Below are 576,716 nucleotides of genomic sequence, written 5' to 3'. Positions count from 1 at the left end.
TATCTCTTCTTGCTATTCTTTGGAATTCTGCATTCAGATGCTTATATCTTTCCTTTTCTCCTTTGCTTTTTACTTCTCTTTTTTCACAGCTATTTGTAAGGCCTTCTCAGACAGCCATTTTGCTTTTTTGCATTTCTTTTCCATATGGATGGTCTTGATCTCTGTCTCTTGTACAATGTCACAAACCTCATTCCACAGTTCATCAGGCACTCTGTCTATCAGATCTAGTCCCTTAAATCTATTTCTCACTTCCACTGTATAATCATAAGGGATTTGATTTAGGTCATACCTGAATGGTCTAGTGATTTTCCCTACTTTCTTCAATTTAAGCGTGAATTTGGCAATAAGAAGTTCATAGTCTGAGCCACAGTCAGCTTCTGGTCTTGTTTTTGCTGACTGTATAGAGCTTCTCCATCTTTGGCTGCAAAGAATATAATCAATCTGATTTCAGTGTTGACCATCTGGTGATGTCCATGTATAGTTTTCTCTTGTGTTGTTGGAAGAGGGTGTTTGTTATGACCAGTGCATTTTCTTGGCAAAACTCTATTATTCTTTGCCCTGCTTCATTCTGTATTCCAAGGCCAAATTTGCCTGTTACTCCAGCTGTTTCTTGACTTCCTACTTTTGCATTCCAGTCCCCTGTAATGAAAAAGACATATCTTTTGGGTGTTAGTTCTAAAAGGTCTTCTAGGTATTCATAGAACCATTCAACTTCAGCTTCTTCAGCATTACTGGTTGGGGCATAGACTTGGATTACTGTGATATTGAATAGTTTGCCTTGGAAACAAACAGAGATCATTCTGTCATTTTTGAGATTGCATCCAAGTACTGCGTTTTGGACTCTTTAATTGACCATGATGGCTACTCCATTTCTTCTGAGGGATTCCTGCCTGCAGTAGTAGGTATAATGGTCATCTGAGTTAAATTCACCCATTCCAGTCCATTTCAGTTTGCTGATTCTTAGAATGTCGACATTCACTCTTGCCATCTCTTGTTTGACCACTTCCAATTTGCCTTGATTCATGGACCTGACATTAACCATTTGTGATTGGAACAAGGTACAAAATTAGTTTCTGAGGTGTTAGTAATTTTCTATGTATTTTCTAAGTGTTCATTTTTAAATTTATTGAGCTGTATACTTACAATCTGTGAAATTTTTATTGAATCATAATATACATACCACATTCCAGAAGAACATTTAATAAAATAGAATCAACTCTAGAAGACAAAAATTTGCAGCAAACAGATTTGGAGGTTGTTATAATTGCCCAGGTAAGAGATAATGGTGCATAGATAAGAGTGACAAAAAGTAGGCATGAGTAGGTAGATGATACTTGACACAGAGCGAGAGAGAGAGAGAGATGGAGCAATAGAGAGATAGATAGATCTTAAAATAATAGTGCTGATCTAAATCACAAGAAGACATATTTATGCCATAGGCTACTAGCTTAGCTTCTATATGGTTACAAAACTGAATATAATCAAAGATTGGATCAACTTGCTGCCATTCTACCAACCACTGAACAAAAAATATACTTCCATCAGGTGAGTTAAATGCAGCAACACAACTAAATTAACCCACATTCATTTCCTACTTTGTTTTTAAATATTACTTCCCAGAAAGAGTCATCATCCCAGAAAAAAGATTTCATGCTGATGACCCTGGGATGTGTATCTATTGCCTCTTTACAGTCATCGGACCAGATGGTTATTTCCTACTTTTAAGCATTTGGAGTTGTTTATGAATCTGAATAAACTTTTCATGAGTGTAAGAAATAATGATGAATTAAACTGACTTCAGCTTAAATCATTGCATATTTTTATTTCTTGAAATTAAAAAAAATAACAAATGTATCTATTAAACTATGTTTCTTGTCTAGTATAGTCTTATAAAAGGCTTTTGGAAACCAGGATGACACTGGAGATAATTTTTCTGTACTATTTATTCTTTCTCTTTTAGCCACCTTGCATGCACCAGCTGCCCAGAAAATCGAGTGGAAGTACAGGTTGGCAGCTGCCAAGACGATATGATGCACTGAGAAGTCACACCTGTCCACAGCCTCCTAGGTAACGTTCAGGAACTTAAGCTTGGCTCGGAGGTGGCTCAAGCAGCACAGCAGGCTCAGTGTTTGTGTAGTGTCTGAGAAGGGCAGCATGGCCAGGGGTGCTGGCCACATCATGGTGCCTTGGTTGGGGGTGTTGTGTCGCTGCACATGCTGCTAGGGCCAGCAGGAGAGACTTGTATTAAAAATCATTCTTGACAATTAAAGTTATTTTTCATAACTAAAACACTTGAAGGCAAAAGCAGGCAATTTCTTATTTTTATTTTCCTGATTTCCACTGTAAAAAAATACTGAGGGAAATTCATACCTATGTGTGGCATTTAAAATAAATTAATTGATGTTAGTAAGTTAACTAAAACTACATACAGTTTTTATAACTTTAAAATTAAAACAAAAAATTAAATTAAATTAAAACTGTAAAATAATATCCAGTATTGAGAGAGTTACATTTAGGCAGGTTGGTAGAGAGTCCAGGGACCCTGAGAATGAGGAGGCAGAAAACATTTTTCCCGTTCTTTATACGTTATTTTGCCTTAGTCATGTAGGCCTCGTAAGCAATATCTCTTGCTCAAGAACATACTTTTTTTAAGTTTAAGGTATATGTTGTTGGAGAAGGCCTGGGTAAAACTTCCACAGCCTTGTGTTCTGGGCTAACCCATTCTTTCTGACTAATCTTGTGCTGATGTCACCCCAGGATGTATGTTACTGGAAAGGGTTTGGACAAAATGCTCACAGCCTTGAGGCATTCCTTGTATCTGGGGAAACAGTGGAAACAGTGTCAGATTTTATTTTTCTGGGCTCCAAAATCACTACAGATGGTGACTGCAGCCATGAAATTAAAAGACGCTTACTCCTTGGAAGGAAAGTTATGACCAACCTAGATAGCATATTTAAAAGCAGAGACATTACTTTGCCAACAAAAGTTCGTCTAGTCAAGGCTATGGTTTTTCCTGTGGTCATGTATGAATGTGAGAGTTGGACTGTGAAGAAGGCTGAGCACTGAAGAATTGATGCTTTTGAACTGTGGTGTTGGAGAAGACTCTTGAGAGTCCCTTGGACTGCAAGGAGATCCAACCAGTCCATTCTGAAGGAGATCAGCCCTGGGATTTCTTTGGAAGGAATGATGCTAAAGCTGAAAGTCCAGTACTTTGGCCACCTCATGCGAAGAACTGACTCATTGGAAAAGACTCTGATGCTGGGAGGGATTGGTGGCAAGAGGAGAAGGGGACGACAGAGGATGAGATGGCTGGATGGCATCACTGACTCGATGGACCTGAGTCTGAGTGAACTCCGGGAGTTGGTGATGGATAGAGAGGCCTGGCATGCTGCTATTCATGGGGTCGCAAAGAGTCGGACATGACTGAGCGACTGATCTGATCTGATCTGAGCAGCTAGCAGAAAAGTATATAATGCTTTGTTCAATCTAGTGATGTGGGTACTTTCTACCCCCTTCTGATGTCTATGTCAAAAGCTTTTTCTATCGCTTTCATTTTAATAAAATCTACACAAAACTCTGAGTGACTGAGACTGTCTTTGGCCCTGGAGTTAAATCTTCTCCTTCAGAGACCATGAATCTGGTGACACCATTCACTGTCTACTGTAAACTATCAGTATGTCTAAGGGATGCTTTCAAAAGTACAGATATACTCAGTTTTAAAGAAGAAGCTCATGAGGTGTTCACTCAGATATGGAGAATATATAGTTTTTACAGTGTTGACATAACCCCTTAAATAATCATTTTTGAAAGATATCAGTTCATGTATCTGTTTAAAGCTTTTTATTTTGGCAGTTTTCGTAATATATGAAAAATTATAACAATTTTTCTTAATTTTTGAAAGCTATTTTTTAAATTTTATTTTATTTTTAAACTTTACAATATTGTATTAGTTTTGCCAAATATCGAAATGAATCCACCACAGGTATACCTGTGTTCCCCATCCTGAACCCTCCTCCCTCCCAATACCCTCACTCTGGGTCGTCCCAGTGCACCAGCCCCAAGCCTCCAGTGTCGTGCATCGAACCTGGACTGGCAACTCGTTTCATACATGATATTATACATGTTACAATGCCATTCTCCCAAATATCCCCACCCTCTCCCTTTCCCACAGAGTCCATAAGACTGATCTATACATCAGTGTCTCTTTTGCTGTCTCGTACACAGGGTTATTGTTACCATCTTTCTAAATTCCATATATATGCGTTAGTATACTGTATTGGTGTTTTTCTTTCTGGCTTACTTCACTCTGTATAATAGATTCCAGTTTCATCCAACTCATTAGAACTGATTCAAATGTATTCTTTTTAATGGCTGACTAATACTCCATTGTGTATATGTACCACAGCTTTCTTATCCATTCATCTGCTGATGGGCATCTAGGTTGCTTCCATGTCCTGGCTATTATAAACAGTGCTGTGATGAACATTGGGGTGCACGTGTCTCTTTCCCTTCTAATCAGAGTTCTTTTAAAAGTATTTTTCAAGAACTAGATGAAAATATTCTTCAAAAATATGTCCTTGGAAGCAACTTAAATGTTCATTAAGGAAGGAATGGAAAAAGAAACTGTGGTGTTTATATATATTGACATAGTACTTAGCCATAATAAAGAATGAAATCATGCCATCAACAGCAACATAGCTGGATCTAGAGGTTGTCATACTAAGTGAAGTAAGTCAGACAGAAAAAGACAAATATCACATGATATTGCTTATGTGTATAATGTAAAAAAAAAAAAAAATCTGATACAATAAACCTATTTACAGAACAAAAGAGTCACAAATGTAGGGGGAAAATACCTATGATGGCCAAGAGGTAAATGGAGGGACAGACAAACTGGGAGATTGGGATTGACATATACATGCTACTATATATAAAATAGATAACTTATAAGAACCTACTGTATAGCACAAGGAACTCTACCCAATACTCTGCAATGACCTGTAAGGGATGGTAACGATAACCCTGTATGCGAAACAGCAAAAGAGACACAGATGTATAGAACAGTCTTCTGGACTCTGTGGGAGAGGGCGAGGATAGGATGATTTGGGAGAATGACATTGAAACATGTATAATATCATATAGGATGCTCGGGGCTGGTGCACTGGGATGACCCAGAGGGATGGTATGGGGAAGGAGGTGGGAGGTGATGGGGAAAATGTGTACACCTGTGGAGGATTCATGTTGATGAATGGCAAAACCAATACAATATTGTAAAGTAGTTAGCCTCCAATTAAAATAAATAAATTTATATTAAAAATAAAAATGGTGGATCACTGATAACTGATTCACTTAGTTGTACAGCAGAAACTAACACACACTGTAAATCAAGTACACTCCAACAAAATTTAAGTTTAAAAATACATCTTATTGTTCTTTACTCCTTTCTCCTTGTTTAGTCCTTTTCAGTCTTCATTTTCCCTCCCCTACATTTTTATGAACATAAGTAATGAAAATGAGTATTGTAGCAAAGGGCAACAAAACAGGTAATCTCAGCATACAGTAATGATATCCAATATAGTAGATGTGTAAATGAGAATAATTTGTATGTATTAGAGAGGTTTATTTGCCCTCTATCCTATGAATGAAAAAGAAACGTACAGGTTTTTAGAATTTGTCTACTTTATGTTATTTTCCAGCTTCTGTCATACTTTGCATCTTCTTTTACCACCAGGACAGCAAGGAGATCCAATCAGTCCATCCTAAAAGCAATCAGTTCTGAATATTCATTGGAAGGACTGGTGCTGAAGCTGAAACTCCAATACTTTGGCACCTTATGTGAAGAACTGGTTCATTGGAAAAGACCCTGATCCTGGGAATTATTGAAGGCAGGAGGAGAAGGAAATAGTTGGATGGCATTACCAACTCAATGGACATGACTTTGAGTAAGCTCCGGGAGTTGGTGATGGACAAGGAAGCCTGGCATGCTGCAGTCTACGGGGTCGCAAAGAGTCAGAGATGACTGAGTGACTGCACTGAACCTTCAGAACAGTGAAAGTAGTAGAAAACAGGGGCAACCCCATTTTATAGAAATAGAGAAGCAAAATGGGAAAGAAGGTCTTGCTAACCCTGCAACATGAAAAGGAAAAAGTTTGCCAGATGAAAAATCCCCAAATGACACAAACCGTATACCCTTAATATTCTTAGTTTTTAAGAAAGCTGTTTATTACAATAGTACCCTGAGATTTTTGAGAGAAATATGAAAAAAAGCATTGCAGTCAATGAGAAAGAAAATAACCAAAAGGATTTATAATTTTTATTTAAGTTAATCTCATGAAACCTATCTGTTTTGGCCTCTTAAATCGTGTATTGTCTTTTGTGTTTGAAAAATGACTCGAACTACATCCAGAGTCTCTGAATTTGGACCACTGTTCCTGGAAATGCCTAAAAGTTATGCCTTTGTTTTTCTTCTTGCCTCCATTTCTGATCAGAAACCATTAATATCTACAGAGAGCAATGATTTCTATTTGAGTGTTGCTTCAAGCAACTACAGTCTTCCACTCCAGCTGTTCTCTTCATGAAAAATGTTACATAACCTATCCACAGAAATGAGGTAATGATCAAAAAAAAAAAAAAAGGCAAAAGGCTTTGGAAACTTTAAGATTATTGCCAGTCTGTACCATGATTATACCATTAATAATCTTTATGCTTATTTTCTGTTCTGCTTCACTTTGGCCCAATTTCGCTTTAATAATTAGAACACTGTTGCTCACTGCAGTCCTAGTGAGTTATTTGAAATTTGGGGAACCATTAAAGGTCCACAAAAGCTGCATGTATCCTTTTCAAATCATCTGATGCATTGTGCCCATATCAGTATATCTTTATTCAAAATAACTCAAAATATTTCAAATTCAACATCTTCTTCCAACTCCCACTATCACAGACCTTGTCTAGGATCACATACTGCCTATCTCACTACCCTCTTCTCTCCAACCCATTCTATATTAACACAATAATAGTGGTAGACTTTAACATCTCACTCACATCAATAGACAGATCATCCAGACAGAATATTAATAAGGATACTTAAGCTTTAAATGATATATTGGACCAGGTGGATGTAAAAAAATATCTATAGGACACTGTTTTTGTAGGCAAAAACAGTAGATTTCACTTTTACTCAAGTTCACATGGAACATTCTCCAGAATTGATCATATCTTCAGTCACAAATCAAGCCATTGTAAATTTAGCAAACATGGACACAATAAAGGACAGAATGCCAAGGACCTAACAGAAGTAGAAGATTAAATAGAGGTGGCAAAAAAAAAAATGTAGACAAACTGTACAAAAAAGTACCTAATGATCCAGATAATCAAGATAGTGTAGTCACTCACCCAGAACCAGACATCCTGGACTATGAAGTCAAGTGGACCTTAGGAAGTGTTACTATGAACTAATTTAGTGGAGGTGACAGAATTCCAGCTGAGCTGTTGAAAACCTTAACAGATGATGCTGTTAAAGTGCAGCACTGAATATGCCAGCAAATTTGGAAATATCAGCAATGGCCACAGGACAGGAAAATATTAGTTTTCAAATATTAGTTTCAAAGGATGTTCAAATTACTGTAAATTTGCACTCATTTCACATGCTAGCAAGATGATGCTCAAAATCCTTAAACTTCAGCAGTATGTGAACTGAGAACTTCTAGATGCAAAAGTTGGATTTAGAAAAGGCAAAGGAACCAGAGACCAAATTGCCAACATCCACTATATCATAGAAAAAGCAAGGGAATTTAAAAAAAAAAAAAAAACATCCACATCTGCTTCATTGACTATGCTAAAGCTTTGACTGTGTGGATCACAACAAAATATAGGAAATTCTTAAAGAGATAGGAATACCAGACAACCTTACCTGTATCCTGAGGGATCTGTATGCAAGACAAGAAGAAAAAGAACTGGACATGAAACAATGGATTGGTTCAAAATTGGGAATGGAGTACATCAAGAATGTATACTGTCAATCTGCTTATGTAACTTATATGCAGCACACATCATGTGAAATTTTGGGCTAGGTGAATCACAAGCTGGAATCAAGAGTGCCTGGAGAAATATCAATAACTTCAGACATGCAGACAACACAACTTTAATGGCAGAAAGCAAAGAGGAACTAAAGAGCCTTTGATGAAGTTGAAAGAGGACAGTGAAAAATCTGGCTTAAAATTCAAATTTAAAAAATGAAGACCATGGCACCCAGTTCCATCACCTCATGGCAAATAGATGGGGAAAAAGTGGAAACAGTGAGAGACTTCATTTTCTTGGGCTCCAAAATTCTTTGGATGATGACTGCAGCCATGAAATTAAAAGACGCTTGCTCCTTGGAAGGAAAACTATTACAAACCTGCTAAGTAACTTCAGTCGTGTCTGACTCTGTGTGACCCCATATACGGCAGCCCACCAGGCTCCCCTGTCCCTGGGATTCTCCAGGCAAGAACACTGGAGTGGGTTGCCATTTCCTTCTCCAATGCATGAAAGTGAAAATTGAAAGTGAAGTTGCTCAGTCGTGTCTGACCCTCAGCGATCCCATGGACTGCAGCCCTCCAGGCTCCTCCATCCATGGGATTTTCCAGGCAAAAGTACTGGAGTGGAGTGCCATTGCCTTCTCCAATTACAAACCTAGACAGTGTATTAAAAAACAGAGATATCACTTTGTCAACATAGGTCCGTATAGTTAAAGCTATGGTTTTCTTAGTAGTCATGTACAGATGTGAGAGTTGGATCATATATATGGAATTTAGAAAGATGGTAACAATAACCCTGTGTACGAGACAGCAAAAGAGACACTGATGTATAGAACAGTCTTATGGACTCAGTGGGAGAGGGAGAGAGTGGGAAGATTTGGGAGAATGGCATTGAAGCTTGTATAATATCGTGTATGAAACGAGTTGCCAGTCCAGGTTCGATGCATGATACTGGATGCTTGGGGCTGGTGCACTGGGACGACCCAGAGGTAGGGTATGGGGAGGGAGGTGGGAGGAGGGTTCAGGATGGGGAACACAGGTATACCTGTGGTGGATTCATTTCAATATTTGGCAAAACTAATACAATATTGTAAAGTTTAAAAATAAAATAAAATTTAAAAAAAAAAAAAAAGAAGAAGGCTGGGCACTGAAGAATTGATGCTTTTGAACTGTGGTGCTGGTGAAGACTCTTGAGAGTCCCTTGGACTGTAAGGAGATCAAACCAGTCAATTCTAAAGGAAATCAACCTTGAATATTCATTGGAAGGACTAATGATAAAGCTTAAGCTCCAATACCTTGGCCATCTGATGTGAAGGGCCAACTCATTGGAAAAGACCCTGCTTCTGGGAAACATTGAGGGCAAGAGGAGAAGGGAGCAACAGACGATGAGATGATTGGATGGCATCACTGTCTCCATGGACATGATGATCTTGGGCAAACTTGAGGAAATAGTGAATGACAGGGAGGCCTGACATGCTGCAAGTCATGGGGTCACAAAGAGTCAGACATGACTTCATGACTGAACAACAAATTTAAGAAAATTGAAATTGTGTCAAGTATTTTTCTAATCATAATGCTATAAGATTAGATAATAACTACAGGGAAAAATTGTAAAAATCACAGACACATGGATGTCAAACAATATACTTCTGAATAACCAAGAGGTTACTGAAGAAATCAAAAATAAAATAAAAAGTACCTAGAAACAAATGACAATGAAAACATGGCAACTTAAAACCTATGGTATGTAGTAAAAGTAGTGGTAAGAAGGACTATAATAATACAAGTCTACCTCAAGAAGCATGAAAAGTTTGAAATAAACAACCTAACCTTACACCTCGGAGAAGGCAATGGCACTCCACTCCAGTACTCTTGCCTGGAAGATCCCATGGATGGAGGGGCCTGGTGGGCTGCAGTCCATGGAGTCGCTGGGAGTCGGACACGACTGAGCCACTTCACTTTATTTTTTACTTTCATGCATTGGAGAAGGAAATGGCAACCCACTCCAGTGTTCTTGCCTGGAGAATCCCAGGGACGGGGGAGCCTGGTGGGCTGCCGTCTATGGGGTCACACAGAGTCGGACACGACTGAAGTGACTTAGCAACAGCAGCAGTAGCAGCAGGAACCTTACACCTAAAGCAACTAGAAAAATAAGAATAAAAAAAACCCTGATAATTAGTAAAATGCAAAAAAAAAAAATTGTAAAGTACAGAGGATAAATAAATGAAATAGAAATGAAGGAGACAATAGAAAATTTCAATAAAAGGTAGTTCTTGAGATGATAAAAAATGGCAAACCACTAGCCAGAATCATCAAGAAACAAAGGAGAATACTCAAACCAATAATATCTGCAATGAAAAATGAGACATTACAACAGAAAATACAGAAATGCAAAGAATCATAACAGATAAATATGAGAAACTATATATCAATAAAAGGGACAAGCTGGAAGAATTGGGCAAATTCTTATAAAAGTATAACCTTCGAAGACTGAACTAGGAAGAAATAGAAAATATAAATAAACCAATCACAAACATATTCAAAACTGTAATAAAAAGTCTTCCAACAAACAAAAGCCCAGGGCTAGAAGGCTTCATGGGAAAATTCTAACAAACATTTATAGAGCTAACACATATCCTGCTCAAACTCTTCCAAAAAATTGCAGAGAAAGGAAAACTCCCAATCTCATTTTATGAGACCACCATCGTCCTAATATCAAAACAAGACAAAAGTACCACCAAAAAATAAAATTACAGGCCAATATCACTGATGAACATGCATGGAAAAATCCTTAAAAAAATTCTAGCAAACAGAATCCAACAATGCATTGAAAGGATCATGCACCATGATCAAGTGGAATTTATCCCAGGGATGCTTTAATTTAAAAATGACTGTGCTCATCCGCTAGTCCTTTCTGACTATTTGTGGCCCAATGGATTGTAGCCTGCAAGGATCCTCTGTCCATGGAATTTTCCAGGCAAGAATACTGAAGCTAGTTACCATTTCTTACTCCAGGAGATTTTCTCTACCTAATGATCTAACACATGTCTCTTGTGTCTCTTGCATTGGCAGGTAGATTCTTTACCACCAGCACCTCCTAATCTCATTCTTCAGAGCAGCACTTTATCCTTTCCTCAATCCACTGTATCTAATGTAGGTCTCCAAACCATTCATTTAGTATTAACTTCCATATTTCATCCTCTTTATTTTCCACTATTTAAATTATTATGATGTGTATTTATGATATTATATATATATATATATATATATATATATATATATATATATATTGCTTTTCTCCAGCACTAGATATTAAATTCCATCAAGACAGAGATGTATCAGCCTTGGTCACTGTTGTGTATAGCACTGTTTCTGGCACATGGTTATCAATATTTGTTTTATAAAATAACAAACTTACTTTCAGACCACAATTATGAGTTAAACTTCAATAATTGAATTGTCACAATGATAAACCCTACATGTCCATTCTACTAGAAGTTGAAATTTTTGATGTACTGAGTTTTAAATTTTTAAACTTATTATTATGAAACCAGGAGATCAAACCAGTAAATCCTAAAGGAAACCAACCGTTACTATTCACTGGAAGCACTGACGCTGATACTCAAGCTCCAATACTTTGCTCACTTGATGCGAAGAGCCAACTCATTGGAAAAGACCCTGATGCTGGGAAAGACTGAAGGAAGAAGGAGAAGGGGATGATAGAGGATAAAATGGTTGGAAGGCATCACTGACTCAATAGATATGAGTTTGAATGGACTCTGGGAGATGGTGAAGGGCAGGGAAGCATGGTGTGCTTCAGTCCACGGAGTTGTGAATGTTGGACGTGACTGAGTGACTGAATAACAATTATGAACATTTGAAACATACAGAAACCTTGAAAATGAACAGACATCAATGTAAGGCTACACAGATCATGAAGAACCAGGAAAACATGACATCATCAAAGAAAGTTAATAAAGCTATAGGAAATGATGCATTGAAATGGAAATCTATGTAGTGTCTAAGAAAGTATTCAAAATAATTATTGGAAAGAAATCAGAGAGATATAAGAAAACACAGAGAGATATCTCAACAATATCAGGAAAACCACACCTGGACAAAATAATTATGACAAAGAGATGAAAAATTATTTTGAAAGAACATGCACAGACTGAAAGTGAGGGATGAAAAAGATGTTTTGTGCAAAAGAAAACTGGGGTAGCTATAATTATGCCAGAAAAAAATTTTAAAACTTCAATATCATGAAGCCATATATGGCAAGCCCACATCTAACATCATGTCAACAATGAAAAATTGAAAGCTTTTCTTGTACATACGAGATCATGATGCCTACTAGTACTACTTTTATCAACTCAGTTTTGAAAGTCCTATCAGCAGAACTAAGGCAAAAAAAAAAAAAAAAAAGTAATAAAAGGCATACAGATGGGAAAGAAAGAAGAAAATATGTCACTATTCAAAATGACATTATTTCCAGAAAACCATAGAGAAGCCATTATAAACTCTTAGAATTAATAAATTATGTAGTTGCAGAATATAAAATAAATATGCAAAAATATATTGTGTTTCTATATATTGATAACAAACTGTCAGCAAAAGAAATTAAAAAAAAAACCATCCCATTTACAACTACATCTAAAATAATAAAACCTAGGAATAAATGTAAGTGAATTATGTGCACACTGAGAACTATAAGATATTAATGAATGAAACTGAAAGAGTCTTAAATAATTTAAAAGATATTCTGTGTGTATGGATTGGAATAATTAATATTGTTAAATTACCTATATTATACAAAGCAATCTGTAGATTCAAAACAAACCCTATCAAAATCCTATCACTCCCATTTTTAGCAGGAATATAAAAAAACAATCTTAAAATTTGTATGACACCACAAAAGACCCTAAATATCCAGGGCAATGTTGAGAGAGAAGAACAAAGCTGGATGTAACACACTTCCTGACTTTAAGCTAGTTCCCAAAGCTATAATAATTAAAGCAGTATGATGTTAATATTTAAAAACACATAGAAAAACTGAAAAGAATATAGAACCCCAAAACAAACCTATGTATATATGGCTAATAAATTGTGACTAGGACCCAAGAATAAATGATGGGGAAAGGACAAACTTGTCAATAAATATTTATGGGAAATCTGAAAAGGCACATGAAAAAGGATGAAGTGACTACTATTTATACCATACATAGAAATTAAGTCAAAGTAAATCAAAAACTTGAAAGTAAGACCTGAAACCATAAAACTCCTGGAAGAAAACTTAGGTGGTAAACTTTTTGACATAGATCTGGCAATTATTTATTTAGATATGATAGCAAGGACAAAGAGAACAAATGTAAAAACAAACAAGCAGGGCTACATTAAAACTTTTTTTTTCCACAATAGAGAAAATCCTCAACAAAATGAAAGGCATCTACTAAATGAGAAAAATATATGTTTAAATCATATATCTGGTAGGGGGGGGCAATAATAAAAATATATAAAGTTATCATACAGCTCAACAGCAAAAAATTCAGTTAAAATGGGAAGAATATCTAGAAAGACATATTTCAAAGAAGACATATAAATGACTCACAGATGTATGAAAAGATGCTTATATCACTAATCATCAGGGAAATCAAAATCAAAATCACAATGAAATATCACTTCACACTTGCTACAATGGCTACTATTAAAAAGTCAAAAGACAGTAAGTATTGGCTAAGATGTGAATAGATGGAAATCCCTGAGCAATGCTGAGGAGAATGTGGAACACACACTGTGGAAAATAGCACAAAGGTCCCTCAAAAAATAAAAATAAAACTACCATGTAATCTAGCAATTGCACTTCCAGATATTTATCCAAATTTTTTTAAAATACTAATTCAAAGAGATATATATGCATTCTTATGTTCACTGTAGCATTATTCACAATAGTCTATTGATGTATGTATGTATGTATATACATATATATGTATATATGTGTGTATACCTATTTTATTGCATGTTTACATATATTTACACACATATATGTATGTATGTATTTCAGACTTTCAAAAGAATAAAATCTCCAGTTATGTGTCATGGAGATACAATCTATAGCATGTTGAATATAGTTAATAACACTGTAGTGCATAACATTATAGTGTAGTTGCTTAGAAAGTTTCCCCATCTATTTCCCATGAAATGATAGAACCAGAAGCCATGATCTTCGTTTTCTGAATGTTGAGCTTTAAGCCAAATTTTTCACTCTCCTCTTTCACTTTCATCAAGAGGTTTTTTAGTTCCCCTTCACTTTCTGCCATAAGGGTGGTGTCATCTGCATATCTGAGGTTATTGATGTTTCTCCTGGCAATCTTGATTCCAGCTTGTGCTTCTTCCAGCCCAGTGTTTCTCGTGATGTACTCTGCATTTAAGTTGAATAAGCAGGGTGACAATATACAGCCTTGACGTACTCCTTTCCTATTTGGAACCAGTCTGTTGTTCCATGTCCAGTTCTAACTATTCCTTCCTGACCTATGGGAAAGACTAGAGATCTCTTCAAGAAAATTAGAGATGCCAAGGGAACATTTCATGCAAAGATGGACTCGATAAAGGACAGAAATGGTATGGACCAAACAAAAGCAGAAGAGGTGGCAAGAATACACAGAAGAACTGTACAAAAAAAGATTTTCATGACCCAGATAATTATGATGGTGTGATCACTCACCTAGAGCCAGACATCCTGGAATGTGAAGTCAAGTTGGCCTTAGAAAGCATCACTATGAACAAAGCTAGTGGAGGTGATGGAATTCCAGTGGAGCTATTTCAATTCCTGAAAGATGATGCTGTGAAAGTGCTACAATCAATATGCCAGCAAATTTGGAAAACTCAGCAGTGGCCACAGGACTGGAAAAGGTCAGTTTTCATTCCAATCCCAAAGAAAGGCAATGTCAAAGACTGCTCAAACTGCCACACAATTGCATTCATCTCACATGCTAGTAAAGTAATGCTCAAAATCCTCCAAGCCAGGCTTCAGCAATATGTGAACGGTGAACTTCCAGATGTTCAAGCTGGTTTTAGAAAAGGCAGAGGAACCAGAGATCAAATTGCCAACATCCGCTGGATCATGGGAAAAGCAAGAGAGTTCCAGAAAAAAAATCTATTTATGCTTTATTAACTATGCCAAAGCCTTTGTGTATCACAATAAACTGTGGAAAATTCTGAAAGAGATGGGAATACCAGACCACCGGACCTGCCTCTTGAGAAACACAACATGATCGTAATCAAATAACAAAAGAAGAGAGAGAGAGAGAGAGAAAAAAAAAAAAAATAAGAAAGATCTACAAAAACAAACCTAAAACATTTAACAAAAGTGCAATAAGAGCTTACATGTCAATAATAACTTTAAACATAAATAGATTAAATGCTCTAATCAAAACACAAAGAATGGCTGAATGGATAGAGAAAGAAGATCAACATGTCTGCTGCATATAAAAGCCTAACTTCAAATCTGGATACCCACACAGACTGAAATTGAGGGGATGGGAAAAGTTATTCCATGCAAATAGAAATTGAAAGAAGGCCAAAGTAGCAACATTTATATGAGAAAAAAAATAGACTTTAAAATAAAGATTGTTACAAGAGACAAAGTGAAATTGAAAGTCACTCAGTTGTTTCCAACTCTTTGTGACTCCATGGACTACACAGTCCATGGAATTCTCCAGTCCAGAATACTGGAGTGGATAGCCTTTCCCTTCTCTGGGGATCTTCCCAACCTAGGGATTGAACCCAGGTCTCCCACATAGCAGGAGGATTCTTTACCAGATGAGCCACAAGGAAAGTCCTATAACAGACAAAGGAAGTCACAAAATGATGACTGAAAGCATCAACCCAGGAAAAAGATGTAAGAATTGAAAACATATACACACCAAAGAGGACCACCCAAATATATAAGGAATATTAATGAACATAGGAATAGAAATCAACAGTAATATTATAGCATCATAATAGTAGAGGACTTTAACACTCCATTTATATCAATGGACAGAAATTTGAGAGAAAATCAGTAAGAAAACTCTGACCTTAAATGAGACAGTATGTGAGATGAACTTAATTGATATATGTGGAACATCCCATATGAAAGCAGGATAATATGCATTTTTCTCAAGTACATATGTATGATTCTCCTGGATAGATCACTTCAGTTTAGTTCAGTTGCTCAGTAGTGTACAACTCTTTGTGATCCCATGGAATGCAACACGCCAAGCTTCCCTGTCTATCACTAAAGCTTGGAGCTTGCTCAAACTCATGTCCATCGAGTCAGTGATGCCGTCCAACTATCTCATCCTTTCTCATCCTCTTCTCCTCTTGCCTTCTATCTTTACCATCATCAAGGTCTTTTCCAAGGAGGCAGTTCTTCACATCAGGTGGCCAAAGTATTGGAGCATCAGCTTCAGCATAAGTTCTTCCAATGTATATTCAGGACAGATTTCCTTTCAGATTGACTGGTTTGTTCTCCTTGCACTCCAAGGGACTCTCGAGTCTTCTCTAACACCACAGTTCAAAAGCATAAATTCTTCAGCTCTCAGCACATGCCAAGCTACAAACAAATACTTTGATAAATTTTTAAGAATTTAAATCATATCAAGGGGTTGGCTTCAAAATGACAGAGGAATGGGATGGGGAGACCATGTTCTCCCCCACAAATGTATCAAAACTTATCTGCATGTGGAAAAATTCCCACAGAGTATCTTCTGAATGCTTGCAGAGGACCCCTGATGTCCAGAAAGGAAAACCAATCTCCTCAGAATGAGGTAGGGCAAAAGATAAAGACAAATAAGGAGACAGAGGATTTTTGAACAGAGACCCCTGTCGCAGGGAGGGAGTCGTGAAAGAGGAGAAGTTACTACACAATAGGAAACCCATCACAGGCAGGGTCAGGTAGGATTTTTGGATCCTCAGAGGGAAGCACAATGAGGAGAATGGAGAAAATTCACCACAGAGATCACGTGAAATGGAAATTTTCAGCCGAGAAACAGCTCAAATGCTTGTGTCTGCCCACAGCAAATAGGGGCTGGGTGCAGAGGCTTGGGCTTCAGGGGTCACTCTTCAAGAAGAAAACTAAGGCTAACTGCCATGAAGATACTCTGAGGGGGGCTAATGTGACACAACAGAGGAACAACAACAACAACAAGACTGGGACCACCAGAGTGAAAAGAGCATTCCCACACAAGGCTCTAATGCCACACTCTAACTCCAAAAGTGCCTGTAGAAACAAGGACCAGGCCCTACTGAATACTGAAGTAGGGGTGAGCAATCTGCAGTGTATGTTCTCAGAGACAGAAGAGCAGGGATGTGATTGCCAAAGGTGGAAGTCAAGGGGTGACACACTCATGGTCCCAGAGAACACAACTACCACCAACCTCTGAGTGTCTGTGTATATCACAACCCACATATTCCTGGGCTCCTCAGTGGCTTGGTTCTGCCAAAGGTGTCACACCCTGGCTCCAATTCCTCTAGGGAAGTACATGATCTGCCTTAGGCTGTGGAGAACCCCTGTGTGACTCAGCCACAGTGAGCACTACCCACACACACTTGTGGCATTTGCAGTATCCCTCCTTCCCTATAGCACAACTAAGCAAGTGAGTCCAAATAAGTGACCACTTTTGCCTCCACATGCCAGGGCAGAGATCAGACACTGGATAGAGACAAGCAGAGGTGGGACCAAAACCAAAGCAAAAGCATGAGGAAAGTTAAGAAGGGTGAAGATCCAGCAGTTTATATTCTCACAACTAATCTGAAACTGTGTAGTTTAGTGGCAAGAGTACCTTAAGAGCAAGTACAAGGGGGAGCTTCCTTCTTGTAACCAAGTACAAAGGGGCCTTCCCTTGTATTTCAGTCAGTACAGAATCTGCCTGCAATGCAGGAGACCTGGGTTCTATCCTTGGGTCAGGAAGATCCCCTGGAGAAGGAAATAGCAACCCACTCCAGTATTCTTGCCTGGAGAATAAGAGGAGCCTTGCAAGTTACAGTCCATGAGGTCACAAGAGTCAGACATGACATAATGACTAAATCACCACCACCACAAGGGAGAGAAAGGGAAGATCTGAGTATGAACTGATTCCACACTGCCCTCAACATGTCCAGAGATCTTCCTAGTTATATTGGAAGACTTTTTGTTTGGCAAATTGACTGGAGCAGGAAAACGGAGGAATCACTCTTGTTCATCCCTCTAACTACCACTCTATATATACCTCCTGCTCTATGTTTTCCTATTTTTTTCTTATATTGTCCAAATATGGTTGTTTATTACTCTTTTAATTTTAATTTTTATAATAAATTTTTACCTTTAAAAAAGACAAATCATTTTAAAATAAATTTCATATTTTTAAATTTTTGTGTCTGATTATTGTTTTTTATTTCATATTTAAAGTCTTTTTTTCTATATTTATAGTTTTTGTTTTTTGATCTTTTATTTTTAATTTTGTATTTTTGGGACTCTAAATTTTAGTACCCATTTTCACTTAGGGGTTTGATTATTGACTTGACTGCTATCTTCTTGTTTGACTTTTCCTTTCCTCCTTCTCATCTCCTTTCTCCATATTCTGCTTTCTATATAAGATTGTGAATCTGTTTTGGTGTTCTGCTCTTTAGAGAGCTGTTTTATCATTAATCTAGGGATTTTTTCTTCTGTGCTATGCAGCTTCATAAGTTTTGATACTATATAAGAGGTTGGTCCTGAACTCCAAAAGCAATAGACTCAAGTACAGGACTTTGGATCATCAGAGAACTCCTGATTTCATGGAACATTAATAGATGAGAGCCTGCCAAAGGCCTCCATCTCAACACTGAAAATGAACTCCACCCAAAAACAGCAAGTGCCAATGCAAGACATATCATGCCAATACTTCACCAAAACAGGAACAGAACCCTGAACATTACCAGACAAGATGCCCAAACCCATATTAAACCCAAAGACACCCAAAAACATATTAATGGACATGGCACAGGCCTCGAGGGAGAGTAAATCCAGTTCCATTCACCAGAACACAGGCACGAGTCCCCCAGTCAAGAAACCTTTAAAAACCACTGGTCCAACTCCACCCATTGGGCACAGAATTCACAATTAAGAGGGACTACCACGTTCTAACCTGCAGAAGGGAGACCCCAAACACAGTAAATTGAACAAAATGAGACAGAAATATGCAGTAGATGATGGAACATGATAAAAATCCACAAGACAAAACAAACAAGGAGGAAATAGGTAGTCTACCTAAAATAAAATTGAGAGTAATGATAGTAAAGATGATCCAAAATCTCGAAAACAAAACAGAGGCATCGATAAACAGACTGGAAGCATGGATTGAGAAGATGAAAGAAATGTTTAACAAGAAGATAGAAGAATTAAAGAATAAACAATCAACAATGAACACTGCAATAATTGAAATTTAAAATACACTGAAGGGAACCAACAGTAGAGTTAGTGAGGCAGAAGAACATATAAGTGAGCTGGGTGATAGAAATAACTGAAGCAGAGTGGAATTAAGATAAAAGAATAAAAAGAGATGAAGATGGTCTCAGAGACCTCTGGAACAATAATAAGTAACCCCAACATTAAAATCATAAGCATCCCAGAAAAATAAGATCAAAAGAAAGTACATGAGAAAATATGTGAGGAGAGTATCATTGAAAACTTCCCTAAAATGGGGAAGGAAACAGCCACCCAAGTCTAGGAAGCCCAGAGCGTCCCATACAGAATAAACCCAAGGATAAACATGCTAAGACACATATTAATCAAAGTAACAAAAATTAAACACAAAGAACAAATATTAAAAGCAGCAATTAAATAAAACAACAACAACAACAAATAACACACAAGGGGATCCCCATAAGGCTAACCACTGATCTTTCAACAGAAATCCTGATGGGGAAAAGGAAGAAGCGGGCTGTATTTAAAGTGATGAAAGGAAAATCGTAGAACCAAGATTACTCTGTCCAGCAAGGATGTAATTCAGATTCTAAGGAGAAATCTAAAGCTTTACAGACAAGCAAAATTTAACAGAGTTCAACACTACCAAATCCGCACGTCTCATCAACAAATGCCTAAGGAATCTCTCGAGACAGGAAACACAAAAAGAAAAAGCTATATAAAAACAAATCCCAACAATAAAGTAAATTGTAGCAGGATCATATTTATCAATAATTACCATAGATACAAATGGGCTAAATGCTCCAAGGAAAGACACAGACTGGTCAAATGGATATCCCCTATGAAGGCTGTCTATAAGAGACCCACCTTAGACCTAAGGATGCATACAGACTGAACATGAAGGGTTGGAAAAAGATATTCCATGCAAATGGAATCAAAGGATGTGGGTTAGCAATACTCACATCAGATAAAATAAACTTTAAAATAAAGGTAGTCACAAGAGACAAGAAAGGACACTACATAATGATCAAGGGATCAATCCAAAAAGAAGGTATAGCAATTATAAATGTTTATGAACCTCAATACATAAGACAAATCCTAACAACTGTTAAAGGAGAAATTGACAGAAACTCAGTAATAGTAGGGAACTTTAATAACTCACTCACACCAATGGACAGATCATCCAGACAGAAAATTAATAGGGAAACACGAGATTTAAATCTTACATTGGACCAGTGGGAATTAATTGGTATCTACAGGGCATTTCATCCCTCAAAAAAATAGATTTAACATTTTCTCAAGTGCATATGGAACACTCTCCAAGACAGATTATATCTTGGGCCATAAATTAGGCTTTTGTTATTTTTTTAATTGATATAATTTCATGCATTTTTTTCTGACCACAATGCTATAAGATTAGATGTCAACTGAAAGGGGAAAAAACTATAAAAAAACACAAATACATGGGGGATAAGCAGTACAGTTCTAAATAAATAACAGATCACTGAAGAAACCAAAAAAGAAATCAAACTATGACTAGGAAACAAATGACAATGAAAACACGACATAAAAAAACCTATGAGACAGTAAAAGCAGTGCTAAGAAGGAAGTTTATAGTAACACAATAAAGACATCAAATAAAGAGAAAGACAAGAAACAAGAGAGACATCAAATAAAGAATCTAACTTTACACCTAAAGCAACTAGAAAAATAACAAAATCCCCCAAAATTAGCAGAATGAAAGCAATCATAAAGATCAGAAGAGAAATAAATGAAAAAGAAATGGAGACAATACCAAAGATAAATGAAACTAAAAGCTGATTCCTTGAAAAGAAAAAAGTGATAAATTGTTAGCTAGAGTCATCAAGAAACAAAGGGAAAATATTAAAATCAATAAAATTTGAAATGAAAAAAAAAGCAACACTAAATCAAATGATCATAAGAGACTACTATGAGCAAATATATGCCAATAAAATGGACACCCTGGAAGAAATGGACAATTTCTAAGAAAAGTATAGCCTTCAAAAACTGAACCAGGAAGATACAGAAAATATGAAGAGACCAATCACAACACAGACATCAAAACTTTAATAAAAACTCTTCTGTCTAACAAAAACCCAGGGCCGTTTGGCTTCACAGTTGAACTTTATCAAAAGTTTAGAGAAGAGCTAACACCTATCATGTTCAAACTCTTCCAGAAAATTTCAGAGGAAATAAAACTCCCAAATGTGTTCTACAAGGCTACCATCACCTTAATATCAAAACCAGACAAAGATGCCACAGAAATAGAAAATTATAGGCCAATAACGTTGATGAACATAGATGCAAAAATCCTCAACAAAATTCTGGCAAACAGAATCCAGCAACATATTAAAAAAGATCATATATCATGATCAATTGGGTTTTATCTCAGGGATGTAAGGATTCTTCAAATTATGCAAATCAATAAATGTGATATGCCATAATAACAAACTGAATGATAAAAAGCATATAATCATCTTAATAGATGCAGAGCAAGCTTTTGACAAAGTTCAACATCAATTTATTATTATTTTTTAAAAAATCTCTTTAGAAAATAAGCATAGAAGGAAAATACCTCAACATAGTAAAGTCCATATACAAAAAACGTAGCAAATATTATCCTCAATGGTGAAAGCCTGAAAGCATTTCTTTTAAAATCAGGAACAATATAATGGTGCTTACTCTCACCACTATTATTCACCATAGTTCTGGAAGTCCCAGCCACAGCAATCAGAGAAGAAAAAGAAATAAAAATAATCCAGATTGGAAAAGAAGAAGTAAAATTCTCAGTCTTTGCGGGTGATATGATTCTTTACATAGAAAATCTTAAAGATGCCACCAGAAAATTGCTAGGGCTAATCAACGGATACAGTAAAGTCATAGGATACAAAATTAATACACAGGAATCACTTTCACTTCTATACACTAACAATGAATAACCAGAAAGAGAAATTAAGGAAACAATCCCATTCACTATTGCAACTAAAACAATAAAAGACTTAGTGATACATTTACTGAAATAGACAAAAGACCTGTATGGAGAAAACTATAAGACACTCATGAAAGAAATTAAAGATGACACAAACAGATGGAGAGATATACTTTGGATTGGAAAAATCAAAATTGTGAAAATGACTATTATACCCAAAGCAATCTACATATTCACTGCAATCCCTATCAAACTACTGATGATATTTTTCACAGAGCTAGAACAAATGATTATAATTTTTGTATGGAAACACAAAAGACCTCAAGTAGTCAAAGCAATCTTAAGAAGGAAGAATGGAGCTGGAGGAATCAACCTTACAGACTTTAGCATATACTACAAAGCTACAGTCATCAAAACAGTTTGGTACTTATACAAAAACTGAAATATACTTCAGTGAAGCAAAATAGAAAATTTGGAGGTAAATCCACACACCTTTTAGCACCTTATCTTTGATAAAAGACACAAAAATATACAATGAAGAAAATACAGCTTCTTCAATAAATGGTGGTGAGAAAATTGGGCAGATACATATAAAAAATAATGAAATTATATCACTTCATAACTCCATACAGAAAAATTAACTCAAAGTAGATTAAAGACCTAAAATAAGACCAGAAACTCTAAAAAACTTAGAGGAAATCATAGGCAGAACAATCGTTCACATAAATCTCAGCAAGATTGTCAATAACCCATCTCCTAGATAAATGGAAATAAAAACAAAAAAATAAAAAGTGGGATCTATTTAACCTTGAAAGTTTCTGCAAAATTGTTGGGGTCCTTTAATGGACTTGAATCTGGTGGTCCAGAGTCGATGATAAGAATATGAAAGAGAGAGAGAAAGAAATAAAGAAAGAAAGACACAGAGACCCAAGCTCTGATGGAGCGAAGGTATTTTCATAGAAGAAATGCAGGCTTATATATCTTTAGTAAGATAATTACTCAGCTATTACAGGATGAAATTTTATCAATAGCCACAATATGGACAGACTAATACAAGGTCACTGACGCTGAAAAGAATCACTGAAGGGAGTTACTGAATGGAATCCAGACCAGATCACATCAGATCAGTCGCTCAGTCATTTCCGACTCTTTGCAATCCCATGAATTGCAGCACGCCAGGCCTCCCTGTCCATCACCAACTCCCAGAGTTCACTCAGACTCATGTCCATCGAGTCAGTGATGCCATCCAGCCATCTCATCCTCTGTCGTCCCCTTCTCCTCTTGCCACCAATCCCTCCCAGCATCAGAGTCTTTTCCAATGAGTCAACTCTTCGCATGAAGTGGCCAAAATACTGGAGTTTCAGCTTTAGCATCATTCCTTCCAAAGAAATCCCAGGGCTGATCTCCTTCAGAATGGACTGGTTGGATCTCCTTGCAGTCCAAGGGACTCTTAAGAGTCCTCTCCAACACCACAGTTCAAAAGCATCAATTCTTCGGTGCTCAGCCTTCTTCACAGTCCAACTCTCACATCCATACATGACCACTGGAAAAACCATAGCCTTGACTAGACAGACCTTTGTTGGCAAAGTAATGTCTCTGCTTTTGAATATGCTATCTAGGTTGGTCATACCTTTCCTTCCAAGGAGTAAGCGTCTTTTAATTTCATGGCTGCAGTCACCATCTGTAGTGATTTTGCAGCCCCCAAAAATAAAGTCTGACACTGTTGCCACTGTTTCCCCATCTATTTCCCATGAAGTGATGGGACCGGATGCCATTATCTTCATTTTCTGAATGTTGAGCTTTAAGCCAACTTTTTCAATCTCCTCTTTCACTTTCATCAAGAGGCTTTTGAGTTCCTCTTCACTTTCTGCCATAAGAGTGGTGTCATCTGCATATCTGAGGTTATTGATATCTCTCCTGGCAATCTTGATTCCAACTTGTGTTTCTTCCAGTCCAGCATTTGCCATGATGTACTCTGCATATAAGTTAAATAAACAGGGTGACAGTATACAGCCTTGACGAACTCCTTTTCCTATTTGGAACCAGTCTGTTGTTCCATGTCCAGTTCTAATTGTTGCTTCCTGACCTGCATACAGATTTCTCAAGAGGCAGATCAGGTGGTCTGGTATTCTCATCTCTTTCAGAATTTTCCACAGTTTATTGTGATCCACACAGTCAAAGGCTTTGGCATAGTCAATAAAGCAGAAATAGATATAGAAACAGACAATTTTGGCCTTGGAATATGGAATGAAGTAGGGCAAAGACTAATAGAGTTTTGCCAAGAAAATGCACTGGTCATAACAAACACCCTCTTCCAACAACACAAGAGAAGACTCTATACATGGACATCACCACATGGTCAACACCGAAATCAGATTAATTATACTCTTTGCAGCCCAAGACAGAGAAGCTCTATACAGTCAGCAAAAACAAGACCAGGAGCTGACTGTGGCTCAGACCATGAACTCCTTATTGCCAAATTCAGACTTAAATTCAAGAAAGTAGGGAAAACTACTAGACCATTCAGGTATGACCTAAATCAAATCCCTTATGATTATACAGTGGAAGTGAGAAATAGATTTAAGGGCCTAGATCTGATGGATAGAGTGCCTGATGAACTATGGAAAGAGGTTCGTGACATTGTACAGGAGACAGAGATCAAGACCATCCCCATGGAAAAGAAATGCAAAAAAGCAAAATGGCTGTCTGGGGAGGCCTTAAAAATAGCTGTGAAAGGAATCCAAGCAGATACCATTTTTCATGATCTCAGTCCTGGGAGCTGCATGCAGCTTTACTTGTTCTCAGAATAGGAACTGATAAGGAACAGATAATTTATGAGAAACAGCACGTCGGAATCCCCCTGTTAAACATTCCCTGACACACAATGAAGGAAGTTATAAGCAAGGTGAAAAAAGAGCCCTCAGAATGTGATAAAATAATAACAAATTAAACAACTAACAAAGGATTAACCTCCAAAAAATATAAGAAGCTCATGCAACTAATACCAAAAAAAAAAAAAAAAAAAAAACCAATCAAAAAGTGGGCAGATCTAAACAGACATTTCTCCAAAGAAGTCACAAAGATTGCTAATAAGCACATGGAAAATCCTCAGATGGCTTATTATCAGGGAAACGTAAAGCAAAATTTCAAAAATGTATCATCTCATATTGGTCAGAATAGTAACCATCAAAATGTCTACAAATATGTAACAGAACACAGCATGATATTGAAAGCAATTATCCTTCAATTAAAAATAAATACATTAAAAGAGTCTACAAACAACAAATGCTGGAGATAGTGTGGAGAAAACAAAACCCTCTTGCACTATGGCTGGGAATACAGACTGACATAGCCACTATGGAGAGCATGGAGACTTTCTCAGTTCAGTTCAGTTCAGTCACTCAGTAGTGTCTGACTCTTTGCAACCCCATGAATCACAGCACGCCAGGCCTCCCTGTCCATCACCAACTCCCTGAGTTCACTCAAACTCATGTCCATTGAGTTGGTGATGCCATCCAGCAATCTCATCCTCTGTCATCCCCTTCTCCTCCTGCCCCCAATCCCTCCCAGCATCAGAGTCTTTTCCAATGAGTCAACTCTTCACATGAGGTGGCCAAAGTATTGGAGTTTCAGCTTAAGCACCAGTCCTTCCAATGAACACCCAGGACTGATTTCCTCTAGGATTGACTGGTTGGATATCCTTGCAGTTCAAGGGACTCTCAAGAGTCTTCTTCAATACCACAGTTCAAAAGCATCAGTTTTCTGCGGTCAGCTTTCTTCACAGTCCAACTCTCATATCCATACATGACCACTGGAAAAACCATACCCTTGTATAGATGGACCTTTGTTGGCAAAGTAATATCTCTGCTTTTCAATATGCTATCTAGGTTGGTCATAACTTTCCTTCCAAGGAGTAAGCGTCTTTTAATTTCATGGCTGGAATCACCATCTGCAGTAATTTTGGAGCCCCAAGAAATAAAGTCTGACACTGTTTCCACTGTTTCCCTATCTATCTGCCATGACTTGATGGGACCAGATGCCATGATATTAGTTTTCTGAATGTTGAGCTTTAAGCCAACTTTTTCAATCTCCTCTTTCACTTTCATCAAGAGGCTTTTTAGTTCCTCTTCACTTTCTGCCATAATGGTGATGTCACCTGCATATCTGAGGTTATTGATATTTGTCCCGGCAATCTTGATTCCAGCTTGTGCTTCTTCCAGCCCAGCGTTTCTCATGATGTACTCTGCATATAAGTTAAATAAGCAGGGTGACAATACACAGCCTTAATGTACTCCTTTTCCTATTTGGTACCAGGCTGTTATTCCATATCCAGTTCTAACTGCAGCTTCCTGACCTGCATACAGGTTTCTCAGTAAGCAGGTCAGGTGGTCTGGTATTCTCATCTCTTTCAGAATGTTCCACAGTTTATTGTGATCCACAGAGTCAAAGGCTTTGGCATAGTCAAAGCATAAATAGATGTTTTTCTGGAACTCTCTTGTTTTTTCAATGATCCAGTGGATGTTAGTAATTTGATCTCTGGTTCCTCTGCCTTTTTTAAAACCAGCTTGAACATCTGGAAGTTCATGGTTCATGTTTTGTTGAAGGCTTGCTTGGAGAATTTTGAGCCTTACTTTACTAGCGTGTGAGATGAGTTCAATTGTGTGGTACTTTGAGCATTCTTTGGCATTGCCTTTCTTTGGGATTGGAATGAAAACTGATCTTTTCCAGTCCTGTGGCCACTGTTGATTTTTCAAAATTTGCTGACATATTGAGTGCAGCACTTTCAGAGCATGATCTCTTAGGATTTGAAATAGCTCAACTGAAATTCCATCACCTCCACCAGCTTTGTTCATAGTGATGCTTCCTAAGGCCCACTTGACTTCACATTCCAGGATGTCTGGCTCTAGATCAGTGATCACACAATTATAGTTATCTGTGTCATTGAGGTCTTCTTTTGTAGTCATTCTGTGTATTCTTGCCACCTCTTAACATATTCTGCTTCTGCTAGGTCCATAGCATTTCTGTCCTTGATTGTGCCGATGTTTGCATGAAATGTTTCCTTGGTATCTCCAGTTTTCTTGAAGAGATCTCAAGTCTTTCCCATTCTATTGTTTTCCTCTATTTCTTTGCACTGACAACTGAGGAAGGCTTTCTTATCTCTTCTTGCTATTCTTTGGAACTCTGCATTCAAATGAGTATATCTTTCCTTTTTCTCTTTGCTTTTCACTTCTCTTCTTTTCACAGCTATTTGTAAGGCCTCCTTAGACAGCCATTTTGCTTTTTTGAATTTCTTTTTCTTGGGGATGGTCTTGATCCCTGTCTCCTGTACAATGTCATGAACCTCCGTCCATAGTTCATCACACACTCTGTCTATCAGATCTAAGTCTCTTAAATCTATTTCTCACTTCCACTGTATAATAGTTCGGGATTTGATTTAGGTCATACCTGAATGGCCTAGTGGTTTTCCCTACTTTTTTCTATTTAAGTCTGGATTTGGCAATAAGGAGCTCATGATCTGAGCCATAGTCAGGCCCCAGTCTTGTTTTTGTTGCCTACATAGAGCTTCTCCATCTTTGGCTGCAAATAATACAGTCAATCTGATTTTGGTGTTGGCCATCTGGTGATTTTCATGTGTAGAGTCTGCTCTTGTGTTGTTGGAACAGGGTGTTTGCTATGACCAGTGCGTTCTTTGCCAAAACTCTGTTAGCCTTTGCCCTGCTTCATTCTGTACTCCAAGGTCAAATTTGCCCTCTATCATTTAATTGGTAAATTTGTTTTTTTTCACAAAACCATTATTAATATAGTTGAATTAATATCTACTATGCTTGTAATAGTTTTCTATTCTTTGCATTTGTTTCTTTTTTCTCTCTCTATTCTTCATACTTCTCTGGTTTATATCAAGCATTTTATTATAAATCTATTTTCCCCCTCTGAGCATATTGATTTTATTTCTTTTTATAAATATTTAGTGGTTGCCTGAAGTCTGCAATGTACATTTCCAACTAATCTATGACAATTTTCAAATAATAGTATAAAACTGCACAGGTAGTGTAAGCTCTTTATAATACTCTACTCCCAATTCTTTCATCCAATTTTTATAACATTTCTATCATTCAATTCACTTATCCATATGCTATAATCAGCTGAAACGTTATTATTATTATTTTGAACATTCTCTACTGGAGAAATATTTTGAACATTCTCTACTGGAGAAATTAAGAATCATAAATACTTTACATTCATTACATTAATTTCCTTTCCAGTGCTCTTCCTTTCCTTTTTGTATATCTGGGTTTCTGACTTATACAATGTTTTCACTTCCTGAAGACCTTCTTTCACCTTCTTTCATTTCATGCAAGGCAGCTCTGATGGTTCTAAATTACCTCAGTTTTTGTTTCTATAAAAAAAGCCTTATGTCTTTCAATTTTGAAGGATGACTTACTTGAATGTTGATTTCTAGGTTGGCCATTGTACTATTTATTTATGTCTACCATAGCAAGTTATCACAAAATTTTAAAATTTATTTATTTATTTTCCTTTTTATTTTTTTAAATTTTATTTTATTTTCAAACTTTACAAATTGTACTAGTTTTGCCAAACATCAAAATAAATTTATTTATTTAAGTTGGAGGATAATTACTTTACAATATTGTGATGGTTTTTGCCATACATGGACATAAATCAGCCACAAGTATACATGTTTATCCCCCATTCTGAACCCCCCTTCACCTCTTTCCTTCACTTCTTTGGCAACAACAACTATAGGGAATTATTTGCTGTCTTGAATCTTGAAGAAATACCAATCTGGATTTAGTGTTTTAGGATAATCTTCCTGACTCCTGTGTGTGTGTGTGTGTGTGTGTGTGTGTGTGGTGGGGGGGGGGGGGTTTCAGAAGGCTTTTGTTTTGAAGCTTTAAAAATAAATAAGGAGGAAGGAGTGAGATGATGTAGATGGACGTTAGCTCACCCCTTCTTACAGAAACACTAAAATCACAACTAACAACCATTGAAAAACAACTAACAACTGCTAAACAGCCATTGGAAAAAAATAAAAAGAAAAAAATGCTGGACTTATCCCCCCAAAAAGCCCCTACACCCAAACACAAAGAAGAAGCCACAATGAGATGGTAGGAGGGACAAAACTGTGATAAAATCAAATCCCATATATGCCAAGTGAATGACCCACTTGTAATTATACCACAGATGGTCTCTGACAGGAGTTAAATTTCTGAGCCCAGTGTCAGGTTCCCTGTTTTGAGGGTTTGACAATGAGAGAAGGAGACCCAAGAAAGTCTGGCTTTGAAGGCCAGCAGGTGTAACTGCAGGAATGCCACATGATTGGGAAAAACAGAAATTCCACTCTTGGAGGGCACAAACAGGGGTTATCTACACTAGGATCCTGGGGAAAATATCAATGATATCATAAGAGACTGGCCCAGATGTACCTGCTAGTGTTATACGGGTGCCACCAGAGATAGGGGATGGCTCTGGTTCACTGCGGGAACAAGGCCATTGGTGGTGGGGAGCTCTGATGAATACTCATTGGTGTGGACCCTTAGGAAGTTACCATTTGACCCTTAGGAAGTTACCATTTTCTCACTAATGCATGGCCCAACTAAACAGCTTGTAGGCTCAAGTGATAGGACACTTCAGGTCAAAGAACCAACAGGACAGGAACACAGCCCCACCGATCAGCAGACAGGCTGCTTATAGTTTTCCTGAAAATAAAAACAACTACCTGAAAATAAACACACATCTTAAAATTGCCCTGCTCACCAGAGGGACAAAACCCAGCTTCATCCACAAGAGGGTGGGTACCAGTCTCTTCCACTAGGAAGTCTGCATAAGTCTCTTAGACAGACTTAAGTGTGCAGGCAGGAAAATGGTAGAATAAATAAAACCTTGCAGCCTATGAAATAGAAATTGTAACTTCAGAAAATTAGACAAAATGAGATTGCAGAGGAATATTACCCAGATGAAGAAACAAGATAAAACCTCAAAAGAACAGCTATGTGAAGTAAAGATAGGAAACCTACTTAAAAAAAAGAAAAAGAACATCAGAGTAATGATACAAAGATTATTTATGATCTTTGAAAAAGAATGGAAGCACTGATTGAGAAGATGCAAGAAATATTTAACAAAGAACTAGAAGAACTAAATGAGAAACAAGAAAAAAAATGATACAATAATTTAAAAAAATACACTAGAGGGAATCAATAGCAGAATAACTGAGGTAGAAGAATGGATAAGTGGCATGGAAAACAAAAAGGTGAAATTCACTGCCTAAAACAGAATAGAGAAAAGGGAATGAAAAGAAATAAGGACACTCTAAGATATCTCTGTGACAACATTAAACACACCAAAATTCACATTATCAGGGTCCCAGTAGGAGAACTGAATATACAAAAATATTTTAAGAGCTAATATCTGAAAATTTTCCTAACATGGGAAAGAAATAATCATCTAAGCCCAGGAAGCATAGACAGTCCCAGGCAGGATAAACCCAAGGAATAATATGCAAAAACACATAAAATCAAATTGACAAAAATTAATGACAAAGAAAAAATATGAAAAGAAACATAGGAAAAGCAGCAAATAACATATAAGATAACTCTCATAAGGTTAACAGCTGTATTCTCTGCAAGACAGGAGGAAGTGACACAATATATTTAAAGTAATGAAAGGAAAACAGTTAACAACTAAGAATATTTGACCCAGAAAGGTTCTTCTTCAGATTCGACAAAGGAAAAAAAAAAACAAAAAACAAAAAACAAAGCTTTAGAGAGAAGCACAAGCTAAGACAATTAAGCACCACTAAACCAGCTTTGCAGCAAATGCTAAACATAAAAGAAAAATCCATAACTAGAAACAAGAAAATTATGACTGGCAAAACTCATCAGTAAAAGCAAGAATATAGTAAAGATAGGAAATGATCTGCACACAAATATACCAGAATGAAAAACTGTGAGAAGAGGAGAGCACAAATGTAGGTTATTTGAAAAGCTTTTGAAATCAAAAGACCTAAAACAATCTTGTTTATATAATATATAGATTGGTATATCTAATCTTCATGATAACCATAAACTGAAAATCTACAATAGATATATACATAAAGAAAGAAAAGGAATGCAAACACATCATTAAAGTTAGTCATCAAATCAAAAGAGAAAACAAAATTGGAAGGGAAGAAAAAACACCTACAAAAATAAATGCAATACAGTAAACAAAATGACAATAAAATATACATACCAATAATTACTTTAATGTAAACAGAGGAAATGCTCAAACCAAAGATGTAGACTGGATGAATGAATAAAAAGAAGACATGTATATATGCTGTCTTCAAAAGACCCACTTCAGTTGATGGGACACATACAGAATGAAAGTTAGCAAATGGAAAATGTATTCCATACAAATGGAAACCAAAAGAAAGCTGGAGAAACAGTATCCATGTCAGGCAAAGTAGACTTTGAAAATAAAGACTGTTATAAAAGACAAAGTAGGACAATGCATAATGATCAAGGGATCAATCCAAGTAGAAGATATAACAATTTTAAATACATATACACCCAACATTGGAGCACTCAAATGATAAGGCAAATATTAAAAACAATAAAAGGAGAATATGACAACAACAAAATAATACTGGGGGAACTTAACCCCCACTTTCATCATCAGGCATGAGAGAGTCAGTTTCTAGGCAGATTGATAAGAAGTCCAGGGGTCCCCAAGGAGAGAGGGGTCTGGAATTCTCAAAGAGGAAAGGACAAACTTTTTTTTCCTCTATATTCCTTAGGATTATATAACAATAATGTATCCTGCTGGAAGACAGTTTCTGGAAAATACCTTCTGGCTAATCCTGTTATCTTAAAATTGTAAATTATGGGAGTGGGTCTAGTAAGATCTTTACAATCTCCAGACATTCTTTTGATTTATTGTAATAACTAATTAAAAAGTATATAACTCCATTGCTAACATTAGCAAAGGGGGTACTCTTTCTGGTCCCTTCTGATGTCTGTGTCAGAAGCTTTCATTATCCCTTTTATACTTTAATAAAACTTTATTACACAAAAGCTCTGAGCCATCAAGCCTCATCTCTGGCCCCAGATTGAATTATTCTCTTCCAGAGTCCAAGAATCCCAGCGTCTTTTGTGGTTCAGCAACAATCTTTCAAGCAAATCACCCAAACCAAAAATCCATTAAGAAACACAGGCCTTAAATGACACATTAGACCAAATAGGCTTAATTGATATTTCCAGAGAATCTATCCAAAAGCTGCAGAATACACATTCTTCTCAAATATACATGTAAAATTTTCCAGGACTTATCTATGTGCTGGGCCATAAACTGAGCCTCAATAAATTTAAGAAAATTGAAATCATCTCAAGCATATTTTCTGAGCATATGCTATGAGATTATAAATCAATAATAAAAAACAGTAAAACGCACTAAAGCATGGAGGCTAAACAATATGCTTCTGAATAGCATACAGATAACTGAAGAAATCTAAAGGGAGTAAAAAATCACCTAGATAAAATTAAAATAAAAACACAAAAATCCAAAACCTATGGGACACAGCAAATGCAATTCTAAGAAGAAAGTTTATAGCAATACAAGCTTACCTTGGGAAATAAGAAAAATCTCAAATAAATAACCTAACCGTAAACTTAAAGCAACTAGAAAAGATCAACAAAATTCAAAGGTTAGGAGAAGGAAAGAAATCAGAAAGATCAAAGCAGAAATAAATGAAATAGAGACAGAGTAAGCAACAGACAGATCAATGAAACAAAAAGTGATTCTTTGAAAGGATAAACAAAATTTAGAAACCTTTGGCCAAACTAATCAAGGAAAAAAGGGAGAGGACTGAAATCAACAAAATAAGAAATGAAAAAGGTGAACTTACAACAGCCGTAACATAAATGCAAAAGATCATAAGAAACTACATGGAACTATATGAAACTACAAGAAACTATATGAATATAAAGCAGACTACCTAGAAAAAAATGGACAAATCCATTGAAAATACAATTACCCAAGACTGAACCAGGAAGAAAAAAGAAAATATGATCAGACCAGTCACAAGTCCTGAAATGCAAACTGTGATTTTAAAACTCGCAATAAACAAAAGTCAAGGACCACAACTTCACAGGCAAATTATATTAAATATTTAGAGAAGATTCACCCCTATTTTTTGAAATTATTCCCACCAAAAAATTCAGAAAAAGGAACACTCCTCAAACTCATTCTATGAGGCCACCATCACCCTGATAATGAAACCAAATGCATCACATAAAAAAGAAAATTAGAAGTAAAGCATCTGCCTACAATGAGGGGAAACCCAGGTTTGATCCCTGGGTTGGGAAGATCCCCTGGAGAAAGACATGGCACCCCACTCCAGTACTCTTGCCTGGAAAATCCCATGGACTGAGGAGCCTGGTAGGCTACAGTCCATGGGGTCACAAAGAGTCAGACACGACTGAGCGACTTCACTTCACTTCACTTCAACACAGACACAAAAATCTTCAACAAAATACTAGCAACCTAAATCCAACACCACATTAAAAGAATCATATGTTATGATCAAGTGGGATTTATCCTAGGGATAGAAGGATTTTTCAATAACTTCAACTAAATCACTGTGATACACCAGATGACAAAATTAAAGAATAAACAAATATATGATCTTCTTAATATATACAGGAAAACACTTGACAAATTTCAACACCTATTTCTCTCCACAAAGTGGGCATAAAGGGAAAATATCTCAACATAATAAAGGCCATTTAAGACAAAGCTACAGCAAACATCATAACAATGGTGAAAAGCTGAAAGTATTTCCTCTAAGATCAGCACATGAAAAGAATCTCCACAATCACTATTTTTATTAAACATAGGTTTGGACATCTTAGTCATGGCAATTAGAAAAGAAAAACAATAAAATAAATCAAAATTGTAGAAAAACTAAAATTATCACTGTTTGCAGATGACAAGATTCTATATACATAGAAAGTTCTAAGGGTGCTACAAGAAAAGTACTGCAGTTCCATCAATGAATTCAGTAAAATTGCAGGATACAAAATTAATACACAGAAATCCCTTACATTCCAATACATTATCAATGAAAGATCAGAAAGAGAAATTCTTTTTTTTAATTATTTTATTATTATTATTATTTTTTTACTTTACAATATTGTAATGGTTTTTGCCATACATCAACATGCATCCGCCACAGGTGTACACGTGTTCCCCATTCTGAACCCCCTTCCCACCTCCCTCCCCATACCATCCCTCTGGGTCATCCCAGTGCTCCACCCCCAAGCTTTCTGTATCCTGCATCGAATCTGGACTGGTGATTTGTTTCTTATATGATATTATACATGTTTTAATGCCATTCTCCCAAATCATCCCCCCTCCCTCTCCCACAGAGTCCAAAAGACTATTCTATACACCTGTGTCTCTTTTGCTGTCTTGCATACAGGGTTGTCATTACCAACTTTCTAAATTCCATATATATGCGTTAGTATACTGTATTTTCTTTCTGGCTTACTTCACTCTGTATAATAGGCTCCAGTTTCATCCACCTCATTAGAACTGATTCAAATGTATTCTTTTTAATGGCTGAGTAATACTCCATTGTGTATATGTACCACAGCTTTCTTATCCATCAAGAAACAATTCGATTTACCATTCCATCAAAAAGAATAACATACCTAGAAACAAACCTACCCAAGGACACAAAAGACCTGTACTCTGAAAACTATAAAACACAACACAGACATAAAGAAATGACATGTTCTTGGATGGAAAGAATCAATACTATTAAAATGATTATATTACTCAAAGTAATCTACAGATTCAATGCAATCCTTATCAAACTTCCATTTGCATTTTCCACAAACTAAATTTTAAAATGTTAAAATGTTTATGTATACACAAAATACTTCCAATATCCAAAACAATCTTGAGAAAGAAAAGTGGAACTGGAGAAATCAGGCTTCCTGACTTCAGACTATACTACAAACCAAAAGTCATGAAAACAGTATTTTGCTGGCAAAAAAAAAAAAAAAAAAAAACTCCAGAAATATAGGTAAATGGAATAGGATAGGAAACACAGAAATAAACCCACAAACATATGGTTAATTAATCTATGACAAAGGAGGCAAGTCTATTCAGTGGAGAAAAAAACAGTCTCTTCAATAAATGATTCTGAGAAAACAGGACAACTATATATAAAAAAATAAAATAAGAACATGATTTAACAACATACTCAAAAATAAACTATTTTTGAGACAGAACACTCTTTGACACAAATCACATCAAGAGGCTCTTTGACTCTTATTCTTAGAATAATAGAAATAAAAACAAAAATAAGCAAATGGAGCCTAATTAAGCTTAAAGCTTTTTCACATCAAAGAAAACTATAAACAAGATGAAAATACAACTCTTGGAATGAGAGAAAGTAATTTCAAATGAAGCAACTGACAGAGGATTAATCTCCAAAACACACAAGCAATTCATGAATCTAAATATTGTAAGCAAACAACTCAATAAATAATGGGTGGAAAACTTAAATAAACACTTCACAAAAGACATACAGATGGACAAGAGACACATGAAAAGGTGTTCATATTTGCTTATAGTCACTCAGTTGTGTCTGACTTTTTGCAACCCCATGGACTGTAGCCCACCAGGCTCCTCTGTCCATGGATTCTTTAGGCAAAAATACTGGAGTGGGTTGCCATTTCAGAGAAATGCAAATCAAAACTACAATGATATATCACTTCATGCCAGAATGGCCATCATCCAAATGTCTATAAATAATAAATGATGGAAAGGGTGTGGAGAAAAGAAAACACTCCTCCTTGTTGATGGGAATGTAAATGTGTGCAGCCACTATGTAGATCAGTGTGGCAGTTCCTTAAGGAATTAAAAATATAGCTACCATAAGACCCATTAATCCCACTCCTAGGCAAATATCCAGAGAAGAACATGGTTCAAAAGTGTACATGCACGCCAGTGTTCATTGCAGTTGTATTTACAATACCCAATACATGGAAGCAACCTAAATGTCCACTTACAGATGAATGAGTGAAAAAGATATGATATATATATATATATATATATATATATATACACACACACACACACACACATACACACACAAACACAATGGACTATTAGTCATTGAAAAAAATTGAAATAATGCCATCTGAAGCAACATGGATGGACCTGGAGACTATCATGCTAAGTGAAATAAGTCAGTCAGACAGAGAAAGATTTGAAGAATCTTAAAAAATGAAACAAATTTATTTTCAAAACTGATACAGACTCACAGGCTTAGAGAACAAATTTATTGGGAAAAGGGGATAGAATGGGAGTTTGGGATTGACATGTACACATATTTATATGTTTTTCAAATTTATTTATTTTTAATTGAAGAAAAATCGCTTCACAATATTGTGTTGGCCTTGCCATACATCAACATAGGTCAGCCATAGGCATACATGGGTCTCTTCCCTCTTAAACTCCTTCCCACCTCCCACCCCTCCCCACCCTTATAAGTTTTTACACAGCCCTGGTTTGAGTTCCTTGAGTCATACAGCAAATTCTCATTGCTTATCTATTTTACACATGGTAGTGTATATGCTTCCATATTACTATCTCCATTCATTCCACCGTCTTCTTCCTCCACTTTGCCCTTATCCAGAACATTATTCTTTTTTTTTTCTAATTTTATTTTATTTTTAAACTTTACATAATTGTATTAGTTTTGCCAAATATCAAAATGAATCCGCCACAGGTATACATGTGTTCCCCATCTATCTGTATGTCTGTGTGTTCACTGTTGCTCTGTAAATAGTTTCATCAGTACCATCTTTCTATATTCCATATATATATGTTAATACATGCTATTTATTTTTCTCTTTCTGACTTATTTCACTCGGTATAATAGGCTCTAGGTTCATCCACCTCATTAGAACTAACTCAAATTCATTCCTTTTTATGGCAGAGTATTATTACATTGCATATATGTGCCACATTTTTTTTAATCCACTTATCTGATAAAGGACATTTGGGTTGCTTCCATTTCCTAGCTATAGTAAATAGTGCTGCTATGAACATTGAGGTGCATGTGTATATTTCAATTTTGATTTCTTCAAGGTATATGCCAAGTACTGGGATTTCTGGGTCATAGGGTAGTTCTACTCCAAGATTTTTTTTTTAAGAAATCTCCATACTGTCTTCCATAGTGGCTGTTTCAATTTACATTCCTACCAAAAATGCAAGGCAATTCCCGTTTTTTGACACGCTTTCCAGCATTTTTTGTTTGTGGATTTTTTGATGATGGCCTTTCAGACCGGCATTAGGTGATATCTCATTCTAGTTTTGATTTATATTTCTCTAATAATGAACAATGTTGCACATCTTTTCATGTGTTTATTGGCCTCTTGTATGTATTCTTTGGAAAACTATTTGTTTATGTCTTTCCCCCACTTTTTGATTGGGTTGTTTGTTTCTTTGGTATTCAATTTTATGAGCTGCTTGTAGATTATGGAAATTAACCTTTTGTCAGCTTCACTTGCTATTGTTTTTTTCTCATTCTAAATATTGTCTTTATAGGCTATACACAACAGAATAGAAACAAACATTATTCTCAATGGTGAAAACCTGAAAGCATCCCCTCTAAGATCATGAGTTCAGATCACAATACTATGACACTACATATCAATTTCAGGAAAAAAATATACAAACACATGGAGATTAAACAATACATTTATAAATAAAGAGCAGGTTACCTAAGAAATCAAAAGGGAAATCACAAATTTCCTAGAAATGAATGACAATGAAAACATGACAACTCAAAACCTATGGTATGCATCAAAAGTAGTTCTAAGAGGGAAGTTTATAGAAATATAATCCTACCTCAAGAAACAAGAAAACCATGGAAAAGACTACCTAACTTTACACATAAAACAACTGGAAAAAGGAGAACAACAATAACAACAACAAAAACTCAAAGTGAGCAGAAGATCAGAGCAGATATAAATTAAAAAGAAATGAAAGAAATAATAGTAAAGATTAATAAAAATAAAAGTTGGTTTTATGAGAAGATAAAAGAAATTGACAAAACTTTAGCCAGACTCATCAAGAAAAAAAGAATCAAATCAACAAATGAGAAATAAAGAAGGAAAGGTTACAACAGACAATGCAGAAATACAAAGTTTCATAAGAGACTATTATGAACAACTATATTTTGTTACAACCCTGCTTATTTAACTTATATTCAGAGCACATCATGAGAAACGCTGGGCTGGAAGAAGCACAAGCTGGAATCAAGATTGCCGGGAGAAATATCAATAACCTGAGACATGCAGATGACACCACCCTTATGGCAGAAAGTGAAGAGGAACTAAAAAGCCTCTTGATGAAAGTGAAAGAGGGGAGTGAAAAACTTGGCTTAAAGCTCAACTTTCAAAAAACGAAGATCATGGCATCTGGTCCCATCACTTCATGGGAAATAGATGGGGAAACAGTGGAAACAGTGTCAGACTTTATTTTTGGGGGCTCCAAAATCACTGCAGATGGTGACTGCAACCATGCAATTAAAAGGCGCTTACTCCTTGGAAGGGAAGTTATGACCAACCTAGATAGTATATTCAAAAGCAGAGACATTACTTTGCCAACAAAGGTCCATCTAGTCAAGGCTATGGTTTTTCCAGTGGTCATGTATGGATGTGAGAGTTGGACTGTGAAGAAAGCTGAGTGTCGAAGAATTGATGCTTTTGAACTGTGGTGTTGGAGAAGACTCTTGAGAGTCCCTTCGACTGCAAGTATATCCAACCAGTCCATCCTAAAGGAGATCAGCCCTGGGTGTTCCTTGGACAGACTGATGCTGAAGCTGAAACTCCAGTACTTTGGCTACCTCATGCGAAGTGTTGACTCATTGGAAAAGACCCTGATGCTGGGAGGGATTGGGGTCAGGAGGAGAAGGGGACGACAGAGGACGAGATGCCTGGATGGCATCACTGACTCAATGGACCTGGGTTTGGGTAAACTCCGGGTGTTGGTGATGGACAGGGAGGCCTGGCATGCTCCAATTCATGGGGTCACAATGATTCTGACACAACTGAGTGACTGAACTGAACTGAACTGATATACTAGTAAAATGGACAAGCTGGAAGAAATGGGCAGATTCTTAGAAAAATTCAATTTTCCAAGGCTTAACCAGGAAGAAATAGAAATTATGAACAAGCCAATTACAAGAACTAAAATAGAAATTGTGATCAAAAATCTCCCCAGAAACAAAAACACAGGGTCCAATGGCTTCACAGGTGAATTATACTAAACATTTAGGGATGAACTGATGCTTATCTTTCTAAATGATTTTCAAAAAATTGCAGAGGAAGGAACACTTCCAAACTCATTCTATGAGGCCACCATCACCCTGATACCAAGACCAGACAAAGACAACACGAAAAATAAAATTACAGGTCAATATCACTGATGAACATAGATTCAAAAGTCCTCAATAAAACTCTAGCAAACAGAAATTAATAGCACATTAAAAAGATCATACACCATGGTCAAGTTGGATTTATCTCAGGGATGCAAGGATTCTACAATGTATGCAATGCAACCAATGTGATCCACTATATTAACAAATTGAAATATAAAAACCTTATGATAATCTCAATAGATTTAGAAAAAGCATTTGACAAAATTAATCAACCATTTATGATAAAAAAAGACTCTTCAGAAAATGGTCATAAAAAGGAATCTGCCTCAACAGAGTAAAGACCATATATGATAAACCAACAGCAAACATTTTTCCCAATGATGAAAAATTGAAAGCATTCCCTCTAAGATCAGAAACAAGAAAAGGTGCCCACTATTATTCAACATAGTTTTTAAAGTCCTTGCTACAGCAATCAGAGAAGAAAAAGAAATAAATGGAATCCAGATCATAAAAGAAGAAATAAAACTCTAATTGTTTGGAGACAACCAGATACTATATATAGAAAACCCTAAAGATATTATCAGAAAATTGCTACAGCTAATCAGTAAATTTAGCAAAGTCTCAGGACACAAAATCAACACACAGAAGCCACTTGCATTCCTAAACAATAACAATGAAAAATCAGAAAGAGAAATTAAGGGATCAATCCTATTTATCATTGTAACAAAAATAATAAGAATAAACCTACCTAAGGAGACAGAGGAGCTATATACTGAAAACTATAAGACACTGATGAAAGAAATAAATGACATAAACAAATGGAGAGATATTCCATGTTTCTGGTTTGGGATAATCAATATTGTGAAAATAACTGTTACTACTAAATGCATTCTACACATTCGATGTGATCCTTACCAAATTACCAATGGGATTTTTCACAGAACTAGAACAAAATATCCCCACAATTCATATGGAAACACAAAAGACCCTGAATATCCAAAGCAATCTTGAGAAAGAAGAATGGAGCTGGAGGAATCAACCACCCTACCTTTAGACTATACTACAGAGCTATAGTCATCAATCCAGTATGGTACTGGAACAAAAACAGAAATATAGACCAGTGGAACAAGATAGCCCAGCAATAAATCCACACACCAATGGGCACCTTATCTTTGAAAAAGGAGGCAAATGTTATACAATGGGAAAGGATAGTCTCTTCAATATGTGCTGAGGGGAAAATTGGACAGCTAAATGTTAAAGAATGAAATTAGAACACTTCCTAACACCATACAGAAAAATAAACTCAAAATGGATTAAAAATTTAAATGTAAGATCAGACACTATAAAGCTCTTAGATATAACATAAGGAGAACACTGTATGACACAAATCACAACAAGATCCTCTATGACCCACTTCCCAGAGTAATGGAAATAAAAGCAAAAATAAATAAATGGGACCTAATTAAACTTAAAAGCATCTGCACAACAAAGGAAACTATAAACAAGGTAAAAACACAGTGTTATATTTAAAATAGATAATCATCAAGGATCTAATGTATAGCACAGGGGATTCTGCCTAATATTCTGCAATAATCTAAACAGGAAAAATTATATATATATATATATATATATATATATATATATATATATATAAACAGAAAGTAAAAAAATTAATGAAAATTGTTAACTGTAACTTTTCCCCACAAAGACAAAATTAGGCTTTTCTCATACCCCTTTATATCTCTTTTCACCCTCAGTCCTTGTGCTCTTCAATGACATGCCCTTGTGCTCCCATGACAGCACATTTAAATTTGTCCTGATTTTATTTTCTGACTATAAAATTGTGACTTGTTTTTTTCTTTAATCTGGAAAAGTTTTTAAATATCAAACTTTACTAAGCTATTTGTTCAGTGTTCTCATACCTTTAGTACAGTCTTTGGAATTTTCTATTGCTGAAGTAGTTATTTCAAAAATAAATAAATAAATAAAGGGATTCTATATAAACCTGAGCCATTGAATGTTATGATATTTTTAGCCTTTATCATTTGAATCTCTACTACTCTGCTAAGTCACTTCAGATGTGTATGACTCTTTGCAACTTCACCACACTCCTCTGTCTATGGAATTCTCCAGGCAAGAATACTAGAGTGGGTTACCATGCCCTCCTCCAGGGGATTTCCCTGACCGAGGGATCATACCCATGTCTCTTAAGTCTCTTGTGCTGGCAGACAGATTCTTTACCACTAGCCCCACCTGGGAAGCCTTATCATTTGAGTAGAAATTGAAAATTCTAATTTCAAATTATTTTTCTTTGTTGCTTAGATCAATAATTTTGACACATTCCTTTGTTCATAATGTTTTTCTCCAGACTTCTAGAATGTTTTTGTCTTCTGATATTCACTCTAATAATTCTAAGTATGCACTTTTCATTATTTATTCATGTATTTATTCATTATTATTATTTATTCATTATTATTATTTCATGTATTGGGGGGCCCTTTTCAAACGCATACCTTTCATATTCCTTCATTTCCAAATTATCTTCATTATTTCTTCAAATATCTTTTCCCTTGAATTATTTTCCTCTCCTAGAACTCTTAATATCTACATGTTGGCACTTATATTTCCATCTCTTCCTTTGGCTGATGTATAATTTCATTCAGTAAAATGCAAAGGTAAGTGTCCAACTCAATGTGTTTTGACAAATTATATTACTTTGTAACCATAACCCAAAGTAAGATTTAAAAAAATTTGCCCCTCTAGCAAGTTCCCTTATACCCCTTTCCACTCTATTTTTCCTCCCAAATTGCAATCATTATTCTGATTTATTTTACCATAGATTAGATCGGTCTTTTTTTTTTTTTTTTTTGAAAGTTCATTATAAATGGAATCCTACAGCAGATACTCTTCTATGCTAACCACGTCTTTCTGGGATCCTGGATGGTTCATATCTGCCAGGAGTGTCATAGCCTGAGACCAGTTTCCCTGAGGAGATGCATGGCCCACCTGGGACTGTGCCCTGGCAGAACACCCAGGAGCCTATGTGGCTTGGATCTGGGAAGTGCATGCAGCCTTGGACTATGTCAACCCCCATGTGGTCCATCTACTGCCAGCTTTCTCCACATATTTCAGTGGTGTTTGTTTTCAGTGCCCCTCCCTCTCCACAGCACACCTAAGCAAGCAAGCCCAGATAAGTGGCTATTTTTGCCCCCTCATTTTGGGGTGGAATTAGTCACTGAAGAGACTTAGAAGCAGGGGAGGCCAACCTAAGAAATGAAAAGACAGGAGAACCACCCCAGAAGTGGCAGGTGCAGCAAATTAAAATCCTTCAGTTAAGCTGAGACTGCATTTGAAGGGTAACTGTATAATTTGAGAACAAGTACAAACCAGAACAAGGGATTATTTGACACTGAAATGACCCAACACTGCCCACAAAAGCTCCAGAGAAATTCCTAGATACATTTTTCTAAATTATTACAATTTTTTAATTAAAAAAATTTACTATTCTTTACTTTCTTTTAATTTTCTAATTCTATTTTCTCTCTTCTTTCTTTACTTTCTTCCCCATCCTCTTTTTCTTTTTTCCATCCTACTGTCCTAATATGGTTCTTTATGTTCGAGCTCATTTTTTTTTTATATCATACCTTTGAGAGTTTAATTTTTATTCTAAGTTTTTAATTTTTGCTTTTTATCTTTTGTTACTACTTTGTATCTTTAAGAGTTTAAATTTTAATATCCATTTTCACTTAGGGATTTGATGGCTGGCTTGATTGCTCTCTTCCTTTTTGACTCTTCCTTTTCTCCTCCTGGTCACCTCTATCTCCTTCCTCCCTCTTATCACCTCTATATAACTCTGTGAATCTCTTTGGTTGTTCCTTGATGTGGAGAAATATTTCACCACTAACCAAAGGGTTTTGTCTTCTATGCTGTGTCAGCAGAGAACTCTTGATACTATCGTAAGAGGTCAGGACCAAAATCCAGAGACAGGAGGCTCAACTCCATAACTTTTGACCATCACAGAACTCCTGACCACAGGGAACTTTAATAGATGAGAGCCCACCCAGGCTCTGAGACTGAGACTGAGACCAGGCTCCACTCAAGACCCAGCAAACTCCAGTGCAAGACACCCCAAACTAATCCTCAAACAAAACAGGAAGGAAACCTTGAAAATTAAAAAGACACACTTCCAAAAGCCATAGCAAATCCATAGACACACCAAAACTCACTATTGGACACTGTACTATCCTCCAGAGAGATGAGATCCAGCTCCATCTATCAGAACACAGACATAAGTTTCCCCAACCAGGAAATCTTCACAAGTCACTGGTCCAACCCCACCCACAGGGAGGAGACTCCACAATTAAGTGAAACTATGACCCTCCAGCCTGCAAAAGGAGACCCCAAACAAAGCAAAGTAAACAAAATGAAAAGGCAGAGAAATATCCATCAGATGAAAGAACATGATAAAAACCCACCAAACCAAACAAAAGAGGAGGAGATAGGGAGTCTACCAGAAAGAGAATTAAGAATAATGATAGCAAAAATGATCAAAAATCTGGAAAACAAAATGGAGAAACAGATAAATAAACTAGAAACACAGATTGAGAAAAGGCAAGAAATATTTGACAAAGAGAGAGAAGAAGTAAAAAAAAAATATTAAATCAGTAATGAACAGTGCAATCATTGAGATTAAAACACTCTGAATGGAACCAACAGTATAGTAAATGAGGCAGAAGAAAGGATAAGTTAGTTGGAAGATAGAATGGTGGAAATAAATGAAGCAGCATGGAAAAAAGAATAAAAAGAAGTGAGGACAGTCTCAGAGACCTCTGGGACAATGTTAAGCAACCCAACATTCAAACCATAAACATCCCAGAAGAATAAGACAAAAAGAAAAGACATGAGAAAATATTTAAGAAGATAATAGTTGAAAACTTCCCTAAAATAAGGAAGGAAATAGCCACCTAAGTCAAAGAAGTCCAGAGAGTCCCATACAGGATAAACCCAAGGAGAAACATGCAAAGACACATGTTAGTCAAACTAACAAAAATTAAACACAAAGAACAAATATTAAAAGCAGCAAAGGAAAATCAACAAATAATATACAAGGATATCTCTCTAAGAATGACAGCTGATCTTCAGCAGAAACTCTGCATGCCAGAAGGGAATGGCAGGATTTACATAAAGTGATGAAAGGGAAAAACTACAACCAAGATTACCCAACAAGGATCTCATTCAAAGGAGAAATAAAAAGCTCTGCAGACGAGCAAAACCTAAGAGAATTCAGCGTCACCAAATCAGCTCTTCAACAAATGTTCAATGATCTATCTAGTCAGAAAACAAAGAAAAGATTTATAAAAATTAACCTAAAATAATAAAGTAAGTGATAAGTGGATCATACTTATCAATAATTACCTTAAACACAAATGGGTTAAATGCTCCAATCAAAAGACCAAGACTGGCTGAATGGATGCAAAAACAAAACTCCTATATATGCTGTCTACAAAAGACTCACCTCAATCCTAGGGACACATACAGACTGAAAGTGAGGGATAGAAAAAAGGCATTTCATGCAGAGACCAAAATAAATTGGCAGTAGCAATACTCATATCAGATAAAATAGACTTTAAAATATAGACTGTTTTAAGAGACAAAGAAGGACACTACATGATGATCAAGGGATCAATCCAAGAAGAAGATATCACAATTATAAATATATATGCACCGAACATAGGAGCACTTCAATACATAAGGCAAATTTTAACAATTATTAAATGGGAAATTAATAGTGACACAATAATAATTGGGGGCTTTGATATCCTACTCATACCAATGGACAGATCATCCAGACAGAAAATTAACAAGGAAACACAAGCTTTAAATAATACTTTGGACCAGTTATGCCTAATAGATATCTGCAGGGCATTTCACCCCAAAGCAATGGATTTTGGCTTTTTTCAAGTACACATTGAACATTCTCCAGGATAGATCACATCATCATATCCTGGGCCACAAATTGGTAAATTTTTTAAAAATTGAAATCACTTCAAGCATCTTTACTGATCAAAATGCTATAAGATTAGACAGCAACCGGAGGGGAAAAACTATAAAAGCACAAACATATGGAGGCCAAAAAACACTGTTCTGAATAGCAAATGGATCACTGAAGAAATCAAAAAGAAATCAAAATATGGATAGAAACAAATGATAATTAAAACATGACAAACCACAACCTATGTGATTTGTGAAATAGTTCTAAGAGGGGAATTAATAGCAATACAAACCTACCTCAAAAAAATGAGGAACACCAAATAAACAACTTAATTTTAAACCTAAAGCAACTAGAAAAAGAACAAACAAACAAACAAAAACCCCAAAGTTAGTAGAAGGAAAGAAATCATAAAAGTCAGAGCAAAAATAAATTAAAAACAAATGAAGGAGAGTACAGCAAAGATCAACAAAACTAAAAGCTGGTTCTTTGAGAAGATGAACAAAATAGACAAACTCTTAGCCAGAATTATCAAGAAAAAAGGGAGAAGACTCAAATCAATAAAATTATAAATGAAAATGGAGAAATTACAACAGATAACATGGAAATGCAAGCAATTATAACAGAATACTAAAAAAAACTATATGCCAATAACACAGACAATGTGGAAGAAATGGACATATTCTTAGAAAAGCATAACCTTCCAAAACTGAACCAGAAAGAAATAGAAAATTTGAACAAGTCAACCACAAAGTGGGAAATTGAAACTAATAAAAAAATCTTCCAACAAACAAAAGCCCAGGACCAGATGGCTTCAAAGGAGAATTCTACCAACAATTTACAGAAGCGCTAACACCTATCCTACTCAAAGTCTTCCAGAAAATTGCAGAGGAAGTTAAACTGTCAAACTCATTCTATGAGGCCACCATCACCCTGATCCCCAAACCAGAAAATTATGCCACAATAAAAAGAAAACTACAGGTCAATATCACTGACGAACATAGATGCAAAAATCCTGAAAAAAATTCTAGCAAAGAGAATCCAACAATATATGTAAAAGATCAGACTTTATGATCAAGTGGGCTTTATTACAGTGATTCAGTGATTCTTCAATATTCACAAATCACTCAATGTGATACAGCATATTAACAAATTGAATTATAAAAATCATATGATAATTTCAATAGATGTAGAGAAAGCCTTTGACAAAATTCAACACCCATTTATTACAAAAACCCTCCAGAAAATAGGCATAAAAGGAACATACCTCAGCATAATAAAAGCCATATATGTCATATCAACAGCAAACATAATTCTCAATGGTGAAAAACTGAAATCATTTCCTTTAATATCAGAAACAAGGCAAGAGTGCCCACACTCAGCAGTACTATTTAACAGAGTTTGGAAGTCCTAGTAACAGCAAACAAAGAAGAAAAAGGAATAAAAGTAATCCATATTGGAAAAGAAGAAGTAAAACTCTCACTGCTTGCAGATGACCTGATCCATTACATAGAAAACCCTAAAAATATCACCAAAAAATTACTGAAACAAATCAATGCATAAAGTCAAGCCACAGGATATAAAATTAATACACAGTATTCTCTTGTATTCCTATATGCTAACAATGAAAAATGAGAAAAAAAATTAAGGAAACAATTATATTTACCATTGCAACAAAAATAATGAAATAATTAGGAATAAATTTACCTAACGAAACAAAATATTTACATACACAAAATTAAAAAACACTGATGAAAGACATCAAAAATGACACAAATGGAGAAATATACCATATTCTTGGAATGGAAGAATCAATGTAGTGAAAATGAGTATGTTACCCAAAGCAATCTATAGACTCAATGCAATCCCTACCAAACTACCAATGGTATTTTTCACAGAACTACACTAAATAATTTCACAATTTGTATGGAAATACAAAAGACCCTGAATACCCAAAACAATTTTGAGAAAGAAGAATGGAAAGTGAAGACTCAAACTTCCTGACTTCAGACTGTACTACAATGCTGCAGTCATGAAGACAGTATGGTACTGGCACAAAGACAAAAAGAAAGGTCAGTGGAACAAAACAGAAAGTCCAGAGATAAATCCATGCACCTAAGATATGGATACCTTATCTTTGACAAAGGAGGCACAAATATACAATTGAGCAAAAACAGTCTCCACAACAAGTGGTGCTGGGGAAACTGGTCAACTACTTGTGAAAAAAAGAAACTAGAACACTTTTTAACACCATACACAAAAATAAAATCAAAATTGATTAAAGACCTAAATGTAAGAAAAGAAACTGTAAAAAGCCTAAAGAAAAATGTAGGCAGAACCTTCTCTAATATAAATCACAGCAAGATCCACTATGACCTACCTCCCGGAGTAAGGGAAATAAAAACAAAAATAAACAAATGTGACTAAATTAAACATAAAAGCTTTTGCACAATGAAAGAAACTATAAACAAGCTGAAAAGAAAATAATAGCAAATGAAAAAATGACAAAGAAGTAATCTCCAAAATATACAAGCTGCTCATGCAGCTCAATGCCATAAAAAATGAACAACCCAATTAAAAAGTGGACAAAAGACCTAAATTGACATTTCTCCAAAATAAGGCATTCAGATGGCTAATAAACTCATGAAAAGATGCTCAACATCACTCATTATCAGAGAAATGTAAATCAAAACCACAATGATGTATCATCTCACACTGGTCAGAATGGCCATCATCAAAAAGTCTGCAAACAATAAATGCTAGAGAGGGTGTGGAGAAAAGGGAATCCTCTTACACTGTTGGGAATGCAAACTAGTACAACCACTATGGAGAACAGTGTGGAGATTTCTTTAAAAAATGGGAATAGAACTGCCATATGACAAAGCAAATCCAATGCTGGGCCTATACTCCAAGGAACCCAGAATTAAATGAGACACATGTACCTCAATGTTCATTGCAGCACTATTTTCAATATCAAGGAAATGGGAGAAACCTTGATGCCCATCGGTAGATAATGGATAAAGAAGCTGGTGTACATATACATGATGGAATATTCAGTTCAGTGATTCGCTCAGTCATGTCCAAATCTTTGCAACCCTATGAACTGCAGCATGCCAGGCCTCCCTGTCCATCACCAACTCCCATAGTCTACCCAAACTCATGTTCATCGAGTTGGTGATGCCAACCACCCATCTCATCCTCTGTTGTCCCCTTCTCCTCCTACCCTCAATCTCTCCCAGCATCAGGGTCTTTTCAAATGAGTCAGCTCTTCTCATCAGGTGGCCAAAGTATTGGAGTTTCAGCGTCAACATCAGTCCTTCCAATGAACACCCAGGACTGATCTCCTTTAGAATGGACTGGTTGGATCTCCTTGCAGTCCAAGGACTCTCAAGAGTCTTCTCCAACACCACAGTTCAAAAGCATCTATTCTTCAGTGCTCAGTTTTCTTTATACTCCAACTCTCACATCCATACATGACCACTGGAAAAAACATAGCCTTGACTAGATGGACCTTTGTTAACAAAGTAATGTCTCTGCTTTTTAATATGCTGTCTAGGTTAATCATGGCTTTTCTTACAAGGAGCAAGCTTTTTTAATGTCACCATCTGCAGTGATTTTGGAGCCCAAAAATATAGTGTCTCTCACTGTTTGCATTGTTTCCCCATCTATTTGCCATGAAGTGATCAGACCAGATGCCGTGATTTCGTTTTTTGAATATTGAGTTTCAAGCCAACTTCTTCATTCTCCTCTTTCACTTTCACTTTTCCTCGCTTTCTGCCATAAAGGTGGTGTCATTTGTGTATCTGAGGTTATTGATATTTCTCCCGACAATCTTGATTCCAGCTTGTGCTTCATCCAGCCTGGGAGTTCACATGATGTACTCTGCATATAAGTTAAGTAAGCTAGATGACAATATACAGTCTTGATGTTATCCTTTCCTGATTTGGAACCAATCTGTTGTTCCATGTCCAGTTCTCACTGTTGCTTCTTGACCTGCATACAGATTTCCCAAGAGGCAGGTAAGGCGGTCTGCTATTCCCATCTCTTGAAGAATTTTCCACAGCTTATTTTGATTGGCACAGTCAAAAGATTTGGTGTAGTCAATAAAGCAGAATTTAAGCAAAAGAATGTATTTCAGATAAATAAACAAAATAAAACCCAATCAGAACTATCAATGTGTTAGGTGTATATAGCCAATCTATTCAGAGTAAGGATTGTAAAGATGATCAAAGAATTTGGGAACAGAATGAATGTACAGATGAGACATTAGAAGGTTTCTTTAACAAGAAAATTAGAAAATATAAAGAAAGTCAAACAGAATTAAAGAATGCAATAACTTAAATGAAAAATACACTAGAAGAAATCAATAGTAGACTAAATGAAGTAGATTAAGAGATCAGTGAGCTGGAAAACAGAAATTACACATCACTGAAATCACTGTGACAAAACAGAAGAATCAAAAAAGAATGAAAATAAGCAAATGCTGTTTAACAGACCTCTGGGAAAATATCAAACAGGCTAACACTTGCATTATACAGGTTCCAGAAAGAGAAGAGAGAGAGAGAGAAGAGGCCTGAGAATATATCTGAAGAGACAATAGGTACCCTGGGGAAGGAAATATTCACCCAATTCCAGGAAGTGCAGAGTCCCATACAGGATTCATCCACAAAGGAATTAACCACAACATGCTATAATCAAAATGACATAATCAAAGATAAAGAGAGAACATTAAAATCAAGAAGGTAAAAGTTAGAAATAAGGTACTAGGGCATTCTCATAAGGCTATTAGCTTGTCTTTATGCATAGGTTGGAGAAGGAAATGGCAACCTACTTCAGTATTCTTGCCTAGAGAATCCTGTGAACAGAGGAGCCTGGTGGGCTGCTGTCCATAGGGTCGAACAGAGTCAGACACGACTGAAGCAACTTAGCATGCTTACATGCTTTGGAGAAGGAAATGGCAACCCACTCCAGTATTCTTGCCTGGAGAATCCCAGGGACAGAGAAGCCTGGTAAGTTGCTATCTGTGGGGTCGCACAGAGTCAAATATGACTGAAGTGACTTAGCAGCAGCAGCAGCAGCATGCCAGAGGGAGTGGCATGATATACTTAAGGTCATGAAAGAGGAAAATCTACAAACAAGAATACCCAGCTAAGCACTCATTCACATTTGATAGAGAAAAATGTTTACAGACAAGCAAAAGCAAAAAGAATTCAGCACCATCAAACCAACTTTATGACAAATGCTAAACAAGCTTCTCTAGAGACAAAAGAAAAGGCCACACCTAGAAACAAACAAAAATTAAATAAATAATATAAAACGGAAAAGTTCACTAATAAAGGTAAAAATACAATAAAGGTAGGTAACCATCTATTCACAACAGTTAAAAGTCAAAAGTAATGAAATATTTGTATTTACAATAAAGATTTAACAGATACACAGAATAACTAGATGTAAATTATAATACCAAAAAGCATAATCATGAAGGGAGGGGAGAACAAATGAAGTGATCTAAAATGCGCTGAAGAATTGATGCTTTTGAACTGTGGTGTTGGAGAAGACTCTTGAGAGTTCCTTGGACTGCAAGAAAATCCAACCAGTCCATCCTAAAGGAGATCAGTCCTGGGCGTTCATTGGAAGGATTGATGTTGAGGCTGAAACTCCAGTACTTTGGTCACCTGATGTGAAGAGCTGACTAATTTGAAAAGACCCTGATGCTGGGAAAGATTGAGGGCAGCAGGAGATGGGGACAACAGAGGATGAGATGGTTGGATGGCATCACCAACTCAATGGACATGGGTTTGGGTGCACTCCAAGAGTTGGTGATGGACAGGGAAGCCTGGCGTGCTGCAGTTCATGGGATTGCAAAGAGTTGGACACGACTGAGCGACTGAACTGAACTGAAAAATGTGCTTAAATTTAAGAGATCATCAACTTGAAACAAACACACCTCGATACAAAAAGCTCATGATAACTGCAAAACAAAAGTCTATAATACATTTGAACACATAAAAGAAAAAAGAATCCAAACACAATGCTAAATAGAGTAATCAAATCTCAAGAGAACAAAAGAAGAGAAAGGAACAATAGACTTATAAAAACAAATTAAAAAGAATGAACAAAATGGCAATAAAATCATACATATCAATAATTACCTTAAATATTAACAGATAAAATGCTACAACCAAAAGACACAGACTAGCTGAATAGATACAGCAACAAGACCCATATATTTGCTGCTTCTGAAAGACTGACTTCAGATCTAAAGACAATACAGACTGAAGGTGAGGAGATGGAAAAATATTCCATCCAAATGAAAATCAAAAGAAAGCTGGAATAGCAATATTTAGACAAAATAGACTTTAAGACTCACAAGAGACAAAGAAAGGTATCACATAATGATCAAAGGACCAATTCAAGAAGATATAACAGTTGTAAATATATCTGCACACAGCATAGGACCAACTCAATAAATAAGGCAAATGTTAACAGACTTAAAGGAGAAATTGACCATAACAAAGTAATAGTATTTAACACCCCACTTACATCAGTGGATAGAATATTGAGAAAAAATCAATAAGGAACATGAACCTTAAATGACACATTAGACCAGATGGACTTAATTAATATTTATAGGCCATTCCATCCAAAAGCCAAAGAATGCACATCTGTTCCAAGTGCACATGGAATATTATTCAGGATTGATCCCATGCTGGGCCACAAAGCAAACCTCAGTAAATTTATGAAAACTGAAATCCTATCAAGTAACTTTTCTAACCACAACACTTTGAAGCTAGAAATCAACTATGACATTTAAAAAAATTTCAAAAACACAAACAGAAGGGGGCTAATCAATATGTTACTGAACAACCCATAGACCATCAAAAAAATAAAATAAAACAGAAATCAAAAATTATCTAGAGACAAATGAAAACAAAATCATGACGATCCAAAGCCTATGGGACATAGCTAAAGTAGTTCTAAATGGGAAGTTTATATCAATACAAGCTTACCTCAGAAAAGAAGAAAAATCTCAAATAAACAACTTAAACTTGCATCTAAATCAAGTAGACAAAGAAGAACAAGCAAAGTCCAAAGGAAGGAAATCATAAAGATCATAGCAGAAATCAATGAAATAGAGGCTAAAAGAATAGAAAAGATCAATGAAATTAAAAGCTGCTTCTTTGAAAAGATAAATAAAATTGATAAAATTTATTTTGGCTAGAGTCATCAAGAACAAAAGGGGGAGGACCCAAATCAGTAAATTCAGAAGTGAAAAGAGAGAAGTTACAACCAACATCACAGAAATACAAAGAATCAGAAGAGACTATTACAAGCAACTGTGCACCCAGAAAATTAATAAGCTAGAATAAGTGGACAAATTCTCAGAAATGTACAGTCACCCAAGACTGAACCAGTAGAGTATCAAAAAAAAAAAAAAAAACACACATTTAGAAAATCTAAGCAGATATTATCCAAAGAAGACATACAGATAACCAACAGAACAAATGAAGAAATGCTCAGTATTGCTAATTATGAGAGAAATGCAGATCAAAACTTCAATGAGTTTTGACAAAACCTCATGCCAGTCAGAATGTCCATCATTTAAAAATATATATGTACAATAGGTGTGGAGAAAATGAAGCCCTGCTTCTTTGTTGAGGAGAATATAAATTGGTGCAGACACAATGTAGAAAATATGGAGGTTCTGCTTTAAAAATTTAGAGTTAACCTTATTATTCTGCAGTTCTACCCCTGAGTATGTATCCAGAGAAAATTCTAATCTAAATGTCCATCTACAGGTGAATGGATAAACATGTGGGGTGTGTGTGTTTGTGTGTATATACATACATATATATATATGTATATACATATATATATATACACATGTATATATAATGGGCTATTAGTCAACAATTAAAAAGAATGAATAATGCCATTTGCAGAAACATGGGTCTAAAGATTATCATATTAAGTGAAGTCAGATAAAGACAAATGTCATATGATATCACTTTTATATGGAATCTAAAATGATGACACAAATGAACTTATTTACAAAGCAGAGATAGACTCAAAGACACTGAAAACAAACTTATGGTTATGAAAGGAGACTGTGAGCAGGACAGGGGAAGAGGGAAGGGAAGTTAGGAGTTTGATATTAACATATGCACATTACTTTATATAAAATAAATAAGAAGGACCTAGTATAAAGTACAGGGAGATATACTCAGTATATGTCATAACCTATAATTGAAATTAATCTAAAAATATATATATATATATATATATGTATATGTATATACATATATATATATAACTGAATATGTATATATAATACAAACTGAATCACTTTGTTGTAAACTTGAAACTAAGATAACATTGTAAATTAACTATGCCTTCATTAAAAAAAGGACTGCATTGATTGGAATCAGTATAAATAAATCAATCAATGGAACAAAATACAGTCCCTAATTAGGCCTATAAATAATCAGTTAATTGATTTTCAGCACAAGCACCAAGGTAATTCAGTCAAGAAAGAAGAGACTCTTCAGGGTGTTGGAATAACTGAATATTTTTACATAAAATATTACATCAGCTCCTACCTTATACCATAAAGAAAAGTTGATTCCAGATGAATCACCAACCTAAACATAAATCCTGAGTTTCAATGTTCTAGAGATGACATATAAGTCGTTTTTAAAATTAAGACAAATATAATTAGACAACTTAACAAAAGCACTAAGCATAAAGTAAAAAGTGGTAAATGGCATTTAATAAAAATTTAAAATATCTGCTCATCAAGAGATGCCATTGCCTAAATGAAAACATTAACTTATATTGGGAGACAGTTATGCAATGAACATGTCCAACAAAGGAATCTTAACCAGAATATATAAAGAACTTCTATAATTTGATGATTTTTTAAGGCAGATCAATTACAAAGATTTTAATAGACACTTCACCACTTCATCAAGGAAATATATGAATGACTAGTTAGCAAGTGAGAAAATGCTCAAAATCTACTCATCAGGAAAGAGAAAAAAAAAAGAATATCACTTTACACAACAGCTTGAATGACTAGAGGTAAAAAGACTGATACATGACTGATTATATATATATATATATATATATATATATATATATATATATATATTTGTGTGTGTGTGTGTATGGCTTCCCTGTGGCTCAGTGGTAAAGATTCTACTTGCCAGTGCAGGAAATCCTTGTCTTTGATTCTTAGGTCAGGAAGATCCCCTGGAGAAGGAAATGACAACCCACTCCAGTATTCTTGCCTGGGAAATCCCATGGACAAAGGAACCTGGCAGGCTACAGTCCATGGGGTCCCAAAAGAATCAGACATAGCTTAGTGACTAAAAAACTGTATATGTATATTCCAGCAATTTATCATAGATAAATAAAAATAGAAGCCCACAAAAATAGTTTTATAATAATGTTAAATGTTTTATTCACAGTACCTAAAAGCTGTAAACAACTAAGGTAAATAGATAAATTCTGATATGGCCATGAAATGGAGTACCACTCAGCAGTCAAAAAAACCAAACAAAACAAAACTATGCACTACCAACACACACAATAAGAAAAATAAGAATCTCAAAAAATATTTTTAAATCAAAAAATGTATTAGTTGCTCAGATGTGTCTGACTCTTTGTGACCCCATGGACTGTAGTCTACCATGCTCCTCTGTTCTTGGGATTCTCTAGGCAAGACTATTGGACTGGGTTCCCTTCTCCAGGGGAATCTTCCCAACCCAGGGATTGAACCTTCATCTCCTGCATTGGCAGGCAGACTCTTTACTGTCTGATCCACCAGGGAAAAAGCCAAATACAAAAAATAGCATACTATATAAGAAGTCCTAGAGCAAGCAAAACTAGTCTATGGTGAAAAGAATGAAATGATGATTGCCTGTCAGGGTCTGGGGATTGACTGTAAAAAGCCATGGGTAAGTTAATGAGGTGATAAAATCGTTCTATACCTTAATTAGGTTGGTTATTATGAATGTATAGCTATGTTTTAAACTTCACTGAATTCTACACTTTGAAATCTGTTTTGTTTCATGTAAATTGCTTTTTAAAAGATAACAACAACAACAATAAAAGAAAAAGAAGAACTATGAGGAGTATCAGCCGGTATTTTACTTTTTAAAAATACTCATTATGATGTTTTGACCTTTATGGCTTAGAAGAGACTACCACTCCCAGGTTGATCCAATTCTTTGAGTCAGCAAAATGCTTATCTAGAAGTTGGTTTGATATACATACTAACCAGTTCAGAGTCACACCTCCTCTATTTGGCCCACACATGCCAGGATATAATACTACTCTCCCTTGTAAAGTAATTAGCCTCCAATGAAAAGAAATTAATTAATTTTAAAAAGAAAAGAAAAAAAAAGACCAATTGAAGTTACTCAAACTAGGAATCCTAACCTGTTTAGCTTTCCCTGACTTGCCTTTCCTGCAGAAAACCCGATAAAGGCAGTGGCATAAACATTCCCTTTGCTCTTGTCTTCTATATCCTGAACACCCTGGTGTTTTTCCCATGTGGTAATGTCATGTGTTCTCTCTATATAATCTGTTAGTATAATAAATGATTTTTTCCTTTGCTCTTGTCTTCTGTATCCTGAACACCCTGGTGTTTTTCCCATGTGGTAATGTCATGTGTTCTCTCTATATAATCTGTTAGTATAATAAATGATTTTTTCCTGGGTCCCTCCTCTGTTTTTTTCTTGTGGACTCTCATGAATGCTTATTTCATAAAACAATACAAAATTCAGCCCAACCAGATTACAAAACATAATATTAATATTGGATAATTGAACCAGTGTGATACCAAAAAAGACAACTAATCATTTGAACAAAACATGTATTCTAGATATAAGGTTATATATGGAAAAATGTGAATAAAAAGAAATTTTGTAATATTAGTTTGGGTGTAACACATGGTTTGGGGGCAACTAGTAGTGATCTGGAAAACAAAACAAAACAAAAAAAGCTATATCCCTACCTCAGACCATATGATATTACATGTTAAAAAAATTTATAAAACTGTATGAAAATAATTTAAATCTTCTTTAAAAATATCCTATATAAGGTCAAGGACAAATGAGAAATTGAAAGTGCACAATTCATGTGACAGAAAAGGATACAATATTTCCAACATAAAACATTCTCATAGAAGTCAGGAAAAAAGATAAATAGCTTAATTTATGGAATTGGGGGAAAAATTGACAGATGATCTAAAAAATAAGAAATATAAATTGTCTCTTTTGCTGTCTCATATACAGGGTTGGGATGGTATGGGGAGGGAGGAGGGAGGAGGGTTCAGGATGGGGAAACACGTGTATACCTGTGGCGGATTCATGTGGATATATGGCGAAACCAATACAATATTGTAAAGTTAAAAAATAAAATAAATAAATTGTCAAAACATTAAAAGATGCTCAATCTCAAAAATAAAAAGAAAACAGCAAGCTAAAAAGTACACTGAATCCGCCACAGGTATACATGTATACCTGTGGCAGATTCATTTCGATATATGGCAAAACCAATACAATATTGTAAAGTTAAAAAATAAAATTAAATTAAAAAATAATAAAAATTAAAAAGTACACTGAAATACCACTTCCTTTTAGATTACAGCACTCTTTCCACTATATGGGTGAAGAACTATTACATGGAAAAAATAAAATTTAAAATGCATATGTCCTTTGACTCCACATTATCACTTCTGGAAGAAATCCTCCACAACACACACACACACACACACACACAAGCACATATCAAACAATGTATGCAAAGCTTTTGATCGCAAGATTGTAATATCCAAACTCTGAAAACAACTCAGTGGACAACTATTGTGGACTAGTGAAACTAGCCATGTTTCATTCACAGAATGAAATATAGTAAAGCTGTTAATGGCTGATAAGGAATATAATTATCAATATCACAACAAAGATCTCCAGGATAAATCAAGTGTAAAAAAGGCAAACTATAGAACATTATACATAATGCTATCTTTTCTGTGAAAAGGAGGAAGAAAAGAAGAACATTGAATTTTATTTATATTTACATAAAGAAAAAATGGAAGAATATATAAATAATACCAGTAAAATATATTCTAATTTTAACAGTATATGTATATTCAGTGTTGAACTTGGAACTGCCTAAAATAGGTTAACATAATCCCTGCACAAATATGCCACACAAATTCACAAAGTCTTTCATAGTTTGAGGTAGAAAAGGAACATTCACATTCATGAAGCTAAATGTCCCCAGACTGAATTAACTAAAAGGTTACAGTGAGATGTATTATAACCAAGTTGCCACAAGTCAAGGACAAAGAGATAATTTTGAAAGCAATGAGAGAAAATCAACTCATCACATATAAGGGAACCCTCATAAGGCAATCAGTAGATCTCACAGTAGAAAATTTGAAGGCCATGAGATGATGAGACGGTGTACTCAAATTACTGAAGAAAAATACCACCAACCAAAAATATTATACTTGGCAATATTATCTGTTAAAACTGTAGGAGGATAAAAATCATTCCTAGACAAAAAAATAAAACTGACTGGATTTCAAACCACTAGACGAAATTTATGGGCTTCCCAGGTGGCATCAGTGGTAAAGAATCCACCTGCCAAGGGCAGGAGATGTAGGAGACATGGTTTTTTATTATTTTTGTTTGTTTGTTTTTACTTTACAATATTGTATTGGTTTTGCCATACATCAACATGTATCCGCCACGGGTGTACACATGTTCCCCATCTTGAACTCCTCTCCCACCTCCCTCTCCATACCATCCCTCTGGGTCATCCCAGTGCACCAGCCCCAAGCTTCCTGTTTTGATCCCTGGATCAGGAAGATCCCTTGGAGGAGGAAATGGCTCCCCACTCAAATATTATTTCCAAGAGAATCCCATGGAGAATGGAGCCTAGCAGGCAACAGTCCATGGGTTTGCAAAGAGCCAGACACAACTGAGCATCTGAGTGCACACAGACATACCTTGCAAGTAATGCTTAAGAGAGTCCCACAAATGGAAAGAAAAACATACTAAGCAGCAACATGAAAGCATTTGAAACTGAATCTCATTGGTGAAGTTAAATGTATTAGATCAGTCGATCAGTCGTGTCTGACGCTTTGCAACCCCATGAATCGCAGCACGCCAGGCCTCCCTGTCCATCACCAACTCCCGAGGTTCACTGAGACTCACGTCCATCGAGTCAGTGATGCCACCCAGCCATCTCATCCTCCGTCGTACCCTTCTCCTCCTGCCCCTAATCCCTCCCAGCATCAGAGTCTTTTCCAGTGAGTCAACTCTTTGTATGAGGTGGCCAAAGTACTGGAGTTTCAGGTTTAGCATCATTCCTTCCAAAGAAATCCCAAGGCTGATCTCCTTCAGAATGGACTGGTTGCATCTCCTTGCAGTCCAAGGGACTCTCAAGAGTCTTCTCTAACACCACAGTTCAAAAGCATCAATTCTTCGGCATTCAGCCTTCTTCACAATCCAACTCTCACATTCATACATGACCACAGGAAAAACCATAGCCATGACTAGACGAACCTTTGTTGGCAAAGTAATGTCTCTGCTTTTGAATATACTATATAGGTTGGTCATAACTTTCCTTCCAAGGAATAAGCGTCTTTTAATTTCATGGCTGCAGTCACCATCTGCAGTGATTTTGGAGCCCAGAAAAATAAAGTCTGACACTATTTCCACTGTTTCCCCATCTATTTCTCATGAAGTGGTGGGAGCAGATGCCATGATCTTCGTTTTCTGAATGTTGAGCTTTAAGCCAACTTTTTCACTCTCCACTTTCACTTTCATCAAGAGGCTTTTGAGTTCCTCTTCATTTTCTGCCCTAAGGGTGGTGTCATCTGCATATCTGAGGTTATTGATATTTCTCCCGGCAATCTTGATTCCAGCTTGTGTTTCTTCCAGTCCAGCATTTCTCATGATGTACTCTGCATAGAAGTTAAATAAACAGGGTGACAATATACAGCCTTGACGAACTCCTTTTCCTATTTGGAACCAGTCTGTTGTTCCATGTCCAGTGCTAACTGTTGCTTCTTGACCTGAATACAAATTTCTCAAGAGGCAGATGAAGTAGTCTGGTATTCCCATCTCTTGAAGAATTTTCCACAGTGTATTGTGATCCACACAGTCAAAGGCTTTGGCATAGTCAATAAAGCAGACATGGATGTTTTTCTGGAACTCTCTTGCTTTTTCCATGATCCAGCGGATGTTGGCAGTTTGATCTCTGGTTCCGCTGCCATTTCTAAAACCAACTTGAACATCAGGAAGTTCATGGTTCACATATTGCTGAAGCCTGGATTGAAAAATTTTGAGCATTATTTTACTAGCTTGTGAGATGAGTGCAATTGTGCAGTAGGTTGAACATTCTTTGGCATTGGCTTTCTTTGGGATTGGAATGCAACCTGACCTTTTCCAGTCCTATGGCCACTGCTGAGTTTTCCAAATTTGCTGGCATATTGAGTGCAGCACTTTCACAGCATCATCTTTCAGGATTTGGAATAGCTCAACTGGAATTCCATCACCTCCACTAGCTTTGTTCATAGTGATGCTTTCTAAGGCCCACTTGACTTCACATTCCAGGATATCTGGCTCTAAGTCAGTGATCACACCATCGTAATTATCTGGGTCGTGAAGATCTTTTTTGTACAATTCTTCTGTGTATTCCTGCCATCTCTTCTTAATATCTTCTGCTTCTGTTAGGTCTGTACCATTTCCGTCCTTTATTGAGCACATCTTTGCATGAAATGTTCCTTTGGTATCTCTGATTTTCTTGAAGAGATCCCTAGTCTTTCCCATTCTGTTGTTTTCCTCTATTTCTTTGCATTGATCGCTGAAGAAGGCTTTCTTATCTCTTCTTGCTATTGTTTGGAACTCTGCATTCAGATGTTTATATCTTTCCTTTTCTCCTTTGCTTTTCACTTCTCTTCTTTTCACAGCTATTTGTAAGGCCTCCCCAGACAGCCATTTTGCTTTTTTGCATTTATTTTCTATGGGAATGGTCTTGATCCCTGTCTCCTGTACAATGTCATGAACCTCATTCCATACTTCATCAGGCACTCTATCTATCAGATCTAGGCTCTTAAATCTATTTCTCACTTCCACTGTATAATCATAAGGGATTTGATTTAGGTCATACCTGAATGGTCTAGGGGTTTTCCCTACTTTCTTCAATTTAAGTCTGAATTTGGCAATAAGGAGTTCATGATCTGAGCCACAGTCAGCTCCTGGTCTTGTTTTTGTTTACGGTATAGAGCTTCTCCATCTTTGGCTGCAAAGAGTATAATCAATCTAATTTCGGTGTTGACCGTCTGGTGATGTCCATATATCGAGTCTTCTCTTGTGTTGTTGGAAGTGGGTGTTTGTTATGACCAGTGCAAAACTCTATTAGTCTTTGCCCTGCTTCATTCCGTATTCCAAGGCCAAATTTGCCTGTTACTCCAAGTGTTTCTTGACTTCCTACTTTTGCCTTGCAGTCCCCTATAATGAAAAGGACATCTTTTTTGGGTGTTAGTTCTAAAAGGTCTTATAGGTCTTCATAGAACCGTTCAACTTCAGCTTCTTCAGGGTTACTGGTTGGGGCATAGACTTGGATTACTGTGATATTGAATGGTTTGCCTTGGAAACAAATAAAGATCATTCTGTCATTTTTGAGATTGCATCCAAGTAGTGCATTTCAGACTCTTTTGTTGACCATGATGGCCACTCCATTTCTTCTAAGGGATTCCTGCCTGCAGTAGTAGATAAAATGGTCATCTGAGTTAAAATCACCCATTCCAGTCCATTTCAGTTTGCTGATTCCTAGAATGTCGACATTCACACTTGTTTCACCACTTCCAATTTACCTTGATTCATGGACCTGACATTCCAGGTTCCTATGCAATATTGCTCTTTACAGCATCAGACCTTGCTTCTATCACCAGTCACATCCACAGCTGGGTATTCTTTTTGCTTTGGCTCCATCCCTTCATTCTTTCTGGAATTATTTCTCCACTGATCTCCAGTAGCATACTGGGCACCTATTGATCTGGGGACTTTCTCTTTCAGTATTGTATCATTTTGCCTTTTCATACTGTTCATGGGGTTCTCAAGGCAAGAATACTGAAGTGGTTTGCCATTCCCTTCTCCAGTGGACCACATTCTATCAAATCTCTCCACCATGCCCCCCCCCCCCCATCTTGGGTTGCCACACGGGCATGGCTTAGTTTCATTGAGTTAGACAAGGCTGTGGTCCTAGTTTGATTAGATTGACTAGTTTTCTGTGAATATGGTTTCAGTGTGTCTGCCCTCTGATGCCCTCTTGCAACACCTACCATCTTACTTGGGTTTCTCTTAACTTGTGCATGGGGAATCTCTTCACGGCTGCTCCAGCAAAGCGCAGCCATTGCTCCTTACCTTGGACGATGGGTATCTCCGCACCACCGCCCTTCCTGACCTTCAACGTGGGATAGCTCCTCTAGGCCCTCCTGCGCCCGCGCAGCCAAGACATATACAAATTAAATTAAGATTGCAATTATGGTGTGCAAATTACTTTTAAACTGAATATTAAAGTAAAAAAAAAAAATTGTTATTGGATACAAGGAAGAAAACTTTGACCATAATAATACAATGTGTCTGGGGTGGAATAAAACTGTAGTATTTTAGTATGGCATTGAAGTTAAACTATTATCAACCTAAAATAGAATGTTACAACTATAAGATAATTTACACAATCCTTGAGATTACTCCAAAGGAGGGAAAAAACCTACAGTAGATACCAGGAAGATATAGAGAAAAGAATTAAACCCAATCACTAAATAAAATTATCAAAGAACAAAGGAAAACAGCAAAGTGGAAGAGAGGGACACAATAAGCAAAATAGAAAATAATTAACAGCGGTCCTAAAATGTTGGAGGAATAGGACAGGGAGACCACTTTCTCCCCCACAAAGTCATTTGAATGTTTGTACACTGAACAAATTCCACAAAACAACTTTGGCAGAGGACATCAGGCACCCAGAAAGACAGCCCATTGTCTTCAAAAGAGGTAGGACAAAATATAAAAGATAAAACGAGAGACAAAAGAGGTAGGGATGGAGATCCGTCCCAGGAAGGGAGTCTTAAACAAAGAGAAGTTTCCAAACACCAGCAAACACTCTCACCGGCAGGTCTGTGGCAAGTCTCTGAATCTCAGAGGGCAACATAACCAGGAGGAAAAATAAAAATAATAGTAATAATAATTAAAACCCACAGATTACATGCCTTATGGCAACTCCCAGTGGAGAAGCAGAGCAGACTCTTGCATCCAAACTAGCAAGCGGGGACTGGACAGGGAGGCTCGGGCTGCATTGCTTAGGGTAAGGGCCGGGCCTGAATACCCTGAGGGCAATCTGAGGGAACTATCATGAGATAGCAGTCCAGACTGTGAGATAGCCAGAGAGAGAGAGAGGAAAACAAAAAATAAATAAATAAATAAAAAGAGAGAGAGTGAGAGAAAACTATTCCATGAAAAGCCCTAACCTAAGACACTGCCAGGCCTGCTCACAGAACAAAGGAATGAGCAGAGCTAGCCTGCTGCGGACTGGCCCATCCCCTGCTGGAGACAGGCAGGTGAGGGCAGGCAATTGTGGCCCTAGAGATATATTCTCTACCAAACTGCAAGCAGGCTTCTTTGCTAACCAAGACTTCTTGGGATTCTGGACGGTTGACACCAGCCAGGAGGGGTGCAGCCAGAGACCAGCTCCAGCTCCACAAAAGAGACACACAGCACACCTGAGAAGGTGCACCCTTGTACACCCAGCAAACTGAGCCGCTGGGATGGGGGAGGTGATAAGACACACCGCCCACCTCGGGGTGAGTGCGTGCGCCAAGTACCTGGTCACCTGAGCTGCTCGAACCTGGGAAGGGCACAAAGCACAGGCCCAACCAAGTCTCCTCCTTTGTGGAGTACCCGAGAACCTGAACCTGAGTGGCCTGGGAAGTGTACACAACACAGGGCCCTCCTCAGACAGTTCCCTGCAGAGCAACACAGACCCTGGGAAGGGAAGACCATGAAAGCACACAAGCCCTGAGCGGGGAGCAAAACCAATGTGGCTGAAACACTGCAAGGACTCCACATATGTGCCAATGATATTTGTTTGCAGTGTTCCTCCCTCTTGACACCACGATTGAACAAGTGAGCCTAAAAAAGAGACCACCATCATTCCCTTGTGTCAGGGTGGAAATTAGACACTGAAGAGACCAGCAAACAGAAGAAGCTAAAATAAACAGAGGGAACCACTTTGGAAGTGACAGGTGCAACAGATTAAAAACCTGTAATTAGCACTGATTACATAGGAAGGGGCCTATAGATCTTGAAAAGTATAAGCCAGATCAAGGAACTATGTGATCTGAACTGACCCTACACTGTCCACAACAGCTCCAGAGAAATTCCTAGATACATTTTTATTATTATAATTTTTTTTAATTTTTTAAAAAATTTTAAGCCCTCTATTACTCCTTTAATTTTCATTTTTATAACCTACTATTACCTTGCAAAGATAAGACCCTATTTTTAAAGCAAACTTCATATAAATATAAATATATTTTATAGTTTTTATAATTTCAATTTGTTTTTTTTTAATATTGTATTTTTGATAATCTAAACTCTATTCTAGATTTTTAATCTTTGCTTTTTGGTATTTGTTATCAATTTTGTACCTTTAAGAACCCAATCTTCAGTACCCATTTTTACTTGGGAGTGAGATTACTGGCTTGATTGCTCTCTCCCCCTTTTAACCCTCCTTTTTCTCCACCAGGTGGCCTCTATCTCCTCCCTCCCCCTTCTCTTCTCCATCCAACTCTGTGAATCCCTTTGTGTGTTCCGGGCTGTGGAGAACACTTAGGGAACTGACTACTGGCTGGATCTGTCTCTCTTCTTTTGATTTCCCCTTTTCTCCTCCTGGCCACCTCTGTCTCCTTCCTCCCACTTCTCTGTGTAACTCCATGAACATCTCTGAGGGATCCAGATTGTGGAGAGCATATATGGAAGTGATTACTGGTTAGCTTGCTTTTGCCCCTTTTTATTCTCCCTCTTCTCCTCCTGGTCACCTCTATCTCCCTCCTCCCTCTTCTTTTCTCCATGTAACTATGTGAACCTCTCTGGGTGTCCCTCACTGTTAAGAAACTTTTCATCATTAACCTAGACATTTTGTTATTGGTACTGTATAGATGGAGAAGTCTTGAGGCTACTGTAAGAATAAGACTTAAAGCCAGAGGCAGGAGGCTTAAGTCCCAACCCTGATAACATCAGAGAACTCCTGACTCCAGGGAACATTAATAGATAAGAACTCATCAAAATTCTCCATACCTACACTGAAACCAAGCTTCACCCAAGAGAAAACAAGTTCAAGAGCAAGATATATCACGCAAATTCTCTAGCAACACAGGAACATAGCCCTGAGCTTCAATATACAGGCTGCCCAAACTCACACCAAAGACATTGACATCTCAAAAGTTACTACTGGACATTTCATTGCACTCCGGAGAGAAGAAATCCAGCTCCACCCACCAGAACACCTACACAAGCTTCCCTAACCAGTAAACCTTAACAAGCCACTGTCCAACCCCACCCACAGTGAGAAACCTCCACAATAAAGAGGAACTACAAACTTCCAGAAAACAGAAAGGACACCCCAAATACAGCAATATAAACAAGGGGAAGAGACAGAGGAATGCCCAGCAGGTAAAAGAACAGAATAAATGCTCACCAAACCAAACAAAAGAGGAAGAGATAAGGAATCTACCTGATAAAGAATTCAGAATAATGGTAGTGAAAATGATCCAAAATCTTGAAAACAAAATGGAGTTACAGATAAATAGCCTGGATATAAGGATTGAGAAGATGCAAGAAATGTTTAACAAGGACCTAGAAGAAATAAAAAAGAGTCAATCAGTAATGAACAATGCAATAAATGAGATCAAAAACACTCTGGAGGGATCCAACAGTAGAATAACGGAGGCAGAATATAGGATAAGACAGGTAGAAGATAGAATGGCAGGGATAAATGAAGCAGAGAGGAAAAAAGAATTAAAAGAAATGAGGACAACCTCAGAGACTTCTGGGGCAATGTTAAATGCCCCAACATTCGAATCATAGTAGTCCCAGAAGAAGAAGACAAAAAGGAAGACCATGAGAAAATACTTGAGGAGATAATAGTTGAAAACTTCCCTAAAATGAGGAAGGAAATAGTCACCAAAGTCCAAGAAACCCAGAGAGTCTCAAACAGGATAAACCCAAGGTGAAACACCCCCAAGACACATATTAATCAAATTAACAAAGATCAAACACAAAGAACAATAATTAAAAGCAGCAAGGAATAAAAAACAAATAACACACAAGGGGATTCCCAGAAGGATAACAGCTGATCTTTCAATAGAAACTCTTCAGGCCAGAAGGGAATGGCAGGACATACTTACAGGGATGAAAGAGAAAAACCTACAACCCAGATAACTGTACCCATCAAGGATCTCATTTAAATATGAAGGAGAAATCAAAAGCTTTACAGACAAGCAAAAGCTGAGAGAATTCAGCACTACCAAACCAGCTCTCCAACAAATGCTAAAGGACCATCTCTAGATAGGAAACATAGAAAGGTTGTATAAAATCGAACCAAGAGCCTTCAGAATGGGAGAAAATAATAGCAAATGAAGCAACCGACAAACAACTAATCTCAAAAATATACAAGCAACACCTACAGCTCAACTCCAGAAAAATAAATGACCCAATCAAAAAATGGGCCAAAGAACTAAATAGACATTTCTCCAAAGAAGACATACAGATGGCTAACAAACACATGAAAAGATGCTCAACATCACTCATTATCAGAGAAATGCAAATCAAAACCACTATGAGGTACCATTTCACACCAGTCAGAATGGCTGCGATCCAAAAGTCTACAAATAATAAATGCTGGAGAGGGTGTGGAGAAAAGGGAACCCTCTTACACTGTTGGTGGGAATGCAAACTAGTACAGCCACTCTGGAGAACAGTGTGGAGATTCCTTAAAAAACTGGAAATAGAACTGCCTTATGATCCAGCAATCCCACTGCTGGGCATACACACTGAGGAAACCAGAAGGGAAAGAGACACGTGTACCCCAATGTTCATTGCAGCACTGTTTATAATAGCCAGGACATGGAAGCAACCTAGTTGTCCATCAGCAGATGAATGGATAAGAAAGCTATGGTACATATACACAATGGAGTATTACTCAGTCATTAAAAAGAAAACATTTGAATCAGTTTTAATGAGATGGATGAAACTGGAGCCTATTATACAGAGTGAAGTAAGCCAGAAGGAAAAACATAAATACAGTATACTAACGCATGTATATGGAATTTGGAAAGATGGTAACAATAACCTGGTGTACGAGACAGCAAAAGAGACACTGATGTATAGAACAGTCTTATGGACTCTGTGGAAGAGGGAGAGGGTGGGAAGATTTTGGAGAATGACATTGAAACATGTAAAATATCATGTAAGAAACGAGTTGCCAGTCCAGGTTCAATGCACGATACTGGATGCTTGGGACTAGTGCACTGGGATGACCCAGAGGGATGGTATGGGGAGGGAGGAGGGAGGAGGGTTTAGGATGGGGAACACATGTATACCTGTGGCGGATTCATTTTGATATTTGGCAAAACTAATACAATTATGTAAAGTTTAAAAATAAAATAAAATTAAAAAAGAAAAAAAATCGAACCAAGAACAACAAAGTAAATGGCAACAGGTTCATACTTGTCAATAATTACTTTAAATGTGAACGGGTTGAATGCCCCAACCAAAAGACAAAGATTGACTGAATGGATACAAAAACAAAACCCCTATATATACTGTCTACAAAAGATCCACCTCAAAACAAAGGACACATACAGACTGAGGGTGAAGGGCTGGAAAAAGTTATTTCACACAAGTGGAGACCAAAAGAAAGCAGGAGTAGCAATACTCATATCAGATAAAATAGACTTTGAAATAAAGGCTGTGAAAAGACACAAAGAAGGATACTACATAATGATCAAAATATCAATCCAAGAAGAAGAAATAGCAATTATAAATATATATGCACCCAACATAGGAGAACCACAATATGAAAGGCAAATGATAACAAGTATGAAAGCGGACATTAACAATAACACAATAAGAGTGGGATACTTTAATACCCCACTCACACTAATGGATAGATCAACTAAACATAAAATTAACAAGGAAACAAAAACTTTAAATGATAATATACCAGTTAGAGCTAATTGATATTTATAGGACGTTTTACCACAAAACAATGAATTTCATCTTTTTCTCAAGTGCACTTAGAACCTTCTCCAGGATAGATCACATCCTTTGTGATAAATCTAGCCTTGATAAATTCAAAAATAATTGAAATCATTCCAAGCATCCTTTCTGACCACAATGCAGTAAGATTAGGTATCAATTACAGGAGAAAAATTATTAAAAATTCCAACATATGGTGGATGAAAAGTACGCTGCTCAATAACCAACAAATTACAGAAGAAATCAAAAAGGTAATCAGAATATGCATAGAAATAAATGAAAGTGAAAACACAATGCAAAACCTATCAGTTCAGTTCAGTCCCTCAGTTATGTCCGACTCCTTTCAAACCCACGAATCGCAACCTGCAAGACCTCCCTGTCCATCAACATCTCCCGGAGTTCACTCAAACTCACGTCCATCGGCTTGGTGATACCATCCACCATCTCATCCTCTGTCATCCCCTTCTCCTCCTGCCCCCAGTCCCTCCCAGCATCAGAGTCTTTTTCAATGAGTCAATTCTTCCCATGAGGTGGCCAAAGTACTGGATTTTCAGCTTTAGCATCATTCCTTCCAAAGAACACCCAGGACTGATCTCCTTTAGAATGGACTGGTTGCATCTCCTTGCAGTCCAAGAGACTCTCAAGAGTCTTCTCCAAAACCCCAGTTCAAAAGCATCAATTTTTCAGCGCTCAGCCTTCTTCACAGCCCAACTCTCACATGCATACATGACCACTGGAAAAACCATAGTCTTGACTAGAAGGACCTTTGTTGGAAAAGTAATGTCTCTGCTTTTCAATATGCTATCTAGGTTGGTCATAACTTTCCTTTCAATGAGTAAGCGTCTTTTAATTTCATGGCTGCAATCACCATCTGCAGTGATTTTGGAGCCCAAAAAATAAAGTCTGACACTGTTTTTTCCCCATCTATTTCCCATTAAGTGATAGGGCCAGATGCCATGATCTTCGTTTTCTGAAGGTTGAGGTTTTTTTTTTGTTTTTTTTTTGATTCATTAAAAAAAATTTTTTTAATTTTATTTTATTTTTAAACTTTACAATATTGTATTAGTTTTGCCAAATATCGAAATGAATCCGCCACAGGTATACCCGCGTTCCCCATCCTGAACCCTCCTCCCTCCTCCCTCCCCTACCCTCCTCTGGGTCGTCCCAGTGCACCAGCCCCAAACATCCAGTACCGTGCATCGAACCTGGACTGGCGAAGGTTCACATTTAAGCCAACTTTTTCACTCTCCTCTTTCACTTTCATCAAGAGGTTTTTTAGTTCCTCTTCACTTTCTGCCAGAAGGGTGGTGTCATCTGCATATCTGAGGTTATTGATATTTCTCCCGGCAATCTTGATTCCAGCTTGTGCTTCTTCCAGCCCAGCATTTCTCATGATGTACTCTGCATATAAGTTAAATAAGCAGGGTGACAATATACAGCCTTGTTGTACTCCTTTTCCTATTTGGAACTAGTCTGTTGTTCCATGTCCAGTTCTAACTGTTGCTTCCTGACCTGCATATAGGTTTCTCAAGAGACAGGTCAAGTGGTCTGGTATTCCCATCTCTTTCAGAATTTTCCACAGTGTATTGTGATCCACACAGTCAAAGGCTTTGGCATAGTCAATAAAGTAGAAATAGATGTTTTTCTGGAACTCTCTTGCTTTTTTGATGATCCAGCAAATGGCAATTTGATCTGTTTCCTCTGCCTTTTCTAAAGCCATCTTGAACATCTGGAAGTTCACAGTTCATGTATTGCTGAAGCCTGGCTTGGAGAATTTTGAGCATTACTTTACTAGCGTGTGAGATGAGGGCAATTGTGTGGTAGTTTGAGCATTCTTTGGCATTTCCTTTCTTAGGGATTGGAATGCAACCTGACCTTTTCCAGTCCTGTGGCCACTGCTGAGTTTTCCAAATTTGCTGGCATATTGAGTGCAGCACTTTCACAGCATCATCTTTCAGGATTTTTAGTAGCTCCACTGGAATTCCATCAGCTCCACTAGCTTTGTTTGTAGTGATACTTTCTAAGGCCCACTTGACTTCACATTCCAGGATGTCTGGCTCTAGGTGAGTGATCACACCATCGTGATTATCTGGGTCGTGAAGGTCTTTTTTGTACAGTTCTTCTGTGTATTCTTGCCACCTCTTCTTGATATCTTCTGCTTCTGTTAGGTCCATACCATTTCTGTCCTTTATCGGGCCCATCTTTGCATGAAATGTTCACTTGGTATCTCTAATTTTCTTGAAGAGATCTCTAGTCTTTCCCATTCTGCTGTTTTCCTCTGTTTCTTTGCATTGATCACCGAGGAAGGCTTTCTTATGTCTTCTTGCTATTCTTTGGAACTCTGCATTCAGATGCTTATGTTTTTCCTTCTCTCCTTTGCTTTTCACTTATTGTCTTTTCACAGCTATTTGTAAGGCCTCCCCAGACAGTCATTTTGCTTTTTTGCATATATTTTTTGTTGTTATATAATCATGCATAAAGAGCTTAATGGAAAATATATAATTGAGCAAGATTAGTTAGTTTGTTGCACAATCATCAGCTCTGGGCTTAAAGAAAAAAAAAATTTATTTTTTCTTTTCTCCTCCTTGAGAACTCCAGACCTCTATCTCTTCCTCAAGGGGTCCAGACCCCTTTCTCCTCCTCAGGAACTGCAGACTTCTTATCAACCTGCTTAGGAATTGACTCTCTCATGAGCAGTGCTCTTGGAAGCTCACTGAAGAGCTGGAGATTGGCAAACTGGCTCTACCACTAATATAATTTTTCTAGGCCTCTACTGCTTTATCTGGGCAATGGGGAAATGAAATTACCTACTTCATTTCTTATTGTTGCTGTTAAGATTATATAAAGCAATAACTTCTAGTAATCTTAAAAAAAATGTCAGTGATTATTTTTAGAGACTCCACTCCTGGGTGCAGTGTTAGGACAGAATTCTATTAAGATCCCCTGAACTGTGAAAAGTCAAGCCTCTGTTTTTTTCTAATCACAAGTATGGATTGTTAGGAGCAACCAGGAATTGAGGGCACCTGCTGAAGTCATGCAAAGAAGGCAATGGCACCCCACTCCAATACTCTTGCCTGGAAAATCCCATGGATGGAGGAGCCTGGTGGGCTGCGGTCCATGGGGCCGCTAAAAGTCAGACACAACTGAGTGACTTCATTTTCACTTTCACGCACTGGAGAAGGAAATGGAAACCCACTCCAGTGTTCTTGCCTGGAGAATCCCAGGGATGGAGGAATCTGGTGGGCTGCCGTCTGTGGGGATGCGCAGAGTCAGACATGACTGAAGCGGCTTAGCAGCAGCAGCAGCAGCAGCAGCAGCTGAAGTCATGAGGGGAAACGGTAGTTCCTTTGGAATGTCAAAATTTGTCCCAAGTTTAAGATCACTGCAGCATCTGTGCAGGCAGAGTACATCTAGAACTTCCTCTGTCCTAGGCACATTGAGGTGGGTTTCTGGCAAACACTTGTCCTCTGGCTACCTATGTGATTCTGTAGATTGTCAAGCCTGATCTTCCAGAATTTCTCTTTCCAAAGGCTAAAAGTGAAGTATCAGCTGATTAGTACTGGAGGTATAGATCAAAGCCAAGCACCATGGACTCACAGCAGAGACTGATGGGAAGGAAGAGGACTCAGGTCTCTTTAGTTGCCTGGGCGGGATTGTTGACAAGACAGCCACAAGTCTCTTCTGCTCTAGATGGCTGTGACCTGCAACTGCAGGATCTTCTCTTTACTTGTGTTCACTCAGCTCCTTCCCAACATGGACCCCCCCCCCAAAAAAAAAAAAAAAAAAAGATGACTCGTCTAGGTTCCAGTAAAGACAGTTTGCTGTGTGGGTCCTAGCCCTGATGGTGCTCACCAGTGAAGAAAACTCTATTTCACTTATAAATAATTGCCTTCCATGTTTGTTGCTGCAGAAGAAAAATAGTTACACATTTCTTTGTTTTGCTTGGGAAGTGATCAGCTTTGGTTTGGTAATTGCCTGCCTGATCAAGAGCCATTTTCTTCATAGTTAGCTAAACATCAACTGAGTGGGGCTCATTTTAAATTTCACCAAAAGTGAATAGCCCCAATTAGAATAGGAAACACATTTTCCAACATGAAACCAGGACCAGAGACAGATTTGAGAGTGTTTCAAAATTCCTCTTTAAGGGATGTGAAATGACCCCATTGGAAATTCTTGTTTCTGAGTTCTCTTCAAAAATGGCTGGAACCTGTTTCTTACATTGATTTTAGGGCTTAAAACTCGAAATAAAATGAACAATTAACTCATAAATGAAAAATAAAATTCTTTTCACTTTCCTTGAGAGAAAGGGGAAATATTCAACAGAAAAAAATAGTTTAGAACAATTTTCTTTAAACAATTATAACTTGCACAGGAAATCATCTAAAGCAACTGCATTTATGAGTGGTTGACTGTGAGTTGGAAACATAAGCAACTCGAGAACACACTGCACTCTCATAATTTAGTATCAGATTTTGATATATAAAGTGTAGCACTCCTTGGCCGCTGGTTTCCCAGGGAAGACCTCACTTTACCTGGCTCACTGGTTTCAATCTGGAGGCCTCTGGTTCTTCTAGTGAACCAGTGAAGTTGCTCAGTCGTGTCTGACTCTTTGCGATCCCATGAACTATAGCCTACCAGGTTCCTCCATCCATGGAATTTTCCAGGCAAGAGTACTGGAGTGGGTTGCCATTTCCTTCTGCAGGGGATCTTCCCAACTCAGAGATCGAACCTAGGTTCCCGCATTGCAGGCAGACGCTTTACCATCTGAGCTACCAGGGAAGCCCCCAGATAACACAAAAAAGACCTCACAGTAGTGTAGCCAAATGTGGGCTTGCTGGGGTTTCCCTCAGTCCTCTAAAAGTTAAGCTCTCCTGCTCCCAGCAGTGGAAAAGAATCCTGTCTAGCGTTCATTCAATTAAACTGCACTGATTTGAAATCTGTCTTCTCAGGGAAACACTCCACTAGAGGATAAAATAAGCATTAATTTTCTAGTCCCCATAGATTCCTTGGCACTAGTAAAGCCTTCCAGCTTAGAGCATTAGCCCTTTTCAATTCTCTCTGAGCTACTCTCAAGAACTAAATCAAGTAAAAATCAAACATTTTAGTCTGCCTCAGGAAAATATACCGACCAACTCATTTGTGAGATTCCCTAGAGATTAGTGTATGTATGTATGTGTATATATATATATATATATATATATATATATATATATATATGTATGATGCTGCTACTGCTGCTGCTTAGTCACTTCAGTCCTGTGTGACTCTGTGAGACCCAACGTAGCCAGCCAGGCTCCTCTGTCTGTGGGATTCTCTAGGCATACTAGAGTAGGTTGCATGCTCTCCTCCAGGGGATCTTTCCGACCCAGGAATTCTTTACCACTGAACCACCAGGGAAGCTCAAGTGTATGATAGTGTATATATCTCCTCTTAGGAAAGCCCTGACTCTTTCCTTTGGGAAGTGCAGGGTTTGGTGATGAGGGACCACGGCCCCTGAGAGTTTCTGAGCTGTCTAAGGGACATATCATTGGCTGCCTGTGTGGGCTGCCTGTATGAAATTGCTGAGACTGAATGGGTCCATCATAGGTGGACCACCTGGAAACAGAGCATATTGCTGGACCCCACAGGCAAAGCTACTGAACTGCTGTTGATTGGGATTTGAAAAGGGTTTTCCAGCTGCTAGGGATGGGGATGGGGCGATTCAACTTGTATGGTCAGTCTACTTCTGGTTAGGAGGCATGTTCCTAAGAAGCATTTGCCTGCAGCTCAGATGCATGGAAGAAGGTGCAGGACCAGTCCAATTCAGGAAGTACCAAATGCAGTAGCTGGGGGGCCAGAACATAGGGTTCTCATTACTCTGGCTCTGAGCCACTCCCCTCTGGACTCTGGAGACAGTTGGTACTGGCATCTGTGGAGTTAATGAGCCCAGCCTTAGAGTTGACTTTTAAACCAGGGTCCTGCCTGGCATCGTGATGCAGTGGCCAACCATTTCTTGCCACCCAGGTAAAAATTTCTCCCTTACTGATCACGCTGTGGGTTTTCTTTGGGGACCTTAGCTGAAAGGATTCTTCTCAGTATCTGCCTTTGCTATTAACTATCACTTGGCAAATCCATAAAGTTAAAGAAGTCCAGCTGAAGTCATAATTGTTGGTTTCATCTTCTTCAACTGGGGGCTATGTAACAGGAATCCTGAAACCTCTACTTCTCAGGAGACATGAAGTGGAATATTAATCTTTTAAAATGAATAAAGGTTAGACTTGTCCTGTCTTTTGAGGGTATTCAGTGACACAGAAATGACCCAATAATAGTCCTTTTCCTGGGCAAGGTTGCTGTGGGAAGGCTCCTGGGGACCCACGAAACTTCATGTAGGACAGATTTAAAGAGCAAAAGGAAGAAGCTTGCATGCCTTGCTGGAAGATGAGGATTGACCTGTGATGAGGTCAGATCTGAGAGAAGTATACTGAGTTGAGTGGTAAATGTCTAGTACTAAGAGGGGTCAAGAGGGCTTTGAGCTGTGATATTTTCTCCCCAGGCCTTTCTCCAAGGAGCTCCAAATCATTAAGCCAGAAGAATTTTTCTGAGTTCATCTTGACTTTAGTCCCTAACACTATGGAGGAGGCCTGACACCTCAAAATGTGTGGCATTCACCATCTTTAGAGGAGGGAAGAAGGAGAAGCAGGGTGTGCCAAAAGATACCTTTTTTAACTCGTTCCTGCTTTTTCTCACCAGAGCTTTAGTTAAGACACTGCGTTGTGAAACTACACACATAAACACATGCCACATACCTGCCTTCAAGCTAAAAACATGTGACTACAGAGGGCATCTGAGTGAAAAAGATGTCAAAAAGTTGCTGTAAGGTGGTACAGTTGCTTCTGTACAGTACTCTCCTAGTAATACAGGCCTTCTTGGGTTATTGATAGGAGGAGAATATAAGGGGCAGAGACAGGGAGAGGGAAAAGAGGGCTAAACAGAAGAAGGAGAGAGAAAATTAGGAAGAGAAAAGGAGCAATAAAGGCACAAATTAATTCACAGAGACTGAGAGAGACAGAAACACACAGGGAGAAAAATGCAACTGGTACAAAAAAGAGACACAGAGAGAGGCATAAAGATACACAAGGAAACTGGGATGGTGGCAGGAGTAGAGACCCACTGAGTCTTCTATCAGATGCCTCCATGACAGCTTGATTTAGTCTGGCTTATTGTTTCAAGAGAACTTGATAAAATGCACTGAGCTCTCTTTCCAACCATAATCCTCAACTCAAGCCATCTCTAGTATCTTGGGGAGCTCAAACATTCTGTGGTGGCTCCAGTTTTTCAGGACATCATCTAGAGGAAAAATAAATGGTGAATCCATGTTTAAACTCACTGTCACCAAAAAAGAACATTCAAAACTGACTTTTTAATTTTTTCAATGACAAAATAAAATTATGGGGAATGGAGGGTAGAACATCTGTTTGCTTTTATTTTTTTAAGAAATCACTCAAGGAAAATACTTCATACTGCTCTCTACATGTGTCCTTAAGCATTCTTACTTAAAAATTCAAATACACAAAAAAACACATACATACAAACAAATGCTTTTTGTAAAAAATTTCTTCCAGCCATAAAAGCTTATTAAATCATTGAGACATTCTAGCTAGTCCTTGGAGAAGGCAATGGCAACCCACACCAGTACTCTTGCCTGGAAAATCCCATGGACAGAGGAGCCTGGAAGGCTGCAGTCCATGGGGTCATTGAGGGTCGGACACGACTGAGTGACTTCACTTTCACTTTTCACTTTTATGAATTGGAGAAGGAAATGTCAACCCACTCCAGTGTTCTTGCCTGGAGAATCCCAGGGATGGGGGAACCTGGTGGGCTGCCATCTGTGGGGTCGCACAGAGTCGGATATGACTGAAGTGATTTAGCAGCAGCAGCAGCTAGTCCTTAGACAAGGAAAAAGAGAAGAGAATGTATGTGTGTGTCTGTGAAAATGACTGTAGTTTTAAGCTTGCCAAAATGGAAAGTAATGACTACATTTATGTTTAAGCTAGAGTTCCCAAAAGTCATTTCCTTGTAATAAAATAAATCAGAACAGGACCATAATCTGTGAATAGAAATCAGTTGTGAAGTGATACCAAGTGATTTGGTATTTATTAAAATGCTAGCATACTAAACCTCATAATCCAATTGTTTTCCAAAGAGTTACTGGCCATTGCCTTGAAAAAGTTCAACAATCACTTTCCATGAGAAACCTGCACACACACGATTTAAACGACTCAGGATTCACCATCACAAAACACAAAAATAAATGTGTTTTACAACTTTCTATCTACTTTTTTTTTTTTTTTTGGTGCTGTCAGGTGAGTCAAGTTTTAAGCTGGAGGTACAAATTCCAAGGCTTAAGAGTGCCTTCTCTCATAGCTCAGTCAGTAAAGAATCTGCCTGCAATGCAGGAGACCTGGGTTCGATTCCTGGGTTGGGAAGATCCCCTGGAGAAGGAAATGGCAATCCATTCCTGTATTCTTGCCTGGAAAATCCCATGGACAGAGGAGCCTGGCGGGCCAGAGTCCATGGGGTCGCCAAGAGTCAGACACGACTTAGTGACTAAACCACTCACTGAGATAATTTAGTCAGTCCCCTAACTGAGCAGTGACCAGAGTGAGTATTAGCCAGGGTGCACATCATGGTTCTGTGGACCCAGTTTATTAAAGGCTGGCATTCATTTGATAATAGACAAACCCATTGACTTTGCCTTTCCTTCATGCTCTTTCTTCCCCAGTAATTAAAACATGATGGATTTGGGTAGTCAGATCCTTGTTGTTTGCAGTACTGCCTCTTTTGTATATGTCCTTGGGTATTAAGGCCAGCACTTTTGCCCCTTGCAAGTATTGATCAGGGTGTCCTAACTCTAGAAACATTTATTTCATGCAGAAGCAGTTTTTTGTCTAGTAATATTAACATAGAAACCCTGGGATGGCAGATAATTGGTGAAAGTAACATAGTTTGGCTTTAAGCATAGACAAGGTAGGTGTTTGCCTACTTTTCATGCTGATGGACTTAGGGACAATCCCTCAGCCCACTACCAAATATTTCCCATTAGTACTTCTGTAAATGTTAGATACTAATTTTTTAAATTGTCATATAGTAGAGAGTCTAAAATACTAGGACAGACATTGCAACAAAAATGTTTGCCTTATTATTACAGAAATCTGGTACTTGAAAAACAAAAACTACCAGGCAAAGCTCCCTGATACACAAGGCAATTAATTTCCTGCTTTTGAACAATAAACTGAGCCAGGGTTCAAAAACAAGAAAATGCTTATATTAGGAGACACTGCTACAAGTGATACATTGTGATTAACACTCAAAATTTAAGAAAAGAACTCTTAATTTTTCTGTTTCCAAGCTGTCTTTTAGCAATGAACATACAATGGATTATATATAATTCATTGTATGTTCATGGTGTGTGTGTATATATATATATATATACACACACACACACACACACACACACACACCAGTTGAGCTATTCCAAATCCTGAAAGATGATGCTGTGAAAGTGCTGCACTCAGTATGCCAGCAAATTTGGAAAACTCAGCAGTGGTCACAGGACTGGAAAAGACAGTTTTCATTCCAATCCCAAAGAAAGGCAATGCCAAAGAATGCTCAAACTACCGCACAATTGCCCTCATCTCACACGCTAGTAAAGTAATTGCTCAAAATTCTCCAAGCCAGGCTTCAGCAATATGTGAACCATGAACTTCCTGATGTTGAAGCTGGTTTTAGAAAAGGCAGAGGAACAAGAGATCAAATTGCCAACATCCGCTGGATCATGGAAAAAGCAAGAGAGTTCCAGAGAAACATCTATTTCTACTTTATTGACTATGCCAAAGCCTTTGACTGTGTAGATCACAATAAACTGTGGAAAATTCTGAAAGAGATCGGAATACCAGACCACCTGACCTGCCTCTTGAGAAACCTATATGCCGGTCAGAAAGCAACAGTTAGAACTGGACATGGAACAAAAGACTGGTTCCAAATAGGAAAAGGAGTCTGTCAAGGCTGTATATTGTCACCCTGTTTATTTAACTTATATGCAGAGTACATCATGAGAAACGCTGGACTGGAAGAAGCACAAGCTGGAATCAAGATTGCTGGGAGAAATATCAATAACCTCAGATATGCAGATGACACCACCCTTATGGCAGAAAGTGAAGAGGAACTAAAAAATCCTCTTGATGAAGGTGAAAGAGGAGAGTGAAAAAGTTGGCTTAAAGTTCAACATTCAGAAAATGAAGATCATGGCATCTGGTCCCGTCACTTAATGGGAAATAGATGGGGAAACAGTGGAAGCAGTGTCAGACTTTATTTTTCTGGGCTCCAAAATCACTGCAGATGGTGATTGCAGCCATGAAATTAAAAGACGCTTACTCCTTGGAAGGAAAGTTATGACCAACCTAGATAGTATATTGAAAAGCAGAGACATTACTTTGCCAACAATGGTCTGTCTAGTCAAGGCTATGGTTTTTCCAGTGGTCATGAATGGATGTGAGAGTTGGACTGTGAAGAAGGCTGAACGCTGAAGAACTGATGCTTTTGAACTGTGGTGTTAGAGAAGACTCTTCAGAGTCCCTTGGACTGCAAGGAGATCCAGCTGGTCCATTCTGAAGGAGATCAGTCCTGCTTGTTCTTTGGAAGGACTGATGCTGAAGCTGAAACTCCAGTAGTTTGGCCACCTCATGTGAACAGTTGACTCATTGGAAAAGACCCTGATGCTGGGAGGCATTGGGGGCAGGAGGAGAAGTGGACGACAGAGGATGAGATGATTGGATGGCATCACCGACTCGATGGACATGAGTTTGGGTGAACTCTGAGAGTCGGTGATGGACAGGGAGGCCTAGCGTGCTGTGATTCATGGGGTCGCAAAGAGTCGGATACGACTGAGTGACTGAACTGAACTGAATGTTCAAGGATTCAGTGTGAGAATTATTTTTAATATTAATTGGACCTGCTTCCTTAATTTTCTGGAGTGAGAACACAGTTATATATTTGAGGCCTATAATTAATAAATTTTATCTACTTACCATAAGAAGAAAAACATACACTCACAATGAATTGGTAAAATATCAAAAATATCTTTTCAAGTTCAAGATAATGGAATCAGAATAGAATATGTATTCTAACAGAAGTATTTCCCATGTATTTAGAAACTGAAATGCAATATTTTTGCTTAATTCACTGGCTGAATTTATTAAAATGATTCTCAAATTAAGAAACTTTATTACTTTATAAAGACTTCTGAACTTTTGAATCTGCTTTATGATTTAAACAAAAGTTGATGGTGCCAATATTAGTGTAAAGTGCTTCAGTTTCTAATGGCTGGGTACAAATGATTTATAACTATATAGTTAATGTAAATATTAATACATTCTTGAAATTAACCTCTATCATTTCTTTAATGTTGAAAACAGCTGTGAGTACTTACTGTGTTCCAGGCATTATGCTGAGTGGTTTATGTATATCATTTTACTAACCCTCAGATACATACTCTTACAGAAACATACTCTATGAAGGTATTAAAAGTAAAAACTGAAATATTAGAAGAAAGAGAATAAATGTTAAAAAAAGACTTTTGTAAGGTCTCTCAGATAGAAAGTAGCAAAGTCAGAATTTGAATCAGTTCTGTATTAATCCAAAGTCTGTCTTCCTATGTGTTCTATTGCTTGAGCCTTATTCCTTTTTGTTAATTATCATAGTCCTAGTAATTTTTGTAGAAAGTCAAATTTTCTTCCGGGTTTTTACATTCTAGGATAGTGTGTAGCATGTAATTTCCTAGTTCACAGAACCAGTGATATTGAAGAAGGAGGAAGAGGAAAGGAAGAAGAATCAGGGGGAAAATGTTGATTTTTCCAAATTTTTATCAAGATGAATGTATTTATCAGGATTCTTTTCCTTGCAAGTGATAGAAAGACAGCTGAAACTCACTTGGGCAAAGATGATTTATTTGTGTAAGCAATTTAGCTAGTTCAGACAAAGTGAAATTCAGGTACTCAAATGATGTTGTGAGGAAACTGATTCTCTGCACTTCTTGACTTTTGTAGGCAGACTTTTCCCAAGAAATGGCAACAATGACCATAAGCAAATTATTTCAGACTCACATTCTACAAGCTTGGTAATGTGCCAAAATATCTTAACCATGGGCAATGAGGATCAAGGGAGAGAAGGAAGAATAACTCTTGGAGGAAACAATCTCTATCATGAAGTCGCTTGTAGTTTTACTAGTGTGGCACTAGGTATGACCAGTCTCAAAGTATTTTATTTTATTTATACTTGCAGATGGTGACTGCAGCCATGAAATTAAAAGACGTTTACTCCTGGAAGGAAAGTTATGACCAACCTAGATAGCATATTCAAAAGCAGAGACATTACTTTGCCAACAAAGGTCCATCTAGTCAAGGCTATGGTTTTCCTGTGGTCATGTATGGATGTGAGAGTTGGACTGTGAAGAAGGCTGAATGCTGAAGAATTGATGCTTTTGAACTGTGGTGTTGGAGCAGACTCTTGAGAGTCCCTTGGACTGCAAGGAGATCCAACCAGTCCATTCTGAAGGATATCAGCCCTGGGATTTCTTTGGAAGGACTGATGCTGAAGCTGAAACTCCAGTCCTTTGGCCACCTCATGTGAAGAATTGACTCATTGGAAAAGACTCTGATGCTGGGAGGGATTGGGGGCAGGAGGAGAAGGGGATGACAGAGGATGAGATGGCTGGATGGCATCACTGACTCGATGGACGTGAGTCTCAGTGAACTTCGGGACTTGGTGATGGACAGGGAGGCCTGGCGTGCTGCGATTCATGGGGTCGCAAAGAGTCGGACATGACTGAGCAACTGAACTGAACTGAAGGGCTTCCCAGGCAGCACTAGTGGTAAAGAACCCACCTACCAATGCAGGTAGACGTAAAGAGACATGGGTTTAATCCCTGGTTTGAGATCTCCTGGAGGAGGCCATGGCAACCTGCTCCAGTATTCTAGCCTGGGGAATCCCATGGACAGCGGAAACTGGCAGGCTATACAGTCCAAAGGGTCACAAAGAGTCGGACATAACTGAGGACTTAGCACACATGCATGAACAATATAGGTATATATTTGAAAAATTTATTTCATTAAGTATGCTTCATTCCTTCTTTTATAAATTAAAAGTGGCAGTTGGAATCCTTTCACATGAGTTTGACATAATCTGTTTGGTTAGTAAATACTGCAGAATATGAGATTTTTTTCCTTCAGTGAGATTTAGTTTTTTTTATGCATACTTTTTTTTTTCCAAATAACCCATATTGCCTATATAGAAAAGTAGAAAGGCCATGAGTCTTTGCCCTTTTCATTTCATAAATATCCGAGAAACGTAACATTTTCAGAAACAAACTTACATCTGAACATTTATTTTAACACACATACAGTTCATCAGAAGCAATATTTTCAGGGTTGACCTTGTTTTGTGCATGTGTCAAATAACATATTTATTTGTTGTTATTGTTTAGTTGCTCAGTTGTATTTGACTCTTCTGTGACCCCATAATACCTATTTATAGTGATTAATAAAATATTAGATTTTTATTAGAGAATTAAAAACTGCTTTATCTCTCCTTAAAGCAAGTTCAGATTTCATGTTCAGTAAGAGCTTTCAAAACCGTATATACCTGAAGGCACATCTATATCCTCTGTATCTCCTTAGACTTTGAGACTATTTGATTTGTATTAAATACAAATTTAATTTTTCTTCAAGAGATAAATTCTGTATGTGTTCCTAGTTATAACAATTTTTTGGCAATTCAAAATCAACATTTTACTGTAAGGATTGTCCAATTGTCAACCAAAAAACTTTCTTTCTAATGTGGACATCTATGGGTTCCAGAGCCCCCCCCTCTCTCTCTCTCTGTCTCTGCATGTTCCATGTGGGCTGAAGAATCTCTTATAAAGGTTCATAAGTGTTTCTGGTTGAAATAAAGAGAATATTCAAAGGAGACTTTCAGCAGTGGAAAAAAGAACTTCTATCATAAATGCATGTCCCTCATGCCTCAGGTAGCTGACAGCCTAGTGCTTTGGCAGCTGAACAAATCAGAGAGCTGGTTCTGAGGCTTGCAAAAACTTTACTCTCAGGAAACAAGTTAACATAACTTAACTACAACTTAGTTCAGTACACATGGGAGAGTTCAGCTCTCTGAAAAGCTGAAAATGTCAGGAGTTAGGATGCAGTTTGCAAGAGAGCCCAGGAATGCCTGATAAAAAGTGTATGATTAAATCCCAAGCACACAGGCAGGCCTCTCAGGTCTGCATGCATAAACACATTCCTTGGAAGTGGTAGGCAAGTTGCTTCCTGACACAAAAAAGGTGACTTTATCCATTTTTAGGAAAAGAAAATTTAGCCCAGGAGGATATTTCAGGAGACAATGGAATCAGTTACTAAGCACAACATTTTGAGGTGCCACATCATTGGAAGCACAATTCTGATTGGTGCTCTACTTGTGGCCCTGGAATTCTTAGGCTGTGTTTGTTAATTAAACCCTGTAAGAGGCTGTATGTGGGAATATTGGGCACAGTAGAAGCAGGGACTGAAGGCCCAGGTTTGTTCTTCATCATTGACAGTGGTCATCTGGGAGCTTCCTGCCTGCACTCTCTTATCTCCCCACCTAGATAAGGAGGTCAGACCAGCACAGGGCCCACCTAGTTTGAGATCCAGACTGTAGAACAGACAGGCCCAGAAAGCTTGTGCTGCTCTTTGTTTCCCTGGTGTACTCACTTAAGAACAAAAACCCCTATATACTTCTCTGGATCTGGTTAAATCAGTTTCACTTTTGTTGGAAAAGTGGTCTCCCGTGGGCAATTACTTTGCGTGTCTTCAAGTTTCACAATTTAATGTAAAACAGTAAGTTTTTATACCCCTCCTCCTCATTAGACTATCCCGAATTCCTTTCCAATCAACCTCCACCCACTTTTATCCCTACACCCCCACCTCCCCCTTCCCTGTCAGACTCTGAAGTGTCACTCACGGTGTTTTTTTTTTTTTTTTTTTTTTCTTTTTCTTTTTTTTCTATACTTCCAACAGTTTCCAAAACAAACAGTGGAGGCTAGGAGCAGCCGACCAGCTGGGTATTCACTGAGTCGGATGCAACAGTATCTCCCAATCCGAGCGGCCTGAGCCGCCATTGGCGGCAGGTCTGCTCCCTAAAAGCGCTGTGCTTGCCAATCTCTGAGCTCTGACAAGTCACGGAATCAGGGATCTGAGGACTGATGGCCCGCACATGTCCACTGGGAGGGAGGAGACCACAAAGGGGACTAGACTCCAGAGGACTCTAACTCCAGTTTAATCTTCTTGCATCCTGTCTATTCAAAGAACATTTATATGTATATATAAAAATACATTTTTTCCTCCTGCATATAGATTTAGAAAATTTTTTCTGAGTTCTCAGTTTTTCTGATTTTCCCGCTTTCCCTCCTTTGCCTATCCTCGGCGCCCTCCCACCCTCTCCCTCCCTAACCCAGCTCAGGTTCAATCTTTGCAGAGTACAGTTTTCTTCAGCCTCTCCAGGGATGGCTCTGAGCTCTCGGGCGCATGCCTTCTCGGTGGAAGCCTTGGTGGGGAGACCCAGCAAAAGAAAACTACAAGACCCTAGAGAAGAGACTCAACCTGAGCTGCTTGAGAAAGAGGGTGGAGAGGAGGAGGACAGAAGGAGCAGCGCCGCTGCAGGGACGAAGAGTGAGCCGCCTGGTAAGTACCTCTACCGCAGCCCAAATCCCTGCGCCAGCTACCCTAGTTTGCTGGGTCCGAAAGTCTCAGGCGGGCCTCTCAAGGCTGCTTGAGGGCTGCTGGCCCAATCAAAGGATGTCTTAGCCCTATCAAAGGATGCCTTGGCCCAGCTGTTGGCCGCGTTCAGGGCTGCGGGGATATCTCAGCCATCTGGCTGTAGGGGGAAGTTTCAGAGCCTCCAAGTTCAGCCTATAGTATTGCCGTTCATTTGCGGTGAAGGGGAAATCCCCACAGGTTTGTGAAGTGAGTCTCTCCAACCTCCTGGAAACCCTGAGAGCCAGAGGATGGCTGTTGCTCAGAGTTAGAAGCAGGGCAAGGACCCAGATCCCCAGGTGATTCAGCATCAGGGACCAAAATTCTCCAAAAGAGATGAGAGTGGGAAAATTTGAAGAAGTGTCATGCATTTCACAGGGCACGACCTGGGTCCCCTTTTCTCCATCAAGGGGGACATAGCGGGTATTTTGAAGAACTTGGAAATTAGTCGCCAAGGTTCCCAGGAAACAGACAAGGCTGGTCTGTTCTGAGACAGGCGTCAGTGAGAAGGGGGTGCACGGCTGCGAAGCTCTCTCAAACTCTGGGTGTCTCTATTTCCCACAGAAAAGCGAACCAAAACAGATCCTTTAGCAACTACTTTCGGCTTTAACAGCTTTGGAAGTCTGGAAGAGAAAGATATTATTCAAGTGGAACTTCAAGGATCTGAGCTGTGGAAGAGATTCCATGACATTGGGACTGAGATGATCATTACAAAGGCTGGCAGGTTTGGCTTTGCCCAAGTTGTTCAAGGGCTTCACACAGTAGGCACTTAATGTTCTTATCACATAAAATGAGCTCCTCCAGTTTTATGCTCTTGTACCCCTCTCCCCATATCCACACCCCAGAAAAGTATTAGGAACCACTGTCTCTCAGTTGACCAGAGTAGGCCTTGCCTGGCCATTGTTAGTGGCTCATCCTTTCTTTCCTGTACACCCTGTTCTAAGAATTCATTCTCTCAGCTTCTGCCTGTGAAGTAAATGATAAAAATTAAACCTGCCAAGGCAGGTGCCAGATGCCACCCCCACGTCTTAAGCTACAGTCAGGCCCTTCTGTTAAAGCCTCACAGTTATTAGTGAACAATATCCCATCAAGCAGGCTGACTAAACTGAGCCCAAGTCAATTTGAGGTTGGTCTTTCCCTCTTCCTGTGGGACAGTTTCCTCACATCACCTGGGTAATTTTTGTGTATGTGAATCTTCTTAATTTCAGTCTTCTCCAAATCTGCCTCACAGAAAGCACCACTGATGGGAGGGGAACAGCTTTTTCTCTCCTATTTTTCTTCTATGTGGTGGTGGTGGTGGGAAGTGGGGCAGACGAAAGCCTCATGGTAAGAATATTCTGCTCCACTCAGAAATCTTGAGTTTGTTCAATCAAATATATAACCAGAAATCTTTCTTCATGAACCAAATGTCATTCCTGAACCTGTCTAGAATGAGAAGAGTATTGTGAATGCCTTTGATTTTCATTTGTCCCCAACCTTGCCCCTGCTCCAAACATTTCTAATCGTGCCCAGGTCAGTCGCTGTTTTCTCTCCCACAGGCGGATGTTCCCCTCTGTTCGGGTCAAAGTGAAAGGACTGGACCCAGGGAAACAGTACTATGTGGCCATTGATGTGGTGCCAGTAGATTCCAAACGCTATAGGTAACTGGGACCAAAGGAGGGTACTACAGGCCTGGAATGGGTATTCAGATCTATGGAACCTGACAGCACTGTTTTGAAAACTCTACCATTGAAGGGGGAATTTATTCTTCTGTGGGCTTTGAGAGTTGAGTTTTCTCCCTTAGACTGGAGTTCAGGGAGTTCAGACTGAGAGAAAAGAAGACTTGTTTTTCTTTTCTCTCATTCCTGGCACACAGATTTCAACTGGCACTTCAATGTACCCCAAACCTCTCACTGACCATCTATCCTAGCCTTGACTCCACAAACTGCAGAGGGTATGGGCTCAACAACTAGGAGGGAAGCTGTTTAAAGGAATTTGGGGAGAAATGCTGGGGCTTCTGGGGCTCTACCGGGCTCTGGACTGTGCTACTTTAGGGCTGGGTCCTTGAACAATATTCTAATTTGCCACCCAAAGCTAGTCAAGCAGTTATCTTACCTAGGTCCATGTTTTTTCTTCCTTCCTTAGCCTCTTACCTGAAGCAGAGGCCAGGTCCCAGAGAATTCAAGTAACATTTCTCTTAATGTAAGCTCTCTACTTAAAGCAGGCTAAAAGTGGCCACACTGATCTAAAGTTAAGAGGCTCTTCTTAGCTAGCAGCCCAGAAGCTGGGGTCTTTGCATGCTTTAACTCAAGGGTTTGGGGGTTGGGTGGCAGCCCCTGCCCTCACTCAGCCAAATGAGCATTCAACCGAAATGGATGTCTAGCCTTTCTAGGAAACAGCCTGCATAGCGCCCAGTGCTGGGTGTGAGAGGCAAGAATTAGGCTGGGCTGGAGAACCTGTTAGGACCGTAACCCCAAAATAGCAGAACAAGCTGCTTTTCATGCTTGAACTGGTTTGGGAATTTGGCACATAACTAAGCCATTAAGATTGGAGACAATGGACAAACAGACATAGAGAATAGACCTATGGACATGGGGGAGGGGAGGATGGAGAGGGTGAGGTGTATGGAGAGAGTAACATGGAAACTTACAATACCATATGTAAAATAGGTAGCCAATGGGAATTTGCTGTATGACTCAGGGAACTCAAACAGGGGCTCTGTGACATCTAGAAGGGTGGGATAGGGAGGGTGATGGAAGGGAGGTTTGAGAGGGAGGGGACATGGGTGTACTTGTGGCTGATTCTTATTGATATATGACAGAAAAACCACAAAATTCTGTAAAGCAATTATGCTTCAATTAAAAACATTAAGTGGGAAAAAAAAGATTGGAGACAATGGGAAAATCAAGACCACAGTGGGCAGAGTTCCTTGAGGGTATTCTGATATAAAGCATTGTGGCAAAAGGGGTTTCCACAACTGCTAGTGGCAGTGGGCCACACTGATACTTTCCTCACTCCTCTGCTTCTTCCCTAACACTTGTGGGACAGGAGGATTTTTTGGGTGTCTCTGCATGGTGAAACAAGTTAGATCAATTTTTGTTGCAGTTTCTGTAAGGAGATACAAACCAGACTATGAAATCCCATGACATTATACTTGCCCTGGCACTTTGCAGCATTTTAATGACATATGCTTATATACAGTTTGTTTTCTATCCCTGGATGCTGTCTGGAAATCATGTTAAATCCAGCAGCCCAGTGGTAAAGAAACCCTCTGCAATTCAGGAGACATGGAGATGTGGGTTCCATCCCTGGGTTGGGAAGAGACCCTGAAGAAGGAAATGACAACCCACTCCAATATTCTTGCCTGGAAAATTCCACAGACAAAGAAGTTTGGTGGGCTACAGTCCATGGGATCACAAAGAGTGGTACACAGCTGAGCTACTGAACACTCCCACTCACTTTGAGATTAGCAGGCAAAACTTGACCAAGTTCTTTAGAACCAGTTCACAGCAGCCCCTACTCCTGGCTTTGGCCGGTGCCTAAAGTCACACTCCACTCATTTTCAGGTACATCTATCACAGCTCCCAGTGGATGATAGCTGGGAATACAGACCACTCATGCATCACTCCCAGGGTCTATATTCACCCAGACTCACCTTGTTCAGGAGAGACATGGATGCGCCAGATCATCAGCTTTGATCGTGTGAAACTCACTAACAATGAGATGGACGACAAAGGTCATGTAAGTGTGCACAATCCTTTGTCCCAAGGAGAAGAGGAAGATGCCAAGGCGTCAGCTGGAGGTTCACCTTGGAAAGGCCAAGAAGGTGTCCCCCAGGTGTGCTAGTTGTGGTTTTCAGGAACTGTCCAAGTTCTGGGCCAGTGACCAAAGTAGCTCTTGTGACTTTTGTTTGGCATCTGAGAATGCTGGGGGTTGGAGATGGTGAATAAGAGAAGTTTGAGGGCTGAATGTGACTTGTTTAAACCAGGATGTCTGGTTGTGAGAGTGAAAGGGAACTCTTACCTGAGCAATCTGGCACTTTAGCTTTCCTGGCAATCACTGTGGGCTCTTCCCCTGAGGTGCACCTTCTATGTTTCATGGTATGGTGGAAGTCTTCTCCACAACCCACCTGCATGGAAGGCCTTTCAGGTCACATAGACCTTGAACCTTCTTCCCAGGTGCACATCACCTCTGGCCTGCCTGACCTGACACTGTGCTAGCCACAAAAGGAAGAAGGATTCTTCTTGGTTTAGGAGGTAGGGAGGGTCAAATAGTTTCCCATCAGTTAAATAAGCCCAGGGAACTTATGGCAGGCAGTTGGATCTCAATGACACTTGGGAACATTACATGCTCACCCACATTTGGAAGCAGGAAAAGACCTCAACTTGAAATGGAACCACTGCTTACTGGTGCCACTGTGGTGTCCATTTCCTGAAATCCCTTATACCTGAGAACCTCTGTCTAGTGCCAAATGGCACAGAAAAGTGGGGTTAGCCTAGGCTTTCTGGTTTAGCTTCACTTTTGTGTGGGAAGTTTCAGGGTGCTGATGAGAGGGGACCAGTGTAGGGGAGGGGAAGCCAATTACTAGGCAGAATTTGATTATTTCTCCTCCAGATCATTCTGCAGTCCATGCACAAGTACAAGCCCCGTGTGCACGTGATGAAACAAGACAGCAGGGTTGACATGTCCCGGATTCAGTCTCTGCCTGCTGAAGGGGTTAAAACATTCTCCTTTAAAGAAACTGAATTCACCACGGTGACAGCTTACCAAAATCAGCAGGTAAAGCCAACTAGGTCCCAGGCAAGCAGGAATGGCTCTGGAGAAGCTTTAGGGACAGAGTGAAGTTGTACTATATGGATTCAATTTTCCACAATTAAAAAGAAATCCATTAAAAAGAATCCATAGTCTTATTGCTAGTAATCAAGGCAAGTTTGATTATGAGTTTTGTGGATCTTGTGTTAAAGAAGAGCAGGACAAAGAATGCCAGGAGAGAAAGGTGATAAACATTCCAAATTTGACTTAGCAATATGCTTAATGTTTATTTAACACGCTATATTACACTTTGGAAGGTTTTGCTGTTGTTGTAACCATTAAAAGCAACAACAACAATGGCAGTGTTTTCTACTGAGGTCACTGACTTTATCTTTCTTTTTCTTCTGAATCCTTAGATAACCAAACTGAAAATAGACAGGAATCCTTTTGCTAAAGGATTTAGAGATCCTGGAAGAAACAGGTAAGCAATATAACAGTCACATCTAATATTTATATAGCCCTTTTCACAAGTACTACAGCTAAAGAAACTGTGGCTCAGAAGCCCAGAGTCCCTGCATTTTGTAACTAGTAGGTAGTAAGAAAGAAACCTAGATACTTTATCTCTAAAATCTTGCCTCCTCCCAACCCCCCCAACCCACTTTTAAGATATTATTTATTCTAGATTCTTGGGCTTTTATTTAGGGATAAACACTGGGAATTTTATTCACTCTTAAAAACTCTAACAAAATAACTCAAAAGTTTACATAAATTATTATTTTCAAGAATTGCATTCTCAACTTGCTAAAGGTTGTACATCTTTTTCAGGGGTGTACTGGATGGACTTTTAGAGACATATCCATGGAGGCCTTCTCTCACTTTGGATTTTAAAACTTTTAGTGCAGACACACAAAGTAAGATGTTTCATTAATTTTTATTTTTAAATGTTAATAAAATAATGACCGTCAGAAGCTCTGTACAAATACTACACAAGAATATAAGTACATGCTAGAAAATGTGTGCTTACAATCAAGTGAGTGTATATTTATCTTGATGAGGAGATAAGAAGCAAAAAGGGAGAGAAACAGGCAAAATGGAAAAGAGTGTAAACATGATAATTAATGGTGGATTTACTGACTTGTAACTTCTTGAGTTATCATTCATCCTGAGAGCTGTAGAAATCACCTGGGTCTTTCAGCAGCTCACTATCTCATATTCTTTAGAATCTGCCTGTGATACACTGAATTGAAGTGAAGTGAAGTGAAAGTTTCTCAGTCATGTCTGACTCTTTGTGACCCCATGGACTATACAGTCCGTGGAATTCTCCAGGCCAAAATACTGGAGTGGGTATCCTTTACCTTCTCCAGGGGATCTTCCCAACCCAGGGATCAAACCCAAGTCTCCCGCATTGCAGGCAGATTTTTTTTTAATCTAAATTTATTTATTTTAGGAAGTTAATTAATTTACAATATTGTATTGGTTTTGCCATGCACCAACATGAATCCGTCACAGGTATACACATGTTCCCCATCCCGAACCCCACTCCCTCCTCCTTCCTCCATCCCTCTGGGTCGTCCCAGGGCACCAGCCCCAAGCAACCAGTATCATGCATCGAACTCGGGCTGGTGATTTGTTTCATATATGATATTATACATGTTTCAATGCCATTCTCTCAAATCATCCCACCCTCTCCCTCTCCTACAGAGTCCAAAATAGTGTTCTATACATCTGTGTCTCTTTTGCTGCCTCGCATACAGGGTTATCATTACCATCTTTCTAAATTCCATATATATGCATTAGTATACTGTCATTGCAGGCAGGTTCTTTACCACAGCCCAAGTATATAGGAGTGGGTAGCCAATCCCTTCTCAGTGGATCTTCCTGACCCAGGAATCAAACCTGGATCTCCTGCATTGCAGGCAGATTCTTTACAAACTGAACTATTAGGAAAGCCCTGGCATGCACTAGTGGCCTTATTTTCAAATATGTTAGATATTAAAATAAATATTTTGTATTTTATGAGATACTTTCAGTGCATGATAAAAATGACTTCCATTAAATTTCATCATTACTTGGCTTCAATTTTCCTTTCATTGTTAGTAGGAAAAATAAATGTCAAAAACAATACTAAGCTATTCCAATTTGCTTAATTGCCATAAGCACTTAAAATAGCTGCAGAGCATTTGTTGTCAGGTAGTACATCACCTGACTAAATAATAACTTGACAATGCAGGCTTTCTGGTAGAAGAATGCATACCTTCATTTACTATGATATTCAATTATAAATAGAAAAGTCTTTATTCATGAGCAATATGGAATTATTTTACCCTTTTTGTCTTTACTTCATTAAAGTTGTTTGTCTTTAAACATTAATTGAAAATTAGTTACATTATAGTTAGGTTGAATTTTACATAAAAATATCATAACAACTAATTGAAATGTAAAGAAATCAAGTCTAATTATTTAGTGAAATATTTCACTGAATTGACTGTATTAATTTGGTTCAAGTTGCCTAGAAAAATATGAACACTTATTTGATAGTATCACTTTAATACCATCTAGGCAGGATGATTTTAAATTATCCAAGTCAACACAAAACACATTAATTTGTAAAAAGCTAAAGATGATCATTAATAATTTAAAATATATATTTTTCTCAATTATTTAAGATGTCCAGAATGTTCTCAAATTACAAAGAAAAGGGGTACCATTTTTGTTTAAATAATATTTGGATGTTTAATTATAAAAGATATTTTCCACCCTGTTGATATAGGATTAAGCTATGTTTACATATAAAAATGGGCTTCTGTGGTGGCTCAGCAATAAAGAGTCCCCCTGCAATGCAGGAGACATGGGTTCAATCCCTGGGTTGGGAAGATCCCCTAGAAAAGAAAATGGCAATCCATTCCAGTATTCTTGCCTGAACTATCTCATGGACAGAGGGGACTGGTGGGTTACAGTCCATTGGGTTGAAAAGAGTCAGACATGACTTAGCAACTGAACAACAAAAAGTATTTTAAAATAGTTAAGAAAAATTGCAGGCAGATTCTTTACCAGCTGAGCTACCAGGGAAACACTAAGAAAAATAGTAGCCCCTAAAAAACTCCACAAAAACTTGATCAAGTTCAGTCAATAACCAATTTTTTTAAAAAATTAAATAATTACAAATATAAGGTGTAGAATCTAGATTTTCCTGGGCATTATATTTATCCCTGATTTTAGTAGATGCTAGGCAACCATAAAGGATCACCTAACAACATTGGTATGAACAGTTTCATTTTCATCTTGGTATTTTTAACCTGTAAAACTGTCTTTAATTCTTGATATAGTGCATCATAGACCTTTCCCCATCTGTGATTTTCACATAAGAGAAAACCTAATACATTAAATGTTCTTTTTTTTTAATTTATAAGATTACTTTCATATGCAGTGATTTTTTTTTAATCAACTAAAGCTTTCTATAGAATCTCAACCAACTTGTTAAATTTAATCTAGAACTTATTTTAGTAATTTTTTTTTAAGTTAAAGATAAAAACTTTTATTTGTAAGATATAATTGGTTCTGGATCATATTTAATTAGGCTTCTTTTTTTAATTCATTGAATGAATGTTGCTCAAGTACCTGGTATAGTTCTAGAGCATAAAGAATGCTCAATGTATGATACATAATAGTAATGCTAAAAGTAGTAGTGGTAGCAATAGAGATACCATATTCAACTTTGATCAGAGGAATGGTCTTTTCCAAAGGAGTCAAAATAACTGTGGCTTCCATGGTGGCTCAGTGGTAAAGAATCTGTCTGACAAGCAGGAGACATAGGTTCGTTGCCTGGATTGGGAAGATACCCTGGAGAGGGAAATGGAAAACCACGCCAGTATTCTTGCTGGGAAATCTCATGGGCAGAAGAGCCTTGAGGGCTACAGTGCATGGGTTCTCAAAAGACTTGGACATAACTTAGTGACTAAACAGCAACAGCTAAATAACTCTGAACTTGCAAAGAAAGCTAATCTAAGAATGAAGCAGGGATAGTTATGGACATGATTACTGATTCAGTAGGAACATATAGTTCATTGTTCATTGATTGACTTGTCATTCACAGGTGGAAGCAGCAGCTCATCCCCAGTGACCTCTAGTGGAGGGGCTCCTTCTCCTTTGAACTCTTTGCTTTCTCCACTTTGCTCACCTCCTACATTTCACATACCTACAAGCTCCCTTGGAATGCCCCGTCCAGAGGTGTACCTACACAGTATCAACCTGCCCCTTTGCTACAAGATTTGCCCAAATAATTTTTGGCAACAACAGCCTCTTGTCTTGTCTGCTCTTGAAAGTCTAGCAAGCAACAACAGTTCTCAGTCTTCAGCCCCACTCATGATGGAAGTTCCCATGTTATCTTCTTTGGGAGTCACCAATTCAAAAAATGGTTCATCTGGAGACTTAAATGGACAGTGTCTACAAGCACCTAAATCTTCCAATCAAATGTATGAATTACAGGCACTTGAAAATATTTTATCACCAAACCCCATTGCTCAGGAAGCAATTGCTTGCTCTTTCCATCCTTCCTATGGCTTTTATAGATACAACTTCTCCACACCACCTAGACTGGTAAATGCTGCCAACCGTCTTAAAGTGAATGACAACAGTCAAGTTTCTTTCATAGAAGGCAAATACAATCACTCTCATTGGTATCCAAAAATTAGCCATTGCCTTTAATGAAATAGTCATGTTCCTAAAATGATTGCAAATAAGCATATATTTTCTTTATGTGTCACCAAAAATGGTCAAAAACTAAAGGGCTTAAAAAGCTTCATTATCAGAAGGATATTCCTTTGTTAAAGTGCTTTATGACATGCCATAAATCAGATATGAACTATAGCAATCTCTGATTGCAGTAGCCTTAAGTCTCAAAATAAGATACTCAATAAATATTGTTTGATGAGGTAAGATTACCAGTGAAAAATGACTTCAGGTAACAAAGTCCCTAATTATAGTGAAGCCTGTTTACAACAACTGCCTCTTAAATATTGGCAATGACCAAAAGAAGATAGATTTAATTCCTGTGAAAGCAGTGAAACAATTTCAACTTTACCTATGAATATTGGTATCGTTTTAATTATCTATCTCATAACTGTAGAACATTTCATTGTTAATTTGCCTTATACTTTTATACTCTGCTGTTGGGACATTAACATTCTAATACTAATATTTGCAGCCTATGGACCATTTAATCCTGAAGGAACATGAAGATTAAATCAACAACAAAATATTTTAAATAAATTTGATCTTTTATGCTCTTTTATTTTTTAGATCATTCTCAGGTGGTGTTTGTTTACTTAGTACTTTAGCAAACCTGGCATTTTATGTACAAAGTTTACAAATTTTTGTAGTCCTTCAAAAAGACTAAAAGTTATGATTTGAATTGTGAGTATATATTTGAATCCATAAATATGAAACTAGCATTACAATGGTACAATTTAATTTCACTCTTCTGCATCAATCATGGTAAACTATACAACATTAGCATAAATGAGACTTAATTTTAGTTTATGAAGTTGAAAAGTTTCCTTGCACCTGGTCCTACATTTTCTGGAGAGATTTGTTAAGTATAACCTCTATATCCTTAAGATGACTTGGATTTTAATTTTAATTTGATGCTGCTAGCTTTACAATTTATTAAGCCAAGGCCCTTCACATCACAATGGTATGACTTGAAAAACTAACTGCACTGAAAAACTGCTTTATAAAAACTTTTCCAGCACATATTAGGGAGCATAGTCAGTCACTCAGTCATGTCTGACTCTTCGTGACCCATGGACTAAAGCCCTCTGGGCTCTTCTGTCTATGGAATTTTTCAGGCAAGAATACTATTGTAGGTTGCCATTTCCTTCTCCAGGGGATCTTTCCAGCTCAGGAATCAAACCCAAGTCTCCTGTGGCTTCTGCATTGACAGGCAGATTAGTTACCACTGCGCCACTTGGGAAGTCCCATATTAGGGAAGGCATATCATTATTGGACTTTACAGGTGGCACTGTGGTAAAGAATCTGCCTTCCAATGCAGGAGATGCAAGAGATGTGAATTTGATCCTTAACTGAGGAAGATAAGCTGATGGAGCAAATGACAAACCACTCCAGTATTCTTGCCTGGAAAATTCCGTGGACAAGGATCCTGGTGAACTGCAGTCCATGGAGTTGCAAAGAATCAGACACAACAAAGCACACACACACGAGTCAACATTATTTATTTTGCTCAAAATAGTTTTTCTTCTCAAATGTACCTTATAAATATACCTTCTTATACATGCATTAAAATTATATGTCCCTTCACTTCTGGGCATAGGGATAGAACAGCACATAGTTACATTCAAACTGAGTATTCTAGTCAAGATGAAAAATTATTTATTGTCCAAGTTAATTAGGTACCTGTTATAAAAGTCTTTGAGGCAGAAAACCTGTACTACTCAAGTTTATCAAATCAAGGTTTAAAGTAGCAAGCACACTATTCCTGTCTACTATTAAACAGCAAAGCTGTAGGCTAATTTTTACTGCCAAAAGAATGATTTTTTTTAAAGCAGAAACTCCCAAGTCAGATTATAATAAAACTTATTCTGATGACTTACATGGCAGATACTTAGCAACTAAAACCATAAAGTATTTGGCTGAAAAATCTAGAAAATTTCTGGGTTACTTTAATTTTTTTATTATTTATTTATTTATTTTTTAACTTTACAATATTATATTGGTTTTGCCATACATCAACATGCATCCGCCATGGGTGTACATGTGTTCCCCATCCTGAACCCCCCTCCCACCTCCCTCCCCATACCATCCCTCTGGGTCATCCCAGTGCACCAGACCCAAGCTTCCTGTATCCTACATCGAAGGTGGACTGGTGATTCATTTCTTATATTATATTATACATATTTTAATGCCATTCTCCCAAATCATCCCCCCCTTCCTCTCCCACAGAGCCCAAAAGACTGTTCTATACACCTGTGTCTCTTTTGCTGTCTCGCATACAGGGTTGTCATTACCATCTTTCTAAATTCCATATATATGTGTTAGTATACTGTATTGGTGTTTTTCTTTCTGGCTTACTTCACTCTGTATAATAGGCTCCAGTTTCATCCACCTCTGGTCAACCACTTGTAAAAGAATGAAACTAGAACACTTTCTAACACCATACACAAAAATAAACTCAAAATGGATTAAAGATCTAAACATAAGACCAGAAACTCTAAAACTCTTAGAGGAGAACATAGGCAAAACACTCTCTGACATACATCATAGCAGGATCCTCTATGACCCACCTCCCAGAATATTGGAAATAAAAGCAAAAATAAACAAATGGGATCTAATTAAAATTAAAAGCTTCTGCACATCAAAGGAAACTATTAGCAAGGTGAAAAGACAGCCTTCAGAATGGGAGAAAATAATATCAAATGAAGCAACTGACAAACAACTAATCTCAAAAATATACAAGCAACTCCTGCAGCTCAATTCTGGGTTACTTTTTAATGGTTATTTAAGAAAAGGCATTGATTTTGTAGCTGCTCAAGTACATATACACCATACTTTATATTTCAGATAATTTTTCTGTGTATAATCCATATACAATTGCAAATATAAACTATATTGGGAAAGGTGATTTATATTAAGGGGGAAACATTTAAAGGCTAGAACCCAGGCATCTATTTTAAGCTGTTTTTATATAATATTCACAAATTGTCCTTCAATACTTTTAATTGAATAAGAAACCAATGGAAAACCTTTATAGAAAATTAGACTTGGAAGAGACCTTAAGAAGTTCAGTAAGCAGTCCTCTATTTTCTGAACAATTTTCTCATCTGTGGGAAATTGCTATCATTTCTAATTCATGTACAATTCATATTTAGTACCCTTACTATGTTATATTAAATAAATTCTTATTACCAAATAAGATGTTGCAAAACTTGAGTAACTTGGTAAGTTGAGGCTAATGGTTATGGAGTGAAAAACAGAATGCTATGAAATTATATTAATTTCAGCTGTGTCAACTGAATATTAGGTTTGCTTTTAAAACCTACAAAAATCAAAAGTCACTCAAATTAGACAAAGTATGAAGTATCAAATGAAAGTGACCAAATGATACATAATAGACTCCCAAGTCTAATAATTAAAACTGCTATTTCCATTTTGTTTGACCATATATATACATCTAGGCTTCCCTCGTGGCTCAGTGGTAAAGAATTCACCTGCAATGCAGAAACCACAGGAAATACAAGTTAGACCCCTGGGTTGGAAAGATCCCATGGAGGAGGGCATGGCAGTCAACTCCAGGATTCTTGCCTGGAGAATCCTATGGGCAGAGTAGCCTGGAGTGCTACGGTCCATAGGGTTGCAAGGAATCAGACACTACTGAAGTGACTTAGCATGCATGCATACATCTACTTCATCCCATTAAAGAAAAAGCATTTTAATTTAGTTGTCAGAAGCAGTTTAATTATGTTATCTAGATAAAAATCTGATCATATGACCCAAATAAATCTAGAGAAAATAAACTTTCATCTACTCTATAAGATTTGTACATTGAATCAGGAAATAAGTGAATGTCACTTTATCTTTGTAACTTAGCTTAGTCAAGCTAAGACCCGGTGTCAGGAAGTATTTCTATTTTGTGGAACAGTCAGTCAAATTGAAATCAAGGGCTTGAGTTCAAATTTGAGCCTCTTTGCAGAACACATGTCTAAGTGGATAAATCCTATATTCATTACATTTTAATCACCAGAGTATATTTTTAGGTAACAAACTTAGCATCAAAACTTTTTTTTCATTAAATAGAGCAAGTTTGCCCTCTGGACATTGTATTTTAAACTTTAATACATAATATTAGATTATATAATATTAGAGTTTTCAAACATTAATATCATTACTCCTATTTGCTATATTATAAACATAGTTGTATTTTCTTCAAGCTATGAATTTAGATGTTCATGATATTTCACTGCTATTAGGCAGTCTAGTAGTAGACACGACTTCTTCTTTGTGAGGTTGAAGTGAGTCTATGGCACACAAAAACTGAAAAATTAGAATCAGCAAGTGATGAATCAGTGAATCTGTCTTTGGATGATCACAGTTCTAAGTGCTGACAACTTGAAAAAGTGCCAACCAACAATGAATAAAGACAAGCATCTTTATTGGATATTATGGAAGAGTTCCCTTTCATTATCCTAATCATTTATAGTATGCACCTTAAAGAAAATCACGGTGCACATAAAGCTGATAATATATATCTTTTAACTGTTACTGATGCAATAGTAAGCCAGAATATGATTGAAATAACTTTGTACAAATATTTAAAATATATTTTACAAAAATCTACAAACATTGTGATGACAAATCTAGATGCTTTGAAACAATAGTATTATATGTCCATGTTTACAGTAGGGTAATATACAGTTATCACTGTTTTAAATCTCAGTAACAAATCTTTTCCTTATTTGAAGATGCAATTTGCTAAGTTCTAGATGTCACCCTGTAATTCATATAACCAGTGGGGTTTTAGTTTCATTTTGTTTTAGAATACTTTATACTATGTTGCTTTTTCTCCCTCCTCTTCTCAAAGAAAGGATGCTACAAGACATCTAATCATTGCATTCTTATACTATTAATGATGTATTCTTATATGGAAAGACATATTTAAATATACTTAGAAATGTCTAATTGCATGTACTGCATTTTGTGAATTGACAGGGTGAATTGAATTGCAGTAAAAATATTTTATGGAAGTACAATGTTTTTACTCCAATTTAGAGATATGTTGCCTTTGTGCTGAAAAATCTTTATTTAGCCAAAATAACAATAGTATCTTGGCATATAGCAGCAGTTTACTAGTCAATTTCACTGGAATTTAACATGTTTATTGGAACAATTTAAAACAACCAAATGCATAGCTTAGGCATCAGTGACTGTTGCTTTGATATAGGTGCTTTAATATGCATTTAATCTTCTTAGGTTTGGTCTGCAATTAAATGATAATTTGTATTAAAATTGTGCAAATAAACATGATTTGAATGTCAACATAGAGTAAATAAATATACAGAATGCTTGAAACATATCCAGTATTAAAACTATTTACATGTGTGATGCTGCCCAACTTTTGACATGCTGTTTCAATAAAATATTGAGAGGAAAAAGACTAATGTCATTTCCTTTCAAAGTTTCATATGTTCATGTTTACAAATTTGTACTGCAAATTAATATGTAAACATGCATTATAGTGAGCAGATGTTCAAAGAATAGTGATACGATATTTCTACTTAGTTGAAATGTACACATATATACTGGATTTATTTTTTCAAAGTACCTAAAAGAGTTATAAAATTTGAAATTAAACATAATGGAAAACCTTTAAGTTACAGTACAAGATGCATCATTAAACTCTTTTATCAAATGATAATTAATTTGTTATTGTTAAAGATGAAAGATTTATTATTTTGAATTGAAGATCACATACACACATGACAAATTATAATGTAACATTGTAGATATAAAAGTTAATTCAGAATTTTACTAGAATATGAAGGGAATAAAGTCACATGTTTCTATTAGATAATATTAATGTAAAGATATTTTTGTTAAACACATAATTCAGTTTCCCATTTTTATGTTAATTTTTGGAACATGTCGATGGTTTAGTATTTTGCCTTTATTTAATTTTGCCTAAAATTGAGCTTTCATATTTCTTTTATGACCTGAAGATCTTGTGACCTTTATCTATTATTCTAATGTATAATCATGCTGGATTTTTGCTTTATTGAAATTTGTAAATTTTAGGAAAAACTTTTTCATAGAAGCACCAACAAATATTACCCCTTGAAAGAGGCATATTTTCTTAGTTAAGACTCCAGTTAAACTGGCAAAATTACTCACTACTGTACTTGCACAGATATTTATCTGGCATTCTTTACAGGAATTCATGTACAGGTCAAATACTTGATGTTTAAATACTATATTAATAATTCTGTTTTCAAAACTCAGATTGGATCATCATCAAACTATGATGCCAAGAAGAAAGAACTATTTAGCAAATATACCATGACTTTGCTAACTATCAACATGATTCTTTTCTGTAGTTATAACATTCATGAAGCTGGGATGGAGATAGGGTATTCCATTTCATAAAGGCTCTGCAAGCCATAGTACCACACATAAGGGATTAAGATAAACTGACGCAACATTCACTCTCAATTGTTGTTGCCAATTTCAGCAGTCCCTTGGGTGAGTTGAATTAGGGCAGTTGACATGAGCTCTTGGCTAGTTAAGATTCAGAGCTGTCTAGTGCGTGAGAGCTCTATAGCTGATAATAACAAAGATGTGAAACTTACACACACATATTATACTATATTTTACTTTAGTTGTTCACATGCATATTTCTCCTACTTGACTTAAGTGGAGGGAGGAAAGCATGCATGTGTCCTAAGTTGCTTCTGTTATGTCTGACTTTTTGTGACCCTATGGACTATAGCCCACCAGTCTCCTCTGTCCATGGGATTCTCCAGGCATGAATACTGGAGTGGGCTGCCATGCTCTCCTCTAGGGTATCAGCTCAACCCAGGAATAGAACCTGCATCTCTTAAGTCTCCTGCATTGGCAGGTGAGTTCTTTACCACTAGTGCCACGTGGGAAGCCTGAGAAGCACCTGGGAAACCTGGGAAGCACCTAGGAAGCCTGGGAAACACTTGAGGGGAGGAATGGTACTTTTAAAATAATATTTCTAACTTTTAAAAGTTTATATGTATATTATCGCAAATTAAAAAGCACAAGAGGACTTCCATGATGGTACAGTAGATAAGAATCTGCCCACTAATTCAGGGAACACAGGTTTGATTCTGGGTCTGGGAAGATTCCACATGCCATGGAGCAACTAAACCTGATCGCTACAACTACTGCAACTACTGACTTGTGCTCTAGAGACTGTAAGCCGCAGTTAACAAAGCCCACACACCCTAGAGCCCACATGCCACAGCTACTAAGCCTTCATGTTGCAACTACTGAAGCCCATGTGCCTAGAGCCTGTGCTCTGCAACAAGAGAAACCACTGCAATGAAAAGCCTGTGCACTACAACAAAGAGTAACCCTCACTCACAACTAAAGTCCACATGCACCAACAAAGACCCAGCAAAACCAAATAAATAAAAATTAAAAATATAAAAAGCACAAGAAAATGCAAAAATTTTCATAATCGCAAGTAGTGTATAGTTTGAGTTCTAGTCATGTATGTCTACACACAACTGAGCATACAATATTTTTGTATGGCTATGGTCATACAATATTGATAATGCTTATTCATATACCATGAATATTTACCAATTAAGGGTCCAAAGCCATAAGTATTTTGATGACTAAGAATATATTAAGCCAAATTAAAATGATAAGAAACGTAATCCTGATTTACACAGGACCAATTATTTTAAAAAGACAGAAGTGGGGAAGGTCCTAAAATCGCAGATGAATAGGATGGGAAGACCACTTTCTCCCCCCACAAATTCATCAAAAGAACATTTGAACACTGAACAAATTCCACAAAACAACTTCTGAATGCTGGCAGAAGACATCAGGTACCCAGAAAGGCAGCCCATTGTCTTTGAAAGGAGGTAGGACAAAATATAAAAGATAAAAAGAGAGACAAAAGAGGTAGGGATGGAGATCCATCCCAAAAAGGGAGTCTTAAAAGAGAAGAAGTTTCCAAACACCAAGAAACACTCTCATTGGCGGGTCTGTGGGGAGTTTTGGAATCTCAGAGGACAACATAACTGGGAGGAAAAATTAGAAATAAATAAATAAACCCCACAGATTATGTGTCTAACAGCAACTCCCAGTGCTCAGATCCACCAGCAGCAAGCAGGGCTGAACAGGAAGGCTCGGGCTGCATTGCTTAGGGTAAGGACCAGGCCTGAATGCCCTGAGGACAATCTGAGGGAACTAACGTGAGATAGCCAGAGAGAGAGAGAGGAGAAAAAAAAAGAGAGAGAGAGACAGAGACAGAGAGAGAACTATCCCAAGAAAAGCCCTAACCTAATGCACTGCCAGGCCTGCTACAGAACAAAGGACTGAGGGAATACCAGAGGAGAGCTAGCCGGCTGCACACCAGCCCATCCTCCACCAGAGACAGGCAGGCAGGGAGCAGCCAGAGCCAGAAAGGGGCAATCTCGCTCCCCGCCCCCCAACCCAGAGGCATCGTCTACCAAACTGCAAGCAGGCTCCGTTGCTAACCAAGACTTCTTATTCTGAACAGTTGACATCTGCTGGGAGGGTCACAGCCAGAGATCAGCTTCCCAGAAGAGACACACAGCACCTGAGAAGATGCACCTGCTGCGCACCCAGGACACTTAGGGGCTGGGACTGGGGAGTTGATAAGACTCACTCCCCACCTGGGGAGGCTGTGCTCGCCAAGCACCTGGTCGCCTGAGCTGCTTGTGAAAGGTTGTTGTTGAATCACGCGAATGCACCGGGATTCTTGGCCCCCGAATGCACCGGGATTCTTGGCCCCCGGAGGAGAAGAATTCAATCCGGGGCCAGAGACGAGGCTTGATCGCTCAGAGCTTTTGTGTAATAAAGTTTTATTAAAGTATAAAGGAGATAGAGAAAGCTTCTGACATAGGCATCAGAAGGGGGCAGAAAGAGTACCCCCCTGCTAGTCTTCAGCTGGATGTTATAGAGTCACTAGCAGTCTGTTAATGAAAGAAAGGAATGTCTTAAAATTCAGAATGGCACCAGGCCCCTCACCCATAAGATGCATTTTGGGATAATCTTGGCACCAAATGGCTTATCCTGGGCCATAAAATGATTAACTTGAATCTTGAAGAAGGGCAGATCACCATACAAATAGTTTCATTGACATAGATTAGGGGAACAATATCTGAGTATAACTTACTGGTTTGTCAAGTAGGTTCTGGGCCAAGAGGCGGAACCGACTTGGAGACAGAGTTTGGGGTAAAGGCATAGTACATTAGCATAGCTTAAGACAAACATTTCCATAAGAAAAAGGCATTGGTTATCTCTAGGCTCAAGAATAGCTAACTTCAGGCGAAACCAGGTGTCATTATGGCAACACAGTATTTTAAGAGAAACCTCCCTTTAAATCTGTATAGTGAAGGAAAAAATATTGTTAGTTTGTTTCCTCCTGCCGCTTAAGAGAGATAAAAAATGTCTGACACTTGCAGGCTATTTCCTCCATTTGGAGACCCCTAGATTTCCTATCAACCTGCCTAGGAAATGACTCTCTCACTTGGACCTGGGAAGGGCACAAAATGCAGGCCCAACCGAGTCTCTGCCTTTATGGAGGACCTGAGAACCTGAACCTGAGCAGCTTAGACTGGGGAAGTGCACTCAACCCAGGACCCACCTCAGACAGTTCCCCAGCAGAGCATCCTAGAGCCTAAGAAGTGTAGACCATGAAAGCACACATGTTGTGAGCTGGGGCAAACCCGGTGCAGCCGAGACACTTGTGAGCACTCCCCACACACGCCAGTGATATTTGTTTGCAGTGTTCCTCCCTCCCCAAAGCACGACTGAACAAGTGGTTTTAAATAAGTGACTACCTTTGCTCCTTTGTGTCACGGTAGAAATTAGACACTGAAGAGACCAGCAAACAGAATCTAAAATAAACAGAGGGAACCACTTTGGAAGTAGATGCAACAGATTAAAACCCTGTAGTTAGCACTGACTACATTGGAAGGGGCCTATAGATATTGAGAAGTATAAGCCGGATCAAGGAACTATCTGAAACTGAACTGGCCCAAAACTGTCCACAACAGCTCCAGAGAAATTCCTAGATATATTTTTACTATTATCATTTTTTAAAACTTTAAAAAAAATTAAGTCCTTTATTATTCCTTCAATTTTCATTTTTGTAACCTACTATAACCTTGCAAAAAAAAAAAAAAAAGAAGACTCTATTTTTAAACCAAACTTCATATACATATTTTATAATTTTTCTAACTTTGTTTTTTTTTTTAATATTTTAATTTTGAGAGTCTAACCTCTACTTTAGACTTTTAATCTTTGCTTGTTGGTATTTGTTATCAATTTTGTACCTTTAAGAATCCAATCTTCAGTACTCTTTTTACTTGAGAGTGTGATTACTGGCTTCATTGCTCTCTACCACTTTTGACCCTCCTTTTCCTCCACCAGGTTGCCTCTATCTCCTCCCTCCCCCTTCTCTTCTCTACCCAACTCTGTGAATCTCTTTGTGTGTTCCAGGCTGTGGAGAACACATAGGGAACTGATTACTGCCTAGACCCATCTCTCTCCTTTTGATTCTGCCATTTTTTGCACCTGGTCACCTCTGTCTCCATCCTCCCTCTTCTCTTCTCTGTGTAACTCTGTGAACATCTCTGATGGGTCCAGATAGTGGAGAGCACATAGAGGATTGTTTACTGGCTAGCTTGCTCTATCCCCTTTTGATTCTCCCTCTTCTCCTCCTGGTAACCTCTATCTCCCTTATCCCTCTTCTCTTCTCCATGTAATTCTGTGAACATCTCTAGGTGTCCCTCACTGTGGATAAATTTTTCATCTTTAACCTAGATGTTTTATCAATGGTGCTATATAGATGGAAAAGTCTTGAGGCTACTGTAAGAATAAAACTGAAAACCAGAGGCAGGAGGTTTAAGTACAAAACCTGAGAACACCAGATAACTCCTGATCCAGGAAACATTAATTGATAAGAGCTCATCCAAGTCTCCATGCCTACACTGAAACCAAGCACCATCCAAGAGCCAACAATTTCCAGAGCACGACATACCACACAAAATGTCCAGCAACACAGGAACACAGCCCTGAGCTTCAATATACAGGCTGCCCAAAGTGACCCCAAACCCACAGACATCTCAAAACTCACTACTGGACACTTCATTGCACTCCAGATAGAAGAAATCCAGCTCCACACACCAGGACACTGACACAAGCTTTGCTAACTAGGAAACCTTGACAAGCCACACATTCAACCCTGTCCACAGGGAGGAAGCTCCAAAACAAAGAGGAACCACAAACTGCCAGAATAAAGAAAGGCCACCCCAAACACAGCTATCTAAACAAGATGAAAAGGCAGAGAAGTACTCAGCAGGTAAAGGAAAATGAAAATGCCCACCAAACCAAACAAAAGAGGAGGAGATAGGGAATCTATCTGAAAAAGAATTCAGAACAATGATTGTAAAAATATTCCTAAATTTTGAAAACAAAATAGAGTTACAGATAAACAGCCTGAAGATAAGGATTGAGAAGATGCAATAAATGTTTAACAAGGACCTAGAAGAAATAAAAAATAGTCAATATATAATGAATAATGCAATAAATGAGATCAAAAACACTCTGGAGGTAACCAAGAGTAGAATAACAGAGGCAGAAGATAAGATAAGAGAGGTAGAAGATAGAATGGTAGAAATAAATGAAGCAGAGAGGAAAAAAAGAAGAAAAAAAGAATTAAAAGAAATGAGGACACCTCAGAGACTTCTGGGACAATGTTAAACGTTCCAACATTCGAATCATAGGAGTCCCAGAAGAAGAAAGCAAACAGAAAGACCATGAGAAAATACTTGAGGAGATAATAGTTGAAAACTTCCCTAAAATGGGGAAGGAAATAGTCACCCAAGTCCAAGAAACTCAGAGATTCCCAAACAGGATAAGCCCAAGGCAAAACACCCCAAGACACATATTAATCAAATTAACAAAGATGAAACACAAAGAACAAATATTAAAAGCAGCAAGGGGAAAACAACAAATAACACACAAGGGGATTCCCATAAGGATAACAGCTGATCCTTTAATAGAAACTCTTCAGGCCAGAAGGAAATTGCAGAACATACATAAAGGGAAGAAAGAGAAAAACCTACAACTCAGATTACTGTATCCAGAAAGGATCTCATTCAGATATGAAGGAGAAATCAAAAGCTTTACAGACAAGCAAAAGCTGAGAGAATTCAGCACCACCAAACCAGCTCTCCAACAAATGCTAAAGGATCTTCTCTAGACAGGAAACACAAAAACGGTGTATAAACTTGAACCCAAAACAACAAAGTAAATGGCAATGGGATCATACTTATCAATACTTACATTAAACGTAAATGAGTTGAATGCCCCAACCAAAAGACAAAGACTGGCTGAATGGATACAAAAACCAGACCCCTATATATGCTGTCTGCAACAGACCCACCTCAAAAGAAGGGACACATACGGACTGAAAGAGAAGGGTTGGAAAAAGTTATTTCATACAAATGGAGACCAAAACAAAGCAGGAGTAGCAATACTCATATCAGATAAAATAGACTTTGAAATAAAGGCTGTGAAAAGAGACAAAGAAGGACACTACATAATGATCAAAAGATCAATCCAAGAAGAAGATATAACAATTATAAATATATGCACCCAACATAGGAACACTGCAATATGTAAGGCAAATGATAACAAGTATGAAAGAGGACATTAACAATAACACAATAATAGTGGGAGACTTTAATACCCCACTCACATCTATGGATAGATCAACTAAACAGAAAATCAACAAGGAAACACAAACTTTAAATGATACAATAGACAAGTTAGACCTAATTGATATCTATAGGACATGTCACCACAAAACAATGAATTTCACCTTTTTCTCAAGTGCACACGGAACCTTCTCCAGGATAGATCACATCCTGGGCCATAAATCTAGCCTTGGTAAATTCAAAAAAAAAAAAAAAATTGAAATAATTCCAAGCATCTTTTCTGACCACAATGCAGTAAGTTTAGATGTCAATTACGGGAGAAAAACTATTAAAACTTCCAATCTATGGAGGCTGAACAACACGCTGCTGAATAACCAACAAATCACAGAAGAAATCAAAAAAGAAATCAAAATATGCATAGAAACGAATGAAAATGAAAACACAACAAAAAAAATAAAAACCTATGGGACACTGTAAAAGCAGTGCTAAGGGGAAGGTCCATAGCAATACCGGTTTATCTCAAGAAAGAAGAAAAAACTCAAATACGTAACCTAACTCTACACCTAAAGCAACTAGAAAAGGAAGAAATGAGGAACCCCTGGGTTAGTAGAAGGAAAGAAATCTTAAAAATTAGGGAAGAAATAAATGCAAAAGAAACAAAAGAGACCATAGCAAGAATCAACAAAGCTAAAAGCTGGTTCTTTCCAAAGATAAATAATATTGACAAACCATTAGTCAGACTCATCAAGAAACAAGGGAGAAAAATAAAATCAACAAAATTAGAAATAAAAATGGAGAGATCACAACAGACAACACAGAAATATAAAGGATCATAAGAGACTACTATCAGCAACTATATGTCAATAAAATGGACAACTTAGCAGAAATGGATACATTCTTAGAAAAATATAACTTTCCAAAACTGAACCAGGAAGAAATAGAAAATCTTAACAGACCCATCACAAGCATGGAAATTGAAACTGTAATTAGAAATCTTCCAGCAACAAAAGATGGCTTCACAGCTGAATTCTATCAAGAATTTAGAGAAGAGCTAACATCTATTCTACTCAAACTCTTCCAGAAAATTGCAGAGGAAGATAAACTTCCAAACTCATTCTATGAGGCCACCATCACCCTAATACCAAAACCTGACAAAGATGCCACACAAAAAGAAAACTACAGGCCAATATCACTGATGAACATAGATGCAAAAATCCTTAACAAAATTCTAACAACCAGAATCCAACAACACATTAAAAAGATCATACATCATGAACAAGTCGGCTTTATCCCAGGGGTGCAAGGATTCTTCAATATTTTCAAATCAGTCAATGCGATACACCACATTAACAAATTGAAAGATAAAAACCGTATGATTATCTCAATTGATGCAGAGAAAGACTTTGACAAAATTCAACATCCATTTATGATAAAAAAAAAAAAAAACCTTCAGAAAGCTGCCACAGAGGGAACGTACCTCATCATAATAAAAAGCTATATATGACAAACCCACAGCAAACATTATCTTCAATGGTGAAAAATTGAAAGCATTTCCCCTAAAGTCAGAAACAAGACAAGGGCGCCCAAGCTCGCCACTACTATTCAATATAGTTTTGTAAGTTTTGGCCACAGAAATCAGAGCAGAAAAAGAAATAAAAGGAATCCAGATTGGAAAAGAAGTAAAAGTCTCACTGTTTGCAGATGACATGATCCTCTACAAAGAAAACCCTAAAAACACCACTAGAAAATTTTAGAGCTAAACAATGAATATAGTAAAGTTGCAGGATTTAAAATTAACCCACAGAAACCCCTTGCATTCCTATACACTAATAATGAGAAAACAGAAAGACAAATTAAAGAAACAATTCCATTCACCATTGCAATGAAAAGAATAAAATACTTAGAAATATATCTACCTAAAGAAACTAAAGACCATTATATAAAAAACTATGAAGCACTGATGAAAGAAATCAAAGAGGATACAAATAGATGGAGAAATATACCATGTTCATGGATTGGAAGAAGCAATATAGTGAAAATGAGTATACTACCCAAAGCAATCTATAGATTCAATGCAATCCCTATCAAGCTACCAATGATATTTTTCACAGAACTACAAAAAATAATTTCACAATTTGTATGGAAATACAAAAATCCTAGAATAGCCAAAGCAGTCTTGAGAAAGGAGAATGGAACTGGAGTAATCCACCTGACTGACTTCAGGCTATAACACAAAGCTACAGTCATCAAGACTGTATGGTACTGGCCCAAAGACAGAAATATCGATCAATGGAGCAAAATAGCAAGCCCAGAGATAAATACACACACCTATGGACACCTTATTTTTGACAAAGTAGGCAAAAGTATACAATGGAGAAAAGACAATCTCTTTAACAAGTGGTACTGGGAAAAGTTGTCAACCGCTTGTAAAAGGATGAAACTGGAACACTTTCTTACACCATACACAAAAATAAACTGAAAATGCATTAAAGATCTAAATGTAAGACCAGAAAATATAAAAGTCCTAATGGAAAACATAGGCAAAACACTCTCCGACATAAATCACAGCAGTATCCTCTATGACCCACCTCCCAGAGTAATGGAAATAAGAGCAAAAATAAACAAAAAGGACCTAGTTAAACTTTAAAGTTTTTGCACCACGAAGGAATCTATAAGCAAGGTGAAAAGACAGCCTTCAGAATGGAAGAAAATTATAGCAAAAGAAGCAACTGACAAAGAATTAATCTCAAAAATATATAAGCAACTCCTGCAGCTCAATTCCAGAAAAATAAATGACCCAATCAAAAAATGGGCCAAAGAACTAAACAGACATTTGTCCAAAGAAGACATACAGATGGCTAACAAACACATGAAAATATGTTCAACATCACTCATTATCAGAGAAATGCAAATCAAAACCACAATGAGGTACCATTTCACGCCAATCAGAATGGCTGCTATCCAAAAGTCTACAAACAATAAATGCTGGAGAAGGTTGGAAAAAATCGGAACCCTCTTACACTGTTGGTGGGAATGCAATCTAGTACAGCCACTATGGAGAACAGTGTGGAGATTCTTTAAAAAAAAAAAAAAAACAAAACAAAACTGGAAATAGAACTGCCATATGACCCAGCAATCCCACTGCTGGGCATACACACGGAGGAAACCAGAATTGAAAGAGACACCTGTACCCCAATGTTTATAATAGCCAAGACATGGAAGCAACCTAGATGTCCATCAACAGATAAATAGATAAGAAAGCTGTGGGACATATACACAATTGTATATTACTCAGCCATTAAAAAGAATACATTTGAATCAGTTCTAACGAGGTGGATGAAACTGGAGCCTATTATACAGAGTGAAGTAAGCCAGAAAGCAAAACACCAACACAGTATACTAACACATATATATGGAATTTAGAAAGATGGTAATGATAACCCTGTATGTGAGACAGCAAAGGAGACACAGATGTATAGAAAAGACTTTTGGACTCTGTGGGAGAAGGCTAGGGTGGGATGATTTGAGAGAATAGCATTGAAACATGTATATTATCATATGTGAAACAGATCACCAGTCTAGGTTTGATGCATGAGACAGGGTGCTCAGGGCTGGTGCACTCGGATGACCCAGAAGTATGGTATGGGGAGGGAGGTGGGAGGGGGGTTTAGGATGGGGAACACATGTACACCCTTGGCTGATTCATGTCAATGTATGGCAAAACCACTGCAATATTGTAAAGTAATTAGCCTCTGATTAAATAAATAAAAATTTTACAAAAAGACAGAAGTGTTATAGGCATCTGGATAAAGATGTTGGGGGAGTTACAATTTAAAGACTGCATTTCCTTAACATTAAATTAAAGTGAGATGTAGTATAATCAAGTACAATAATCATAATGATTCTAAGATAAGTCATTATCAGATTAAGACAACTAAAACATTGGTGGGAGGGTATGCTTTCATTGAATTGTATTCCATGAGGTGGACATACCACAGTTCATTTAACTATTGACCTATGGATGGATAAATTAGAAGAATTCATTTTTTGGCTATTAAAAGATTCAGCTATTATGCATTTCTCTAATAATTAGCAATGTTGAACACTTTTCTCATCTGCCTCAGCCATCTATATGTCTTCTTTAGAATAATATCTATTTAGGTCTTCTGCCTTTTTTTTTTTTGGCCTGTGTTTTCATTGAGTTGTTTATTTATATATATTTTTTATGTTGATGGGCATGATCTGTATGTAAATTTTGGAGATTAAAATCTTGTTGGTCTCCTTTTTCACAAATATATTCTTCCATTCTATGGGTTATTTTTTTGTTTTGCATTATAATTTCCTTTGCTTATGCAGAAGCTTTGGTTTTAATTAGATGTCATTTTTTAATTTTTGTTTTTATTTCCCTTACTCTAGGGGACAGATTGAAGAAATGTTGTACTTTATGTCAAAGAGCGTCCTGCCAATGTTTACTTCGAGTTTTTTTTTTTTTTAATATAAATGTATTTATTTTAATTGGAGGCTAATTACTTTTCAATATTATATTGGTTTTGCCATACATCAATATGAATCCGCCTGATGTATGGCAAAACCAATACCTCAAGAGTTTCATAGTATCCAGACTTATATTAAAGTCTTTAGTCCATTTTGATTTTTTTAATATTGAAGTATATTAGATTTACAATTCTGTGTCAGTTTGAGCTGTATAGCAAAGTGAATAATATATATATATATATATATATATATATATATATATATACACACACACCAATTCATATATCCACTTTTTTAGATTCTTTTCCCATATAGACCATTAAATAGTATTGAGTAGAGCTCTGTTTGCTATACAGTAGGTCCTAACTAGTTATCTGTTTTATATACGGTAGTGTATATATGTCAATCACAATCTTTCAATTTATCTCTCTCTCTTCCTTACCCTGTGGTAACCATAAGTTTATTTTCCAGATCTGTAACTCTATTTGTTTTCTAGATGTTCATTTGTACTCTTTGTTCTTTTAGATGCCACATATAGGCCAAATCATATGAAATTTGTCTTTCTCTGACTTACTTCACTCAGTAGGGCAATCACTAGGTCCACCTATGTTGCTTCAAATGGAATAGTTTCATTCATTTTTTATGACTGAGTAAAATTTTGTATGCATGTTCCACATCTTCTTTTAGCTGTTCCTCTGTTGATGAGCATTAACATTGCCTCCTTGTCCTGGCTATTGTAAACAACATTACAATGAACATTCAGGAATGTGTATCTTTTTGAATTATGGTTTCTCCAGACATATGCCCAGGAGTGGGATTGCTGGATCAAATAGTATCTCTATTTTTAGTTTTTGAAGAAATTTCCATACTGTTCTCCACAGGGGCTGTACCATTCTAAATTCCCAACCATGTAGGAGGGTTACCTTTTCTACACACCCTCCAGCATTTATTGTAGTTGTTTTTTTTGTTTTGTTTTGTTTTGTTTTTTACAATGGCCATTCTGAGTTGTGTGAGGTAGTGCCTCATTTGCTGTTTTGATTTGCATTTCTCTAATTATTAGTGATGTTGAGAATCTTTTCATGTCCTTTTTAGTCATGTGTATGTCTTGTTTAAAGAAATATCAATTTAAATATTTTGCTTATTTTTTTTATTTGGTTGTTTATTATTTTGATATTGAGCAGGATGAGTTTTTATATATTTTGAAGATTAATTGCTTGTTGGTTGTTTCATTTGCAAATATTTTCTCTGAGTCTAAGGGTTGTCTTTTCATTTTGTTTATGGTTTCCTTTGCTCTGCAAAAGCTTTTAAGTTTAGTTAGATCCCATATGTATACTTTTGTTTTATTTTCATTACTCTAGGAGGTAGGTAAAAAAAAAAATCTTGTTATGATTTAGGAGAAAATGATGGTGGAGGAGTAGGTGGATGTGGAGTACATCTCTCTCCACAGATACATGAGGAATGTACTTCCAGACACAGAGGATCTTGCAGAACACCAGCTGAGACCAGGCAGGAGTACCTGACAACTGGAAAAATATATATAGAATCACACAAAATTCAGTAGGATGGAGGGAGTAAGGGGAAAAAGAGGAGAGTCAGCAGTACTGCACCTGCCTTTGGTGGGTGACGGAACTGAAGCAGGCCTCTGATCCCCACATTGGAGCAGTTGTTTGGGACAGAGGAGAAACATTTGAGTCTGTGAGTGAAGAAGCTGATCTGTGATACTCTAAATGGAATAAGAATCACACAGACAATTCTTGCTGCTGCCATTCGTACCCCTGGCAGGGGTGCAAGTCTCCTGGAAAGCACACTTGCTGGGAGCTAGAGCATATGAACTGGAGAACAATCCCAGGGCAAGGTCTTGTGAGGGAAGAGATGGTGGTGGGAAATGCCTTTGGAGGAACCTGGATTAATGAAAGCAAAGTGATACTGCTAAGTCATGCATAGGGGATAGTGACATAACTGTAGCCTCTCTCTCCCCACACACCAGTACCAGCAGCTGAACAATAAAGATTCCAGAAAGGCTGGCTTTTTCAGCACCTGTTGCACAGACAATGGAGAAGGACCCCAGACAGGGTGGCCATTTAAGTGCTTGAATAGGCTGAGCAACAAAAAAGGACCAGCCAAAGAGGCCCTCTGATTGCCAGCTGCCACAATCTAGAAATACTCTGATAGGGCCATAGCTCCTGTGGCTGAGAGAGTCGGTGTCCCTGCACACTTGGTGCTACCAGGGTCCCCATGACCCAGGCAGTTGCATCACCTTCATGCTCAGTCCTCAATGGTGCAGAGCTGCCATAGGCTAGAAAAAGGCCTAAATAGCACTGTATCTCCTGCGACAATAGTTGCCAACATCCCTGGGTAGCCAGCACTTCCCGGGTCTCCAAAATCCAAACAACTACACCACCTTGACACATCCCCCACTGGGACAGAACTGCCAAAGTCTAGAAAAAACTTAAGAGCATCACATTACCTGCTGCCTTAGTGTGTGGCTCCCCTGAGTACCTGGTGCTGCCAGGGTTCCCGTGACCCAGTCAGTTACATCACCTTCACAACTGGTCCTCACTGAGTCAGACCCACATTCCTCCAGGGCAGCCCCAGGAGCAAAACCCTGTGGATGAGTCACATGCAGAGATGGAGATAAAACCACAACTGAAACCCAGAGGTGGTACAGCTAAAGAAGAGGACCCAAAACTTCCCCACAAACTGTACAAGCTGCAGGTTAAATCCACATGATAAACTAGGCAGTTTCTGTGTCTGTGGAATACATAAAAGGACAATAAGACTTCCCACAAAAGAAAATGCACTAGTTCTGACAGCTGTGGACATTGGAGACAAGAACACATAAGAGTAGGATGAGATTAGCATCTGAGCTGCCCCCACAGCAAGTCCAGAGACCAGACCTGTATTGGAGAGCAACCTAGGGAGATGAAGTAGACTGTGACTCACAGCAAGGGAAACAATGCTGACAGCTGACATTCAAGAAAAACATTCATTATTCTTATATTTTGACTTGTTCTGTAGTTGTTTCTGAATTTTTTCATTTCTTTCCCTTTGTTGTTGTAGTTGTTGATTTTATTAGCACTATTAAATCTATTTAAACATTAAAGAATCTTTTTTAATCACACTTTTAATTTATTTTATATATTTCTGACTCTACACTGGCCTTTTGCAGCTCTGTGGGGGTTTTCCTTTCTTAAATTTTTTAAAATTTATTGTTATCTTTCTACACTTATCCTTTCATTTGCTTTTCCTAATGTACTTTTCCTATTGTAGTTATTGTTTAGTATATGTAAATCTTCTTTTTCTCCCTCTATTTAACTTTGCCTTTCAATTCTTTCTTTTCTTACCTTTCTTTCTTTTTCTCACCTTGTTTATTAGCTTGTTTTGTATTTGTTGCTTTATTCTCCATTGGCACCTTGCTTTGGATTTATGTTCCAGTTTGTGCTTTATTTAGTTATGTTTTTAACCAGTTGATATCATATTTGATTTCCTTTGCAGCTGCGTCAACCTATTTTATTTTATTTTATTTTTGACTGTTTTGGTTTTGTTTATGGGTGTATATGTATGTGTGCATATTTCATTATTTTTGCTATTATTTGTCTGATTTTGTATTTGCAATTTGTCTTGGGTACATCTTTTGTTTCTTTTTTTTTTTTTTTAACCCCATTTAACACCATAAAAAAACACCTATGGAATCTTTGGTTGCTGGTCAGGGATCAGGCCGAGCCTTTGGAGTGGTAATGTTGACTCCAAGGTCCTAGGCTGCTAGAAAATCCCTGACTTTAAGGAGTATCAATTGGTGAGAACTCCCACAAAGGCATCCACCTCTATTAAGACACAACTACTGGCAGCATCCAGTTCATGATGCCTCATCCAAATGAGATAGTCAATTCCTAGGCAGATTGATAAGAAGTCCAGGGGTCCCCAAGGAGAGAGGGGTGTGGAATTCTCAAGGAGGAAGAAAAGGCAAACTCCCCCCCCCCTACATTCCTTAGGATTATATAACAATAATGTATCCTGCTTGAAGACAGTCTCTGGAAAAAATCTTCCAGCTAATCCTGTTATCTTAAAATGTAAATTATGGGAGTAGATCTGGTGAGGTCTTTACAACCTCCAGACTTTCTTTTGATTAATTGTAAAAACTAATTGGAGAGTGTATCTTTGATTTCTTTCATCAGTGTTTTATAGCCCAGGCAGCTGTGACCCGCACATTTAGTGTGGGCGGCTGTGACTGCAGCCGAGAGGAGTGGCCCCATGTCCGAGGTCAGGGGCAGAAGCCGGGAGGACCCCATGCCCGAAGGGAGGCGGGCAAGAGGAGTTACCCCACGTCTGAGGTCAAGGGCAGCAGCTGAGAGGAGCTACCCTGCGTCCAAGGCCAGGGGCGGCAGCCGGGAGGCACAACCCTACCTCCAAGGAGCAGTGGCTGCGTGGGCACAGGAGGGCCTAGAGGAGCTATTCCACATTCAAGGTCAGAAGGGGCAGTAGGAGATACCCCTCGTCCAAGGTAAGGAGCAGTGGCTGCGCTTTGCTGGAGCAGCTGTGAAGAGATACCCCATGCCCAAGGTAAGAGAAACCCAAGTAAGACAGTAGGTGTTTCAAGTGGCATCAGAAGGCAGACACACTGAAACCATACTCACAGAAAACTAGTCAATCTAATCACACTAGGACCACAGCCTTGTCTAACTCAGTGAAACTAAGCCATGCCAGTGGGGTCACCTAAGACGGGCTGGTAATGGTGGAGAGGTCTGAAAGAATGTGGTCCACTGGAGAAAGGAATGGTAAACTACTTCAGTATTCTTGCCTTGAGAACCCAATAAACAGTATGAAAGGCAAAATGATAGGATACTGAAAGAGGAACTCTCCAGGTCAGTAGGTGCCAAATATGCTACTGGAGATCAGTGGAGAAATAACTCCAGAAAGAATGAAGGGATGGAGCCAGAGCAAAACTATACCCAGTTGTGGATGTAACTCGTGAGAGAAGCAAAGTTTGATGCTGTAAAGAGCAATATTGCATAGGAACCTGTAATATCAGGTCCATAAATCAAGGCAAATTGGAAGTGGTCAAACAAGAGATGGCAAGAGTGAATGTCGACATTCTGGGAATCAGGGAACTAAAATGGACTGGAATGGGTAAATTTAACTCAGAAGACCATTATATCTATTACTGCAGGCATGAATCCCTCAGAAGAAATGGAGTAGCCATCATGGTCAACAAAGGAGTTCAAAATACAGTACTTGGATGCAATCTCAAAAATGATAGAATGATCTCTGTTCGTTTCCAAGGCAAACCATTCAATATCACAGTAATCCAAGTCTATGCCCCAACCAGTAATGCTGAAGAAGCTGAAGTTGAACGGTTCTATGAAGACCTCCAAGACCTTTTAGAACTAACACCCAAAAAAGATGTCCTTTTCATTACAGGGGACTAGAATGCAAAAGTAGGAAGTCAAGAAACACCTGGAGTAACAGGCATATTTGGCCTTGGAATACGGAATGAAGCAGGGCAAAGACTAATAGAGTTTTGCCAAGAAAAGGCACTGGTTATAGCAAATACCCTCTTCCAACAACACAAGAGAAGACTCTACACACGGACATCACCAGATGGTCAACACCGAAATCAGATTGATTACATTCTTTGAAACCAAAGATGGAGAAGCTCTATACAGTCAACAAAAACAAGACCAGGAGCTGACTGTGGGTCAGATCATGAACTCCTTACTGCCAAATTCAGACTTAAATTGAAGAAAGTAGGGAAAACCACTAGACCATTCAGGTATGACCTAAATCAAATCCCTTATGATTATACAGTGGAAGTGAGAAATAGATTTAAGGGCCTAGATCTGATAGATAGAGTGCCTGATGAACTATGGATTGAGGTTCATGACATTTTACATGGACAGTGATCAAGACCATCCTCATGGAAAAGAAATGCAAAAAAGCAAAATGGCTGTCTGGGGAGGCTTACAAATAGCTGTGAAAAGAAGAGAAGTGAAAAGCAAAGGAGAAAAGGAAAGATATATGCATCTGAATGCAGAGTTCCAAAGAATAGCAAGAAGAGATAAGAAAGACTTCCTCAGCGATCAATGCAAAGAAATAGAGGTAAACAACAGAATGGGAAAGACTAGAGATCTCTTCAAGAAAATTAGAGATACCAAGGGAACATTTCATGCAAAGATGGGCTCGATAAAGAACAGAAATGGTATGGACCTAACAGAAGCAGAAGATATCAAGAAGAGATGGCAAGAATACACAGAAGAACTGTACAAAAAAGATCTTCACGACCCAGATAATCATGATGGTGTCATCACTCACCTAGAGCCAGACATCCTGGAATGTGAAGTCAAGTGGGCCTTAGAAAGCATCACTATGAACAAAGCTAGTGGAGGTGATGGGATTCCAGTTGAGCTACTTCAAATCCTGAAAGATGATGCTGTGAAAGTGCTGCACTCAATATGCCAGCAAATTTGGAAAACTCAGCAGAGGCCACAGGACTGGAAAAGGTCAGTTTTCATTCCAATCCCAAAGAAAGGCAATGCCAAAGAATGTTCAAACTACTGCACAATTGCACTCATCTCACACGCTAGTAAAGTAATGCTCAAAATTCTGCAAGCCAGGCTTCAGCAGTATGTGAATCATGAACTTCCAGATGTTCAAGCTGGTTTTAGAAAAGGCAGATGAACCAGAGGCCAAATTGCTAACATCTTCTGGATCATGGAAAAAGCAAGAGAGTTCCAGAAAAACATCTATTTCTGCTTTATTGACTATGCCAAAGCCTTTGACTGTGTGGATCACAATAAACTGTGGAAAATTCTTCAAGAGATGGGAATACCAGAACACCTGACCTGCCTCTTGAGAAATTTGTATGAAGATCACGAAGCAACAGTTAGAACTGGACATGGAACAACAGACTGGTTCCAAATAGGAAAATAAGTACGTGAAGGCTGTATATTGTCACCCTGCTTATTTAACTTATATGCAGAGTACATCATGAGAAACGCTGGGCTGAAAGAAGCACAAGCTGGAATCAAGATTGCTGGGAGAAATATCAATAACCTCAGATATGCAGATGATACCACCCTTATGGCAGAAAGTGAAGAAGAACTAAAAAGCCTCTTGATGAAGGTGAAAGCAGAGAGTGAAAAAGTTGGCTTAAAGCTCAGCATTCAGAAAACTAAGATTATTGCATCTGGTCCCATCACTTCATGGGAAATAGATGAGGAAACAGTGGAAATAGTGTCAGACTTTATTTTTTGGGCTCCAAAATCACTGCAGAATGTGACTGCAGCCATGAAATTAAAAGACGCTTAGTCCTTGGAAGAAAAGTTATGACCAACCTAGATACCATATTGAAAAGCAGAGACATTACTTTGCCAACAACGGTCCATCTAATCAAGGCTATGGTTTTTCCAGTGTTCATGTATGGATGTGAGAGTTGGACTGTGAAGAAAGCTGAGCACCGAAGAATTGATGCTTTTGAACTGTTGTGTTGGTGAAGACTCTTGATTGTCTCTTGGACTGCAAGGACATCCAACCAGTCCATTCTGAAGGAGATCAGCCCTGGGATTTCTTTGGAAGGAATGATGCTAAAGCTGAAACTCCAGTACTTTGGCCACCTCATTCAAAGCGTTGACTCATTGGAACAGACTCTGATGCTGGGAGGGATTCGGGGCAGGAGGAGAAAGGGATGACAGAAGATGAGATGGCTGGATGGCATCACTGACTCGATGGACGTGAGTTTGAGTGAACTCCAGGAGTTTGTGATAGACAGGGAGGCCTGTCGTGCTGTGATTCATGGGGTCACAAACAGTCAGACACGACTGAATGACTGAACTCAACTTCACTGTAATAACTAATTAGAGAGTATATAACTCCATTGATAACACTAGCAAGGGGGTACTCTTTCTGCCCCTTTCTGATGTCTATGTCAGAAGCTTTCTCTATCCCTTTTATACTTTAATAAAACTCTATTGCACAAAAGCTCTTAGCGATCAAGCCTCGTCTCTGGCCCCGGATTGAGTTCTTCTCCAGAGGCCAAGAATCCTGGCATCTTTTCGTGGTTCAGCAAAAACCTTTCACAAACGACAAATACAATAATACTAACAAATCATCAGTAGACATGACTGCTACCTCACAGCCCTGCCCATCCGAGAGAGAAAGAAACTTATCTCCTTCCACCAGCAAGCAAGCACATATCACACCCAATATGAAGGTTACACAAACAACTGGAGCAACCATAACTACTGAGCTAAGAAACCAAAAGGAAAAAGGTATTTGACCTCAAAGCTTGAGAAAAGGAAGCCTTAAACACAATTTAAAAAAAAATGAAAAAGCAGATAAATATTGCAAAAATTAAGGAGCAACCTAGAAAAAACACAAGTCCAAATAAACAAAGAGAAAATAGGCAAACTCTCTGAAAAAGAATTCAGAGTAAAGATGATCCAAAACCTTGAAAATGCAATGGAGAAAATGCAAGAATCAATTAACACATTTAACAAACACCTATCAGAAATAAAGAATAAACAGAGACAAACAATGCAATTACTGAAATTAAAAATACTCTATAAGGAATCAATTGCAGAATATCTGAGGCAGAACGGAAAAGTGAGCTGAAAGACAGAATGATAGAAATAACTGCTGAACAGCAGAATATAGGAAAAAGAATGAAAAGAACTGAGGATAGTCTCAGAGACCTCTGGGACAATATTGAATGCACCAACATTCATATTATAAGGGTACTTCAAGAACAATAGGAAAAAAAAGAGTATGAAAAATTTTTTGAAGAGATTATAGTCAAAAATGTTCTCAAACTGGGAAAGGAAATAGTCAATTAAGTCCAAGAAGCACAGAGAGTCCAATACAGTGTAAACCCAAGGAGAAACATGACAAGAAACATACTAATCAAATTTTAAACAATTTAACACAAAGAAAGAATATTAAAAGTAGCAAGGGAAAAGCAGCAAGTAAGATACAAGGGAAATCCCATATGCTTAACAGCTGATTTTTCAGCAGAAGCTCTGAAGGCCAGAAAGGAATGGCAGGATATATTTAAAGTACTAAAAGGGAAAAATCTACAACCAAGATTACTCCACCCAGCAAGGACCCCTTTGAAAACTGATGGAGAAATCAAGAGATTTACAGACAAGCAAAAATTAAATGAATTTAGTATCTCCAAACCAGTTTTACAATAAATGATAAAGGAGTTAGATAGACAGGAAACATAAAAGAAGAAAAAGTTCTATAGAAACAAATCCCAAGAAATTAAGAAAATGGCAATAGGAGCACTGTTGTTGTTTAGTCACACAGTCAAGTCCAGCTCTCTGAGACCCTATGGGCTGAATTATGTCAGGTTTCCCTTCACTACCTCCCAGAAGTTGCTCAAACTCATGTCCATTGAGTTGGTGATGCCATTCAACCATCTCATCCTCTGTCATCCCCTTCTCCTCCTGCTTTCAATCTTTCCCATCATCAGGGTCTTTTTCAATAAGTCAGCTCTTTCCATCAGAGGACCAATTGTAGGTTCAGCTTCAGTATCAATCTTTCCAGTGAATATTCAGGGTGGATTTCCTTTAGGATTGACTTGCTTGATCTTGACATAAAGGCTGTATATGGTGAACCCACAGCAAACATTTTTCTCAATGGTAAAAAATTGAAAGCATTTCCTGTAAGATCAGGAACAAGACAAGGGTGCCACTCTCACCACTATTATTCAACATAGTTTTGGAAGTCCCAGCTATGGCAATCAGAGAAGGAAAATAAATAAAAGGAATTCAGAATAGAAAAGAAGAAATAAAACACTCACTGTTTGCAAATGACATGATACTATACATAAAAAAATAAAAACCTAAAGATACTATCAGTAAATTACTAGAGCTAATCAATGAATTTAGCAAAGTTGCAGGATACAAAATCAATATAGAGAATTTACTTGCATTCCTTTGTCAGTTTTCAGTTCAGTCACCTATTGGTGTTCGAATATTTGTGAGCCCATGGAATGCAGCATGCCAGGCTTCCCTGTCTATCACCAACTCCCAGAGCTTGCTCAAACTCATATCCATAAAGTCAGTGATGCCCTCCAACCATCTCATCTTCTGTCACTCCCTTCTTCTCCTGCCTTCAGTATTTCCCAGCATCAGGGTCTTTTCCTATGAGTCAGTTCTTCTCATAAGGTGGCCAAAGTATTAGAGCTTCAGTTTCAGCATCATCCTTCCAATGAATATTTAGGACTGATTTCCTTTAGGATTGACTGGTTTCATCCCCTTGCATTCCAAGAGAATCTCCTTTATACTAACAATGAAAAATCAGAGAAATTAAGGAATCAATCACATTTACCACTGCAACAGAAAGAGTAAAATATCTAGCAATAAACATACCAATCTGTATACAGAAAACTATAAGACACTGAGGAAAAAAAATCAAAGACCATATAAACTGTTGGAGAGATATACCATGTTACTGGATTGGAAGAATCAACAGTTTGAAAATGACTATACTACCAAATGCAATCTACACATTCAATATGATCCCTATCAAATTACAAATGGCATTTTTCACAGAACTAGAACAAACAATTTCACAATGCATATGGAAACACAAAAGACCACAAATAGCCAAAGCAATCTTGAGAAAGAAGAATGGTGCTGGAGGAGTCAACCTTCCTGACTTCAGACAGCATTACAAAGCTACAGTTATCAATACAGTATGGTACTGGTACAAACAGAAATATAGACCAATGGAACAAAATAGAAAACCCAGAAACAAGCCCACAAACCTATGGGCAAATCATCTTTGTCAAAGGAGGCAAGAATATAAAATGGGGAAAAGATAGTCTGTTCAATAAGGGGTGCTGGGAAAACTGGACAGCTACAGGTAAAAAAAATGAAATTAGAAGACTTCCTAAAAACATACACAAAGATAAAATCAAAATGGATTAAATACCTAAATGTTAGACCAGAAACTGTAAAACTCTCAGAGGAAAACGTTGGCTGAACAGAGTATGATAATTCACAGCAAGATCTTCCATGACCCACCTCCTAGAGTAATGGGATTTAAAACAAAAATAAAAAAGTGGGACCTAATTAAACTTAAACACTTTTGCATAGCAAAGGAAACTATAAACAAGGTGAAAATACAACCCTCAGAATGGAAGAAAATAATAGGAAATGAAACAACTGACAAAGGATTAATTTCCAAAATATACAAGCAGCTCATAGAAGTCAATATCAGGAAAACAAACAACCCAGTCAAAAAGTAAGATAAGAATATAAACAGACATTTCTCCAAAGAAGACATACAAATGACTAATGGACACATGAAAAGATGTTCAATATAGCTCATTATTATAGAAATGCAAATCAAAACTACAAAGAGATATCATCACACCAGTCAAAATGGCCATCATCAAAACGTCTAGAAACAATAAATGCTGGAGAGGGTATAGAGAAAAGGGAATCCTCTTGCACTGTTGGTGGGAATGTAAATTGATACAGCCACTATGGAAGACAGTATGGAGATTCCTTAAAAAACAAGAAATAAAACCACTGAAAAACTGTATATCCAATTTCTAGCCATATACCCTGAGGAAACCAAAACTGAAAAAGACAGATGTACTCCAATGTTCATTGAAACACTATTTACAATAGCTGGTACATGTAAGCAACCTAGATGTCCATTGATAGATGAATGGATAAGAAAGCAGTGGTACATACACATCAGATCAGATCAGATCAGTCACTCAGTCATGTCCGACTCTTTGCGACCCCATGAATCGCAGCACGCCAGGCCTCCCTGTCCATCACCAACTCCCAGAGTTCACTCAGACTCATGTCCATCGAGTCAGTGATGCCATCCAGCCATCTCATCCTCTGTCTTCCCCTTCTCCTCCTGCCCCCAAATCCTCCCAGCATCAGAGTCTTTTCCAGTGAGTCAACGCTTTGAATGAGGTGGCCAAAGTACTGGAGTTTCAGCTTTAGCATCATTCCTTCCAAAGAAATCCCAGGGCTGATCTCCTTCAGAATGGACTGGTTGGATCTCCTTGCAGCCCAAGGGACTCTCAAGAGTCTTATCCAACACCACAGTTCAAAGGCATCAATTTTTCGGTGCTCAGCCTTCTTCACAGTCCAACTCTCACATCCATACATGACCACAGGAAAAACCACAGCTTGACTAGACGAACCTTTGTTGGTAAAGTAATGTCTCTGCTTTTGAATATTTTATCTAGGTTGGTAAGCGTCTTTTAATTTCATGGCTGCAGTCACCATCTGCAGTGATTTTGGAGCCCAGAAAAAATAAAGTCTGACACTGTTTCCACTGTTTCCCCATCTATTTCCCATGAAGTGATGGGACCAGATGCCATGATCTTCGTTTTCTGAATGTTGAGCTTTAAGCCAACTTTTTCACTCTCCTCTTTCACTTTCATCAAGAGGCTTTTTAGTTCCTCTTCACTTTCTGTCATAAGGGTGGTGTCATCTGCATATCTGAGGTTATTGATATTTCTCCCGGCAATTTTGATTCCAGCTTGTGTTTCTTCCAGTCCAGCATTTCTCATAATGTACTCTGCATATAAGTTAAATGGAATATTATTCAGCCATAAAAAAGAAAGCATTTGAGTCAGTTCTAATGAGATTGATGAACCTAGAGCCTATTATACAGAGTAAAATAAGTCAGAAAGAGAAAAGGAAATATCATATATAAATGCATATATATAGAATCTAGAAAGATGGTACTGATAAAATTATTTTCAAGGCAGCAATGGAGATACAGACATAGATTACACACTTATGAACATGGAGTGGGGGGAGGAAGGAGAGGATGGGCTGTATGGCGAGAGTAACATGAAATACCATAGATAAAATGAATAGCCAATGAGAAGGGGGAAGATATTGCTATGATTTATATCAAAGAGTCTTCTGCCTATGTCTCTATTTGTTTTATATTACATTTAGGTCTTTATTTAATTTTTACTTTATTTTTGTATACAGTATTAGGGAGTGTTCTAAATTCATTCTTTTACATGTCTCTGTCCGGTTTTACCTATCCCACTTATTAAAGAGATGTTCTTTTCTTCATTATATATTCTTGCCTTCTTTATCATAGGTTAGGCAGCCAGAGGTGCATGTGTTTATGTCTGGACTTTCTATCATGTTCCATTTACCTAAATTTCTGTTTTTGCACAAATACCATACTATTTTTATGACTGTAGTTTTCTAGTATAATCTGAAGTCAGGGAACTTGATTCCCCTGTTCCATTCTTCTTTCTCATTATTTCTTTCACTATTTGGAATTTCTACTATTTCCATACAAATTGCAAAGCTTACTGTTCTAGTTCTATGAAAAATGCCCTTGGTAATTTGGGATTTCTTTAAGTCTGTAAATTGTTTTGGGTTGTATAGTCATTTTCTCAACATTCATTCATCCAGTCCAAGTACATGGTATATCTCTCCATCTGTTTGTCTCATCTTTTATTTCTTTCATCAGTATTCTATTTTTTCTGAGTACAGTTATTTTCCCATCTTAAGTAGGTTTATTCCTAGGTATATGATTCTTTTAAATCAATGGTAAATGGGATTGTCTCTGTAAACTCTTTTTCTGATCACTCATTGCTAGTGGATAGGAATTTAATGGATATCTGCATATTAATTTTCTATCCTGCTACTTTACCAAACTTATTGATGAACTCTAGTAGTCTTCTGGTGACATCTTCAGAATTTTTTATATATAGTATCACGTCATCTGCAAACAGTAACAATTTTACTTTTTTCTTTTCCAAATTTAATTCATTTTCTTTCTTTTTTCCCCCTCTGATTGCCATGGCTAGAACTTATAAAACTATGTTGAATGAAAGTGGCAAGAGTGGACATCTTTGTATTGTTCCTGATCTTACAGGAGATCTTTTCAGATTTTCATCATTAAGAATTATGTTCTCTGTGGGTTTGTCATATATGGCCTTTATTATGTTGAGGTGGGTTTCCTCTAAGCCCACTTATAGACTTTTTATCATAAATGTGTGTTTAATTGTGTTAAAAGTTTGTTCTTCATGTACTGACATGATCATGTGATTCATTCTTCATTTTCTTAATGTGCTGTATCACACTGACTCCCCACATCTAAGGAGCTGTGGCTGAGCGGGCACAGGATGGCCGAGAGGAGCTACTTCATGTTCAAGGTCAGGACAGGTGGTGGTGAGGAGATACCCCTCGTCCAAGGTAAGGAGCAGTGGCTGCCCTTTGCTGGAGCAGCCGTGGAGAGATACAAATAGCTGTGAAAAGAAGAGAAGCAATGAGAAAAGGAGAAAAGGAGAAATATTCTCACTTGAATGCAGAGTTCCAAAGAATAGAAAAGAGAGATAAGAAAGCCTTCCTCGGCGATTAATGCAAAGAAATAGAGGAAATCAACAGAATGGGAAAAACTAGAGATCTCTTCAAGAAAATTAGAGATAACAAGGGAACATTTCATGTAAAGATTGGCTCAGTAAAGGACAGAAATGGTATGGACCTAACAGAAGCAGAAGCTATCAAGAAGAGGTGGCAAAAATACACAGAACTGTACAAAAAAGGTCTTCACGAAAAGATAATCACAATGGTGTGATCACTCACCTAGAGCCAGACATCCTGGAATGTGAAGCCAAGTTGGCCTTAGAGAGCATCACTATGAACAAAGCTAGTGGAGGTGATGGAATTCCAGTTGAGCTATTTCAAATCCTGAAAGATGATGCTGTGAAAGTGCTGCACTCAATATGCCAGCAAATTTGGAAAACTCAGCGGAGGCCACAGGACTGGAAAAGGTGTTTTCATTCCAATCCCAAAGAAAGGCAATGCCAAAGAATGCTCAAACTACCACACAATTGCACTCATCTCACATGCTAGTGAAGTAATGCTCAAAATTCTCCTAGCTAGGCTTCAGCAATACGTGAACTGTGAACTTCTATATGTTCAAGATGGCTTTAGAAAAGGTAGAGGAACCAGAGATCAAATTGCGAACATCTGCTGGATCATCGAAAAAGCAAGACAGTTCCAGAAGAACATCTATTTCTGCTTTATTGACTATGCCAAAGTCTTTGTGTGGATCACAATAAACTGGAAAATTCTTCAAGAGATGGGAATACCAGACCACCTGACCTGTCTCCTGAGAAACCTGTATGCAGGTCAGGAAGCAACAGTTAGAACTGAACATGGAACAAAAGACTGGTTCCAAATAGGAAAAGGAGTACGTCAAGGCTGTGTATTATCACCCTGCTTATTTAACTTATATGCAGAGTACATCATGAGAAATGCTGGGCTGGAAGAAACACAAGCTGGAATCAAAATTGCCGGGAGAAATATCAATAACCTCAGATATGCAGATGACACCACCCTTATGACAGAAAGTGAAGAGGAACTAAAAAGCCTCTAGATGAAAGTGAAAGAGGAGAGTGAAAAAGTTGGCTTAAAGCTCAACATTCAGAAAACGAAGATCATGGCATCTGGTCCCATCACTTCATGGGAAATAGATGGGGAAACAGTGGAAACAGTGTCAGACTTTATTTTTTCTAGGCTTCAAAATCACTGCAGATGGTGATTGCGGCCACGAAATTAAAAGAAGCTTACTCCTTGTAAGGAAAGTTATGACCAACCTAGCTAGCATATTAAAAAGCAGAGACATTACTTTGCCAACAAAGGTTCGTCTAGTCAAGGCTATGGTTTTTCCAGTAGTCATGTATGGATGTGAGATTTGGACTGTGAAGAAAGCTGAGCACCAAAGAATTAATGCTTCGGAACTGTGGTGTTGGAGAAGACTCTTGAGAGTCCCTTGGACTGCAAGGACATCCAACCAGTCCATTCTAAAGGAGATCAGTCCTTGGTGTTCTTTGGAAGGACTGATGCTAAAGCTGAAACTCCAGTAATTTGGCCACCTCGTGCAAAGAGTTGACTCATTGGAAAAGACTCTGATGCTGGGAGGGATTGGGGGCAGGAGAAGAAGGGGACAACAGAGGGTGAGATGGCTGGATGGCATCACTGACTCAATGGATGTGAGTCTGAGTGAACTCTGGGAGCTGGTGATGGACAGGGAAGCCTGGCATGCTTTAATTCATGGGGTCGCACAGAGTCGGACATGACTGAGCGACTGAACTGAACTGATCACACTGATTGAGATTCATGTATTGAAGAATCCTTACATCCCTAGGATAAATCCTGGTTGGTCAATGTTTATGATTCTTTTAATGTGGTATTGAATTCTATTTGCTAGTGTTTTGTTGAGGACTTTTGCATTTATGTTCCTCAGTGATATTGTTCTGTAATTTTCTTTATTTGTGATTTTTGTCTGGTTTTGGTGTCAAGGTAGTGATGGCCTCATAGAATGAGTTTAAAATATCCCTTCCTCTGCATTTTTGGTAAGATTTTTATCAGAATAGGTGTTAAGTCGTCTCTAAGTATCTGATAGAATTAGCCTGTGAAGACTTTGGCCCTAGGTTTTTGCTTGTCAGAATTTTTTTTAATTAATTTATTTTAATTGGAGAACAATTGGGCTTCCCTGATAGCTCAGTAGGTAAAGAATCTGCCTGTAATGCAGAATACCCCAGTTTGATTCCTGAGTCAGGAAAATCTGCTGGAGAATGAATAGGCTACCCACTCCAGTATGGGCTTCCCTTGTGGCTCAGCTGGTAAAGAATCCGTCTGCAATGTGGGAGACCTGGGTTTGATCCCTGGGTTTGGAAGATCCCCTGAATAAGGGAAAGGCTAGTCCAGTATTCTGGCCTGGAGAATTCCATGGACTGTATAGTTCATGGGGTTACAAACAGTCAGACACGACTGAGTCTAACACGGACATTACTGACTAATTTAAATTTATTTATTAAACATTTGAAACTTGTGGAAAAACTCTATGATCAGTGTCATGATACCCTGGTACAGTTTGGTGGGCTTTAGCATCTAATCTAAGCACAGAAGATTATATAAAGCAAGTGCCTTCAGTTGATGTGCTCTGTAATGAATTTCACACACCTCATGATGCAGCATTTTTCCTGTCTAGGCCAATGTACACACACCATATTTCATCAAAGTATGACAAACTTAAAAAATCAAGGAAGGGAAGTAAACAGCAGCATAAAGTTCATAAGTACATCACATCATATGAAATGGTGATGGCTCCTGTTCATGAAGCAGTGGTTTCCTTACACGTTTCCAAAGTCTGGGATGACATCGGTCCTCAATTCTATGCCACATTCTGGTCATTGACAATGTATAACCTTGCATTTCCACATACCAGCTATGAACAGGAAGTCAATAAACTTAAAATCCAGATGAAAGCAATTGATAACAATCAGGAAATGCCTCCAAATAAAAATAAAAAAGAGGAGTGATGTACTGCCCTTCAGGGCGAGCTTCTCGAGGAAGAAAAGAAACAGATGGAACATGTACAATGAGTTCTGCAGAGACTGACACTGGAAAAGGACAACTGGCTTCTAGCAAAATTACCAAAAATGAGACCATCACAAAATTTCTACAGCTGTGTATATTTCCTCGATGTATTTTTTCAGCAATTGATGCTGTTTACTCATTTTGTTGAATTGGTACATCAACAGAAAACTCCAAATTTTTCCACACTTCTTTGCTATGATCGAGTTTTCTCTGATATAATTTACACAGTCACAAGCTGTACTGAAAATGAAGCTAGTCAATATGGGAGATTTCCTTGCTGCATGTTAGAGATTGTGACCAGGTGGCACAGTGATAAAGCCACATATGAAAAGGAAAGTGGAAATTATCCGGGATTCTTTACTATACGAGCAACTGGATTTGATGGTGGAAACAAAGCTGATCAATTAGACTATGAAAATTTTTGACATGTTGTACACAAATGGCATTACAAACTAACCAAGGCATCAGTACATTGCCTTGAAAGAGGCGACTATACTCTCATCAAAAATATCTTGATTGTGCTAACAAAAAATACTTCCTTGGTACACAAAACTTTAGAATCTGGGTCAGGCTTTGGGAAGAAGAGTGCATAAAATCTTCCAAGAGGAAAAAGAAGAGGTCAAATCTATATGCATTGGCTATGGGCTACTCTGGGCAGTTGAAAAGTAGAAAGTCATACATGATACCTGAAAATGAGTTTCATCATAAAGACCCCCTTTGAAAAATGCAGTTGCCAGTGTACAAAATGGGCCTGGTGGCAGGCCTTCTTCATCGTCGGTTGGAAGTGTAGATCAGATGAAAGCAGTCCTGTGGACACTGATAAATCAAGGGAGAGATCTCAATGTGGTGTGAAAGCTGTTGATAAAGCTTCTAATTTCACACCAAAAGGGAATTCAAGTGATGGAAATAGTGGCTCTAACAGCAGCAAAGTTAAAGAAAATGACAAAGAAAAAGGAAAAGAGACAGAAAAAGAGAAAAAAGAAAAGACTCCAGCTACTACTCGAGGCCCGAGTACTTGGTAAAGATGGTAAAGAAAATACAAAGGAAGAATGGCCAAATAAAGATGAAAAAGCAAGAGAGACAAAGGAAAGAATATCTAAATCTGACAAAGAGAAAGAAAAATTCAAGAAGGAAGAAAAAGCTAAAGATGAGAAATTCAAGACCACTGTCCTGAATGTAGAATCAAAGTCAACTCAAGAAAAGGAAAGAGAGAAGGAGCCACCCAAAGAACGAGATATAGCAAAGGAAATGAAATCAAAGGAAAACGTTAAAGGAAGAGAAAACCCACCAGTTTCTGGGTCCTTGAAGTCACCTGTTCCCCCATCAGATATTGCAGAGCCTGAAAGGGAACAGATAAGTTGCAAAATTGATACCCATTCTTCTCCATCACATTCCTCAACAGTAAAGGAGAGTTTCATCAAACTCAAGGAGTCTTCAGCAAAACTCTGCATTAATCATACTCCTCCACCAGTGTCCAAGAGTAAGGAGAGATAAATGGACAAGAAAGATTTGGACAAGTCAAGGGAAAGATCCAGAGGGTGGGGGGAAGATGAAAAGGACAGGAAAGAGTGGAAAAGGGATCACTCAAACAATGACCGAGAAGTGCCACCATACTTAACCAAGAGGCAGAAAGAAGAAAGTGAAACAATGGGGGTTTCAAAATACAAAAGTGAAAGTCTATGTGAGTCTCCTTATCCAAATTAGAAAGACAAGGAAAAAAATAAATAAATCAAAATCTCCAGGCAAAAAAAAAAAAGGTGGCGACTCATTTAAATCTGAAAAGATGGATAAAAATCTCTGATGGCAAAAAGGAGTCCAGGCATGATAAAGAAAAGATAGAAAAGAAAGAGAAATGGGACAGTTCCAGAGGAAAGGAAGAGAAGAAACATCATAAGTCCTCGGACAAGCACAGATAATGAAGACTTTCAATCAAGGGTATGGACAGACCCCTAAGCTGAAGGTCTCCCAGAGGAGGATGCCAAAGCTCCATGCGTCACTCTCAGAATGATATCTCCCATAATTGAGAGCTTCTAGTGCTGTCCATTTAATGGGAATCTGCTTTAAATCAGAAGATGAATACACACCACCATCCTCTTGACGAGACATTCCAAAGTCACTGGTTTTCAGAACATTATTTTCACCTCCAGGCAGTTTCTTGGAGCAAGGTCCCTGTGCATATAATTTTTACCTGAGATTTGCCATTGAGAAGCAGCATCTAATAAAAATTTCACTAATTGTTTTAGTTCATCCTTCTTTCTCAGAAAGGAGAAGAAATCATGTCCTGGAACAAGTCCCTTAATTTTGTAGATAGGCTGTATTTGTGTGCTAACTTTTATGAGTTTTACAATATTGGTATGATTATACTGCTTGAGGATTTTGGCTTCTTGTAAAATTTTTAATTTCAGTTCTGGGAAAGATCATCTTCGCATGTTCTAACAGTGATACCAATTTTATCTTTTAATGTGCGCCTAAATGTGTCATCAAAATTTCCCTAGCCCAGTAATTATGACAGCTTCACGACTGAGATGAAGAAGGCAGTGGCAACCCACTCCAGTACTCTTGCCTGGAAAATCCCATGGACGGAGGAGCCTGGTAGGCTGCAGGCCATGGGGTCGCTAAGAGTTGGACACGACTGAGCGACTTCACTTTCACTTACTTTACAATATTATGATGGCTTTTTGCCACACATTAACATGAATCATCCATGGGTAAACATGTGTCCCCCCATCCTGAACTGCCCTCCCACCTCCCTCTCCTTGTTAGATAGTTTTAATCACAGTTTCAATTTCAGTACTTGTGACTGGTTTGTTGACATTTTTTCTTTCTTTCTGGCTTAGTCTTAGAAAGTTGTTTCTAAGAAGCTGTCCATTTCTTGTAGGTTGTCAATTTTATTGGCATATAGTTACTTGCAGTGATCTCATATCCTTTGTTTTTCTGTGGTATTGGTTGTAAGTTCTTTTTCATTTCTATCAATATTTTTATTGATAGAATAAATTTCATTGATTTCATTGATCTTTGCTATTGTTTTCTTTATTTATTTCTGCTCTGATCTTTATGATTTGTTTCCTTCTACTAATTTTAGGTTCTTCTTTCTCTAGTTGCTTTAGATGCAAGATTTGTAACATTTCTTGTTTCATGAGATAAGATTATATTGCTTTAAATGCCCCTTTTAGAACAACATTTTTCTGCATCCCATAGGTTTTTGTCATCATGTTTTCATTGTTATTTGATTCTAGGTAATGTTTTTTTTTTTTTTTTTCTCTCTCTCTCTTTTTTTTAAGTTATATCTTATTTTTTTGTACAATATTGTGCAAGTATGCCACCTAGTTTGGGGTTTTGGGGAGGTGATGGCATGGGTTTGGGAGCCAGTTCCAGCAAATCCCCGTGCTAGTGTCCAGGGGGGCTGGGGCCATGACATGAGGAGAGAGGCTGCAATGGCAGGCCTGCCCTTTGCACATCACTCAGCAATGGTGCGTTGGCTCTCTGGTGGTCTGAGCTTCTTCTATGAGCATTCTTCATTTTGGAGCTCCTCATTCTTATCCTCTCTGGCCGTCTCCTCACAGTCAACATCACTCCCCTTCCTGGGTCTGCTCTCCAATCCCTGTGTTCCAGCACCTAGTCCCTGTTTGCACCAGCTTGACACCTGTGTCAGGCTGGGGCATGCAGGGCTATGGCACAGATCATCTATGCAGGTCTCACTCTATCCTGCATGCCACTGATCATTTCCTATGCTATCCTCCAGCCCCTCCAAGTTCCTTTTCTGTCCAGCTGATCCCTCACGTATTAAGGGATTTTTCCCAGACAGGAACCTCTCTTCACATTCAACCCATAGTCAGTTACACTGGTCTGGTCCGTCTTCCATTCCTTTTACTTTTCCCTCCTTTTTTCATCTCACTCAGTTATGTCGGGATGTTTCTTGCCCTTTTAGGTGTCAAAGGTCCTCTGCTAGTGTTTACCAGGTACTCTGTAAATTTGGTAAACTCAGCAGTGGCCACAGGACTGGAAAAGGTCAGTTTTCATTCCAATCCCAAAGAAAGGCAATGCCAAAGAATGCTCAAACTACCACACATTTGCACTCATCTCACATGCTACTAAAGGAATGCTCAAAATTCTCCAAGCCAGGCTTCAGCAGTACGTGAACCATGAACTTCCTGATGTTCAAGCTGGTTTTAGAAAAGGCAGAGGAACAAGAGATCAAATTGCCAACATCCGCTGGATCATCGAAAAAGCAAGAGAGTTTCAGAAGAACATCTGTTTCTGCTTTATTGACTATGCCAAAGCCTTTGACTGTGTGGATCACAATAAACTGTGGAAAATTCTTCAAGAGATGGGAATACCAGACCACCTGATCTGCCTCTTGAGAAACCTATATGCAGGTCAGGAAGCAACAGTTAGAACTGGACATGGAACAACAGACTGGTTCCAAATAGGAAGAGGAGTACATCAAGGCTGTGTATTGTCACCCTGCTTATTTAACTTCTATGCAGAGTACATCATGAGAAATGCTGGGCTGGAAGAAGCACAAGCTGGAATCAAGATTTCCGGGAGAAATATCAATAACCTCAGATATGCAGATGACACCACCCTTATGGCAGAAAGTGAAGAGGAACTCAAAAGCCTCTTGATGCAAGTGAAAGAGGAGAGTGGAAAATGTTGGCTTAAAGCTCAACATTCAGAAAACTAAGATCATGGCATCCGGTCCCATCACTTCATGGGAAATAGATGGGGAAACAGTGGAAACAGTGTCAGATTTTATTTTTTGGAGCTCTAAAATCACTGCAGATGGTGACTGCAGCCATGAAATTAAAAGACGCTTACTCCTTGGAAGAAAGGTTATGACCAACCTAGATAGCATATTGAAAATCAGAGATACTACTTTTTCAACAAAGGTCCGTCTAGTCAAGGCTATGGTTTTTCCAGTGGTCATGTATGGATGTGAGAGTTGGACTGTGAAGAAAGCTGAGTGCCAAAGAATTGATGCTTTTGAACTGTGGTGTTGGATAAGACTCTTGAGAGTCCCTTGAGCTGCAAGGACATCCAACCAATCCATTCTGAAGGAGATCAGCCCTGGGATTTCTTTGGAAGGAATGATGCTAAAGCTGAAGCTCCAGTACTTTGGCCACCTCATGAGAAGAGTTGACTCATTGGAGAAGACTCTGATGCTGGGAGGGTTTGGGGGTAGGAGAAGAAGGGGACAACAGAAGATGAGATGGTGGATGGCATCACTGACTCGATGGATGTGAGTCTGAGTGACCTCTGAAAGTTGGTGATGGACAGGGAAGCCTGGCATGCTGCAATTCATGGGGTTGCAAAGAGTCGGACATGACTGAGCGACTGAACTGAACTGAACTGTAGGCACTCTTCCACTTGTAGATATATTCTTGATCTGTTTGTGAGGTGAAATGAACTCTACGTTGTCCTACTCCAACATCTTTCAAAAGCTCCATTTTTAGTTTATTTTTGTGTATGGTATTAAATAATGTTCAAATTTCATTTTTTTACATGTAGCTGTCCAGTTTTCCAAGCACCATTTTTTAAACAGTCTGTCTTTTCTCCATTTTATATTCCTGTCTCCTCTGTCATATATTAATTATTTACAGGTGTGTGGGTTTACTTCTGGGCTTTCTATTCTTTTCCATTGATCCATATTTCTGTTTTTGAGCCATTTCCATACTAATTTGATGATTGTAGCTTTGTAATATAGTCTGAAGCCAAGGAGCTGGAATCCTCTAGCTCTGTTTTTCTTTCTCAAGGTTGTTTTGGCTATTCATGGTCTTTTGTGTCTCTCTACATATTTTAAGGTTTTTGTTTCTTTGTTTTACTTCTGTGAAAAATGCCATTGTTAATTTGATAGGGATTACATTAAAACTATAACACAATGGCCATCATTGAAAAGTCTACAAACAATACATGCTGATGAGAGTATTGAGAAATGTACCCCCTACACTGTTGATGGGAATGTTATTTGGTACAGTCACTACAGAGAATAATATGGAGATTCCTTAAGTAACTGAAAATAGAGCTACTGTATGATCCTGTAATCCCACTCTTGGGCATATATCTGGATAAAATCATGATTCAAAATGACGCATGCTCCTCAGTGTTCACTGCAGCACTGTTTACAACAATCAAGACAGCAAAGTAACCAGAATGAATGGGTAAAAGCATATAGTACATATATTCATTGGATTATCACTCAGGTTTTAAAAAGAATAAAATAATACCTTTTGTAGTAAGATGGATGGATGTAGAGATTATCCTACAAAAGTCAAGTGAGAAGAGAAAAACAAATATCATATCATATCACTTATGCATGGAATCTAAAATGATGAAACATGTGAACTTATTTACAAAACAGAAACAGACTCAGAGACCTCAAAAATAAACTGATTGTTACCAGAGAGGAACAAAGGGGAAGAAGAATAAATCGGGAATTGGGGATTAACAAATACAGATTACTATATGTAAAATAGATAACAAGAAGGACATCTTGTATAGCACAAGGAATTCTGCTTACTAGTCTGTAATAACCTGATTGGAAAAGAATTTGGAAAAGCATATATACATATTATGTATAACTGAACCATTTTGCTATACAACTGAAACTAACACAACATTGTAAATCAATTAAACCCCAATATAAAATAAAAATTAAATTAAAAAAATGCTTACCTTGAAGAGGCATCTAACTAGAAAATGGTATCAATAAAAATATTTATGAGTAACATACATTTTTCAGTATGGGGGCACTTGATTTATTTCAGAAAAATTAAAATGTTTATATAATATGTTCAATGTATTATTAATCAAACATTAAAAATGAAATAATGCCATTTGCAGCAACATGGATGGACCTGGAGATTATCATATTAAGCCAAGTAAGTCAGAGAAAGACAAATATTACATAATATTGTTTATATGCAGAATCTAAAAAATGATACAAATAAACTTATTTACAAAATGGAAACAGACTCACAGACTTAGAGAAAGAATTTACGGTTGTCAGGTGGGAAAAGGGGAGGTTCATAAATTGGGAGTTTTGGATTGGTATGTATACACTGTTATATTTAAAATAGATAATTTAAAAGGGTCTACTGTAAAGCACAGTAAACTCTACTCAGTACTGGGTAATAAATAAATGAGAAAACAGTTTGAAAAAGAATAGATATATGCGTTACAAATCAATATGTATAACTGTGTCACTTTGCTGTCCACAGGAAACTAACACAACATTGTTAATTAACTATACTCCAAAATAAAATAAAATTATGGCTATTATGATCATTTACATACAGGATTTTATGTGAAAGTCCATTTTCATTTCTCTGGGTAAATGCCCAAGTTTTCAATTGCTGGGTTTTATGGTACTGCATGTCTAGTTTTTGAGGAAACTGTTGGATTGTTTTGCAAAATGGTTGTACAATTTTACATTCCCAGAAAAATTTACTAATGATCCAGTTTATCCATTTCTTGACCAAAATTTAGTGGTGCTAATGTTTTTTGTTGTTGTTGTTTTATTGCAACAAGCTTGTAGTGGTGACTTGTGATTGTACTTTGCATTTCCCTAATCGTTAATGTTAATGAACATCTTTCACATGATAATTAGCCACTTGCTTGTCCTTTTTCATAAAATGTCTGCTGTGTCTTTTGCCAATTTTTAAATGTATTATTAATATTTCTGTTTAAACTGTCCCATTTCAACTGTCCGTTACATGTATATGTGTGTGTGTGTATATATATGTATGTTCAAAGTATATATAATTATATATATATATATATACACACACACACACATGAGTGAGTGAAGTCACTCAATCATGTCCGACTTTGCGACCCCATGGACTGTAGCCTAACAGGCTCCTCCATCCATGGGATTTTCCAAGCAAGAGTACTAGAGTGGGTTGCCATTTCCTTCTCCAGAGGATCTTGCCAACCCAGGGAATGAACCCATGTCTCCAGCATTGTGAAAGTGAAAGAAAGTGAGGTCACTCAGTTGTGTCCGACTCTGCAGCATTTCAGGCAGATGCTTTACTGTCTGAGCCACTAGGGAAGTCCTATATATATGCATGCTGCTGCTGTTGCTGCAAAGTTGCTTCAGTCGTGTCCAATTCCGTGTGACCCCATAGACGGCAGTCCACCAGGCTCCCCTGTCCCTGGGATTCTCAAATATACATATAAATATGTATACATATGCTTGTGTGTATATTCACACACACACATATATATATATATACATATCAATTTATCAATTTTTGTCTTTTTATGGATTATGATTTTGTCATTATGAAGTCTAAGAAATGTTTGCTTAGCCCTAGACTTCAAATAATTTCTCCAGGGTTTTTTTTTTTTTTTTAATTTTATGATTTTATATTTTATATCTAAGTTCATGATCCACTTTGTTTTGGATTTTATGTAGAATATGAGGTTTAGGTCAAAGTTCTTTTATGTTTTTCAATATTTTTGACCTATAGGTATTCAGTTGTTTCAGCACAATTTACTGAAATTCTTTGCCCATTCATCCATTGAACAGTGATTTGATTTTGAAACAGTGTGAAAATTATTTGGGCATGTCTGTGTGGGTCTATTTCTGGATTTTCTATTCTATTTCATTGATCTGTGTTTCTAGCTCTCTATTAATAACACATTATCTTTTTTTTTAATTTTATTTTATTTTTAAACTTTACAATATTGTATTAGTTTTGCCAAATATCGAAATGAATCTGCCACAGGTATACCCACGTTCCCCATACTGAACCCTCCTCCCTCCTCCCTCCCCTACCCTCCCTCTGGGTCGTCCCAGTGCACCAGCCCCAAGCATCCAGTACCATGCATCGAACCTGGACTGGCGACTCGTTTCACTATCTTGATTATGGTAGCTATATAGTAATTCATAATATCAGGTAGAATAATTCTTTCCACTTTATTCTCTTTTTTCAAAATGATTTTACCTACACTAGTGCCTTTCTACATGTCTATATAACTTTTAGAATTTGTTGACTATGTCTATGAAAACTTTGTTGAGGTTTTGTTAGAAATTGCATTAAAACCTATAGATCTGTTTGGAGAGAATAGATGTTTTAATAAATTGAGTCTTCCAATCCATAAACACATTATGCCTATTTTTTAAAATTGTTTTATCAGCATTTTGTAACTTTCAACATACGTCTTGTACATGTCTTGTTATAATTTTATCTAAGTATTTCATTTTCTTTGGAGCAGTTGTAAATAGCATCATGGGTTTTTTGTTTGTTTGGGGTTTTGTATATTCATTGTTAGTACATAGAAATGTGATTGCTTTTTGTCTGTTCATACTGTATCCTGCAAACTTACTGAACTCAGTTCCATGAGTTTTGGTGTTTTTATCATTATTATTATTTTATAGATACCTTGGTATCTAGGTATTCTAGGTAGACCACCTTATCTTGTCATCTGCAATTATGGATGGCCTTATTTCTTCCTTTATGACATTTATGTCTTTTGTTTCCTTTTCTTGACTCATTACTTTGGCTAGGACTTTAAGTACTATGTTGAAAAACTAAGAATAGAACTGCCATATGATCCAGCAATTCTACTTCTGGGTGTAAATCTGAAGAAAATAAAAATATACCTACACTCCCATGTTTATTTTATCATTATTCTCAATAGCCAAGATAAGGAAACCAAGATAAGATAACCTAAGTATCTGTCAATGGATGAATGTATAAAGAATATATATATATATATATATATATATATATATATATATATATATATATATATGCAATAAGATATTATTTAGCCATGAGAAAGAAGGCAAATCTTGTGATTTGCAACAACACAGATGGACGTTCAGGGCATTATATGGACATTTCAGACACAGAGAGAGAGAAAGATACTGTATGATATCACTTACATGTGGACATTTCAGACACACACAGAGAGAGATACTGTATGATATCATTTACATGTGGAATAAAGAAATGCCAGACTCATCAAAGCAGTGTGTATTGCTGCTTACAAGGGGCTGGAGGTGGGAGTATTGGGGAGATGTTGGTCAAAGGATCCAAACTTACATTTAGAAGATGAATAAGTTCTGGAGAGCTAATGCATAGCATTGCGATTATAGTTTGTATTATATAATTTAAAGTTACTAAGAGACTGGATTGTAAATGTTCTTACCAGAAAAAGGAATGACAATTATATGTTGCAATGGAGGTATTAGCTAAGGCTACACTGGTAATTATATTGCAATATATAAATGCATCACATCAACATATTGTATACCTTAAACAATGTTATCAGGTCAGTCGCTCAGTCATATCCAACTCTTTGTGACCCCATGCTGCGACTGCAGCATGGCAGGCTTCCCTATCCATCACCAACTCCTGGAGTTGCTCAAACTCATGTCCATCGACTCAGTGATGCCATCCAACCGTCTCATCCTCTGCTCCCTTCTACTGCCTTCAATCTATCCCAGCATCAGGGTCTTTTCCAACATCTGGGTCTTTTCCAATGAGTCAGTTCTTCTCATCAGGTGGCCAAAGTATTGGAGTTTCAGCTTCAGCATCAGTCTATCCAATGAATATTCAGGACTGATTTCCTTTAGGATAGAGTGGTTGGATCTCCTTGCAGTCCAAGGCACTCTCAAGAGTCTCCTTCAACACCACAGTTCAAAAGTATCAATTCTTCAGTGCTCATCTTTCTTTATAGTCCATCTTTCACATCCATACATGGCTAATGGAAAAACCATAGCTTGATCAGACTTTTATTTCAATTTTAAGTAAAGTGATGAGAGTGAGCATCTTTGCCTTCTTCATAATTTTAGATATTCTCACCAAAATCTATGGGCTTTTTACAGATGCTATTAAGTTGTAGAAGTTCTTCACAATGTCTATATTTCTGAGAGTTTAAAAAAATTATAATTAAGGGTTAGGGTATTTTTCTGTGTCAGTTGATATTACCATATGATTTTCTTCTTAGCTTGTTTATAGGAAGGATTACATCAGTTGACTTTGCAATATTGAACAAGTCCTGTGTAAATGAAGTAAATCCCACATAGTCAGAGTCACAATTAATTTTACATATTGATGTGTTTGATCTACAATGTTTTTTTTGCAGATTTTAAGATCTATTTCAAGAGGTATATTGGTCTATAGTTTTATTTTATTATGTTGTTTTTGGTTATAATATTAGTGTAACACTAGTCTCATAAAATGAGTTAGGAAGTATTAATTTTCTATTTTCTGGAAGAAATTGTGGAGCTATATATATTCTTTTCCAGAGATTTTTTCCCCAATAGCAGTTTTATTGAAATGTAATTGATATGTCTTAAAATTCACCATCTAAAATATATACTTCATAGGCTATTATTATATAGACAGAGTTGTGCAACCATCACCATTCTATAATTTTAGGACATTTTTGTCACCCCAAATAGAAATGCCATACCAATTACTAATTAACCCCTTTAACATTTCTTCTCTCACTCTCACAACCCACGGCAAAAACTAATCTTTCTGTGTCTAAGGAATAGCTCATTCTGGTCATATCTATAAAAGAAAAAGTATAATACGTGGGTTTTGTCATCAGTTTTTTTCAATTAGCATAATTTTTTCTCTGTCCATTCATGTTATGTGAAGTATAGTTGATTTATAATATTTACAATATCATGTTAGTGACATATGCAAAGCAAAGTGATTCAGTTATATTTTTCAGAGTATATTCCATTACAGTTTATTATAAAATATTAAATATAATTCCCTGTGCTATACAGAAAATCCTCTTTACTTATCGATTTTATGTACAGTAGTTGATATCTGTTATACTCATAATCCTAATTTGTCCCTCATTTCCTCCTTCTCCCCTTTGGTGACAGTAAGTGTGTGTTTTGCATCTGTGTGTCTGTTTCTGTTTTGTATGTAGGTGTATTTTTTATCATTTTTTTTTAAATTCAACATGTAAGTGATATCATACAGTATTTTTCTTTCTTTGTCTGATGTACATCACTAAGCATAATTTCTAGGTCCACCAATGTAACTGACTATCTTATTCTTTTTTACAACTAACTTTCCATTATACATATATAATACACTCCTTTAAAACATATATATATATATATATATATATATATATATACACACACACACACACACACATACATACAACACATTTTTAAGCTATTCTTTGGTTCTTCCCATTGTCTTGGCTATTATAAAAATTCTAATATGAACAAATTGGGTTGCATTTTTCTTTTCAAATTAAAGTTTTCATTTTTTCCATATATATGCCCAAGAGTGGGAGTGCTGGATAATATAGTAACTTTATTTTTAAATTTCTTAAGGAACCATCATATTATTCTCCATAGTGTCTGTACAAATTTACATTCACACAAATACAGCAGAAGGGTTCCTTTTTCTCCACATCCTCTTCAGCATTTATTGTTTGTAGACTTACTAATAATGGCCATTCTGACCTGTGGGAGGTGATAACTTATTGCAGTTTTGATCTGAGTCTCTACAATCCATGGAATTCTCCAGACCAGAATACTGGACTAGGTAACCTTTCCCTTCTCCAGTGAATCTTCCCAACCCAGGAATCAAACTGGCATCTCCTGCATTGTAGGCAGATTATTTACCAGCTGAGCTACCAGGGAAGCCCTAATAATATAAAAGAGTATAACTACTCTTTTATATTGAGTAGTATGAGGTTTTTATATTTTAGATATTGAACCCCTGTCAGTCACACCATTGGCAAATATTTTCTCCCACTCTATAGGTTGTTTTTTTTCATTCTGTTCATGCTTTTCTTTGCTTTGCAAAAAGTTTTAAAACTTTGATTAGGAAAAATTAGCTTATGTTTACTTTTATTCATTTAGCCTTGGGTGACTGATCTAAGAAAATAATACTGTTGTAAAAGGAAGTTTTTTGCATATGTTCTTTTCTAGGAGTTTTATGGTGTCCATTTTATATTTAAGTCTTTAAATCTGTATGTGTTTATTTTCATATATTATGTTCAGGAGCATTCTAATTTTATTGATTTATATGTAGCTTTCAAGATTTTCTTGAAAGAGACTGTCTTCACCACTGTATATTTCTGCCTCTTTTGTCATAGATTATTTGACCATAGGTGTGTCACTTTATTTCTGGGCTCTCTATTCTGTTCTATTGAACTATATTCCTGTTTTTGTGCAAATGTCACACTGTTTTAATTAATATATCTTTGTAGTATAGTCTTAAGTCTGTAATAGTTATTCATTTCAGTTTTATTCTTTTTCCTGAGGTTTCTTTGACAATACTGGGCTTTTGGTAGTTTCATATAAATTTTAGGATTATGTCTTCTAGTTATGTGGAAAATATCATGGATATTTTGTAAGGAATTTCAATAAATTTGTAGCTTGCTTTAAGGGACATGGCCATTTTAACAATATTAATTCTTTCAATTCAAGACCACAGGATATATTTCCATTTCTTTGAAACATCTTCAGTTTCTTTCATCAAGTTGTATAGTTTTCAGTGTATACATCTTTCATCTCCTTGATTGAGTTTATTCTTAAGTCTTTTATTGTTATGATGTGAATTTAAATGAGGTTTTTAAACTTTCTTTTTCTGATAATTCATATTCATTAAAGGAAATGAAAAAAAGATTTATGGTTACTAATCTTGTATCTCACCTGAGTGGACAATGAGACTAAGATTTCAGAGCTTTGAGGGATGAATACTAAGTTTTTCTCCTTACCAGAGCATGTGAGATCTTCTTTCCCAGACTGAGGATGGAACGTGTACCTCCTACAGTGAAAACATGAAGTCTTAACCACTGGATCACCAGTGGTAGGCACTGGAGCGGTGACTATGTGGAGCTGGAGTGGCTGTGAGGAGATAATCCACATCCAAGGACAAAGGAGAAGGCCCAGCAAGACAGTAGATGCTAGAGCAGCTGCTGCACAGTGCTGGAGCGACTTTGAGGAGATACCCCACATCCAGCAGGAGAAGCCCCTACAAGATGGTTGGGGGGGTAAAATTCAAATTTAGAGTGAAACCCCATTCCCGCCAGAGCTGCTCAGAGGGCTCAAACAAACCCTGTGTGCACCAGGACCCAGAGACTCCACAGAGACTGAGACTGAACTGTTTGAGTGTTTCCTGTGGAGATATGGTTCAGCAGTGGATTTCCACAGGGGTACGGGCTCAGGGTGCACCAGACATGGGTATGGTTGGGTACAGCATACTTGGGTATGGCATAAGCCCTCTTGGAGGAGGTAGCCATTAACCCCACCATAGAGCTGCCAGAACTTACACAGGACTGGGAAGTAGACTCTTGGAGGGCACAAACAGAGCTGTGTGCACATAAGGACCCAGGAGAAAGGAGCAGTGATCCCACAAAAGACTGACCCAGACTTGCCTGGGAGTGTCCAAGAGTCTCTAGTGGAGGCATGGGTTGGTGTTGGCCTGCTTCAGTGTTGGGGGCACTGAATTTAGCAGTACATGCATGGGACCTTTTGAAGGAGGTAGCCATTGTCTTTATTTCCTGCACCATTGTTTGGTCCCAGGTAAATAACAGGGAGGGAACAAGCTCCACCCATCAACAGAAAATTGGACTAAAGATTTACTGAGGTTGTCCCCACTGATCAGAAGAAGACCCAGTTTCCCCCTCAGTCAGTCTCTCACATCATGAAGCTTCTATAAGCCTCTCCTCCTTCTACATCAGAGGGCACAAAGACGGAAAACCACAATAACAGAAAACTAACCAATCTGAGGACACGGACCACAGCCTTCTCCAACTCAGTGAAACTATGAGCCATGCCATGTAGGGCCACCCAAGATGGAAGGGTCATAGTGGAGAGTTCTGACAAAATGTGGTTCACTGGAGAAGGGAATGGCAAACCACATTAGTATTCTTGACTTGAGAACCCCATGAACAATATGAAAAGGCTAAAAGATGGTACACTGAAAGATGAACTCTCCAGACTGGTATGTGCCCAATATGCTACTGGAGATCAGTGGAATAATAACTCCAGAAAGAATACAGAGACAAAGCCAATGCAAAAATAACACCCAGTTGTGGATGTGACTGGTGATAGAAGCAAAGTCCAATGCTGTAAAGAGCAATATTGCATAGGCACCTGGAATGTTAGGTCAATGAATCAAGGCAAATTGCAACTGGTCAAACAAGAAATGCATGAGTGAATGTTGATATCTTAAGAATCAGAGAAATAAAATGGACTTGAATGGGTGAATTTAACTCATGACCATTATATCTACTACTTTGGGCAAAAATCCCTTAGAAGAATGAAGTAGTCATCATAGTCAACATGAGTAAGAAATGCACTACTTGGATGCAAGCTGAAAAATGACAAAATGATCTCTGTTCATTTCCAAGGCAAATCATTGAATATCACAGTAATCAAAGTCTATCCTCCGACCAGTAGTACTCAAGAAGCTGAAGTTGAATGGTTCTATGAAGACCTACAAGACCTTCTAGAACTAACACCCTCCAAACATGTCATTTTCGTTATAGGGGACTGGAATGAAAAAGTAGGAAGTCAAGAAACACTTGGAGTAACAGGAAAATTTGGCCTTGGAGTACAGAATGAAGCAAAGCAAAGGCTAATAGAGTTTTGCCAAGAGAACACACTGCAGGGGAGGAGCTAAGATGGTGGAGAAATAGGACAGGGAGATCACTTTCTCCCCCACAAATTCATAAAAAGAACATTTAAACACCGAGTAAATTCCACAAAACAACTTCTGAATGCTGGCAGAGGACATCAGGCACCCAGAAAAGCAGTGCATTTTCTTCGAAAGGAGGTAGGAAAAAATATAAAAGACAGAAAAAAAGAGACAAAAGAGGGAGGGACAGAGCTCCATCCTGGAAAGGGAGTCTTAAAAAGAGAGAAGTTTTCAAACACCAGGAAACCTTCTCACTGCCGAATCTGTGGCGAGCCTTGGAAGCACAGAGGGCAACATAACAGGGAGGAAAAATAAATAATTAAAACCTGCAGATTGCGAGCCCTACGGTGACTCCCCCAGCGGGGAAGCAGCACAGATGCCTGCACACGCCACTAGCAAGCGGGCACTGGGCAGGGAGGCACGGCGTGGGCTGCATCGCTTAGAGTAAGGATCTGGCCTGAATACCCTGAGCCCTATCTGAGCAAAATAATTTGGGCTAGCAAACCAGACTGTGGGATATCTACCACGTGAAAAGCCAGCCCTAACCTAAGACACTGACAGGCCTGCACACGGAACAAAGGACTGAACAGAGATAGCCGTCTGCAGACCATCCCCCTCAGCTGACAGGCAGCCAGAGCCAGAAGGGGGCAATTGCAGACCCAGAGAGACATAATCTATAAAACTGTAAGCAGGCCTTTTTGCTAACTAAAACTTCTTGGAGGTCTGGACAGTCAACATCCGCCTGAGAAGGTGCGCCAGTTGTACACCTAGATAACCGAGTGGCGGGGAGGCGATAAGTCGCAGCAATCGTGCTCGCCAAACACCTCATCACCTGAGCTGCTCAGACCCGAGAAGGGCACAAAACGCAGGCCCAACCGATTCTGCAGCTCTGAGGACTACCCGAGTGCCTGAACCTGAGTGGCTTAGAGCTGGGAGGTGCATGTAGCCCAGGGCCAGCCTCGGATGGTTCCTAGCGGAGCAACCTAGAACCTGAGCAGTGTGGGCAGGGAGGGTACATGTGCCGTGAGCGGGGGCAGGCCCAGTGTGGCTGAGGCAATGCGAGCACACACCAGTGTTATTTGTTTGCAGCGACCCTCCCTCCGCACAGCTCGACTGAACAAGTGAGCCTAAAAAAAAAAAAAAAAAAAAGTGTCCACCACCGCCCCCTTTGTGTCAGGGCGGAAATCAGACACTGAAGAGACCAGCAAACAGAAGAAGCTGAAACAGAGGGAACCGCCTTGAAAGCGACAGGTGCAATAGATTAAAACCCTGTCATTAGTACCGACTACATAGGAAGGGGCCTATAGATCTTGAGAAATGTAAGCCGGATCAAGGAACCAGCCGAAAATAAACTGACCTCACATACCCACAACAACAACAGAGAAAGTCCTAGATATACTTTTACTATTTTTATGATAATTCTTTCTTTCTTTTTTTTAAAATTTTTTAAAAAAATTTTAAGTCCTCAATTACTCCTTTAATTTTCATTTTTATAACTTACTATTACTTTGCAAAAAAATACCCTATTTTTTAAAAGCAAACTTCATACATATATATTTTATAATTTTTGTGACTTTTTTTCCCTTCTTTTCTTTAACATTATATTTTTGAAATTCCAAACTCTACTCTAGATTTTTAATTTTTTCTTTTTGATATTTGTTATCAAATTTGTACCTATATATATATATATATATATATATATATATATATATTTATAATTTTTGTGACTTTGTTTTTTTCTCTCTCTCTTTCTTTTTCTTCTTATTTTCTTTAACATTGTATTTTTGAAATTCAGAACTATACTGTAGATTTTTAATTTTTGCTTTTTGGTATTTGTCATCAATGTCGTACCTTTAAGAAACCCATCTTCAGTACCCATTTTTACCTGGGAGCAAGATTCCTGGCTTGACTGCTCTCGCCTCCTTTGGACTCTCTTTTTTCTCCACCAGGTCGCCTGTGTCTCCTCCCTAATCCTTCTCTGCTCTACCCAACTCTGTGAATTTGTGTGTTCCAGATGGTGGAGAACACTTAGGGAACTGATTACTTGCTGGATCTGTCTCTCTCCTTTTCATCCCCCCCTTTTATCCTCCTGACCACCTCTGTCTCCTTCCTCCCTCTTCTCTTCTCTGTATATCTCCGTGAACATCTCTGAGCGGTCCAGTTGTGGAGTGCACATAAGGAAGTTATTACTGGCTAGCCTACTCTCTCCTCTATTGATTCCACCTCATCTCATTCGGGTCACCTCTAACTCCCTCCTCCCTCTTCTCTTCTCCATGTAACTCTGTGAACCTCTCTGGGTGTCCCTCACTTTGGAGAAATTTTTCATCTTTAACCTAGATGTTTTATCAATGGTGCTGTATAGAAGGAGAAGTTTTGAGACTACTGTAAAAATAAGACTGAAAACAGGAAGTAGAAAGCTTAAGTCCAAACCCTGATTCCAGGGAACTCCTGACTCCAGGGAACATTAATTGACAGGAGCTCATCTAATGCCTCCATACCTACACTGAAACCAAGCACCACCCAAGGGCCAACAAGTTCCAGAGCAAGACATACCATGCAAATTCTCCAGCAACACAGGAACACAGCTCTGAGCTCCAATATACAGGCTACCCCAAGTTACTACAAAATGATAGACATGTCATAAATCATTACTGAATACTTCATTGCACTCCAGAGAGAAGAACTGCAGCTCCACCCAGCAGAACACTGACACAAGCTTCCCTAACCAAGAGATCTTGACAAGCCACCTGTACAAACCCACCCACAGCAAGGAAACTCCACAATAAAGAGACCTCCACAAACTGCCAGAATACAGAAAGGACACCACAAACTCAGCAATATAAACAAGATGAAGAGACAGAGCAATACCCAGCAGGTAAAAGAACAGGATAAATGCTCACCAAACCAAAAAAAGAGGAAGAGATAGGGAATCTACCTGATAAAGAATTCGAAATAATGATAGTGAAAATGATCCAAAATCTTGAAATCAAAATGGAATCACATATAAATAGTCTGGAGACAAGGATTGAGAAGATGCAAGAAAGGTTTAACAAGGACCTAGAAGAAATAAAAAAGAGTCAATATATAATGAATAATGCAATATGAGATAAAAACACTCTGGAGGGAACAAATAGTAGAATAACAGAGGCAGAATATAGGATTAGTGAATTAGAAGATACAATGGTAGAAATAAATGAATCACAGAGGAAAAAAGAAAAACTAATTAAAAGAAATGAGGACAATCTCAGGGACCTCCACGACAATATTAAACACTACAACATTCGAATCATAGGAGTCCCAGAAGAACAAGACAAAAAGAAAGACCATGAGAAAATACTTGAGGAGATAATAGTTGAAAACTTCCTTAAAATGGGGAAGGAAATAATCACCCAAGTCGAAGAAACCCATAGAGTCCCAAACAGGATAAACCCAAGGAGAAACACCCCAAGACACATATTAATCACATTAACAAAGATCAAACACAAATAACAAATATTACAATCAGCAAGGGAAAAACCACAAATATCACACAAGGGAATTCCCAGAAGGATAACAGCTGATCTTTCAAGAGAAACTCTTCAAGCCAGGAGGGAATGGCAAGACATACTTAAAATGATGAAAGAAAATAACCTACAGCCCAGATTACTGTACCCAGCAAGGACCTCATTCAAATATGAAGGAGAAATCAAAAGCTTTATAGAGAAGCAAAAGCTGAGAGAATTCAGCACCACCAAACCAGCTCTCCAACAAATACTAAAGGATATTCTCTAGACAGGAAACACAAAAAGGGTGTATAAACTCGAACCCAAAACAATAAAGTAAATAACAATGGGATCATACATATCAATAATTACCTTAAATGTAAATGGGTTGAATGCCCCAACCAAAAGACAAAGACTGGCTGAATGGATACAAAAACAAGATCCCTATATATGTTGTCTACAAGAGACCCACCTCAAAACAGGGGACACATACAGACTGAAAGTAAAGGGCTGGAAAAAGATTTTCCATGCAAATAGAGACAAAAAGAAAGCAGGTGTAGCAATACTCATATGAGATAAAATAGACTTTAAAACAAAGGCTGTGAAAAGAGACAAAGAAGGACACTACATAATGATCAAAGGATCAATCCAAAAAGAAGAGATAACCATTATAAATATATATGCACCCAACATAGGAGCACCACAATATGTAAGACAAATGCTAAAAAGTATGAAAGGGGAAATTAACAGTAACACAGTAATAGTGGGAGACTTTAATACCCCAGTCACATCTGTGAATAGATCAACTAAACAGAAAATTAACAAGGAAACACAAACTTTAAATGATACCATAGACCAATTAGACCTAATTGATATCTATAAGACATTTCACCCCCCAAAAATGAATTTCACCTTTTTCTCAAGCACACATGGAACCTTCTCCAGGATAGTTCACATCCTGGGCCATAAATGTAGCCTTGGTAAATTCAAAAACTTGAAATCATTTCAAGCATCTTTTCTGACCACAATGCAGTAATATTATATCTCAATTACAGGAGAAAAACTATTAAAAATTCCAACATATGGAGGCTGAACAACACGCTGCTGAATAACCAACAAATCACAGAAGAAATAAAAAAAGAAATCAAAATGTGCATAGAAACGAATGAAAATGAAATCACAACAACCCCAAACCTGTGGGACACTGTAAAAGCAGTCCTAAAGGGAAAGTTCATAGCAATACAGGCATACCACAAGAAACAAAAAAAGTCAAATAAAAAACCTAACTCTACACCTAAAGCAACTAGAAAAGGAAGAAATGAAGAACCCCAGGGTTAGTAGAAGGAAATAAATCTTAAAAATTAGGGCAGAAATAAATGCAAAAAGAAAAAAAACAGAAAACACAAAAGAGACCATAGCAAAAATCATCAAAGCCAAAACCTGGTTCTTTGAAAGGATAAATAAAATTGACAGATTATTTTCCAGACTCATCAAGAAACAAAGGGAGAAAAATCAAATCAATAAAATTAGAAATGAAAATGGAGAGATCACAACAGACAACACAGAAATACAAAGGATCATAAGAGACTACTATCAGCAATTATATGCCAATAAATTGGACAATGTAGAAGAAATGGACAAATTCTTAGAAAAGTACAACTTTACAATACTAAACCAGGAAGAAATACAAAATCTTAGCAGACCCATCACAAGCATGGAAACTGAAACTGTAATCAGAAATCTTCCAGCAAACAAAAGCCCAGGTCCAGACGGCTTCACAGCTGAATTCTACCAAAAATTGAGAGAAGAGCTAACACCTATCCTACTCAAACTCTTCCAGAAAATTGCAGAGGAAGGTAATCTTCCAAACTCATTCTATGAGGCCACCATCATCCTAATACCAAAACCTTACAAAGACACCACACAAAAAGAAAACTACAGGCCAATATCACTGATGAACATGGATGCAAAAATCCTTAACAAAATTCTAGCAATCAGAATCCAACAACACATTAAAAAGATCATACACCATGACCAAATGGGCTTTATCCCAGGGATGCAAGGATTCTTCAGTATAGGCAAATCAATCAATGTAATACACCACATTAACAAATTGAAAAATAAAAGCCATATGATTATCTCAATAGATGCAGAGAAAGCCTTTGACAAAATTCAACATCCATTTATGATAAAAAGTCTCCAGAAAGCAGGAATAGAAGGAACATACCTCAACATAACAAAAGCTATATATGACAAACCCACAACAAACATTATCCTCAATGGTGAAAAATTGAAAGCATTTCCCCTAAAGTCAGGAACAAGACAAGGGTGCACACTTTGACCATTACTATTCAATAGTTTTGGAAGTTTTGCCAGAGCTATCAGAGCAGAAAAAGAAACAAAAGGACTCCAAATTGGAAAATAAGAAGTAAAACTCTCACTGTTTGCAGATGACATGATCCTCTACATCAGTTCAGTTCAGTTCAGTTCAGTCTCCCAGTTGTGTCCGACTCTTTGCAACTCCAGAATCGCAGCACGCCAGGCTTCCCTGTCCATCACCAACTCACGGAGTTCACTCAGACTCACGTCCATCAAGTCGGTGATGCCATCCAGCCATCTCATCCTCTGTCTTCCCCTTCTCCTCCTGCCCCCAATCCCTCCCAGCATCAGAGTCTTTTCCAATGAGTCAACTCTTCGCATGAGGTGGCCAAAGTACTGGAGTTTCAGCTTCAGCATCATTCCCTCCAAAGAAATCCCAGGGCTGATCTCCTTCAGAATGGACTGGTTGGATCTCCTTGCAATCCTAGGGACTCTCACGAGTCTTCTCCAACACCACAGTTCAAAAGCATCAATTCTTCGGTGATCAGTTATCTTCACAGTCCAACTCTCACATCCATACATGACCACAGGAAAAACCATAGCCTTGACTAGAGGGACCTTTGGTGGCAACATAATGTCTCTGCTTTTGAATATGCTATCTAGGTTGTTCATAACTTTCCTTCCAAGGAGTAAATACCTTTTAATTTCATGGCTGCAGACACCATCTGCAGTGATTTTGGATCCTCTACATAGAAAACCCTAAAGATTCCACCAGAAATTTACCAGAACTAATCAATGAATATAGTAAAGTTGCAGCATATAAAGTCAACACACAGAAATCCCTGGCATTCCTATACACTAATAATGAGAAAATAGAGAAATTAAGGAAACAATTCCATTCACCATTGCAACGAAAAGAATAAAATACTTAGGAATATATCTACCTAAAAAACTAAAGACCTATATATAGAAAACTATAGAACACTAGTCAAAGAAATCAAAGAGGACACTAATAGATGGAGAAATATATCATGTTCATGGATTGGAAGAATCAATATAGTGAAAATGAGTATACTACCCAAAGCAATTTATAGATTCAATGCAATCCCTATGAAGCTACCAATGGTATTCTTCACAGAGCTAGAACAAATAATCTCACAATTTGTATGGAAATACAAAAAACCTCGAATAGCCAAAGCAATCTTGAGAAAGAAGAATGGAACTGGAAGAATCAACATGCCTGATTTCAGGCTCTATTACAAAGCCACAGTCATCAAGATAGTATGGTACTGGCACAAAGACAGAAATACAGATAAATGGAACAAAATGGAAAGCCCAGAGATAAATCCACGCACCTATGGACACCTTATCTTTGACAAAGGAGGCAAGAATACACAATGAATTAAAGACAATCTCTTTAACAAGTGGTGCTGGGACAACTGGTCAACCACTTGTAAAACAATGAAACTAGAACACTTTCTAACACCATACACAAAAATAAACTCAAAATGGCTTATAGATCTAAATTTTAGACCAGAAACTATAAACCTCCTGGAGAACATAGGCAAAACACACTCCGACCTACATCACAGCAGGATCCTCCATGATCCACCACTCGGAATATTAGAAATAAAAGCAAAAATAAACAAATGGGACCTAATTAAACTTAAAAGCTTTGCACAACAAAGGAAACTATAAGCAAGGTGAAAAGACAGCCTTCAGAATGGGAGAAAATAATAACAAATGAAGCAACGGACAAACAACTAATCTCAAAAATATACAAGCAACTCCTACAGCTCAATTCCAGAAAAATAAATGACCCAATCAAAAAATGGGCCAAAGAACTAGACATTTCTCCAAAGAAGACATACAGATCGATAACAAATACATGAAAAGATGCTCAACATCACTCATTATCAGAGAAATGCAAATCAAAACCACTATGAGGTACCATTTCATGCCAGTCAGAATGGCTGCGGTCCAAAGTCTACAAGCAATAAATGTTGGAGAGGATGTGGAGAAAAAGTAACCCTCTTACACTGTTGGTGGGAATGCAAACTAGTACAGCCACTCTGGAGAACAGTGTTGAGATTCCTTAAAAAACTGGAAATAGAACTGCCTTATGACCCAGCAATCCCACTGCTGGGCATACACACTGAGGAAACCAGAATTGAAAGAGACACGTGTACCCCAATGTTCATCACCACACTGTTTATAATAGCCAGGACATGAAAACAACCTAGATATCCATCAGCTGATGAATGGATAAGAAGGCTGTGGTACATATACACAATGGAACATTACCCAGCCATTAAAAAGAATACATTTGAATCAGTTCTAATTAGGTGGATGAAACTGGAGCCGATTATATAGAGTGAAGTAAGCCAGAAAGAAAAGCACCAATACAGTATACTAATGCGTATATATGGAATTTAGAAAGATGGTAACAATAACCCTGTATGCAAGACAGCAAAAGAGACACAGATGTATAAAACAGTCTTTTGGACAGCTGTGAAACGAAGGGAAGTGAGAAGCAAAGGAGAAATGGAAAGATATACCCATTTGAATGCAGAGTTCCAAAGAATAGCAAGGAGAGACAAGAAAGCTCTCCTCATTGAACAATGCAAAGAAATAGAGGAAAACAATAAAATGGGAAAAACTAGAAATTTATTCAAGGAAATAAGAGATACCGAGGGAAATTTTCATACATAGATGGGCACAATAAAGGACAGAAATGGTATGGACCTAACAGAAGCAGAAAATATAAGAAGAGTTGGCAAGAAGACATAGAAGAACTATACAAAAAAAAGATCTTCACGACCAAAATAATCACAATCTAGATCACTGACCTAGAGCCAGACATCCTGGAATGTGAAGTCAAGTGGGTTTTAGGAAGCATCACCACTAACAAAACTAGCGGAGGTGATGGAATTCCAGTTGAGCTATTTCAAATCCTAAAAGATGATGCTGTGGAAGTGCACCATTCAATATGCCAGCAAATTTGGAAAACTCAGCAGTGGCCACAGGACTTGGAAAGGTCAGTTTTCATTCCAATCCCAAAGAAAGGTAATGCCAAAGAATGCTCAAACTACCGCACAATTGCACTCATCTCACATGAACCGTGAACTTCCAGATGTTCAAGTTAGATTTTAAAAAGGCACAGTAACCAGAGGTCAAATTGCGAACATCTGTTGGATCATTGAAAAGGCAAGAGTGGTCCAGAAAAATATCTATTTCTACTTTATTGACTATGTCAAAGCCTTTGACTGTGTGGATCACAATAAACTGTGGAAAATTCTTCAAGAGATGGGAAAACCAGACCACCTGACCTGCCTCTTGAGAAACCTATATGCAGGTCAGGAAGCAACAGTAAGAACTGGACATGGAACAACAGATTGGTTCCAAATAGGGAAAGGAGTAATTCAAGGCTGTATATTGACAACCTGTTTATTTAAATTATGTGCAGAGTACATCATGAGAAATGCTGGGCTGGAAGAAGCACAAGCTGGAATCAAGATTCCTTGGGGAAATATCAATCACCTCAGATATGCAGATGACGCCATCCTTATGGCAGAAAGTGAAGAAGATATAAAGAGCCTCTTGATGAAAGTGAAAAGGAGAGTTAAAAGTTGGCTTAAAACTCAACATTCAGAAAATTAAGATCATGACATCTGGTCATGTCACTTCATGGCAAATAGATGGGGAAATCAGTGGAACAGTGAGAGACTTTATTTTGGGGGCCTCCAAAGTTAGTGCAGATGGTGACTGCAGCCATGACAGTAAAAGACCCTTGCTCCTTTGAAAAAAAGTCGTGACCATCCTAGACAGCATATTGAAAAGCAGAGACTTGACTTTGCCAACTTAAGTCTGTCTAGTGAAAACTATGGTTTTTCCAGTAGTCATGTATGGATGTGAGAGTTGGACTAAAGAAAGCTAAGCTCTTAAGAACTGATACTTTTGAACTGTGGTGTTGGAGAAGACTCTTGAGAGTCCCTTGGGCTGCAAGGAGATCCAACCAGTCCATGCTAAAGGAAACCAGTCCTGAATATTCATTGGAAGGACTGATGCTGAAGCTGAAACTGCAGTATTTTTGCCACTTGATACGAAGAACTGACTCATTTGAAAAGACCCTGATGCTAGGAAAGATTGAAGGTGGGGGCAGGGGACAACAGGGGATTAGATGGTTGGATGGCATCACCGTGTCAATTGACAAGAGTTTGAGTAAACTCCGGGAGTTGGTGATGGACAAGGAGGCCTGGCATGCTTCAGTCCAAGGGGTCTCAAAGAGTCGGACATGACTGAGCGACTGAACTGAACTGAATCTTGAATCATGCTACTTTGCAGTTTATTTGCTCTAACAGTTTGTGTGTGTGTGTGTGTGTGTGTGTGTGTGTGTGTAGAGTCTTTAGGATTCTCTATATAAAGTATCATGTCGTCTGCAAATGACTTTTTTACCACATGCCTTTCAATTTCTTTTTTTAAATATAATTTTATTTATTTTAATTGGAGGTTAATTACTTTACAATATTGTATTGGTTTCTCTTGTATAATTGCTGTGGCTCTGACTTCCAATGCCATGTTCAATAAGAACAGTGACAGTGAGTATGCTAGTTTTGTTTCCAAATTTACTGGAAAGGCTTTCAGCTTTTCACCATTGAGTATTATTTTGATTACAGGTTTATCATAAATGACTTTTATTATGTGGACATATATTACCTCTATATCCATTTTAATGAGACTTTTTTTTTCTTATCATGAATCGATGTTGAATTTCATCAAAAGATTTTTTCCATGTCTATTGAGATGATCATGTAGTTTTTTGATTTGTTATTGTGATGTATCATATTGGTTGATTTACATACATTGAAATATCCTTGCTACTCTGGAACAAATCAAATTTGATCATAGTCTGTAATTCTCTTTATATATTGGAATTGTTTGCTAATATTTTGTTGAAGATATGTGCATCTATTTTCATCAAAGATATTGGCCTGTAATTTAATCTCCTTTAGTGTCCTTGGTTTTGATATCAGGATGATGATGGCTTCATAGAAAGAATTTAGGAGGGTTCTCTCCTCTTCAAATTTTGGAGTAGTTTGGGAAGGATAAGTATAATGTTTTCTTTTTATGTTTGGTAGAATTCCATAGAGAAGCCATATGATCCTAGACTTTTGTTCGCCGAGTTTTAATTTTTTAAATAACAGATTCTATTTCACTTCAGTGATCAGTGTGTTCAAATTATCCATTTCTTCTTGGTTCAGTTTTGACACATTGTATGTTTCTAGAAAATTATGCATTTCTTGTGTGGCTCATATGCTCAGTGTCCAACTCTTTGTGACGCCATAGGTTGTAGTCTGCCGGGTTCCTCTGTCCATGGAATTTTCCAGGCAACAACTCTGGAGTGGATAGCCATTTCCTACTCCAGGAGATCTTGCCAACTGAGGGATTGACCTCACAACTCTTGTGTCTCCTACACTGCATGCAGATTCTTTACCACTGAGCTACCTGGGGAGGCACACTTCTTCCAAATTATCCAATTTGCTGTCATTTAACTGCTCATGGTGTTCTCTTAGGATTTCTTTTTTTATTATTATTGCTATTTTTCATTTCTTTGGTATCAGTTGAGATTTCTTCTCTTTCATTTGTTATTTTGTTTAATTGAGTTCTCTATCTTTTCTTATTCGTGAGTCTGAGGAAAGGTTTGTCAGTTTTGTCTATCTCTTCCAAATAAATAAATAAATAAGCCCAGCTCTTGGTTTTATTGATCTTTTTACTGTTTATATTTTATATCCTCTCTGATATTTATTTTTCCTTCCTTCTGCTGACTTTAGATTTTGTTTTCTTTTTCTGATTCTTTTCGTTGGTGTGCTGTGCTTAGTCGCTCAGTTGTGTCTGACTCTTTGCAACCCCATGGACTGTAGCCTGTCAGGCTCCTCTCTCTGTGGGGATTCTCTAGGCAAGAATACTGGAGTGTACTGCCATGCCTTCCTCCAAGGGATCTTCCCAACCCAGGGATCAAACCCAAGTCGCCTTCATTACAGGCAGATTCTTTACCACCTGAGCCACCAGGGAAACCCCTTTTAGTTGATAGTTTGGGTTGTTTTTCAAGATATTTTTTTTAATTATTTTATATTATTTTTTAACTTCACAATATTGTATTGGTTTTGCCATGTATCAACATGAATCCTCCACAGGTATACACATGTTCCCCATCCTGAACCCTCCTCCCTCCTCCCTCCCCGTACCATCCCTCTGGGTCGTCCCAGTGCACCAGCCCCAAGCATCCAGTATCGTGCATCGAACCTGGACTGGCAACTCGTTTCTTATATGATATTTTACATGTTTCAATGTCATTCTCCCAAATCTTCCCACCCTCTCCCTCTCCCACAGAGTCCAAAAGACTGTCCTATACATCAGTGTCTCTTTTGCTGTCTCGCATACAGGGTTATTGTTACCATCTTTCTAAATTCCATATATATGTGTTAGTATATTGTATTGGTGTTTTTCTTTCTGGCTTACTTCACTCTGTATAATAGGCTCAAGATATTTTCTTGTCTGTTGAAGAAGGCCTATATTGCTATGGACTTCCCTCTTAGAATTTTTGCTGAATCCCATAGATTGTATAAGGTTTCATTTTCATTTTCCTTTGTTTCAAGGTATTTTCGGATTCATTCTTTGATTTCATCATTAAACAGTTAGTTTATAATAATATGTTTTTAATTCCCATGTGTTCATTCTTTTCCTATTTTTCTTTCTGTGATCATTTCAAGTTTCACACTACTATGGTCAGAAAAAAAGTGTTTGAAATAATTTCTATCTTCTTAAATTTGTCGAGGTTTACTTTATGACCTACTGTGTGGTCTACCATAGAGAACATTCCGTGCATGCTTGAAAAATACATGTATTCTTGGGTTCTTTTGGATATAATGTCCTGTGGATGTCAATTTAGTCCAACTGATACGCTGTGTCATCTAGGACTTCTGTTGCCTTATTGATTCTTCTCTCTGGATTATCTGTCCATTGATATCAATGAGGTGTTAAAGTATCCTACTCTTCTTATATCATTATCAGTTTCTCTCTTTAGGTGTTTTAGTATCTGTTTCATATACTTTGATGCTCCAATTGAAAGAGTTAATTCTTAGGTAGGTTCATAAGGAATCCAGGGCTCTTCGAGGAGGAGAAAGAGGTCTGGGACACTCGAGGAAGAAAAAGGGATCTGAGGTCCTTGAAGAGTTTCAGTTCAGTCCCTCAGTGGTGTCCAATTCTTGGTGAGCCCATGGACTGCAGCACTCTAGACTTCCCTGTCCATCACAAACTCACAGAGCCTCCTCAAACTCATGTCCATTATACCAGTGATGCCATCCAACCATCTCATCCTCTGTTGTCCACTTCTCCTTCCGCCTTGAATCTTTCCCAGCATCAGGGTTTTTTCACATGAATCAGTTCTTCACATCCGGTGGCCAAAGTATTGGAGTTTCAGCTTTAGCATCAGTCCTTCCAATGAACACCCAGGACTGGTTTCCTTTAGGATGGACTGGTTGGATCTCCTTGCAGCCCAAGGGACTCTCAAGAGTCTTCTCCAACACCACAGTTCAAAAGTATTAGTTCTCTGGTGCTCAGCTTTCTTTATAGTCCAACTCTCACATCCATACATGACTACTGGAAAAACCATAGTTTTCATTAGATGGACCTTTGTTGGTCAAGTTATGTCTCCTTTTTATATGCTGTCTATGTGGTCGTAGCTTTTCTTCCAAGGAGCAAGGGTCTTTTAATTTCATGCCTGCAGTTACCATCTGCAGTGATTTTGGATCCCCCAAAAATGAAGTCTCTCATCATTTCCATTGTTTCCATATCTATTTGCCATGAAGTGATGGGACCTGATGCCATAATCTTAGTTTTCTGAATGATGAATTTTAAGGCAACTTTTTCACTCCCCTCTTTCACTTCATCAAGAGACATTGTAGTTCTTCACTTTCTGCTTGAAGAGTATAAAAGGACAAACTTTTTTTTTCTGCATTCTTTCGTCTTAATCAAATTAGATGTTCTTTTCTTAAACTCTGAGTTATTATGACAATACTCTTTAAGAATAACTTTCTTTAAGCCCAGAACTAATGATTATAGAACAAAACAATGCATCTTGATCAAGGATATGTTTTTCCTTAAGATCTGTGCTAATGATTATATAAAAACAATGTATCTTTCTTTGAGGACATGTTTCTCCTTCTTAATAGGAACCTTCTGGCTAATCTTGTTATCTTAAGAGGTATGTTGTGGGAGTGGGCCTAGTAAGACCTTCTATTGTTAGTAACCAACTGAAAAATTATATAAGGCCTTGATAAGACTAGCGAGTGAAGCACTCTCTGCCCCCTTCTAATGTCTGTGCCGGAAGCTTTCTCTGTCCTATTTTCACTGTTAGAAAATTCTGCTACACAAAATCTCTGAGTGAACAAGCCTTGTCTCTGGTCCTGAAGCTAAATTCTTTTCTTCCGAGACCACAAATCTGACACAGTTCACCATGAGGTATATAAATATTGGGTGTACATATGTTAAGGAGTGCAGTAACCTCTTCTTCTATTGATCCCTTTATCATTATATAATGCTGACTTTTTGTCTTTCTTTGTGGATTTTTTTAAAAGTCTATTTTGCCTGATATGAGTATTGCTATACTTGCTTTCTTGTTGTTTCCATTTGCATAAAATATTATTTCCTTCATTTTACTTTCAGTCTGTGTATTTATTTTTCCCTGAAAACAGTCTCCTGTAAGCAGCATATTGTAAGTTTTACTCTGACCTAGATCTAGCAGTAAGCTGTGTTGTTGAGTATGTGAAGCTGGGACACTCTCTTTGAGAAACAAACTGTTGCATACTCCTGCCCAGGGGCTGTCTGTCTGAGATTCAGTGCTTAACCATGGTGTGCTACTGTGGTGCACTATGCACACACACTGGCAATGTCTGCTGAGACCCCATCCATTGCCCCCTAAATGTTCTGACAATGGGCTCCACATCTATGCCTAGATCATACCCTAGGCACCCTGGTCAGTCTTTGTCTAGCTCTACTGAATCTTTGCCCAGGTCCATGCTAGGCCATGTTGTGGATTGGGAAGGGTTGCAAGGCTGCTACCACCGCCTCAAAGCACTCTCTGCTATTATTTTTAGCAAGTTATCATGTGCAAATTCCTCACAAGTAGAGACTGTGTTTCTCTAGACCTTCTATCTATCTCAAGGGATTTCCCAGCAAGCAAGGGGGCTTGTCTCCTCTGCACAGTTCCCCAGGACTGGCATGCCCAGATTGTGGCTCATTCCCCAGGGTGAGGGTCTGCCAAGATGAATCTTGCTTCTTTACAGATCTGTCCCAGGGTTTCAGATCCTGACTCAATACCTTTGTCCCATCCTCCCCAGTCACATGGAATCTTTTTGCAGCATTGGTTGTATAGGAGCTCTTCCCATTTATAGTTTTCTGGGAGAACCATTCCACATATAGTTGTATTTGGGATGGGCTTTGGAGGGGGAGATCCATATTCTCATACTCTAACATATAGTTCCCTTGCCTGAGCTATCACATCTGTTTATTCATATATCAGTAGTGAATATTTGGGTTGTTTTTGTTTTTCAGCTATTATGTATAATACTGCTATGTATATTCTATAACTTTTGTGTGAACTTAGGTTTTCAACTTTCTTGGGTATATACCTACAAGTGGGATTGCTGGGTCATGTAATAACTCTATGTTTAGCCATTTTAATGAACTGATAGATTATATTCTAAAGTGGTTATAACATTTTACATTTCCATCGGCAGTATATAGAGGTTACAGCCTCCACATTCTGGGAAACACTCGCTACTATTCAACATTTTTATTTTTGTTATGTTGTGCTATTTATTCACTAGTCATGTCTGACTCTTTTTTTGCTCCATGAACTACACCATGCCTGGCTTTCCTGTCCTTCACTATCTCCCTGAGTTTGCTCAAATCCATGTCCATTGAGTAAGTGATGCTGTGTAACCATCTCATTTTCTGCCACCCCCTTTTCGTTTAGCCTCCAATCTATCCCAGGATCAGACCTTTTCCAATGAATCAGCTCTTTACATCAGGTAGCTAACATATTGGAACTTCAGCATCACTCCTTTGGTTGAATATTCAGGGTTGATGCCTTATAGGACTGACTGGTTTGATCTCCTTGCTGTCCAAAGGACTCTGAAAGGTATTCTCCAGCAGCACAATTGGAAAGCATCAATTCATTAATGGTCAGTCTTCTTTATGATCCAACTCTTATATCCATTCACGACTATTAGAAAAACCATCACCACAAAAGGTCATCACCATAATGATCTTTGTCACCAAGGTGATGCTTCTGCTTTTTAATATGCTGTCTAGGTTCACGCTAGTAAAGTAATGCTTAAAATTCTCCAAGCCAGGCTTCAGCAATACATGAACCGTGAACTTCCAGATGTTCAAGCTGGTTTTAGAAAAGGCAGAGGAACCAGAGATCAAATTGCCAACATCTGCTGGATCATCGATGAAGCAAGAGAGTTCCAGAAAAACATCTATGTCTGCTTTATTGACTATGCCAAAATCTTTGACTGTGTGGATCACAATAAACTGTGGAAAATTCTTCAAGAGATGGGAATACCAGACCACCTCACCTGCCTCTTGAGAAGCCTATATGTAGGTCAGGAAGCAACAGTTAGAACTGGACATGGAACAACAGACTGGTTCCAAATAGGAAAAGGAGTACATCAAGGCTGTATATTGTCACCCTGCTTATTTAACTTCTATGCAGAGTACATCATGAGAAATGCTGGGGAGGAAGAAGCACAAGCTGGAATCAAGATTGCCAGGAGAAATATCAATAACCTCAGATATGCAGATGATACCACCCTTATGGCAGAAAGTGAAGAGGAACTCAAAAGCCTCTTGATGCAAGTGAAAGAGGAGAGTGAAAAAGTTGGCTTAAAGCTCAACATTCAGAAAACTAAGATCATGGCATCTAGTCCCATCACTTCGTGGCAAATAGATGGGGAAACAGTGGAAATAGTGGCTGCCCTTATTTGGCAGGGCGGGGGGGGGGGGGTGCTCCAAAATGACTACAGATGGTGATTGTAGCCATGAAATTAAAAGACACTTACTCCTTGGAAGGAAAGTTATGAAGAACCTAGACAGCATATTAAAAAGCAGAGAGATTACTTTGTCAACAAAGGGCCATCTAGTCAAAGCTATGGTTTTTCCAGTGGTCATGTATGGATGTGAGAGTTGGACTATAAAGAAAGCTGAGCGCCAAAGAATTGATGTTTTTGAACTGTGGTGTTGGAGAAGACTCTTGAGAGTCCCTTGGACTGCAAGGAGATCCACCCAGTCCATTCTAAAGGAGATCAGTCCTGGGTGTTCTTTGGAAGAAATGATGTTAAAGCTGAAACTCCAGTACTTTGGCCACCTGATGCAAAGAGCTGACTCATTGGAAAAGATGCTGATGTTGGGAAAGATCGAGAGCAGGAGTAGAAGGGGACGATAAAGGATGAGATGGTTGGATGGCATCACCGATTTGATGAACATGGGTTTGGGTAGGCTCTGGGGGTTGGTGATGGACAGGGAAGCCTGGCATGCTGCGGTTCACGGGGTCGCAAAGAATCGGACATGACTGAGTGCCTGAAATGAACTGAACTGAACTACATTCATCATAGCTTTCCTTCCAAGGATCAAGTGTCTTTTAATTTTGTGGCTGCTATCACCATCCATGGTGATTTTGCACCCCAAGAAAATAACTCTGTCACTGCTTCCCCTTCTATTTGCCATGAAGTGATGGACCTGAATGCCATGATCTTAGTTTTCTGAATGTTGAGTTTCAAGTCAGGTCTTTCTCTCTCCTCTTTTACACTCATCAAGAGGCTCTTTAATTCATCATCACTTTTTGCCATTAGAGTGATATTATCTGTATATCTGAGGTTTTTGATGTTTCTCTTGGCAATCTTTATTCCAGCTTGTGATTCATCCAGCCCAGCATTTTGCAGGATGTATTCTGCATAGAATTTAAATAAGCAGAGTGACAATATACAGCATTACCTTATTATTTTCACAATTTTGAACCAGTCAGTTATTTCATTTAAGGTCTGAACTGTTGCTTTTTGATTCACATAGAGGTTTCTCAGATTTTTATTTTTTTTCTGGAATTCCCTCCTTTTCTCTATGTTGCAACAAATGTTGGCAATTTGATCTCCACTTTTTCTAAATCAAGCTTGTACATATCTTTTGCTTATTTATGTCCTCACTGTATTTGTCCTTTATTGTGTACAACCTTACATGAAATGTTCCCTTGACATCTACAGTTTTCTTGAAGAGATCCTTGGTCTTTCCCATTCTATTGTTTTCCTCTATTTCTTTGCAGTGTTCTTTTAAGACTTCTTACCTTTCCTTGCTATTCTCTAGAACTCTGCATTCAGTTGGGTATAGCTTTTCCTTTCTCCCTTGCCTTTCACTTGTTTTTCTTCAGCTATTTGTAAAGTTTCATCAGACAACCATGGATTCTTTTGGTATGTCATCTTTAATAATATTAAGCATGCTTTGTATGTGATGAGTTGTTTCTCTTTCTCTTTTGCTTTGCCTTTGAAAAGTCTGACTATAAAGTATACATGTGGGCACTTCATCATGATGATTGTACCTGGAATTTCCTGAGCTTCTTGGATATGTAGATTATTTTTCTAATTTGAGAAGATTTGGCAATGACTTTCTAAAATATTCTTTTTGCCCCTTTCTTTGTCTTCTTTATTTCTGAGACTTTTTTTAATGCCTATGTTGATACATTTGATAGTGCTCCATAGGCCTCTGAGGCTATTTATTTTTTTACTTTCTGTTTCTCAGGCTGTAAAATATTAATCAGGTTGCCCTCAATTTTGCTTATTCTTTATTTTGCAAACTCATATCTCCTATTGGGCTTCTATAATAAATTACTTATTTTAGCTATTATTTTTTATAATGAATAAAATCATTTATTTATTTTTCAACTCTATAAATTCTCTTTGCTTCTTTTTTATAATTATGGTAGATGGTGTAAAGTCTTGTCTAGTAAATCCAACATGCGTGCCATCTCAGGGACAATTTCTGTCAATTGCCTTTTCATTCGTGTGTGGGTCATACTTTTTTGTTTGTTTTCAAGTGTCATATATTTTGTTGATAACTAGATATTTTAAATTATATAATGTGGTAGATCTGATTATCAGATTCCTTTCCTCTCCGCAGGGTTTGTTGTTAGTTCTATTAGTTTTTATTATTACTGCCCCTGCTTATTTCTTTAGTGACTTTTCTGTACTAATTTTGGGATTTGTTTTCTTTGTTATGTACTGCCACTGTCATTTATCCTCAGTTTAGTGGTTAATTAGTGATTGAAGATGTTTTCCTTCAGTTTTTTGAACCATTTCGTTTCCAAGACTTTGACAACGGCTTTCTGTGTGTGCTGGCACATGATTTCAATGTTCAAGCAGGCATATATCTGCATTAAACCTCACTTTTCATTTACAGAGAGAACAGAGCATCAATTTCAGCCAGATGAGAGAAGTTAGGACATTCTGAGGTCTTTCCTGGGCATGAGCACAATACTGAGCATGTGTGTGAACTTCTCTTGATAAAGTCCCAGGAATATATTGGAACTTTTCAAAGCCTTCCATATATATATATATATACATACATGTGTGTGTATATATATAAATATATATAAACATATGTATACATATAAATATGTTATATATATATGGCAGACATATATATATATATGTAATTTTACCTTCATATATATATATATATATATATATATATATATATATTTCATCAGTGTGTTGTCAGTCCCAACTGCTATCTCAGTAATAGGTAAATATATATATATAAGTAATCGATGCTCTCTTTTTTTAAGCAAATGCTCTATGGAATCGGCTTTTCTCATAGAATGAATTCTGAGAGTAATTCCTGAGAGGACAGTAGTACACTGTTTTAGAGAGGTCCCTGATGTTTCAAAACTAATAATTATCTGTGGTTTATGCTCCTAAAGCACTCCCAACCTGTTCTGCCTTTTACAATAATCTGTTAACTGCTAATTTTCTTAGGTAACAGTAATTCAGAGGCTTTTTGTTTTAACTATTACCTCTTAGTCAGGGTGGGAGGGAGAGTTGGGGATAAATTAAAGTAAATAATACTCAAAATAGTATTGTCCTTACCAAGGTTTAACTATGTGTCTGCAATAATATTGCTCTAATTGTTGTAAGTCTTTGCTTATTTTCCAGAGTACTGAAAAGAGTTGATTTTGGAAAAACTGACTTTGGTTTTATGTAGAAGTATATTTTTGGAAGTTCTTACTCTGCCACCTCAGAAGTGCTTCTGATTGGTATCTTTTAAATTACATATTCAAAATTTCATTATAGGTATATGGTTATTCCAGCTATTTATTTCATCTTGGGTCAATTCTCATATTTTGTGTCATCTGAGGTATTAGTCAATTTATTTTAAATTGTTGACTTTATGAGCATAAAATTGCTAATAAAACTCCATTGCTATCATATTAGTGGATGTAGAATATGTACTTATATCTTCTTTTTTTATTTTTAACATTGCTGATTTATGTATTATTTCTTTCTATCTTTGTTAGTCTTAGTACAATTTGTCCAATTTTTAAATTTTTTTCAAAGAACCAACTTTTGGTTTTGCTGTTTTCGCAGTTATAAAATTTTATATTTAGTAATGTTAATTCTTATGGTTATTATTCCCTTTATTTGTATGATTTGGATTTATTTTGTTATTCTTTTTCTAGTTTCTTAATGCTGGAACTTACACTATTAATTTAAGATCTTTCCTCATTTCTAATGTAAGCATTTAGTGCTATAAATTTATTTTAGAAGACTGGCTTAGTTGCATCCCACAATTTTAATATTCTGTATTTTCATTGATTTCTACATAATTTTCATTTGCTTTGAGAGTCCCTCTTTGACTCATGAATTGAACAAACATAAATATAGGCTGGTTCTAAATACATTTGTTACTTTTGTAGATGGTGTAATAAATCCACTTCTGAAAGTCATTACCAAAGGCTCCTCCACCTGAAGTCTTGGGCACTCCAGTTCAAAATAGGAAGCTGAAATATGGACCATTTAATCAAGGTAAATTGGATGTGGTCAAGCAGGAGATAGGAGATTGAACTTCAACATTTTAGAAATAAATGAACTAAAATGGATAGGAATGGGTGACTTTAATTCTGATTACCATTATATCCACTGCTGTGGGCAAGAATCCTTTAGAAGAAATGGAGTAGCCCTCACAGTCAATAAAAGGGTCTGAAATGTAGTACTTGGGAGAACCTCAAAATGACAAAATGATCTTGTTACAATTCCAAGGCAAACCATTCAGTATCACAGTAATCCAAGTCTATGTCCCAACCACTGATGCTGAAGAAGCTGAATTTGATTGGTGCAATGAAGCCTTACAACACTTTCTAAAACTAAAACTGAAAAAAAGAGGTCCTTTTCATCACACAGGATTGGAATACAAAAGTAGGAAGTCAAGAGGTACCTGAAATAACAGGCAAGTTTGGCCTTGGAGTACAAAATGAAGCAGGGCAAAGTCTAACAGACTTTCAAAAAGAGAATATGCTGTTCATAGCAGACATACTTTTCCAACAACCCAAGAGATGATTCTACACATGGGCATCACCAAATGGACAATATCAGAATCAGATTGATTATGTTTGCAACTGAAGATGGAGAAGCATTATAGAGTCCTCAAAAACAAGGTCTGGAGCTAACTGTGGCTCATATCATGAGCTCCTTATTGCAAATTTCAGCCTTAAATTGAAGAAATTAGGGAAAACCAGTAGGCCTTTCAGGTATGATCTAAATCAAATCATTTATGATTATACCATGGACGTGACAAATACATTTGATAGAGTGCCTGAGGAACTATGTGTAGAGGTTCATAACACTGTACAGGAGGCAGTGACCAAAACCATCCCAAAGAAAAAGTAAAACAAGAAGGCAAATGGATTGTCTGAGGCAGTTTTACAAATATCTGAGGAAAAAGAGATGCAAAAGGCAAGGGAGAAAAGGAAAGATATAGCCAACTGAATGGAGAGTTCCAGAGACAGCAAGGAGAGATAAGAAGCCTTTCCAAAACGGACAACCCAAAGAAATAGAGGAAGAAAACACAATGGGAAAGACCAGAGATTTCTTAAAGAAAATTGGAGATATCAAGGGAATATTTCATGCAAGGATGGTCACAATAAAGCACAAAAATAGTAAGGAACTAACAGAAGCAGAAGAGATTAAGAATAGATAACAGGAATACACAGAAGAAGACTTTAAAAAAAATCTTAATGACCCAGATAATCACAAGGGTGTGGTCACTAACCTAGAACAAGACATCCTAGAGAGTCAAGTTAAGCATTACTATAAAAAAGCTAGTGGAAGTGATGAAATTCCAGCTGAGCCATTTAAGACCCTAAATGATGGTACTATTAAAGTGCTCCACTCAATATGCCAGCAAATTTGGTAAACTCAGCAGTGGTCATTGGACCTGAAAAAGATCAGTTTTCATTTCAATCCCAAAGAAGGGCAATGCCAAAGAATGTTTAAACAACCGTGCATATGCACTCATTTCACATGCTAGCAAGATTATGTTCAAAACCCTACATGGTAGACTTCAGCAGTACATGAACTGATAACTTTGACATGTACAACTTGGGTATCAAAGAGGCAGAGGAGTCAGGGTTCAAATTGGCAACATTTGTTGGATCATGAAGAAAGTAATGGACATCCAGAAAAATATCTATACCTGCTTCATTGACTATCCTAAAGCCTTTGACAGCAAACTGTGAAAATTCTTAAAGAAGTGGGACTACTAGTACACTCTACCTGTGTCTTGAGAAACTTGTATGCAGGTCAAGAGCAACAGGTAGAACCATACATGGAACAACAGACTGGTTCAAAATTGGGATAAGAGTAAGTTGAGGCTATATAAAGTCACCGTGCTTATTTAATTTACATGCAGTATACATCATGTGAAATGCCAGGCTGGATGAAGCACAAGCTGAAATCAAGATCACCAGGAAAAACACCAGCAAACTCAAATATGCAGATGGTATAACTCAAATGGCAGTAAGTGAAGAGGAACTAAAGAGCCTCTTGAGGAAAGTGAAAGAGGAGAGTGAAATAGCTGGCCTGAAACTCAACATGAATAAAACTTAGATTGTAACACCACTTCCAATCAATTCATGGCAAATAGAAGGAGAAAAAGTAGAAGCAGTCACAGATTTTATTTTCTTGGGCTCCAAAATCACTGCAGATGGTGACTACAGTCAGAAAAATAAGACACTTACTCTTTGGAAGGAAAGCTATAACTAGCCTTGATGGCATATTAAAAAGCAGAGACATCGACATAATGCCAAGATGGCAGTGTAGAAGGATATGCCTTCATCTCCTCCTGCAAGAGCACCAAAATCACAAAGAACTATTGAACAACCATTGACACAACAATGCTGCAGGCCACCAAGAAAAGATATCCAACATCCAAAGACAAAGAATAAGCTGCATTGAGAAAGTAGGAGGGGTGCAATCACTATAAAATCAAATCCCATACTCACTGGTGGGAGACCCACAAACTGGAGAACAATAATTCCAAAGTTTTCCCATTGTTGTCATGGTTCTGAGCCACACGTCAGGCTTCACAACCTTGGGATATAACAAAAAGAATGGGAATGCTCAGGGAATCTGACATTGAAGGCCAGCAGGATTTGATTATGGGACTTCCACAGGACTGGGGGAAACAGAGACTCCAGTCTTGGAAAGCACAAATGAAATCTGGCTTGCATCAAGACCCAAGAGCAATGACCCCATAGGAGACTAAACCACAACTACCTGCTAGTGTTGGAGGGTCTCATGTGGATGCATGGGTCAGAAGGAGCTCACCACAGGATTGGTGGCACCAGCAGCAGCAGTCCAGGAAGATCCTCCTTGGCATAAGCCCCTCTTGGAGGTTGCCATTAACCCTGCCATAGAACCCATAGACCCCAGGGCTGGGTTGCCTGAGGCCAAACAACTAACAGGGAGGGAGAACTCATCAGCAGATAATTGGATTAAAGCTTTACTGAGCAGGGCCTGCCCACTAGAGAAACACCCATATTTCCCCACCTATGTTCCTCCTATCAGGAAGCTGACAGAAGCCTCTTATCCTCATCCACCAGAGGGCAGACAGAAGCAGCAAGAACTGCATCCCACAGCGGGAACAAAAACCACACTAGAGAAAGTCAATCAGTATGAAAAAACAAAGAGTTATATCCCAGGGGAAGGGACAAGATTAAACTACAGGAAAAATAAATAAATAAATGAATGAATGAAGTGGATAGAGGCAATATTCCAGAAATAGAATTCAGAATAATGATAATGAAGATGATCCAGGATCTCAGAAACAGAATGGAGAAGATGCAAGAAATGTCTACCAAAAACCTAGAAAAACTAAAGAACAAACAGAGATGAATAATACACCAGTAGGAATCAATAGCAGAATAAGTGAGGCAGAAGAACAGATAAGTAACTTGGAAGAAAGAATGATGGAAATCAGTGCCACAGAGCAGCATATAAAAAAAGTATGAAAAAAAAATGGAGACATCTTAAGAGATTGCTGGGACAACATTAAATGCAATAACATTTGCATTATAGGAGTCCCCAGAGAAGAAGAGAGAAAGGACCCAAGAAAATATTTCAAGAGATAATAACTGAAAACTTCCCTAATATGGGAAATCAAATAATCAACAAAATACAGAAAGCATAGAGAGCCCAAGGCAGGATAAACTAAGGAGGAATACACTGAGACACATAGTAATCAAACTGGAAAAAATTAAAGACACAGATAAAATATCAAAGGCAACAAGGGAAAAATGACAAATAACATACAAGGAATCTATCAGGTTATCAACTGATTTCTCAACAGAAACTATACAATCAGGGAAACGCATATTTGAAGTGATAAAAAGGGAAGAACCTACAATCAAAAATATTCTACATAGCAAGACTCTCCTTCAGATTTGATGGAGAAATGAAAAGGTTTCCCAACAAGCAAAAGTTAAGTGAACTCAGCATCACCAAACCAGCTTTAGAACAAATGCTAAAGGAACTTCTCTAGGTAGGAAACAAGAGTAGTAAAAGACCTACACAAAATAAATCTAAAACAATTAATAAACTGGTAATAGGATCATGTGCATGCATGCTGTTGCTTCAGTCACGTCTGACTCTTTGCAACCCCATGGACTGTAGCCTGTCAGGCTCCTCTGTCAGGACAAGAATGCTGGAGTGGGTTTCCATGTCCTTCTCCAGGTGATAATCAGTTCAATTGAGTTCAGTCGCTCAGTCATGTCCAACTCTTTGCAACCCCATGAATCGCAGCACTCCAGGCCTCCCTGTACCTCACCAACTCCCGGAGTTCACTCAGACTCATGTCCATTGAGTCAGTGATGCCATCCAGCCATCTCATCCTCTGTCGTCCCCTTCTCCTCCTGCCCCCAGTCTCTCGCAGCATCAGAGCCTTTTCCAATGAGTCAATTCTTAACATGAGGTGGACAAAGTACTGGAGTTTCAGCTTTAGCATCATTCCTTCCAAAGAAATCCCAGGGCTCATCTCCTTCAGAATGGACTGGTTGGATCTCCTTGCAGTGCAAGGGACTCTCAAGAGTCTTCTCCAACACCACAGTTCAAAAGCATCAATTCTTCAGCACTTAGCCTTCTTCACAGTCCAACTCTCACATCCATACATGACCACAGGAAAAACCATAGCCTTGACTAGATGGACCTTTGTTGGCAAAGTAATGTCTCTGCTTTTGAATATGCTATCTAGGTTGATCATAACTTTCCTTCCAAGGAGGAAGCGTCTTTTAATTTCATGGCTTCAGTCACCATCTGCAGTGATTTTGAAGCCCAAAACAATAAAGTCTGACACTGTTTCCACTGTTTCCCCATCTATTTGCCATGAAGTGATGGGACCGGATGCCATGATCTTCGTTTTCTGAATATTGAGCTTTAAGCCAACTTTTTCACTCTCCACTTTCACTTGCATCAAGAGGCTTTTTAGTTCCTCTTCACTTTCTGCCATAAGGGTGGTGTCATCTGCATATCTGAGGTTATACATATTGATAATTACCTTAAATGTAAATGGATTAAATGCACAAACCAAAAGACATAGGCTGGCTGGGCAGATGAAAACATGTGCATATATGCACTTCCACTTACTGTGTCACTCTGCTTAATCCTTCAAATTGTATGCAATTATTTTATAGTGTTAGGTTAATCATGTTCTCATCATATCTTTTATTGTCTGGCTATTGATGTCAAAAACTGATTAACATATCTTACTATTGTGATTATGTAACTATTATTCACTTAATACCATTGTATCATGATTGGTCAACAGAAAAATAATAGCTTTATAAACGACTAAAACTACCATTTAATAGAAAAACCTGTAATCACTTTAAAATCTAGATGTGTATCAGAATTATTTTGGAATTTTTTGCCCAGGTATTTCTTTTTTTTTTTTCCGTCAAACCACCAGATATATTTCTAATGAGCAGTCATGTTTAAAAACAACTGGGCTATATGATGACCTTTTACTTTTATCTAGTTTTCTTCACATTTTCTATTTCATATTCAGTGCTCTGATTTCATTAGTTTATATTTTCCAATTTATCTTTCTTTTTTGAGGGAATATTCTTTCTCAAGTCTTTATCAAGAACAATAGAAAAGTTTATACACATACACACACACACATAAGGAACCATAGATCAAATTGCCAACATCCGCTGGATCATCAAAAAAAGCAAGAGTTTCAGAAGAACATCTACTTCTGCTTTATTGACTATGCCAAAATCTTTGACTGTGTGGATCACAACAAACTTATTTCTTGAAAAATTCTTAAAGAAATGGGAATACCAGAACACCTGACCTGCCTCCTGAAAAATCTGTATGCAGGTCAAGAAGCAACAGTTAGAACTGGACATGGAACAACAGACAAGTTCCAAATAGGGAAAGGAGAACGTCAAGGTTGTATATTGTCACCCTGCTTATTTAACTTATATGCAGAGTACATCATGAGAAATGCCAGGCTGGATGAAGCACAAGCTGGAATCAAGATTGTCCGGAGAAATATCAATAACCTCAGATATGAAGATGATACCACCCTTATGGCAGAAAGCAAAGACATAAAGAGCCTCTTGATGAAAGTGAAGGAGGAGAGTAAAAAGTTGGCTTAAAGCTCAACATCCAGAATACTAAGATCATGGCATCCAGTCACATCACTTCATGACAAATAGATGGGAAAACAATGGAAACAGTGTCAGACTTTATTTTGGGGGATCCAAAATCACTGCAGATGGTGACTGCAGCCGTGAAATTAAAAGATCCTTGCTCCTTGGAAGAAAAGCTATGACCAAATTAGACAGTGTATTAAAAAGCAGACACATTGCTTTGTCAGTGAAGGTCCGTCTAGTCAAAGCTATGATTTTTCCAGTAGTCATGTATGGATGTGAGAGTTGGACTATAAAGAAAGCTGAGAACCAAAGAATTGATGCTTTTGAACTTTGGTGTGCTGCTGGAGAGCCTCTTGAGAGTCCCTTGGACTGCAAGGAGATCCAACCAGTCCCTCCTAAAGGAAATCAGTCCTGAATATTCATTGGAAGGACTGATGCTGAAGCTGAAACTCTAATGCTTTGGCCACCTGATGAGAAGAACTGACACAATAGAAAAGACTCTGATGCTGGGAAAGTTTGAAGGTTGGAGGAGAAGGGGATGACAGAGGATGAGATGGTTAGATGGCATCACTGACTCAATGGACCTGAGTTTGCATAAGCTCTGGGAGTTGGAGATGGACAGGGAAGTCTGGCTTGCTTCAATCCATGGGGTCACAAAAAGTCAGACGCGACTGAGTGACTGAACTTAACTGAACTGAATGTACATCAAGGAAAAAGTAAATTCTCAATTAAACAATCTAAACTTACACAAAGAGCAACTAGAGAAAGAAAAATAATACAGGAAGTTAGTAGAAAGGGAAATAATTTAAAAAGTCAGGGAAGAAATAAATGAAATAGGGATAAAAAGACATCAATAAAACAAGAAACTGCTTCACTGCAAAGACAAAGCCATGATAAAACTTTAGCCAGACCCATAAAAAAGAGGACCCAAATCAATAAATTTAGAGATGAAAATGGAGAAGTTACAATGGACACCAAAGAAATTCAAATGAGCATAGGAGAATTTACAAGTAATTATATGCTAATAATTTGGGCAACCTAGAAAGATACGGCCTTCCAATACTGAAGCAGGAAGAATTAGGAAATGTGAATATACCAATCACAAGTGCTGAAAATGTGATTTTAAAACTTCCAACAATGTCCAGGACCAGATGGCTTCACAGGCAAAGTCTGTTAATCATATATAGAAAAGTTAACACCAACCCCTCTCCAACTCTTCCAAATTTGCCTAATTAGGAACACTCCCCACCTCATTCTTTGAGGCCATCATCATCCTGACACCCACATCAGACAAAGATATTCCAAAAAAAAAAAAGAAGAAGAAATCTACAAGCCAATATCACTGATGAGCATAAACGTAAAAATCTTCAACAAAATACTAGCAAATAGAATCCAACAACACATTAAAATAATAATATACCATGACGAAGTGGAATTTATCTCAAGGAAGCAAGGATTATTCAATATGTCAATCAATGTGATACACCACATTAACAAATTGAAGAACAAAAACCATATGATCATCTCAATAGATGCAGAAAAAGCTTTTGACAGACTTCAACACTAATTTACAATAGAAAGTCTCCAGAAAATGGGCATAGCATGAACCTAACTTAATATAATAGAGGCTATATATGATAAATCAAGAGTAAATATCATTCTCAATGGTGAAAATTTGAAAGCTTTTCCTCTAAGATCAGGAACAAGATAAGGGTGTCCAATCTCACCACTTTTATTCAACATAATCTTGGAAGTTCTTGCCATGGCAATCAGAAAAGGAAAAGAGATGAAATAATCAAATTTGAAAGAGAGTAATACTGTCATTATTTTCAGATGACACGATAATATATATAGAAAGCCCTAAATGAATAAATATTATATGTGAAAAAATGAGGTTAGACTTTGTTCACAGGGTTACACAATAGAACAGGTAGAAAGAAGAACAGAACTCACAAGCCTGGAACAGCTTATTCATTTATCTGGCCAAACAACATTCCTTTTCCCACCTACTTACAATTTTCCAAGTTTACTTTCAGAGAACCCAAAAACTTTCAGGAAAAAGTCTATCAAGAATAGAAAGAAAAAACCCTAAAGAAGTTACTGGAAAACTACTAAAGCTGCTCAATTAATATGGCAAAATTACAGGATAAAAAATTAATAGACAGAAATCTCTTGCATGCCTATACAGTAACAATGAAATATCAGAAAGAGAAATGAAGGAAATAATTCAATTTACCATCATATCAAAAAGAATAAAATGCCTAGAAATAAACCTACTGAAGGAGGCAAATGATCTATACTTAGAAAGTTGTAAGATACTGATTTTTCAGAAGATGGCAGAGGAATAGGATGGGGAGACCACTTTCTCCCTCACAAAAGAACATTTGAACACTGAGTAAATTCCACAAAACAACTTCTGAATGCCAGCAGAGGTCATCAGGCACCCAGAAAAGCAGCCCATTGTCTTTGAAAGGAGGTAGGAAAAAATATAAAAGATAAAAAGAGAGACAAAAGAGGTAGGGACAGAGCTCCGTCTGGGGAAGGGAGTCTTAAAAAACAGAGAAGTTTCCAAATACCGGGAAGCACTCTCACTGCCGAGTCTGTGGCGAGCCTTGGAACCACAGAGGGCAACATAACAGGGAGGAAAAATAAATAAATAATTAAAACCCACAGATTACATGCTCAATGGTAACTCCCCCAGTGGAGAAGCAGTGCAGGTGCCTGCATCCACCACTAGCAAGTGGGACCTGGGCAGGGAGGCACGGGCTGCATTGCTTAGAGTAAGGACCGGCCTGAATGACCCGAGGGCAATCTGAGGGAGCTGACTTGGGATAGCAAGCCAGACTGTGGGATAGGTGCCAGGAGAAAAGCCCTAACCTAAGACACCATCAGGCCTGCTCACAAAACAAAGGACTGAGCAGAGCTAGCCAGCTGCAGACCGGCCCTTCCCCCCCTACCAACACCCCCGCCCCCCGCCACCTCACAACAGGCAGGTGAAGGCAGCCAGAGCCAGAAGGGGGCAATTGCGGCCCCAGAGAAGCATCATCTACCAAACTGCAAGCAGGCTTTGCTGCTAACCAAGACTTCTTGGAATTCTGGACGGTCAACATCCGCCTGAGAAAGTGTGCGAGTTGTACACCCAGAAAACCGAGCTGCAAGGATGGGGGAGGTGATAAATCGCAGCGACCAGGCTCACCAGACACCTGGTCACCTGGGATGCTGGGACCTGGGAAACACACAAAACGCAGGTCCAACTAAGTCTGCGCCTCTGATGAGTATTCGAGTACCTGAACCTGAGCAGCTTAGACCTGTGAAGAGCATACAACCCAGGGACAGCCTCAGACAGTTCCCAGCAGAGCAAATAGAGCCTAAGCAGTGTAGACAGGGAAAGCACACACGCCATGAGCGGGGGCAAACCCAGGGTGGCCGAGACACTGCGAGCGTGAGCCAGTGTTACTCCTTTGCAGCGTCCCTCCCTCCCCAAAGCAGGACTGAACAAGTGAGCCTAAAAAAGTGTCCACCACCGCCCCCTAGTGTCAGGACGGAAATTAGACACTGAAGAGACCAGCAAACAGAAGAAGCTAAACCAGAGGGAACCTCCTTGGAAGTGACAGGAACAATAGATTAAAACCTTGTAGTTAGTATGGACTACACAGGAAGGGGCCTATAGATCTTGAGAAATATAAGTCGGATCAAGGAATTATCTGAAAATGAACTGACCTCACACTGCCCACAACACCAGAGAAAGTCCTAGATATATTTTTACTATTTTTACTATCATTCTTTAATATTTTGAATTTTTTTTCTATTTTTAAGTCCTCTATTACTCCTTTAATTTTCATTTTTATAGCCTACTACTTTGCAAAAAAAAAAAAGAGAGAGACCCTATTTTTTATAGCAAACTTTTATATATATATATATATATATATATATATATATATTATAATTTTAGTGACTTTTTTTCTTTAATAGAGTATTTTTGAAAATCCAACCTCTATTCTAGATTTTTAATCTTTGCTTTGGGGTATTTGTTATCAATTTTGTACCTTTAAGAATCCAATCTTCAGTACCTATTTTTACTTGGGAGTGAGATCACTGGCTTGACTGTTCTCTCCCCCTTTGGACTCTCCTTTTTCTCCACTGGGTTGCCTCTATCTCCTTCCTCTCCCTTCTCTTCTCTACTCAACTCTGTGAATCTCTTTGCTTTCTGGACGGTGGAGAACACTTAGGAAACTGATTACTGGCTGGATCTGTCTCTCTCCTTTTGATTCCCCCCTTTATCCTCCTGGCCACCTCTATCTCCTTCCTCCCTCTTCTCTTCTCTGTGTAACTCCATGAACATCTCTAAGTGGTCCAGACTGTAGAGGGAACATAAGAAAGTGATTAGTGGCTAGCTTACTCTCTCCACTTTTGATTCCACCTCATTTCATCCTAGTCACCTCTATCACCCTCCTCCCTCTTCTCTTCTCCGTGTAACTTTGTGAACCTCTCTGGGTGTCCCTCACTGTGGAGAAACTTTTCACCTTTAACCTAGATGTTTTATCAGTGGTACTGTATAGATGGAGAAGTCTTGAGGCTACTGTAAAAAACAAGACTGAAACCATAAGCACGAGGCTTAAGTCCAAGTCCTGAGAACACCAGAGAACTCCTGACTCCAGGGAACATTAATCGATAGGAGCTCATCAAACGCCTCCATACTTACACTGAAACCAAGCACCACCCAAGGGCCAACAAGTTCCAAAGCAATTCAGACCCTGCAAATTATCCAGCAACACAGGAACACAGCCCTGAGCTTCAATATACAGGCTGCCAAAGTCATTCAAAACCCACTAACATCTCATAACTCATTACTGTACAATTCATTGCAGTCCAGAGAAAAGAAATCCAGCTCCACCCACCAGGACACCAACACAAGCTTCCATAACCAGGAAACCTTGAGAAGCCACCTGTACAACCCCACACAGTGAGGAAACTCCACAAACTGCCAGAATACAGAAATGCTTCCCCAAATACAGCAACATAAACAAGATGAAGAGACAGAGAAATACCCATCAGGTAAAGGAACAGGATAAATGCCCACCAAACCAAACAAAAGAGGAAGAGATAGGGAATCTACCTGATAAAGAATTCTGAATAATGATAGTGACAACGATCCAAAATCTTGAAAACAAAATGGAATCACAGATAAATAGCCAGGAGATAAGGACTGAGAAGATGCAAGAAAGGTTTAACAAGGACCTAGAAGAAATAAAAAGGAGTCAATATATAATGAATAATGCAATAAATGAGATGAAAAACACTCTGGAGGGAACAAATAGTAGAATAATGGAGGCAGAAGATAGGATTAGTGAGGGAGAAGATAGAATGGTAGAAATAAATGAATCAGAGAGGAAAAAAGAAAAACGAATTAAAAGAAATGAGGACAATATCAGAGACCTCTGGGACAATGTTAAATGCCCCAACATTCGAATCATAGGAGTCCCAGAAGAAGAAGACAAAAAGAAAGAGCATGAGAAAATACTTGAGGAGATAATAGTTGGAAACTTCTGTAAAATGGGGGAGGAAATAATCACCCAAGTCTAAGAAACCCAGAGAGTCCAAAACAGGATAAGCCCAAGGCAAGACACCCCAAGACACATATTAATCAAATTAACAAAGATCAAACACAAAGAACAAATATTAAAAGCAGCAATGGAAAAACAACAAATAACACACAAAGGGATTCCCATAGTATAACAGCTGATCTTTCAATAGAAACTCTTCAGGCCAGGAGGGAAGGAAGGACATACTTAAAGTGATGAAAGGAAATAATCTAGAGCCCAGATTATTGTTGGAGAAGGCAATGGCACCCCACTCCAGTATTCTTGCCTGGAAAACTGCATGGATGGAGAAACCTGGTAGGCTGCAGTCCATGGAGTCGCTAAGAGTCTGACACGACTGAGCGACTTCACTTTCACTTTTCACTTTCATGCATTGGAGAAGGAAATGGCAACCCACTCCAGTGTTCTTGCCTGGAGAATTCCAGAGATGAGGGAGCCTGATGGGCTGCTGTCTGTAGGGTCACACAGAGTCAAACATGACTGAAGTGACTTAGCAGCAGAAGCAGCAGCAGCAGATTACTGTACCCAGCAAGGATCTCATTCAAATATGAAGGAGAAATCAAAAGCTTTACAGACAAGCAAAAGCTGAGAGAATTCAGCACCACCAAGCCAGTTCTCCAACAAATGCTAAAGGATATTCTCTAGACAGGAAAGACAAAAACGGTGTATAAACTCAAATCCAAAACAATAAAGTAAAGCACAGGATCATACTTATCAATAATTACCTTAAACATAAATGAATTGAATGCCCCAACCAAAAGACAAAGACTGGCTGAATGGATATAAAAACAAGACCCCTTTATATGTTGTCTACAAGAGACCCACCTCAAAACAAGGGACACACAGACTGAAAGTGAAGGGCTGGAAAAAGGTATTCCACACAAATAGAGACCAAAAGAAAGGAGGAGTAGCAATATTCATATCATATAAAACAGACTTTAAAACAAAGGCTGTGAAAAGAGACAAAAAAGGACACTACATAATGATTAAAGGATCAATTCAAGAAGAAGTGATAACAATTATAAATATATATACACCCAACATAGAAGCACCACAATATGTAAGACAAATGCTAACATGTCTGAAAGGGGAAATTAAGAATAACACAATAATAGTGGGAGACTTTAATACCCCACTCACACCTATGGGTAGATCAACTAAACAGAAAATTAACAAGGAAACACAAACTGGAATGGCATTGAAACATGTATAATTTCATATAAGAAATGATTCACCTGTCCAGGTTTGATGGAGAATACAGGAAGCTTGGGGCTGGTGCACTGGGATAACCCAGAGGGATGGTATGGTGAGGGAGTTGGGACTGGGGTTCAAGAGTGGGAACACGTGTACACACGTGGCAGATTCATGTTGATGTATGGCAAAACCAATACAATATTGTAAAGTAATTAGCCTCTAATTAAAATAAATAAATTTAAATTAAAAAATTAAATGATACAATAGACTACTTAGACCTAATTGGAATCTATGGGACATTTTACCTCAAAATAATGAATTTCACCTTTTTCTCAAGTGCACATGGAACTTTCTCCAGGATAGAGCATATCCTGGGCCATAAATCTAGCCTTGGTAAATTCAAAAAAAAAAAAAAAAAAACTGAAATCATTCCAAGCATCATTTCTGACCAGAATGCAGTAAGATTAGATCTCAATTACAGGAGAAAAACTATTAAAAATTCCGACATATGGGAGGCTGAACAAGATGTTGCTGAATAACCAACAAATCACAGAAGAAATAAAAAAGAAATTAAAATATGCGTAGTAAGGAATGAAAATGAAAATACAACAATCCAAAACCTATGGGACACTGTAGAAGCAGTGCTAAGGAGAAGGTTCATAGTAATACAGGCATATCTCAAAAAATAAAAAAAAAAGTCAAGTAAATAACCTAACACTACACCTAAAGCAACTAGAAAAGGAAGAAATGAAGAACCCCAGGGTTAGTAGAAGGAAAGAAATCTTACAAATTAGGGCAGAAAGAAATGCAAAACCAACAAAAGAGACTGTAGCAAAAATCAAAAAAGCTAAAAGCTGGTTCATTGAGAGGATAAATAAAATTGGCAAAGCATTAGCCAGACTCATCAAGAAACAAAGGGAGAAAAATCAAATCAATAAAATTAGAAATGAAACTGGAGAGATCACTACAGACAACACAGAAATACAAAACATCATAAAAGACTACTATCAGCAATTATATGCCAATAAAATGGACAACTTGGAAGAAATGGACAAATTCTTAGAGAAGTACAACTTGCCAAACTGAACCAGGAAGAAATAGAAAATCTTAACAGACCCATCACAAGCACGGAAATTGAAACTATAATCAGAAATCTTCCAGCAAACAAAAGCCCAGGTCCAGACGGCTTCACAGCTGAATTCTACCAAAAATTGAGAGAAGAGCTAACACCTATCCTACTCAAACTCTTCCAGAAAATTGCAGAGGAAGGTAAACTTCCAAACTCATTCTATGAGGCCACCATCACCCTATTACCAAAACCGGACAAAGATGCCACACAAAAAAAGAAAACCACAGGCCAATATCACTGATGAACATAGATGCAAAAATCCTTAACAAAATTCTAGCAATCAAAATCCAACAACACATTAAAAAGATCATACACCATGATCAAGTGGGCTTTATTCCAGGGATGCAAGGATTCTTCACTATCTGCAAATCAATCAATGTAATACACCACATTAACAAATTGAAAAATAAAAACCACATGATTATCTCAATAGATGCAGAGAAAGCCTTTGACAAAATTCAACATCCATTTATGATAAAAAAAGAAAAAAGAAAAAACTCTCCAGAAAGCAGGAGTAGAAGGAACATCCCTTAACATAATAAAAGCTGTATATGACAAACCCACAGCAAACATTATCCTCAATGGTGAAAAATTGAAAGCATTTCCCCTAAAGTCAGGAACAAGACAAGGGTGGCCTCTCACCACTAGTATTCAACATAGTTTTGGCCAGAGCAATCAGAGCAGAAAAAGAAAGAAAAGGAATCCAAATTGGAAAAGAAGAAGTAAAACTCTCACTGTTTGCAGATGACATGATCAACTACATAGAAAACCTTAAAGACTGCACCAGAAAATTACTAGAGCTAATCAATGAATATAGTAAAGTGGTAGGATATAAAATCAACACACAGAAATCACTTGCATTCCTTTACACTAATAATGAGAAAACAGAAAGAGAAATTAAGGAAACAATTCCATTCCCCATGGCAATGAAAAGAATAAAATGCTTAGGAATACATCTACATAAAGAAACAAAAGACCTGTATACAGAAAACCATAAAACACTGGTGAATTAAATCAAAGAGGACCCTAATAGATGGAGAAATATACCCTGTTCATGGATTGGAAAAATCAATATAGTGAAAATGGGTATACTACCCAAAGCAATCTATAGATTCAATGCAATCCCTATCAAGCTATTTTTTCCAGTGCTAGAACAAATAATTTCACATTTTGTACAGAAATACAATAAACCTCAAATAGCCAAAGAAATCTTGAGAAAGCAGAATGGAACTGGAGGAATCAACCTGCCTGACTTCAGGCTATACTACAAAGCCACAGTTATCAAGACTGTATGGTACTGGCACAAAGACAGAAATATAGATCAATGGAACAAAATAGAAAGCCCAGAGATAAATCCCTGCACCTATGGGCATCTTATCTTTAACAAAGGAAGCAAAAATATACAATGGAGAAAATACAAGCTGTTTAAGAAGTGGTGCTGGGAAAACTGGTCAACCAAATGTAAAAGAATGAAACTAGAACACTTTCTAACACCATACACAAAAATAAACTCAAAATGGATTAAAAATCTAAATGTAAGACCAGAAATTATAAAACTCCTAGAGGAGAACATAGGCAAAACTCTCTCTGACATAAATCACAGCAAGATCCTCTATGACCTACCTCCCAGAATATTGGAAATAAAAGCAAAGACAAACAAATGCAACCTAATTAAAATTAAAAGCTTCTGCACAACAAAGGAAGCTATAAGCAAGGTGAAAAGATAGGCTTCAGAACGGGAGAAAATAATAGAAAATGAAGCAACTGACAAAGAATTAATCTCATAAATATACAAGCAACTCCTACAGCTCAATTCCAGAAAAATAAACTACCCAATCAAAAAATGGGCCAAAGAACTAAACAGACATTTCTCCAAAGAAGACATACAGATGGCTAACAAACACATGAAAAGATGCTCAACATCACTCATTATCAGAGAAATGCAAATCAAAACCACAATGAGATACCATCTCATGCCAGTCAGAATGGCTGCTATCCAAAAGTCTACAAGCAATAAATTCTTGAGGTGGTGTGGAGAAAAGGGATCCTTATTACACTGTTGGTGGGAATGCAAACTAGGACAGCCACAATGGAGAACAGTGTGGAAATTCCTTAAAAAATTGGAAATAGAACTGCCATACGACCCAGCAATCCCACTGCTGGGCACACACACTTAGGGAACCAGAAATGAAAGAGACACGTGTACCCCAGTGTTCATCGCAGCACTGTTTATAATAGCCAGAACATGGAAGAAACCTAGATGTCCATCAGCAGATTAATGGATAAGAAAGCGGTGGTACATATACACAATGGAGTTTTACTCGTCCATTAAAAAGAATACATTTGAATCAGTTCTAATGAGGTGGATGAAACTGGAGCCTACTATACAGAGTGAACTAAGCCAGAAAGAAAAACACCAATACAGTATACTAACGCATATATATGGAATATAGAAAGATGGTAACAATAACCCTGTATGAAAGTGAAGTGAAAGTGAAACTGAAGTCGCTCAGTCGTGTCCAACTCTTTGCGACCCCATCGACTGTAGCCTACCAGGCTCCTCCCTCCATGGGATTCTCCAGGCAAGAGTAATGGAGTGGGTTGCCATTTTCCTTCTCCAGGGGATTTTCCTGACCCAGGGATCGAACCCAGGTCTCCTGCATTCCATGGGGATTCTTTAACCTCTAAGCCACCAGGGAAACCCAACCTGTATAACCTGTATGTGAGAGAGCAAAAGAGACACAGATGTATAGAACAGTCTTTTGGACTCTGTGGGAGAGGGCGAGGGTGGGATGATTTGGGAGAGTGGCCTTGAAACATGTACAATATCATATATGTAATGAATCGCCAGTCCAGGTTTGATGCAGGATACAGGATGCTCAGGGCTGGTGCACTGGGATGACCCAGAGGGTTGGTATGGGGAGAGAGGTGGGAGGGGGTTCAGGATGGGGAACACGTGTACACCCATGGTGGATTCATGTTGATGTATGGCAAAACCAATACAATATTGTACAGTAATTAGCCTCCAATTAAAATAAATAAATATATATTTTAAAAAGATATATTAAAAAATCACAAGCACTTCCTTCCTTTACATTAGTTGTTGAAGTAAATACAGTGATGAAGGGCTGAAACCATGGTGTTAAAATGAGTCAGATAAGAGAAGGCAAATGAATTGTTTTACCTGTATGTTAAAGAGATGGGTAGGGAGAGGTTATCAGGCTTAATCACCAAATGGGAACATGTTACAGTAAAGAGTTCACTTCTAGTACAATGCCATGCATTCTTGGTTGTGCCATTTTATAAAGTATGGCTTGGTCTCAAGATGATCTGGAATTGTCTTTAGTTCTTCTAGAAAAGTCTATCACAGAGATGGTGGTTGAAGCTATAAGTACCTAGGAATATTGAAAGTGGAGAAGTGGGTCAAACTAATAACTGAAGAACAGCTGAAAACCTTTGCTTGATGTTCTAAATAAATGCTCATATTTGAATGATCATTTGAATTTCCTGAGCGAAAACTGTGCCTCAGGATACTATTTCCTTCCCCTAGCTATGCTGCTGCTGCTGCTGCTAAGTCACTTCAGTCGTGTCCGACTCTGTGCGACCCCATAGACAGCAGCCCACCAGGCTCTCCTGTCCCTGGGGTTCTCCAGGCAAGAACACTGGAGTGGGTTGCCATTTCCCCTAGCTATACTTTTCTGTTAAAGCAGGGTTAAAACCACAAAACATGGTCCACTGGAGAAGGAAACAGCAACCCACTCCAGTATTTTTGCCTTGAGAATTGACAATATGAAAAGGCAAAAAGATATGACACCAGAAGATGAGTCTCCCAAGTCCATACTCCCCCAAGAATTGACAACCCTTTTGCCTTTCCTGCTTGCAGTATGGGAGACCTGGGTTTGATCCCTGGGTTGGGAAAATCCCCTGGAGAAGGGAAGGGCAACCCACTCCAGTATTCTTGCCTGGAGAATCCCATGGAGCCTGGCGGGTTACAGTCCATGGGGTCACAAAGAGTTGGACACAACTGAAGCGACTTCACTTTCTTTTTCACTTCACTATGTCCTATAATTTAAAAGAAGACTTCAGTACAACCAAGAAATTCTTACTTTATCCAACCAAATACACGTGGTTTTAACCCTGCTTTAACAGAAAAGTTACAATTTGTATGGAAACACAAAAGACCCTGAATATCCAAACCAATCTTGTGAAGGCAAAAGAGAATTGGAGGAATCAACCTTCCTGTCTTCAGACTATACTACAAAGCTACAGTAATCAAGACTGTATGGTATTGGCACAAAAAAAGAAACATAGATCTATGAAACAGAATATAAAGCCCAGAGATGAATGCACACTCCAATGGTCACCTAATCTATGACAAAGGAGGCAAGCATATATAATGGAGAAAACAGGTTCTTCAATTAGTTGCTGGAAAACTTGACAGCTACATGTAAAAGAATGAAATTAGAACACTCTCTAACACCATACACAAAATGAAACTTGAAATGTATTAATATCCTAAATGTAAGGTCAGACATTCTAAAACTTGTAGAAGAAAATGTAGAAGACACTTTGACCTAAATCGCAGCAAGATCTTTTTTGACTCACTTCCTAGAGTAATGAAAATAAAAACGATTTTTTTTTTAAATGGGATCTACATAAACTCAAAAACCTTTGCACAACAAAGGAAACCATAAACAAAAGAAAAAGACAACCCTCAGTATGGGAGACAATATTTGGAAATAAACCAAATGTAAAGGAATTAATCTACAAAACATGCAAACCGGTCATGTAGCTCAACATCAAAAAAAAAAAAAAAAAAAATCAAACAACCCAATCAAAAAATGGGCAGAAGTTGTAAACAGACATTTCTCCAAAGAAGACATACAGATGGCCAATGGCCAACAAACATATGAAGAGATTCTCAACATTTCCAACTGTTAGAGAAATGCAAATAAAACTGCAAGAAATATGTCGTACAAGTCAGAACGGCCATCATTAAAATATCGACAACAATAAATGCTGAAGAAAGTGAGGAGAAACAGGTAATTTCTTATATTGTTGGTGGGAATGTAAGTTGATAAGCCACTATGGAAAATAGTGTGGAAGTTTCTTAAAATCTAAAAATGCCTACCATATGCTCCAGCAATCCAACTCCTGAGCATATATCAAGAGAAAAATTGTAATTTGAAAAGTTCTAATGAGGTGGATGAAACTCGAGCCTATTATAGTGAAGTAAGTCAGAAAGAAAAACACCAATACAGTATCAGATTAGATCAGATCAGTCGCTCAGTCGTGTCCGACTCTGCGACCCCATGAATCGCAGCACGCAGGGCCTCCCTGTCCATCACCAACTCCCGGAGTTCACTCAGACTCATGTCCATCGAGTCAGTGATGCCATCCAGCCATCTCATCCTCTGTCGTCCCCTTCTCCTCCTGCCCCTAAACCCTCCCACCATCAGAGTTTTTTCCAATGAGTTAACTCTTCGCATGAGGTGGTCAAAGTACTGGAGTTTCAGCTTTAGCATCATTCCTTCCAAAGAAATCCTGGGGCCGATCTCCTTTAGAATGGACTGGTTGGATCTCCTTGCAGTCCAAGGGACTCTCAAGAGTCTTCTCCAACATCACAGTTCAAAAGCATCAATTCTTCGGCACTCAGCCTTCTTCACAGTCCAACTCTCACATCCATACATGACCACAGGAAAAACAACAGCCTTGACTAGACGAACCTTTGTTGGCAAAGTAATGTCTCTGCTTTTGAATATGCTATCTAGGTTGGTCATAACTTTCCTTCCAAGGAGTAAGCATCTTTTAATTTCATGGCTGCAGTAACCATCTGTAGTGATTTTGGAGCCCAGAAAAATAAAGTCTGACACTGTTTCCACTGTTTCCCCATCTATTTCTCATGAAGTGGTGGGACCGGATTCCATGATCTTTGTTTTCTGAATGTTGAGCTTTAAGCCAATTTTTTCACTCTCCTCTTTCACTTTCATCAAGAGGCTTTTTAGTTCCTCTTCACTTTCTGCCATAAGGGTGGTGTCATCTGCATATCTGAGGTTACTGATATTTCTCCCGGCAATCTTGATTCCAGCTTGTGTTTCTTCCAGTCCAGCGTTTCTCATGATGTACTCTGCATATAAGTTAAATAAGCAGGGTGACAATATACAGCCTTGATGAACTCCTTTTCCTATTTGGAACCAGTCTGTTGTTCCATGTCCAGTTCTAACTGTTGCTTCCTGACCAGCATGCAAATTTCTCAAGAGGCAGATCAGGTGGTCTGGTATTCCCATCTCTTTCAGAATTTTCCAGTTTATTGTGATCCACACAGTCAAAGGCTTTGGCATAGTCAATAAAGCAGAAATAGATGGTTTTCTGGAACTCTCTTGCTTTTTCCATGATCCAGTGGATATTGGCAATTTGATCTCTGGTTCCTCTGCCTTTTCTAAAACCAGCTTCAACATCAGGAAGTTCATGGTTAACATATTGCTGAAGCCTGGCTTGGAGAATTTTAAGCATTACTTTACTAGTGTGTGAGATGACTGCAATTGTGCAGTAGTTTGAGAATTCTTTGGCATTACCTTTCTTTGGGATTGGAATGAAAACTGACCTTTTCCAGTCCTGTGGCCACTGCTGAGTTTTCCAAATTTGCTGGCATATTGAGTGCAGCACTTTCACAGCATCATCTTTCAGGATTTGGAATAGCTCAACTGGAATTCCATCACCTCCACTAGCTTTGTTCGTAGTGATGCTTTCTAAGGCCCACTTGACTTCACATTCCAGGATGTCTGGCTCTAGGTTAGTGATCACACCATCGTGATTATCTGGGTTGTGAAGATCTTTTTTGTACAGTTCTTCTGTGTATTCTTGCCATCTCTTCTTAATATCTTCCACTTCTGTTAGGTCCATACCATTTTTGTCCTTTATCGAGCCCATCTTTGCATGAAATGTTCCTTTGGTATCTCTGATTTTCTTGAAGAGATTCCTAGTCTTTCCCATTCTGTTGTTTTCCTCTATTTCTTTGCATTGATTGCTGAAGAAGGCTTTCTTATCTCTTCTTGCTATTCTTTGGAACTCTGCATTCAGATGTTTATATCTTTCCTTTTCTCCTTTGCTTTTCACTTCTCTTCTTTTCACAGCTATTTGTAAGGCCTCCCCAGACAGCCATTTTCCTTTTTTGCATTTCTTTTCCATGGGGATGGTCTGGATAAAATGTCATGAAACTCAATCCAAAGTTCATCAGGCACTCTATCTATCAGATCTAGGCCCTTAAATTTATTTCTCACTTCCACTGTATAATCATAAGGGATTTGATTTAGGTCATACCTGAATGGTCTAGTGCTTTTCCCTACTTTCTTCAATTTAAGTCTGAATTTGGCAATAAGGAGTTCATGGTCTGAGCCACAGTCAGCTCTGGTCTTGTTTTTGTTGACTATATAGAGCTTCTCCATCGTTGGCTGCAAAGAATATAATCAATCTGATTTTGGTGTTGACCATCTGGTGATGTCCATGTATAGAGTCTTCTCTTGTGTTGTTGGAAGAGGGTGTTCGTTATGACCATTGCATTTTCTTGGCAAAAATCTATTAGTTTTTGCCCTGCTTTGTTCCATATTCCAAGGACAAATTTGCCTGTTACTCCAGGTGTTTCTTGACTTCCTACTTTTGCATTCCAGTCCCCTATAATGAAAAGGACATCTTTTTTGGGTGTTAGTTCTAAAAGGTCTTGTAGTTCTTCATAGAACCATTTAACTTCAGCTTCTTCAGCATTATATAGTATTAACGGATATATCTGGAATTTAGAAAGATGGTAACGATAACCCTGTATGCGAGAGAGCAAAAGAGACACAGATGTATAGAATAGTATTTTGGACTCTGTGGGAGAGGGAGAGGGTGGGATGATTTAGGAGAATGGAATTAAAACATGTATAATATCATATAAGAAACGAATCGCCAGTCTAGGTTCAATGCAGGATACAGGATGCTTGGAGCTGGTGCACTGGGATGAACCAGAGGGATGGTACCAGGAGGGGGGTGGGAGAGGGGTTCAGGATGGGGAACACGTGTACATCTGTAGCAGATTCATGTTGATGTATGGCAAAACCAATTTAATATTGTAAAGTAATAATAATAATCATAAATAAATGATAAATGGTTAAAAAATAAAAAATAAATAAATAAAAGGAAAAAAAAAAAAAGAAAAGATATATATACCCCAATGTTCACTGCAGCACCATTTACAGTAGCCAGGGCATGGAAGCAAGCTAAATGTCCATCAACAAGGAAATTCATAAAGAAAGGATGGTACATATATACAATGGAATATTACTCAGCTATAAAAAGGAACGAAATTGTGCCATTTGCAGAGACATGGATGGACCAAGGGACTGTCATACAGAGTGAAATAAGTCAGAATGAGAAAAATAAATATCAAATGATATCCCTTATGTTTGTAATATAGAAAGATGATACAGATGAACTTATTTGCAAAACAGAAATAGAGACACAGACACAGAGAACAGACATGGATACTGGGGATAAGAGGGGTGAAATGAGACTCACATATATACACTACTGTATATAATAGAGAACTAATGAAAACCTACTATATAGCACAGGGAACTCTATTCAGTGCTATGTGACACCTTAGTGGGAAGGAAATCCAAAAGAGAGGGGATATATGTGTACATACAGCTGATTTACTTTGCTATACAGCAGAAACTAACAAAACATTGTAAAAGGATTATACTTCAATAAAAGTTAATTCAGAATAAAATAAAATACACAGGAAAACATTAAAATATACAGCAACTTCAAACTATAATGACCATCATAGGCTCAATGTTCTCTGAAAATTAAACAGGCAATTGATCACGTCCTATTTGGCAGCCAGTTATCAAGGACATTACTAGAAATTACTAAGAAATATAGTACTTGACTAGGTATTCAAGCATTCAAAATGAGTACAATTTTGAGAAATGGATGTGAATAGGAGAAGCATGTACAGTGTAGCTGGACTTTGGTCAACTCAAGTGATGTTAACAGTTTAAGATTAAATTGAAATGAGGAATCTAAATGCAATGCCATTTAAAATAATGCATTATTATGTTTTCAAAAAATATAGTCATTTACATCAGACATTTCTATGATTTTTTTACAATAGTTCTTTTTTAAGACACATGATTTACTTTTTTTAATGTAAATTTATTTATTTTAATTGGAGCCTAATTACTTTATCATGCCACCCCAAAAGTTAAGAAAAACTTTTGTTCATGTTGCATATATAGAATTATAAATAGCTAGTAAAGCTTTCCAAATTTTAATGTACACTTCACACTGATAAATTGTGGTACACTATTCTACCATTTCTCTCTTAAAATATCAAGGTCTCATACAATGAAGAACAACAGTCAAATAGCTAATGGAAGCTATCTGCTCCACTTGTCATCCTCAGAAATTCTTCTCACCTTCCAGCTGTCAAAGCTTTTGTCTGTTGTTATAGAGATAGAGTGCTGTCTCATGCAATTGAGACACTGTTCATTTCAGTTTCCTGAGTTGTAAGACTTGGTGGCCAGAGGCCACCATTATTTCCCTATCCCATCTGTCATCCAGCAAGCAAGAGTAAGATGAGACTTGAGATACCAGACTTGTCTTTTCTTTGCTCATGGTAAATAGTCCTTATTATTTTTGGTCCTGGGCTGATCTGTTGAACTGCTGAGGTGAGGCTTCATATGATAGGGTCCCCATTCAACTTAGACCATCTAGCTTATTTGTTGACTTGGGGCAAGTACGGCTCAGGGGGTACAAAGTGTGCTCCACATGCCATTGCAGTACCTGCCAGAACTCAATGGTATTGTTTTTAATCTATAACAAGCACATAATATATTACATAGTTGGTGTTCAATCAATCATCATTGAATATATTAGTGAATGAGAATAAAGGAAAAAACATATAGTATGATTTGCATTGAACCCAGTCTCTGATGTGAACAGAATAAGATATACAAATATTGAACTGAGCAATGTTCAGAGACTTTTGCATATAGGAATGCAACAAAAATGCATGCTTCATCTCGGTTTACAGGTTCATATCATAGGTCTTCCTTGTTCTGTATTGAACAGTACAGATTGAAACACTTAATATTACAAAAGCAACAGAGTTCTCCAACTGATGTGTTGTGGATAGGTTACAGGTGTGCTGAGCTTTGTGCTCTCTTATACCTCAGAGTAGTTGGCCAGCATCTGAAGTGGCCAGAGTTCTATGGATGAAGTTACCAAAGTCCCAGTGCAAGTTACCCATAGTTTAGGAATCCCTTTCTGCTTATTTCAGTATACTATATAAACATTTTCAAAGTCCATGTGTGCCATGATGTGAAGTGGTTTATAAATTCCAGACACACTATAATCTTGAGTACCCCCTGTAAATATTTTAATGTATAATATTCACCCGAGACTTGTTTTGTTGCTCCCTAGCTGCTATTGAGAATTTACATATAATTTTTAAATATTTTAGGGACTTTTCCTAAAAAAATCATCTTTGCTGTTTTATCTATATTTTTGTATTTAATCAAATGTGCCACTCTGTCTTATAATCTTAGTGAATCCATGACAATTTAATAGTTAATCTCCTATTAGGAAACACTTTATCTGTCTAAAATGAAACAAGTGAAAGTGAAAGTGAAGTCACTCAGTTGTGTCCGCCTCTTTGAGACCCCATGGACTGTGGCCTACCAGGCTCCTCTGTCCATGGGATTCTCCAGGGAAGAATACTGGAGTGGGTTGCTGTGGGGAGCGAGCTCCACCCCTGGCAAAGGTCATGAGGAAGGAGGCTTGGCATATGCAAAGGCAGGATCAAGCCTCAGGGGTCTTCCTGGAAATTCTTGAGCAATCTACCCCCAAAACCAGAGTCTGCCTACTTTCTGCTTTGCGCTTTCACCTACACCTCTGACTTTACGGGGGGCTGTCCCCCACTACCTCTCTCTGAAAAAAGAGTTAGCTTACAGCTCCAGTTAATAATTCCTGAGTGTGACAGTCTTTCAACCTACAAACTCCCTTGGAAGTCCTCTAGCCTGCCTGAATAGGTTTTTCCGGCCACATGTGATTGCTCAGAGCCTCCAAACTGTGAGAGGCATGAGATGTTCTAAACTGTCTAAATACAGATTATTGATTAGAAATTGTATTGGTGAAGGGATTTAAGTCTCCATATCCCTTACCTGCTGTGTCCCTGTCAGTGTATCGATTAATATAATTGGTGTAAATAGTAGCTTTAATGTTTGTAACCTGGGACCCTTGAGTTAATTCTTTTTCTTGTTATAGCCCAACACACCTTTGCCCTGTAGGAATGCAACTTTATCTAATGCTTTTGGAGGGTGGCGCTTGACTTATCACCTTTAGAGAAAAATAAGTTTTCTGAAGAAAGCGTCTTAAAATGTTAACAGGCCTCCGGGCCAGAAGATGATGCAAATCACCTAAGCTTTTGCATATGATAAGTTTGCAGGAAGAAAGCCTGGCTTGCTGCCTGACTCTACCCCTTCCCCCATTATCCTCTATGCATAACTTAAGGTATAAAAACTACTTTGGAAAATAAAGTGCGGGCCTTGTTCACCGAAACTTGGTCTCACCATGTCGTTCTTTCTCTTACCTTCTGGCTGAATTATTCAGCCTCTTTTCTCTACTGAATTTCCTCACTGAGCTATCCTTATTTCAGCCTCTTTTCTCCACTAAATTTCCTCACTGAGCTATCCTCATTCTATTACTCTTTATATCCTTAATTAACGTTTAATTAAGCAATTGTTTCCTGATCTTCGCCTACGCCGTCCCCGCTTCGAATTCCCTGGATCCACCGGGGCTGGACCCCGGCAGGTTGCCATTTCCTTCTCCAAAAAATGGAATAAATCTGTACTAAAACAGGCCAAGGATCTGTAATTCAGTATATGCTCACCCTATTTTTTAGAGAAAAAAGCATAACCACCCAGCATATACTTCAAAGAAGAAAAAATATTTCTTTATTGTGGTGAAAATGTTTGTCTCTACATTGAAACCTGTGAGATTTGCCACCTGTGATAACCTGTTATTGATTCACTCATTTGGCAAATATTTCTTAAGCATCTTTTGTGAAATGATAAATTGAGAAGGAGAAAAAGAGAAGGGTAAGGCATGGTTCTTACTCCCAAGGAGTTCATATTCTGTTAGGAGAGGCAAGACATGAACACATTAAAAACAGTTTAAAATAATGTTACAAAAATGCAAACTATTTCCCATGGTGACATAAAATGAAATGTCAAAGGACTCATAATGATTATAGGTAATATAGGGGTTCAAAGGAGCACAAGGGTGTTATGTGACTTCCTGGAGATGATGGGAGCTAAACTGGGATTTGAAGAAAGGAGGAGGAAAATTAGTAATAACAAACACTCACATAGCAACTACTCTGTGCCAGGCAATTTTTTCAATCATATACTGCTTAATTTAATGGCACCCCACTCCAGTATTCTTGCCTGGAAAATCCCATGGATGGAGGAGCCTGGTGGGCTGCAGTCCATGGAGTCGCTAAGAGTTGGACACAACTGAGTGACTTCACTTTCACTTTTCACTTTCATGCATTGGAGAAGGAAATGGCAACCCATTCCAGTGTTCTTGCCTGGAGAATCCCAGGGATGGGGGAGCCTGGTGGTCTGCCATCTATGGGGTCGCACAGAGTCGGACACAACTGAAGCTACTTAACAGCAGCAGCAATACAGAGTTACAGGGCTTCCCTGATGGCTCACTGGTAAGGAATCTGTGTGCAATGAAGGAGACATAGGTTTGATCCCTGGGTCAGGAAGATGCCCTGAAGAAGGAAATGGCAACCTACTCTGGTATTCTTACCTGGAGAATTCCATGGACAGAGGAGCCTGGTGGGCTATAGTCCAAAGGGTTGCAGAGTTGGACATGACTGAGCATGAGTCACCACTCAATACAAAAAGTTAAAGAACAGAGAGCTTTGATGACTTGCCTAAGGTAATACAGCTAGTCGGTGTGAGAATAAACCATGGGCATTCTATGTTTTTACCACTATACTGTATTATCTCTTGTAGATATACTAGAACTTGAAAAGTAATTGAATAAAGACACAGTAGGGGGTACTAAGATCAATTAGTAAAGAAGGGGTTGAGACTAATAAGAAAGGTGATATGTTTCTTTTGACTCTCTCCCTGCTTCTTTTGACCTTAGGGCTCTTCAACCCATCTAATTATGATTAATGCTTATGGCCCAGTATTGCCAATCCTTCACAAGAACCCAAAAGACCAAAGCTTATCAACCCTACTTGTCAGTTACTTGTTTTTACTAACTCTATGATTTCTTAGGTTTAAAAATAAGTTGTTTAGACATGTAGTATTTGACTTTCCGTATCAGTAACTTTGGCTTTACAAATTAAATGCTTATGACTTCTAGTTCAAGATAGAGTAGAATGGCCTGGGCTCATATCCTCCTGTGAGCACCCAAATAGCTACTAGTTGTTGAACAACCATTGACAGGAGAATGCTGAAACCCACCAGAAAAAGATACCCCACATCCAAAGACAGAAGAAGCTGAGATGGTAGAAGGGGGCAATCACGATAAAATCAAATTCCATACCCACTGGGGAGGTGATCCACAAATTGGAGAACAATAATAACAAAAACGTTCTCCCACTGTTGTGAAGGTTCTGAACCCCATGTCAGGCTTCTCAGCCTGGGGATCTAACAAAAGGGACTGGGAATCCCCAGGAATCTGGCCATGAAGGCCAGTAGGATTTGATCATAGGACTTCTGCAGGACTAGGGGAAACAGAGACCCCAGTTTTGGAGGGCACAAACAAAACCTTGCATGCACCAAGACCCAGAGGATACAGAAGTGACCCCACAGAAGACTGAAGGAAAACTACTTGCTAATGTTGGAGGGTCTCCTGCAAAGGCGTGGCTCAGTAGAGGCTCATGACACGGATGGGGGCACTGTCAGCAGCAGTCTAGGAAGTTCCCCCTTGGTGTAAGGTCTCTTGGAGGTTGTCATTAACCCTACCACAGAGCCAATAGACCCCAGGACTGGGTAACCTCAGGCAACAAAACTAACAGGAAGGGAGCACAACCCCAACCATGAGCAGATAATTGGTTTAAAGCCTTACTGAGCAAGGCCCTGCCCATCAGAGCAAGACCCAATTTTTCCCACCACCAGTCTCTTCCATCAGGAAGCTTCCTCAAGCCTTTTAGCATCTTCCATCAGAGGACAGACAGAAGCAACAGGAATAACCACAATCCCACAGTGGCTAAAACAAAAACCACATAACAGAAAGTTAATCAGGATGAAAAAGCTGAAAGTTATATCCCAGAGGAAGGGACAAGATAAAACTCCAGAAAAACAACTAAATGAAGTGGAGATAGGCAACCTTCCAGAAAAATAATTCAGAATAATGATAATGAAAATGATCCAGTATCTCAGGAGAAAAAAAAATTGGAGAAGATGCAAGAAATGTTTACCAAAGACCTAGGAGAACTAAAGAACAAACAAACAGAGATGAGTACTACACTAGAAGAAATCAATAGTGGAATAACTGAGGCAGGAGAACCAATAAATGACCTGGCAAAAAGAATGATGGAAATCACTGACACAGAACAGAAAATAGGGGGAAAAAAAGAATAAAAAAAATTAAGACATCCTAAAAGACCTCTGGGACAACATGAAATGCATCAGCATTCACATTATAGGGGTCCCAGAAGGAGAAGAGAGCAAGAAAGGACCTGAGAAAATATTTGAAGATATAATAGACAAAAATTTCCTTAACATGGGAAAGGAAATACTCAACCAAATCCAGGAAGCATAGAGAGTCCCAGGCAGGATAAGCCCAAAGAGGAATACATTCAGACACATAGAAATCACACTGATAAAAATTAAAGACACATTAAATGTGTAAACTATGGTGTCAGACAAATTCCTTAATTTTCATTAGGTGAGTTAAGATAGGTTATTTGAGAGTCTTGCCTTTGTGATCAAGCCTTAGAGCTTTAATCTGTCTGATAATGGGGAGCAATTGGAAGTGATTGATAAGAGAATACTGAAGTAATACTGGTATTTTATCTAGCAGTCATGTGCAGGGTGAGTTGATCAGTTTCCAGAAATGAGAAACTGTACAGAGTTCATTTTTCTAGGACTTTTTTCTCCCTCCATTTAGGCAGTAAAACGGTATGATAAAAAAATACTAAGCTAATTAATCTTTTTTGTTTGTTTGTTTCTTTTTACTTTTCAGTTTACCTATCCACATGGTTTACAGACTTAACATTAAACTGAGAATATTTGCTCAACTATCTGACATATGTAGAAATCTCTTTGTTTTTGACATTTTGGAGGTTTCAATATAAGAAGAATATGTACAAAGCATGCAAGATTTCAACTTTCTTGTTTTTAAATTTTGAATTTATTTATTTTATCATTGAAGGATAATTGCTTTACAGAATTGTGTTGGTTTCTGCCCAATATCAAAATGAATCAGCCATAGGTATACATAAGTCTCCTCCCTCTTGAAACTCCCTCCCATCTACCTCTGTATCCCACCCCTCTAGATTGTCACAGAGCCCCAGTTTGAGTTCCCTGAGTCATACAACAAATTCCCACTGGTTATCTATTTTACATACAGTAATGGAAGTTTTCATGTTACTCTCTCCATGCATCTCACTCCTCCCTTCTCCCTGTGTCCATATGTCTCTTCTCTACGTCTGTGTCTCTATTGCTACCCTGCAAATAAATTCTTCAGTACCATCTTACTAGATTCCACATATATGTGTTAGTATACAATATTTATCTTTCTCTTTCTGACTTATTTCACTGTATAATAGGCTCTAGGTTCATCCATCTCATTAGAACTGACTCAGTTGTGTTCCTTTTTATGGCTGAGTAATGTTCCAGTGTAAATATGCACCACAGCTTCTTTATCCATTCATCTGTCAATGAACATCAAGGTTGCTTCCATATTCTAGCTACTTTAAATAGCACTGCAATGAACTTTGGGATACATGTGTCTTTTTCAATTCCTCATGGTATATGCCTAGTAGTGGGATTGCTGGGTCATATGGTCCTTTAATTCCTAGTTTGTTTAAAGGAATTTCTGTAATGTATTCCATAGTGGCTGTATCAATTTACATTCCCACCAACAGTGCAAGAGGATTCCCTTTTTTCCACACCCTCTCCAGCATTTATTCTTTGTAGACTTTTTGATGATGGCTATCTTGACTGTTGTGAGGTGATATTTCATAGTTTTGATTTACATTTCTCTAATAATGACCAATGTTGAGCATCTTTTCATGTGTTTGTTAGCCATGTATATGCCTTCTTTGGAGAATTGTCAGTTTATGTCTTTTGCCCACTTTTTGATTGTTGTTGTTGTTGCTGTTGTTTTGCTTTTCTAGTGTTGACTTGTATTAGCTCCTTGTATATTTTGGAAATTAATTATTTGTCAGTTGTTTCATTTGACCTTATTTTCTCCATTTCTGAGGGTTGTCTTTACACCTTATTTGTAGTTTCTTTTGCTGTGCAAAATTTTTGTAAGGTAAATTAGGTCCCACTTATTTATTTGTGTCTTTATTTCCATTAATCCAGGAGGTGGGTCATGGAGGGTCTTACTGTTATTTATGTCATACAATGTTCTGCCTATGTTTTCCTTTAACAGTTTTATAGTTTATGGTCTTAAATTTATGTCTTTAATCCATTTTGAGTTTATCTTTGTGTTTGTTGTTAGGAAGTGTTCTAAATTCATGTTTTACATGTTAGCAGTTCAGTTTTCCCAGCACCACTTATTGAAGAGGTGATCTTTACCTTACTGTATATTCTTGTCTCCTTTGTCAAATATAAGGTACCCATAAGTGTGTGGGTTTATCTCTGATGTTTCTAACTTGTTCCATTGGTCTATATTTATGGTTTTGTGCCAGTACCATACTGTCTTGATGACTGTAGCTTTATAGTATAGTCTGAAGTCAGGAAGGTGTATTCCTCCCCCCATTCTTCTTTCTCAAGATTGCTTTGGCTCTTCAGGGTCTTTTGTGTTTCCTTATGAATTGTAACATTTTTTGTCAGTTCTGTGAAAAAATGCCATTTGTAATTTGATAGGGATCACATCGAATCTGTGGATTGCAAATTGGTAGTATAGTCATTTTCACAATATTTATTCTTCCAACACAGAAATATGGAATATTTCTCAAACTGTTTATGTCATCTTTGATTTCTTTCATCGGTGTCTTATAATTTTCTGCATACAGCTCTTTTTTCTCTTTAGGTAGGCTTTTTCCTAGATATTTTATTCTTTTTTGATGTATGGGATTGATTCCTTAAATTCTCTTTCTGATTTTTCATTTTTAATATACAGGAATGCAAGTGATTTCTCTATATTGAAGTGGGTCTCTGGTATACAGCAATATATGAGTCTTATTTTTGTACCTACTCAGCCAGTCTATGTCTTTTTGTTGGAGCATTTGATCCATTTACATTTAAAGTAATTATTGATATATATATATATATATATATATATATATATATATATATATATGTTTCTATTAGCTGTTTCTCAATTGTTTGGGTTTTGTTTTTGGAGGTCTTTTTCTTCTCTTGTGTTTCCTGTTCATATAAGTCCCTTTAACATTGTTGTAAAGCTGGGTTGGTGGTACAAAATTCTCTTAAATTTTGCTTGTCTGTAAAGCTTTTGATTTCTCCATCAATTTTGAATGAGACACTTGCCACGTAGAGTAATTTTGGTTTTAGATTTTCCACTTTCTGTAATTTAAATATATTCCACCATTCCCTTCCAATGGTAGAGTTTCTGCTGAAAGATCAGCTGTTAATTGGAAAGGGTTTCCCTGGTATGTTACTTGTGGCTTTTCCCTTGCTGCTTTTAATATTCTTTCTTTGTGTTTAATCTTTGTTAGTTTCATTAATATGTGTCTTGGGATGTTTCTTCTTTGGTTTATCCTGTATGGGACTCTGTGCTTCTTGGACTTAATTGACTATTTCCTTTTCTATGTTGGGAAAACTTTCGACTATAATCTCCTCAAAATGTTTCTCATACCCTTTCTTTTGCTCTTTTTCTTCTAGGACTAATGTACGTGGAATGCTGGTGAATTTAGCATAGTCCCAGTGGTCTCTGAGACTATCCTCAGTTCTTTTCATTCTTTTTACTTTATTCTGTTCTTCAGTAGCTATTACCATCATTCAATCCTTTAGCTTACATATATGTTCTTCCACTTCAGATATTTTGCTATTGATTATTATAAAGTATTTTTCTTGAAGAGATATCTAGTCTTTCCTATTCTATTGTTTTAGTCTATTTTTTGCATTGATCACTTAGGAAGGCTCTTATCTCTTCCTGCTATTCTCTGGAACTCAGCATTCAATAGGATGTATCTTTCCTTTTCTTCTTTGCCTTTTGCTTCTTTTCTTTACTCAAATATTTGTAAGGCATCCTCAGATAACCATTTTGCATTTTTGCATTTCTTTTTCTTGGGGATGGTTTTCATCACTGTCTCTTGTATAGTGTTATGAAACTCCAACCTTGGTTCTTCAGGCACTCTATCATATCTAATCCCTGGAATCTATTAGCCACTTCCAATGTATAATCATAAAGGATTTTATTCAGGTCATACCTGAATTCTCCAGTGGTTATCCCTACTTTCCTCAAGTTAAGTCTGAATTTGGCAATAAGGATTTCATTATCTGAACCACAGTCAGCTCCTGGTCTTCTTTTTGCTGACTGTATAGAGCTTCTCCTTCTTTGGCTGCAAAGAATATAATCAATCTGATTTCAGTGTTGACCATCTGGTGATGTCCAAGTGTAGAGTTGTGTCTCATGTAGTTGGAAGAGGTTCTGTGCTATGACCAGTACATTCTCTTGACAAAACTCTGTTATCCTTTGCCCTGTTTCATTTTGTACCTCAAGGCCAAACTTGCCTGTTACTTCAGGTATCTCTTGACTTCCTACTTTTTCATTCTAGTTCCCTATGATGAAAAGGACATTTTTTTTTTTTCTGTTAGTTCTAGAAGGTCTTGTAGGTTACCATAGAACCACTCAACTTCATCTTCTTTGGCATTAGTGATTGGGGCATAGACTTGGATTACTGTGATATTAAAAGGATTGCCTTGGAAACGAACAGAGAATATTCAGTCATTTTTGAGATTGGACCCAATACTGCACTTTGAAGTCTTTTGTTGACAAAGAGGGAACATTTGTTGACCAAAGGAACCTTTAATGCAAAGATGGGCACATTAAAGGATAAGAATGGTATGGAGTTAACAGAAGCACAAGATATTAAGAAGAGGTGGCAAGAATAAACAGAACTATGCAAAAAGATCTCCATGATACAGATAACCAAAATGGTGTAATCACTTACTTAGAGGGAGACATTCTGGAGTGTGAGGTCGAGTGGGCCTTGGAAAGCATCATTATGAACAAACCTAGTACAGGTGATGGAATTCCAGCTGAGCTGTCAAATCCTAAAAAGGTGATGCTTTTAAAGAGCTGCACTCAATATGTCAGCAAATTTGAAAACTCAGCAGTGGCCACAGGAGCAAAAAAGATCAGTTTTCATTCAAGTCACACAGAAGAGAAATGCCAAAGGATTTTCAAACTACTGCAAAATTGCATTCATTTCACACACTTGCAAAGCAATGCTTAAAGTTCTCCAAGCTAGGTTTCAACAGTACTTCCAGATATTCCAACTGGATATTGGAAATGGATTTTGAAAAGGATATTCAAACTGGATATTCAAACTGGATTTTGAAAAGGCAGACGGACAAGAGATCAAATTGTTAAAATGCATTGTATCATAGAAAAAGCAAGAGAATTCCAGAAAAACAACTCCTGTTTCATTGATTAGTCTAAAGTCTTTGACTGTGTGGATGAAAAGTATTTGACTGTGTGGATGACAGCAAACTTTGGAAAGTTCTTAAAGAAATGGGAATACCAGAACCCCTGACTTGCCTCCTGGAAATCTGTATGAAGGTCAAAAGCAACGGTTAGAACCAGACATGGAACAATGGACTGGTTCCAAATTAGGAAAGGAGTACCTCAAGGTTGTATATTTTCACCCTGCTTATTTAACTTATATGCAGGTTTCATCATGTGAAATGCAAGGCTGGATGAAGTACAAGCTGGAATCAAGATTGCCAGGAGAAATATCAATAACCTCAGATATGCAGATGACACCACCCTTATGACAGAAAATGAAGAGGAACTACAGAGCCCTTTGATGAAAGTGAAAAAGGATAGTGAAAAAGTTGCCATAAAATTCAGTATTCAAAAAATCAAGATCATGGCTTTAGGTCCCATCACTTCATGACAAATAGTTGGAGAAGCAATGGAAACAGTGACATAATTTATTTTCTTGGGCTCCAAAATCACTGAAGATGGTGACTGCAGCCATGAAATTTAAAGATGTTTACTCCTTGGAATAAAAGCTATGACCAATCTAGACAGCATATTATAAAGCAGAGACATTGCTTTGCCCACAAAGGTCCGTCTAGTCAAAGCTGTGATTTTTCCAATAGCCATGTGTGGATATGAGAGTTGGACTGTAAAGAAAGCTCAAGACCAAAGAACTGATGCTTTTTGAACTGTGGTTTGGATAAGACTCTTGATAGTCCTTTGGACAGCAAGGAGATCCAACTAGTCAATCCTAAAGGAAATCAACCCTGAATATTCATTGGAAGAACTGATGCTGAAGCTGAATCTTCAGCCACCGGATGTGAAGAACTGATGCATTAGAAAAGACCTTGATGCTGGGAAATATTGAAGGCAGGAGGAGAAAGGGATGAAAGAGAATGAAATGGTTCGATGGCATCACTGACTCAATGCACATGAGTTTGAGCAAGCCTCAGGATTTGTTGATGGACAGGGAAGCCTGGCATGCTACAGTCCATGGGATCGCAAAGTGTTAGACAGGACTGAATGACTGAATTGACAAAGATTAATTTTAATTTCAGTATTTTTGTCATCTGTTTATTCTTTATTTTTTTCTAGGTCTTTGTTACATGTTTTAATTTGTTTTTCTATTTTCTCGATTCTGTTTTCGAGAATTGGATCATATTTACTATCATTACTCTGAATTCTTTTTTAGGTTGTTTTCCTAGATCCTATTTATTTATTTGGAATTGTGTGTTTCTAGGTTGTTCCTTCATTCACGCAGTATTTCTCTGCCTTTTCATTATTTATTTTAGCTTATGTGTTTGAGGTCCCCTTTTCCCAGTCTTCAAGGTTGAATTCTTTCTCCCTTTTGGTTTCTGCCCCTGGTGGGTAAAGATTATCCAGTGGTTTGTGTAATCTTCATGTAGGATGTGACTTTATGGTGTGAACAGGAGATTTTTTTCCCCTTTGATTGGCAGGGCTAGGGTTGTAATCCTGTCTGGTGGTGATTGGGTTTGTATTTTTGTCTTGTTTGTTGTTTGGATAAGGTGTCCTGCACAGGATGCTGCTGGCAATTGTTGATGACAGGTCTTATATACAGGTGGTTGCCTTTGTGGGAGTCATCACTAATTAACACTCCTTAGGGTTAGGAGTTCTCTTGTAGTCTACTGTCTTAGAGTCTTGGAGTCCCATTCCAAAAGGCTCAGGGATTGATCTTTGGCTGGGGAACTGAGAATCCACAAGTGGTTTGTTATGGCATTAAATAGGATTAAAACAAACACAAAACAGAAAGAAACAAAATTACAAAATCAGGCAAATAATGGAATATACACAAATAAATATACACCTATCAACTCAGTTCAGATCAGTCACTCAGTCATGTCTGACTCTTTGTGACCCCATGGACTGCAGCATGCCAGGCCTCCCTGTCCACCACCAACTCCAGGAGTTTACTCAAACTCATGTCCACTGAGTTGGTGATGCCATCCAACCATCTCATCCTCTGTTGTCCCCTTCTACTCCTGCCCCCAATCTCTCCCAGCATCAGGGTCTTTTCAAATGAGTCAGCTCTTTGCATCAGGTGGCCAAAGTATTGGAGTTTCAGTTTCAACATCAGTCCTTCCAATGAACACTCAAGACTGATCTCCTTTAGGATGGACTGGTTTGATCTCCTTGCAGTCCAAGGGACTCTCAAGAGTCTTCTCCAACATGACAGTTCAAAAGCATCAATTCTTTGGTGCTCAGCTTTATAGTCCATCTCTTACATCCATACATGACTGCTGGAAACACAATAGCCTTGACTAGATGGACCATTGTTGGCAAAGGTTTATGTATGTGTATGTGTACACACACACACACACACACACACACACATATGCCCACATATTTGCTGCTGCTAAGTTGCTTCGGTCATGTCCAACTCTGTGAGACCCCATAGACAGCAGCCCACCAGGCTTCTCTGTCCACAGGATTCTCTAGTCAAGAATACTGGAGTGGGTTGCCATTTCCTTCTCACACACACACACACACACACACCTATAAACAAAACCAAAACAGTAAAAAAAAAAAAATACAATAGACTGACCCAGCAAACGAAGGAAATGAAAAATAATATCAACCAGTTAAAAACAAAACTAACTAAATCACAAACTGGAAAACAAAACTAAAGCAAGGTGCTACCTGGGGAATAAAGCAAGAAAAATAAAACAAACTAACAAACATGGTGAAAAAAATAAAGAAAAAGAAGAAAAGAATGAAATAATAGAATTACAAAGTTAAACAGAGATTGATAATGAAGATTTATGCATATATTAAATAATACCTATAATGGGAAAAGAACGGTTGGAAAAGCAAACAGAGTAATAAATACAGGAAAAAAATGTATAAATTTAAAAAGAGAGAGAGAGAGAAAAAAAAAAAAAAAAAACAGGAAAACCCCACAGAACTGCAAAAGGCCAAACTAGAGGCAGAAGTACCTAAAAGAAACAAAAAGTGTGATATTAAAAAGTTTCAAATGCTTAAATAGATTTAACAAAATCAACAACTACCACAAGAGGAGGTGGGAATGGGAAAAAAAGCAAAGGAAAAAAATCCAGAAGCAACTACAGAACAAGTCAAAATATAAGAATAAAGAGTGTTTTTATTGAGTCTCTGTTGTCAGTGTCCTTTGCCTCATTGGCAATCACAGTTCACCTCCCCTCTCTAGGATGCCCTCCAATACTGGGATAGTTTCTGGACCTGTTATGGGGGCAGCTCAGACTCTATTCTGGTTCTACTCCTGTTTGTTCTTGCCTCCAATGTCCAGAGCTATCAGAATTAGTGTGTTTTCTTTTATGGGCTCTCATTGTCTTTTACATATTCCATAGGCACAGAGACTGCCTAGTTGATCACTTGGTTTTAATCCACAGCTTGTACAGCTGTTGGGAAGGTTTTGGGTCCTCTTCCTTAGCCTCACTCTCACTGGGTTTCAACTGTAGTTTTATCTGCATCTCTACAAGTGGGTTGTCCACAGGGGCTTGCTCCTGAGGCTGCCCTGGAGGACTTGGTTCTGCCCCAGGAAGGACCAGATGTGGAAGTAGTGAAGCAGGTTGGATCACAGGGACCCTGGTAGCACCAGATACTCAGGGGAGCCAGCATCTAGGCCCACAGGAAACATAATATAAAAGAGATACCCTGCTTCCAAGGTAAGGAGAAGCAGCTGTTGAAGATCACTGGGAAGATCACTTGAGAAATAACTCCAGAAAGAATGAAGGGATGGAGCCAAAGCAAAAATAATACCCAGTTGTGGATGTAACTGGTGATAGGAGCAAGGTCCGATGCTGTAAAGAGCAGTATTGCATAGGAACCTGGAATGTTAGGTCCATGAATCAAGGCAAATTGGAAGTGGTCAAACAAGAGATGGCAAGAGTGAACATCGACATTCTAGGAATCAGTGAACTAAAATGAACTGGAATGGGTGAATTTAACTCAGATGACCATTATATCTACTACTGTGGGCAGGAATCCTTTAGAAGAAATGGAGTAGCCATCATGGTAAATAAGATAGTCCAAAATGCAGTACTTGGATGCAATCTCAAAAACGACGGAATGATCTCTGTTCGTTTCCAAGGGAAACCGTTCCATATCAGAGTAACCCCAAGTCTATGAACCAACCAGTAATGCTGAAGAAGCTGAAGCTGAATGGTTCTATGAAGACCTACAAGACCTTTTAGAACTAAAACCCAAAAAAGATGTCCTTTTCATTATAGGGGACTGGAATGCAAAAGTAGGAAGTCAAGAAACACCTGGGGTAACAGGCAAATTTGGCCTTGGAATACATAATGAGGCAGGGAAAAGGCTAATAGAGTTTTGCCCAAAAGAATGCACTGGTCATAACAAACACCCTCTTTGAACAACACAAGACTCTAAACATGGATGGACATCACGAGATGGTCAACACTGAAATCAGACTGATTATATTCTTTGCAGCCAAAGATGGAGAAACTCTATACAGTCAACAAAAACAAGAATAGGAGCTGACTGTGGCTCAGATCATGAACTCCTTATTGCCAAATTCAGACTTAAATAGAAGAAAGTAGGGACAACCACCAGACCATTCAGGCATGACCTAAATTAAATTCCTTATGATTATACAGTGGAAGTGAGAAATAGATTTAAGGGCCTAGATCTGATAGATAGAGTGCCTGATGAACTATGGAAGGAGGTTCGTGACATTGTACAGGAGAGAGGGATCAAGATCATCCCCATGGAAAAGAAATGCAAGAAAGCAAAATGTCTGTCTGGGGGGGGAACTTACAAATAGCTGTGAAAAGAAGAGAAGTGAAAAGCAAAGGAGAAAAGGAAACATATAAGCATCTGAATGCAGAGTTCCAAAGAATAGCAAGAAGAGATAAGAAAGCCTTCTTCAGTGATCAATGCAAAGAAATAGAGGAAAACAACAGAATGGGAAAGACTATAGATCTCTTCAAGAAAATTAGAGATACCAAGGGAACATTTCATGTAAAGATGGGCTTGATAAAGGAGAGAAATGGTATGGACCTAACAGAAGCAGAAGATATTAAGAGGAGGTGGCAAGAATACACAGAAGAAGTGTACAAAAAAGATCTTCAAGACCAAGATAATCACAATGGTGTGATCACACACCTAGAGCCAGACATCCTGGAATGTGAAGTCAAGTGGGCCTTAGAAAGCATCACTACGAACAAAGCTAGTGGAGGTGATGGAATTCCAGTTATTCCAAATCCTGAAAGATGATGCTGTGAAAGTGCTGCACTCAATATGTCAGCAAATTTGGAGAACTCAGCAATGGCCACAGGACTGGAAAAGGTCAATTTGCATTCCAATCCTAAAGAAAGGCAATGCCAAAGAATGCTCAAGCTACCACGCAATTGCACTCATCTCACACTCTAGTAAAGTAATGCTCAAAATTCTCCAAGCCAGGCTTCAGCAAGATGTGAACTTCCAAATGTTCAAGCTGGTTTTAGAAAAGGCAGAGGAACCGGAGAGCAAATTGCCAACATCCGCTGGATCATCAAAAAAGAAAGAGAGTTCCAAAAAAACATCTTTGTCTGCTTTATTGACTATGCCAAAGCCTTTGACTGTGTGGATCACAATAAACTGTGGAACATTCTGAAAGAGATGGGAATACCAGACCTCTTGAGAAACCTATATGCAGGTCAGGAAGCAACAGTTAGAACTGGACATGGAACAATAGACTGTTTTCAAATAGGAAAAGGAGTCCGTCAAGGCTGCATATTGTCACCCTGTTTATTTAACTTCTATGCAGAGTACATCATGAGAAACGCTGGGCTGGAAGAAGCACAAGCTGGAATCAAGATTGCCAGGAGAAATAGCAATAACCTCAGATATGCAGATGACACCACCCTTATGGCAGAAAGTGAAGAGGAACTCAAAAGCCTCTTGATGCAAGTGAAAGAGGAGAGGGAAAAAGTTGGCTTAAAGCTCAACATTCAGAAAACTAAGATCATGGCATCTGGTCCCATCACTTCATGGGAAATAGATGTGGAAACAGTGGAAACAGTGTCATACTTTATTTTTAAGGGCTCCAAAATCACTGCAGATGGTGACTGCGGCCATGGAATTAAAAGATGCTTACTCCTTGGAAGGAAAGTTATGACCGACCTAGATACCATATTCAAAAGCAGAGACATAACTTTGTCAAAAAGGTCCGTCTAATCAAGGCTATGGTTTTTCCATTAGTCATGTATGGATGTGAGAGTTCGACTGTGAAGAAAGCTGAGTGCCGAAGATTTGATGCTTTGGAATTGTGGTGTTTGAGAAGACTCTTGAAAGTCCCTTGGACTGCAAGGAGATCCAACCAGTCCATTCTAAAGAGCTCAGTCCTGGGTGTTCTTTGGAAGGACTGATGCTAAAGCTGAAACTCCAAAACTTTGGCCACCTCATGTGAACAGTTGACTCATTTGAAAAGGCCCTGATGCTGGGAGGCTTTGGGGGCAGGAGGAGAAGGGGACAACAGAGGATCAGATGGCTGGATGGCATCACCGACTCGATGGACGTGAGTCTGAGTGAACTCTGGGAGTTGGTGATGGATAGGGAGGTCTGGCATGCTGCAGTTCATGGGTTTGCAAAGAGTCGGACACGACTGAGCGACTAAACTGAACTGAATTAGCCTCTGGCAGCTCTGCCCCAGTGAGGATTGAGCATGAAGGTGGTCAGAATTCCTGGGTCACAGGTACCCTGGTAGCGCCAAGTGTGCAGGGACACTGACTGCCTCAGCCACAGGATCTATGGCTCTATCAGCGTCTTTTTCTAGCCTCTGGCAGCTGGCAATCAGAGGGCCCATTTGGCTGGTCCTTCTCTGTTGTGCCGCCCATTCAGGCACTTAAATCGCCCCCTGGCTAGGGTCCTTCTCTGTTTCTGAGCACTTGAGTCGCTTAAATGCCCACCCTGAATGGGGTCCTTTAATGTTTCTAGGCTCTTCAGGCACTTAAAGCCCTCCCTTCCCCCTACCCCAGGCTGGGCTCCTACTCTGTTGTTTGGTGCACCAGGCACTTGAAGGGCCAGCCTCTCTATTGTTTAGCTGATGGTGCTGGTATATGGGGAGAGAGAGGCTACAGTGATGACTCAACCCCCTATGCATGACTCAGCAGTATCACCTTGCCTCCATGGTTGCCTGGCTTTCCTCCACAGGTATTTCCTACCACAATCTCCTTTCATGTTCCTTAGGGCTGTCTCCCAGCAGTCAACAGCAGCCCTTGCCCTGGGATTTCCCCACAATCCCTATGCTCCAGCTCCCAGCTGCTGTGCTTTCTAGAGGACTTCTGTCCCTCTTCAGGCTGTGGCAGGGGTTGTCTGTGTGATTCTTATTCCATTTAGACTGTCATAGATCAGTTGCTTCACTCACAGACTCAAATGTTTCTCCTCTGTCCCAAACAATTGCCCCAATGTGGGGATCAGACCCCTGCTTCAGTTTACCCACCCATCAAGGCTGACTCTCCTTCCCCCCACCCCACCCACTTCTTCCATCCTACCAAGTTTTGTATGATTCTATGTATTCTTTTCCATTGGTAAGGTACTCCTTCCTGCTCTCAGCTGGTGTTCTGCAAGATCCTCTGTACCTGGAAATATATTCTTGATGTATCTGTGGAGATAGATGTACTCCACATCCACCTACTTTTATGCCATCTTGTTTTCCCTAAGTTTTCAATTATTTATTTTAGGCTATCACCAAAATTTAAAGGGAAATTTTTAGGAATTTCACAGAGAAACTTTACATTTCATTAACTCTGCATTAAAATGTTGAATTACTTCTCACTATAAACCTGCTTTTAAACTGTTCAAAATCTGCTGTATATGTTAAGAAGTTTTTGCTGCTTTTGCTTTTCATTTTTCCTTTATTTTACTTTGTAAATCCAAGAAATCCAATTCTCAAAACAATTCTATTTTTCTTTATGATGCATGCTCCAAATCTTCTTTGGTAAGGGGAAGCCCTGATTATCTACAATTTCCTCAGTCTAACCTAACAGCTGTAAACCCTTAACAGCTAATCAGTTGAATTCAGCTCACCTGTGTGAGTGATCCTTGGCAGCTCCATCTGCTTTGAGTCAAGTTTTTTTTTTTTATTTGTTTGTTTGTTTGTTTTTAAAGGCTTAAAGGGAAAAGAACTAATAAACTTGCAAGATTGCTTTCAGCTATTTTGAGTGTTATTCAAGGTACGAAAGGTATAAAACAATACATTTATTTTTATTGACTTACAATGTGTCAGTTTTTAGGTGTACAGCAAAATAATTAATATATATGCAAATTATTGTTCAGATTCTTTTCTAAGTTGCTACAAGATATTGAATATAGTTCCCTATGTTATTCAGTAGGATACATTTGTTTAATGCTTATTTCTAATCAACAAATGACTAACATTATTGACAATAAATACTATTGACAACAAATGGAATTAGGGTTAGGGTTAGGGTTAGGGTTAACCTATGGTGTTTGAGGCTCTGACACACATAAACATGAAAGGGAAAAGAGAAAAAGACTAAGTGGATATTGTGTATTCTGACTGTTCTGGGTGTTGCTTTCTGAAACTACATAGACAGTGTAAACTTTGAAATTGGGTCTATGAGCATATTTGCTAGACCTCTAACTTGTTTTGACTTGACGTAGTATGGCATGTTTTACTTATTATTATTATTTTTTAATCTTCCTTTTCTGGGCACCAGGGTCATGCTAAAAAAGTGTGTGTAAGTGCTATTCTTTCTCTTTTAAAAACTTAAAGTGAGGCAGTCCTGTCATATCTGATGTTTGGTCTTTGCGATGAAAGGAATAGAAGTGTGCTTGTTTCACACATTCAAAACAGAGCTAGAAGACCAGTGTTGGCATTTTCTCAATCACATTCCTGCATCTCTGGGATCTTGAATTTCCTGAATTGTATCAAACTCCAGGACAACACCAGCCCTTCTCAAAGGAACATCTGCTAGCAGTTTCCAGCTGCAAGCTTATAGTCTCAAAGACTTCTCTGGGAATATACAAGACAAGGATTTCAAACCCCAACTAATATGTTTTCAGCAACCTTACTTCTTGCAGCTCCAGTGATATTTCATTTGAAAGAACTCATGGAACTAAGTGTAACACTTCAGATTTTGCCTTTATAAGGCTACCTCATCCCCACTTTGTAGTCCAGTGGAAGATAATTCAAGTGCTTCTGAAATCTGTGTGTCCCAGCCTTTAGCTTTCACTTTTGCTCAGATAAAACTCTCTTCTTCTATTCTTATTATGAACTGCATGCTGATTATTTCCATGGACAAAAGAAAGTAAATAATTCAAATGGAAAAGAAAACAAAATAGAGCAAATAAACAACAACAAAACAGAACAAGACAAACCAATTCAAAATCTTAAGCTTTGTCAACTGGAAAATATTATTAATTAGATTAAATTGGAAATGTTTGCAAATGAATGTACCATTCTGTGAAACTACATGTTAGGACTTTTGGTAGAGAAACTATCCTTGGGCAATATGACTGACAACGGGGCCAGCAACTTCTATTTCAATTTCAAGAAGAAAAACAAAATAAAATGTCCAAGCCACTTTCACTCTTCTTGTCCAGTTGATTCCTGAAATTTTTTCCTCAGCAAAATCTGTCCCTGCAATCTTTGTGGTCATTTATATATTTGTGAACAACCCTGGAAGAGAATCAACGCATCTAGATGATCCAACAACAAAGCCTTGATATTCCCAACAAATACACTGTGGGAAAACCAACTGGATTGCATAGAAACTGCTGGCAAACTGTTTATTTTTTAAAACTGAGATAAGCATTTAAGATCTAGCCCTTAGCTAGTCAATGAATAATATAGTATCATTAACTATAATCATAATGCTATATATTAGATCTCCAGAGATTATTCATATCCAAACTGCAAGTTTGTATACTTTTATCAACATCTCCCCATTTTACCCATCCCTCAACCCCTGATAGCCACCAATCTACTCTCTGATTCTAAGAGTTTAGCTTTTTTTGCCTTTACATAGAAATGATATTGTCTTTCTCTGTCTTTATTCACTTAGCATAATTCCCTCACGATCCATACATGGTGTTGTAAATGGCAGGACTTTTTCTTTCTCTCTCAATTGACTAGTAGGTAGGTATGTAGATAGATAGATATCACTGCTCAGTCACTAATTCCTGTCAAACTCTGTAACCCTATGGATGCATGCATGCCAGGCTTCCCTGTCCATCACAATTTCCTGGAGTTTGTTCAAACTCATGTCCATTGAGTTGGTGATGCCATCCAACCATCTCATCCTCTGTCATCTCCTTTTTCTCCTGCCTTCAATCTGGAATTCCCTTGCTTTTTATATGATCCAACAGATGTTGGCAATTTGATGTCTGGTTCCTCTACCTTTTCTAAACCCAGCTTGTACATCTGGAAATAAGTTAATATCTGAAATATATAAAGAACTAATAAAGTCAATAAAAAGAAAGCTTCAACAATCCAATTAATAATAGACATTGCCTCAAAGAAGACATATAAATGGTAAACAAGTAAATTAAAAGATATGTGATAGCATTAATCATCATGGAAATGCAAATTAAAACTACAAGGAGGTATCAGTTAATACTCGTTAGAATGACTATTGTCAAAAAAGACAAGAGATAACAAATATTGATGAGAATGTGAACAAAAGAAACTGTTGTGCACACTGGTAAGAATGTAAATTAATTAACTCAACCACTATGGAAATTTCTTTAAAAAATAACAATAGAACTACCATATGATCCACCAATCACACTTCTTTGTGTATATCCAAAGTAAATGAAAACAGGTTATCAAAAAAAAAAAAAAAATCTACATTCCCACGTTTATCACACCATTAGTCACAATAGTTAAGATATGGTAACAACTGTATCATATACACTGATTATGGTAACGAACATATCCATCAGTCAATGGACAAATGGATAAAGAAGATGCAAGACAATTCCAGAAAAAAACATCTACTTCTACTTCATTGACTACACTAAATCCTTTGACTGTGTGGATCACAGCAAACTGTGGAAAACTCTTAAAGCCATTGAATATCAGACCAACTTAACTGCCTCCTGAGAAACCTGATCAAGAAGCAACAGTTAGAACCAGACATGGAACAATGGACTGGTTCAAAATCGGGAAAGGAGTACGCCAAGGCTATATATATTGTCACCCTGCTTATTTAACTTGCATGCCAAGAATATAATCTGAAATTCTAGGCTGGACGAATCACAAACTGGAATCAAGATTGCCTGGAGAAATATCAACAACCTCAGTAAATGCACATAATACCACACTAATGGAAGAAAGAGAAGAAGAACTAAAGAGTCTATTTAAGAGGTGAAGGAGGAGAGTGAAAAAGCTGGCTTAAAATTAAATATTAGAAAAAACTAAGATCGTGGCATCTGGTCCCATCACTTCATGGGAAATAGATGGGGAAAGAATGGAAACAGTGTCAGACTTTATTTTGGGGGGCTCCAAAAACACTGCAGATAGTGATTCCAGCCATGAAATTAAAAAACGCTTACTCCTTGGAATGAAAGTTATGACCAACCTAGATAGCATATTCAAAAGCAGAGATGTTACTTTGCCAACAAACGTCCATCTAGTCAAGGCTATTGTTTTTCCAGTGGTCACGTATGGATGTGAGAGTTGGACTGTGAAGAAGGCCGAGCACCGAAGAATTGATGCTTTTGAACTGTGGTGTTGGAGAAGACTCTTTAGAGTCCCTTGCACTGCAAGAAGATCCAACCAGTCCATTCTAAAGGAGATCAGTCCTGGGTGTTCTTTGGAAGGACTGTTGCTAAAAATGAAACTCCTACTTTGGCCACCTCATGTGAACAGTTGACTCAATGGAAAAGACCCTGATGCTGGGATGGATTGGGGGCAGGAGGAGAAGGGGACGACAGAGGATGAGATGGCTGGATGGCATCACTGACTCGATAGACGTGAGTTTGAGTGAACTCTAGGAGTTGGTGATGGACAGGGAGGCCTGGCGTGCCATGATTCATGGGGTCACAAAGAGTCAGACATGACTGAGCGACTGAACTGAACTGAATTTCTGGCACATAACTCTATATTTCAAATATTGTCATTCCTTATCGTTTTACACTTTATTTATCAGTTCAGTTCAGTCGCTCAGTCATGTCCAACTCTTTGCGACCCCATGAATCGCAGCATGCCAGGCCTCCCTGTCCATCACCAACTCCCGGAGTTCACTCAGACTCAATCCATTGAGTCAGTGATGCCATCCAGCCATCTCATCCTCTGTCGTCCCCTTCTCCTCCTGCCCCCAACCCCTCCCAGCATCGGGGTCTTTTCCAATGAGTCAACTCTTCGCATGAGGTGGCCAAAGTACTGGAGTTTCAGCTTTAGCATCATTCCTTCCAAAGAAATCCCAGGGCTGATCTCCTTCAGAATGGACTTTATTTATAGTACCCTTTTAATTGACAACAACCCAGTACTGACTTCATCTTATTCCATCCTCCAAGCATAGTTAAAATACAATTTGTAATTGACTTAGTAGTAATTTACAATATCATTATGACTGTGCAAGTGCTGTTCATGACTGAGCCAAAGAGCACACAATAATTATATTTCTTTTTATGTAATTTTTTGCTTTTCCCAGTGTTTAAAATGGTGTTTGTATTTACCACAATAATATTCTGGGATTGATAATTGCCCCGTTTAAAGATTTTCATTTTTTATTTTCCTTTGTATCTATTGTTACTCTTTCCTCCGTCTTCCAATAGCATCTCAATACACTTTTCCACATAGTCAATAGTATCTGATTATTAATTACTGTTTTTTAAATTTTGTTTCCATTTTTGTTTTGATAATACTTGCATCTAGATACCTCCATTTTCCTGTAGTCTGGACTATTTGCTCTTCAAGCCTACCGCACAATTGTAATCCTGGCAATTTCTTTACCTTTCTCCTAATTCCCTCCATACTATATTTTCTGCTGTCTTGCTTTACTCCTCCTTTTTGCTGAAGCACATCCTGTATGATCTTCATAAGGAATTGTGCAATGATGATAAATGTTGAGCCCTTGTGCATTTGAATATACATTTATCATACTTTTGCTTAATTTAGTTTGCCTGGATATTAACTTTTAGATTGAAAAATAATTTTACCTCAGAGTTTTTAAAAAATTGCTACATATCATTATAACTTCCAATTATGCTTCTCAGAAATATGATGTTATTTTAATTCCTTTATAAGTGACATGATTATTTTTGAAACTCTTAAAAGTTTTTACAACTGTTTCTTTATCCCTGATGCTCTCAAATGACTTTCAGGTTATTCTTTATGTCATTTATCATGTTGTACACTAAGTCAGTTAAGTTATAGTTATGCTATTTATTTGTATTTAATTTTTATTTAAAATATATGCACATATAAACACATTTAATTTTATATAAATTCACAAATGTGACTTAAATCGTATTTTGCTCTGAGGGCAGAGAACCTGGATTCATATCCTATCTGCATTATTTACCATTTATGAGACCTTGGTAAAGTCATAAAATTTCTCTGTTTCTCAGTTTCACCCTCTGTATAATGATGTATATCGTATTGTCAATAAGAAATGAGTTTATACATATAAAGAAATTAGTGCATGGCATGTGTGAATTATTTAATATATGACTTTAAGTGTATCTCTTATTAAAATGTATATTTTTTCTTGCCTCCTCCCACCCAATTTTTTCTCTACTTTTTCATAACTATAGTCACGACCTAGTATATATTCTCTTATTTTTCTCTATGCTCATAAAATCACATATAGACAGCAGTCATTGTATTGACATTCTGCTGGTGTTGAATTTTCTTATTTGTCCTTTAATTTCAGAATAATTTTTCCTTCTCTCTTATAAGATATTATTGTTTGATATAGAGTACTTGGGTGGTAGGTTTTCTTACAATATTTTGGCTACTATAAAAATGTTGAGTCCTCTTGCTTTATATTTTCTGATTGGAAGACAGATGGATGTAAATCAATTAAATCCTGAATGTAATGACTTATTTTTCTCTGCCTAATATTGAGAGAGTCAATTCCTAGGCAGGTTGATAAGAAGTCCAGGGGTCCCCAAGGAGAGAGGGGTCTGGAATTCTCAAGGAGGAGGACAGGACAAATTTTTTTTCCTCTACATTCCTTAGGATTATATAACAATAATGTATCCTGCTTGAGGACAGTTTCTAGAAAAAAACCTCTGACTAATCCTGTTATCTTAACATGTAAATTATGGGACTGGGTCTAGTAAGGTTTTTACAACCTCCAAACATTCTTTGATTCACTGTAATAACTAATTAAAAGATGTATAACTCCAATGCTAACACTAGCAAGGGGGTCCTCTTTCTGCCCCCTTCTGATGTTTATGTCAGAAGCTTTATCTATCCCTTTTATACTTTAATAAAACTTTATTACACAAAATCTCTGAGCAATCAAGCCTCATCTCTGGCCCTGGATTGAATTCTTCTCCTCTGGAGGCCAAGAATCCCAGCATCTTTCGTGGTTCAGCAACAACCTTTCATCTTAGGGGCTTGTCTGGGATTCTTCAGGACAAGGTAAAGATGCTTGGAGCTCTAGTTCTTTGTTCTCCTAGCAGACACGTTTTCTGCTGTATTTTATTAACCCTACAGTTTGCTTGTGTGAATGAATGGCATGCCCTGTGCAAAGCAAGTGAGGAGCCCTGCTCTGTGGCTCTGCAGTGACCTCATACAGTTTATGGCAGAAACCTGTTGGGGGATTATACCGACCTGCCAATGCCAAGAGGCACCAAATGTCTCCTTCAGGGACTGACCAGAGATGGGCAAAGCGTGTGGACCAAACTCTCCTTTCTCAGTCAAACTTTCCAGTCTCTTTGACCATTTCATAACTTCTTGGGAACTAGGCCTACTAACCTACCTGTCGGATCATAGACTTTCAAGGGACTTGTGATCTATTCTGTTACTGTGTACTGTTACTTAGGTCCCAAACTTGGACTAGTAGTCAGGAAGCACCTAGCCTCATTAGGAATTGAATATTCAGAAGCTAGATTGAGCTCTAGCTTCAAGAGCATCTCTGAGGTTAAAGATTACTCAGATTGGAAGTACAGTGAGTTTCTTCCTTTGGTAACGCTAGCTCTTAGTAGATCAGAGGAGGCTTTCCAGTGGCTTTTGTCCCAACTCCTTAGATATTCTTTCTGTGGGATCTGTGGGAATGAAATGGAAGGACAGGCCCTAATAACTCGAGGACAAAAACCACTTTTTCCTCACTGTCCAACCCTTCACCATCTCTTTTGCTATCGCTTATACTGGTGTGGTGACACTTGGAAGAAACATCTGTTTTATTTTCGTACCAGTCTTATTGTGGTCAGAAATATACTCACGGCTGTGCACAGGCACTTAAGCGACAAGTGTTTCCCCAAGCAGTCTTAGATTGGGAGGCATTCAAGGTTACTTTGATTGCACCCCGGGTGGCATCAGAGGCAAGCAAGGTTTTAATGGTGAGGAACTGGACATCAGTCTGGGATGCCATCAGGTCTACCCCTGGTGCATCTCCACCCCATCTCAATGGGAGGGACAAGTACGGCAAGTAATGGACAGACTAAGTCCAACCAGGGAAGGAAAGTTTCAGTGTAAATTCTGTCTATACCCCCATCTATAGCAGGGAGGGATGCCTCTGGTAGAAAGATGGCACTTGTCCCTTTCTTTCTTTCTTACAGATGGGAGCTAACAATTCCAGCCTCACTTCTTTTAACTGTATCCTGAAAAACTGGGATAGATTTGATCCTCAGAGCTTAAAGAAGGCACTCCTGATCTTCTTCTGTGATACTGAATGGCCACAGTATTCTTTAGAAGATGGGGAACACTGACCTGTTGAAGGATCTCATTTATTACTGTTCTACAATTAGACTGGTTCTGTAGAAAACAAAGGAAATGGTTAGAAGTAGCATACATGTTGCCCTTTTTCTCTCTGCAAGGTATGCCATATTTATGTTCTAAGGCTATATAGATTTGGGTGTGAAACCTTCAGCTCCCTCCTGTTCTCCTACTTTGCCCCCAGACCTGGGGCTCAAAACTGAGCAAACTGAAAGTCAGAGAACCACCCCCCCCCCCCGCCCAAGAAGGGTTGCCTTCATCTCAGTAGAAACCCAAGCTAAGATTCAAACAGCCCAAGTAGAAGTCCAAACAACTCCTGTCTCAGTATGACCGCAGACTACTCTGGTTTCAATAGAAACTCAGACAATCGAAGTAAGAGAAGCTCAGACAGCAAAAATTAAGGGTGAAATATAGGACAAGATGGAGGACACGGAACAGAGAGATCAAGAAAAGCAGGTTTCTCCAACCTATCCCTGGGATCGTATGCGCAGAGCAGCCAGAGAGACTTAGGAACAGTCACACAAGCTGTTGCATCTTCATGAAGCACCCACAGGAGAAATAATCAGTCTATGAGACTTAACAAGCCCTTTTCTTAACAAGAGATACAAAGAATCAAGGATGATCTGAGAGATTATTTAGAGGACCCAGAAAAATATATTAGAGCTTTTAAAGTTGTTACTCTGCTTTATGACCTTACTTGAAAGGATGTGATGTATATCTTGGGACAAACACTGACTCCTGACTCAAAAACTCGAGATTTGGGAAAAGTGGTTGCTTATGGAGATGAATAGCTTGGTGATGAATCAGTAGGGAAGAGGGAGGACGAAGATAGCCACCCTACCCATTGGGAATCAGGCAGTCCTGACCATAGAACCAGACTGGGACTATAACACTGCTAAAGGAAGATGGGGTCAGAGTCATTTTGTCAGATGTATTGAAGGACTCAGGCAAGTGCTTGCTAAGACTTTAAACTATGCCAAATTGGCAAACATAGAACAGGAGGAGAAGGAAGCTCCTGTAAATTCCTAGATATACTGAGAGAAGCCCTTCACAGATGCACTGAGATTGATCCCGAAAGTGAAGAGGGGAGAGTGATCTTAAAAGATAGATTTCTCACTCAGTCAGCTCCAGATATACACCATAAGCTATTAAAACAGGTGTATGGACCAAATCAGTTTTTAGATAATCTGTTACAACTGGCTCAAACAGTCTATTGTGGTAGGGAATATGAAGAAAAGAAAGAAAGGCAGAAAAAGACAAAGGAAGAGGTGGAAGCCATTGTAATGGCTGTCAGAACCATTCTTAAACAGCCTGAAAAAAATGCCCAGAGGGAACGAGGTGAAAAGGGGTGAGTTTGCTATTACTGTGGAAAGGAGGGGCACCTCAAGCAGGATTGCCCTCAGGCATCTAAGCTGCCCCCAGCTCCATGTCCGGTCTGCAAGGGACCACACTGGAGGAGAGACTTCCCTCAGAGGTGTAGGTTTCAGGGGTTGGACTCTCAAGACAATCAGGACTGAAGGTGCCCAGAGGTCCCTACACAAGCTCCCATCCTAATTACACCTGAGGGAACCTGGGTATTAATAACTATGGGAGGCCAATCCATAGATTTCCTTTTAGACACTGGGGTGACTTTCTCTGTGCTTACTGAAGCCCCTGGCCCACATTCTTCCTGATCCGCTTCCATAGTAGGACTGTCTGGACTAGCCAAAAGGTATTATTTCAGTTGTTCTTTAAGTTGTAACTGGGACACTGATATTCTCACATGAGTTTCTGATCGTGTCAGAGTCTCCCTCACCCCTTTTAGGGAGGGATATACTGAGAAAAGTCCATGCTTCTGTTTTCATGAATATGGAGCCCTCCTTTTTTCTCCCTTTAATTGAACAAAATGTAAATCCTAGAGTGTGGGCTGATGGAAAATCTGTGGGTTGAGCACAAAATGCTATTCCTGTAGTTGTCAAGATCAAAGACCTGCACTTATTTCCACATAAGAAGCAGTATCCACTGAAACCTGAGGTTAAGGACGGGTTAAAACCCATAATTGAGAATTTAAAGGAGCAGGGGCTATTAATTCCCTGTAACAGTAGATACAACACTCCGATTTTGGGTATAAAGAAATCAAATGGTAAATGGAGACTTTTAACTGCCATATATTGTACTAAAGAAGTAGCTGTTGTGCATTGTAAAGGGCACAGCAGGGATGGGAGTAAAGTAGCCGAAGGTAATCAGCTGGCTGACTGTAAAGCCAGAAAAGCTGCATTTTATGAAACCCCTTCACTGCAGACACCTTTGATCTGGACAGGTCCTGTGGAACAGGAAAAACCACAATATACTGAGGAAAGATATGAGAAAAGAGCAGCAAAGATTACTGATAAAGGATGGTTACAGTCCGTGGATGGATGATTAATAATTCCTGAAAATGCCTAACGGAAAAGTTTTCCTACAGCCTTAGAACAAACTAATTATGTAATTCAGCTCTCAGCTTTTCAACAGGCTTTAATGGAACTCCAGCAGGTGACTCCTGACCCAGCCTCTGAGTCAAGCAAGCCTCTATTTGAGCCAGGAACTGAAGTCCTGGTAAAAACATTGGGATCCGGGGGCCAATCCCTCAAACCCCTCTGGGAGGGCCCTTGCCAGGTTATTTTTTCTTCTCCCATATCTGTCAAAATGCCAGGAATTGATTCGTGTGTGCATCACACTCGAATTAAGAGGTGGCACCATGACCAGAACTAAGTGATATCATTTTATATATTTACTTTATATGCTCTGACTTTGTACTTTCCAGATGGGCCTGATAATCTATATGAGCCTAATTCTCCTGACTTCAAAAGTCCTGAGTCTGCCATTTGACCGTCAAGACAATGCCTTCCTGTCCTGCACTCATGCCTATGCCACATTCCACAATCGGTTTAATTGCTGGGTCTGCAGAGCACTCCCCTCCTCATCAACTGAAGACTTCCCATGGTGTGTTTCTCCACATCAAAGAAAGGACTCTCTTCAATTCTGTGATGACATCTAACAATCCTCAGATAGACTGATGTAAATATGTACATAATGTGACTTTTAATTTCGATTTTAACTTGGTTTAATGACTATTTTGCCTTAAATCTGTAACTGTATAATGGGGTTTGTTTCTAGCCACCTGAAAGCTTTTAAGTCACAAATGGTTGTCCAAGCTCCTACGAGTGCCACAACCTCATCTAACTATTACTTACCAGGGCCCCTGGATCAGAGACCCTCAATATGAGGGTTAGGAGAATATGTTGCCTCACCAATTTAGGGACAATGCCCCTTATCAGCTCGGAAGCAGTTATGGAACAAAAATGACTCCCATTTTCCTTGAAAATATAATTCTCCTAAAAGAAAAGGGGGGGGGTGAGAGAGTCAATTCCTAGGCAGGTTGATAAGAAGTCTGGGGGTCCCCAAGGAAAGAAGGGTCTGGAATTCTCAAGGAGGAGGAAAGGACAATTTTTTTTCCTCTACATTTCTTAGGATTATATAACAATAGTGTATCCTGCTTGAGGACAGTTTCTAGAAAAAGCCTTCTGGCTAACCCTGTTATTTTAAAATTCGAATTATGGGAGTGGGTCTAGTAAGTTCTTTACAACCTCCAGACATTCTTTTGATTCACTGTAATAACTAATTAAAAGGTATATAACTCCATTGCTAACACTAGCAAGGGGGTCCTTTTCTGCCCTCTTCTGATGTCTATGTCAGAAGCTTTCTCTATCCTTTTTATACTTTTATAAAACTTTATTACACAAAAGCTCTCAGTGATGAAGCCTCATCTCTGGCCCCAGATTGAATTCTCCTCTGCTGCTGCTATTGCTGCTACTAAGTTGCTTCAGTAGTGTCAGCTCTGTGTGACCCCATAGATGGCAGCTTACCAGGCTCCCCTGTTCCTGGGATTCTCCAGGCAAGAACACTGGAGTGGTTTGCCATTTCCTTCATCTCTGGCCCCAGATTGAATTCTTCTCCTCTAGAGGCCAAGAATCCCAGCGTCTTTCATGGTTCAGCAACAACCTTTCAACATTTTCTATTTATATTTGTTTTTTAGTATTTTGAATTTCACTTATTTATGCAAGGTTTTCTTTTCTTGAAAAGCAGGATTATTGAGGTATATTTGATATATTTGTAAAAACTGTACACGTTTAATATATGCAACTTGATGAGTTTGGATATATGCATACACCTGTTAAACCATCTTCACAATCAATGCAATAACATATATTTATTACATTCAAAAGTTTACTTGTGTCTATTGTGTGTGTGTGTTTGTAGTGAGAATACTTAATATGAGATCAACACTCTTAATGAAATGTTATGTGCATACGCAATACTATTGACTGTATCACTAAATTATACAGCAGATCCCTAGAACAAGTTCATCTTTCAAAATTGAAGCTTAATCAGGTACCTCATGTTGCTTCCCTAGTGACTTAGATGGTAAAGAGTCTGCCTGCAATGCAAGATACTCGGGTTCAATCCCTGGGTTGGGAAGATCCCTTGGAGAAAGGAATGGCAACCCACTCTGGTATTCTTGCCTGGAGAATTTCATGGAGAGAGGAACCTGACCATCTACAGTTCATGGGTTCACAAAGAATCAGACATGACTGAGAAACACACACACACACACACACACACACACACACACCTCATGTTAGTGGAGTCATGCTGTATTTATTCTTCTATGACTAACATTTCTTTTTGCATAATACCATCCAGATTCATCCATGCTATTGCAAATAGCAGAATTTCATTTTTTCGGGTTTACTAAAGTGTTATTGAACATTTTTATAGATTATACTCCATTTACAGTTATTATAAAATATCAGCTATTTTCCTTGTGCTGTACAATATTTTTTATCTTATATATTTTGTATTTAGTAGACTATGCCTCTTAATCCCTTTCACCTGTCTTGCCCATCCCCTCACTGTTCTCCCTATGGGTAACCACTAGTTTCTTCTCTGCATCTGTGAGTCTGTTTCTGTTTGTTATATTCATTTTTTTAATTCCTCATACAAGTAACAATAAATACTATTTGTCTTTCTTTCTTTGACTAATTCACTAAGCATAATACACTCCTTATCCATCCATTTTGTCACAAATGAAAAAATTTCATCTGTCTTATGGCTATTAAATATTAAATCATGTGTATACACACACACACACACACACACACACACCACAGCTTCTATATACATTCATCTGTTGATGGACATTTAGGTTGAATTCATCTCTTGGTTATAATGGCAAAAAGTGAAAAGGAATTAAAGAGCCTCTCAATGAAGGTAAAAGAGGAGAGCAAAAAAGCTGGCATAAAACTCAACATTCAAAAAAACTAAGATCATGGTATCCAGTTCCAACACTTCATGGCAAATAGATGGGGAAAATAAGGAAACAGTGACAGGATTTATTTTCTTGGGCTGCAAAATCACTGTGGATGGTGACTGCAGCCATGAAATTAAAAGATGTTTTCTCCTTGGAAGAAAAGCTCTGACAAGTCTGGACATTGTTTTAAAAATTAGAGATGTCACTTTGCCGACAAAGGTCCATCTTAGTCAAAGCCATGGGTTTTCCAGTAGCCATGTATGGATGTGAGAGCTGGACCATAAAGAAGCCTGAATGCCTAAAAATTGATGCCTTTTAGCTATGGTGCTAGAGAAGACTCTTGAGAGTCCCTTGGACAGCAAGAAGATAACCAGTCAATCCTAAAGAAAATTAGCACTAAGCAGTCATTGAAAGGACTAAGGCTGAAGGGGAAGCTCCAACTTTTTGGCCACCTGATGCAAAGAGCCGACTCATTAGAAAAGACTCTGAAGCTTGGAAACATTAAGGGCGGGAGGATAAAGGGATGACAGAGGATGAGATGATTAGATGGCGTCATTGACTCAATGGATATGAGTTTGAGCAAATTCCAAGAGATAGTGAAGGACAGGGAAGCCTGGCATACTGCAGTCCATTGGGGTCCCCTCCCCACCATGGGGACATGACTAAGTGACTGAACAACTAAAGATATATGTATATATGCATGTGTGCTCACTCGTGTCCAACTCTTTATGACCCTATGGACTGTAGCCCACTAGGCTCCTCTATCCATTGGATTTTCCAGGTAGGAATATTGGAGTGGGTTGCCATTTCCTCCCCCAAAGCAATTTCCCAACCCAGAGATCTAACCTATGTCTCTTGTGCTTCCTGCATTAGAAGGTGTATTTTTTATTACTTAGCCACCCAGGAAACAGTGGTATGAAGCTAAAAATCAATTGTTTTTCAGTCACTCAGTCGTGTCCAACTCTTTGCAAACCCATGGACTGCAGCATGCTAGGTTTCCCTGTTCTTCACCTTCTCCTGGAGTTTGCTGAAACTCATGTTCATTAGGTCAATGATGCCATCCATCCGTTTTATCCTGTGTCACCCCCTTCTCCTCCTGCCCTCAATTTTTCCCAGCATCAGTATCTTTTCCAATGAGTCAGCTCTTCCCTTTAGGTGGCCAAAATAATGGAGCTTCAGCTTCATCATTAGTCCTTCCAATGAATATTCAGGATTGATTTCCTTTAGGATTGACGTGTTTGATCTCCTTGCTGTTCAAGGGAATCTCAACAGTCTTCTCCAGCACAACAGTTCGAAGGCACTTTTTGTGGCTCAATTCTCACATCCATACATGACTACTGGAAAACCCATAGTTTTGATTAGAAAGACCTTTGTAGGCAAATGATGTCTCTGCTTTTCAATATGTCATCTAGGTTTGTCATAGATTTTCTTCCAAGGAGCAAGCATCTTTTCATTTCAAGGCTACAGTCGACATCCACAGTGATTTTGGAGCCCCCCCCCCCCCAAAAAAAAAAATATCTGTCACTGGTTCCATTTTTCCCTATCTATTTGCCATGATGGAATGGGACCTGATGGCATGATCTTCATTGTTTTGAATATTGAGTTTTAAGCCAGCTTTTTCACTCTCGTCTTTCACTTTCATCAAGAGGCTCTTTAGTTCTTCTTTGCTTTCTGCCATTAGGGTGGTGTCACCTGTATATCTGAGGTTATTGATATTTCTCCGGGGAATCTTGATTCTAGCTTGTGCTTCGTGATTCTTGATTCCAGCCTAGCAGTTCATGTGATGTCCTCTGCATATAGGTTAAATAAGCAGAGTGACAATATACAGCCTTGACATACTCCTTTCATAATTTGGAACCAATTAATTGTTCCATATCCAGTTCTAACTGTTGCTTCTTGGCCTGCATACAGGTTTCTCAGGAGGCAGGTAAGGTGGTCTGATATTCCCATCTCTTTAAGAATTTTTCCCAGTTTGTGTGTTCCAGAGAGTCAAAGGCTTTAGCATAGTCAATGAAGCAGAGATATATTTTTTTCTGGAACTCCCTTGCATTTTCTATGATCTCACAGATGTTGGCAATTGGATCTCTAGTTCCTCTGTCCTTTCTAAATACACCTTTTACAATTGGAAGTTCTTGGTTCACGTACTGTTGAAGCTTAGCTTGAACAATTTTGAGCATTACCTTGCTAGCATTTGTGGTTAGAAAATATGTAATTTCTATTGTTTTAAATTTGTTGAGACCGCCCTTTATTCTGGTAATATCATGTGATCTATTATGGAGAATGTACCATGTACACTTGAAAAAAAATGTGTATTCTGACTGGTATTGGATGGAATCTCCTGTAGATATCTGTTAAGTCTAACTGGTCCAATGTGTCATTTAAGGTCATTGTTTACATATTGATGTTCAGTCTAGATGACACATCCATTAATTTAAGTGGGATATTAAAGTTCCCTACTATTAGTATATTTTTGTCAATTTCTCTTTTTATGTCTGTTAATATCTGCTTTATTTACTTAATATTTTCTTATTTTTCTATACACAAGGGTACCTCCATAGGACTATAAGAAGCTTTTTCAGTAGACTCTTTGCAGTCCAGAAGGGAGTGGCATGATTTATTCAAATTATGAAAGAAAAAAAAAAAAAAAAACTTCAACCAAGAATACTCTGTCTACCAAAGTTATTGTTAAAAAATTGATTGAAAGATAAAGAGTTTTCTAGACAAACAAAAGCTAAAGAAGTTTACCACCACTAATTGGCCTTACAAAAATGTTAAAGGGACTTCTTTAAGTTGAAAATTAAAGGTGTGACTAGTAACAAGAAAACATTTGAAAGAATATATCTCACTGAAAAAGTAAATAATATAGTAGAGGTATTGGATTAATCATACATAAAGGATATGTGAAGGATCTGGAGAAGATGGTGGAGGAATAAGATGGGGAGATCACTTTTCTTTCCACAAATACATCAAAAATAAATCTGCATGTGGAATAACTCCTGCAGAACACTTGCTGAATGCAGACAGAAAACTCCAGTTTTCCAAAAAGAGAAGTCAATCTCCTCGGAATGAGGTAGGCCAAAAGAAAAAGATAAAAAAGAGGCAAAGGATTTCAGGATGGGGGCCTGTGCCCTGGGGAGGGAGTCCTGAAGGAGGAAAAGTTTCCACATCTTGGCAATCCCTTCACAGTCAGGGACGGGGTTAGGGGAGTAGGGAGCTGCAGAACCTCAGAAGGGAACTCAGCAACAGGTGCCAGGAAGGGAAAACAAAGAGAATTCATCACAGAGATCTTTAAGGAAAAGCACTTCCCAGCCAAAAAGCGGTTTACATTGCCCACAACAGCCTGGGTGCTGAGATTCACTCTGTGGGGGTCAGACTCCAGGGAGAGGTCAAGTGTTGGCTGCCATGAAAATACTCTGAGAGAGCTAGAACACAGCTGAGGGAATCCAGGGAAAAGCCTGGGCTTGTCATAGAGGCAAGAGATTGTTGGCACAGGTACCCTCTAATTCCTCACAGATCTCAGGAATTCCTCTAATTTCTTGCAGATCTCAGGAACCTGCCTTCATAAATGCCATAGGTGGTAGGAACAACAGCTATGAATTTCCCATAGAGAACATAGAGATGTTCAGAAAAGCTGGCAGGTGTCCATATGTGCGTGGATTTATCTCTGGGCTTTCTATTTTGTTCCATTGATCAATATTTCTGTCTTTGTGCCAGTACCATACTGTCTTGATAACTGTGGCTTTGTAGTAGAGCCTGAAGTCAGGTAGGTTGGTTCCTCCAGTTCCATTCTTCTTTCTCAAGATCGCTTTGGCTATTCGAGGTTTTTGTATTTCCATACAAATTGTGAAATTATTTGTTCTAGCTCTGTGAAGAATACTGTTGGTAGCTTGATAGGGATTGCATTGAATCTATAAATTGCTTTGGGTACTATACTCATTTTCACTATATTGATTCTTCCAATCCATGAACATGGTATATTTCTCCATCTATTAGTGTCCTCTTTGATTTCTTTCACCAGTGTTTTATAGTTTTCTATATATAGGTCTTTAGTTTCTTTAGGTAGATATATTCCTAAGTATTTTATTCTTTTCGTTGCAATGGTGAATGGAATTGTTTCCTTAATTTCTCTTTCTGTTTTCTCATTATTAGTGTATAGGAATGCAAGGGATTTCTGTGTGTTGATTTTATATCCTGCCACTTTACTATAATCATTGATTAGTTCTAGTAATTTTCTGGTGGAGTCTTTAGGGTTTTCTATGTAGAGGATCATGTCATCTGCAAATAGTGAGAGTTTTACTTCTTCTTTTCCAATTTGGATTCCTTTTATTTCTTTTTCTGCTCTGATTGCTGTGGCCAAAACTTCCAAAACTATGTTGAATAGTAATGGTGAAAGTGGGCACCCTTGTCTTGTTCCTGACTTTAGAGGAAAGGGAACCCTCTTACACTGTTGGTGGGAATGCAAAGTAGTACAGCCACTATGGAGAACAGTGTGGAGATTCCTTTAAAAACTGGAAATAGAACTGCCTTATGATCCAGCAATCCCACTGCTGGGCATACACACTGAGGAAACCAGAAGGGAAAGAGACACGTGTACCCCAATGTTCATCGCAGCACTGTTTATAATAGCCAGGACATGGAAGCAACCTAGATGTCCATCAGCAGATGAATGACTAAGAAAGCTGTGGTACATATACACAATGGAGTATTACTCAGCCATTAAAAAGAATACAGTTGAATCAGTTCTAATGAGGTGGATGAAACTGGAGCCTATTATACAGAGTGAAGTAAGCCAGAAGGACAAACACCAATACAGTATACTAATGCATATATATGGAATTTAGAAAGATGGTAACGATAACCCTGTATACGAGACAGCAAAAGAGACACTGATGTATAGAACAGGCTTATGGACTCTGTGGGAGAGGAAGAGGGTGGGAAGATTTGGGAGAATGGCATTGAAACATGTGAAATGTCATGTATGAAACGAGATGCCAGTCCAGTTTCAATGCACGATGCTGGATGCTTGGGGCTGGTGCACTGGGACGACCCAGAGGGATGGTATGGGGAGGGAGGAGGGAGGAGGGTTCAGGATGGGGAACACATGTATAATTTTTTTTTAATTAAAATTGAATAAAAAAAAAAAAGAAAAGAAAAGCTGGCAGGAGAGGCAGAGGTGGAACTAGATGCAACTGAAGTTTACAGTCCCAGAGTGAGGATCTCAAACTGAGTGACTACTACCAAAGCCAAGGAGAATGCCTGAGACAGTGGACAAAATACTACTGCTGTGGTTCCAGCTCTGGAAGTAGCAGCGACCACCAAGCCGTGGGCAGGCACAAGCTATAGCCCACACATTCCTGGGAGCCAAAGCAGCTAGGCTCTTTCTATGGACCCATGATCTGGGACCAGTTCCTCTGGGAGATCTCATGGTCGGCCTCAGACTATAACAACATCAATCAGGTCTCTGCCACCGCAGGCATTCCCTGGTACATTCCAATTGTGGCTGCCATACCCAGTCCTCTCCCCAGCCCGACTGAGCTAGTGAGCTTTAATAAACTTCAGCCTTCATCCCCTTTTGTCTGGGCAGGGAACAGACACCCAAGGGTGGCCTACAAGCAGAGGCAGTCCCAGAACTAAAGTGGAGCACCATGGGCTGCATGACAAAACAAGAGGTAGGGAATTAGCACTTGAAGCCACAAGTTCAGCAGATTAAATCCCCACAATTAGCTTGAGAGTGTGGACTTTGGGGGTAATTGTGGACTTTGAGAGCAAGTAAAAGCTGGCTAAGGGCAGATCTGAGGCTTAGCAGACCCCATAGTGCCCTCAGCATGTCCAGACACCTTCCTAAAATTATTGGAGAACTTCATGAGCATGCAGATTGGCTGGTGCTCACTGCATGAAGAGATCAATGGAGGAGTAAGGAGGACATTCTTCTTCAGATCAGTTCAGTCTCCCAGTCGTGTCCAGCTCTCTGTGACTCCAGGCCTCCCTGTCTATCACCAATTCCCGGAGTTCATGCAAACCCATGTTCATCGAGTTGGTGATGCCATCCAACCATCTCATACTCTGTTGTCCCCATCTCTTCCTGCCATCAATCTTTCCCAGCATCAGAGTCTTTTCCAAAGAGTCAACTGTTCACATGAGGTGACCAAATTACTGGAGTTTCAGCTTTAGCATCATTCCTTCCAAAGAAATCCCAGGGCTGATCTCCTTCAGAATGGACTGGTTAGATCTCCTTGCAGTCCAAGGGACTATCAAGAGTCTGCTCCAACACCACAGTCAAAAGCATTAGTTCTTCGGTGCTCAGCTTTCTTCACAGTCCAACTCTCACATGCATACATGACGACTAGAAAAACCATAGCTTTGACTACACGGACCTTTGTTGGCAAAGTAATGTCTCTGCTTTTGAATATGCTATCTAGGTTGGTCATAACTTTCCTTCCAAGGAGTAAGCGTCTTTTTAATTTCATGGCTGCAGTCACCATCTGCAGTGATTTTGGAGCCCAAAAAATAAAATTTGACTCTGTTTCCACTGTTTCCCATTTGTTTGCCATGAAGTGATGGGACAAGATGCCATGATCTTAGTTTTCTGAATGTTGAACCTTAAGCCAAACTTTTCACTCTCCTCTTTTACTTTCAGGAAGAGGCTTTTTAGTTCCTCTTCACTTTCTGCCATAAGGGTGGTGTCATCTGCATATCTGAGGTTACTGATATTTCTCCCTGCAATCTTGATTCCAGCTTGTGTTTCTTCCAGCACAGCATTTCTCATGATGTCCTCTGCATAGAAATTAAATAAGCAGGGTGCCAATACACAGCCTTGACGTACCCCTTTTCCTATTTGGAACCAGTCTGTTGTTCCATGTCCAGTTCTAACCGTTGCTTCATGACCTGCATATAGGTTTCTCAAGAGGGAGGTCAGGTGGTCTGGTATTCCCATCTCTTTCAGTTTATTGTGGTCCACAGTCAAAGGCTTTGTCATAGTCAATAAAGAAGCAGAAATAGATGTTTTTCTGGAACTCTCTTGCTTTTTCCATGATCTAGTGGATGTTGGCAATTTGATCTCTGATTCCTCTGCCTTTTCTAAAACCAGCTTGAATATATGGAATTTCATGGTTCATGTACTGCTGAAGCCTGGCCTGGAGAATTTTGAGCATTACTTTACTAGCGTGTGAGATGAGTGCAACTGTGCAGTAGTTTGAGCATTCTTTGGCATTGCCTTTCTTTGGGATTGGAATTAAAACTGACTTTTTCCAGTCCTGTGGCCACTGCTGAGTTTTCCGATTTTGCTGGCATATTGAGTGAAGCACTTTCACAGCTTCATATTTCAGGGTTTGAAATAGCTCAACTGGAATTTCATCATCTCCACTAGCTTTGTTCATAGTGATGCTTCCTAAGGCCCACTTGGCTTCACATTCCAGGATGTCTGGCTCTAGGTGAGTGATCACACCATCGGTACAACCACTCCAATATAACTTTTTTTCTTTTATTTCTTATTTTTCATACTATTCTAATTTTTTTTATTATTCCTTTAATTTTTACCTTACATTTTTCTTTTTTAAAAAATCTACACCCGTGGCAGATTCCTGTTGATGTACGGCACAACCAATGCAATATTGTAAAGTAATTAGCCCTCAATTCAAACAAATACATTTTTAAAAATCTAATTTTTAAATAAACTTGTTTTAGTTTATGTTTTTCCTATTTTTACCATACTCTTCAGTTATATTGTATTTTCTCCATATTTATGATTTTGTATTTTTGCTAATCTAGTTTTTACTGTTCTTATTTATGAGTTTATTGCCTTGATTGCTCTCCTCTTTTTTGATTATTAATATGCCTTTTTCTTTCTGTAAGTTTGTGAATTGCTTTGGATGTTCTTGGTCGATGAATGTTACTTTCACTATTACTCTTGGTGTTTTGTCTTATCACCTCCCTCTTGAGTCTTTCTCCCCATTCAATTCCAACAATTATTGGATGAAATGTCCTACAGGTATCAATTAGGGCCAACTGGTCCAATGTATCATTTAAGGCTTATGTTTCTTTATTATGTCTGGATTATGTCTATTATGTCTATTCTTTATGTCTGGATGATACTGACTATGGGGGTACTTTGTAGGCTGTAACTAAATAAACATTAACTCTTTACTAAATAAATAGTAACTAAATACAGTAGTTCTTTTTATGATATGCCATGGATCATACAATATTCCTCTCACTTTTTAAAACTACTTATTCTTTTTCCTCTGTGTAACTTAAAAGTATCTTCTGTCTCACATATTCTTTCATCTGTCTGTCTATTCTATTATTGATGATCTTTCTTGCATTTTTTTTTATTTCAATCATTGGATTCTTTAACTCGAAAATTTTACATTTTTTGTTTCTTTCTTTATTTAAATATAAATTTATTTATTGTAATTGGAAGCTAATTATTTTACAATATTGTATTGGTTTTGCAAAACATCAACATGAATCTGCCACGGGTGTACACGTGTTTCCCATCCTGAACCCCCCTCCCACCTTCCTCCCTATACCATCCCTCTGGGTCATCCCAGTGCACCAGCCCCAAGCATCCTGTATCATGCATTGAAACTGGACTGGTGATTCGTTTCATATATGATATTATACATGTTTCAATGCCATTCTCACAAATCATCCCACCCTCGCCCTCTCCCACAGAGTCCATAAGACTGTTCTATACATCTGTGTCTCTTTTGCTCTCTCACATACAGGGTTATTGTTACCGTTTTTCTAAATTCCATACAGTTAGTTAGTATACTGTATTGGTGTTTTTCTTTCTGGCTTACTTCACTCTGTATAATAGGCTCAAGTTTCATCCACCTCATTAGAACTGATTCAAATGTATTCTTTTTAATGGCTGAGTAATACTCCATTGTGTGTATGTACTACAGCTTTCTTATCCATTCATCTGCTGATGGACATCTAGGTTGCTTCCATGTCCTGGCTAATATAAACAGTGCTCCAATGAACATTGAGGTACACGTGTCTCTTTCAATTCTGGTTTCCTCAGTGTGTATGACCAGCAGTGGGATTGCTAGGTCATATGGCAGTTCTATTTCCAGCTTTTAAGGAATCTCCACACTGTTCTCCATAGTGGCTGTACTAGTTTGCATTCCCATCAAAGGTATAAGAGGGTTACCTTTTCTCCATGCCCTCTCCAGCATTTATTGCTTGCAGATTTTTGGATAGCAGCCACTCTGACTGGCGTGAAATGGCACCTCATTGTGGTTTTGATTTGCATTTCTCTTATAATGCGTGATGTTGAGCATCTTTTCATGTGTTTTTTAGCCGTATGTATGTCTTCTTCGGAGAAACGTTTGTTTAGTTCTTTGACCCATTTTTTGATTGGGTCATTTATTTTTCTGGAATTGAGCTGCAGGAGTTGCTTGTATATTAATGAGATTAGTTGTTTGTCAGTTGCTTTATTTTCTATTATTTTCTGCCATTCTAAAGGCTGTCTTTTCACCTTTCTTAGAGTTTCCTTTGTTGTGCAGAAGCTTTGAATTTAATTAGATTCCAATTGTTTATTTTTGCTTTTATTTCCAATATTCTGGAAGGTGGGTCATAGAGGATCTTGCTGTGATGTATGTCGAAGAGTGTTTTGCCTATGTTCTCCTCTAGAAGTTTTATAGTTTCTGGTCCTACATTTAGATCTTTAATCCATTTTGAGTTTATTTTTGTGTATGGTGTTAGAAAGTGTTCTAGTTTCATTCTTTTACAAGTGGTTCACCAGTTTTCCCAGCACCACTTGTTAAAGAGATTGTCTTTCTCCATTGTATATTCTTGCTTCCTCTGTCAAAGTTAAGGGGTCCATAGGTGTGTGGATTTATCTCTGGACTTTCTATTTTGTTCCATTGATCTATATTTCTGTCTTTATGCCAGTACCATACTTTCTGGAAGACTGTGGCTTTGTAGCAGAGCCTGAAGTCAGGCAGGTTTGTTCCTCCAGTTCCATTCTTCTTTGTCAAGATTTCTTTGGCTATTTGAGGTTTTTTGGATTTCCATACAAATTCTGAAGTTATTTGTTGTAGCTCTGTGAAAAATAACGTTGGTAGTTGATAGGGATTGCATTGAATCTCGGAAAAGGCAATGGCACCCCACTCCAGTACTCTTGCCTGGAAAATCCCATGGGTGGAGGAGCCTGGTAGGCTTCAGTCCATGGGGTCGCAAAGAGTCGGACACGACTAAGTGACTTCCCTTTCACTTTTCACTTTCATGCATTGGAGAAGGAAATGGCAACCCGCTCCAGTGTTCTTGCCTGGAGAATCCAAGGGATGGGGGAGCCTGGTGGGCTGCCGTCTATGGGGTCACACAGAGTTGGGCACGACTGAAGTGACTTAGCAGCAGCAGCAGCATTGAATTTATAGATTGCTTTGGGTAGTATACTCATTATCACTATATTGATTCTTCTGATCCATGAACAAGATATATTTCTCCATCTATTAGTGTCCTCTTTGATTTCTTTCACCAGTGTTTTATAGTTTTCTGTATACAGGTCTTTTATTTCTTTAGGTAGATACACTCCTAAATATTTTACTCTTTTCGTTACAATGGTGAATGGACTTGTTTCTTTAATTTCTCTTTCTATTTTCTCATTATTACTGTATAGGAATGCAAGGTATTTCTGTGTGTTGATTTTATATCCTACAACTTTACTATATTCATTGATTAGCTCTAGTAATTTTCTGGTGGAATCTTTAGGGTTTTCTATGTAGAGGATCATGTCATCTACAAACAGTGAACGTTTTACTTCTTCTTTTCCAATTTGGAGTCCTTTCACTTCTTTTTCTGCTCTGATTGCTGTGGCCAAAACTTCCAAAACTATGCTGAATACTGGTGGTGAAAGTCGACACTGTTGTCTTGTTCTTGACTTTAGGGGAAATGCTTTCAATTTTTTGCCGTTGAGGATATGTTTGCTGTGGGTTTGTCATATATAGCTTTTATTATGTTGAAGTATGTTCTTTCTATTCCTGCTTTCTGGAGAATTTTTATCATAAATGGATGTTGAATTTTGTCAAAGGTATTCTCTGCATCTATTGAGATAATCATATGACTTTTACTTTTTTTTAAATTTTATTTTATTTTTAAACTTTACATAACTGTATTAGTTTTGCCAAATATCAAAATGAATCCACCATGTGATGTATTACATTGATTGATTTGCAGATAGTGAAGAATCCTTGCATACCTGGGATAAAGCCCACTTGATCATGGTGTATGGTCTTTTAAATGTGTTTTTGGATTCTGATTGCTAGAATTTTGTTAAGGGTTTTTGCATCTATGTTCATCAGTGATATTGGCCTGTAGTTTTCTTTTTCTGTGTGGCATCTTTGTCAGGTTTCGGTATTATAGTTATGGTGGCCTCATAGAATGAGTTTGGAATTTTACCTAGCTTTGCAATTTTCTGGAAGAGTTTGAGTAGGATAGGTGTTAGCTCTTCCCTAAGTTTTTGGTAGAATTCAGCTGTGAAGCCATCTGGACCTGGGCTTTTGTTTGCTGGAAGATTTCTGATTACAGTTTCAATTTCTGTGCTTATGTTGGGTCTGTTAAGATTTTCTATTTCTTCCTGGTTCAGTTTTGGAAAGTTGTATTTTTCTAAGAATTTGTCCATTTCTTCCAAGTTGTCCATTTTATTGGCATATAATTGCTGATAGTAGTCTCTTATGATCCTTTGAATTTCTGTGTTGTCTGTAGTGATCTCTCCATTTTCATTTCTAATTTTATTCATTTGATTTTTCTCCCTTTGTTTCTTGATGAGTCTGGCTAATGGTTTGTCAATTTTATTTATCCTCTCACAGAACCAGCTTTTGGCTTTGTTGAATTTTGGTATGGTCTCTTTTCTTTCTTTTGCATTTTTTTCTGCCCTAATATTTAAGATTTCTTTCCTTTTACTAACCCTGGGTTTCTTCATTTCTTCCTTTTCTAGTTGCTTTAGGTGTGGCATTAGGTTATCTATTTGACTTTTTTCTTGTTTCTTGAGGTATACCTATGTTGCTATGAACCTTCCCCTTAGCATTGCTTTTACAGTGTCCCACAGGTTTTGGGTTGTTGTGTTTTCATCTTCATTCGTTTCTATGCATATTTTGAATTCTTTTTTATTTCTTCTGTGATTTGTTGGTTATTAAGCAGCGTGTTGTTCAGCCTCCATATGTTGGAATTTTTAATAGTTTTCCTCCTGTAATTGAGATCTAATCTTACTGCACTGTGATCAGAAAAGATGCTTGGAATGATTTCATTTTTTTCTTGAATTTACCAAGGCTAGATTTATGGCCCAGGATGTGATCTATCCTGGAGAAGGTTCCCTGTGTGCTTAAGAAAAAGGTGAAATTCATTGTTTTGGGGTGAAATGTCCTATAGATACCAATTAGGTCCAACTGGTCTATTGTATCATTTAAAGTTTGTGCTTCCTTGTTAATTTTTTGTTTAGTTGATCTATCCATATGTGTGAGTGGGGTATTAAAGTCTCCCACTATTACTGTGTTATTCTTAATTTCCCCTTTCAGACATGTTAGCATTTGTCTTACATATTGTGGTGCTCCTAAGTTGGGTGCAAATATATTTATAATTGTTATCTCTTCTTCTTGCATTGATCCTTTGATCATTATGTAGTGTCCTTCTTTGTGTCTTTTCACAGCCTGTGTTTTAAAGTCTATTTTATCTGATATGAGTATTGCTACTCCTGCTTTCTTTTGGTCTCTATTTGTATGGAATACCTTTTTCCAGACCTTCACTTTCAGTCTGTATGTGTCCCTTGTTTTGAGGTGGGTCTCTTGTAGACAACATATAATGGGGTCTTGTTTTTGTATCCATTCAGCCAGTATTTGTCTTTTGGTTGGGGCATTCAAGCCATTTACATTTAAGGTAATTATTGATAAGTATGACCCCGTTGCCACTTACTTTGTTGTTTTGGGTTCAAGTTTATACACCCTTTTTTGCTTCCTGTCTAAAGAAATCCTTTAGCATTTGTTGGAGAGCTGGTTTGGTGGTGCTGAATTCTCTCAGCTTTTGCTTGTCTGTAAAGCTTTTGATTTCTCCTTCATATTTGAATGAGATCCTTGTTGGGTACAGTAATCTGGGCTGTAGCTTATTTCCTTTCATCACTTTAAGTATGTCCTGCCATTCCCTCATGGCCTGAAGAGTTTCTATTGAAAGATCAGCTGTTATCCTTATGGGAATTCCCTTGTGTGATATTTGTTGTTTTTCCGTTGCTGCTTTTAATATTTGTTCTTTGTGCTTGATCTTTGTTAATTTGATTAATTTGTGTCTTGGGGTGTTTTGCCTTGGGCTTATCCTGTTTGGGACTCTCTGGGTTTCTTGGACTTGGGTGACTATTTCCTTCCCCATTTTAGGGAAGTTTTCAACTATTATCTCCTCAAGTATTTTCTCATGGTCTTTCTTTTTGTCTTCTTCTTCTGGGACTCCTATGATTCGAATGTTGGTGTATTTAACACTGTCCTGAAGGTCTCTGAGGTTGTCCTCATTTCTTTTAATTCGTTTTTCTTTTTTCCTCTATTCATTTATTTCTACAATTCTATCTTCTACCTCACTAATCCTATATTCTGCTTCCGTTATTCTACTATTTGTTCCCTCCAGAGTGTTTTTTATCTCATTTACTGCATTATTCATTATATATTGACTCTTTTTTATTTCTTCTAGGTCCTTGTTAAACCTTTCTTACATCTTCATATCCTTGTCTCCAGGCTATTTATCTGTGATACCATTTTTTCCCCACGATTTTGGATCATTTTCACTATCATTATTCGGAGTTCTTTATCAGGTAGATTCCCTATCTCTTCCTCTTTTGTTTTGTTTTGTGGGCATTTATCCCGTCCCTTTACCTGCTGGGTATTCCTCTGTCTCTTCATCTTGTTTATATTGCTCTGTTCAGGGTGACCTTTCTGTATTCTGGTAGTTTGTGGAGTTCTCTTTATTGTGGAGTTTCCTCGCTTTGGGTGGGGTTGTACATGTGGCTTGTCAAGGTTTCCTGGTTAGGGAAGCTTGTGTCGGTGTTCTGGTGGGTGGAGCTGGGTTTCGTTTCTCTGGACTGAAATGAATTGTCCAGTAATGAATTATGAGATGTCAATGGGTTTGGAGTGACTTTGGGCAGCCTGTATATTGAAGCTCAGGACTGTGTTCCTGTGTTGCTGGAGAACTTGCCTGGTATGTCTTGCTCTGGAACTTGTTGGCCCTTGGGTGGTGCTTGGTTTCAGTGTAAGTATGGAGGTGTTTGATGAGCTCCTATCGATTAATGTTCCCTGGAGTCAGGAGTTCTCTGGTGTTCTCAGGATTTGGACTTAAGCCTCCTGCTTCTGGTTTTCAGTCTTATTTTTATGGTAGCCTCACGACTTCTCCATCTATACAGTACCATTGATAAAACATCTAGGTTAAAGATGCAAAGTTTCTCCACAGTGAGGGACACCCAGAGACTATCACAGAGTTACATGGAGAAGAGAAGAGGGAGGAGGTTATATAGGTGACCAGGATGAGATAAGGTGGAGTCAAAAGAAGAGAGAGCAAACTAGCCAGTAATCACTTCCTTATGTGCACTCCAGAGTCTGGACCAGTCAGAGATATTCATGGAGTTACACACAGAAGAGAAGAGGGAGGAAGGAGACAGAGGTGGCCAGGAGGATAAAGAGGGGAATCAAAAGGAGAGAGATGGATCCAGCCAGTAACAAGTTCCCTAAGTGTTCTCCACCATCCGGAACACACAAAGAGATTTACAGAGCTGGGCAGAGAAGAGAAGAGGGAGGGAGGAGAGAGGCGACATGGTGGAGAAAAAGGAGAGTCCAAAGGGGGAGAAAGCAGTCAAGCCAGTAATCTCACTCCCAAGTAAAAATGGGTACTAAAGATTGGATTCTTTTTTTTTTTTTTTTAACTTTTATAGCACTCATCTTTAATGTTTTTTTAATTTTATTTTATTTTTAAACTTTACATAATTGTATTAGTTTTGCCAAATATCAAAATGAATCCGCCACAGGTATACATGTGTTCCCCATCCTAAACCCTCCTCCCTCCTCCCTCCCCATACCATCCCTCTGGGCCGTCCCAGTGCACTAGCCCCAAGCATCCAGTATCGTGCATCGAACCTGGACTGGCAACTCGTTTCTGACATGATATTTTACATGTTTCAATGTCATTCTCCCAAATCTTCCCACCCTCTCCCTCTCCTACAGAGTCCATAAGACTGTTCTATACATCAGTGTCTCTTTTGCTGTCTCGTACACCGGGTTATTGTTACCATCTTTCTAAATTCCATATATATGGGTTAGTATACTGTATTTATGTTTTTCCTTCTGGCTTACTTCACTCTGTATAATAGGCTCCAGTTTCATCCACCTCATTAGAACTGATTCAAATATATTCTTTTTAATGGCTGAGTAATACTCCATTGTGTATATGTACCACAGCTTTCTTATCCATTCATCTGCTGATGGACAACTAGGTTGCTTCCATGTCCTGGCTATTATAAACAGTGCTGCAATGAACATTGGGGTACACGTGTCTCTTTCCCTTCTGGTTTCCTCAGTGTGTATGCCCAGCAGTGGGATTGCTGGATCATAAGGCAGTTCTATTTCCAGTTTTTTAAGGAATCTCCACACTGTTCTCCAGAGTGGCTGTACTAGTTTCCATTCCCACCAAGAGTGTAAGAGGGTTCCCTTTTCTCCACACCCTCTCCAGCATTTATTATTTGTAGACTTTTGGATCACAGCCATTCTGACTGGTGTGAAATGGTACCTCATAGTGGTTTTGATTTGCATTTCTCTGATAATGAGTGATGTTGAGCATCTTTTCATGTGTTTGTTAGCCATCTGTATGTCTTCTTTGGAGAAATGTCTATTTAGTTGTTTTGCCCATTTCTTGATTGGGTCGTTTATTTTTCTGATGTTGAGCTGTAGGAGTTGCTTGTATATTTTTGAGATGAGTTGTTTGTCGGTTGCTTCATTTGCTATTATTTTCTCCCATTCTGAAGGCTGTCTTTTCACCTTGCTAATAGTTTCCTTTGATGTGCAGAAGCTTTTAAGGTTAATTAGGTCCCATTTGTTTATTTTTGCTTTTATTTCCAATATTCTGGGAGGTGGGTCATAGAGGATCCTGCTGTGATGTATGTCAGAGAGTGTTTTGCCTATGTTCTCCACTAGGAGTTTTATAGTTTCTGGTCTTACGTTTAGATCTTTAATCCATTTTGAGTATATTTTTGTGTATGGTGTTAGAAAGTGGTCTAGTTTCATTCTTTTACAAGTGGTTGACCAGATTTCCCAGCACCACTTGTTAAAGAGATTGTCTTTAATCCATTGTGTATTCTTGCCTCCTTTGTCAAAGATAAGGTGTCCATATGTGTGTGGATTTATCTCTGGGCTTTCTATTTTGTTCCATTGATCTATATTTCTGTCTTTGTGCCAGTACCATACTGTCTTGATGACTGTGGCTTTGTAGTAGAGCCTGAAGTCAGGTAGGTTGATTCCTCCAGTTCCATTCTTCTTTCTCAAGATCGGTTTGGCTATTCGAGTTTTTTTGTATTTCCATACAAATTGTGAAATTATTTGTTCTAGCTCTGTGAAGAATACTGTTGGTAGCTTGATAGGGATTGTGTTGAATCTATAAATTGCTTTGGGTAGTATACTCATTTTCACTATATTGCTTCTTCCAATCCATGAACATGGTATATTTCTCCATCTATTAGTGTCCTCTTTGAATTCTTTCACCAGTGTTTTATAGTTTTCTATATATAGGTCTTTAGTTTCTTTAGGTAGATATATTCCTAAATATTTTATTATTTCCCTTGCAATGGTGAATGGAATTGTTTCCTTAATTTCTCTTTCTGTTTTCTCATTATTAGTGTATAGGAATGCAAGGGATTTCTGTGTGTTGATTTTATATCCTGCAACTTTACTATAATCATTGATTAGTTCTAGTAATTTTCTGGTGGAATCTTTAGGGTTTTCTATGTAGAGGATCATGTCATCTGCAAATAGTGAGAGTTTTACTTCTTCTTTTCCAATTTGGATTCCTTTTATTTCTTTTTCTGCTCTGATTGCTGTGGCCAAAACTTCCAAAACTATGTTGAATAGTAATGGTGAAAGTGGGCACCCTTGTCTTGTTCCTGACTTTAGAGGAAATGCTTTCAATTTTTCACCATTGAGGATAATGTTTGCTATGGGTTTGTCATATATTGCTTTTATTATGTTGAGGTATGTTCCTTCTATTCCTGCTTTCTGGAGAGTTTTTATCATAAATGGATGTTGAATTTTGTCAAAGGTTTTCTCTGCATCTATTGAGATAATCATATGGTTTCTATTTTTCAATTTGTTAATGTGGTGTATTACATTGATTGTTTTGCGGATATTGAGGAATCCTTGCATCCCTGGGATAAAGCCCACTTGATCATGGTGTATGATCTTTTTAATGTGTTGTTGGATTCTGATTGCTAGAATTTTGTTAAGGATTTTTGCATCTATGTTCATCAGTGATATTGGCCTGTAGTTTTCTTTTTTTGTGGTATCTTTGTCAGGTTTTGGTATTAGGGTGATGGTGGCCTCATAGAATGAGTTTGGAAGTTTACCTTCCTCTGCATTTTTTGGAAGAGTTTGACCAGGATAGGTGTTAGCTCTTCTCTAAATTTTTGGTAGAATTCGGCTGTGAAGCCGTCTGGACCAGGGCTTTTGTTTGCTGGAAGATTTTTGATTACAGTTTCAATTTCTGTGCTTGTGATGGGTCTGTTAAGATTTTCTATTTCTTCCTGGTCGAGTTTTGGAAAGTTGTAATTTTCTAAGAATTTGCCCATTTCTTCCACGTTGTCCATTTTATTGGCATATAATTGCTGATAGTAGTCTCTTATGATCCTTTGTATTTCTGTGTTGTCTGTTGTGATCTCTCCATTTTCGTTTCTAATTTTGTTGATTTGATTTTTCTCCCTTTGTTTCTTGATGAGTCTGGCTAATGGTTTGTCAATTTTATTTATCCTTTCAAAGAACCAGCTTTTGGTTTTGTTGATTTTTGCTATGGTGTCATTTGTTTCTTTTGCATTTATTTCTGCTCTAATTTTTAAGATTTCTTTCCTTCTACTAACCCTGGGGTTCTTCATTTCTTCCTTTTCTAGTTGTTTTAGGTGTAGAGTTAGGTTATTTATTTGACTTTTTTCTTGTTTCTTGAGGTGTGCCTGTATTGCTATGAACTTTCCCCTTAGGACTGCTTTTACCGTGTCCCACAGGTTTTGGGTTGTTGTGTTTTCATTTTCATTCGTTTCTATGCAAATTTTGATTTCTTTTTTGATTTCTTCTGTGATTTGTTGGTTATTCAGCAGCGTGTTGTTCAGCCTCCATATGTTGGAATTTTTAATAGTTTTCCTCCTGTAATTGAGATCTAATCTTACTGCATTGTGGTCAGAAAAAATGCTTGGAATGATTTCTATTTTTTTGAATTTACCAAGGCTAGCTTTATGGCCCAGGATGTGATCTATCCTGGAGAAGGTTCCATGTGCGCTTGAGAAAAAGGTGAAATTCATTGTTTTGGGATGAAATGTCCTATAGATATCAATTAGGTCTAACTGGTCTATTGTATCGTTTAAAGTTTGTGTTTCCTTGTTAATTTTCTGTTTAGTTGATCTATCCATAGGTGTAAGTGGGGTATTAAAGTCTCCCACTATTATTGTGTTATTGTTAATTTCTCCTTTCATACTTGTTAGCATTTGTCTTACGTACTGTGGTGCTCCCGTGTTGGGTGCATATATATTTATAATTGTTATATCTTCTTCTTGGATTGATCCTTTGATCATTATGTAGTGACCTTCTTTGTCTCTTTTCACAGCCTTTGTTTTAAAGTCTATTTTATCTGATATGAGTATTGCTACTCCTGCTTTCTTTTGGTCCCTATTTGCATGGAAAATCTTTTTCCAGCCCTTCACTTTCAGTCTGTATGTGTCCCCTGTTTTGAGTTGGGTCTCTTGTAGACAATATATGTAGGGGTCTTGTTTTTGTATCCATTCAGCCAGTCTTTGTCTTTTGGTTGGGGCATTCAACCCATTTACGTTTAAGGTAATTACTGATAAGTATGATCCCATTGCCATTTACTTTATTGTTTTGGGTTCGAATTTATACACCATTTTTGTGTTTCCTGTCTAGAAAATATCTTTTAGTATTTGTTGGAGGGCTGGTTTGGTGGTGCAGAATTCTCTCAGCTTTTGCTTGTCTGAAAGCTTTTGATTTCTCCTTCATACTTGAATGAGATCCTTGCTGGGTACAATAATCTGGGCTGTAGGTTATTTTCTTTCATCATTTTAAGTATGTCTTGCCATTCCCTCCTGGCTTGAAGAGTTTCTATTGAAAGATCAGCTGTTATCCTTATGGGAATTCCCTTGTGTTTTATTTGTTGTTTTTCCCTTGCTGCTTTTAATATTTGTTCTTTGTGTTTGATCTTTGTTAATTTGATTAATATGTGTCTTGGGGTGTTTCTCCTTGGGTTTATCCTGTTTGGGATTCTCTGGGTTTCTTGGACTTGGGTGATTATTTCCTTCCCCATTTTAGGGAAGTTTTCCACTATTATCTCCTCAAGTATTTCCTCATGGTCTTTCTTTTTGTCTTCTTCTTCTGGCACCCCTATGATTCGAATGTTGTAGCGTTTAATATTGTCCTGGAGGTCTCTGAGATTGTCCTCATTTCTTTTAATTCGTTTTTCTTTTATCCTCTCTGATTCATTTATTTCTACCATTCTATCTTCTAATTCACTAATCCTATCTTCTGCCTCTGTTATTCTACTATTTGTTGCCTCCAGAGTGTTTTTAATTTCATTTATTGCATTATTCAATATATATTGACTCTTTTTTATTTCTTCTAGGTCCTTTTTAAACCTGTATTGCATCTTTTCAATCCTTTCTCCAGGCTATTTATCTGTGATTCCATTTTAGTTTCAAGATTTTGGATCAATTTCACTATCATTATTCAGAATTCTTTATCAGGTAGATTCCCTATCTCTTCCTCTTTTGTTTGGTTTGGTGGGCATTTATCCTGTTCCTTTATCTGCTGAGTATTCCTCTGTCTCTTCATCTTGTTTAAATTGCTGATTTTGGGGTGTCCTTTCTTTATTCTGGCAGTTTGTGGAGTTCTCTTTATTGTGGTGTTTCCTCACTGTGTGTGGGTTTGTACAGGTGGCTTGTCAAGGTTTCCTGGTTAGCGAAGCTTGTGTCGGTGTTCTGGTGGTTGGAGCTGTATTTCTTCTCTCTGGAGTGCAATGAAATATCCAGTAATGAGTTATGAAATGTCTATAGTTTTGGGGTGACTTTGGGCAGCCTGTATCTTGAAGCTCAGGGCTGTGTTCCTTTGTTACTGGAGAATTTGCTTGGTATGTCTTGCCCTGGAACTTATTGGCCCTTGTGTGGTGCTTGGTTTCAGTGTCGGTATGGAGGCATTTGATGAGCTCCTGTCAATTAATGTTCCTTGGAGTCAGGAGTTCCCTGGAGTCAGGGTTTGGATTTAAGTCTCCTGCTTCCGGTTATTGGTCTTATTTTTACAGTAGTTTCAAAACTTCTCCTTCTATACAGCACCAATGATAAAACATCTACATTAAAGATGAAAAGTTTCTCTACTGTGAGGGTCACTCAGAGAGGTTCACAGGGTTACATGGAGAAGAGAAGAGGGAGGAGGGTGTTAGAGGTGACCCAAATGAGATGAGGTGAATCAATAGTGGAGAGAGTGGGCCAACCAGTTGTCACTTCCTTATGTGCACTCCACAACTGGACCACTCAGAGATGTTCACGGAGTTATACAGAGAAGAGAAGAAGGAGGAAGGTGACAGAGGTGGCCAGAAGGATAAAAGGGGGGAATGAAAAGGAGGGAGACAGATCCAGCCAGTAATCAGTTCCCTAAGTGTTCTCCACCGTCTGGAACACACAGAAATTCAGAGTTGGGTAGAGTGGAGAGGGGTTAGGGAGGAGACACAGGCGATCTAGTGGAGAAAAAGGAGAGTCCAGAGGGAGAGAGAGCAGTCAAGCCAGTAATCTCGCTCCCTAGTGGAAAATGGGTCCTGAAGATTGGGTTCTTAAAGGTACAAAATTGGTAACAAATACATAAAAGCAAAAATTTAAAATCTAGAGTAGAGTTTGGAATTTCAAAAATACAATGTTAAAGAAAAGAAGAAGGAAAAGAAAGAGAGAAAAAACGAACAAACAAAAACAAACAAGGTCGCGAAAATTATAAAGAAAGTACAGGTACAAAATTGATAACTAATACCAAAAAGCAAAAATTAAAAATCTAGAGTAGAGTTTGGAATTTCAAAAAGACAATGTTAAAAAAAAAAGAAGAAGAAAAATAAAGAGAGAAAACAAACAAACAAAAACAAACAATGTCACAAAAATTATAAAGAAAATACAGGTACAAAATTGATATCAAATACCAAAAAGCATAAATTAAAAATCTGGAGTAGAGTTTGGAATTTCAGATATACAATGTTATATAAAAGAAGAAGAGAAAGAAACAGAGAAGAAAAAAAAAAAGTCACAGAAATTATATAAAAAAAACTATAGGTACAAAATTGATAAAATATACCAAAAAGCAAAAATTAAAAATCTAGAGTAGAGTTTGGAATTTCAAAAATACAATGTTAAAGAAAAGAAAAGAAAAAAAAAACAAGGTCAAAAAATTATAAAATATATATATATGAAGTTTGCTGAAGAAGAAAAAAATAGGGTCTTTTTTTTTTTTTGCAAAGTAATAGGTTATAAAAGTGAAAATTAAAGGAACAATAGAGGACTTAAAATTTTTTTAATTAAAAAAAAAAGAAAGAATGATCGTAAAAATAATAAAAATATATCTAGGACTTTCTTGGTTTTGTTGTGGGTGTCATGGGTTCAGTTCATTTTTGGCTAGTTCCTTGGTCAGACTTATATTTCTCAAGATGTATAGGCCCCTTCCTATGTAGTCCATAGTAACCACAGGGTTTTGATCTATTGCCTGTAGCTTCCAAGGCGTTTCCCTCTGTTATATCTTCTTCTGTTTGCTAGTCTCTTCAGTATCTGGTTTCCGCCCTCACACAAAGGGGACGGTGGAGGACACTTTTTTTTTTTTTTTTTTTTTTTTTAGGCTTACTTGTTCAGTCGCGCTGTGGGGAGGAAGGGAGGGATGCTGCAACAAATAACACTGGCTTGCGCTCGCAGTGCCTCAGCCACACTGGGTCTGCCCCCGCTCACGGCGTGTGTAGCCACCCTGCCCACACTGCTCGGGCTCTAGGTTGTTCCGCCGGGAACAATCCGAGGCCGGCCCTGGGTTTCATGCACCTCCCAGGTCCAAGCCGCTCAGGTTCAGGCACTCGGGTAGTCCTCAGAGGCGCAGACTCAGTTGGGCCTGCATTTTGTGCTCTTCCCAGGTCCGAGCAGCTCAGGTGATGAGGTGTTTGGCGAGCGCCAATGCTGCGACTTACCGCCTTCCCGCCACTCGGTTATCTGGGTGTAAAACCGGCGCCCCTTCTCAGGCAGATGTTGACTGTCCAGACCCCCAAGAAGTTTTAGTTAGCAAAGAAACCTGCTTACAGTTTTATAGATAATGTCTCTCTGGGGCTGCGATTGCCCCCTTCCGGCTCTGGTTGCCTGTCACCGGAGGGGGAAGGTCTGCAGCCGGCTATCTCTGTTCAGTCCTTTGTTCCGTGCGCAGGCCTGGCGGTCTTAGGTTAGGGCTGGCTTTTCGCGTGGTAGATATCCCACAGTCTGGTTTGCTAGCCCAAATTATTTCGCTCAGATAGCGCTCAGGGTATTCAGGCCAGATTCTTACTCTCAGCGATGTAGCCTGCGCCGTGCCTCCCTGCCCAGCCCCCACTTGCTAATGGCATGTGCAGGCGTCTGCGCTGCTTCTCTGCTCGGGGAGTTACCGTAGGGCTCGCAATCTGCGAGTTTTAATTGTTTATTTATTTTTTCTCCCTGTTATGTTGCCCTCTGTGCTTCCAAAGCTCGGCACAGATTCAGCAGTGAGAAGGTTTCCTGGTGTTTGGAAACTTCTCTCTTTTTAAGATTCCCTTCCCAGGACAGAACTCCGTCCCTCCCTCTTTTGTCTCTTTTTTGTCTTTAATATTTTTTCCTACCTCCTTTCGAAGAGTTGGGTTGCTTTTCTGGGTGCCTGATGTCCTCTGCCAGCATTCAGAAGTTGTTTTGTGGAATTTACTTGACGTTTAAATGCTCTTTTGATGAATTTGTGGGGGAGAAAGTGTTCTCCCCGTCCTACTCCTCCACCATCTTGGCTCCTCCTCCTAAAGATTGGATTCTTAAGGGTACAAAATTGATAACAAATACCAGAAAGCAAAGATTAAAAATCTAGGGTAGAGTTTGGATTTTCAAAATTACAATATTAAGGAAAAGAAAGAAAAAAAAGTCGCAAAAATTATAAAATATATATACATGAAGTTTGATTAAAAAAAAAATAGGGTCTCTTTTTTTGGCAAGGTAATAGTAGGTTATAAAAATGAAAAATAAAGGAGTAGTAGAGGACTTAAAAATTAAAAAAAAAATAAAGAATGATAGTAAAAATATATCTAGGACTTTCTCTGGTGGTGTTGTGGGCTGTGTGGGGTCAGTTCATTGTCAGATAGTTCCTTGATCTGGCTTATATTTCTCAAGAACTATAGGCCCTTTCCTATGTAGTCGGTACTAACTACAGGTTTTTAAACTATTGCACCTGTCACTTCCAAGGCGATTTCCTGTTTTAGCTTCTTCTGTTTGCTGATCTCTTCAGTGTCTAATTTCTGCCCTGACACAAAGGGGTGGTGGTGGACACTTTTTTAGGCTCACTTGTTCAGTCATGCTGTGGGGAGGGAGGGGTGCTGCAAAAAAATAAGACTGGCGTGTGCTCACAGCGTCTTGGCCACATTGGGTTTGCCCCCTCTCACGGCATGTGTGCTTTCCCTGTCTACATTGCTTAAGCTCTATTTGTTCTGCTGGGAACTGTCTGAGGCCAGCCCTGGGTTGTGTGCACTTCCCTGGTCTAAGCCACTCAGGTTCAGGTACTCGGGTAGTCCTCAAAGGCACAGACTCTGTTGGGCCTCCGTTTTGTGCCCTTCTCAGGTCCGAGCAGCTCAGGTGATCAGGTGTTTGGCGAGTGTGGTCGCAGCGACTTATCACTTACCCCGTCCCTGCTGCTCAGTTTTCTGTGTGTACAACCAGCACACCTTCTCAGGCAGATGTTGACTGTCCAGAATCCCAAGAAGTCTTAGCTAGCAACGAAGCTTGCTTGCAGTTTGGTAGATAATGCCTCTCTGGGGCTGCGATTTTCCCCTTCTGGCTCTGGCTGCCTGTCACTGGAGTGGGACAGTCTGCAGCCGGCTAGCTCTGCTCAGTCCTTTGTTCTGTGAGCGGGCCTGGCAGTGTCTTAGGTTAGGGCTTTTTGCGTGGTAGGTATCCCACAGTCTGGTTTGCTAGCCCAAGCTAATTCCCTCAGATTGCCCTTGGGGCATTCAGGCCCGGTTCTTACTCTAAGCAATGCAGCCCGCACCTCCCTGCCCAGCCCCGGCTTGCTAGTGGCAGATACAGACATCTGTGCTGCTTCTCCACTGGGGGAGTTACCATTGGGCACATAATCTGTGGGTTTTAATTATTTATTTTTCCTCCCAGTTATGTTGCCTTCTGTGGTTCCAAGGCTCGCCACAGACTCGGCAGTGAGAGGGTTTCCTAGTGTTTGGAAACTTCTCTTTTTTTTAAGACTCCCTTCCCTGAACGGAGCTCCATCCCTACCTCTTTTGTCTCTCTTTTTGTCTTGTATATTTTTCCCTACCTCTTTACTAAGACAATGGGCTGTTTTTCTGGGTGCCAGGTGTCCTCTGCCAGGATTCAGAAGTTGTTTTGTGGAATTTACTCAGCCTTTAAATGTTCTTTTGATGAATTTGTGGGGGAGAAAGTGGTCTCCCCGTCCTATTCCTCTGCCATCTTAAGACTGCCTCTTATGTTTGTTTCTTATTTTGATAACTTCTCTGTTAAATTTATAATTTTATTCATATAGCATTTTACTAATTTCATTGAATTTTCTGTATGTCTTTTTTTTAGCTTATTGATTTTTCTCAAAATGGCTACTTTGAATACTTTCTATTGTAAATTATAAATCCCATGTTTTGGGATTGGTTTACTAAAAATTATTGTGAACCTTTGTTTATGTCATGTTTATTTTCTCATGTTTCTTAGAGATTTGTGTTACTGTCTTTGCACTTGAAAACCCATCTGCATTTGAAAAAGCTGTCACTTCCTCTTATCTTTACTAACTATTTTCATAGGAGAAACAACTTCTCTCAGTCTAGTTATACAGCCCATGGAATTATGCAGGCCATAATACTAGAGTGGGTAGCCGTTCCTTTCTCCAGGGGATCTTCCCAACCCAGGGATCGAACCCACGTGTGCCACATTGCAGGCAGATTCTTTACCAGGTGAGCCACCAGGGAAGCCCAAGAATATAGGAGCAGGTAGCCTATCCCTTCTGCGGGAGATCCTCCTGACCCAGTAATTGAACCAGGGTCTCTTTCATAGCAGGTGGATTCTTTACCAGCTGAGCTACCAGAGAAGCCCAGAGATTCATAGGCTTTCTCAGAACTTGTATGGATACATCTACTCCACACTACTTGTTCCTTCTTGTGGCAGAATTCTTCAGCTTATATAATTTCTCTCAGACTTACAACACACCAAGCCAACTTCTGAGACCATCTCTATTCCCAAATGTGGTACTACAGCAGCAGTTTATGGTTTCTACTGGTCTGTGGACCCTGGTCTGGTTTTTGTGTGTTCTCCTGAACTGTCTACTAAAACATACTCTTGCCACTACCTTCAGGAGTATTCACAGGGGACAGTTGCAGAGTGGGTGTATAGGTGAAGCACATGGAATACTGGGTTTTCCCAAGGCCAGTTGGAGAGATCTGAGGGTTAGGCTTTCCTTGTATTTCATGGGCAAGCTTTCTGATAAATTCCACAGGGCAGTAAGAAGAGACTGCATCCTTTTAATGCTTTCTGCAATATTATCTGCTTATCTTATCTGTCCCCAGTCAGGAAGCTTCTGATTTACTGTAGAGACTGACATAGAGCATTTAGTCCTTTTGATAGTGTCCTGCCAGCAATGGAAGCCAGACACTCACTATCCTGAATTCCCTTCCTCCTGTGGAAAACATCTTAGTCTTTGAAGATTTCATTTAGCCTCAACTGTGCAATTTGGTGAAGGGGCGATGCTGCATAGTTAAATTATTTAGCTTATCCACCCCTTTTAGTCCAAATATGTATTTCTTTCTCTAGCTGTGGGCTGGAACTTCTCATCATGATTTTATACAAGGATCACTCATCCATGGGTGACTGCCCAAGTCAATGTTCTTCATGTGCTTCCAGAAATGGTTAAGAGGGACTGGAACAAATTCACAGTCTACTGCAAGGTCCACAATCAAATCCACCACAAAAAAAGTATTTGTCACTCATTTACAAACAAACAGCCTCAGTAGGACTTGTGAGATACAACACATGCACAAAGGGACCGAAAAAGACTCACCCACATATGTATCAGGGAATAGACAGACAGCAGTTACTGTTTGTAAATTTTTTAAAAATGATGGCCAATCTGACTGGTATGAGCTAGTAACTCATTATAGTTTTGATTTGCACTTCTCTAATAATGAGTGGGTTTCAAGAGGTGTTTCAAGAAGGCATCAGAGGGCAGACACACTGAAACCATAATCACAGAAAACGAGTCAATCTAATCACACTAGGACCATAGCCTTGTCTAACTCAATGAAACTAAGCCATGCCCATGGGGCCACCCAAGACAGATGGGTCATGGCGGAAAGGACTGACAGAATGTGGTCCACTGGAGAAGGGAATGGCAACCCACTTCAGTATTCTTGCCTTGAGAACCCAAGGAACAGTATGAAAGGCAAAATGATAAGACACTGAAAGAGGAACTCGACAGGTCAGTAGGTACCCAATATGCTACTGGAGATCAGTGGAGAAATAACTCCAGAAAGAATGAAGGGATGGGGCCAAAGCAAAAACAATACCCAGTTGTGGGTGTGACGGGTGATAGAAGCAAGGTCCAATGCTGTAAAGAGCTATATTTCATTGGAACCTGGAATGTTAGGTCCATGATTCAAGGCAAATTGAAGTGGTCAAAAGAGATGGCAAGAGTGAACATCGACATTCTAGGAATCAGCGAACTAAAATGGACTTGAATGGGTGAATTTAACTCAGATGACCATTAAATCTACTACTGAAAGCAGGAATCCCTTAGAGGAAATTGAGTAGCCATCATGGTCAACAAAAGAGTCAGAAATGCAGTACTTGGATACAATCTCAAAAACAACAGAATGATCTCTGTTTGTTTCCAAAGCAAACCATTCAATATAACAGTAATCCAACTGTATGCCCCAACCAGTAATGCTGAAGAAGATAAAGTTGAATGGTTCTATGGAACAACAGACTGGTTCCAAATAGGAAAAGGAGTTCGTCAAGGCTGTATATTGTTACCCTGTTTATATAACTTATATGCAGAATACATTATGAGAAATGCTGGACTGGAAGAAACACAAGCTGGAATCAAGATTGCCGGGAGAAATATCAATAACCTCAGATACGCAGACGACACCACCCTTATGGCAGAAAGTGAAGAGGAACTAAAAAGCCTCTTGATGAAAGTGAAAGTGGAGAGTGAAAAAGTTGGTTTAAAGCTCAGCATTCAGAAAATGAAGATCATGGCATCCGGTCCCATCACTTCATGGAAAATAGATGGGGAAACAGTGGAAACAGTGTCAGACTTTATTTTGGGGGGCTCCAAAATCACTGCAGATGGTGACTGCAACCATGAAATTAAAAGACGCTTCCTCCTTGGAAGGAAAGTTATGACCAACCTAGATAGCATATTCAAAAGCAGAGACATTACTTTGCCAATAAAAGTTCGTCTACTCAAGGCTATGGTTTTTCCTGTAGTCATGTATGGATGTGAGAGTTGGACTGTGAAGAAGGCTGAGCACGGAAAAATTGATGCTTTTGAACTGTGGTGTTGGAGAAGACTCTTGAGAGTCCCTTGGACTGCAAGAAGATCCAACCAGTCCATTCTGAAGGAGATCAGTCCTGGGATTTCTTTGGAAGGAATGATGCTAAAGCTGAAACTCCAGTACTTTGACCACCTCATGTGAAGAGTTGACTCATTGGAGAAGACTCTGATGCTGGGAGGGATTGGGGGCAGGAAGAGAAGGGGACGACAGAGGATGAGATGGCTGGATGGCATCACTGACTCGATGGACGTGAGTCTGAGTGAACTCTGTGAGTTGGTAATGGACAGGGAGGCCTGGCATGCTGCGATTCATGGGGTTGCAAAGAGTCAGACAGGACTGAGCGACTGATCTGATCTGTTCTGATGAAGACCCACAAGACCTTTTACAAATAACACCCAAAAAAGATGTCCTTTTCATTATAGGGGACTGGAATGCAAAAGTAGGAAGTCAAGAAACACCTGGAGTAATAGGCAAATTTGGCCTTGGAATATGGAATAATGCAGGGAAAAGGCTAATAAAGTTTTGCCAAGAAAATGCAATGGTCATAGCAAACACCCTCTTCCAAGAAGACAAGAGAAGGCTTTACTCATGGACATCACCAGATGGTCAACACCAAAATCAGATTGATTATATTCTTTGCAGCCAAAGATGGAGAAGCTCTATACAGTCAACAACAACAACAAAAAGACCAGTAGCTGACTGTAGCTCAGATCATGAACCCCTTATTGCCAAACTCAGACTTAAATAGAAGAAAGTAGCGAAAACCACTAGACCATTCAGGTATGACCTAAATCAAATCCCTTATGATTATACAGTGGAAGTGAGAAATAGATTTAAGGGACTAGACCTGATATACAGAGTGCCTGATTAACTATGGATGGGGGTTCATGACATTGTACAGGAGACAGGGATCCAGACCATCCCCAAGAAAAAGAAATGTAAAAAAGCCAAATGGCTGTCTGGGGAGAACTTACAAATAGCTGTGAAAAGAATAGAAGCCAAAAGCAAAGGAGAAAAGGAAAGATATAAGCATCTGAATGCAGAAAGAATAGCAAGAAGAGATAAGAAAGCCTTCCTCAGCAATCAATGTAAAGAAATAGAGGAAAAAACAGAATGGGAAAGATTAGAGATCTCTTCAAGAAAATCAGAGATATCAAAGGAACATTTCATGCAAAGATGGGCTTGATAAAGGACAGAAATGGTATGGACCTAACAGAAGCAGAAGATACTAATAAAAGGTGGCAGGAATACACAGAAGAACTGTACAAAAACGATCTTCACAACCCAGATAATCATGATAGTGTGATCACTCACCTAGAGCCAGACATCCTGGAATGTGAAGTCAAGTGGGCCTTAGAAAGCATCACCAAGAACAAAGCTAGTGGATGTGATGGAATTCCAGTTGAGCTAGTCCAAATCCTGAAAGATGATGCTGTGAAAGTGCTGCACTCAATATGCCAGCAAATTTGGAAAACTCAGCAGTGGCAACAGGACTGGAAAAGGTCAGGTTGCACTACAATCCCAAATAAAGGCAGTGCCAAAGAATGCTCAAATGACCACACAATTGCACTCATCTCACATCTCAGCTAGTAAAGTAATGCTCAAAATTCTCCAAGCCAGGCTTCAGCAGTACCTGAACTGTGAATTTCCAGATGTTCAAGCTGGTTTTAGAAAAGACAGAGGAACCAGAGAGCAAATTGCCAACATCAGCTGGATCATGGAAAAAGCAAGAGAGTTCCAGAAAAACATCTATTTCTCCTTAATTGACTATGCCAAAGCCTTTGACCATGTGGATCACAATAAACTGTGGAAAATTCTGAAAGAGATGGGAATACCAGACCACGTGACCTGCCTCTTGAGAAACCTATATGCAGGTCAGGAAGCAACAGTTAGAACTGGACATGGAACAACAGACTGGTTCCAAATAGGAAAAGGAGTACGTCAAGTCTGTATATTGTCACCCTGCTCATTTAACTTCTATGCAGAGGACATCATGAGAAATGCTGGACTGGAAGAAGCACAAGCTGGAATCAGGATTTCCGGGAGAAATATCAATAACTTCAGTTATGCAGATGACACCACCCTTATGACAGAAATTGAAGAGGAACTCAAAAGCCTCTTGATGAGAGTGAAAGTGGAGAGTGAAAAAGTTGGCTTAAAGCTCAACATTCAGAAAAAGACGATCATGGCATCTGGTCCCATCACTTCATGACAAATAGATGGGGAAACAGGGGAAACAGTGTCAGACTTTATTTTTGGGGGCTCTAAAATCACTGCAGATGGTGACTGCAGCCATGAAATTAAAAGATGCTTACTCCTTGAAAGGAAATTTATGACCAACCTAGATAACATATTGAAAAGCAAAGACATTACTTTGCCAACAAAGGTCTGTCTAGTCAAGTCTATGGTTTTTCCAGTGGTCATGTATGGATGTGAGAGTTGAACTGTGAAAGAAGCTGAGTGCTGAAGAATTGATGCTTTTGACTGTGGTTTTGGAGAAGACTCTTGAGAGTCACTTGGACTGCAAGGACATCCAACCAGTCCATTGTGAAGGAGATCAGTCCTGTGATTTCTTTGGAAGGAATGATGCTAAAGCTGATACTCCAGTACTTTGGCCACCTCATGCGAAGATTTGACACATTGGAAAAAACGCTGATGCTGGGACGGATTGGAGGCAGGAGGAGAAGGGGAAGACAGAGGATGAGATGGTTGGATGGCATCACTGACTCGATGGAGATGAATTTGAGCAAGTTCTGGGAGTTGGTGATGGATAGGTAAGCCTAGCATGCTACAATCCATGGGGTTGCAAAAAGTCAGACACGACTGAGCAACTGAACTGAACTGAAGTGAATAATGAATGATGTTGGGCATGTGTTTATTGGCCATCAGTATGTCTTCTTTAGAAAAGTGTCTGTTTAGGTCTTCAGTTCAGTTCAGTTCAGTCACTCAGTCATATCTGACTCTTTGCAACCCCATGGACTGTAGCATGCCAGGCTTCCCTGTCCATCACCAACTCCCAGAACTTGCTCAAATTCATGTCCATCGAGTCAGTGATGCCATCCAACCATCTCATTCTCTGTTATCCCCTTCTCCTCCGGCCTTGAATCTTTCCCAGCATCAAGGTCTTTTCCAATGAGTCAGTTCTTTGCATAACTTGGCCAAATTATTGGAGCTTCAGCTTCAGCATCAGTCCTTTCAGTGAATATTCAGGAATGATTTCCTTTAGGATTAATGGGATATATCTCCTTGCAGTCCAAGGGACTCTCAAGAGTCTTCTCCAGCACCACAGTTCAAAGCATCATTTCTTTGGCACTCAGCTTTCTGTATATTCCAACTCTCACATCCATACATGACTACTGGAAAAAAAAAATGCCTTCTCCTGCCAATTTTTTTGATTGGGTTATTTGTTTTTCTGATAATCCTGCATGAACTACTTATATACTTTGGAGATTAATCCTTTGTCATTTGTTTGGTTTGCAATTATTCTCTCCTATTCTGAAGGTTGTCTTTCATCTTGTTTATAGTTTCCTTTGCTGTGTAACTACTTTTAAGTTTAATTAGACACCATTTGTTTATTTTATTTTTTAAAATTTTATTTTATTTTTAAACTTTACAATATTGTGTTAGTTTTGCCAAATATCGAAATGAATCTGCCACAGGTATACATGTGTTCCCCATCCTGAACCCTCCTCCCTCCTCCCTCCCCATACCATCCCTCTGGGTCATCCCAGTGCACCAGCCCCAAGCATCCAGTATCGTGCATCGAACCTGGACTGGCGACTCGTTTCATACATGATATTATACAAGCTTCAATGCCATTCTCCCAAATCTTCCCACTCTCTCCCTCTCCCACTGAGTCCATAAGACTGTTCTATACATCACTGACTCTTTTGCTGTCTCGTACACAGGGTTATTGTTACCATCTTTCTAAATTCCATATATATATACGTTAGTATACTGTATTGGTGTTTTTCTTTCTGGCTTACTTCACTCTGTATAATAGGTTCCAGTTTCATCCACCTCATTAGAACTGATTCAAATATATTCTTTTTAATGGCTGAGTAATACTCCATTGTGTATATGTACCACAGCTTTCTTATCCATTCATCTGCTGATGGACATCTAGGTTGCTTCCATGTCCTGGCTATTATAAATAGTGCTGCAATGAACATTGGGATCCACGTGTCTCTTTCCCTTCTGGTTTCCTCAGTGTGTATGCCCAGCAGTGGGATTGCTGGATCATAAGGTAGTTTTATTTCCAGTTTTTTAAGGAATCTCCACACTGTTCTCCAGAGTGGCTGTACTAGTTTCCATTCCCACCAGCAGTGTAAGAGGATTCCCTTTTCTCCACACCCTCTCCAGCATTTATTCCTTGTAGACTTCTGGATTACAGCCATTCTGACTGGTGTGAAATGGTACCTCATAGTGGTTTTGATTTGCATTTCTCTGATAATGAGTGATGTTGAGCATCTTTTCATGTGTTTGTTAGCCATCTGTATGTCTTCTTTGGAGAAATGTCTATTTAGTTGTTTGGCCCATTTTTTGATTGGGTCATTTATTTTTTATTTCTGTTACTCTAGGAGGTGGGTAAGAGAGGATCATGCTTCAATTTGCATCAAAGTGTGTTCTGTCTATGTTCTCCTCTAAGAGTTTTCTAGTTTCTTACACATGGTCTTACATTTAGCATTTAAGTCTATAATCCATGTCCTAATTTCATTCTTTTACATGTAACTCTCCAGTTTTCCCAGCACCATTTATTGAAGAGGCTATATTTTCTACATTGTATTTTCTTGCCTCTTATGTCAAAGATAAGGTGTCCAGACAAGCATTGATTAATTTCTGGGCTTTCAGTCTGGTTCCATTGATCTATATTTCCATTCTATGCCAGTATCATGTTGTTTTGATGACTGTAGCTTTGTAGTATAGTCTGAAGTCAGAAATGTTAAATCCTTCAGCTCCATTTTTCTGTCTTAAGGTTGCTTTGGCTAGTCAGGTTCATTTGTGTTTCCATACAAACTGTGAAATTATTTGTTCTGTGTAAAGTACTGTTGGTAATTTGCTGGGGATTGCACTGAATCTGTAGATTACTTTGGCTTGTATGGTTATTTTACAATATTGATTCTTCCAATCCAATAACATGGTATATCGCTCTGTCAGTTTGTGTGATCTTTGATTTCTCTCATTGCCGTCTTATAGTTTTCTGCAGGCATGTCTGTTGTCTCTATGTAGGTTTCTTTCTAATTATTTTATTTTTTGTTTCTGTTGCAATGGTGAATGGGATTGCTTCCTTCCTTTTTTCCTGATATTGCATTGTTTGTGTATAGAAATGAAAGAGATTTCTCTTTATGACTTTTGTATCCTGCAACTTAATTGATTAGCTCTAGCAATTGTCCACTGTTATCTTCAGGTTTTTCTATGTATAGTATTCTGTCACCTGCAAGCAGTGAGAGATTTAATACTTTTTCCATTTCAATTCCTTTTCTTTTTCTTCTCTGATTGCTTTGGCTAAGAATTCCAAAACCATATTGAATAACAGTGGTAAGACTGGCCACACTTGCCTTGCTAATGATCTTAGAGGAAATGCCTTTCAGGTTTTCACTGTTGGGAATAATGCTCTCTGTGGCTTTGTTGTATATGGACTTTATTATATTGAGGTAGTTTCATTCTATGCTGATTTTCTGGAGTTTTTTTTTTTTTTTTTAATCACAAATAGGTGTTGAGTTTTGTTGAAAGCTTTCTTTGCATCTGCTGAGATGATCATATTGTTTTCACCTTTCCATTTGTTAATATGATGTATCTCATTGTTTGATTTGCATACATTGAAGAATTCTTGCACCCTTGGGATAAACCCTACTTGATCATGGTCTATAATCCTTTTTAATGTGTTATTGGATTTTGTTTGCTAGAATTTTGTTGAGGAATTTTACATCTATGCTCATCAGTGATATTTGCATGTAATTTTTTTTTTAATGTGGTGTCTTTTTTTCTTTTTATTTTATTTGGAGGCTAATTACTTTACAATATTGTAGTTGTTTTTTCCATACATTGACATGAGTCAGCACTAGATGTACGTGTGTTCCCCATCCTGAATGCCCCTCCCACCTCCCTCCCCATCCCATCCCTCAGGGTCATCCCAGTGCACGAACCCTGAGCACCCTGTCTCATTCATCAGATCTGGACTGGCGAACTGTTTCACATATGATAATATACGTGTTTCAATGCTATTCTCTCAAATCATCACACCCTTGATTTCTCCCACAGAGTCCAAAAGCCTGTCCTATACATCTGGATCTCTTTTGCTGTCTCGCATATAGGGTCATCGTCCCATCTTTCTAAATTCCAGATATATGCATTTTTTATACTGCATTGGTGTTTTTCTTTCTGGCTTACATCACTCTGTATAATAGGCTCCAGTTTCGTCCACCTCATTAGAACTGATTCAAATGTATTCTTTTTAATGGCTGAGTAATATTCCATTGTGTATATGTACCACAGCTTTCTTATGCATTCGTCTGCTAATGGACGTCTAGGTTGTTTCCATGTCCTGGCTATTTTAAACAGCACTGTAATGTACATTGGGGTACACGTGTCTCTTTCAATTTTGGTTTCCTCAGTGTATATGCCTAGCAGTGGGGGGATTGTTGGGTCATATGCCAGTTCTATTTCCAGGTTTTTTTAAAGGAATCTCCATACTGTTCTCCATAGTGGCTGTACTAGATTGCATTCCCACCAACAGTGTAAGACGATTCCCTTTTCTCCACACCCTCTCCAGCATTTATTGTTTGTAGACTGTTGGATAGCATTCATTCTGACTGGCGTGAGATGGTACCTCATTGTGGATTTGATTTTCATTTCTTTGATAATGAGTGATGTTGAGCATGTTTTCAAGTGTTTGTTAGCTATCTGTATGTCTTCTTTGGAGAAACTCTGTTTAGCTCTTTGGCCTATTTTTTGATTTGGTCATTTATTTTTCTGGAATTGAGCTGCAGGAGTTGCTTGTATATTTTTGAGAATAATTCTTTGGCTGTTGCTTCATTTGCTATTACATTCTCCCATTCTGAAGGCTGTATTTTCACCTTGCTTATAGCTTCCTTCATTGTGTAAAAGCTTTTAAGTTTAATTAGGTCCTATTTGTTTATTTTTGCTTTCATTTCCATTACTCTGGGAGGTGGGTCATAGAGGATCCTGCTGTGATTTATGTCAGAGAGAGTTTTGCCTATGTTTTCCACTAGTAGTTTTAGCATTTCTGGTCTTACATTTAGATCTCTAATTCATTTTGAGTTTATTTTTGTGTATGGTATTAGAAAATGTTCTAGTTTCATTCTTTTACAAGTGGTTGACCAGTTTTCCCAGCGCCACTTGTTAAAGAGATTATCTTTTCTCCACTGTATATTCTTGCATCCTTTGTTAAAGATAAGGTGTCCCTAAGTGTGTGGATGTATCTTTGGGCTTTCTATTTTGTTCCATTGATCTATATATCTGTCTTTGTGCCAGTACCATACTGTCTTGATGACTGTGGCTTTGTAGTAGAGCCTGAAGTCAGGCAGGTTGATTCCTCCTGTTCTATTCTTTTTTCTCAAGATTGCTTTGGCTATTCAATGTATTTTGTATTTCCATACAAGTTGTGAAATTATTTGTTCTAGCTCTGTAAAAAATACCATTGGTAGCTTGATAGGAATTGAATTGAATCTATGAATTGCTTTGGGTAGTATACTCATTTTCACTATATTGATTCTTCCGATCCGTGAACATGGTATATTTCCCCACCTATTAGTGTGCTCTTTGATTTCTTTCACCAGTGTTTTATAGTTTTCTATATAGAGGTCTTTTGTTTCTTTAGGTATATTTATTCCTAAGTATTTTATTCCTTTCTTTGCATTGGTGAATTGACTTGATTCCTTAATTTCTCTTTCTGTTTTCTCATTGTTAGTGTATAGGAATGCAAGGGATTACTGTGTGTTGATTTTATATCCTGCAACTTTACTATATTCATTGATTAGCTCTAGTAATTTTCCAATGGAGTCTTTAGGGTTTTATATGTAGAGGATCATGTCATCTGCAAATAGTGAGAGTTTTACTTATTCTTTTCCAATATGGATTCCTTCTATTTCTTTTTCTGCTATGATTGCTATGGCCAAAACTTCCAAACTATGTTGAATAGTAGTGATGAGAATGGTCACCCTTGTCTTGCTCCTAACTTTATGGGAAATGCTTTCAAGTATTCACTATTGAGGATAATGTTCGCTGTGGGTTTGTCATATATAGCTTATATTATGTTGAGGTATGTTTCTTCTACTCCTTGTTTCTGAAGGTTGTTTTTTTATCATAAATGTTTGTTGAATTTTGTCAAAAGCTTTCTCTGTATCTATTGTGATAACCATATGTTTTTTGTCTTTCAATTTGTTAATGTGGTGTATGATATTGATTGATTTGAGGATATTAGAAAATCCTTGCCTCCCTGGGATAAACCCCACTTGGTCATGATGTGTGATCTTTTTAATATGTTTTTGGATTCCATTTGATAGGATTTTGTTAAGCATTGTTGCATCTATGTTCATCAGTGGTATTGGCCTGTAATTTTCTTTTTGTGTGTTATCTATGTCTGGTTTTGATGTTAGGGTATTCTTGACCTCATAGAATGAATTTGGAAGTTTACTTTCCTTTGCAATTTTCTGGAAGAGTTTGAGTAGGATAGGTGTTAGCTCTTCCCTAAATTTTTGGTGAATTCGGCTGTGAAGCCATCTGGAACTGGGCTTTTGTTTGTTGGAAGATTTATGACTACAGTTTCGATTTCTGTGCTTGTGATGGGTCTGTTAAGATTTTTTATTTGTTCCATGTTCAGTTTTGGAAAGGTATACTTTTCTAAGAATTTGTCCATTTCTTCCAAGTTGTCCATTTTATTGTTATATAGTTGCTGATAGTAGTCTCATGATCCTTTGTATTTCTCTCCATTTTCACTTCTAATTTTGTTGATTTGATTCTTCTCCCTTTGTTTCTTGATGAATCTAGCTAATGGATTTTCAATTTTATATATCTTCTCAAAGAACCAGCTTTTAGGTTTTTTGACTATGGTCTTTGACTTAGGTTTCTTTACTATGGTCTCTCTCTCTCTCTCTTTTTTTTTTTTTTTTTTGCATTTATTTCTAACCAGATGTTTATGATTTCTTTCCTTTTAGTAATGCTAGGGTTCTTCATTTCTTCATTTTCTAGTTGCTTTAGGTGTAGAGTTAGGTTATTTATTGGACTTCTTTCTTGTTTCTTGAGGTAAGCCTGTATTGCTATGAACATTTCCCTTAACCCTGTTTTTACAGTGTCCCATAGCTTTTGGGTTGTTGTGTTTTCATTTTCATTTGTTACTACCCATATTTTAATTTCATTTTTTATTTCTTCTGAGATTTGTTAGTTATTCAGAATCGTGTTGTTTAGCCTCCATATGTTGGAATTTTTCATAGTTTATTTTCCTGTAATTGACATCTAATCTTACTGCCTTGTGGTCAGAAAAATGCTTGGAATGATTTCAATTTTTTTGAATTTACCAAGGCTGGATTTATGGCCCAGGATGTGATCTATCCTGGAGAAGGTTCCATGTACACTTGAGAAAAAGGTGAAATTCATTCTTTTCAGGTAAAATATCCTATAGATATCAATTAGGTCTAAGTGGTCCATTTTATCATTTAAAGTTTGAATTTCTTTGCTAATGTTGTTTTGGTGATCTATCCTTAGGTGTGAGTGGGGTATTAAAGTCTTCTACTATTATTATGTTACTGTTAATTTATCCTTTCATACTTGTTAGCTTTTGCCTTACATATTGTGGTGCTCCTATGTTGGGTGCATATATATTTATAATTGCTATATCTTCTTCTTGGATTGATCCTTTGATCCTTATTTAGTGTGCTTTTTTGTCTCGTTTCCCAGCCTTTATTTCAAAGTCTATTTTATCTGATATAAGCATTGCTACCCCTGTTTTCTTTTGTTTTCCATTTCTGTGAAATAACTTTTTACAGCCCTTCACTTTTAGTCTGTATGTTTCCCTTGTTTTGAGGTGGGTCTCTTGAAGACAGCATATACAGGGGTCTTGTTTTTGTATCCATTCAGCCAGTCTTTGTCTTTTGGTTGGGGCATTCAACCAATTTGCATTTCAGGTAATGATTGATAAGTATTATCCTGTTGCCATTTACTTTGTTGTTCTCGGTTTGAGTTTATACACCTTTTCTGTTTCCTGTCTAAGGAATATCCTTTAAAATTTGTTGAAATGCTGGTTTGGTGGTGTTGAATTTTCTCTGCTTTTGCTTCTCTGTAAATCATTTAATTTCTCCTTCATATTTGAATGAGATCCTTGCTGGGTATAGTAATGTGGGTTTTAGGTTTTTCTCTTCCATCACTTTCTAAGCATATCCCACCTTTCCTTTCTTGTCTGAAGAGTTTCTATTGAGATATCAGCTGGGTATCCTTATGGGAATCCCCTTGTGTGTCTTTTGTTTTTGTTTTTCCCTTGCTGCTTTTAATATGTGTTCTTTGTGTTTGATCTTTATTAATTTGATTAATATGTGTCTTGGGATGTTTCACCTTAGGTTAATTTTGTTTGGGACTCTCTGGGTTTCTTGGACTTGGGAGACTATTTCCTTCCCCATTTTAGGGAAGTTTTCAACTATTATCTCCTCAAGTATTTTCTCATGGCCTTTGTTTTTGTCTTCTTCTTCTGGGACCCCTATGATTCGAATGTTAGAGCATTTGAAATTGTCCTAGAGGTCTCTGAGGTTTTCCTTATGTCTTTTAATTCTTCTTTTCTTTTTTCCTCTCTGCTTCATTTATTTCCACCATTCTATCTTCTACCTCACTTTTCCTATCTTCTGCCTTAATCCACTGTTAGTTCCCTCCACAGTGATTTTTATCTCGTTTACTGCAGTATACATTACTGACTGTGTCTTTTTTATTTCTTCTAGGTCCTTGTTAAACATTTCTTGCATCTTCTCAATCCTTGTCTCCAGACTATTTATCTGTAACTTCATTTGTTTTCAAGATTTTGGATCATTTTCACTATCATTGTTCTGACTTCAGCAACTTGGTTTCAGTGTAGGTATGGAGACTTTTGGATGATCTTTTACTGATTGATGTTCCTGGAGTCAGGAGTTCTCTGGTGTTCTCAGGTTTTGGACAAAAGCTTCCTGCCTATAGTTTTCAGTCTTATTCTTACAGTAGCCTCAAGAATTATCCATCCGTACAGCACCAATGTTAAAACATATAGGTTAATGAGAAAATATTCTCTGCAATGAGGGACACCCAGAAAGCTTCACTGAGTTACACAGAGAAGAGAAGAGGGAGGTGGGAAACAGTGGTGAACAAGAGGACAAGAGGAGAAATCAAAAGAGGAGAGAGCCATCTAGCCATTAATCAAATCCTTATGTGCTCTCTGCAGACTAGAACACCCAGAGAGGGCCACGGAGTTCCACACAGAAGAGAAGAGGGAGGAAGGAGATAGAGGTGACCAGGAGGAGAAAAGGGGCAGTCAATAGAAGAGAGACAGATCTAGCCAGTAATCAGTTCCCTAAGTGTTTTCCACAGCCTGGGATACCCAAAGAGATTCAGAGTTGGGTAGAGAAGAGAAGGTGGAGGGAGGAGATAGAGGTAACCTAGGAGAGATAAAGGAGAGTCAAAAGGGGGAAAGGGCAACCAAGCCACTATTCACAGTCCTAAGTAAAAATGGGTACTGAAGATTGGATTATTAAAGGTAAAAAAATGGGGGGGAAAAAAAAAACCCAAAAGGCAAAGAATAAAAATCTAGACTAGACGTTAGACTTTAAAAAATACAATATTAAAAAAAATCACAAAAAATATTAAAAATATATATGGAGTTTGCTTTAGAAGTCGGGTCTTTTTTACAATGTAATAGTAGATTTTGAAAATAAAAATTAAAGGAATAATAGAGGACTTAAAATTTTTTTAAAAAATTATAATAGTAAAACTATAATACACCAAACAACTGTACAGAAAAGATCTTCATGACACAGATAATCACGATGGTGTGGTCACTCACCTAGAGCCAGACATCCTGGAATGTGAAGTCAAGTGGGCCTTAGGAAACATCATTACGAGCAAAGCTAGTGGAGGTAATGAAATTCCAGTTGACCTATTTCAAATCCTGAAAGATGATTCTGTGAAAGTGCTGCACTCAATATGCCAGCAAATTTGGAAAACTCAGCAGTGGCCACAGGACTGGAAAAGGTCAGTTTTTATTGCAGTCCCACAGAAAGGGAATGCCAAAGAATGCTCAAATGCACAATCGCACTCATCTCACATGCTAGTAAAGTAATTCTTAAAATTCTCCAAGCCAGGCTTCAGCAATACATGAACTGTGAATTTACAGATGTTCAAGCTGGTTTTAGAAAAGACAGAGGAACCAGAGAGCAAATTGCCAACATCAGCTGGATCATGGAAAAAGCAAGAGAGTTCCACAAAAACATCTATTTCTCCTTTATTGACTATACCAAAGCCTTTGACTGTGTGGATCACAATAAACTGTGGGAAATTCTGAAAGAGATGGAAATACCAGACCATCTGACCTGCCTCTTGAGAAACCTATATGCAGGTCAGGAAGCAACAGTTAGAACTGGATGTGGAACAACAGACTGATTCCAAATAGGAAAAGGAGTCCGTCAAGGCTGTATATTGTCACCCTGCTTATTTAACTTCTATGCAGAGTACATCATGAGAAATGCTGGGCTGGAAGAAGCACAAGCTGGAATCAAGATTGCCAGGAGAAATATCAATAACCTCAGATATGCAGATGACACCACCCTTATGGCAGAAAAGTTGGCAGGAGGAGAAGGGGACAACAGAGGATGAGATGGCTGGATGGCATCACCGACTTGATGGACGTGAGTTTGAGTGATCTCCAGGAGTTGGTGATAGACAGGGATGCCTGGCGTGCTGCAACCCATGGGGTCGCAAAGAGTCAGACATGACTGAGTGACTGAACTGAACTGAATTATGGCAGAAAGTGAAGAAGAACTAAAGAGCCTCTTGATGAAAGTGAAAGAGAAGAGTGAAAAGTTTGGCTTAAGGTTCAACTTTCAGAAAACTAAGATCGTAGCATCCAGTACCATCAATTCATGAAAAATAGATGGGGAAACAGTGGTTGACTTTATTTTTCTGGGTTCCAAAATCACTGCAGATGGTGACTACAGCCATGAAATTAAAAGACGCTTACTGCTTGGAAGGAAAGTTATGGCCAACCTAGACAGCATATTAAAAAGCAGAGAGATTACTTTGTCAACAAAGGGCCATCTAGTCAAGGCTATGGTTTTTCAGTGGTCATGTATGGATGTGAGAGTTGGACAATAAGGAAAGCTGAGCACCAAAGAATTTATGCTTTTGAGCTGTGGTGTTGGAGAAGATTCTTGAGAGACACTTGGACTGCAAGGAGATCCAACCAGTCCATCATAAAGGAAATCAATCCTGGGTTTTCATTTGAAGGACTGACGTTGAAGCTGTAACTCCAATACTTGGCCACCTGATGTGAAGAGCTGACTCATTTGAAAAGACCCTGGTGCTGGGAAATATTGAGGGCAAGAAGAGAGGGGGACAACAGAGGATAAGATGGTTGGATGATATCATAGACTCACTGGACATGTGTTTGGGTGAAGTCTGGAATTTGGTGATGGACAAGGAAGCCTGGTGTGCTGCGGTTCATGGGGTTGCACAGAGTCGGACATGACTGAGTGACTGAACTGAACTGAAAAATATATCTAGGAATTTCTCTGGAGCTCTTGTGGGCAGTGTGGAGTCAGTTCAGTTTCAGATAGCTCCTTGTTCCAGCTTATACTTCTCAAGGTCTATAGGCCCCTTCCTATGTAGTTGGTGCTAACTATAGGATTTTAATCTGTTGTACCTGTTACTTCCAAAGAGGTTCCCTCTGTTTATTTTGGCGTCTTCTTTTTGCATGTCTCATCATTTTCTAATTTCTGCCCTGACACAAGGGGGTGAAGGTGGTCACTTATTTAGGCTGACTCGTTCAGTCATGCTGTGGGGAGGGAGAAACACTGCAAACAAATATCACTGGCGTGTGTGGGGAGCGCACGTAGTGTCTCAGCCACACTGGGTTTGCCCCCACTCATGGTGTGTGTGCATTCCCAGTCTACACTTCTCAGGCTCCAGGTTGCTCTGCAGGGGAACTGCGTAAAGCACACCCTGGTTTGCACTCACTTCCCAGGTTTTAGCTGCTAAGGTTCAGGTTCTCGGGCACTCCACAAATGCGCAGACTTGGTTGAGCCTGTGTTTTATGTCCTTCCCAAGTCCGAGTAGCTCAGGCTATCAGGTGCTTGCTGAGCACACTCTCCCCAGGTGTAGTGCATCTTATGGCCTCCCCAGCCCCAGCTATTCAGTTTCCTGGGTGAGCAGTGGGAGTGCCATCTCAGGTGCACTGTGTGTCTCTTCTGGGGAGCTGATCTCTGGCTGCAACCCTGCTGGTGGATGTGAACAGTCCAGGATCCCAGGAAGATTTGGTTAGCAACCGGGAGCCTGCTCACAGTTTGGTAGAGAGTGCCATCTCTGGGGCCTAGATTGCACCTTTCCAGCTCTGGCTGTTGCCCGCCTGCCTTCCTGCCTCTGGCAGGGGATGGGCTGCTTTGCTGCAGGCTAACTCCCCTCTGGTATTCACTCAGTCCTTTGTTCTGTGAGCAGGGCCAGCAGTGCTTTAGGTTAGGGCTTTTTGTGGGAAAGTTCTCTCTCTCTCTCTCTTTTTTTTTCTCTCTCTTTCTGGCTATCCCACAGTTTAGCTTGCTATCTCACATTAACTCCCTCAGAATGCCCTCAGGGCATTCAGGCCTGGTCCTTACCCTAAGAAGTGCAGCCTGTGCCTCCCTGTTCAGCCCCCGGTTGCTGGTGGTGGATACTAGTGCTAGGAGTTGCCATTAGGCATGTAATCTGTGGGTTTTATTTATTCATTTATTTATTTTTCCTCCAAGTTATGTTGCCCTCTGAGATTCCAAAGCTCCCCACAGACCCGCCAGTGAAAGGGTTTCCTGGTGTTTGGAAACTTCTTTTCTTTTACAACTCCCTCCTGGGATGGGTCTCCATCCCTAACACTTTTGTTTCTCTTTTTATCTTTTATAGTTTGTCCTACCTCATTTCGAAGACAATGGGCTGCCTTTTTGGGTGCCTGGTGCCCTCTGCCAGAATTCAGAAGTTGTTTTGTGGAATTTTCTCAGTGTTCAAATGTTCTTTCAATGAATTTGTGGGGGAGAAAGTGGTCTCCCCGTCCTATTCCTCTGCCATCTTAGGACCGCCCCCAATGTGATATATTTGTCTGGTTTTGATACCAGGGTGATGGTGGCCTTGAGAGAGTCAATTCCTAGGCACGTTGATAAGAAGTCCGGGGTCCCTATGGATGAGGAGAAAGGGGTCTGGGGCTCTTGAAGAGGAAATAAATGTCTGGAATTCTCAAGGAGGAGGAAAGGACAAAGTTTTTTTTTTTTTTTTTTCCTACATTCCTTAGTCTTAGTAAAGATTATTTAACAACAATGTATCCTGGTGAGGACAAGTTTCTCCTTGAGAACCTTCTGATTAACCCTGTTATCTTAAAATGTATATTATGGCAGTGGGTCTAGTAAGATCTTTACAACTTTGAGACATTCTTTTGATTTATTGTAATAACCAGTTAAAAAAAGTATATCACTCCCTTGCTAAAACTAGCGAGGGGGGCACTCTCCGTCCCCCTTCTGATGTCTATGTCAGAAGCTTTCTCTGTCCCCTTTCACTTTAATAAAACTCTGGTATACAAAAGCTCTTGACCGATCAAGCCTGGCCCCTGGTTCCAAAGCTAAATCTTCTTCTTTGGAGATCACAAATCCAATATCGTTCACCATAAGCTATCATCTTGGAGGCTCATCGAGGATCTTCAGCACAAGGTAAGAACACTCAGAGCTCTAGCCTCTCTGCTTTCTCAGTATACACTTTTTCTGCTTTGCTTTACTAACTCTATAGTGTGTTTGTGTGAATGAATGACATGCCATGCTCAAAGCAAGAAATGAGCCCTGCTCTCTGGTTTCATGGTGCTTTGTGATGACTGAAGGCAGTCCCAGAAAGGGGATCCTTGTCAGGGGCTTTATACCGACCTGCCAACGCTAAGAGACACCCAATATCCCTGTGAAGGGAGAAGCCAGAAATGCGCAAAGCATGTGGACTGAACTTTCTTTTCTCAGTCTCCTTTTACTGGTCTCTTTGACCATTTCATAACTGTGGGGGGAATTAGAACTACTAACCTACTCTGTTGGTTCATAGACTCCCTAGGGACTGGTGATCCATGCCATTAATGTGTACTTTTACTTAGACCCCCTGTATGGAGGCACCTAGCCTTGCTAGGAGCTGAAAGTTGCAAGAGCATGTTTGGGAGTGAAGCGGAGCTCTAGCTTCAGGAACGTCTCTTAAGCTAGAGGTCACTCTCTTGGCTGTCTGCCTCAAGGGCCCCCAACCTGAATGTGAATTTTTGTCATGGCTGTGCTTCTGATCTGTGTGGATACAAGCATTACTGTTGACCATTAGGTTTTTAAGGACACAGATCGGGCATTGCAGGATCTGCTCAGATTGGAAGTGTAGTGGGCTTCTTCCTTTGGTAGTGCTAGCTCTCGGCAGACCAGAGAAAGCTCTTGAATGGCTTCTGTCTCAACTCCTTAGATATTTCTTTTGTGGAAGCTGTGGACATGAACTGGAAATATTGGCCCTAGTATCTTGAGGGCAAAAATCACTTTTTGCTCACTGGCCAATCTCTTTTACTATCACATATACTGGTGTGGTGACACTCAGAAGGGACGTCTTGGTTGTTTTTTATCCCTTTATGACTCACTGCTTCTACTGTGATCAGGACTGTACTCAGGAATGTGTGTAGGCATACAGAACATGGATGCTTCCCATAGTAGTCCTAGCTTGGGAAACATTCCAGAGAGCTACTCTGCTCCACCCCGGGTGGCATCAGAGGAAAAGGGCAAATCAAAGTCTTGGTGGTAAGGAACTGAAAATCAATCTGGGATACCATTAGGTCTACCTCTGATGCATCTCCACCCCACCTCAGTGATAGAACTGGGAGGGACAAGTAAGGCACTTGTGTCAGTAAGGGACAGACTAAGTCCAACCAGGAAAGGAAAGCTTAGGTGGAAAGTCTGTATATGCCCCCATCTAGAGCAGGGAGGGATGCCTCCTGTGGAAAGAAAACCACAGCTGTAGATGTTGCTTTTTTCCCTCTTACAGATGGGAGCTAATAGTTCCAGAACCACTCCTTTAAAATGTATTCCAAAAAAATAAAATAAAATAAAACTAGGACAGGTTTGATCCCCAAATTTTAAAAAACGGCACACATGATCTTCTTCTGTGATACTTAATGGCCACACTATCCTTTGGAAGACGAGGAACACTGGCAAGTTGAAGGGTCTCTTAATTATAATACTGTTTTACAATTATACCAATTCTGTAGAAAACAAAAAGTTATAAGTGCCATATATGTTGCTCTTTATCTCTCTGTGAGACATGCCAGACTTGTGTCTTAAGGGTGCAGATTTGGGTGTGAAACCTACAGCTGACTCCTGTCCTCTTACTTGGCCCCAGTATCCAGGGTTCCCAACTGAACAGGCTAAGAATCAGGGCACCCTTCCAGAAGAGGTTGCCTCAGTCTCAGTAGAAATTCAAGCAGTCCCAATTGTGGTCGAGACTATTTAGAGGATCCAAAAAGTACATAGAAGCCTCTACAAGACTGACTTTATGACCTGACCTTACTTGGAGATATGTAAAGTGTGTCTTGGGACAGGTGCTGCTGACTCCTGACTCGAGAGCTTGAGTTCTGGGGAAAGTTACTACTTTTGGAGATGAAAGGCTTGAATGTGAGACAAGGGGAAAGAGGGAACATGAAATACCCTCCTTCCTACTGGGAGTAAAGCAGTTTTCATAACAGAGCCACTTTGTCAGATGTATTCTTAAAGGACTCAAGCGAGTGCACACTAAGACTTTAAAATTATGCTAAGTTGGCTGACATAGAACAGGGATAAACTCCTAGTAAACTCCTAGATAGACTGGAGGCTCTCCACAAGTTTACTGTCATTGATTCGGAAAATTCAGAAGGAGAAATAATCTTCAAAGATAGATTTATCACTCAGTTGTCTCCAGCTATCTACTGTAAGCTACTAAAACAGGTGTTTGGACTGAATCAGTCTTTAGAAAAACTGTTGCAGCTGGCTCAGACAGTATATTATGATAGAGAATATGAGGAGGAAAATAAAAGGCAAAAAAGAACCAGGCAAAGACTGAAGCCCCAGCACGGCTTCAGTGATATACTCTGAAACAGCCTGAGGAAAAATGCCCAGAGGGACCCAGGTGATAAGGGATGGACTTTTTATTACTGTGGAAAGGAGGGACATCTAAGCCAACCCTGCTCCATGTCTGGTCTGTAAAGAACCATACCTGAGGAGAGACTGCCCTCCAAGACATAGGCCCAGCGGTTGGACTCTCAAGGCAATTGGGACTGAAGATGCCCAGGGGTCCCCACACAAGCTCCCATCCTAATTACACCTGAGGAACCTCAAGTATTAATAACTGTGGGGGCCAATCAGTTGATTTTATTTTGGACACTGGTGCAACTTTCTCTGTGCTCACTGAAGCCCCTGGTCTGCTTTCCTCCTGATCGACTACCTTAATGGGGCTGTCTGGATGAGCCAAATGTTATTGTTTCAGTTGTCCTTTAAGCTGCAACAAGGACTCTTGTGCTGTTTTCTCATGAGTTTCTATTTGTGCCAGAGTCTCCCTCACCCCTTTCAGGGAGGGATATACTGAGCAAGGTCCAAGCTGGGTGTGGCCTCTGTTTTCATGAATATGGAGCCTACTCTTTCTCTCCCATTAATTGAACAAAATGTAAATCCTAAATATGGGCTGATGGAAAAACTGTGGCTCGAGTACAAAATGCTGTTGCTGTCATTATCAAGCTCAAAGACTCCCACATAGTTCCACATCAAAAGCAGTACCCACTAAAGCCTGAGGCTAAGGGTTAAAACTCATCATTGAAAATTTAAAGGAACAGAGGCTATTAACTTCCTGTAATAGTCCATACACCACTCCTATTTTGGGTATGAAAAAATAAAATGATAAATAGAGACTAGTTCAAGATTTATGAATAATAAATGAGGCTGTGGTTCCTTTTACTCATATGCCAAAAACAAATGGATTTTCTTGCTTACAGGTCTGGGTGGACACTTTTACTGGATGGATTGAGGCCTATCCCTGCTGTAATAAACAGGCTAAGGAAGTTATAAAAATTTTAATCCATGAAATTATTCCCGGATTTGTGCTGCCACAGAGCCTCCAGAGCAACAGTGGCTATGCCTTTAAAGCTGCTGTAACTCAAGGGGTGTCAACAGCTCTAGAAATAGAATATCACTTCCACTGTTCCTGGAGACCCCAATCTTCAGGAAAGGTAGAAAATGCTAATGACATTATTAAGAGACATGTGCATAGAGAGAAACACAAGAAAGTTGGTTTAAAGTTATACCCATAGCTTTAATGATGTCTTGAACTGCCCCTAAAAAAGAAGGGACTGTCTCTATGACAGACTGTTTTTGCACACAGATATTGTCATAGATCCTAAAGCCTTAGAATTAATTATGTGAGCTTTCAGCTTTTCAACAGACATTATGAGAACTCTGGGAGGTGAGCCCTGACCCAGCCTCCATAATCTGTCTAATTTCTGGGTCTGTGGACCAATCCTCCTCATCTACTGAAGGATTCCCATGGTGGGTTTCTCCACTTCAAGGAAAGGACTTTCTTCAACTCTATGCATACGTTCCCCAACAGCAATCATATGTGATGCCTCTTCTTGATCCAATGACATCTAGCAATCTTAAGATGGACTGATGTAACTATGCACATAATGTAACTTTTAATTCTGATTATGTTTTAACTTGGTTTAATGACTATTTTGCTGTACATAAGAAAGTGAATGGGTCTAGATCTGGTGATTTTCTACCTGATGCTTATCAAATATGGGATGAGGCCATATAGCTAACTCCTGAAAAGGGACACCTACAATCTAACGCTCCCATATGCTGGGAACTAACAGAGCCATCCGTGGAAGTTGGCTGACAACTTAATTATAATGACTGGAAACAATTGGGACTTTTTGGCCTCAAGAAATATGCAATGTAATCATTCCTGTATTTTTCAATCCCAGTTCAGGTCATCCTTTTGCCTGGCCAGACACTGATTGGGACTGGACCCCTCAGTCATGCTGGTTTGCTCCAAACGGGACCTACTGGATATGTGGCTCTTATCTATGGGTGTGGCTTCCCCCTGGCTGTATAGGGAGATGAACCCTAGGCCTAGCTTTTACTCATGGCTTCATATTTTCAGAGTTTCCAGAGAAGCCTGCTAATCTGCCATACCTTAAAACTAATTGGGCAAAGTCTGTATTTCACTGGTATGATTATCTGGCTGCAATATTTGTTCACTCTCTGAGAACTACAGGTGTTATGCTATGAGTTCATGCTCTAACTTTACTCAACAGGCTTAACAAGACACAGAACAAATACAAATTAGAAAGCTGGTTTTACAAAACAGATTGGCCTGAGATATTCTATTGGCTGCACAAGGATAAACTTGTGCTATTATTCATACCCAATGATGTACATATATACCAGATATGAATATTAATGTTACTCAGTTTACTAAACACATGAACAAGATTATTCAAGCTATGGATTCTCCTGAAGCCTCAGTCACCTCACTTTGAGAAACATTAACTAGCTCCACATGGTGGAAAACTATCTTAATCATAATAATTCTAATGTTCTGTTTTTACTGTTTGATCCCTGCATCTGTAAATGTATAACTGGATCTGTTTCTAACCATCTGAAAGCTTTTAAGTTACAAATGGTTTCCCAGGCTCCTACGAGTGCCACAGCCTCCTCCAACTATTACTTGGGCCCCCTGGATCAGAGACCCTCAATATGAGGTTTAGGAGAATATGTTGTCTCAACAATTTAGAGACAATGCCCCTCAGAGCAGGAAGTAGTTATGGAATGAAAACAATGCCCCTTTCAGTTGACAACATAATTCTCCTAAAAGAAAAGGAGGGGCTGAGAGAGTCAATAGGCAGGTTCATAAGAAGTCCGGGTTCCTCAATGAGGAGGAGAAAGGAGTCTGGGGCTCTCAAGGAGGAGATAAGTGTCCGGAATTCTCAAGGAGGAGAAAAGGAAAAACTTTTTTTTTTCTACATTCCTTAGTCTTAGTAAGGATTATATAACAACAATGTATCCTGCTTGAGGACAAGTTTTCTCCTTTTTGAGAACCTTCTGACTAATCCTGTTATCTTAAAATGTATATTATGGGAGTGGGTCTGGTAAGATATTTACAACCTTGGGACATTCTTTTGATTTATTGTAATAACCAATTTCAAAAAGTATATAGCTTCCTTGCTTAGACTAGTGAGGGGGGCATTCTCTGTCCCCCTTCTGATGAAGCTTTCTCTGTCCCTTTTCACTTTAATAAAACTCTGCTACACAAAAGCTCTTGAGGGATCAAGCCTGGTTTCTGATCCTGAAGCTAAATCTTCAGAGATCATGAGTCCAACATCATTCACCATAAGCTTTCAGCCTTATTGAATTACTTGGTGTGTGTTCCTCCCTCTGCAATTGTTTATTTTGGATCAGCAGCATTTTATTACAAAATCAACAGGGAATTGTGACCTGGGTGACTCATGCTGGAGTGCACAGCTGTTCTTAGCTTATTTGAAAAGGAAGAAGAGTTCGTTAAAGTTCAAGTGTTGAGAATACACATTTGAAAGCCTAGGAATTTTTTTTTTTAATTTATTTATTGCAACTGGAGGCTAATTACTTTACAATATTGTAATGGTTTTGCCATACATCAACATGAATCTGCCACAGGTGTATACGTGTTCCCCATCCTGAACCCTCCTCCCACCTCCCTCCCCATACCATCCTTCTGGGTCATCCCAGTGCACCAGCCCCAAGCATCCTGTATCCTGCATCAAACCTGGACTGGCGATTCATTTCTTATATGATATTATACATGTTTCAATGACATTCTCCCAAATCATCCCACCCTCTCCCACCTCTGCAATTTTTTTAAATGAGTTTGAGCAGGATATGTGTTCAGTTCAGTTCAGTTCAGTTGCTCAGTCGTGTCTGACTCTTTGCAGACCCATGAATCGCAGCACGCCAGGCCTCCCTGTCCATCACCAACTCCCAGAGTTAACTCAGACTCACGTCCATCGAGTCAGTAATGCCATCCAGCCATTTCATCCTCTGTCGTCCCCTTCTCCTCCTGCCCACAATCCCTCCTGGCATCAGAGTCTTTTCCAATGAGTCAACTCTTCGCATGAGGTGGCCAAATTCCTGGAGTTTGAGCTTTAGCATCATTCCTTCCAAAGAAATCCCACGGCTGATCTCCTTCACAATGGACTGGTTGGATCTCCTTGCAGTCCAAGGGGCTCTCAAGAGTCTGCTGCAACACCACAGTTCAAAAGAATCAGTTCTTCGGTGCTCAGCCTTCTTCACAGTCCAACTCTCACATCCATACATGACCACAGGAAAAACTATAGCCTTGACTAGACAGACCTTTGTTGGAAAAGTAATGTCTCTGCTTTTGAATATGCTATCTAGGTTGGTCATAACTTTCCTTCCAAGGAGTAAGCATCTTTTAATTTCATGGCTGCAGTCACCATCTGCAGTGATTTTGGAGCCCCCAAAAATAAAGTCTGACACTGTTTACTCTGTTTCCCCATCCATTTCCCATGAAGTGATGAGACCGGATGCCATGATCCTCGTTTTCTGAATGTTGAGCTTTAAGCCAACTTTTTCACTCTCCACTTTCACTTTCATCAAGAGGCTTTTGAGTTCCTCTTCACTTTCTGCCATAAGGGTGGTGTCATGTGCATATCTGAGGTTATTGATATTTCTCCTGGCAATCTTGATTCCAGCTTGTGCTTCTTCCAGTCCAGCGTTTCTCATGATGTACTCTGCATATAAGTTAAATAAGCAGGGTGACAATATACAGCCTTGATGTACTCTTTTTCCTATTTCGAACCAGTCTGTTGTTCCATGTCCAGTTCTAACTGTTGCTTCCTGACCTGCATAAACTTTCTCTAAAAGTTTGACAGAATTCAGCTCTGAAGTCATCAAGTCCTGGGGTTTTGTTTGTAGGAAGATTTTTTGTTACAGTTTTCATTTCATTGCTTGTGATTTTTCTGTTCATACTTCCTATTTCTTCCTGGTTCAGTCTTGGAAGGTTACACTTTTCTAAATATTTGTTCATTTCTTCCAGGTTTTCCATTTTATTGGATATAGTTGCTCAAAGTAGTCTCTTATGATCCTTTCTATTTCTGTGTTATTTGTTCTAACTTTTCATTTTTTATTTCTAACTTTATTGACTTAAGTTTTCTCCCTTTTTCTCTTGATGACTCTGACTAATGGTTTGTCAAATATTATCTTTCAAAGAACCAGTTTTTAATTTTATTGATCTTTCCTATTGTTTCCTTCATATTTTTTCATTTATTTTGGCTCTGATCTTTATGATTTATTTCATTCTGATAACTCCAGGGTTTTATTATTTTTTTCTTCTTCTTTTTGCTTTAATTGTAAGATTACATTTTATTATTTGATGTTTTTTTCTCATTTCTTGAGGTAAACTTTTATTTTTATAAATTTCCATCTTATCACCATTTTTGCTGCATGCCATAGACTTTGGCTTGCCATCTTTTCATTTTTGTTTCTTTCTAGATTTTTTTTTTATTTCCTGGTTGATTTCTTCTATGATCTCTTGATTATTTAGACGTATGCTGTTTAGCCTCTGTGTGTTTTTATATTATTTTCTGTACTTGATATCTAATCTTATAGTGTCATGGTCAGAAAAAATGCTTGATACAATTTCAGCTTCTTAAATTTACCAAGGCTTGATTTGTGACCCAAGAAGTGAGCTATCCTTGAAAATGTTCCATGTGTGCTTGAGAAAAAATGTATTCTACTGTTTGGGATTGTAATGTCCCGTAGATATCAATTAGGTTCTCCTGTTACAAGCTGTTATTTAAGATGTGTGTTTCCTTATTAATTTTATGTTTGGATGATCTGTCATTTGGTTTGAGTAAGGTGTTAAGTCCTCCACTATTATTTTGTTACTGTCATTTCCCTTTTTATACAGTTAGCATTTGCCTTATGTATTGTGTTCCCATGTTTGATGCATATATTTATAATCGTTATATCTTCTTCTTAGATTGATATCTTCATTATTATGTACTATCTTTCCTTAAGTTTTTAATCTTAAAGTCTATTTTATCTGATATGAGTATTGCTACTCCAGCTTTCTTTTGATTTTTATTTCCATGGAATATCTTTTTCCAGCCCCTCACTTTCAGTCTTTATGTGTCCCGAGGTCTGAAGTAGGTCTCTTGTAAACAGCATGTATACAGTTCTTGTTTTTCTATCCATTCAGCCAGTCTGTGTCTTTTGGTTGGAACATTTAATTCATTTACATTTAAGGTAACTATTGTTATGCATAATCCTGTTACCATTTACTTTTTTGTTTTGGGTTTGTTTTTGTAGGTCTTTTCTTTACTTGTGTTTCCTGTCTAAGGAAGTTCCCTTACTGTTGGTTTTAAAGCTGGTTTGATGGTTCTGAATTCTTCTAACTTTTGCTTATCTGTAAAGCTTTTGATTTCTCTGTTGAATCTGAATGAAATCCTTGCTGGATAGAGTAATCTTTGTTGTAGTTTTTTTCCCTTTCATCTTTTTTTTTTTTTTTTTACTGTATATATATCCCACCACTCCCGTCTGGCCTGAAGAGTTTCTGCTGAAAGATCAGCTGTTAAATTCTGGGGATACCTATATATGTTATATGGTGCTTTACCCTTGCCACCTTTAATTTTTTTTTTTTTTTTTTGCTTAATTTTTGTTACTTTGATTAATATGTGTCTTGGGGTGTTTTCCTTTGGGTTTATCCTGTATGGGACACTTTGGGCTCCTGAGACTTGGGTGGCTATTTCCTCTCTCATGTTGGGTAAGGTTTTTGACTGTAATCTCCTCAAATATTTTCTCATACCCTAGCTTTTCTCTTCTTTTTCTGAGACCCCCATAATTTGAATGTTGTGCTTAATGTTGTCCCAGAAGTCACTAAGCCTGTCCTCATTTCTTTTCTTATTTCTTTATTCTGTTCTGCTTCAATTATTTCCGCCATTGTATCTTCCAGCTCACTTATACACTCTTATTATATCCTTAGTTATTCTGCTATTGGTTTCCTGTAGTGTATTTTTTTAAAATTTCAGTTATTGTATTGTTCATTGATGATTGTCTGTTCTTTATCTCTTCTAGTTCCTTTTTAAGACTTTCTTGTCTCTTCTCAGTCTGTGCCTCTGTTCTGTTTATCTGTACTTCCACTATATTTCTGAGGTCTTGGATCATCTTTACTATCATTACTCTTGATTATTTTTCAGCTAGATTGTCTATTTCCTCTTCATTTATTTGGTCTTGTGGGGTTTTAGCATATTCCTTCACTGTGGGATGTTTCTCTGTCCCTTCATTTTAATCTACTGTGTTTTGGGTCTCCTTTCCACATGCTTCCAGATTATAGTTCCTCTTACTTGTGGAGTCTGTTCCCAGTTGGTGGGGTTGGACCAGTGTCTTATGATGGCTTCATGATTTGGGAGGCTGGCACTTGTATGATGGTGAGTGGAGCTGGATCTTGTCTCTCTGAAGGGCAGTGCCACATCTAGTCGTATGTTTTGAGGTGTCTGTGGGTCTGTTATTGCTTTGGTCAGCCTGTCTGCTGGGCTTCCCTGGTGGCTCAGCAATAAAGAATTGGCCTACAATGCAGGACACCCAGGTTCAATCCCTGGGTCAGGACCATCCCATGACATGGCAACCCACTCCAGTATTCTTTCCTGGAGAATCCCATGGTCAGAGGAGCCTAGCAGGCTCGCAGAGTTGGACATGACTGAAGTGACTGAACATACACACACTCACCCTGTCTGCTAATGGGTAGGATCAAGTTCCTATTTTGCTAGCTGTTTGGCATGCATAATCTGGCACTGGAGCTTGCTGGCCTTTGGGAGGAACCAGATCTTAGTTGTTGAGATGCAGACCTTTGGGAAATATTAAACCAATTAATATTCTGTGGAGTCGGGAGTTCTCTATTTTTTCAGTCTATTAAACTCGGTTCTACCACTTTAGATCTTCAGGCCCATCTCCTGGGTAATGCCCCAAGACTTCCTCTTCTTTTTATTTTATCTTCATTATTGGCCAAAATGGATTAAGATATATAATATGCCTCTAAGCTGAATTTTTTTTTATGAACCTGAAGTGGCTCCCCTACTATCCCTTTCCATTTTAGCCTACTGAAGCAGAAGACTCAGTGTTTAGAACAGGGCAGTACTCCTCAACATTGTTAAGGTCATAAAAAAATGAGGAAAGTATGAGAAATTGTCACAGCCAAGAGGCACCAACAGAGACATAAAGACTGAATGTAACACTGTATCCCAGCTTATCACACTCCACTGTGGGAATGTGGAGGCCTTTGTAATTCAGAAAGTCTCCTTCACAACAACAGTTATCTTTTCATTTTGTTTATTGTTTTCTTTGCTTTGTAAAAGCTTTTAAGTTTAATTAAGTCCCATTGGTTTATCATTGTGTTTATTTTCATACTCTTGGAATTTAGAAAGATGGTAACAATAACCCTGTGTACTAGACAGCAAAAGAGACACTGATGTATAGAACAGTCTTATGGACTCTGTGGGAGAGGGAGAGGGTGGGAAGATTTGGGAGAATGGCATTGAAACATGTAAAATATCATGTGTGAAACGAGATGCCAGTCCAGGTTCAATGCACGATACTGGATGCTTGGGGCTAGTGCACTGGGACGACCCAGAGGGATGGTATGGGGAGGGAGGAGGGAGGAGGGTTCAGAATGGGGAACATGTATACCTGTGGTGGATTCATTTTGATATTTGGCAAAACTAATACAATTATGTAAAGTTTAAAAATAAAATAAAATTAAAAAATAAAAATAAAAAATAAAAGGTAAATTTAAAAAGATATTGCTATGATTTATCTATAAGGGTGTTCTGTCTATGTTTTCCACTAAGATTTTTTATAATATTTGGCCTTGTATTTGATCTTTAAACAATTTCCAATATATTTTGTGCATTTTTAAAATTTATTTTAATTGGAGGCAAATTCCTTTACAAAATTCTGGTGGTTTTTTTGTCCTACATTCACATGAATCAGCCATGGGTTTACATGTGTTCCCCATCCTGACATTGCCTCCCACCTCCCTCTCCATCCCATCCCTCAGGGTCATCCCAGTGCACCAGCCCTGAGTAACCTGTCTCATACAATGAACCTGGACTCATGATCGATTTCACATATGATAATATACATGTTTCAATGCCATTGTCTCAAATCTTCCGAACCTCGACTTCTCCCATGGAGTCCAAAAGTCTGTTCTTTACATCTTTGTCTCTTTTGCTGTCTTACATCTAGGGTCATCATCACCATCTTTCTAAATTCCATATATATGCATTAATATACTGTATTGGTGTTTTTCTTTCTGACTTACTTGACACAATATAATAAGCTCCAGTTTCATCCACCTCATTAAAACTGATTCAAATGCATTCTTTTTAATAGCTGAATAATATTCCATTGTATATATGTACCACAGCTTTTTATTTTTTCGTCTGTCAATGACCATCTAGGTTGCTTCCATGTTCTGGCTATTGTAAACAGTGCTGTGATGAACATTGGGGTACACGTGTCTTTTCCAATTCTGGTTTCCTGGGTGTGTATGCCCAGCAGTGGGATTGCTGGGTCATGTGGCAGTTCAGTTTCCAGTTTCTTAAGGAATCTCCACACTGTTCTCCATAGTGGCTGTACTATTTTTTATTCTCAGCAACAATGTAAGAGGATTCTTTTTCTCTGAACCCTCTCCAGCATTTATTACTTGTAGACTTTTTGATAGCAGCCGTTCTGACTGGCGTGAGATGGTATCTCACTGTGGTTTTGAGTTGCATTTCTCTGATAATGAGTGATGTTGAACATCTTTTCATGTGTTTGTTAGCCATTTGTATGTCTTCTTTGGAGAAATGTCTGTTTAGTTCTTCAGCCCATTTTTTGATTGGTCGCTTATTTTTTCTGGAATTGAGCTGCAGGAGTTGCTTGTATATTTTTGAGATTAATTCTTTGTCAGTTGCTTCATATGCTATTATTTTCTCCCATTCTGAAGGTTTTCACCTTGCTTATAGTTTCCTTTGTCGTACAAGAGCTTTTAAGTTTAATTAGGTCCCATATGTTTATTTTTGCTGTTGTTTCCATTACTCTGGGAGGTGGGTCATAGAGGATCCTGCTATGATTTACATCAGAGAGTGTTTTGCCTATGTTTTCCTCTAGGAGGTTTATAGTTTCTGATCTTACATTTAGATCTTTAATCCATTTTGAGTTAATATTTGTGTATGGTGTTAAAAAGTGTTCTAGTTTCATTCTTTTACAAGTGGTTGACCAGTTTTCCCAGAACCACTTGTTAAAGAGATTGTCTTTTCTCCATTGTGTATTCTTGCCTCCTTTGTCAAAGGTAAGGTGTCCATAGGTGCACGGATTTATCTCTGGGCTTTCTGTTTTGTTCCACTGATCTATGTTTCTGTCTTTGTACCAGCACCATACTGTCTTTAGGACTGTTGCTTTGTAGTAGAACCTGAAGTCAGGCAGGTTGTTTCCTCCAGTTCCATTCTTTTATCTCAAGATTCCTTTGGCTCTTCCAGGTTTTTTGTATTTACATACAAATTGTGAAATTATTAGTTCTAATTCTCTGAAAAATACCATTGGTACCTTGATATGGATTGCAATGAATAGTATAATTGCTTTGGATAGTATACTCATTTTCACTCAATTGATTCTTCTGATCCATGAGCATGGTATATTTCTCCATCTATTTGGGTCCTCTTTGATTTCTTTCACCAGTGTTTTATAGTTTTCTATATGTAGGTCTTTTGTATCTTTAGGTACATTTATTCCTAAGTATTTTATTATTTTTGTTGCAATGGTGAATGCAATTGTTTCCTTAATTTCTCTTTCTGTTTTCTCATTGTTAGTGTATAGGAATGCAAGGGATTTCTGTGTGTTGATTTTATATCCTGAAAATTTACTATATTCATTGATTATCTCTAGTGATTTTCTGGTGGAGTCTTTAGGGTTTTCTATGTAGAGGATCGTGTCATCTGCAAACTGAGAGTTTTATTCTTTTCCAACCTGTATTACTTTTGTTTTTCTTCTCTGATTGCTGTGGCTAAAACTTCCAAAACTGTGTTGAATAGTGGTGGTGAGAGTGGGCTCCCTTGTCTTGTTCCTGACTTTAGGGGAAATGTTTTCAATTTTTCACCATTGAGGATAATGTTTGCTGTGGATTTATCATGTATGGCTTTTATTATGATGAGGTATGTTCCTTCTATGCCTGCTTTCTGAAGAGTTTTTTTTTTTTTTAATCATAAATGGATGTTGAATTTTTTCCAAAGCTTTCTCTGCATCTATTGGGAAAATGATATGGTTTTTATTTTTCCAATATGTTAATATGATGTATCATATTGATTGATTTGTGAATACTGAAGAATCTTTGCATCTCTGGGATAAAGCCCACTTGGTCATGATGTATGATCTTTTTAATATGTTGTTGGATTCTGTTTGTTAGAATTTTGTTAAGGATTTTTGCATCTATGTTCATCAGTGATATTGGCCTGTAATTTTCTTTTTTGTGTGGCATCTTTGGTTTTGGTATTAGGGTGATGGTGGCCTCATAGAATGAGTTTGAAAGTTTACCTTCCTCTGCAATTTTCTGGAAGTTTGAGTAGGTTAGGTGTTAGCTTTTCTCTAAATTTTTTGTAGAATTCAGCTGTGAAGCATCTTGTCCTTGGCTTTTGTTGGAAGATTTCTGATTACAGTTTCAATTTCCATGCTTGTGATGGTTCTGTTAAGATTTTCTATTTCTTCCTCATTCAGCTTTGCAAAGTTATATTTTTCTAAGAATTTATCCATTTCTTCCAAGTTGTCCCTTTATTGGCATATTGTTGCTGATCGTAGTCTCTTATGATCCTTTGTATTTGTGTGTTGTCTCTTGTGATGTCTCCATTTTCATTTCTAATTTTGTGATTTGATTCTTCTCCCTTTGTATCCTGATGTATCTGGCTAATGGTTTGTCTATTTTTTTTTTTTTTGTCTTCTAAAAAAACCAGCTTTTAGCTTTGCTGATTTGGCTATGGTCTCCTTTGTTTCTTTTGCATTTATTTCTGCCCTAATTTTTATATTTCTTTCCTTCTGCTAACACTGGGGTGCTTCATTTCTTCTTTTTCTAGTTGCTTTAGATGTAGGATTAGGTTATTTATTTGATTTCTCTCCTGTTTCTTGAGTTAGGCTTGTATTGCTATGAACCTTCCCCATAGCACTGCTTTCACTGAATCCCATAGTTTTGGGGTTGTTGTTTCTTCTTTGTCATTCGTTTATATGCATATTTTAATATCTTTTTTGATTTCTTCTGATTTATTGGTTATTTAGAAGTTTTTTTTTTTTTAATTTAGCCTCCATATGTTTGTATTTTTTATAGTTTTTTCCCTGTAGTTGACATCTAATCATACCACATTTTGGTCAGAAAAGTTGCTTGGAATGATTTCAATTTCTTTGAATTTACCAAGGCTAGATTTATGGCCCAGGATGTGATCTATCCAGGAGACGGTTCCATGGGCACTTGAGAAAAAGGTGAAATTCATTGTTTTAGGGTGAAATGTCCTATAGATATCAATTAGGTATAAGTGGTCCGTTGTATCATTTAAAGTTTGTGTTTCCTTGTTAATTTCCTGTTTTGTTGATCTATCTATAGGAGTGAGTAGGGTATTAAAGTCTCCCACTATTATTTTGTTACTGTTAATTTCCCCTTTCATACTTCTTAACATTTGCCTTATATATTGTGGTGCTCCTAGTTGGGTACATATATATTTATAATTGTTACATCTTATTCTTGGATTGATCCTTTGATCATGTTGTAGTGTCCTTCTTTGTCTCTTTTCATGGCCTTTATTTAAAAGTCTGTTTTATATGATATGAGTATTGCTACTCCTGCTAACTTTTGGTCTCCATTTCTGGAAAATATATTTTTCCAGCCCTTCATTTTCAGTCTGTATGTATCCCTAGGTTTGAGGTGTGTTTTTATTCAGTTCAGTTCAGTTCAGTTCAGTCTCTCAGTCATATCTGACTATTTGTGACCCCATGAACCGCAGCATGCCAGGCCTCCCTGTCCATCACCAACTCCTGGAGTCCACAAAACCCATGTCCATTGTGCTGATAATGCCATCCAACCATCTCATCCTCTGTCATCCCCTTCTCCTCCTGCCCTCAGTCTTTCCCAGTATCCAGGTCTTTTCAAATGAGTCAGCTTTCCACATCAGGCGGCCAAAGTATTGCACTTTTAGCTTCTATACCAGTCCCTCCAATGAACACCCAGGACTGATCTCCTTTAGGATGGACTGGTTGGATCTCCTTGCAGTCCAAGGGACTCTCAAGAGTCTTCTCCAACACCACAGTTGAAAAGCATCAATTCCTCAGTGCTCAGCTTTCTTTATAGTCCAACTTTCACATCCATACATGACTACTGGAAAAACCATAGCCTTGATTAGACGGACCTTTGTTGGAAAAATAATGTCTCTATTCTCTTATAGACAGCGTATATATGGGTCTTGTTTTTTTTTTTTTTTTTTTTCAGATTCCTTTTTTTTGTTGTTTTTTCTTTTTTTTTATTTTATTTTTAAACTTTACATAATTGTATTAGTTTTGCCAAATATCAAAATGAATCCGCCACAGGTATACATGTGTTCCCATTGCCAGTCCAGGTTCGATACACGATACTGGAGGGTTCAGGGTCTTGTTTTTGTATCCATTCAGCCAGTCTTTGCCTTTTGTTTGGGGCATTCAACCCATTTACATTTAATGAATTATTGATAAGTATGATCCTGTTGCCATTTACTTTGTTGTTTTGGGTTCAAGTTTATAAACCTTTTCTTTTTTTTCTGTCTAGAGAAGATCCATTAGCATTTGTTGAAGAGCTGGTTTGGTGGTGCTGAATTCTGTCAGCTTTTGCTTGTCGCTAAAGCTTTGGATTTCTCCTTCATATTTGAATGAGATCCTTGCTGGGTACAGTAATCTGGAGTGTAGGTTTCTCTTTCATCACTTTAAGTGTGTCCTTCCATTCTTTTCTGGCCTGAAGAGTTTCTATTGAAAGGTCCACTGTTATCCTAATGGGAATCCAAGTTATTTGTTTTTCCCTTTCTGCTTTTAATATTTATTCTTTGTTTTTGATTATCATTAAATTGATTAATATGTGTCTTGGGGTGTTTCATCTTAGGTTTGTCCTGTTTAGGACTCTCTGTGTTTCTTGGACTTGGGTGGCTATTTCCTTCCCCATTTTAGGGAAGTTTTCAGCTATTAACTCCTCAAGTATTTTCTCATGGCCTTTCTTTTTGTCTTCTTCTGGGACTCCTATGATTCAATTGTTGGGGTGTTTAACATTGTCCCAGAGGTCTCTGAGGTTGTTGTTATTTCTTTTAATTCTTTTTTCCTCTCTGTTTCATTTATTTCCACCATTTTGTCTTCCACCTCACTTATCCTATCTTCTACCTCAGTTATTCTACTGTTGGTTCACTCCAGAGTGCTTTTGATCTCAGTTATTGCATTATTCATTACTGACTGACTCTTTTTTATTTCTTCTAGGTCCTTGTTAAACTTTTCTTGCATCTTTTCAATCCTTATCTCTAGACTATTTATCTGTAACTCCATTTTGTTTTCAAAATTTTGGATCATTTTTACTGTCATTATTCTGAATTCTTTTCCAGTTAGACTCCCTATCTCCTCCTCTTTTGTTTGCTTTTTTGGGCTTTCATCATGGTCCCTCACCTGCTGAATATGTCTCTGCCTTTTCATCTTGTTTTTGTTGCTGTGTTTGAAGTGAAAGTTTGTGGTTCCTCTTTATTGTGGAGGTTTCTCCCTGTGGGTGGTGTTGGACGAATGGCTTGCCAAGATTTCCTGGTTAGGAAAGCTTGTATCTGTGTTCTGGTGGGTAGAGCTGGATATCTTCTCTCTGGAGTGCAATGAAGTGTCCAGTAGTGACTTTTGAGATGTAAGTGTGTTTGGTGTGACTTTTGGCTCCCTGTATTTTGTGCTCAGGGTTATGTTCTTGCTTTGTTGGAGAATTAGCTTGGTATGCCTTACTCTGAAACTTGTTGGCTCTTGGGTGGAGCTTGGTTTCTATGTAGGTATGGAGGCTTTTGGAGGAGCTCTTGTTGATTAATGTTCCCTGGAGTCAGGACTTTTCTCATGTTGTCAAGTTTGGGATTTAAGCCCCTGTCTCTAGCTTTTAGTCTTATTCCTACAGTATCCTCAAGACTTCTCCATCCATACAACACTGATGATAAAACATCTACTTTAATGGTGAAAAGATTCTCCACAGTGAGGGACACCTAGAGAGGTTCACAGAGTTACATGGAGAAGAGAAGTGGGAGGAGGGAGACAGAGGTGACCAGGAGAAGAGGGGGAATCAAAAGGGGAGAGAGGAATCTAGCCAGTAATCAATCCCCTATTGTTCTCCACAGTCTGGAACACTCAGAGAGGTTCACAGAGTTCCATAGAGAAGAGAAGAGGGAGGAAGCAGATAGCAATGACTAGGAGGAGAGGAGGGGGAGTCCAAATGAGAGAGACCAATCTAGCCTGTGATCAATTCCCTAAGTGTTCTCCACAGCCTGGAATACCCAAAGAAATTCACAGAGTTAAGTAGAGAAGAGAGGGGAGAGGGAGGAGATAGAGGTGACCTCAGGGAGAAAAAGGAATGTCAAAAGGGAAGAGAGCAGTCAAGCCAGTAATCACGCCCCTAAGCAAAAATTGGTACTGAAGATTGGATTCTTAAAGGTTCAGAATTGATAACAAATACCAAAAAGCAATGATTAAAAATCTATAGTAGAACTTAGACTTTCAAAAATACAATATTAAAAAGATAAAACAAAACCATGAAAGTTATTAAAAACTATGAAATTTGCTTTAAAGATAGGGTCTTTTTTTTTTGCAAGATAATGAAAAATAAGTAATAAAGAACTTAAAATTTAAAGAAAAATTAAAAATGGTAATAGTAAAATATATTTAGGATTTTCTCTGGAGCTGTTGAGGGCAGTGTAGGGTCATTTCAGTTTCAGATAATTCCTTATTCCAGCTTATACTTCTTCTCAAGGTCTATAGGTCCCTTCCAATGTAGCAATGCTAACTACAGGGTTTTAATCTATTGCACCTGTCACTTCCAAAGAGGTTCCCTCTTTGTTTATTTTTGCTTCCTCTGTTTGCAAGTCTCTTCTGCATCTAACTTCTGCCTTGATACAAGGGGCTGAAGGTAGTCATTTATTTAGGCTCACTTGTTCAATTGTGCTGCGGGGAAGGAGAAACACTGCAAACCAATATTACCGGCGTGTGTGGGGAGTGCTGGCAGTATCTGGGCCACAATGGGTTTGCCCCCGCTAACGGCATGTGTTCTTTCCTGGTCTACACTGCTCAGGCTCCAGGTTGCTTTGCAGGGGAACTGTCTAAGGTGGGCCCTGGGTTGCATGTACTTCCCAGGTCTAAGCCACTCAGGTTCAGGTTCTCGGGTACTCCATAAAGGCGCAGATTCAGTTGGGCCTGCGTTTTGTGCCCTTCCCAGGTCCGAGAAGCTCGGGCAACCAGGTACTTATGAACACACTCTCCCCAGGTGGGAGGTGTGTCTTATCACCTCCCCCATCCCAGCTGCTCAGTTTCCCGGGTGCACAGTGGGAGTGCCATCTCAGGTGTGCTGTGTGTCTCCTCTGGGGTGCCGATTTCTGGCTGCAACAATCCTGGCAGAAGTCACCTGTCCAGGATCCTAGGAAGACTTGATTAGCAACTGGAAGCCTGCTCCCACTTTGGTCGAGGATTCCATCTCTGGGGCCTAATTTGCCCCTCGCCTTCCACCTCTCGCTGTCGGCCACATGCGGTAAATTTCTTTTAGTGGTAAATTTCTCTCTCTCCTCTTTTTTTTTTTTTTTCCTCTCTCTCTGGCTATCCCACCATTTGGGTTGCTATCTCATGTTAGCTCCCTTAGATTGTCCTCAGGGCATTCAGGCCCTGTCCTTACCCTAAGCAACGCAGCCCATGCCTCCCTGTTCAGCCCCCACTGCAGTCGCCAGCGTCTGGGTTACTCCACTGGGAATTGCAGTTAGGCACGTAATCTATGGGTTTTTTTTTTTTTTTTTTTTTCCAGTTATGTTGCTCTCTGAGATTCAAAACTCCCCACAGACTCACCCGTGAGAGGGTTTCCTGGTGTTTGTGAACTTCTCCTCTTTTAGGACTCCCTCCCCAGGACAGGTCTCCATCCCTAACTCTTTTGTCTCTCTGTTTATATTTTATATTTTATCCTACCTCCTTTCAAAGATAATGGGCTGCCTTTCTGGGTGCCTGTGTCCTCTGTCAGCATTCAGAAGTTGTTTTGTGGTATTTGCTCAGTGTTCAGATGATCTTTCCATAGGTGAGAAAGTGGTCTCCCCATCCTATTCCTCTGCCATGTTTGACCTTCCCCCCTGCATGGTTTTTTGATTGTTCTAATTTCATTCACTTACTTGTAGTTGTCCAGTATTCCCATAATCACTTATTGATTAGATAGTCATATCTCATTGCAGAGTCTTGCCTCCTTTGTCCTGTGTAAGGTGACCATAGGTGTGTGGGCTTATCTCTGGACATTCTATCATATTCCATTGATCTATATTTCTTTTTGTGTGCCAATATCATGCTGTTTGGATGACTCAGGCTGAGATCATAGAAGCTGATTTATCCAGCTTTGATTTTTTTTTTTTTTCCTTTCTCAAGAGTACTTTGGCTACATGGGGTCTTTTGTCTTTCTATACAAATTGTAAAATTTGTATATCCTATTTATATATCCTAATTCAATGAAAAATGTGGCAGGTAATTTGATAGGGAACACATTGAATCTGTAGATTGCTTTAGGTAACACAGTCATTTTGAAAATATTGACCCTTCCAATCCAAGGACATGGTATATCTCTCCATATGTTTGTATTATTTTTGAATTATTTCATCAGTGTCTAATAGTTTTCTAAATATAGGTCTTTTGCCACCTTATGTAGGTTTATTCTTCAGTATTTCATTCTTTAAGATATAATGGCAAGTGAGATTGTTTTGTTAATTTTTTTCTTTCTGAATTTTAATTGTTAGTTTATAGGAATGAACTGATTTATGTTCATTAATTGTGTATCCTGCAAATTTACAAAATATCTTAGTGAGCTCTAGTAGTTTTCTTGTAGCACATTTATGATTTTCCATATACAGTATCATGTCATCTGCAAATAATGACAATTTTATTTTTTTCTTTTACAATTTGGATTACTTTTAGTTCTTTTTATACTGATTGCCACAGCTAGAACTTCCAAAATTATGTTGAATAAGAGTACAAAGAGTGTACATCCTTGCCTTATTTCTGATCTTAGAAGAAATATTTTCAATTTTTCCACCTTTGAGAATGTTTGTTGTTAATTTGTCATATACAGTATTTACTATGTTGAGGTAGGTTATCTCTGTGCCCACTTTCTGGAGAGTTTTTATCGTAAATAGGTGTTAAATTTTATCAGAAGTCTTTTTCGCATCTATTGAGATGATCACATGGTTTTTATTCTCCAGTTTGTTAGTGTGGTATATCACATTAATTGATTTGTTTATATCAAAGAAATTTTATATCCCTGGAATAAATGTCATGTGAGTAAGGTTTATGATCCTTTTAGTATGCTGTTATATTTGGATTGCAGGTACATTCTTGAGGATTTTTGTATTTATGTTCATCAGTGATATTGGCATGTGATTTTCTTTTTTTGTGATATCTTTGTCTGGTTTTGATATCAGGGTGATGGTGGCCTCATAGTTTCAAAAGGGTAGGTGTTCACTACTCTCTAAATGTTTGATAGAATTCATCTGTGAAGCCATCTGGTCCTGGTCTTTTGTTTGCTAGATCATTTTAATCACAGTTTCAATTTTCATTCTTATGATTGGTATGTTTATATTTTCTTTCTTTTTGGTTCAATCTTGGAAGGTTTTACCTTTCTAAGAATTGGTCCAATTTTCCTAGGTTGTCCTTTTTATTGCCATATAGTCGCTTGTAGTAGCCTCGATTCATTGTATTTATTCGATGTATGTTGCAACTTCTTTTTCATTTCTAATTTTAGTGATTTAAGTCCTCTCCTTTCTTTCTTGATTAGACTGACTAAAAGGGTTTATCAATTTTGTCTGCATGCCCAAAGAATTGGGTTTAAATTTCATTGATATTTTTCATTATTTCCTTTGTCTCTATTTCATTTTATCTGCTTGATCTTTATGATTTCTTTTCTTCTACTACCTTTGGGTTTTATTTGTTCTTCTCTCTATAGTTGCTTTAGGTGAAAATTTAGGTTGTGTGAAGTTTTTTCTTATTCCCTGAAGTAATATTATATTGTTAAAAACTTCCCTATTTGACTTGCTGTTGTTCCTTCCCATAGGTTTTGGATCATCATGCTTTCATTTTCATTTGCTCCTAGGCAGCTTTATTTTCCTTTTTTATTTCATCAGTGACTTATTGGTTGTTTAGTACGTATGGATGTGAGAGTTGGACTGCAAAGAAGGCTGAGCACTGAAGAATTGATGCTTTTGAACTGTGGTGTTGGAGCAGACTCTTGAGAGTCCCTTGGACTGCAAGGAGATCCAACCAGTCCATTCTGAAGGAGATCAGCCCTGGGATTTCTTTGGAAGAAATGATGCTAAAGCTGAAACTCCAGTACTTTGGCCACCTCATGTGAAGAGTTGACTCATTGGAAAAGACTCTGATGCTGGGAGGGATTGGGGGCAGGAGGAGAAGGGGATGACAGAGGATGAGATGGCTGGATGGCATCACTGACTAGATGGACATGAGTCTGAGTGAACTCTGGGAGTTGGTGATGGACAGGGAGACCTGCTGTGCTGCAATTCATGGGGTCTCAAAGAGTTGGACACGACTGAGCGGCTGAATGGAACTGAATTGAACTGAACATAGAGTTCAGTCTCCATGTGCCTGTTATTTTAACATTTTTCTCTTATAACTGATTTCTAAGCTCACATTGTGGTGTTAGGAAAAGATGCTTGATATGAGTTTAATTTTCTTAACATTACCAAAGCTTGATTTGTTGCCCAAGGTGTGATCTGTTCTGGAAAATGTTCCACGTGAGTTTTAAAAGAAAATCTATTTTACTGCTTTTTGTTGGAACATCCTATAGATATCAGTTAAGTCTATCTGGTATAATGCATCATTTAAGGTTTTTGTTTCCTTGTTAATTTTCTGTCTGGATTATCAGTCTGTTGTTGAATGTGGGGTGTTAAAGTCCACCCATTATTATTTTGTCACTGTCATTTGTCTTAAAAATTGAGGTGCTGTTATGTTGGGTTCATATATATTTACAATTGTTGCATATTTTTCTTGGAATGATCCCTTGATCATTGTATAGTATCCTTTGTTATCTCTTGTAGCAGTATTTATTTTCAAGTCTTTTTTGTAAAATATGAGTGTTGCTATGCCAACTTTCGTAGACAAACCTAGACAGTGTGTTAAAAAGCAGAGGCATAAATTGCCAACAAAAGTCCATATAGTTAAATTTATTTTTTCCAGTAGTCGTGTATGGATGTGAGAGCTGGACCATAAAGTAAGCAGCAGGCTGAAAGATTGATGCTTTTGAAGTGTGCTGCTGGAGAAGACTCTTGAGAGTCCCTTGGACAGTAAGGAGATCAAACCAGTCAATCCTAAAGGAACTCAACACTGAATATTCATTGGAAGGACTGATGCCATTGATGAATCTCTAATACTCTGGCGACCTGATACAAAGAGCTGAGTCACTGGAAAAGACCCTGATGCTGGGAAAGATTGAAGGCAAATGGAGAAGAGGGTGGTAGAGGAAGAAATGGTTAGATAGTATCACTGACTCAGTGGATATTAATTTGAGCAAACTCTGGGAGATTGTGATGGGTGAGGAAGCCTGGTACACTTTAGTCCATGGGTTCACAAAGAGTCATTCATGACTCTGTGACTGAACAAAAACATTAGGGTCTTGTTTTTGTATCTACTCAACCAGTCTGTGTCTTTTGTTTGAAACATTTAATCCACTTACATTTAAGATGATTATTAATATTTATTTTTCTATTGCCAGTTTGTTTTACATTTGTTTTTATAGGTGTGTTTTCTCACTTGCTATTTTGTTCTTTTTTCTTGTGGTTTGATAACCATCTTGTGTCATTTTTGGCTTTCTGTTTCTTTTCTGTGTGTGTATCTATTGTTTTATTTTGGTTCACATTTCCCAATAGGATTTGATATAGCAATCTGTATATATTCAAGTTATTTTAAATTTTTGGCCCCTCAATTTGAAATGCAATTCCTTTGCTACATTTTTACTCTCTTCTTATCATGGTTGCTGGTATTAATATTGTATTTTTGTATGGGTAGTATCCTACTTTTACAGTATGTTAGCCTTTTGTAATTGCTGTTAGTTATAAAGTAGTGTCTGAATATTTGCAACATCATGGACAGTAGAACGTCAGCCTTCTCTGTTCTCCACTATCTCCCAGACTCATTTTCATGTTCATTGAATCAGTGATGCTCTCTAAACAACTCATCCTCTGCCCCCCTTCTTCTTTCGCCTTCAATCTTTCCCAGAATCAGGGTTTTTTCCAGTGAATCAGCTCTTTGAAATGGGGGGCCAAGGTATTGGAGGTTTAGCTTCACCAACAGCCCATCCAATAAATATTCAGGGTTGATTTCCTTTAGGATTGATGGGTCTGATCTTGCAGTCCAAAGAACTTTCAAGAGTTTTCTCCAGCACCACAATTTGAAAGCATCAGTTCTTCAGTGCTCAGTCTTCTTTATGGTCCAGCGCTCAAATCCATACATGACTACTGGGAAAACCATAGCTTTGACTATATGGACCTTTGTCAGCAAAGTGGTGTCTCTGCTTTTTATTATGTTGTCTATGTTTGTCATAGCTTTTCTTCCAAGGAGCGTGCCTTTTAATTTCATGGCTGCAGTTACCATCCACGGTGATTTTGGATCTCAACGAAGTGGTGGGAGGGAGGAGAAAATCTGTCATTGCTTGCACTTTTTCCCCTTCTATTTGCCCGTGAAGTGATGTAACCAGATTCCATGATCTTCATCTTTTGAATGTTAAGTTTTAAGCCAGTTTTTTTTCACTCTCCTATTTTACCTTCATCAAGAATCTCTTTAGTTCCTCTTTACTTTCTGCCATTAGGATGGTGTCATTTGTATATCTGAGGTTGTTGATATTTCTGGCAATCTTGATTCCAGCTTGTGCATGATCCAGCCCAGCATTTCCTGTAATGTACTCAGTATAAGCAGGGCAACAGTAGACAGCTTTGAAGTACTCCTTTCCCAATTTGGAACCAGTCCATTGTTCTATGTCCAGTTCCAACTATTGCTTCTTGTCATGCATACAGGTTTCTCAGGAGGCAGGTAAAGTGGCATGGTATTCCCATCTTATCAAACATATTCCACAATTTGTTATGATCCACACAGTCAAAGGCTTTAGTGTAGTCAGTGAAGTAGAAGTAGAATTTTTTGCAATTCCATTGCTTTTTCTGTGATCCAGCAGATGTTGGCAATTTGATCTCATGTTCCTCTGCCTCTTCTAAGTCCAGCTTGTACATTTGGAATTTCTCAGTTCACATACTGCTGAAGCCTAGCTTGAAGCATTTTTTTTAGCATAACCTTGCTAGCATGTGAAATGAGTGCAATTGTACTGTAGTTTAAACATTTGGCAATGCCTTTCTGCAAGATTGGGAGGAGAAAAGCTGACCTTTTCCAGTACTGTGGCACTACTGAGTTTTCCAAATTTGCTGGCATATTGAGTGTAGCACTTTGATGGCATAACCTTAAGATTTTGAAGAGCTCACCTGGAATTCCATGACCTCATGAGCTTTTTTCATAGTAACGCTTCTTAAGGCCCACTTAATTCACACCCCAGGTTGTCTGGCTCTAGGTGAGTGACAACGCCATCATAGTTTCTGGATCATTAAGAAATTTTTGTATAGTTCTTCTGTGTATTCTTGCCACCTCTTCTTAATCTCTTCTCCTGTTAGATCCTCACTGTTTTTTTCCTTTATTCTGCCTAACTTTGCATGAAATATTCCCTTGGTGTCTCCAATTTTCTTGAAGAGAACTCTAGTCTTTCCCATTCTATTATTTTCCTCTATTTCTTCACATTGTTCGCTTAAGGCTTTCTTATCTCTCCTTGCTATTCTCTAGAACTCTGCATTCAAGTGGGTGTATCTTTCTCTTTCTCCTTTGCCTTTCACTTTTCTTCTTTTCTCGGCTGTTTGTAAGGCCTCAGCCAACCACTTTGCCTTCTTGCATTTCCTTTTCTTAGGGGTGCTTTTGGTCACCACCTCCTGTACAATGTTATGAACCTCCATTCATAGTTCTTCAGGCACTCTGTCTACCAGATCTAGCACCTTGAATCTATTCATCACTTTCACTTTATGATCATAAGGGATTTCATTTAGGTCATACCTGAATGGCCTAGTGGTTTTCCTCGCTTTCTTCAATTTGAGCCTGAATTTTGCAATAAGGAGCTGATGATCTGAGCCACAGTCAGCTCCAGGTCTTGCTTTTGCTGACTGTATAGAGCTTCTCCATCTTTGGCTGCAAAGAATATAATCAATCTGATTTCAGTATTGACCATCTGGTGATATCTATGTGTAGAGTTGTCTTGTGTTGTTGGAAGAGGTCGTTTGCTATGACTAATGTGTTTTCTTGGCAAAACTCTGTTAGCCTTTGCCATGGTTCTTCTTCTGGGACCCCTATAATGTGAATGTTAATGCAGTTAATGTTTTCCCAGAGGTCTCTGAGAATTTCCTCATTTCTTTTCATTCTTTATTTTGTTCTGTGTCACTGATTTCCACCATTTTGTCTTTCATCTCACATCTGTTCTTCTGCCTCAGTTATTCTGTTAATGATTCCTTCTAGTGTATTTTTCATTTCTGTTATTGAATTACTCCTCTATTGTTTGTTCTTTAGCTCTTCTAAGCCTTTGTTAAACATTTCTTTTTTAATCAATTATTTTAATTGAAGAATAATTACTTTAAAATACTTTTTTTTTTGATTTAATTTAATTTAATTTTTTAACTTTACAATATTGTATTGGTTTTGCCATATATAAAAATGAATCTGCCACAGGTATACATGTGTTCCCCATCCTGAACCCTCCTCCCTCCTCTCTCCCCATACCGTCCCTCTGGGTCATCCCAGTAGACCAGCCCCAAGCATCCAGTATCGTGCATCGAACCTGGACTGGCGACTTGTTTCATATATGACATTATACACGTTTCAATGCCATTCTCCCAAATCATCCCACCCTCTCCCTCTCCCTCTCCCACAGAGTCCAAAAGACTATTCTATACATCAGTGTCTCTTTTGCTGTCTCGTATACAGGGTTATTATTACCACCTTTCTAAATTCCATATATACTTTAAAATATGGTGATTGTTTTTGCCATACATCAATAACAGGTTCCCCCCCCCCCGTTGCCCCCATCTTGAATCCCCCTCACCTCCCTCCCCACCCTGTCCCTTTGTGTTGTCCCAGAGCACCAGCTTTGGATGCCCTGTTTCATGCATTGAACTTACATTGGTCATCTGTTTTACATATGGTAATGTACATGTTTCAATGCTATACTCTCAAATCATCCCACCCTGCTTTAAATATTTCTTGTATTTTCTGTATCTGTTCCTCTTTCACTTTCCAAGATATCAGATCTTCTTTACTATCATTACTCTGAATTCTTTTTCAGGTCGATTGGTGATCTCTTCATTTAGTTAATCATGTTGGTGTTAATCTTATTCCTGTGTCTGCAACAGATTTCTGTGTTGTCTCATTTTGTCTAACTTACTGCATTTGTGCTCTCCTGTTTGCAGGCTGAAAGATCATAGTTAATCTTGCTTTTGGTGTCTCCCTCCGTGTAAGTTAGATTGGTTCAGAGACTTGTGCGATTATTTCCTAAATAGGGGGCTTGACGTGTTGTGGTGACTAAGGCCTTCCCTTGATGTTGTTCTGTGGTTGTCACTGTCCTGTCAGGGGAAAGGTCTGCTTACTAGTCTGTTGGTGTAGAGGCACACAGGGTCTTCTTCTTAGCTGTGTTTCTTATCTCTGGTGCAAAGTAGGTGGGAGTAGAGCACTCCCGTGTAAGAAGAAGCCACCAACTATTCCTTCTCTGGAGCTGTTGAGTTCTGAATCTTCTCTATTGTGTCCCCTTTCACCCACTGTGGGGGTTCACAGAATATACCATTGTTTGCAGTGCTCTTGGTCCCACATTTACTATGGATATGCCAGCAGTTCACCCTGGTGACACTCAGGCATAGTTTTCACCAGGCCAATGGAGCAGATCCACTGAGGTCAGGTCCCAGGACTGCAAGATTCATGCACCTGGACTAGCTATGGGAACTACAGAGACAGTTCAGCCTCTGGCCTGAAACAACTCCCATGTGTGCATGCCCACAGTGCCCACAGCTACTAAAGCAAGACCTGTCTCAGCTATAGGTACAATTGTTTTAATTTTTGATGCTCTGCAGGCATTGGATTTAGGAATCTGTCAGCAGATGTGTAAACCCAAGGTTTGCACAACCACAAGGAGAGACTTCAGCTCTTCTTCCTTACTCATATGACACCTGGGGCTCAGCTGTGGCTTCAGCCCCACATCTTTGTGTATTTCTCCCACTGGAGCCTTCTTCAGAGGTTGCTAGAGCACAGGAGCTCATCAGGCAAGAGGGGTTTAAGGTGAGATCAGAGCTAGTGAGCTGCCTACATGGGAAGGGTGCTGGGTTAGTGGTTGGAATGCAACCCATCAGGTGTGGGAGACGGAAGAGGTGATGGTGGGGGTATACAAGCTGGTTTCAGCTCCAGAGGGAGCCCTCCTTAAGGGATAGCACAGGAGGAGAGACGCTGCAAAGGGGGCCCAGTCCTTTGCATGTCACTCAACAATGGTGCTTGGATTCTATGGCAGTCCAGGTTTCCTCCACGAGCATTCTGGGTTGTCAAGCTCCTTACTTCCATCCCTTCAGGTTGTCTGCTGATAGCCAATAGCAGTTGCCTCCCCAGATCTTCTCTCCAGACCCCAGGTTCCAGTGCTCAGTCCTTGTTCACTGGTGGACACCAGTCTCAGGCCAAGGCATGCAGGACTGTGGCATAGACCAATTAGCCTCCAAATCTCCCCTCCTGTCAAAGCTGATTTCCTCATCAATGAAGGTGCTTCCCCAGATGCAGGACCTTCTCATCATCTTCAGCTCCCTGCCAGGGGCACAGGTCCTGTCCTGCTTCCTCTCCTCTTTCTTTTCCTTTTTTCTTTCTTTCATCCTTCCCAGCTATATGGGAATCTTTCTCATCCTTTTGTGGTCTCAGGTCTTCTGCTAGTGTCCAGCAGGTACTTTGTGAGAATTGCCCCGTTTGTAGATGCACTTTTGAGAATAGATTAACTGCCTGTCTTCCTACTCTTCTGCCATGTTGAGGATCCTAGATCTAATTTTTCAGGTGTGTTTGGGTCCTATTTAGGTTATCATAACTGGAAACTAGTTGTTGGGATTCCAAAAGCTATGATTTACATAAATTAAGCACTTTGTTATGCATGAAATAATCACTGACTTATAAAGATTCTCTTTGTACTCTTTAGTTTTTTCATTATCTAAGTTAGCAAGACTTTTTCTTAGTGACACTTATTTCTCTCATAGTTCTTGCCCTATGTCTAATGACACAGTCTTCCATGTACTAGTGTCAAAAGAAACTTATGAAGTTATAGAATTACTGAGTCAAGCCTAGAACTTAATACCTTCCTCTGATCAAATGTAATGGAGCAACAGATGATTCAGGCTCAGTTTTTTTTCTGAACAAGACTCTAGCAAAAAAGGTCCTCCTCTATTCTCATCAGGGGCTTCCCTGGTGGCTCAGAGGTTAAAGTGTCTGCCTGGAATGCGGGAGACCCGGGTTCAATCCCCGAGTCGGGAAGATCCCCTGGAGAAGGAAATGGCAACCCACTCCAGTACTCTTGCCTGGAGAATCCCATGGAGGGAGGAGCCTGGTAGGCTACAGTCCATGGGGTCGCAAAAAGTCGGACATGACTGAGCAACTTCACTTTCACTTTCTATGCTCATCATGGCCAACTAGTCTATTGAATTTTTCATTCTACTTTTGGAAGGGTATCTAATTTCCTGGAGAAGGTTATACCTTGGTTATTGAAAGCCAGGTGAGCAAGAAAGTCAAGCATTCCAGGAAGGAGAAAGGGAACAGCTTATGTAGAGATAGTGTGATGAAAGAGATCATAAGACTTTTTCAAGGCATAAGTTTTATTTAACTTTTATTGATAAGTCAGTGCAGGGGAGGAGCTAAGATGGCGGAGGAGTAGGATGAGGAGAACACTTTGTCCCCCACAAATTCATCAAAAGAACATTTAAATGCCAAGTAAATTCCACAAAACAACTTCTGAATGCCGGCAGAGGACATCAGGCACCCAGAAAAGCAACCCGTCTTTGAAAGGAGATGTTTTATCAATGGTGCTGTATAGAAGGAGAAGTTTTGAAATGACTGTAAAAATAGGACCGATAACTGGAAGCAGGAGGCTTAAGTCCAAACCCTGACTTCAGGGAACTCCTGACTCCAGGGAACATTAATTGACAGGAGCTCATCAAACGCCTCCATACCTACACTGAAACCAAGCACCACACAAGGGCAACAAGCTCCAGGGCAAGACATACCAAGCAAATTCTCCAGCAACAAAGGAACACAGCCCTGAGCTCCAAGATACAGGCTGCCCAAAGTCACCCCAAAACCATAGACATCTCATAACTGATTACTGGACACTTCATTGCACTCCAGAGAGAAGAAATACAGCTCCAACCACCAGAACACCGACAAAAGCTTCCCTAACCAAGAAACCTTGACAAGCCACCTGTACAAACCCACACACAGTGAGAAAATGCCACAATAAACAGAACTCCACAAACTGCCAGAATACAGAAAGGACACCCCAAACTCAGCAATTTAAACAAGATGAAGAGACAGAGGAATACCCAGCAGATAAAGGAACAGGATAAATGCCCACCAAACCAAACAAAAGAGGAAGAGATAGGGAATCTACCTGATAAAGAATTCAAAATAATGATAGTGAAATTGATCCAAAATCTTGAAATCAAAATGGAATCACAGATAAATAGCCTGGAGACAAGGATTGAGAAGATGCAAGAAAGGTTTAACAAGGACCTAGAAGAAATAAAAAAGCGTCAATATATAATGAATAATGCAATAAATGAAATTAAAAACACTCTGGAGGCAACAAATAGTAGAATAACAGAGGCAGAAGATAGGAATAGTGAATTAGAAGATAGAATGGTAGAAATAAATGAAGCAGAGGGGATAAAAGAAAAACGAATTAAAAGAAATGAGGACAATCTCAGAGACCTTCAGGACAATATTAAATGCTACAACATTCGAATCATAGGGGTCCCGGAAGAAGAAGACAAAAAGAAAGACCATAAGAAAATACTTGAGGAGATAATAGTTGAAAACTTCCCTAAAATGGGGAAGGAAATAATCACTCAAGTCCAAGAAACCCAGAGAGTCCCAAACAGGATAAGCCCAAGGCGAAACACCCCAAGACACATATTAATCAAATTAACAAATGTCAAACATAAAGAACAAATATTAAAATCAGCAAGGGAAAAACAACAAATAACACACAAGGGAATTCCCATAAGGATAACAGCTGATCTTTCCATAGAAACTCTTCAAGCCAGGAGGGAATGGCAAGACATACTTAAAGTGATGAAAGAAAATAACCTACAGCCCAGATTATTGTACCCAGCAAGGATCTCATTCAAATATGAAGGAGAAATCAAAAGCTTTACAGACAAGCAAAAGCTGAGAGAATTCAGCACCACCAACAAATACTAAAGGATATTCTCTAGACAGGAAACACAAAAATGGTGTATAAATTCGAACCCAAAACAATAAAGTAAATGGCAACGGGATCATACTTATCAGTAATTACCTTAAACGTAAATGGGTTGAATGCCCCAACCAAAAGACAAAGACTGGCTGAATGGATACAAAAACAAGACCCCTACATATGCTGTCTACAAGAGACCCACCTCAAAAAAGGGGACACATACGGACTGAAAGTAAAGGGCTGGAAAAAGATTTTCCATGCAAATAGGGACCAAAAGAAAGCAGGAGTAGCAATACTCATATCAGATAAAATAGACTTTAAAACAAAGCCTGTGAAAAGAGACACAGATGGTCACTACATAATGATTAAAGGATCAATCAAAGAAGAAGATATAACAATTATAAATATATATGCACCCAACACGGGAGCACCACAATATGTAAGACAAATGCTAACAAGTATGAAAGGAGAAATTAACAATAACACAATAATAGTGGGAGACTTTAATACCCCACTCTCACCTATGGATAGATCAACTAAACAGAAAATTAACAAGGAAACACAAACTTTAAACGATACAATAGGCCAGTTAGACCTAATTGATATCTATAGGACATTTCATCCCAAAACAAAGAATTTCACCTTTTTCTCAAGCGCACATGGAACCTTCTCCAGGATAGATCACATCCTGGGCCATAAAGCTAGCCTTGGTAAATTCAAAAAAATAGAAATCATTCCAAGCATTTTCTCTGACCACAATGCAGTAAGATTAGGTCTCAATTACAGGAGAAAAACTATTAAAAATTCCAAAATATGGAGGCTGAACAACACGCTGCTGAATAACCAACAAATCACAGAAGAAATCAAAAAAGAAATCAAAATTTGCATAGAAACGAATGAAAATGAAAACATAACAACCCAAAACTTGTGGGACACTCTAAAAGCAGTCCTAAAGGGAATGTTCATAGCAATACAGGCATACCTCAAGAAACAAGAAAAAAAGTCAAATAAATAACCTAACTCTACACCTAAAGCAACTAGAAAAGGAAGACATGAAGAACCCCAAGGTTAGTAGAAGGAAAGAAATCTTAAAAATTAGGGCAGAAATAAGTGCAAAAGAAACAAAAGAGACCATAGCAAAAATCAACAAAGCCAAAAACTGGTTCTTTGAAAGGATAAATAAAATTGACAAACCTTTAGTTAGACTCATCAAGAAACAAAGGGAGAAAAATCAAATCAACAAAATTAGAAATGAAAACGGAGAGATCACAACAGACAACACAGAAATACAAAGGATCATAAGAGACTACTATCAACAATTATATGGCAATAAAATGGACAATGTGGAAGAAATGGACAAATTCTTAGAAAAGTACAACTTTACAAAACTGGACCAGGGAGAAATAGAAAATCTTAACAAACCCATCACAAGCACAGAAATTGAAACTGTAATCAAAAATCTTCCAGCAAACAAAAGCCCAGATCCAGACGGCCTCACAACTGAATTCTACCAAAAATTTAGAGAAGAGCTAACACCTATCCTACTCAAACTCTTCCAGAAAATTGCAGAGGAAGGTAAACTTCCAAACTCATTCTATGAGGCCACCATCACCCTAATACCAAAACCTGACAAAGATGCCACAAAAAAAGCAAACTACAGGCCAATATCACTGATGAACATAGATGCAAAAATCCTTAACAAAACTCTAGCAATCAGAATCCAACAACACATTAAAAGATCATCAAGCATGACCAAGTGGGCTTTATCCCAGGGATGCAAGGATTCTTCAATATCCGCAAATCAATCAATGTAATACACCACATTAACAAATTGAAAAATAAAAACCATATGATTATCTCAATAGATGCAGAGAAAGCCTTTGACAAAATTCAATATCCATTTATGATAAAAACTCTCCAGAAAGCAGGAATAGAAGGAACATACCTCAACATACTAAAGAGCTGTATATGACAAACCCACAGCAAACATTATCCTCAATGGTGAAAAATTGAAAGCGTTTCCTCTAAAGTCAGGAACAAGACAAGGGTGCCTACTTTCACCATTACTATTCAACATAGTTTTGGAAGTTTTGGCCACAGCAATCAGAGCAGAAAAAGAAATAAAAGGAATCCAAATTGGAAAAGAAGAAGTAAAACTCTCACTGTTTGCAGATGACATGATCCTCTACATAGAAAACCCTAAAGACTCCACCAGAAAATTACTAGAACTAATCAATGATTATAGTAAAGTTGCAGGATATAAAATCAACACACAGAAATCCCTTGCATTCCTATACACTAATAATGAGAAAACAGAAAGAGAAATTAAGGAAACAATTCCATTCACCATTGCAACAGAAAGAATAAAATACTTAGGAATATATCTACCTAAAGAAACTAAAGACCTATATATAGAAAACTATAAAACACTGGTGAAAGAAATCAAAGAGGACACTAATAGATGGAGAAATATACCATGTTCATGGATTGGAAGAATCAATATAGTGAAAATGAGTATACTACCCAAAGCAATTTATAGATTCAATGCAATCCCTATCAAGCTACCAATGGTATTCTTCACAGAGCTAGAACAAATAATTTCACAATTTGTATGGAGATACAAAAAACCTCAAATAGCCAAAGCGATCTTGAGAAAGAAGAATGGAACTGGAGGAACCAACCTACCTGACTTCAGGCTCTACTACAAAGCCACAGTCATCAAGACAGTATGGTACTGGCACAAAGACAGAAATATAGATCAATGGAGCAAAATAGAAAGCCCAGAGATAAATCCACGCACATATGGACACCTTATCTTTGACAAAGGAGGCAAGAATATACAATGGACTAAAGACAATCTCTTTAACAAGTGGTGCTGAGAAAACTGGTCAACCACTTGTAAAAGAATGAAACTAGAACACTTTCTAACACCATACACAAAAATAAACTCAAAATGGATTAAAGATCTCAACGTAAGACCAGAAACTATAAAACTCCTAGAGGAGAACATAGGCAAAACACTCTCTGACATAAATCACAGCAGGATCCTCTATGACCCACCTCCCAGAATATTGGAAATAAAAGCAAAAATAAACAAATGGGACCTAATTAAACTTAAAAGCTTCTGCACAACAAAGGAAACTATTAGCAAGGTGAAAAGACAAAGACAGCCTTCTGAATGGGAGAAAATAATATCAAATGAAGCAACTGACAAACAGCTAATCTCAAAAATATACAAGCAACTCGTACAGCTCAACTCCAGAAAAATAAACGACCCAATCAAAAAATGGGCCAAAGAACTAAATAGACATTTCTCCAAAGAAGACATACAGATGGCTTACAAACACATGAAAAGATGCTCAACATCACTCTTTATCAGAGAAATGCAAATCAAAACCATTATGAGGTACCATTTCACGCCATTCAGAATGGCTGCGATCCATAAGTCTACAAGCAATAAATGCTGGAGAGGGTGTGGAGAAAAGGGAACCCTCTTACACTGTTGGTGGGAATGCAAACTAGTACAGCCACTCTGGAGAACAGTGTGGAGATTCCTTAAAAAACTGGAAATAGAACTGCCTTATGACCCAGAAATCCCACTGCTGGGCATACACACTGAGGAAACTGGAAGGGAAAGAGACACGTGTACCCCAATGTTCATCGCAGCACTGTTTATAATAGCCAGGACATGGAAGCAACCTAGATGTCCATCAGCAGATGAATGAATAAGAAAGCTGTGGTACATATACACAGTGGAGTATTACTCAGCCATTAAAAAGAATACATTTGAATCAGTTCTAATGAGGTGGATGAAACTGGAGCCTATTATACAGAGTGAAGTAAGCCAGAAAGAAAAACACCAATACAGTATACTAATGCATATATATGGAATTTAGAAAGACGGTAACAATAACCCTGTGTACGAGACAGCAAAAGAGACACTGATGTATAGATCAGTCTTTTGGACTCTGTGGGGGAGGGAGAGGGTGGGATGATTTGGGAGAATAGCATTGAAACATGTATAATATCATATATGAAACAAGTCGTCAGTCCAGGTTCAATGCACGATACTGGATGCTTGGGGCTGGTGCACTGGGACGACCCAGAGGGATGGTATGGGGAGAGAGGAGGGAGGAGGGTTCAGGATGGGGAACACATGTATACCTGTGGCAGATTCATTTCAATGTTTGGCAAAACCAATACAATATTGTAAAATTTAAAAATAAAATAAAATTTAAAAAATTAAAAAAATAAAAATATCTTCAGGTAGGGTCATGTCTGGAATATGAAAAAAAAAAAAAAGATAAGTCAGTGCAATAAGGATCATTACTCTTCCTTTATTAGTAGAAGTTGAGTTTCTTCAATGCATAGATTCCACAAAAATTTAGATGCAACTTTCTTATGTTTAAAAAAGCAGTCCCTCAAATTTTGGGGGTGATCAAGATAGTAATGAAAAGAGAAGTCTCCAAACATCTAGACAACTGTCATCACTGTGATATGAATTTCCCTGTACTTTTCACAGATGTGCTGAACAGATGTTATCATCTGTCACTGTGTCCATGATATTTTTCTTTTAAAGCTTGGAAAGCAGTAGCTTAGAGAATTAAGTGTCTTAAGTAAGAGATAGGGCCATAATTGGAATCTAGGAGTTCTGACTCTGTGCCTAGGGCCTTTCCCTACCTCACAACATACTTTGTATTAGGTAAGATATTTGCTCAGGACAATAGACCTTTACACTCCTACCAAGTTAGAGTATTTTCTTTTTAGTATTTGATAAGATGGAAGACATTAATATTGAACTTTATAGGTCATGTGGACTCACACTTTCCTGAACATGAAATAGAGAGACCAGAGATGGCTTTTTAACAATTATTTGATGCAGCTTGTAGAATTATTTTTAATTAAGAATATTTTGTTCAACTAATAATAAATATTTTGTAATAACTATTTTAAAAACATTTTAACGTTGTAATATTATGTTTTTCATTTTTAAAGTAATTTTTATTGGATTATAGTTGATTATATTTTTTGCAGCCAAAGATGGAGAAGCTCTATATACTCAGTAAATACAAGACATGGAGCTGATTGTGGCCAGATCATGCATGTGGGGAAAGTTGCTTCAGTCGTGTCTGACTCTTCATGACCCTATGGACAGTAGCCCGCCAAGCTTCTCTTTCTATTGGATTCTCCAGGCAAGAAGAGGAGTGGGTTGCCGTGCCCTCCTCCAGGGGATCTTCCTAACTCAGGGATCAAACACTTGTCTCTGGCATCTACCTGCATTGACAGGCGGGTTCATTATCACTAGTGCCACCTGAGAAGCCCGTGGGTCAGATTATTAGATCCTTATTGCAAATGTCAGGCTTAAATTGAAGAAAAGGAAAACCACTAGGCTATTTAGGGTTGACTTAAATAAAATCCCTTATGAATATACAGGGAAGGTGATGAATTGATTCAAGCAATTAGATCTGATAGAAAGAGCGCCTGAAGATCTATGGATGGAGGTTCAAAACACTTTACAGGTGGCAGTGACCAAAGCTATACCAAAGAAAAAGTTATGTGAGAAGGCAAAGTGATTATTTGAGGAGGCCTTACAAATAGCTGAAGGGAGTAGAGAAGTGAAATAGAAGCGAAAAAGGGAAACATATACCCAACTGAATGTAGAGTTCCAGAGATAGCAAAGAGAGATATAAAGTCCTTCTTAAATGAACAATGAAAAGAAATAGAAGAAAAATTATAATTGTAAAGACCAGAGATCTCTTCAAGAAAGTTGGTGATATCAAGGGAACATTTTGTCCAAGGATGAGCACAATAAAGGACAGAAACGCTAAGCACCTAACAGAAGCAGATGAGATTAACAGATGGTGGCAAGAATACACAGACGAACTATACAAAAGAATCTTAATGACCTGGATAAACATAATGGTGTGGTCACTTACCTAAAGCTGAACATCCTGGAATGTGAAGTCAAGTGGACCTGAGGGAGCACTAATAAGAACAAAGCTAGTGGAAGCGATGGAATTCCAGGTGAGCTATTTAAAATTCTAAAAACAATGCTGTTAAAGTCCTGCACTCAATATGTCAGCAAATTTGGAAAACTCAGCAGTGGTCACTGAATTGGAAAAGGTCAGTTTTCATTCCAGTCCCAAAGCATTAATGATTATACCAAAGAATGTTCAAACTATTGTACATTTGCACTCATTTCACATGCTAGCAAGGTTATGCTCAAAATCCTTCAAGCTAGGCTTCAGTAGTACGTGAGGCAAGAACTTCCAGATGTATAAGCTGTGTTTTGATGAGGGAGTGGAAAAATAGATCAAATTGACAACAGTCTTTGGATCACAAGAAAACAAGGGGATTCCAGAAAAATGTCTACTTCTACTTCATTGACTATGCTAAAGCCTTTGACTGTGTTGAGACGACAAACTTTGGAAAACTTAATGAGATGCAGGTGCCAGAGGACCTATTTCCTAAGAAACTTGTATGTCGGTCAAGAAGTAACAGAACTGAAGGTAGAACAAGTGACTAGTTCAAAATTGAAGAGGAGTATGACAAGGCTGTATATTGTCATTCTACTTATTTAACTTCTATGCAGAGAACATCATGAAAAATACCAGGCTGGATGCATCACAAACTGGAATTAAGATTTCTGGGAGAAATATCAACAACCTCAGATATGCAGATGATACCACTATAATCCCCGAAGTGAATAGGAACTAAAGAGTCTCTTGATGAGGGTGAAAGAGGAGAGTGAAAAATTTGGCTTAAAGCTCAACATTAAAAAAAAAAAAAAAAACAACTAAGATCATGGCATCCGGGCCCATCACTTCATGGAAAATAGGAGGGGAAAAAGTGCAAGCAGTGACAGGTTTTATTTTCTTGGGACCCAAAATAAATGCAGATGATGGCTACAGTCATGAAATAAAAAGAAGCTTTTTCCTTGGAAGGAAAGCTATGACAAACCTAGACAGAACAGTAGAAAGCAGAGACACCACTTTGCCCACTAAGGTCTGTATAGTCAAAGCTGTATTTTTTCCTGTAGTCATGTATGGATGTGAGAGTTGGACCATAAAGAAGACTTAGTGTTGAAGAAATGATGCTTTCAAGTTATAGTACTAGAGAAGACTCCTGAGAGTCCCTTGAACTACAAGAATATCCAACCAGTAAATCCTAAAGAAAATCAACCCTGAATACTCATCAGAACAACTGTTGGTAAAGCTGAAGCTCCAATACTTTGGCCACCTGGTGGGAACAGCTGACTTATTGGAAAAGACCATGGTGCTGGTAATGATTAAAGGCAAAAGGAGAAGAGGGTGGCAGAAGATGAGATGCTTGGATAGCATCACCAGCACAATAGGCATGAATCTGAGCAAACTCTGGGAAAACGTTGAGAACAGAGGAGCCTGGCATGCTACAGCCCATGAGGTCACAGCGTTGGACACTACTTAACAACTGAACAACAGCAACAACATAGCTGATTTACAATGTTATTATGCTTTCTGCTGTAAAACAAAGTGAATTAATTATACATATACATATACCCACTCTTCTTTAGATTATTTCCCCCTATACATCAATTCAGAGTATCGAGTAGAGTCCCCTGGGCTATAGAGAAGGTCTTTGTTAGTTATGAATTTCATATATACCAGTGTTATATATGTCAATCCTAATCTCCAAATTTATCCCTCTGGCCCCATCCCCCTTGGTAACCATAGGTTTTAGTTTAGTTTTGTTTTTTCCTACAACTCTGACTCTTTTTTGAAATATTTATAGCATTTTTAAAGATTCTACAAATAAGCAATATGTAAAATTAGCTTTTCTCTGTCTCACTTCATTCAGTATGACAATCTATATCAAACCACGTTGCTGCAAATGGCATTATTTCATTATTTTTATGGCTAATACTCCACCTTATATATGTACCACATCTTTATCCATTCATTCATTGATGGACATTTAGGTTACTTCCATTTAATAGCTATTGTAAATAGTGTTACAATGAACACTGGGGTGCATATACTATTTCAAATTATGGATTCCTCTGTATATATGCCTAGGAGTTGGATTGCAGGGTCATATGGTAACACTCTTTAGCTTTTTAAAGGAAAATCCATACTCTTCTCCATAGTAGCACTATTAACTTACATTTCCACCAACAGTGTAGGACAGTTCCCTTTTCCTCAAACCCTATCCAGCATTTATTGTTTGTAAACTTTGTAGGGAGAAGACAATGGCACCCCACTCCAGTACTTTTGCCTGGAAAATCCCATGGATGGAGGGGCCTGGTAGGCTGCAGTCCATGGGGTCGCTAAGAGTCGGACACGACTGAACGACTTCACTTTTACTTTTCACTTTCATGCTTTGGAGAAGGAAATGGCAACCCACTCCAGTGTTCTTGCCTGGAGAATCCCAAGGATAGGGGAGCCTGGTGGGCTGCCGTCTATGGGGTCACACAGAGTCGGATATGACTGAAGTGACTTAGCAGCAGCAGCAGCAGCAGACTTTTTAGATTTTGATAATGACCATTCTAAATGGTGTGAGGTGATATCTCATTGTAATTTTAATTTGCATTTTTATCTTTATTAAAAATGTTGAACATCTTTTCTTGTGCCTCTTGGCCATCTGAATGTCTTCTTTGGAGAAAAGTTTACCTGTGCCTTCTGCCCAGTTTTGATAGGGTTGTTTGTTTGTTCGTTTTTTATATTGAGCTGCATATGTTGTTTGTACATTTTGAATATTAATCTCTTGTCATTTGCTACTTTTTCAAATATTTTATCCCATTCTATGGATCACCTTTTTCTTTTAACTATAGTCTCCTTTGCTATGCAAAAGCTTTTATGTTTCATTAGGTCCCATTTGTTTAATTTTGTTTTTATTTTCATTATTCCAGTAGGTGGGTCAAAAAATATCTTGCTACAATTTATATCAGAGAGTGTGTTGTCTATGTTTTCCTCTAAGAGTTTTATAAGTATTCAGTGTTACATTTACATCTTTAATTCATTTTGAATGTATTTTTGTGCATGATGTTATGGAGTTATCTAGTTCTTTACCATGTAGCTGTTCAGTTTTACCATCACCGCTTATTGAAGAAACTGTCTTTTCTCTATTGTATATACTTGCCTCATTTGAAACACATTAGGTGATCATAGGTATGCTGGTTATTCTCTGGACTTTCCATTCTGTTCCATTGATCTACCTTCCTTTTTTGTGCCAGTACCCTACAGTTTTGATGACTCTAGCTTTGTAGTTTGGGTGAAGTCAGAGAGTCAGATTCCTTCAGCTCTGTTTTCCTTTCTCAAGATTGCTCCAGCTATTTGGGGTCTTTTGTTTTCCATATAAATTGTAAAAAAAATTTGGTAAAGTTCTGTGAAAAATATCCTTAATGATTTCATAAGGATTCCATTAAATCTGTAGATTCTTTCAGTAGTATAGTCATTTTCACAATACCAATTCTGATAATGCAAAAACATGGTATATCTTTTCATCTATTTGTGCCATCTTTGATTTTCTCCATCAGCATCTTATATTTTGCTATGCTTTTTCCATAGTCATGGACAAATATGAGAATTGGACCATAAAGAAGGCTGAGTGCCAAAGAACTGATGCTTTCAAACTATGGTGCTAGAGAAGACTCTTGAGAGTTCCTTGGACAGTAAAGCAATCAAATCAGTCACTCTTAAAGGAAATCAACCCTGAATGTTCATTGGAAAGACTGATGCTGAAGCTGAGTTTCAATACATTGGTCATCTGATGTGAAGAGCTGACTCATTGGAAAAGACCCTGATATGGGGAAAGATTGAGGGCAGGAGGAGAAGGGGCTGACAGAGGATGAGATGGTTGGATGGCATCATCAACTCAATAGGCATGAGTTTGAGCAAAATCTGGGAGATAGTGGTCAGGGAAGCCTGACATGCTGCAGGGGATGGGGTCGTGAAGAGTTGGACATGACTGAGCAACTGAGAAACAACAATCTTACAGTTTTCAGAGTACAGATTTTTTTGCCTCCTTAGGTAGTTTTATGTCTAGGTATTTTATTCTTTTTTATGTGGTGGTAAATTGAATTCTTTCCCTAAGTTCCCTTTCTGATCCATTGTTTTTAGTATATAAAAATGCAAGAGATTTCTGTATATTAATTTTGTATCCTGCCACTTTACCAAATTCATTGATAAGCTCTAGTAGTTTTCTGGCAGCCTCCTTAGGATTTTGTGTGCATAGTATCACATCATTTACAAACAGTGTCAGTTTTACTTCTTTTCCAATTTAAATTCCTTCTTTATTTTTCTTCTTTGTGATGTCTAGGCTTCCAAACCTATGTTGAATGAAAGTGCAGAGTAGACATTCTTGTTCCTAATCTTGGAGGAAACACTTTCAGTTTTTCACCAGTGAGAATGATGTTGACTGTAAGTTTTTCATATGTGTCCTTCATTATGCTGAGGTATGTTCCCTTAAGGGGCTTCCCTTGTGACTCAGCTGGTAAAGAATCCACCTACAATGCAGGAGATATGGGTTTGATCCCTGGGTTGGGAAGATCTCCTGCAGAAGGGAAAGATTACCCACTGTAATATTCTGACCTGAAGAATTCCATGGACTGTAGCTCAGTTTGTAAATAATCTGCCTGCAATGCAGGAGATCTGGGTTCAATCCCTGGGATGGAAGGATCCCCTGGAGAAGGAAATGGCAGCCCACTCCAGTATTCTTGCCTGGAGAATCCCATGGACAGAGGAGCCTGGCAGGCTACAATCCATGGGGTCACAAGAATCGGACACGCCTTAGCAACTAAACCACCATATTCCTTTTATGTCCATTTTCTGGATAGTTTTTTTTTTTTTAAATCATAATCGTGTATTGAATTTTATCAAAAGCTTTTTCTGCATCTATTGAGATGATCATATGGTTTTTATTATTCAGTTTGTTAATGTGATGTGTCACATCGATTGATTTACATATATTAAAGTGTCCTTGCATCCCTGGGATAAATCCAGCTAATCATGTTATATGCTTTTAATATGCTGTTGGATTTTTTTTTTTTTTTGCTAGTATTTTGTTGAGGAATTTTACTTTTATGTTCATCTGATATTGGCCTGTAATTTTTTTGTCTGTGATATGATTTTCTGCTTTTGATATCATGGTAACTGTGATCTTATACAATGAGCTTGGGAGTGTTCCTTCCTCTGCAATATTTTGCAGTCATTTGAAAAGTATAGGGGAAACTCTTCTCTAAATATTTGATAGAATTCACCTTTGAAATCACCTGGTCTCAGACTTTTGTTTGTTTAAAGTTTTTACATCAAAATTTCATTTTAAGTACTAGTGATTGGTCTGTTCATAATTTCTATTTCTTTCTGCTTCAGTCCTAGGACTTATCTTTCTAAGAATTTGCCCATTTATTCTTGACTTTCCATTTTAATTGCATACAGTTGCTTGTAGTAGTCTCATGATCCTTTGTATTACTCTGGTGTCCATTGTAATTTCTGTTTCATTGCTAAATTTACTGATTTGAGTTTTCTCTCTTTTTTCTTGATTACTGTGGAAAAAGTTTTGTGTTTGTCTTCTCAAAGAATTATCTTTTAGTTTCATTGATCTTTGCTATTGTTTCTTCACCTCTTTTTCATTTATTTCTGCTCTGATCTTTATAATTTATCTTTCTTTTACAAACTTTGAGTTTTGTTTGTTCTTCTTTCTCTAGTTACTTTAGGTGCAATATTAAGTTGCTTGAGTTTATTTATTTTTTTTTTTCTGATGTAAGATTATATTGCTATAAACTTCCCTCCTAGAACTATTTTTCTGTATCTCATAGGTTTTGGATCATTGTGTTTTCATTTTCATTTGTCTCTGGGTAATGTCTTTTTTCCTCTTTGATTTCTTTGGTTATTATTTGTTTAGTAACATGTTGTTTACCCTCCAAGTGTTTGTGTTTTTTACTTTTTTTTCTGTAATTGACTTCTAATCTCATACTGTTATGGTTGGAAAAGACACATGATATTATTTCAGTTTTCTTACATTGATCAATGTTTATCTGTGGCCCAAGATATGATCTATCCTGGAGGTTGTTCCATGTGAATTTGAAAAGAAAGTGTCTTCTGCTGCTTTTTGGTGGAATGTCCTGTAGATATCAACTAAGTCTATCAGATCTAATGTGTCATTTAAGGCTTTTGTTTCCTTAGTAAATTTCTGTCTGGATGATCTGTCTGTTGATTAAAGTGGGGTGCTTAAGTCCCCCACTATCATTTTGTTACAGTTGATTTCTCCCCTTATAGATGTTAAACTTGCTTTGTAAATTGAGATACTCCTATGTTGGATGCATCCATATTTACTTATTGTTTTATCTTCTTCTTGGATTGATACCTCGATCAGTTTTTAGTTTCCTTGTCTCTTTTAACAGTCTTTATTGTAAATTTTATTTTTTGTCAAATAAGTAGTGTTAATCCAGCTTTATTTGTTTTTCATTTACATGGAGTATCTCTTTGCATCCCCTCACTTTCAGTCTATTTGTGTCCCTAGGTCTGAAGGGAACTTATAGACAGCATATATATAAGGTTCTTGTTTTTATATATTCACTCAGTCTCTGTCTTTTTGTTGAAACGTCTAATCCACTTACAATTAAGGTAATTATCAATAAGTATTTTCCTATTGCCATTTTCCTAATTGTTGTGGGTGTCTTTTTTTTTTTTTTCCCCTTGCTACTTTGGTCTTTTACAGTTTGATGACAATTTTTAGTGTTGTGTTTGGGTTGTTTTTTCTTGTGTGTGTGTATCTTTTGTACTTTTGAGTTTGCTCTTCTAATGAGGTTTTGACATAGCAGTCTATATATGTATAGGCTTCTTTTAAGTTGCTAGTCTCTTTCTCACCTAGAGAAGTTCCTTTAGCATTTGGTATATTGTGGCTTGTTGGTCCTGAATTTTATTGGCTTTTGTTTGTCTGTGAATATTTTAATTTCTTCATGTAATCTTAATTGGTTTTCACGGTGGCTCAGTGGTAAATAATCTACCTGCAATGCAGGAGATACAGGATACTCAGGTTTGATCCCTGGGTAGGAAAGGTCTCCTGGAGGAGGAAGTGGCAACCCACTCCAGTATACTTGCCTGGGAAATCCCATGGACACAGTAGCCTGATGGACTACAGTCCATGGGGTCACAAAGAGTTGGACACAACTTAGTGATTAAACAACAACAATCTTAATTAGAGCCTTGTTGGGTAGATAATTATTTTTTCTTCTTCTTTTCTCTTCATTTATTTAATCTTCTGTCATTTTGGGGGTATATTTGGTACATTTCTTTCACATTTCTTTGCAAATGGTATTTTTCAATTTCTTTTTTAAAAATTTATTTATTTTAATTGGAGGATAATTACTTTACAATATTGTGATGGATTTTGCTATACATCAGTATGAATTGGCCATAGGTATACATGTGTCTCCTCCATCCTGAAACCCCATCTCTCTTCCTTCCCCACCCTATGCTTTCAGGTTGTCACAGAGCATCAGCTTTGGGTGCCTGGCTTTATACATCAAACTTGCACTGGTTATCTATTTTGCATGTAGATTATGTCTCAATGCTATTCTCTCAAATAATCCTGCCCTCTCCTTGTCCAACCAAGTCCAAAAATCTGTTCTTTATATCTGTGTCTCCTTTGCTACCCTATACATAGGATTTTTGGTACCATCTTTCTAGATTCCATATATATACATTAACATATGGCATTTGTCTTTCTCTTTCTGAATTATTTCACTCTGCATAATAGACTCTGGGGTGTTCCACCTCATTAGAACTGACTCAAATGTGTTCCTTTTTATACCTGAGTAATATTCCATTCTGTTTATGTACCACAACTTCCTTATCCATCCAGGTCTATAGACACCTAGGTTGTTTCCATGTCCTAGCTATTGTAAAGAGTGCTGCAATGAACACTGAGGTACATAATGTCTTTTTCAATTCTGGTTTCCTCAAGGTATATGCCTAGTAGTGGGATTGCTAGGTCATATGGTAGTTTTAATCCTAGTTTTTAAAGGAATCTCCATAATGTTCTCCATAGTGGTTGTATCAGTTTTCATTCCCACCTCAGTGTAAGGGGGTTCCCTTTTCTCCACACCCTCTCCAGCATTTACTGTTTGTGGACTATCTGATGATGGCCCTTCTGACCAGTGTGAGATGATACCTCATTGTGGTTTCAATTTGACCAGTGTGAGATGATACCTCATTGTGGTTTCAATTTGCATTTCTCTAATAATGAGCACTGTTTAGCATCTTTTTATGTGTTTATTAGCCATCCATATGTCTTCTTTGGAGAAATTTCTGTTTAGGTCTTCTGCTTACTTTTTGACTGGGCTGTTCATGTTTCTGTTTTTGAGCTGCCTGAGCTCTTTGTATAGGTTGGAGATTAATTTTCAGTTGTTTCATTTGTATTATTTTGTGCCATTCTTAGGGCTGCCTTTTCACCTTGCTTATATTTTCTTTTGCTATGTAAAAGTTTTTAAGTTTAATTAGGTCCTTTTTTTTTTTTTAACTGGGAAGTGGGTCACCAAGGATCTTGCTGTGATTTATGCCAGACTGTGTTCTGCGTATATTTTCCTCTAAGAGTTTTATAGTTTCTGGTCTTATATTTTGGTCTTTAATCCATTTTCAGTTTATTTTTGTGTAAGGTGTTAGAAAGTGTTATAATTCCATTATTTTATGTGTAATTGATCAGTTTTCCCAGCACCACTTGTTGAAGAGACCATCTTTCCTCCATTGTATAAAAGATAAAGTGTCCATAGGTTCATGGATTTCTCTCTGGGCTTTCTATTTTATTCCTTTGATCTATATTTCTGCTTTTGTGCCATTACCATACTGTATTGATGACTGTAGCTTTGTCATATAGTCTGAGGTCAGGACCATTGATTCCTCCAGTTCCATTCTTCTTTCACAAGATTTCTTTGGCTATTCATGGTCTTTTGTGTTTCCATACAAATTATAAAATTATTTGTTCTAATTCTGTGAAAACTGCTGTTAGTTGTTTCAAAGGGATTACAATGAATTATAGATTGCTTTGGGTAGTATAGAAATTTTCATCATATTGAATCTTCCAACCCAAAAACGTGGTATATTTCTCCATCTATTTGTGTTATCTTTGATTTCTTTCATCAGTGCTTTATAGTTTTCAGCATATAGTTCTTTTGTCTCTATGCAAATTTATTCCTACATATTTTATTCTTTTTGTTGCAGTGGTGAATGGGATTGTTTCCTTAATGTTTCTTTCTGATTTTTCATTGTTAGTGTATAAGAATGCAGGGATTTCTGTGAATTAATTTTATATTGTGTGACTTTACTGTATTTGTTGATTAGCTCTTATAATTTTCTGGTGGCATCTTTAAGGTTTTCTGTGAAAAGAATCATGTCATCTGAAAACAGTGAGAGTTTTACTTCTTCGTTTCCAACCTCAGTTCAGTTCAGTTCAGTCGCTCAGTCGTGTCTGGCTCTTTGCGACCCCATGAATCACAGCACGCCAGGCCTCCCTGTCCATCACCAACTCCCGGAGTTTACCCAAACTCATGCCCATCGAGTCGGTGATGCCATCCAGCCATCTCATCCTCTGTCATCCCCTTCTCCTCCGGCCCCCAATCGCTCCCAGCATCAGGGTCTTGTCCAATGAGTCAATTCTTCGCATGACATGGCCAAAGTATTGGAGTTTCAGCTTTAGCATCAGTCCTTCCGATGAACACCCAGGACTGGTCTCCTTTGGATGGACTGGTTGGATCTCCTTGCAGTCCAAGGGACTCTCAAGTGTCTTCTCCAACACCACAATTCAATAGCATCGATTCTTTGGCACTCAGCTTTCTTCACAGTCCAACTCTCACAATCATACATGACCACTGGAAAAACCATAGCCTTGACTAGATGTGTTGGCAAAGTAATGTCTCTGCTTTTTAATATGTTATCTAGGTCAGTCATAACTTTCCTTCCAAGGAGCAAGCGTCTTTTAATTTCATGGCTGCAATCACCATCTGCAGTGATTTTGGAGCCCCCCAAAATAAAGTCTGACACTGTTTCCACTGTTTCCGCATCTATTTCCCATGAAGTGTTGGGATCAGATATCATGATCTTAGTTTTATGAGTGTTGAGTTTTCAGCCAACTTTTTCACTCTCCTTTTTCATTTTCATCAAGAGGCTTTTCAGTTCCTCTTCACTTTCTGCTGAAATGCAGTACTTGGATGCAATCTCAAAAATGACAGAATGATCTCTCTTCATTTCCAAGGCAAACCATTCAATATCACGGTAATCCAAGCCTATGCCCCAACCAGTAATGCTGAAGAAGCTGAAGTTGAATGCTTCTATGAAGACCTACAAGACCTTTTAGAACTAACACCCCAAAATATGTCCTTTTCATTATAGGGGACTGGAATGCAAAAATAGGAAGTCAAGAAACACCTGGAGTAACAGGCAAATTTGACCTTGGAGTATGGAGTGAAGCAAGGAAAAGGCTAATAGAGTTTTGCCAAGAGAACTAGCAAACACTCTCTTCCAACAACACAAGAGAAGACTCTACACATGGACATCACCAGATGATCAACACCAAAATCAGATTGATTATATTCTTTGCGGCCAAAGATGGAGAAGCTCTATACAGTCAGCAAAAACAAGACTAGGATCTGGCTGTGGCTCAGATCATGAGCTCCTTATTGCCAAATTCAGACTTAAATTGAAGAAAGTAGGGAAAACCACTAGACCATTCATGTATGACATAAATCAAATCCCTTATGATTATACAATGGAAGTGAGAAATAGATTTAAGGGACTAGATCTGATAGACAGAGTGCCTAATGAACTATGGACAAAGATTCATGACATTGTACAGGAAACAGGGATCAAGACTATCCCCATGGAAAAGAAATGCAAAAAGCAAAATGGCTGTCTGAGGAGTCCTTACAAATAGCTGTGAAAAGAAGAGAGGCAAAAAGCAAAGGAGAAAAGGAAAGATATAAGCATCTGAATGCAGAGTTTCCAACCTAAACTCCTTTTATTTATTTTTCTATCTGACTGCTGTGGCTAGGATGTCACAAAAGTCAGGCAAGACTTAGTAACTTAACAACAACAATCTTAATTAGAGCCTTGTTGGGTAGATAATTCTTGATTGTAGGTTTTTCCCTTCCATCATATGAAATATATTGTTACACTTCCTGCTGTCCTGCAGAGTTTCTGCTAAAAAATAAGAAGATAACCTTATAAGGATTCCCTTGTACATTATTTGTTGCTTTTCCCTTGTTGCTCTTAATATTTTCTCTTTGCCTTTAATTATCATGTATTTGATTTATGTGTGTCTCAGCATTTTCCCCCTTGGGTTCATTCTGCATGAGATGCTCTGCACTTCCTGAGCTTGAGCTTGTCCTTTCTGTTATTTGGGAAGCTTTTGTATATAATATCTTCAATATCTTTCTTTTCTCCTCCTGGAGCCCCTATATTGCAAGTGTTAGTGTATTTAATGTTTTCTCAGAAGACTCTGAGAGTTTTTGTTTGTTTCTGTTTATGGCAGTGTTTTTCATACAACTTCCAGCTCACTTATTCATTATTCTGCCTCATTTATTCTGCTATTGATTCCTTCTAGCATACCTTTCATTTCAGTCATTGTATTGTTCATCTCTATCTGTTTTCTTAATCTTCTATCTCCTTGTTAAGGATTTATTTTATTTTATCAATCTTTTCTTCCATTGTTTTGAGATTTTGAATCATCCTTAGTATCATTATTCGGAATTCTTTTTTAGATAAGATTCCTTATCTCTCTTCATTTAGTTGTTCTTGTGAGTTTTTATCTTATTCCCTCATTTGCAAATATTTCTTTGTTATCTCATTTTGTCTAATTTTCTGTGTTTGTGGTCTCCTTTCCACACGTTTCAGGATCATAGTTTCTCTTGCTTCCAGTGTCTGCCCCCTGGTGGGTTAGGTTGGTTCAGGGGCTTGTGCAGGCTTGCTGTTGGAAAAAACTGATGTCTTCCCTCTGGTGGGTAGAACTGGGTCTTGTCCCTCTGATGGGCAGCACTGTGTCAAGTCGTATGTTTTGAGGCGGCTATGAACTCAGTTTGACTATAGGCAGCCTGTCTTCTGAAGGGTAGAAGTGTATTTCTATGGTTTTGGTTATTTGACATACGGATTTCCAGCACTGGAGCCTGCAGGTTTTTGTGTGGCGCCAAGTCTTGGTACATTCAGAAAACTAAGATCATGGCATCTAGTCCCATCACTTCATGGGAAATAGATGGGAAAACAGTGGAAACAGTGTCAGACTTTATATTTTTGGGCTCCAAAATCACTGCAGATGGTGACTGCAACCATGAAATTAAAAGACACTTGCTCCTTGGAAGGAAAGTCATGACAAACCTAGATAGCATATTGAAAAGCAGAGATATTACGTTGCCAAAAAATGTCCATCTAGTCAAGGCTATGGTTTTTCCAGTTGTCATGTATGGATGTGAGAGTTGGACTGTGAAGAAAGCTGAGTGCTGAAGAATTGATGCTTTTGAACTGTGGTGTTGGAGAAGGCTCTTGAGAATCACTTGGACTGCAAGGAGATCCAACCAGTCCATCCTAAGGGAGATCAGTCCTGGGTGTTCATTGGAAGGACTGATGCTGAAGCTGAAACTCCAATACTTTGGCCACCCCATGTGAAAAGTTTACTCATTGGACAAGACCCTGAGTCTTGTCTGGGAGGGATCAGGGGCAGGAGAAGGGGACGACAGAGAATGAGATGGCTGGATGGCATCACTAACTCGATGGACATGAGTTTAAGTGAACTCCGGGAGTTGGTGATGGACAAGGAGGCCTAGCGTGCTGTGATTCATGGGGTCACAAAGAGTCGGACACGACTGAACGACTGAACTGAACTGAAGTCTTGTTACAACAATATGGACCTCTGAGAAAATTCACTCAGATAATTATCCCCTGGGGTTTCCACCACCAGTGTCCTTTTCCCCCAAAGAGAGCTATATTTGACCTTTGCTTCCACAGGAGATCCTTCAAGACTCCTTGGTAAGTGTAGTCCAGATTTCTATGGAGATACTTATTTGTGCTGCATTCCGGTGTACTTAAAACATTGTGTGTGCCCTTGAAGAGTGGATTCTCCATGTTCCTCAGCCATGTGGAGCTCCTGCATGCAAGCCCCCTTGCCTTCAAAGCTAAATGATGAGTTTGTTTTTTTTTTTTTTTTCTCCTGATGCCAAAAATTTTATCTTGAAGCACTATTTTTATGTGGAAACATCCCTGTGTAGCCTGTAGGTGTTTAATATTTTTGATGAAAAGGCTGTTTTTTCTGCCACTTCTTTTTTTTGTGTGTGTGAATGAAGACTGTTATCCTCTTGATAGGAGGTGTGACTGATATTGTGGTGACCAGAGCCTGCACTCGGTATTAAGCAGGGCCTCCCTGATCAATGGTTTTCTTTGCTCTGTGATTGTCACTGCCCTGTTAGAAGTGGAATCTGCTCTCTAGTTGTTGGAACAGAAGTGCCCAACTGTTTTTGATCTGTGGTGCTATGTAGGTGGGACTGGAGCATTCCCACTGGGAAAGAAGCCGGAGTATCCTTTTTCTGGAGTTGTTCACCTCTGGGTATGCTCTGTTCTGTCACCTTTCACCTGTTGTGTGAGCTCTCAGATTACATTGTTATTGGTACTACCCTCAGCCCCACCTAAAACATGGGTATGCTGGCAGTTGCCCTGATATATGTCACATGTTTTTTGTTGCTGTTGTGTTTTTTTGTTTTGTTTTGTTTTTTAACCAGGCCATCAGCATAGATCCATTGGAGTCAGGTCCCAGGATTGCATGAATCATGGATCTAGACCCACTGTGGATGCTAGGGGGCAGCTTAAACTCTAGTGAGCTCAATTCCCATGGATATGTGCCCACAACATCTACAGCTACTAAAGCTAGGCCTGTCTTGTCTACAGGAGCACTTGTTGTCCATTAAAATGTTCTGTAGGCACTGAACTTACAAAGACAGTCAGTGTGTCAATTTGCAGTTTTCACATGCAGAGATGTCAGGTTTTCTTGCTTAGTTGCATAGCCTCTGGGGCTCAGTTGTGCTTTCAGCCCCACCTCTGTGTGTGGGTCACCCATAGAGTTCTGCTCCTGATTCTGCCACAGAGCACAAGAGTTCTGTCCAGCAAGGAAGAGGTGCAGAGCCAGCAGCCTCTGGGGTTGCAGGAGCCCTGGTGGGAACAGCTATCATGGGGAAGCTGATGAATGCATGCACAGGAGACCCATCCCTTGCAGGGATGGGGTATTCAAGGGAGACAGTGGCCATGGATCTGAGAAAGCTGGCCCTGGCAGAAGCTCTTCTTAGTACCCAGGGAAGCAGGGATCAGCTCATGGAGACAGGCTGCAGTAGTGCTCCCACTCTTTGTCTGTCACTCAACAATGGATCTTCATTGTTACTGTGGTCTGGGTTTCCTCCACAAGCATTCCTCATTGGAGATTTCCCCACTCCCATCCCCTCAGGCTGTCTCATTACAACCAACAGCAGTCTTCTCTCCATGTTTGCCCTCTAAATCCCACGTTCCAGCACCCAATCCCCATTAGCACTGACAAACACATATCTCAGGCTAGGTCACACAGGGCTGTGGCATGCACCGTCTATGTATGTCTCACTCTGTCTTCTTGCTTACCACACACCAGTTGCTGCAGTCTCCTTTGACAGTCCCCAGAGTTCCCCTTCTGTCCCATCTGGTCTCCCTACTTTTGAGGGAGTTTCTCTGAATGCAGAACCATTCTTCTCCTTCAGCCCTCTCTTTTCTTTCATCTTACTCTATTATGTGGGGATTGTTCTTGTCCTTTTCGGTGTCCAAGTTCTTCTGCTAGTGCTCAGCTTGTTATCTGTGAGAATGGTTCTATTTGTAGATATATTCTTGATGAATTTTTAGGAACAGATGATCTCCACACCCTCTTACTCCTCCACTATCTTGACTTCTCTAAAATTGCAGTGTTTTTATTTAAAAATTTCATTCTATTGTTATAGTCACATGATAAAAGACTACTTTTCCTCTAGTTTTTCACAGAAAACAGTAAATCAAAAATGGTACTTTAAAGGGAAGTTAGATCAATATAATCAGTTTTTATTATAAAGCAGATCTTGTAAATATTTCTTCTATTAATAACAGAGTATCAGTGGGTCTATCCAACCCTACCTAAAAGGGACAGGTTTTAAGTAACATTAAACTTGTTTCATGATCCCATAAAACAGTCTTTGATTTACCTTGAGACCAAATTTATTTTCAGATTGCCCGTAAAGTGTAGTCCCACTAGAAATACTACAAGGGCAAAGTATTTTCATCAGTATTACTATGGGTAAAATAATAACAAAAATTCTATCAGAACAATTTCTAGACTACCTGTCTTGAATGTTCACAGTAAAGTGAAGTTTTATCAGGAGGCCATAGTCCTAATGTACCTTTCTTAATGATTGCTTGTATTGCTGTGGAAGGTCAATACACTTTTCCACCCATTAACCAAACTGTACTACATATTGTTAATCAAACATTGACTATGCATTACTGCCTTCAGGCCACACTCTCACAATTCTTCCAGACTGTAAGGAGGACTCTTCTCTCATTCCCACTCATTCAAGCAAATTTACCTATCCTTCAAGATTTATCTCCATGTTCCCCATCATGAAGCCTTCCTTAACCAAATGCATACATACTTGGAAGTATTACCTCCTATGAATGTCTATATATTTATCATACCTATTTTATTTTTATTAAATATTTTATTTTGTCTTAAAAACATAGTATTATTTCATTGATATGTTTTATTCTTCCTTTACTACATAGTTATTTGAGCATAGGATCCTGTGTGTATCCTTCACAACACAGATTACCTCATACTGAGTTCTGTACAAATAGATTTTTGATAAATAAGTTTGTTGAATTGAGATTTAACAAAATATCTAGATGACATGGTTGCCTCCAGTATTAAACTCAGGCTCCAAAACACTCTAGATTTCAAAGATTTCTCTGTCGTTCATCAGTATTACAGGAACATGAAAGCAATATTCTATTTTGGTTATCATTGTAAAGGCATATTTATACGATAAATATGCTCTGTAGTTTAACCTTGACAACTTCTTTTTATCTCTATATTTCTACATCCAGAAAGTAAATATTTTCTTATGTCAGTCTATTTGTCTGAGTAATATTACGAGTAAACTATTAAATGACAAAACTTTTTAACACCAAATAAGTTGGGATCTGTGTATTAAGATGAAAGGAACATCAAGCTTGGAATCATGAGACATCAAAGATTCATTCTATCAATAATTATCATGTCAATTCAATAAAATTTTGAGCTGCAATTTTATTATATGTTAAAATAAACTATCTGAAGACTACTGAAATTACATCAATTCATTCAACAAATATTTACTGAGGGCTTGCTTTATGTCAGACACTATTGTAGGAAAAAGGGAAATGAACAATGAATACAAGAGAAAAAGCTCGACTCTCATAGATTTATATTCTAATTGGGAAAAAGATAATAAACTAACAAACAATAACTAATAAGATATAAGGTAGCTTATTTTATAATAAATAATAAATTTATAATAGTATTTCAGTCTATTTTCCTTATTAAATTTATTGTTACCTTATATATTATTGGTTATTTTTTGATAGCTTATTATCTTTTTCCCAGTAGAATGTAGATCCATGAGAGCAGTGATTTTTATTAGAAAGTGACCAGGGGTAAACACCAATTGAGACTGAGTGCCCAGATAAGTCCTAATTAATGGTACATTTAAACTGAGACCTGACTAAAAAGAAGAGCAAGTATTGTGAATAACTGATTGCAGAATATTTCAGATAGAAGCAAAAATGTGCAAAGAATGTTAGGTGAGAATAAGTTTGATATGCTATTAGTAAAAAGGTATGGTCATTTTGGACAGAACAGAGTTATGAAGACAGTGGCAGAAAATGAAGAAAGAGAGATAAGCCTAGTCCAGATTACTTAAGGCCATATATGCCAAAGTAATTGGTTTAAATTTTATTCTAGATATCATGGGGAGCCAATAGATGATGTTAAGCTGAGGAGTAATGAAATCTTATTTATATTTTAAAAATATTACACTGATTGTGGGAAATGAGTTAAGTCATCAACTGGCAGCAGATTGTTCTATGCAGATGCTAACTACCTATTAGTCGTTCACTTTTCACTCCCCAAACATAGAAATGTTCAATAAAATTTGCAATTTTATCAAAAAAGTTAAGACATAGATGAGCTCAAAAGTAAAGAAATGCTCAAATATCAGAACATAAATGTGAATGTCAAAACCAGAGTGCTGAATACATAATACCAGTTGATGTTTTAATAATCTAGCAAGATAAAGTCTAGGGTTTTCAAGTGGACTTGGATTTGTATAAAAAACTGGAATCATTTGTATAAATGCTGAAACACTGAAGGATTGCTAACTTCATGAAAAGCAGACCATAAAATCCCATCCTCACATGTGAGGGAATTAGACAGTTATCATATGGTCACTATTATGAAAGGGGGAAAATAAAAGGTTTCTATAAGAAATAAAAGCTACCAAACTGTGCCGTGATTGGGTATAGGATTCATATTTAAATTACCTTTATGATTTTGGAAACTGAAGGCAAGAAACTAGTATGAAAACTGACCTAAAACCAGTGAAACCACTGGGACAATGGCAGAAGCAAACATAGGAGCATTCTGTTGGGACTCTTTAAAAATCCAGGGATTTCTGACATGCATAACAAAAAAGTAAGCACAAATAACAGGAGCTTACATTTTTAAACTAAACATGACTCTTCAGGAGAAAAATAAAGGGACCAAAATAAATAAAATCAGAATGAAAAAGAAGTTACAAACAACAGAAACATAAAGGATCATAAGAGTTTACTAAGAAAAAGTATATGCCAATTAAATGGACAACCTAGAAAAAAATGCATAAATATCTAGAAATGTCTATTTTCCCAAGATTGAATTAAAAAAAATAAACATAAAAATGAACACAGTGATTACCCATAATGAAATTGAGTCAGTAATAAAAAGAAATTCCCAACATACAAAAGTTCAAGATCAAATGGCTTCACAGCTGAATTCTACCAAACATTTCGAAAAGAATTACCACCTATGTACCTCAGATTATTCCAAAAAAACTGCAGAGGAAGGAATGCTTACAAAGCTGTTCTAAAAAACAAGACTATGAAAAAGAAAATAACAGATTAATACCATTGATGAGTATAAATGCAAAAATCTTCAGCAAAATATTAGCAAAATTAAATCAACAATATATTAGGAGAATCACACAACATGATCAAGCAAGATTTATCCAAAATATTGCAAGTATGGTTCAATATTCAAAAATCAGTCAATATGATACACCACATTAATAAATGAAAAATAAAAACCATACAATCATCTCAACAGATACACAAGAAACATCTAACCAAATTCAACATTCATTTATGATAAAAAGAACTCAACAAAATGTGTATAAAGGGGACATAACTCAACATAACAAGGCCTCATATAGCAAACCTATAAGCAGCATCATACTTAGTGTGAAAAGCTGGAAGCACTTTTTGTAACATCAGGAACAAAAGGGTGGCCACTCTCACCACTTTTATTCAACATAGTCTTGGAAGTCCTAGCCACAGCAAACAGACAAGAAAAAAAGAAAGAAAGAAAGAAAGGATTCCAAATTGGAAAAGATGAATTAAAACTGTCACTGTTTGTAGCTGGTATGATAATACATATAGGAAATCTAAAGAATTCACTAAAAATATATCAGAACTGATAAATAAATTTAGTAAACATGCAGGATGTATAAAATTGTTAATAATATACAGAAGTTTACTGCATTTCTATACACAAATTACAAACTATCAGAAAAAATTTGAGAACAATCCAGAGCTCAATTGCATGAAAATGAATAAAATACTTGGGAATAAATCTAACCAAAGATGTGAAAAACCTATATTTGGAAAATTATAAGTTGTTAATGAAATAAATTAAAAGTGAAACAGGCAAATAGAAAGATATACTGTGCTTATGAATTAGAAGTATCAATACTGTCAAAATAACCATACCACACAAAGCAATCTACATATTCAATGCAATCTGTATCCAAATACCAATGGCATTTTCACAGAACTATAACAAATGATTCTACAATTTGTATAGGGATAAAACCCACAAATACTCAAAACAATCATAACAAAGAAAAACAAAGCTGAAGGCATCACATTTCCTGGTTTCAAACTATGTTACAAAGATATATTAATAGTAACCCAAACAGTATTGTAGTGGCACAGAAAAGACAAATATTATCAATGGAACAGAATAGATCACTCAGAAATGAGCTGACACTTAAGTGGTCAAATATTCTTTGACAAAAGAGGCAAGCATATACAATGAGGAAAAGATGCACTCCTCAACAAATTATGTTGGGAAAACTGGTCAGTTACATGCAAAATGATTAAATTGAACTACTTTCTCATACCATTTACAAAACATAAGCACAAGGCCTGAAAGTGTAAAACTTTTAGAAGAAAATGTAGTACACTTTTGATATTGGTCTTAGCATATTTTGGGGGGGTATATCTCCTCAGGAAAGAGAAAAAAAAAAAAAAGCAAAAATAAGCAAGTGGGACTACATCAAACTCAAAAGTTTTTGCATGGCAAAGGAAACTATCATCAACACAAAAAGGCAGTCTATTGAATGCAATAAGGTATTTGCAAATGATATCTCTGATAAGAGGTTAATATCCAAAATATACAAAGAACACCACTCAACATTAGGAAAACAAACAACCCTATTCAAAATGAGCAAAGAACCTGAATAGACACTTTTTCAAGGAATACATATAGATGGCCAACAGACAAATAAAAAGATGCTCAACATCACTCATTATCAGAAAAATGCAAATCAAAACCACCATGAGATATCACTTCATACCAGTCATAATGACTGATATCAAAAACACAGCAATAAATGTTGGTGAACTTTTGTGCACTGTTATTTGGTGTAGTTGCTCTGGAAAACACTGGAATTTCCTCAAAAAATTAAAAAATAGAGCTAACATAGAACTCAGAAATTCCACTTCTAAGTTTTTATCAGACAAAAACAAAAACACTACTTCAAAAAGATATGTGTAGCATTCTTCACAATATCCAAGCTATGAAGCAACCTAAGTGTCCTCGTTAGAGAAGGTACACACTGACACATATATAAGTGCACACATATATATATATAATATATATATTAATATATATTATATATCTATATAAATTACACACACAATGGAATCTTCAGTTCAGTTCGGTTGCTAAGTCGTGTCTGACTCTTTGCTACCCCATGAATCGCAAACGACAGGCATCCCTGTCCATCACCAACTCCCGGAGTTCACTCAGACTCACGTCCATCAAGTCAGTGATGCCATCCAGCCATCTCATCCTCTTTAGTCCCCTTCTCCTCCTGCCCCCAATCCCTCCCAGCATCAGTCTTTTCCAATGAGTCAACTCTTCGCATGAGGTGACCAAATTACTGGAGTTTCAGCTTTAGCATCATTCCTTCCAAAGAAATCTCAGGGCTGATCTCCATCAGAATGGACTGGTTGGATCTCCTTGCAGTCCAAGGGACAATCAAGAGTCTTCTCCAACACCACAGTTCAAAAGCATCAATTCTTCGGTGCTCAGCTTTCTTCACAGTCCAACTCTCACATCCATACATGACCACTGGAAAAGCTATAAAAAAGAATGAAATTTTACCACTTATAGGAATATGGATGGACCTAATAGCTGTTATGCCAAGTATAATAAGTTGGACAGAGGAAGAAAAATAGTATGATTTCACTTATATGTGAAATCTGAAAAATGAAACAAACATAGCAAAACTGAGACAGAGTCATAGATACAGAGAAACAAAAAAGTTCTTCTAAGAAGGAGGTGGGTGAGGGGTTGAGTGAAGTAAATGGATGAGGTTAAGAGGGATAAAGTTCAAGAAACAAAATAAATGAGTCACAGGGATTAAATGTACATTGTGGGGAATATATTCAATAATAAAATAATACATTTAATGGTGATGAAGGAGCTCAATAGATACAAATTTTCAGGTATAAGCTAAATACTAAGGATGTACTATAAAACATAATTAGTATAATTAACACTGCCATGTTATATATATGTGTATATGTATACATATATATGCATATGTTAAGATAAATTCTAACAATTATTAAATCAAGGAAAAATTATTTTCTTTTTCTTTTATTTTGTTCCTCTATAAGATGATGGAAGTTCACTAAATATATTGTGGTAATAATTTCATGATTGTTGTTGTTGTTCAGTCATTCAGTGGTATCTGACTCTTTGCGACCCTATGGACTGCAGCACGCCAGGCTTCCCTGTACATTACTAATGCCTGGAGCTTGCTCAAACTCATGTCCATTGAGTCAGTGATGCCATCCAACCATCTCATCCTCTGTTGTCCCCTTCTGCTGCTTTCAATCTTTCTCAGCATCAGAGTGTTAGCCAAAGTATTGGAGCTTCAGCTTCAGCATCAGTACTCCCAATGAATATTCAGGATTTATTTCCTTTATGATTGACTGGTTTGATACCCTTGTTGTCTAAGGGACTCTCAGGAGTCTTCTCCAACACCACAGTTCAAAATCATCAATTCTTTGGTGCTCAGCCTTCTTTATGGTCCAACTCTCACATACATACATGACTACTGGAAAAAGCATAGCTTTGACTAGATGGATCTTTGTTGGCAAAATAATGTCTCTGGTTTTTAAAACATTATCTAGGTTTGTCATAGCTTTTCTTCCAAGGAGCAAGTGTCTTTCAATTTTATGGCTGCAGTTGCCATCTGCAGTTATTTTCGAGCTCAAGAAAAAAGTCTGTCACTGTTTCCATTGTTTCACCATCTATTTGCCATGAAATGTTAGGACTGGCTGCCGTGATCTTAGCTTTTTGAATGTTGAGTTTTAAGCCAGCCTTTTCACTCTCCTCTTTCACTTTCATCAAGAGGCTCTTTAGTTCCTCTTCACTTTCTGCCATAAAAGTGGTGTCATCTGCATATCTGAGGCTATTGATATTTCTCCTGGAAATCTTCATTCCTGCCTGTGCTTCATCCAGCCCAGCGTTTCTCATGATGTACTCTGCATATAAGTTAAATAAGCAGAGTGACAATATAGAGCTTTGACACACTCCATTCCCAACTTTGAACAAGTCCATCGTTCCATGTCTGCTCTTAACTGTTGCTTCTTGACCTGTATACATGTTTCTCAGGAGGCAGGTAAGGTGGTCTGGTATCCCCATCTCTGTAAGAATGTTGCACAGTTTGTTGTGATCCACATAGTCAAAGACTTTAGCATAGTCAGTGAAGCAGAAATAGAAGTTTCTCTGGAATTCTCTTGCTTTTTCTATGATTCAAAGGATGCTGGCAATTTGATCACTGGTTTCTCTGCTTTTTTGATATCTAGCTTGAACATCTGGAAGTTCTCGGTTCATGTACTATTGAAGATTAGCTTGAAGAATTTTGAGCATTACTTTGCTAGCATGTGGCAATTGTGCAGTAGTTTGAACATTCTTTGGCATTGCCTTTCTTTATGATTGAAAATAAAACTGACCTTTTCAGTCCTGCGGCCATTGCTGAGTTTTTAAATTTTGCTGGCATATTGAATGCAGCACCTTAACAGCATCATCTTTTAGGATTTAAAATATCTCAGCTGGAATTCCATCATCCCCACTAGTTTTGTTCATAGTGATACTTCCTAAGGCCCACTTGACTTTGGACTCCAGAATGTCTGGCTCTAGATGAGTGATCATTCCATTGTGGTTATCTGCATCATTAAGATCTCTTTCATATAGTTCTTCTGTGTGCATCATTTCATGATGTATGAAGCCAAATCACTGTACACCTTAAACTTGTACAGTGCTGTGTGTCAATTTCATTTCAGAAAAATTGGAATTAAAACATCAAATAAATTTTCAGATATAAACTATCCACAAGATTACATACATACATATGTACATAGAAAAAATAAGGACAATAATTTGAAAGAATAGAATATTCTAAAAGGAATTCTAAGTAAGTATAGTTAAAATTATAATGGAATTCAAGAGGAAATGTAAGCCATAATGGAAAAGAATAATACTATGTAAATATTTGTAAAAGAAAAAAAATTAAAATGTAATAATGATAGACAACAAAATTCTGTAAAGCAATTATCTTTCAATAAAAAAAATTAAAAAACATTAAATTCAATAAACATAAGTAGAAGTTTGATATAGTCAGAAAGAAAATTAGTAATTTGAAAATATGTAAAATTACAGAGTGCAACACAGAAAGTAAAAAGTGGAAAATAGGAAAGAGTTTGAGATCTGGAAAATACAATAAGCAAGTCAAATATCCATGTAGACTGAATGTGCCCCATCAAAAATTAATATATAGAAGCCCTAACTTCCATTGTGATGGCATTTGGAGGTAGGGCCTTTGGGAAGTAATTAGATTTAGATTAGATCATTGGACTTAAATTAGGACCCTCATAAAGGGATAAGTGCCCTTAGAATAAGAGGAAGAAATATTTCTCTCTCTGTCCCTTCCTCCCTCCATCCCTCCCCATGTGTATGTACTGAGAAATGCCATGTGCACACACAGTAAAAAGATAACCATCTTCAAGGTATGAAAAGGGCTCTCACTGGAACTTGACTATGCTGCCATCCTGATCAGGAGCTTTTAGCCTCAAGAAATGTTAGAAAAAGACTGTCTATTGTTTAAGTGACACAATCTATCCTGCAGCCCAAGCAGACTGATAGTATATCTAAAAGAAATTTAGAGAGAACAGAAACAATCAGAGAAAGAAGATTTTCTAAAACTAAAGAAATACCGGTGTCCTCAAATTGAATAAGGGTATTGATTACTGACTATAATAAATATAAATACATATTAAACTAGACATACTGTGGTATATCCAATATAGAACAACAATAACTAAGAAAATATTGAGAGCTTTCAAGAAACAGTTTATCTAAAAGGAACAATTAGACTGATAGTAAATTATTAACATTAATTTATTCTATCAGACAATATAATAATATTGTCAAAGCCTTAAAGGAAAACAATTACCATCTTAGAATTATATACCAGCCAGTTTATCATTCAAGAGTAATAGTTAACTAGAATTTTAGACAGAAAAAGTTTACAGAGTTTAACATTTACTGACCTTTCCTGAAAGAGATTTTGAAGGCTATACTTCATTAAGAAAGACATTGAAATTCAGAAGGAGGGAGTGGAAACAAGATCAATAAGGAACAAATAAACTAGAAATATGTGGGTAAATCTAAATAATAATGAACATTTCACAAAACTAAAATTATCATAATGACTATGGGAGGTCATAAAGTGGAATTGAAACACTAGACATGTAAAATAAAATTGAAGATGGGAGGGTGAAAAAATAATGTCAAATTTTTAAAAGGCCTTTCAGCTTTTTTTCAGGATAATATTACAGATATTAATTGATTTGTAAAAGTTTAATCACTTGAAAGATTTAAGTTCAATATATAAATTTCAAACCAGCAGAGGATAAAAAGAATGTAATAAAGAAAATAATGAATCCAATGGAAGACAGGAAAGGAAAAAAAAAAAAAAAAGAGAGAAAACAGAGTGAGATGGCAGAAATAAGTCAAAATATATCAGTAGTCACATTAAATATAACTAAACAAAATTTATATATAAAGAAAATACATTGTAATACACGAGAGTAGGATCACTAATGTTATTACAGATTTTATATAAAGTGAGACATGTGGATTCCATGCAAGAAAAAAGAAAATGTTGAATTGCTTTGACACCATGGATGAACTTTGAGGATATTATGCTAAGTGTAATAAGACAGAGAAATACAAATACTATATGATTTCATTTATATGTGGAACCTGAAAAAATGAAACAAACAAGTAAACAAAACCAGATTCATTAATACAGGGAACAGATTGGTGGTTACCAGAAGGCAGGGGCATTGTGCATGCTAAGTCATTTCAGTCATGTCCGACTCTTTGTGACCTATGAACTGTAGCCCAACCAGGCTCCTCTGTCCATGGGATTCTCCAGGCAAGAATACTGGAGTGGGTTTCCATGCCCTTCTCCAGGGGGATCTTCCTGACCCAGGATCGAACCTGTGTCTCTTACATCTCCTGCATTGGCAGGCAGATTCTTTACCTCTAGAACCACCTGGGAAGCCCAGGGACATTGAGGGTGGGCAAAATTGGTGAAGGGGATCAAAAGGAACAAACTACCACTTATAAGATATAAATATGTCATTGAAATGTAATGTTCAGCATGGCGAGTATAGTAAATAATAGAGCATTAACTTTGTATGGTGACAGATGAAAACTAGACCTACTATGGTGATCATTTCACAATGTACATAAATGTTGAATCACTAGTTTGAACACCTAGAACTAATATAATATTGTATGTTAATTATAATTAAAAATAGGAAAGTGAAAAATTATTCACAACAGTGTTATTTAAAACAAAACTTGAAAATGAATGTTAACAAAGGAATAACTAAATAAGCTGTGATAAATCATGTAAGGGAATTCTGGTTAACACTTTAACTGAAGTTTAATAGGCAATAGGCATTAAACTGGAAATTTCGTCAAAGGGGAGATTAAAAGAAAGTTTTAGAGTGATGTTTATTATGTTACTGTTCATAGGGTTCTCAAGAATAATGGAATGGTTTACCATTCCTTCCTCAAGTGGGCCATGTTTTGTCAGAACTCTCACTATGACACATCTGTCTTGGTGGCCCTACATGGCATGGCCCAGGCTTCATTGACTTATGCAAGCCCCTTAACCATGACAATGCTGTGATGCATGAAGGCGGTCCCCAGGTTGGAAGGTGTCAAATATGATACAAGAGTGGAGAAATAGCTCCAGAAGGAATGAAGTGGCTGAGCCAAAGGAGAAACGATGCTCAGTTGTGAATTTGTTTGGTGGTGAAAGTAAAGCTCAGTTCTATAAAGAACAATATTGCATAGGATCCTGGAGTGTTAGGCCCATGAATCGAGATAAATAGGACTTGATCAACCAGGAGATGGCAAGAGTGAACATAAACATCTTAAGAATCAGTAATTTAAAGTGGATGGGAATGGGTTAATTTGATTGGGTTCATCAGTACATCTACTACTGTGGACAACAATCCCTTAGAAGAAATGGAGTAGCCCTCATAGTAAAAAAAAAAAAAAAGTCTGAAATGCAGCAATTGGATGCAATCTCAAAAACAACAGAATAATCTCAGTTCATTTTCAAGGCAAACCATACAACATCACAGTAATCAAAGTCTATGCCCCAAACACTGTTGCTAAAGAACCTAAAGTTCACTGGTTCTATGAAGACCTACAACAATTTCTAGAACTAGAACCCATCCTTTTCATCATACAGAATTGGAATACAAAAGTAGGAAGTCAAGAGATACCTAGAGTAATAGTAAAGGATGACCTTGGAGTACAAAACGAAGCAGGGCAAATGCTAACAGTTTTATCAAGAGAACATTCTGGTCATAGAAAACACTGATTTCCAATAATTGAAGAGATGACTCTACACATGGACATCACAAGATGGTCAATACCAAAATCAAATTGATTATATTCTTTGCAGCTGAAGATAGAGAAGCTCTATACAGTCAGCAAAAACAAGACCTGGAAATGACCGTGGTTCAGATCATGAATTTCTTATTGCAACCTCAGGCTTAAATGAATAAAGCAGGTAAAACCACTAGGCCATTCAGGTAGGACATAAATCAAAGCACTTATGACTATACAGTGAAGGTGGCAAACAGATTCAAGGGATTAGATCTGGTAGGCAGAGTGCCTGAAGAACTATGGATAAAGGTTTATAACAATGTACAGGAGGCAGTGACCAAAACCAACCCCAAGAAAAAGAAATGCAAGGAGTCAAAGCTGTTGTATGAAGAGACTTTACAGTTAGGTGAGAAAAGAAGAGAACCAAAATACAAGAGAGAAAGGGAAAGGTACACCCAACTGAATGCAGAGTTCAAGAGAATAGAAAAGACAGATAAGGAAACTTCCTAAGTGAACAGTGCAAAGAAATAGAGGAAAACGATAGAATGGGAAAAACTAGAGATATCAAGAAAATTGGGGATATCAAGGGAAATTTTCATACAAGGATGGGCAGGATAAAGGACAGAAACAGTAGGGACCTAAAAGAAGCAGAAGAGATAAAGAGATGGCAAGAATACACAGAACTCTACAAAAAAGGTCTTAATGACCTGGATAAAAACGATGGTGTGATCACTCACCTAGAGCCAGATATCCTGGAATGTGAAGTTGAAGAGGCCTTAGGAAATATAACTATGAACAAACCTAGTGGAGGTGAGAGAATTCCAGCTGAGTGATTTAAAACCCTAAAAGATGATGCTGTTAAAGTGCTGCACTCAATATGCCAGCAAATCTGGAAAACAGCAGTGGCCATAGGACTGGAAAATGTCAGTTTTCATTCCAATCACAAAGAAGGGCAATGCCAAAGAATCTTCAAACTACTACACAACTGCACTTACTTCACATGCTAGCAAAGTTATGCTCAAAATTTTTCAAGCTAGGCTTTAGCAGTATGTGAACCCAAAATTTCCAGATATGCAAGTGAAATTTAGAAAAGGCAGCAGAACCAGAGATCCAACTGCCAACATCTGTCAGATCATAGATAAAGAAAGGTAATTCAGAAAACAAAATCTACTTCTGCTTTATTGACTATGCTAAATTCTTTGACTGTGTAGATCACAACAAATAGAAAAAATTCTTAAAGAGATGGGAGTATCATATCACCTTACCTGCCTTCTGAGAAACCTATATGCAGTTCAAGAAGCAACAGTTAGAACTGGAATGATGGAATGATTCAAAATTGGGAAAGGAGTAAATCAAGGCTGTATATTGTCACACTGCTTAATTAATTTATATGCAGAGTATATCTTGTGAAATGCCAGGCTGGTTGAATCACAAGCTGGAGTCAATATTTCCAGGAGAAATAGCAACAGTTTCAGATATGCAGATGATATCATGCTAATGGCAGGAATTGAAGAGGAACTATACAGCCTCTCGATGAGGGTGAAAGAGAAGAGTGTAAAAGATGGCTTGAAATTCAACATTAAAAAATACTATGATCATGGCATCTGGTCCTAAAACTTCATGGCAAATAGAAGTGAAAAAAGTGGAAGCAGTGAAATATATTTTATTTTCTTGGGCTCCAAATCACTACAGATGTTGGCTACAACCATGAAATAAAAAGACTATTTCTCCTTGAAAGGAAAGCTATGACAAACCTAGACAGCATATTAGAAAGTAGAGACATAATTTTGTCGACAAAGTTCCGTATAGTCAAAGCTATTATTCTCCTAGTAGTCATCTACAGATGTGAGAGTTAGACCATAAAGAAGGCTGAGCCCCAAAGAATTGATGGTTTTGAACTGTGGTGTTGAAGACTCTTAAGAGTCCCTTGGACTGCAAGGATATCAAACCAGTCAATCCTAAAGGAAATATTCAACACTGGGTATTTATTGGAATGACTGAAGCTGAAGCTCCGATATTTGGCCACTTGATTCAAAGAGCCAGCTCACTGGAAAAGATCATAATGCTGGGAAAGAATGAGGGCAATAGGACCAGAGTGTAACAGAGGATGAGTGGTTGTGTAACAATACTGACTCAATGGACTTGAATTTGAGCAAACTCCAGGAGATGGCGAAGGATAAGGAAACCTGACATACTGCAGTTCATGGGGCCATAAATAGTTGAACACAACTTGGGGACTGAACAGCAAGAAAAACAATATGTTTATGATAACAATTATTTTAAATTACCTACACATTTAATCTGAGGTGAAACCATGTGAAGTGCTCAGTATTTTGATTACTAAATATAGCAATTTTATATAATTCAATCTAATTATTATATAGCTTTATGGGTACATATATGTGTCTATGTGTTTCCCTGATGGCTCAAATGGTAAAGAATCCACCTGCAATGCAGGAGACCTGGATTCGATCCCTGGGTTGGGCAGATCCCATGCAGGAGGGCATGGCGATCCACTCCAGTACTTTTTCCTGGAGAATCCCCATGGACAAATGAGCCTGTTGGGCTACAGTCCATGGGGTCACAAAGAGTCAGACACGACTGAGCAATTAAGCACAGCACAGCACATATATGTCTATGTAAACATAGACACATGTACATGCCTGCAGTCGCAGAGTTGGACATGACTGAGAGAAGGAGCAACAACAATATGTGTCTAAATTAACAGAAAAAGCTCTGAAAAGATATATATTCAAAATGGTAGACACAGCAGGGGATGGTAGACTTACATGTAATATATTAAACTTTTGACAAGGAAAATATATTCTGTTATTTTATACTTAAGTTTTCAAATATTGCTTCATTACATCTATTGAGTGATTATTATGGGAAAATCACATTGCAGCAAAACTTTGGCTTATTTTTGCCTTGCTTTATTGTCCTCCAAACAAAGAATTTTTAAGAGTTTAAATAATGTGGCCTAATAGTTTATTCCACAGAGCATTTGGTCTGCCTTTCCAATTGTAATCACACACAAATCTTGCAGAACTGGATAGGTTTACCAATTAAATGCAATATTTTAAAATAAAATTTACTGAGTTACCATTCAAGCCCTCTTTCACAAAGTTGCAGTCATGCTCCATATTTCCTAGAAAAGTCTTACTTTAGTGGAAAAAAAACAAGTTTTCAATGGGGATTCAAGTAGAGAAAAAATCACCATCCATCCAAATAGCTGCTAGGGTGAGAAGGACGTGAACGTCAGAGTGAGCTGTCAGCAACTCGCTAGAAATTGAAGGAGCCCAACAAAAGCTTTCAAAAGACTAAGATCATGGCATTTGGTCCCATCAATTCATGACACATGGCACTTGGGGAAACAATGGAAACAGTGACAGACGTCATCTTCTTGGGCTCCAAAATCACTACAGATGGTAACTGCAGCCATGAAATTAAAAGACACTTGCTCCTTGGCCAACCTAGACAGCATATTAAAAACTGATACATTACTTTTCTGACAAAGGTCCATCTAGTTAAGGCTATGGTTTTTCCAGTAGTCACATATGGATGTGACACTTGGACCATAAAGAAACCTGAGAGCTTAAGAATGATGCTTTTGAACTGTGGTTTTGGATAAGACTCTTGAGAATCCCGTAGACTGCAAAGAGATCCAACCAGTCCATCCTAAAGGAAATCAGTCCTGAATATTAATTGGAAGGACTGATGCTGTAGCTGAAACTCCAATACTTTGGCCAACTGATGTGAAGAACCGACTCTTTTGAAAAGACCCTGATGCTGGGAAAGATTGAAGGCAGGAGGAGAAGTGGATGACAGAGGACGAGATGGTTGGATGGCATCATCAAGTCTATGGACATGAATTTGAGCAAGCTCCAGGATTTGGTGGTGGACAGGGAAGCCTGGCGTGCTACAGTCTATGGGCTCACAAAGCATTGCACAAGACTGAGCAATTGAACTGGAACTGGAACAAATGCTCCACGTATTCTGATCTCTGCTGTCAATCACCATTCACCAAAAGCTCATTCTTTTTATTAAATTGTCATCTGTGCCAAGATATAAACTTTTGGATATAATTTTTGTGGACTATAATTTATCATTGCTGTTGCTAAGTCACTTCAGTCGTGTCCAACTTTGTGCAGCCCCATAGACAGCAGCCCACCAGGCTCTCCTGTCCCTGGGATTCTCCAGGCAAGAACACTGGAGTGGGTTGCCATTTCCTTCTCCAATGCATGAAAGTGAAAAGTGAAAGTGAAGTCAGTTGTGTCCTACCTTCAGCGACCCCATGGACTGCAGCCTTCAAGGCTCCTCTGTCCATGGGATTTTCCAGGCAAGAGTACTGGAGTGGGGTGCCATTGCCTTCTCCAGTAATTTATCATTATTTGGGAATAAATATAAAGCATAATTTGGAGTGGGTTTTTGCTATTCAGTCGCTAAGTTCTGTCCGATTCTTTGAGACCCCACAAACTGCAGCACACCAGGCTTCCCTGTCCATCACCATCTCCTGGAACTTGCTCAAACTCATGTCCATTAAGTTGGTGATACCATCTAACCATCTCCTCCTCTCATCCACTTCTCCTTCTGCTTTTGATCTTTTCCAGGATCTTTTTCAGTGAGTCGACTATTTACATCAGGTGGCTAAGGTATTGGAACTTCAGCTTCAGCATCAGTCCTTCCAGTGTGTATTCAGGATTACTTTCCTTTATGATTGGCTGGTTTGATCTCCTTGCTGTCTAAGGGACTCTCAAGAGTCTTCTCCGGCACCACAATTCAAAAGCATCAATTCTTCAGCACTCAGCTTTCTTTATGGTCCAACACTTACATCTGTACATGACTCCTGGAAAAACCATAGCCTTGACTAGATGGACCTTTGTCAGAAAAGTAATGTCTCTGCTTTTTAATAAGCTGCTAGCTTTGTCAGAGCTTTTCATCCAAGGAGCAAGTGTCTTTTAATTTCATGGCTGCAGTCACGGTCTGAAGTGATTTTGGAGCCCAAGAAAATAAAGCCTGTCACTGTTTACATTGTTTCCCCATCTATATGCCATGAAGTGATAAGACTGGATGCCATAATCTTAATTTTTTGAATGTTGAGATTTAAGTCAGCTTTTTCACTCTCCTCTTTCAACTTCATCAAGAGACTCCTTAGTTTCTCTTTGCTTCCTGCCATAAAAGTGGTGTCATTTGCATATCTGAGTTATTCATATTTCTCCCAGAAATCTTGATTACAGCATGTGTTTCATCCAGCCTGGCATTACATGATGTAATCTGATTATAAATTAAATAAGCAGGGTGACAATATACATCTTTGATGCACTCCTTTCCAAATTTTGAACCAGTCTGTTTCTCCATGTTCGGTTCTACCTGTTGCTTCTTTATTATTTGCATACAGGTTTTGCAGGAGGTAGGTAAGGTGGTCTGGTATGCCCATCTCTTTAAGAATTTTCCACAGTTTATTGTGATCCACAGGGGTAAAGGTTTTACCATATTTAATGAAGTGGAAGTAGGTGGTTTTCTGGAAATACCTTGCTTTTTCTATGATCCAATAGATATGGGCAATTTGATCTCTGGTTCCTCTGCCTTTTATAAATCCAGCTTGAACATCTGGAAGTTCTTGGTTCACATACTGTTAAAGCCTAGCTTGAAGGATTTTGAGCATTACCTTGCTAGCATGTGATATGAGTGCAACTGTGCAGTACTTTGAAGATTCTTTGGCATTGCCCTTCTTTGTGATTCAAATGAAAACAGACCTTTTCCATTCCTGTGGCCACTGCTGAGTTTTCCAAATTGGCTGACATACTGAGTGAAGCACTTTAACAGCATCATGTTTTAGGATTTGAAAGAGCTCACGTGGAATTCCAAAACAACCACTGGCTTTATTTGTAGTGATGCTTCCTAAGGCCTCTTTGACTTCACACTCCAGGATGTCTGGCTTTAGGTGAGTGACCACACCATCGTGGTTAGTATCAGTATCAGTTCAGTCACACAGTCATGTCTGAATCTTTGCGAACCTATGAACTGCAGCATGCCAGGCCTCCCTGTCCATCACCAACTCCCGGAGTTTACCCAAACTCATGTCCATTGAGTCGGTGATGCCATCCAACCATCTCATCCTCTGTCGTTTCCTTCTCCTCCTGCCTTCAATCTTTCCCAGCATAAGGGTCTTTTCAAATGAGTCAGCTCTTCACATCAGGTAGCCAAGGTATTGGAGGTTCAGCTTCAACATCAGTCCTTCTAATGAACCCCCAGGATTGATTTCCTTTATGATGGACTGGTTGGATCTCCTTGCAGTCCAAGGGACTCTCAAGAGTCTTCTCCAACACCACAGTTCAAAAGCATCAATTCTTCGGCGCTCAGCTTTCTTTATAGTTCAAATCTCACATCCATACATGACTACTGGAAACACCATAGGCTTGACTAGATGGACTTTTGTTGACAAAGTAATGCCTCAGCTTTTTAATATGCTGTCTAGGTTGGTCATAACTTTCCTTCCAAGGAGTAAGCGTCTTTTAATGTCATGGCTGCAATCACCATCTGCAGTGATTTTGGAGCCCCCAAAAAATAAAGTCAGCCATTGTTTCCACATCTATTTGCCATGAAGTGATGGGATCAGATGCCATGATCTTAGTTTTCTGAATGTTGAGCTTTAAGCCAACATTTTCACTCTCCTCTTTCACTTTCATCAAGAGGCTCTTGATGAAGAAGAAGTTCTTCTTCACTTTCTGCCATAAGGGTGGTGTTATCTGCATATCTGAGGTTATTGATATTTCTCCCAGCAATCTTGATTCCAACTTGTGCTTCCTTCAGCCCAGCGTTTCTTATGATGTACTCTGCATATAAGCTAAATAAGCAGTTAAATAATAAGTGACAATATACAGCCTTGACGTACTCCTTTTCCTATTTGGAACCAGTCTGTTGTTCCATGTCCAGTTCTATCTGTTGTTTCCTGATCTTCATACAGGTTTCTCAAGAGGCAGGTCAGGTTGTCTTGGTTATCTGGGTCATTCAGATCTTTTTTGTATAGTTCTGGGTATTCTTGCCACCTTTTCTTTTATTAAAAAATAATTAATTTTAATTGTAGGATAATTAGTTTACACTATTTGATGTGTTTGCCATACATCAATATGAAGCAGGCACAGATGCACATTTGCCACCCATCCTTAAACCCCTCCCATATCCCTACCCACCCCATCCTTTTGGTTGTCTCAGAACACCAGCTTTGAGTACCCTGCTTCATGCATCAAATTTGCACAGGTCCTCTATTTTATATATGGTAATATACATGTTTCAATGCTATTCTCTCAAATCATCCCTCTGTGCTTTCTTGCACAGAGCCCAAGAGTCTGTTCTTTACATATGTGTCTCTCTTGCTGCCTTAAATATAGGATAATTTCTATTTCTGTTAGGTCCATACTGTTTCTTTCCTTTATTGTGCCTATCTTTGCAGGAAATGTTCTCTTTGTATCTCCTATTTTATTAAAGAGATCTCAGGTCTTACACGTTTTATTATTTCCCTCTATTTGTTTGCATTGTTCACTTAGGAAGGCTTTCTTTCTCTTCGTGCTATTCCTTGGAAGTCTGCATTCAGAGGGGTATATCTTTCCTTTTCTCATTTGCCTTTCACTTCTCTTCTTTTCTCAGCTATTTGTAAGGCCTCCTCAAACATTTTGCCTTGTTATGTTTCTTTTCCTTGGGGATGATTTTGATCACTGCCTCCTGTACAATGTTATGAACATCCATCGATAGTTCTTCAGGCACTCGATCAGATCTAATCCCTTGAATCTATTTGTCACATCCACTTTATAATCATAAGGATTTTATTTAGATCGTACCTTAATGGCTTAGTGGTGTTCTGTACTTTCAATTTAAGTCTGAATTTTACAATAAGGGGTTCATGATCTGAGCCCCAGTCAGCTCCTGGTCTTGTTTTTGCTGACTTATAGAGCTTCTCCCAGAGAAGGCAATGGCATCCCACTCCAGTACTCTTGCCTGGAAAATCCATAGACAAGGAGCCTGGTAGGCTGCAGTCCATGGGGTTGCTAAGAGTCAGACACGACTGAGCGAATTCATTTTCACTTTTTACTTTCATGCATTGAAGAAGGAAATGGTAACCCACTCCAGTACTCTTGCCTGGAGAATCCCACGGATGGGGGAGCCGGGTGGGCTGCCATCTATGGGGTCGCACAGAGTCGGACACGACTGAAGTGACTCAGCAGCAGCAGCAGCAGCAGAGCTTCTCCATCCTCAGCTGCAAAGAACATAATCAAACTGATTTCAGTGTTGACCATCTGGGGATGTCCATGTGTAGAGTATTCTCTTGTGTTGTTAGAAAAGCATTTCTGATATGACCAGTGTGTCCTCTTGGGAACAATTTGTTAGCTTTTTCCCTGCTTAATTTTGTACTGAAAGGCCAAACTTGCATGTTGCTCCAGGTATCTCTTGAATTCCTACTTTTGAATCTCAGTCCCCTATGCTGAAAATGTCATCTCCTTTGGGTGTTAGTTCTACAAAATCTTTTAGGTCTTCACAGAATGGTTCAAGTTCAGCTTCTTCACAATTACTGTTGAGGCATATACTTGGATTGAATAGTTTGCCTTGGACATGAGCCAAGATAAAATTGTTGTTTTCGAGATTTCACAGAAGTACTGCATTTCCGACTATTTTGTTGAGTATGAGGGCGACTCCATTTCTTCTAAGGGTTACTCCATTAGAAGAAATGGAATACTAATGTTTATGTCTGCCCACAGTAGTAGATATAATGACTATCTGAATTGAATTCGCCTGTTTCAGTCCAGTATAATTCACTGATTCCAAAAACGTTGATATTCACTCTTGCCATCTCCTGTTTGACCACTTCCAGTTTATCTTGATTCACATACCTAATATTCCAGATTCCTATGCAATATTGTCCTATAGTATGGCATTCTTTGGTATGTCTGATTGTACAGCCTTGGACTTTGCTTTCACAACCAGTTCAGTTCAGTCACACAGTCATGTCTAGGTTTTGCAACCCCATGGACTATAGCATGTCAGGCTTCCCTGTCCATCACCAATGTCTGGAACTTGTTCAGACTCATGTCCATTGCGTTGGTGATGCCATCCAACCATCTCATCCTTTGTTGTCCCCTTCTGCTCCTGCGTTCAATCTTATCCAGCATAAGAGTCTTTTCTACTGAGTTGACTCTTCACATTTGGTGGCCAAAGTATTGGAGCTTCAGCTTTGGCATTAGTCCTTCCAATAAATATTCAGGATGGGTTTCCTTTAGGATTGACTGGTTGGATGTCCTTGCAGTCCAAGGGACTCTAAAGAGTCTTCTCCAATACTAAAGTTCAGAAGCATCAATTCTTCAGCTCCCAGCCTTCTTTATGGTCCAGCTCTCACATCCATACATCGCTACAAGAAAAACCATAGCTTTGACTAGATGGACCTTTGTCAGCAAAGTAATGTCTCCACTTTTTAATATGCTCTCTAGGTTTGCCATAGATTTGCATCCAAGGACCAAGTGTCTTTTAATTTCATGGCTGCAGTGACCATCTGCAGTGATTTTGGTGCCCAAGGAAATAAAGTTTCTCCCTGTTTCTATTGTTTCCACGTCTCTGCCATCAAGTAATGGGACTGGATGCTATGATCTAAGTTTTTTGAATGTTGGGTTTTGAGCCAGCTTTTTCATGCTCCTCTTGCACTTTCATCAGGGGGCTCTTTATCTCCTCTTCGATTTCTGACATAAGGGTTGTGTCATCTGCATATATGAGATTATTGATGTTTCTCTTGGCAAACTTGATACGAGCTTATGCTTCATCCAGCTCGGCATTTCACATGATATATCCTGCATGTAAGTTGAATAAACAGGGTGACAATATACAGCTTTGACATATTCCCTTCCCAATTTGGAACGAGTATGTTGCTACGTGTCTGCTTCTTGACCTGCATACAGATTTCTCAGGAGGCAGGTCAGGTGGTCTGGTATTCCCATCTCTTTAAGAATGTTCCACAGTTTGTTGTGATCCATACAGTCAAAGGCTTTGGCATAGTCAATAAAGCAGAAGTAGATATTTTTCTTGAATTATCTTGCCTTTTCTATGATCGAACAGATGTTGACAATTTTATCTCTGGTTCCTCTGCCTTTTCTAAACCTAGCTTGAACATCTGGAAGTTCTCAGTTCATGTAAAGTTGAAGCCTAGTATGGAGAATTTAGAACATTACTTTGGGGGCATGTGAGATGAGTGCAATTATGCAGTAGTTTGAACATTCTTTGCCATTGCCTTTCTTTGGGATTGGAGTGAAACCTGACCTCTTCCAGTCCTGTGGTTACTGTTGAGTTTTCCAAATTTGCTGGCATATTGGGTGCAGCACTTTCACAGCATCATCTTTCAGTATTTGAAATAGCTCAACTGGAATTCCATCACCTCTTCTACCTTTGTTCATAGTCATGTTTCCAAAGGTTCATTTGACTTTGGACTCCAGGATGTCTGACTCTAGGTGAGTGATCACACAATCATGGTCATCTGGATCATTAAGATATTTTTTGTATAGTTCTTCTGTGTATTCTTGCCACCTCCTCTTAATATCTTCTGCTTCTGTTAGTTTCATCCCATTTCTGTCCTTTATTGTGCCCATCTTTGCATGAAATGTTCCCTTGGTATCTCCAATTTTATTGAAGATATTTATTGTCTTTCCTATTGTATTGTTTTCATCTGTTTCTTTGCATTATTCACTTAAGTAGGCTTTCTTATCTTTCCTTGCTATTTTCTGAAACTCTGCATTCAGATGGATATATGTTTCCTTTTCTCCTTTGCTTTTTACTTCTCTTCTTTCCTCAGCTATTTATAAGGCCTCCTCAGACAACTATTTTGCCTTTTTCATTTCTTTTTCTTGGGGATGGTTTTTATCGCCGCCTCCTGTACAATGTCACAAACAATGTCTATAGTTCTTCAGGCACTCTATCAGATCTAATCCCTTGCATCTATTTGTCACTTAGACTGTATAATTATAAGGGATTTGATTTAGGACATACCTGAATGATCCAGTGGTTTTCCCTACTTTCTTCAATTTAAGTCTGAATTTTGCAATGAGGAGTTCATGCTCTGAGCCACAGTCAGCTCTCAGTCTTGCTTTTCTGGCTGTATAGGGTTTCTCCATCTTTAGCTGCCAAGAATATAATCAATCTGATCTGGCATTTGGCATTGATCATCTTTTGATGTCCATTGCAGAGTCATCTCTTGTGCTGTTGGAAGACGGTGTTTCCTATGACCAGTGTGTTCTCCTGGCAAAACTCTGTTAGTCTTTGCCCTGCTTCATTTTGTACTCCAAGGCCAAACATGTCTGTTTACTCCAGGTGCCTCTTGACTTCCTACTTTTGTATTCCAGTCACCTATGATGAAATGGACATCATTTTTTGGTATTCATTGTAGAAGTTCTTGTATTTCTTCATAGAATCGTTCAATGTCAGCTTCTTTGGCATTAGTGGTTGGGGCATAGACTTGCACTACTCTGATGTGCTGGTTTTCCTTGAAAACAGAGATCTTCTGTCATTTTTTTAGATTGCACACACGTACTGCATTTTGTGCTCTTTTGTTGACTGTGAGCACTGTTCCCTTTCTTCTAAGGGATTCTTGTCCACAGCAGTATATGTAATGGCCATCTGAGTTAAATTCACCCATTTCTGTCCATTTCAGTTCACTGACTCCTAAAATTTCGATATTCACCTTTGCTGTCTCCTGTTTGACCACTTCCAATTTACCTTGATTCATGGACCTAACATTCCAGGTTGCTATGCAGTATTGTTCTTTACAGCATCGAACTTTACTTCCATCATCAGTCACATCCACAACTGTGTGTTGTTTTTGCTTTGACTCCATCTCTTCATTCTTTTGAAACCATTTCTCCACTCTTCTCTAGTAGCATATTCACCTCCAGACACATCCATAACTGGGTATTGTTTCTACTTTGGTTTAGCCTTTTCATTCCTTCTAGAGCTATTTCTCTGCTTTTCTCCAGTAGCATATTGGGCACTTGTTTACCTTGGGAGTTCATCTTTCAGTGTCATATATTTTTGCCTTTTCATACTAGTCATGACATTCTCAAAGCAAGAATGCTGAAGTGGTTTCCCATTCCCTTCTCTAGTGGGACCACATTGCACAATGTTATAACCCTCCATTCATAGTTCTTCAGGCACTCTGCTTACCAGATATAATTCCTTGAATCTGTTCATCACCTCCACTATATATTGATAAATGCCTTGATTTAGATCATACCTGAATGATCCAGTGGTTTTCCCTTCCTTCTTCAATTTAAGTCTGAATTTTCCAATGAGGAGTTCATGCTCTGAATCACAGTCAGTTCCAGTTTTTGTTTTTACTGACTGTATAAAGCTTCTCCATCTTCAGCTGTAAAGAATATAATCAATCTGATTTTGGCATTGACCATCTGGTTATGTCCATATATATAGTAATCTCTTGAATTATTGGAAATTGGTGTTTGCTATGACCTGCACATTCTCTTAATAAAACTGTTTTAGCCTTTGCCTTGCTTCATTTTGTACTCCAAGGCCATACTTTCCTTTTCTTTGGGGTATCTCTTGGCTTCTTTCTTTTGTAGTCCAATCATATGTGATGAAAAGGACATCTTTCCTTTGGTGTTATTTCTAAAATGTGTTGTCGGTTTTCATAGAACTGGTCAACTTCAGCTTCTTTGGCATCTGTGGTTTGGGCATAGACTTGGACTAGTGTGATGTTGAACAGTTTACCTTGAAAATGAACCAAGATCATCCTGTCTTTTTTGAGGTAGTATCCAAGGACTGCATTTTGGACTTTCTGTTGACTGTGAGTGCTACTCCATTTCTTCTAAGGGATTTTTTCTCACAGTAGTAGATATAATGGTCATCTGAATTAAATTGGCCCATACCCCTTCATTTTAGTGTACTGATTCTTAAGATGTTGGTGTTCAATCTTGCCTTCTTCTGCTTGACTAGGACCAATTTACCTTGATTCATGGATCTAACCTTCCCAGTTCCTATGCAATATCGTTCTTAATACCATCAGACTTTACTTTTACCGGAGCTTCCCTGGTGGCTCAGAGATTAAAGCATCTCCCTGCAATGTGGGAGACCAGGGTTCGATCCCTGGGTCGGGAAGATTCCCCTGGAGAAGGAAATGGCAACCCACTCCAGTATTCTTGCCTGGAGAATCCCATGGATGGAGGAGCCTGGTGGGCTACAGTCCACGGGGTCGCAAAGAGTTGGACATGACTGAGCAACTTCACTTTCACTTTATTTTTACCACCAGATATATCCACAACTGTGTTTCATTTCCACTTTGGCCCAGCTGCTTCATTCTTTCTGGAGCTATTATTAATTGCCCTCTGCTCTTCCCCATTAGCATATTGGACCCTTCCAACCTTGGGGACTCATCTTCCAGGGTCGTATATTTTTGCCTTTTCATACTGTTCATGGGGTTCTTGCAGCAAGTATACCAGATTGAGTTGCCATTTCCTTCTCTAGTGAACCATATTTAGTCAGAACTCTTCACTATGACCCGTCCATCTTGGGTAGCCCTGTGAGGCATAGCTCATACCTTCATTGAGTTATGGAAACCCACTAATGATAACAAGGCTGTCATTCATGAAGGAGCAATGTGCCTAGCACTGGACATGTTCTCAATTCAACTCTCTAGCCAAATTATTTTTCTCATCCCCTTAAAATGGGTTTTGCTTTAAATCTCCAAGGTCCATGCTGTTTTCAATTTTGAAAAAAGATGAAGACTTCCTACATTCATTTTACAAAGAAACTTAATCCTTGAGATAACAGTCTAGAGGATTGGGAAATTATAGGGAATTATTCTAAATATTCCAATTGCTTCTGTATATAGCTGTGCTCCCATAGTAAAGTATGTTTTCTTTTTTTTTTTTTTTCATGTGTTCCCCATCCTGAACCCTCCTCCCTCCTCCCTCCCCACACCATCCCTCTGGATCATCCCAGTGCACCAGCCCCAAGTATCCAGCATCGTGCATTGAACCTGGACTGGCATCTCGTTTCATACATGACATTTCACATGTTTCAATGCCATTCTCCCAAATCTTCCCACCCTCTCCCTCTCCAACAGAGAGGGACTCCTCTCCAACAGAGTCCATAAGCCTGTTCTATACATCAGTGTCTCTTTTGCTGTCTCGTATACAGGGTTATCGTTACCATCTTTCTAAATTCCATATATATGCGTTAGTATACTGTATTGGTGTTTTTCCTTCTGGCTTACTTCACTCTGTATAATAGGCTCCAGTTTCATCCACCTCATTAGAACTGATTCAAATGTATTCTTTTTAATGGCTGAGTAATACTCCATTGTGTATATGTACCACAGCTTTCTTATCCATTCATCTGCTGATGGACATCTAGGTTGCTTCCATGTCCTGGCTATTATAAACAGTGCTGCGATGAACATTGGGGTACACGTGTCTCTTTCCCTTCTGGTTTCCTCAGTGTAAAGTATGTTTTCATATTACCCCTCGTAGTCTTGTCATTTTTCGTTGATCTTTATACTACAAAATTTATTTGTATAGCATTTTCTTCTTCAAAACTTTCCAAAAATTTTCCAGATATAACCTCATGAATTTAGGGGGTTGTTATTGTCATCATATGGCTGAATGAAAAGCACAAAGAAATGTATTTGCATACAAAAGCCTACTCAAAGCAGAAATTCAATCGTAGAACCTCATGACATAAAGAGATGGAAGGGATTTTAAAAATTACTTCTTCCCACAGTTTATAGAGAAGGAATTTGAGAGTTAGGGAAGGTGAGTTGTTTAACTCACAGATTAACCTCAACTCATCATGACAAAGCTGAAGCTATAACTCAGAACTTCAGACTCCTACACTAGTGCTATATCCACGACAACATGGTAAGCAAAAGTGTGTGGGAGGAAAAAAAGGAAAAAGAGAGAAATAAAGGAGTTTGTTCTGTACCATTTTAGGACACAATATCAACATGAATATTAAAGATATTCAGTCTGAAAAATGTTTCAAAACTGATATAGAAAATTCAACTCCTATGTATTTAAAGCTTGCCTCAAGAGAAAGGGAGGAAGACAATGATTTAAGCAGCTCTAAGGGCTTTCCTGGTTGCTCAGTGGTAATGAATCCACCTGCCAATGCAGGAGACATGATTTCAGTCCCTAGGTTGGGAAGATCCCCTGGAGAAGGAAATGACAACCCATTCCAGTATTCTTGCCTGGAGAATTCCATGGACAGAGGAGTTTCGCTTGCTACATGGGGTTAGCTTTGTGTTGCAAAAGAGTCAGACATGAATTAGCAAACAAACATCAACAACAAAAAAGCTCTAGTCATCACAAAATAATCAGAAGTGATAGGTTATTTATATAAAATTGCCAAAGTTGGGTGTCACATATGGCACAGTAACATGTAACAATATTCTATAGTTCAAACCATCAATTTACATTAATTTTCACAAACACAAATAGTACCTTCTTCTGCTATTTGCAGGGAGACTACTGTAGTATTTAGAAGAACAGCTAGAATGGAGAGGATTTTGCCTTCTGACATCTTGCATGTTAGATGAGCTATAAAGAGAAAGTATAATGAATATTTGGGTTCATATACAAGGAATTATTCTTCAAGGCTAAATATTGGATAAATAAAGGGCAGTCCCTAGAGGATGTGCCTTGCAACAGAATGAAGATGTCCTACCTGTTGTATGCAATTCATAATTTACTTCTAATTGTGGTTCCCAAACTGTGCAATGAGACACTCTGTGACATCTCAGCAAACCAACAGGGATGTCATAGGTTGTTTTACATTTTTGAGGGAAACACAGCAGTAGTAAATGCACTTGAGATAAATATGTTTTCAACATTGGATTCTGTCCCATTATTTTGATTATGTAATTTCTTTGCAAAGCAACGTTTTCTGCATCTGATGCAACAAAAGTAAATACCATTAGGGAAAGGGAGTTGATAGGGGATAACACAGGGAGTTCCTTTGTAGTGATGGAACAGTTACATATTTTGATTGTGGGATGGTCACATAAATCAATATGGAAGACAAAATTATACAGAGCTATGAATATATACACTAATGAATGCCCATAAAAACTGGTAGATTCTACTTAAAGTTTGTTGATCCCGCCAATATAAATGTTCTGCTTTTGATGTACTGTATCAAAAATATTTTATGTATTATATATATTATACAATTGCATGTATATTATACATAAGACATATATAATATGTTTTTGTTGTTCAGTCGTTCAGTCGTGTCCAACTCTTTGTGACCCCATGGACTGCGCATGCCAGGCTTCTCTGTCCTTCACCATCTCCTGGGGCTTGCTCAAACTCATGTCCATTGAGACAGTGATGCCATCCAACCATCTCATCCTCTGTCGCCCCTTCTCTTCCTGCTCTCAATCTTTCCCAGCATCAGGGTCTTTTCCAATGAGTCAGCTCTTTGCATCAGGTGGCCAAGGTATTGGAGCTTCAGCCACAGCATCAGTCCTTCCAAAGAATATTCAGGATTGATTTCCTTTAGGATTGACTGGTTTGATCTCCTTGCAGTCCAAGGAACTCTCAAGATTCTTCTCCAACACCACAGCTCAAAAACATCAACTCTTTAGCATTCAGACTTCTTTATGGTTCAACTCTCACTTCCATACATGACTACTGGAAAAATCATAGTTTTGACTATATGGACCTTTCTTGGCAGAGTAATGTCTCTGCTTTTTAATATGCTGTCTAAGTTTGTCATAGCTTTTCTTCCAAGGTATGTATATTGTGTATATCTTACAATATATAACATGTGAAAGTGAAAGTCGCTCAGTCATGTCCAACTCTTTGTGACCCCGTGGACTATACATTCCATGGAAATCTCCAGGCCAGAATATTGCAGTGGGTAGCAGTTTCCTTCTCCAGGGGATCTTCCCAACCTAGTGATCGAACCCAGGTCTTCCACATTACAGGTGGATTCTTTACCGGCTGAGCCACAATTATATAACTTGCAAGATATTGTTATTAAGGAAAACAAAGTGAATGGCTAACAAGATCTCTTTATAATATTTTTAACACATATTTATTGAGAGATATTCTAACTGGTTACACTTCTTCCTTTTAAAGCATATCAGCAAATTCTGTGTAGTATATAAAGAATTGTGCAACCATCAACAAAATCATTTTTTTTTAATTTCCATCACCCCTAACAGAAAGCTTCTACCCTTTAGCTGTCACCCATGAACTCTCCCACATTTCCCCACTCTAGCTAGCCACTATGTTATGTATCCATAAATTTTCCTGTTTCAGAAATTTTACATGAATGGGATAATGCAATACATTGGCTATTATTACTGGTTTCTTTCACTTAACATAGTTTTCAAAGTTCATCCATGTTGTAGAAGTACTTCATTGTTTTTATTGCTGGATATTACTTCATTGTATGGATATGCATTTGTTTCATTTATCAGTTTATGGGGTTTATATTTTTATATTTTCTCACACTTTTGTATATTAAGAATAATGCTATTATGAATATTACATCCTCTACAAGTTTTTGTGCTGGTATATTCTTTCAATTCTCTTTGGTATATACCTAAGCTAGAACTGTTGACTCATATAATACTTTGTTTAACCTATTGAAGGTTAGTCTATTTTCCAAAGTAGCTATACCATTTTATATTCTTACTAGCAGTGTATGCAGGTTTCAATCCATCTTCATTCTCTCCAACACTACTTATTATCTATTTTAAAAATTATATCTATCCTAAAATGCATGAAGTGTTTTCTCACTGCTTTCATTTGGATTTCCCTGATGACCTAAAGCTTAAGCATACTTTGTGTGCATGTTGGCCATTGGTATGCCTTTTTTGGAGATATGCTTACTCATATAATTTGTCCATAAAAAAATATTAGAGTATAGTTGATTTACAATGTTGAGTTAATTTCAGGTGTACAGCAAAGTGAATCAGATATGCATATTACTTTGTCCAGTTTTAACTGCAATGTTTCTTATTTTATTATTGACTTTCTATAGTTCTTTGTATATTCTAGACACAAGCATCTTTTCAGATATTTGATTGTACATATTTTCTCCCATTCAGTAGGTTGTCTTTTCACTTTCCTGATATCATTTGATACCGAAAATTCTCAAATTTTGGTGGCCTCATTCCTCAATTTTTTTTTCCTTTGGTTAACTCTATTTTTTTTTTAATTTAAATATAGACCAGGAGTAGAATTGCTGGGTCATATGGTGGTTTTATTCCACCATATGGAATAAATTTCCCATTTTAAGGAATGGAATATCCATTTTTTAAAGGAATCCCCATACCATCTTCTATAGTGGCTGTATCTATTTCCATTCCCACAAACAGTACAACAGGGTTCCCTTTTCTCCATCCTGAGGAAATATAAATTTAAAAAGACACATGTGCCCCAATGTTCATTGCAGCACTATTTACAATAGCTAGAATGTGGAAGCAACCTAAATGTCCATCAACAAATGAATGGATAAAGAAGTTCTGGTATATATACACAATGGTATATTACTCAGCAATAAAAAGGAGCACATTTGAGTCAGTTCTAATGAGGTGGATTAACCTAGACCCTATTATACAGAGTGAAGTAAATCAGAAAGAGAAAGATAAATATCATATACTATATGGGAGCATATATGGGAGAAGGCAATGGCACCCCACTCCAGTACTCCTTCCTGGAAAATCCCATGGATGGAGGAGCCTGGAAGGCTGCAGTCCATGGGGTCACTGAGGGTCAGACATGACTGAGCGAATTCACTTTCACTTTTTACTTTCATGCATTGGAAAAGGAAATGGCAACCCACTCCAGTGTTCTTGCCTGGAGAATCCCAGGGACGGAGGAGCCTGGTGGGTTGCCGTCTATGGGGTCACACAGATTCAGACACGACTGAAGTGACTTAGCAGCAGCAGCAGCAGCAACACATATATATGGAATCTAGAAAGGTGATACTGAAGACTTTATATGCAGGGCAGCAATGAAGACATAGACATAGAAAACAGACTTATGGACACGATGAGAGGGGAGGAGAGAGTGAGATGTACGGAGAGAGTAACATGGAGACTTACATCACCATATGTAAAATAGATAGCCAATGGAAATTTGCTGTAAGTCTCAGATAATTCAAACAGGGGCTCTGTATCAACCTAGAGGGGTGGGATGGGGAGGGAGATGGGAAGGAGGGAGGGGACATACATATGCCTATGGCTGATTCATATTGAGATTTGACAGAAAACAGCAAAATTCTGTAAAGCAATTATCCTTCAATAAAAAATAAATTAATTTTAAAAATTCTGTAAAGCAATTATCCTTCAATTAAAAAATTGAAATATAGTCAATTTGTAACATGCCAATGTCTGCTGAATGGCAAGGTGACTCAGTTATGCACATATATATATATATATATATATTCTTTTATATATTCTTTTCCATTATGTCTTATCAAAGGAAATTGGATATAGTTCCCTGTGCTATACATAAGACCTTATTTTTTATCCATTCTAAATGGAATAGTTTGACTCTACCAATTCCAAACTCCCAGTCCATCCTTCTCCCTTCTCTCTCACCCTTAGCAATCGCAAGTCTGATCTCTATGTCTATGAGTCTATTTCTGCTTTGTAGATAGGTTAGTTCATGCCATATTTTATATTCCATATATAAGTGATATAACATGGCATTTTTCTTTCTCTTGCTGACTTGCTTCATTTAATATGATAATCTCTAGTTGCATCCATGTTGCTGCAAATGCTAACATTCATTCTTTTCATGGCTGAGTAGTATTCCATTGTATATATGTACCACATCTTTTTTATCCATTCATCCATCAATGGGCATTTCATTGATAATATTCTTTGGCTATTATGAATAGTGTGCTGCTATGAACATAAAGGTGAATATATCTTTTTGAATTATAGTTTTTTGGATAAATGCCCAGGAGTGGAATTGCTGGATCATATGGTAACTTTATTTTTAGTTTTCCGAGGTACATCCACTCTGTTCTCCATAGTTGCTGTGCCAATTTACACTCCCACTAACAGTGGGGGAGAGTTTCCTTTTTTCCACAATCTCTCCAGCATTTGCTATTTGTAGACTTTTTAGTGATGGCCATTGTGACCGGTGTGAGATGGTGTCTCATTGTACTTCTGATTTGCATTTCTCTAACAAATTACTGATGCTGAGCATCTTTTCATGTGCCTACTGGCTGCCTGTATATCTTCTTTGGAAAATGTCTATTAAGATCTTCTGCCCATTTTTTTGATTAGGTTAGTTGTTTTTCATTGTTCACTTGTATAATCTACTTGTATATTTTGGAGATTAAACTTTGTTTGGTAGCACTATTTGCAAATATTTTCTCCCATTCTCTGTGTTTTATTTATTTATTTATTGGTTTCCTTTGCTATGCAAAATCTTGTAAGCTTGAATTAAGTTCCAGTCATTTATTTTTGATTTTATGTCTGTAGCCTTGGAAGACTGTGAAGTGAAAGTTGCTCAGTCATGTCTAACTCTTTAGTTATCCCATGGACTACACAGTCCATGAAGTTCTCAAGGCCATAATGCTGGAGTGGGTAGCCTTTCTCTTCTCCAGGGCATCTTCCCAACCCAGGGATTGAACCCAGATCTCCCACATTGTAGGTGGATTCTTTACTAGCTGAGCCACGAGGGAAGCCCAAGAATACTGGAGTGCAGAGCCTATCCCTTCTCCAGAATATCTTCCTGACCCAGGAATCAAACCAGGGTCTCCTGCATTGCAGGCAGATTGTTTACCAACTGAGCTAACAGGAAAGCCCCTGGGAGACTGATAGAATGTTTAAAAAAAATCTTATAACAATTGCACTAAAAAATACCTAGGAATAAACTTGATCAAGGAAGTGAAAGACTTTTACACTGAGAACTATAAAACACTATTAAAGAAAATTAAAGAGGATTCAAAGGAATAGAAATACATTCAAATTAAAGAGGATTCAAAGGAATAGAAATACATTCCATGCTCATGCTTGGAAGAATTAATATTGTTAAAATGGCAATACTTCCCAAAGCAAGCTCTGGATTTCATGTGATTCTTATCAAATTACTCATGACATTTTTTCATAGAACTAGAACAAATTCCAACAATCTATATAGAACCATAAAAAACCAGCATTGCCAATGAAATCCTGAGAGGAAACTAGAATGAAACAGAAGATATAACTTCCTCAGACTTCAGATATCATTACAAAGCTACTTTAATCACAACAGTGTGGGATTGGTGCAAAAACAGACATATGGATCAATGGAACAGAATAGAAAGGCCACAAATAAACCCACATATCTATAGTCAATTAAACTTTGACAAAGTAGGCAAGAATTTAAAATGAGAAAAAAGTCTGTTCAGCAAGGGGCACTGGGAAGCTGGGATGCTGTTGCTGTTGCTAAGTCATTTCAGTCATGTCCAACTCTCTGCGACCCCATAGATGGCAGCCCACCAGGCTCCCCCATCCCTGGGATTCTCCAGGCAAGAACACTGGAGTGGGTTGCCATTTCCTTCTCCAATATGCATGAAAGTGAAAAGTGAAAGTGAAGTCGCTCAGTCGTGTACAACTCCTAGCGACCCCATGGACTGCAGCTGACCAGGCTCCTCCGTCCAGGGGAGGGATTTTCCAGGCAAGAGTATTGGAGTGGGGTGCCATTGTCTTCTGGGATAGCAACATGTAAATCAAAGTAGTTGGAACACACCATCATACCATACACAAAAATAAACTCTAAATGGCTTAAAGACTTAAGATAAACCATGACACCATAAAACCCATAGAAGACAGCATAGACAAAGCATTCATCAACATAAATTGTAGCAAGTTTTCTTTTTAGAGCTTTATTTTATATTTGATAATAGTTGATTAATAATATTGTGTTAGTTTCAGGTGTAAAGCAAAATGATTCAGTTATACATGTACATGTACATTATTTTTCATAAAATCTCATAAAAATCATTAACAACAAACAGAAACAAACAACTCAATTAAGAAATAAGCAGATGAACCAAATAGACTTTTTCCAAAGAAGACATACAGGTGACCATCAGGGACACAAAACGATGTTCAGCACCACTAAGCATTAAGGAAATGAAAATCAAAACCATAATGAGATATCATATCACAGTTGACAGAATGGCTGTTATCAAAAAGGCAAGAAATAACAAGTGCTGGTAAGAATGTGGAGAAAAGTGAACACTCATGCACTTCTGGAGAGAATATTAACTTGTGTAGCCACTATAGAAAACAGAAGAAGAGGTTAAGGAGAGGTGGCAAGAAAGCACAGAACTCTACAAAAAAAGGTCTTAATGACCCAGATAACCGTGATGATGTGGTCACTCACCTAGAGATGAACACCTTGGAGTGTGAAGTCAAGTGGACGTAGGGAGCATTACCTCAAAGCTAGTGGTAGTGATGGAATTCCAGCTGAGCTATTTAAAATTCTAAAAGAGGATGCTGTTAGAGTGCTGCATTCAGTATGTCACCAAATTTGGAAAACTCAGCAGTTGCTGTAGGACTGGAAAAGGTCAGTTTTCATTCCAATCCAAAAGAAGGAAAATGTCAAAGAATATTCCAACTACCACACAATTGCACTTATTTTACATGCTAGCAAGGTTATGCTCAAAATCCTTCAAGCTAGGCTTCAGCAGTACCTGAACCAAGAACTTCCAGATGTATAAGCTGGGTATCTTTCTATTTTTTTTTTTGTTTTAGTTATTTTAATTTGAGGCTAATTACAATATTGTATTGGTTTTTGCCATACACTGACATGAGTCAGCCATGGGTGTACATGTGTTCTGGATCCTGAACCCCACTGCCACCTCCCTCCCCATCCTGTCCCTCTGGGTCATCCCAGTGCACCAGCCCTGAGCAACCTGTCTCATGCATTGAACCTAGACTAGCGATCTGTTTCACATATGATAATATACATGTTTCAATGCTATTCTCTCAGATCATCCCACCCTCACCTTCTCCCACTGAGTCCAAAAGACTATTGTATATATCTGTGGCTCTTTTGCTGCCTCGCATATAGGGTTATAATTACTATCTTTATAAATTCCATATATATGCTTTAGTATACTCTATTGGTGTTTTTCTTTCTGACTTGCTTCACTCTGTATAAAAGGCCCCAGTGTCATCCAACTCATTAGAACTGGTTTAAATGCATTCTTTTTAATGGCTGAGTAATATTCCATTATGTATATGTACCATGGCCTTCTTATCCATTGTCTGCTGATGGACATCTAAGTTGCTTCCATGTCCTGGCTTTTATAAACAGTGCTGTGATGAGCATTGGGGTACACGTGTCTCTTTCAATTCTGGTTTCCTCGGTGTGTATGCCCAGCAGTGGGATTGTTGGGTCATGTGGCAGTTCTATTTCCATTTTTTTTAAGGAATCTCTACACTGTTCTCCAGAGTGTCTATACTAGTTTGCATTCCCACCAACAGTGTAAGAGGGTTCCCTTTTTTCCACACCCTCTCCAGCATTTATTGCTTGGAGATTTTTAGATAGCAGCCATTCTGACCAGCATGAGATGGTACATCATTGTGGTATTGATTTCCATTTCTCTGAGAATGAGTTATATTGAGCATGTTTTCATGTGTTTGTTAGCCATCTGTATGTCTTCTTTGGAGAAATGTCTGTGTAGATCTTTGTCCTATTTTTTGATTGGGTCGCTTATCTTTCTGAAATTGAGCTGCAGGAGTCTTCATTGTGCAAAAGCTTTTAAGTTTAATTAGGTCCCATTTGTTTATTTTTGCTTTTATTTCCATTACCCTGGAAGGTAGTTCGTAGAGGATCCTGCTGTGGTTAATGTCAGAGAGTGTTTTGCCTATGTCTTCCTCTAGGAGTTTTATAGTTTCTGGTCTTATGTTTAGATCTTTAATTCATTTTGAGTTTTTTTTTTCCCTAATGTTTTAATCCTTTAAATTTGCAATGAACTCTTCCGTGCAACTGGATAGAGGTCAGGTGCGATGGGCCCTGGTCATTCCCCAGTCATGGCTGTTACTTTTGTTTGCTTATCTTTTTTTTCATATTTTCATTGGCTTTATTTTTGTGTATGGTGTTAGAAAGTGTTCTAGTTTCATTCTTTTACAAGTGGTTGACCAGTTTCCCCGGCACCATTTCTTAAAGAGATTGTCTTTTCTCCATTGTATATTCTTGTCTCCTTTGTCAAAGTTAAGGGGTCCATAGGTGCATGGATTTATCTCTGGGCTTTCTATGTTGTTCCATTGATTGATATTTCTGTCTTTGTGCCAGTACCATACTGTCTGGATAACTGTGGCTTTGTAGTAGACCCTGAAGTCAGGCAGATTTATTCCTCCAGTTCTTTTTTTCTTTCTCAAGATTGTTTTGGCTATCTGAGGATTTTTGTATTTCCATACAAATTGTGAAATTATTTGTTCTAATTCTATGAAAAATACCATTGGTAGCTTGATACAGATTGCATTGAATCTATAGATTGTTTGGGGGAGTGTACTCATTTTGACAATATTGATTCTTCTGATCTATGAACATGGTGCATTTATCCACCTATTTGTCTCCTCTTTGATTTTTTTCATCAGTTTTTATGGTTTTCTATATGTATGTCTTTTGTTTCTTTAGGTAGATATATTCCTAAGTATTTTATTCTTTTTGTTGCAATGGTGAATGGAATTGTTTCCTTAATTTCTCTTCCTGTTTTCTCATTGTTCATGTATAGCAATGCAAGGGATTTCTGTGTGTTGATTTTATATCCTGCAACTTTACTATATTCATTCATTAGCTCTAGTAATTTTTCTGGTGGAGTCTTTAGGGTTTTGTATGTAGAGGATCATGTCATCCACAAACAGAGTTTTATTTCTTTTCCAATCTGGATTCCTTTTATTTCTTTTTCTTCTCTGACTGCTGTGGTCAAAACTTCTAAAACTATGTTGAATAGTAGTGGTGAGAGTGGGCACTCTTGTCTGGTTCCTGAATTTAGGGGAAATGCTTTCAATTTTTCACCATTGCAGGTAATGTTTCCTGTGGCTTTGTCGTATATTGCGTTCATTATGTTGAGGTAGGTTCCTTCCATTCCTGCTATTTGGAAGGTTTTTATCATAAATAGATGTTGCCTTTTGTCAAAGGCTTTCTCTGCATCTATTGAGATAATCATATGTTTTTTATCATTCAATTTGTTAATGTGGTGTATTACATTGATTGATTTGTGGATATTAAAGAATCCTTGCATTCCTGAGATAAAGCCCACTTGGTCATGATATATGATCTTTTTAATATGTTGTTGGATTCCATTTGGTATTTTGTTAAAGTTTTTGCATCTATGTTCATTAGTGATATTGACCTGTAGTTTCCTTTCTTCTTCTTCTTCTTCTTCTTCTTCTTTTTTTTTTTTTTTTGTGGCATCTTTGCCTGGTTTTGGTATTAGGGTGATATTGGGCTCATAGAATGAGTTTGGAAGTTTATCTTCCTCTGCAGTTTTCTGGAAGAGTTTGAGTAGGATAGGTGTTAGCTCTTCTCTCAATTTTTGGTAGAATTCAGCTGTGAAACCGTCTGGACCTGGGCTTTTGTTTGCTGGAAGATTTCTGATTAGTTTCCATTTCTGTGATTGTGATGTGTCTGTTAAGATTTTGTATTTCTTCCTGGCTCAGTTTTGGAAAGTTGTACTTTTCTAGGAATTTGTCCATTTGTTCCAAGTTTTCCATTTTATTGGCATATGGTTGCTGATCATAGTCTCTTATAACCCTTTGTAAATCTGTGTTGTCTGTTGTGATTTCTCCATTTTCATTTCTAATTTTGTTGATTGGATTCTTCTCCTTTTGTTTCTTGATGAGTCTAGCTAATGATATTTCAATTTTATTTATCTTCTCAAAGAACCATCTTTTAGATTTGCTGATTTTTGCTATGATCTCTTTTGTTTATTTTTCATTTATTTCTGCCTTAATTTTTAAGTTTTCTTTCCTTCTACTAACCCTGGATTTCTTCACTTCTTCCTTTTCTAGTTACTTTAGATGTAGAGTTAGGTTATTTGACTTTTTTCTTGTTTCTTGAGGAAAAACTGTATTGCTATGAACCTTCCCCTTAGCACTGCTTTTACAGTGTCCCACAGGTTTTGGGTTGTTGTGTTTTCATTTCCATTAATTTCTATGCATATTTTGATTTCTTCTGTGATTTGTTGGTTATTCAGCAGTGTGTTGTTCAGCCTCCTGTAATTTTCTCCTGTAATTGACATCTAACTTCATCTAATTACATCTAATCTTGCTGCATTGTGGTCAGAAAGGATGCTTGGAATGATTTCAATTTTTTTTTTTTTAATTTACCAAGCCTAGATTAATGGCCCAGGATATAATCTATCCTGGAGAAGGTTTCATGTGCACTTGAGAAAAAGGTGAGATTCATTGTTTTGGGGTAAAATGTTCTATAGATATCAGTTTGGTCTAACTGGTCCATTGTATCACTTAAAGGTTGTGATTCCTTGCTAATTTTCTGTTTAGTTGATCTATCCATAGGTGTGAGTGGTATATTAAAGTTTCCTACTATTATTTTGTTGTTGGTAACATCCCATTTCATACTTGTTATCATTTGCCTTACATATTGTGGTTCTCCTATGCTGGGTGCATATATATTTATAATTGTTATATCTTCTTCTTGGATTGATCCTTTGATCGTATGTAGTGTCCTTCTTTGTCTCTTTTCACAGCCTTTATTTTAAAGTCTATGAGTATTGCTACTCCTGCTTTCTTTTGGTCTCTATCTGCATGAAGTAAATTTTTCCAGCTTTTCACTTTCAATCTGTATGTGTCCCTTGTTTTGATGTGGGTCTCTTGTAGACAGCATATATATGGGTCTTGTTTTTTTATCCATTCAGCCAATCTTTGTATTTTGGTTGGGGCATTCAACCCATTTACATTTAAGGTAATTATTAATAAATGTGATCCCATTGCCATTTACTTAGTTGTTTTGGATTCGAGTTTATACACCCTTTCTGTATTTTCTGTCTAGAAAAGATCCTTTAAAATTTGTTGGAGAGCTGGTATGGTGGTGCTGAATTGTCTCTGCTTTTGCTTGTCTGTAAAGCTTTTGATTTCTCCTTCATATTTGAGTGAGATCCTTGATGGGTACAGTAATCTGGGTTGTAAGTTTTTCTCTTTCATCACTTTAAGTATGTCCTTCCATTCCTTTCTGGCCTAAAGAGTTTCTATGGAAAGATCAGCTGTTATCCGTATGGGAATCCCCTTGAATGTTGTTTGTTGTTTTTCCCTTGCTGTTTTTACTATGTATTCTTTGTGTTTGATCTTTGTTAATTTGATCAATATGTGTCTTGGGGTGTTTCACCTTGGATTTATCCTGTTTTGGACTCTCTGGGTTTCTTGGACTTCGGTGATTATTTCCTTCCCCATTTTAGGGAACTTTTTAACTATTATCATCTCAGGTATTTTCTCATGGCCTTTTTGTCTTCTTCTTCTGGGACTCCTATGACTCTAATGTTGGAGCATTTAACATTGTCCTAGAAGTCCCTGAGGTTGTCCTCATTTCTTTTAAGTATTTGTTTTTTCTTTTTTCCTCTCTGCTTCATTTATTTCTACCATTCAATCTTCTACCTCAATTAGCCTATCTTCTGCTTCCGTTATTCTACTGTTGCTTCCCTCCAAGTGTTTTTTACCTCATTTATTGCATTATTCATTATTGACTGACTTTTTAAATTTTTTCTAGGTCCTTGCTAAACATCTCTTACATCTTCTCAATCCTTGTCTCCAGGCTATTTATCTGTAACTCCATTTTGTTTTCAACATTTTGGATTAATTTTACTATCATTATTCTGAATTCTTTTTCAGGTAGACTCCCTGTCTCCTCTTCTTTTGTTTGGTTTGGTGGGCTTTTATCATGCTCCTTTACCTGCTGAGTATTTCTCTGTTTTTGTATCTTGTTTATATTGCTGTGTTTGGGGTGGCCTTTCTGTATTCTGGCAGTTTGTGGTTCCTCTTTATTGTGGAGGTTCCTCATTGTGGGTGGGTTTGGACGAGTGTCTTTTCAAGGTTTCCTGGTTAGGCAAGCTTGCATCGGTATTTTGGTGGATGGTGCTGGATTTCTTCCCTCTGGAGTGCAATGAAGTGTCCGGTAGTGAGTTTTGAGATGTCTATTGGTTTGGTGTGACTTTGGGCAGCCTGTATATTGAAGGTCAGAACTATGTTCCTGTGTTGCTGGAGAATTTGTGTAGTATGTCTTGCTCTGGAACTTGTTGTCCCTGGGGTGGTGCTTGGTTCAGTGTAGGTATGGAGGCTTTTGGATGAGCTCTTATCGATTAATGTTCCCTGGAGTCAGGAGTTCTTTGGTGTTCTCAGGTTTTGGGCCTACCTCCTGCCTCTGGTTTTCAGTCTTCTTGTTACAGTAACCTCAAGACTTCTCCATTCATACAGCACTGATGATTAAATATCTAGGTTAATGGTGAAAAGATTCTCCACAGTGAGGGACACCAAGATAGGTTCACAGAGTTACATGGAGAAGAGACGAGGGAAGAGGGAGATAGAGGTGACCAAGAGGAGAAGAGGGGTAATCAAAAGAGGTGAGAGCAATATAGCCAGTAATCAATTCCCTATGTGCTCTCCACAGTCTGGAACCCTCAATGAGGGTCATGGAGTGACGTAGAGAAGAGAAGAGGAAGGAAGGAGATAGAGGTGACCAGGAGGATAAAAGGGGGAATAAAAAGGAGAGAGACAGATCTAGGCAGTAATCAGTTCCCTAAGTATTCTCCACAGCCCAGAACACATACAGAGATTTAGAGTTGTCTAGAGAAGAGAAGGGGCGGGAGGAGATAGAGGTGACCTTGGGGAGAAAGAGTCAAAAGGGGGAGAGAGTAATCAAGCCAGTAATCACATTCCTAATTAAAAATGGATACTGACAATTGGATTCTTAAAGGTAAAAAATTGATAACAAATATCAAAAAGCAAATATTAAAAATCTAGAGGGTAGACTCTCAAAAATACAATATTAAAAAAAAAAACAACAAAGCAAAATAACAAAAATTACAAAAAATACATATGAAGTTTGCTTTAAAAATAGGGTCTTTTTTTGCAAGGTAATAGTAGGCTATAAAAGTGAAAATTAAAGGAGTAATAGAAGACTTAAGAATTTTAAAAAATTAAATTAAAAAAAATGGTAATAGTTAAAATATATCTAGGAATTTCTCTGGAGCTGTGGCAGGCAGTGTGGGGTCAGTTCAGTTTCAGATAGTTCCTTGTTCCAGCTTATACATTTCAAGATCTATAGGTCCCTTCCAATGTAGTCGGTGCTAACTACAGGGTTTTAATCTCTTGTACCTGTCACTTCCAAAGCGGTTCCCTCTGTTTATTTTGATTTCTTCTTTTTGCAGGTCTCTTAAGTGTCTAATTTCCACCCTGACACAAGGGGGCGAAGGTGGCCACTTATTTATGCTCACTTGTTCAGTCGTGCTGTGGGGAGGGAGGAACACTGCAAACAAATATCACTGGTGTGCATGGGGAGTGCTTGCAGTGTCTTGGCCACACTGGGTTTTCCCCTGCTCACAGCGTGTGTGCTTTCCCAGTCTACACTGTTTAGGCTCCAGGTTGTTCTGCAGGGGAACTGTCTAAAGCGGGTCCTGGGTTGTGTGTACTTCCCAGGTTTAAGCTGCTCAGGTTCAGGTTCTCAGGTACTCCCCAAAGGCTTAGACTTGGTTGGGCCAGCGTTTTGTGCCCTTCCCAGGTCCAAGCAGCTCAGGCGACCAGGTGCTTGGTGAGTGCACTCTCCCCAGGTGGGGAATGAATCTTATCACCTCCCCATTCCCAGCCGCTCAGTTTCCTGGTTGGCAGCGTGCACTCCGTCTCAGGTGTGCTGTGTGCCTCTTCTGGGGAGCTTATCTTTGGCTGCAACCCTCCAGGTGGATGTCAACCGTCCAGCATCCCAGGAAGTCTTGGTTAGCAACTGGAAGCCTGCTCGCAGTTTGGTAGGGGATGCCATCTCTGGAGCCAAGTTTGCTCCTTTCTGACTCTGGCTACTGCGTGCCTGCCCTCCATGCTTCCAGTGGGGGATGGGCTAGTGTGCAGCCAGCTAGCTCTCCTCTGGTATTCCCTCAGTCCTTTGTTCTGTGAGCAGGCCAGGCAGTACCTTAGGTTAGGGCTTTTCATGAGATAGTTCTCTCTCTCTCTCTCTCTCTCTTTTATTTTCCTCTCTCTCTCTCTGGCTATTCCACAGTTTATGTTGCTATCTCATGTTAGCTTCCTCAGATTGCCCTCAGGACATTCAGGCCCAGTCCTTACCCTAAGCAATGCAGCCCACTCCTCCCTGTTCAGCCCCTGCATGCTGGTGGCTGATGTGAGTGTTTGGGATACTTCTTTGCTGGGAGTTGCCATTAGGGATGTAATTTATGGGGTTTATTTATTTATTTATTTTTCCTCCCGCTTATGTTGCCTTCTGAGATTCCAATGTTTGGAAACTTCTCTTTAAAGACTCCCTTCCCAGGATGAGTCTCCATCCCTACCCCTTTTGTCTCTCTTTTTATCTTTTATATTTTGTCCTACCTCTTTTCAAAGACAATGGGCTGCCTTTCTGGGTGCCTAATGTCCTCTGCCAGGATTCCGAGGTTGTTTTGTGAAATTTGTTCAGCGTTCAAATGTTCTTTCAATGAATTTGTGGGGGAGGAAGTCGTCTCCCCATCCTATTTCTCTGCCATCCTAAGCTGAGTTTCAAAGAGGCAGAGGAACCAGAAATCAAAATGTCAACATCCATTGGATCATGGAGAATGTAAGGGAATTCCATAAAAATATCTACTCCTCCTTCATTGACTACCCTAAAGCCTTTGACTGTGCAGATTACAACAAACTGTGGGAAATTCTTAAAGAGATGGGAATACCAGAACACCTTAACTGTCTTCTGAGAAACTTGTATGCAGGTCAAGAAGCAATAGTTAGAACCAGACATGGAATAACTGACTGGCTCAAATTTGGGAAAGGAGTACAACAGCCTGTATACTGTCACCCTGCTTATTTAACTTCTATGCACAGTACATCAAGCGAAATACCAGGCTTGATGAATCACAAGCTGGAATCAAGATTTTTGGGAGAATTATCAACAACTTCAAACATACAGATGATGCTATTTGAATAGCAGCAAGTGAAGAAGAACTAAAGCACCTCTTGATGAAGGTGTATGAGGAAAGTAAAAAAGCTGGCTTGAAACTCAACATTAAAAAAAAAAAAAAACTAAGTTTATGGCATCTGGTTCTATCACTTCATGGCAAATAGAAGGGGGGGAAAGTGGAAGCAGTGACAGATTTTCTTTTCTGGGCTCCAAAATCACTGTAGACAGTGGCTATAGCCATGAAATTAAAAGACTCTTGCTCCTTGGCATCAAAATTATAACAAACCTAGACACTATGTTTAAAAAAAAAAAAAGAAACATACACATCACTTTGCTGACAAAGGTCTGTATAATCAAAGCTATGGTTTACCCAGTCATCATGTACAGATGTGTGAGTTGGACCATAAAGAAGGCTGAGAACCAAAGAATTGATGTTTTTGAATTGTGGTACTGGAGAAAACTCTTAAGGGCCCCTTGGACTGCAAGGAGATCAAACCAGTTAATCCTAAAGGAAATTAACTCTGAATATTTACTGGAAGGATTGATGGTGAAGTGGATGCTCCAATACTTTGGCCACCTGATGCAAAGAACTGACTCATTGGAAAAGGCCTTGATGCTGTGAAATATTGAAGGCAAAAGGAGAAGAGAACAGCAGAAGATGAAATGGTTAGATAGCATCACCAACTCAACAGGCATGAATTTGAGCAAACTCCAGAAGATAGTTGAATACAGAGGAGTCTGTCATGCTGCAGTTCAAGGAATTGAAAAGAGTCAGACACAATTGAGCAACTGAACAACAACAAGGTAGACAACACTATGGAGATTCCTCCAAAAATGACTAAAAATTAAACTGCTGTATGATCCAGCTATTCCACTTCTGGATATTTATCTAAAATACACAAAACACTAAATTTGAAAAGATATATGCTCCCCTATGTTCACTGTGCCCTTGCTTACAATATCCAAAATATGGAAACTACCTAAGTGCCCATGAACAGATGAATGGGTAAATAAGATATGATATGTATAAATGAACACTATTCAGCTAGAAGAAAAGGTAAAATGTTTCCATTTGTGACAACATAGATGGACCTTGAGATTTTATATTCAGTGAAAATGTCAGACAGAGAAAGACAAATATCTCCTTTTACAAAATTTAGTTTTAACATTCCTCTGCCACTGTCAAATTATTCATATTAGTTCAGTTCAGTCACTCAGTCATGTCCAACTCTTTGAGATCCCATGGGCTGCAGCACGCCAGGCCAACCTGTCCTTCACCAACTCCCGGAGTTTACTCAAGCTCATGTCCATTGAGTTGGTAATTCCATCCAACCATCTTGTCCTCTCTTGTCCCCTTCTCCTCCCACCTTCAATCTTTCCCAGCATCAGGGCCATTTCAAATGAGTCAGTTCTTTGCATCAGATGACCAAAGTATTGGAGTTTCAGCTTCAGCATCTGTCCTGCCAATTAATATTCAGGACTGATCTCCTTTAGAATGGACTGGTTGGATCTCCTTTTCATTCAAGGGACTCTAAAGAATCTTCTCCAACACCACAGTTCAAAAGCATCAGTTGTTTGGTGCTCAGCTTTCTTTATAGGCCAACTCTCACATCCATACATGACTACTGGAAAAACAATAGCTTTGACTAGATGGAACTTTGTTGGCAAAGTAATGTCTGCTTTTTAATATGTCTAGTTTGGTCATAACTTTTCTTCCAAGGAGCAAGTGTCCTTTAATTTCATGGCTGCAGTCACCATCTGCAGTGATTTTGGAGCCCCCCTCAAAAATAAATAAATAAAGTCTGTCACTGTTTCCACTGTTTTCCCATCTATTTGCCATGAAGTAATGGGACCAGATGCCATGATCTCAGTTTTCTGAATGTTGAGTTTGAAGCAAAATTTTTCGCTCTCCTCTTTCACTTTCATCAAAAGGCTTTTTAGTTCTTCTTTGCTTTCTGTCATAAGGGTGGTGTCATCTGCATATCTGAGGTTATTTATATTTCTCCTGGCAATCTTGATTCCAGCTTGTGCTTCATCCAGCCCAGCATTTCTCATGATGTATTCTGCATATAAGTTAAATAAGCAGGATGACAATATACAGCCTTGAGGTACTCCTTTCCCTATTTGGAACCAGTTTGTTGTTCCACGTCCAGTTATGTTGCTTCCTGACCTGCATACAGGTCTCTCAAGAAGCAGTTCAGATGGTCTGGTATTCCGATCTCTTTAAAAATTTTCCAGTTTGTTGTGGTCCACACAGTCAAAGGCTTTGGCATAGTCAATAAAGCAGAAGTAGATGTTTTTCTGAAACTCTCCTGCTTTTTTGATGATCCAACGGATGTTGGCAATTTGATCTCTGGTTCCTCTGCCTTTTCTAAAACCAGTTTGACCATCTGGAATTTCATGGTTCTGGAATTTCATACTGTTGAAGCCTGGCTTGGAAAATTTTGAGCATTACTTTGCCAGCGTGTGAGATGAATGCAACCGTGCGGTAGTTTGAGCATTCTTTGGCATTGCCTTTCTTTGGGATTGGAATGAAAACTGACCTTTTTTCATTCATGTGGCCACTGCTGAGTTTTCCAAAGTTGCTGGCATAATGAGTGCAGCACTTTCACTGCATCATCTTTTAGGATTTGAAATAGTTCAACCGGAATTCCATCACCTCCACTACCTTTGTTTGTATTGATGCTTTTTAAGGCTCCCTTGACTTCACATTCCAGGATGTCTGGCTCTAGGTGAGTGATCACACCATCGTGGTTATCTGGGTCATTAAGATCTTTTTTGTATAGTTCTTCTGTGTATTCTTGCCACCTCTTCTTAATATCTTCTGCTTCTGTTAGGTCCATACCATTTCTGTCCTTTATTGTGCCCATTTGTGCATGAAACGTTCCTTTGGTATGTCTTATTTTCTTGAAGATATCTCTAGTCTTTCCCATTCTGTTGTTTTCTTCTATTTCTTTGCATTGATCAGTGAGGAGGGTTTTCTTATCTTTCCTTGATATTCTTTGGAACTCTGCATTCAAATGGGTATATTTTTTTCTTTTCTCCTTTGCCTTTTGCTTCTCTTCTTTTCACAGCTCTTTATAAGGTCTCCTCAGACAACCATTTTGCTTTTTTTCATTTATTTTTCTTGGGGATGGTCTTGATCCCTGCCTGTTGTACAATGTCACAAACCTCTGCCCATAGTTCTTCAGGCACTCTGTCTATCAGATCTAAGGGATTTAATTTATGTCATCCCTGAATGGTCTAGTGATTTTCCCTACTTTCTTCAATATAAGTCTGAATTTGGCAAGAGGGAGTTCATGATCTGAGCCAAAGTCAGCTCTTGGTCTTGTTTTTGCTGACTGTACAGAGCTTCTCCATCTTTGGCTGCAAAGAATATAATCAATCTGATTTCGGTGTTGACCTTCTGGTGATGTCCATGTGTAGAGTCTTCTCTTGTGTTGTTGGAAGAGGGTGTTTGCTATGAACAGTGTGTTCTCTTGGCAGAATTCTATTAGCCTTTGCCCTGCTTCATTCTGTACTCCAAGGCTAAATGTGCCTGTTACTCCAGGTATTTCTTGATTTCCTACTTTTGCATTCCAGTTCCCTATAATGAAAAGGACATCGTTTTTTGGTTGTTAGTTCAGAATGTCTTGTAGGTCTTCATAGAACTGTTCAACTCATCCAACTTCTTACCATCAAAAATAAATCCCCTTTTTAAGGGAGGGTATATATGTATACCTATGGCTGGTTCATGTTGAGGTTTGACCGCAAACAACAAAATTCTGTAAAGCTATTATCCTTCAAGTAAAAAATAAATGATTTTTTAAAGAAAAAAGATCCCTTTTTATTAGAGGCATTCAAAGTACCTGTCTGATCTGATGTACTGATTGATGTACTGTACCCATTTCTAAGCAGTTCTGTTGAGCATTCCTAATCCAAAAGTCATTTTTTTTTGTCATTTATTATGTACATTTAGTTTTTTCTCTCTCTCTCCTCTAATCCCAGGAACCTATGAATATGTTACCTTGCATGACAAATCGGACTTTTGTTGCAGGTATGATTAAGGACATATAGTTTGAAATTATGCACTTATTGTGAATTACTTGAGTGGATAAAATCTAATTACATGTGTTCTTAACATTGGGACAACCTTCATGGGCTGGGGTCAGAAGGAAATGTAATTGAGGAATGATGGTCAGAAATATGTAGTATTGCTGGCTTTGAAGGTAGGAGGAAGTGGCCCTAAGCCAAAGAATGCAGGTGGCCTCTAGAAACTAGAGATGGTAAGGAAATCGAATTTCCCCTATAGCCCACTTTAGCTTGAAACTTGAAAAGCTAAAAAAAAAAAAAAAAAATGGTGAAAATCCCTTGCTTTAGCTTAGTGAGACCCATGTCTGACTTTTGACCTACAAAAATTTGCAATTGCAAAGACAGAATATTTGGGCAAAAATTGCTCTTAACCTCTCTTCTCATATCCATCCAGGAAAATAAATCTAATGTTTGCCTCAAGATACAATGACTACACCAAGAGGAAGTAGACTAGACTTCTATTCTCAAATAAAGAGGCAATATGGTCTTACACCTTCTCCTTTCTTTCCTTATTCATCTTTATTCCTATAACTCTCAATCCTTTACTGAACCATAGCCAACATCCAACTTTGAGCGTTTTCATGCCTAATTATTCCTTTGGTGATGGTCTCCACCTAGATCTCAAAAGGTCAATTTTACTATTAATAGAATTTTCCTCTTTGTTTTGACTTCATAAATGCCCCTAATAATATATTGGGAACTTGTCCCAACATTTCTCTTCCTCTGCTAGGATTTTCAGCTTAACAAGAAAGAAAGAGACACCCAGGCAGCAGAACAGTTATGAGGTTTTTAAAGTTACATTTCTTTGCTCCACAGGGTCAAAAGACCTGTGGGGGCACCTTTCAAACACATCTGTGCCCTCTCTCTACTAAACTCAGTTGGTGGGATTATGGAATAAGAAAATTATCTTCTTCAATATCTGCCTGGAAGACAATTCAAATTTCTTCCCTACCAGCAGGGCTAGCTGCAAATTTAACCTTTGGAAAGAGTTCTAAACTAAGTATATCTCAGAGAGACATTTGAACTGCAAGCATAGCTTCTATCCCCTTCCCATTTCCCACTCTCTCCACTTAATCTTTCTCTTCCCTTCAAGCATCCTCTCATTATTCCTTCGTTTCCCCTTCCCTCCTTTGTTCTTCTCTCCTCTCTCCTCTTTCACTTACTTTCTTCTATCCTTTGAGTTGAAAGTCACTGGATGAAAGCTTGTAATCGCCATCTACTGATTGTAGGATGTAAGTACAGGTTGTGGCTGTGTATTCATGAATATTTGCATGTTTGACTATTGTCTGTCTCTCTGAGGTTATAGAAAGAGGCAAAGAATCTGCCTGCAGTGCATGAGATCTAGGTTAGATCCCTGAATTGGGAAGATCACCTGGAGAAGGGACTGTCAGCCCACTACAGTATTCCTGCCTGGAGAAACTCATGGATAGACCATGGGGTTGTGAAGAGTTGGACACGACTGAGTGACTAACACTTTCATTAAGGCTATAATTTTCCTGTTTGATTGCACAGTGTAAAATTATTTCTTGACAAAGGTAAACATTTATCATGTCTTACTTTTTCAGAGAATGTGTTTCTAAGAGACTTTAACATTATAATTATTAAATTATAATATACTAAGCCCCTGCAGAGAGGGACTTTACAAGTGCCTGGTCCATAGTAACAATTTTGTGGGTATTTTTTGAATGACTATTAGTTGAATTGGTCCCTTGACACAGAAACAAAGTCTGGGGTGGGGGTGTCCGTGTCAACTGGCTATTGTAGTTGCAGCCTAACTAGATCCCTTGCCTTTATTCCATTCCTCTTTAATCCATTCTACATTTGTTGATAAGTTAGTTTTCCTGAAGTTGGGCTCTCTATTCATGAAAAAAAAATTTATATGTTGACAATGACTTTCCATTTCCCACAGAATGAGATTCAAAGTCATTGGCCTGACATCTAAATCTTTCATTCTTCAAATCTGAGTTCATCCTAATTTGCTGAGTTAATTTCCTATAGTCCCCTTCACAACAACAACAACAGCAAAAATGAATTAACTGTCACTTGCAGAACAGACTATGCATTTCACTGTCTCTGTACCTTCTTTTAGATTGTGATTTCCCTTTCTGCTCCACATTTCACAGGGTTTCCCAAGTGATGCTAGTGGTAAAAAACCTGCCCACCAATGCAGGAGCTGTAAAAGATGCCAGTTTGATCCCTGGGTCAGGAAGATCCTCCTGGAAAAAAGGAATGGCAACCCACTCTAGTATTCTTACCAGGAGAATCCCATGAACAGATAATCCTGGTGGGCTTCAGTCCATAGGTTCACAGACAGTCAGATGCAACTTAGCATGCACATCCACATTTTGCAACATTTACCTTCTCTTCAAGTTTCCCTTATGCATAAGTGGCTATCTCTTTTAAACCTTCTTTCTTTATCAGTGGCATATATGTTGCCACAGCAGAAGTGCTCTCTTTCTTCTGAAGTCCCCAGTTACCTCACCTTATTGTTTCTAGTCACTTTTAGTTTTCTACTTTGTATTCTAATTATCTGTGTACATGTTGTATTCCCTTTACTGATTGTGAACATCACAATCAAAATAGATACTATTAATATTATTCATACTTATGGAACACTTATAGGTCAGGATTACTGAGAGGTAATATAGGACCTAATATATAGTAAAGTCCAAATAAGTGTTCAGTTCAGCTCAGTCGTGTCCGACTCTTTGCAACCCCATGAATCACAGAACGCCAGACCTCACTGTCCATCACCAACTCCCAGAGTTCACTCAAACTCATGTCCACTGAGTCAGTGATGACATCCAACCATCTCATACTCTGTTAACCCCTTCTCCTCCTGCCCCCAATCCCTCCCAGCATCAGAGTCTTTTCCAATGAGTCAACTCTTTGCATGAGGTGGTCAAAGTTCTGGAGTTTTGGCTTTAGCATCATTCCTTCCAAAAGAACACCCAGGGCTGATCTCCTTCAGAATGGACTGGTTGGATCTCCTTGCAGTCCAAGGGACTCTCAAGAGTCTGCTCCAACACCACAGTTCAAAAGAATCAATTATCTGGTGCTCAGCTTTCTTTACAGTCCAATTCTCACATCCATACATGACCACTGGAAAAACCACAACCTTGACTAGACGGACCTTTGTTGGCAAAGTAATGTCTCTGCTTTTGAATATGCTATCTAGGTTGGTCATAACTTTCCTTCCAAGGAGTAAGCGTCTTTTAATTTCATGGCTGCAGTCACCATCCACAGTGATTTTGGAGCCCGAAAAAATAAAGTCTGACACTGTTTCCACTGTTTCCCCATCTATTTCCCATGAAGTGATGGGACCAGATGCCATGATCTTCATTTTCTGAATGTTGAGCTTTAAGCCAACTTTTTCTCTCCACTTTCACTTACATCAAGAGGCTTTTGAGTTCCTCTTCACTTTTTGCCATAAGGGTGGTGTCATCTGCATATCTGAGGTTATTGATATTTCTTCCAGCAATCTTGATTCCAGCTTGTGCTTCTACCAGCCCAGCGTTCCTCATGATGTACTCTGCATATAAGTTAAATAAGCAGGGTGACAATTTACAGCCTTGAGGTACTCCTTTTCCTATTTGGAACCAGTGTGTGGTTCCATGTCCAGTTCTAACTGTTCCTTCCTGACCTGCATATAGGTTTCTCAAGAGGCAGGTCAGGTGGTCTGGTATTCCCATCTCTTTCAAAATTTTCCACAGTTTATTGTGAGCTACACAGTCAAAGGCTTTGGCATAGTCAATAAAGCAGATATAGATGTTTTTCTGGAACTCTCTTGTTTTTTTGATGATCCAGCAGATGTTGGCAATTTGATCTCTGGTTCCTCTGCCTTTTCTAAAACCAGTTTGAACATCTGGAAGTTCACGGTTCACATATTGCTGAAGCCTGGCTTGGAGAATTTTGAGCATTACTTTACTAGCGTGTGAGATGAGTGTGCAATTGTGCAGTAGTTTGAGCATTCTTTGGCATTGCCTTTCTTTGGAATTGGAATGAAAACTGACCTTTCCCAGTCCTGTGGCCACTGCTGAGTTTTCCAAATTTGCTGGCATATTGAGTGCAGCACTTTCACAGCATCATCTTTCAGGATTGAAATAGCTCAACTGGAATTCCATCACCTCCACTAGCTTTGTTCGTAGTGATGCTTTCTAAGGCCCACTTGACTTCACATTCCAGGATGTCTGGCTCTAGGTGAGTGATCATACCATCGTGATTATCTTGGTCATGAAGATCTTTTTTGTACAGTTCTTCTGTGTATTGCCACCTCTTCTTAATATCTTCTGCAAGTGTTAGCTATCATGAATTTTATTGTTGTAGCTCATTTTTATGGAGAAGGCAATGGCGGCCTACTCCAGTACTCTTGCCTAGAAAATCCCATGGATGGAGGGGCCTGGTGGGCTGCAGTCCATGGGGTCACTAAGAGTCAGACACGACTGAGCGACTTCACTTTATTTTCTCACTTTTATGCATTGGAGAAAGAAATGGCAACCCACTCCAGTGTTCTTGCCTGGAGTATCCCAGGGACAGGGGAGCCTGGTGGGCTGCCGTCTATGAAGTCGCACAGAGTTGGACATGACTGAAGTGACTTAGCAGCAGCAGCAGCTCATTGTTAAAGAAAATTTCCACTGGTCTTCCAAAAATACTCACCTTCATAAGTCATAAGCAATCCAGTAGTTCCTTTCATCATCCATTTTTTTTTTCTTTTATGGAATTTTCTTCTTTTCAAAATCCTGACAGACAACAATCAGAGAACCACCATCTTTGTTTGTCCCCAAGATTTGCCACTTTATAGTTACATGACCTGAGGCAAGTCAATCCCCCTTTGCTTCAATTTCTTCATCTATAAAATATATTAACTTATATAATCATAATGACCCCATATAGTAGATGCCATTATTATCTTTATTTATTATTTTTTTTCTGTTTTACAGATGAAAAGGTAACTATAAAGAATTAAGAACATTTGTAAATGTAGAAAAAGGAGACACTTATCTGGAAAGTATGATTTGAAGGGAGCCCTCCCATAAAATTCCTCCCCTTACTTCAGTACTACAAGGTCTTTAAAACAATTGTTAAAACTTTATTCTATGGGTTAGGCATTGCCCTCTCTAGACTTGAAAGAAAGCACCTTGGTATGAACATTGCAAGGACTAATGCTGAAGCTGAAACTGCAATACTTTGGCCACCTGATGCAAAGAACTGACTCATTTGAAAAGACCTTGATGGTGGGGAAGTTTGAAAGCGGGAGGAGAAGGGGATGACAGAGGATAAGATGGTTGTATAGCATCATGGACTCTATGGACATGAGTTTGAGTAAAGTCTGGGAGTTGGTGATGGACGGGGAAGCCTGGCATGCTGCAGTCCATGGGGTCGCAGACTCAGACATGACTGAGTGACTGAACTGAACTGAACGAACGAATTTATCACCCTCATTAATACTGATAGAATTGCTTAAAATCAGGAATCCCCAAAGTGAAAGTGAAAGTGAAGTTGCTCAGTCGTGTCTGACTCGTTGCGACCCCGTGAACTGTAGCCCACCAGGCTCCTCTGTCCATGGGATTCTCCAGGCAAGAATACTGGAGTGGATTGCCATTTCCTTCTCCAGGGGAATCTTCCCTACCCAGGGATCGAACCCTGGTCTCCTGCATTGCAGGTAGACGCTTTAACCTCTGAGCCACCAGGGAAGAGAATTGCTTAAAATCAGGAATCCCCAAAGGTGAACCATTTTTTAGGCCAATTTTGATATAGTGTACCATAGTCAGAGAACCTGATTTAACTTGGGTTCGCCATATAACTTTGGAAACAGCAAGTGTGGGGTAACAGGCCCTAGATTCAAATCCCAGCTTTGCTACATCTTAGCTGTCTGACCTTGGGCAAATCACTGACCCTGTTTCCTTATCTGTCAAATGGGGCTTCCCAGGTGGCTCAGTGGTAAAGGATCCACCTGCAGTGCAGGAGACACAGGAGACTTGGATATGATTTCTTGGTTGGGAAGATTCCCTAGAGGAGGAAATGGCAACCACTGCAATGTTCTTGCCTAGGAAATCCCAAGGACAGAGCATCCTGGCAGGCAATAGTTATGGGACCACAAAGAGTCAGATACGATTGAGCATGAGCAAACACATTTCTACTTTTGAAGTGAAGTGAAAGTCACTCAGTCCTGTCTGACTCTTTGTGACACCATGGGCTTTACAGTCCGTGGAATTCTCCAGGCCAAAATACTGGAGTGGGTAGCCTTTCTCTTCTCCAGGGAATATTCCCAACCCAGGGATCGAGCCCAGGCCTCCCTCATTGCAGGCAGATTATTTACCAGCTGAGCCATAAGGGAAGCCAAAGAATACTGGAGTGGGTAGCCTATCCCTTCTCCAGCGGATCTTTCTGACCCAGGAATCAAACCAGGATATCTTGCATTGCAAGTGGATTCTTTACCAACTGAGCTATCTGGGAAGCCCTCAACTTTAGAAAGTTGTAGATATTAAGTGACTTGATGCACATAAAGGCTTAGTGCAGTTCTTGGCACATGGAAAATGCTTAAATAACATTAGTTGTTTTATTCTAACTTCTGTTGGCTCCAGGGCAGGGCAAGCCCACAGCCTTGTGTCCTCTACAAAAGGAGCTTTATCATCTATTCAAGTAGGGTTAAAAATAATTATATGCATAACCCTAATATTTGGATACCTTTAAGCTTTCAATTAAGTACTTGTAAATATCTTGGGACCCTGCACAGTTGAGAGAGACAAATATATTATTATCCTCACTTTACATGTGAAGAAATTGAGGCCCTTTGAAAACGTTTAGTGACTTACTCAAGGTTACAGGTTTCCTGAGCAACAGAGAAGATGAGACTAAGATCTTTTGGTTGGTAATTCCTCATTTAATCAAATTATCTCTAAAGGACCAGGATGGAACCTCAAAGCTTAGTTCCTTTACTTGCTGGCTTTGCCTCTCATGTATGAATGCTTTTACATACTCTGTCAGTTGCCCTTCTTTTTTATTTTCTTAACAAAATCATCTCATCTTTTCCATTTCAAGGAAAACTGTGAGAGACCTAAATTCTGATAGTCACTTTCTTTTTTTTTTTTTTTATGTTCAATAGAGTGTACAATCACAGATCCATTTCTTGATAAGTTTCAAATCATGTGAGAGAGCATGCATACCACGTATTCACAAGTATTTCTCAGCAGTGTGGAAACAGGAAGACTACCAGGACGAAAATGGCCCATGACTTTCAGTAAATAAAATGGAGTAGCAGAAATTGACTAAGAAATAAAGGTTTTCCTTTGTCTTGTTGGTGCTTTTCTTTTTCTCTTTCAACTGTTTTCATTCTTTCCTTTGTTCTTTGTACTCTCCAAACATCAGAGGAAGAAGAAAGTCACCCCAAATATTGATTTCCCTGACTTTTGTCATTTGAAGCACAATATTACATTCCTTAAACATTATCTAGACCTTATACAGGGTGTTCAATTGTCCCATTACTAACATCTGGGACTTGTTACATGGCTTTCCTTTTTGGCACATGAAATCATATTGCAATTTGACACAAGTCATAGTACAATGTTTTTCTTCCTTTCTTTTTAAAAAAGTTTTTTGATAAGTAATTAACATAGGAAATAGCTAGCCAAATAGAGATAATTTTCAAATGATCAATTATCCAAAGGAAAGGGTAGAGGGGGAATAAGCTATGCTAACGTTTCTTTTCCTCACTAGTAATGCATCAATGAATTAAAGCAAGTAGATGCTGGCCTTCACAAGTCCATGCCAGATGGGTTTCATGACTGTCTGTTTACTGTGTCTCACTTTAATCTATTACTTAATATTAGTCAAATATTTGGAAGCTTCTAATAGCAGTGCTGAACAACACAGGTCTATGATTTACTGTCTGATTCTTTCAGCTCCTGTTTTTCTTTTGTTTGGCTTTCATATAGAATAGCAGAGGTCAATAACCCTAGGAGTTCTGAGTAGTCCCTCCAGCTTCATTTGTTGGTATTAGTTCATCCTTATGACTCTCTTCACAGACTTGCAAGAAATGTTCCCACTCATCAACACTGAGATGATAATTTATTTGTAGGAGCCCATTCTTCAGTTCCATTTAGGAGGTCACCTACCAAGTTTGCTGTTCATTGTCAAAGGGAATTCAGTTAATACACCATAAGTGTGACAGTCTTCAATGTTCAATATTGTTACCAGTGGTTTTGAAGCTTCTGGACCATCTAGTTTTTGGCTACCCAGGGAGATCCAAGAATAATGGAAGAACTCTTCAAGTATTTTTTTTTCTTTTTCTCCTTCTCTTTCTGTAAATTTCCTTTTTTACCAGCTTAATGGGAAATGGTCCAATTTATGCATCTGAGAGCCAAACATTAATATCATCAAAGGGGGAAAAATTTAATTCCCTATTAAAAGCAAAAGTAAACTCTGAAAACAATTTAATGAACACAATATTATTACTGAATTGTAAGCTAAACAGTGTGTGTCTGAGCATTGGTCAACATATTTCATGTGCCCTGTATGCTGCCAAAGAATTTCATAAATCTGTAGCTTTTCCTAATTCCCATGGTTCTCTATAAAGAACAAAGGTGGTATACATTTATAATGTGCCCAGCTGGATTTTAAAATAATATTTGGAATACATTCCAAAATTAAATATTATACTCTGTCTATCCCTTTCTGAGATTCTTAATGCTTCCTTATTGGATGTTTTTCAAACAGTAGTCTGTGCGTTCTACATGAGGGTGAATATAATAACATCTTTTAAAATGAAAAAAGAAAACAAAGATTAAACAAATAAGTGGTGACTCACTGAGTTCCCTAAAGTAGACACGCCATAGTTTGACAGTTTGTGTCTGGAAACTTCTGATATCACACTTATACTAGAGAGTAGGAAGATGTATTGTGAATTGGCTTCAGGAGAAAATTGTATTTGCTTCATTGACTTAAGATTTTTAGCAAAGTCTTCGGCTGAATTAATCTGTCAACAAAATTTGAGTTTAAAAAAAAAGATAGCAGCAACATTTTACCTTGATTAGATTTTACCTAAATTAGATTAGAATTTGTTTTCCATAGGTCACAAGTCAAAGAAATTTCTTAAGATTAGATGCCTTCATACCCATTTTTAAACAATAGAATTAGAAGCAGAAGCCATACATAGGTTTTTGTCCCAGTGCTGTCAGGTTCCAGCTGTATGGCCCCAAGGCAAGGAAACGTGAGCTGTTCCCGTAGCCAAATGCTTCAGTTGAAAAAAGAAGACAGCCTATTTTTTTTTCTTTCAGATAAAATGTATTTTTTTATTTACTTCTTTCTATTTTTTACTGTAACATTTGAGAATAATTTGCAAAAATGATGACACTTCACACTTCACCCTAACTATTTCAGTGTGTATTTCTGAAGAATAAACAAAATATCTTATATAAAATAGTACAATTATTAAATACATGGCAAGTAACATTGACACAATTCTAGTAACCTATGTACAGATCATATTCAAATATTGCTAATTATAGAAAAAGTTACTTTTTAAATGAACCTATTAGAAGGAAGGAATAGCATCATTAGGTCAGAGGAGGAGGTAATATTGTTGTAAGGATTGTGTGAATCTGAGAAGTTTCAGTTTGTCTCAGTTTACCTTCATTTAAAATACTCTTCATAGTATATTTTGGACATCTGTTTCTCTTTCCCTTTTGCTCTCTCCTTCTTTCCATTCCCCATAAGCTAAAGTGAGATTCTGTAGCAAGGAAAGGGGAAACTGCTGGTGAAGTAAAGATATCAGATAAAGTCATTACTGCTGAAATCTTAATTTTATTTACTTATTTTTATTGAATTTTATTTATTTTTTTTTTAATTTAATTGTAGATAGAATTGAGAGGGTAACAGGCATGAAGGCAAGGGGTCTCCAAATGGAGGAAATAGGCTGCAAGTGTCAGACACTTTTTATTTCTCTTAACAGGCAGGAGGAAACTAGCGATATTTTTTTTTCCCCTTCTTTATACAAATTTAAAAGGAGATTTCTCTTAAAATACTGTGTTGCCATAATAACACCTGGTTTCACCTGAAGTTAACTAGTCTCAAACCTTGAGTTAACCAATGCATTTTTCTTATGGAAATGTTTGTCTTAAGCTATGTTAATATACTATACATTTACCCCAGACTCTGTCTTCAAGTCAGTTCTGTCTAATGGCTCAGAACCTACTTGACAAACCATTATGTTAAACTCAGACATTGTTCCTCTAATCTATGTAAATGAAACTATTTGTATGGTAATCTGACCTTCTACAAGATTCAAACCAATAGTTTTATGGCCCGGGATCATTCATCTGGTACCAAGATTATCCAAAAATACATCTTATGGATGAGGGGTCTGGTGCCATTCTGAGATTTAAGACATTCCTTTCTTTCATTAACAAACTGCTGCTGCTGCTCAGTCGCTTCAGTCGTGTCCGGCTCTGTGCAACCCCATAGATGGCAGCCCACCAGGCTTCCCCATCCTTGGAATTCTCCAGGCAAGATAACAAACTGCTAGTGACTCTATAACATCCAGCTGAAGACTAGCAGCGGGTGTACTCTTTCTGCCCCCTTCTGATCCCTATGTCAGAAGTTTTCTCTATCTCCTTTATACTTTAATAAAACTTTATTACACAAAAGCTCTGAGCGATGAAGCCTCGTCTCTGACCCCGGATTGAATCCTTCTCCTCCGGAGGCCAAGAATCCTGGTGTCTTTTCGTGGTTCAGCAACAACCTTTCAGAATCACATATCAGCAGATTTACCATCATGTGGTTAGCCCTCTAGACTTTGAAAACTAACTTTAAAGTTAACTACATTGATATTAAGAATTCACTGAAACAGAACAATTTTAGATAATATGAAAAAAGTGAAGAATGAAGATTCCTTCTTGAATCAGCAACAAAGACTGAATGCTTCAACTCCAAAGTGCACCATTGCCTTTTAAAACACTTCCATGTTTTTATCCAATGTTTAAGGAGATGCACAAATGAAATCATGTCCTTAGGTAGGGTAGGACCCCAAACAATGCTGGCAGATGCCCCATTGTGTTTGCAGAATGCACTGATTAGTGCCAAAAGGGGCTGCCTCAGACATCCTATAAATGTAACTGACTAGAGGGGAAAATGGGTGAGAAGACTACCTACACATTAATTATGTCTCCTAAAATACCCAAAGTCTTCAAGGGTCAATAATATCTGGATTCTACCCTAAGGGCTAGGAGAAATGGAATTATGTTGATGAGCGACTACCAACCAAACACTTATTTAGGGCCTAGTCATCCTGTGAGGGTCTCAGGAAGATCTCTAGGAATACCTGTAAGCCAAAACAGAGGAATAAAATTATAGTCTGGATGCATGTGTTTTTATAGGAGTCATCATCTCTTTTACCTTCTGCAATGTAGTGGATAAATATGTGGATTGTGAACCCAAGCTGGTACAAATTCCAGCTCTACACTGCAGCTGTTTAATGTTGAGCATTTATAGTCACTGTGTCTCAGTTTTCTTGTCCACAAAATGGGAATAATAACATATTTTTATCTCATAAAGTCACTATGAAAATTAAATAGGCTATGCCCAGCAGTGGGATTGCTGGATCATAAGGCAGTTCTATTTCCAGTTTTTTAAGGAATCTCCACACTGTTCTCCATAGTGGCTGTACTAGTGGGCATACACTGCTGGGCATACACACTGAGGAAACCAGAAGGGAAAGAGACACGTGTACCCCAATGTTCATCGCAGCACTGTTTATAATAGCCAGGACATGGAAGCAACCTAGATGTCCATCAGCAGATGAATGGATAAGAAAGCTGTGGTACATATACACAATGGAGTATTATTCAGCCATTAAAAAGAATACATTTGAATCAGTTCTAATGAGGTGGATGAAACTGGAGCCTATTATACAGAGTGAAGTAAGCCAGAAGGAAAAACACCAATACAGTATACTAACGCATATATATGGAATTTAGAAAGATGGTAACAATAACCCGGTGTATGAGACAGCAAAAGAGACACTGATGTATAGAACAGTCTTATGAACTCTGTGGGAGAGGGAGAGGGTGGGAAGATTTGGGAGAATGACATTGAAACACGTAAAATATCATGTAAGAAACGAGATGCCAGTCCAAGTCCGATGCACAATACTGGATGCTTGGGGCTAGTGCACTGGGACGACCCAGAGGGATGGTATGGGGAGGGAGGAGGGAGGAGGGTCTAGGATGGGGAACACATGTATAATTAAAAAAAAATCAATAAGAGAAGATATGTTTTATATTTACAGCCAAATGTAAAGTAATGACGTTAATATCTACACTTAAATTTAACTTAGGACTCCTTCGTCACCAAACCTTTGAATAAATAAGGAAAGGGACCAAGAAAATATGCAATGTAAGACTGGCCCCTGAGTGACCAAAAAAAAAAAAAAAAAATTATGCAAAAAGCTACCCTAGTGGGAACCTTGAAAAGATTCAGGTGACTTTTGTTGCTCACACCCTCTTGCAGATTCTCAACAGAGCACTGCTCCAATTCCGCATAAATAAAATACCCCCCTAGACTTTCTTCTCATTTTGGAGGAAACATTTCATTATGAGACATTTCTACTTAATGTTTAAGTCTTCCTCTTCCCAGTGTTAGAGGCCAGAAGACAGATGAAAGAAAATGTAACACATATAAATAGTAAAGGCACACTACTGTGTTCATGAATTCCCTGCAGTGAGCTGCAGAAACACAAGGGTTTGTATTCCAATGTGTGTTCGAGGCACCATGTCCTATATAACTCCTTCATAGAGGCTTACTATATACACCTGTGAATACAGGCTCTGGGAAAAGCAGAAACTTTAACTGGTAAAATAAATAAATAAATAAGAAAATTAAATAGGCTAATATTTTTAAATGATCAGTGCTGACATTGAAAGAACTATAAAATGCTTCCTAGTTAAATAACTTTGCATTTTGTAGAAACAGATTCTTTAAAGTAAATGTTAATGTGACAGTTATCAGAAATATGATAAAAAATATATTGGAGAATGCCAAGTAAAAGCAAGAGTATGAGGCATGTAAAGAAGTTAGTAAAAGGTGGCATGTTTTGTGTGTTAGCTTATTCACCAATCAGTGATGTGGGTTTTGCCTCACTCTCAGTCTTGCCTATGCCTCAAGCTGGATGATGGCAAAAAAAAAAAAAAAAAAAAAAAAAAAAACAGGATAAAGTGATCATGAAACAAAGCTCCTGAGGAGTGACTATGATGGAAATGAACATAAAATTCAACAGCCAAGGAGTGTCTGGAGTAGATGTTATCAGGAAGTTCAAGAGCACCAGGCAGATTAACTCATCATTTCCTACTTCTCTCCTGGAGAGCCAGACATTCTCAAATCTATTCTGTCCCTTTGCTCTAGCTCCCTTGCTACTTGAAATACCCTCCTTTTCATCCAGCTCTCATTCTGAAAGGTCCATTTTCTTCACAAATCTCTCTCAGCTTCTCAGCTTCCTCAGAGTCACAACTGCAGTGTCAGTTCAGTTTATTCACTCAGTGGTGTCCAACTCTGTGACACAATGGAATGCAGCACACCAGGCTTCCCTGTCCATCACTAATTCCCAGGGCTTGGTCAAACTCATGTCCTTTGAGTTGGTGATGCCATCCAACCATCTCATCCTCTGTCATCCCCTTCTTCTCCTGCCCTCAGTCTTTCCCAGCATCAGGGTCTTTTCCAATGAGTCATCCCTTCACATCAGGTGTCCAAAGTATTGGAGCTTCAGCATCAGTCCTCCAATGAATATTCAGGGTTGATTTCCTTTAAGATTGACTGATTTGATCTCCTTGCAGTCCAAGGGACTCTCAAGAGTCTTCTCCAGCATCAAAGTTCAAAAGCATCAATTCTTCATCACCCAGCCTTCTTTATGGTACAACTCTCACATCCACACATGACTACTGGAAAAACTACATCTTTGACTATACGGACATTTGTGGTTGTTATTCAGTCATCCAGTCATGTCTGACTCTTTGTCATCCCATGGACTGCAACATGCCAGGCCTCTCTGTTCCTTACCATCTCCCAGAGTTTGCCCATGTTCATTTCATTGGTGATGCCATCCAGCCGTCTCATCCTCTGATGCCCTCTTCTCCTTCTGCCCTCAATCTTTCCCAGTATCAGTGACTTCTCCAGTGGGTCATCTGTTCTCATCACATGACCAAAATACTGGCGCTTCAGATTCAGCATCAGTCCTTCCAGTGAATATTCAGGGTTTGATCTCCCTTAAGGTTGACTGGTTTGATCTCCTTGCTACATAAGGGACTTTCAGCAGTCTTCTTGACCACCACAGTTCAAAGGCATAAATTTTTTGGTGTTCTGCCTCCTTTACAGTTCATCTATCACAACTATAGATGACCACTGTGAAGACCATAGCCTTGACTATATGGACCTTTGTTGGCAAAGTAATGTCTTTGCTTTTCAAGCACACTGTCTAGGTTTGTCATCGCTTTCCTGTCAAGAAGCAATTGTCTTCTGACTTCCTGGCTGTAGTCACTATCTGCAGTGATTTTAGAGCCTAAGAAGAAGAAATCTGTCACTTCTTCCACCTTCTCCCCTTTGATTTGCCAGGCAGTAATGGGGCCTGATGCAATGATCTTAGTTTTTTGTTTTTTTGTAATATTTAGTCTTAAGCTAGCTCTTTCACTCTCTTCTTTCACCCTCATCTTTAGTTTCTCTTTGTTTTCTGTCAGTAGAGTGGTATCCTCCACATATCTAAGGTTGTTGATGTTTCTCCTGCCTATCATAATTCCAGCTTGTAACTCATCCAGCCCAGCATTTCTCATATGTGCTCAGCATATAGGTTAAACAAGCAGGGTGACAGAAGACAGCCCTGTTGTACTCCTTTCCTAAACCAAATATCTAGGGTTCATAGGGCAGTAATTCTGATTGGCCAGATCTGGGTCATGTGACAACCCTACTTGCTACAGAGTGATGTCAGCCATACTGGACTCACACACACTGAGAGTAAGAAAGAGATGTTTCCTCAGATGAAAATTAGTATGTGTGACTATAAAAATAAGAACTGAATGATAAAAAAAATAAAAATAATACTGACATGTAAACTACACACTCTTTTATAAATGTTGAAGACCTCATAGCAAATATCCTTAGTCTCCTGCAATCAGTCTCATTCTACATGGCCTTCAAGTCCATATATACACTAAAAACAACATACTGCATAACTATGAAGGTAAATATCTTAAAGCATTTATCTTGGATATCAGATCACATTGAATTCCATCAGCTTCCACTTCTAGTCAAAGTACAGTAACTGGGACAAGGTTTACTCTCCTGCTTGAAAGACCCAAGAAAGATAGACAAATTATTTTAAAAATACAGCTTTTAAGATACTGTACATCAGGCAACAAAAGACAGTGAATTCTGAGATGTGAAAAAAAGTTAACAAGTTGCCCCTAGGTTATTATTTGAGAGAGTTTCCAGGCCACAGCTTCCCAGGTTGCTCAGTTGTAAAGAATCGGCCTGCCAAGCAGGAGACGTGGGTTTAATCTCTGGGTCAAGTTCTTTGGAGAAGGAACTGGCAACCCACTCCAATATTCTTGCCTGGAAAAATCCCATGGACCTAGGAGCCTGGTAGGCTACAGTCCATGGTGTTGGAAAGAGTCACACACAACTAAGCGACTAGACCACCACCACCACCAGGCTATAGAACAAAGGGAGGGAACACAGGCAAAGAAAACTCCCTGTGTTGAGGAAGTGGAGTTCAAAGTCCAGGGAGATCAAAATCAAGTGGGCTAGAGTTCACAAAACAAAGTGCCAGAGGGAAAAGATCTACAGATAAAGGACTCTGGAGAGTGGCAGAGGGTGTTTAGCAGAGTACACATCAGTGAATGAATGTAAATAAACTACTGGAGAAATAACTATCTAATAGGATTAGAAAGAAGAGTGCTCACAAAGGGCTAGAATTAGTGCCTATTACTGCCAGTGATATTAGCAAACATAATTTATAGTCAAATAAGTACTCAGAAGGCATTTGCCTCAGTGGTGACAAATAATGAGTATTGAGTCTATGCCAGATGAAACGCTGCTCTTGTCTTGCCTAACAAATTTTACAGTGAAGACCTGGAATGATACAGACTCTTTGCAAGTAACTTAATGGTAGCCTAGAGTAAGGCTCAAGAATATTTATAAGAATACAAAAATATCCAACATTCTAAAAGGTAAAATTCACATTTGATATCCAATCAAAAACTATAAGGCATGACAAAAGCAAGAAAATGCATGCCATAAATGAGAAATATTAATCAATCAAAAATGATTCAGAATTGACACAGATACTAGAATTATCAGAAAAGGTATTAACATAGTTATTGCAACTACGTTTCATATGTTTAAAAAGTTAAGTGGAAACATGAATGATATTAAAAAAAATAATACCCGTTAAGCTTCTAAAGATGAAAATTACAATTCTTGAGATTTAAAATTCAGTCTGTGATTAGTAGCAAATTACAAAATTACACATTTCAGAAGAAAAAGTGGATTTGAAGACATTGCAATACAAACTATTCCAAATTAAACACAAACAGAAATTAGAATTTGAAAAATTGAAAAGAATATCAGGAAGTGGAGGCAGAAAAATATTTGAAGAAATAATGGCTGAAAAGTGCTTAAGTTGTTAATATCATACAAGTTTTGTTGTGAGGGGAAACAGAAAAGTTGCTATTTTCACAATGTGTGCTTTTACAAGTCAGTAAGAAAAGTGGTCATTTTGATTCAATGCAATAGTAGAAGCAAATAAAATTTTAACAACGAGCTCTCTGAAGACAAATAAAATGAAAACGTCCTGATTTGTCTTGCTATATGTGTTCCCATCATGACTAATTTCAAGCTAATTTCCTAAAAATTTAATAATAAGCTCTCATGAACCCATCCCAGCCAGCTTCAGCATACCACTGATTCCATCTTACCAAAGTATGAATATATAGTTATCTATTCCTGCCAAATGGTTGTATTTTGAAACAAACATATTTAGAACAGCTTTCTTTAAAAAAAAAATTCAAACTCTGAAAAATTATAGGGCACACATATGAACTAGGGGCTATACATGAACATGCATGAACATGCTATAACTTTGAGATGGGATTTCCAGTGACATTTCACGTTCCTTTCTTGCTTATTAAATAATTTAGTCTTTCTTTTGGCCTTAATAAATCTAAGCACCTGCTGCCCACATCAATAGAAATCTGGTAGGACATTAAAATTTCACCATAGAAATTGAGTGTGCTTGCAAAAGATGAGAGGCCAGGCTTTTTGGAATGCCCGAAGTGACTATGTGTTAAATTTCTTGAAATAAAATCTAGTGTAATTGTAATCAGATCAGATCAGTCGCTCAGTCGTGTCCGACTCTTTGAGACCCCATGAATCCCAGCACGCCAGGCCTCTCTGTCCATCACCAACTCCCGGAGTTCACTCAGACTCACGTCCATCGAGTCAGTGATGCCATCCAGCCATCTCATCCTCTGTCGTCCCCTTCTCCTCCTGCCCCCAATCCCTCCCAGCATCAGAGTCTTTTCAAATGAGTCAACTCTTCGCATGAGGTGGCCAAAGTACTATAGATTTTATCAACTTCCGGGTTAGCAATTCATCTCAGCTCTTTCTAACAGACTGGAACTAATGTGTAACACTGTTAGAGGGCAAATTAAGGTTTCTCATGATGACTTTTAAAGGAAATATTCATATAGTTTTATTTTTAACTAACTCATTATTTACTTAATTTTTTTAGTGCATGTGTCAGGGAAATAGAGTGGGAATTAGATTTCTTTGGCTAAAAATGTTTAATTATAATTAAATTTAATTTTAATTGGAGGCTAATTACTTTACAAGATTGTAGTGGGTTTTGCCATACATTGACAAGAATCAGCCATGGGTGTATATGTACCACATCTTGAACACCCCTCCCACCTCTCTCCCCATCCTATCACTCAGGGTTTTCCCACTGCACTGGCTTTGAGTGCCCTGTTTCATGCATGGAACCTGGATTGGTGATCTATTTCACATATGGTAATATACATGTTTCAATACTATTCTCTCAAATCATCCCAACCTCACCTTCTCCCAGAGTTCCAAGAAGTTGTTCTTTATATCTGTGTCTCTTTTGCTATCTCACATATAGGGTCATCATTACTATCTTTCTAAATTCCATATATATGTGTTAATATACTGTATTGGCATTTCTCTTTCTGACTTACTTCACTCTGTATGCCAATGCCAAGTCACTTCAGTTGTGTCCGACTCTGTGCGACCCCATAGACGGCAGCCCACCAGGCTCCCCTGTCCCTGGGATTCTCCAGACAAGAACACCGGAGTGGGCCGCCATTTCCTTCCCCAATGCATGAAAGTGAAAAGTGAAAGTGAAGTCGCTCAGTCATGTTCGACTCTTAGCGACCCCATGGACTGCAGCCTACCAGGCTCTTCCATCCATGGGGTTCTCCAAGCAAGAGTACTGGAGTGGGGTGCCATTGCCTTCTCCTTCACTATGTATAATAGGCTCCAATTTCATCCACCCCATTAGAACCGATTCAAATGCATTCTTTTTAATAGCTGAGTAATATTCCATTGTGTATGTGTACTACAACTTTCTTATCCACTCATCTGCCAATAGACATTCAGGTTGCTTCCATGTCCTAGCTATTATAAACAGTGTTGCAATGAACATTGGGGTACACGTGTCTCTATCAATTCTGGTTTCCTCAGTGTGTATGCCCAACAGTCGGATTGCTGGGTCGTATGGCAGTTCTATTTCCAGTTTTTTAAGGAAATTCCACACTGTTCTCGATACTGGTGTAGTAGTTTGCATTCCAACCAACAGTGTAAGAAGGTTCACTTTGCTCCACACCCTCTCCAGCAATTTGTTTGCAGACTTTTTGATAGCAGCCATTCTGACCAGGTGGTTTTGATTTGTATTTATCTGATAATGAGTGGTGTTGAGCATCTTTTCATGGTTTGTTAGCCATCTGTATGTCTTCTTTGGAGAAATATCTGTTTACTTCTTTGGCCCATTTTTTTATTGGGTCATTTATTTTTCTGGTATTGAGCTGCATGAGCCACTTGTATATTATTGTGATTACTTCTTCTTCAGTTGTTTCATTGTTATTATTTTCTCCCATTCTGAAGGCTCTCTTTTCACCTTGATTATAGTTTTCTTCATTGTGCAAAAGCTTTTAAGTTTAATTAGGTCCCATTTGTTTATTTTAACTTTTATTTCCATTACTCTAGGAGGTGGGTCATAGAGGATCCTGCTGTGATTTATGTCAGAGAGTGTTTTTGCCCATGTTTTCCTCTAGGAGTTTTATAGTTTCTGGTCTTACATTCAGATCTTTAATCCATTTTGAGTTTATTTTTGTGTATAGTTTTAGGAAGTGTTGTAGTTTCATTCTTTTATAGGTGATTGATCAGTTTTCCAAGCATGATTTGTTAAAGAGATTGTCTTTTCTCCATTGTATATTATTGCCTATTTGAATTTATCTCTGGGCTTCTATTTTGTTCCACTGATCTATATTTCTGTATTTGTGCCAGGACCATACTGTCTTGATGACTAGCTTTGCAGTATAGTCTGAAGTCAGGCAGGTTGATTCCTCCAGTTTCATTCTTCTTTCTCAAGATGCTTTGGCTATTCGAGATTTTTTGTATTTCCATACAAAATGAGAAATTATTTGTTCTGCTGCTGCTGCTAAGTCGCTTCAGTCATGTCCGACTCTGTGCGACCCCATAGACGGCAGCCCACCAGGCTCCCCCATCCCTGGGATGCTCCAGGCAAGAATACTGGAGTGGGTTGCCATTTCCTTCTCCAGTGCATGAAAGTGAAAAGTGAAAGTGAAGTTGCTGAGTCATGTCTGACTCTTTGCGACCCCATGGACTGCAGCCCACCAGGGTCCTCCGTCCGTGGAATTTTCCAGGCAAGAGTACTGGAGTGGGGTGTCATTGCCTTCTAGTTCTGTGAAAAATACCGTTGGCAGCTTAATAGGGATTGCATTGAATCTATAGATTGCTTTGGGTAATATATTCATTTTCACAATATTGACTCTTCCATTCCATGAACATGGTATGTTTCTCCATCTATTTCTGTCCTCTTTGATTTCTTTCATCAGTGTTTCATACTTTTCTATATATAGGTCTTTTGTTTCTTTAGGTAGATATATTCCTAAGTATTTTATTATTTTCGTTGCAATGGTGAATGGAATTATTTCCTTAATTTCTCTTTCAGTTTTCTCATTGTTAGTGTATAGGAATGCAAGGGATTTATATGTGTTAATTTTATATCCTTCAACTTTACTATATTAATTGATTAACTCTAGTAATTTTCTGGTGCTGTCTTTCGTGTTTTCTTTTTTCAGTTTTTTTAGTTTTTCAACATTTTACATGTTCTTTGTTTAATTTTTATTTTTTAATTTAAATTTATTTATTTAAATTGGAGACTAATTGCTTTACTATATTGTATTGGCTTTGCCATACATCAACATGAATCCACCACAAGTCTATATGTGTTCCCCATCCTGAACCCCCCGTCCCACCTCCCTCACCGTACCATCCCTCTGGGTCATCCCAGTGCACCAGCCCCACGCATCCTGTATCCTGTATTGAACCTGGACTGGCAATTTATTTCTTATATGATATTATACATGTTTCAATGCCATTCTCCGAAATTACCCCACCCTCTCCCTCTCCCACAGAGTCCAAGACCAGAAACTATAAAACTCCTAGAGGAGAACATAGGCAAAACACTCTCCGACATAAATCATAGCAGGATCCTCTATGACCCCCCTCCCAGAATATTGGAAATAAAAGCAAAAATAAACAAATGGGACCTAATTAAAATTAAAAGCTTCTGCACAACAAAGGAAACTATAAGCAAGTTGAAAAGACAGCCTTCAGAATGGGAGAAAATAATAGCAAATGAAGCAACTGACAAATAACTAATCTCAAAAGTATACAAGCAACTCCTGCAGCACAATTCCAGAAACATAAACGACCCAATCAAAAAATGGGCCAAAGAACTAAACAGACATTTCTCCAAAGAAGCCATACAGATGGCTAACAAACACATGAAAAGATACTCAATATCACTCATTATCAGAGAAATGCAAATCAAAACCACAGTGAGGTACCATTTCACGCCAGTCAGAATGGCTGTGATTCAAAAATCTTTGGTGTTTTCTATGTAGAGGATCATGTCAACTGCAAACAGTGAGAGTTTTAAATATTCTTTTCCAATCTGTATTCCTCTTGTTTATTTTTCTGCTCTGATTGCTGTGGCCAAAACTATGTTGAATAGTAGTGATGAGGGTGGGCACTGTTGTCTTGTTCCTGACTTTAGGTGAAATGCTTTCAATTTTTCACCACTGAGGATAAAGTTTGCTGTGGGTTTATCATATATGTCTTTTATTATGTTGAGGTATGTTCCTTCTATGCCTGCTTTCTGGAGGATTTTTATCATAAATGGATGTTGAATATTAACAAAGGCTTTCTGTGCATCTTTTGAGATAATCATACCGTTTTCACCTTTCAATTTGTTAATATGGTGTATCATATTCATTGATTTGTGAATATTGATGAATCCTTGCATCCCAAGGATAAAGCCCACTTGGTCATGATGTATGATCTTTTTAATATGTTGTTGGATTATGTTTGCTAGAATTTGGTTGAGAATTTTTGCATCTATGTTTAACAGTGATATTGGCCTGCAGTTCAGTTTTGGAAGGTTATACTTTGCTAAGAATTTGTCCATTTCTTCCAAGTTGTCCATTTTATTGGCATATAATTGCTGATAGTAATCTCTTATGATCCTTTGTATTTCTGTGTTGTCTGTTGTGATTTCTCCATTTTCATTTCTAATTTTGTTGATTTGATTCTTCTACCTTTTTTCATTGATGAGTCTGGCTAATAGTTTGTCTTTTTTTTTTAATCTTCTCAAAGAACCAGCATTTAGCTTTGTTAATTTTTGCTATGGTCTGCTTTGTTTCTTTTGCATTTATTTCTGCCCTAATTTTTAGGATTTCTTTCCTTCTACTATCCCTAGGGGTCTTCATTTCTTTTTTTCTAGTTGCCTTAGGTGTAATGTTAGGTTATTTATTTGATTTTTTCTTGTTTCTTGAGTTAAGCCTCTATTGCTATGAACCTTCCCCTTAGCACTGCTTTTACTGAACCCCATACATTTTCATTTTCATTTTTTTCTATGCATATTTGGATTTCTTTTTTTTTTATTTATTTCTTCTGTGATTTTTTTGGTTATTCAGAAGCGTGTTGTTCAGCCTCCATATGTGTGCATTTTTCATAGTTTTTTTTTTTTCCTGTAGTTGACATCTAATCTTACTGCATTATGATAAGAAAAGAGGCTTGAAATGATTTCAATTTTTATGAACTTACTAAGGCTACACTTATGACCCAGAATGTGGTTTATCCTGGAGCATGCTCTGTGTGCACATGAGAAAAAATTAAAATGCATTGTTTTGAGGTGAAATGTCCTACAGACAATATTAGGTCTAACAGGTCCATTGTATCATGTAAAGATTGTGTTTCCTTGCTAATTTTCTGTTTGGTTGATCTATCCATAGGTCTGAGTGGGGTATTAAAGTCTTCCACTATTATTGTGTTACTGTTAATTTCCCCTTTCATACATGTTAGCACTTGCCTTCCATATTGCAGTGCTCCTATGTTGGGTGCATATATATTTATAATTGTTATATCTTCTTCTTGGATTGATCCTTTGATCATTATGTAGTATCCTTCTTTGTCTCTTTTTATGGCCTTTATTTCAAAGTCTATTTTATCTGATATGAGTATTGCTAGTCCTGCTTTCTCTTCGTCTCCATTTGCATGAAGTAAAATTTTCCAGCTTTTCACTTTCAGTCTGTATGTGTCCCTTGTTTTGATGTGGGTCTCTGGTAGACAGCATATATAAGGGTCTTGTTTTTATGCATTCAGCCAGTCCATCTTTTGGTTGAGGCATTCAACCCATTTACATTTAAGGTAATTTTTGATAAGTATGATCCCACAGCCATTTACTTTGTTGTTTTTGGTTTGAGTTTATAAACCTTTTCTGTGTTTCCTGTCTAGAGAAGATCCTTTAGAATTTATAGAAGAGCTGGTTTGGTGGTGCTGAATTGTCTCTGCTTTTGCTTGTCTGTAAAGCTTTTGATTTCCCTTTCATATTTAAATGAGACCCTTGCTGGGCATAGTAATCTGGGTTTTAGGTTTTTCTCTTCCATCACTTTCTAAGTATGTCCCGCCATTCATTTCTTGTCTGAAGAGTTTCTATTGAGAGGTCAGCTCTTATACTTATGGGAATCCCCCTATGTGGTATTTGTTGCTTTTCCTTTGCTGCTTTTAATGTTTGCTCTTTGTGTTTCATCTCTTTATCTTGATTAGTATGTGTCTTGAGGTGTTTCAGCTTGGTTTTATCCTGTTTTGGACTCTCTAGATTTCTTAGATTTGGGTGGCTATTTCCGTCCCCATTTTAGGGAAGTTTTCAACTATTATTTCTTCACTTATTCTCTCATGCCCTTTCTTGTTGTCTTCTCCTGGGACTCCTACGATTTGAATGTTGGGGCATTTAACACTATCCAAGAGATCTCTGAGGTTGTCCTCATTTCTTTTTTTTTTTTTTTTCTTTTTTCCTCCCTGCTTAATTTATTTCCACCATTCTATCTTCCACCTCACTTATCCTCTCTTCTGCCTCAGTTATTCTACTGTTGGTTCCCTCCAAAGTGTTTTTGATCTCAGTTATTGCATTATTCATTATTGATTGATGCTTTTTTCCCCCTAGGTCCTTGTTAAACATTTTTTGCATCTTCTCAATGCTTCTCTCTAGTCTATTTACCTGTAACTCCATTTTGTTTTCAAGATTTTGGATCATCTTTACTCTCATTATTCTGAATTATTTTTCAGGTAGACTCCCATCTACTCCTCTTTGGTTTGGTTTGGTGGGTTTTATCATGTTCCTTTACCTGCAGAATACTTATCTCCTTTATCATTTTGTTTAGATTGCTGTTTTGGGGGTGGCCTTTCTGTAGGCCTGAAGTTTGTCATTCTTCTTTATTGTGGAGGTTGCTCCCTGTGGATGGGGTTTGACTAGTTTCTTGTCAAGGTTTCCTAGTTAGGAAAGCTTACATCCGTGTTCTGGTGGATGGAGCTAGATATATTCTCTCTGGAGTGAAATGAAGTGTCCAGTAGTGAGTTTTGGGGTGTCTATCGGTTTGGCTTGACTTTGGGCAGGATGTATTTTAATGCTCAAATCTGTTGCTTTGTTGCTGGAGAATTAGTGTGGTATGTCCTGCTTTGGAACTTGTTGGCTCTTGGGTGGAAATTGGTTTCAATGTAGGCATGGAGGTTTTGGATGAACTCTTGTCAATTAATGTTCCCTAGTCAGGAGTTTTCTGGTGTTCTCAAGTTTTGGATTAAAGCCTCCTGCCTCTGGCTTTCAGTCTTGTTTTTTCAGTAGTCTCAAGATTTCTCCATTCATACAACACAGATGATAAAACATCTAGGTTAATGGTGAATCAATTCTCCACAGTGAGGGACACCCAGAGAAGTTCACAGAGTTACATGAAGAACAGCAGAGGGAGGAGGGAGATAGAGGTGACAAGGAGGAGAAGAGGGGGGGTCAAAAGGGTAGACAGCAATCTAGCCACTAATCAATTCCCTATGTGTTCTCCACATTCTGGAACACCCAGAGAGATTCACAGAATTAAGTAGAGAAGAGAAGAGGAGGGAGGAGATAGACGTGACCTGGAGTAGGGGAAGAGAGAATTAAAAGGGGAGAGAGCAATCAAGCCAGTAATCACACCCCTAAGAGAAAACAGATTCTGAAGATTAGATTTTTAAAGGTACAAATTTGAAAACAAATACCAACAAAGGTCCGTCTAGTCAAGGCTATGGTTTTTCCAGTAGTCATGTATGGATGTGAAAGTTGGACTGTGAAGAAGGCTGAGCACGGAAGAATTGATGCTTTTGAATTGTGGTGTTGGAGAAGACTTTTGAGAGTCCCTTGGAATGCAAGGAGATCCAACGAGTCCATTCTAAAGATCAGTCCTTGGTGTTCTTTGGAAGGAATGATGCTAAAGCTGAAACTCCAGTACTTTGGCCACCTCATGCGAAGAGTTGACTCATTGGAAAAGACTCTGATGTTGGCAAAGATTGAGGGCAGGAGAAGGGGATGACAGAGGATGAGATGGCTGGATGGCATCACTGACTCAATGGACATGAGTCTGAGTGAACTCCGGGAGTTGGTAATGAACAGGGAGGCCTGGCGTGCTGCAATTCATGGGGTCGCAAAGAGTCAGACTCGATTGAGTGACTGAACTGAACTGAACTGAACCAATAAACAAAGATTAAAAATCTAGAGTAAAGATTAGACTCTCAAAATTACAATAATAAAAATAAAAAACACAATCACAAAAAGTATAAAAAATATATATGTGAAATTTGCTTTAAAAATAGGGTATTTTTTGCAATGTAATAGGTTATGAAAATGAAAATTAAAGAAGTAATAAAAAAACTTAAAATGCTTAAAAATTTAAAAATTATAATAGTAAAAATATATCTAGGAAATTCTCTGGAGCTGTTGTGGGCAGTGCGTGGTCAATTCAGTTTCAGGAAGTTCCTTGTTCCAGCTTATACTTCTTCTCAAGGTCTGTAGGCCCCTTCCAAAGCTCAGATCAGATAAGATCAGTCGCTCAGTCGTGTCCGACTCTTTGCAACCCCATGAATCGCAGCACGCCAGGCCACCCTGTCCATCACCAACACCCGGAGTTCACTCAGACTCACGTCCATCGAGTCAGTGATGCCATCCAGCCATCTCATCCTCTGTCGTCCCCTTCTCCTCCTGCCCCCAATCCCTCCCAGCATCAGACTCTTTTCCAATGAGTCAACTCTTCGCATGAGGTGGCCAAAGTACTGGAGTTTCAGCTTTAGCATCATTCCCTCCAAAGAAATCCCAAGGTTTAGCTCCTTCAGAATGGACTGATTGGATCTCCTTGCAGTCCAAGGGACTCGCAAGAGTCTTCTCCAACACCACAGTTCAAAAGCATCAATTCTTAGGCATTCAGCCTTCTTCACAGTCCAACTCTCACATCCATACATGACCACAGGGAAAACCATAGCCTTGACTAGATGAACCTTTGTTGGCAAAGTAATGTCTCTGCTTTTGAATATGCTATCTAGGTTGCTCATAACTTTCCTTCCAAGGAGTAAGCGTCTTTTAATTTCATGGCTGCAGTCACCATCTGTAGTGATTTTGGAGCCCAGAAAAATAAAGTCTGACACTGTTTCCTTTCTTTCCCCATCTATTTCCCATGAAGTGGTGGGACCGGATGCCATGATCTTCGTTTTCTGAATGTTGAGCTTTAAGCCAACTTTTTTACTCTCCACTTTCACTTTCATCAAGAGGCTTTTTAGTTCCTCTTCACTGTCTGCCATAAGGGTGGTGTCATCTGCATAACTGAAGTTATTGATATTTCTCCTGGCAATCTTGATTCCAGCTTGTGCTTCTTCCAGCCCAGCGTTTCTCATGATGTACTCTGCATATAAGTTAAATGAACAGGGTGACAATATACAGCCTTGAAGAACTCCTTTTCCTATTTGGAACCAGTCTGTTGTTCCATGTCCAGTTCTAACTGTTGCTTCCTGACCTGCATACAAATTTCTCAAGAGGCAGGTCAGGTGTCTGGTATTCCCATCTCTTTCAAAATTTTCCACAGTTTATTGTGATCCACACAGTCAAAGGCTTTGGCATAGTCAGTAAAGCAGAAATAGATGCTTTTCTGGAACTCTCTTGCTTATTCTATGATCCAGCAGATGTTGGCTGCCGATGCCAGCCGGCAAAGTCGATCAGGTCCCGAGAACGTGCACGGCGGGGCTAAGAAAGAAACTAAAGCAAGAGACTACAACAAAGATGGGGTCGAGAGGTTCAGACACGTCTCCACGAAGGGACGCAGTCTGACACCAACTTTATTCAGCATCTTATATTTATACAGAAAAGCGTGAGAAAGACAAGACAGTTGACATTTTTTCTTGGTTGGCCTGTACATCTTACAAACAGTCACAAGAAATCCTGAGAGCATGGGAATGGCTCCCTGTTATTATTTCTTACACCAGATAACATTTCTCTGTGCGTGAGAAGTTTGCACAGAACTCCAGGTGCCTGCAGTAAATAAGCGCCTAATCTCTGGGGTGGCGGGACAGAGAGCTATGTTTGCAAGCAAACCCTCAAGGACTGAGGCAGCTCCCAGAGCTGTGTCCTTCGGACAAAGGACCCCATTCTCATGGGCAGCTCCCCGCAGTTGGCAATTTGATCTCTGGTTCCTCTGCCTTTTCTAAAACCAGCTTGAACATCTGGAAGTTCACGGTTCACATATTGCTGAAGGCTGGCTTGGAGAATTTTGAGCATTACTTTACTAGCGTGTGAGATGAGTGCAATTGTGCAGTACTTTGAGCATTCTTTGGCATTGCCTTTCTTTGGGATTGGAATGAAAACTGACCTTTTCCAGTCCTGTGGCCACTGCTGAGTTTTCCAAATTTGCTGGCATGCTGAGTGCAGCACTTTCACAGCATCATCTTTCAGGATTTGGAATAGCTCAACTGGAATTCCATCACCTCCACTAGCTTTGTTCATAGTGATGCTTTCTAAGTCCCACTTGACTTCACATTCCAGGATGTCTAGCTCTAGGTCAGTGATCACACCACTGTGATTATCTGGGTCATGAAGATGTTATTTGTACAGTTCTTCTGTGCATTCTTGCCATCTCTTCTTAATATCTTCTGCTTCTGTTAGGTCCATACCATTTCTATCCTTTATCGAGATCATCTTTGCATGAAATGTTCCTTTTGTATCTCTGATTTTCTTGAAGAGATCCCTAGTCTTTCCCATTCTGTTGTTTTCCTCTATTTCTTGGCATTGATCGCTGAAGAAGGCTTTCTTATCTCTTCTTGCTATTCTTTGGAACTCTGCATTCAGATGTTTATATCTTCACTTTTCTCCTTTGCTTTTCACTTCTCTTCTTTTCAATGCTATTTGTAAGGCCTCCCCAAACAGCCATTTTGCTTTTTTGCATTTCTTTTCCATGGGGATGGTCTTGATCCCTGTTTCCTGTACAATGTCACGAACCTCATTCCATAGTTCATCAGGCACTCTATCTATCAGATCTAGGCCCTTAAATCTATTTCTCACTTCCACTGTATAATCATAAGGGGTTTGATTTAGGTCATACCTGAATGGTCTAGTGGTTTTCCCTCCTTTCTTCAATTTAAGTCTGAATTTGGCAATAAGGAGTTTATAGTCTGAGCCACAGTCAGCTCCTGGTCTTGTTTTTGCTGACTGTATAGAGCTTCTCCATCTTTGGCTGCAAAGAATATAATCAATCTGATTTTGGTGTTGACCATCTGGTGATGTCCATGTATAGAGTCTTCTCTTGTGTTGTTGGAAGAGGGTATTTGTTATGACTAGTGCATTTTCTTGGCAAAACTCTATTAGTCTTTTCGCTGCTTCATTCTGTATTCCAAGGCCAAATTTGCCTGATACTCCAGGTGTTTCTTGACTTCCTACTTTTGCATTCCAGTCCCCTATAATGAAAAGGACATCTTTTTTGGGTGTTAGTTCTAAAAGGTCTTGCAGGTCTTCATAGAGCCATTCAACTTCAGCTTGTTCAGTGTTACTGGTTGGGGCATAGACTTGGATTACTGTGATATTAAATGGTTTGTCTTGGAAATGAACAGAGATCATGCTGTTGTTTTTGAGATTGCATCCAAGTACTGCATTTCGGACTCTTTTGTTGACCATGATAGCTACTCCATTTCTTGTGAGGGATTGCTGCCTGCAGTAGTAGATATAATGGTCATCTGAGTTAAATTCACCCATTCCAGTCCATTTCCATTCGCTGATTCCTAGAATGTCAACATTCACTCTTGCCATCTCTTGTTTGACCACTTCCAATTTGCCTTGATTCATGGACCTGACATTCCAGGTTCCTATGCAATATTGCTCTTTACAGGATCGGTCCTTCCTTCTATCACCAGTCACATCCACAGCTGGGTATTCTTTTTGCTTTGGCTCCATCCCTTCATTCTTTCTGGAGTTATTTCTCCACTGATCTCCAGTCGCATATCAGGCACCTACTGACCTGGGGAGTTTCTCTTTCAGTATCCTATCATTTTGCCTTTTCATACTGTTGATGGGGTTCTCAAGGCAAGAATACTGAAGTGATTTGCCATTCCCTTCTCCAGTGGACCACATTCTGTCAGATCTCTCCACCATGACCCACCCATCTTGGGTTGCCCCACAGGCATGGCTTACTTTCATTGAGTTAGACAAGGCTGTGGTCCTAGTTTGATTAGATTGACTAGTTTTCTGTGAGTATGGTTTCAGTGTTTTTGCCCTCTGATGTCCTCTTGCAACACCTACAGCCTTACTTGAATTTCTCTTACCTTGGGCGTGGGGTATCTCTTCATGGCTGCTCCAGCAAAGCACAGCCATTGCTCCTTACCTTGGACGAGGGGTATCTCTTCACTGCAGCCCTTCCTGACCTTCCACATGGGATAGCTCCTCTAGGCCCAAAGCTCAGTAAATGCTAACTACAGGGTTTTAATCTGTTGCATCTGTCACTTCCAGATCAGTTCCCTCTTCTTTGTTTATTTTGGCTTTTTCTGTTTGCAAGTCTCTTCAGTGTCTCATTTCTACCTGACACAAGGGGATGAAGGTGGTCACTTATTTAGGCTCACTTGTTCAGTCGTGTAGTGGGGAGGGAAGAACACTGAAAAGGAATATCACTGGTGTGTGTGAAGAGTCCTCACATGTACGGACCACACTGGGTTTGCCCCAGCTCATGACAGTGTGTGCTTTCCAGGTCTACACGTTTAGGCTCCAGGGTTCCTTGCAGGGGTACTGTCCAAAGCAGGCCCTGTGTTTCATGAACTTCCCAGGTCTAAGCTGCTCAGGTTCAGGTTCATGGGTACTCTGCAAGGGCAGAATCCGTTGTGCATGCGTTTTGTGCCCTTCCCAGTTCCGAGCAGCCAGGAGACCAGGTGCTTGGCAAGCACACTGTCCCAGGTGGGCAGTGTGTCTTAATCACCTCCCTGGTCCCGGCCACTCACTTTCCTGTGTACACTGCAAGAGCACTGTCTCAGGTGTGCTATGTGTCTCCTCTGGGGAGCTTATCTCAGACTGCGACCCTCTTGGCAGATGTCTATTGTTCAGGATCCTAGGAAGACTTGGTTAGTAACTGGGAGCCTGCTCACAGTTTGGTGGAAGTTGCCAGTTTCTGGGACTGAGATTGTACCTTGCCTTCCGGCTGTGGTTGTTGCACTCCTGCCTCTCTGCTTCTGGCTGGGAGTGGGGAGGGAGGGGCCTGTACAGAGCTAGCAGCTGGCTAGTTCTCCTTTGGTGTTTGCGCAATCCTTTGTTCTGTGAGCTGGCCAGGCTGTGCATTAAGTTAGAGAATTTTTTTATGGGAAAGTTCTCTCTCTCTCTTCTTTTTTTTTTTTTTTTCCTCTCTCTCTCTCTGGCTATCCCACAGTTTGGGTTGCTATCTCACATTAGCTCCCTCAGATTGTCCTCAGGGCATTCAAATCTGGTCCTTACCCTAAGCATGCAACCCGAGTCTCCCTGTCCAGTCCCGGCTTGCTAGTGGCGGACGCAATCATCTGGGCTACTTCTCTGCTGGGAGTTGCAGTTAGGCACATATTCTTTCTCTCTCCTTTTTTCACCTGGCTTTGTTGACTTTTGAGATTTCAAAATTCCCCATCGACCTGCTGGTGAGAGGGTTCCCTGCTGTTTGGAAACCTCTCCTCCTTCACGACTCCCTCCCCAGGATGGGTCTCCATCCTTAACTCTTTTGTCTCTCTTTTTGTCTTTTATATTTTGTCCTACTTCCTTTCAAAAAGAATGGGCTGCCTTTCTGGGTGCCTGATGTCCACCAGTGTTCAGAAGTTGTTTTGTGGAAGTTTCTCATCATTTAAATGATCTTTTGATGAATTTGTTGGGGAGAAAGTGGTTTCCCTGTCCTATTCCTCCTCCATCTTGGGACTGCACCCTAGATTTATTTTATTTTATTTGCTACTGTCAAATTATTCTTACACAGGTACTAGGTGCTTTCACATATACAATCTCATATATGAAGTGGGATAGTGATAATAGATAACTGTGCGACCCCAGGCACTATACCTTAAAAGTCAGGAAGATAAATTCTCATAAATGTGACTTTTAAGTAACCACACATAACCTTGCATTTTCAGCCAATTCTTCTGCCTTATCTGGCATAAGACCAGCCTTAACTTTAGGATTTGACACACCACCCTCCCTTCAAACCACCTCTAAACTTCAAACAGTGAATTTTTAAAACTATCATCTCACCTGACCAGAAACAATAACTATTATGTCTCATCTGTAAACTTCATAAGAGAGGAGAGATGGCCTGTTCTGAGTATGCAAGTTTTATATTTAGCATGTTTAGGAAATTGAGACCAGAGTGTTCTAGCTGAGTGAAGTTCCAAAGTACAGATTATATTTTTTCTTTTTTAATTTTTTAAAATATAAATTTATTTATTTTAGTTGGGGGTTAATTATTTTACAGTATTGTATTGGTTTTGCCGTACATCAACATGAATCCACCACAGGTATACACGTGTTCCCCAAATGCCAACTTCACTTCTCATACCAGCTCCTCACACTTCTCAGCACCATCTTCTGCATGGGGGATAAGTCCTTCCCCTGCCTCAAGATGGCTGCTGCTTCCACCAGAGGTGGTCTCTGGTGGTCCACAAGTGTAGCCCCGGGGTCCAGAACTGTAGCCCTAGATCTGCCATAGGGATGCATAGCCAGAAAGGCCAGCTCTTGAGAACAGGAAGGACTGTGTAAGTTTGTTTCATTTCAAGGAGAGGGCCCAGAAAAGGGAAGGAGCTCCCTAGTCATACAGGGTAGAGTCAGAACTAAAACCCAAGTCTCTTGTTACACAGAGCTGAACTTTAGTGTATTCTACCATGCTGGCTTGGGGCAGGATATAGCAACCCACTCCAGCATTCTCGACTAGAGAATCCCATAGACAGAGAAGCTTGGCAGATTACAGCCCATGGGGTTGTAAAAAGTCAGACACTACTGAAGCGACTTAGCATACACCTTCACTTCTCAGTTCAGAAGGACCCCCTAAGTTCCTGACTCACCCAGGTTGTGCTGTAAACACTCTATAAAGGGGAATCATAGTTTATCACATTAGTTCTATGGCTTCTAAAAAGCAGCACTCCTGCTGTTTAATGGTGTGTGGCAGCTTAGCCTCCATGCTTATGGTTCAGGACATGAAGAGCAAGGCTTGAGCCCTGGAGGTGGTGGGGAAAGCAGGGAAACAATTGTGGCAAAAATTCTAGGCAAAACTGTAGCAAAAAGTCTAGGAGCCAGAATCAGTATGCCTGGGATTTCCTCTTAACCCTAACACCAACTTCTGGAGAAGTCTTTTTTCCTCTCTGCCTTATATTTATATCACTTGAACAATGAAAATGTTGGACTAGTGGTTTCTAAAGGCCTTTCTAGCCCCAATATTCAATGATTTGGTGGACTCCTTTAACACCTCTGACTTTACATTAAGGAAAGTGAAAGAACTCACAATGTCTTCAAGCTACATGGTCTAGTTCAGCTCACAAAGTGCTCTCTTTAACTGCAATGTGTTTTGATCTTAGCAACAGCCTTCTGAAATAGGTAGAGTGGGTATGTTCACCCTCAGTTGACAGACGAAGAAACTGAGGCTCAGAGGCTATATAATACTTATTGACCACTTGGTTTTTGTCAGTGTGTTAAGCATGTTATATGGATCATCTCAATTAGTCCTTTCAATAACCTTTTGAAGACCTTTACAGTAGGCAATACAATTATTCACATTTTACAGATAAAGACATTGTTGTACAAAAAACATCAATGATTTGCCCATGGTCACCTGGTAGCAAGTGCCAGTCTGATTTCTAAGACTTGCACTTAAACAATTACCACATATAGTCATTGTCTGTCTCATAAGAGCACAAATGGTGTCTTGCTTTTGAGAATAGGAGATAAGAATTAGAGAAGAAACACCAAGAAATAGAGAACAGATGGGTGGGTTATAAACCTGCATTGGGCAAGCTGACTCTTGGCAAAATTCTAAATACATCTTTTATATGTTGCCACCTGATATGTCCCTCCTCAAGAGGCTGCAACACCTATTAAGACCAATTTCCATAGGCCCTACTCTCTAAAGCTGAAGGCGGTGGTAAAATGGTTTGTACAACAGGGGTTTTCAATCCTCATTGGTTAAGTGGGATTCTTTAAACATTGCATTAAATTGGGGAAATTTAGATTCAATTTTTAAGCTTTCAAGGTGATTCTAATGTGCACTCAAGGCTCAGAACAAATGTTCAGTCTTGGGTGCACATTGAAACAATCTTGCTGTTGTTGTTCAGTTGCTGAGTACTGTTTGACTCTGCTGCATCATGGGTTGCAGCACACTAGGCTTCCCTGTATTTCACTATCTTGCAGAGTTTGCTCAAACTCATGCCCATCAAACTGGTGATGCCATTCAACCATCTCATCCTCTGATGCCCCTTTATCCTCTTACCCTCAGTCTTTCTTAGCATCAGGGTATTTTCCAATGAGTTGGCTCTTCACATCAGGTGGACAAAATTTTGGAGCTTCAGCTTCAGCATCAGTCCTCCTAATGAATATTTAAGGTTGATTTCCTTAAGGATTAACTTGTTTGATCTCCTTGGTGTCTAAGGGACTTTTCAGAGTCTTCTCCAGCAACAAAATTCAAAAACATCAATTCTTCAGTGCTCAGCCTTCTTTATGGTACAACTCTCACACCCATACATGACTAATAAAAAAACTACAGCTTTGACTGTATGGACTGTGGTCAGCAAAGTGAAGTCTCTGCTTTTTAATATACTGTCTAGCCTTACCATAGCTTTTCTTCCAAGGAACAAGCATCTTTTAATTTCATGGCTGCACCCACCTCACAGTCTGAAGTGATTTTAAAGTCCAAGAAAATAAAATAAAATCTTATTGTTTCCACTTTTTCCATGAAGATACCACTCTAAAGGCATAAAGCAAAGAGGAACTAAAGAGCCTCCTGATGAAGATTAAAGAGGAGAGTGAAAAAGCTGGCTTAAAACAAGAATCAACAAACTAAGATTATGGCATCAGGTCCCATCACTTCATGGCAAATAGATGGAGAGAAAGTGGAAACAGTGACAGATATTATTTTCTTGGGCTTCAAAATCACATCAGATGGTGGGTGCAACCATGAAAGTAAAAGATGCTTGCTCTTGTAAGAAAAGCTATGACAAAACTAGACAGGCTATTAAAAAGCAGAGACATCACTTTACCAACAAATATCTGTTTAGTCTAAGCTATGGTTTTTCCAATAGTCATATAGGAAAGTGAGAGTTCGACTATAAAGAAAGCTGAGCATGGAAGAATGCTTTCAAACTGTGGTGCTGGAGATGACTCTGGAGGGTCGCTTGGACAGCAAGAAGATCAAACCAGTCAACCCTAAAGGAAATCAACCCTGAATATTCACCGTAAAGACTGATGCTGAAACTGAAGCTCAAAGACTTTGGCCATCTGATGCGAAGAATCAATTCATTGGAATAGTGCCTGATGCTGGGAAAGATTGAAGGCAGGAAGAGAATAGGGCAGCAAAGGATGAGATTGTTGGTTGGCATCACCAACTCAATGGACATGAGTTTGAGAAAAATTTGGGAGAACGTAAGGACAGGGAATGTGGCATACAGCAGTCCATGGGTATGAAAAGAGTCAGACACGAATCAGCTACTGAATAACAACACATTTGCTGTGAAGTGATGGGACTGAATGCCATGATCTAAGTTTTTTGAACACTGAGTTTTAGTTCAGCTTTTTCACTCGCTTCAAGAGGGTTTTTAGTTCCTCTTCACTTTGTGCAACTAGAGTGGTACCATCTGCATATCTGAGCTTATTATTCCTCAAGACAATCTTGATTCAACCTTGTGAATCATCCAGTCCAGCATTTCACATGATGTACTCTGCATAAAACTTAAATAAAGCAGGAAGACAGTATACAGCCTTGATGGAATCCTTACCCAATTTTGAACCAACTCATTGTTTCATATCCAGTTCTAATTGTTGCTTCTTGACCTGCACATGGGTTTCTCAGGAGAGAGGAAGATGGTCTGGTATTCCCATTTCTTTAAGAATTTTCCAGTTTGTTATGATCCACACAGTTAATGGCCTTATCATAGTCAATGAAGCAGAAGTAGATGTTTTCTAGAATTCCCTAGCTTTTTCTATAATACAACAGATGTTGGAAATTTAATCTCTGGTTCCTCTGTCTCTTCTAAATCCAGCTTCTACATCTAGAAATTCTTGATTCACATACTGCTGAGGTCTAATTTGAAGGATTTTGAGCACTACCTTGCTAGCATGTGAAATGAGTGCAATTGTGCAGCAGTTTGAACATTCTTTGGCATTGCCTTTCTTTGGGATTGGGATGAAAACTGACATTTTCCAGTCCAGTGACCACTGCTGAGTTTTCCAAATTTGATGATATATTGAGTGCAACACTTTCATAGCATCATATTTTAGTATTTGAAATAACTCAGCTGGAATTCCATCACCTCCACTAGCTTTGTTCATAGTAATGCTTCCTAAGGCCCATTTGACTTCACACTCCAGGATGTCTGGCTCTAGGTGAGTGATCACATCATAGTGGTTATCCCAGTCATTAAAACTTTTTGTAGAGTTCTTTTTTCTGTGTATTCTTGCCACCTCTTCTTAATTACTTTTGCTTCCTTTAGGTCATTACGGTTTCTGTCCTTTATTAAGCCCATCCTTGCATGAAATTTTGTCATGATATATCCAATTTTCTTGAAGAGATATCTAGTCTTTCCCATTGCATTTTTTCCTCTATATCTTTGCATTATTCACTTAAGGTTTTTGTATCTCTCCTTCCGATTCTCTGGAACACTGCATTCAGTTGCATATATCTTTCCCTTTCTCCTTTCTCTCTCACTTTTTTTCTCAGCTATTTGTAAGGCCTCCAGAGACAACTGCTTTGCTACTTGCCTTTGTTTTGATTGTTTTTGAGATGATTTTGGTCACCACCTCCTACATTGTGTTCTGAACCTCTGTGCATAGTTCTTCAGGTACTCTGTCTGTCAGATCTAATCACTGCATCATAAGAGATTTGATTCATCTCATACCTGAATCGCCTAGAAGTTTTCCCTACTTTCTTCAATTTAAGCCTAAATTTTGCTGTAAGGAGCTCATGATCTGAGCCACAGTCATCTCTAGGTTTTGTTTTGGCTGACTTAATAGAGATTCTCCATCTTTGGCTGCACAGAATATAATCAATCTGATTTCAGTATTGACCATCTCGTGATGTCCATGTGTAGAGTCCTCTCTTGTGTTGTTGGAAAAGGGAGTTTTCTATGACCGGCATGTTCTGTTAGCAAAACTGTTAACCTTTTGTCCTGCTTAATTTTGTACTCTAAGCCCAAGTGAAAGTGAAAATCGCTCAGTTGTGTCCGACTCTTTGCAACTCCATGGACTGCACAGTCCATGGAATTCTCCAGGCTAGAATACTGGATTGGGTAGCCTTTCCCTTCTCCAGGGGATCTTCCCAACCCAGGGATCGAACCCAAGACTCCCACATTACAGGTGGATTCTTTACCAGCTGAGCCACAAGGGAAGACAAGAATGAAGGAATGGGTAGCCTATCCCTTCTCCATGGCCAAGCTTGCCTGTTACTCCAGGTATCTCTTGACTTCCTACTTTTGCATTCCAGTCCCCTACGATGAAAAGTGATTGTGAAGTTGTGACCCCATGGACTGTAGCCTACCAGGCTCCTCAGTCCATAAAATTTTCCAGGCAAGAATACTAGAGTGGGTTGCCATTTCCTTCTCCAGGGGATCATCCCTACCCAGGGACTGAACCCGGGTCTCCCGCATTGCAGGCAGAAGCTTTACAGTCTGAGCCACCAGAGAAGCCCCCTATGATGAAAGGGACATCTTTTTTGGTGTTAGTTCTAAGAGGTCTTGTATGTCATCATAGAACCTTTTGACTTCATCTTCTTTGGCATTAGTGGTCAGGGCATAGACTTGGATTACCGTGATACTGAATGGCTTGCCTTGGAAAAGAACAAAGGTTATTCTGTTTTTAAAAAATATATATATATATTAATTTTCAATTGAAAGATAATTGCTTTACAGTATTGTGTTGGTTTCTACCAAGCATCAACATGAATCGTTCATAGGTTTGCCCATGTCTGCTCCCACTTGAACATCCTTCCCACTTCCCTCCCTATCCCACCCCTCCAGGTTGTTACCAAGCCCCAGTTTGAGTTCCCTGAGCCATACAGCAAATGCCCATTGGCTATCTAATTTAGATATGGTAATGTATGTCTCCATGTTATTCTCTCCATACATCCCACCCTCTCTTTCCTGCCCATACCAGCTGTGTCCATAAGTCTGTTCTCAATGTCTGTGTCTCCATTGCTGCTCTGCAAATAAGTTCATCAGTACTATCTTTCTAGATTTCATATATATGCATTAGTATACAGTATTTGCTTCTCTCTTTCTGACTTATTTCATTCTATATAATAGGCTCTATGTTCATCCACCTCAGGACTGATTCAAATGAGTTCACTTTTATGGCTGATTAATATTCCATTGTATATATGTACCACAGTTTCTTTATCCATTCATCTGCTGCTGTACATCTAGGTTGCTTCCATGTCCTAGCTATTGTAAATAGAGTTGCAGTGAACATTGGGGTACAAGTGTCTTTTTCAATTTTGGTTTTCTCAGGGTATATGCCTAGTAGAGGGATTTCTGGGTCATATGTTGTTTCTTTCCTAGTTTTCAAAGGAATCTCCATACTGTTCTCCATAGTGTCTGTATTAGTTTACATTCCCACCGAGAGTGCAAGAGGGTTCCCATTCTGTCATTTTTGGGTTTGCACCCAAGTGCTGCATTTCAGACTCTTTTGTTGATTGTGAGGGTTACTCCAAAAGATTATTGCCCAGTAGTAGATATAATGGTCATCTGAATTAAATTCACCCAGTCCCATCCATTTTAGTTCACTGATTTCTAAAATGTCGATATTCACTCTTGCCATGTCCTACTTGACCACGTCCAGTTCGCCCTGATTCATGGACCTAATATTCCAGGTTCCTATGCAATACTGTTCTTTACAGTATTGGACTTTACTTTCACCACCAGACACATCCACAACTGAGCACTGCTTTTGCTTTGGCTCAGCCTTTTCATTCTTTCTGGAGCTATTTCTCCACTCTTCTCCAGTAGCATATTGGAACATATCAACCTGTGGTCTCACCTTCCAGTGTCATATCTTTTTGTCTTTTCATACTATTCATGGGGTTCTCAAGGCAAGAACGCTAAAATGGCTTGCCATTCCATTCTCCTGTGGACCATGTTTTCTCAGAACTCTCCACTATGACCCATCCATCTTGAGTGGCCTTGCATGGCATGGTTCATTGTTTCACTGAGTTATACAAGGCTGTCATCTATGATCCATGTTATCACTTTGGTTAGCTTTCTGTATTATGGTTTTCATTCTGGAGGCTGTAGGATTTTAGATCTTGCTTTTTCTTTCTGTACCCTGATGAGTGAGGATAAGAAGCTTGTTCAAGCTTTCTGATTGGAGGGACTGACTGTGTGGAAACCTGTATCTTGTTGGTGGGCAGTGCCATACTCATTAATCCTCAATCCAGTTGTCTGCTGATGGGTGGGTCTCTTCTCCCTTCCTATAGTTTGGCCTGAGGCAGCCCAGTCCTGGAGTCTGCAGGCTCTATGGTAGGGCTAAAGGTGACCTCCAAAAGGATTTATGGCAACACATGCCTCCCAGGACTGCTTCTGCCAGTGCCCCTGTCCCTGAGATGGGCCACTGCCATCCCATGCCTCCACAGGAGACACTCAAACACTCACAGGCAGGTCTGGCTCTGTCTCCTGAGGGGTCTCTGCTCCTTCCTCCTGGATCTTGTTGCACACAAGATTTTGTTTGTGCCCTCCAAGAGCTTCTGTTTCCCTCAGTCCTTGGGAGTTCCGTAATCAAATCCTGCTGACCTTCAAAGTCAGATTCAGTGATTCCAAGATAGCAGAGAAGAAAGACGTGTGCTCATCTTCTTCTGCAAGAACACCAAAATCATAACTAGCTGCTGAACAATCATCAATAGGAGAATGTTGGAACACACCAAAAATGATAACCCACATTCAAGGACAAAGGAAAAGTCGTCATGATGAGATGGTAAGAGGGGTGCAATCACATTAAAATCATATCCCATACTGCCAGGTGCATGACCTACAAACTGGATAATACCAAAGAAGTTCTCACACAGTTGTGAAGTTTCTAGGCCCCACATCAGACTCCCAACCTGGGGATCTGGCGAAGATACTTGGAATTCCCAGAGAATCTGACTTTGAAATCATTTAGAGCTTTTTAAAATTACCCAAGTATGCCCACTGACTTGATAATTGCTTTACAGTACATTTACCAAGCATGTCCTCTGGGCCTCAAAGTCCCCATCTGTTCCTTGAAGGGGTAAGAGGTCCAGACATTCATAGATAGCACAGTTTTCTGGGTATTCATAGGGAGGAAAGAAACCTTAGGTGAAGAAGGCTGCCAACACAGCCTCCCTTCCTGTCCAGAAAGGATAGCCTGAGGGCCATAGAAGAAATAGTGACCCTTTGTAGGGGCCTGTACTCTGGAGAGAGGCCATATGGAGAACCCTGGGTGGCTCAATGTTGCCTTCTCCAAGTGAGCTACTTTCAGTGGAAGACTCACAAGTTCTAAAGACATTCCACTGTTTCAATAACAGTGGTCCACACTGGCTCACAATTCCAGGCAGTAAGTAATGATTTCTCAATTAACAGCAAATTAATTTGCTGTTATTCTTGGAGTTGAAATGATCCAGAATCACTTCTCTTTGAATCATCCACTGGGTAAAAGAAGCAGCTTATTTATAGGAGAGCCCTGCTGTATTGCCCTGGTATCTACAGCCCTCATCCTCCATGTCCTACTACTGAATTAACTGAGTAGAGACTGTTTATACAAAATATAAAAAAACAAAACTCTGTGTTCAACCTCAAAGGCCCTTACAGCCTACCATCGTCAGAAAAGCAGTGACTCCTAGCTGGTCAGTTTCCATGGTTATCTAGCACAAATTGCTCCAGGTAAAAAAAAACAAAGTGCTGCAAAGAATAGATGATCATATCTGCATAAGGTGGACATCAAGAGTAGTTCCACTGTTGAAACAGAGGCTAATTTAGGGAATGAGACTGGGCAAGTGGGTAACAGAGAACAAGTGCATGTGTGCTCAGTCACTCCTGATTCTCTGCGATCCCATGGACTGTAGCCTACCAGGCTCCTCAGTCCCTAGGATTCTCAAGGCAAGAATACTGGAGTGGGTTGCTGTTTCCTCCTCTAGGGGATCTTCTCCACCCAGGGATTGAACTAGCATCTTCTGTATTGGCAGACAGATTATTTTACCACTGAGCCACCTGGGAAGCCTGTAACAGAGAACCTGTTTCTAAAATGTTTATCTCCACCTAAGTAAGAGGAGGGATAGTTCAGACAGTGATATCCTTAAAAATAGATTGATTATGTCTCCCACTGAAAAATATCTTCTTTTTAGCCTTGAAATTATACCTCAAATTCAATTGGCAGTACTTGTGTTAAGCATTTCCCTCTTCCTAATCTGTAAAGAGAAGGAAATGGCAAGCCACTCAAGTGTACTGGCCTGGAAGATCGCATCGACAGAGGAACCTGGCAGGCTACAGTCCATAGGGTCACAAAGAGTCAGACATGACTGAGGCAACTTAGCAAGGTCTTAAACGGGAAAGCAGTGATTAACAGTTAAGTTTCTAATTGGAAATCAGCTATTTACAAAGTTGCTTAATTTCTCTAAAGCTCAGTTTCCTCATCTTAAGAAAGAGTAAGAATAGTACCTCCCCCGAAGGGTTGTTAGGATGATTAAAGGATAATATTATTTTTCCACTCTGTTTTTAAAATTTTAATTAATTTTTTTTTCTCTGTACAAATTTGTATTTATTTTCCTTTGTTAGATAATCTTCACATTATGGTGTTAGAAATAAGTTAGCTTCATTCTTTTTTTTAAATTTTATTTTATTTTTAAACTTTACATAATTGTATTAGTTTTGCCAAATACTGTAAGGCAATCATCCTTCAATTAAAAATAAATTTAAAAAAATTAAAAAATAAAATTTTAATTTATTTTTAATTGAAGGATGATTGCCTTACAATATTGTGCTGCTACTGCTGCTGCTGCTAAGTTGCTTCCATCATGTCTGACTCATGTGCGACCCCATAGACGGCAGCCCACCAGGCTCCCCTGTCCCTGGGATTCTCCAAGCCAGAACGCTGGAGTGGGTTGCCATTTCCTTCTCCAATACATAAAAGTGAAAGTGAAGTCACTCAGTTGTGCCCGACTCTTTGCGACCCCATCAACTGTAGCCTACCAGGCTCCTCCGTCCATGGGATTTTCCAGGCAAGAGTACTGGAGTGGGTTGCCAGCTGGTTTCTGCCAAATATCAACATGAATGACCCATAAGTATACCTATGTACCATCCCTCTTGTATCTCCCTCCCACAAGAGATAACACTCTTAAGTGCTTAGTACAGTTCTTAGAACTTATAAAGTTTTTTTTTTTATTTGTTTGTTTGTTTGTTTGTTTTAATGGCAGCTGTTATTATTACCTAAAATCCAAAATCTCTTGAAGGATATTTCCCAAAGTCTTCATGAGTGAGTTTGGCTGATGCCTTTTTTCAGAGACAATTTAGTAGAGTGTAAACTTTGGATTCATATATGGGGTTAAATCTGGGCTCTCTAGTTCCAGCTCTGAAGCTCCTACTAAATTACTTTACCTGTCTGAACCTCAGGTCCAGCCTATTGTAAAGTGGGAATTAACATCTCATTTTATGGGACTGTTGTGAGAATTAAAAGATATGTGTGACATGCCTGGTAAACAGTATGTGCTTAAAATATTAATTCCTTCTCAGGAAAGTAATGGCCTCTGACACATGATGAGAGGAAGTGTGCTGAAAATAGGGCAATAGGTGTTAAAATGAAAGGCAGGAAACTGGAGACAAACTTATGCCTTTTGGGTCTGACCTGAGATTTTAGCACTCTACTATCAAGGTAATGAAAAAGGTTTAAGGACACAGTGACATAAAAATGTTAGTACACTCTAATAATAATTAAAAAAGATAGTTACATGATATACATGGTATATCTATATATGAGTTTAGGGATCATTGTACAGGATAGGGCATTTAAAGTGTTTCCCATTCTCATTTCATCATTCTTTTCTTAAAAGCCCCATGAACAGTATGAAAAGGCAAAAAGATATAACACTGAAAGATGAACTTCCCAGGTCGGTAGGTGCCAAATATGCTACTGGAGAAGAGTGGAGAAATAGCTCAAAAAGGACTGAAGAGGATGAGCCAAAGTGGAAACAATGACCAGTTCTGGATGTGTCTGATGGTGAAAGTAAAATCAGATGCTGTATAGGAACACAGAATGTTAGGTCCATGAATCAAGGTAAATTGGAAGTGATCAAAGAGGAGATGGCAAGAATGAATATTGACATTTTAAAAATCAGCAAGCTAAAATGGACCGGAGTGGATAAATTTTATGCATATAATCATTATATCTACTACTGTGGGCAAGAATCTCTTATAAGAAATGGAGTAGAACTCATAATCAACAAAAGAATCCAAAATGCATTACTGGGGTGCAATCTCAAAAACAACAGAATGATCTCTGTTCATTTCCAAAGTAAACCATTCAATACCAAAGTAACCCAAGTCTATGCCCCAACCAATAATGCCAAAGAAGCTAAAGTTGAAAGACTCTATGAAGACCTCTAAGACCTTCTAGAACTAACACCAAAAAAAAAAAAAAAAAAGTCCTTTTCATCATAGGGGACTGGAATGCAACAGTAGGAAATCAAGAAATACCTGGAGTAACAGGAAATGATGGCCTTGGAGTAAAAAATTAAACAGGGAAAAAGCTAAAAGTTTTGCCAAGAAAATACAATGGTCACAGCAAAAAACCTTCTTCCAACAACAAAAGACTCTACACATGGACATCACCAGATGGTTAATACCAAAATGAGATTGTTTATGTTCTTTATAGACAAATATGGAGAAGCTCTATATAGTCAGCAAAAAAAAAAAAAAAAAGGCTGGGAACTGACTGTGGCTCAGGTCATGAACTCCTTATTGCCATATTCATATTTAATTGAAGAAAATAGGGAAAACCACTAGGCCATTCAGGTATGACCTGAATCAAATCCCTTATGATTACACAGTGGAGGTGATGAATAGATTAAAGGGATTAGATCTGATAGACTGAGGGCCTGAACAACTATGGACAGAGACTTATAACATTGTACAGGAGACAGTGATCAAAGCATCCCCAAGAAAGAGAAATGTAAAAGGCAAAATGGTTCTCTGAGGAGGCCTTACAAATAGCTGAGGAAAGAAGAGAATGAAAAGGAGGAAAGGAAAGATATATCCCTATGAATGCAGAGTTCCAAAGAACAGCAAGGAGAGATAAGAAAGCCTTCTTAAGTGATCAATGTAAACAAATAGAGGACAACAATAGAATGTGAAAGACTATAGATCTCTTCAAGAAAATTAGACATATCAAGGGAACAATTCATGGAAAGATGGGCACAATAAAGGACAGAAATGGTGTGGACCTAACAGAAGCAGAAGATATTAAGAAGAGGTGACAAGAATGCACAGAAGAACTATACAAAAAAAGGGTTTTAATGACCAAGATAACCACTACGGTGTGATCACTCACCTAGAGCCAAACATCCTGGAGTATGAAGACAAATGAGCCTTAGGATGTATCAATACAAACAAGGCTAGTGGAGGTGGTGGAATTCCAGCTGAGCTATTTCAAATCCTAAAAGATGTAGATGTGAAAGTGCTGCACTTGATATGCCAGCAAACTTGGAAAACTCAGCGGTGACCACAGACTGGAAAAAGTCAGTTTTCATCCAAATCCCAAAGGAAGGCAATGAAAAGAATATTCAAAGTACTGCATAATTGCACTCATCTCACATGCTAGCAAAGCAATGCTCAAAGTTCTCCAAGCCAGGCCTCAACAGTGCATGAACAGAGAACTTATAGATATTCAAGCTGAATTTAGAAAAGGTAGAGAAACAGAGATCAAATTGCCAATATCTGTTCTATCATAGAAAAAGCAAGAGAATTCCAGAAATACATCTACTTCTGCTTCATTGACTATGCAAAGCCTTTAACTGTGTGGAACACAACAAACTGTCAAAAATTCTTAAAGAGATGGGAATACCAGACCACCTGACCAGCCTCCTGAGAAACCTGTATGCAAATCAAGAAGCAACAGTTAGAACCTAATATGGAAACAAGGACTGGTTTAAAATTGGGAAAGGAGTACATCAAGTACATTGTCTCCTCGCTTATTTAATTTATATGCAAAATACATAATGAGAAATGCCCACCTGGATGAAGCACAAGCTGAAATCAAGATTGCTATGAGAAATATCAATAACGTCAGATATGCACGTGATACCACCCTTATGACAGAAAGTAAGGGGAATTAAAGAGACTCTTTTTTTTTTTTAATCTTATTTTATTTTTAAAATTTACATAATTGTATTAGTTTTGCCAAATATCAAAATGAATCCATCACGGGTATACATGTGCTCCCCATCCTGAAACCTCCTCCCTCCTCCCTCCTCCCTCCCCATACCATCCCTCTGGGTCGTCCCAGTGCACTAGCCCCAAGCATCCAGTATCGTGCATTGAACCTGGACTGGCATCTCGTTTCATACATGATATTTTACATGTTTCAGTGCCATTCTCCCAAATCTTCCCACCCTCTCCCTCTCCCACAGAGTCCATAAGACTGTTCCATACATCAGCGTCACTTTTGCTGTCTCATACACAGGGTTATTGTTATCATCTTTCTAAATTCCATATATATGTGTTAGTATACTGTATTGGTGTTTTTCCTTCTGGCTTACTTCACTCTGTATAATAGGCTCCAGTTTCATCCACCTCATTAGAACTGATTCAAATGTATTCTTTTTAATGGCTGAGTAATACTTCATTGTGTATATGTACCACAGCTTTCTTATCCATTCATCTGCTAAAGAGACTCTTGATGAAGGTGAAAGAGGAGAGTGAAAAAGCTGCCTTAAAATTCAACATTCAAAAAACTAAGATCATGGCATCTGGTTACATCACTTTATGGCACATAGATGGGGAAACAATGGAAACAGTGACAAATTTTATTTTCTTGGGCTCCAAAATCACTGAAGATGGCGACTGCAGCCATGAAATTAAAAGACACTTGCTCCTTGGATGAAAAAAATATGGCAAAACTAGGTAGCATATTAAAAAGAATAGACATTACTTTGCCAACAAATGTCCATATAGTCAAAGCTATGATTTTTCCAGTAGTCATTTATGGATGTGAGAGTTGGACCATAAGAAGGCTGAGCACCGAAGAGTTGATACTTTGAACTGTGGTATTGTAGAAGACTTGTGAGTGTTCCTTGGACTGCAGATCAAGCCAGTAAACCCTAAAGGAAATCAATCCTGAATATTCAATGGAGGGACTGATGCTGAGGCTGAAGCTCCAATATTTGGCCAACTGATGTGAAGAGCCAACTCATTAGCAAAGACCCTGATGCTGGGAAATTTTGAATGCTGGTGGAAAAGGGGTGACAGAGCTTGATATGGTTGGATGACATCACCAACTCAATGGACATGATTTTGAGCAAGCTCTGGGAGATGGTGAAGGGCAGGGAAGCCTGTCATACTGCTGTCCATGGGGTGACAAAGAGACACTACTGAGCAACTGAATAACAAAATTCTCACTGTATCTTTCTCAGGACTTCCTTATCCTTTGGTGACCATTCCATTCAGCAGCATATAAAGGGCTTCTTAATTTGCATGAGAACTTTGTTTGTTAGGGTGCCTAGTGAAATGATAACTGTCTGAGTCCATCATATGTTCTCTTCAATTTGGTAGTGATGGAGGAGGATTTGTTGTTTTCTAGTCACTAAGTCATGTCCAACTCTTTGTGACCCCAAGGACTGTAGCTGGCTCCTCTGTCCATGCAATTTCCCAGGCAAGAATACTAGAGATGGTTGCTATTTCCTTTTCCAGGGGATCTTTCGACCCCATGATCAAATGGCATCTCCTGCATTAGCAGGCTAATTGTTTACCCCTGAGCCACCATGGAAGTCTAGGAGGAGGACTGGGGACATGGAAAATATAAAGAAGGTTGGTTATGGCAATAATGGATGGTGATTGAAGCAGTAGTAACACACATAGTAAGCTGATAATGGTGATCATCATTAGGGGGAGGAGAAACAAAACAGTTCTGAGGGGAACTTTAATTAGAGGCATTGATAATTCATCTTTCTTGTTAAATTGCTAGAGCTATCTTGAAGATGTTATCTATGTTATATTCAAGATAAGATGTTATCTATGTCCAGTTATCTATGAGGCCTGGTTCATGGTCATCAAAATCATGTACTGACCTCTATCTCTCTACGTATTTTTAAAATAAATCCTCTTTAGCAGTCATGATCTAAGCTCATCTAGGTTCTGAGAGAGTTAATTCTTAGGTAGGTTTATAAGGAGTCTGAGGTCTTTGAGGAAGAGAAATGGGTCTGGGGCCCTTGAAGAAGATAAAGGGACAACGTTTTTTTGTTTTGTTTTGTTTTGTTTTCCGACATTTCTTTGCCTTAGTTACATACCACATTTTTTTTTCTTAAACTCTGAGTTGTTATAGTAACAATCTATTTTGCTTAAGACTAAATTTTTTCAAGACCAGAACTCATGATTATACAACAAAATAAGTCATCTTGCTCAAGGGTATTTTTCCTTAAGCTCTGTACAAATTATTATATAAATACAATGTATCTTGTTTGAGAACATGTTTCTCCTTCTCAATAGGAACCTTCTGACTAATCTTGTTATTGTAAGATTAGTATTAGATTATTATGTTGTAGGAGTGGGTCTGATAAGACCTTTCTATTGTTAGTAACCATTGTAAAAGCATATAAGGACTTGATAAGACTAGTGTGTGGGGCACTCTCTACCCTCTTCTGATGTCTATTTCAGAAGCTTTCTCTATCCCTTTTTCACTGTAATAAAACTTTGCCACCGGAAGCTCTGAGTGTCTGAAGTCTCATCTCTGGTCCAGAAGCTAAATTCTCTTCTTCAGAGATCACAAATCCGGCACTGTTCACCATAAGCTATCAGTTCCTTGCAAACTAAAAGACTTTAAATATTTTGGTATGAATTCCAGACCTGCCACTTACTAATTTCTTCATCCATAAAATGGAAGTGATGATTAAAACTTGTCACACAAACATTTAGTGTAGCAAATATTCAAAATATATTAATTACTATCTCATTACTTCGGATAAGAACTAAATTTGTTTTCTTATCTGTAAAATTGGATTACATTCACCTCATGAGGATGTTTAGGGGATTAAAAGAAGTAACAGTAAAATAATAATAGTTATATACCGGGAAATTAATATATATTGGTTATCATCTCCCTCCCCTCAAAAACAAAATCTCTAAATATTTTGCATCATTTAACATCTGTCTGTGCAGTATAAGTGAAGACATGTTTGACCGTTTTGCAGAGTCAGTGCTGAAAAAAATAGTTATTTGCTGTGAAATTTTCCTATTTCATTGAGTGTTGCCATTTTGAACCTTAATCTTTAACCTATCACACCACATCAGAAGAATTGTGGTGTCTCAGATATGGTTCTACTTGGAGATTTATAGCAATAGGAAGGCTTTTCCATAGGGTCCAGGCCTTCTTGGCCAGTTAAAAAGAAGCAAGATAATTTCAAGTCCTTTACAAGTGGAGTGGTGTTGCTGTCTTCACCTGAGCTAATAATGCCTCCTCTTTATGAAGCTTAAAAAGGGTGTAACACAAATGGGAATCATAAATTTGACTTTGAATTCAATTTTCTTTCTGCAGTAAACAGGCAATTCCACCTGGAGGGCCTCAAAAATGCATATTGAGCTAGTAAATCTCTATAGATTTTGGTAATTGAAATTTTTTCTTTTCTTCTCATTATCTGGAAAATTATCCTCCATTATATATTTCATTTAACCTCAGGATGGCTTAATGATTTAATCTAAAGAATTAACAAAATTCTATATAATTATTATTACTTCAAACTCAAATCCTTTTATGGAAATTAAAAAAAAAATCACTGTGCAATATTTTCCAAAATTGTTAATCTTTTTCTCCCAATGATTTCATGTCATTTTAATAAAGTAAAAGTTAAAGATACTGTTGTTGTTGTTCAGTCCCTAAGTCATGTTGTTCAGTCTGAAATGCAGTACTTGGTTCAATCTCAAAAATGACAGAATAACCTCTGCTCGCTTCCAAGACAAATCATTCAATATCACAGTAATTCAATCTATGCACAATCACTGATGTGGAAAAAAATGAAGTTGAATGGTTCAATAAAGACCTACAAGACCTTGTAGAACTAACACCAAAAAAGATGTCCTTTTCATCATAGGATGTTGGATTAGGAAGTCAAGAGATACCTGGAGAAACAGGTAAATTTGGCCTTGGGGTACAAAATAAAGCAGGGCAAAGGCCAACAGAGTAGGCTAACAGAGTTTTGCCAAGAGAATGCACTGGTCACAGCAAACACTCTTCCAACAACACAAGAGCTGAGACTACATATGGATATCACCTGATGTTCAATATTGAAATCAGATTGATCATATTCTTTGCAGCTGAAAATGGAGAAGCTGTATACAAGCACCAAAAAAAAAAAAAAACCCACTGGGAACAGACTGTGGCTCAGATCATGAACTCCTTATTGAAAAATTCATACTAAAATTGAAGAAAGTAGGGAAAACAACTAGACTATTCAGGTATGACCCAAATCAAATCCCTTATGATTATACAGTGAAAGGGACAAATAGGTTTGAGGGGTTAGATCTGATAGACTGAGGGCCTGAAGAACTATGGATGGAGGTTGGTAACATTGTATGGGAGGTGGTGACCAAAGCCATTCCCAAGAAATAGAAATGCAAAAAGGCAAAATGGTTGTCTGATGATGCCTTACTAATAGATGAGAAAAGAAGAGAATTGAAAGGTAAAGGAGGAAAGGAAAAATATACGCATTTGAACACAGAGTTCTAGAGAATAGCAAGGAGAGATAAGAAAGCCTTCCTAAGTGATCAATGAAAAGAAACAGAGGAAAACAGTACAATAGGAAATACTAAAGATCTCTTCAAGAAATTTGAGATACTAAGGGAACATTTCATGCAAAGATGGGCACAATAAAGGACAGAAATGGTATGGACCTAACAGAAGCAGAAGATACTAAGAGGGGCTGACAAGAATACAGAGAAGAACTGTACAAAAAAAAGGTCTTAATGATCTGAATAAGCATGGTGGTGTGATCACACACCTAAAGCCAGACATCCTGGAGTGTGAACTCAAATGGGCCTTAGGAAAGATTACTATGAACAAAGCTAGTGGAACTTATGGAATTCTAGCTCAGCTATTTAAAATCCTAAAAGATGATGCTGTTAAAGAGCGGCACTCAATATGGCAGCAGATTTGGAAAACTCAGCAGTGGCCACAGGACTGGTAAAGGTCAGTTTTCATTTCAATCTCAAAGGAGGGTAATGCAAAAAGTGTTCAAATTAATGCACAATTGTGCTCATTTCAAATGCTAGCAACATAAGGCTTAAAATCCTTCAATCTACACTTCAACAGTATGCTAACCAAGAAATTCCAGATGTGCAAGCTGGTTTTAGAAAAGGCAGAGGAACCAGAGTTCAAATTGCCAATATCCATTGGATCATAGAAAAAGCAAGAAAATTCTAGAAAAATATGTACCTCTGCTTCATTGACTACCCTAAACCCCATGACTGTGTGGATCACAACTGTGGAAAATTCTTAAAGAGATTGGAATACCAGAACACCTTGCCTGCCTCCTGAGAAACATGTATGAAGCTCAAGAAGCAACATTCAGAACCTAACATAAAACAACAGACTGATTTAATCTTGGGAAAGGAGTGTTTCAAGGCTGTATATTGTCACCCAGCTTATTTAACCTGTATGCTGGGTACATTATGCAAAATGACAGGCCGGATGAAGCACAAGCTGGAATCAAGATTGCTGGGAGAAATATCAATAACATCAGATATGCAGATGAAACCATCCTAATGGCAGGAAGCAAAGAGGAACTGAAGAGCCTCTTAAAGAAAATAAAAGAGGAGAGTGAAAAAGCTGGCTTAAAATTCAACATTCAAAAGATGAAGATCATGGCATCCAGCCCCATCCTTTCATGGCAAATAAATGGTGAAAGAATGTGAACAGTGACAGATTTTACTTTCTTGTGCTCCAAAATCAGTGGGGACAATGACTGCAGTCATGAAATTAAAAGACACCACCTCCATGAAAGAAAAGCTATGACAAAACTAGACAGTGTATTAAACACAGAGACATCATTTTGCCGACAAAGGTCCATCTAAGCAAAGCTATGGTTTTTCCAGTAGTCACGTAGAAATGTGACTGCTGCTGCTGCTGCTAAGTCGCTTCAGTCGTGTCCGACTCTGTGCGACCCCATGGACTGCAGCCTACCAGGCTTCTCCGTCCATGGGATTCTCCAGGCAAGAACACTGGAGTGGGTTGCCATTTCCTTCTCAATGCATGAAAGTGGAAAGTGAAAGTGAAGTCGCTCAGTCGTGTCCCACTCTTAGCGACCCCATGGACTGCAGCCTACCAGGCTCCTCCATCCACGGGATTTTCCAGGCAACAGTACTGGAGTGGGGTGCCATTGCCTTCTCCAGAAATGTGACAGTTGGACCATAAAGAATGCTGAGCACTGAAGAAATGATGCTTTCTGTGGTGCTGAAGAATACTCTTGAGAGTCCCTTAGACAGCAAGGAGTTCAAACAAGTTATCCTAAAGAAATAAGCCCTGAATATTCATTGGAAGAACTGATACTGAAGATGAAGCTCCAATTCTTTGGCCACATGATTCAAAGAGCCAACTCATTGGAAAAGACGCTGATGCTGGGATGGATTGAGGGCAGGAGGAGAAGGGGGCAACAGGGGATGAGATGGTTGGATGGCATCACTGACTCAATGGACATGCATTTGAGGAAACTCTGGGAGAAGGTGAAGGATAGGGAATCCTGGCATGCTGCAGTCCATGGGGTTGCAAACAGTCAAACTAAATGACAAATCACCATCCATTATTGACAGAAGTAATAATCTCTCGATTTTGGCTCCCTACTCCCAAGGAACAATTGGCAGTGTCTGTAAGCATTTTTGGGTGTCACATCTTGGGGGGAAAGCTGATATTACTTTTGGATATACACCAAGGATGCTACTAAACTTCCTATGTGCTGTGCTGTGCTTAGTTGCTCAGTCATTTCAGTCTCTTTGAGTCCCCATGGACTGAAGCCTGTTTTGCTCCTCTGTCCATGGTGATTCTCCAGGCATGAATAATGAAGTTGGTTGCCATGCCCTCCTCCAGGGGATCTTTCCAACCCAGGGATCGAACGGGTTCTCACACATTGCAGGCAGATTCTTTAATGTCTGTGCCTTCAGGGAAACCCAAGAATACTGGAATGGGTGGCCTATCCCTTCTCCAGGATATCTTCCTGACCCAAGAATTGAATTTAGGTCTCCTGCATTGCAGCTGGATTCTTTACCAGTTGAGCTACCAGGGAAGCCTACTTAACTTCATACATATATACATACACACAACAGGATTATTGTGGATTATATATATAGTATATATATTATTATTTATATATTATTGCCATTATATACTGTATATATATATATATATATATATATTATATATATATATACTGTTGTGTATATATGTATATATTGTATATTTATATACAATAGGATTATTAAGCCAAAATATCAATATTGTTAAGGTTGAGAAATCCTACTCTAATATCAAATTTAAAAAATTATCTACTGAACTCGATTTCCACTGAGAGTCAGTAAGGCTATAATATGGCAGTATTTGTTTTACAAGACCTCCCCTGGTATGTTTTCAAGCCCAATTTTATTCCACTTTTGGTGTAAATAGAAACAAATTCTTAGCTTCATATTATTCAAATAGTCTTTTTATTCATAGCTTGGTCTCTTTTAGAATACTTAAAAATCACCCTTCTTAAAACCTCCCTGTTGGTATATGGGCCATATTAGAATAGTAGCAAAGCCAAATAGTATACTACCTATTCTCCAGCCCTGTTCTCAAATATTGCAAACCTGATTTATTAACCTAGGTTTTAATTCACTAATGAGAGCTACATCAGTGAATTTAAAGAGCTGATAAACTTTAAGTTCATTCTTCGACACTAGGATAATGTTCATCAATTCTATTTTCCAGGTGTCTTCAAGAACTCTCTTTCAATCTTTTACTTTACCTTTGAAGATAAAACATAAAATTTCAGTATTGCCCAGTTGTAACCTTTACCTTTCAAAAAATATTTTTATTGTTTACTACAATGTTCTCTTGAAATAGGCAATATATGAGAGAATATTGATATAACTTCTGTATCACTGGAGAAGGGAATGGCTACCCATTTCAGTATTCTGGCCTGGAGAATTCCATGGACTGTATAGTCCATGGGGTCACAAAGAGTTGGATACAACTGAAAGACTTTCATTTACTGTATCAAAGATAATATTATGGTCAAGTCATCCCCTTCAGACATTAAGGGCCTAAAATAAGTAGCCCATTAAAAGATTGTCTAACAGCTGTACCACAAAGGGAACTTTAAAAAAATAATAACCATCTGAAATTATAAAATGTTGCCATGTTGTGAACTCCTTGGACATTTTGCACATACTGCTCCATTTGCAGGACTCAAACTGGGCTTAATACTTAATGGCCTTATCATTGTAGAATTCTTTTGGAAGGTCCTATTAAAAATTAAAGATTTGATATATACTGAACACAAACGGTATTGAGGAAATTTTTAAAATACTCCTGCCTTTCTCAATCACTTTCCTTCATTTCTTTTGTTGTTGTTTTTAATATAAATTTATTTATTTTAATTGGAGGTTAATTACTTTACAATATTGTAGTGGTTTTGCCATACATTGACATGAATCTGCTACGGGTATACATATGTTCCCCATTCTGAACCTCCCCTCCCACCTCCCTCCCCACCTTATCCCTCTGGGTCATCCCAGTGCACCAGTCCTAAGCAACCTGTCTCATTCATCAAACCTAGACTGGCGATCCATTTCACATATGATAGTATATATGTTTCAATGCCATTCTCCCAAATCATCCCACCCTCACCCTCTCCCACAGAGTCCAAAGGACTGTTCTATACATCTGTGTCTCTTTTGCTGGCTCACATATAGGGTTATCATTACCATCTTTCTAAATTCCATATATATATGTGTTAGTATACTGTATTGGTGTTTTGCTTTCTGGCTTACTTCACTCTGTATAATAGGCTCCAGTTTCATCCACCTCATTAGAACTGATTCAAATGTATTCTTTTTAATGGCTGGGTAATGTTCCATTGTGTATACGTACCACAGCTTTCTTATCTATTCATCTGCTGATGGACATTATAAACAGTGGCAATTATAAACAGTGCTGTGATGAACATTGGAGTATACGTGTCTCTTTCAATTCTGGTTTACTTGGTGTGTATGCCCAGCAGTGGGATTGCTGGGTCATATGGCAGTTTTATTTACAGTTTTTTTTAAGGAATCTCCACACTGTTCTCCATAGTGGCTGTACTAGTTAGCATTCCAACCAACAGTGTAAGAGGGTTCCCTTTTCTCCACACCCTCTCCAGGATTTATTGCTTGTAGACTTTTAGATAGCAGCCATTCTGACTGGCGTGAAATGGTACCTGATTGTGGTTTTGATTTGCATTTCCTTTCTTTCTTATCACAAACTAGCTGAATCTATCTACAGAGGTTTTTAAGAAAATGCTAGGATGATTTGAACATATTCACATTTGTATGAGCATGACAGATCTGGATGTTCTAAAGCTCCTTGAAGCATTAAATTCTAGGATCCAAACCCTAATTGTGATGGTAAAGACAAATATTTTCATTTGTATTACATAATTGTAGGACTTATCATATTAAATCAAGATTATCCAAAAGGTCTGAATGAATTCTTACCCAGCTTCATCTGCCATTTCTTGAAGCAGCATATCCACTTGATTCCAGAATTTTTTTTAATGAGAATTTGTATTTAAATTTTATTTGGGTTTTGAGTAGTTTTTTTGTTTGTTTGTTTGTTTGTTTTCTGATCTAGCTTTAAAAAAAGGAAAACTGGTCAACAACTTTTAAAAGAAATTTAAAAAAATTTTCCACCATAGGGAGCTGAATTATAAAATGATTTATTTCTGAATAATGTGAAATTACATAGCCTTAAACTATGAGGTTATGTGAAAAATATTTGCAGTTATATTCATATATAATTTGAATATAATATATATATATATATATTCAGAATGAACCAATTTATAAAGCTCTGTTATTATTCACTTTGCTTGTATTTAAAATGCAATACATCTAAATTATAAGTTAAGTTTAACTGTCGTTTCTGCTAGTTGATGCAAATTTGATATTAAAGATTACTCTTTTAAAAATATCTAAAGATGAATAAAATATAAATACCTAGATAGTTACAACAGTAAGGGAGATCTCAAGGAATAGAGTCCAATTAATCAAAAAAAATTTTTAACTCAGTTAAAATATTTTGAGCATACAGATGGGTATGCTAAGATATAGTTATAGCTCTACCACTATGGAGAAGGAAATGGCAACCCACTCCAGTGTTCTTGCTTGGAGAATCCCAGGGACAGGGGAGCCTGGTGGGCTGCTTGCTCTGGGGTCACACGGAGTCAGACACGACTGAAGCGACTTAGCTGCAGCTACCACTAACAAGATACATTATTTTAAGCAAATCTCTAATAAAGCCATTGGGATTTAATCTCCCTTGTCTTCCATTCATCTTCAAATTCAGAAAATAATATATCAAATATTAATGTAAATTTAGATGGCATTGTGTTTCAGTTCAGTTCAGTCGCTCAGTCGTGTCCGACTCTTTGCGACCCTGTGAATCACAGCACGCCAGGCCTCTCTGTCCATCACCAACTCCTGGAGTTCACTTAGACTCACGTCCATCGAGTCAGTGATGCCATCCAGCCATCTCATCCTCTGTCGTCCCCTTTTCCTCCTGCCCCCAGTCCCTCCCAGCATCAGAGTATTTTCCAATGAGTCAACTCTTCGCATGAGGTGGCCAAAGTACTGGAGTTTCAGCTTTAGCATCATTCCTTCCAAAGAAATCCCAGGGCTGATCTCCTTCAGAATGGATTGGTTGGATCTCCTTGCAGTCCAAGGGACTCTCAAGAGTCTGCTCCAACACCACAGTTCAAAAGTATCAATTCTTCGGCACTCAGCCTTCTTAACAGTCCAACTCTCACATCTGTACATGACCACTGGAAAAACCATGGCCTTGACTAGACCCTTTGTTGGCAAAGTAATGTCTCTGCTTTTGAATGTGCTGTCTAGGTTGGTCATAACTTTCCTTCCAAGGAGTAAGTGTCTTAATTTCATGGCTGCAGTCACATTCTGCACTGATTTTGGAGCCCAAAAAAAGTCTGACACTGTTTCCACTGTTTCCCCATCTATATCCCATGAAGTGATGGGACTGGATGCCATGATCTTCGTTTTCTGAATGTTGAGCTTTAAGCCAACTTTTTCAGTCTTCACTTTTACTTTCATCAAGAGGCTTTTGAGTTCCTCTTCACTTTCTGCCATAAGGGTGGTGTCATCTGCATATCTGAGGTTATTGATATTTCTCCCGGCAATCTTGATTCCAGCTTGTGTTTCTTCCAGTCCAGCGTTTCTCATGATGTACTCTGCATATAAGTTAAATAAACAGGGTGACAATATAAAGCCTTGATGCTCTCCTTTTCCTGTTTGGAACCAGTCTGTTGTTCCATGTCCAATTTTAACTGTTGCTTCCTGACCTGCATACAGGTTTCTAAAGAAGCAGGTCAGGTGGTCTGGTACTCCCATCTCTTTCAGAATTTTCCACAGTTTATTGTGATCCACACAGTCAAAGGTTTTGGTATAGTCAATAAAGCAGAAATAGATGTTTTTCTGGAACTCTCTTCTAAAATAGCATTATTTGTATTTTTAAAATTTACTTAAATGGCATCATACTATGTATGCGTGCATGCTAAGTCACTCAGTCACATCCAACTTTTTGTGACCCCATGGATTGTAGTCCACCAGGTCCTCTGTCCATGGGATTCTCCAGGAAAGCATACTGGAGTGGGTTTCCATGCCCTCCTCTAGGGATTCTTCCTGACCCAGGTATTGAACCGGAGTCGTTTATGTCTCCTGCACTGGCAGGCAGGTTTTTTACCACTGAGCCACCTGGGAAGCCCTTATACAATGTATAGTATTCTGCAACTTGCTTTTTTCATTCAACCTTATAAGATCTAGTTGTATCGAGATCTACAAATCTAGTTCATTAACTTTCACTCACATTTTTATTTAGAAGTATATTTGTACATCCACAAAAAAATGTTCAATACTTCTATATAAAAATGTTCATTGTACTACTGTTTATAATCAAGAGGAATTAGGGGAAAATGTCTAGAATCAAAATGAATAAAATCTAGAGCATTTCAATACTGCACTATTATACAGTAGTGAAATTTGAAGAACTAGAATCATAGATCGCATAGTTTGCTTAAACTCCTGTCCATTGAGCTGGTGATGGCATCCAAGCATCTCATCCTCAGTGGCCCCCATCTCCTCCTGCCCTCAATCTTTCCCAGCATCAGGGTCTTTTCCAATGAGTCAGCTGCTTGCATTATGTGGCCAAAGTATTGGAGCTTCAACATCATTCCTTCCAATGAATATTTAGGGCTGATTTCCTTTAGGATTGATTTGTCTGATGTCCTTGCTGTCCAAGGGGTCCTCAAGAGTCTTCTCCAGCACTGCAGTTCAAAAGAATCAATTCTTCGGTACTCAGCTTCTTTTATGGGTCAACTCTCACATCCATACATGGAGAAACCATAGCTTTGTATAGATGGACATTTGTTGTCAAAGTGATGTCTCTGTGTTTAATATGTTGTCTAGGTTTGTCATAGCTTTTCTCCAAAGGAGCAAGCATCTTTTAATTTCATGGCTGCAGTCATTGTCCCCAGTGATTTTGGAGCCCAAGAAAACAAAACCTATCACTTTCCATTTTTTCCCCATCTATTTGCCATGAAGCGATGGTAACAGATGCCGTGATCTTGTTTTTTTTTTTTTTTTTTTAATGTTGCGTTTTAAGCCAGCTTTTTCACTCTCCTCTTTCAACTTCAACAGGCTGTTTGATTTCTTTTCACTTTCTGCCATTTGGATGGTATCATCTGCATACCTAATGTTATTGATATTCTTCCTAGCCATCTTGATTTAAGTTTGTGCTTCATCCAGCCTGGCCTTTTGCATGATGGCTAAACATAGGCTTAATAAGCAGGGTGAGAATATACAGCCTTGATGCACTCCTTTCCCAAGTTTGAACCAGTCTGTTTTTTTCCATGTCCAGTTCTAACTGTTGCTTCTTTACCTGCATACAGGTTTCTCAGATATTCCAATCTCTTTAAGAATTTTCCACAGTTTGTTGTGATCCACACAGTAAAAGGCTTTAGCACAGTTAATGAAGCAGAAGTAGGTACATTTGTTGAATTTTCTAGCTTTTTCTATGATCCAGTGGATGTTGGCAATTTGATCTCTGGTTCCTCTGTCTTTGCTAAATTCAGCTTGTACATCTGGAAGTTCTCAGTTCATGTACTATTGAAGTTTAGCTTGCAGGATTTTGAGCATTACCTTGCTAGCAGGTGAAATGATCACAGTTGTTCAGTGGTTTGAGCACTCTTTGTCATTTCCCATTTTTTAATTGGAATGAAAACTGACCTTTTCCAATCCTGTGGCCACTGCTGAGCTTTACAAATTTGCTGGTGTATTGAGCACAACTCTGTAACAGCATCGTCTTTTAGGATTTGAAGTAGCTCAGCTAGAATCCCCTCATCTCCACTAGCTTCATTCATAGTAATGCTTCCTAAGACCCACTTGACTTCACACTCCGGGATGTTTGTCTGTAGGTGAGTGATCACGCCATCATGTGTATTCAGGTCATTAAGACATTTTTTGTACAGTTCTTCTGTGTATTCTTGCCATCTCTTCTTAATATCTTCTGCTTCTCTTGGGTCCAAACAGTTATTGTCTTCATTGTGTCCATCTTTGCATGAAATATTCCCTTGGTATCTCCAATTTTCTTGAAGAGATCTCTCCCATTCTATTGTTTTCATCTATTTCTTTGTTTTGTTCACTTACCAAGGCTTTCTTATCTCTGCTTGCTATTCTTTGGAACTCTGCATTCAGATGGGTATATCATTAAGTTTAAATTCTATTATGTGCAGATAATAATGTTCAAGGGGAGTATATAATTTTTTGTAATTATGAAGATGATTGTACAATGGAGAAAAATAAAACAGGGGTGGAAGATAAGGAGTATAGCACATGGTAAGTGTGTTACTGATATACTTCTAAGTAGCATGGTCATAAAAGACCTCACTGAGAAAATGCCATTTGAACAAAGAAATGAAGGAGATGGGGGAGTGTGAAATGAGGATGCATGCAAGGTAGAAGGAAGAGATTCAGGGAGAGGAACCTGCAAGTGTAATGTCTTTGAGGAAGAAATGTAGGCTGTATGTTTGAGAAATAAAAAGGAGACCAATATCTTAGTAGAGTGATGGACAATAACCAGAGATAAGGTCAGAGAAGACGAAAGAGAAAGATCCTAGAGGCCACTAAAGAATTTAGCTTTTATTTTGAGTGGGATCTGGAGCCATTTAAGGATTCTTAGCAGAAGAATGATTTTACCTGACTTGTTTTAATAGGACTTCTCTGATTACTACATTAAGAGTGGATTTTAGATATTACCACATTGCTTTTCCAAAGGGGATATGCCAATTTAACTTCTAATTACTCATTAGCAGGGCATGAGGATTTGGACATCTAAGCATGTTCAACAGATCCCTCTCCATTTCTGTTATAAGATTTGGTTGACTCTTTATCAAGAATGTTGTGCATATACCTGAATATCACCAGCACCTAGCACAATTCCTGAAACGGGGAACTGCTGATGATACACGAATGAATCTCAAGACTTTTCAGAGCCAAAAGACATTCAGATATCATCAAGTCCAACCTTATATTCACAGCTGTAAGATACTGAGACCCAAGGTAGTGAGTATCTTATGGTCCCAAATTTAATTTTGCCAGAGTGGAGATTAGACATCCAAGTGTCCTGACTTTGAGTCAATTTTCCAGTCCCCATGTGTTTTCCTAAACTTCACCATAAAATCACCTGGAAATCACCTTACATGCCTGAATAAGAATCAGAAACTCTGGGACAGTACTTCTCAAAATCAGTGCCTAAATATCACCTGTAAACCTTATTTAAATGATTCAGATTCAATATATCTGTGGATAGTGTCTGAATGTCTGCAGTCTTAATGAGCTCCCAGATGATACAGATATTCCTGAGTTTTTCACAACACTTTAGGGAGCAAGGCTATGGAAGATGTACAAAAGTAGAAGATGTATAAAAGTAATAGCTACATTACAGACAAGCAAAAACTGAGAGAATTCAGTATCACGAAACAAGCTTTTAGCAAATGCTAAAGGATCTTCTCTAGACAGGAAAAACAGAAAGGGTGTATAAACTTGAACCCAAAACAACAAAGTAAATGGCAATGGGAATCGTGCTTATCAATAATTACCTTAAATGTAAATGGGTTGAATGCCCGAACCAAAAGACAAAGACTGGCTGAATGGATACAAAAACAAGACCCCTATATACGTTGTCTACAAGAGACCCATCTCAAAATAAGGGACACATACAGACTGAACGTGAAGAGCTGGAAAAAATATTCCATGCAAATAGAGACCAAAAAAAAGCAGGAGTAGCAATACTCATATCAGATAAAATAGACTTTAAAATAAAGGCTGTGAAAAGAGACAAATAAGGACACTACATAATGATCAAAGGATCAATCTAAGAAGAAGATATAACAATTATAAATAGATATCCACCTAACATAGGAGCAACACAATATGTAAGACAAATGATAACAAGTATGAAAGGGGACATTAACAATAACTCAATAATAGTGGGAGACTTTAATACCCCATTTGCACCTATGGATAGATCAACTAAACAGAAAATTAACAAGGAAACACAGACTTTAAATTATACAATGGACCAGTTAGACCTAACTAATATCTATGAGATATTTCACCCCAAAATGATGAATTTCACCTTTTTCTCAAGTGCACATGGAACCTTCTCCACGGTAGATCACATCCTGGGCCATAAACCTACGCTTGGTAAATTCAGAAAAATTGAAATAATTCCAAGCATCTTTTCTGACCACAATGCAGTAAGATTAGATGTCAATTATAGGAGAAAAACTGTTTTAAAAATTCCAACATATGGAAGCTGAGCAACACGCTGCTGAATAACCAAGAGATCACAAAAAAAATTTTAAAAAGAAATAAAAATATGCATAGAAATGAATGAAAATGAAAACGCAACAACCCAAAACAAAAGCCCAGGACCAGACGGCTTCACACCTGAACTGTACCAAAAATTTAGAGAAGAGCTAACACCTATCCTACTCAAACTCTTCCAGAAAATTGCAGAGGGAGGTAAACTTCCAAACTCATTCTATGAGGACACCATCATCCTAATACCAAAACAAGACAAAGATGTCACACAAAAAAGAAAACTACAGGCTAATATCACTGATGAACATAGATGCAAAAATCCTTAACAAAATTCTAGCAAACAGAATTCAACAACATATTAAAAAGATCATACATTGTGACCAAGTGGGCTTTGTCCCAGGGATGCAAGGATTCTTCATTATCCATAAATCAATCAATGCAATACACTACATTAACAAATTGAAAGATTAAAAACCATATGATTATCTCAATAGATACAGAGAAAGCCTTTGACAAAATTCAACATCCATTTATGATAAAAAAAACACTCCAGAAAACAGGCATAGAAGAAACATGCTGCTGCTGCTGCTAAGTCGCTTCAGTTGTGTCCGATTCTGTGCGACCCCATAGAGGACCTCAACATAATAAAAAACATATGTGACAAACCCACAGCAGACACTACCTTCAATGGTGAAAAATTGAAAGCATTTCCCCTAAAGTCAGGAACAAGACAAGGTGCCCACTCTCACCATTACTATTCAACATAGTTTGGAAGTTTTGGCCACAGCAATCAGAGCAGAAAAAGAAATAAAAGGAATCCAGATTGGAAAAGAAGAAGTAAAACAATCACTGTTTGCAGATGACATGATGCTCTACACAGAAAACCCTAAAGACTCCACCTGAAAATTACTACAGCTAATCAGTAAATATAGTAAAGTTGAAGGATATAAAATCAACACACAGAAATCCCTTGCATTCCTATACACTAAAAATGAGAAAACAGAGAGAGAAATTAAGGAAACAATTCCATTCACCATTGCAATGAAAAGAATAAAATACTTAGGAACATATCTACCTAAAGAAACAAAATACCTATATATCAGATCAGATCAGATCAGTCGCTCAGTCGTATCCGACTCTTTGCAACCTCATGAATTGCAGCACACCAGGCCTCCCTGTCCATCACCAATTCCCAGAGTTCACTGAGACTCACGTCCATCGAGTCAGTGATGCCATCCAGCCATCTCATCCTCTGTCGTCCCCTTCTCCTCCTGCCCGCAATCCCTCCCAGCATCAGAGTTTTTTCCAATGAGTCAACTCTTCCCATGAGGTGGCCAAAGTACTGGAGTTTCAGCTTTAGCATCATTTCTTCCAAAGAAATCCCAGGGCTGATCTCCATCAGAATGGAGTGGTTGGATCTCCTTGCAGTCCAAGGGACTCTCAAAGAGTCTTCTTCAACACCACAGTTCAAAAGCATCAATTCTTCGGCGCTTAGCCTTCTTCACAGTCCAACTCTCACATCCATACATGACCACAGGAAAAACCATAGCCTTGACTAGATGAACCTCTGTTGGCAAAATAATGTATCTGCTTTTGAATATGCTATCTAGGTTGCTCATAACTTTCCTTCCAAGGAGTAAGCGTCTTTTAATTTCATGGCTGCAATCACCATCTGCAGTGATTTTGGAGCCCTCAAAAATAAAGTCTGACACTGTTTCCACTGTTTCCCCATCTATTTCCCATGAAGTGGTGGGACCGGATGCCATGATCTTCGTTTTCTGAATGTTGAGCTTTAAGCCAACTTTTTTACTCTCCACTTTCACTTTCATCAAGAGGCTTTTTAGTTCCTCTTCACTTTCTGCCATAAGGGTGGTGTCATCTGCATATCTGAGGTTATTGATATTTCTCCCGGCAATCTTGATTCCAGCTTGTGTTTCTTCCAGTCCAGCGTTTCTCATGATGTACTCTGCATATAAGTTAAATAAGCAGGGTGACAATATACAGCCTTGATGAACTCCTTTTCGTATTTGGAACCAGTCTGTTGTTCCATGTCCAGTTCTATCTGTTGCTTCATGACCTGTATACACATTTCTCAAGAGGCAGATCAAATGGTCTGGTATTCCCATCTCTTGAAGAATTTTCCACAGTTTATTGTGATCCATGCAGTTTAAAGGCTTTGGCATAGTCAATAAAGCAGAAATAGATGTTTTTCTGGAACTCTCTTGCTTATTCTATGATCCAGCAGATGTTGGCAATTTGATCTCTGGTTCCTCTGCCTTTTCTAAAACCAGCTTGAACATCTGGAAGTTCATGGTTCACATATTTGCTGAAGTCTGGCTTGGAGAATTTTGAGCATTACTTTACTAGTGTGTGAGATGAGTGCAATTGTGTGGTAGTTTGAGCATTCTTTGGCATTGCCTTTCTTTGGGATTGGAATGAAAACTGACCTTTTCCAGTCCTGTGGCCACTGCTGAGTTTTCCAAATTTGCTGGCATATTGAGTGCAGCACTTTCACAGCATCATCTTTCAGGATTTGGAATAGCTCAACTGGAATTCCATCACCTCCACTAGCTTTGTTTGTAGTCATGCCATAGAAAAGTATAAAACACTGATGAAGGAAATCAAAGAGGAGACAAATAGATATATATTTGACAAATATACCGTGTTCATGGATCGCAATAATCAATAAAGTGAAAATGAGAATACCTCCCAAAGCAATCTATAGATTTCAATGCAATCCCTATCAAGCTACCAATGGTATTTTTCACAGAACTAGAACAAATAATTTCACAATTTGTATGGAAATACAAAAATCCTCGAATAGCCAAAGCAGTCTTGAGAAAGAAGAATGGAACTGGAGGAATCAATCTGCCTGACTTCAGGGTGTACTACAAAGCTATAGTCATCAAGACAGTATGGTACTGGCACAAAGACAGAAATATCCATCAATGGAACAAAACAGAAAGCCCAGAGACAAATCCACACACCTATGGACACCTTATCTTTGACAAAGAAGGCAAGAATATACAATGGAGAAAAGACAATTTCTTTAACAAGTGGTGCTGGGAAAACTTGTCAACCACAGGTAAAAGAATGAAACTACAACACTTTCTAACACCATACACAAAAATAAACTCAAAATGGATTAAAGATCTAAATGTAGGACCAGAAACTATAAAACTTCTAGAGAAAAACATAGGAAAACACTCTCCGATGTAAATCACAGCAGGATCATCTCTGACCCACTTCCCAGAGTAATGGAAATAAAAGCAAAAATAAACAAATGGGACCTAATTAAACTTAAAAGATTTTGCACAACGAAGGAAACTATAAGCAAGGTGAAAAGACAGCCTTCAGAATGGCAGAAAATAATAGCAAACGAAGCAACTGACAAAGAATTAATCTCAAAAATATACAAGCAACTCCTGCAGCTCAAGTCCAGAAAAATAAACGACCCAGTCAAAAAATGGGCCAAAAAACCAAATAGACATTTCTCCAAAGAAAACGTACAGATGAAAAAAAAAAAAGAAAAGAAAAGAAAACGTACAGATGACTAACAAACACATGAAAAGATGCTCAACATCACTCATTATCAGAGAAATGCAAATCAAAACCACAATGAGGTACTATTTCATGCCAGTCAGAATGGCTGCTATCCAAAAGTCTACAAACAATAAATGCTGGAGAGAATGTGGAGAAAAGGGAACCCTCTTATACTGTTGGTAGGAATGCAAACTAGTACAGCCACTACGGAGAATAGTGTGATTTCTTAAAAAAATTAGAAATAGAATTTCCATATGACCCAACAATCCCACTGCTGGGCATACACATCAAGGAAACCAGAATTGAAAGAGACATGTGTACCCCAATGTTCATCACAGCACAGTTTATAATAGACAGGACATGGAAGCAACCTAGATTTCCATCAGCAGGTGAATGGATACAAAAGCCATGGTACATACACAAAATGGAATATTACTCAGCCATTAAAAAGAATACATTTGAATCAGTTCTAATGAGGTGGATGAAACTGGAGCCTATTATACAGCGTGAAGTAAGCCAGAAAGAAAAACACCAATACAGTATACTAATGCATATACATGGAATTTAGAAAGATGGTAACAATAACCCTGTATGTGAGACAGCAAAAGAGACACAGATGTGTAGACCAGTCTTTTGAACTCTTTTGGAGAAGGTGAGGGTGGGATGATTTGGGAGAATGGCATTGAAACATGTATATTATCATATGTGAAACAGATTGCCAGTCCAGGTTTGATGCATGAGACAGGTTGCTTGGGGCTGGTGCACTGGGATGACCCAGAGGGATAGGATGGGAGGAAGGTGGGAGGGGAGTTCAGGATGGGGAAGACATGTACACCATGCCTGGTTCATGTCAATGTATGGCAAAAACACTACAGTATTGTAAAGTAATTAGTCTCCAACTAAAATAAATAAGTTAAAAAAATAGCTACATATATCCTCTGTATAAGACATACACATGAATATCTTCTTCCTTCTTAAATGTAAAACTTAAGTATAAGCCTGTTTTATTATTAGTTACCTCTCAGTGAAAGTCATCACCTGCAGCAAATTTTGATGGATGGTTATTGAATTTTCTCTTAACCTATTTTGTAAATTACATGCTTTGCATATTATTATCTGAAATGGTGATAACACATATTTTTAATTGGATTAAACATGTGATTGGTTCTAGGATCAAAAAGAGTGATAATGAAATACATTTTGTATCTTAGTATTCAAGTTAACAAAATTTTTGTTTCTGGCTCATGTGACATCCAAATTAGTTTCAAATTTAATTTTCTCTGTAGCACATCTCTCTCTAAATTGCAGATTCAACAACATCACCTTACTTTTCTGAAAAATAATTGATATTTTAATTTATTATTTATTAATTATTTGTCTATAAATAACATACTTACAGAGTAGGCAGGAAGCAAAATTCATGCAATGAGATGAATTAACTGGGGTTAGGATAATACCTAATACCCATTGGTCTCTGTGAGCCTCTAGTGCTCAGTAAGGACCACTGGCATCAAGGAAGAACCAAGTTCCAGACTTCCTAGACTTGTGACCTATAATAATTCTCAGAATTTCAAAATAAGATAGGAAATGTCTTCTAATATGTTCCCAGGAATCCAAAGTCAGAGCATAACTTCCTATGTGCATTTTGGGGATATAGCAAGTTTACTTCACATTCTAGAGAAGAGTTAGCTTCACAAAGCCATTGTATTTTGAAATTGGATAACATGACCCAGAGGGATGGTATGGAGAGTGAGGTGGGAGGGGGGTTCAGGATGGGAAAGACGTGTGCACCTGTGGTGGATTCATGTTGATGTATGGCAAAACTAATACATTATTGTAAAGTAATTAGCCTCCAATTAAAGTAAATAAATTTGAAAAAAAGTTAGTCTAAGTAGACAAAGTATTCTTAGTTGTGGAGTTGTTAAGGTTGTAGTACTGCTCATAGTGTCTTCCATTTGTTGTGTTTGAACAGTCAGTGCTTCAAACTGCAGTATCAAATTTATCCTCTTCAAGGCAGAAATCTGGCAAAAATTCATATGGTCATAAGGAAAAACTTACTCTGAGAAAATACTATCAGAATATCAATTTATTTATTTATTTACTTTTACCTTTTCAAGGTTCATACTTCTCAGTTTAGCATCCATAGTCTTAAATACACCTGCCATGAACTTGGTTACCTATAGAGAGTATTTAGAAATGACTTAGAATCCTGTAATATAAACAATCTCAAAATTTTTATAGTTTCTTATTTTACTTGTAGATCATCTTACAAAATTATCTACCACTTTATTAACAGTAAAAGTGCAGTATGTATTTCTGGTCTAGGCACTGACTATCTTTTATCTTTATTCATTTCAAGACAACTAATTAGACCTTAGTTGAAAAGCCACTACAAAAATCACTTTCCTCACTAAGCATTTTGACTATATCTCTCCTTCCCATGAAGGACTTTACCAGTAAGTACCCTTGTAGCACCTTGCAACAAGGTAACTTTAGACTTCTGACAATTCTTAATATCTTCAACAACTTAAATCAAAATACTAAGGTTTACCTTGCCCATTGTTACTGCAGTTTCAACTCGAGCTGCCACATCATCAACCCTAGCACTTATTCTCAAGAACTTAATTGCTTGCTTCTTCTGACAGATTGCATTTTCGGTGTGTATTCATGCAACTTCTATATTTCCCTTCTCAATAGCCTGTTTTTAACAGAGCAAATGTAAATAGTGATGTAAAACACCAAAAAGAAATACTGGGAGTGAAAGTACAGATATTTTAGAAATGGGAAAACAATGCTCAACTAACCAATTTTTTAAAATATTTAAGAGCTTTTACAATTAGTTTTTTTAGCAAATAAAAGGAGAATTTGGGAGCCATCCAGATATGGTGGAGGAATAGAATGGGGAGACCAATTTCTCCCCAAAAAATTCATCAAAAGATAATTTGAATGTTGTGCAACTTTCACAAAAAATTTTTTGAATGCTGGCAGGGGACACCAGGTACCCAGAAAGGCATCCCAGTCTCTTTGAAAGGAGGTAGGATAAAATATAAAAGATGGAAACAGAGACAAAAGATTTAGGGATGGAGACTGTCCTGGAGAGGGTGTCATGAAGGAGGAGACGTTTCCACACAGTAGGAAACCCTCTCACAGACGTGTCTGTGGGAAGCTTTGGAATCTCAGAGGGCAAAATAAATTGGAGGAAAAAAACCCTCACAGAATACATGCCAAACTGCAACTACTAGCAGATAAGTGGTACAGCAGCGAGTGAGGGCTGGGTAGGGAGGCACAGGCTGCATAGTTGGTCCTTAGGGTAAGGACTGGGCCTAAATGCCCTGAGGACAATCTGAGGGAGCTAATGTGGGATAGTAACACAAGCTGTTGGATCACTAGAGACAAAAGGCTCTAACTCCTCACAGTGACCCCTGGTGCTCTCACAGAACAAAGTATTGAACGAATACCAAAGGAGAGCAACCCAGATGCCATATACGGTCCTCCCTCTCCAGAGGCAGAGAGGGAGATGTATGACAGCCAGAGCCAGAAGGCAAGGGGCTGCTGCCATCTTGGCCCCAGATACTGCATCTTCCTCCCAACTATGAGCAGGATGCCAGTTTCTAACCACATATTCCTGGGATCCTGGATGCTTCACATCTGCCAGGAGTGTCACAGCCTGAGATCAGCTTCCCAGAGGAGACACACAGCACACCTGAGACTACCCTCTGGGCACAGCAGGGAAACCAAGTGGCTGGGACTGGGTAGGTGCATAACACACATAGCCCATCTGGGTCAGTGCACTTGCCAAATACCTGGTCACCGGAATTGCTTGGACCTGGGAAGGACAAAAATTGAACAGTCCATTGGGGTCTGTGCCCTTGCAGAGTACCGAAGCACCTGAGCAGCTTAGACCAGGGAAGGACACAAAATGCAGGTCACTCTTGGGACAGTGCCACTGCAGAGCAACCGGAAGCCTGAGCAGTGTAGACCTGGGAAGTACACACCGCCTTGGGCTGTGTCAAAACCAGTGTGGTCCATCCACTGCAAGCACTCCTCACACATGACAGTGGTATTTGTTTGCAATGTCCCTCCTTCCCCACAGCACAACTGAACTGCTGCTGCTAAGTAGCTTCAGTCATGTCCGACTCTGTACGACCCCATAGATGGCAGCCCACCAGGTTCCCATGTCCCTGGGGTTTTTTAGGCAAGAACACTGGAGTGGGTTGCCATTTACTTCCCCAATGCATGAAAGTGAAAAGTGAAAGTGAAGTTGCTCAGTCATGCCCGACTCTTAGTGACCCATGGACTGCAGCCTTCCAGGCTCCTTCCATGGGATTTTCCAGGCAAGAGTACTGGAGTGGATTGCCATTGCTTTCTCTGCACAACTGAACAGCTGAGCCTAAATAAGTGGCCACATTCACCCCTTGTGTCAAGCCGGAAATTAGATACTGAAGAGACTTGCAAACAGAAGAAGCCAAATTAAACAAACAAGGGGGAACTGCTCTGGAAGTAACAGGTGCAACAGACTAAGACCCTGAAGTTAATGCTGAGACTGTGCATGTAAGGAGCAACTGGAGACCTTGAGAACAAGTATAAGCTGGAACAAGGGGCTATCTGACACTGAATTGACCCAACACTGTCTCAAATGCTCCACAGAATTTCCTAGATATATTTTTGTTATTATCACTTCTTAAAGTTTTTAAAACATTAGTTCTTTATTATGCCTTTAACTTTCATTTTATAGCCTACTATTACCTTTCAAAAAACCCCTATTTTAAAAAACAAATTCCATATATATATATTTTTAATTTTTGTGATAGATTTTATTTTGTATTTTTATATCGTATTTTTAAGAGTCTAACCTCTATTCTAGGTTCTTAATCTTTGCTTCCCCATATTTTTTAATCAGTTTTGTACCTGATTGGAGTATCCATTTTCAGTATCCATTTTCACTTAGAGACTTGATTACTGGCTTGATTGCTTACTCCCCTTTTGATTCTCCCCTTTCTCCTCCAGGTCACATCTATCTCCTTCCTCCCTCTTCTCTTCTCTACATAATTCTGTGAAACTCTCTTGGTGTTAAGGCCTATGGAGAGCACTTAGGGATTTGATTACTGACTTGATTGTTCCCTCCCCTTTTGATTCTAACTTTTCTCCTCCTGGTACCTCTGTCTCCCTCCTCCCTCCTCTCTTCTCTATATAACTCTATGAATCTCTGGGTGTCCCTGGTTGTGGAGAATTGTTTCACCATTAACCTATGGGTTTTATCTTCTGTGCTGTATGGTTGAGAATTCTTGAGGCTACTGTAATAGATGGACCAAAAGCCAGAGGCAGGAAACTTAACTCCAGAACTTTAGAACATCAGAGAACACCTGAGAGCAGGGAACATTAATAGATAAGAGCTCACCCCCAATTCTCCATACCTACACTGAAACCAAGCTTCACCCAAGAGCCAACAAATTCCAGTGTAAGACACACCATGCTTATTCTCCAGAAAAACTGGAGCACAACACTGAACATTAAAAGACAGGCTGCCCAAAGCCACGCCAAACCCATGGACACCTCAAAAGTCACTACATTGCACTCCAGAAAGAATAGATCCAGTTCTACCCACCAGAATACAGATGCAAGCTTCCCCAAACAGGAATCCTTGACAAGGCACTAGTCCAACTCCACCCACATGGAGCACACTCCACAATTAAGAGGAACCATGATCTTCCAGCCTGCATAAAGGGCACCCCAAACACAGAAACCTTAAAAAAAAAAAAAAAAACTGACAAGGCATAGAAATATTCAGCAGGTGAAGGAACATGATAAAAACCCACCAAACCAAAACAAAGAGGAAGAGATAGGGAGTCTACCTGAAAAAAAAAAAAAATTCAGAATAATGATAGTAAAGATGATCCAAAACTTGAAAACAAAATGGAGTTACAGATATATAGACTAGAGACAAGGATTGAGAAGATGCAAGAAATGTTTAACAAGGACCTAGAATAAATGGAAACCCACTCCAGTATTTTTGCCTGGAGAGTCCCATGGACAGAGGAACCTGGTGGGATACAATCCATGGGGTCACGAAGACTCAGACATGACTGTGCGACTAACACACAGAAGAAATAAAGGAGAGTCAATCAATAATGAACAATGCAATAACTGAGATTAAAAGCACTCTGGAGGGAACCAACCATGGAACAACTCAGGCAGAAGAGAGGATAAGTGAGTTGGAAGATAGAATTGTGGAAATAAATGAAGCTGAGAGGAAAAAAGAATTAAAAGAAATGAGGACAACCTCAGAGACCTCTGGGACAATGTTAAGCACACCAACATTCAAGTGATAGGTGTCCTATAAGAAGGAGACAAAAATAAAGGGCATGAGAAAATACTTGAGGAGATAATAATCAAAAAGTCCCTAAAATGGAGAAGGAAATAGCCACCCAAGTCCAAGAAACCCAGAGAGTCCCAAATAGGATAAATGCAAGGCAAAACACTGCAAGACACATATTAATCAAAATAACAAAAATTAAACACAAAGAGCAAATATTAAAAGCTTGGGGCTGGTGCACTGGGACGACCCAGAGGGATGGTGTGGGGAGGGAGGAGGGAGGAGGGTTCAGGATGGGGAACACATGTATGCCTGTGGCGGATTCATTTTGATATTTGGCAAAACTAATATAATTATGTAAAGTTTAAAAATAAAATAAAATTTAAAAAAAATAAATAAATAAAAGCAGCAAGGGAAAAGCAACAAATAATAGACAAGGGGATCCCCATATGGATAACAGCTGATCTTTTAATAGAAACTCTTCAGACCAGAAGGGAATGGCAGGATACTTAAAGTGATGAAAGAGAAAAACCTCAACAAAGATTACTCTGCTGAGCAAGTATCTCATTCAGATATGAAGGAGAAACCAAAAGCTTTACAGACAACCAAAAGCTGAGAGAATTCAGCACCACCACAACAGCTCTTCAATAAATGCTAAGGGATGTTATCTAGACAGGAAACACAGAAAAAGTTTATAAAAATAGAGCTCAAAACAGCAATGTAAATGGAAATGGGAACATACTTATCAATAATTACCTTAAATATAAATGGGTTAAATGGTCCAACCAAAAGACAAAGACTGGCTGAACGGATACAAAACAAGACCCATACATGAGCTGTCTACAATAGACACACAACAAACCTAGGGCACATGCAGACTGAAAGTGAGAGGTTGGAAAACAATATTTCATGTAAATGGAGACTAGAAGAAAGCAGAGTAGCAATACTCAGATAAAACAGACTGAAATCAAATCGTGAGAAGAGACAATGAAGGACATTACATAATGATCAAAGAATCAATCCAAGAGGATGTAAAAATAATAAATATATATGTGCCCAATATAGGCGCACCTCAATATATAAGGTAAAAGCTAACAAGTATAAAAGAGGAAATTAAGCGTAACATAACAATAGTGGGGGACTTTAATACCCCACCTACACCTAAGGAATAGATTAACCAAACAGAAAATTAGCAAGGAAACACAAACTCTAAATGATACAATGGCCCAGTAAGACCTAACTAATATCTAGATGGCATTTCAACCAAAACAATGAATTTCAACTTTTTCTCATGTGCACATGGAACATTCTCCAGGATAGATCACATTCTGGGCCATAAATCTAGCAATGGTAAATTAAAAAAAAAATACTGAAATACTTTTAAGCATCTTTTCTGATCACAATGAAGTAAGATTAGATGTTAACTACAGGGAGGAAAAAACTGTTAAAAACACAAACATACAGAAGCTAAAATACATTCTTCTGAATAACCAACAGATCATGGCAAAAATCAAAAAGTAAGTCAAAATATGCATAGAAACAACTGAAAATGAAAACATGACAATCAAAAACCTATGAAACTCAGTAAAAGCTGTGCTAAAAGGGAAGTTCATAGCAATACAAGCCTATCTCAAGAAACAAGAGAAACATCAAATAAACCTAACTTTACACCTAAAGCAACTAGAAAAAGCAGAAATGATTAACCCCATAGTTAGTAGAAGTAAAGAAATTATAAATATCAGAGCAGAAATAATTGGAAAAAAATGAAGGAGAGTATAGCACATATCAACAAAACTAAAAGCTCATTGTTTGAAAAGATAAAATAGACAAAGCATTAGCCAGACTCATCAAGAAAAAAAGGGAGAATAATCAAATCAATAAAAAATTAGAAATGAAAATGGAGAAATAACAACAGACAACACAGAAATAAAAAATATCATGAGACTATTATGTGCAATTATATACCAATAAAATGGACAACTAGGAAGAAAAGGACAAATTCTTAGAAATGTATCAGTTCAGTTCAGTTCAGTCACTCAGTCGTGTCCGACACTTTGCAACCCAAAGAATCACAGCACGCCAGGCCTCCCTGTCCATCACCAAATCTCGGAGTTCAGACAAACTCACGTGCATTGAGTTGGTGATGCCATCCAACCATCTCATGCTCTGTCATCCCCTTCTCCTCCTGCCCCCAATCCCTCCCAGCATCAGAGTCTTTTCCAATGAGTCAACTCTTCGTATGAGGTGGCCAAAGTACTGGAGTTTCAGCTTTAGCATCATTCCTTCCAAAGAAATCCCAGGACTGATCTCCTTTAGGATGGACTGGTTGAATCTCCTTGCAGTCCAAGGGACTCTGAAGAGTCTTCTCCAATACCACAGTTCAAAAGCATCAATTCTTTGGTGCTCAGCCCTCTTCATAGTCCAACTCTCACATCCATACATGACCACAGGAAAAACCATAGCCTTGACTAGACGGACCTTTGTTGGCGACGTAATGTCTCTGCTTTTGAATATGCTATTTAGGTTGGTCATACTTTTCTTCCAAGGAGTAAGTGTCTTTTAATTTCATGGCTGAAATCACCATCTGCAGTGATTTTGGAGTTCCCCCCCCCCCCCCACAAAAGTCAGCCACTGCTTCCCCATCTATTTGCCATGAAGTGATGGGACCAGAGGCCGTGATCTTAGTTTTCTGAATGTTGAGCTTTAAGCCAACTTTTTCATTCTCCTCTTTCACTTTCATCAGGAGGCTTTTTAGTTCCTCTTCACTTTCTACCATAAGGGTGGTGTCATCTGCATATCTGAGGTAATTGATATTTCTCCCAGCAATATTGATTCCAGCTTGTGTTTCTTCCAGCCCAGGATTTCTCATGATGTACTCTGCATATAAGTTAAATAAGCAGGGTGACAATATACAGCCTTGACATACTCCTTTTCCTATTTGCAAACAGCCTGTTGTGTTATAACATTCCAAAATTCAATCAGGAAGAAATAGAAAATCTTAACAGATCCATCACAAGAACAGAAATCAAAACTGTAATAAACTGCCTTCCAACAAAAGTCCAGGACCAGTTGGCTTCACAGGTGAATTCTACCACAAATTTAGAGAATAGCTAAAAACTATCCTACTCAAATTCTTTCTGAAATCTTCAGAGGAAGGTAAACTCCCAAACTCATTCTATGAGTCCACCATCAGTCAAACACCAAACACAAAGTTGCTACAAAAAAAAAAAAAAAAAGACTACAGACAAATATCACTGATGAACATAGATGCAAAAATCCTCAACAAAATTCTAGCAAACACAATTCAAGTACATATTAAAGGATTATTCATCTGACCAAGTGGGTTTTATCCCAGGGATGCAAGGATTCTTCCAATATTTACAAAACAGTAAATATGATATACCATATTAACAAACTGAAAGATAAAAACCATATTATTATCTCAACAGGTGAAAAGAAAGCCTTCAACAAAATTCAACACTCATTATCTTCAAAACTCTCCAGAAAGCAGGCATAGAAGGAACATAGCTCAACATAATAAAAGTCATATATGACAAACCCACAGCAAACATTATCCTCAGTGGTGAGAAATTGAAAGCATTTACTCTAAAGTCAGGAATAAGACAATGATGCCCACTCTTACCACTAATATTCAACATAGTTGTGGAAGTCCTAGCCACAGCAGAGAATAAAAAGAAATAAAAGGAATCCAGCTTAAAAAAGAAACAGTAAAACTCTCACTATTTGCAGATGACATTATCCTCTACATAGAAAACCCCAAAGATAGCACCATAAAATTACTAGAGCAAATCAATGAACATAGCAAACTTTAAAGATATCAAAATTAATGCACAGAAATCCCTTGTATTCCTATACTAACAATGAAAAACAGAAAGAGAAATTAAGGAAACAATCCCATTCATCAGTGCAACACAAAGAATACAGTAGTTAGGAATAAATTCATCTAAAGAAACAAAAGACCTATATATAGAAAACTATAAAACACTGATGAAAGAAATCAAAGATGACACAAATAGATGGAGAAATATACCATGTTTGTGGATTGGAAGGATCAACATAGTGAAAATGAGTATACAACCCAAAGCAATCTATAGATTCAACTCAATCATTATGAACTAAACAAACATATTTTTCACAGAACTAGAACAAATAATTTCACAATTCATATGGAAACATAAAAAACCTCAAATAGACATAACAATCTTCAGAAAGAAGAATGGAACTGGAGAAATCAACCTGCCTAACTTCAGACTATACTACAAATCTACAGTCATCCAGACAGCATAGTACTGGTATGAAGAGAGAAATATAGTTCAATTGAACGAATAGAAAGCCCAGAGATAAATCCATGCACCTATGGACAATTTATCTTTGACAAAGGAGGCAAGAATATACAATGGAGAAAAGACAATCTCTTTAACAAGTGGTGCTGGGAAAACTGATCAACCACCTGTAAAAGAGTGAAACTAGAACACTTTCTAACATCATACACAAAAGTAAACCCAAAATGGATTAAAGATCTAAACGTAAGACCAGAAACTATAAACCTCTTAGAGGAAAACATAGGCAGAACATTCTCTGACATACATCACAGCAAGATCCTCTCTGACCCACCTCCCTGAGTAATGGAAATAAAAACAAAAATAAACAAATGAGACCTAATTAAACTTAAAAGCTTTTGCACAATGAAGGAAACACTAAACAAGGTGAAAAGGCAGCCTTCAGAATGGGAGAAAATAATAGCAAATGTAACAACTGATAATGAATTAATCTACAAAATATAAAAGTAACTCATGAAGTTCAATACCAGAAAAACTAACGGCCCGATCAAAAAGTGGGCTGAAGAACTAAACAGACAGTTCCCCAAAGAAGACATACAGGTGGATAATAAACACATGAAAAGATGCTTAACATCAGAGAAATGCAAATCAAAACCACAACGAGGTACCATCTCACAGCAGTCAGAATGGCTGCCATCAAGCTGAGTACCAAAGAAATGATGCCTTTGAACTGTGGTGTTGCAGAAGACTTATGAGAGTCCCTTGAACTGCAAGGAGATCCAACCATTCCATCCTAAAGGAAACCAGTCCTGAATATTCATTGGAAGGACTGACACTGAAGCTGAAACTCCCATATTTTGGCCACCTGATGTGAAGAAATGACTCATCTGAAAAGACCCTGATGCTGGGAAAGATTGAAGGTGGGAGGAGAAGGGGATGACAGAGGATGAGATGGTTAGATGGCATCACCGACTCAATGGACATGGTTTGAGTAAACTCCAGGAGTTGGTGATGGACAGGAAGGCCTGGCGTGCTGCAATCCATGGGGTCACAAAGAGTTGGATATGACTGAGCAACTGAACTGAACTGAAGTGAACTGAAAAAATCTACAAATAAATGCCAGAGAGGATGTGGAGAAAAGGGAATCCTCTTACACTGTTGGTGGGCATTAAAACTAGTATAGCCACTATGGAGAACTTTGTGGAGATTCCTTATAAAACTGGAAATAGAACTGCCATACAACCCATCAATCTCACTGCTGGGCATACACACTGAGGAAACCAGAATTGAAAGAGACACATGTACACCAATGTTCATTTCAGCACTGTCTACAGTAGCGAGGACACAGAAGCAACTTAGACATCCACCATCAGACGAATGGATCAGGAAGTTGTGGTACATATATACAATGGAATATTACTCAGCTATAGAAAATAACTCATTTAGTCATTTCTAATGAGGTGAGTGAAGTGAAGTGAAGTGAAAGTTGCTCAGTCGTGTCTGACTCTTTGTGACCCTATGGACTATACAGCCCATGGTATTCTCTAGGCCAGAATACTGGAGTGGGTAGCCTTTCCCTTCTCCAGGGGATCTTCCCAACCCAGGGATCGAACCCAGGTCTCCCGCACTGCAGGTGGATTCTTTACCAGATGAGCCACAAGGGAAGCCCAATGAGGTGAATAAAATTGGAGCCTATTATATACAGTGTAGTAAATCAGAAAGAGAAACACCAATATAGTATATTAACACATACACATGGAGTTTAGAAAAATGGTAACGACGATCCTATATCCAAGACAGCAAAAGAGGCACATATGTAAAAAAAGATTTTTGGACTATATGGGAGCAGGTGAGGTTGGGATGATTTGAGAGAATAACACTGAAACATGTATATTACCATTTGTAAAATAGATGACCAGTGCAAGTTTGATGCATGAAACAGGGCATTCAAAGCTGGTGTTCTGGGACAACCCAGAGGGATGGGGTGGGGACAGAGGTGAGAAGGGGATTCAGGATTGGGGAACATATGTGCATCCATGGCTGATTCATGTTAATATATGGCAAAAACTACCACAATATTGTAAAGTAATTAGCCTCCAATTAAAGTAAATAAATTTAAATTTTAAAAAGACTATATATATATACTTAATTTTGCCTAAAATAGGAGAATTTATAGTTCTTTATTTTTATTTATGATTAAAAGTTATATGCTTGTTAACATTTTAAGAAATTAGAAGATAAAGTTCAAATTTTTTAATTTTTCCGATAATCTCTCAGCCACTACCACTTATTAATATTTTAGTGTAAAGTATTCCAAGTGCATAAACCTATAAATTACAAAAGTACATGCATAAGAGCATACTGTTTTCTCACCTAATTAAAAACTTTTTAAGTCAATAAGTATATGACAACATCATATTTCTAGCAGCTGTCTTATAAGGATATACCATTAACCAGGGCTTTTATTGTGTGGTAAAACTAATGATATAGTACATAAAATTATTATAGATATTACACAGACATAAGCATATTCATTTTAAGTATGTGTTTATTTAATTTTATATTGAAATGAATGTAACTAGTACAGATACATACTTCTTACTACACTGAAATAGCTATGACCAGAGGTAAAGTTAAAAATCAATTTAAAGAAAAATATTAAATATACCAGAATCAAAGGGTACATAAGTGCCTGAAATTAGAGAACATGAATCAATTAAGATCCCTGATTGATGGGTATGCAGTTTGTTTCCAGTTCTTCAATAATATAAACAGCAATGTGATCAATATATTAGTACATGCAACCTCACTTTCCAAGGTTTTTTCTAGATAACATCCATAACCACACAGTTACAATTTTTTTCCTGTGATGAGAACTTTTAAGATCTAACTCTTAAAAGTGAAAGTGAAGTTCCTCAGTCCTGTCCGACTCTTTGTGACCCCATGGACTGTAGCCTACCAGGTTCCTCCATCAGTGGGATTCTCCAGGCAAGAATACTGGAGTGGGTTGCCATTTCCTTCTCCAGGAGACCTTCCTGACCCAGGGATTGAACCCAGGTCTCCCACATTGTAGGCAGATGCTTTACTGTTTGAGCCACCAGAGCAGTGCCACTTTCAAATACACAATACAGTATTAACTATAGTCACAATTCTGTGCATTATATCCCAAGGCCTCATTTCATAACTGAAAGTTTGTTCCTTTCGGCCATCTTCCTCCATTTCACACCTCAACCCTCTTCCTCTGGCAACTACAAATCTATCTTCTTTTTCCATGATTTTTTTTTTTTTTTGAGATTTCACATAATTTAGATCGCATGTCATTTGCCTGTCTCTATCTGATTTATTTCACCTAGAAGATGCTCAAGATCCATCCATGTTGCTGCAAATTGCAGAATGTTCTTACTTTTTATCAGTGAATAATGAAAAGGCAGTGATAGGACACTGAAAGATGAACTCCCCAGGTCGGTAGGTGCCCAATATGCTACTGGAGATCAGTGGAGAAACAATGCCAGAAAGAATGAGGGGGTGGAGACAAAGCAAAAACAACACCCAGTTGTGAATGGGACTGGTGATGGAAGCAGGGTTTGTGCTGTAAAGAGCAATATTGCATAGGAACCTGGAATGTTAGGTCCATGAATCAAGGCAAATTGGAAGTGGTCAAACAGGAGATGATAAGAGTGAACAACAACATTCTAGGAATCAGTGAACTAAGATGGACTGGAATGGGTGAATTTAACTAAAATGACCATTATATCTACTACTGTGGACAGGAATCCCTTAGAAGAAATGGAGTAGCCATCATATTCAACAAAGGAGTCTGAAATACAGTATTTGGATGCAATCTTAAAAATGACAGAATGATCTCTGTTCGTTTCCAAGGCAGACCATTCAATATTACAGTAATCCAAGTATATGCCCCAACAAGTAATGCTGAAGAAGCTGAAGCTGAACAGGTCTATGAAGACCTACAAAACCTTCTAGAACGAACACCCAAAAAACATGTCCTTTTCATGATAGGGGACTGGAATGCAAAAGTAGGAAGTCAAGAAACACCTGGAGTGACAGGCAAATTTGGCCTTGGAATATGGAATGAAGCAGGGCAAAGACTAATAGAGTTCTGCCAAAAGAACGCAGTGGTCATAGCAAACACGCTCTTCCAACAACACAAGAGAAAACTCTACACATGGACATCACCAGATGGTTGACACCAAAATCAGAATGATTATATTCTTTGGAGCCAAAGATGGAGAAGCTCTATACAGTCAACAAAAACAAGACCAGGAGCTAACTGTGGCTCAGATCATGAACTCCTTATTGCCAAATTCAGACTGAAATTGAAGAAAGTAGAAAAACCACTAGACCATTCAGGTATGACCTAAATCAAACCCCTTATGATTATACAGTGGAAGTGAGAAAGAGATTTAAGGGACTAGATCTGATAAATAGAGTGCCTGATGAACTATGGATGGAGGTTTATGACATTGTAGAGGAGACAGGGATCAGGACCATCCCCAAGCAAAAGAAATGCAAAAAAGCAAAATGGCTGTCTGGGGAGGCCTTACAAATAGCTGTGAAAAGAAGGGAAGTTAAAAAGCAAAGGAAAAAAGAAAAGATATACCCATTTGAATGCAGAGTTCCAAAGAATAGCAAGGAGAGATAAGAAAGCATTCCTCAGTGATCAATGCAAAGAAATAGAGGAAAACAATAGAATGGGAAAGACTAGAGACCTCTTCAAGAAAATTAGAGATACCAAGGGAACATTTCATGCAAAGATGGGTTCAATAAAGGGCAGAGATGGTAGGGACCTAACAGAAGCAGAAGACATTAAGAACAGGTGGCAAGAATACACAGAAAAACTGTACAAAAATGATTTTCATGACCCAGATAATCATGATGGTGTGATCACTCACCTAGAGCCAGACATCCTGGGATGCAAAGTCAAGTGGAAATTAGGAAACACCACTATGAACAAAGGTAGTTGAGGTGATGGAATTCCAGTTGAGCTATTTCAAATTTTAAAAGATGATGTTACGAAAGTGTTGCACTCAATATGCCAGCAAATTTGGAAAACTCAGTAGTGGTAACGGGACTGGAAAATGTTGGTTTTCATTCCAGTCCCAAAGAAAGGTAGTGACAAAGAATGTTCAAACTACCTCACAATTGCACTCATCTCACACGATAGTAAAGTAATTCTCAAAATTCTCCAAGCCAGGCTTCAACAGCACGTGAACTGTGAACTTCCAGAAGTTCAAGCTGGTTTTAGAAAAGGCAGAGGAACTGGAGATCAAATCACCAACATCCAGTGAATCATCAAAAAAGCAAGAGAGTTCCAGGAAAAAAAAAATAAATAAATAAAACATCTATTTCTGCTTTATTGACTATGCCAAAGGTTTTGACTCTGTGGATAACAGCAAACTGTGGAACATTCTTAAAGAGATGGGAATATCAGACCACTTGACCTGCCTCTTGAGAAACCTGTAAGCAGATCAGGAATCAACAGTTAGAACTGGACATGGAACAACAGACTGGTTCCAAATAGGAAAAGGAGTACCTCAAGGCTGTATATTGTCACCCTGCTTATTTAACTTCTATGCAGAGTACATCATGAGAAACATTGTGCTGGATGAAGCACAAGCTGGAATCAAGATTGCCAGGAGAAATATCAATAACCTCAGATATGCGGATAACACCACCCTTATGGCAGAAATCGAAGAACTAAAGAGCCTCTAGATGAAAGTGAAAGAAGAGAGTGAAAAAGTTGACTTAAAGCTCAACATTCAGAAAACAAAGATCAAGACATCTGGTCCCAGCACTTCAAGGTAAATAGATCAAGAAACAGTGGAAACAGTGGCAGACTTTATTTTTTTGCACCCCAAAATCGCTGCACATGGTGACTGCAGTCATGAATTAAAAGACGCTTACTCCTAGGAAGAAATTTTATGACCAATCTAGATAGCATGTTAAAAAGCAGCGACATTATTTTGTCAACAAAAGTCAGTCTAGTCAAGGCCATGGTTTTTCCTGTAGTCACGTATGGATGTGAGAGCTGGACTATAAAGAAAGCTAAGTGGCAAAGAACTGATGCTTTTGAAGTGTGGTGTTGGAGAAGACTCTTGAGAGTCCCTTGGACTGCAAAGAGATCCAACCAGTCCATCCTAAAGGAAGTCACTCCTGAATATGTACTGGAAGGACTGATGTTGAAGCTGAAACTCCAATACTTTAGCCACCAGATGCAAAGAGCTGACTCATTGGAAAAGACCCTGATGCTGAGAAAGAATGAAGGCGGAAGGAGAAGGGGACAACAGAGGATGAGATGTTTGGATGCCATCAACGACTCAATGGAAATCAGTTTGAGTAAATACAGGAGTTGGTGATGAACAGGGAGGCCTGGCATGCTGCAGTCCATGGGGTGGCAAAGAGTCAGGCAGAACTAAGCAATTGAACCGAACTGAATTGATAGTGCAGTTTTCATATCCATACATGACTACTGGAAAACCATAATTTAGTTTACACAGACCTTTCTTGGAATAGCATTGCTTTTTAATATGCTGTCTAGGTTTGTCCTAGTTTTTCTTCCAAGGAGCAAACGTCTTTTACTTTTATGGCTGCAGTCAACATCTGCAGTGATTTTGGAGCCCAAGAAAACAGTCTGTCATGGTTTCCATTGTTTCTCCATCTATTTGACATGAAGTGATAGGACCAGATGCCATGATCTTAGTTTTTTGAATGTTGAGTTTTAAGCCAGCTTTTTCACTCTCCTCTTTCATCTTCATCAAGAGGCTCTTTCTTTACTCTATGCTTTCTGCATTTATGGTGTCATCATCTGCATGTCTAAGGTTACTGATATTTCTCCAAGTGATCTTGATTCCAGCTTATGCTTCATCCACCCTGGTATTTGACACTATGTACTCTGCATACAAGTTAAATAAGCACCTTTGGCTGATTCTTGTTAATGTACGGCAATGCTGTTGCTGCTAAGTCACTGCAGTTGTGTCCGACTCTGTGTGACCCCATAGACGGCACCCCACCAGGCTTCCCCGTCCCTGGGATTCTCCTGGCAAGAACACAGGAGTGGGTTGCCATTTCCTTCCCCGATGCATGAAAGTGAAAAGTGAAAGTGAAGTCGCTCAGTCGTGTCCGACTCCTAGCGACCCCATGGACTGCAGCCTATCAGGCTCCTCCATCCATGGGATTTTCCAGGCAAGAGTACCGGAGTGGGGCGCCATTGCCTTCTCTGAATGTACGGCAATAAACTACCACAATATTGTAAAGTAATTAGCCTTCAACTAAAATACATTAATTAGTTAAAAAATAAGCAGTATGACAATATATGGCCTTGATGTACTCCTTTCCCAATTTGGAGCCAGCCCGTTGTTCAATGTTCAGTTCTAACTATTGCTTCTTGACCTGCATACAGGTTCCTCATGGGGCAGGTAAGGTAGTCTGGTATTCCTATCTCTTTAAGAATTTTCCGTACTTCGTTGTGATTTACACAGTCAAAGGCTTTATTGTACTCAGTGAAGCAATAGATGTTGTTTTTTTTTTTTTTTTTTTTTCTGAATTTCCCTTGCTTTTTCTATGATCAAATGGATTCGGCAGTTTGATCTCTGCTTCCTCTGCCTTTTCTAAATCCAGCCTGAACATCTGGAAGTTCTAGGTTCACTTAGTGTTGAAGCCTGGCTTGGAGAATTTTGAGCATCACTTTCCTAGCATGTGAAATGAGTGCAATTGTGAAATAGTTTGAATATTTTTTGGCAGTGCCCTTCTTTGGGATTGGAATGAAAAGTGACCTTTTCCAGTTCTGTGACCACTGCTGAGTTTTCCAAATTTGCTGGCATATTGAGTGCAACTCTTTAATACCATCATACTTTAGGATTTGAAATAGCTCAGCTGGAATTCCATCACCTCCACTAGCATTGTTCGTAGTGATGATTCCTAAGATCCACTTAACTTCCCACTCCAAGATGTCTGGATTTAGGTGAGTGATCACACCATCATGGTTATCTGGGTCATTAATATCTTTTTTGTATGGTTCTTTTGTGTTTATTCTTGCCACCTCTTCAATAGCCTCTGTTTCTGTTAGGTCCATACTGTTTCTGTCCTTTATCATGCCCATCTTTGCATGGAATGTTCCCTTGGTATCTCTAATTTTCTTGAAGAGGTCTCTAGTCTTTCCCATTCTATTGCTTTCCTCTATTTCTTTGCATTATTCACTTGGGAAGGCTTTCTTATCTTTCCTTGCTGTCCTTTGGAATTCTGCATTCAAGTGGGTATATTTTTCCTTTCTCCTTTGCCTTTAGCTTCTCTTCTTTTCTTAGCTAAAGAGCTAAGCCTTCCTCAGACAACCATTTTGCCTTTTTGCATATATTTTTCTTGGGGATGCTTTTGATCACTGCCTCCTGTCACGAACCTCCACCCATAGTTTTTCAGGCACTCTGTCTATCAGGTCTAATCTCTTGAATGTATTTGTCACTTCCACTGTATAACTGTAAGGGATTTGATTTAGGTCATATCTGAATGGTCTAGTGGTTTTTTCTACTTTCTTCAATTTAAGCCTGAATTTTGCAATAAGGAGTTCATGATATGAGCCACAATCAGCTCCAGGTCTTGTTTTTGTTGACTGTATAGAGCTTGTCCATCTTCAGCTGCAAAGAATATCATCAATCTGATTTCAGTATTGACCATCTGGTGATGTCCATGTGTAGAGTTTTCTCTTGTGTTCTGCTGCTGCTGCTGCTAAGTAGCTTCAGTCATGTCTGACTCTGTGCAACCCCAGAGACAGCAGCCCACCAGGCTCCCCCATCCCTGGGATTCTCCAGGCAAGAACACTGGAGTGGGTTGCCATTTCCTTCTCCAATGCATTAAAGTGAAAAGTGAAAGGGAAGTCGCTCAGTTGTATCCGACTCTTTGCGACCCCATGCACTGCAGCCCACCAGGCTCCTCCGTCCACGGGATTCTCCAGGCAAGAACACTGGAGTGGACTGCCATTTCCTTCTCCATCTCTTGTGTTCTACCCTTTAGTAAAAGGTAAAATATACTGTAAGAAAAAGACCCTCAATTTTAAATTTATATATATATATATATATTAAAAAAAAAAAAAAAGGTATGTTTGTGTGTGTTTGCAGTGGGTGGGGGAGTGGGGACTTCCTTAGTGGCTCAGTGGTAAAGAATCCAGCCACCAGTGCAGGAGACATGGGTACAATTCCTGGTCCAGAGACATCCCACATACCAAGGAGCAACTAAGTTTGTGAGGTGTGACTATTGAGCCTGTGCTCTAGAGCCTGAAAGGCACAGCCACTGAGAGCCTCATGGCCTAGTGCCAGTGCCACACACTAAGAGAAGTCACTGCAAAGAGAAGTCTATGCACTGCAACTAGAGAATAGACTCCACTCACTATAACTTGAGAAAAGGCTATGTATCAATGAAGATTCAGAAAAGCCAAAAATAAATAAAATTATTTTTTAATTTTTTGTTTGTTTTTTTAATTTTAATTTTATTATTATTATTATTATTATTTACTTTACAATATTGTATTGGTTTTGCCATACATCAACATGCATCCACCACGGGTGTACACATGTTCCCAATCCTGAACCCCCCTCCCACCTCTCTCCCCATACCATCCCTCTGGGTTGGGGCAGTGCACCAGCCCCAAGCTTCCTGTATCCTGCATCGAACCTGGACTGGCGATTCGTTTCTTATATGATATTATACATGTTTTAATGCCATTCTCCCAAATCACCCCCCCCACACACACACACACAGAATCCAAAAGACTGTTCTATATATCTGTGTCTCTTTTGCTGTCTCGCATACAGGGTTGTCATTACCATCTTTCTAAATTCCATATATATGCGTTAGTATACTGTTTTGGTGTTTTTCTTTCTGGCTTACTTCACTCTGTATAATAAAATATATAGGTTTTTTTTTTTTTTAGAAAAATAAACATATACTAAACAGTTTAAAGGGCTGATTTTTGGTTTGATTATATTATTATCAGAAAATAAGAATTATTTGATTATTTATTGAAGCTAAACCATAAATTTAATCTTGTTCATCTCTCAGTAACTTCAGGATTTTAACACTACATTTATAGATAATAAGAGGAATGGCTTTGTTACATTGAGTATTTTTTGCAACAACAGATGTACCTAGAATTGCTAACAAAATAAGTATATGTGAATGAAATCTTGGTAGTTTTAATGTATCATATATTTTATGTTTTTTTAATTTAAATTTATTTATTTTAATTAGAGGCTAATTACTTTACAATATTGTATTGGTTTTGCCATACATCAACATGAATCCGCCACAGGCGTACACGTGTTCCCAATCTTGAATCTCCCTCCCACTTTCCTCCCCATACCATCCCTCTGGGTCATCCCAGTGCACCAGCTCCAAGCTTCCTGTATCCTCCATCAAACCTGGACTGGCGATTCGTTTCTTATATGATATTATACATGTTTCAATGCCGTTCTCCCAAATCATCCCCCTCCCCTCTCCCACAGAGTCCAAAAGACTGTTCTATACATCTGTGTCTCTTTTGCTGTCTCGCATACAGGGTTGTCATTACCATCTTTCTAAATTCCATATATATGCATTAGTATACTGTATTGGTGTTTTTCGTTCTGTACTTTATGTTTTAAAATAATAATTATCAAATTTAGCTAGATGACTGAGAAAATTATAGCTTCCTTTATGAATAGGGTTTTTCGGCCTAAGCACTATTGATATTTGGGGCTAGGTCATACTTTTTTGTGGGGGATGTCCCATGTATTCCAGGAAGTTTATCAGCATTCTCTGCCTTTACCCACTAGAGAACACAAGCAATCCCCTCCCCATCCCTTGAATTGCAACAAATAAAAATGTCTTCAGACATTGTCAAATGTCACCTGAGGTGGGGGAGAGGCAAAATCAAACCCTGATGAGAATCTGAATCACTGATATACATGAAAATAAAGAAAGTAAATGAAATGAGTTTCTCATTTCTCAAATCATCTTCCAAATAGAATTGCTGTCTCTGTAGAAAAAGTCACTATAGTTAAAAGCTGGATTAAGAAGCCAAATATTTTAGATGAATCCACATAATTCATATATTCATTGCTGTTTCTGAAGAATGATTTAATTTTCCCTTAAAACTGAAATTTACTATAAACTGCAAATACTGAGGACTATAATATAATATAATATAATAATAATATAATAATATTGCTATTATTCAGTCACTAAGTCATGTCTGACTCTTTGCTACCCCATGTACTGCAGCACACCAGGCTTCCCTGTCCTTCACTATCTCCAGGAGTTTGCTCAAACTCATGTCCATTGAGTCAGTGATGCTAATCTAACCATATCATCCTCTGCTGCACTCTTCTCTTGCCCGTAATCTTTCCCAGCATCAAGGTCTTTTCCAGTGAGTTGGCTTTTGGCATTAGGTGGACAAAGTATTAGAGCTTCAGCTTCAGCATCAGTCATTCCAATGAATACTGAGAGTTTATTTCCTTTTGGATTGACTGGTGTGATCTCTAGGCAGTCCAAGGGACTCACAAGAGTCTTCTGCAACACCACAATTCAAAAGCATTATTTCTTTTCTACTCAGCCTTCTTTATGGGCCAACTCTCACATCCATACACGACTACTGGATAAGCCATAGCTTTGACTGTATGGACTTTGTGGGCAAAATGATGTCTCTGCTTTTTAATATGCTGTCTAGGTTTTGTTATAGCTTTACTTCCAAGAAGGAAGTGTATTTTAATTTTGTGGCTGCAGTTGAGAGGGTTAACAGGTAGGAAGGCCATAGGTCCCCAGGTTGCAGGAGGAAATAAACTGCAAGTGTCAGATTTTGTTGTTCCTTTTCTACACAAAATTAAAAGAGGCTTGCTTCTTTTAATTCTGTGTTGAGGAAGCCTGGTTCAGCCTGAACTTTTCTCAGACCTTGGGCTAATAAATGTGTTTTTCTTATGGACATGTTTTCTTAAGCTATGTTAATGAAACTATTTATTTGCTTTGGAATCTGCCTTTCTTCAAATTTGTTCTGCCTAAGACTAATTTTTTTTTTTTTCTTTTCTCAAACCTTGGGCTGATAATCACTCAACAAACCAGTATTCATGCCAATTGTTTTATGACCGAGGCACACATCTTGTGCCATTCTATCTCAAAATTGCATATTATGGGGGAAAGGACCTGGTGAAACTCCCTCAGCCTTGAGGTGTCTCTCGTATTTGATTAGCAGCTTGCTTGCTCCTTGGAAGAAAAGCTATGACCAACCGAGACAGCATATAAAAAAGCAGAGATATTACTTTACTGACAAAGGTCCGTCTAGTCAAAGCTATGGCTTTTCCAGTAGTCATGTATGGATGTGAGAGTTGGACCATAAAGAAAGCTGAGCGCCAAAGAATTGATGGTTTTGAACTGTGTTGTTGGAGAAGACTCTTGAGAGTCCCTTGAACTGCAAGGAGATCCAACCAGTCCATCCTAAAGGAAGTCAGTCCTGAATCTTCATTAGAAGGACTGATGCTGAAGCTGAAACTCCAATACTCTGGCCACCTGATGCAAACAGCTGACTCGTTGGAAAAGACACTGATGCTGGGAAAGATTGAAGGTGGGAGGAGAAGGGGACAATAGAAGATGAGATGGTTGGATGACATCAGCAACTCAATGGACATGAGTTTAAGCAAGCTCTGGGAGTTGGTGATGGACAGGGAAGTCTGGCATGCTGCAGTCCATGGGGTCAAAAAGAGTCAAGACACGACTAAGGGACTCAACTGAACAGACATAAAATGCCTTCCTAAAAACTAGCAAGGGGGCATTCTTTCTGTGCCCTTCTGATGTCTATGTCAGAAGCTTTCTCTCTTTTATAATTTAATAAAAGTCTCATACACAAAAAGGTCCACATGGTCAAGTCTCATCTCTGGCCCTGGATCAAAATCCTCTCCTCCAGAAGTCACGAATCCTGGCATAGCACATGGCTCACAGCTGCAACCTTTCACAGTCACATCCACAGTGATTTTGGAGTTCAGGAATATAAAATCTCACTGTTTCCACTTTTTGACCATCTATTTGCCATGAAATGATGGGACAGGATGCCACAATCATAGTTTTTTGAACGTTGAGTTTTAAGCCAGCTTTTTCACTCTCCTCTTTCACCCCCCTGAAGAGGCTCTTTAGTTTTTCTTCATATTCTGCCATTAGAGTGGTATCATCTGCATATGTGAGATTGCTGATATTTCTGCCAGTAATCTTGATTACAGCCTGTAATTCATCCAGCCCAGCATTTCACATGATGTACTCTGCATAAAGTTAAGGGTGACAATATACAGCCTTGATCTACTCCTGTCCCAATTTTAAACCAGTCAGTTGTTCCATGTAAGGTTCTAACTGTTTCTTCTTGATCCACATAGAGGTTTATTAGGAGACAGGTAAGACAGTCTGGTATTCCCATGTCTTTTAAGAATTTTCTACAGTTTGTTGTGATCCAAGAAGTCAAAAGCTTTAGTGTAGTCAATGTAGCAGAGGTAGATGTATCTCTGGAATTCCCTTGCTTTCTCTATGATTCAACACATGTTGGAAATTTGATCTCTGGTTCCTCTGACTTTTCTAAATCCAGCTCATATATCTGGAAGTTCTCAGTTCATGTACTGCTAAAGCATGGCATGAAGGGTTTTGAGCATAACCTTCTTAGTGTGTGAAATGAACACAATTGTACAGTACTCTGAACATTCTTTGGCATTACCTTTCTTTTGGATTGGAATGAAAACTGACCTTTTCCAGTCTTGTGGCCACTGCTGAATTTTCCAAATTTGCTAACATATTGAGTGCAACACATTAACAGCATCATCTTTTAGGGTTTGAAATAGCTCAGCTAGAATTCCATCACCTCTGCTAGTTTTGCTTGCAATAATGCTTCCTAAGGCTCACTTGTTTTCACACTCCAGAATGTCTGGCTCTAGGTGAGTGACCGTACCATTGTTAGCCAGGTGATTAAGATCTTTTTTATATAGTTCTTCTCTATGTTCTTGCTACCTCTTCTTAGTCTCTTCTATTTCTGTTAGGTTCTTATTGTTTCCATCCTTTATTGTGTCCATCCTTAAGTGTTGTTTCCACTTTGGCCCAGCCATTTCAGTCTTTTTGGAGCTATTAGTAATGGCCCTCTGCTCTTTCCCAGTAACATATTGGACACCTTCATATTGGGGGACGGGGGGAGCTCATTTCTGGTGTCATACCTTTTTGTCTTTACATATTGTTCATCAGGTTCTTGCAGCAAGAATGTTGGAGTGGTTTGCCAGTCCCTCCTCCAGTGGACGATGATTTGTCAGAACACTTCACTATGAATCACTCATGCCATGGTGCATAGCTTCACTGAGTTACACAAGCCCCTTCTGCACAACAAGGCTGTGATCCATGAAGGAGGAGGACTGACTACTGAATGCCTATTACAGCTGTCAACTAAGAAAAAAAAATATTCACAACCTAATAGTTGAGTTATGTTTTATTTGGCATGAATTTTTAGGACTTAAAGCCTAGGGGACAGCACCTCAAGTAACCATGAGAGAACCATGCCAAGGAAGTGAGGGGGGGATCCAGGATATATAGAAGTTTTACAACAAAGGGCAGGTAGTCAGAACATTAAAACATTGCTGTTAACTAAAGAAAACCAGATATCCTAAGATAAGGAATTTGGCACTTTTCTATATTTTGGAAGATGCAAGAGTCTGGCTCAGTGAAATCATTTCTTTGATATGCACCTCAATTATCGGTGGCCAGTATCCCATGTTTTTACATCCTGAGTTTCCTCACAGCTCACCTTGGGAATGGATATAGCCTGATGGCTGCCAGATGTCAGATATTCTTTTCTTCCTGAGTTCTCTTAGGGCTTATCAGCTTACTATTGCAATGGCTGTAATTGCTGATGACTGTGACATCCTTTGTTTACTGATATGGCAGGCAATATTCCATTTATAATAGCCAACTCTAATCTAATATTAATAGTTGAGATTGATCATGGTATAAAATATTAGCCAAAAAAATTAATAGGAGATCCATTACAAAAGTCCATTTAATACCATCAAGCTTTCCCTCCCTTTATCCTAAAAAGACTTGAACCACTTCCATTATAATGGAGGCCCAGACATTTATAAAAACACATTGAAATATTGAATAAACTACAACAAATTCCCTTTTAAACACAGAGCTTAGATTGCAAAAGTGAAAGGAAAATCCTCAGGAGATAAATAGAAAGAAGAAAAGTAAATATGAGTAGTAGGTAAACACTGAAGCCACTGAAGACAAAGTCCCTATGGAGCACAAACAAGATGAGATGCTGGAACTAAATTGTCTTAATAAAGCTAGAACCTGTGAAGGCTACAATATTAACATAAGGATACAGCATAAAAAAGTCTTATCAGCTGATAAAGAAAGATGAGTTGGCATGGTTAACTGTCATTATGGGCCTTGGCTCACAGCTAGAGGTGGAGCAAACTAAATAAAAAGAAAATTAGACAAAGCTGATGAGAAAATCAGCAAACTGACTATACATGTGCATAAAGATTAGAGTGGAAACAGGTTAATATCGAAGAGAAGAGAAGAAAAAAATGAAAATAGAATAAAAAGGTCTAATGTCGAAATTGTGTGTTAGTTGCTCAGTTGTGTCTGACTCTTTGCGATTCCAACAGGCTCTTCTGTCCATGGAATTCTCCAGGCAAGAATACTGGAGTGGGTTGTCATTTCCTACTCCAGGGAGTCTTCCTGACTCAGGGACTGAACCCAGGTCTCCTGCATTGCAGGCAGATTCTTTACTATCTCAGCCACCTGGGAAGAATGTCTGGAATACCACAGACATAATAAGAGAATGTGTAAAATGATATATTCAAAGAGATAATACTTGAGAGTCTGCCATAACTGATGAGAGGAAGGAAATCTTTAGATTCAAGAAGCTGCCAACTTAAAAATCCACACAACATGAGAGTTGTGAGTTAAGTTTTATTTGGGACAAAGTGAAACTATAATCCAGGAAACAGAATCTCAGTACTCCTGAGAAACTGCTCCAAAGAGGTAGGGTGAAAGGTCGGTATGTATGTCATTTTGGTAAAGGGGGAGTACAAGCAATCATGCACACATTTTTTTGCAGAAGGTTTATGCTAGTTTCATGAAGGTTACTTCTAGTCATGAGGAACAGACATCACCATGAAGGAGTTTAGTGTTTTTTTAGATAGGAGAAGATACAAGAATCAGGCTTATAAAATCATCTACTGAAGATAACTAGCCACCTGAAGACCTGTTCTGCCAGTTTTTTTCTGAGCATAGAAGGCCTCATTTCTGATCTACACCCTAAACTCCTTTCAGGGTCTATTGGAAGGGCAGCAGCTGCAGCAGTTCATGATTTAAACCTTATAGAGATAGATGGCAACTGCCAATGGCAAGTGCCAACTTGTAGTTGACAAAGCACAAACAAACAAACAAAAAACAATCTCAAGCAGGAAATATAAAATTAAACCTATACTTAGATATATCACAGTACACCTCAGAATATCAAATACTAAATATTTAAGACAGCCATAATGAAAATTCAGATTATTTATAAGAGTTAAAGATCAGACTGAGCAGAATTTCAAGTGAAATGCTAATGTAACTTCCAAAGGATGTACAGTAGATTCACAATATTCATAGTAGTTATGCTTCATAAAATCACTGCGAACAGGGAATTAATGAGTACAGAAACACTGCTCCTAAGGAAAATACAGGGTTAAGTTCCTCTGAGTCTCTGGTCAAAACACTTGTCAACCTATGAATACATAACTTTGTTTTCTGTGTATTTTTCTTTTAACACATCTTACATAATATATATTGCTGAGCCATTAACATTGAATTCATGGCAAACAGCATTGTAACTCATGCATGAAAGAAGTATATCTAATCCATAAGGCACATCATAGGCCTGCAGTTTGGAACATTACACAGCACTTCAACATGTAGATTCGTTATTGTTCAGTCACTCAGCTGTGTTTGACCCTTTGTGACCCCATGGACTGAAATACACCAGGCTCCCTTGCCCTTCACTATCTCTCTGAGTTTGCTCAAACTCATGTACATTGAGTCGGTGATGCCATCCAACCATTGCATCCTCTGTTGTCCCCACCTCCTGCCTTCAATCTTTCTAAGCATCAGGGTTTTTTCCAATGAGTCATTTCTCCCCATCAGGTGGCCAGAGTATTGGAGTTTCAGCTTCAGTATCAGTCCTTCCAATGAATATTCAGGGTTGATTTCCTTTAAGATTGACTGGTATGATTTCCTTGCTGTCCAGTAGGACTCTAAAGAGTCTTCTCCAGCATCACAGTTTGAAAGCATCAATTCTTCAGTGCTCAGCCTTCTTTAAGGTCCAACTCTCACAGCCACTCATGACTACTGGAAAAACCATAGCTTTAACTCAGTGGATCTTTGTCGACAAAGTGTTGTCTCTGCTTTTTAATAATCTGTCTAGGTTTGCCATAGTTTTTCTTCCAAGGAGCAAACATCTTTTAATTTCATGACTGCAGTTACTGTCCACAGTGACTTTGGAGCTCCCCAAAATAAAGCCTGTCACTGCTGGCATTCTTTTCCCATCTATTTTCCATGAAATGATGGGACAAGATGTTATGATCTTCCTTTTTGAATGTTGAGTTTTAAGCCAGCTTTCTCTTTCCTATTTCACTTTTATCATGAGGCTCTTTAGTTCCTCTTCATTTTCTGCCATACGGGTGGTGTCATCTGCATATCTGAGGTTATTGATATTTCTCCCTGCAATCTTGATTCCAGCTTGTGCATGATCCAACATGGCATTTCAAATTATGTACACTGCACATAATTTAAATAATCAGGGTGACAATATACAGCCTTGACATACTCCTTTCCCAAATGTGAACCAGTCCGTTGTTCCATGTCTGGTTCTAAATGTTTCTTGACCTGCATACAGGTTTCTCAGGAGGTAGTTAAGGTGGTCTGGTATTCCAATCACTTTAAGAATATTCCACAGTTTGTTATGATCCACACAGTTAGAGGCTTTGGCATAGTCAGTGAAGTAGATTTTTAATTCCCTGGCTTTTTCTATGATCCAGCAGATTTTGGCAATTTGATCTCTGCTTCCTCTGTCTTTTCTAAATCCAGCTTGAACATCTAGAAGTCTCAGGCCATGTACTATTCAAGACTAGCTTGAAGGATTTTGAGCATTACCTTGCTAGCAGGTGAAATGAGTACAATTATGCAGTAGTTTGAACATTCTTTTTCATTGCTCTTCTTTGTGATTGGAATGAAAACTGACCTTTTCTAGTCCTGTGACCACTGCTGAGTTTTCCAAATTTGTTGGCATATTGAGGAAAGCACTTTAACAGCATCTTCTTTAGGATTTGAAATAGTTCAGCTAGAATTCCATCACCTCCACTAGCTTTGTTTGTAGTAGTGCTTCCTAAGGCCCACTTGACTTCACACTCCAGGATGTCTGGCTCTAGCTGAGTGATCACACCATGGCTGTTGTTTGGGTCATTAAGACCTTTTTCATATAGTTCTTCTGTGCATTCTTGCCTTCTCTTAACATCTTCTGTTACTGTTAGGTCCATACCATTTCTGTCCTTTGTTGTGCCCATCATTAAATGAAATGTTCCCTTGGTATCTCCAATTTTCTTCAAGAGAACTAGTATTTCCCATTCCATTGCTTTCCTGTTTCTTTGCATTGTTCACTTAAGACAGCTTCCTTATCTCTCCTTTCTATTTTTGGAACTCTGCATTCAGATGGGTATGTCTTTTTTGCTTTTCTTCTTTTCTTAGTTATTTGTAAGGCATTCTCAGACTACCATTTTGCTTTTTTGCAGTTATTTTTCTTGGGGATGGTTTTGATCACTGCCTCCTGTAAATTACAAACCTCTGTCCACAGTTCTTCAGGCCCTCTATCAGAACTAATCCCTTGAATCTACTTGTCACTTTCACCATATAATCATAAGGAATTTGATTTAGGCCATATTTTAATGGCCTAGAGGTATTCCCTACTTTCTTCAATTTAAATTTGAATTTTGTAATAAGGAATTCATGATCTGAGCTACAGTCAGCACCCCGTCTTGTTTTTGCTGACTGTATAGAGCTTCCCCATCTTCAGCTGCAAAGAATATAATCAATCTGATTTCTTTATTGGAGATTAGTGAAATCACCAACAAAAAGCACAAAAAAAATGCAAAAAAATGTTGCATTTGATGAAGTGAAAATAATGTTTGTTTATATTATGAGAGCTAAAATAAGAAGGAAGAACATCACACTGTTTACCCTCAATTGTGAACATGCTCCTTTGACCATTCAAATTTTTCACTGCCAGAGCATGTCCATGAATAACATTGAAAACACAGCAAGGACTAATTTAAGGCTAAAAACAGATTTTAGTAAGTGAATTTGCAAATACATAGTCTGTGAATGCTGCTGCTGCTGCTAAGTCACTTCAGTTGTGTCCGACTCTGTGCGACCCCAGAGACGGCAGCCCACCAGGCTCCCACATCCCTGGGATTCTCCAGGCAAGAACACTGGAATGGGTTGCCATTGCCTTCTCCAATGCATGAAAGTGAAAAGTCAAAGTGAAGTCACTCAGTCATGTCCGACTCTTAGCGACCCCATGGACTGCAGCCTACCAGGCTCCTCTGTCCATGGGATTCTTCAGGCAAGAGTACTGGAGTGGGGTGCCATTGCCTTCTCCTAGTCTGTGAATAATGATGACCAAATGTACCTTGCAAGAAACAAAATTAGGTCTGACATAATGAAAGCCTTAGTGAGCACAGAGACTGGTGAACACAGGTAAATCCAGAGAAGTGCTGAGTACAAGATAATCATAAGGTCTAATTCTGGAGGTGAAAAAGGGAGAACAAGTAAAAATTAGACAATAAACATCATATAAGATAGAGGATGGGGTGACAAGTTATATGTTTAAAAATCCAAGAAAAGAGTTTCTATTTAGACATTAAATTAAGTATGCATGTAAAAATGTGAAGGGTACTACTAAGGAAATAGCATGTATCTTCTAAAATAAGAGAGGAAAAACTGGGGTAAACCACTTAATAAATCCAAAAGAAGGTAGCAAAATTGAATCATTGAGAAAACAGAATAAACAGAAATCATAAAATAAAAAGAAACATCCCCAAAATATCAGGATATATTAAAAAATAATGAAACAAATTAAAAATATGTACTTTAGACAGGATTTTAAATTGTAACAACTGGTTGGATGTTAAAAGTCAGAAAAAATTGTGAACCTATGGGCTGTAGCCTGCCAGGCTTCTCTGTCCATAAAAACTAACCTAAGGAAACAGTTGTAGCTTTATCAATCAAAGCATACTATCTAAAAGTGCACTGGGACAACCCAGAGGGATGGTATGGGGAGGGAGGAGAGAGGAGGGTTCAGGATGGGGAATACATGTATACCTGTGGTGGATTCATTTTGATATTTGGCAAAACTAATACAATTATGTAAAGTTTAAAAATTAAATAAAATTTAAAAAAAAAGAAAGAAAAAGGACCTAAAAAAAATAAATAAAAGCATTAAAAAATTTTCAACAATGTGGGTCACTATAAAATGATAGAAAGTAAACTTACGAACTGAAATAATTCTAAACTTTCATGTTCCTCTGTGCTGTACTTAGTCACACAGACCCCATGGACTGTAACCTGCCAGGCTCCTCTGTCCATGGGGATTCTCCAGGTAAGAATACTGGAGTGGGTTGCCATGCCCTCCTCTAGGGGATCTTCCCAACCCAGGAATCAAACCGGGGGTCTCCTGCATTGCAGGTGATTCCTTATCAGCTGAGCTATCAGGGAAGCACTCATGTTCCTCCATATAGCCTCAAAGTGTGTTTGTATGGATATATATAAAACTGACAGAGGAAATTATTAACCTTGGTGGAATTTCATAAAATTCTCTCAGTACCTGACAAAACTAAGACTAAAGAAATTACAAAAGACCTGATTAAGTATCTTAATTTAAAAATTAACATATAGACAATTATAATGAAACCTGTGCCCATTAATTTGTGAATACACACCATTTATAAGCATACAACACATGAAGCTGATCAGACACTGTGACATAAAGCAGATATAACACATATCAGACAAACCTACTGCCTAACCACAGTTCAATAATGAATTACTATGAGAATTTGCTTCAGAATTTTTTTGTAAGACTCTAAAACTGTTCTAAGAGTTAAAGTTTATTAAAAATACATATATAGGCATACATATATTTGGAAAAGACTATATGTATCAATTTAAGAAACTTTTTTAAAATTTATTTTTTTTCTTTTTTTCCCTAGTTTTTTTTTTTTTTTTTTTTTTTTACAATAGTGTATTGGTTTTCCATACATTTAAATTTTAAAAGAGTTACAATTGAAAGACAAAGAAATAAGTGGAATGTGGCTTGTGGGATGTAAAGCTAATGTCAGACTTAGAATCTTCTATACTTAAAAACTCACTTTAGAAAGGAAGGGAAGCTAAAAATTAACTCAATAAGCATTCCTCTCACAAAGTCAGCCAAAAGAGAGAATAAATCTGAAGAAGGTATAAGACAATAATCTCAGAGGTAAAAAAAATAGAAATATAATAGAAAGGATCAAAAAGTTTAAAGTTGAGTTCTCTGTAAAGACTAATAATATACCTCTACAGAAAGTGATAAGGCATAAAAGACAAGGCATAAACAAAGTACAGAAATAAAAATAGAAAAGTAGCTGCAGATGAAGTTACTTTAAAATGATAAATTATGAACAGTATGCCAATAAATTTGAATTAGAAAAAATGGACATATCGTAGGACAATATTTCTGAAATAAACTAAAAACAGTTAAATAGTATTCTAAATTTTGATTAAATATGTTAAAACATATAAACAAATTAATTAACAACAGACACAGTACCAAATGGTTTTACTGGTACATTACTGGTACATTACATCAATCATTTGAGAAAAGAGCAATTCCCTATCTTAAACAAACTCTTCCAAAGAACAGAAAATATAAAGAACACTCCCAAACTTTTGATACCCAAAACAAAAAAAGGATACTACTATAAATGAATGGACAATTATAGACTAAACTCACTTGAAAACAGAGAGGCAAAAATACTGTACAAAAGATTATCAATGAAGCAATATTCCTCCTCATGCCCTATGGAATTTTTTCATGCACTTTTAATGAATGAACATAAGCCTGATCACTTCAGTTAATTACTCCAGTAGCTGCCAAGACTCTAAAAACATCATGGAACAATGCTTTAAAAACAGTTTTTTTCATCATTCAGAATCAAAGTGTGGGGACTGAGAAAAAAATTATTCAAGAAATGTATTAAAAGTACTTCATGATGGGTTTAGCCTAGAAATGTAAGCATAGTTTATTTTTATTTTATTTTATTTTTAAACTTTACATAATTCTTTTAGTTTTGCCAAATATCAAAATGAATCCGCCACAGGTATACATGTGTTCACCATCCTGAACCCTCCTCCCTCCTCCCTCCCCATACCATCCCTCTGGGTCATCCCAGTGCACTAGCCCCAAGCATCCAGTATCGTGCATCAAACCTGGACTGGCATCTCATTTCATACATGATATTTTACATGTTTCAATGCCATTCCCCCAAATCTTCCCACCCTCTCCCTCTCCCTCTCCCATAGAGTCCATAAGACTGTTCTATACATCAGTGTCTCTTTTGCTGTCTTGTACACAGGGTTATTGTTACCATCTTTCTAAATTCCATATATATGCATTATTATACTGTATTGGTGTTTTTCCTTCTGGCTTACTTCACTCTGTATAATAGGCTCCAGTTTCATCCACCTCATTAGAACTGATTCATATGTTTTCTTTTTAATGGCTGAGTAATACTCCATTGTGTATATGTACCATAGCTTTCTTATCCATTCATCTGCTGATGGACATCTAGGTTGCTTCCATGTCCTGGCTATTATAAATAGTGCTGCGATGAACATTGGGGTACACGTGTCTCTTTCCCTTCTGGTTTCCTCAGTGTGTATGCCCAGCAGTGGGATAGTTTAATATTTGAAAAATGGATGTATGTATTTTAACCATATTATGAGGTTAAAGAAAAAAACACAAATGATATCCTGAACATAAAGAGAAAAAACATTAGATAAAATCCAACACTTTATGTATTCAACAAACCAACTTTCAGATGAATGGTTCATGACCTAACATCTAGTAAACTAGGATGGGAAAACAAAACATCCATGAAAACTGAGGATCAACTAACAGATTTGCATATTCACAGATATAGATAGATATATAGATATCAAATTAAGCATTGTTCTGTATTCCTAGTACACATAAGAAAAATAAAAGGTATATACATTACAATGGAAATCAACAAAGAATCATTACTTGAAAATACCTATAGTCGTTAACCCAGCAACCCCACTCAGGTATATTTCCTAGAGAAACTGTCGTCAGCTGACATAGGAAATATGTACAAGAATGACCATAGAACTATTGTTTGTAATGACAGAAAACTATGGAAACAGCCTAAATGTACATCAGTAAATAGAATGGATAAATTGTGTGATATTTCTACAATAAAAATCTATACTGAGGTGAAGGTGAAAATGACATAATGAATCAGAAGAATCATCTTTAATAAAAAAGAAAGCAACATGATACCATGCATATAAAATTGGAAAATATACAACATAAATTGTATCTTTTTTGAACTTATATTTAACTGGAGGATAATTGCTTTACAATGTTGTGTTGGTTTTTGCCATGTATCAACATGAATTAGTCATAGGTATACATATTTCCTGGAGAAGGCAATGGCACCCCACTCCAGTGTTCTTGCCTGGAGAATCCCAGGGATGGGGGAGCCTGGTGGGCTGCCATCTATGGGGTCACACAGAGTCAGACACGACTGAAGCGACTTAGCAGTAGCAGTAGCAGCATACACATTTCCTCTCCCTTTGGAATCTCTCTTCCACCTCTCACCGCATCCCATCCCTCTAGGTCATCACAAAGCACCAGGCTGAGCTCCCTGTGTTATATAACAATTTCCCATTAGCTAACAGTTTTTTTTTTTTTTTTTTAATTTTTATTTTTTTTTATTTTTATTTTTTAACTTTACAATATTGTATTGGTTTTGCCATATATCAACATGAATCTGCCACTTCACCCCAAAACAATGAATTTCAACTTTTTCTCCAGCTAAGTTTTACACATGATAATGTATGTGTTTCAAAGCTACTCTCAATTCGTCCTACCTTCTCCTTCCCCTGCTATGTCCACAAATCCCTCCTCTATGTCTGTGTTTTTATGCCTTCCCTGCAAATAAGTTAATCAGTAACATTTTTCTGTCTTTCATATATATGCATTAACACACTATATTTTTCTCTTTCTGACTTACTTCACTCTGTATAACAGGCTCTAGGTTCATCCATCTCAGTTCACCTGACTCACATTAGCTCCTTTTTATGGCTGAGTAATATTCCCCAGCAAAGAGTTACTCATGGTTTTTCCCCACGTTCTGAGTTTTAGTGTGGAGAGCTGGGAAGAAAAACAAGACACCCAAATACTAATAATAACAAAAATAACAACAACAGTTGTCATAAAAAATTAAAGGATGAATTAACTGGTTTTAGGTAAGCACACCACACATGGTATGAAGTGATATGGGGTGGGAGGATCATTGGTTCTGATTCATCTTCACCTAGAGAAAATAAAACCTCATTTTGAAACTGTTTCACACATCCCTAATATAGTTAAAAATCTTATATACCTCAACATTTCTCCCTTCATATGTAAAGATACCGCTTTTCATCAAGAACACATAGCTTCCTTTGAAGACTGGGCAGGTGGATTTTGGCCACCAGAAGTTGGTGAGGAATTGGAGGGGATAGGGGGTCCATGTGGTGAGCACAAATCTACGGACAGAGGAGTCCTCAGTCCCAGGAGGTCTGAGGCACCGAGGTTGTGGGGTCCTGGGGTCTGACTGGAGAACAGGCTGCTGAGTATGATCAGTTTCTAGTCACTGCTAGCAGCTAAAGTGAGGGGGTCTATTGACCACATACAATGCTCAGGAAAGAAAATCCACCTCTGTGTGCCCACTCCAACTCTATGCTAGGGTGAGATGTAGCAGGAACCAGCCCAGCAATGCACCCGAGGCTGCCACTAGCAATAATCACTGTTGATTTAAAGCTTTATTTAGGCTTCATCTGTACCCTCATAGTCAATAAGGTTTTGCTACATTTTATTAGTGAGGTTGACCAATGTATCATTTGTTTGTTCTGTCCCTTCCCCCAATATTAAACTATGAAATTTGTGATTTGTTTAAACTCTGGGTGAATCATAGCTTAGTTTGCATGCCCAGGGGCTCAGGCAATTCAGAAACTAGAGACAAGGTGTTTATCTTCAAGCACCAAATCCAGATTACAGGAGGGTAAACACACACCTATTTTTCCTCTTCAGTCTCACATTACCAGTAGTAGAATTTCCTCACTCTGCAAAGGACAGGAGTGCAAGCGGGTGAGGCCTGGGCTGGGTTTGGCAGGAAAACTTGGTGAGCGACAGGTATTGCTGCCTGGCTTTCTCAGAAACCCTGGCACCCACCTAGCCTCCTCTTCCCTCCCAGCTGCCCCCAGGACCCTGAGTGGGTGAAGGACCACACAACCCGTGCTGGGTTCTTCAGTCACACAAGAGAGTCTTGTCTAAGTAGAGTAGAAGAGCTGCCATCTGAGGGAGACAAGGAAAAACTGTGGGCAGACACTCAAAAGGAGACCTGGGTGGGGGTGGCTCAGATCTCCCAGGACAAATTGATGACCATCAATTTGTAGACCATCAAATTGATGACCTACAAATAATAATAATACATAAACCAAAAAGAGGATGGGATCAGATATATGACATCTATGCATGTTTTCCATCAGTTCAGTTGCCAGGGGATTCTTCTCTGTCTGGAAACTGCAACAGTAATGGCATGTCTAATGCTGAGAGAGTAGAAACATGTACGAGATTGAAGCTAGAATCTTTCCTGGTTTTGGCTTGAACCAAATTGGAAACCTTCATCAACCACATTCTGCAATACACTGAGGACCAAATTACAGATCCACCATGTAGCAAACAGAATAAAACAAACAAAAAAAAGCGTATTTGAGAAATGATCATCTTTTCCACATATCCTCTGGGAATTTACATGAAATTCACATCACTTTCTTCCAGTTATTGGCCACAGGTATCCAAGGGCATTTTTTTTTTCCCTCTTGTTTCCAGCTCACAGAACAAACGTTACTATCACAGATTCACAAAAGCAAGCTCACACACACCAAGATAGAAGGTAAGGTTAATTCTTAAAAGGTCCTCTCCAAATAATTTATTAAAATATATCCTTTGTTTTTCAAAAAGTCATTTTGGGAACACACAACACCCAGGACAACTCCAACGGGCTTGTAAGTAGTTAAGGCACTCGAATAGCATGTGCTGCATCTCCGCACAGTCAAGGCTGCCCTTCTCTCTCTCTCTTTCTGTCCCCCAGATCACTGAAGGACACTAAGGATACCTCAGAAAACATAGATTCAGGACACTTTGCTCTGCTGGCTTTCATCTGTGGGCTTGGGGGCAGGCCAGGCAATCATTCCAGGCACAGGAGAAAGGCACCGTATGCAGCAGCCAGGAAAGGGTAGGTGGGCCTCTGGCTGGACAGCTTTAGCACATCCTGCATAAGGGGAGCTGGGCTCTTCTGGCCAGGGTTGCCCTGACATGCCAGCTCCTCGGGGCTGCCCTGGGAGCACTCCTGCCAGCCTTGACCTGGCTAGTGATGGTGGTCCAACCCACTGCCCTCTCCTCATGGTGGCCATGCTCTCCTGGCTCTGGGTGACTGCCATGTGGTTGCTGGCAAGCAGGCCCAAGTCCGCCTCACTCTCTGACATGTGGATGATGCCACTGTGGGTAAACTCATTCTTGCTGTCCTCCCTGGCCTCCCTTTCACTGTCCTTGTTGTGGTGCTTGGTATGCCGGGCCTTCTGGTGGACCCCTGGTGGCTCACCAGGCTGTGTTTCAAGGAAAAGGTCCACTAGCAGGTCTTGGACTTGTACAGCCTCTCTTCTATGTGCAACCTCATGTGCTGCATCAGGTCCTGCAAGGAACAGAACCTCTTGCAACACATGTTGCACATCTTCTTCCTTTTGTCTGCCTTGCTGGCTGTGCTCCTGGGGGAGCCTGTCTTTGGCTTCTTGTTGTTGTCACTCTTCTCCAGGGACTTCTTCTCTGCAGCCCCCCACCCTATTCCTCCCCCCACATGGTCAGAGGGCCCCTTGACCTCCTTGTTCTGCTTATCTTCCAGGGCTTCAGGTCTGGCCTCCACCTTGGCCAGGGGCTCCAGGGTCTGGGGTTCAGCTGGCCTGGGCAGTGGCTCAGTGGTGGTCCCTTGGGCTCCCGGGAGACAGTGCTCTTGCCCCAGGCTCCTCGGGGCCCTGTGCCTTACAGAGGTGGCTGAGGGTCCCAAGGAACTTGAAGCTCTTCCCACACACGTGGTAGGCATGCTTGTGGTCCTGTGCACCTGCTCCTACCTTCTCCTTGGCCAGCTTCAAGCTCATTACCTTGTTGGCAAGGTTGAGGTCCAGACTCTTGTTGCTGACCATGCCCTCCTCAGAGCCGTCAGCATCCTTATCCCACTACTCCCCAGTGTGGCCCTCCTCTTCCTCAGCCACCACTTGCTTCATCATGCCCTGCACTGCCACTGGGGCTCCTCCAGAACCAGGATGGGGACCAGGCTGGGCTTGGCAGCTCCTGCTCCCAGGTGATGAGGTCCAGCACTTAGCTGCTAGCCAATGAGGCCTCTGTGTCCGACTGGCTGTCAGTGTGGGTTAGTATGTGCCTCTGCAGTAGCTCCCAGCATCTTAATCATCCTTTGTATATGTATGGATTGTAGAGTTTGGAAACACAGAAACTCAAGATCTTCAAAATTGAAAGAAAACTTACAGATCACTTGCCAACTTCCCTCATTTTACAAATGTGAAAACTGAAGCTCAGAGATGGATAATCGAGTAACTGATGAATAGAACAGGAGGAAGGAAGAATTCAAAGCCAGCTCAACTATTATTTCTCTCTTGCATTCTAAATTTCATAGTGACTTTGAGTTGAGCTGGCATTGAATTCCTCCTTCCTCCTTGTTCTTCTATTCAGCAGTTAATTATCCATCTCTAGGCTTCAGTTTTCACATCTGTAAAATGAAAGAATTTGACAAGTTCATCAAATGATGAACCATAAGCAATCTTTACATGCAATACTTCTTATAAGATACATCTTCTACCAGTTAGCTAGGACATAAATCATAAGACTACTTTCAGGTGGTACTGAAAAACAAAATTTGAAATATTAATAATATTGTGGTTAAAAAATGTATTTGTCAATAATAGCAAAGCCTCAGAGACTCTGATATGTAATTCTGCTTTAGCATGTAAAGTCATTCACAATGGAGAGCATTTGTAAGGTAGCTGGCAACTTTTGCCTATAACACAGTCTCAACTTTATAGGTGACTACAAAAGGAGACAATGATACCAGTCCAGTTCACAACATCCCTTTCTTTATTCTTATGTCCACAGTACCTATAATCTACTTCATTGATTCTCAACCTTTTCCAGGTTAGAGTCCCTTGCAGAAACAAATGTCAACAATAGACATTTTCCCCAGGAAAAGGCACATAGTAATATACAAAATTTTACATACAATTTCAAACTTAGTAAGTCCATACATGTGATTAAGAATTGCTGTTTTAGCATTCATTTTCTTATGTGTCCTGGTTCAATTAAATCAAAGGTGCTTGAAATTGGGAATGGGTCCTATAAATCTCTGTACTGACATCCTAGATGCACTGCTCAGCCCACAGTAGAGACTCAATAAGTGTTAATTCTTAGCAGGTCATCTGCTCTTTTTTTTTTTTTTGCTCACTATGGGCCAAGTGCTGTGTGAGAAAATGAGGATTCAAAGAAAAAAGATAAGAACCCCATCCTCAAGGAACTCAGTCTAATGAAAGAGATAAGTAAACATATGATTATAAAGTTAAAAAAAGGGGGGGGGGTTCTTAAATGGAAAGAAAACTGATGGGTAAAGGAGGAAAGAATAGGGATTTGTGGGAAATTGTGCTTTCAGACAGAGAAGGCAATGGCACCCCATTCCAGTACTCTTGCCTGGAAAATCCCACGGATGGAGAAGCCCGGTAGGCTGTGGGTCACTAAGAGTCGGACACGACCGAGTGACTTCACTTTCACTTTTCACTTGCATGCATTGGAGAAGGAAATAGCAACCCACTCCAGTATTCTTGCCTGGAGAATCGCAGGGATGGGGTCGCACAGAGTTGGACATGACTGAAGTGACTTAGCAGCAGCAGCAGCAGCAGTGCTTTCATATTTGGTTTGTTGAGATGATGGGTTAGGAGATTAGGTAGATGACCTGGAAGGCTTCCTGGAAATGAATATGTTTTAACTAAGTCCAATAACAACAACAAAAAAACAAAAAATGTCAGAACATTTTCCTAACCTCAACCTCATTGCTTAAGGGATAACACAGTAGAGTGGTAGAAACTTAGAGAAGCAAAAAAGGAAAAAAAAGAACATTGGGGTACGGAAATATCCTTCAATTCTTTCCTTGTTTCATCAAGTATTACTCTTGAAACAATGTTCATATTGCACACATATTGCTATTAACTGTATACTTGTAAAACTTCTATATGAACACATTACAAAAAATAAATCTGGCTACTCCATCAAACTATTTAAAATGACACTGGATCTAATCTAACATGATTACTTCAGTGTATTTAACTGCCTGAAGACAGAATTCACAATTACCATGCTAATTCGATAGTGGTAGCACATTTATTCTTTTTGCATACTGCAACAATGAGATTTCTGCATTTTATATAGGTGACAAATAAATGTTACTCAAGTTTCAGTTTAAGTTATTTATTTATGAAAGATAGGTCTGAGTCCATGTCATTTTCTTCTTCCTCTACTCAAAGGAAAAGGTCCATTTCTTAAAAAAAAAAAAAAAAAAAAAAAAATCAAGAGAACTAATCACTGCCAGATGGTATGATTCAAGTTAAACCTCTTCACTTCCTTTGATGGACTGAAGAGTTGTTAGTAGTTCATTTTTGCTAGGTACTAAACTACTGATAATAGTATCATTAATTTAAATTATAGGCAGGCATACATACTTCACAGTGAAAGAAAATTAGTAACTATCTTATTAATGGAAATCACATAGCAAAGGCTTTTAGGTAGAGCAAAAGTAACCTGTATTATTAAAGTAGAAAATAAAAGCAGTGTTAGAGCTATTACCTCAAATTCTTCCAAAAGATCTGGGGAAAGAGACAGCAATTTGTACCCTACTTCTTAATGCTTAACATGTTTCAAAACTTTACAATTTGGTGAGCCCTTAACTTTCATTTTATCTTCACAAAAGCTTTAAAAGGTTGGCAGGTCAAAATGTTTACAGAGGAGTAAACATTACATGACAAAGACTCTATGACCTGTCTCAACACATGTTTCTTAAAAGGCAGAAATGAGATTGGAAATTGACTTTCTGACTCATAGTCCAGCGCTCTTTCTTTTATGATGGTTCTTTAAAAAAAAATTATCTAACACAACTACACTTCTGTAAATTATATCCTTTAAACTGAGCCTTTCAGTTACCTACTCTGTTCATGAAATGATCTATTTCTGCATCTCCACAAAGGTTCACATTTTATTCTTGGTTTATCTTGGCCAGTTCAGCACAAAATGTTACCAATATTCTCAGTATGGTTTACATTATTTAATCCTCTCACCAAATATCTTTCTATATTTCAGATTTACAAATTAATAAAGGTAAAATAGTTTTAATATGAGCTATCAAAGAATTACTCTGACCCACATTTTGTTATTTTGCAAAGTTTCATTCAATAGCAAGATGCCAAACTACTCTATTTCTGTGATAACAATTTCTGGAAAAAGAACATCCACATGGAAATTCTGTGATGGCATTTCAGTTGAGAAAAACAATCTCATCCTTCAATTCAGGGCTTCCCACAGGTTCGTTCCTAACCTCAACCTCATTGCTTAAGGGGTAACAAAGGTGGCACTGATGAATTTTCGTAGCTTTAGGAACTGTGGGTTTCCTCACGTGTTAAATCAGATTATTAAAGAGCAAGCACTCAATTTAGTTCAGAGGACTGCTATTAAGAACCGTAACTCATTACCAGTCACCTCCATCCAGAAAAAGGAAGAAGTACCACAAAAACTAAGTTCAGTTCACTCAATCATGTCTGGCTCTTTGTGACCCCATGGGCTGCAACACGCCAGGCTACACTGTCCACAAAAACTATTTGCCCTCATTATCTAATCAAAACCTATACCTCTGCCCCAAACCTCTGGCAAACTTCTGTCACCTGTTTCCACACCACCCTACTTCGATTTCTCAGGAGTGGATAAATTCACAGAAAAAAATAGGTAACAGTAGTCCTCAACAAGCAAGGGTTCACGTTCAGGAAGCTTCTCAAACCAGTCCCGCGACTCCTGACTCTAGCCAAAGCAGTCCCATTTCTCCTGATTCTAGGATGGATGCAGCTAACAGGGAAACAATAACAAACAAAACAAGCTGCCAGCGCTGTCCGAGCCCTCACACCTCCTCAACTAGACCTGTAAAGGTCTCCACTAGCCACTTTCAGGGCTCCCAGCCCTCCCCTTCCCTGCTTCCTTAAGCCATAGCAGCAGCTTTTCAAACAGGAAAGAATACTCTCTATATTCGATATGGTCCCATGACTTTCGTGGACTGCGACAGCCATTGGCAGCAGCAAGGATTTGAAGGCGCTCAGAGCGCGGTTCCAGTCCACAATTGCTACTCGCCCTGCTCCAAGGTTCGCAATTCAGCTTCCTTTTTCTGCACAGGTTGGGGGAGGAGCTGTCTGCGTCGGAGGGGCGTGGCTGGGGCAAAGTCAAAATGGCTGCCGTTCTGAGAAGCGGCAGTCACTTGGGGGCGTTAGGGGGCTCGAGGGCAAGAGGTCACGCCCCTCCCCCTCGTGTCTTTAGCGTGCCCAGCGCCTAACGGTTTTCCTCACTCGGCAGACATACTTCCTCTCGTCGTACTCCATACTCTGCTTAACCTTCTGCCACGCTTCTTTCCTCAGATTTCATACTATCCTTGACGCCTCACTTCTGTTCTCAGAGCTTAAGTCTTACGGATGAAAGAAAAAGGTATAGGAATTTTAAAGTACTTTTAAAAAATTATACTTGTATGAAATAAGGACCTGAGGGATTCGGGGCTCGTGATTTTGATTTGTTAGGTTAGACGGGGAGGACAAAAAAGTAAGCCTAGGAGTTTAAGAGATGAAGTTACTGTGAAATATATCTTAGTAATAGATTGTATTTTATAATAAATGGTGAAAAATAGGAAAGCTACTATGAAATCTATAGTGAGCGGGAGGTTGATAGAAATACTAAATAGTGATTAGCATTTATATGTGATTTATTAATATGCCCAAAGGTAATTTACTAGACGCTAAATCTCTAGATTTATGGGAAGGATCTTTGGCTTTGGCGTCGTGTTTCAATTCAGAACTCTTAGAAATTCCAGGAAAGTGCTAATATATATTACTTTAGGGGAAAAAATAGCCATATTAATTATATTTTTAGTGGGAAATTTTATGTGTGATGTTAACGTTTTTCTTATCTTTAATATTTAACTGTGTGGGGAAAATAATGAACAAATAATTTGATAAGCCTCTTTTTATCTTAAGGATCATTTCCTACTGAACCAAAATGGTTCAAAACGATACTGTTTATTCTTTTGTGTTGATGATTATTAGGCTTCAGACTGTTAACTAATTCTAAACCCATAATGCTGGAAAAACAGTCCTTTTTGTGTATAGTTCTGAGGAAGAATAATCTGTAAAACACTTCCATAGGTGAAACTGTACAAAGATTTTTATTTATATCTCTCCACATGTATGTATTTGGGATGCAAGATTTACTTCTCTGGAGACAAAACTTGGCAGATTTAATTATTATTTTATCACTTTACTTGCTAGATAAACAATTGTATTTCACAGTTTGAGGATTTTCTTGGTGAAAAAGTAAAAAAGAATGTTTTTTAAAATTCTTCGCTATGTTTTTAATATGTACTTACACAGTTCTTTCAGTAAATCCACATGTAGACCAGAACAATGCACCAAAGCTTAAGCATTTCTAAGTTTTATGTAAAGTACTTTAGTTATGGGGCTTCCTTTGAGGCTCAGCTAGTAAAGAAACCGCCTGCAATGTGGGAGACCTGGGTTTGATCCCTGGGTTGGGATGATCCCCTGGATAAGGGAAGGGCTACCCACTCCAGTATTTTGGCTTGGAGAATTCCATGGATTGTATAGTCTGTGGAGTTGCAGAGTTGGACATGACTGAGTGACTTTCACTTTCACTTTTCTTATGTTCTTCTAAAAAAGAGCAAATCTTTTTTTAAAAAAGTATTTTAAAAGTGTTTTTGCATATTGTGGATCTTCTTAAGAGAGGGATATAAGGATAGGATCAGGTTTTTGGTAAAAATAAGATCTGACGATATTTGTCCAGTTAGTAAGTTTGTTACTGTTGTCCATCTTAAGTTAAAAAAAAAAAAAAAAAAACAGAGTTCTAAACTAATTTTGATTCCAAAAATTGCCCTTGTATTATCCTTGAATTTCTTTTTTTCTTAAAGTTAGATTTAGTATTTTTTTTTTAAATCTTAGGCACAGTAATAGAACTATAAATACATGTGTTAGTCACTCAGTCATGTCTGACTCTGTGACTCCATGAATTGTAACTTGCCAAGCTCCTTTATCCATGGGATTCTCCAGGCAAGAATACTGGAGTGTGTAGCCATTTCCTTCTTCAGGGGATCTTCCTGACCAAGTGATTGGACCCAGGTCTCCTGCATTGATGGCAGATTCCTTACCATCTGAGCCACCAGCATATTCAGTAATAACTTCTGCTGTTGAGAACAAAGAACTGAAATCTGTTAATAATATACTTGTTTTATGGCAGAGCAAATATATTACAGAGAAAAGAAATACATGAAATTTTAATTTGTTTTAAACATCGAGTACCTGTAAAATAATATTTGTAAAACATGAGCACAGAACAACAAACTCCTGTGACTGAGTATCCATTATGAGAAAAGAAAATTACCATTTCCAATAAATTCTCTTGTGTAATCCTTTCCTAATCACATTCCTTTCCTTCCCTCTTTAGAGGCAACTGTTGTCTCAACTTCATATATAGTATCCCTGTTTTTTTTTTTTTTTTTAATAGTTTTACCATAGTATTTGCATTCCTAAACAGTATGTTCTTTAGTGTTATGTGTTTTTGAACTTTGTGTTGATGAAGTCATAACTACTTTTCCTTCTTCTTTGACTTGCTTTTGTAACTCATTATAATGTTCCTTATTTATTTTACTACATGTAACCATAGTTCATTCATTTTCACTGCAATAGAGTTTTCTGCTGTATAAATATATCAGGATTTATTCATGTACTGTCCTGAGGATGGTTATTTGGGTTGTTTCCAAATTAATATATTAATGTTATATTAACACATAATCCAATTAAACACTTAAGATCACTGGACTTATTGTATTCTCATAAACATGTTAGTATAAAATCTGGAAATGTTTAGTTAATCAATGTTACTGTTTTTAAAAGCTAGATGTAATCTTCAAAAATATAATTTTACACTCTAGGCACACCCTAGGCACAATTATTCATTCATTGTTCATTGTATTTAGTAATATTTCTTTTTGTTTTGGGTTATCTCAGATATTGGTTTTGTTTCTTCCACTCTACCAGATTTAGTAATACCTCCTACCCTGTCTAACCTAAATAGGCAACTGTGTTTTTCTTTTTTCATCCTTAGAACACGGCTAAAGTGATAAAGGTGATAAGTATAAGGCCTCCCAAACTGTTCTTTTGGGACTTTAAATAACAAGGTTTAACTGAAACAATGTAAGTCACATATTGATAAACTCAGATATGGTAAATTTCACCTATGAAACTTAGAGAGATGTGTTCTGAGATCTTGAATTTTTACTGGAATAATTGAGATATAAAGAACCAATATAGTCTCTTAACTCAGGAACTGTTGAATGTGTTAAGCTCTGGCATGAATAAAGCTAATATGGTAATTATAATTCCCCCAGGATATTGAGTTGTTTTCATAATTCTTCATTTTTAAGTTCTCTATTTTTCAATCCATTGTAATACAAAGAACAAGCTTTCCTTTTTAAAGTTAAAAGCATTTATCTGACAATTTCAGTTGAAATCTAAATTAATTTTTAAAATTTAATTGAGATTGTTTTGTGACAACACAACAGCATTTTAGTTGTATTTTAGCAAACAACTTAAAGATGATAAGAAAATTCAATGGTATAAAACAGTTAAACTTTCCTTGATGTAGAAAAAAAAGTATATGCCAGAAAAGATAATGATGTACTATTATATGTGAGTTAGTAGCTCAGTCGTGGAGAAGGCAATGGCACCCCACTCCAGTACTCTTGCCTGGAGAATCCCAGGGATGGGGGAGCCTGGTGGGCTGCCGTCTATGGGGTCACACAGAGTCGGACATGACTGAAGTGACTTAGCAGCAGCAGCAGCTCAGTCATGTCTGACTCCTTGCAACCTCATTGTCTGTAGCCGGCCAGGCTCCTCTGTCCATGTGATTTGCCAGGCAAGAATACTGGAATGGGTAGTACGTCTCAAACTTCAGTGTTCTTGCTAAAAATACAGATGGTTGGGACTTGCCTCTGTAGATTCTGATAGAATAAGTTTGGAGCAGACCTCAGAAGTCTGTATTTTGCCTCTGGTGTGTAATGGAAATGAAAGTTCTAATATAGAGGAATAAAAATCTCATTATACTGCCTAAAATAACTCAATTTGGATGGAACTTTATAGTTTAAAAAGTACTGCTTGTATATCATTTTGTTTGATACTTAGTAATCTGGGAAATAGATTTAAGGGACTAGATCTGATAGAGTGCCTGATGAACTATGGACAGAGCTTCATGACACTGTACAGGAGACAGGAATCAAGACCATCCCTATGGAAAATAAATGCAAAAAAGCAGAATGGCTGTCTGGGGAGCCCTTACAAATAGCTGTGAAAAGAAGAGAAGCGAAAAGCAAAGGAGAAAAGGAAAGATATAAGCATCTGAATGCAGAGTTCCAAAGAATAGCAATGAGAGGTAAGAAAGCCTTCCTCAGCGATCAATGCAAAGAAATAGAAGAAAACAATAGAATGGGAAAGCCTAGAGATCTCTTCAAGAAAATTAAAGATACCAAGGGAACATTTCATGCAAAGATGGGCTCGATAAAGGACAGAAATGGTATGGACCTAACAGAGGGAGAAGATATTAAGAAGAGGTGGCAAGAATACACAGAAGAACTGTACAAAAAAGATCTTCACGACCCAGATAATCACCATGGTGTGATCACTCACCTAGAGCCAGACATCCTGGAATGTGAAGTCAAGTGGGCCTTAGAATGCATCACTATGAACAAAGCTAGTAGAGGTGATGGAATTCGAGTTGAGCTATTTCAAATCCCTAAAGATGATGCTGTGAAAGTGCTGCACTCAATTTGCCAGCAAATTTGGAAAACTCAGCAGTGGCCACAGGACTGGAAAAGGTCAGTTTTCATTCCAATCCCAAAGAAAGGCAATGCCAAAGAATGCTCAAACTACTGCACAATTGCACTCATCTCACACGCTAGTATAGTAATGCTCAAAATTCTCCAAGCCAGGCTTCAGCAGTACATGAACCGTGAACTTCCAGATGTTCAAGCTGGTTTTAGAAAAGGCAGAGGAACCAGAGATCAAATTGCCAACATCTGCTGGATCATGGAAAAAACAAGAGAGTTCCAGAAAACATGTGTTTCTGCTTTATTGACTATGCCAAAGCCTTTGACTGTGTGGATCACAATAAACTGTGGAAAATTCTTCAAGAGATGGGAATACCACACCACCTGACCCGCCTCTTGAGAAACCTTTATGCAGGTCAGGAAGCAGCAGTTAGAACTGGACATGGAACAACAGCCTGGTTCCAAGCAGCAAAAGGAGTTCGTCAAGGCTGTATATTGTCACCCTGCTTATTTAACTTATATGCAGAGTACATCATGAGAAATGCTGAACTTGAAGAAACAAGCTGGAATCAAGATTGCCAGGAGAAATATCAATAACCTCAGATATGCAGATGACACCACCCTTATGGCAGAAAGTGAAGAGAAATTAAAAAGCCTCTTGATGAAAGTGAAAGAGGAGAATGAAAAAGTTGGTTTAAAGCTCAACATTCAGCAAACTAAGATCATGGCATCTGGTTCCATCAGTTCATGGGAAATAGATGGGGAAACAGTGGAAACCATGTCATACTCTATTTTTTGGGCTCCAAAATCACTGCAGGTGGTGATTGCAGCCATGAAATTAAAAGACGCTTACTCCTCGGAAGGAAATTTATGACCAACCTAGATAGCATATTGAAAAGCAGAGACATTACTTTGCCAACAAAGGTCCATCTAGTCAAGGCTATGGTTTTTCCAGTGGTCATGTATGGATGTGAGAATTAGAGTGTGAAGAAAGCTGAGTGCCAAAGAATTGATGCTTTTGAACTGTGGTGTTGGAGAAGACTCTTGAGAGTCCCTTAGACTGCAAGGAGATCCAACCAGTGCATTCTAAAGATCAGTCCTGGGTGTTCATTGAAAGGACTGGTGCTAAAGCTGTAACTCCAATACTTTGGCTACCTCATGTGAAGAGTGGACTCATTGGAAAAGACTCTGATGTTGGGAGGGATTGGGGGCAGGAGGAGAAGGGGACGATAGAGGATGAGATGGCTGGATGGCATCACCGACTCGATGGACATGAGTTTGAGTGCACTCCGGGAGTTGGTGATGGACAGGGAGGCCTGGCGTGCTGCGATTCTTTGGGTCGCAAAGAGTCGGACACGACTGAGCGACTGAACTGAACTGAACTGAGTCTGAGGCAAACTGGCAGGTATTATTATCCTCTTCTTACCAATTAAAAATAAAGACAAACAATCTCAGAAAGATTATATGATTTTCCCAAGAAAGTTTTAAGCAAATGGAGGACTCTGATTCAATTCAAGATTCTGATTCCCCATTCACTACTTTCAAATGCACATAGCTGAATGGCAAGGAGGAATCATAAATAAGACCACTTCTGCTTCTTGTTTCTATAGTTCAGTTACCCATTTATCAGGTTAAAATGAAGAATTATTCCAGCTTGCACACAGTCTTTCTAATTTCTATAAGAAGAATGTTTGGTTTCCCGGAAATTGTAATATGGTATAAATGAGGGTCTTTCCTGTTTATAATGGAAAAATATTTTCCCTAGGCAGACAGAGAACACCTTGCTGGTTTCATTGTTCTGCTGTTTTTTGTTTGATTTTCAAAAATTTGTACAAGTGAAAGGTGAAAGAGATTAGGGCTACAGATGAGGTAAAGCTCTTTTAGCTGGGGCAAATAGAAGATTAAGTGGGATTAGAAGTTTAAAGACAAAAAGAATGGGTTTAAATGGCTGCCATAGGTGACTTAAAAATGTGTCCAATTTACACTGATAATTAGAAAGTGAGAGATGAGTAAAAGGAGACAAGATGAGAATCTGGATGCAAGGTTTAAGTGAACCAGAAAATAATGAAAAAATAGTCTTGAATAGTTAGGAAAAATACATCTACATATTTACCATTTCTATATGTGAAATTTCTAATATTTCACTATTACTTTAATAAGAAGTGATAATATTTGGTGATTAAAATATATAGTTATCCAAAAGACCATTTCTCTAGAAACTTTTACTTTTACAGAGCACTCAACACTTTAAAATTTATCTTTGCCAGGAAACCTTTTTAAAACTTGAATAATCAGGTGAGTTGATTGCGTCTTAAAGGATAACATTGTGAGAAAGAACAAAGCATTTGCTACTGTTAGAGATACTTTGCACTTCAGATGATATCGAAAGAGTTTTGAGAGTTGTATGAGTCAGAAATTCTTTAATATAAGTGTAAGTGTTCATATAGAAACTTTTTAGTTTTCTTTTTTATTGAAGTTTAGGTGATAGTTTCAGAAGTACAACATAAGTGATTCAACATCTTTATATATTGTACTTCATTTAATGTTATAAAATATTGGCTATATTCCCTGTTCCATACATTACACCCTTGTAGGTTATTTTATACATAGTAGTTTTACTTCTTAATCTGCTACCCCATCCCTCTCCGCAGTGATAACCAATGCTTTGTTCTGCATATTTGTGAGACTTTTTATGTTTTGAAGATTCCATTCATTCATTGATGGACACTTAGTCTGCCTCCATATCATGACTGTTGTAAATAATGCCCTTATGAACATTGGTGTACATATGTCTTTTTTGAATTGGTGTTCCTTTTTTTCAAATATTTACTCTGGGCTGGGATAGATGGATCATATGGTAGTTCTATTTTTAGTTTTTTGTGCAGCCTTCATATTATTTTCGATAGTGGCTGTAAGCAATTTATATTCCTATCAACATTATATCAGTGGTCCCTTTTCTCTATATCCTCTTGGACATTTGTTATTTGTTGTATTTTTGATGACAGTCATTCTGACAAATGTGAGGTCATATTTCATTGTTATTTTTATTTGCAGTTCTCTGATGATTAGAGGTGTGGAATATCTTTTTTTGTGGCTATTGGACATTTATATGAGTTTTTTTTAATGTCTATTTAGGTGTTCTCTCTTTAATTTTTGATATTAAGTTGTGCTGTTTATATATTTTGGATATAAATCCTTTATTAGACATTATCATTTACAAGTATTTTCTCCCATTCAGTAAGTTGTATTTTCATTTTGTTGATGGTTTCCTTTGTTGTGTAAAAGCTTTTAAGTTTGTTTAGGTCTTATTTGTTTCTTTTTGTTTCTGTGTCCCTTGCTTTAGGAGACAGATTGCTAAGATTTTTGTCAAAGAGTGTACTGCCTGGTTTCTTCTAGGAGTTTTATGGTTTCCAGCCTTACATTTAGACTGTAAATCTATTTTGAGTTTATTTTTATATGATATGAGAAAATTTTCTAATTCTATTATTTTACATACAGTTATCTAGTTCTCCCAGCACCACTTATTGAAGAGATTGTCTTTTCTCCAGTATGTTCTCCAATATGATCTTGCCTCCTCGGTTGTTGATAATTGACTAAAATGGATGAGTTTACTTCTAGGCATTCTATTTTGTTTTATTGATCTATATGTTTGCTTTTGTGCTAGTTCCATGCTGTTTTGACTACTGTAGTTTTGTTATATAGAGTGAATGCAAGAGCATTATCCTTCTAGCTTTATTCTTTTTTTTTTCCTCAAGATTGCTTTGGCAGTTCAGGTTCTTTGTGGTTCTTTATGAATTTTAGGATTACCTGTTCTAGTTCTGTGAAAAATACCATAGGTGTTTTGATAGGAATTGCTTAAATCTGTAGATTGCTTTGAGTAATATGGACATTTTATTTTATTTATTTTTTTTAATTTAATTTTATTTTTAAACTTTACAATATTGTATTAGTTTTGCCAAATATCGAAATGAATCCGCCACAGGTATACCTGCGTTCCCCATCCTGAACCCTCCTCCCTCCTCCCTCCTCTACCCTCCCTCTGGTCATTTTAATAATAACAATTCTTCCAATCATGAACACAGGATATCTTTCCATTTCTTTGTATCATCTTCAATTTCTTTCAGTGTTTTATAGTTTTTAGAGTGTAGGTCTCTCATCTTCTTAGTTAAGTTTATTCCTAGGTATATATATATATATATATATTTTTTTTTTTTCCTAATGCAATTTTAGATGGGGTTCTTTTCTTGCTTTCTCTTTCTGATAGTTCATTATTATTGTACATAAAAGCAATGGATTTCTGTGTAAAAATCATGTATCCTGCAACTTTACTGAATGCATTTATTAGTTCTAGTATATTTTTAGAGACTTCAGTTTTTCTATGTATAATATTATGTCATCTGCAAAAAGTGACAGTTTTACTTATTTCCTTCCATTTTGGATGTCCTTTATTTATTTTTCTTTTCTGATTGCTATAACTAGGACTTCCAGTACTATGTTAAATATATATGTTGAGAGTGGACATCCTTGTCTTATTCCTGATTTTAGAGGAAAACCTAAGAAGCTCATTTTAAATAAACCTTTTCCTTATCTCTCTTATTTTAGCATGTAGGAGCTATTTGAACAAACCCTTAAAAGAAGAAAAAGCAAAAAATAAGAGACTTTTATCATAAAAACAGATGAATGCAAGGCAAAAAGCAAACAAACAAAATACCTGCTCTTTTAACAACAACAACAACTCTCCTCTACTCATGTACCCTATTTTACTGGCCACAGAACCTATACACTTAGCTCCAGATACTGCTAATTTAGTATTACTTTCCTACTACTCTTCATCCCACATCAATTTTGGAATCTCAAGTCAAAATTCTAGCAAAATCTTTCACTGGTTTTAGAACTTTCAGTCAGTTCAGTTGCTCAGTCGTCTCCAACTCTTTGTGACCCCTTGGACTGCAGCACACCAGGTCCCCCCTGTCTATCACCAACTCCTGGAGCTTGCTCAAGCTTGTGTCCATCAAGTCGATGATGCCATCCAACCATCTCAACCTCTGTTATCCCCTTCTCTTACTACTCAGTTTTTCCCAGCATCAGGGTCTTTTCCAATGAGTCAGTTTTTCACATCAGGTAGCCGAAGTATTGGAGTTTCAGCTTCAGTATCAGTCCTTCCAATGAATATTCAAGACTGATTTCCTTTAAGATGGACTGGTTGGCTCTCCTTGCAGTCCAAGGGACTCTCAAGAATCTTCTCCAACACCGCAGTTCAAAAGCATCAATTTGTCAGCTTTCTTTATGGTTCAACTCTCACATCCATACGTGACTACTGGAAAAACCATAGCTTTGACTAGACACACCTTTGTTGGCAAAGTAATATCTCTGCTTTTTAATATGCTGTCTAGGTTTGTCATAGCTTTTCTTCCAAAGGTCAAACATTTTTAAATTTCATGGCTACAGTCATGATCTTCAGTGATTTTGGAGCCCCCCAAAAATAAAGTCTGTCACTGTTTCCATTGTTTCCCCATCTATTTGCCATGAAGTGTTGGGACTGGATGCCATGATCTTAGTTTTTTGAACGTTGAGTTTGAATGTAAAGTTTAGAACTGTAGTGAATGGTTAAAGCTGAGTTAGCATGCTTTGTAACATCCTCTATATTTTAATACATATATTATTTGATTTTTAAATACTGTTTTCTTCAAATTCAGCTATAATTGTGGTACACATTTCTTACCTCTAAATCAAAGTTTCTCAACCAGCATTGTAGACATTTTGGGCTGCGCAGTTATTTGAATTGGGCACTGTTCTATATGTTATAGGATGTTTAGTGGTATCCTTGACCTCTGTACTCTAGATACCTGTAAATCCCCTGCAACTTGTGATAACCAAAAATATCTCCAGAGATTGCTAAATATCCTATAGAGGCTAAGATCACCTCCAGTTATAAACTACCACTGTAGCTCTAGAATTATCTAACACTACTTTTATATTAAACTGATAAACACACAACAGTAGCAACAAAAATAAGCTTACTCTTTTTCAGGAACAACCATAGTAAGATAAAAACAACAATATCTCTTAAGTTTTGAACCATTTTATTCTTAATATAATTAGTAAAATTAATGCCCAGTCAAGGATTTTTTAAATTTTATTTTATTTTTAAACTTTACCAATTGTATTAGTTTTGCCAAATATCAAAATGAAGGATTTTTAAATTACTGCAACATTTTCACTTTGTAGGCAGTGGAAAGAGCAAGGCATTTGGAATCATTCAGAGCTAGGTTCAACTTTCTGATTCTTACACTGAATGGCTGCTCTTCTTGGACAAGTTATTTAACATCTTTACATGTCAATTTCCTCATTTGCAAAAACAGATAATAGCATTGATTTCCTAAGTTTATTGTGAGATTATCTTGAAAGTTATAAGAGTTAAAATAGAGGCACTCAGACAGTCAGACATAGTAGTTAAGTAATGTCTTCTCTAGCCGAAAAAATATACCCCCAAAAAAAACCCCAAAGACAAAAATGAAAACAACACAAACAAAAAATACCTCAACAAAGAGGTAAATATCATCTAGAAAAGTACTTGAAACAAAAGAGAAAACTACAGTGTTGAGGTAAAAACATGTCCTTGGTACTTGGAAAAATTGGGGCATTTATGATAACCACTCCTTGAGAAAGAAAGAATGTCAAAAGAGAGGCTAGAGGAGACAGTTACAAATACCAGAGGGACTTTTATAAGAATATACTGTTTAATATTCTTCTGCATAGAAAGAATGGGTAAATGTTGATTTAATCAGTTTATAAAATCAAGGAGCGTATAGATAGAGTAGGGCTTCCAAGGTGGTGCTGTGCTGTGCTTAGTCGCTCAGTTCTGTGACTCTTTGTGACCCCATGGGCTATAGCCCACCAGGCTCCTCTCCATGGGGATTCTCCAGGGTCAAGAATACTGAAGTAGGTTGCCATGCCCTCCTCCAGGGGAATCTTCTCAACCCAGGGGTTGAACTGAGGTCTTCCACATTGCAGGTGGATTCTTTACCATCTGAGCCACCAGGGAAGCCCAAGAATACTGGAATGGGTAGCCTATCTCTTCTCCAGGGAATCTTCCTAATCCAGGAATTGAACCAGAGTCTCCTGCATTGCAAGTGGATTCTTTACAAGCTGAGCTACCTGTTTGTAAAATCACAGAGTGTATAGGTAGAGTAGGGCTTCCCAGGTGGCACTAGTGGTAAAGAATCCACCTGCCAATGCAGGAGATACAAAAGATACGGGTTTTATCCCTGGGTTGGGAAGATCCCCTAGAGTAGAAAATGGCATCCTAATCCAGTATTCTTGCCTGACAAATTCCATAGACAGAGGAGCCTAGCAGGCTACATTCCATGGGACTATAGACATCTGGACATGTTTGAGCATGTGCATGTGCACATACACACACGTAGAGTAAATGTAAATTTGCTTCTAGAATCATTTTTTAATTATTTTTTTAATTGGAGAATAATTTACAGTATTGTGATAGTTTTGGCTATACATCAACATGAATCAGCCACAGATATTCGTGTCCCCCCATCCTAAAACCCTCCCTCCTCCCTCCCACACTATTCTTCTGGGTTGTCCCAGAGCATTGGATTTTGGATGCCCTGATTCATGGCATCAAACTTGCACTGGTCATCTGTTTTACATATGGTAATATACATGCTTCAATGCTATTTTCTCAAATCATCCCACCCTCACCTTCTCCTGGTTAGTCCAAATGCCTGTTCTTAACATTTATGTCTCCTTTGTTACCCTGCATGTATGATCATTGGTACTGTCTTTCTAAATTACATATATATATGCATTAATATACAGTATTTGTCTTTCTCTTTCTGACTTACTTCACTCTGTATAATAGGTTCCAGGTTCATCCACCTCATTAAAACTGATTCAAATGGGTTCCTTTTTATAGCTAAGTAATATTCCATTGTGCATATGTACCACAACTTCTTATCCCATTCATCTGCTGATGGAAATCTAGGTTGCTTCCATGTCCTAGCTGTTGTAAATAGTTCTGCAATGAACATTAGGGTACATGTGTCTGTTTCAATTCTGGTTTCTGCAGGGTGTATACCCAGCAGTAGGATTTCTGGGTCATATAGCAGTGTCAGAAGATACCTCATTGTGATTTTGATTTCCATTTATCTAATAATGAGTGATATTGAGTATCTTTTCATATGTTTATTAGACATCTGTATGTCTTCTTTGGAGAAATATCTGTTTAGGTCTTTTGATCATTTTGTGATTGGGCTGTTCATTTTTCTGATATTGAGCTTCATGAGCTGCTTGTTTATTTTGGAGATTAATTCTTTGTGATTTGTTTGCTATTATTTTTTCCCATTCTAAGGGCTTTATTTTCACATTGCTTATAGTTTCCTTCATTGCGCAAAACTTTTAAGTTTAATTAGGTCCCATTTGTTTATTTTTGTCTTTATTTCCTTTACTCTGGGAGGTGGGTCATAGAGGATCTTGCTGTGACTTATGTCATAGAGTGTTCTGCCTATGTTTTCCTCTAAGAGTTTTATAGTTTCTCATCTTACATTTAGGTCTTTAATCCATTTTGAGTTTATTTTAGTGTGTGGTGTTAGAAAGTTCTTCTAGTTTCATTCTCTTACATGTAGTTGACCAGTTTTCCCAGCACTTGTGGAGACTGTCATTTCTCCATTGTATATTTTTGCTTCTTTTGTTGAAATAAATTGTTTATAGTTGCATGGATTTATCTCTGGGCTTTCTACTTTGTTTCATTGATCTATGTTTCTGCATTTGTGCCACTACCATACTGTCTTGATGACTTTATCTTTGTGATATAGTCTGAAGTCAAAAAGATTAATTACTCCAGTTCCATTCTTCTTTATCAAGATTGCTTTGGCTACTCAGGTCTTTTGTGTTTCCACAGAAATTGTGAAATTATTTCTTCTAGTTCGGTGAAAAATACCATAAGTAGTTTGATAGGGATTGCATTGCATATAGACTACTTTGGGTAGTATTCTCATTTTCCCTATATTGATTATTCCAATACAAGAACATGGTGTATTTTTCCATCTATTTGTGTCATCTCTGATTTCTTTCATCAGTGTTTTATAGTTTTCTGTATACAGATCTTTTTTCTTTAGGTAAATTTGTTCCTAAATATTTTATTCTTTTTGTGGCAATGGTAAATGGGATTGTTTGCTTAATTTCTCTTTCTTATTTTTCTTTGTCAGTGTATATAAATGCAAGGGATTTATGTGTATTGATTTTATGTCTTGCAGTTTTACTATATTCATTGATTAGCTCTAGTAATTTTCCAGTGGCATCTTTAGGGTTTTCTATGTAGAGAATATAGAAGAAGTTGAGGTCTCCCTTGACCACACTAATCTTATTCTTTATACTCCCTCCTGAAAACAACTACTTTCATGAGGTACTGTGTCTACTTTTACATGCATAAATATACAGTCATGGGTAGTATACAATATTTTGTATGCATTCTTAATTTATATAAATATTGCACCTAGTATATGTCCAAGTTCTATTCTTTTTCCTCAGCTTTGTTTTTGAGACCTATCTGTGCTGATGTATGTACATTTGAATATATAATAACCCACCATATCAATATGCCACATTTTATTTATCTATTCCAATCGATGCACATTTATAAACTGCTTTCATTTTTTTTCAGTTATAGGCAGTGCTACTGTGACTCATTGTGTCTCACTGTACACGTTTGCAAGAGTTCTCTAAGGTCTATACTGGAATTGGAACTACTGGGACATTAGGGTAGAAATAGCTATTTTGAAATGAATAAGAGAAGTACCATTTTATATGTTAAAAGGTTTTGTATACTGAAAAAAATGAAGATTCAGAAAGGAATTAACTTTGAATGCATTTTATGGAAGAGCTAGCTTTTCTTTGGGAATTGGTGCCTTAGAAATCACACATGTCTGCTTATTTCAAGAACAGTACAGTGAAATAAGATTGCCTACTGTGTGCTCAGTATTATAAAACTGATGTTATCAGTAACAGATTACTGAGCTGGATGGACTCTGAATCTGATCCAGAATGGCCTTTATTATGCTTTATTCAATTAGAAGGAAAAATTATCTACCGAACAAGATCAATGTATCAGGCAAAAGTCTACAAAGACTAAATATATCAGGTTAATTGCATATTTGATTTGCATAGCTCTGGTGTAGAATGTTTGTCAGGCACTTCCATCCTCTCTGAACTTCACAATTTTAAATACTATTGTTAGTTGTAGCTGAGCTATACTAAAAATTAATATTTCCATGTATATGTTAATAACTCCTTCCTAAAATGGGGTATTGGGTAAGGCATGTGAAGATATATAGGAAAATATATATCACTTGATTCACAATAAAACTAGAATAAAAGAGGCAGCCAGTTTAAAAAAATTCTCATAAGAATATAAAGAAAAATAAGAATTTATGAAAAAAAGTCAAAGTATAAAAAGTCAATCCTATGGACACTCAAGACAGTAACTTGTTCAAATGGTATTAAACAGACTTTTCATAGAACTTTTCATTGAGATAACCACTCTGACTACAATATGTCTCAAATTTTGTATTTGGTTAAAAAAGAAGAAAACCCAAACAAACAAACAAAAAAAAACTCTTATTATTCCAGACTTTGCGTATCTCATTTGCCTGAAAACAAAACAGTGACTTTCAATGGCAACCAAATTCATCTGACCAACTTCCAAGTCAGGTCCTATGCCAAAGCTTAATCAGAACTGGCAATTGTCTGGATTACACAAAAATTAATTACTGTCTGTTTCTGTTTTTCAGATTTAATTCTTTGTGAAAAAGAGATCATCTGATATTTGACATCTATCTAACTGAAGTTTCACTAACTGAAGGTAAGATAGAAAGTTTAGAGAGATGCAAGTTTACAAATTAGAGGGAAAAAGAGCAGTTGTATAACTTGATAAATACTGTATATCAGTTTGGTATGAATTAAGCATTTCATTCTTTATTTTGTCCTTCAGATCACACATCATTTAAGATGCTTTTATGAACAGGGTAGAGGATCATCTTGAAAATTCCCTTTGATAATAATAATAAATAAAGTATGATTTTCATAGTTGTTCAACTTTGGATAGAAGAAAGATTATAGATATACACTTGACAAGCATATGCTCCATTATATTGTTCTTTTGCATTTCTTTTTTGTTTAAACTTATATTTCTCTATTAGTATCCCTTTCTCCTTTGTTATTAACTTTATCTATTTTTTTAAATTTTCATATTCATCCACAGTACAACTCTTTTGGATAATTCAAAAATTATGCTTGACCAAGGAATCTCAAGCTCAACCTAGCTTTTTATACTTTAAACCTGAAGGAATTTACTGGAACTCGTAGGATGCAGTGCACTTAAAATGAAGTTTTAGTTCATAGTCTTATGCCAAGTGCATGAGTGTATAAGTGTCCTAGAAGCCTATCAATTTCTGAAAAGATGCCATTAAAATTTAATATCAAACATTCAAAGTGATGTGGGTTTTCCATTTGGTGCTAGTGATAAAGAACGTGCCTGCCATTGCAGAAGACAAAAGAAACACAGTTCAATCCCTAGGTCGAGAAGACGCCCTGGAGGAGGACATGGCAACCTACACAAGTATTCTTGCCTGGAGAATCTCCATGGACAGAGGAGCCTGGCAGGCTATAGTCCATAGGGTCGCAAAGAGTAGGACACGACTGAAGTGACTTAGCACACATGCATTCAGAGTGATATAATCTCTCTGGTAATCACACTGGTAAACAAAGTTGGGTTACTACCTAATTTATTATTATTATTGTTTGTGTGTGTGCTTTTTTTTTTTTTTTTTTTTTTGTCACCAAGTTATGTGCAACTCTTTTGCAAACCCATGGATTGTAGCCTTCCAGGCTCTTCTGTCCATGGAATTTTCCAGACAAGAATACTGGAGTGGGTTGCCATTTCCTTCTCCAGGGAATCTTCCCAACCCAGGGATCAAACATGCATCTCTTGCATTAGGCAGATTCTTTACCACTGAACCACTTGGGAATACCTATGTGTGTATTAACTCTTCAATTATTTATAATCTTCCTTAGAACCAGGTCATTTTATTCCTTATGTGACTTTGACCACTGGAACCAACTGATTTACTTGCACATAGTTGAAATTTATTTAGTACACTTTTAATGTTGATGAGGTTTTATTATTACTTTTCAAAATAGAATTGTTTTATTCAGAGAGCTATCTTCATATCCTGTTACATTTCTTTCATTGAAAGAAATATGCAAATGTTTGAGAAGTAAGTTATTTATAACAGATAATTGCTAAAAAGAAAAGAGAAACTCTTAGGCAATTTTCAATAGCCAAAAATGTCTGTTAAAATCATCTTTCTGCTTAAGTGAACAGTATATCTAAAGTTGAGAACTGCTTGTTTAATACAAATAGCAGATGCTTTATATCTTAACATATTAGTTACTTTTGATACCAGTCAGTAACTGAGCATGAATCAACTTCCCACAGAATTAGCAGTGGAGCAGTGGAAAATACTCTCTTAATGAACCTTGGATGTCTTTGGGCTGATAGTGATAAAACAACATAATTTTGGTACTAGCAAAGCTGATCATGATTTTATGAATGATATAATTATAACTTAACTGACTGATGATCCTGCAACTTTATAGTTATTGAGTTCAGTCACTCAGTTGTGTCCAATTCTTTGCAACCCCATGGGCTGCAGCACGCCAGGCCTCCCTGTCCATCACCAACTCCCAGAGTTCACCCAAACTCATGTCCATTGAGTCAGTGATGCCATCCAACCATCTCATCCTCTGTCACCCCCTTCTCCTCCCTCCTTCAATCTTTCCCAGCATTAGGGTTTTTTTCTTTTTCAAATGAATCAGCTCTTCACATCAGATGGCCAAAGTATTGGAGTTTTAGCTTCAACATCAGTCCTTCCAATGAATATTCAGGACTGATTTCCTTTAGGATGGACTGGTTGGATCTCCTTGCAGTCCAAGGGGCTCTCAAGAGTCTTATCCAACACCACAGTTCAAAAGCGTCAATTCTTCAGCACTCAGCTTTCTTTATAGTCCAACTCTCACATCCATACATGACTACTGCAAAAACCATATTCCATAAACCATATTCCAAATAAACCATATTCCAAAACCATTACAGTTATTAAATATCATATATTAAAGTGTCCTTCTGGTTACAGTTCCTTTCAAGAGAAATGTGTCCTCCCCAACCACAAAAAACAATATTCATTATGAGTAGCTAAAAAAGAAGACCCTGTCAAAATACCATGTAGTTACATGTTACAGCAAGGAAGCCAGCAAGTCCTATTTTATTATTATCTTAAACTATATATGAAGCAATGTACTGATATTTAATAGAAAGAAATATGGTAAGAACTTTTAAATACTGTCCCTCTCTAAAATGGAATAGATGAAGAGCTGTCTTCCAGCTTGTAATCATAAGAAAAATTGAGATCACACACTTCACAGAGAACACACTGATTTTATCACAACCAATAGTTTTCTCCATGAAGCAGACTATGGTTTTAATTACTCTAGGAATTTTTTCTTTGTAGATAGGCTTACCCTATAAAGTCTTTATACTAATGACATAATAGGGAATATCTTTGCTGAATTTAATTAATCAATTAGTACACTTTGATGGATACCTTCTATTTCCCCACACTCTGGGTGAAAAAGAAATGTAAGACATGAATTATGTCCTCAGGGAAGTTACAACTCAGTTGTAGGAATCAAGCCAGCATATATTACATAATTAGATAGTATCAAATGTCAACTTCACAGCTCTGGCATAGAAGAGATTAATGTTGATTAGAATGATCAAGGCTTTATGCAAGACCTTATGCTTAAAGGATTAGGATACGCCAAGAGAAAAAGGAAAGTAATTCCAGAGTGGTAGAATGACAGTAATGAAAACAGAGAGGTAAGAATCAATACCTTTTCCACTCCAAGGGTATGCCTGTGTTGGTTTGGTCAGTAACTCCACCTTATATCCTAACTGGGAGACTATGAAACTCTAAGTTTTGTATAATATCTTAATAACATTTTCCCAGTTAATTCTGTTCTAAGTAGTAGAGATTAAAGATGGAAATCTTTAAAATATAGCTCAGAGCTGTATATTAAAATAGTTTTACACGTTTCAGAACCAGATGGGTGAGACTGAGAAATCCGTTGTCCCTTTCTTATCAGTTGATATTTATGGCATCATTACACTTGTATGCTTAGTCACTCAGTTATGTCTGACTATTTTCTACCCATTGGATTGTAACTCACCAAGCTCTTGTGCCCATGGGATTGCCCAGACAAGTATACTGGAATGGGTTGCTGTTTCTTTCTCGAGGGAATCTTCCCGACCCATGAATCAAACCCATGTCTCCTGCATTGGCAGGCAGAGTCTTTACTACTGAGCCACCAGAGAAGTCCATTTTACAGATAAGCAAACACAAACTGTTAGAGATTTTACTGTATTACCTATAGTTACATCAACATTTTTTTCACTTTTCAGTTAATATAACAGAAAACAATGATACCACAATAAGGTCCCATTATTACTAAAGAACTCAATGGCATAAAAATAATGAGATAGTTGACTAGATGTGAATAAAACTGAGGTTGTTAGTATTTAGAGATGGATTCTTTTTATCTATTCTCTTGAATAAATTTCAAATTAATACTATCTTATTAGATGGGATACCAACTACCACACAGTTTTAATAGAAGACTAAAGATGAACCCAATTTAGGCATTTGAAGCAAAAGAAATAACATTTGATTCAGGTATATTTGGAAAATATTTTGACAGTTTGAATCATTCATTTTAAAAATTGGTAGCCTTGGTTCCTGTTCAGACAGATAAACTATACAGATTTAAAGCAGAATTTTGGTGTAAACAAAATTAATTTTAGATTTGCTAAACTTCAACTAAAAAACTGGTTTTAGTAAATCATGATCTTTCCCCCTAAGTACAGAATAAAGTTCAACACAATTTCTTGGCCTTTGGAGGTTTAGGAGAATTGCAGATTGTTGGTTGTACATGATAATTGGAGAAGATGGTGTGTGACATTTGATAGTTTGTGATCAGAGAGGTTACAGAGCAGTAGCTCAACTTCTCTGAATGTTTGAGATAAAGGTATGTATATTAGAAGAACCATTGATAATACTACATATTGGAACATAATTGAACATTTTAATAGCTCCAAGTCAAGCAAAGTAGTTTTGTAGAGTATCCTTGTTATTGCTTACCTGTATATGTAGAATGTGCTGTGCTTAGTCACTCAGTCATGTCCCAACTCTTTGTGACCCCATGGACTGTAGCCCGCCAGGCTCCTCTGTCCATGGGGATTCTCCAGGCAGGAATACTGGAGTGGGTTGCCATGCCCTCCTCCAGGGGACCTTCCCAATCCAGAGATCAGACCCAGGTCTCCCACATTACAGGTGGATTCTTTATCATCTGAGCCACTAGGGAAGCCCAAGAATACTGGAGTGGGTAGCTTATCTCTTCTCCAGGGGAACTTCCCAACCTAGGAATCAAACCAGGATCTCCTGCATTGCAAGCAGATTCTTTACCAACTGAGCTACTTGGGAAGCCCATATGTAGAATAGAACTACATAAAGTTTAAGATGCTAAGGCTTTTAATGATCTAGTTCAACCCTTTCATTTTACAGAGGAGGAGACTGAGGTACAAAGTGGTGAGGTGATTACCAAGTCTCACACTCAATATTAGGGTCAATATTAAAATATAGATATCCTCCCTTCCAATCTAGTCCTTTTTGTTTGTTCTATAACATATTGCCTATATGATACAGTATGATTGAAAGGTTGTTGTTAAAGATGCTAACCTCAGTAAATCCTATCATTGTTCCTCTCATACACCAGAAAATTTCAGTATCAGTAATTCTGTTTTAATATTCCCTAGAGAAATTAATGCTTCCCTGGTGGGTCAGATGGAAAAAAAATCTGCCTATGATGCAGGAGATCCAAATTAGATCCCTGGGTTGGGAAGCTCCCCTGGAGAGGGAGATGTCTACTCACTCCCGTATTCTTGGATGGATAATTTCATAGGCAGAGGAGCTGGGCAGGCTACAGTCCATCAAGTCTCAAAGAGTAGGACACGACTGAGTGACTAACATGCTTTTCAAAGAGAATAACATATAGCTAGCAACCACTGACCAAAGGCTTTCAGGAATCAAATCCTTTTTCCCCCTAGGAATAATGATTCATTACTTGCTAATTCAGTGTTTAGCAAATGAAACATAATTAATGCAAATAATGAGAATCAACTGTATGTATTCTTAACTGTATTTGTAGTGCTTTCAAATTCTGACAGGAAATGGGTCTTCTTTTCTGTATGGTTGTAAATTATTTCTTCCTGGCTGATTGATAACATATAGTTTCTCTGAATCTTTAGTACATCTGTTGAGTTATCTCTCCATTTTTTATTTTACATTCTCATTTAACAAATTTTTGATGATCACTTTATTCAGTATGTGTTTATTGTGGAATTAAATATAAATTGCCCCCAAATTTTTTAATTTACAATGTTATGTGACCATGTAAGTGAGCTGAGTTGTGTCAGATGTTTTTATTATTTCAGTGTCATATAATGTAAATACAACCTTTGAGCAAATGTCTAAAGCAGTAACAAAGCTCAGTCATATTTTTAAAGTAAGCATTCTAGTTCTCTTCTACTCTCTTCCTAGTAGAAGGCTTCCAGCATTCAAAGAGTTTTGTCTTGGCCTTCTTGATTCCCTCACATTTAACTCTCTTTTGACAGTTTTCTACATCTAACTAGCTCTTTGTCAACTGAGCCTATCCCTCCTAGAACCTCTACCTTAAAAGAAAAAAATAATAAAACAGCTCTTTTTGGTCTAGGAGCTCCTTATTTCTTTCATTCAATCAAGAAATTCCAACAGCATTTGTTAAGGGATTATGAAATAAAACATAAATCAGCCAAATGCCTTAGATTATCCTTAGATAATCCTTATTTGCAGTTAATAAGTCTCAGTGTCATCTTGTATTCATTGTCAGAAAAAAAGATAGCATTTCTAGATAAAGAAAATTATAAAAAGATAAACCTGAATAAAAATTTCAAACCTGTCTCAAGATGGATAACATATGGATAAACAAAACATATTGTTATGTGAACCAATCTAGTCATTCAGTGAGATTTTCATTTTGCTTAAGCTGTTATTTAGTAGAAGCCATGTAATTTTGATCAGGAATTTTAGAGGTGTTAAAGAGTACTAAACCATTGGTAATACAGAGGGAAACATGGGTCTTTAAGATTCTTGTTTAATTTTTTTTAATTTTATTGGAGTATAGTTGATTTGCAATTTTGTGTTAGTTTCAGGTGAATAGCATAGTGATTCAGTTATACATATGCGTATGTATTCATCCTTTTTCAGATTCTTTTCCCATATAGGTTTTCATAGAATATTGAGTAGAGTTCCTTGTGCTACAGAGTAGGTCCTTGTTGGTTATTAGACTTAAATTGAAGAAAGTGGGGAAAACCACCAGACCATTCAGGTATGACTTAAATCCCTTATGATGATACAGTGCAAGTGAGATAGATTTAAGGGACTAGATCTGATAGACAGAGTACCTAATGTCACGGAGGTTCATGACATTGTACAGGAGACAGGTATCAAGACAATCCCCAAAAAAAGAAATGCAGAAAAGCAAAATGGCTGTCTGATAGGCCTTACAGATAGCTGTGAAAAGAAGAGAAGTGAAAAGCAAAGGAGAAAAGGAAAGATATACCCATTTGAATGCAGAGTGCCAAAGAATAGCAAGGAGAGATAAGAAAGCCTTCCTCAGCAATCAATGCAAAGAAATAGAGGAAAACAATAGAATGGGAAAGACTAGATACCTCTTTAAGAAAATTAGAGATACCAAGGGAACATTTCATGCAAAGATAGGTTCAATAAAGGACAGAAATGGTATGGACCTAACAGAAGCAGAAGATATTAAGAAGAGGTGGCAAGAATACACAGAAGAACTGTACAAAAAAGATCTTCACGACCCAGATAATCATGATGGTGTGATTACTCACATTCACCTAGAGCCAGACATCTTGCAATGTGAAGTCAAGTTGGCCTTAGGAAACATCACTACAAAAAAAGCTAATGGAGGTGATGAAATTCCAGTGGAGCTATTTCAAATCCTAAAAGTTGATGCTGTGAAAGTGCTGCACTCAATATAACAGCAAATTTGGAAAACTCAGCAGTGGCCACAGGACTGGAAAAGGTCAGTTTTTATTCCAGTCCCAAAGACAGGCAATGCCAAAGAATGCTCTAACTACCACACAATTGCACTCATCTCACACGCTAGTAAAGTAATGCTTAAAATTCTCCAAGCCAGGCTTCAGCAATACGTGAACCATGAACTTCCAGATGTTCAAGCAGAGGAACCAGAGATCAAATTGCCAACATCTGCTGGATCATTTCAAAAGCAAGAGAGCTCCAGAAAAACATCTATTTCTGCTTTATTGACTATGCCAAAACCTTTGACTGTGTGGATCACAATAAACTGTGGAAAATTCTGAAGGAGATTGGAAAACCAGACCACCTGACCTGCCTCTTGAGAAACCCATGTGCAGGTCAGGAAGCAACAGTTAGAACTGGACACGGCACAACAGACTGGTTCTAAATAGGAAAGGGAGTCTGTCAAGGCTGTATATTGTCATCCTGCTTATTTAACTTATATGCAGAATATATCATGAGAAATGCTGGGCTCGGGGAAGCACAAGCTGGAATCAAGATTGCCGGGAGAAAAATCAATAACCTCAGATATGCAGATGACACCACCCTTATGGCATAAAATGAAGAAGGACTGAAGAGCCTCTTGATGAAAGTTTAAGTGGAGAGTGAAAAACTTTGCTTAAAGCTCAACATTCAGAAAACTAAGATCATGGCACCAGTTCCATCACTTTATGGCAGATAGATGGGGAAACAGTAGAAACAGTGGCTGACTTTATTTTGGGGGCTCTAAAATCACTGCAGATGGTGATTGCAGCCATGAACTCCTTGAAAGGAAAGTTATGACCAACCTAGACAGCATATTGAAAAGCAGAGACATTACTTTATCAACAAAGGTCCGTCTAATCAAGGCTATGGTTTTTCCAGTAGTCATGTATGTATGTGAGAGTTGGACCATAAAGCTGAGCATCAAATAATTGATGCTTTTGAACTGTGGTGTTGGAGAAGACTCTTGAGAGTCCCTTGGACTGCCAGGAAATCCAACCAGTCCATCCTAAAGGACATCATCTTGGGTGTTCATTGGAAGGACTGATGTTGAAGCTGAAACTCCAATACTTTGGCCACCTGATGAGAAAAGCTGACTCATTTGAAAAGACCCTGATGCTGGGAAAGACTGAGGGCAGGAGGAGAAGGGGATGACAGAGGATGAGATGGTTAGATGGCATCACCAACTCAATGGACATGGGTTTGGGTGGACTCTGGCAGTTGATTATGGACAGGGAGGCCTGGCGTGCTATGGTTCATGGGGTCACAAAGAGTTGGACACGACTGAGGGACTGAGGGACTGAACTGAACTGAACTGTTGGTTATCTATGTTATATATAGTAGCGTGTAGTAGTATGTATATGTTAATCCCAAGCTCCTGATTTATCCCCCCATCCCCTGATATTTCCCTTTTGGTAACCATAAGTTCGTTTTAAAAGCCTGAGAATCTGTTTCTGGTTTTTCAATAGATTCATTTATATGATACTTTTAGATTCCACATATACGTTATATCAGATGCTATTTGTCTTTCTCTGTCTGACTTATTTCACTTAGGATGATAATATCTAGGTTCATCCATGTTGCTGCAAATGGCATTATTGCTTCCTTTTTACAGCTGAGTAATACCCCATTGTATATATGTACCACATCTTTTTTTCAGATTAATTTTTATTGGCATATAATTGATTTACAATATTGCATTACTTTCTGCTATATAACAATTTAAATCAATTATAGCTATACATATATCCACTCTTTTTGGGTTCTTTTTCTATATAGATTGTTACAGTGTACTGAGTAGAGTTCCCTGTGCTATACAGTAGGTCCCCATTAGTCATCTATTGTATGTATGCTAAGTCATGTCAGTCGTGTCCAACTCTGTGCGACCCCATAGACGGCAGCCCACCAGGCTCCCCCGTCCCTGGGATTCTCAAGGCAAGAACACTGGAGTGGGTTGCCATTTCCTTCTCCAATGCATGAAAGTGAAAAGTGAAAGTGAATTCGCTCAGTCGCGTTCGACTCTTCGCAACCCCATGGACTGCAGCCCACCAGGCTCCTCCATCCATGGGAGTTTCCAGGCAAGAGTACTGGAGTGGGTCGCCAGTGTATGTATAGTAGTGTGTATATATCAATCCAAATCTCTCAGTTTGTCCCTCCCTTCTCTCTCCCTTGGTAACCATAAGTTTGTTTTCTACATCTGTGACTATTTCTGTTTTGTAAATAAGTTCATTTGTATAATTTTTTAAAGATTTCATACATAAGTGATATCAAATGATATTTTCTTTGTCTGACTAACTGCACTCTGTGTGAGAATCTTTAGGTCTATCCTACTGGTGCTGCTAAGTTGCTTCGTGTCCAACTCTGTGCAACCTCATAGATGGCAGCCCACCAGGCTCCCCTGTCCCTGGGATTCTCTAGGCAAGAATACTGGAGTGGATTGCCATTTCCTTCTCCATATTGCTGCAAATAGCATTATTTCATTCTTTTTAATGGCTGAGTAATATTCCACTGTATATTTGTACCCCATTTTATCCTTTTGTCAGTTGACATTTAGATTGGTTCCATGTCTTGGTTATTACAAATAGTGCTTCATTGAACATTGGGTGTGCGTGTATCTTAATCAATTATGATTTGCTCTGGATATATGCCCAGGAGTGGGATTACTGGATCATATTTATTGTTTAACCAGCTTTAGCATTGCTTTTCTGTTCTTGACAGAATAGGTACTTTGTTAATTAAATATTTTAAAATGCCATGACATTTTAATACATAATTATTAACTTCATGGTGCTGTGTATTCATAACTTCCAGCATTAACTTTTAATGCCTTGAATATAAAGTCAGAGTTTCTTGTTGTATTAATATCCTGAACACAAAATGGAGCATAATGGCCAGAGTTTGTTTGCTTCCTGTTTTTGTCAAGAAAGAAAACCTGTGTGTGGAGTTCGTGGCAAGTTCCTCACTTCTTGTGGCTACTTTTCTTTATTAGGAAGTCTTTGCTGTCTTCCTTCAGCCTGGCCTCATTTACCATATCAAACAAAAATTCCTCAAAGTTTATTTCTGATATTGTTCCAAAATTTCCAGGGTTAGACCTGTTTTTTATTTATTTATTTTAATTAGAAACTAATTACTTTACAATATTGTATTGGTTTTGCCATAAATTCATAAACATAAATCCGCCACGGGTGTACACGTGTTCCCAATACTGAAACTCCCTCCCACCTCCCTCCCCATTCCATCCCTCTGGGTCATCCCAATGCACCAGCCCCAAGCATCCTGTATCCTGCATCAAACCTGGACTGGCGATTCATTTCTTATATGATATTATACATGTTTCAGTGCCATTCTCCCAAATCATCCCCCCCACACACAGAGTCCAAAAGACTGTTCTATACATCTGTGTCTCTTTTGCTGACTCATATACAGGGTTATTGTTACCATCTTTCTAAATGCCATATATACAGGTTAGTATACTGTATTGGTGTTTTTCTTTCTGGCTTACTTCACTCTGTATAATAGGCTCCAGTTTCAACCACCTCATTAGAATTGATTCAAATGTATTATTTTTAATGGCTGAGTAATACTCCATTGTGTATATGTACCACAGCTTTCCTATCCATTCATCTGCTGATGGACATCTAGGTTGCTTCCATGTCCTGGCTGTTATAAATAGTGCTGCGATGAACATTGGGGTACACATGTCTCTTTCAATTCTGGTTTCCTCTGTGTGTATGCCCAGCAGTGGGATTGCTGGGTCATAAGGCAGTTCTATTTCCAGTTTTTTAAGGAATCTCCACATTATTGTCCATAGTGGCTGTACTTGTTTGCATTCCCACCAACACTGTAAGAGGGTTCCCTTTTCTCCACACCCTCTCCAGCATTTATTGCTTTTGGATCGCAGCCATTCTGACTGGTGTGAAATGGTACCTCATTGTGGTTTTGATTTGCATTTCTCTGATAATGAGTGATGTTGAGCATCTTTTCATGTGTTTGTTGCCATCTATATGTCTTCTTTGGAGAAATGTCTATTTAGTTCTTTGGCCTATTTTTTGATTGGGTCGTTTATTTTTCTGGAATTGAGCTGCAGGAATTGCTTGTATATTTTTGAGATTATTTCCTTGTCAGTTTCTTCATTTGCTCTTATTTTCTCCCATTCTGAAGGCTGTCTTTTCACCTTGCTTATAGTTTCTTTTGTTGTGCAGAGGCTTTTAATTTTAATTAGATCCCATTTGTTTATTTTTACTTTTATTTCCAATATTCTGGGAGGTGGGTCATAGAGGATCCTGCTGTGATGTATGTCAGAGAGTGTTTTGCCTATGTTCTCCTCTAAGAGTTTTATAGTTTCTGGTCTTTGTTTAGATCTTTAATATATTTTCAGTTTATTTTTGTGTATGGTGTTAGAAAGTGTTCCAGTTTCATTCTTTTACAAGTGGTTGACCAGTTTTCCCGGCACCACTTGTTAAAGAGATTGTCTTTTCTCCATAGTATATTCTTGCCTCCTTTGTCAAAGATAAGGCGTCCATAGGTGCATGGGTTTATCTCTGGGCTTTCTGTTTTGTTCCATTGATCGCTATTTCTGTCTTTGTGCCAGTACCATACTGTGTTGATGACCATGGCTTTGTAGTAGAGCCTGAAGTCAGGCAGGTTGATTCCTCCAGTTCCATTCTTCTTTCTCAAGATAGCTTTGGCTATTCGAGGTTTTTTGTATTTCCATACAAATTGTGAAATTATTTTTTCTAGCTCTGTAAAAAATACCGTTGGTAGCTTGATAGGGATTGCATTGAATCTGTAGATTGCTTTGGGTAGTATATTCATTTTCACTATATTGATTCCTCTGATCAATGAACATGGTATATTTCTCCATCTATTAGTGTTGTCTTTGGTTTCTTTCACCAGTGTTTTATAGTTTTCTATATATAGGTCTTTAGTTTCTTTAGGTAGATATATTCCTAAGTATTTTATTCTTTTTGTTGCAATGGTGAGTGGGATTGTTTCCTTAATTTCTCTTTCTATTTTCTCATTGTTAGTGTATAGGAATGCAAGGGATTTCTGTGTGTTGATTTTATATCCTGCAACTTTACTATATTCATTGATTAGCTCTGGTAATTTTCTGGTGGAGTCTTTAGGGTTTTCTATGTAGAGGATCATGTCATCTGCAAACAGTGAGAGTTTTACTTCTTCTTTTCCAATTTGGATTACTTTTATTTCTTTTTCTGCTCTGATTGCTGTGGCAAAAATTTCCAAAACTATATTGAATAGTAGTGGTGAGAGTGGGCACCCTTGTCTTGTTCCTGACTTTAGGGGAAATGCTTTCAGTTTTTCACCATTGAGGATAATGCTTGCTGTGGGTTTGTCAAATATAGCTTTTATTTTGTTGAGGTATGTTCCTTCTATTCCTGCTTTCTGGAGATTTCTTATCATAAATGGATGTTGAATTTTGTTAAAGGCTTTCTCTGCATCTATTGAGATAATCATATGTCTTTTATTTTTCAATTTGTTGATGTGGTGCATTATATTGATTGATTTGCGGATATTGAAGAATCCCTGCATCTCTGGGATAAAGCCCACTTGGTCATGGTGTATGATCTGTTTACACCTAGTTTTTATACCCTGACTCTGGCACCTGTGACTTTTGGAAAGTTAATTTCCTCATCTATAAAATGAAGATAGTTATATTTTCTTCTTATAGTCCTAAAGATTAAATGAGATAGTATACTTTATAACATTTAACAGACCACAGGAAACAGTTAAAAATTTAATAAAAATCTAACATTTTATTATCAAGAGCAGCAGCAGTAGAATAATTTTAACAGTAGTAATTGTTGTTCTTGTTGCTATACTACCTTTTGTCATAGCAATATGTTGTATCATAGCAAATGTGCACATTTAGTTCACTGATTAATCCATGCCTCAAAATTAATTCTTAGGTCTATGCTGTTTGATAGTTTATCATGGTATTTTAAGAAAAGTTGAAAGTATTTTGACTTTCATTATTTATAAAACTAAATAGGTTGCTCTAATGATATGTGAGAGGGAGAGAGTGTGTGTGTGTATTTTTTATGGAACTTATTCCACAACTTTAATAATGAAAAAGTGTCATTTTTGAGAAAATAATACAACTGTTTTGTTTTTCTGGCACTTAATCTTTAACGTAGATCTTATGTTGTTTACTTTATAAACTAACTTTAAAATTTTGCTCTTTTATTACAGTGTACTTAAAGTAGTAATATTTTCACAAAAAAGTTAAACATGGTATTGTGGGCTGTAGTTTATTATTTTATTTTTTTTAATAAGGACTTTTTCAGTTATCCTTTGTCTTATAGAAGACATAAGAACTAATTATTTTTATAGTGTCATACCAGATATACACTTTTCTAAAAGCTATAGATTCCATTTAATTTTTAGGTAAGGTAAAGAAAATGGATATTTTATTGAATGCTCACTGTGTATTTTCTCATTTTATCATCAAATAAATTTATGAAGCTTATTATCATCATTACTCCCGTTTCATAGGTAAGAAAACTAAAGTATAAATATCAAGTAACTTATTTATCATAATGTAGTTTATAAGTTATAGATACCAATTTAAGCCCTGGCATGTTAGGATTCTGAGACTGTCATATTCTTTTTCTACTATATCATGCTAGTTTTGTTATTTTACTGAAAAATCTATAATTTTTGAAGTACCATGCTGGGCATTTTCATAGTGCATTCTCTCATCTTAATTTTCATAGCATCCATGTGGAGATAAAGGTTATATGTTTTATAGATGAGAGACTTAAGAATTTAAGTAATTTAATCATGACTCCAAAAGGGAGAGGATAAATGTATACCTATGGCTGATTCGTGTTGAAGTTTGACAGAAAACAGCAACATTCTGTAAAGCAATTATCCTTCAGTAAAAAATAAATAAATGTTTTAAAAACATTTATTAAAGAATTGAAGTAATATACTCATGATTCCATAGCTATTAAGTAGCAGACCTAGAATCTGAATTTATATCAGTTTAGCAATTCCAGAGCCTAAAATCTATCATGTTTCAACCCAGATAGCTAATAAGAAATCATCACAATCCAGTAATCTTTGTGTTGCTAATCATAATGTAACATGACCCTTTTATTGCAAATTTTATAATGTCTCTCACATTAGCAGTTCAAACCTGGTTAGAATTCTGATTTTATATTTCTTAGTTCATTTAACACAGTACAGAGATTAATAATACCTTAAGAAAAAAATGGTTTCAGGAGAATTCTCAAATATATCAAGAGGTTCTTTTGTCTTATAAAATGGTTTTATTATTTTAAAAGTCATTCAGTAATTTCCAGTGTTGTTAAATGTGTTATGTATTGTAGTCAAAATGACTTTATGCACAATGATGAAATACCCATTAAATAAATCCACTATAAAAGTACAAAAAAGTCCAAAAAATATAGGGGAGAGAGAATGAATGAATGAATTCCTAATATGCTTTCTCTTTCCTGGCCTTGAAATTTGGAATCACAAAGTAAAAAAGGCTAAAAACATACCCCCCCCATAAACTCTTTTAACATGTTTTTCTTTTTATTACTGTGGATTTTAAGAGTCATTAGAATTTTCTAGACAGTCTATCTAAATGCTAAAATATATCTGGTGCACTGGTATATAATTAGTTTGTCACGCTTTCTGATATATTTGTTATTATTGTGTCACATGACATTTCCCTACCCAGTAATTTAATTTTGACATATAAAAAGATTGTTCAAGGTCAGATAGTCATTGAGGTATATGCTAATTTTCTGATACTCTCATTTTCTGATTAAGGAAAATTATTCTGTTTGATAGTACAATGTACACAATTACAAACATGATTATAACAGCTAATAATAATACCTAAAAATGGATTCTCAGACTAAATTTAAGCTTCTATAGCTGTATTTGTATTGGTTATAGTTATCATTTACTATGGATTTCTCATAAAGAGTGACAATGAAAGACTGAGGATACAAAGGATTTGAAGACTACACTTGCTAAAATAAGACTATCCTTAAAGAAGGAATAATATATTTAAAATATTAATTTATTTATTTATGGTTGTGTTGGATCTTTGTTGCTGCACGTCAGCCCTTTGTAGTTGTGGAGAGCAGAAGCTAACTAGTTGCAGTGTTCAGGCTTCTCACTATGGGGGCCTTGTCTTGTTGAAGAGCACAGGCTCTAGGGAGTGGGTGCTTCAGTAGGAGAGGGGTATTTTATTCATATTTTGTCAAAAGTACAGTCACCTAACAGTATTTTCAAAGTGGTAAATAATAGTAGAAAGATTGATAATGTCTAGAGAGCTCAAAAGATTTTAAAATTTCAAACTGATATCAGAGAATCCGCTTGGTACTAGAATAAGAAAAGATATGGTATTAATAGGAATCATGGGAAAGATTGAAAGCAAAAGGAGAAGAGGGTGACAGAGGATGAGACGGTTAGATAGCATTACTGACTCAGCAGACATGAATTTGAGCAAACTTTGGGAGATAGTGAAGGACAGGGAAGCCTGGCATGTTGCAGTCCATGGGTCACAAAGAATCAGATATGACTTAATGACTTAGCAACAAAAATCAAGAGGTAAACAAAGTATTCAGAAGTAGCTATGAGATTTTAGCCAAATATACCCATTAAGAAAATTAGAGATACCAATATTTGATGCAAAGATGGGCTCAATAAAGGACAGAAATGGAATGGACCTCACAGAAGCAGAAGATATTAAGAAGAGGTGGCAAGAATACATAGAAGAACTGTACAAAAAAGATCTTCATGACCAAGATAATCACCATGGTGTGATCACTCACCTAGAGCCAGACATCCTGGAATGTGAAGTCAAGTGGGCCTTAAAAAGCATCACTACGAACAAAGCTAGTGGAGGTGATGGAATTCCAGTTGAGCTATTTCAAATCCTGGAAGATGATGGTGTGAAAGTGTTGCACTCAATATGCCAGCAAATTTGGAAAACTCAGCAGTGGCCACAGGACTGGAAAAGGTCAGTTTTCATTCCAATCCCAAAGAAAGGCAATGCCAAAGAATGCTCAAACTACCACACAATTGCACTCATCTCACACGCTAGTAAAGTAATGCTCAAAATTCTCCAAGCGAGGCTTCAGCAATACGTGAACTTCCAGATGTGCAAACTGGTTTTAGAAAAGGCAGAGGAACCAGAGATCAAATTGCCAACATCCGCTGGATCGTGGAAAAAGCAAGAGTTCCAGAAAACATCTATTTCTACTTTATTGACTATGCCAAAGCCTTTGACTGTGTGGATCACAATAAACTGTGGGAAATTCTGAAAGAGATGGGAATGCCGGACCACCTGATCTGCCTCTTGAGAAATCTGTATGCAGGTCAGGAAGCAACAGTTAGAACTGGACATGGAACAACAGACTCATTCCAGATAGGAAAAGGAATACATGAAGGCTATATACGTGAAGGTGACTATCACCCTGCTTATTTAACTTATATGCAGAGTACATCATGAGAAACGCTGGGCTGGAAGAAGCACAAGCTGGCATCAAGATTGCTAGCAGAAATATCAATAATCTCAGATATGCAGATGACACCATCCTTATGGCAGAAAGTGAAGAGGAACTAAAAAACCTCTGGATGAAAGTGAAAGAGGAGAGTGAAAAAGTTGGCTTAAAGCTCAACATTCAGAAAACAAAGATCATGGCATCTGGTCCCACCACTTCATGGGAAATAGATGGGGAAACAGTGGAAACCATGTCAGACTTTATCATTTTGGGCTCCAAAATCACTGCAGATGGTGACTGCAGCCATGAAATTAAAAGACACTTACTCCTTGCAAGAAAAATTATGACCAACCTAGATAGCATATTGAAAAGCAGAGACATTACTTTGCCAACAGAGGTCCATCTAGTCAAGGCTATTGTTTTTCCTGTAGTCATGTATGGATGTGAGAGTTGGACTGTGAACATGTATACCTGTGGTGGATTCATTTTGATATTTGGCAAAACTAATACAATTATGTAAAGTTTAAAAATAAAATAAAATTTAAAAAAAAAAAAAGTCAATGAAAAAAAAAAAAAAAAAAAGAAAGCTGAGCACAGAAGAATTGATACTGTTGAACTGTGGTGTTGGAGAAGACTCTTGAGAGTCCCTTGGACTGCAAGGAGATCCAACCTGTCCATTCTGAAGGAGATCAGCCCTGGGATTTCTTTGGAAGGAATGATGCTAAAGCTGAAACTCCAGTACTTTGGCCACCTCATGCGAAGAGTTGACTCATTGGAAAAGACTCTGATTCTGGGAGGGATTGGGGGCAGGAGGAAAAGGGGATGACAGAGGATGAGATGACTGGATGGCATCACTGACTCGATGGATGTGAGTTTGAGTGAACTCTGGAAGATTGTGATGGATAGGGAGGCCTGGAGTGCTGCGATTCTTTGGGTCGCAAAGAGTCGGACAGGACTGAGTGACTGAACTGAACTGAACTAAACCATTAAGAGCAGGATAATAATTAAATTAGACTGCAAGTTATAAGCACCTAGACTGAAAAACTGGAGAAGTCAATGGCACCCCACTCCAGTACTCTTGCCTGGAAACTCCCATGGACAGAGGAGCCTGGTAGGCTGCAGTCCATGGGGTCGCGAAGAGTCGGACATGGGACATGACTGAGAGACTTCACTTTCACTTTTCACTTCCATGCATTGGAGAAGGAAATGGCAACCCACTCCAGTGTTCTTGCCTGGAGAATCCCAGGGACGGGGGAGCCTGGTGGGCTGCCATCTACGGGGTCGCACAGAGTCAGACACGACTGAAGCGACTTAGCAGCAGCAGACTGAAAAACAAAAATAAGATGGAAAAATATGAAAAATCTTAAATTTAGAAAAAATAATGGAAAATTCAGGTTCTTGGTGAGAAAGTCCAAAAGGGATAGAGATGCGTATGATATGCTGAACCTGAGGCTTGATTTCCTAGATGGACTCAGGAAAGAACATTTCCAAATTGAGGAAGCAATAAAACAGATAAAAACATGAAATAATGCCTTGACATTTGCTAGAATTATATGGATTAACTGGTCAGTAAATGATTAAACTTCATGTTGAGGTCTGAGCACATAAAAGTTGTGCACAGTAATAGCCGTAACTATGTAGTTTGGTTCATCTCATAACCAGAGAAATTAGATATAAAATTACTGATGTCATGTAAAACTAAAGATACATGAATCAATATCTGATTATTTTCTAATTCATTGTATGATCTCATACAGTTTGGGGAAGTCATTTTTGTAGGAATCAGCTCATGTATGTAGCTGCTGTAGGACACGCTTTATTTAGTTGAACAAGCACCATTTCAAATTACACATTATGGAATACATGGCATTCAGAATAAAAGCAGAAAGAGTACTCAGAGTCTCTAAATTTGAAGGGACCCTAAAAGCACAGTAGGCATTTGAATAATGTGGGGGTTAGAGGTTCCAAACCTCTATGCAGTTGAAAATCTGCATTTAACTTTTGACTCCCCCTGAACTCAGTTACTAATAGCCTACTCTTGACCTGAAGACTTACCTATAAGATAAACAGCCTATTAACACATATTTTGTATGTTATTAATATATGTATTATGTATTCTTAAACTAGAGAAAAGGAATATTAAGAAATTCATAAAGAAAATGCATTTATACTACTGTATCAATACAGTTTAACAGTTTACAGTTTGTAAAAGTTTAAACTATTTACAAAGTGAATCATCTGTCAGTACCCAATCAGTATTGTCTTATATGATAGAAAACACTATAGATGTTAAACATAATACTAACACTCAGCATCAAAAGTGAAAATATAATGTGAAAAGAAATCCATATTTATTTATAGGTATAAAGATTCATGCATTAATAATGAATAAGCAGCAGTATGATTAATTTGTGGTTGAAATTGAAATCGCTCAGTCATGTCTGACTCTTTGTGATCCCATGAACTGTAGTCTACCAGGCTTCTCTGTCCATGGGATTTTCCAGACAAGAGTACTGGAGTGGGTTGCCATTTCCTTCTCCAGGGGATCTTCCTGACTCAGGGATCAAACCCAGGTCTCCTGCATTGCAGGCAGATGCTTTACCCTCTGAGCCACCAGGGAAGCCCTAATTTGTGGTTAGCCTAATGCAAACAATATAATTGCCTTACAGTAGCCTAGTCTGTACACTAATATATGAATCATTATAAAAATTTTATGGCACATAGTATTACAGACATATTCATAATAAAATATTGGGAACATGGTTATACTTTTTTTTAAGAACCACTTACTTGTGATTATAGACTGATATGCAGTTTCTGCAATTAAGAGAGAAAAAGCATATGGTACAGTAAGGTAATTGTTTGAAAGCTATGTTAAAATGATTAACAAAACTAACACATTATTAATTTTATATTAAATATCACTTTATTATACCTATGTGATGATAGGACTGTCTACTTCAATATAGACCTTGCACATGATGTTCTTCATGATGAATGCTTAAGCAAGGATGATGATGATTACAGAAAAATGTCTCATGCAGTTCTTGCCATACAGTGATTAGATTTTCACACAAAGACACACATACACAACAGATAAATGTATTATCTATATGGAATGATAATCATTTACTATTCATTAAGTGGAAATGAATCATCACAAAGATCTTCATTCTCTTCATATTGAGTAGGCTGAGAAGGAGTTCAGTTCAGTCAGTTTGGTTGCTCAGTCATGTCCGACTCTTTGCGACCCCATGGACTGTATCACACCAGACTTCCCTGTCCATCACCAACTCCTGGGACTTACACAAACTCATGTCCATTGAGTTGGTGATGCCATCCAACCATCTCATCCTCTGTCATCCCCTTCTCCTCCCACCTTCAACCTTTCCCAGCATCAGGGTCTTTTCAGATGAGTCAGTTATTCGCATCAGGTGGCCAAAGTATTGGAGTTTCAGCTCCAGGATCAGCCTTTCCAATGCATATTCAGGACTGATTTCCTTTAGGATGGACTGGTTGGATCTACTTGCAGTCCAAGGAACTCTCAAGAGTCTGCTCAAACACCACAGTTCAAAAGCATCAGTTCTTCGATACTCAGCTTTCTTTGTAGTCCAACTCTCACATCCTTAAATGACTGCTGGGCAAAACCATAGTTTTGACTAGATGGACTTTTGTTGGCAAAGTAATGTCTCTGCTTTCCCTGTCTAGGTTGGTCATAACTTTTCTTCCAAGGAGTAAGCGTCTTTTAATTTCATGGCTGCAGTCACCATCTGCAGTGATTTTGGAGCCCAAAAAGATGAAGTCTGTCACTGTTTCCCCATCTGTTTTCCATGAATAGATGCAAAGATGGGCACAATAAAGGCTAAGAATTGGTTTTGCTGTCTCACAGATGGCAGAAGAGAAAGAGATAGAGAAAGTGGAAGTGGAGGCAGGAGAGAAAGGCACACTTGGTGGTGTAACTATGAAAGTATAATTTCTGACATTTTTCCTTTTCCATTATTTAAATTGTTTCTATTTGGTACCAATACTTCTTCCATGATTTGCTTTAGTTTCAATGTCTGTATCATAGAAGTGTTGTAAATGAAGTCAAAAACAGTCTTGAATACTCAAAACCCTCTACCAGATTGTCATAATCTGTGTGTTTGTTGCCACTGCTTTTAGTATGTCTTCTTCATTATCTGGCACTAGTTTTGAAGCACGTATTCTGCATCAAGCTGTGTTCTGTTTTTTTTTTTTTTTTTTTAACTTTTCATTTTGTATTGGAGTATCACTATGAACAAAGCTAGTGGAGGTGAAGGAATTCCAGCTGAGCTATTTCAAATCCTGAAAGATGATGCTGTGAAAGTGCTGCACTCAATATGCCAGCAAATTTGGAAAACTCAGCAGTGGCCACAGGACTGGAAAAGGTCAGTTTTCATTCCAATCCCAAAGAAAGGCAATGCCAAAGAATGCGCAAACTACCACACAATTGCACTCAACTTACATGCTAGTAAAGTAATGCTCAAAATTCTCCAAGCCAGGCTTCAGCAATACATGAATCATGAACTTCCAGTTGTCCAAGCTGGTTTTAGAAAAGGCAGAGGAATCAGAGACGAAATTGCCAACATCCACTGGATCATGGAAAAAGCAAGCGAGTTCCAGAAAAACATCTATTTCTGCTTTATTGACTATGCCAAAACCTTTGACTGTGTGGATCACAATAAACTGTGGAAAATTCTGAAACAGATGGGAATACCAGACCAACTGACCTGCCTCTTGAGAAATTTGTATGCAGGTTAGGAAGCAACAGTTAGAAGTAGACATGGAACAACAGACTGGTTCCAAATAGGAAAAGGAGTACATCAAGGCTGTATATTGTGACCCTGCTTATTTAACTTACATACAGAGTACATCATGAGAAATGCTGGGCTGGAAGAAGCACAAGCTGGAATCAAGATTGCCGGGAGAAATCTCAATAACCTCAGATATGCAGATGACACCACCCTTATGACAGAAAGTGAAGAGGAACTAAAAAGCCTCTTGATGAAGGTGAAAGAGGAGAGTGAAAAAGTTGGCTTAAAATTCAACATTCAGAAAACGAAGATCATGGCATCTGGTCCCATCACTTCATGGCAAATAGATGGGGAAACAGTGGAAACAGTGTCAGACTTTATTTTTTGTGGCTCCAAAATCACTGCAGATGGTGACTGCAGCCATGAAATTAAAAGACGCTTACTCCTTGCAAGAAAAGTTATGACCAACCTAGATAGCATATTGAAAAGCAGAGACATTACTTTGCCAACAAATGTCCGTCTAGTCAAGGCTATGGTTTTTCCAGTGGTCATGTATGGATGTGAGAGTTGGACTGTGAAGAAAGCTGAGTGCTGAAGAATTGATGCTTTTAAACTGTGGTGTTGGAGCAGACTCTTGAGAGTTCCTTGGACTGCAAGGAGATCCAACCAATCCATTCTAAAGGAGATCAGCCCTGGGTGTTCTTTGGAAGGAATGATGCCAAAGCTGAAACTCCAGTACTTTGGCCACCTCATGCGAGGAGTTGACTCATTGGAAAAGACTGATGCTCGGAGGGGTTGGGGGCAGGAGGATAAAGGGACGACAGAGGATGAGATGGCTGGATAGCATCACTGACTCGATGGACGTGAGTCTGAGTGAACTCCGGGAGTTGATGTTCGACAGGGAGGCCTGGCATGCTGCTATTCATGGGGTCGCAAAGAGTCAGACACGACTGAGCGACTGAACTGAACTGAACTGATAGCTGATTAACAATATTGTGATAGTTTCTGGTGGAAAGCAAAGGGACTTAGCATAAATATATATGTATCAATTTCCCCCCAATTCCCCTCACACTCAGGCTGTCACATAACACTGAGCAAAATTCCCTGTTATATACAACAGAATTACCTTGTTGCTAATCCATTTAAAATATAGCATGTGTGCCTGTCCATCCTAAACTCCCTAACTATCCCTTCCCCTCTTCCTTCCCCCAAAACAACCATAGGTTCGCTAAGTCTGTGAGTCTGTTTTGCAAATAAGTTCATTTGTATCACGTCTTTTTAGATTCCATATAAAAGGGATGTTGTATGATGTTTCTCCTTCTCTGTCTAACTTACTTCACTCAGTATGACAATCTCTAGATCTTTGCATGTTGCAGCAAATAGCATTATTTCACTCCTTTTGATGGCTGAGTAATATTCTGTTATATATAAGTACTACATCTTCTTTATAATTCCTCTGCCATTGGACATTTAGATTGCTTCCATATCTTGGCTATTGTAAACAGTGCTGCAATGAACACTGGAGTGCATATACCTTGTGTGTCTCCAAATATATGCCCAGGAGTGGGATTGCAAGGTCATATGGTAGCTCTTATTTTTAGTTTTTGTAAGGAACTTTCATATTCTCCATAGTGACTGTACCAATTAATTCCCCTCCAATGGTATAGAAGGTTCCCTTCCCTCCACACCCTCTCTAGAATTTATTGTTTCTAGATTTTTCAATGATGACCATTTTGACCAGTGTGAGGTGATATCTCAGTGTAGTTTTCATTTGTATTTCTCTATTAATTGATGATGTGGAACATCTTTTCATGTGCCTATTGATCACCTGGATGTCTTCTCTGGAGAAATATCGATTTAGATCTTCTGCTCATTTTTGACTGGTTAGTTTGTTTTGATGATGTGCTTCATGAGCTGTTTGTAGATTTTGGAGACTAATTCCTTGTTGGTCACATCATTTTCTCCCAGTCTGTTGATTGCTTTTTGTTTTATTTCTGCCTTTGCTGTGCAAAAGCTTTTGAGTTTAAGTACATCCCATTTATTTTTGTTTTTATTTCCATCATTCTGGGAGATGAATCAAAAAAAGATATTGCTGCAATTTATGTGACAAAGTGTTCTGCCTATGTTTTCCTCTAGGAGTTTATAGTGTCTGGTCTCACATTTAGGTCTTTGATCCATTTTGAGCTTATTTTTTTGTATAATATTAAAGAAGGATCTAATTTTATTTTTTACATGTTTCTGTAAAAAACACAGGACCATTTGTTGAAGAGAAGGTCTTTCCAACATTGTGTAGTCTTACCTCCTTTGTTGTAAATTAATTGACCATAGATACATGGGTTTATTTCTATTATTTGTATCCTGTTCTATTGATCTGTATTTCATTTTTGTGCCAGTATCATATTGTTTTGTAGTCTAGACTTATATCAGGGACTCTAATTCCTCCAGTTCCATTTTTCTTTCTCAAGATTGCTTTCACTATTGGAGGTCTTTTGTGTCTCAATACAGATTATAGAAATTTTTGTTCTAGTTCTGTGAAAAATGCCATTGGTAATTTGATAAGGATTGGACTGATTCTGTAGATTCAATAAATATTATTTTGATGATATTTATTCTTCCAGTCTGCAAACATGGTATATCTTTCCATCAGTTTGTGTCTTCTTTGATTTCTTTCATCAGCATCTTACAGTTTTTTGGAGTACAGGTCTTTTGTTTCCTTAGATAGATTTATTCCTAGGTATTTTAATTCTTTTTGATGCAGTGGTAAATGGAATTGTTTCCTGAATTTTTCTCTCATCTTTTGTTATGGCTGTACAGAAATGCAACATATTTTTGTGTATTATTAACTTGCAAAAATTTACCAAATTCATCAATAAGCTGTAGTAGTTTTCTATCAGCTTCTTTAGGATCTTCTGTGTGTAGTATCATGTCATCTGCAAACAGTGATGGTTTTACTTCTTCTTCTCCAATTTGATTCCCGTTATTTTTCTTCTCTGATTTCTGTAGCTAGGACTTCCAAAACTATGTTGAATAAAAGTGGCAAGAGTGGACATACTTGTCATGTTCCTGATTTTAAAGGAAATGTTTTCAGCTTTTCACCATTGAATATGATGTTAGCTTAGGTTTGTCATATATGGCCTTTATTATGTTAAGGTATATTCCCTCTATGCCTACTTTTGGGAGAGTTTTTATCATAAATGGGTGCTAAATTTTGTCAAAACTTTTTTCTGTATTAAAATGATCATATGATTTTTACCCTTCAATTTGTTGATGTGGTGTATGACACTGATTTATTTGTGGATAATGAACAATATTTGCATCTGTAGGGAAAATCCCTCTTGATTGTGGTATATGATCCTTTTAATGTATTGTCAGCTTCTGATTGCTAGTATTTTGTTGAGGATTTTTGCATCTATGTTCATCAGTGATATTGACTTTTAATTTTCTTTTTGTATGGTATCTTTCTCTGGTTTTGGTATCAGATTGATGGCGGGCTTGTAGAATGAGTTTGGCAGTGTTCTTTCCTCTGCATTTTTGGAAAGAGTTTAAGAATAGGTGTTAGCTGTCCTCTAAATGTTTGATAGAATTTGCCTGTGAAGCCATCAGGTCCTGGACTTCTGTTCGTTGAGAATTTTTAAATCACAGTTTCAATTTCGATGCCTGTGATTGGTCTGTTCATATTGTATGTTTCTCCTCATTTCAGTCTTGGGAGATTGTACCTTTCCAAGAAATTTTCCATTTCTTCCAGTTTGTCCATTTGGCATACAGTCGCGTGTAGTAGTCTCATGATCCTTTTGTATTTCTGGGGTGTCAACTCTAAATTCTTTTTCATTATTAATTTTATTGATTTAAGACCACTCCCTTTTTTTCTTGGTAAGTCTTGCTAAAGGTTTATCAATTTTGTTTATCTTTTCAAAGAACTTGCTTTTAGTTTCATTGAACTTCGATATTGTTTTCTTTGTCCCTTTTTATTTCTCCTCTGATTTTTATCATTTCTTTCTTTCTACTATTTTAAAGTTTTGTTTTTCTTTTTTCTCTAGTTGGTTTAAGTGTAAGATTACAGGGTTTATTTGAGATTTTTCTTGTTTCTTGAGGTAAGATTGAATTGCTATAAACTTCCCTCTTAGAACTGCTTTTGCTGTATCACCTAGGTTTTGGATCATTGTGCTTTTATTTTCAGTTTTCTTTTTTTTCTTTTAATGTCATCATTCCTAGTTTATTTATTTATTTATTTTTAATTAATTAATTTTAATTGGAGGCTAATTACTTTACAATATTGTAGTGGTTTTTGCCATACATTGATATGACTCAGCCATGGGTGTACATGTGTCCCCCATCCTGAAACACCCTCCAACCTCCCTCCCCATCTCATCCCTCAGGATCATCCCAGTGTACTGGCCCTGAGTTCCCTGTCTCATGCATCAGACCTGGACTGGCGATCTATTTCACATACGGTAATATACATGTTTCAAAGCTATTCTTTCAAATAATCCTTCGCTTGTCTTCTCCCACAGAATCCATAAGTCTGTTCTTTACATTTGTGTCTCTTTTGCTGTCTCTCATATAGGGTCGTCATTACCATCTTTCTAAATTCCATATATATGTGTTAAAATACTGTATTGGTGTTTTTCTTTCTTACTTCACTCTGTATAATAGGCTCCAGTTTCATCCACCTCATTAGAGTAATAGTCGATTGTGTGTATGTACCACAGCTTTCATATCTATTTCTCTGCCAGTGGACACCTAGGTGTTTTCCATGTCCCAGCTATTGTAAACAGTACTGCAATGAATATTGGGGTACATGTGTCTCTTTCAATTTTGGTTTCCTCTGTATGTATGCCCAGCAGTGGGATTGCTGGGTTGTATGGCAGTTGTATCTCCCATTTTTTAAGGAGTCTCCACACTGTTCTCCATAGTGGCTGTACTAGTTTGCATTCCCACCAACAGTGTAAGAGGGTTCACTTTTCTGCGCATCCTCTCCAGCATTTTTTTTTTAGACTTTTTGATAGCAGCCATTCTGACTGGCCTGAAATGGTACCTCATTGTGGTTTTGATTTGCATTTATCTGATAATGAGTAAGGTTGAGCACCTTATCATGTGTTTGTTAGCCATCTGTATGTTTTCTTTGGAGAAACGTCTGTTTAGTTCTTTGGCCCATTTTTTGACTGGGTCATTTATTTTTCTGGTAATGAGCTGCATGCGCTGCTTGTATTTTTTTGAGATTAATTCTTTGTCAGTTGCTTCACTTGCTATTATTTTCTCCTGTTCTGAAGGCTGTCTTTTCACCTTGCTATAGTTTCCTTCTTTATGTGAAAGCTTTTAAGTTTAATTAGGTCCCTATTGTTTATTTTTGCTTATATTTCCATTACACTGGGAGGAGGGTCATAGAGGATCCTCCTGTGATTTATGTCAGAAAGTGTTTTGCCTATGTTTTCCTCTATGAGGTTTATAGTTTCTAGTCTTATGTTTAGATCTTTAATCCACTTTGAGTTTATTTTTGTGTATGATGTTAGAAAGTATGCTAGTTTCATTCTTTTACAAGTGGTTGACCAGTTTTCCCAGCACCATTTGTTAAAGAGATTGTCTTTACTCCATTGTATATTCTTGCTTCCTTTGTCAAAGATAAGGGGTCCATAGGTGTGTGGATTTATCTCTGGGCTTTCTCTTTTGTTCCACTGATCTATATTTCTGTCTTTGTGCCAGTACCATACTGTCTTGATGACTGTGGCTTTGTAGTAGAGCCTGAAGTCAGGCAGGTTGATTCCTCCAGTTCCATTCTTCTTTCTCAAGATTGCTTTGGCTATTCGAGGTTTTTTGTATTTCCATACAAATTGTGAAATTATTTGTTCTAGTTCTGTGAAAAAATACTATTGGTAGCTTGATAGGGCTTGCACAGAACATATAGATTGTTTTGGGTAGTATACTCATTTTCACTATTTTGATTCTTCCAACCCATGAAAATGGTATATTTCTTCATCTATTTGTGTCCTCTTTGATTTCTTTCATCAATGTTTTATACTTTTCTATATATTGGTCTTTCATTTGTTTATGTAGATTTATTCCTAAGTATTTTATTTTTTCATTGCAATGGAATGCAGTTCCATTGGTGAATGGAATTATTTCCTTAATTTCTCTTTCTGTTTTATCATTGTTAGTGTATAGGAATGTAAGGGGTTTCTGTGTGTTAATGTTATATCCTACAACATTACTATATTCATTGATTAGCTCTAGTTATTTTCTAGTTGTGTTTTGGGGTTTTCTATGTAGAGCATCTTCCCATCTGCAAATAGTGAGTGTTCTATTTCTTCCTGTCCAATCAGGATTCCTTTTATTTCTTTTTCTGCTCTGATTGCTGTGGCCAAAACTTCCAAAACTATGTTGAATAGTAGTGGTGAGAGTGGGCACGCTTGTCTTGTTCCTGACTTTAGGGGAAATGCTTTCAGTTTTTCACCATTTAGGATAATGTTTGCTGTGGGTTTATCATATATGGTTTTTATTATGTTGAGGTATGTTCTTTCTATGCCTGATTTCTGGAGGGTTTTTATCATAAATGGATGTTGAATTTTGTCAAAGGCTTTCTCTGTATCTATTGAGATAATCATATGGTTTTTATCTTTCAATTTGTTAATGAGGTATATCACATTGATTGATTTGCAAATATTGAAGAATCATTGCATCCCTGGGATAAAGCCCACTTTTTCGTGGTGTATGATCATGTCAATATGTTCTTGGATTCTGTTTGCTAGAATTTTCTTGAGGATTTTTGCATCTATGTTCATCAGTGATATTAGCCTGTCGTTTTTTTGTTTGTTTGTTTGTTTGTGGCATCTTTGTCTGGTTTGGGTATTAGGGTGATGGTGGCCTCATAGAATGAGTTTGGCAGTTTACCTTCCTCTGCAATTTTCTGGAAGAGTTTGAGTACAAAAGGTGTTAGCTCTTCTCTGAATTTTTGGTAGAATTCACCTGTGAAGCCACCTGGTCCTGGGCTTTGGTTTGTTGAAAAAATTTTTTTATTACACTTTTGATTTCCATGCTTGTGATGGGTCTGTTAAGATTTTCTATTTCTTCCTGGTTAAGTTTTGGAAAGTTATACTTTTCTAAAAATTCATCCATTACTTCCACGTTGTCCATTTTATTGTCATTTGGTTGCTGATATAGTAGTCTCTTATGATCGTTTGTATTTCTGTGTTGTCTATTGCGATTTCTCCATTTTCATTTCTAATTTTGTTGATTTGATTCTTCTCCCTTTTTTGCTTCATCAGTCTAGCTAATGGTTTGTCTATTTTATTTATCTTTGCAAAGAACCAGCTTTTAGTTTTGTTAATTTTTGCTATAGTCCCCTTTGTTTCTTTATCATTTGTTTCTGCCATAACTTTTTTTAGATTTGTTTCCTTCTACTAACCCTGGGATTCTTTATTTCTTCTTTTTCTAGTTGCTTTTGGTGTAAAGTTAGGTTGTTTATTTGATTTTTCTCTTATTTCTTGAGGTAAGCTTGTATTGCTATGAGCCTTCCCCTTAGCACTGTTTTTACTGAATCCCATAGGTTTTGATTTGTCATCCAGTTAAGTTATTTGGTTTTTTGTTGTTGATTTGTTTGTATATTTTGTAAATTAAGCCCTTGTCTGTCATATCATTTGCAAATATTTTCTTCCATTCCATAGATTGTCTTTTCATTTCTTGTGGTTTCCTTTGCTATGCAAAACCTCATAAGTTTGATTAGGTTCCATTTGTTTATCTTTGTTTTTGGTTTTTTGTTTCTTTCCCACAAAGTAGAAGATCTCTGTGGTAGATCTACTAAGATACTGAATAAATGAACTATCTTATCCATCATAACTAAGAAATTGTTTCTCGTCAATTCAGTTTATTCCACTATCTATTTTAGTAGAGAGCCTGACTTTCTCTGCAATCTTATCACTCATGTCTCTACATAGCATAAAATGTTTTCCTCTTTAGCTTCTTTTTCTCCAAGCACAAATATTCACATTTATATCAAATTCTGAAAGTTAGTCTCAACACCTTCATTACAGTCCATACCTACTGTTTGGCCTTAAAGAGGTCATTTACCCTTTTTGAAACTCATTTTTTTTCTGATATAAATGGAAAAGATTGCATATTTTTGTACATATGTACTTGCTTGCCTTACACACACACAGACACACACACACACACACACAGACACACACACACATACACACAGACCTAACATTTACAGTTTTCAAGGTACTGTCCTAAGTACTTTATATATACCTTATGTGTGTGTCTGCTAAATCACTTCAATCATGTCTGACTCTTTGTGACCCTATGGACTGTAGCCTGCCAGGCTCCTCAATTTATGGGATTCTCCAGGCCAGAATACTGAAGTGTGGTGCAATTTCCTACTCCAGGGGATCTTCCCAATGTAGGAATAAAACCCACGTCTCTTATTTCCCCTGCATTGGCTGGCAGGTTATTTCCCACTAGTGCCACCTGGGAAGCCCATATAATTCATATAATCTTCAAAATACCCTATGAAGTACAAATATTATTCTCATTTTACAGATATTGAAACTTATTCAGAGGGTTACAAAACAACTACCTTAAGGCAAAACAGCTAGTACGTGCTAGAACCTGGAAGTAAATCCAGATAGACTTCAGAATCTCACACCCACTTTTACTGTTGTGTTATACTACCTCTTCAAAGTTTATTAACTCTACATTTTTGGCTTTCCATTTTCTATGCATTTCTCCCCCCATCCACCTCCACTCTTCCCCCTTCTCCTCTTTCCTTATTTTCTTTCCTCCTCAGGCCTTGCTTTTGTCTTATCTCTGTAATGTTGTCCCCTTTTTTCTTTCATTGGGGTTTCTGATTCCATACAACACTGGTTCAAAATTCTCATTTTCAAGGATGTGTTTCTTGGTAAATACCACCATATTCTAAACATTCCTTTATGGACATTTATATAATTATTTTAAGTGTTATTCTCTTATTTATTTATTTATGGCTGCATCGGTTCTAGGGTGAGCAGGAGCTACTCTTTGTTGCTGTGCTCTGACTTCTCATTGCAGGGCTTCTCTTGTTACAGCTCACAGGCTCTAGAGCAGGAACCTGGACCAGGGATTGAACCCATGTTCCTGTCAATGCAAGGGGGATTCTTAACCTCTGAACCACCAGGGAAGTCCTATATAATGTTTTAGTACTGCATTACTTGGTTCATTTCTGTTTGCTTGTTTTTAATTGGATTTCCATCGTTGCCAGGTATAATTTTGTCTCATCTGCAGTTTATGCACTTTATTTTCACAAATGTGAAAAAAAATTTTAGTAGAATTACAATTTAAATTCATGGGGGAACTCACTAAAGAAACACACGAGGAAATATTTTCTAATATAATTACCCAGTAGTTCATCTATTTTGTCAGAGAAGGCAATGGCACCCCACTCTAGTACTCTTACCTGGAAAATCCCATGGATGGAGGAGCCTGATAGGCTGCAGTCCATGGGGTCACAAAGAGTCGGACATGACTGAAGTGACTTAGCTTAGGTTAGCTTTCATCTATTTTGTAAATGTTTTGTTTGCTTATGGAAAAACCAAACTTTATATTTGTTTGCACCATATTTTGTACAAACAGATATATAAACAGAACTTGTCATTAATCAATGGGAAAATTTTAGCATGTAATAAAGGTTGTGTGTTTAGTTGAATCTCGTATATTTCATCTTTTTTTTTAATTGAAGTTGATTCACACTTCATATGTTCTTTTGAAGACAAAAAAAAAATGGTCTATATTTCTCACAAACCATCTAACCTAGAAAATGCAATGAGCATGTAGAGTAGTGGTCCTCACTCTTTGCTGCACATGAGAATCATCTGGGAGCCTGTAGTATTCTCAGTGACCAGGCCAGTTCCATCAGAATCTTTCCTAGGGGACCCAAGCATCAGTGCATTTTAAACTCTGAAGGTGCTTGTTGCAGCAGGTGCTCAGTGAAGGCTTCTAACAAAGATAAAGTATGATGCAGAGAACCCAAAGCCAATGCTTTGTGACAATCTGGAAGGATGAGGTAGGGAGGGACGTGGGAGAGTGGTTCAGGAGGGAGGAAGCACGTGTATGCCTGTGGCTGATTCATGCTGATGTATGGCAAAAGCAAAAAAATATTGTGAAGTAATCATCCTCCAATTAAATATTTTTTTTAAAGAACAGATAATTATATTGTAATTAGCCTCCAATTAAAATAAATTAATTAATTTTATAAAGAATAGATAAGTATAATGAAGAAAAGAATAGATAATTATGCTGAAGAGTATTTGTGTTCCCATGTACCTTCATTAAATCCCTGGTAGCCCATTAACTAACTTATTTTAGTCAAGTTACTCTTCTGCATCTTGGTTTGCACGTTGTAAACTAGAAATAGTATATATTGAGTGGGGTTGCTGTGAGATAAATGGGACAATATGTGTAAAACATTGAGAACCGTGCCTGTGAATATTAATTGTTCAATACTAGCTTCCTCTTAATGCATAGATGTTTACTTCATGTTACAAATGAGTTTGGTTTTGTCACAATGCTGTGATCACATTATTTTGATGTGTTACAAAATAGAAAGGTAAAAGTGAAGTCGCTCAAGTTGCGTCTGACTCTTTGCAATCTCATGGACTGTAGGCTACCAGGCTTCTCCATCCATTAGATTTTCCAGGCAAGAATACTGGAGTGGTTTGCCATTTCCTTCTCCAAGGGATCTTCCTGACACAGGAATTAAACTTGCATCTCCTGCATCTCCAGCATTGCAGGTGGATTCTTTGCTGCTGAAACATTGGGGAAGCCCTTCCCTTTGCTTTATAGTTCCTCAAAACTCATTTGTGCTATATTTATTGTAGTCATATGCTTCTCTTTAAAAGTCTTTGTAAATATTACCTATTACTGATTCAAGAGGCTACAACTACCTGTGTGTGAAATTAAGCAGCAATATTGGGGGCATACATAACATAGAGAAGTATTGTTAATTCTTTGTGAATCATTCAACAATCAATTCAATTGAAATTATTGGGACTAGAGCCAGACATCCTGGAATGTGAAGTCAAGTGGGCCTTAGGAAGTATCACTACCAACAAAGCTAGTGGAGGTGATGGAATTCCAGTTGAGCTATTTCAAAACCTAAAAGATGATGAAAGTGCTGCACTCAATATGCTAGCAAATTTGGAAAACTCAGCAGAGGACACAGGACTGGAAAAGGTCAGTTTTCATTCCAATCCCAAAGAAAGGCAATGCCAAAGAATGCTCAAACTACCACACAGTTGCACTCATCTCACATGCTAGTAAAGAAAAACTCAAAATTCTCCAAGCCAGGCTTCAGCAATACGTGAACTTTGAACTTCCAGATGTTCAGGCTGGTTTTAGAAAAGGCAGAGGAACCAGAGATCAAATTGCCAACATCTGCTGGATCATCGAAAAAGCAAGAGAGTTCCAGAAAAATATCTGTTTCTGCTTTATTGACTATGCTGAAGTCTTTGACTGTGTGGATCACAATAAACTGTGGAAAATTCTGAAAGAGATGGGAATACCAGACCACCTGACCTGCCTCTTGAAAAACCTATATGCAGGTCAAGAAGCAACAGTTAGAACTGGACATGGAACAACAGACTGGTTCCAAATAGGAAAAGGAATATGTGAAGGCTGTATATAGTCCCCCTGCTTATTTAACTTATATGCAGAGTACATCATGAGAAACGCTGGACTGGAAGAAGCACAAGCTGGAATCAAGATTGCCAGGAGAAATATCAATAACCTCAGATATGCAGATGACACCACCCTTATGGCAGAAAGTGAAGAGGAACTAAAAAGCCTCTTAATGAAAATGAAAGAACAGAGTGAAAAAGTTGGCTTAAAGCTCAGCATTCAGAAAACTAAGATCATGACATCCAGTCCCATCACTTCATGGCAAATAGATGGGGAAACAGTGGCTGACTTTATTTTTTTGGGCTCCAAAATCACTGCAGATGGTGATTGCAGCCATGAAATTAGAAGACGCTTACTCCTTGGAAAGAAAGTTATGACCAACCTAGACAGTATTTTAAAAAGCAGAGACATTACTTTGCCAGCAAAGGTCTGTCTAGTCAATGGCTATGGTTTTTCCAGTGGTCATGTATGGATGTGAGAGTTGGACTATAAAGAAAGCTGAGCATCAAAGAATCGATGCTTTTGAACTGTGGTGTTGGAGAAGACTCTTGAGAGTCTCTTGGACTGCAAAGAGATCCAACCAGTCCATCCTAAAGGAAATCAGTCCTGGGTGTTCATTGGAAGGACTGATGTTGAAGCTGAAACTCCAATATTTTGGCCACCTGATGCAAAGAGCTGACTCATTTGAAAAGACCCTGTTATTGGGAAAGAATGAAGGCAGGAGAAGGGGACGACAGAGGATGAGATGGTTGGATGGCATCACTGACTCAATGGACATGAGTTTGGGTGAACTCTGGGAGTTGGTGATGGACAGGGAGGCATGGCATGCTGCGGTTCATGGGGTCACAAAGAGTCAGACATGACTGAGTGACTGAACTGAACTGAACAGTAGAAACTAACACAACATTGTAAAGCTTCTATATTCCAATAAATATTAATTTAAAATAGATGATTAAAAATAGAAAAATACTTTAATATCAGTATAGTGGATTTGTTTTACGTTAATCTTTTAAAAGCTAATTTACTTTGTTGTAAAGAGTCATTTATCTGATATTCAACCATTTCTTCAGTTTAACTTTAGTTTGTCTATAAATTAAGTAAAATTGATATAATATTTTATTTAAAGTAATATATGATCCTTTTGTAGTAAAATCATTTATTTTTAACCTTCCATATGATATATGCACAGAGGGAACAAAGTATTCCAGGGTGTGTTTCTTCAAATTTTAGCACTAGTAGGATTCAAGGTAATTTTTTTTTTATCTTAGTTGTATTTTTTACTGTTGCTTAAATATTTAAGTGAACACGTGTCACTTTTACTAAAGTGAAATCCCTGTGCTAAAAAATCAATCAAATGCATTTTAAACTGATTCTTTCTTAGACTTAAAAAAGTTGAATCTACCACAAAAATCAGTATGAGAACAATGTGAAATACCTTTAATAGACTCTTAATTACTGACTAACATGCTATTATTTTCCTTTCTTAAACCAGAAATTTCTGAGTGTTTTACAAAGTGGAATCTTAAGTTTTAGAGACCATGGTATCCTTTACTTCTCATTGAATTCATTGAATCTAAGTAAATGTCTGTGTGCTTCCTAATAGCAAAGAGTTTCTCAACCTTGGCACTATTGATATTTAGGCTGGATAATTCATTTTTGTTGGAAGCTGCCTTGTGCTTTGTAAGATATTTAGATTCCTAGCCTCTACCCACTAGGTACCAGTGGTAATTCCCTGACCACAGTTGTGACAACCAAATAAATCTCCAGAAATTGCCAGATATACTCTGGGGGTGGGGGAAATTATTCTTTATTGAAAAGGACCACTGTGATAATAGCACTTTGGAGGAACTATTTATTTTTCCATGGTTTTAATAATTGAAGAAAAGTTATGGTATTTTATCTCTCTGACTCTATCATTAGCCGTAACTGAGGGAGAACTTCAATAAATTCTTGCCCCAAACCTTCCTCTAACATTATTATATGATCATATTATATCACATTATACTTTCAATTTACCATCATATATCTTGCTATTTTCATGCTTAATTCCACCCCCCCCCCCCAATAGATTACAAAAGCTCAGAAGTTAAGAATGGTCATCTGCTTCATATATACATAACTTAGCTTTTTACCTTACACATTATATAACTTCACCAAATGTTTATAGGTTCAGATCAACATATTCTTATTGAGAAATGCATCATGTTAGTCCTGAGAATTCCATGGACAGAGAAGCCTGGCAAGCTACAGTCCATGGGGTCCCAAAGAGTTGGACACTACTGAGCAACTTTCACGTTCAATTTCAGGCCTTGAAGAGTATCCATATATGGGAAAGACTATTCCTTCATAAAGCATATTAGTATCAGAAGTAAAATAAATATGTTAAAAACTAATAGAAAGGAAAATATGCTGAAAGCCATAAAAAAGATACAAGCAAATGTCAAAGGTAAAAGAGATCAGGAAAGGCTTCAAGGATGAAATGGTCTTGAAATGCACCTAAAGGATGGCGCCTAACGGTTTAAGGAGACTAGAGAGTAGAGAAGAGCTTTTATAGGCATAGTTTAAGGGAAGTGTTGAGGAGTAAGGAACAAATTAATGGAGATAAAAAAGCTTTTAAAAGTATGTTTTGGAAATAGCAAAAAGTGATGATGTAAATGCCATTAGATCTTGCTTGGTTAAAGTCATGTACTTTTTTTTTTTTTTTTTTCCTGCCAAACATAAAACTTTCTGCCATCGAAGAGATCATGATGTTTTATGTAAAGGATTTGTATTAATTTGCTAAAAGTTTTATTAGTATAGTGAACTTTTGGAATAATAAAGCAAAGGGGTTCTTTTGTAGCTTTATTTTTTATCTAATGTTTTAAAAAGTTATTTAAAATCATCCATTATGAGTTTTATATAGTTTTTCTTTCTGCGTATTTCTCTATTTAATTTAAAATTATTAATATACACAGTGAACCATGATTTTGTTTACTAAATATTTTCTGTTCATTTTTCTCTCGCATTTAATGTGAATTTATTCATCCAAGTGGCAGTAGAGAATAACACAGCTCTGGTATATAGATGCATTTGGAAATAGAAAATAGCTATTAAATTGTAGTTCTCCTTTTCCCATAGGAAAAACAGCAAAAATATTTCTGTTCAACAAAAGTATTTAAAATGTCATTAAATAAAGCATACAGGAACCTAAACTAAGCTTTGGGTGCAAATAAAAGCCAGTGAAAAACTCATGCTTTTAGTTATAGTGCTTTTGAGTCACTTTCAAAGTGTAGGCCAAGGACGCCTAAGAGGCCCAAAGATACTTCTGGAGGTCCCTGAAATCAAACTGTTTTCATAATACTAAAACATTACTTGCATTATGTACTATGTTGGCATTTGCACAATGATGCAAGAATAATAAGTAAAACTACTAGTGCCTTAGCATGAATTAAAGCACTAATACTAAACTGTAGTAGTAATTTGTATTATTCATCACAATGCACTCAGAGGAGGAAGAAAAGCCAGTTTTGCTTAATGCCTTTCATTAAGCAGTAAAAATATTAATTTTATTAGATTTAGACCCTTGAGTATACATCTCTATAATAATTGGTACAACAGGATGGAAAATAGGCAGAAACCATTTCTTTCACTTACCAGGGATATGGTGGTTATCTCCAGAAAAAAACAGTTATAAGATTGTTTGAATTGTGAAACTTTCCTAACTGCCTTTTTCGTGGAACACCATTTTTACTTGGAAGAACTGGTGACAAACAATGGTCATTCTGATTTGGTTATTTGACAGATTTCTTTTTTTCAAAAATGAATGATTTGAATTTTTCACTTCAAGAAAGACAGCTGATGATGTTCATTGCCGATAACAAAATGTAACCCTTTAAGCGAAAATTGGAATTTTTGAATTTTTAAAAAATTTCTCAGTTTTCAGGTTTACAATATTACATTAGTCTTGATATATACAGGAAATGACTCAGTTATACATAAATATTTTCAAGTTACTTTTTTATTATAGGTTATTGCAAACTATTAAATATAATACCTTGTGCTATGTGATTAATCCTTGTTGCTTATCTATTTTATGTATAGTGGCTTGTTAAGCCTATATTAATTTATCCCTTCTCCTCTTTTTCCCCTTTGATAACTGTAACTTTGGTTTCTATGTCTATGAGTCTGTTATGTATAATTTATACATTCATTTGCATTATTTTTTTTAGATTCTACATATAAGTAATACCACATAATATTCATCTTTGTCTGATTTTCCTCACTTAGTATGATATCAGTTAGTATGATATTATGGTCCATCCATGCTGCTTCAAATGGCAATATTTCATTATTTTCATGGCCAAATAATATTTCATTGTGCATATATACCATATCTTCTTAAACCAATGTTCTGTTGATGAGCACTTGAGTTGTTTACATCTCTTGGCTATTGTAAATAGTGATGCTATGAACATTGAAGTGCATGTATCTTTTCGAATTAGAGTTTTTATCTTTTTCAGATAAATGCCCAGGATTGGGATGGCTAGACCACATAGTAACTCTATTTTTAGTGTTTTTTTTTGTTGTTGTTGTTATCTTTTTTTTTTTCTAATTTTATTTTATTTTTAAACTTTACATAATTGTATTAGTTTTGCCAAATATCAAAATGAATCCGCCACAGGTATACATGTGTTCCCCATCCTGAACCCTCCTCCCTCCTCCCTCCCCATACCATCCCTCTGGGCCGTCCCAGTGCACCAGCCCCAAGCATCCAGCATCGTGCATCGAACCTGGACTGGCAACTCGTTTCCTACATGATATTTTACATGTTTCATTGCCATTCTCCCAAATCTTCCCACCCTGTCCCTCTCCCACAGAGTCCATAAGACTGTTCTATACATCAGTGTCTCTTTTGCTGTCTCGTACACCGGGTTATTGTTACCATCTTTCTAAATTCCATATATATGCGTTAGTATACTGTATTTATGTTTTTCCTTCTGGCTTACTTCACTCTGTATAATAGGCTCCAGTTTCATCCACCTCATTAGAACTGATTCAAATGTATTCTTTTTAATGCCTGAGTAATACTCCATTGTGTATATGTACCATAGCTTTCTTATCCATTCATCTGCTGATGGACATCTAGGTTGCTTCCATGTCTTGGCTATTATAAACAGTGCTGCGATGAACATTGGGGTACACATGTCTCTTTCCCTTCTGGTTTCCTCAGTGTGTATGCCCAGCAGTGGGGTTGCTGGATCATAGGGCTTTTTTAATGAGCCTCAATACTGCTTTCCATAGTGGCTACACCAGTTTACATTCTCACCAACAGTACACAAGAGTTCCCTTTTCTCCACAACCTGCTCAACATTTATTGTTTGTAGACTTTTTGATGATAGCCATGTGAACAAAAGATGCTTACTCCTTGGAAAAAAGTTATGATCAATCTAGACAGCATATTAAAAAGCAAAGACATTACTTTACCAACAAAGGTCCATCTAGTCAGACCAACGGTTTTTCCAGTAGTCATGTATGGATGTGAGAGTTGGACTATAAAGAAAGCTGAGCACTGAAGAATTGATGCTTTTGAACTGTTGTGCTGGAGAAGACTCTTGAGAATCCCTTGGCTTGAAAGGATATCCAACCAGTCCATCCTAAAGGAAATCAGTCCTGAATATTCATTGGAAGGATTGATGTCGAAGCTGAAACTCCAATACTTGGGCCACCTGATGCAAAGGGCTGACTCATTTCAAAAGACCCTGAGGCTGAGAAAGATTGAAGGCAGGAGGAGAAGGGGATGACAGAGGATGAGATGGTTGGATGGTGTCACCAACTCAATGGACATGAATTTGAGTAAACTCCAGGAGTCAGTGATGGACAGGGAGGCCTGCTGTGCTGCAGTCCATGAGATCACAAAGAGTTGGACATGACTGAGTGCCTGAACTGAACTGATTGTGAACAGTGTGAGGTGATACCTCATTATGGTTTTGATTTGCATTTCTCTAAGAATTACCAGTGTTAAGCATCTTTTTATGTGTTTTTTGGCCATCTGTATGTATTCATTGGAGAAATGTCTGTTAAAGTTTTCTGCCCATTTTTTGATTGGGTTTTTTTTCTATATTGAGTTATATGAGCTCGTATATTTTGGATATTAACTTCTTGTCAGTTGCATCATTTTCAAGTATTTTCTCCCATTCTAAGGGTCGTCTTTTTGTTTCATTGATAGCTTCCTTGGCTGTGCAAAAGCTTTTAAGTTTGATTAGGTCCCACATGTTTATTTTTCCTTCTATTTATTTTGCCTTAGAATATTGATCTAATCTAATTATATTGCTACAATTTATACTGGAGAATGTTTTGCCTATTTCATGTATCATATTTAGGTCTTTAAACCATTTTATTTTTGTATATGGTGTGAGGAAATGTTCTAATTTCATTGAATTGCATGTAGCTGTCTGGCTTTCTAACATAGCTTTTTGAGGAGACTCTTTTCTCCACTGTATGTTCTTGCCTTCTTTGCTGTAGATTAATTAGCCATAGTTATGTAGGTTTATTTCTGGGCTTTCTATTCTGTTTCATTGATCTACATGTATGTTTTTATGCCAGCATTATGCTGCTTTTATTACTGCAGCTTTGTAGTATAGTCTGAAGTCCAGAAGGGTTGTGCCTCCAGCTTTATTATTTTTCCCTTTTGATTAATTTCACAATTCTGAGTCGTTTGTGATTCCATACAAATTTTTGGATTCTTTGTTCTAGTTCTGTGGGAAAATGTCATGAATATTTTATAGAAGTTGGGCTAAATCTGTAGATTGCTTATGATAATATGGCCATTTTGACATTACGAATTCTTCCAATTCAAGAGCATGGGATACATTTCCATTTCTTTGAATTATCTTCAATTTCCTTGATCAATGGCTCATAATTTTCAGCATATAGATATTTCATCTTCATGGTTAAGTTTACTCCTAGATATACTTTAAAGTGATTTTAAATGCGATTACTTTTTATTTTCTCTTTCTGGTATTTTTTTAATTTAATTTTATTGTTTAACTTTACAATATTGTATTGGTTTTGCCATATATCAAAATGAATCTACCACAGGTATACATGTGTTCCCCATCCTGAACCCTTTTCCCTCCTCCCTCCCCATACCATCCCTCTGGGTCATCCCAGTGCACCAGCCCCAAGCATCCAGTATCGTGCATGGAACCTGGACTGGTGACTCATTTCATATATGATATTATACATATTTCAATGCCATTCTCCCAAATGCCATTCTCCCAATGCCATTCTCCCAAATGCCATTCTCCCAATGCCATTCTCCCAAATGCCATTCTCCCAAAGAAGGCTGAGCACCAAAGAATAGATGCTTTCAAATTGTGGAGCTATAGTGACTCTTGAGAGTCTCTTGGAGGGCAAGGAGATCACACCAATCAGTCTAAAAGGAAACCAACCCTGAATGTGCATTGGAAGGACTGACACTAAAACAAGCTCCAATACTTTGGCAACCTGATGCAAAGAGCCAACTCATTGGAAAAGACCCTGATACTGGCAAAGATTGAGGACAAGAGGAGAAGGGGGTAACAGAGAATGAGATGGTTGGATGGCATCACTGACTCAATAGATACGAGTTTGAGCAAACTAATGGAGATAATGAAGTACAAGGAAGCCTGGTGTGCTGCAGTTCATGGGGTTGCAAAGAGTCACACACAACTTTGCAACTGAACAACAACAACAAATTCATCTGTATATGTTATTTTTTTTTACTATTTTTTATTGAAGTCAAAATAACTTGAGAAATGTTTTTAATCCTTAATATGTCCAATGTAGCATTGTTTTATTTGAGACTTGGAAATCATAATTGTCTCATATAAAATGCTCATTTGAAAATACTCTTAACTATAATAGTGGTAATGATGTAACAGTAATATTCCTGGTCTCCTGGCAACAGTATCCGTGTGATTGTTGCAAGTGAAGTACAAAGAATGTGAGGAGATCAGTTTATGGGGAACTCTGGAGAAGAAAGTTAGTCTTCAGGGAAGGTGGTGTTAAATTCAACAAAGTGTGCTAACAAAAGACCTGGTAGGAAATCTCATAGAAAGGGAATGTTATTACTTTTAGTTTCAGCTGTGTGTAAACATTGAAATTATGTTTTATTCAAAAACTGATTTTATTCAACGAAAGTATGTATACTGAATGTCTTAGAAAATTAGCTCTTTTATTAATAATTGTGTCAATATGGCTCTGGTAAAATTGAGCACAGTTAATGTGCTGAAAAAAGCATCAGTGATTATTTTAAGGTTTCAGTTTCTGTGCTAAGTCAACAGTAATAAATGGCAGAAATAACACATGTTCATGCAGTATCAATAATTATGTTTATTTGCAAATCTAAGGTAAAGGAAATACAAAACCCCCAGATTAACTGACCAACACATTGACATCTCAATAACCTGATAGTGAATGTTTTTCAAAATTTAACTTCATAGATTTCTAAAATGAAGTATTAAAGTTCTGTACTTAATTTTTTCTTTAGATATCAAGTATGTTTAAGTACTACATATCAGTGAATGAAAGTTAAAACTAAGGTGATCAATAATCAAGTATGTTTACGTGTGTGTGAGTTAATCGCTCAACCATATCTGACTCTTCGCAACTCCATGGATTGGGGCCTGCCAAGCTCCTTTGTCCATAGGATTTCCCAGGCAAGAATACTGGAGTAGGTTGCAAGTCCCTTCTCCAGGAGATCTTCCCAAGGCAGGGATAGAACCCGGGTCTCCCACATTGCACTCTTTACTGCCTGAGCCACTAGGGAACACTCATTTTTCTTCCTATAAAGCACTCATTCATTATCTCTTTTGCACAGTCTTTCAGTACCTTGAAAGTGAAGTCTTATTTGTGTGCCAGTAGAACAATTAAATAATTTGTTAAATAATTGTTAATAACCTTTATTACAAACAAAGGTTAGAAACAATAGTCAGATTAATGAATGTAATATTACTAATCAGAGCTTAGTATATTTCAGTAGTGTTCAGTTCAGTTGCTCAGTCATGTCTGACTCTTTGTGGAGCCATGGATTGCAGCACATCAGGCTTCCCTGTCCATCACCAACTCTCAGAGCTTACTCAAACTCATGTCCATGGAGTTGGTGATGCTATGCAACCATCTCATTGTCTGTCGCCCCAGTCTTCTGCCTTCAATCTTTCCCAGCATCAGGGTCTTTGCAAATGAGTCAGTTCTTTGCATCAGATGGCCAAAGTATTGGAGTTTCAGCTTCAGCATCAGTCCTTCCAATGAATATTCAGGACTGATTTCCTTTAGGATAGACTGGTTGGATCTCCTTGCAGTCCAAGGGACAATCAAGAGTCTTCTCCAATACCACAATACAAAAGTATCAATTCTTCGGCACTCAGCTTTCTTTATAGTCCAACTCTCACATCCATACATTACTACTGGAAAAACCATAGCTTTGACTAGATGGACCTTTGTTGGCAAAGTAATGTCTCTGCTTTTTAATATGCTATCTAGGTTGGTCATAACTTTTCTTTCAAGGAGCAATAGTCTTTAAATTTCATGGCTGCAATCACCATCTGCAGTGATTTTGGAGCCCCCCAAAATAAAGTCTGTCACTGTTTCCATTGGTTCCCCATCTATTTGCCATGAAGTGATGGGACCAGATGCCATGATCTTAGTTTTCTGAACGTTGAGTTTTAAGCCAACTTTTTCACTCTCCTCTTTCACTTTCATCAAGAGGCTCTTTAGTTCTTCGCTTTCTACCATAAGGGTGATGTCATCTGCATATCTAAGATTATTGATATTTCTCCCAGCAATCTTGATTCCAGCTTGTGCTTCATCCAGTCCAGCATTTCTCATGATGTACTGTGTATATAAGTTAAATAGCAGGGTAACATATACAGCTCTGATGTACTCCTTTTCCTATTTGGAACCAGTCTGTTGTTTCATGTCCAGTTCCAACTGTTGCTTCTTGACCTGCATACAGATTTCTCAGGAGGCAGGTCAGGTGGTCTGATATTCCCGTCTATTCAAGAATTTTCCACAGTTTGTTGTGATCCACACAGTCAAATGCTTTAGCATAGTTAATGAAGCAGAAATAGATGCATTTCTTGAATTCTCTAGCTTTTTATATGATCCAGTGGATGCTGGCATTTTGATCTCTGGTTCTGCTGCCTTTTTCTAAATCCAGTTTGAACATCTGGAAGTTCACAGTTCATATATTGTTGAAGCCTGGCTTGGGGAATTTTGGACATTACTAGCATGTGAGATGAGTGCAATTATGCAGCAGTTTAAGCATTCCTTGGGATTGCCTTTCTTTGGGATTGGAATGAAAACTGACCTTTCCCAGTCCTGTGGCCACTGCTGAGTTTTCCAAATTTGCTGGCATATTGAGTGCAAAACTTTCATAGCATCTTCTTTTAGGATTTGAAATAGCTCAACTGGGATTCCATCACCTCCACTAGCTTTGTTCATAGTGATGCTTCCTAAGGCCGACTTGACTTCATATTCCAGGATGTCTGGCTCTAGGTGACTCATCCCACCATCGTGGTTATCTGGGTCATGAGGATCTTTTTTGTATAGTTCTTCTGTGTAGTCTTGCCACCTCTTCTTAATATCTTCTGCTTTTGTTAGGTCCGTACCATTTCTGTCCTTTATTGAGCCCATCTTTGCATGAAATGTTCCCTTGGTATCTCTAATTTTCTTGAAGAAATCTCTAGTCTTTCCCATTCTATTGCTTTCCTCTATTTCTTTGCATTGAACACTGAGGAATGCTTTCTTATCTCTCCTTGCTATTCTTTGGAATTCTGCATTCAAATGGGTAAATCTTTTCCTTTTCTCCATTGCCTTTCACTTCTCTTCCTTTCACAGCTACTTGTAAGGCCTCCTCAGATACCCATTAAAGTAATTCTACTTTAACCATTCATTAAAGTAGTTATACTTTAAACTGTCAAAGATAGAATTTTGAAATTGTGTCTTTAAGGAATGCCATCCACCTGTTTTCACTTATGAGAAGTGGCTAAAGATATAGAGAAAAACATAAGGACCTAAAATATTTCTAGCAAAACAAAGAACAGATGGTGTTAAAGAAAGGGAGCTAACTCATAATAAAGAGAGTTTAAAAACCCACTTTTTTTCGGAAATATTGCCTTCTGAATTTAAGTTTGTGTTTGTGTTGACAAAGATTGAAGTGGGTGAGTTACCCATTTGTGTGTGATAGGAGGAGTTGGATGAGTGAAAGGTAGGAATGACAAAAGCAATACACTATTTATGGGAATGAGAAGAAATCCCCCTTCTCTTTAGGGAAAGGAAGAAAAGGAGTATTACTCCACTGGAGAAAGTTCAGCACTAAAGAAAAAAGGAACGTAGTGGAGCAATCACGAGCCTGGTATAGGAGGTACTCATGACTCAATATTACAGACGACCTTTTGTGTGACTACAGATTACCATGGAAATGGTTTTACTCTACAGAGCAAGTTAAGCCTGGCAGGAAGGGGAATCTGTGGAGTGAGTGAATGGGACTAGAGGAGTGTACTGGGGGCAGTAATTTCAGCACCCATTTGCCTTTGAACAGCAGCGGTTTAGCAGCCCTGGCAGTTGCTGCAAGTGCTTGCTCTCTTTGTTCTTCCTTCCTTCCTTCCTTAATTTCTTTTCTTTTTCTTTCCTTCTCCCCTTATTTATTTATTTTTGTTTTATTTTCTTCATTTTTATCTCTCTCTATTTGACACCCTTCCCATTCTCCTGTGTGATTACCAGCAGGCCCCCTCCAGAGCCTCACTCTAGTGCCACATCCCTGCCTGCTTCAGTTGCTCCTTTCCTGGAAGAAACTGAAGAGAGTAGCAGTTGTTTGAAGTGAGTTCTTGCAGCCTGCCAGAGGGTTCAATGAGGGGAGAGGTGGGGAGAGATGCAAACAAAGAGATTTTTTTTCTTCTAAGCTGTGGCTTTTTCCTTGAGCATTCTGATGAGTTCCTACTATCCTGCTTCTTCAGATAGTGCTCCTGAGTCATGTGGAAGGTATATATGTCATTGACTATAATGCTGAGGTCCCCTTCATCCTCTGGAGAATCCTTGATCCCTTCAGTGTTAGCAGTGTTATCCACAAAGGGATAAGAGATCTGGAATGATGAAGGGAACGCTTACCTGGTTACTGGATTTATTATGATAATAAATTTATTATTTATTATCATGAGGAGCTGAACAGGGTCCAGTGTAGAAAGGATGGCCGAAGGCAATGGCACCCCACTCCAGTACTTTTGCCTAGAAAATCCCATGGACGGAGGAGCCTGGTATGCTGCAGTCCATGGGGTCGCAGGAGTCGGACACAACTGAGTGACTTCACTTTCACTTTTCACTTTCATGCATTGGAGAAGGAAATGGCAACCCACCCCAGTGTTCTTGCCTGGAGAATCCCAGGGAAGGGGGAGCCTGGTGGGCTGCCATCTATGGGGTCGCACAGAGTCGGACATGACTGAAGCGACTTAGCAGCATTACAGAGAAAGCAATGGCAACGCACTCCAGTACTCTTGCCTGGAAAATCCCATGGATGGAGGAGCCTGGTGGGCTGCAGTCCATGGGGTTGCTAGAGTCGGACACAACTGAGTGACTTCACTTTCACTTTTCACTTTCATGCATTGGAGAAGGAAATGGCAACCCACTACAGTGTTCTTGCCTGGAGAATCCCAGTGACAGGAAGGCTGGTGGGCTGCCATCTATGGGGTTGCACAGAGTCGGACAGGACTGGGGTGACTTAGCAGCAGTAGCAGCAGCAGGTAGCTTTAGCCTACAGCTTGCCCAGAAACCCATTGCACTTTAGAGTCATCTCAGTAATATCCCCACCTAGTCACTCCCTCCAAAGGAAACTAGAGTTCTCTCTGGCCAGCTCCCTTCACTGAGGTTAATGGCAGTTTGGAGAGTCAGCAGGTCTTTTCATTAGGTATGTCAGAAGTCAAATAGGCCTGATTTGGTGGCCCATTGAATTTGCACAGCTATCAACCTCTGTCAACCAAGTAAGGAAATATAGGAAAGAAGGAGGAGGCAGTACCTCCAGCTCTCGTACTTCCCACTGTAAAGGATTGGCACTAAAACTGAAAGGAATTGGGAGACAATTTCTTTAGAATAATGCATGCTTTTAAAACTGAAAAGCAATAAACAATATCCATAACAACACACAAAAAAATAAAAATTAATACAACAGTGTATGTATGTGGGTTGGGACAGAATGGGAAGAAAGTGATAAGATTTCTCAGGGATCAGGGGCAGAGGTTTAACCTGGGAAAAGGCAATTCATTTTCAGCTTCTATAAATCATGCCTTTAAATTCACAGCTGCTTCTCTTTGGGACCTTTGTGTTCTTTTCTCTAGGTGACTGCCATGTTTATCTTTATTGTCCCAATGTACTTTCCACCTGAGCTTTTCCACTCAAAAGACCGTCTTTTAGCACGGTGCCACCCATATATAAGAATTTCATGAACAAGTTATTTCCCTTTCATCAGTGGCAAAAACTGAGAATTCATGTAAATTTTCAGTCAGTAAGAACACTGAATTTTAGAATGTCAAATGGAGTTAAGCATAGTATTTGAAGAGAGATGGTCATAAAATGGAGAGAATGACAGATCAGGATATGAATAACACTGAAATAGAAACTATGTGCCTTGTTCTAGGTCTGAATGAAAGCTTGCACACTTCCACTATTTTCTGGTACAAGAGAAATGGATGTTCTCTTTTCTTTCCTTCCATGGGTCAAGCCTAATTAAAATAAGCACAGCAACATCTCTTAGCATTTTATCACTTCTAGTAGTTGAAAATTTTTATTAAATACATTTTAAAATTGACGTAAAATGTCATTTTAAAAAATATGAAAATTAAAAAATAAAAATTTTTTCTAAAGCTTTGTAATCATCTGAGGTACATTTGTAAGAAGTTATAAATTTGGAAAATGAAAGTGAATCTTTGCAAATGCAATAGTTTTGTGAGTTGACCTAAACTGTAACTGTTTTAGTATTAGAAATAATGTGATTCATTCTTCAGATTTTAAAATAACTGTCTATTAGAGCAACTGATAAACACATTGTGATTATGGTGTTTATAAAAATTTCATAGATTTCCCACAAAGCTTAATGTTAGTACTAGTTTTTATAGAAAAATGTCATTTGTCTACAATTTGACTCAAAACACAGGTTTATTTCTATCCTTATATGTAAAACATACTCCAATTTTAGTGGAACAAGTAACTAATGAATCTCATTTTTTTAATTTAATTTTATTTTTTAACTTTACAATATTGTATTGGTTTTGCCATATATCAAAATGAATCCACCACAGGTATACATGTGTTCCCCATCCTGAACCCTCCTCCCTCCTCCCTCCCCATACTATCCCTCTGGGTCATCCCAGTGCACCAGCCCCAAGCATCCAGTATCGTGCATTGAACCTGGACTGGCGACTCGTTTCATATATGATATTATACATGTTTCAATGCCATTCTCCCAAATTATCCCACCCTCTCCCTCTCCCACAGAGTCCAAAAGACTGTTCTATACATCAGTGTCTCTTTTGCTGTCTCATATACAGGGTTATTGTTACCATCTTTCTAAATTCCATATATATGCGTTAGTATACTGTATTGGTGTTTTTCTTTCTGGCTTACTTCACTCTGTATAAAAGGCTCCAGTTTCATCCACCTCATTAGAACTGATTCAAATGTATTCTTTTTAATGGCTGAGTAATACTCCATTGTGTATATGTACCACAGCTTTCTTATCCATTCATCTGCTGATGGACATCTAGGTTGCTTCCATGTCCTGGCTATTATAAACAGTGCTGCGATGAACATTGGGGTACACGTGTCTCTTTCAATTCTGGTTTCCTCAGTGTGCATGCCCAGCAGTGGGATTGCTGGGTCATAAGGCAGTTCTATTTCCAGTTTTTGAAGGAATCTCCACACTGTTCTCCATAGTGGCTGTACTAGTTTGCATTCCCACCAACAGTGTAAGAGGGTTCCCTTTTCTCCACACCCTGTCCAGCATTTATTGCTTGTAGACTTTTGGATCGCAGCCATTCTGACTGGCATGAAATGGTACCTCATAGTGGTATTGATTTGCATTTCTTTGATAATGAGTGATGTTGAGCATCTTTTCATGTGTTTGTTAGCTATCTGTATGTCTAGGAAAAACAAGTTCTTTGGAATTGTCTAACTTCAGTTTTACTTTATACACACTTTTAAAACTTCAGCCATCCCCAAGCATCCTTCAATACTGTAAAGTAATTAGCCTCCAATTAAAATAAATAAATTTAAATGAAAAAAATGAAAAAAAAAAAGCTTCAGCCTTCACATTTTAAAAACTTCAGTTATCACAGGCATAAATTTAGTATGACAGCCAAAGAGAAAGAGTCTACCTCAAGGTGTTGCAGCTAAGAATTTGTATTTAAAAATGCATTAGACTGCGTGAGGTCAACCTTAAGTACATATATCTTTATTTTCTTACATCCTGCAACTAGTTTCATCTGTCATGTACAGGCCTATCTCATTTTATCGTTCATTGCTTTATTGCACTTTAGAAATACCATATTTGTTTTATTACAAATTGAAGGTTTGTGGCAACCATTCTTTTTTAAAATTTATTTTTTAATTGAAGGATAATTGCTTTACAGAATTTTGTTGATTTCTGTCAAGCCAACATGAATCAGCCATAAATATACAAATGTCCCCTCTCTCTTGAATCTCCCTCTCATCTCCCTCCCCATCCCACCGCTCTAACATTGATACAGAGCTTCTGTTTGAGTTCCCTGAGAGGTACAACAATTTCCCATCGGCTATCTATTTTACATATGGTGATGTAAGTTTCCATGTTACTCTCTATATACATTTCACCCTCTCCTCCCCTCTCCCTATGTCCATAAATCTGTTCTCTATGTCTGTGTTTCCATTGCTGCCCTGCAAATAAGTTACTCAGTACCATCTTTCTAGATTCATTAGTATATATGCTTCAGTATACAATGTTTTCTTTGGAAGGAATGATGCTAAAGCTGAAACTCCAGTATTTTGGCCACCTCATGTGAAGAGTTGACTCATTGGAAAAGACTCTGATGCTGGGAGGGATTGGGGGCAGGAGGAAAAGGGGACGACAGAGGATGAGATGGCTGGATGGCATCACTGACTCGATGGATGTGAGTCTGAGTGAACTCCGGGAGTCAGTGATGGACAGGGAGGCCTGGGGTGATGGACAGGGAGGCCTGGCGTGCTGCGATTCATGGGGTCGCAAAGAGTCGGACACGACTGAGTGACTGAACTGAACTGATACAATGTTTATCTTTCTCTTTCTGACTTTCTTCGCTCTGTATAATAGGCTCTACGTTCATCAACCTCATTAGAAATGACTCAAATGTGTTCCTTTTTATTGTTGAGTGACGTTCCATTGTGTATATGTACCAGAACTTCTTTATCCATTCATCTGTCAATGGACATCTAGGTTGCTTCCACATTCTAGCTATTGTAAGTAGTGTTTCAATGAACAATGGGGTACATGTGTCTTTTTGAATGTTGGTTTCCTCAGGGTATATGCCTAGGATCCATATATTGTGGGGTCATATGGTGGTTTTATTCCTAGTTTTTTTTAAGAAATCTCCATACTGTCTTCCATAGTGGCTGTGTCAATTTACATTCCCACCAGTGGTGCAAGAGGATTCCTTTTCTACACACCATCTCCAGCATTTATTGTCTGTAGACTTTTTGAAGGTGGGCATTCTGACCAGTGTGAGGTGATATCTCATTGTAGTTTTGATTTGCATTTCTCTAATAATGAGCCATGTTGAGCATTTTTTCATGTGTTTGTTAGCCATCTGTATGTCTTCTTTGGAGAAATCTCTGTTTAGGTCTTTTTTCCCACTTTTTGATTGGGTTGTTTATTTTTCTGGTATTGAGTTGTATGAGCTACTTGTATATTTTTGAAATTAATCCTTTGTCTGTTGTTTCATTTGCTATTATTTTCTCCCATTCTGAGGGTTGTCTTTTCACCTTGCTTATAGTTTCCTTTGCTGTACAAAAGCTTTTAAGTCTAATAAGGCCCCACTTGTTTACTTTTGTTTTTATTTCCATTACCCTAGGAGGTGGGTCATAGAGGATCTTGCTTTATGTCTTCTAGTGTCCTGCCTATGTAACCATGCTTTAAATGAGTATATTGGCATCATTTTTCCAACAGCAGTTTCTCACTTTCTGTACCTGTCACATTTTGTCAATTCTTGCAATATTTCAGACTTTTCATTTTTATTATATATGGTATATTGTGATTGGTGATCTTTGATGTTACTGTTATAATTGTCTTAGAGCACCAAGAACAGTGACCTTATAAGGCTAAGAACTTAATTGATAAATGTTATGAGTGTTCTGAGTGCTCCACTGAACAGACTTTCCCCCAAATCTCTCCCCTCCTCAGACCTTCCTATTCCTGAGACATAACAATGTTGAAATTAGGCCAATTAATAACCCTACAGTGACTTCTCTAAGTGTTCACTTGAAAAAGTCACACATCTCTCACTTTAAATCAAAAGCTAGAAATGAGTAAGCATAGTGAGGAAGGCAGGTAGAAAGTCCAGATTAATTGAAAGTTAGACTTCTTACACCAACCAATTCATGAATGCAAAGGTAAAGTTCTTGAAATTTAAAATGCAGCTCCAGAGAAGAAATAGATTATAATAAAGCAAAACAGTCTTGTTGCTGATATGGAGAAATGTTTAGTCTGGATGTATTAAACAACCGATTTTCAATGTAGATGAAGCAGTTTTTGTATTGGAAAAAAATGCCATCAAGGTCTTTCATAGCTGGAGAGAATCAGTGCTTGACTTCAAAGGTTCAAAGGGCAAAATTGACTCTCTTGTTTAGGGGCTAGTAGATATGGTGTCTTTAACCTGAAGCCAATGCTGATTTACCATTCTGAAAATCCTAGGACCCTTAAGAATTATGCTAAATCTATTCTGCTTGCATCTATAAATGGAACAACAAAGCCTGGATGACAGTACACCTGTTTACAGAATGGTTTGCTGAGTATCTTAAGCCCATTGTTGAAACTTACCATTCAGAAAAAAAGTTTCCTTTCAAAATATTACTACTCATTTGCAATGTTCATGGTCACCAAAGAGCTCTGATGGAGATATACAAGATTAATACTGTTTTCATGCCTGTCAAGGCTATGGTTTTTCCAGTGGTCATGTATGGATGTGAGAGTTGAACTGTGAAGAAAGCTGAGCACCGAAGAATTGATGCTTTTGAACTGTGGTGTTGGAGAAGACTCTTGAGAGTCCCTTGGACTGCAAGGAGATCCAACCAGTCCATCCTAAAGGAGATCAGTCCTGGGACTGATGCTGAAGCTGAAACTCCAGTACTTTGGCCACCTGATGCGAAGAGTTGACTCATTGGAAAAGACCCTGATGCTGGGAGGGATTGGGGGCAGGAGGAGAAGAGGACGACAGAGATGAGATGGCTGGATGACATCACCGACTTGATGGACATGAGTCTGAGTGAACTCCGGGAGCTGGTGATGGACAGGGAGGCCTGGCGTGCTGCAATTCATGGGGTCACAAAGAGTCAGACACGACTGAGCAACTGAACTGAACACAATATCCATCCTGTAGCCCATAGACTTATTTTTATTTCATGTTTTGTTATTTAAGAAATGTCTTTTTTAAGACTGTAGCCGTCATAGTGGTTCTTCTGATGGATCTTGGCAAAGTAAATATAAAACCTTCTGGAAAGGATTCACCATTCTAGATGCTATTAAGGACATTAGTGATTCATGGGAAGAAGTCACGATATTAACATTTAATAGGCGTTTGAAATAACCAACCCTCATGGATGACTTTGAAGGATTCATGATTTCAATGAAGGAAGTAACTTCAGATATGGTAGAAATAGCAATAGACTTTGAATTAGAAGTGGATCCTAGAGATGTGACTGAATTGCTGCACTCTCATGATAAAACTTTAGTGGATGAAGAGATAATTCCATGGATGATCAAAGAAGGTGATTTCCTGAGATGAAAGCTATCCCTGAGGAAGATACTGTGACGATTGTTGCAATGACAGCAAAGGATTTTAGAATACTACATAAACTAAGTTGATAAAGGGTTTCAGAGGATTGACTGCAATTTTGAAAGAAGTTCTGTAGTGAGTAAAATGCTATCAATCAGAATTGCATGCTACAGAGAAATCATTCATGAAAGGAAGAGTCAGTTGATGTGCCAAAACTTCATTGTCTTAGGAAATTGCCATCAGATCAGATCAGATCAGTCGCTCAGTCGTGTCCGACTCTTTGCAACCCCATGAATCGCAGCACGCCAGGCTTCCCTGTCCATCACCCAACTCCCAGAGTTCACTCAGACTCACATCCATCGAGTCAGTGATTCCATCCAGCCATCTCATCCTCCATTGTCCCCTTCTCCTCCTGCCCCCAATCCCTCCCAGCATCAGAGTCTTTTCCAATGAGTCAACCCTTCGCATGAGGTGGCCAAAGTACTGGAGTTTCAGCTTTAGCATCATTCCTTCCAAAGAAATCCCAGGGCTGATCTCCTTCAGAATGGACTGGTTGGATCTCCTTGCAGTCCAAGGGATCTTCAACACCACAGTTCAAAAGCATCAATAGGCACCCCAATCTTCAGCAGTCACCACCCTTCTCAATCAGCAGCCATCAACATTGGGGAAAAATCCTCCACCAGCAAAAGATTATGATTCACTGAAGGCTCAGGTGATGGTTAGTTTTTTTTAGCAGTAAAGTATTTTTAATTATGCACATTTTTTTAGACAATGCCATTGCACACTTTAATAAACTACATGCATGCATGCTAAATCGCTACAGTCTTGTCTGACTCTTTGCGACCCTATGGACTGTAGCCTGTCAGGCTCCTTAGTCTATGAGATACTCCAGGCAAGAATACTGGAGTGGGTTGCCATTTCCTACTCCATTAATAAACTACAGACCAGTGTAAATACAAATATCATATGTACTGAAAACCAAAACATATATGACTTGCTTTATTGCAATATTTGCTTTATTTAGTAAGACAGACATAGCTTCTCATTTAACCTAGGGTCTTTATCAATCTCACCGTACATGGCTGTCTATATTTTTTCTACCTCAAAGAGTTCAGAATGAAGGAAGAGTGGCTCCAACATGCCCCACACTACAAGGCTTGTGGGATCTTATTTCCCTGACCAGGGATTGAACCTGGGCCCTTGATGTTGAGAACCCAGAGTCCTAACCATGGGACTGCCAGTTAATTCCCAATATTTGCTTTATTGTGGTTGTCTGTAACCAAACTCAAAGTATCTTTGAAGTATGCCTGTAATCTGAAATATTCTATGGAATCATCCCTATCTCTATAAAGGAATATTTGTTCTGATTTGGTGACCATTCTAAGCATTGCCTTAAGATGATATAGGTGGATATTGTAGGAATTTAGAAAAAGAAATATGCATGATTACTGTGGACTCAAGGTAGTTGAGATACATAGATAAATTGTTCATATGTAGTGATAACTGCAAAATACTCATGTCTTTCAAGGCAAAGTGAGTTAAAAGTGCATTAATCTTCAATTTCAGTCCTATCAATATTATGCATATTAGAAACAGACTTACTGTAATCAGGCAACTAAATCACTGAAGCTCTCTACTGTCACAGAGATCACTTTTATCCCATTTAAAGCAACTCACTCACTTTGCCTTTCACTGCTTTTATTTCTTAAATTATTTTATTTTTTTAATTGGAGGATAATTACAATATTGTGGTGATTTTTGCCATGCACAGACATGAATCGGCCACGGGTATATATGTGTCCTCCCATCGTGAACCCCCATCCCATCTCATTCCCCACCCTGTCCCTCTGGGTTGTCCCAGAGCACTGGGTGTCCTGCTTCATGCATCAAACTTGTGCTGGTCATCTGTTTTACATATGGTAATATACATGTCTCAATGCTTTTTTCTCAAATCATCCCACCCTCACCTCCTCCCACAGAGTCCAAAAGTCTGTTCTTTATATCTGTGTCTCTTTTGCTTCCCTTTCATGTAGGATCATTGTTACCATCTTTCTAAATTCCATATGCATGTGTTAATATATAGTATTTTTGTTTCTCTTTCTGACTTACTTCACTCTATATAATAGGCTCCAGTTTCATCCACCTTATTAGAACTGACTCAGATATTTTATTATCTCTAACTGGTATCACATGCTATGGGTTAGCACAATAATCAAGCAAAAAAAATGTTCTCTGCTGGGAATTTAAAAAAAAATTAATTTCTATTGGAGTATAGTTCTCTTATAATGTTGTATTAATTTCTACTGTTCAGCAAAATGAATCAGCTATGTATATACAAATATCCCCTCCCTTTTGGACTTCCTTCCCATTCAGGTCACCATAGTGCATTAGAGTCTCCTGTACTATACAGTATGTTCTTATTAGTTATCTATTTATCAGTGGTGTATATATGTCAATCCAAATCTCCAAATTAAAAAAAAAAAAAAAAAGGCCTGTTTAGATACTGATAGCTTACAGTGTTTAGTGAATGGTGCTGCCAGATTGATGGTCTCTGAAGAAGATTTAACTCTGGGACCAAAGACATGGCCTCAATCACTCAGAGCTTTTGTGTCACAGACAAAACTGGCTAGTTGGGCTAGGGGCATGGTTTTCACTTCAGTCATGAGAGGTCCCGGGTTCATATCCTGGATGAGCCCCCAAGATGATAGTTTAGCATATGGTGAATGGTGGTTGGTGCCAGATTTGTGGTCTCCAAAGAAGATTTAATTCTGGGACAAAAGATGCAGTCTCAATCACTCAAGAGCCTTTGTGTAGCAGGGCTTTTATTAAAGTGAAAGTGATAGAAAAGGCTTTTGACATAGATATCAGAAGGGGGTAGAAAAAGTACCTGCCTCAGTAGTTTAAGCAGACCATTATATACTTTTATGTTAGCTGTTAAGAATAGATAAAAGGAATGCCTCAAGGTTGTGAAAATTTTCCCCAGACCCTTTCCTGTAACATACATTCTGAGATGACAGCAGCATGAGATTAGCCAGAAGGAATGGGTTAACCCAGAGCTTAAGGCTGTGAAAGTTTTACCCAGACCTTTTTTCATAACATACATTTTGAAATAACATTGGTTCAAGACTAGCCAGGGAGAGCTTGATCTGAGCAGCATGTCCCTATGTGAGAAATATTGTTTGTAACCATTAGCTCTTGGCCTAAAGAAAGCTAGTTTTTAGGCAAGATAGATTGTTGTCATAGTAACACAGAGCGTAAGCAAAACATGTCCTATGTGAATAAGGCAAAAGCATGTATGAATTTAAAAAAATATTTGCTGCCTCCTCCTTCTTGGGGGTCCTAGACACTCTGAGACTTCCTGTCAACCTGCTCTCTCCCTGCTTTTTCTTTTAGGAGAATATTGCTGCTGAAGAGAAAGGGGCAAAGAAATCTGTCTATAACTGCTTCCTGCTGGTGAGTGGTGCTGACCTTAAATTGTTGAAGCAACATTTTCTCCTTACCCTTTGATATAGGGTCTCTGATCTAAGAGCCCCAAGTAATAACTAGAGGAGGTAGTAGAAACTGCAGGGGGATGAACAATCATTTGTAATTTAAAAGCTTTCAAACGGTTAGAAACAAATCCCATTATACAGACACAAATGTAAGGAGCAAACAGCAAGAATAAGATGATTACAATTATTATAGTCAAGATAGTTTTTCACCAAGGAGAGCTTGTAAATGAAGATTACATATGTGACCAGAGTGGAACATCAGGGGAGTCCATTTTGAAGAATGACCAGAATCTCTGTATCACCATTATTTTGTCTAGGAAGTTGTTGTATTCTTTAGAAAGTAAAAAGGTAGACACCAAAAATCAGTAAAAGAGTTATTGTAATCAGTGGTCCAAACAAGAATAAGAATCAGGTTACATTTGGTAGTAATTTTGATCCTGGTCTAGATAGAGTCAACACTTGGGTTGCCCTGTTTATAAGAATGGAACAAATCCAGTTAGAAGTAGTTGAAACGGTGACATCTGAACTTTAACAGACAAATCTTGTAACAATTTTAGTATTTTTTTGAGGTATGAGAAGATGTAAGAACTTGGGCTCAAGAAAAATTGTTTTCCTGAAAATATCTGACTGTCTAAAGTCCTGTTTTTCCCAGAGTACAGAGTGAGTGCCTAATTTCTGATTTCTACCTGAATTCCTCTCAGGGGATGTTGCCATGTTTTAATCTTTGTAGAGGCAGATAGCAGAGAAGGCAATGGCACCCCACTCCAGTACTCTTGCCTGGAAAATCCCATGGACGGAGGAGCCTGGTAGGCTGCAGTCCATGGAGTCTCTGAGAGTCGAACACGACTGAGCGACTTCATTTTCACTTTTCACTTTCATGCATTGGAGAAGGAAATGGCAGCCTGCTCTAGTGTTCTTGCCTGGAAAATCCCAGGGACGGTGGAGCCTGATGGGCTGCAGTCTATGAGGTCGCACAGAGTCGGACACGACTGAAGCGACTTAGCAGCAGCAGCAGAGTCAGATAGCAAGTGCCAGTTTTCAATCACAGGACCCCATCGTGGCTATGAGTTTGACCATGGTTTGGGGACATTTTATTGCCATCTTGTAGGAAGGTTCATTCCCAGGTCTGTTGAAGATTTCACTGATAGGCCACTCAGTGTGCTGTTACTGGACTAGGCCCTTTGAATAGCAAAAGTTTCTGGACCACATCTGTCTTACTAGCCTCTTGGTCTAGGAAAATAGTCTTGTCTTGTTGCTTCTTCTCATATATAGAGTCACTCTATTACAATTGTTGTCACACACTTGATAATGTAAGGGACAACACTTTCGAAACAGGCAACATTATAAGTAAGAACTTAAGTCAAGAACTTCCATTAGGTATAGCCCAGTGATATCTCCAGGTTATCTGATTTAGTTTGTTAAATGACTATAGCCTGTTGTTAATCTCCTGGTTGTAGATCTTGGAGCATCTGATCTTTATTTACAGATTGGTTACTGAGATAAGCTTTAAACTGAGAGTGTCTTTTTAATAACTTAATTAAACCTCTTGGCAATATAACATATCAAAAGCCATATTCTAAGAAAATTTTGTTCTTTTAATAGGGAAAGAAAACCAACTTCTAGTTTGGCACTGGCTTATATTCAATGTGAAACAATAGTTATACTTAGCCCAAGTAATAATAAAATATTTCAAAGGCAGTTTAATGTCTTAAAGTACTTATGCCATGCACAAAACTCTCTTCCACTTGTCACATACTTTTTGTATACTTGCTACAAACCCTTTTTACACTTTCTGAATTCATCATTTTATTTTCCCACTCAGAGAACAATCACCTATAAGTCAGACTTAACTTCCTTTTCCTTTAATAAAATGTAATTCCATCCCTTATGTCTGTTTATTAAAAACATACATCTTACTTTCCTTCAGCAACTATGACAAATTAACCTCAGCAATATTATCCAAAGACGAAGACCACTGAGACATATATAAATCTGGACCAACAGAGATCTCAGTTTTTTGCTTGAGATTTAAAATGTCTCTTTGTCCTTTTTTTCCCCTTGGCTTGAAGTTCTGCTAATTTGCTCACAGCTGGAGTTTCAGACAGGGTGGGCTGAATCTCTCAAGGACATGGAAAGTTAACTTCACGATTTTTCTAGGCATGTTTTTGCTTCTCAGACAGGATCATAGTTCCAAAAAAAAAAAAAAAAAAGTATTTTAACAAGCTAGTTTTTTCCTAATTGTACATGTAAAAGGAACCAGTTTTGCAGTTTTAAAAAGATTTTATTTTAATCAATTTTCACTGGATTCTAAAGAATATCATGGCCATCCAGTGTCAAAAATGTCATCTCTCCTTCGTAGCTAAAATTTAAACCAAATTGGCTCTGATGACAGGGGCAGACTGACTGATAAGATGTTGTTCCAGCAGGGATTGTCTCTCTGGGGAGATCTTCTCTTAAATCAAAAAATGCCTGAATATAAGGGACTTTTTAGGCTCTGGGGATCAAACTTATCCCAGTTTTTGAAGATGCAGTCTAAAGGGGTAGTACTGGAACTATATGAAGCTCCCATCTATAAGAGAGAAAAAGCAGCATTCAGCACTTTTGTTTCTCTACCAGAGGCATCCTTCCCTGCTCTAGATGGGGAAGAGGTAGACTCTCCATCAAAAGCTTCCTCTTTCTGACCATCTGGTTGGACTTCATCTACCTTACTGACAGGTGCATTGTTTGTTTCATCTGGCCCTCCTCATTCTACCACTGAGCAGGGGTGGAGATGTGCCAGGGGTAGACCCTGCAGCATCCCAAAATGTATGTTTATGTCTATCCTTACTCTTTCCACAAATTGGGGGGGGGGGTGAAGATGCACCCAGGGGTGGACCTGGTGGCATCCCAAACTGTCTTAGTTGTCCGCCTTCCTCATCTCACAAGCAAGGATGGGTGGAGATGCACCAGGGTTGGACCTGGGAGTATCCCAAATTGATGTCCAGTCCTTTATCATCAAGATCTTTATTTGATTTCCCCTGATGCCACCTGGGGTGTTACAGAGTAGCCTTTTGGTGTGCTTTCCATGTACCCAAATCTTGGATTCCATGATTTGTTTTCTCAGAAATCTCATGTTTGCTAGCATTGCCTCTATCCATATAGTCCAGAGGCATGAGCATGACAAGGACTCATCTCTGGGTTTCTAGGATCTCATGCAGGCTGCCAGGAGAGTGATTTCTTGCCAAGGAGATGTTCCTAGAGCTAGAGCTCCACCTAGCTCCCTAATGTGTTCCTGCTTGCAGTTTATAAGAAAACAGCTGAGATATAACTTTTGATCTCTAATAAGGTTAGGTACTATAGTACTAGCAAAACTTGAGATGGGGATCTAGCTAGAAGAACACAACAGCATGAATTGAAAAATTCTCCAAAAATCTACAATCTGGCATACAAGGTTAGCAGCTTCAATTCCCTCAAGGTTAGTAGCTTCAATTCCCTAAGCAGTTATGAAATGGTCAAAGAGCCCAGGAAAAGTTGACCAGGAAAGGAAAAGTTCAGACGATACGCTCATCCATTTTTTGCTGCTCCCCTCATGGGGACAAAGGACACCTCTTTTCATTGGCAGGATTGTATAAACTCCATGTCAAAATCCCCCTTCGGGGCTGCCTTAAGCAATATGAGGCACATCCATGGAACCACAGAGCCAGACACAGCTATCACTCTGTGCTTGGTTGTACATCTCAGGCTCAGGGCATTCACACAAACAAGACACCTTAGTGTTACTAAACTGGAGGTTTTACAGTAAAAGAGCACTGGTTTCCTGTCCAGGCTGTAACAGATTGCTTATTTTTGGTTGGTTTTATTTACATATAAAGGTCCTGGAAACTTTTGTATGGACACAAATTTGATAACTTCAGTAATGTCAGTATAGCAATGTAAATGATCTTTATTTTCAGATTGTTAGTGATTAGAAGTAGGGATTAAATGAAGATTGTAAGTGTGGGGTTAGGCCATTGATTTATTTTTCCTTTTTGACACATTACATGGCTTGTGGGATCTTAGGTCCCTGACCAAGGATTGAACCCAGGCCTTAAGCAGTGAGAGTACATAATCATAACCAGTGGGTCACCAGGCAGTTCCCTCGGACATTGAGTTTTTAACTTTTACCTAATATTTAACAGGAAATTTGCCATTCCATAAAGAAAATTTTCCATTTGCAAAATAAATTTGCATTTAAAAAAGGATTTGGGGAACGTACAGCACACCAGGGTTCCCTGTCCTTCACTATCTTGAAGTTTTCTCAAACTCATGTCCATTGAGTTGGTGATGCCATCCAATCATCTCATCCTCTGTCACCTCCTTCTAATCCTGCCCTCAATCTTTCCCAGCATCAGGGTCTTTCCCAGTGAGTCATTTCTTCATATCAAGTAGCCCAAGTATTGTAGCTTCAGCTTCAGCATCAGTACTTCCAATGAATATTCAGGGTTGATATCCTTTAGGATTAACTGGTTTGATCTCCTTGCAGTCCACAGGGACACTCAAGAGTCTTCTCCAGCACAATTTGAAAGCATCAATTCTTTGGTGCTCAGCCTTCTTTATGGTCCAACTCTCACATCCGTCCATGACTACTGTAAAAAACATAGCTTTGACTATGTGGACCTTTGCTGGCAAAGTAATGTCTCTGCTTTTTAATATGCTGTCTAGGTTTGCCATAGCTTTTCTTCCAAGGAGTAAGCATCTTTTAATTTCATGGCTGCAGTCACCATCCACAATGATTTTGGAGCCCAAGAAAATAAAGTCTGCCCCTGTTTCGATTTTTCCTCCCTCTATTTGCCATGAAGTAATGGGACCAGATGCCATGATCTTAGTTTTTTGAATGTTGACTTTTAAGCCTGCTTTTTCACTTTCCTCTTTCACCCTCATCAAGAGGCTCTTCAGTTCCTCTTCAGTTTCTGCCATTAAAGTGGTGTCATCTGCATATCTGAGGTTGTTGATATTTCTCCTGGCAGTCTTGACTCCAGCTTGTGATTCAAACAGCCCAGCATTTTGCATGATGTACTCTGGATATAGTTAAATAAGCAGGGTGACAATATATAACTTCGACTTATTCCTTTCCCAATTTTGAACCAGTCCATTTTACATATACAGTTCTAACTGGTGCTTCTTGACCTGCATACAGGTTTCTCAGGAGACAGGTAAGGTGGTCTGGTATTCCCATCTCTTTAAGAATTATCCACAGTTTATTGTGATCCATACAGTCAAAGGCTTTAGTGTAGTCAATGATTCAGTAGATTTGAAATAAGATGATTCTATTTGCTATAGTTCTACTGGGGAAATACACAACATAAAAGGCTAAATATTTAAACTCTGTTCTAACACCTCCCTAGTTAAGCCAAGTACGAATACTGTCTACATAAATCTGTCTTAAGCTCTGTGTAATTTTTATTTCTGGAATTCGGGAAAGAATGCCTAAACCCAAATCTATGTCTATAATGAACTTCATTTACTAGGTTTATTGTTTAAATAGCTTTAAGAAAGTATTTGAAGATCCATGTAATAACTATAAATGTACCTAATTAGATCATAATGTAATTAAATTTAGTTATATTTATAATGTCTATAATTTTAACTTCCTAATACTCCCCCAAGTATAAAATTTTCTAAGCATGTCATATTACAAATCTGCAGAAATCAAAATTAGGAATCTTATGCTTTTGTATGTAATTGTTCTCATTTTGGAGACAAATGTAGTAGTAGAATTTCTTTTTTAATGACATTCTTTATTTTCTTCAACCAGCATTTCTTTAACAACTACCAGGAACATAGAAGAGGTTTTGCATTAGGTACTCTCCTTACCCTCAAGCAATTCAAGGAGTTCATACTGTAATAATGGACTTCAGTAATTTTCTTAAAAATGAGAGTAACAATATATATATGAAACAATAATAGAATGATGCTTTTGGATTAAAGATGCTATATATTGCTTTTAAATAGTATGCTGTTCAATCAGTTGTGTCTAACATACACAGACATGCTATCTGATCTCACTTTAAATTCATGACAGTTAACCTCTATTATATACCATGGTTGTCTTGTGAACAACATTTATACCACCAAAGATACTCATTATAGTGTTTATAAAGAAAGATTGAGAAAGCCCACAATTTCACATCAAAAATAATTACAACTCTAACACATCTGTGAGAATGTTTGTTTACATGAACCAATCAATCTAACAATTTTGACACAATCATAGTGGCCTTTATTTCACTTATATATTTGAACACAGTTAGATGCACTGATAATTTACTGTCTAGTATTAGTTTTATTTATGTTTAAGGTAAGTCTATGCTTGAGTTTTCATATGCTTTAGCTAAACGCTGATTTCAAGATGCTAAATTTCTTCTCAATATTTTGTTTACTTTCTAGTTGATCTACTGACCTCATAATGTCTGAAATCAGATTCAGCAATCTCACTTGGGATCAAGTTATAACACTGGATAAAGTGTTAGATGAAGTAATTCCAGTTCATGGAAGGGGAAATTTCCCCACATTGGCAGTAAAACCAAAAGATATTATTCATGTTGTGAAAGATCAACTGATAGAGCAAGGAATTATTGTTAAAGATACTCGATTGAATGGTTCCACAGCAAGTTACATACTTGCAAGCCACAGTGGAATCAGCTATAAGGATCTGGATGTCATTTTTGGTGTTGAACTACCAAGTGATCAAGAATTTCAGGTTGTTAAGGATGTAGTTCTAGGTTGTCTATTCGACTTTTTACCAAAAGGTGTAAAAAAGGATAAGATCACCCTGAATACCATGAAAGAGGCTTATGTGCAGAAGATGGTTAAAGTTTGCAATAAGCATGATCGTTGGAGTCTCATCTCTCTGTCAAATAACACTGGGAAGAATGTCGAGCTAAAATTTGTTAATTCACTCAGACGACAATTTGAATTTAGTGTAGATTCCTTTCAAATTGTCTTGGATCCCATGTTAGATTTCTATACTGACAAAAATGGTAACCTAACCAATGAATGCTATCCTGTTGTGGTAGCTGAAAGCATGTATGGAGATTTCCAAGAAGCAATGACACATTTACAGTACAAGCTTATATCTACCAGAAAACCTGAAGAAATTAGAGGTGGTGGCCTTCTGAAATACAGCAACTTGCTGGTTCGTGACTTTAAACCAGCTTGTGAAGCAGAAATCAAGACCCTGGAACGTTATATGTGTTCTAGATTCTTCATTGATTTTCCTGATGTAGCAGAACAGCAAAAGAAGATTGAATCATACCTCCGCAACCATTTCATAGGTGAAGAAAAGAGCAAGTATGACTACCTCATGACCTTGCATGGAGTCGTGAATCAGAGCACGGTTTGCCTCATGGGGCTTGAAAGAAGGCAGACCCTCAATATGATTGCCCTTATGGCTTTAAAAGTACTTGGAGAACAGAATATCCTACCTAATACAGACAACGTAACTTGCTTTTATCAGCCTGCTCCATACTTTGTTGCTGAAGGAGGATACCCTACTTATTATGTAACATCTGGACCACCACCTATATTCTTTCAGCCATACCACCCACTGCACTTTCATGTGCCAAATGGTATGATTTAAACACACACACACACACAATAGAAACTTTGCTTTAATTAAACACCTTCTAAAAGCAAGTTTCCAAATTTATGCAGTTACCAACTATTTTATAATTTACAGCTTAAACCATCATAGTAAATACAATATCATCTATGAACTGACCTTTTTAAATGATCTTCAAATGTTATTGATTAGCTATAACAACTTTCAAATATTGTGGACCACTTAAAATGATTTTCAAATCTGACTGACTACTTATAACTCAAATTTGCTATGACAAATACATTAGAGATGACTGAATATTTGATTAAAATATAAAAGAACAGGCTCATGTTTTAAAATCCAGAGGTACAGAAAAGACCAGTGCAAACAATTCTGTATTCAGTCAGTTCCTTTGCTACCTTTACTTCATTTCTTTTTCTAGTGAATAGTACCGTCAATGAATTTTCAATGCCTAACAAAAATGCCTAATTTCAAAGACAACAGATTCAGAAGACATTAAAATCCTAGACTTTGCAAGCATATATTTTGTTTCCTAATTGATTTAGATACAAACTCTTAATACAGTTTTAAGGAACACTGAAAAAAATGATTCTGGAAAACACTGGACATTAGTAATTTATCAACTATCAAGTTGATTTGTGGATCTGAAGAATAATACACCCAGCTGGACAGCCAATACTGTGACCATTTATACAGATTTCTTCATTTTTTCCCCCAAACAGTTGAAAAGAATGAAAATGACCAACTCTGAATGTGAAGTTTTCTATTATCCTCTGGTTAAAAAAAAAAAACAAACACTCTAAATGTCAAAAAGCAAAAAGCTGACAGAGGATTTTATCCATGGCATTTACCATTTTTATGACCTATATGACCAATGTCTTAATATGTGGAGATTTTAGTGTTAATAAGTAAGTGAATATATTTTCATTATTACTCGCTAAAGCTTTTTTCCATCTTGCTCTTACCAAAGATGTTTCTAACATGACACTCAAGTGCCTCCTCATGTGAGATTTTGCATAGTGCTGGAATTTATTCAACAATTTTATATGTTCATCAAGTATCTGAATATCTACTCACTATATCACATATTCTGCTAGCAATATGCCTATGGGAATAAAGCAATATTTTCTTCCTATAATGAAGAAAAGGATCCATGACCAATATTACCTGGGACGACAGGAGGACCTATCCTGAATGAATATAAATAAGGCCCTCAGATAACTTCACTATTTTTACTTGCTTCTGAATTTTTATTAGTTTCCATCTCAGTTTTCATTGGCCATTTCAAGTTTTTCCATCACAGCATGATCCAACAGGCATAGTCTGAGAATTTGTCACTTAAATGACTGTCCTTAATCCATCTTCTCTGTATTACGTTATTGGACTCAAGAAGTACACCAAAGATGGCATTTTCAAATGACCAGTATTTATGAGATGTTTTTTTCACCACAGTACCTTTGGCTATTAGTATATTTTTAAAGAGTTATATTATTCATATATATGAATATGAATATATATAAATACTATATATGTATCTCACAAGCATGAAGCTTTAAAACATTGTATGTATTCAATATCTTGCTTGGGACAAATAAAGAATTTACAAATGCTATATTAAAAAGAAAATTCAGTAGTCTATTGGCGGCATAATGTATTGGCTAAAAATGACTGATCTTTCTGTCTTAATATATGCTTTAGTTTTCAGTTAATGAGAGTGCTTGTGTGTAAAACTGACGAATTATATGCTATATTAACAGTACCCCCCCCAAAAAAAATTACAAGATGTATGCTGCTGCTAAGTCACTTCAGTCATGTCCAACTCTGTGCAACCCCATAGACAGCAGCCCACTAGGCTCCCCTGTCCCTGGGATTCTCCAGGCAAGAACACTGGAGTGGGTTGCCATTTCCTTCTCCAGTGCAGGAAAGTGAAAAGTGAAAGTGAAGTCGCTCAGTCGTGTCCGACTCCTAGCGACCCCATGGACTGCAACCTACCAGGCTTCTCTCTCCATGGGATTTTCCAGGCAAGAGTACTGGAGTGGGGTGCCATTGCCTTCTCCAACAAGATGTATAGGAAAAGTATTTAAGAATAAAAGAACTATGATAGTGATGAGTCACGGGTAAAGGTTCAGTATATTCCAGAGTAACATTTTATGATGAATAACAGAATTTTGAAGCTATTTGGAAGCATATCTTATCACCCATGTGCTTCCTTAACTTCCTTTGGTCCTACTGAGTTTGAACTCCTTCCCTAAAAAGTGAATTCCCTGTGATATTCTCCTAAAGCTTTAAATACTGCTGGAAGAATGACCTGAGAGCTGCATGTTTCCTCCTAATGTGTCAAGCATGTGTTTCCATTATAGCAGAAAAGCTTCAGAATTGGCATTTTTAAAGCTCAAATTTTTTCTTGAGAGGGAACCCATATTTGTTGAAGGAAATGGTATCACTAAAGAGAAAGCTAAAGCTTTCTCTCTCATGGTTTTCTTTATAGATACCATCATCAAGCTATGCTGTGTTCTTTGCTCCCAACTGAGCAGAAAATATATATTTTTTTCATTAGCATATGAGCATCCCTCCAAGATAAGGCTAGTTGCCTTGAAAAGCAGTTTTATCTCATTCTGTTTATTAGGGTAATAAATGGAAAAGCTTTTTATAAAGAAATTAATGCCAGCTTCATGGCCTAAAGGAATTAATAGAAGTTATTTTAAATATAACTCTATAGCATGTCATCCCATTACAAGAGAAAAATGGTGTTGTCTTTTCCTATTTAATTTTACACAAATTCAAGGCTGAGTCTTGGCTCAGAAGTTTGTTTTGTTTTGTTTTCCCCTCCAGAATACTAACCAGAACCAAAAAAAGAAATCTTTCTGATATACTTCTAGTGTGTGTGTGTGTGTGTGTGTGTGTGTGTGTATATATATATATATATATATATATAGTATATCAGTGGGACACATTTGGTGTCAGTTATTGGTACATATTTTTGAAACTAAAATATTCTTGGATTTCACAAATATTTTCATGAAGCTCTACTAGTATTTGTAACTTTTTAAATTCAGAGATATTCTAATGGTGACTGATGTCCAGTTTAGTCGAAGAAAACTTAAAAGAAAGATTAATCATGAGAGCCCAGCAAAATAAAAGAATATCAGAGCTAGAAAAGTTGTGAATTTCTTTAAGAAATTGGGGAAACTCTTGGACCCAAATATGATTTTTTAATATTATCTCAGAAAGGCTCTGTTAAAGTGCATCCAAACTAAAGAGATTTTAAAATTTGTCTTTAGCCACATTTTAGTTTTAGCCATTGATAAAGATATCAGTATGCAAAATGCCTGAGATCTAATTAAAACTCCTTTCATTCCATGGATCTATTAACTGAAAATATTCATCCAAGTTATGATATATGATGGGAAGATTTTTTAAGTTTAAAATTTATAATTCTTTTCAAAATTATATCAATATATGCATATAGCAATTCCATTTATTGAGGATTTTTTAAAAATAATTAACTGTAAATTAACAATAAAATAGGATTGGAAGATATGTGGGACTACAATTTGGTAAATATTCTTATGAAGTCTATTGTGGCAAGGCATAAAACCCAACATTTTAACCTGCTTGGAAATTCATTTTCTTTACCATTATAGAAGAAATAATGTTTTGTTTTGAGTTCTGCTGTCATTTTAGGAGTTATATTTTATATGTTATAATGATAGAATTTAGGTAATAAATATTGGAAATTGTATTTCCAATCCACTGCTTCATTTATTAACATATTTTCAGCAAGTGTAGTTTGTTGTAATGGCAGCTAAGTACTTAAAGGAACAGTTTTACTTGAATTTTTTAACTTTGAGCAGAAATATACTATTTTGAATATATGCTATCTGGAAACCAACTTAACAATGCAACAGGTGATCTTTAAACTCTATACATTGTACTTTTTGTTTTGTTTTGCTTTAATATGGAGAAATGCAAGGTTATTTTTCAAACTGTTGTGTCTGCATCGATTATATTAATGTTTGAAACAGCAACAGAAACCCCTATTTATTTAGATTTAGCCCTTAAAGAGCAACTGAAAATTTATATATTATTTTGTTGTACATGTTATTACCCTTCAAAAAAAAAAAAAAAAAAACAAACTTTCTATTCTAGAAAATGAATACCATATTGATATACCTCTCAGTGCTTTATGGCCAAGATGTTAACCCCTGTAAATGCATAAGTGACTTTTCCAAGAGAAAAATGTCTTAAGAGGGCCTTCTTGACAAAATTATCTCTTATGACTCCGAGTCAAAAGTGATGGATTGATTAACCCTGTTAAATCAAATTCAAATACTTTCATGATGATATATGAAATTTTACATTTTACACATTCTAGACTGGTAATAGAATTTGACCCATTCTTCAAAATTCTAAAAAGTAGTCCATTTCCCTTATAAAGTATAACAAGTCACACTGGTCCTTCAGCTCAACAAGAGAACCTAAAATAGAATATTGTTTTAGCATTGGTGCAGCTTTGGAGATATCAGTGGAGTAGATTAGTCACCATGAAAATGACAGTAGAGAGTGGTATGTGGTTTAAGTGCATGCGTGCTAAGTTGCTTCAGTCATGACTGACTCTTTGTGACCCTATGGCCTGCAGCCTGCCAGGCTCCTCTCTCCATGGGATTCTCCAGGCAAGAATACTGGAGTAGATTGCCATGCCCTCCTCCAGATATGATGGTTCATACTACTATCTTATTCAGAAATTTCATTTTATCATCAATTCAGTTGAGTCACTCAGTCGTGTCCGACTCTTTGCAACCCCATTAATCGCAGCATGCCAGGCCTCCCTGTCCATCACCAACTCCCAGAGTTCACTCAGACTCACGTCCATCGAGACAGTGATGCCATCCAGCTATCTCATCCTCTGTCGTCCCCTTCTCCTCCTGCCCCCAATCCCTCCCAGCATCAGAGTCTTTTCCAATGAGTCAACTTTTCGCATGAGGTGGCCAAAGTACTGGAGTTTCAGCTTTAGCATCATTCCTTCCAAAGAAATCCCAGAGCTGATCTCCTTCAGAATGGACTTGTTGGATCTCCTTGCAGTCCAAGGGACTCTCAAGAGTCTTCTCCAACACCACACTTCAAAAGCACCAATTCTTTGGCACTCAGCCTTCTTCACAGTCCAACTCTCACATCCATATATGACCACAGGAAAAACCATAGCCTTGACTAGATGAACCTTTGTTGGCAAAGTAATGTCTCTGCTTTTGAATATGCTATCTAGGTTGGTCCTAACTTTCCTTCCAAGGAGTAAGCATCTTTCATTTTATCATAGGACAATATTTTTAAAAAGCATGTCTCTGTACAGAATGTGACCTCAATCCCAAATTAAAAAATAATAAAGATATTATAACATCTTCAGCTATAAAAAAAGAATTCTATACATATGTAGTGTGTGTGTGTGTGTGTGAATCACTCAGTTATGTCTGACTCTTTGTGACCCCTGTGGATTGTAGCCCGTGAAGCTCCTCTGTCCACGGGATTTCTCAAGCAAGAATACTGGAGTGGATTGCTATTCCCTTTTCCAGGGGATCTTCCCAACCCAAGAATTGAACCTGGGTCTCCTGCATTGCAGGCAGATTCTTTACCGGCTTAACCACCAGGGGTAGTAGTCACTTCTAAAATGATTCTTTAAAAACTGGTATTAGATAGCCATTGACATTTAAAATTTGTTTTAAAAAAATGTTACCAGTGTTCACCTTCCTCCAATAAAATTCGGTAGTCAACCCAAACATATTATGGATATTTGAATAAAAAAGATTGAAAATAATGATTTTTACACCTTACACATGACCTCCTCAAACAAAATAATTTCTACAAAAGTAATTTTCTTTATGGTTTCCTTTCTAGGGTAGCTTTGGGGAACTTATTAATTACATGCCTTCAAAAAGCAATGATTGCTCAGGCAATGAACACCAAATAATTAATGTCTCATTGCAACTCCTCCAGATTTATTATCAAGTAAAATGCTTTTGGTCAGTGTCAGCAGGTAAAAGTGTAAATTAATAGTTTTTAAGGTGAAAAATCTGCTGCTTTTAAAAGCACCTAAATAAATTTTAAAAATAAAAGACATCATCTTATTCTAGGTAAATAATATATATACTGAAATAGAAACCATGCCAGGGAGGTTATCTGCTTTAGAAATGTATAAAACTATATTTAATATGTTGTAATAGACATGAAATTCAGTAACTGTTTAGTCAAGAAGAGTATCTCTCTCTGTGTAAGGGATATGCAAATAGTAATCCTGACAGTTTTTAAAAGGTGGGCACATTTCCTGATGAGCAAATTTTTAATTCCTGAAGTTTTTCTTCTACCTTTTCCTCGTTTACTAAAATGGCATCCTTCTGAACTCATAGTGATAAGATGTAAAAAAAAATTAAGTCTAGGGGGAATTTATTACTGTTTATATTATGAAAAGATAAAATGACACAACTTCAAGTTTAGCTCTGTTGACTCAGATATGATTGTGATGGTAGATGGTCACATTCTAGAGAATAAGATTTTCATAAGTGCTTTATGGGGAATCCAATTTTAAGATTTGTCATTCTTCAAGATGTCTCTTAACTAGAATATATTAACAACATTTTGACTCAAAGGCCATGATTCTAGAGATGAACATTGACTTTTCAGTTCTTTAAGAATCCAGGATTTCCAAGCAACTGTGTGTGGAGAAATCAATTACATGGCTTACTATATCATTCAGAGTTGAGACTGGAATAAATTATAAATGTTTCTTAGTAATAGTCAATATTATTTTAGTCAATAATAGTCAATATTATTTTAAAAATTGTTATGTGCTCCTGTATAATTACTGGAAATTTTTTAAAGTTAGATAAGTTGCATTGTAATTAGTACATATAAAAATTTTGTCAAACCAATCAAACTTTTAAAATCAAAATCCACACATCAATTTAGATTTAATGCATAAAATTATATTTTAAAGTATACAAATTTTTTAAAACCTATAGAATTAATGCTATGTTGCAACTTCATTAATTATAATGCAGTATCATGTTTCTTGAAAAAATTAATATATTTCATGTATTTCACTCAGAAATCTTAACCATTTTCCAATAAATATTGGAAATAATCTGTTGGATTATCTTAATCTCCCAGATCTCAACCCATTATAATTTTATAATGTCCTATGACTATCTTTTCCAATTTATCTTTACATTCCCAGTTTACAAATGATACACTGCTAAGTCACTTCAGTCCTGTCCAACTCTGTGTGACCCCATAGATGGCAGCCCACCAGGCTCCCCCATCCCTGGGATTCTCCAAGCAAGAACACTGGAGTGGGTTGCCATTTCCTTCTCCAATGCATGAAAAAGAAAAGTGAAAGTGAAGTCACTCAGTCGTGTCTGACCCTCAGCAACCCCATGGACTGCAGCCTTCCAGGCTCCTCCGTCCATGGGATTTTCCAGGCAAGAGTACTGGAATGGGGTGCCATTGCCTTGTCTGAATGATATGCTAAAACATAGCAAATTCTTACTTACTCTTTAAATGTATTCTCCCATTTTAAAACAAATCCCATGTATCTACTATGTAAATCTAATTTAATCCATGCAGTGCTACTAGATTTAATTGAAAAGTAGAGTTCCCTTTGACAGTTTGTGGCTAATTGTTTCATCTCACATGGTTCCTATTTAGACTGAGTAAAATTGTTATTAGTAACTTTCTTCTAGTTTGAAAGGCATGAGAAAATAGAAAACTTTTTCTATAACATTCTTCTGGATATTAAATGAGTGTGTCAACCTACAATACAAAAAATTAAGTAATCACCCAGGTAATTAAGACATGTCATTAAGTAATGAACAGGGAAGAATGAACCTAAATTATTTTTGATCCAAGTTATTAATAACTGCATTTGTCTCATATAGACCAGATGAAAAGTAACTATTGGATATGAAAAAAATCCTGAAATCTATTACAAGGTGTAAAACAATTCATGCAACAAAGAACACATTAAAATCAGAAGAAGAGGGGGCGGTGCTAAGATGGCAGAGGAATAGGACTGGGAGACCCCTTTCTCCCCCACAAGTTCATCAAAAGAACATTTAAATGCTGAGTAAATTCCACAAAACAACTTCTGAATGATGTCAGAGGACATCAGGCACCCAGAAAAGCAGCCCAGTGTCTTTGAAAGGAGGTAGGAAAAAATAGAAAAGACAGACAAAAGAGATAGGGACGGAGGTCCATCCTGGGAAGGGAGTCTTAAAAAGAGAGAAGTTTCCAAACACCAGGAAACACTCTCACTGCCGATTCTGTGGTGAGCCTTGGAACCATAGAGGGCAACATAACTGGGAGGAAAAATAAATAAGCCCAACGGTAACTCCCCCAGTGGAGAAGCAATGCAGACGCCTGCACCGGCCTCTAGCAGTAGTGGCTGGGCAGGGAGGCGCGGGCTGCGTTGCTTAGAGTAAAGACCAGGCCTGAATGCCCTGAGGGCAATCTGAGGGAACTAACTTGGGCTAGCAAACCAGGCTGTGGGACAGCTACCATGCAAAAAGCCCTAACCTAAGACACCTCCAGGCTCACTCACAGAACAAAGGACTGAACAGAGCTAGCCCACTGCAGACCATCCCCCTACAGTGACAGGCAGCCAGAGCCAGAAAGGGGCAATCGCAGCCCCAGAGAGACATTATCTACCAAATTGCAAGCAGGCTTCTTTGCTAACTAAAACTTCTTGTGGTTCTGGACAGTCAACATCCGCCTGAGAAGGTGCGCCAGTTGTACACCCAGAAAACCGAGTGGCAGGGACGGGGGAGCCGATAAATCTCAGTGGCCGCGCTCACCAAACACTTCATCGCCTGAGCTACTCGGACCTGGGAAGGGCACAAAATGCAGGCCCAAATGAGTCTGTGCCTCTGAGGACTACCTGAGTGCCTGAACCTGAGCGGCTTAGACCTGGGAGGTGCATGCAGCCCAGGGCTGGCCTTGGACGGTTCCCAGCAGAGCAACCTAGAGCCTGAGCAGTGTGGGCAGGGAAGGCACATGTGCCGTGAGCAGGGACAGGCCCAGTGTGGCTGAGACACTGCGAACACACGACAGTGTTATTTGTTTGCAGCATCCCTCCCTCCCCACAGCACGACTGAACAAGTGAGACTAAAAAAGTGTCCACCACCACCCCCTTGTGTCAGGGCGGAAATCAGACACTGAAGAGACCAGGAAACAGAAGAAGCTAAAACAGAGGGAACCTCCTTGGAAGTGACAGGACCAATAGATTAAAACCCTGTAGTTAGTACCAACTACATAGGAAGGGGCCTATAGATCTTGAGAAATATAAACCAGACCAAGGAACTATCTGAAAATGAACTGACCCCACACTGCCCACAACAATACCACAGAAAGTCCTAGACATATTTTTACTGTTTTTACTATCATTCTTTTTTAAAATTTCTTTTAAATTTTAAGTCCTTTATTACTCCTTTAATTTTCATTTTTATAACCTATTACTTTGCAAAAAAAAAAAAAAAGAGACCCTATTTTTTAAAGCAAACTTCATATATGTATATTTTTTAAATAATTTTTGTGACTTTGTTTTTCTTCTCTTTACTATTGTATTTTTGAAAATCCAACTTTTACTCTAGATTTTTAATCTTTGCTTTTTTGGTATTTGTTATCAATTTTGTACCTTTAAGAACCCAATCTTCAGTACCCATTTTTACTTGGGAGTGAGATTACTGGCTTGACTGCTCTCTCCCCCTTTGGACTCTGCTTTTCCTCCACCAGGTCGCCTCTATCTCCTCCCTTCCCCTTCTGTTCTCTACCCGATTATGTGAATATCTTTGTGTGTTCTGGATGGTGGAGAACACTTAGGGAACTGATTACTGGCTGGATCTGTCTCTCTCCTTTTTATTCCCCCCTTTTTCCTCCTGGCTACCTCTGTCTCCCTTCTCCCTCTGCTCTTCTCTGTATAACTCCATGAACATCTCTGAGCGGTCCAGACTGTGGAGCGCACATAAGGAAGTGATTACTGGCTAGCTTGCTCTCTCTTTTAATTCCACCTCATCTCATTCAAATCACCTGTAACTCCCTCCTCCCTTTTCTTTTCTCCATGTAACACTGTGAGCCTCCCTGGGTGTCTCTCACTGTGGAGAAACTTTTCATCTTTAACCTAGATGTTGTATCAATGGTGCTGTATAGATGGAGTATTGAGACTACTGTAAAAATTAGACTGAAAACCAAAAGCAGGAGGCTTAAGTCCAAATCCTGAGAACACCAGAGATCTCCTGACTCCAGGGAACATTAATCAACAGGAGTTCATGAAATGCCTCCATACCTACACTGAAACCAAGCACCACCCAAGGGCCAACAAGTTCCAGAGCAAGACATAACGTGCAAATTCTCCAGCAACACAGGAACACAGCCCTGAACTTCAATATACAGGCTGCCCAAAGTCACTCCAAACCCATTGACATCTCATAACTCATTACTGGACACTTCATTGCACTCCAGAGATAAAAAATCCAGCTCCACACACCATAACACCGACACAAGCTTCCCTAACCAAGAAACCTTGACAAGCCACCCATACAACCCCACCCATAGTGAGGAAACTCCACAATGAAGAGAACTCCACAAACTGCCAGAATACAGAAGGGCCACCCCAAACACAGCAATATAAACAAGACAAAGAGACAGAGGAATAACCAGCAGGTAAAGGCACGGTATTAATGCCCACCAAACCAAACAAAACAGGAAGATATAAGGAATCTACCTGATAAAGAATTCCTAATAATGGTACTGAAAATGATCCAAAGTCTTGAAATAAAAACGGAATCACAGATGAATAGACTGGAGACAAGGATTGAGAAGACGCAAGAAAGGTTTAACAAAGACCTGGAAGAAATAAAAAAGAGTCAATATATAATGAATAATGCAATAAATGAGATGAAAAACACTCTGGGGGCAACAAATAGTAGAATAACGGAAGCATAAAATAGGATTCGTGAAATAGAAGATAGAATGGTAGAAATAAATGAATCACAGAGGAAAAAAGAATTAAAAGAAATAAGGACATCTCAGAGAACTCCAGAACAATGCTATATGCCCCAACATTCAAATCATTGGAATCCCAAAAGAAGAAGACAAAAAGAAAGACCATGAGAAAATACTTGAGGAGATAATAGTTGAAAACTTCCCTAAAATGGGGAAGGAAATAATCACCCAAGTCCAAGACACCCAGAGAGTCCCAGACAGGATAAACCCAAGGTGAAACACCCCAAGGCACATATTAATCAAATTAACAAAGATCAAACACAAAGAACAAATATTAAAATCAGCAAGGGAAAAACAAGAAATAACACACAAGGGGATTCCTATAAGGATAACAGCTGATCTTTCAATAGAAACTCTTCAGGCCAGGAGGGAATGGCAGGACATACTTAAAGTGATGAAAGAAAATAACCTACAGCCCAGATTACTGTACCCAGCAAGGATCTCATTCAAATATGAAGGAGAAATCAAAAGCTTTCCAGACCAGCAAAAGCTGAGAGAATTCAGCACCACCAAACCAGCTCTCCAACAAATGCTAAAGGATCTTCTCTAGACAGAAAACACAAAAAGGGTGTATAAACTCCAACCCAAAACAGTAAAGTAAATGGCAACGGGATCATACTTTATCAATAATTACCTTACATGTAAATGGGTTGAATGCCCCAACCAAAAGACAAAGACTGGCTGAATGGATACAAAAACAAGAGACCCACCTCAAAACAGGGGACACATACAGACTGAAAGTGAAGGGATGGAAAAAGATATTCCACACAAGTAGAGACCAAAAGAAAGCAGGAGTAGCAATACTCATATCAGAGAAAATAGACTTTAAAACAAAGGCTGTGAAAAGAGACAAAGAAGGACACCGCATAATGGTCAAAGGATCAATCCAAGAAGAAGATATAAAAATTGTAAATATATACGCACCCAACATAGGACCACCACAATATGTAAGACAAATGCTAACAAGTATGAAAAGGGAAATTAACAATAGCACAATAATAGTGGGAGACTTTACTACCCCACTCACACCTATGGAAAGATCAACTAAACAGAAAATTAACAAGGAAACACAAACTTTGAATGATACAATAGACCAGTTAGACCTAATTGATAACTATAGGAAATTTCACCCCAAAACAAAGAATTTCACCTTTTTCTCAAGTGCACATCCTGGGCCATAAATCTAGCCCTGGTAAATTCAAAAAAAATTGAAATCATTCCAAGCATCTTTTCTAACCACAATGCAGTAAGATTAGATCTCAATTACAGGAGAAAAACTATTAAAAATTCCACCATATGGAGGCTGAACAACATGTTGCTGAATAACCAACAAATCACAGAAAAAATCAAAATAGAAATGAAAATATACATAGAAACGAATAAAATGAAAACACAACAACCCAAAACCTGTGGGATACTGTAAAAGCAGTGCTAAAGGGAAAGTTCATAGCAATACAGACATACCTCAAGAAACAAGAAAAAAGTCAAATAAATAACCTAACTCTACACCTAAAGCAACTAGAAAAGGAAGAAATGAAGAACCCCAGGGTTAGTAGAAGGAAAGAAATCTTAAAAATTGGGGCAGAAATAAATGCAAAAGACAAAAAAAAAAAAAAAAAAAAAGAGAGAGAGAGACCATAGCAAAAATCAACAAAGCCAAAAGCTGGTTCTTTGAAAGAATAAATAAAACTGACAAACCATTAGCCAGACTCATCAAGAAACAAAGGGAGAAAAATCAAATCAATAAAATTAGAAATGAAAATGGAGAGCTCACAACAGACAACACAGAAATACAAAGGATCATAAGAGATTACTATCAGCACTTACATGCCAATAAAATGGAAACTTGGAAGACATGGACAAATTCTTAGAAAAATACAACTTTCCAAAACTGGACCAGGAAGAAATAGAAAATCTTAACAGACCCATCACAAGCATGGAAACTGAAACTGTAATCAGAAATCTTCCAGCAAACAAAAGCCCAGGTGCAGACGGCTTCACAGCTGAATTCTACCAAAAATTTAGAGAAGAGCTAACACCTATCCTACTCAAACTCTTCCAGAAAATTGCAGAGGAAGGTAAACTTCCAAACTCATTCTATGAGGCCACCATCACCCCAATACCAAAACCTGACAAAGATGCCACAATAAAAGACAACTACAGGCCAATATCACTAATGAACAGAGATGCAAAACTCCTTAACAAAATTCTAGCAATCAGAATCCAACAACACATTAAAAAGATCATACATCATGACTAAGTGGGCTTTATCCCAGGGATGCAAGGATTCTTCAATATCCACAAATCAATCAATGTAATACACCACATTAACACATTGAAAAATAAAAGCCATATGATTATCTCAATAGATGCAGAGAAAGTCTTTGACAAAAGGCAACATCCATTTATGATAAAAAAAACTCTCCAGAAAGCAGGAATAGAAGGAACATACCTCAACATAATAAAAGCTATATATGACAAACCCACAGCAAACATTATCCTCAATGGTGAAAAATTGAAAGCATTTCCCCTAAAATCAGGAACCAGACAAGGATACCCACTTTCACCACGACTGTTCAACAAAGTTTTGGAAGTTTTGGCCACAGCAATCAGAGCAAAAAATGAAAGAAAAGTAATCCAAATTGGAAAAGAAGAAGTAAAACTCTACTGTTTGCAGATGACATGATCCTCTACATAGAAAACCCTAAAGACTCAACCAGGATATTACTACAGCTAATCAATGAATATAGTAAAGTTGCAGGATATAAAATCAACAATGATCCAGCAATCCCACTGCTGGGCATACACACTGAGGAAACCAGAAGGGAAAGAGACACATGTACCCCAATGTTCATCGCAGCACTGTTTATAATAACCAGGACATGGAAGCAACCTAGATGTCCATCAGCAGATGAATGGATAAGAAAGCTGTGGTACATATACACAATGGAGTATTACTCAGCCATTAAAAAGAATTCATTTGAATCAGTTCTAATGAGGTGGATGAAACTGGAGCCTATTATACAGAGTGAAGTAAGCCAGAAGGAAAAGCACCAATACAGTATACTAACACATATATATGGAATTTAGAAAGATGATAACAATAACCCTGTGTACGAGACAGCAAAAGAGACACTGATGTATGGAACAGTCTTATGGACTCTGTGGGAGAGGGAGAGGGTGGGAAGATTTGGGAGAATGGCATTGAAACATGTAAAATATCATGTATGAAACGAGATGCCAGTCCAGGTTCAATGCACGATACTGGATGCTTGGGGCTAGTGCACTGGGACGACCCAGAGGGATGGTATGGGGAGGGAGGAGGGAGGAGGGTTCAGGATGGGGAGCACATGTATACCTGTGATGGATTCATTTCGATATTTGACAAAACTAATACAATTATGTAAAGTTTAAAAATAAAATAAAATAATAATAAAAAAATAAAAACTCTGTAAACAAAACAAAAAAAATAAAAAATAAAAGTTACGTAAACATAAAATGCAAAAAAAAAAAAAAAAGAAATCCCTTGCATTCCTATACACTAACAATGAGAAAACAGATATACAGTAACAATGAGAAAACAGAAAGAGAAATTACTGAAACAATTCCATTCACCATTGCAACGAAAAGAATAAAGTTTTTAGGAATATATCTACCTTAAGAAACAAAAGACCTATATATAGAAAACTATAAAACACTGGTGAAAGAAATCAAAGACGACACTAATAGATGGAGAAATATACCATGTTCATGGATTGGAAGAATCAATATAGTGAAAAAGAGTATACTACCCAAAGCAATCTATAGATTCAATGCAATCCCTATCAAGGTACCAACAGTATTTTTCACAGAGCTAGGACAAATAATTTCATAATTTGTATGGAAATACAAAAAACCTTGAATAGCCAAAGCAATCTTGACAAAGAAGAATGGACCTGGAGGAATAAACCTGCCTGACTTCAAGCTCTACTACAAAGCCGCAGTCATCCAGACAGTATGGTACTGGCACAAAGACAGAAATATAGATCAGTGGAACAAAAGAGAAAGCCCAGAGACAAATCCACTCACCTGTGGACACCTTATCTTTGACAAAGGAGGCAAGAATATACAATGGCGAAAAGACAATCTCTTTAGCAGGTGGTTCTGGGAAAACTGGTCAACTACTTGTAAAAGAATGAAACTAGAATAGTTTCTCGGAGAAGGCAATCGCACCCCACTCCAGTACTCCTGCCTGGAAAATCCTATGGACAGAGGAGCCTGGTAGGCTGAAGTCCATGGGGTCGCTGAGGGTTCAGACATGACTGAGCAACTTCACTTTCACTTTCCACTTTCATGCATTGGAGAAGGAAATGGCAACCCACTCCAGTGTTCTTGCCTGGAGAATCCCAGGGACGGGGGAGCCTGGTGAGTTGTCGTCTACGGGGTCACACAGAGTAGGACAAGACTGAAGTGACTTAGCAGCAGCAGTAGCAGAACACTTTCTAACACCATACACAAAAATAAACTCAAAATGGATTAAAGTTCTAAAAGTAAGACCAGAAACTATAAAACTCTTAGAGGAGAACATAGACAAAACACTCTCCTACATAAATCACAGCATAATCCTCTATGACCCACCTCCCAGAATATTGGAAATAAAAGGAAAAATAAACAAATGGGATCTAATTAAAGTTAAAAGCTGCACAACAAAGGAAATTATAAGCAAGGTGAAAAGACAGCCTTCACAATGGGAGAAAATAATAGCAAATGAAGCAACGGACAAACAACTAATCTCAAAAATATACAAGCAACTCCTGCATCTCAATTCCAGAAAAATAAATGACACAATCAAAAAATGGGCCAAAGAACTAAACAGACATTTCTCCAAAGAAGACATACAGATGGCTATCAAACATATGAAAAGATGCTCAACATCACTCACTATCAGAGAAATGCAAATCAAAACCACAGTGAGGTACCATTTCACGCCAGTCAGAATGGCTGCGATCCAAAAGTCTATAAGCAATAAAGGCTGGAGAGGGTGTGGAGAAAAGGCAACCCTCTTACACTTTTGGTGGGAATGCAAACTAGTACAGCCACTATGGAGAACAGTGTGGAGATTCCTTAAAAAACTGGAAATGGAACTGCCATATGCTAGTTCACTTCAGTCATGTCTGACTCTGTGCAACCCCGTAGATGGCAGCCCACCAGGCTCCCCCGTCCGTGGGATTCTCCAGGCAAGAACACTGGAGTGAGTTGCCATTTCCTTCTCCAATGAATGAAAGTGGAAAGTGAAAGTGAAGCCGCTCCGTCATATCCGACTCTTAGCGACATAGGACCCAGCAATCCGACTGCTGGGCATACACACTGAGGAAACCAGAATTGAAAGAGACACGTGTGCCCCAATGTTCACTGCAGCACTGTTTATAATAGCCAGGACATGGAAGCAACCTAGATGTCCATCAGCAGATGAATGGATAAGAAAGCTGTGGTACATAGACACAATGGAGTATTACTCAGCCATTAAAAAGAATACATTTGAATCAGTTCTAATGAGGTGGATGAAACTGGAGCCAATTATACAGAGTGAAGTAAGCCAGAAAGAAAAACACCAATACAGTATACTAACTATATATGGAATTTAGAAAGATGGTAACAATAACCCTGTATGTGAGACAGCAAAAGAGACACTGATGTATAGAACAGCCTTTTGGACTCTGCGGGAGAGGGAGAGTGTAAGACGATTTGGGGGAATGGTACTGGAACATGTATAATATCATGTAAAAAATGAATAGCCAGTCCAGGTTCAATACAGGATGCTTGGGGCCTGTGCACTGGGATGACCCGGAGGGATGGTATGTGGAGGGAGGTGGGAGGGTGGTTCAGGATGGGGAACACATGTATGCCCGTGGTGGATTCATGTTGATGTGTGGCAGAACCAATAAAATATTGTAAAGTAATTAGCCTCCAATTAAAATAAATAAATTTAAATTTAAAAAATAAAATAAACCTTTAACATATAAATAAAATAAAATAAATCAGAAGAAAACTTTGACAGCCTAGCAAACAAACTGATCCAAAAAATATCTACATTAAAGACATGTTTCAAGTTTAAATTATTTCAAATCCAACTTCAGCATTAAAGAAAATATCAATGAAAGAACTGTAATCACTGAGTGGGAAACAGAAACTTCTAAATGTAAGTACCCAGCACCTAGGAAAATTATGGATATGATTTCCTACACTACTTCAAGACAGACCTACATTTTAACATTAAATAATTCAACATTTTATAAAAGCAGTAAATATAAATATAGGTTTATAAATACAAACGTTTTGGGTGCCTTCTAGCATTTTAGTTCACGTCACTAATTTTAATCTTTTACTACAAAAATTTTGAAGTTTTCTTAAGAATTTACTCTGTGTATGTGAACATTTCAAGGGTATCAGTGGAGTGTCTAAGGGATAACTGAAATGTCTAGAATTTAGTGAAATATGCACCTTTGCTTTCATGTTGATGAAAATGGGAACCCACTCTAGTATTCTTACCTGGAGAATCCCATGGATGGAGGAGCCTGGTGGGCTATAGTGCACAGGGTTGCAAAGATTCGGACACGACTGAGTGATTTCACTCACTCACTCACTCAGATTAGTTAACCATGTTAGTGCTCATTATATAGTTCTGAGACATGTATATTCTATCTTGGAAAATGTATTTTACTGTTGACAAAATATTTAATGTTATATAAACAGCGCAGGGGTTTTTGGTGGAAACTATTTTCATATCAATTCAGTTCAGTCGCTCAGTCCTGTCTGACTTTTTGTGACCCCATAGACTTCAGCACACCAGGCTTTCCTGTCCATCACCAATTCCCAGAGCCTGCTCAAACTCATGTCCATTGAGTCGGTGATGCCACCCAACCATCTCATCCTTTGACATCCCCTTCTCCTCCTACCTTCAATCTTTCCCAGCATCTGGGTTTTTTCTAATGAGTCAGTTCTTCGCATCAAGTGGCCAAAGCATTGGAGTTTCAGCTACATTACCAGTCCTTCCAATGAATTCAGTTCAGTCACTCAGTCACGTCCGACTCTTTGTGACCCCATGAACCAGAGCATGTCAGGCCTCCCTGTCCATCACCAACTCCCGGAGTCCACCCAAACCCATGTCCATCGAATCGATAATGCCATCCAACCATCTCATCCTCCATTGTCCCCTTCTCCTCCTTCCCTCAGTCTTTCCCAATGACTATTCAGGACTTATTTCCTTTAAGATTGACTGGTTTGATCTTGCTGTCCAAGGACTCTCAAGAGTTTTCTCCAACACCACAGTTCAAAAGCATCAATTCTTTGGAGCTCAGCCTTCTTTATGGTCCAACTCTCACATTCATACCTGACTACTGGAAAAACAATAGCTCTGACTAGATGGACCTTTGTTGACAAAGTAATGTCTCTGCTGTTTAATATGCTGTCTAGGTTTTCATCCAAGGAGCAAGCATCTTTTAATTTCATGGGTGCAGTCACCGTCTGCAGTGATTTTGGAGCCTAAGAAAATAAGGTCTGTCACTGTTTCCATTGTTTCCCCATGTATTTGCCATGAAGTGATGGGACTAGATGCTATGATCTTAGTTTTCTGAATGTTGAGTTTTAAGCCAGTTTTTTCATTCTCCTCTTTCACTTTCATCAAGAGATTCTTTAGTTCCTCTTTGCTTTCTGCCATAAGGGTAGTGTCATCTGCGTATTTGAGGTTATTGATATTTCTCCCAGGAATCTTGATTCCAGCTTGAGCTTCATCCAGCCCATCATTTCTCATGATGTACTCTGTATATAATTTAAATTAGCAGGGTGACAATTTATAGCCTTGGTGTACTCCTTTCCCAATTTGGAACCATTCTTTTGTTCCATGTCTGGTTCTAACTGTTGCTTCTTGACCTGCATACAGATTTCTCAGGAGACAGGTAAGGTGGTCTGGTATTCCCATATCTCTAAGAATTTTCCAAGGTTTGTTGTGATCCACAGAGTCAAAGACTTTGTTATAGTGGAGAAGCAAAAGTAGATTTTTTCTGGAATTCTCTTGCTTTTTTGATGATCCAGTGGATGTTGGCAATTCGATATCTGGTTCCTCTGCCTTTTCTAAGTCCAGCTTGAATTATACCATGATAATTTTATCGTTTTATTTACCTAATAGCTCTTAAATCTGTTTCCTTTGCTTTATCTTGTGCTTTTGTACACTTTGTGAAAAAAAGCACTGTAGAGATTATTAGATGACATTTGAAAATAAAATCACTGTGAAACTTGCAGCAATGTACCAACTACAGTAATGGGTAAATGTTTATTATTTCATTACCACCAAATCAATTGTTTGCAGTGTGTTTACAAAATATGCTTAGAAATTAACTTTGCCCTGGAATTTGTACATAATCCCCATTTATAATGGGAATGAATTGACCTTCAGTAATTATGGCTCTATATAATTGATTTTAACATTTATAATAGATTAACCAACAGATAATCCCATTTGTGTAGCCTAATTATATAAAAATAAAAAGTGTTATTCATTCATTTCCAAAATTTCATTTGAGTTTATATTGGTAAAATGTACTACCTTCTCCTCTCTCTCAGATAGATGGTATCTACAGTATATTGAATAAGAATGTAACTGATGGAGAAATGAATAAAATCACAGTATCATTCAAGGAAATTAGTCAAATGATATAGCATTGTATTGAATATACCCCCCTACCACACACACATACATATCACCATTATACAGTTAGCAGAGCTAGATGATGTCTCAGTTCAGATCTGTATGCTGACCACATATCTAAACAATCATCTTAGTTATTAGTCTATGGAGTGACAGATAGATTAGAATACAAGTATTAGAAGAATAAAGAACTATGGTAAAAGTGATCAGAGAGATGAAGTAACACTTGATATGGTTTGCTAAGTTTCTATAGCCTTAGCAACAACCTAGCATCTCTGCAGGATTAAGTATCCTAAGTGAAACATAAAGTAATATATCAGTAAATAACCTTGTGCTAAAATATGCATTTTTTCTCTACATATCAGATGGCTAAACCTTAACCTAAAATAAGTAATTACAAGAAATGAACAAAATGACTTACTGACACAACCATGATAGCTTTTTGATCATTTAATATGCAAGGATAAATTGTGCCTTGTTTGGTACTTCAAACTTTACCAGAAAGCATAGATACTATCCACATATAACAGTAGTCAACTTTAAATTTAGCACCAAATGGTGGTTTAAAAAAATCCAAGACAAAAATATTCTTATTTTTGTCTCCCACCATGTTTTGCTTGTAAATGTGCCAGTTAAATCATAGGAAATAAAAGCCAACATTATATTAACCTAGTATATTTCATCAATCATTGTAACACTATTCCATTATTAAGTATAGAAATGAGATTGGTAGAAGTGAGATTCATTTACTTTGAGATCCCTGCAAATGATACCATTAAAGTACATGTATATTACAAAATTTCTCACTGAATATGGTGATTTCTGTACTTGTCTTCTCCGAACATTATTTTCCAATAGTAAAACAAAATGGAGACACGTAATTAGTCTATCTGCTCTGATACCTGCCTAAATCAGTCCTGGTCTTTAGTAGGAATATCTAAAATTATCTACTCGCATAATATCTTCAAAGGTATACTTTGACTGTTTGCAGATGACATGATCCTCTACATAGAAAATCCTAAAGACTCCACCAGAAAATTACTAGAACTAAACAATGATTATAGTAAAGTTGCAAGATATAAAATCAACACACAGAAATCCCTTGCATTCCTATACACTAATAATGAGAAAACAGAAAGAGAAATTAAGGAAACAATTCCATTCACCATTGCAACGAAAAGAATAAAATACTTAGGAATATATCTACCTAAAGAAACTAAAGACCTATATATAGAAAACTATAAAACACTGGTGAAAAAAATCAAAGAGGACACTAATAGATGGAGAAATATACCATGTTCATGGATCAGAAGAATCAATATAGTGAAAATTAGTATAATACCCAAAGCAATTTATGGATTCAATGCAATCCCTATCAAGCTACCAACGGTATTCTTCACAGAACTAGAACAAATAATTTCACAATTTGTATGGAAATACAAAAAACCTCGAATAGCCAAAGCGATCTTGAGAAAGAAGAATGGAACTGCAGGAATCAACCTGCCTGACTTCAGGCTCTACTACAAAGCCACAGTCATCAAGATAGTATGGTACTGACACAAAGACAGAAATATAGATCAATGGAACAAAACAGAAAGCCCAGAGATAAAACCACGCACATATGGACACCTTATCTTTGACAAAGGAGGCAAGAATATACAATGGGTTAAAGACAATCTCTTTAACAAGTGGTGCTGGGAAAACTGGTCAACCACTTGTAAAAGAATGAAACTAGAGCACTTTTTAACACCATACACAAAAATAAACTCAAAATGGATTAAAGATCTAAATGTAAGACCAGAAACTATAAAACTCCTAGAGGAGAACATAGGCAAAACACTCTCCAACATACATCACAGCAGGATCCTCTATGACCCACCTCCCAGAATATTGGAAATAAAAGCAAAAATAAACAAATGGGACCTAATTAAACCTAAAAGCTTCTGCACAACAAAAGAAACTATTAGCAAGGTGAAAAGACAGCCTTCAGAATGGGAGAAAATAATAGCAAATGAAGCAACTGACAACTAATCTCAAAAATATACAAGCAACTCCTGCATCTCAATTCCAGAAAAATAAATGACCCAATCAAAAAATGGGCCAAAGAACTAAATAGACATTTCTCCAAAGAAGACATATAGATGGCTAACAAACACATTAAAAGATGCTCAACATCACTCATTATCAGAGAAATGCAAATCAAAACCACTATGAGGTACCATTTCACACCAGTCAGAATGGCTGCGATCCAAAAGTCTACAAGCAATAAATGCTGGACAGGGTGTGGAGAAAAGGGAACCCTCTTACACTGTTGGTGGGAATGAAAACTAGTACAGCCACTATGGAGAACATTGTGGAGATTCCTTAAAAAACTGGAAATAGAACTTCCTTATGATCCAGCAATCCCACTGCTGGGCATACACACTGAGGAAACCAGAAGGGAAAGAGACACGTGTACCCCAATGTTCATCGCAGCACTGTTTATAATAGCCAGGACATGGAAGCAACCTAGATGTCCATCAGCAGATGAATGGATAAGAAAGCTATGGTACATAGACACAATGGAGTATTACTCAGCCATTAAAAAGAATACATTTGAATCAGTTCTAATGAGGTGGATGAAACTGGAACCTATTATACAGAGTGAAGTAAGCCAGGAAGAAAAATACCAATACAGTATACTAACGCATATATATGGAATTTAGAAAGATGGTAACAATAACCCTGTATGCGAGACAGCAAAAGAGACACAGATGTATAGAACAGTCTTTTGGACTCTGTGGGAGAGGGAGAGGGTGAGATGATTTGGGAGAATGGCACTGAAACATGTATAATATCATATATGAAACGAGTCGCCAGTCCAGGTTCGATGCACGATACTGGGTGATTGGGGCTGGTGCACTGGGACGACCCAGAGGGGGGGTATGGGAAGGGAGGAGGGAGGAAGGTTCAGGATGGGGAACACATGTATGCCTGCGGTGGATTCATTTCGATATATGGCAGAACCAATATAATATTGTAAAGTTTAAAAATAAAATAAAATTTAAAAAAATAAAGAGTAAAAAAAAAGGTGTACTTTGTTCATTTTTCTGAAAACATTAACAATATTGTCATATATTTTAAAATAAAATTGTAAAGATATAGAAAAGTGATGAGTCATATTATACTTCCCATAACTGCTGATATTATATATCATCCATCCCAGGTGCTTCCCTATTCATCTCTCATATTCTGTGTTATTACAGAATCTTCATTTCTAAAATCATAACTAGTTGAATGGGAAGAATTGGAACATTAAAATATAATTTGAATAATGTGGTCAAACAACCAATTGAGTTTCCCAGTAGAGTATACATATAACTGTGAAAGGGACTCCACATTTCTTTTAGCTCCATAACAACTCCTTCCCCCCACATACACACATAGTAGGATATGCAAAAGTAACAGGTCTTTTTGATATACATGTCATGGAGGAAAATCACCTCTTCACTTTCAAAGGGAGACTGAAAACTGGTATATGTGAGAATGGTCTTGCTTGCTTATGCTAAGTCACTTTAGTCATGTCTGACTCTGTGAGACGCTATGGAGTATAGCCTGCCAGGCTCCTCTCTCCTTGGGATTCTCCAGGCAAGAATACTGGAGTGTATTGCCATGCCCTCCTCCACAGGAATCTTCCTGACCCAGGAATTGAACCTGCATCTATACCATCTCCTGCAATGGCAGGCTTTTTTTCTTTTTTTTTCACATCTAGTGCCACCTGGGGTGGAGGTGGCTTCCCTGGTGGCTTAGATGGTAAAGAATCTGTCTGCAGTGTGGGAGACCTGGGTTTGATCCCTGGATTGGGAAGATCCCCTGAAGGAGAGCATGGCAACCCACTCCAGTATTATTGCCTGAAGGATCCCCATGGACAGAGGAACCTGTCATGCTACAGTCCATGGAGTCACAAAGAGTTGGACAGGACTAAGAGACTAAGCACAGCACAGTGCCACCTGGGAAGCCCAAGAATGGTCTTAGGTTATAGTTGAAATATTTAGTTGAAACTGATCATTTTTTTTATAGTCACACAAGATATAGGGATAAGATAGTGACTGAAGTGAGAGGCATTACCAACTAATGTTATAGAAAGTTAAAAAAAAAATCAGGGAAATCATTTGAGTATTTCTATGGGAAATTAATTATCATAGTCTTACAGGTTTTTGATGCCTTCATAGATTCTAAGGGAGATTTAAAATCACTTGAACAACCTTTATTGAGCATGTCTGGGTATCTTCTTTGAAAACTCATTCAAATATCACCATCTCTAAAGTGACTTCCTTCATGAACCCCAGTGCATAAATAAAATAACTTTAAATGTCCCCACTGGAGAAGTCCTCAGGGCAATTGTTAAGCATGGTTTTATCACTATCTTCCAAAGACTCAAGCCCATAAATATTTGAAACTACACCATAGAACTCCCCTCCACACATCACTCAGCTCATACATGTGTATATCCTGATGTGACTCCACCTCCATAGGCTGTACTTAATAGATCCCTCCATCAAAATGAAAGTGCCCCATGGTATCATCTCCTCCCAAGTTCATTCTTTTAACTTCTTTTTGCTTACACAAAATGTCCAGGGTGTATTCAGTAAAAATAGTAGAGTAAGGATTACCAAAAATTCAATTATTGATAAAAGCAATGAAAAATGCAAAGATTGTCAGGATTAACTTTTTCAGAACTCTTGAAATTATCCAGAGGCTTAAAGCAACAGAGAAAAAAAGGCTAAATAGTTTTTTAATTAATTTATTTTAATTGGAGGATAATTGCTTTACAATATTGTGATGGTTTTGCCATACATCCAAATGAATCAGCCATAGGTGTACATGTGTCCCCCTCTCCTGAGCCCCCCTCACACCTCCCTCCCCACCCTATCACTCTAGGTTGTCCCAGAGAACAAGTTTTGTGTGCCCTGCTTCTTGTATCAAACTCACACTGGCCATCTATTTGCCATATGGTAATATACATGTTTCAATGCTATTCTCTCAAATCATCCCACCCTTGCCTTCTCCCACTGAGTTCAAAAGTCTGTTCTTTCATCTGCATCTCCTTTGCTGCCTTGCATGCAGGTACCTCAGCACCATCTTTCTAAATTCCATATATATGTGCTAATATACAATATTTGTCTTTCTCTTTCTGACTTACTTCACTATGTATAATAGGCTCCAAGTTCATCCACCTCATGAGAAAAGACTCAAATGCATTCCATTTTTATGGCTGAGTAGTATTCAATTGTATATATGTACCACAGCTTCCTTATCCATTCATCTGTCGATGAACATCTAGGTAGCTTACATGTTGTAGTTATTGTAAATAGTGTCATTGGGATAAATAGTGAACGTTGGGGTACGTGCATGGATCTTTTTCAGTTTGGGTTTATTCAGGGTATATACCTAGAAGTGGTATTGCTGGATCATATGGTGGTTTTATTCCTAGTGTTTAAAGGAAACTCCACATTGTCTTCCATAGTGGCTGTATCAATTTGCATTCCCACTAGCAGTACAAGTTCCACTAGCAGTACAAGAGGGTTCCCTAGGCTTCACACCCTCTGCAGCACTTGTTGTTTGTGGATCTTTTGGTGATCACCATTCTGACTGGTGTGAGGTGATATCTGATTGTAGATTTGACTTGCACTTCTACAATCTTTTCATGTGTTTATTATGTCTTCTTTGAAGTTCCACCCAAGTACTGCATTTCGGACTCTTTTGTTGACTATTATGTCTACTCCATTTCTTCTAAGGGATTCTTGCCCACAGTAGTTGATATAATGGTCATCTGAAGTGACCATTATAAACTAATATCACGACATCTGGTCCCATCACTTCATGGCAAGTAAATGGTGGGGGGGAATGGAAACAGTGAGAGACTTTATTTTGTGGGGCTCCAAAATCACTGCAGATGGTGATGGTAGCCATGAAATTAAAAGACTGTTGCTCCTTGGAAAAAAAGTTATGACCAATCTAGGCAGCATATTACAAAGCAGAGACATTACTTTGCCCACAAAGGTCCATCTAGTCAAAGCTATGGTTTTTCCAGTAGTCATGTATGGATGTGAGGTTTGCACTATAAAGAAAGCTGAGTGCCAAAAAATTGATGCTTTTGTACTGTAGTGTTGGAGAAGACTCTCGAGAGTCCCTTGAACCACAAGGAGATCCAACCAGTCTATCCTAAAGGAAATCAGTCCTGAATATTCATGGAAGGCCTGAGGCTGAAGCTGAAACTCCAATACTTAGGCCACCTGATGAGAAGAACAGACTCATTTGAGAAGACCCTGATGCTGGGAAAGATTGAAGGTGGGAGGAGAAGGGGACAACATAGGACGAGATGGTTGGATGGCATCATCAACTTGATGAACATGAGTTTGAGAAAGCTCCAGGAGTTGGTGATGGACAGGGAAGCCTGGTGTGCTGCAGTCCATGGGGTCACAAAGAGTGAGACATGACTGAATGGCTGAACTGAACGAACTGATGTCTTCTTTGGAGAAATGTCTGTTTAGATCTTTTGTCCACTTTTTGATTGGGTTGTTTGTTTTTCTGGTATTGATTTGTATACACTGCTTATATATTTTTGAAATTAATCTTTTGTCTTTTTCATTTGCTATTATTTTTTGCCTTTCTGTGGGTTGTCTTTTCACCTTTTTTATAATTTGCTTTGCTGCACACAAGCTTTTAAGTTTAATTAGGTCCCACTTGTTTGCTTTTGTTTTTATTTCCAATATCCTAGGAGATGGGCCATGGAGGGTCTTGCTATGATTTATGTCATACAGTGTTCTGCTTGTTTTCTTCTAAGAGTTTTATACTTTCTCATTGTATGGTTAGGTCTTTAATCCATTTTGAGTTCATCTTTGTGTATGGTGTTAGGAAGTGTTTTAATTTTATTCTTTTACCTGGAGTTTTTCAGTTCTCCCCGCACCACTTATTTAAAAGACTATCTTTTCCCATTGCATGTTCTTGCATCCTTTATCAAAGATAAGGTACCCATAGGTCTGTGGGTTTATTTCTTAGCTTTCTATCTTGTTCCACTGGTTTATATTTCTCCTTTTGTGACAGTACCATATTGTCTTGATGACTATAGCTTTGTAGTATAGTATGAAGTCAGGTAAGTTGATTCTTCCAGATTCATTCTTCTTTCTCAAGACTGCTTTGGCTACTGAGGATATCTTGTGATTCCAAATAAATTGTGAGATTTTTTGTTCTACTTACGTGAAAAATGCCTTTGGTAATTTGACAGGAATTACATTTAATCTGTAGATTACATTTGGTAGTATAGTCATTTTCACAATATTGATTCTTCCTACCCAGGAACATAGAATATGTCTCCATATGTTTATGTCATCTTTGATTTCTTTCCTCATTGTCTTGTAATTTTCTGTATACAGTTCTTTGTCTCCTTCAGTTCAGTTCAGTTCAGTTGCTCAGTCATGTCCGACTCTTCGTGACCCCATCAATCGCAGCACGCCAGGCCTCCCTGTCCAACACCAACTCCCAGAGTTCACCCAGACTCACGTCTATCGAGTCAGTGATGCCATCCAGCCATCTCATCCTCCGTTGTCCCCTTCTCCTCCTGCCCCCAATCCCTCCCAGCATCAGAGTCTTTTCCAATGAGTCAACCCTTCACATGAGGCAGCCAAAGTAATGGAGTTTCAGCTTTAGCATCAGTCCTTCCAAAGAAATCCCAGGGCTGATCTCCTTCAGAATGAACTGGTTGGATCTCCTGGCAGTCCAAGGGAATCTCAAAAGTCTTCTCCAACACCATAGTCCAAAAGCATCAATTCTTCGTCATGCAGCTTTCTTCACAAGTCCAACTCTCACATCCATACATGACCACTGGAAAAACCATAGCCTTGACTAGAAGGACCTTTGTTGGCAAAGTAATGTCTCTGCTTTTCAATATGCTATCTAGGTTGGTCATAACTTTTCCTCCAAGAAGTAAGCGTCTTTTAATTTCATGGCTGCAGTCACCATCTGCAGTGATTTTGGAGCCCTCAAAAATAAAGTCTGACACTGTTTCCACTGTTTCCCCATCTATTTGCCATGAAGTGATGGGACCCGATGCCATAATCTTAGTTTTCTGAATGTTGAGCTTTAAGCCAACTTTTTCACTCTCCACTTTCACTTTCATCAAGAGGCTTTTTAGTTCCTCTTCATTTTCTGCCATAAGGGTGGTGTTATCTGCATATCTGAGGTTATTGATATTTCTCCCGGTAATCTTGATTCCAGCTTGTGCTTCTTCCAGCCCAGCATTTCTCATGATGTACTCTGCATAGAAGTTAAATAAGCAGGGTGACAATATACAGCCTTGACGTACTCCTTTTCCTATTTGGAACCAGTCTGTTGTTCCATGTCCACTTCTAACTGTTGCTTCCTGACCTGCATAAAGGTTTCTCAAGAGGCAGGTCAGGTGGTCTGGTATTCCCATCTCTTGAAGAATTTTCCACAGTTTATACTGATCCACACAGTCAAAGGCTTTGGCATAGTCAATAAAGCAGACATAGATGTTTTTTTGGAACTCTCTTGCTTTTTCCATGATCCAGCAGATGTTGGCAATTTGATCTCTGGTTCCTCTACCTTTTCTAAAACCAGCTTGAACATCTGAAAGTTCAAGGTTCATGTATTGCTGAAGCGTGGCTTGGAGAATTTTGAGCATTACTTTACTAGCATGTGAGATGAATGCAATTGTGTGGCAGTTTGAGCA

The 576,716-nt window shown here is 38.1% G+C and overlaps 2 protein-coding genes and 2 pseudogenes across 4 annotated transcripts; 3 read left to right on the top strand and 1 right to left on the bottom strand.

Moving 5' to 3' along the window:
* The first annotated feature begins 83,739 nt into the window (after window positions 1–83,739).
* Window positions 83,740–93,424, top strand: TBX22 (T-box transcription factor 22). Its single transcript, XM_002699958.2, has 8 exons — window positions 83,740–83,917; window positions 84,554–84,713; window positions 85,528–85,629; window positions 87,535–87,709; window positions 88,583–88,747; window positions 89,137–89,201; window positions 89,546–89,631; window positions 92,814–93,424. The coding sequence occupies exons 1-8, from the start codon at window positions 83,740–83,742 to the stop codon at window positions 93,422–93,424; spliced, it is 1,542 nt and encodes a 513-aa protein (XP_002700004.2).
* A 35,235-nt stretch (window positions 93,425–128,659) lies between these two features.
* On the top strand, window positions 128,660–130,374 carry LOC100298774 (THO complex subunit 2-like; annotated as a pseudogene).
* Window positions 130,375–263,481: 133,107 nt separating this feature from the next.
* On the top strand, window positions 263,482–549,866 carry TENT5D (terminal nucleotidyltransferase 5D). Of its 3 annotated transcripts, none has more exons than XM_059883245.1 (4): window positions 263,482–263,678; window positions 484,813–484,883; window positions 540,580–540,639; window positions 547,083–549,866. In XM_059883245.1, the coding sequence occupies exon 4, from the start codon at window positions 547,102–547,104 to the stop codon at window positions 548,272–548,274; it is 1,173 nt and encodes a 390-aa protein (XP_059739228.1). In that variant the 5' UTR covers window positions 263,482–263,678; window positions 484,813–484,883; window positions 540,580–540,639; window positions 547,083–547,101; the 3' UTR covers window positions 548,275–549,866.
* On the bottom strand, window positions 373,862–431,720 carry LOC100847715 (charged multivesicular body protein 1B2-like; annotated as a pseudogene).
* Window positions 549,867–576,716: the final 26,850 nt, after the last annotated feature.

This window comes from Bos taurus, chromosome X (assembly GCF_002263795.3).
Source record: "Bos taurus isolate L1 Dominette 01449 registration number 42190680 breed Hereford chromosome X, ARS-UCD2.0, whole genome shotgun sequence".
In the NCBI taxonomy this organism is placed as follows: Eukaryota; Metazoa; Chordata; class Mammalia; order Artiodactyla; family Bovidae; genus Bos; species Bos taurus.
The sequence above is the reverse complement of the archived record's forward strand: the minus strand, read 5'-3'. Positions and strand labels throughout refer to the sequence as shown.

Bases quoted from the DNA above. Each gene is read 5' to 3' on its own strand.
- TENT5D (XM_059883245.1), top strand. From the start codon at position 547,102: ATGTCTGAAATCAGATTCAGCAATCTCACTTGGGATCAAGTTATAACA.
- TBX22 (XM_002699958.2), top strand. From the start codon at position 83,740: ATGGCTCTGAGCTCTCGGGCGCATGCCTTCTCGGTGGAAGCCTTGGTG. The intron at 88,748-89,136 runs GTAAAGCCAACT...CTGAATCCTTAG, and splicing joins CAGCTTACCAAAATCAGCAG to ATAACCAAACTGAAAATAGA. The intron at 89,632-92,813 runs GTAAGATGTTTC...TGTCATTCACAG, and splicing joins TTTTAGTGCAGACACACAAA to GTGGAAGCAGCAGCTCATCC.